The sequence below is a fragment of the Cricetulus griseus genome, chromosome 5, assembly GCF_003668045.3.
Source record: "Cricetulus griseus strain 17A/GY chromosome 5, alternate assembly CriGri-PICRH-1.0, whole genome shotgun sequence".
Lineage (NCBI taxonomy): Eukaryota > Metazoa > Chordata > Mammalia > Rodentia > Cricetidae > Cricetulus > Cricetulus griseus.
This window is the reverse complement of record NC_048598.1, coordinates 117,627,694-118,204,409: the sequence shown is the minus strand read 5'-3', so window position 1 is coordinate 118,204,409 and position 576,716 is coordinate 117,627,694. Positions and strand designations below refer to the sequence as shown.

The following is a 576,716-nucleotide window of genomic DNA, read 5'->3' as shown; positions in this document are numbered from 1 at the left end:
CCTGGGGTACCAAAGAGGCCTTGTCCCCAGGCTTCCCTAAAGTGGGTTGGGGTCTCTCTTGTGTGAAATCCCTGAGGCCTGCCAGAGAGGTGTCCCCTTACGGAGTTGCATTCATTACATCCCCGCCGTGGATGACAGCAGATTCCAAGGCGACACGGGTAGGAAGCTTCACTTGTCTCTGAGGGCGCATTCCCATCCTCCACCCCAAAGCGGGGCCTCCCTCAGCTGAGCTAGAGGAGTGCTGTTCTCAAGAGCACACACTGGCTCACTTAGGGCAGTGTGCTTAGAAAACCCAGGCGTCAAACCTGGCTGCCTTGCCTGGAGCGGAAGAGCCTTCCTCGAAGTGGCAATCCCACCCCTCCTCCACCGGAGCCCACACACTAGCCCAGTCACTGCCCCTGGAGCGCCTTCCCACACTTCTCTCCCCCACACCAAGACTGATGAGTGTCGGAGGAAACGCCACCTCACCTGGGGGATGCCCCCCCTTCCATAAACATTCACTGAAATAACTTTTTATTGAAAGTTGTTTTAAGACATGCAGCAGAAAAAGAGGCCCGAGAATTATCCCCACCGTAACTTTTGTTCAGCTGGATCTGTGTCATCGGTGTGGGTCTTAGTTCCCTCCAAGATGAAATACAGCCCTTTCCTCACAGGCGAGGTGGTGTGCTCTGTGAGCTATATGACTGATAATTCTGTGTCTGCCGGCCCCTGCCCGTGAAGATTCTTAACCGCCAGATTGCCTTCTGCCTCATCGTAGATTCAAAACAAATTATCCCCTAGGCCCTCCCCATGGCTTATTAAAATATCCGACCAGTGCCAATCCGAAGCTCAGCACATGGTTGGTGTTCCCCCAGTTGAAAAAAATTTAGCCCGGTGCTGGCCATGCACACCTTTAATCCCAGCACTCAGGAGACAGAAGCAGGCCGATCTGTGAGTTTGAGACCACCCTGGTCTAAAGAGTGAGTTCCAGATCAGCAAGGGCTACACAGAGAAACCCTGTCTCCATCCAAAAACAAAACAAACAACAAAAGAATGTAAGATACTGTCTCTACTACAGCAGATCTAAACAGATGGGAGTGGTGGTGCCTGTAGTTAAGTTTCAAACCCTGAACAAACACAGCCTAGGTGCCTATTTAACATATCAAAGTGGCCACTTTTGCATCCCTGGATCCCAACTTGTTACAGGGACTTCCTGGCTGTCACACCCCACCCCTCACCCTGTGCTCTCCAGCCCAAGGGCTGGGCTGTTCTTCTCTTATATAATCCAGCCATTTTGGCTACCCACTCTCGTTGTGAAGGGACCAGCTCCCCATTTCGGCAGCCATAACAGCCAACACGTGCTTGTCTGACCTTGTCTTGTCACTAGGAGGTTAGATACCTGCCTTGTGGCAAGGAACCAATCAGAAGTTAGCTGGTGGTGTTATGCTTTACGGCTCTGGGTGTGCTTTTACGGACAAGTGCATAGCAATGACTCGAAGAGCATAGCAACCACCCTGGGAAGGCCTATGGGCCATAGCAATCAGTTGACCAATCAACACAGGGCAAGCCCTCCAAGCCTGGAGGCACACCAATCCTGAGCCTGTGTGTACCCCTAGACATCCCCTTACGCTGCCCTACAAAATCTCTATGCAGACACTTCGAGCTGTCTTTGCTAGCCATCCGCCATGGTGGGTGGATGAAAGACCAGAGCTAACATGGGGTTAGCTCATTAAACAACTACAATAAAGCCTCGTGCAGTTGGCATCAAGCTTTCCCCTCCGTATAGTGATTCGGGTGGCCATGGTCCTGGGCTGAGATCCTGGGGGCCTGAGCCTTCGGGGGTCTTTCAATATGAAATAAGGAGCAGAGTTTAAAATTGAAGATGATCAGATGTTGGAGGGGAAGAGCTAGCTACTCAGCGCAGGAGACAGAGGAATCACCCTGAGTCCACCCCGATCTGAGAAGGCTACATGACAACAGGGTCTGTGTTGGATCATAAATATCATGTTATAATCTGGATGACGATTTTGATGGCTCACCTCAATTGTCAACTTGAGATCTAAAATCACCTGGGAGATGGGCCTTTAGACATACCTGTAACAGAGTATCTTGTTAGGGTGAAGTCAGAAGACTCACCCACAGTGGGTGGCACCATTCCCTGGGCTGAGACCATGAGCTGTGTAGCAAGGAAAAAGTGAGCTGAGAGCCAGCATTCATTACCTCTTCTTCCTGACTGTGGATGTCATGTGACCAGATACTTCACGTTCCCAAGGCCCTGACTTGCCCACCACGATGGACTGTACCCTTGATCTATGAGCCAATATAAACTCTTGTCTCTCTAAAGTTGCTTTTGTCAGGGTATTTCATCAAGTAACGAGAAAAGTAACTAAGACAATGATGGTGTTCAGGAAATCAGTAAAATTTATTGAGCTCTTAACACATGGTAGATACTGATGCTCTATATCCTCATTTTACAAAGGAGGAAAGAAAGATTCAGCTGTTTTATTCTCTTTCTTAAAAAAAAAAAAGAAAGAAAAGAAAAGAAAAAAAGGTCTCAGGTGGCCCGGGTTGGTCTCTAACTCAGTAAGAATGTAGCTTAGGTTGGCCTCCAACTCCTTATCCTCTTGACTCTACTGCCTAAGAGCTGGAATTACAGGTATGAACCACCATGCCCGGTACGAGGTCCAGACTGCTTGTGTTAAAATCGGATCAATCTATCCCAACACTTCCTTGGGGTGAGAAGCAGGAATAAATAAAAAAGAAGTGGGAGAGTCTTTGGTGCTCTAGAAGCAGCATCCTATGGGGCTAAGTGGAAACATCATTAAACCCCCTCTAGTAAAACAACGGATGTGTCTTCAGTGTGTATCTCTAAGATTATAATGTGCCCTCCAGACCTAGGCAAACACACCAAGCTCATCTCAGATCTTATTTCTGTGTTATACTTGTGTTGTTTCCTTCCTTCCTTCCTTCCTTCCTTCCTTCCTTCCTTCCTTCCTTCCTTTCTTCCTTTCTTACTTCCTTCCTTCCTTCCTTCCTTCCTTCTCCCCTCCCCGCTCCATCTCACTTCTCTTCCCCCCCCCTACTTCTTTCCTTCATTTTGCTGGTTTATGTTTGAGACAAGATCTTAGTATGCACCCATGTTGGCTTTGAATTCAACATGTATTCCAGGCTGATTTCAAGTTTGAAATCCTTCTGCCTCAGCCTCCTGAGTGCTAGGATTGCTGGTATGTGCCACCACCCCTAGCTTGTATGCCTTTTCTTACTTGCCTCATGCTGACTTGCCCTAAGACTTGGTTCTATCCAGAATCTGTTACTTCATTCACTTATTTAGTCAGCACTTATTTGTTAATAACTCATGGTTTGAAATTTAATGTGCCTGAAACATCATTTTTGATCTAACAGAGTTCAGAGAGTTTACACACAATCCTAGTACTGCCTTCAGGGACTCTGGGAACAGAATGTGTCAGGTTTTCCTTTGGTCTCAATCATTCACTGCCTCAATTCCATGAACAAACCTCATCTTCCTGCACCTTGAGGCTGGTTTAGATTTGTTTGTTTTGTGTGCTTTTTGTTTTATTAATTAAATTAACCAGTTTATTATTTATTTATTTTAGAGATAGTGTCTCCCATAGGCCAAGTTGACCTCCAACTTGCTATGTGACTTAGAATGACTTTGAATTCATTATCCTTACACCTCCAACTCTTGAGTGTTGGAATTATAGGTAGGCCAACATAATTGGTTTCTGTGATGCTGGGGATCAAACCCAGGGCTTTGTTCACTGTACCACCTGACATATACTCCCAGCCTAGAGGGAGTATAGGTCATTCTTTATGGTCAGGAAGTAATAATATTTTCTTTTTACTTTGCTTCCTCTATAAGGGTGATACCAGCTCCAAGCAGATATTCAAATGAGGTTGTCTGACTAAATTATTGAAATGACTAACTCAACTGTGAACCATGAGAAAGCAGTTTCTATAGTTCTGTATTTAGTCTCTCAGAGGTTGAGTGGCATTTGATGGATGAGCAATAATAGAAACAAGATCTATAAGGGAGCCAATTCAGCATTCCTTTAAAAGCTGAACTTTGGATATCTTCTGTATGTATTCTTCAACATTCTTTTAGTGGCAAGTGTCAGAAAACCTGACTCAAGCAATCTTATCAAGAAAGGAAGAGGGGTTTGACTCCATCACTACAGTGTCTAGGTCTCTTCTCGTATGTCTGAACTTTTTTTTCCTCTACGCATTGGTTCCTTTCTAGGTACGACTCTTGTCACATGATAGGAAAATGACCACCAATACCTGCACTCTATATGCCTCTAATGATTCTTCAATAATTTATTTGTTTTGTGTCACGATGGTGTTTTGCCTACATGTGTGTCTGTGTGAGGGTGCTGGATCCCCTAGAACTGGAGTTATAGACCGTTGTGAACTGCCGTGTGGTGCTGGGAATTGAACCCGGATCCTCTGGAAGAACAGCCAGTGCTCTTAACTTCTGAGTCATCTCTCCAGGCCCCCAGTGATATTTTAAAGAAGCTACTCTTCCTAAGCATTCACATACCAAATCTCAGGGGAGGCTCTGGCTGTTTGGATCATGAAACTATCCCTGAACCAATCAATCACTATAGTCTTGAAAGTAAACTACTGTGACTGGACAATTCAGGTCACATACTGTATTTGTTATTTTGGGCTTGCTGTGATCACAGTCCCTCAAAGAAACAAAGTGATGGAGGAAAGGTTTGTTTGGGATCATGGTTTCATAGAGTTTCAGTACACCATGGCAGGGAAGGTGTGACAGCAATCGTGTGTACAGAGGCTGTTCACATCAAGACAGCTGTGGAAACAGTGAGACAGGAAGTAGGCAGGGATAACACACTCCCAAGAACTCATCCCCAGTGACTTCCTGAAGCTACAACCCACCTCCCAAACTAATACTAGCAGCTGGAGACCAAGACTCAAAAAGTGAGCCTGTGGTGGTGGTGGGGGGGGGGGATGGTGATAATACCATAGATCATTAGGGATATTTGACAGTCTAATACTGAGACTGGCTTTGTCTAGACCAGGACTTGTAAAAACAAGCATCCTGTGAATCCAGACAGGCAGTGGAAATGACTGAAAGAGGATGGAACTGTGTCCAACTAGGGTGTTTACATGCCATGTCCAGGGAGCAGTTTCAAGTGGCTTTCAGTCCATCATTTGTCAAGAGAGAGTACATGCTGTGGTAGATGTTAATTGCTCGCTAATTCCTGGTTCTCTTCTCTGTGAACTTTGAAATCAAGAACCACCTTACTTTGGCCAATGAAATGAAGCTAAAGTGAGGGATGACTGAACTGCTGGTGTGTGGTCCTCTTCTCTCTTTGCCACGGTGGCCTTGCTAACACAAAGGTACAATACCAAGCCCTCACCTGTACGATAAGTGCCTTGGCCAATCACATGGATCCATAGCTGAAAAAGATTTTATTTCTTATGTATCCATGTATATCTGCATATCAGAAGAGAGCACCAGATCTCATAACAGATGGTTGTGAGCCACCATGTGGTTGCTGGGAATTGAACTCAGGACCTCTGGAAGAGCAGTCAGTGCTCTTAACCTCTGAGCCATCTCTCCAGCCCCGTAGTTGTCTTTTGTGAGGGTTGTATAACGGGTTCCTCCAAGGTAGAAACACTATACTTTGTAGGGAAGCTCCTCAAGCAGGAAGGTAAACAACTCAAAGGAACTTTAGGAAGTCCCTGAAACTGACCAGATTGCCTAGGCCTCTCCCTGCCAGAAGTAAGAAAAAAAAAAAAAAAAAGCTGAGAATAGCAGAACAGACTTGCAAAGAACATCTAGAGCATACCCCCTGCCTGCCTGGGAGAAGCAGAAACCAGCAGAGCTGCCTGGAAGACTTTTAGAGCAACTGAGGCACCTGGGAAGGGCACTCCGCAATCTGTTGAGCTGCCTGCAGGCTGTGCAGTGTGCTCCAGGATTCCAGCTTATGTGAGCTGTCATCCATGGTGGGGTGGGCTTTGGTGACAAAGATGTCTTTGAGTCATTTCTGCTCCTATAGGTAACCTCAATAAAACTCAGGGTTCACCAAATTGGACTTGGGTGGTATCTGTGTGTTGGTCTGTTGTGGGCTCCCTATCTAGGGTGAGTAAATGTGTATATTGTGTTTCCCTAGGAAAAGTTTTGCTACACAACAGAGAGGAGTAACTTATCTTGTGTCAAGTCAATGGATTGGGGGATGTTTGCTACTTCTAGAAAGACTAGCCTGATCTCACTCCTGGATGGGTACCCAAAGTTGCCTGGCTTTGAGTTTTTTGGTTGTGAGCTTTAGCCTTTAATGGCTGAGCCATCTCTGCAGCCTTTGGCTTTGCTTTTTTAAGAGAAGGTAGAAACATAAGCTTTGAGTGAAATATTTGGTACACAGAGGATGAGAAAGAGGAGGCAGAGGCAGGCAGATCTCTGTGAGTTTGAGACCAGCCTGGTCTACAAGAGCTAGTTCCAGGACAGCCTCCAAAGCTATAGAGAAACCCTGTCTTGGGGGCGGGCAGGAGGCAGAGGAAGAGAAGGAGGAGCAGAAAGAGAGGTTTAACTCAAGGGAGGTTTAACTGAGAGAACACCTACCTGGATGGGCATGGCACCATTCCACGCGTAGGGCCCTGGGCGAAATAAAAGTGAAAACAGGAGACAGCAAGCCAGTAGGTGCAGCATGGCTCCCCTCTCGGTTTCTGATGTTCACAGATAGGACTAAGACTCTCTGGCTATCCCCTGAGCCATGAGGTGAAATAAACCTTTCCTTTCCTGACAGGTATTTGATCACAGCAATGAAAAAGTAACTAATACAAAGCCTGATCCAGAAGCCCATCAGCTTGCTCCTTGGGATCCCCAACTTCAGTGATTTGATAGACCATCTTTCAACTTTACAGTGGTGTTAGCTCATCTTCAGACAACCGCTCCATTTTTCCCTTTCAGTTCCACCATGGGTAAATCGAATGAACTAAGAACACATGGAATAAGCCATGTGTTAGAAGACTTGGCTCAAGTGTTTTGAGCAAAGCTGAGGGTAGGTTAGGCTAAGCCCTGGTATTTTGTAAGCTAGATGAATTAAATGCATCTTTGACTTACGGAATTTCAGGTCACGGTGGGTTTGCCACAGCATAACGCCCTTATAATCTTGGTGGACACAGTTGGAATGGCGACTGAAGTGGGAATTCTGCCTGGATCCCTGTAGTGCCTATGGTTCGAGTCATGTGATTACCTCTTAGCTACACTTGACCTTGCTTTTTTTTTTTTTGCTTTTTTTTTTTTTTTTTTTTTTTGCTTTTAACTCCCTTTTCCTAACTAGATGAGAGGTGGGGATAGGTGAGGAACCACGTCTTTGTGCACGTCACAGGTCACAGGCATATAACAGATTTTCAGTAAATACTGAGTGTAACGGTGAGCTGACTGGTTGGTTAGTCAGAACTATCGCTTCCCCTTTTGATGTTGAGGGACAGTTCTGGGGAACTGTTTTACCTCGTCAATTCGCTTTTCCTCTTCAAAGAGCTTGGGATTTATCAATATCCATCAACCTTTAAAACAGGATAGTCCAAGAAAGAGATATGACAACCAGTATATATTTATTTATTTAGCTAGGGTCTCACGTATACCAGGCTGGCCTGAAACTCATGTGGCTGAGGGTGAACTTGAACTCCAGATCCTCCTGGCCCTACCACACAAACACTGAGTTCATAGGTATGCTTCACCATGCCCAGTGTATGCTGATGTAGGGAGTATGCATGCTAGGAGAGCACTCTGCAAACTGGGCTTTGTCACCACCCCGGCATGCACGTGCTCCATTGAACTTCAGCAGCAAATACTAGGAAATCTAAACCCAAGCTGCTTCAGACAAGCCACAGTTTACAGATTCCTAACTGAAATCTCCAGTGGTAGGGAGGAGAGCAGGCCTGGCTGAATGTAGGCACTGGGTGTCATCAGCACTCCAGTGTTACTCCCTCCTCGGTAAACGCCTTTGCTGAGGTGGCGCCTACTAATTTCAGGTCAGCTTCTGGTAGCCTCTCTTTCCAGCCGACTAGGAAAACTAGTCTCATCAATTTGACCTGGACTATGTGATTGTCTTTGAATCAGCCCACTGGCCATGACAGCGTATCTTAATCAGGATCTTTTTAGTTTCAAGAGACAAGGCACCAAAATTGAGAGTGCTTTAGGCTAGACCATTGTTTCCCTAAGAGCCCGAGGTAGATCAGTTACATCAGGAGACATGTAAGTCTGCCCTAAGGAGCCAGCTATGGCCTTTCCCTTTCGCCTCTTCCAGAGGAGATTGTGGTAGGAAACGGTACGGCTAGAAGAGAGATCTTGAGGTGTGTTTGTATATAAAACTGGAGAACATCGGTATCAAAAAAAGGGAGGCCTAGTGGATATTATGGGAGGTGGGAGGGAATAAAGATTCCTTAGTGACCCTCCTGGTGCTTTCCCTATAACATATTTAATCACCGTAGGAAGTAAAGGCCCAGTAGGACTACCAGTCACCCAGCCATGATCCAAAGTACGCCCTGGGGACTACCAGCTTTAACCACACATGTTAATTATTAGTCCCAGCACAGAGATCAGTTTAGCTTTTTCAAAGTCCCAACAGAGGATGTATAAAGTAATGTTTCCCGAATTCAGTGTTTTCTTTCACATAAATGTCCAGACTCTCATCTTGGGGGAGAAATATCATGTAAGCCAGTTTCACGCCGTCCAGCTTTGATCTCTGTGCCTTGGTAAAGGTGTTGCTGGCTTTTCTGGGTCGGAGAGTAATGTTCTTCTACAAAACTATCACATTACTACTGAGTTGGCAGAGTGTGTTCTTTTGGAGTTACACTTTCTTTGTTTTTGCACCAGTGTTGTAAGGGAAGTTGCTGATGGTGACTGTGAAGATGGACAAGCCATGTCACTGGGACTTGGTCTGTCTCTGTCTATTCAACCTGTCCTCTCCTGCAGGATGCCTCCCTGCAGGCAGGCTCATGGATCTGTGCTTGTCAGGCTTGGCTCTGATTTGAAGTCTCACTCTGAGCATCTGTACTCTACGAAGGCATGAACTTTTTCTTTCACTTCCTTTCTTCTATGGGTGATGACCTGCCTTCTCTCTGAGAAGGAATCTGAAGGTCACTGAGTGTCAACATTGCCAACCTTCTCAGGCTTAAACAGAAAGGTACGCGTGTCGGGGGCAGAGCTGGCTGATCACCCAAGGGTCTGGAGACTGGGGATGACAGCAATTGTTCTTAGGTGCCACATGTATTTCTGCCTGAGGGCTCTGTGTACTAGCCTTCAAAGGACTGTCATTATTATTTTCTCTGGAGCGTTCTTTACCATCTACCCCTGAAGGAGGTTAAGAGGAGGGCGTGGAAGCTAGCGCTGGGAGTCCTTGAGGAAGAAGGCCTTTGGAGGTTTTGCAGAAGTCAGGTCCTCATTACTGCGTTCTGTCAAAGGGAGGCGAAAGCCTGTGGGAGCTGGGCAAAGAGCTTTGGGTCAAACTGGGCCAGCCACTGACACAACGGTGGCCTCAGACTGCAGCTCCAGTCTGGGTCTCTGGCCACTCACAGCATGGCTTCAGGACCCCAGGGCGCTTTGGTGGACAGTGGATAGGGACAGAGGCTCCCAAACGCCTTAATCTCCCCGCCCATGCTCCTCCACGGAAAAAACAAAACAGGCTTGCGAGATCCTGCGTCCGAAGACATCACTGCTGCGCTGAACGTCACCCTCGCTCTGGGCTTTGCGGGAGAGCGCACCGGACGGAGGAGGATGGTTCAGCGCGGGCTGAGCTGGAAGGGGTTCTCTGCACGTCCGGCCGCCGCCTTCGTGTCGCTGCCTCCCTGGCTGTGCAGCGCCTCGGGGGTGGCGGCCCTGCGGCCGAGCAGAGGATGCGCTTACATAACCGCTCGCCGGGTCCTGCTGCCTCGCGCTCTCGGGAGCCGCGGGCGGGGCGCGCCGCGGGACCGCGATGCTGCCGGGACAAGCACGGCTGGGTCCCGGCCGGCCGGGCAGGCGGAGGAGCGCGAGCCGCGGCAGGAGGAGGGCGCCGGCAGCGGGGGAGGTGAAGGTCAGTGGGTGTGAAGCGCGCGATCCACACCCCCTCCTCCCCGTCCCCTCCTTCTCTTCCTCTCCGTCCCCCTCTGACGTGTGGAGCTGGCAGCTCGGCCGGTTCCGCATTCCCGACCCCTCCCCGCCGCGACTCAGGGCCCGCTATATAGCCGGGGCTGATGCAACCCGTCCCTGCCGCCCGCCACAGCCTGCGGGGAGGGACGCTCGCGCGGGGCCGCGACGGGGCGGCCGCTGCGGCGACAGAGGCTGCGCGGCGGCGGGGCTGCGCCGCGGCGGCTCCCGCGCCGACGGGCCTGGCAGCGGGCGGCAGAGGCGCGGAGTGGGCACGGCGCCTGCAGCCTGGTTCTGGGCCCGGGGGCGCCGCCTCCGCCAGCGGCTTCTGCACGGTGGGTCCCCGGGGGAGGCGGGGGGAGTAGGCGGGGCGCGCGGCCGCGGGCACCTGGGGCGGCCACCGTCGTAGTAGCTACCGCTGGGGACTCCCACCGACCCGGGGCCCCGAGCTCTCTACGGGAGAGCTGCAGGCGCTGCCCACCCGTGGTTTCCCGGGCTGGGCCGGGCAGTCCTGTGTGAGGCCGGGACAGCGGGGCGCTCCCTCCTCGTTCTCCTCCCCCAGTGCGTGTGCTGGGAGGTGCTGTGCACGGACCGCGGAGAGGGCGGGGTGAGCGGGAGAAAACTGTCGTGGAGACTGCGGGGGAACTCGAGGGGGCATGCACGCCCCAGACCTGCTGACAGGTCGCGCCCCAATACCGGGAGGGTATTGGGAAAGGTATCTAACCAACAGTGCTTTCTTTGCTAAGGACCATTGCTGCAGGCTCTGGCTGGGTTAGGAGGGAACCACGGGGTAGTCCCGGGTCCCCTTGGGATCTTGCACATCAGGTTACATAAGAAGGTAAGCAGGCTTCTTTAGGTAACATCCCGGTTTTAGAAGGAACTCATCCGTCTCTCTTCTCCAAGAAGTCTAGGCCTTGCATCTGGACACCTGGATCCTGGGGTGGCAGGGATAGGCTTTGCCTGGATCTCCGGGGGAGTGGGCAAACCTGGGAAGCCTTGGCTCATTTGCAGAAATGGATGGGCCATTTGGGGATAGCGGTGGAGAGACTGGTGCAAGGAGGGAATCTATTGACTGAGACAGCTCCAGCTAGATTGCCCAGCCCTAGTGTGGTGGAGTGGCATCTCCCCGGTGGCAGTCAGGGTAGGTCTGTGTTTGAGAAGGGCTTGCACTTTGTGCTCTGTTAACTCTTGGTCCACTCTGCCTAGGATCTTAGTTCAGTGAACATGAGGAAACAGGGTCTGAACCACAGTAGGGTGGGTACCTGCTTGTCTTAAGGGTATTAACAACTGTCTTCACACCTCCCCCTCATCCCAAAGTATCCCTTGCCCTAGAGGTTTAAAAATCACCTCCGGTTTGCTTTCACTGCTTTTCAACAAATCTGGCTGCAGGGTGGATGGCAGGCTTATCTTCCTGTGCAGGTTTCTGGGGGAGAGTTGAACCAAGGATCAGGTGTGAGCCGGACCTGAGGTTCAGGGGAATAGAAACAAGAACTATTCTTTTGCCTCCGGGTGCTGGAAGTTTCACTTTGCTTAAAGCAGGGAGGATGGATTTCTCAAAGAATCTTGTTTTCCCTACATGTTGGCTTCAGTTCAGAGGAGCAGAATCTTCCTGAAGTGCTGGGTGGTTTGAAAGGCTGCAGGAAGGACTGGGGAGAAGGCCTCTGAATTTTTTTTTTTTTTTTTTGTCAATAAATTGGTTGCAGTCATCTCCAAAGAGATATGTCTATCATGGTGACTGTGTCACTTAGGAAAAGCTTCAGTACATGTCTCCTTTATTCATCCACTGCCTACTTTTGCAGCCACCAGGGAACTCCCCAGTCCCCCTGGATCTGCTGTTTCTCCTACCTGTTTGCAGGGTGTCCTCTCGCCTAGCTTTTTTAGCCTGCAGAGTTAGGTTGTTAATGGAGTTACTACTGGTGTTTCAGTCCATATGCCCGCTCCCCCTTCCCATCTCCCTCTCTTCCTCTCTCCTTCCTTCCCTCCTTCTCTCTCTCCATGCTGGAAAGGAAGGAGCCAGCACAGATTCTAGGCTGGCCTGCCCTGTATTCATTCAGCTCTACCTCTCCTTGGCCCCTCTAACCCTCCAGGACTGAGGACAACTTATATTCTTTTCTGTGGCAGAATGTGGTGGACTTTTCTTTCCATGGGAATGAATTATGTTTGAAGCCCAAAGTTGGAGGAAGAGAAAGAGAGTGAGTGTGCGGGGCACTGTGTGCGAATACCTCTATAGGCAGGGGGAGAGCAACAGGCACACTATTTTTCCATTTTCCTTTAATTAAGGCTCTGTGGAGGTGTGTTTGAAAACAGAGGGTCTCCTATGCCGTTGAGGAGGGTGAGAACACTGTTTTGGCTTCGTCCTGGGCCATATGCAACGTATGGTGGCCAATGAAACTTGGTCTGGCTCATTCTATTGCTTGTCTTGGCAGTCACTTCCACGGCTTGTGTTACCAGCTCTCTGAGCTCCGGGGCTGCCAAGCTCAGTGTGTGTGTGTGTGTGTGTGTGTGTGTGTGTGTGGTTTGTTGAGATTCAGCAGAGACAAATGCCTTAGTGACCCAGGCTTGGAATTTCCAGTCTTTCTTTGCACTCTAGAGGTGAGAGGGCTGGCCAGAGCCCACCATCAAGCCTTATTTCTGGATATAGTCTATGAGGTTGGGGTTTCCAAAACTTCAGCTGGCCAATGTCTTTTTTAAAAAATTATTATTATTTTAGGACCAAAGATATCATACACCATGGTCTGTCCCCTGCATTGTGCATAGCCTTGCCACTAAAGGGCAGGGCTGAAGGAAGGTGGAGGAGAGAGATTTTCTGTCTAGTGGTAGGACTTCTTGCTTCCCTATAGCCTTCCTCAGTATGGGTTCTGGCAGGAACCATTTGGCGCCATTTATTGATCCTCTACATTGGGCAGAGGACAGAGCTATGTTTTCAGGCAGAGCTTTGTGAAAGACATTTTTCTGGTCTCCAGGGAGGGGCAGGAGTCTGCTGGGGGACAGTTCTGGCTTCTTCCATGTCTGGGAGAGCCCTGCAAATGTCACTCCTGCCAGCACTCTATGGCTTCTCCTGATCCAAGCTGCCGCTCTCGGTCTTCCCATGACAGCCCATGAGTGATCCCTAATGGCCAGCCAAAGAAGTATGGAGCAGGACCAGAGCCCTAGCCCACCAGCAGCACCTGAGGCTGGGAATCCATGCCACTGCACTCTGGCCTGTAAGTTTCAGGACACCGAGGAGGTTGAAGGTGCCAGGCCTCATTCCTGGTCTTTTGTACTCAGCCCTGAGTGAATATCTTTCCTTCCTTTGCTGTAGTTTACTGTCAGGGTGCAACAAGGCCCTGCCTTCTTGGGGCTTAGAGGTGGGAAGTGGGAGAGCAGGGGATCCCGTGAGGAGAAACCTTTTTATGACTATGAGAAGAGAGACCGTTGCTAGATAGGGACGATCTAGAGGTGGTCTTGAGGAGCCATCTGAGGCTGCTGCTTCCACAGGAAACAATACTGGGCCACGCCGACTCCACATCCATCAAGTGAAGGGCTGTTCCAGGTGCTTCGCAAATGCTAAATAATCTAATTTTCTCTACTGCCTTATGAGGCAAATGATGTCATCACCACTATATAGTGCAGAAAGTGATGCCCAGAGAGACCTTAGATCACATAGTCAGCAAGGTTTTACATTCAACCACCGGCTCCCTGTTACTGGCCTGTAGACTTGCCATCCAGGTGCTTTCCCCTTCCCTAAGCTCCTTGTCCTCTGGGTCTCTTTAGGTTTTGGAGGCTGCTTGGCAATAACATTCAGATTATTGGAAATAAATCGTCGCCCGATTGTGTATCTCCAAGAAGAGGCTTGGCCTTGTTTCCTGGCTGTGAGACTGACCAGATTCCCTAACTCCACCATACCTCACTTTCCTGAGATTCCTAACCATCGGTCCTGTGCTCTATAGTCACTGGCCTGCCACCTTTCTGTCCCCTTCCGTAGACATCTCCAACCCTCCTGGGAACCTCCCAGAGTCCAGCTCCCAAGTCTTCCTGATTTTTGATCATTGCTCCCTGTCTGTGACTTTGGCTCCATGCTTGCTCTTGAGGTTACACTGGCAATCTCACTCATTCTCTGCTCTATTCTTTCTGTTCTACTTTCTCTCAGCCCAGAACCTCAAACCTGAGGCCATCTTGAGCACCATTCCCTATGGCAGCCCAGGCTGGCTGCTTATGTGGAGAGTGGCTGTCTGTATGGCAGCCCAGGGAGTTTGCACTTTTTTTGATGTTCTAGAAGTTTGGTTCTGTGTTCCTTTCAACTAGCCTTTGTTTTTTTGTTTTTTTTTTTAATTTTACAAACCTATTTCTGGTATTCTAGAGGAAGGCGCTGATTATTTAAAGAGAACCCTTCACATGTGTAGCTTGCCAAAGTAAGACTGTGACTTACAGGTGTACAAAAAGATGTGAGGTATTGTGTGGCTTTCCATTGGTTAGCAAGAAAGGCAGTGGGGAAGCTGAGTGAGTTTCTGCTACCTTTGTTCTCCTGAGTGGAAGGACTCTGCGTGTTAATATCTGCCACTGGCTATTTTGGGTCTGGAAAAGCTCTGTGGGTTTTTATTCTGCTCATCCGATGCAGCACCCTGCTGTGTTCTTCCAAGTCCCCAAGGAAGTCAGCACAGACATATAAATATTAGATATTTCCTCCAGTTCTTTCCTGTTGAGCCCATCTGGCCCATTTTCTCCAAGCTGGCTTTCAGGGGCTGTGTCAGTTCCCCCGTTATCTTAATTCCATAATGGCTTAGGGTCCCTGTGATCGTTTGAGCCTTTTTTCCCCTAAAAGTCTTATTTGTACTGAGCTTGTCATCTTGGCTTTGGGCACTTCCCAGATTTTCTTTTTGCTTTTTTTTTTTCCGTCTTTAAAAAATCATTTTGTTTTTGCATGCAAAATTGCAGGTGATACTTTGATACATACCTAGCTTGGGTTTCCTTCATTGGCCAGCTTCCAAATTATCCCTGGTCATTGTCCCAATCACCATAGTCACTTTGGATTCTCTCCTGTGTTTTTAGGCAAAACACCCAAACAGGGAAAATTGGGAGCTGTATTCTTGATCATAGAATGGAGACATAGAGGGTGTCTATCTTCACTTCAGACCTCCTAGGCCCTGAAGGGAAGAAAAATCCAGGTCTTTCTTCTAGGGCATCCAGTGTGTGCTTCTACTTTCCCACTGAATTGTTTCTGTCTGGAACAAATACTGTGGGGCATGACTTTGCCTCTTGTCATCTTTCCCGTGACTTCCTTGAAGTGGAAGCATGTCATCTTAGCTGCTAAGAGTTCCTTCTGTTTCCAACCTTTCTGCTTTTACAGATTCCCTAAATCACATGTAATTGTTTTGTCTTCCAAAACACCAAAGCTGCCTTTTGGCTAGCCAACTGGTGGCGTTGCAATGAATGGGTTTCCATTTTGCTGCAGCTCCTCTGCCCTCCCTCCCCCTGAGACAGGCGGGATGACTCCTCCCTGGTGAATGTCAGTGCTGTGGCTGTCTCCTAGGAATGGCATGTGTTAAGGACTTTGTGGTTTCCATCTGAGCAGTTAGGGCTCCCAAGTAGGGGAAGGAGAGGGTGATTTTTGCTTCTACAAAGGAAAGCCTGGTGCCTAGTCCCCTGACCAAGATTTGTCTTTGGGATGCATTCATGGGAGCAGGAATGGCAAGAATTTGGGGGGCAAATATTCCCAGGGGGGTTCCTTGGTAGCAGAAAATTCATTATTCATTAGGAGCATTTGTTAGTGTCTCGTGTATACCATCTGTATGGACATAAACAGAAGCTGCAAACAGAGCCTGCCGTTCCAGGAACAGAACGAGGTCTGGCTTCCATCTCCACGATGAAACGCAGGCCAAAGCCCTTGGGGCTTTCTCTTGGGCTTTCCTATGGGAATGAATGGCCTGGAGGTAAAAGAGTGGTTTAGCAGAGAGCCTGTAAGATTCCAGAGAGATCCGCACCCTACATACTAAAGTTTGCCGCCATGAATTTGCTATTGTTCATTTCTTCACTCACTCATTTCTTCATTATGCTTTGTGTGCCAGAAATGATCATAGGCCATGGGGTCACCTGGATCACAACCAGCATGACCTGTTCTGGTGGATGTGTGTCTGTGTGTGTCTGTGTGTGTCTGTGTGTGTCTGTGTGTGTGTGTGTGTATGTGTGTGCTCGCACGCCCCCATGTGTGTACCTGGCAAAGCTTTGCCCAGAGGAGGAAGGCTTGGCACCTGCCCCTTCCCTGTTCTCCTAGGGAGATGGCAGCTTGCCTAAGGTCCTGGTGTGGGGAGGCCTCTTCCTGTGCTAGCTTTAGACCCAACTGTCACTGACCCTGGATCCACCTTGGGGCTAAGGTATGTCCATGTGGGAGGGGCCTGTTTTATGTGGGATCCTCCTACTCAAGCTGCTTTGGAGCTATTAGGGGGAAACTTCTTAGAACTGGGTCTCTTTAGGAAACAGAGGGTCCTGTACTGTGGCTCTTAGGTGAAAGTTTGTCCGTGAGAAACACTGCCTTTTACTGAAGGCATTAGCGCCTCTTGAACGTCCGGAAGGGAGATGAAACAAAAAGGCAGGGTCCTAAAACTGGAGACCAGAGTCTAGTCTTGGTTCTGTCCTTATCTAGCTGTGTGACCTTGGACAAGTCATTTAACTTCTCTGAGCTTCAGCCCCATCGTGCAAAAAGAGGATGTGGTTCGGATGAGTTCAGGGCCTTCCCCAGCTGTGAGACTGTCACTCAGTGTGAACGAGCCTCGGGTCCTTTTCTGAGGTGGCCCAGAGCACCCTGGGTGCTCAGGAGGTGTGGGGGCGGGTTGAAGAGCAAGCAAGGAGGACCAGATGTTGAGGGTATTGTAGGTGGGGCTCAGGTGAAAGATCCCTACAAGACAGGGACTCTGCTGGCAATGTGATGGACAGAAGCCATGCGGTACTGCAGGAATGGCCAGCTCACCATCCAATGAAGTCTGTCGTTTGAAGGTGCAAATCACTCATGTGTTTTTAAGAGACAGGCCCCGGGGGCTTGAGAGATGACTCAGAAGTTAAGAGCACTGGCTTCTCTTCCAAAGGCCCTGGGTTTGAGTCCTAGCATTCACATGGCAGCTCACAGCTGTTGTGGAATGTTAGCTTAAAATGTGCTACATTCATTTATGCTGTGGAATATTTCTTTAAGGATGCAAAGATGTGTTGCATTCTTTTATGTTGCCTCTGCTTAACTCTGAAGCTGTGTCACTTTGCTTGTGTAAAACACCTGGTTGGTCTAATAAAGAACTGAGCGGCCAATAGCAAGGCAGGAGAAAGCATAGGCGGGGTTGGGATGCAGAGAGAATAAATCCGAGGAGAGAGGAAGGAGAAAAGGAAAAGGAGAGGAGGAAGCCTGGACCAGCCACCCAGCCACACAACCAGCCATGGAGTAAGAAGAAAAGAGAGGTATAGAGAATAGAGAAAGATAAAAGCCCAGAGGCAAAGGTAGATAGGATAGTTTAAGAAAAGTCAGCTAGAAACAAGCCAAGCTAAGGCCAGGCATTCATAAGTAAAAATAAGTATCCATGTATTTATTTGGTAGCTGGGTAGCAGGGGAAAAATAAAACCCAACTATACCCAACTGTCTGTAACTCCAGTCTCAGGGTATCTGTCACTTTCTTCTGGCCTTCAAGGGCACTGCACTCACACACTGCACAGACATACATGCAGGCAAAACACCTTCACACACCAAGTAAAATGAAAAATAAAAATAAGTAGGCCCAAGACTTAGATAGAAAAGCAGATTTTACCCTCGGAGGTGAAATGGAGAATGTGTTTTGTATTCATGGATAAAATGGGCTGTGGGTACACTCTTCTCTTGATTGTAGATCTGAGAAATGGAATAAGGACAGGTGGTGGGGGTCGTTCTCCAGGGTCACTTATGTATGAAGACAGATAGCTCCAGACATCATAGCCTTTTGGGTGCTTGAACTCTGACAGTGGAGAAGCCTGGCCCAGCAGATGTCTGTCTCCCCTGTCCTGACCTATGTGTCCTCCACAAAGAGACAGATGAAGATGGAAGGAGAGAACACATGCTCATTGCTAACCCACTACCCTTGATCTCTAAGCCTGTAAAAATTGGATTTTATGGGCGTAGGCAGAGAGGTGGGAAAAACAAGAACTTACTTCTCTTATTACACTGGAGTGTGTGAGTGGTTTTGTTTCATACAAGGCTGCTTAGGGGCTATGAACCTCGGACCTCCATATTGCTGTGTCTGCTGGCTCATAATAGCTGCTCAGTAATTGGATGGATGGAAAGATGACTAGTGAATGGATAGATGGATGGGTGGACTGGAGGACTAGATAGGTCTGAATGTTTAGATATGTTTATCTGCAGACAGATTTTCTTCCCTTGTATCCGTGCCTGGAAATGACTCTGTCTTCCTCAGTAAAGGGAAGGAAGAAATAAGAATTCCCTGGGTGTTCATCCCCCTTTTATGTCCTTTCAAGTTTGCTTCTGTCTTTCCTTGTATGGGACCCTGAGAATAGAGAGATCTTGAAGGACTTTTCTGGTGGTGCATGGAGAAAGTACATGCAAATTAATTCCATCTTCTCTACCCCGGTCTCTTCCCTGGGCATCAGACACGTACGAAGTCACCTTTAACTTTGCTTAGTTTCATCTTGTATTCATGGTGTCTTAACAAGTGTGCAGAGTAGGATGTGTGATTTGAGGGGAGGCACCGTGCCAGACCAAAAATAGCTGCCTCTTGAACAGGTGTGAAGGTGCCTAAGATTCCAGTGCTATCTATGCTCAGTCTCCTCAGAGGCTGCCACTGCTGTTTAAACCCAGCCCATCAGCTTTCCTGCAGGGCCCTGAGGAGCTACCTTTCTGCTTTTGTGAGGGATTTTGCCAGGTCTGGTGTGGTGGGTGGGATGACTATGGGCAGCCTGGTGCCAAGCCAGTGCCAGATAAACGTTGCCCACAGTTGGGCTAAGCATCGCCTTTTAGAAAGGGCTAACTCGTCCCTGTGTGCCAAAGATAGATGACTTTAGTATGAGTTGATTGGCTGAGGTCCCTGCATTGCCAGGACTTGGGGCTTACAGGCAGGAAGAACACCCAGAGGGAGAAAGGATTCAGGGGAACCCGGGTGAGGAAAGGATGGGGGGCCCTGGCTGCTCACAAAGCCTCTTCTCCTCAAGCTAACCTATCCATCCTGCTTTCTCCAACCCCTCAGGCCGGCCTGCCATTCCTCCTGCTATGATGCCTGGGCAGATCCCGGACCCTTCAGTGACCGCAGGCTCTCTGCCAGGGCTCGGCCCCCTCACCGGACTTCCCAGCTCTGCTCTGACCACAGAGGAGCTGAAATACGCTGACATCCGCAACATTGGGGCCATGATTGCGCCCTTGCACTTCCTGGAGGTGAAACTGGGCAAGAGGCCCCAACCCGTGAAGAGTGAGGTGAGACTCTTGTTCTCCAGACAAAGCCCAGGCTTCCAGGTTTGGTTCTAAACACTTCTTGGAACCTTAGCCATGTTCTTCAATGCGTGATCCGAGGACCGGCAGGAGGAAGGGGAACGCTTAGGCTCCACCCCAGGCCTGCTGAGTCAGAACCCATATTTTTACCAAGCTCTGGGAGACTCATGCATGCATTCAAGTTTGAGCATCAGACCTGGGCTAGGGTAGCAGGTCCAGGAGGTGAGAGGGGAGTGATGCTAATACCCATAGAGACTCTTAGCAGTCTCTATGGGGTGCTGTGAGCATCTACAGAGGTTATGGAGATGTGCATGCCATGGCTTGTTTTAAAAAGTATAGAGAGCACCGACTTCTTTTTAAAAGTCTATGTCAATGGTCACATCATTGTTTTTACCCTTTTTGGCTCCCATCTGGGGGCTAAACAAGGGAAGTAAGGAAAAAGAAGAGTGTAGCCTTCCTCTTTATGCTACTGCAAAGATAGGCATGGCTTCAGTCCCCAGCACCATCTGCGTGAGATGAGCTTTGCAGGGGACTGACTCATGGAAGCACCCCCTCCTGAGGTCTCCTGCACCTGCTGTTCTCAGGACCTCCTGTGTCAGCACAGCTGTTCCCCAGTGACTAGTGAGAGGCAACTGTCCCTAGCGTGGGTACCAGTGTAGTGCATGCCTTATGCATTTACCCAGAGCTGGTGATTTGGTTTGTGCCAAGGCCCACCTGGTTAGGGTTCCTGCAGGGCTATTTCTTCCAAAAATCCACCACCTGGAAGGAGCCACGGGTAAGAGGTAGAGAGGTAAGAGTGGGCTAGGAGCAGTCAGTGGCCAAGCATCGTGTGTGTGTGTGTGTGTGTGTGTGTGTGTGTGTGTGTGTGTGTGTGTGTGTGTGTGTGTGGTCCTGCCTGGAGAAATCGTTCATTTACATGTATAGGTGAACCTTAGTGGATACTCAGAGCTTGGAGGTTGCCAGCTGTGGAGATGGGCCTTTGGGATGGAGAAGGGATGGAGAAATGCACCATGTGCATTTACTGGGTTTTTGTTCTGCTTGCCCCTTCTTTCCATGTGACTACCAGGGCTTCTGGGGGCTCACCCTGAGTAGCAAGCTCACTCCTTGCAGACTGGAGTTGGCTTTCAGATGTGTTTGGTTTGGCCTGCTCAGTGTTTTCAGAGCAACCCAACCCGATATTTCATTTAAAATTTTCAACAAACAGTTTGAAAAATCTGGTTGCACGATGTTCTCTGGTCAGGCATCAGAAGCTAAATGGATGGAGAGATTTGTCTCAATCTCGACTACCATAGACTTGATGCCTTCCTAGGACCTTGGTCCTGCCTTTGCTGTTGTTTTACCTATCTCATCACGAGTTGCTTTCCCCACCACTGCATGGTTCCTCCTGGAGCCTCTGGGCTTGAGACACCTAGATTGAGATCACTGGCATCTACTAAAGACTACTGATTACAAGATGGGAACTGACTGACTATATTCCTGACACAAAAGACCTTGGTCTTTGGTCCTCTGCTTCTCCCCTTCCTAGGCCCACTGCCTGAAAGTGGTCCCTTCTGGGTTTTTCTGTTATGAGAGCCACTAACTGAACAGTGTAACTTTGAGACCATGAAACCAGCAACTTTGGGTAAGCATTGGCCCAGCTGTGACCTGCCTGGGGTGCAACGTTTTCCACTTCTCACCTCCCCCAAAGACCTTGGAGGAGCTTCCTTTTTTTGGAGGAAAAAAAAAAAAACATTTTGGGGTTGGTATTTTTACATTTCACAGCCACCCCCAGACTGGTGGCATATGCCCTGTACTTGATAGTGACGATCTGTCCTCACAGGCACCCACAGACATGTACCATCCAGGCCGTGAAGACGACAAGCTGTTTTTAGGGCATATTTGCATGTCCTCTTGCACTCACTGCTCACCATCCTGGTGCAGCACTATGGGGGCAGAGGCAGTTGGAGCAGCTGAATTTCGCCTCCCTGGGGAAGGGCTGTCATGCCCCTAGAACTGACAGGTCAGACAGAGGGAAGCTCTTTCTTGGAGCTGGTGGAGGACCTTGCAGCTGTTGAGGCTGCGTGGAAGACCTATTGTGTATGGCAAACAGCCTTTGTGGATTTCCCCATTGGCATTTTAGGCTCGCACAACTTCCTGCTCACATCGACTGTGCTGGGCTCGTGAGGAGTTCTGAACACACTTGATCTTTTGCTCCTTACCTAGTCCTGGTGACCATGTCCTCCCTGTAGCAGAGAACAGGAATTTGAGGCTTAGGAAGCAGGCGAGTGACTGGAGTCCATGCTGTTGTACAGTGGCCTTCACAGCCCTGGAAAAGGATGCCTGTGGCTGTCCTCACAGCTCTGTCTCTCTTGCCCCGAGTCCGGCAGCAGGTGTAGTGTTGTCATTCCAAGAGCCTCCCGGTTTGCCTCACAGACCACTAGAAAGTCATTCTCTATCTCCCTCTCCCCCTCCTCTCTCTGTGCATTCCTGTGTGTAACCATGGGTACTTTCATGTCACGGCTTGCCTGCAGAGGTTAGAGGACAACCTCAGGTGTCAGTCCCACACATTCCATCTTGAAATAGGGTCTCTGTTGTTTTCCCACTGTGTCTGTCAGGCTAGCTGGCTCCAAAGCTTTGGAAGATTCTTTGGTCTCCATTTCTCATCTTCCCAGAGGAGTAGGATGACAGACACTCAGGATGTGTGTGTGTCCAGATTTTATAAGAGTTCCAGGGATTCCATCTCAGGTCCTCACACTTGGACAAAGTGCTTTTACCCACTGAGCTGCCTGAAGTCATGATTGCTATTACATAGTTGTTACAGGTGAGGTCTAAGTGAGGTCGAAGGTCACCAGCTAGGAGAATACCAAAGCAGTGTGACTTTGAAGTCAACAAATTTAACCTTCGTCAGCACTTTTCCCATGTCCCATGTTTCTGTGAGGCTTTTGAGCTCTCTCAGCCTGAGAAAGCCGGATACACTGAGCCCTAATACACTCATCCATTCAAAGACGTGGTGGTTCAGAAGTGGCCCTGTTTCAGGGTCCTAAAGGAGCAAGGGTCAAGCTGCTGTGCAGGCAGGTCTGTCAGAGTTGGCTTTTGGGCTGTCTGCCTTGCAAAGACCAGTGGTCTCCTGGGCCACATCCAAACACACACAGCAGTTCAGTTAGAGAAAGTCAGAGGCATTGAGCAACAGGTTGTGGATTACTAAGCGCTTTGTGCTGATTTTGCTTCTATTAATGGCTGGCATGGTAGCAGAATGGTTTGGGGCCAATGACTTGTCTTCGATCCATTCACTAAGTATTTACTACTTGACCAACTTTGTGCTGTTCCCTGAGGCTGGAGCTATCAACAAAGGAAATAAGACTCCTCCCCTCCCTCGGAGCTATTATCATGAGCTCAGCCAAAAAAAGAAGGCAATTAATTTATAGTATTAAAGGCCAGGTAGTGGTCAAGTCAGCTCTATCTTATGAGATGGCATGCTCTTCGTTCTGATGACTGGCCAGGGCCTCTAGGGACATTCTGTCCTGTTGAGGATTTAGGTGTGTGTGTGTGCGTGTGTGTGTGTGTGTGTGTGTGTGTGTGTGTGTGTGTGTGTGTGTGTGTGTAAGAGCCAATGCTTCTTTCTTGTCCCTCCCTGCTTTTTAAGAAAGCATCTTTCTAGGACACTCCAGGCTCTTCTGTTATTCTGTGTCCTGCATCCCCTCATGATGGCACCTCTTGGCCATCTAGTCTCTTCTGACCCAGAGATCACAAACCTGCTACATTGGGCAGCTGTGGCCTGGTGACCTGAAATTCATTTTTAGTTGGGAGGGAAGGACGCCAGAAGCCTCACCCTTGCACACTCAGCCACACACCAGGCGTGCCCTCACCCTGGTGGACAGGGCCTCTACACTCCACCACTGCACTGCAGTGTTTGGAGAAAGTTTAAGGGTTCAGAGGGAGACAGGTCTGGGTGACCCCCTCCCCCAGGACAGAGGCTGTAAACTGTCAGGCGGGGTTGTTGGTTGTGAGCCTGCAGAGTGAGTCTTGGTGCTGTGAAATATCTAAACAGTCAGTGCCCCCCCCCACTTCCTTTCTCTCTTCTTTCTCCTCCCTTTTTGTTAGTTTGTTTTCTAAGCTAAGTTCTTCCTAAGTAGCCCAGACTTGAACTTATGAACCTCCTGTCTCAGCCTCCTGAGCCTCTCCCTTCTCAGGCGTGTGTGTGTGTGTGTGTGTGTGTGTGTGTGTGTGTGTGTGTGTGTGTGTATGTGTGGACACTGCAGGCCTATAGCCTTCTGTGTGTAGATACTTACTGTGTCACTGTGTCACACTGCCCTCTCTGTTGTCTTGCACTGGTCCACTTCTCACTATACTCACTGGGTGGATTTTCCAGTTTGTGCTCTGGGTTCCGGTGCAGGGGCCGGGTCTTAATTTCCATTTTACTTCTTCTGTCTGGTCCTGTAGCTCCTTGTGAGAGTGGTGTGTTTCACACCTGCTTATCCGGCTGGTCATTATTAACTGTCAGCTTAGAAAGGTACTTAAATCTCTTCTCTCATTTGCTCTTTCTTCCAAGTCTTACCTTCCTTGGCTTTCCTATTTCTGAATTTAAATGGGAGTAGGGAAGGAAGGGGGAGAAACAGGGGGAAGGGGAGATCGAGTGAAAGCGAGAATATGTGGATTATCCACATAACTTGGGAAGCTTTTTCAAGACCCGGTTTTCCGTGCCTTGTTCTGCCCCCTGGTATGCCCTCGGTGCAGAATTTAGGGGCTCTGCCTACTTAGCAGGCTTTATGTGCCCTCAGATCTCTTGGGGGGTGTGACTCTCAGGCATCTATACCTCCAACATCCATATATACTTTCCAACTTGAGTGCAGGGTCTATCCCCTTGCCACTTTCAGAGCAAGAGAGGAACTCTACTGCCGGCAGATCTCACTGGTGACTTCCCACCTTCTCCAGGGCCCTATGGAACATTTCAAAGCTTTCGCCCACTGGATGAAGGTGAATTGGGACCCATGGGCCCAGGGTGACCTCAGAAGACAGTTCACTCCCCAGCACAAGTGGTGTGTCCAGGGTGTGTTCACAAAAGGGACCAAGACATACACCCTTGTTTTAGCCTGAGCATACAAAGTTGCGTCAAGCCAGCACTGTGCTGGGTAAACATTGGCCCAAGCTTGCTTGTGTTTTTAGAGACTTGAAACATAAAGGCAGTCCGCTGACATTTTTAGCAAGCCTTGCATAATTGGTTTTTAATTTGTGGCTCTTTGGAATAGGCTTGGCCTTCTTCCCCCTGGCTTGGATCTTTTTTTTTTTTTTTTTTTGGTCTCATATTTGGTTGGCAGAGAAATCTGGTTTGTCCTTTCTGGGAACAACTCATCTTTGAAATCTTGAATTTCCACTTAGGCTCCATTGCTTTGTGAGCCTGTTTCAGAAAGTGGTTTGACTATTTAAAATGTGAGTATGTATGCTCAGGTGTATGCAGGTACGCATGCATACATGTGTTTGTGGAAGCCAGAGATGTCGTTCTTCCTCAGTCACTTTGATTTTTGAGACCAAGTCTAGCTCCTCAGCTGTGGCCAGGCTGGCTGGTCAGGGAGTGCCACAGATCCTCATGACACTGGAATTACAAGTTTGTGCTGCTGTGCCCAAAGTTTTAGGTAGGCCCTGGGGGTGGAACTCAGGCCCTCATCTTCACATGGCAAGCACTTTACTGACAGAGCTGTCCCTACAGCCCTGGGTCTTTTGTTTTTAAGCAAATAAATTGAAAGAGGAGTGAGAGAGAGTGAACTCGCAGTGATGAATGTGTTTGATGTTGGCCCCTGTGGTCCTGAGTCTGAGCTGATACTAAACCCTGAGCATGTACAGGGAGGGCTTCAGGAATTTTTCCTGAAAACAATGTTTGGGGGCTGGAGATGTAGCTCAGTGGTAGAGTACTTGCCTAACGGATTCAGGGTGCTAGGTTTGATCCTTAGCATAAATGTATAGATCATAGCTGTTGTCCTGACACAGGGCCTTTGAAGAGATGATGGAAGACATCTATGTCTTCATGGGCTAATCTGTATTTTCTTGGAGGAAATGGAACAGTTTTCAAAATGTTTGGGAGTCTTCATGCTCTCGCTGGAAGAAGGGCTTGGTACCAGTATCACATATCCAGAACGTTGATTGTGCAAGTTCAGTTTTGTGATTAATTAAGGAGCTTGTTCCACGGGCTCTCATTTCCTAGAAAGTCCTTTGTCCCTTAAAATACTGGACAACCTGAGTGTTTAGAGGTGCCCAGGGGTAGCACTTCCTCCTGGTTTCCTAACCATGGGAGCCACTCCTGGGATCTGGGAAGAGAATGAAGCTTGAGTTTATGCTTCTGGATTTAAAACAGAATGCCACCCATTCCCAGTGTGACTTTGGGCAAGTCATTGGCTATGCTGAGTGGTAGAACAAGGAAACTCAGACTCAGAAATTTTAATGCAAAGATTAAGGGAGACATTGTGTACAAAGATGACCTTGACCAAAGAGCATACCGAGCTGGGGAATTACCTCTCCTGGGAATGAGTGCACTTGTTGTGACTCAACTGTCCTGATGGGGCTGGTGTCATGATGTGTGGGGCTTGTGACTTGGGCTGCAGAGAAGCAGTGGACCTTCCCATTTCTGGTTGTTCTTGCAGTAGAGAAGCAGCTAGAATCTGCTATCTTCAGACGCTATGTATGAGGAGGTGCTCTGGCCCTATACTGCCTTGTAGACCTCTTATTTTGTTGCCTGTGGTGTTCAGGTCACACTGGATGCCCACTGGCCACTGTTTTGGGTTTTTTTGTTTGTTTGTTTGTTTGTTTTGCTTTCTTGTTTTTGTTTTTGGTTGAATTCTTTTTTAGCATCCCTGTAAAGTGGCCTCTTCAGGCATTGCAGTCTATCCCCAGATCCATGGCAACATGGATTGGGAAACTGACATCTTTCCCAGGTAAAATTCATCTGGCTAAGCAATGTGAAGCCATTTAAAGCTCTTTCCCCTCTACTGTCCCCCAAAGCACAGAACAACTTGGCTTGAGGTTGAGCAACCAGCTCTGGAGAGATGTATAGATGGATTGAGGCAGGCTGGGTGGGCTCTGGGAGTGAGGTCCTGCGCCTCCTCTGGATTAGGTCCCCTGGATGGTGGTTGGCTGTGCTTCCTAGCATCAGTGTGTCTCACTTTATTGAGCCTAGTGTGTGTGTGTGTGCATGCTGTGGGTGGCACGGCCTCTCCAAACTTTGTTGCTTGCCACTACCCAGCCTCAGTGAAGGCCCAGTTCTGTGGCAGTAGTGCAGCCAAGCCCATGCTATCTGTTGCTCAAGGGGCTGGGCTCTTATGAAGTCATGATAAACCCTTGTAAAAGTGAGGGTGACATGTAACACGGTGAGAAGCAGAGTCAACAAGGGCTGAAAAAGCAACCGTTCTGGTTGGTGCCACCTGGGACTAGAGAGGCGATGGCAACCATGTTTTATCAACCCGGACTCGTTTTGTACTTCGGTACCAACAAGATTTTTGTTTTCAAAAAGAAAATAATTGATTATATTGTTAGAAGAGACAAAATAAAATTTTTATGTCCTTGGACTAGCTAGGCATTGGTTACTTAGACACACACACACACACACACACACACACATTAGACATCTCATCCACAGATGAAAGCTTTTGCAGTTATAGATCCGATAATGCACTGGTGTCCAAAGAATGCAGAATGGTCATGGGGACTGGGGGGTGGCTCAGTCAGTTAAGTACTTGCTGTGCAAGCCTGGGAACCTGAGTAGGATCCTGATGGCCAGGCCTCATGACGTGCATCCCAACACTGGGGGCCGAGAGATCCTGTCCTCCCCCTAAAATGTGGAGAATGATCAAGGAAGACACATGATGTCAACCTCTCTGTCTTCTGCATGTACACACACGCATGTGCACCCCTACACATAGGTGTTCATGTGTGCACACACTCAAAAGAATGATTGCACCTCAATATTAAAAAGACAAATAACCCAGTTTAAAAATGGACAGGGATTTCTACCCATAAAATTGGTTGTTCTTAATTTTAAAAATCTTTTCAATTGAATAAAGGAGCTCTCAGTTTTGTTATGACACTTCCCCACATTTGTGTCATTTTCCTTACCCACACTCACCCCTCCTATTACCCTGGGCTGTTCCCTTTTGTTGGCTCCCTTCCTCTCCCCCCCATCCCCCTTTTACCTTTGTATCGTATTTATGTATACACCTAGATCTTACATATGAAAGAAAACATGGAATATTTGTCAAAGAAAAAAAATTAAATGGCTAATGAATCCACGGAGAAGTCAGCAATCAAAACCACATGTGTGATCTGCCACATGGCACCCATTCACCATGGGATAGCTGTAATTATAAGACAATAGAGAGCTGGGAGGTGCAGGCCAACCGAAGCTTCTAGTGGGAGTGTAAATGGTGCAGCCTCTTCCGGAGAACAGTCTGGCACTTTCTAACAGACAAAAGAGATCCCACTCGTATAGCTAATAGAAAGGAAACCATGTGGGGCTGAGAGGCCAGAAGGTGGGTAGAGTAGAATTCCCAGGCAGGGTGGAGGCTGCTTGTAATCCCAGCCCCCGGGAGACAGAGACCTGAGATCCCCGGTGCCAAGGGGCCGCCAGAATTGATGAGCAGTGGGTTCAGTGAGAGACCGCCTCCATGCAAACATGGAGAGCCATCAGGAAGACATCCGACGTCCACTTTGTGCCTCCTCACGTACTTGCACACACTTGAGCAAGCCATGGCCTAACTACATCAGAATGTTATTCATCCACAAGAAGGGTGACATAGTGATGCGCGTGGCAACACACATGACACTGAAGTCAGTGTTCTGAGGAGCAGTCAGTCACACAGGATCAAATATTCCACAACTCTGTATACCTGAGATGCTCAGAATAGGCAAATAGACATGGAACTGCTCCCCTGGCTGCCTTAGGGAGACAGGAGGAACAGAGAGAATGGCAGGGCTGGGGGAGGGGAGCGTCTTAGAGAGGGAGCGTAAAATGTTTTAAAGTTGGTTATGGTTATGCAAGTTACCTGACTCAAGGTACTAAGAGCTGTCCAATCACATACTTCAGTAGGCTAGTTGTATATGTGAATTTTATCTCAATAATACTCAATGAATTGGAGAAAGCATGATACCTGCCTCACAGGGGTCTGAGGAGGTTTAGTATAACAGTTCTCCCAGCATGCAGCAGTGTTCCAGAGTTTGCATTTATGGCTATTAAATCCCTCTTTGGTGCTGGGGAGGACTAAGTGGTTAAGAGCACTTGCTGTTTTGCAGAGGACCCAAGTTCGATTCCCAGCATCCACATGGTGGCGCATGGCTGTCCACCATCCCAGTTCCAGGAGATCCAACAGGCATATACATGGTGCATATATTGGTTTGAAGGCACAGCATTCATACACATAAAAGTAGGATAAATAAATCTAAAAGACAATCAAATAAATCCCCTTTTGGTGTCAACAGCTGTACAAAATCCTGGAGTTGGTGTGGCTCAGCTTTCCCTGTTTCCTTTTTGTTGTTAGTTGCCATCTGGGAGCAGACAGCATGGACAGGATTTTGTGCAGAACTCTAGAAAGTGGAGTATACTGGAGTGACCACTAACTCTGGCTACACATTTGGATCCCCAGTTCTGACTCATTTGCGCATGTGACTGGCAGGCTGCAATAACCTGTGTCTACTGTTTGAAACCCTCAGCACAGTAGAAAGCAGTCAGGGTCTCCTAGTGTTTAGGGTGGGAGGCTCCTCTGAACACTGCCCTCAATGGTCAGCAAGCTGCTTTTTTGGATGTCAATTCTCATCAGCTCCAGCCTCCACGTGAGGTAGGTGGGAGGACCATTAGCTGTCAGAGTATAGAGACTCAGCAAGACCAAGCCAGCAGCAAACTTGTAAACATGACTTTCTTCTATTTAAAAGAAAGCTGTCTTTTGGTATGAGACCTTTTGGTATGTGATCTATCTGGACAGATAGCATTCCTTAGTTGCCTGATCTAATGACTCCTGGTGCCAAGATGATCTATTTTGCATAGATTTCAGAACAGGAGCCTTCCTGTGAATTGACTTTAACTGATGAGCAGCAATAGCATCATTTTCTGTCTATTCATCTACTTAGCTGCCAGCTACCTGACCTACTGTTGTAAGTAAATTTGGATGCTGAGGCTCTCTGAACCTCGAAACTGTCCCAGCTAATTCTGAGTCATTCCCGTGGCATAGCTATAAGTATTGACACAGTTGCAGGCCCTTGAGTGAAATTCCACCATTTTCTAGATTTAACGTTTGTGGTATCAAATGGACAAAAGGCTTTTGTTGCTAAAACCAGCCTGGAATTCACTGGTTTGTATTGATGTTCTCCACTGTGGGGTTCACAGGCCGATGGTGCTGGCAGCCAGGAGTATGCTAGAAGTGCCATGTTGGGTTTTGCCCAAGCTGACTCTGTGGATGGTGGGGTCCTGGACTCCTTTATGCATGAAGCCCTCTGGGAATTTGGATGCTGTGAAATGATTGGGCATCCCAGCCCTGCCTGGCAAGCTCCTGTCTGAGAATGGCTAACAGGGATCTAAAACCACATTTTTTTTTTCAAACTTATCTCCCACATCTTGCATGGATCCACCTGGCCTTGGGTGTTTATTAAAGCATGTGGAACCTGGATCTGTTCAAGCAGAGCTTGGTCTGAGTCAGCATCCAAACCCCTTATTTCCATGTCCTGAGATCTCTGGCCTGACTTCAGCAGGGTCCATGCCCTGAGGGACTTTACCCGATTCATTAAGCTGGCTCCTTTATTGATATAAGAGGGACAATCAGATAAGCTGTCTCCATGCCCAAGGAGCCTGCCTTTGCTGTGGCTGTCCTTCAGTTTGTAACCATTCTGGCTTAAGGGCTAGGAAGGGTGTCACTCCATCATCCCTCTGGCCAGCGACAGCTGTCTGCCATACTTTATCTGCCTCAGTATGGCCAAGCTTTCTCACCCATCTGAACTATCATCCTTGTGAAATCCTCCTTCCATCCTCCAGGCCAGGCATCCCCGGCTGTGACCTTATTTGACCTTGTCACAAGTGCAGGGTTTTTATTAGCCAGCGTTCAGTTCCCTTGATGGAGAGGTGGCCGTTCTGCTTAGTGATTTGTCAGTTATCTATTTCTTGTGCCTGAGAGAAATTGGCTGAAACCTGTGGTTTGGCTGCACGGCCTGCATACAGATGAAACAGAGCTGCCTTAGTGGAGAATAATTAAGCCCAGGACCTTGTTTTTCACCTTCACAATGAAAGACAAATGACTTCCAAAGGTTTTAATGGGTTGGCACTTGAAAAGGGCGACTTTGGCCAGCTGGGGCTTTCAGAGCAGCCCTGTTCATAAATACTCTGTACAGTGGCTGAGCCTGCCCCTAACTGTTGGTAGAGTCCATGTGCCAGGGCTTATCTCTCCTTTGTTGACCAGTGTCTCCCAGACATTTCACACCACACACTGCTGTTAGTTAGAGAGTCCATTTTGGAACCAGGGAGATAGTTCATTCAATAAAGTGCTTGCTGCGTAAGCATGAGGCCCTGAGTTCGATCCCCAGCATCAACGTAAAAGCCAGAAGTGGTGGCACACAGCTGTAATCCCACTGCTGAGGAGGCAGAGACTGGAAGATCCTCAGTGGTCGGCCAGTTTAGTAAATCGGCAAGCTGTAGGTTTGATGAGAGGCTTGGTCTCAAAAATAAAATTAATAAGGTGGGGAGCTATTGAAGAGGACATCCAATGTCAGCCTGTGTGTGGACATACACCAAAAAATCAGTTTCTACTGGGTTATTAACTTTTTGAAGAAAAAAAATGGGTTTTCTCCTGCCGTTTGTTTTCTGCTTTGTGCCTGCCTTTTGGTGGTATTGAGAGTCCTTTCTCGTCTTTTGAAGTAATTGCCAACTGGACAAGAGAAAGATTGATGGCTTAGCAGTGGGAAACCAGACCCCACTAAACCGTAAGTGTGGACCAAGCCTGAAATAGACACATTTCAATAAAAATCATCACTCTGCAAACAGCTCCTTCCTCAGTGGAGGTTTTCCTGGCCGGTGTCCTCTTCCTCTCGGTTGTTAGAACTGATTCCTGCCTGTGCCAAGACAGTTGTCCCTGTGTCTCCTCCTTTCCCGTTCGTGGTCGAGCTGTTTGCTCTTTCTCTAGCAGGGCTGTCAGCGAATGGGTGTCACCCCACTCAGCCTGGTTTGGAGGCTTTGTTCCAAACACAATGCTGTCTTTTCTTAGCCTTGGAAACAGGCTGTTCTGCGTGGCTTTTTGCGAAAATGGCCCTTCCCTATGTGTGCTGTAAATCAGCCCACGCCTACAGCAGCCTTTTGTTTTATAGGTTCTCTTGACCCAGAAGATTTTCTTTCCCCTGTGTACTAGGTGGGTGGAAGGCCAAAGTCAGAGATATACATCTCTGGTGAGGGGTTGGGGGGAACACAGGAGTTGGCTTAATGGGTGCGCCTGCAGAGCTGGTGTATCAATTCATAAAGGACTACCAGTTCATAAAAATGGCGTCCGTGCATCTTCCTGGAAGACAGTGACCTTCTGCCTGGCCTGCCTGTGTCTGACCTGGGGACCTGGGTGTGCTCACTCCCCTCTGTGAGCTTTTGGCCCCACTGATGCACAGGGATATAGAATCTTAGGATCTTGTCTGTTCTGGAACCTCATCTACCAGCTGAGGCGAGGAGCTGTGGAATCACTGGGGTTTAGTTTCCAGCCCCATTCCCCCCTACCATTGCTGCAGCTGCTGGAAGCACTCCTCATCTACCCGCTGAGGCAGGGGAGCTGGTGCCTCTATCAGTACTCCCATGGAGCCTTCTCCTGGGGTTTACCAAGTGGCCTTGAAGGAGCAGGGACTGATGCTTGCAGTTGTCATGGTTACATGCTGGCCCTGCTGGCAGCAGAGTGCAGTAGCAAAGCACTAGACCTGGATCAGAAATCTCGGGCTCTTGGACTGCAGTCCAAGGGGCTGGTCTCCAGCGCTGTAAAGGGGAAAAGTCCCAGGCTCTTGGGCTCTTGGGATGCACTCATAGGGGCTGGTCTCCAGCGCTGTAAAGGGGGAAAGTCCCAGGCTCTTGTCTAGACGGAACCTCCTTTCCTCGTAGCAAATGTTTAGCAATCTACTGGACACACAAAAAGCCAACAAGACACAGGCTTTGTTTCCATGGGGCTCCCACTGTGATGGAGACAGCAGCAGAGGGTGGGAAACAGTACGTGGAGGGGGGGGGGAGCAAAGATAAGCTCAGAGTTGAATGGGAGCTCAGAGCATGGGGATGGCTCTCAGCTGAGGGCTTACAGCCAAGGAGGACTGATGGAGGTGATATTCCCACTAAGTACACAGGAGATCTGAGAAGTGAGCCAGGGACACAGTGGTGCAGAGAAATGCAGGCCGGGGAAGCCTGAGGCAGACAGACACAGGGTGCTTCAGGAGCACAGAGTGGTAGAGTTGGCATGAGGCAGCCAGTGCAGCCACAGGCAGGTGTGTCCAGGTCACAGGAACCTTGTGTGATATAGTAAGCAGCTTGGCATGTAGAGCAAGGGAAGCCGCTAGCACCATCAGAGGGCGTTTCAGAAGGATTCAGTGGCTGGGAGGGAGGGGAAGGATAATCATTGCAGGGCCAGGAGTCCTCCCAGGAGGCCATGGAGTGTTCCAGCTGTGAAGTAGGTTCAGGAAAAGGGTGGTGGAAATGTAAGATGGAGACCAAATCTGAAAGCCACGCAGGGTGGGCACATCCAGCCTATGCTGCCTGGGCCACATGCATCTCAGGTTAGCTTTGAATTTGTAGATGATTCTACTGTGGGAGGCTGGACACTCCTGGTGTAGGACATGGAACTGGGTGTCTAGTAGGATCAAAATTGGAGGTAATAAGGAAGATAGGAGAGGGTAGGCCAGAGCTTGTAGTGGTCTGTGGTGATGCCAGGCAGGATGGAGAACAGGCGTGAAGGAACCAGTAAGGGAGACAGTGTTTGGGGCGGAAGCCCATCACAGTGAGTATCCAGGCAGATGGATATCTGAGTGTGCAAAGAGAGGTTTGGTTAGTAGTCGTGTACAGGAGCAGTGAAACCATAGGGGTGGATGGCACGGTCCGCACAGCGGTGTTGGTGAAGTGACAGGATAGTAAGCCACGGGGAGGCTAGAGCATGGTGTGGCAAGGCCAAGAAGAGCCTCCCAGGTGGAGTGACAGGGTCGGGGACAGACAGGTCAAGTGGCTTGGATCAAGGTGGAGAGAATTCAGGAACAAAGGTGGACAGTGTAGTGACCCAAGAGGATGGACCCAAGTGTCCTCTGAACTTGTCCTCTGGGACCCAGTCCCTTGCCCCAAGTGTCAACCTGGAGCCAGCCTCGGTTTCCCATCTGTAGAATCTAGGGAGGGGTCCTGGTGTTTGCCATTTGGTCTGTGAATACAGAAACTTCTTAAAGGGGACCTGGGGGATGTCATTGTCCTTCCTGTACCTCACCCTCGCTCCCTGCCATGTAACCGTTACTGCCAGGAGGACAGGATAAATGAACCCAGGGAAGTCAGCGGAGAAGAGGGTTAGTTCAGCCAGCCATAAGGGAGGCAGCCTGTCATCACAGAGTCCAGTTTTTCCCTGCCTGTGGAGCTACAGGCTAGCCTTTACCTTTCCAAACTGCAATTTGTTCCCTGGTAAAACAAGGGAACGAGCCCCTCAGCTTCCCTTGCAGACAGCTGTCCCTGAAGGTCAGAGAGAAGTGGGAACTGTTGTGTTGGTGAAGTGTTTAGATGGTCCAGAGAGGTGCATTGATCAGCTCACGGTCTCAGCAGGATACTGATGGTGATGATGAGACTCCAGACTTCTGAGGGCAGACTCCCATTGGAGTCAGATGCAAGCCAGGAGGCGGTGCAACCCATGGATATGGATTTTTGTTGTTGTTGTTTGCTTGTTTGTTTTTTTTTAGGCTCAAGCGGTGTTTGCATCAAAGTGGAATTAGTTGGCAACGTTAAGAATTGAGAGGCCTTACTTTAAAATTTCATATTTAGCTGGGTTTTGGTGGTGCACGCCTTTAATCCCAGCACTCGGGAGGCAGAGGCAGGCGGATCTCTGTGAGTTTGAGACCAGCCTGGTCTACAAGAGCTAGTTCCAGGACAGCCTCAAAAGCCACAGAGAAACCCTGTCTTGGGGGAAAAAAATTCATATTTTCAGCTGGTCCTGAAAATTTGAAAGATTGGGTGGCGTTGAGACTGCTTTGCTGGTGTTAACCTGGGTGTTCCCTCTGTAGATACAGCCCAATCCAGATAGCCCTCCTCTTTTATTAACCATTCATTAATGGTTAATAAAAGACTGGCCCAGAAGGTGGTTTGGGTTTGCTGCTCCAGAAGGAGCAGAACTTCAGCCCTTGGCTACTTGCATCAGGAGGCTTGGCCAGGGAAGAGGAGAGACCAAGGGCAGATGATTTTGAGCAGCTGAGCCTTCGGAAGAGCAGGCCCGAGGCGTGGCCCCTGAAGGTTGCAGAGGGACAGACCCTGGGATTTCCTCAGCCCTGTAGGTGAGGTAGTAGGCCAGCCGGGCCAGCCAGTCGAGATTTCACCTCTGAACTGTCCTCCTTTGTTGATGGGGGGCAGGGGAACCCCTGACTCAGTGCAGTCTGTTTATGTGGGGGAATGTCTGGTATGTTTGGCATTTGGGTGTTTACTTCCCAGGGTGCTCCTGGGTCCCTGGTGTTGAAATGTGGCTTCTTGTATTGGGGAGAGGGGGGGCTCCCTGTGGACCTGGCTAGTGTTTGGATGCTGCTAGGCTGTTTCACTCTTTCCATCTCTCTCCCTTTTGCATGCCAAGGAGGGAGGCTGACTGCCTCTGGGCAGTGGGAGTGTTAGCTGCCTTGCTGCTTGCAAAGGACGTATGCAGAGCCATTCCTGTGCTCTGGGCTCTGGGCTGGGGCTGTGTCCTTTCCACTCTGTGCCATCCATGTGTACTGAGGAATGGAAACTCAGAGAGGAGCCCACAGCCTTACCAACAGAGTGTCTTAGGAACTCAGACTGTGAACTCACCCCCATGCCCAGGCCTGGCTCTCTCTGTGCGTGCTTCCTGGCCCTTCATATCTCCACTCTAACAATACTGTTTGTTTCTGCTTTTCACCGTCTACCTGCCTGCTTGCTCTTAACGTTCCTTGATTGCTTTGTCCTTGTGACCTCGTTGAGAGTTTCTGTATGTCCTATACCTTGGGTTAAACGTGTCATTTTTCTTTCTTGTTCTCCCTTGGTGGCCTCACAAAAGAATACCACCCCCCTCTCCCCAAGACAGAGTTTTGTGTAGTCTAAGCTGACTTTGACCTAGATAATGTAGCCAATGCTGACTTGGAACTTCTGATCCCCCTGCCTCCACCTCACAGGTGTGCGCCGGCATACCCAGTTTATGCAGGGCTGACGATGGAGTCCAGGGCCCAGGGCACAATAGGTGAACACTGTCAGCTGAGTCATATCTCTGGCCTTCAAAGGCCATAATTTTGAAACTGCTTTTGAAATGTCAGATGTCACACATCAGTCTCGTGTGAACTCCTGTAGCCACTGAGGCGAAGTTATGTGGCCTGAGGAACATGCCCCAAGGTGGAAACTACACTGAAGAGAACAGAAGAGGTCCCTCCATTAGCTATGTAACAACTACTTGTTCCTGTTCATTGTGAGGTCAATTTTTTTTTTTAATTTAAAAAGACTCAAATTGAAAAAGAGCAAAATGAACATTGCTATCGGAACTAGAAATTTTGTTGTAGATCTGTGTTCCCATTGTGAGGACATAGGCAGAAAGGCTGGCATGGTGGTGACAGGGGTGGGGAGGTGTTATATGCATATAGAATACATGTAGACCACAGGCCTTTTAAAAAAAAGCAGGAGTGCTTGGGCTCTGGGGGGCCAAAGACCTGGATTAGAACCCTGAGCAGTCACCAATCATACCAACAGCCTTATCTGTAAAATGGTGGTGGGGGAGCTGAGAGAGAACCATGTTAGATGCCTAACAAGGAGGAAAAGTGAATATTTTTGATTTAATTCATAAATATCCATTGAAGGCCCTTTCCTTCCATAGCATTTTCAGCTCTAGAGGCTGGGTGATGGCAGTAGAGACAGGCTAAGGTATTTATGTAGATAGACTAACTATAAATAGGTTAATAACCTCAGGGGAAACTGACAAACAGCAGGCAGAAGTCTATATGGAAAAGGTAAATGCAATTCATGAAAAGCCCCTGGAAAGAAATAGACAGGGGTGAGAAAAAAAAAAAAAAAGGCACCGTCCATTGAGGTGACAGTGAAATCTAGAACAAGAATTCCCAGCAGAGGGGACAGCATGTGTAGAGTCCAGAGATGGAGAACTTGGCGTTCTGGTGATGAGAGGGGAGGCCCTGTTGCTGGAGTTGAGGGTAGAGAAAAGCCAGGTTATAGAAGAAGCAGTCAGGGCCAGGTCTTCTCCCACTGGATCCTGCCCAACAGACCAGGGTTTGTGCCATAAGTGATGGAGGCTGTGGAGAGTTGAAAGTAGAGGAGATAACTGATAATTTAGCCGGGAGAGCACCCCCTGGGGGCCATTGCCCTGTCGCAGCAGTGAGAGTTTGACAGGGGAGGTTGGAGTGATGGTGGTGATGCAATCTGATCGAATTTGCAAGTGTGATCCCTGCAGACTGTTAAATGGGCTGTTGGTGGGGGCGGGGCGGGGTGGGATTAAGGTGATTTCAGGCTTGTTTCTGGCCAAACCATCAGGTAGATGGTGGTATTTATGAAAAGAGTACAATCGCAGAAGTGTACTTATAGAGAGAACAGCCAAGGGCTCATCATGCCCTCCTGTGCACGAAAGTTCCCTGGGACTCAGGTTACAGACAAGTTCCAGTCCAGAAGGTCTGGAGTGGGGTTCAGTCCATAGGCAGACAACTGTCCATAGACTTTCACTCTGAGTCTCAGGGTGCTGGAGCTCTCACCCTTACCCCAGCTCCACAGTGCCTGATGGCAATTGCCAAGAAAGAGCTAACTGTGGGGTGACCCCAATCCCCTATTATTATGTCCTGCCTGACAGCTCTGGCCAGGACTGCTGCTGCAAGTGGGCTTTTATGGGGTTATAGAAAGCCATGTTAGGGATATTTTCACTCATCCATGTATATCTTGTCTGCTGTGTGCCTCTTGTGGCCTATCATAGCAATTACCATTACCCAGAGTCCCTTGGCTAATAGGAGGCACCAGCAGGGAGACAGGGAGAAATTTTTTTAAGCTAATTTTAGTGTATTTTTAAATATATTTTTTGCACCCAGTGTGTTTTGATCAAGCAAACCCTCATTGCCTGTGCTAGGTTCCTCTGCCGCCTCTCTTCAACAATTTCCTCCCAGCTCCATGCATTTAGTGTCTACCAACTGAATGAACCGAGGGCTGCCAGAAGGTGTGTGGATACAGGGCTGTCTTCTGCAGTAAGGGTGGCCTCTCAAGGGCTGCATCCTTGAAGAACAACTGGCTCTCCTTTCCGAGCAGCCATCAGTTGCTATTGGCTCCGTGGCTGGGGTGGAGCTTCATGTTCACCTCCCCTTTCAGTGTGCTGGGATCTTGTCCGTCCCGAGCTTTTGTCCGTCTGAGGTTTTCACATGCAGCCGTAACTGTTCTGAGTTCATACGCACAGCTGCCCAATTGTGTCCTGAAAACAGATTCACTGTAGTCATCCACCACCCCAGGCACTTACACGCCTTCCGTTCTCTCTTCTACGATGATCCCTGGGCCTTGGGAGGGGACGGGACAGCTACCTGGCCCGTTTAGGACCAAGAGCTCCACACTCGTCCGCAGCATGCTGACCAGGTGTGGGTCTCTGTTAACCACCTCTACACTACACTACTACACATGGGAGCTTCTCTGATGAGGGCTGAGAGTAAAATGACAAGCTGTCCACTCGGCTTAACTCTGTGTCCGTTCATCAGAATAGTAGTAGTGGGGAGGGAGAGAGAATTTTAGAAATTAATCTTCCCAATGCTGACGCCTTTTGTTTGGTCTCTGTAGCTGTCTAAGTGCCCTCTGCATCCATGCTCTGCCACTCTGCCGTGGCTGGTTCTAGTATAGAGGCATTGGTACTGGGTAGTGCTTCCTGAGATCACTGAGGGCCACCTTCTGCTCTTCCTGTATCACCCGGCATCCCTGACTATGTGAGGGGGGGAGCCTAATGTCCCAGGTGTCTTTCAGTAGCAAGTGCTAGAAACCTCAAACTCACTCCATGCCAAAGGAAAAAGTCTCAGGATTTGTGGGTCCATCGTGAACCCCAAAGACAAGCTGCATAGTCAGGTCCTGCTAGGTGCTATCAAGAGGACCACGATATTTCTTTTTCTGTCTGTGTGCCTCTGTTTGCCATTGTCTGTCTGTCTGTCTGTGTCTCCCGTTCATCTCTACAAGCCCCACCTCTCATCATCCATCTTTGTCTCTTCATTCTACATGTATCTGTTTCTACTTGGGACTGTCTCTCAGGGCCATCGCCAGGGTGAGCAGGCCGAGGGCCTAGATTTGACACTGAAGGGTATACTCCCTCCCTGGTGCCCACTTTGTACTTACAGGGGCCCCAGGGTGAGAGCCTTCTCCAGTGTGTGTCTTCGGTATCTTGCTCACCACCTTGGCCCACACCTTCCCCTTGTCCCTGTGACTCCCTCCTGCAGCTGAGTGTTTCCCTTAGGTTTCTTTTTGTTCCTGTGGACTTAAACTGCCCGACCTTTCCACCTCCTGCAATGGTGGAAGTTGCACACATCTCTGGTGTGCAGCCCTCAGAATCTTCAAATCACAGTACAGCTCATCTCCTATCAGCCATCCTTACCTTGTCCCATCAGCTTGAGATCAGAGATGGGATGGGGTGAGGAAGGGCCTTTTAGGTCGCTGGTCCATGAAGAGCCTTTTTCTTCAACGCAGAGTACAGCAGACACACTTCTCATGCTGTGCAGACTTCTTTGCTCTTGAGGCTTCTGGGAATTGGGCAGAACACAGACAGAGCTAAGGGTGATGGCTGGGGAGGATGGACTCCCCAGCTGCCAACTCGATCACACCATTCTCTAAATGCCTTCTGCCATAAGCTACCTCCCCCTCAGACACCTCAGTTCTTCCAGCTGCCTTGTAAGGAGCTCTGCCACCTCCCCATTTGGGGTTCTGGTTTTAGATGGCTGGGCTGTGTGTGGTGAGAACATTCTGTCAGATGCTTTGGAGAACTCAGGAGGTATCAGGGAGGGGGAGGTCCAGCTTCCTTTCTGGAGATGTCAGAGGAGGCTGGGGGAGGGCACAGAGGCTAGTCTCTGTCTAGTGAGGTCTGTATACAGTTGAGGCACTGATATAGTGTGAGGAGCTGTGTGGGTGGAGAAGGCAGAGGCCCCATGAGCCCCTGCCTTGTGTCTGGAAGGGCCTTGCCAGCCTTGTCGCCCCTAGGCAGCTCCAGAGCAGCAGTTGGGGGCGGTGAGAAACACATCCCCATTCTAATGGGGAAGATGTGGTAAGTGGCATCTTGGGCTACATCTCAATTCCACGAGATGTCATTTGGTGAGGAAGGTTGCTCAGGGTGGGCGTGGGTGGAGGAGTGGCCTCGAGTGAGTGTATACAGTGGGAGCTGCAGAAAGGGGGACTCTAGACCTAAATTCACACCCAAATTCCTGCCAGGACTGCATAGGACTTGCCCCAGTCATTAGTGCCCTGTACCCCGAATCTGGATACTGTTTTCAGTCACTGTGCTTCTGAGGAAGACAGGTAACACACTTCCAAACCCCTTCAGACAGGCAAGAGGCACCCCAGCAGAACAGGTTTCCTCCTGAGTGCTGGGCTAAGGTCTCATAGTTGACAACTCAGCCACAAAAGTCTGGACAGTGAGTTATCCATCTGCACCATTCTCCACACTCTGGTGTTCCATTCCTTCAGCTGAGGCCATTATCACTGACTGAGTGCCATTCGTAGGTACCCATCCTCCAGAATAGCAGGGAAGGCAGGTGGCCACTTTAACTGGGGTTGGGGTAGAATTCTGTGGTAGCACAGGGCTCCTATCAGGGGCATCCAAGGGGCCTTCCTAGAGGAGGTGGCATTCACCTCCTCTTGAAGGATGAGTTTACCAAGTAGGAAAGACAAGTCTCCTTAGCCGGGGTGGATGGTCTGACTGGCACGGAGGAGGGCGTGGCATCCAGAGTGAAAAGTATTGACAGAAGGGATTGATGGGCTCAGAGTGGACGGAACGGTCCACTGATCTGGTGTCAAACTGACCCAGGCAATCTGTTAAACCTGCAGCCATAGCCCCTGAACAAGTCGCTCCTAACTCAGGGTCAGGCCTTGTGCTGGGGTAGGGGTGGGATCCAGATTCTGGGGACAGGGCTGCATCTCCTCGGGTTGCTTAGGGAAAGGCTTGAGGCCCTGGAGTCCGGCAGGGGCAGGCTGCATGCATCGTCATGACAGTTTGTGGGCAAAGCCTCTTGGCAGAGGGGAGATTGCACTGGCAGCCACTTCCTCCAGTTCCTTCCCTTTGCCTGATGTCACACTTACTTCTGCCGGCTCTGGGGTGAGGCTGAGGTTGGGCGGAATCTATTTCAGCCAGGTTTCTGTATTCTAGATGCAGGTCAGCCAGAGGAGCTGTCACTTCTGGTATGGTTTCAAAGGAGGCCAGGGGCCTGGGAGGTATCGGGTGTGGCAGCATCGATGGGGCACCTCTCCAGCAGCCTCCCAGGGGGCCAGTTTCACGGCCCAGAGTGCTGGGCTGGGTTCCCTCCCGGTGCTCTTGACCACGCCAGAAGGGCATGGTGAGAGGATCCTTATTTTCCTGGCTGATGTTCCTTTGGGCTGAGACCTTGTCACAGGCTCTGGACTGCCAGAGTCGCCCCCTAACCTTATCCCACTCAAGAAGTGACAGAGTTGGCAAACACAGAGCAACACCACAGCTTGTGGCCTCTGACTTGGAGCTGTCCCTGGTCCAGCTGGCCCTCTGAGGCCTCTGGATTTCCCTGGTTGGCAAGGACAGCACAAGCCACCCCAACAGAATACCCCTGCAGGAATGTGGCCCAACTGGCAAAGTGTTTGCCTAGCATGCACAAGCCCTAGGTTTAATCCCCAGTTTCTAATAAATTGATCTGTGGTAGCCTAGAGCTATAATCCTAACACTCAGGAAGTGGAGACAGGATGATTATAAATTCAAGGTCATCCTAACTGCATAGTGAGCTCGAGAATAGCCTTGGCTACACGAGACTCTGCCTCAATATTAATTAATTAATTAATTAATTAATTAATTTGGGGAGCAGAAAGGTTGAAACTGGTAAAACCTGAGTTCAAGATCTGGCTCTGCCGTGTCTTTGTTGAATGGCCTTGGATAAAGTGACCTTTTAAGCCTCAGACTTGCTATCTGCAAAATGGGACAGTAGCAGCTCCTTCCCAGTGCTGTCTCTTGATCTTGAGGACAGAGTGGTTCGTGTTGAAAGCCTTTGCTGAAGCAGGCAAGAGGCAGCTCCAGTTATTACTGCTAGTGAAACTTTAGCAACTGCCAGGCAGGGTGGCTGCTTGGTGAGCTTTTGCCCCTCCTCCTGGGTTATGGCATTTACTTTATGCATCCTGAATTCCTTCCAGAGACAGGCTAGCTGGTAATCTCAGGGGACTCTGGGATGTGTCCTGGCACCCCCCCCCCCCACACACACACCAAGCTGTCTCATAGCTGAAGTCTTGGGGGAGGACAACAAAGAAGGGAAAGAGAATTCCAGCCAGGTGAGAGAACAGAGTCACTGTGAGAGCCTGGGGAAATAGATCACAAGTTTGGGGGACCAACAAAAGGAGCCTCATTAGTAGGAATGGGTGGCATGGGTTTGAAATGGCAGCGAAGAGGTGGGGTGAAGATAGACTAGGCAGGGCAGGTGCACAGTGGGAACCTGGGTCTCTGCCCAAGGTGTTTTTAAAGGAAGTGCCTAGGAGCTGCTGGCCTGGAAAAAAATCACACCCAGAGGGCTTGAACCAGGCAGAACAGGTTGCCCCACTCCCTTGTGGGGAGCCGCCTGCCTCCTGTGAGTGGACTAGCCAGGCTCCCAGCCCCAGTAACTCCATCTGAGCTGGTAGCTCTACCCTTAGGGGACACTGGCCCCTCCCCAGGATACCCACCTGCTCCCGAGGTATATCCTCCTATGACCAGGAGATCTGTCCATCTCAGCAGCCAGAGGTGTTTGCTGAGATGAGGGTGCGAAAGGGGGATCTGTCCCCCTGTCTGTCTATGTGTCAGGTGGGAAGCTGTGCCCAGGGTCACCCGTGGTGTCTAATCCGTGGCTCTGTGCCCTCACAGCTAGATGAGGAAGAAGAGCGAAGGAAAAGGCGCCGGGAGAAGAACAAAGTCGCCGCGGCCAGATGCCGGAACAAGAAGAAGGAGCGCACGGAGTTTCTGCAGAGGGTGAGCGGGGCAGCTGTGGTGGGGAGGCACCCGCCCTTTACAAGGGGTCAATGTGCTCCGAAGCCTGGGACATTGGACACAGCAACCCAGAGAAGGTAGAAGGATCCGTGCTTTCCTCCCCTGTGCTTAGATCCTGGGTACTGACTGAGCCAGGTGGCCCAAACCTGGCACTCTATCCGTTTTGGTCCCTGTGGCTACCCCAGTGCTAGGGTACACGCTAATGAAGTAGGATGTCGGGGCAATGCCAAGCCAGCTGCCTCTGTCAGTGGAAATAGCTCCTGGGCTGGCTACCAGGAAAAAACCCCATCTATTACACTGTCTCATCCACCCTGCATCCCCACTGGCCAGCGCTTAGTCCCACCGAAGATGACCTCTGAACTCGCTGTTGCTGCCTCAGGGACCAGAGGTCTGATCTATCTGTGGAGTCCAGCCTCCGGTTGCTGCCCCTTGTTTCCCACTGTCTCCTGCCTTCTTACTTTTGATATCCCTAGAAGGGTGCTTGCTCTTTCTTCCCCTGGGTCCTGCGTCTCAGCCCCTGCTGCCTTTGTCTCAAAAAATGGTGACACTGAAGAGAAGTGAATGGAAACCTGGACAGTCAGCAATGTCCCAACAACCCTGTCATTGCTTTGTTACTGACCGGCAGGCATTTTTGTTCTATGAGCCACCACAATGACGAGCAGGAGTCGTGAACATTTGCAAAGCCAGGCACTGTGCTGAGTGCTGCGTGTGTGATCTCATTTTGTTGGCAGAGCAGTCATGAAGTTTGGAAGCTTTGTGGTTCACTTTCTGTAGGTGAGGAAGGAACAGTGAAGAAGATAGCGACCCACCCAGGTCTCTCAGCCACCAAAGGGTGGGACTGATGTCAAAGCCTGCTACTGGCCTCAAAGCCTCTGGTCTTTCTTTGTTTGTCTTTGTTTCGAGACAGGGTTTCTCTATGTATCCTGGTACTCACTCTGTAGACCAGGCTGGCCTCGAACTCACAGAGGTCCGCCTGCCTCTGCCTCCCGAGTGCTAGGATTAAAGACGTGCGCCACCAACACCCAGCTGGTCTTCATGTTCTTATTCCTGCTTTGATTCTCAGCTCCTTGGCTGGTTCATTCATAAATTCATTTTTTAATTCAACAGGCACAGGAAATGTCCAGTGGTGCACTAGGTACCTATTGGGGGGACATAGCTATGAAGAAGTAAGGGTGGATTGACCTGATGTTCTCCAATACTGGAGTTTGTGGTTCCCTTCTCACTCTTGCCAGAAGCAGAGAGCTGTTCTGGGGCCACAGGTGTGAACAGTATGAGCGATGTATAGGCCTCGCTAGCTGTGGGCACCTGGGCAGGGCAGGACTTATCACCGGGACTGAATCTCCTTACCGCTGGGAGGTCTTAAAGTGAGGGTATGCAACGCTAGGCTTGAAATTGTTCAGCAATTTCTAAGATACAGGCCTTAAAGATGAGGGAGTGCTCTGTGTTTTACATCCATCATTGAGCACTTGATGGGCAGAGGTGGGAGGTGCAGCCAGGCTTCTCAGGAGAAGCTTCCCATGGGACTCCAGCTTCCTGGAGCTCGTTAGGCAGTTAGCAGGCAAGACGTGCCCACACCAGAGGCTCTCAGCCACACAGCAGTACACTAGGTAGCCAGTGCCAGATGAATGGATCTTCATTCTGCTAATATTTGCTAAGCATCTACTGTGGGCCTATAGTTGATGCCAGGTGAACTTGTTGAACACCAGTCATTTCATGTGGTTACAACTGTTCAATAAGGTAACCTTAGTTATTCCCATTTTAGAAATTGGTCCATAGTTCAGAGAGATCAAGTTGTTTTCCCAAGGCCACACTACTAGCAAACAGAGAGCAGAGACTCAGCCATCTTTCTGTCTAGCAGGTGATACTCAAGGGCCCAGCTGCACTGTGTGGGTCAGTGGGCCCTGTTCTCTGTGAATAGCAGATGGCAAATGAGGATCAGTGGCCCAGAGTGCTGTGGGAATGCAATGCTGCTGCAGGGGGCCCCACCTGAGGATGGGCTGAGGAAATGATTGCATTTGTGAGGTAAAATAGGGGAGGCAGGAAGAGGGGGTCGTTGTGAGCAGCACATACAAAAGCAGGCGGAGCTGTGTAAGGATGTGTTCAGGTCATTAAAAAGAACATTATTAGTGTGGCTGGAGGTTAAATTCGCACATGGAAAGACAGAGAGGCAGGCAGACTCTGAGCCTCATTTGTAGAGCGATCCTACATGCTGGCTTGTCTGAAATAGACCAGTGTGTCCCTTTTGTACAGGCTGGTTATTAAGACACCTTCCTCCGCTATCATGGGTGTAATATCTGTGGTCATGGTGAGCCGTGACAGGATTCAGAAGGAGTAAGGCGCCAGCCAATCAGAGGAGTCCACTGGCTGCAGGGGCACTCCAGTGGCCTGGGGCGGCTGAAATAGTATTGTATTGTCCCAGCAAGAGATGTGGCTGCCAAGAGGGAGAAAACTATGTGACCTTGGATCTGGAGAGCAGCACAATGTGGGCTCCAGCCCAGTCCCTTCTTCCCTAGATACAGCTCCCCATCCTGTGCTGGCAGTGCCTGCGGACCTGAGGGACTGGAGGAATGTAGCTTTTAACCCTTACCCCAGCCTGACCTCTGGGCACTCACATGCAACACAAAGAGGCAACCTCTCAGAGTTCACCTCTCTAGATCAGCCAATGTCTGAATTTGGGTGGGCACAGGCCTTTGCATGGGTCAGTTCACATCCCACAGATCTTAGGCCTCGCCCAGAGCCTCCATCTAAAGCCCAAGGTGTCTGTCTGCTATGGTGCTGGCTTCTGCCGTGACACTGCACCCAACACCGGGTTCTCGGGGCCCTGGAGGCAACGAGACCATTTTACATTCCCAGATACTCTGTGCTCTCTCTCCCTAGGTTCCCTCTACCTGGTCACACTGGCCCTGGAAGGATGAGAAGGGTCCCCTCTGCTGGCAGGTTTCTGAGGGGCGAGTGGGTGGGTCCCCCTCTGCTGTCCAGTTCTCTACTCAGGTTGCTCAGACTCCAAGAAGTAGGGAACACTGTCCACAGTAGCATAGGTAGCAAACAGCCAGCATTTAGCCCAGGCACAAGCTGCTTCCCAACTTAGAAAAGTTGATGGGACTCAGTTTTATGTCCCCTAGGGCATTTTTTAAATATAAAGCCAGACTTAGTGGCACATTCCTTTAATCCCAGCACTCAGAAGGCAGAGGCTGGTGGATCTCTGTGAGTTAAAGACCAGTCTGATCTACAGAGCGAACCCCAGGACAGCACAAAGAAATCCTGTCTTGAAAAACAAAAAAGAAGAGGTTAGTGATGCTGTAACAGCCAGGCGAAGTTGCCCCAAACCTTACCTGTGACACAGATGTCCATAGCAGGGGTTGACTCTCCTACGCTGGGTTGGAGGAGGTAGATCTGTGTGGTGTTGAGTGCTGTGTTGTATTCCTCCCTTAGGGTTTTGGTATTGTTGTTGTTATCATTATTATTATTATTATTATTTACTGTTTTGGGTTTGGGACACAGAGTCTTGTATAAACCAAGCTGGCTTCAAGCTCACTATGTAGCCAAGGCTGGCCTTGAACTCCTAACTTCCTGTCTCAGACCTCTGAGGGCTTGAATTACAAGCTTATCCCACTATGTTCAGCCAGCCATGTCCTGCTTGAACTTAGGCTCACTGTAACAAAGGCCAAACTCCTTCCAGACCCCACTTAGCACTCTCCAGCCCAGCTCCCCTCTCAGGCTCCATTCTAGTGTCCATGCATGCACCTTGCCCCTCTGCCCTGGCCCCTTTTTTTTCAAGCACAGATGGTGGTCCTCAAGACTTGCCAAGTTGTCCTTGAAGCATCTTTCTTTTTCCAACTCTCTTCCAGCTCAATGGCTAAAAGAAGGCTCCCTTATGCCCCTCTAGCCCTTCAGTGTACACAGTGCTTTCCCGGTGGGAACTCTTCTAATCCCAAGGATCATCACCTCTAGATGAACAAGATGACTTGCTCTGTACTCCGATTCTAAACCTCCAGTATTTGTATAGCTTCTGCTTTCTCTGCTCTCTCCACTGTGTGCTAGAGAGCAGAGCACTGTGGTCCCTGGTTATCTTTTCACACAGGGCAGCTTGCCTGTGGCTCTTCTTCATTGGGGGTTCTTTCTCAGACTTCCTTCCCTTCCCTGCTCAAGCATCCGAAGTCAGCTCCTCACCCTGCTATTAGCACTTCTTGCTGGTCTCCTGCACTCAGAATGGCTGGTCATTAGCAGGCCCTTGCCCTGTGCTGAGTGGATACTCTTCACAAGCCATGGGAGGAGCACTTTGGATTCCCCAAAGTCTTCATGGCCATGGCAGGCTGAGGCATGCCATCAGAGGTGGGTAGATGGCCCTGAGGCTTCTCAATACAAAGGCTGAGGACAATCTGAAGACTGTGTTAGCAGCTTGGGCTGGGGGTGGTGGGGAGGATAGAGGAAACACTAGCCATCTCTCAGAGTTCTGAGAAGTGTGGACCAGGCCAGCATTCCAATCTTGTCTCAGCCTGTCCCATTAAAGGCCACCATAGACACTTTTTTGGTAGTTTCCCCCTTAGCATTTCTTTTTCTCCTTTTTGAAGCTGTTGCTCAAAAAGGTGTCTGGTCCTAAAGCCTGCCTGCCTCAGCCATTCTGAGCTTTCTGGGAGCCTGTGCAGCCACCTCAGAGATGTGTACAAGGAACGATCCCGACTGGCACTGGCGGGGCCAGCAGTGTGAGGAAGTTGCCCTCTCACTGAAGGTGTGGGAACTCTATTGAAGGCCCCGGAGTCTCAGAGGGAGGCTGTCCCAACTGCACCCCACAGGGCAGAAGGACCTGCCACACAGACAGTTAGTTGCAAGCTCAGCCTGCTCTGTGGCTAACTCAGCCTCTTCAGCATTGGCGTTTTAGACTGGAAGGTCCTTGTGAGGGTTGCCTTGTGTGTCACTGTACTGTCTCAACATCCTTCTCCCCCCCCCCCCCCTGCCAGTTACGCTGCTTCAGCTGTGAGAGCCAAGCACTTCTCCACACCCGGGGACAAGGTCACGCCCAGTGAAGGGCTGGCTTGAGGTTCCTCAGTTCACACATGAGGAGAACTTTCAGTTACAAACTGGAACTGAAAAGCAGGAAGAGCCATTGCTGTGTCCGTTAGTCCTGCTGTGCAAACCCCAGGCGTGCTTGTCACTTGTCCCCACTGTGAACACACAGCCTCACATCCCATCACACCCTCAGCTTTCCTTCCTCTCCTCAGGGCTGGGACTGTGTCAGGAGTTTCATCTGAAATCAGTTGAAAAACCTCATTTTGGGTCCAGCAGGTTGTTTGTTGATTGTCTGTGGACGAAACTCCTAGACTATGGGGGATACTGAGGGGACCGGGAAAGTTCTAAGTAATTACAAGCTAATGGCCAGGAGACACATGTTTTAGCAGGAAAGGTCCACACTCGGATTCTTAATCCCAACATCAAGACTTTCCCATCATACATTTGGCACATAGCAAATCACTTGGTTTTTTGCTGCCACCTGTGGGCCAACATGGACTCCCCTTCATGGACCTGCTCCGGATCCACCTGGCCTCCTTTTTGGCCTGCCTCCCCCTTCTCTTGGTGCAAAAATCTTGTTGCAGGGGAGCCTTTGGGTGCGTTGTTTAGTTGTTTTGTTTTTCAAGACTGCACAGCAGAAGAGGGCTCCAGATCTCATTACAGATGGTTGTGAGCCACCATGTGGTCACTGGGAATTGAACTCAGGACCTCTAGGAAGAATAGACAGTGTTTTTAACCTCTGAGCCATCTCTACAGCCCCTAGGGTGTGTTGTTTAGTTAACAGCAAGGAGACCATGAGTAGAGGGAAGGGAGAGAGAAGGGATATGACTCGGACTATTCCCCACATATCAATTTGACCCATCCTACTGTGGCAGAGGTCATTAGTGTATGACAGGGCCCTGCCTGCAGAAAGTCACTTACCCCAGATGCTCAGCCTTCAGTGGGACAGGTGCCAGGCCGAGTGCATGGTACTTCGAAGGAGCAGGCTGGCAGTGACAGCTGACAGTGTCTCTGTCTGCACAGGAGTCAGAGCGGCTGGAGCTCATGAATGCAGAGCTGAAGACCCAGATAGAAGAGCTGAAGCTGGAGCGCCAACAGCTCATCCTGATGCTTAACCGCCACCGCCCCACCTGCATCGTGCGCACAGACAGTGTCAGGACGCCTGAGTCCGAAGGCAACCCGCTGCTGGAGCAGCTGGACAAGAAGTGACTGAAGGCCTGGAGGAGGCATCAGAGGAAGAGTGGTGGGGGGAGCAGCAAAAGGAGAAGAGGAGCAAGGTGATGGAGGCCCCCTCCTGGGAGCATGACAAACTCTATGATGAGACTTAGCATAACTGGCCTCCAGTCTGCTCTTTTCTGAAACTCAGCCCGGCCACACAAAAGCAAGAGCAGACTGAAGAAACCAGAGGGACCAAGCGATGAGACCAAAGTTGACCCGCAGGTAGGGGCTGTCCCACTCCAAGGCCCAGCTTGAAGGGCACCTCAGCCAGAGAGATGTCCAAACAGGTAGCCTCCTCAGGCTCTCCTCTGGCCTCTCTGCCAAGACCCCCACCCAAAGGACTACCGAGCAGCCAAGAAAAGCCATGCGTCGCGAACACAGTGTGGCCGAGGATGGAACTTAGCGTGGACCGCAATCCACTTCCCCAGCCCTGCCCAAGCCGGATGGAAAGGGGTGCACTGTGGGGCTGTGATGGCCCTGCCCGGGTGGTGCAGCCTGGTGGCCCTGCTGGAGTTTGCTGTGGCACTGAGGCGCGGGCGCCCTTCCAAAGCACACACTCAATCGATGAATGTTTACAGACTGGCTGTCCTGGCGGGGCTTCCAACTGCACACGTTTTTTTTTTTATACTTTCTTTTTTTTTAATATTTTTTACAAAAAAAGATTTTATACGAGCAATATATATATGGATTTCTATAATCACTCGATGTGACACAGTACAAATATGCTATGGTCTGTTGTTAGGGACATCCGCCCACCAGTTACAGCCATTGTAATTCCTAAGTACTGTAGGTTCTGGGTGTTGGGGGGTGGTGGCCAGGCGGGTGGGGTGCATTTCCATCCTTGTAAACCCTTCCTAGTACTCAGTCCTGTATCGCTCAGTAAACATTGCTCTTAATTACCCAGCTGCCTCGAGTGGTGTCTGCCCAGGGAGAGGGCATGCCCAGGGCAGGAGGGGTTTAGAGTAGTTTCCGTTGCTGCCCTCCCTGGTAAGCCTCAATGTGCCCACTTCACAGATGAGGAGACCAAGGCCTAGGGAATGTTAAAGAACTCTGTACGTACCATTTTGAGGTACTTGTTTCATTTATTTAGGCCACAAATGTTTTATAGTTGTTTTTTATTATTTTTAATTGTATGTGTGTCTTTGTGTAGATATGCGCAGAGGTTAGAGGATTTGGATACCTCTGGAGCTGGAGTTATAGGTTCTTGTGAGCACTTGGTGTGCTGGCAGGGGATCAAACTTGGGTCCTCTGAAAGCACCCTTGAGTGCGCCAGGCACTGTAATGAACTGAACCTCTGCTGGGGGATAAACAAACCTTGGTCTTGCCCTATGGAGCCAACAATGGGTTCATCTCATACTTGCTTGTTTGCTTCAAACTCATCTCCTTTCATCCGCATGGCAGCTTTGTCAAAGGGGCAGACCTTGGATGGGGATTTGGAGGTCCAGAGAGACAAAATGAAGCTACCGCTTGTTGAAGTCATACTGCACGATAAGCGTGAGGTCCCACTTACTCCCTACAGAGTAACGAGAGAACGCAGAGCAGGTTCCCCTCTCACACAGGTAGCTTAACTAAGGCTCAGAGAGAGCACATGACTTACCCAAGGTCATTCAGCCAGCAAGAAAGAGTGGTATTAGAACTCCACCTCTAGAGACCCATGGCTTTTCCCATTACCGGCTGTCTCTGATTGTCCATTTGGATGAATGTCACACCTCTGGGAACAGGAAGTTTAGAAGCCACCATCGTTGATAAAATTTGGGAGAAAGCTGTAGACTCTGGAGAGTTAGTTCTATGTTGGCCCATGATGATGTAGTGGACCAGCTCTCCCAGCAAAGGAGTTCATGACTTAGGGACACATAGGTCTGGTCTCCACAGTCACATCTCCTGTCCTGTAGAGGCAGGGCAGCTCCCTGCCATTCATACAGCAACTGCCAGTTATTCCGCACTTTACAGTTTGCAAGGCACAGTTATCTGTTTCTGTCAGGGTTCTGTGAGGCAGGCAAGGTGGCTGTCATTAGCTCCCTTCTATCTGGAGGCTTACCAAGCTTAAAGTTCACCCGGCTACAGAGAAGCGAGGTGGGAGCAGACTCCATAATGCTCCTTCCTGGGGATGTTGTTCTTCTGGGGCCAGGTAACTTCTTGATGTTGAATCTGTGTGCCAGTGACCTTGAGTGTCCTCTCAATCATAGATGAGGCCTCTGGGAGGGATGGAAATGGAAAATAGGTCACTAATAAACAGTTGGTCCCTCTCTTTGTATTCTCTCCATCTGACTTGCTTGGTCTATCTATCTGGAGACAGAGCCTGGCTAGCTCACTGTCTGCCATGGCAGCACGCAGTAACAACCTGTCACCTGAGTTTCTTTAACACTGTCCAGCCAGGAGTAAAAGTAAGAATTTGTAAGAGCCCATCTAGAGGCCTATAGATGCCCCTGCAGGGTTACTATCCAACCCCTGGATGCGGCTTCTTTAGTTTCCTTCTGGGATGCCAGGACCTGAACTTTCATAGATCCAGCCCTTTTTAGGCTTTGTGGGTGGCTGCCCACCCAGACCAGTTGCCTGAACTGCTGTTCCTGCATGGTAGCTTTCTCCTTCATAGATGCACTCACTCTGATGACTTCCCCATCAGAGCCAGCTCTAGGGTATTTCCTGTGTGTCACACACTGCATGTGTTTCATCTGGTTCACGTGGCCTTCCTGGGAGGTCCATGCTACAGTCTCAGATAGATGGACAAGGCAGAGAGAGGAGGGACCTCGCCCAAGGTCACAGACCTGTTAGGTGGCAGTGCCAGGATGCTATTCTAGGCTTCTCTGGTGGATAGCAGCTGGGCCTGTGCCTCTCTGAAATGACCTCAGCTTGATTTGTCTGTGACGAGCCCTCAGCTGCCAGAGGATCATGGCAGGAGGCAGAAGTGACGAATGCCGAGCCTCATGCGTTCGCAGCACCCACTGAGTCCGAAGCTCTAATGCCCACCTGCAAATGAGAGCTTTGTGTTTCCTTACCTGTAAAGTGGGACAGTGGGACCATAGTCTTTCTTATGGGGACGTTATCAGGATCAAAGGAGGAATGGCGGTAAGTGAGCATTATCCTGCCCTCTGTTAGAGAGGCTAGTTGATATTTATCGAATAAAATTATTTGAATAGCTTTTAGCCTCTTTAAAGGCAGGCTGCAGAGTTTACATTCTGACCATGTCTTGTCATGTGATATGATAGATGCCTGGGACCCAAGACTCCTGGGTTCCCACAACTGTGTTGGGTGCAGGATGATGCAATTGAGTTGTGTGCATTCACAGCCTGAAAAAGACAGGTGAGATGCACTCGCCACCAGCCACCACCACATAGGCAGGTGGAAGAGTGGGATGGTCAGGATGGCTTCGGGAAGCTTCCACCCCCCCCCCAGTGGTGGCAGAGCACTTCCTGTGACGTGGCAGTTTCCTACCTGAGACTGGACTTGGGAGGAACCCTGTCACAGGCTCCCCCTGATGCCCAAGGATCACCACTGATGCTGTTTGTGCTAAAGGGAAACGAAGTGATCTAATTGCCTGTGGATGTAAGTATAGACAAATAAATGATGGTGTCTCACAAAATCAAGTGTTAGCCCTTAGAAATGAACCTCGGCTATGTCTATCGTCAGCCGTCTATTCATTAGGATGAATCTCGGAAGCAGTGGGGAACCGAAGGACAGGGGAGCAAAGTACAGGAGGATGTAATGTATGGAATGTTTCTCAACACGGAAATAGATAGGTTATTAAGGACACACAGAGATCCGGTTAACAGGCAGAATAGAAAATGCAAGAATGTTATAAATACCAAAACCAGTGGCTGGGACTGACACTGGGGTGGGCGGGGACCCCCAGTGGCTTCTACAAGGGTAAGTGGGACACTGGGTTTCAACTGTATGTGTGACTGTTTCTTCACTTTTAAGCATGGTATCAGGTCTAGAGTAACTCCAGGCTTGTGGGGGTGGCGTGTGTGCTCAGAGGCACCGTTTATATTCTTTTCCTCCTTTGTCTGCTTCAAGTTTCCTGATAAAAAGAGAGCAAATCCCAATTCAAATAGAGGGTTTGGGTTTGGTTTTTCCCCTATTATTTCCTTAGCAAACTCAGGAAATAAGAGCCACTCTGAAATTACAATGGGTTGCAACACTTGGCTCTGACTTTGTGCAAATTCAGTTGCATGCCTAGAGGAAAAGAGAAGCACTTCAGAGGGTGAATCTAGTTGGCCTTGCCCTGGGGAGGCTGCTCTGCCAGCTGTTACCCTGGAGAGCCCCCCTCTGCCCTGGCTTAGCTGCTCCCTGAGCACTGGGGTGGTGTGAAGTGCATTCAGAGTTAATTCCCACTCTTAGACTCTCTCCTTCCCTGACTTTGCAGCCCCATCCGCTGTGCAAAGTCTCGGCTGTGCCCGGGGCCCTACAATAGAGAAAGCACAGGGTGGGGGCGACTTTTGAAAGACAAGAACCCGGTGGGTTCTGGTGCACTGCTTCCTGTCACTGCTGTGACATTACAAAGGGTAAAATGGCTTCAAGCCACACATATTTTATTGTCTCACAGCTCTGGATTTCAGAGTGTAAAATGCTTCTCCCTGGGCTAATGCCAAGGCGTTGGTTGACAGGACTGTCCCTTCTGCAGACTAGGGGAGAACCCGTGTTCTCGGTTTTTGTAGAACATCATAGTCCTTGGCTCGCACCCTCTTCTGTCTACAAAGCCAGCAATAGTAGATGCCGAGTTCTTTCATGCCCTGTTTCCCTAATATTGACTCTTTTTCTTTTCACATCTGTCTTTTTTTGGGGTGTGTGTACATGTTCATGTGTGTGTGCATGTTCATGTGTGTGCATGGTTCGTGTGTGTGCATGTTTGCGTGTGTGCATGTTTGTGTGTGTGTGCATGTTTGTGTGTGTATGTTCATGTGTGTGTACATGTTCATGTGTGTGTACATGTTCATGTGTGCACATGTTCATGTGTGCACATGTTCATGTGTGTGCATGTTCATGTGTGTGTATGTTCGTGTGTGTGCATGTTTGTTTGTTTGTGTGTGCATGTTTGTGTGTGCATGTTCATGTGTGTACGTGTTCATGTGTGTGTACATGTTCTTGTGTGTACATGTTCACATGCATGTACATGTTCATGTGTGTGCATGTGTGTACATGTTCATGTGTGTGCACATTCATGTGTGTGCATGTTCATCTGTGTGCACATTCATGTGTGTGCAAGTTTGTGTGTGCATGTTCATGTGTGTACGTGTTCATGTGTGTACGTGTTCATCTGTGTGTACATGTTCATATGTGTACATGTTCATATGTGTGTGTACATGTTCATGTGTGTGTACAAGTTCATGTGTGTGTACATGTTCATATGTGTACATGTTCATATGTGTGTGTACGTGTTCATGTGTGTGTGCATGTTCATGTGTGTGCATGTTCGTGTGTGTGTGTGTGTGTGTGTGTGTGTGTGTGTGTGTGTGTGTACATGTGTGTGTGTGTGTGTACATGTGTGTGTGTGTGTGTACATAAGGAGGTCAGAGGTCTACATTGGATGCCTCCCCAGTCACTCTCCATCTTACTCTTTGGGACTGGATCTTTCACTGAACCTGAGTCTCACCTGTTGTGCTAGAGTGGCTAGCCTGTACGGCCCAAGGATTCCCCTGTCTCTGCCTCCCAGCTGGGATTACAGGCATGTGCCTGTCTTCATGTGGGCACTGAAGATTGAACTCAGGTTCTCATGCTTGCACAGCAATCAGTTCACACACTGAACTGTCTCGGGCTCCTTCTGTCTTTCAAGGACCCTTGTGATAAGATTGTCCCCACCTAGATCATCAAGGACAATCTCTTTATTTTTAAGGCTGATTAACAACCTTACCTTGAGCCAGGCAGTGGTGGCGCATGATTTTATTCCCAGCACTCGGGAGGCAGAGGCAGGCGGATCCCTGTGAGTTCAAGGCCAGCCTGGTCTCCGGAGTGAGTTCCAGGACAGCCAGGGCTACACAGAGAAACCCTATCTTGAAAAACCAAACAAAACCCACCCCACCTTACCTTCACATGCAACCTTAGTTGCCCCTGGCTTATGACAACGGGTTCCAAGGATTAGAATGTGGCCCTCTCTGGCGTGGTTGTTATTCTGCCGATGGCCCAGGAAATGAAGACTTGGAACTTCTTAACTATGACCCTTCCTGCTACCTGGAAAGATTGGCTCCATTCCCTGTGAACACCACAAGATGTGTGGTGTACCTCACCCACCCACCCTGGTGCCCGGCACACAGATCTGTGAAACAATCCAAACACAGGGGCATGGCCCAACACAGAGAGAAATACACAGGCCACCTGCTCACATATTCACAGAAATGCATAGACACATGCCCACTAAATACAAAATAGTGAGCTTCTTCACCACACTGGCATAGCTTGGTCATTTGGGAATGCCAAGTATGGTTAAAAAGGAGGTTAATTGAGCTGGATGTGCTGTTGCAGATTAAAGTCTGTGTGAGACAAGACGTGCACAAAACCAAGCTACTCAACATCCCTGCCTGGAGCAGGGAGGGCTCAGGTGACTCTCACCCCTAGCCGAGGCGATGTGACAGTTGCTTTGATGGAAGAAAGTCATTTTTATTTAGGCATGTGGCCCCTAGAAAGCTGACCATACTCCGGTGGATTCCCCACACCCATGTGTATATGGGCAGCACAAGTTGGACTCAATAGACCATTTTTTAATGAAAGGACTTGGAGTTGGCAGTGGATGGGAAGTGTCCAGGAGGAGTTAGAAGGAGGGAGAGAGGGCTGTATATGCTCAATATACATTATATGAATGTATGGAATTCTCAAAGAATAAATATAAACATTAACTATTTTGGGAGACTGATTTCTTTCTAGGCTTCTAATACAGCAAGATGACACATAACCTTCGCTGCTCTAAAAGGACAGTACACGCTGGGTGGTCTGTCCTGCACACCTGTTGTGTTCGTTTCCAGCCTTATGACTCTGCTTTTCCTAATGACCTACTCTGAGTAGGTATGAGCAACTTCACACACATACAACCAGATGGCGCCCCCTCACAGGTGGAGGCCCTAAAAGTTCCACTTCCCCCTGGAATTCATCTGTGCTATGAACACAGACCTGGAGACTCAGGGCGTCGATGCTTCCAGAGCCTTCTGTGGTTACTAGTGGGGAGGAGCGTGTGGAGAATGCTTCTCCCTTTCATCCTCCAGGTGTGTGGTTCTGAGGCCTGTCCCACAGACCATGAGGTCTTACAGGGTTAGAGAAGGCCTGTAGAAGGGGAGTGTTGGGGAGAGCTGTGGAGGGTGGCTGCTGGGGGTGGGAGCTGAGGAGGTGGCCTGTAGAAGCAATTTGGCACTTGGCCTGGGATACATATATTGGTTGTCTCTCTCTCCTGGTCCTACTGTGTCCTTCCCTCCCTGCCCCCACCCCAACCTAACTAAGCACTGGAGTACAAGGCTTTGCTTCAAGGCCTGCTTTACGGGAGCCAGGCAAAGCCAGGTGCTGGACGGTGGAGGGATTAGCACCAGTGGGGGGTGGGGGGTGGGGGGTGGGCGGGCACGGCTGCTCAGATCTTCTATGGGGATTGAGATGTGTGGGTCCCAGGATCACATCCAGGTGGTCAGCTTTGGCAGCAAGCTCCCTCATCTACCAAGCCATCTTGCCAGCCCCCTTGATGAATTTTTTCTTTTTGCATCAAATTCGGGGCCCTAAAGGAGAACACCCTAGGGCAACAGACCCTACACCCTAAATGGGTGATTGAGAATCATGCATCCCCAGAATCTGTTGAATGTTGTGAGGAAGCAGGGTTGATCGGGCCCCCTGCACAGATTGCAGAAGCAGGAACTGCCACATGGTGTTTGTCCCCAGGCCCACCTCTGTCACACTCACGTCCAGGGAGACAAGCAAGACCATGTGTCAGCACAGATCTAAGAAATACAGTTCCTGCTTGAAAAGCAATTGCTCACTTGTTGGAGGAAGCCCAGACCCTGGCTGACAGGTGTCTGCTGGATCCAGAAGATATGTGGGAATGGTTACATCTGGAAAAGTGGGAGCACTCACCCGTAACCCAAGCATCAGCATCAGCATCTGGGATGTACCCTGCTCCACTGTCCGTGTAGCTGTGAGAAGCCTACAAGCTAGGCTGTCAGCGGGGTGGAGACATGCTAGCAGCGCCTCCTCAGGGAGTTAGGGAAGGGCCCAGGTCCATCGAGAAGTTGACGTGTGAGATGGTAAGATCATCTTCTGACAATGCTCCCTAGATACCCAGAGGCATCCCCCCAGGTGACAGGCACATTCTGGTGAGGGATGTCAGTGTCTCAGAGAAGCTGGGCATTGGCCACTCTGCGGCCAGGGTTGACTATGGGGAAAGCTGCCCTAAGACTGGAGCTGCCTGCCATCAATGGTGATTATGGAATTGCAGAATGGGAAAGGCCTGCGAGATACATGAAGGGCATTGTTATACTGTGGGTGTCAAAGTCCTCATCTGTATCTGGATGGAAGTCAGCTCAGAGACCCAGACTGCAGTGATGGAAGGGCACTAGGGACCCTCCTGAGGGAATCCCTACATCCCCGAACACTCTACAGTAGGGAAATGGATTTCTCAGCTCTTCTGGGGGCTGTTGAATCTCCCCGTGCCCATTAATATAAAGGAAGTGAGATGACAATAACCCGGGGTACCCGTGCTGGCCAGATTTATGTCAGCTTGACACAGCTAGAGTCATTTTGGAAGAGGGAACCTCAACTGAGAAAATGCCTCCACTAGAATGGCCTGTGGGCTAGCCTATGGTGCATTTTCTCAATCGGTGATTGATGTGGGAGGGCCCAGATCACTATGGGCAGTGACACCCACAGGCTGGTGGCCCTGGGTGCTATAATAAAGCAGGCCGAGCAAGCCACAGAGAGCAAGCCAGGAAGCAGCTCCCCTCCATGGCCTCTACATCAGCCACTGTCTCTAGGTTCCTGCCCTGTTTGAGTTCCTGCCCTGACTTCCCTCCATGATGGACAGCACTGTGGAACTATACTCTGAAATCAACACTTTCTTCCTCAAGTTGCTTTTGGTCACGGTGTTTCGTCACGGCGATAGAAGTGGATGGTGTCGCAGAAATGGATGGTGACCGGCCCTAGTCTGCCCCACAGAGTCTCCAGTGGTGAGTTACAGTCACACCCTTCCTGTTGGTGTTGGCCTAACCGGAAAGTGTGCACTTGGGATGAAGCTCCTTGGGGGCTGCAGAATCCTCACACTCCTTCTTTACATCCAGCAGCTTTTGATGGGAAAAACTGAATAGATGCATTTGAAACTGCTCCACCCCTACAAGAAGTCAGAAAGGATAGCTTCCCTCTGAGCAATGCAGAGGAAAGGCTCCCACTGCAATCACTCAGGGATGTAGGTGGCCTTGGTTCCCACCAGACCACTGCTGCAGCCACTTGTTTGACTCCTGTGAAAGGTGGGCTACAGAGGGTGGTGGTAGACTACTGTAAATCTAGATGCTTGCTGCCACTGTGCTAGATGGGTTATCTTCAGAACAGGTAACACCACCCGATCACTCCGGCAATGTGTTCTTCTTAATTTCCATCAAGTAGGACGAAAAGGAGCTCACTTTCGTTGGTATCATGGCTTGGATGTTGAATGCCTCCCCAAAGATCCAGACATTAGTGACTTGGTCCTTAGCCTGTGGTGCTGTTAGAAGGCGGTTGGATTTTCAAGAAGTTTAGCTATGTAGGAGGAAGTTAGGTCACTAGTGGGGTGCCCTTCAAGAGGATATTGGGACCCCGGGTCCTTCCCCTCTCTTTTTGGGTTTCCTGGATGCTGGGAGGTGAGTGGCTTCCTTGACTATACATTTGGTGCCATGCATTCTACCTCATCACAGGTCCAAGCAACAGGGATGAGAGATTGGAACTGAAGCCTCAGAAATAATGATCTACGATTAATCCCCTTATTGCATGATTACCTCAGGTATTGTGTTATAGTGATGGGAAGCCAACAATACAGATGGCAATTGTTTGCAAGTCTACTAATTGGTAAATATTTTCTTCTCAAGTTTCACCCATAGGGGAAAAGAAAAAATCGCTCACTTTCACACGGGAAAGGCAGTGGTGCCCATTTACTATCTAGCGTGAGGATTACTTTGACTCTCTCTTCTCCATCCTGGTATGATCCGTGGGACATTTGAGTCTCTTGATGTTCCACGGTGTCTCAAAGCTCCCACTGGACGAATGTCACTATGCACATGAGACCCACAGTGCAAGAAGTGGCAATGACTGGATGCACAGTAAGCCACAGAGGTGGTTGACAGTGGGAAAGAAACCCTAGATGGACTTGTCGGCCTGCCCCGTTGACGGCGTTCCTAGTGGTCTGAAGCGTCCTGAAGCGTGGCCTTCAAAATGAAGCTCAAGCTATTGCATGTTACACCTGCCACAGAGAAAGAGGCATGGGGCCTTCGCAGACCTGTGGATTTGGAGACAACCTACATTCTGTGTTAGGGATAGTGCTCTAACTAACCCACATGGCAGTGGCTTGGAAGGCTGCCAACTATGAGGCTCTGCAACTGGTCTGGACTGCAGTTGTAGCTGCTGTTTGCCATTTTACACTATGTAACTCAAAATACAGCAGAGCCAAAGGAGGCCATGGCACATCCGGCCTCCTCTAGATGACGCCACTAAACAGAGCCCATAGTAGTCCACACTAAACTACACTGGGCGCTGGGAAGTCCTGTGTAGTCCCTTGCCCAGAAACACTCAGGGTATATGGACTCCACTCAACACAAGAGTTTCTTGAAATGGCCTCCTCCTCCTCTAGCTTGGAGGCCGGGGAGGATACATGCTGGGGCATGAGAGGATGTGATCCCATCGGACGATTTTTTTGTTTGTTTGTTCTGCAAAGCTAGCCCCATCTCTCCAGGATCAGATCTCAAAACAGGTAAGGGTACAGCCATCCTAGAAACAGTTCTGCACATGGTGACCTGGATTCAGACCTTCTGTGCCTTGCTATCTCTGTTAATACCTTAATAAAAAATTCCCTTTTTTGTATTTATTTTATGTACGTCTGGGTACCACATATGTGCAGTGCCTGAAAATGCCACAAGAGGGCGTCATATCCAGTAGGACTATGTGAGTCAACGTTAGAACTTTTACCTAGCATTTACAACCACACACACACACACACACACACACACACACACACACACACACACACACACACACACAATAGCAGGCCACCTGCTGCGCTAGGATGAACAAAAGATGGAAACCTCAACTGAGCACTTAAAACACCTGCTGGGTTCTTCTGAGATTGGTCGGATTACTGAGACTCATCCTATGGCTGAAGAAACTGAGACTTGGCTCAGGGACTCATTCAGCATCACACAACTAACTGCTCCATTTAGTTCAACCAGTGTTAGCTGAGCTCTACTATGCGTTAGGTGTGACACATACCCTCGTCAAGGCCGGGTTCCCAAAGCAGAGGGGTTTAGAGGTTCATGAAGGTCTGATGATGAGGGTGGCAGCACCATCAGTGAAGTAATCTTCTTGTAGGTTGCTGTAGAGATAAAGAGGTGGGGCTTAGTTGGAGGAAGTAGGTCTGTGGGGACATGCCCTGGAAGACAAACTTTGTCCCTGTGCCCTTTCTGTCTCTCCTGCTTCTGAGCCACCATAGGAAGAACATCTCTTCTCATCTTGTTGCTCTGCCTCACAGCAGCCTAGAAATAATGGAGACTGTGCTCCAAAACAGGTCACCCTCCTTTTGGGTCTACTCTGCTCTGAAATGCTAGCACTAGTGTCTTCCAGGCTAGACAGCAAGTATAGAACCAATAAAATCTTCATCTTCAGGGAGACCACGATTTCTTGGGCCATGGGCAGGCCTGTGTGGTAAGGATTAGGCTTCGGTCTGAGGTAACTACAAACCACATTCTTTCCTATGAAAAGCCAAATCTTCCTTCAATTCAGCATGTGCAGTAGTTTAGGGATTTTGCTGTTTTTGTGTGTACCAACATTTCAATATTTTCATAGCAGCCCTGGCCCCGCTCCCTGGTCTCTACAGCACAGGTGTTGCTCCTCAGATATCCCAGAGCTGCTTCATCTAAGTGACCAGAAGCTGTCCCTGTCTCGGGAGACTTTTGCCCTTGGTGCCACCAGTCAGTCTCGAAGCTCAGCAGCCCTTCAGAAAAGAGAAGGCTGGCCCCCGGCCTCAGCAGATCCACCTTCCCGTGGCCCCGAGTCCTTCTAGCCCTGCTTTCTGCAGTATTTATAGCTCCAGTGGGAAGGGTTGGAGTGCCCTCATTCTATGTTGTTTTTTTTCTTCTTGAAATATAGGCTCAGGCCACCCTTCTATTAACTCAGCTTTGGATAACGATGACAGTAAGACAACTCCTCCAGGCTCTGGGACCTGAATGGCTGATTTCTTCATGTTATTCAGAGTTGCTGAAAAGCACTGTGTGTGTGTGTGTGTGTGTGTGTGTGTGTGTGTGTGTGTGTGTGTGTGTGTGTGTGTGTGGTGTTGGCATGAGCAGGGTCTTCTGTACACCAGGCTGGCCTCCAGAATGCTATGATAACTGCAAGGTGCCAGGGATTGAACCTGAGTTTTCTTGCATACGAGGCGGGCACATTTCAACTGAGCCACAGGGTTCTGTGAACAGCAGAGTCTTCTCTTGGATGCGGTCAGGTCCATGAACTGAGACGTAGGCATTCCCACCACAGCATCTAGCCAGGCTCTAGAGCAGAGGTTCTCAACCTATGAGTCGTGACACATTTGAATCCTGTACCAGGTATTTACAATACAATTTATAACTAGCAAAATTACAGTTACGGAGTAGCAATGAAAATAATTTTATGGTTAGAGGTCGCCACAACATGAGGAACTGTATTAAATGGTCTCCGCATTAGGTAGGTTGAGGACCACCGGTCTAGAGACATCCCTGCTCTGTTAGAAAGAGAGGGAACTGGGGTGAGGGAAAAGTCCAAGGTCATTGTTGCTGGGATCTAGGAAATAAGCATAAATAACCATCAGGTCCTTAGGGAAGGGCCATGGGGCCATGGTCTGTTTGGTATGAGGCAGGTGGAAGGGTAGGCAGCCATGACAACAGACTCCATTTCTACCTGGACTCCTCCACCAATGAGCAGGTGACCCTGTGGGGCCTCTGTTCCCACCGCTTCCACACTGAGGAAGCTGGAACTTGTGAAAAGAAATTGGTTTCCATCATAGACTGATAGATTCCATGGTGGCTGGGATTTATGAAGTGATTTGCATAGGTATGAAAACTGTTTACGAACCTTAGACCTGGGAAACTCAACAGAAGAATTGCCTGAATCAGACTGGCCTGTGGCTGAGTTTGGGAGATATTTTGTAAAATGCCTTTCCCATCACGATGGACTGCACCCTCAAACTGGGTACCAGAATAAATCCTTCCTTCTTCAAGCTACTTTTGACAGGTATTTTTGTTACGGTAATGAAAGAAGTAACTAAGACACTTGCATTTTTTGCATGTCTAAACACATGCATGTATGCATAACACACATGCACGCACATGCGCACACGCACACACACGTACACACATACTGTGCAAGTCAGATCTTTCATTGCTGTGAACAAATCCCAGAGAGAATCAGTGTAAGAGGAAAGTCCATCAAGCTCACAGTTGCTGAGGTTTTCAGTCTGTGGTTATCAGTGTCCCTCTGCCGTGGACTTGACAGTCATGGGAGTGACCTGGAACGCTGGCCCTCCGGTCTCAGTATCTAGAAGGAAGTAAGGAGTGGAGTCCAGTTTAAGTTTTATTTTATATATTTTTAAAATTCTAGTTGTAATTGTTCCTTCAAGCTTTTGCTCTTTTTTTTTAAGGGTGGGAAACGGTTTATTTCACTTACACTTCCATATTGGTGTTCATCACTGAAGAAAGTCAGGACAGAAACTCCAATAGGACAGGAACCTGGAGGCAGGAGCTGATGCAGAGGCCATGAAGGATACTTCTTATTGGCTTGTTCCCCATGGCTTTCTAAGCCTCCTTTCTTATAGAACCCAGGACCTCAAGCCCAGGGATAGCACCACCCACCATGGGCTTGGTCCTCCCCCATTGATCACTAATTGAGAAAATGTCTCATAGCTGGATCTCATGGAGGCATCTCCTCAGCTGAGACTCCTTCCTCTCTGATGACTCTAAGCTTTTGCTTTTTTAATGTTAGGTTTTTAATTTATTCTGAATGTGTATAGGATGGACCACAATATACTTGTAGAGGTCAAGGGACAACCTGTGGTAGTTAGCTCTGTCCTTCTGCTATGAGGGTGCTGGGGTTAGAACTCAGGTCTTCAGTCTTGGTGATAAGTGCCTGTACATCCTGAACCATGTTGCAGGCCCTGGACTTTGCATAATTGTTTGTAAAAAGCTCTATTATGTGATCACCCAGGGCAAAGAAGTGTTCATATGAAATTAAAAAAAACAGACTAAAAAAGTAGTGGAAGATGAAATATTCCTAGTGGTGTGATTATGGGTGACTTCCTTATGTTCATTTTTATGTACCTTTATTTTTAAAATTTCTTTCTTTTTGTATTATTTTTAATTAGAAAAGATGTAGTTTTTTGAGATCTACTGAGAGCATGATTAATATGGTTGATAACAATATGATATATTTTAAAAGTTGTGAGATAGTATACTTTAAGTGTTCTCAAAACAAAAATGATGAATATGTGTGATATAACATGTTAATTGGTTTAATTTAGCCATGCCATTGTGAACATACTGTATTCTGTATCATAATTGTGCATGACTCTATTCATGAACTAAATAAATGAATGAAAAAAAGAAAAAATAGGAAGAATAAAAAGATGTAGTTTTTAAAAGAGGGTCTCACTTTGTAGTCCAGGCTAGCCTGGAACTCACTCCTAGCTTTGAACTTTGTAGTGGTTTGAAAGAAAATGGCCCCCAAAGGAATGGCACTCTTAGGAGGTATGGCCTTGCTGGAGGAAGTGTGTCACTGTGGGGGTGGGCTTTGAGATCTCAAGCTTTGCTCAGGGTGGCACTCAGATCACTTCTTGCTACCTGAGAGATGCAGAACTCTCAGCTGCCTCTCCAGCACCATGTCTGTCTGCACACCACCATATCACAACCCTGATGATAACCGATTGAACCTCTAAATGTAAACTACTACCTCCATTAGCAATAGAAACCCTAAGACAACTCAAAGAGATCGTACTGCCTCAATCTCCCAAGCACAGAGATTAAAGGTGTAGAAAAGATCATCTTTGTAAAAAAATCAATTTGAAAAACATAAAGTCAAGTCCTCTTACTCAAGAGATGCTGTAAAGAGAGCAGGTGGTGGGGGTGGTGGGGGTGGGGGTGCAGGTTGCGAAGCTGTGCCCTGTTCAGGTTGAGGCTGTGCTGTCCTGTGGCTCAGAGGGCTGCCTTGGAATTCTCAGATGACCAGCTGGCCACTGTGCTCAGAGCATTCTCACACCTGAGTGTTCCCCCTCAAACATTTCACCAGCCTCCTTGATGTCTCAGCCCACAGACAGATCTTATCTCTGTTTATTAGAGTGGCAGAGAGGGGTATTATCCTCTGGAATATGCCCCACCCCTTCCTTTCTCCCTCTGGCCTGCCAGGCTCTCTGCTAAGCCTCATGGTGGCAGGTCATGGTAGACTGGAGGTTCCAGAGCTCCAATCCTGGGCTCCTAAACTCCCTACTGTGTGATTTGGATTTGACTTTAGACTGCTGATCTGTAAAATGAGCCTAAAGTAACCCCTGACAGACACCATACATAGAAGGCATTCAGTACAGCATGTGGCACACAGTATGACTGTCACCCATATGGGGGTGAAAAGCAGACAAAGCCCCTGCCTTCATGGAGCTCAAGCTTAGGGAAAAGGAGGTGTTAAATACTATTACAGAGTGAGCAGTGGAGAAAAGCGGGGGTCGGGGGTGGGGTGGGGTGGAGGGTGTGGAACTCACTGGTCTGAGAGGTAGGATTTTTTTCTTTTTCTTCGTGTTTTTAAATTTAAATTAGAAACAAACTTGTTTTACATGTCAATCCCAGTTCCCTCTCTCTCCCCTCCTCTCCTTCCCCCCACAGACACCCTACCCCACCGTCTTTTTGCTCCCCAGGGAGGATGAGGCCCTCCATGGGTGATCTTCAAAGTCTGTCATATCATTTGGAGCAGGGCCCAGGCCCTCCCCCGTGTGTCTAGGCTGAGAGAGTATCCCTCTATGTGGAATGGGCTCCCAAAGTCCATTGGTGTACTCGGGATAAATACTGACCCACTATCAGAGGCCCCATAGATTGTCTAGGCCTCCAAACTGACACCCACATTCAGGGGGTCTGGATCAGTCTTATGCTGGTTTCCCAGCCTGGGGTCCATGAGCTCCCCCTTGTTCAGGTCAGCTGTTTCTGTGAGTTTCTCCAGCCTGGTCTGGACCTCCTTGCTCACCACTCCTCCAGAGATAGGATTTTCAAAGGACACTTTCTTCAGATGAGCTAATGATTTGGTACCATCCTCCAGGTCTTGCTCTTGGTTGGCGTGGAGCTGGATCTCTCCTGATTGCCTCCTACCTACTTGTCCCCGGACCTTCATTAAACCATAGACATTTTCCCCAAAGGCTCCTTCTGCTTTAGAAAATTAATATGTTAACAGAATTGGGCTAGGTTACTGTGAGTTTCCTCCTATTTTTTAAAAAAATTATGGGCTGGGGAGAAGGCTCAGAAGGTGATGTGCTTGCTGCATAGGCATGGGGACCCGAGTTCAGAGCCCCAGCTCCCACATAAAGCTGCATGTGACAGCGCGTGTCTCTAACCTTGCACTCCTACAGTGAGATGGGACCTGAAGACGAGAGATTGCCTGGAAGCTGGAGGGCCAGCTGGCCCAGCCCACACAGCCACAGACAGCAGAGTCTGCCTCAGGCAGGATGGGAGGTGAGGGGTGAAGACAGACATCTGAGGTTGTCCGCTGACCTCCACATGCATGCCATGGCCTGCCCATCCCTAGGTCCCCACCTCCAATACTGTAGATCATGCAGAGTCACACAGAGAAAGAAATGAAAACATTTTTCATGTGCCCCTAAAATATCCAAAACCTCATGTTATGACAAATCTTTCCGCCAAAAGCCGCCCGAGCCCTACTGCCACGTGGGCTGTCTCTGTCAGCCGCCTGAGTTCTGCCCACCGAGTTAGGGCCCCCAATTAATGCACAGAGACTTATATTAGGTACAAATGCTGCTTGGCTAATGACTAGGATTCTCATCTGTTAGCTCAGTCTTAATTATCATAAATCTATATATCTTATAAGACTTATTTTATCGGACGCCTGCCATTGGCATCCTCCCTTGTCCGTGGATCACATGGCGCTGCTGGAGGAAGAGCGAAATGGAAAAGGGACCACTTCCTGCTTGTCCTTCCTTAAATATGAGTCTCCTTGTTATGTCACTTCCTGTCTGGATCACCACTTCTTTACTACATTTCCCAGAATCCTCCTCGACTCCTAGTCCCGCCTAACTTGCTGCCTCATTGGCCAAACAGTACTTTATCCAACAATCAATAAAATGAACATACACAGAAGTACATTCCCCATCAACCTCATGTACTGCTTCCATAGGGCCTAATGGATAAGTCAATGTTTCTTGTCATGGAAGGTGAGCATAGAGCATGCAGGTATTCAACCCTCCTGGGAGACTTCAGTCCAGCAATGGAGGCATGGAAACAAAACTTTCATTTTATTAACGAAGAGTCTCACTTGGATGTACTGTGTCTTAGTTAGGGTTTTTCTTGCTGCGAGGAGACACCATGACCATGGCAACTCTTATAAATGAAAACATAATTGAGATGGTGGCTCACAGCTTCAGAGGTTCAGTCCATTATCATCATGGTGGGTGCAGCAGACATGGTGCTGGAGGTCCTACATCTTGCAGGCAACAGGAAGTCGACGGACACACTGGACAGTATCCTGGCATAGGAAATCTCAAAGTCCGCCCCCACAGTGACACACTTCCTCCAACAAAGCCACACCTCCTAATAGTGCCACTCCCTGTGAGATTATGGGGGCCAATTATATTCAAACTACCACATACTGAGTACATATAGGGCTTTCAATAACCAAGGGGGTTCATAGATAATTTGTTTATTTTAATTTTGGACCCAGGGTCTCAGTTGCACTATACAGTCCAGTCTGGCCTCACACCCCACAGAGATCCTCCTGCCTCAGTTTTCTGACTGCCAGGATTATAGGCATGGACCACCTTGCCCAACCTGATGATATATATATATATATATATATATATATATATATATATATATTATACTGGACAAGCAATGAAATGGAGTCCCAGAGAGAGTTCTCCTCACTGGTCTAGGTGATAAGCCTGTCAGGGACAGAGAAGGACTTCAACCAAGTCTATGTGACTCACAGGCTGACTCACAGATCCTGACATTCTGTAGCCCTGCCCGGCCATTGGAGCAGAAAAGGCTGAATGAAAGGCTGTAGGGGAGGTGTGGCCGCTTATACCTGTTGTAACAACTTGGGCTTCTTTCTGTTGCCAGTCACTTTGCCTTTGAAGGTCACCCCTCTGTGGCTGCCCAGGAATCCTCAGCTGCTGGAAATGCCTCTTTCCCTTTGCCTTGTCCCCACGTCTGTACCCCACTAACCCCCACTTGGTTAGGCTGCAGGTTAAGGATCACCATCTGAATAGGACTGCAACCCATCTAAGAAGGCAGGGGATGGCACACCCTGCAGCTATCTTGTGGGCATGGCTAGAGTGGAGAGGAGGACTGGGAAGCCTGCCCAGTTGCTATGGAGACAGGATAGGCATCCAAAGAGAAGAAAGACAGTGACATGTGTGTCTAGCTTACAGAGCACTTCCTTCCCTGTCCTTTGTTCCTTAACTCTTATACAACAGGCAAAGCTGCTGCTGTTATGTCATGGACTGGGATGATAGTTCAGATGGTAGAGGGTGGCATTTATGAAGCTATAGGTTTGGTTGCCAGCATTGCATAAACTGGACATGGTGCATACCTGCAGTTTCAGCACTTACCTTTCTAAAGCGTGTGTGTGTGTGTGTGTGTGTGTGTGTGTGTGTGTGTGTGTGTGTGTGTTTCCTAGCTCTGTTCACTGAAGGAGTTTGAGGATATCCTTGGCTACTTAGTGAGTTCCAGGCCAGTTTAGGGTACATGAATCCCTGCCTCAAACAAATAAATAAAACAATACATTATATGTCACAGTACTGTGGTAGCTCCTGGTGGCTGTCCCAGCTGCACCCTCAGGATCATCTTCCCTGTGTTCTTTGTCCCACCTCCCTGCCCTGGCCCCAACTGAACTGCATAGCTGGTACTTCCTCGTAAACTTCCCTGTCTCTGTGTCTTCACTTTGGCTCCTTTCAGCCCGCCAGTTCATGTGACTTATGGGAGAACAGAAAGTCAGAACCAGATAGGCTGCCTTCCAGGGCACAGGCAATAAATTCTGTTGGGGACAGTGGCATCCCCTTTACTGTGAGAATAAGGAACTGTGGCTCCTGAGTGCAGGTGGTGGGAGCCTCTTGACCTGGTGCACACTTGCCTGTCGGTTAGGGTATTCAGGCATGGCTGCACTCTCACTGGGGTTTAGCCTTGAAGCTCCCCTGGCAGTGAGCAGGGCAGCAGCTGAGTAAAGGATATGTAGGCTTTACTTGGGGGGTGGGGGGAACTACAAAGAAGTGTTTTGGAAAGCAAAAGCCTAAGGTTGCTGCTGCCTGATGGCTGACGGGAGGGGTGCCTCACTCTGGGGTGCAGGGTGTGTTGGCATGGGACCAGGAAGTGGTAACTCCTTAAACCTTGATGGTCCTTCACACCTCCAGTGACTCATTTTGATGAAACTCAACGAACTCGGAACACCTGCACACACTGGAGTATTTTTGGATAGAAAGCCCCACATCTCCCCTCTTTACAGACCCCAGGAAGCTGAGACCCAGCAGAGGGACCAACAGCCTAAGAGAAGCTGCTCCTGCCCTCATTGCTCCAGTGCCTGCACTCCTGGCCTAAAGGGGCCCAGGTGGGAAAGTGAGACACATGTGGGTGAATACTTTATACACACAGAGAGACACAAACACATACACATATAAGGATATATTTGGTTTTTTTTTGTTTTGGTTTTTTTTTGTTTTGTTTTGGTTTTTTGAGACAGGGTTTCTCTGTGTAGCTTTGGAGCCTGTCCTGGCACTCGATCTGGAGACCAGGCTGGCCTTGAACTCACAGCGATCCTCCTGCCTCTGCCTCCTGAGTGCTGGGATTAAATATATGTTGTGTTTTTTAAGCAGATCACTAAATTTGAGTATTGTGACAGAAACCAGTTTTATAAAATAAAAATCTGTATTATGTGTGTATGTAAACCTATGACTCCCTGGATGATAGAAGTATAATAGTTTAATTTTATTTTCTTTAATCAGGTGAATAATTTGATTTTTTTCTCTCACCTCTTTCCTCCCCCCTCCCCCCCATCCCCCCACCCTGTTTTCAGATCACACCTTGATCCCTGGCTTCTGATTCCCCACTGCTGGGGCTATGGGTATGCGCTACTCACTCACTTTGATTCACTTATTTCTATATTTGCCAAACTTTCTAAAACTCCCAGGCATCTGTTACATGGCCCTAAGAAACAGCCCAGAGCTGGGTCTGGAGAATCCCCCTTGAGCCCAGCGGGAGGCCCTCTGAGGATTCCCTTCTGAGATGGGAACAAGCTGCCCCTCTAATCAGTGTCTTTGCTGCCCTCTGGTGGTCATTTTTGGCCTTAACCCGTCTCATGTCTCAGATTGGCTATTTCTTCTGTTTCTGATTTGTTTCCCAGGAACTAGGTTTCTTAGAACTAGTTTACTTTTCTGAGGTTGAGAGCCATTTATATTCAGTGAGGTGCTCAGGTGTGAATTTTCTAGAACCGGGGAAAGTCTCGATCTTATAAACCTCCCAAGCTCCCAGCTCATTGCAGAGCCAGAAAGGGCCTGAACAGAGGTGCCGGGAGGGTGCGGCATTCAGGTGGCAGAGGAGCAGAATTTGTTCTTGTTCTGTGTCCTTGCTGCCAAGTCTACCAGCACACTTGTCCACGTGCAAGAGATGGTGTTTCTCCTTCAGGAGGAAGAGGCTTTCTCTCTGGACTGCCACAGCTAGTTCTGGGCCTCTCCCCAACTCCCAGAGGCCCTTACTTCATGTGAATTACTCTGTCTCTCTATACATCATCTGCAGTGTGGACATTGTCAATCAGCTGTTGAGCGTGGATATATCGCTGAACAAGCCTGTGCCTCAGTTTCCTTATCTGCAAACTTGGAGCAGAACAGGCTCATTCCTAAGAGTGAGGAAGAGATCAATTTATACATGTCAGCAATTACAATGGTGCCTCGGCCATAATTAGTTCTTGATAAATGCTTGCCAAGTTTATAAATGTTACCAGTTATCAGAGCATATTAATAACTAGATGTCTATGTAAGTATGCATATATTTAAGAATAGGGGAATTGTGACATGGTAAGCCCTTTATGAATTAGAAATTAATGCTCTCCAGAATCCATGCTGGGGCTAGAACCCAAGGCCTCGCACACACGGGGCAAGTACCTCACCACCCCCAGCCTTTAGGAGAGGCATGTGCTGCTTTTCCTGTGGCTGTGTTCAAAACTACCAGGCCGGACAAAGGCTACTTAAGGGAAAAGAATTTTTTTCCTCAGTTTGAGAGTACGGTCTGACTTAGTGAGGAAGTCAAAGCTACCCGAGTTTGAGGCAGCTGGTCATGCTGCATCTCCAGTCAGGAAGCAGAGAGAGATGAACGCTGGTGCTCGGCTTGTTTTCTCCTTTTTTCTTCAGTTGGAGACCCCAGTCCATAGAGTCCTGCCACCCGCCTCAGTGCACATAATCTAGATACTCCCCAAGAAGCTGGTCTAATCTAGAGCCCCGAAGCTTGTCTTCTAAGTGCTTCTAGAGACTGTTAAGTAGACAAGCAATGCTAAACATCCCAGAAGGGACAGCTTATCTTCACTTTACAACCTAGAAAAGCAAGGTTCAGACAGGCCGAGTTTCCAATGACCACACAGCTGGGCAGTATCGACAATTTGATCCTGTTTTTGACTCCCATTCATCCCACCCAGTCTCCTACTCCCTGAAGTCAGGTTGTTCTGTTTGTTTGTTTTGTTTTGTTTTTTCGAGACAGGGTTTCTCTGTGTAGCTTTGGAACCTATCCTGGCATTCGCTCTGGAGACCAGGCTGGCCTCGTATTTTTTTTTATAACATTTAATTTTTTTTTCTAAAATATTTTATTCTCCACTCCTACTTGGTTGAAATTAGGGAGATAACAGCTGCTGTCCCAGATAGGCCCCAAGTCTCCATGGCTTTACACAGTTTCTTCTTTCTCATATATGCAGTGGCACTTCCGGCCCTCTCATCCTGTAAATGGTTTCACATGTGGCGATTTGGGAATCCAGGCTCTTTCTGTCGTTGGTTCTGATTTCCCCCTGGTCTTTGGTGTCCTCTGCCTTGGCTGGTGAGGGAGCCAAGATTACAGGCCACGGCTCCCAGTGGAGCTTCTCAACTGCCCATGTGGCACTGACTTGAGCCTCCTTTACTGCCAAGGAGGTCGGGAGCTGTGGGCTGTGTGTGTGTGTGTGCAGCAGACTGAGGCCACAGGACCCAAGGCCATGTCTCCTGTAGCGTTGATGTCCTGGTTTGCATTTTGGTTCCTCAGGGATAGCCCTGCCCTCTTCCTCTCTCTTGCCGAGGAATCCTAACATTTGTTTATCCATCTCTCCCATGACACCAGACTCCCTGACACTGGCTGTGGGTCCCTCCTGAATTCCCAGCTTACAAGGTTACAAGGGGTCTGGCAATTGTTACACTGAGGGACAAGTTGACAATGGAGGGTGGAGGAAGCAGTTGACAGTGGTCTCCTAGGCTCCTGCACCCCCACCGCAGTAAGTTTCAGAACCGTGGGACAGTGAGTCTAGGAACAGGGCTGGAAAGCCCTTTGAGGTTGACATGGGACATGCTGCTCGTTCAGAGTGGAACTGAGACCCCGTGTGTGGTCACAGGTCCTCAGTGCCTCAACACCTGGCCCTGATGAGGGCCTCACATAGTTGAATCCCCTCTAGTCTGTTCTGAGCCTGTGATCACCAGTGCCTGGGTTTGAACTTGGGAAACAGATCACCATCACTATCCTAAAACAATTGACTGCATTTCTTTCTTTTTTTTTTTAAGAGATTTTATTTATTTATTATGTATTCAGCATTCTGCTTCCATGTATATCTGCACATCAGAAGACAGCACCAGATCTCATATCGGATGGTTGTGAGCCACCATGTGGTTGCTGGGAATTGAACTCAGGACCTCTGGAAGAGCAGTCAGTGCTCTTAACCTCTAAGCCATCTCTCCAGCCCCTGCATTTATTTCTTTAGAGGTTGTGTATTGTTCGTCTTTGCAGTGGCTTACAGAGAGACTTCTGCAAGAGGAAAAAAATCTGAATAAACAGAAATCCAGGGAAGTCACATGGAATCACCGACACTCTGCCGGCTTGGAAATAACAAAATAACTGGTGTTTAGTGTTCCCTTTATTTTGATGCAAGTCTTTATTGGGGACAGTTTTTGATGTTTCCAAAACAATGTTTCTTCTTTTCCTGACATTGTCATCTGTGAATCTGTCCTTCACTGAGACTAGGAGTGAGGACAGGGAGACTGGCTTACAGAGTCTCCCTTGGGGGTTCTGAGCTCCCCTAAGACCCCACTTACTCACCAAGCTGCTCCCTTTCCCTGGCTGCAAACCCTTTCACACCCTGCTCAGGATAGAGGTTGTAAAAAAAATGATAGTCCTTTTTCCCTGCCAATGCCAGCCTCACACTCCTGGCTAGTGTTGGTAAGTGGCTTCATGATTCTGAGCCTCCACTGTCTCCTGCAAGAAGTGGGATTGTCATGCCTGGATACACTGGGTGGATATGACAGTCTGTTGATGCAATCCTTTAGAGGGGCAGCAGATCGTGTCAGGGTCCTTCTATGGGGGTGGGGAGTAGGAGGTGTGGGGTGGATCCTGCTGTGACTCCAGCTGCCTGCTGTGCCTGGTCTGGGGTGGGACGGGGGGGGGGGGGGAGGGGGGGGGCTTGCCTCCTGCAGAGCCCCTTGTGGAGAGTAAGCCTCATGAATGTAGGTACAGTGGTTTGGGGGCAGGGTGGACCACGGTTTTCTTGCTGGCCTCTCAGCCTTATGATGGCATATAGAGTGTGAGGACTCTTCAGATCATCTTTGGCATGGGACTCCTGAAGACAGGGAGGGCTGGCCGTCCGAGGGCCTGGGCTGAAGTAAACCCAGGTCTGTGTCCTCCTGAAGGGGCAGAAATCTGAGGGAGGAGGATGGGTCTGTAGGTCCAGGAGCAGTGCACCCCAGTAAGATGTGATTCTAAAAGAGGCTTTGCCCCATTGAGGTAAATTCTGTGCTGATTCATAAAAGAGAGAACAAAATAAAACAAAACAAAAGGAGTAGGCTTGCAGTGGGCTTTACAGAGAACAAAGGCAGACCTGAGCTGGAGGAGGGGTTTCCCCCAAATTCTCCCTCCTCAGCCGCTGCAGTTGGCAAAGAAGCTGAGGGAGTGCAGGGAGATGGGCCTGGAGGGGGAGGTGCCCTGGGGCGATACTCTCTTCTTGGGCATTTATCACCAAGTTAGCAAGTCCATGTCCCTCCAATAATTACACGCTTCCCACTCTGTCACCTGAGAGGCTGCAGAGCCTGTCTCCAGCAGGAAGACAGGAAGTGGACATCAACAGGAAGTGGAAGTCAACGTCACCCTGCACTATTCTGCCCCAGAGTATTTAGTTACCAGATCAGTTCCCAAGGTGAAAACACACGGAACAACAGTTAGCCCAGTAATTGTATCACACCATCAACCCGACACACACCCCCGCCCCCATCCTCCCCACCCCGCGCCCCCGGCATCCTATCATCCCAGACATCCCAGGCTGGACTTCCACTGTGTGTACAGTACTAAGTTTGTCTTTCTTGACATGGTGCAATGTTGAGCAGGCCCAGCTTCCACATACGGGAAACGGAGTCCTGTACCACCCGACCAACAGTCAGGGTGCTGTGGGCCTCACACGAGACTCTGACTGTAAAGGATTTGACACGGACCTGGGAGAGCAGATTCTCCATGAACGGTTGCTGATGTGCCTTCTGGGGGGCAGGCCTTTGATTTTCATGATCGGTTATGCAATATTGGAAATTTCCAATGTTCTAAAAGCACATATGTAAATGTGCGCACACACACCGTGCAGAAATGGAGAAATCACAGGGAAGCATCCCCTGTAATTGCTCTTTACTCTTATCAGCAAGTGTGCCCTGTTCTACACACAGCTAGGTGTGTACACCCTGTGGCCCTGCCCGTGGCACACACACAGATGAGGAGGAAGTTGCCTAGTTGTCCACTAATAATAGCACAAACTATGGCTCACTACTACACCCCTGTAGACTCATGGAATGCCCCAAGCCATGTATATGCACCTGTAACAGTCCCATGTTCAGAAGACTAAGGCGCTGGAAAATTCCATTATTTGCCTGGTCACATGGGTAGGAAATGGTGGAGCCATGATTTGATGCAGTCTGTCTGACACTAGGTCACCCATCCTTTCTTGCAAGCAGGGTGCTGTGCTTTGAATATGGTCTGTCTCCTCTGAGATGAGTGTTACAACTTGATGTGGGTCACTAAAGTTGCTCTCATAGATCTGGGTCCGTTCTCACAAGAATGAATGAATTTTTGCTCTGGGCACTGGATTAGTTACCCAGAGAGTAGAATGTTTCAGAGCCCAGCTGCTGTTTGGTCTTGTCTCTTAGCATGCTTTCACTAGCCCATTCCCTTTCCTGTAGGCTATGAGGCAGCCATCTTGTCTTGGACTCCCAGTCTCTAGAAAATAAGCTAAAAAAACTTCTATATAAATCACCCAGTGTTGGGTGTACTGTTACAGCTACAGAAAATGAACCAAGATGGGGTTAAAACTTGACTCTACTCCACACAAGTTCATATGATGCCTGTGCACTCATGGACATGAGACAGTCCAGCTTTCAGTGTGTCTTTCTTTCTTTTTTTGTTTACGAGACAGGGTTTCTCTATGTAACCCTGCTGTCCTAGAACTTGCTCTTTAGACCAGGCTGGCCTTGAACTCACAGAGATCCATCTGCCTCTGCCTCCTGTGGGCTGTGATTAAAGGCGTGTGCCACCACTGCCCGGCTTCAGTGTGTCTTTCTTTTAATACTGGTCCTGCAAAGAGTTTCCAGACCCTTCTAATTGCTGATATTTGACCTCTGATACCTTGAGGTTTTTGGTCTGAGTCTAGAAAGTAGTAGCCTCATTAATTTGCAAAGATCCAGGGAGGTGAGTTTAGAGTCTGTTAGTTGCTACCTGGTCCAGAGAGGTTTAAGAATTGATTTATTGGGACTGGAGAGATGGATCATCCAATTAAGGACACTGGCTATTCTTCCAGAGGACCAGAATTCAATTCCCAGCACCCACATGGCAACTCACACCTGTCTGCAACACCAATTCCAGGGGATCTTGAAGGGGTCTAACTTAACATCAGTGCAGCCAAGACAGGCTGCAAGCTATCAATACTGAGACTAGGCCTCACCCTTATAATAACCAGGAAAAAACACAAACTGTACCCTGTGGAGACCAATCAGAATTGAGACAAACAAGTACTAGATGCTCCAGAACACTAAGGACAGCTTACATAACTTGTATATAGGCTGCCAATTTCCTTGCAGCAAGACCAGTGCCAATCACTGTTTGACAAGAGTTGTGTTGGCCCACTCCTGCCCAATAAGGAGTTCAATCCCCATCTGAATCCAGAATCCACGCCCCCCAATCCTTTACTCCTTAAAGACCCTGCCATAGCCAAGCTCAATGCTCTCCTGATCCAACCGCTGTGATGGAGCGCATGGACAGTCCAAGCTTGAGCTTGCAATAAAGACTCTTGGCTTTTGCAAATGAACGTGGACTCCTGGTGGTCTCTTGGGAACTCATGATGTGGGTATAACACAGTCAACATTGCAGATGCAGCTGGAAGTGTCCTGTGTTGATAAGTTCTACAGTGTGCAAAGCGGCTGGAGAGAAGCAGTCTCTGCCTTTGCAAAGCCTGTGATAGCACCAGAGGCAGCCAGGCAACACCCCCTGCCCCATAAATTCTGCCATCCCGTGATTGAGGTCCATCATACAGCTCATCTGGGTGGTGGTGGTGCACACCTTTAATCCCAGCACTCAGGAGGCAGAGGTAGGTAGATTTCTGAGTTCAAGGCCAGCCTGGTCTACAGAGTAAATTCCAGGACAGCCAGGGCTACACAGACAAATAAAAAGATTATACACCTCAGATTAGTGGCCAGGTAGGACCATGTCCCTGGCAATGGCCCTCAGAACCTGGTTCTCTGTACCACCTCTTCCACAGCCCATCTCCACTAAAGCTGGTCTTAAAGGAAAGTTTCACCAAGAATGTGACTTGGCTTTAAGGGTTGGACAAAGATTATGTGGGCCCAGGCCTTCCTTCCCTAACCCAATGTATATTACATTGAGTACATAAAGCCATTTCATGCAGTATGTAAATATTTTTGGACATGTGACTCCATACCTCCCTCCCCTTTCTCTCTGATGCCACCTTAGTCTCCTTTGTGATCTTTCTAGCTGTTAGCTTTCCATCTTCTGCCCTTTTTCAGAGTTCTCACTGTGGGGCTGGCACAACTAGACTACTGGGGCCTAGGTGTGCCCCTAGGTCACTGGCTTCTTACTTTATTGTTTGTTTTGGAGACAGGGTTTCCATGTGTGGCTCTGACTGCTCTGGAACTCACTCTGTAGACCAGGCTGGCTTCGAACTCAGAGATCTGCCTGCCTCTGCCTCCAAAGTACTGGGAATAAAGGTTCGAGCCACCACCTCCTGGCTCTGAATGCTTACTTTTTTAAAAAAAGATTTTATTTATTTATTATGTATACAACATTGCTTCCATGTATATCTGCACACCAGAAGAGGGCACCAGATCTCATAACAGATAGTTGTGAGCCACCGTGTAGTTGCTGGGAATTGAACTCAGGACCTCTGGAAGAGCAGTCAGTGCTCTTAACCTCTGAGCCATCTCACCAGCCTCCGGCTGCTTACTTTTAAGACTTTTTTTTTTTTTAAAGCATGTGGCCCTGCTTCTATTTCTTTTCTGCTTTCTTTACTTCCTCCAGACACTTTTGAGAATATGTGTTTTTGGGTCTCTGAGAATTCTCCTACTTCTCCACTGGAATGGGCTCTTAGCAGCCATGTTTGTAAGTCCCAAGAACTGAGGGGACAAGGATGGATGCCTGGCTCCGACTAGACCCACCAGAATCTCTCATCTAAGTCAGGATTGCCACTTTGAGATGTTTCTCCAGCACCTGTGATGGTGTGAACTCAAAGGATAGTAGTACGGGACATGGAAGGCGGGTGAGCAAGCAAGCTTTCAGAGAAAGAGGGGACCTCCGGCTCTCCAGTCACACAAGGACAGTTGCTGCCTGGAAGCCTCCTGTTTTGATGCTATCAAGTTTCTGCAGAAAGAGCTGGTTCAACCCTGCCTCTGACAGAGCCACCAGGGGAAGTCCTTGGTTATGAATTGTGCTGGAGGACCCATGGTGCAGTAGCAGCAGGAACCCCCTTCTCGGTCTCAAAGGGCAACCATAGACCAGGATGGAGGTCATCATTTAACCCCAGCTCCAGAAGGAATGGGACTCTGGAAAATATGTTATTTACTTATTCTTTTTGTTTTCAGTTTTTTTTTTTTTTTTTTTTTGTGGCTGTCCTGGAACTCACTTTGTAGACCAGGCTGGCTGCAAACCCACAGAGATCTGCCTGCCTCTGCCTCCTGAATTCTGGGATTAAAGGCATGCACCACCATCACCTGGTGGGCAGAGGTTTTTCCAATCAACAGTTGCCCCACACTGTAATGAAAGTGAAGAAATCTCAGCGGTCTTTTCAGCTCTGGGCATTGTGTTAGTGCTGGAGAATAGAGACAAACAAGAGCCCCTGCTCATGGCTAGTGAGAGAGGTGGACAGTATAGGACTTCACAGCAGTGAGGTGGACAAGCTGTGTGTCTTAACTTTTCTGTGACTTGGATAAGACACCATGACCAAGGCAATTTATAAAAGAGCATTTAATCTGGGGTTCACCATTCCAGAGGGCTAGAGTCCGTGGCCATTGTGGTGCAGGCAGGCAGACATAGGGCTGGAGCAGTAGCTGAGTATTTACATCTGACCCACAATCAGGAGTCACAGAGAGAAAGAACTGGAAATGGTCTGGGTTTTTGAAACCTCAAAGCTTACCCCTGGTGACACACCTCTTCCAACAAGGCCACACCTCCGAATCCTTCCCAAATAGTTCCACCAACTTTGGACCAAGCATTCAAATATATGAGCCTATGGGGGCTCTTCTCATCTGAACCACTACACCATGACAAAGGAATATACATGCAGAGATGTTCTCTCTAGAACATCCAGCCTGGGGTGCTTCAGAATGCTCCCCTGGCAGAGATGGCAAGTGAGTGGAGGTGTTGAGGATAAGCGTTGCTAGGCCTTGGGGAGCAGGGGACAATCCAGAGGAAGCATTCAGCAGAGGAGAGCAGAATTGAGGAGGAGGATGCTGGCAGTTAGAGCATGCAGTCTCTAACTTCTGCCCAGAATCTCTGGCCAGTACAAGAGTGACATTGTCATTCATTAGTCACCACTGCCTGACTAAAAATAATATTTGAAAAACAAATTATAGGGAGGCAGGCTCTGCCTTTCAAATCTGTGATGTCTGCTCCTTTTCAGTCAATGCATCCATCTAGAACATTCTTTGGCATGTGGTGGGAAGTAAGTGCACAGGGCTGGCTAGACGGCTCAGTGAGTAAAGAAAGGCACTGTTGCCGATCGGATGACCTGAGTCCAGTCCCTGGCTCACACATGGTCGAAGGAGAGAACTGACTCCCACAAGTTGTCCTGTGACCTCCACCGCTGGGCTGTGGCATGCTCCCACCTCTTCCAGTAAGTAGATAAATGCAATAAATAAATAAATGAAGAAAGAAAGAAAGAAAGAAAGAAAGAAAGAAAGAAATGGCATATACATTTATAAAATAAATGCAGAACGTTTGTAATGGTTTATAAACCAGTATATATTTACACAATAGACAGTTGTCCTGGCATTAACTTGGTAATTATGATCACTCCATAATTTCTTTCCTACCTTTTTTCTTTTTTAAACAAGAAAATATACATAGAAACTCTGAACTCTACACACCTCAAAGCACATGTTTTACCCTTGAGCCCATGAGCCCATGAGCCCATGAGCCCCTGGAGGGTTTGGGGCACCGTCTCTCTTTTCTTGAGTCCCCCAGATGTGTAACTGTGGCTTGAGTTGTCACACCCGCTGCAAGCTACCTCTGTGCTGAGTGATTCAGACCAAGAAACCTCAGCCACAGGCAGAGGCTCTTCACTGCCATAGCCTAGACGTCTGGAAGCCCCAGTACACGGTGATTCCCAGCCTGAATCTGGGTGTGTGTTCTACCATGACAGCGATGTTTTCTTTTCCTTTTTCTTTCTTTCTTTCTTTCTTTCTTTCTTTCTTTCTTTCTTTCTTTCTTTCTTTCTTTCTTTCTTCCTTCCTTCCTTCCTTCCTCCCTTTCTCTCTTTCTCTCTCTCTCTCTCTCTCTCTCTCTCTCTCTCTCTCTCTCTCTTTCTTTCTTTCTTTCTTTCTTTCTTTCTAAGTTAGCTGGAACTTGGATCCTATCATCTGAAGGCTGGGAAGAGTGAGTTGGATTTTTCAGTCTCATGGCCTGTCCTGGAAACAACACAGCAGCAAATGGCTAAACTTTGCCTGGGACCAGGTTATCCCAGGCCAGCCTGTGACTGAGGTACCTTACATGCCATGGGCGCTGGGCTCTCTCACCAAGTCAGAGGAACCAGCTGAGCATGGACTATCTATGTTACTGAGATAACGAAGAAGGCCCCAGGATGCTTTCGGTGCCTCTGACAGAGAGCAGGGAGAGGTTTAGGCTCTGGGCCTTGTTTTCTCCGTGGGGGTGAGCCCCACTGGGTAAAGGCCCCTGGGGTCTTCAGTGGTATAGGCCTGGACTTTCCAGAAGGTTCCTGTTCCAGCCGTGGACAACAGGGCTACCAACACAAATGGCACAGTGAGTGGGGATGCCATAGAGCCCTTGGCAGCCATGACTTCATTTAAGTCTCCTAACAAGCCCACATGCTCCACTAACAACTAACTCAGCTCCCACAAATAAGGAAGCCTGGTGCAGCTTCCTTCAGAGTTCCATGACAGGGAGAGCCAACTTGGGAGAGGCAAGAGCTGCACTTCTGCTGATGCTGAAGGCTGGGAGGACTCCACTGCCACCTGGAGGCTGGGAGGACTTAGCTGCTATCTGCACCTTTGAAAACTGCATTATTATTGTTATTATTATTATTATTATTATTATTATTATTATTATTAGCTTCTGCTAAGCAAGGCTAAACTAAAACAAGGCTCACAAAGATATCCTTGGGCATTCACTCAAACCCATGGGGCATGGCAAACAACTACAGAGGCAAAAGAAGTAAAAAGATGACTAGGTTAGGTCAGTCGGTCTTCTCTAACACACCAACTGGCTGTCCAGTGCCAGTGTCAGCCCCGGACATATACATACAAGTAATATCATACAGACTGAACAGGTTATAGTTAGGAACATATATGTATATGCATATATGCATGCAATAACAAGAAGAAGAAGAAGCCATGAATTTAAAGGAAGGCAGGATATATGGGAGGGTTTAGAGGGAGGAAAGGGAAATAAAATGTAAAAAAAAGTCAAGCACATTTTAATAGCAGGCAGACAGATCTTCGTGGGTTCTCAGACAGCCTGTTATATAAAGTTAGTTCCAGGCCAGTCAGGGCTGCCTTGGCCAATCAGCTTCTACTCATAACACACATTGAAAAATAAAATAATTCTTCTTTTATCTTTTTCTTTATTTTTCCCTTTCCTCCTTTCTTTGCCTCAGTTATTCTCATTACTATTATTATTTTCTAAGCCTCTTTTCAGCAATAGACTTAATGATACTTTTCTTTGCATTTTAGACCTCACCCACCACTCATGGATCTATTTTCATCCAGTTGGAGCACATTCTCTAGTTGTTGGGAAAAGGATGGAGATGTTGATTTATTTTTCTGAGTACTTGCATATTTCAAGATGTCTTTTACCCTTAAGGGTCATCATATTCTGGCCATATGGAATTCTACCTAAAAGGCAATGCATTTTTCTTCTTCAGAAATGTGGAGACTTTGTGGAACCCACCCACCAGTGTAAATACAAAGCTTGATACCTGTGTGCACTTCCCTCCTTGATAAGTTAATTACCCATTGTTTCTCTCCAGAAGTATTTAGGGCTTTCTCCACATTTTCTTGGTCTTCTGAAGTTTCACAAAGAGGAGTCTAGAAATCGGCTTTCCTATCTGTACTTTCAATTTTAATATGCATATCTTTTCAAGTTGGGAAAATATCTTTGGCCAGTTCAATATATCTTTCTGTGTTTATGGACTTTCTAAAATTGCTTTAGCTTTTTTTATGGTTTTTTGAGACAGATTTTCTCTGTGGCTTTGGAGGTTGTCCTGGAACTAGTTCTTGTAGACCAGGCTGGTCTCGAACTCACAGAGATCTGCCTGCCTCTGCCTCCCGAGTGCTGGGATTAAAGGCGTGAGCCATCACTGCCTGGCACTTTAGATTTTTTTGAATTACATTTATTTGTGTGTGTACACATGTGAATGACATGGTGTGTGTGTGTGTGTGTGTGTGTGTGTGTGTGTGTGTGTGTGTGTGTTGGGGGTCAGAGGATGACTTGCAGAAGTCGGTTGTCTCCTTCTGTGTGTCCCAGGGATCCAGCTCATGCCAGGCTTAGCTTTTCCAGGGCTCGATAGTTTTTCTGTGTTTTTTGTTTTGTTCTTCCTTCTGGAACTCTTATTAATCAAATGCTGAACCTTCTCGGTGAGTGCTTTTATATTACTTTTTCTTCCAACTCTTTGATTTAACTTTTAAAATTAATTCACATTGATTTCTTTTTTCTGATCTTATACTGTTTCTCCTTCATGAGTGCCACATCAAATATTTCTGAGAAGACTAATTTGAACAGTTAATTAGCTCTATTTATTCCAGGGTCAGTAGTTAATTTGTTTGTTCTATTCCCTTCTTTTATGCAGTCATTTCCTTAGTCATACCTAATAATTAGTCATACCTAATAATCCTTGGTTGTACAACAACTATCCTTAGGAATGAAGGACTGGGTTGATATAGACAAAGAGATTTCATGGGTTTCTTGGTTAAACATGTTCCCTTAAGGTATTTTGGGGTGCTTTGGTTTATTTGTTTTGTTTTGAGACAGGGTGTCTCTATGTATTCCTGGCCCTGGGAACTTGTTGTATAGATCAGCTGACTTCAAATTTACAGATTCACATGCCTCCAGCTCCATAATGGGAGATTAAAGGCATGTGCCACCAAGCCTAGCTTAAGGTATTATTGATATAAATTCTGCATGTGTCAGTCTTCACTCTCTAGTAGAGGGGCAGAGTACAAGCAAGGTCCTCCTGACACACACACATGCATATTCTAACACACATAGAGGAACCATAGTTATTTTAGGAAAACCGCCAAATCTTTTTTATCTAAAGTCTCTATTATTACTGGAAGGGTGAAGCTCAGTGCTGTTCTGGAGGTACATACACAATGAGTCAGAGTGTGCTCGGACATTTCTTCAGACCAGCACTGTCTAATGGAAATTTAATGTAAGACACATAAATAATCTCGGATTTTCTAGTATATTCAAAATGCAAAAAGGGATGATACTAATTTTAATAATATTTTAATGGATATTAAATATTAAATGGATAAAATACTTTCAGTTCAACAAAAACTAAGTGATAGTTTGTATTCCTTTTTTTCTGACTGCCTTCAAAATCTGGTATGTGTTTTACATGTACAGCACAATCACGTCTGAAGGGCTTGACAGCCATATGGCTATCACAGTGGCTAACAGGGGTTCAGGACTGGTTCTGATGCTCACCTTATTTCTGCCCGTTCCCTGCTTTAGCTCTGGATACCCACACACTCCTATTTCTAACTGAAGCACTTCCCACCACAGTTTCCCTCTCACCATTGCCCCATCCATTCTATCACCACTCAGACTGCCTCCTGGTCTGCTCACACTCCTCCCTCCTCGTGTTAAGGGGTTGTCCTCCTGGAAAGTCTGCCCTGTCATTTCAGAGGTGTTTCCATGCCAAATACATGGGCTTAGCTCATCTCAGGTCAGGGTTGAGTTGAAGTAGACTTTTTTACATAAGAACAAAACACCTTAGTCTTCCTATACACCCCCCTGCATCCAAGGATGCTGCCCCCATTAGTGGAATAGCAGAAGACTGACTTTGTATGTTCTCAGATAAATATTTGAAGATGGTCATGAGCTTAGAGGGGTTGTTAGACACTATCTCATCTATTTCCACCATCCCTACAAACAAAATGTCCCCCAAATTAATTCCACAGTGAGTTCTACACCACCAAGTTCTGATTATAAATACACTCATGGGGGACTTTTATGTATATTTTTCTATACTCAAAAGAGTGGCATGGGAGGGTGGGGGATACAGGAGGGTGGAGGAGAACAAAAAGCCACACTTGTTCTCCCCCCAAACAAACAAACAAACAACAAACAAAAACCAAACCAAACAAACAAAAAACCCACGTTGTAACATGGGTTGGAGAGGTGGGTCGTAGCTAAAAGTTGCTCTTGCAGAGGACCCAGGTTTGTTTCCCAGAACCTACTTTGGAAAGCTCACAGCCACCTGCAACTCCAGCTATAGGGGATCCGGCTCCCTCTTCTGGCCTCCTTGGGTACTGCACACACATAATGCACATACAGACAAGCAAACACACAAAATAAATAGATTTAAATAAAAATTTAAAACAAACCCCTGAAATGTCATAGTGGTATCTGACACATTATATGCTGATTTTTTAACTAAGAGAAATATCAGAAAGTCAACGGCCTGAGCTTAGCATTCAAGATTACATTTACATGAAGGCTGTCACCTTTCAAGTGTCCCTGGTACAGAGATACTCTGACTATATAAAATATATATATATATTTGCTAATAGCTTATTAGCAGTGTATTTTCTATATCATGTGACTCAAATCATCATTGTTTATTCTTGAAATTAAGTGCTGTCTTCTTTTATTGTATTAGAATTGTGTTTTTAAGCTCTTATTCATTTTCTTCTAGAATTTATAGCAATGCAGTCACTCCAGGACTAGTTGTGTGTATTTGGTGTGTGTGTGTGTGTGTGTGTGTGTGTGTGTGTGTGTGTATTGATAACCACATTTGGATGATTTTGTAATTGTGTCTCCCTGTTTTTCTGGGCTTCTATGACTGGACAGACAGATATTCTTATATTTTTGGTTGTGAGCCTAGCCTTTAAAAGCTGAGCTATCCCTCCAGCCCCAGACAGATATTCTTATGTATTTAAATACATGCTGCAAAACATCTGTCTACGGTATCTACAGGTCTGAAAATATTCTTTGCATCTTCTTTGGTTAATTTTCCCTCACAAAGCTTTCTATGAAACACATTTTAAACAAGTATTGAAAATGTCTAACTCTAAAATAAATAAATGAAAGAATGGCTTACAGAGATAAATAATTCTTCATTTCTGAGGGCCCATTGATTTTATTACTGGGATGCCTAAGGGTGTTCACTTCCACTGGAGGGAACTGAAGGAAACTGAGAAGTCTTGGGAAGACTGGAGAGCAACATGGAAACACAGTGTTCTGTCGTGGGGGTTATGCGAGTGAGGCAAATCAGATGCCATTTGTAAGGAACCAGGCTGCTGATTGCCGTTTTTTTGTGTGGACTTACAGATTCCTGATCCAGCCTATTGCTGCCATGCCTACTCTGCCGTATGATTCTCCCTCTGAAACTGTGAGCCAAAATAAACTCTATCCTCTATAGGTTGTGCGTTACAGCAACAAAAGTAACTAATACATACAGAGAGAAATCTTACAAGATGAATTAATGAATTCTTACATGAATTGAGAGCTTTGACTAGTGTCTACCTGAGGCTGACGCTGAAGATCAGCTAATCTTGTGTAAGTGTTAGTGAGCTGTCACTGTGTAACCACCCACCCGTCCCAGGTTGATTTTAGCTCATAGTTCCTTGATTTTAGCTCATAGTTCCTTGTTATAGCGTCCATAATAGTGGGAAGGGCCCCGAGGCATTAGCTAGCACACCTGTAACAAGGAACAGAGAGGGAGACATGCATGTTAGTGTTCGGACTGTTTTCTCCACTCTTGAACAGCTCAGTATCCTCTGTCCATGAATGTTTCTCCATTCAGATGGGTCATCCCATGGCAGTTAATACATTTGAGATACTCTCCACAAGTATGTCAACAAGACCTTCTTCTGGGTGATTCTATATTCTAGCAAGCTGACAGTTAACAGTGACCACCACACATGTCTTCATCAATTTTATGTTGCTGTAATAGAATACCTGAGATTGGGTAATTTATAGTGAACAGAAATTTATTACTCCTAGCTCTGTAGGTTGAGAAGTCCAAAATCAAGGCACTGGAAGATGGCATGGACCTTCTTGAGGTGTTGTCAGATGAAGGAAGGCAGAAAGGCAAGCATGCAAAGGGGTGAAGCCACTCCAGCAAGCATGTTTTGTGGTATTGGAGATTAAACTCAGTCTTCCCCCTGCTAAGCAAGCACTCTACCACTGAACACAATTCCCAGCCTTCTGCAAACCTGATTATTTATTTATTTATTTGTTTGTTTGTTTGTTTATCTGTTTGTTTTGTTTCCCCAGACTGGGTTTCTCTCTGTAACTGTAACCCTGGTTGTCCTGGAACTCAGAGCTCTTCCTGCCTCTGCCTCCTGAGTGCTGGTATTAAAAGCGTGCACCACCATTGCCCTGTATGCGAACCCATTTTTTAAAAAGTCATTGATCTAGTCACCAGGGTCCAGCTAAATACCTCCCATTTAGGCTCCACTTTACAATTTTGCCACATTTCAGACTAAGGTGCCAACATATGAACAATCAAAACCTAGCATCTAGAAAAACCCAGCATGAGCTTTGTGTCATTGTTCCAATTATGGTGTCTAGTCTCCTGGTTAAATGCACATGATGCTCTTAAGACAAATGAGTATGAAACCATATTATTTTACCCTACTTTAAATTTAATGTCTTTACATATTAATATCTTAGCATACTATGAATGCTGGAGGAAGGGAGGGAGAAGGGAACTGGAATTGTCATGTAATTCAATCTTGATTCTAATTCAAATAAAAAATGATAAAAAAATAAAAAAGAAATATGTCACCATCTCTCACATACTAATGTTCTTCTCATTATTACACTTGCTCTGAGTCACTTGGTGCTCTCCTTCTCCCCTGGGCTTGGAGAGGAATGGGAGTCTTAAAGGTCTTCTCAAACAACCATCACAGGCTTGGCTCCCCTATTCGTATGGCAGCCATTGGAGTGAATATTTAATATTTTATTGTGCATTGCCTTTTCTCTTTAAAAAGCAAAAAGTAGAAAAAGTAAAAGTACTGATATTAATTACAACAAATGTAACTATTTTGACACTAAGTGACTGAGACAAAAAACCGCAAGTGTGCTGAAAGTAGCAAGTCATCAGTTAGGAAATTCATCAGTTTTCTGGGCATTGAAATAATTTTAGAAGATTGAAATGCACATTAAAGTCCAAGATCTTACTAACAACTGAGTGGCTAAGTAAACTGTCACTCTGTTTATTCAGTGGACCATCAACAACAATGGGAAGGAGGACAATTTGATGATAACCCACAGAGACACAGAAAACCAATGAAATCCAAAGTAGTCACTCCTAAAACTCAATTAAATCAACAAAAAGATCTGCACAGACAGAGAGTACATGAATGGTTGGGGATGAGCAAATGGAAAAGTTTGAAGGAGAAAATTGTGACAGCTAAGGTATGTGTGTGTATGTGTGTGTGATGAAAACACTATGAAATGTGTTTTGGTGATTAATGTTCAACTCAACACATTTAGTGTATTGTACTTGGAAGGATAAACTGTTATGTGACTCATTACCCAATAACAATAGTGGTAGGATAAACTGGAACCTTTCTCAATAAAGATACTAAGAAATGAATGGGAGTTTAGGGATATTGCTCAGTGGTGAAAGCCCTTGCTATAAAAGCTTAAGGACTGGAGTTTGTATCCCCAGAAACCCACGTAAATTCCATAAGTGTGGTGGCCACCTGTAATTCCAGTCTCAGAAGGCAGGAATGGGTTGGAGGTCCCCAGAGAAGGCTGCCTAGGAAGTAAGATTATCATATTAACAAGTTCTGGGTTTGAGAGACCTTGCCTCAATGAATAAGATAGAAAAGCAATCTGAGATGATACCCCATATCAAGCCTGGTCTCTACCTGTGAGTACACACACTTAGATACGCACTCACACACATGCAAAAGCATGCATACACATACACATCCTGATGGCCTGAAAATTTAAAAAAAAAGCATACTTGTCCAGATGATTAATGAAGAAAGAAAGTTTTTCGAAAATTGCGCTCAAACTCAAAAATACCTATGCAAAAGAATAAGACTGTACCCCTTCTTCACACCATATAAAAATTGGTTCAAAAGAGATTAAATATAAGCCCTGAAACTATAAAACTCTTTGAAGAAAACACAGATGTAAACCTTGTGACCTCAAGTAAGAAACGACCCTTTAGATACCACACAAAATCATGGGCAAACACAGCAAAAAGAGGTAACTTGAATTTCATCACAATGAAAAGGTCTTTGATTAAAACAATGCTAACCAAGAAAGCGAGGGGCTAGAGAGATGGTTCAGCAGTTAAGAGAGGACAATGAGCTTACAGCGGACTGTAGCTCTTGGTTCTCACTACCCCCATCCACTCACAAACACCTGGGACTCCAGCTCCAGGGCATCTGACACCTTTGGAGCTCTTTGGACACCTGCACTCACTAGTGCACAAACCCACACATAGATACATATATGCATGATTGAAAAAAATGAGAAAGTTAAAGATAGCCACAGAAAATAGTGTTAGTTATATAGCCCACAAAAGACTAGTATCTACAACATATGGAGAACTCTTCTAGCACACACACACACACACACACACACACGCACACACGTAAACATGTGCATTGATATATGTGTGCCCACAGACACATAAGTGTATGCATGTACAATGCACACACATGAAAATATAAAAAAGAAAAAAATACTTAGGAGTCATTAGAAAAATACAAACCAACTCAAAATATCTACATCACATCTATCAGACGACTATAACAAAAAGGATGGATGTTGGTGAAAATTTAAAAAAATTGAAATCCTGCTAATGTACCACTGCATGTGTGTGGTGAGGAGTGTAAAATGGGGGGCACTCTATAGGAAAAAGTCTGGTAGTTCCTCAAAAGTCAAATGCAGTGTGACCTGTGGCGCCACCACCTTGTTCCTAGGTGTACGTCCAAGAGGAGTGAAAACATAACCACACAAATTTATACAAAAATGTTCATGCCTTTAATCCCAGCACTCGGGAGGCAGATGCAGGCGGATCTCTGTGAATGCAAGACCAGCCTGGTCTACAAGAGCTAGTTCCAGGACAGACTCCAAAGCCACAGAGAAACCCTGTCTCAAAAAAAAAAAAAATGTTCACAGCAGCATTATTATAAGAGCCACAAGGTATAAACAACCTTAAGTCTACCAACTGGTGAGTGGACATAGTGTAGCATAGTATGATGGGATATTATGTGTATTATTGGGCTGTCGAAAGGTATGAAGCCTTCATGTCTGCTGTGCCATGGATGAGCTTTGAAAACATTACCCCAAAGGGCCACTTAAGAAAGATGAACACAATTTCATTGGTGTGGTGTCTTATTCAGTTTTCTATTGCTGTAATAGAGAGTGTATTTCACCTTAAAACCCTCAGGTCACATCTATCACAAAGGGAAGTCAGGGCAGAAACTCAAGGCAGGAACCTGGAGGCAGGAACCAAAACAGAAGCCATAGAAGAGTGCTGCTTACTGGCCTGCTCCTCATAGCTTGCTCAACCTGCTTTCTTCTACAAACAAGAGCAGAGGTCTAGGGTTGGCTCCACCCACAATGGGCTGACCTCCCCCCACAGCAATCATTAATCAAGAAAATGCCCCAACAGGCTGCCTACAGGCCAATCTGATGGAGGCATTTTCTTCATAAGATTCCTTCTTTTTAGATGTGTTTCTGTTTGTGTCAAGTTGTCAAAAACCAAAACCAACCAACCAAACAAACAAAACATAATACATATGGAATGACCAAAACAGGGGAATCCATACAGATAGAATATTAGTCAGTGCCAAAATGTGTGGGGGCAGGGGGAGTGCCCGGCTGGAGGGTGGGAGTAACTTCTTTGAGGATGCCAAAATATTTCTGATGCATGTACAGCATATTTAAAAAGAAAGAAATCTGGGGATTGGGGATTTTGCTTAGTGGTAGAGCACTTGCCTATCGAGTATTTAAAAACATATGAAAATTAGATAGTAGTGATGCTTGTACAGCTCCATGGGTGGGTACACACACACACACACACACACACACACACACACACACACACACACACACACACACACTGAAGTTTAAAAGTGGGGCTGAGGCCAACGAGAAAGCTAAACTGGTAAAGGCACTTTGGCATCAAGCCTGACAACCTGAATGCAAACCCTGGGACATGCATGCTGGGCAGAGGGAGCTAACTCCCTCCCACAGGCTGTCTTCTGACCCCTACATTCTAACACATGTGCACCCATACACAAATAAACAAATGTCGTTTTTTAAAATTAGGGACTGGCGGGGATGACTCAGTTGGCAAAGCGCTTGCTGTACAAGCATAGGCACCTGAGTTTGGTCCCCTGAACCCACATTAAAAAAAAAAAGCCAGGAGTTGTACACCTGCAATCCCAGCCCTGGGAACGTGGAGTCAGGAAGAGCCCTGGGCAGTCATTCTCCTAAACTGACAAGTACCAGGTTCAGTGAGAGACCGTGCCTCGAGAAACAAAGTGGAAAGTGACTGAGGAAGTCCCCTGATGTGTGGATTGAATGCATTAGTGATTAACTCTGAGTCAACAATAGTGCATTAGTGTTGCATTAAGGAAAGAAAAGTGCTTCCCCTGGGAGTCATTTAGGCAAGAGCAAGTCCAGATTTGAATTCTGTGTTTCATGCTCCCTGTGTCCTGTCCTGCACTTGTTGTATGAGTCTGCATCTGTGCCTGGCTGAAGACTGTCTTGTGAATATGTACCTGTCCTGTGTGGATTGTGTGTGTGTGTGTCTGCATATGTCTGTCTCTTTGTGGGTTGTGTGTGTGTGTGTGTGTGTGTGTGTGTGTGTGTGTTTATGTATCTGCATATGTCTGTCTCTGTATGAATTTTGTGTGTGTACCTGCATATGTCTGTCTCTGTGTGGATTGTGTGTGTGTACCTGCATATGTCTGTCTCCGTGTGAGGTGTATGTGTGTGTATCTGAGTATGTCTGTCTTTGTGTGAGGTGTGTGTGTGTGTGTGTGTGTGTGTGTGTGTGTGTGTGTGTGTGTGTATGTGTGTGTACCTGCATGTGTCTGCCTCTGGTGTCTTGTCTTTTACCAAGGGTGTGGCTCTGTATTTATTGAGCAGCACAGAAAGCATCCCATGGGAAAGGAATGGGACACTTTACAGAAATCTTTAACAGTTTTACAGGGGATGAAGTAACTGACTCCAACTGATCCCAGCTGACACAAACAACAAACAACATGACAAATATCATTATTAACCAATGTCCATAAGTGTTGTGTTCAACATTTCTGGCGGATAATTGTTTTAGAAGATTGCTGTCAACCTCTGTGTTTGCTGCTTTCGGCAAATGCTATGCACTGTTCTGGGTCAGGGGAATGGGAAACTATGTAACAACATTACAGCTATTCATGAGCTTAGATTGTAAAAGCTGATTACACTGGAAAATCCAAGGCACATGTTCTCTCCCTCCCTCTCCCTACCTCCCAGTGTCTCTCTGTGTCAGTTCTCAACCTGTGGGTTGTGACCTATTTGGGGTCCAATGACCCTTTCACCGGAGTCACCACAAAAAAAATAGATATTTAAGTTAGGATTCATAACAGTAGCAAAATTACAGTTATGAAGTAGCAACGAAGTAATTTAATGGTTGGGAGTACCAGCATGAGGAACTATTTTAAAGGGTCACAGCATTAGGAAGGTTGAGAACCACTGCACTGTGTAATCCTTGCTGCTCTAGAACTCCCCATGTAGACCAGGTTGGATTGAACTCCAGAGTGCTGGGACTAAAGGCATACAATACCACTCCCAGCTTAGGCTGTTCCCTTAAAGGTTGCACACACAGCAGAACAGCAGTCTTAAGGCTTAACGACCTCAAGTGCTGTTAACTCTGGCTATGAGGTCTGGAAAAAGTTTTTTTGCCACAATTCATTGCCACAACCTGACATCAATCTTTTGCCTCCACATGTATACACATGCACACGTGGTTACACACACACACACACACACACACACACACACACACACACACACACACACACGCCAAGCTTTGTGAATGATATTTCAATTTGAAAATACACTAAGGAGAATGAGTGTGTAGAGCAGATCTCAGCAATACAAGGGAAGTTAACGCTTCACAGTCAACGTACTTGTCAGACACACTGAGTCATTTCCCAAAACCAGCTCTACTTAGGCTATAGGAAATGAATATTATGGTAATAAGAGCTAATGGGTACCACCTGCTTTTCCAGGCACTAAGCACAGTGCTAAGCAATTTAAATATGCCAATTTCTATGATGAGTATTGTTATGTAGACAAGGTACCTGAGGCCTGGTTCAAGAGATTGGCCAGCATCACATGGTTACAGAGTGGCAAAGCCAGACACTTGACTTCACAGTCAAATTCACAGCCAAGAGGTGGCTTTCCTAGTCTCTTGCTTCCTGGGCCCTCTCTTTCCCCCATCATCTTAGGGTTGGGTGAGGGAGGGAGTGAGGCCGCAGAACAATTTGCTTCATTTTGCACTTCCAAAGTACCTCACTTCAGGGAGGTCAGAGATCTTCCTAAAGGCCCAGGTAGAGGGAATCTGCCCTCACTGCCAAGAATGAAGGACTGGGTGAATCCCTGACTGCCTGGTTCTAGCACACACACACACACACACACACACACACACACACACACACACAGAGCTTTAAGCATGCTATTTCTTTGTTAATTCACTTCTTTTTAAATTTTAGGGTCTCACTCTTTTTTTGGTGTCATGCACATGGATGTGAGCTCATTCACCTTTGTGTGTGGGCATGGGGGTCGGAAGTCAGCATAGGTGTCTACTATCCCTCTCTACCTTATTTTTCAAAACTATAATATTGTTATTCTTTGAAAATGTTATACATTCATGCCGTGTGTTTTGATCATATTCACCCCTCAAATCTCCCCTAATTCCTTCCAGATCCACTCCTTACCTTCCCATTTCCTCACAACTTTGTGTCTTCTTCTGTCTCCTTCTTCTGTCTCCTCCTCCTCCTCCTTCTCCTCCTCCTCCTCCTCATTCTTCTTCTTATCTTTCTTCTCCTTCTTCTTTATTATACTGCCAAAAACCAGGAGCTAACACCACGATGTGGCAGGGTAAAAATTTATTAATGCCCAGGCCATATTTTCAGCCTCTCATAGTAGGAGAGTGAAAATGGCCAGATTAAAGGCAGAGTAACCTCTTTATACCAAGTGAGCAAGTGATTAAAAGTGGAATTTTGAAGTTATTTTTATGATCATGGGAAAGGTATATGCTTTGGGTTTATGGTCAAATAGCATACCAAGAAACATTTTATGGCCAGCCAATTCTTGGAACAATGGAAACAATTTACAATGTGCAATTCACAAGATTATTGAGGAAAAAGAACAACAACAACAACAACAAACCAAGTTGACCTCTAGCTAAGGACATGATCAAAGTCCATCATTGTTCAACTAAAAAGAAAATGGAGTCAGCTATCCCTTAACTTTCTTCTTGATCTTTTAGAATAACCCACCAATTTCCGTTTGTGCTGCCCATATACACATGGCCTCTAGAACATAGTCAACCTACCAGAGGCCACCCTCAAAGAAAACTGAGTCTCCCTCTCTCCAAAACCGTCAAATGTCAATAGTGCCTCAGCCAGAGATGGCGGATTGTGAGGTCCCCCACCCACTCCATGCTAGAATGCTGACTGGCTTGATCTTGTACAGGTCTTGTGTGGCAGCCATAACTGCTGTGAGTTATCAGTGCAGTGGTCCTGTTACGTCCAAAAGACACTGTTTCACACTGGTGCTTCCCAGTGTTTGACTCTTACACTCTTTTTGTCCCCTTTCCCACAATAGTGCATGAGTCTTGGAGGAGTGTGTGTGATATAGATGCCCTATTTGTGGCTAAACACTCCACAGATACTTATTCTCTGTACATTGACCAATTGCAACTTTTTACATTAATCACCATCCACTATGAGAGCTGCACTAATCTATGGGTACAGAGATGCAAATTTAGAGAACTGTTTGATACTATGTTCTTTTAGCAAAATAATAGTAGTAGGCTCAATTTTGGGGCCTATAAGCTGTTCAATCATGGGTTCTTGGCCAGACTTATAGTACCAAGTACGAGTTTCTTCCTGTGGAGGAGATCTTAAATGCATTCAAGTGGTTGGTTACCCCATAATGGTTTAGCCACTAGTACACCCATGGGCGTGTCTTGCTATGCCGGTTATTACTGTAGCTCCTAGAGTACACAGCTGGGTAAGACTAATGGAGACTTCCTGTATAAGCCTTACCGATGCTGTGAAAGCTAGCCATCAAGTGTGATTGAACTCAGGTTGTCAAGCCTGGCAGCAAGTGCCCTTGCCCTCTAAACCATCTTGCCAACCCTTCACTTTTCAATATCATGGGAAGCTAAAAGTTGGGAATCCTCTCTCACCTTTTGAGAGGCCTTGCTCCAATGCCTTCCTGTCTGCAAGGTAAAAGCATATTGGAACCTTCCAGAAGCAACTCTGAGTGCCTCAGGGGCTCTGCTATCAACACGGCCACACCCTCAGGTCAAATACTCAAAAAGCTGGATGGAACAAGGCCATCTGCCTAGCTTGAGCTTGAGGAGGAGGAAGAGACAGTCACAAACTGTGACTGACAGATGGAGCAGGAAGTTTAGGATGTATGAGCTTCCTCCCTCACGGCATTTGGTAACGTCTAGAGACATGCCAGATCTTCTCACCTTGGGGTTCTACCAGAGTCTGGTGGGTAGAAGACCAGAAACAACTACTAAGCATCCTGATAGGCCCAGGACAGTCCCCACAGGAAAGACTTCTGGGGCCAAAATATCAAGAAACCTGCCCTTTACCTTTTAAACTGGCCTCATGGAGGGCTACCACTCCGTCTCAGGTTTTCCTTCAGTCTTTATCTGCTGAAAACTCAGAGGACTAGACTAGCGGCCACTGCAAGGGACTTTCCATGCCATCACCTGGCCATCCCCTCTGGCCCTTTCACTAGAGAGCTGTGCCCTCAGGTAAATGTTTTCTCTACTTGTTTGGGGAACTTTGTAAAAACTCCCCTGTAGCCATCCCATAAGCTGTAAAGATGTACCCTAATGTGCTTTTTCCACTAAAAAGTTTTTTTTTTTTTTTAAATTAAAGCAGTGAGGGGATTTTTTTTTTATTTTCGTTCAAATAACTAAATAGCAGCCAATTTGAAGACTTCAAAGGTACCACATCTCAAGAGTACCCCTCAAGAGGGAGCTCAGAACAAAAGGTGAGTGGCGGGGTGTTTAAATGTCATAAATCAATTGATGGCTTAGTTAGGAAGGCTGGTAATCTGGGCGTTCTGGTCTGGCCTGGGAAACAGCCAGATAAGGGTTGAGCATCAGTGCATGGGAGCATGGAAGAGTCCTTAAACTTCTCCCTCAGTCAGGAGCCACCGTTTGTTGGAGGGGAGCCCCTGGGGAGCCTGGGTCATTTGCATACACTCTTCAGAGAATCTTGCTTATTGTCCATGGGTTTCATCTTTAGTCACCAGAGAAGGGGCTGCTAGGGAATGGGAGGCCAGCACCCTGGAAATAGGAACAAGACTTGCCTCCTGCCCCCAAGAGGCACAGAGACCAGACAGGAGCTTCAGAGAGCTCAAGTGGAGCCTAGGGATTCATATGCATCCTGTTCCCCACTTAGCTTCGGGTGCTTTGGAAGTTTCTGGATAACTCAAAGCAGATGGTGAGACTAAATGACAATCTATTTGAGACCTTTTCAGCGGAAGAGTCTAATGGGTGCTGATGAGGCCCAGAGTCAACCCCTGTGCATCCCCAGGCAGATGAGCATCAAGAGAGATAATAGAGGCCAGTGCTGTCCATCTACTCCTGAGACACTTAGCTGCCCCTTAGGCCACAGACTGCCCCCTACTGAACAATGTGTCCGAAATTTTCCATCCAATAGAGGATTGCATGAGTACCATTATCATGGGTGTCAAGCCAGTATGTTCTTCCTTCAGTCTGGCTTTGGAGATGTCACACCACCTTCCTAGGAAGGAAGCGAGACTCCTGACATGATTCTTAAGAAGAGAAGGCACCTCTCTACTGTCTGCCCAGAGCCCACACCCAGCTCTGCTAGGTTTCTCTCCTAGCGTTGTGGCCGGAGCCTCCCGGCCCTGGTCTGTCAGTCATCAGCCAGTCAGAACTTAAAGCCTGTGAATTGAGTTGATCCTTGTGTGTTAGAATGGAGTCTGTCTTTCCTGAGATACGGAAGAGAGCAAAGGTAGGGGACCTGGACTGACATGAATATACATTGTCACACTTAAAAAGCCAAAACAAAAAGAAATCCATTTGAAGGGCTGGAGAGATGTCTCAGCAGTTAAAAATCACTGGCTGCTCTTGCAGAGGTCGTGGATTAGTTCCCAGTACCCATATGGTAGCTCACAGCTGTCTGTAAATCCAGTTTTAAGGGGTCCAATGTCCTTTTCTGACTTTCACAGGCATCAGACATACATGTGGTACACATACACACATGTAGGCAAAGGAGTCATACGTGTGTGTGTGTGTGTGTGTGTGTGTGTGTGTGTGTGTGTGTGTATTTAAAAAGAAAGAAGCTAAAAATTTTAAAAAAAAGAAAGAAGCAGTTTTCATATGATATATTCTGCTGATTTGAAACAAGGTCGATCGATAGGTATTACAATATCAGCTATGGAAAGACTGGAATAGAGATTGTCAACTTAACCTAAGCCCTTGGAGTTTCTTCCATTTTCTTTCCACCTCTTCCATCTCCCTGCCACCAACAGTTAAATCATTATTGCCATGACCCAGAGGGGCCAGAGTCTGTTCCGACAGACAAGTGCCCACCATGTTAGAGGTGGACAAGTAGTGGTCCCTGAGTGTAAATTACTTCAGCTGCTCCTGACAGCAGCTTCTTGGGCCTCTCTGTTTACCACATGTGTAGCTGGATCCCTGCACACCGGTTTTTAATTTCATGAGTTCTCATCATGTCATCCATGTGGCAGACGATGCCCAGGAGAACTGTAAACTATTAACTCATTTGAACCTTGTAATAGTCTCATGAGCTTGGAGGGATTTTGGATTTCCCATTTTGGAAGTTGAGGCACATTAGCCAGATGTGGTGGAGAGTTGGGCCTCCAGTCAGGTCTAGCTCATTCATCCAAGAGTTATCACCGTGGTGGTCTGGAGTGATGGCTCAGCTGGGATACAGTGCTTGCCACAAAGCCCAATGACTTCAGTGTGATCCCCAGGATCCACGTAGAAGGAAAAAACTGACTCCCCACAAGCTGTCATTTGACCTCCATACACAGAGGGCACACTTCAGATACACACCCCCCCCCACACACACACACACTCACACACACACACACCACACACACCAGGTTTATACCTGGGGAAACAGAGAGGGAAAAAGATCTTCCTTGGGGTCTATCTTAGTTAGGGCTTCTACTGCTTCAATAAAACACCATGACCAAAAGTAAGGGAGGAAAGGATTTATTTTGTTTTACAGTTTGTAGTCCATTAACCAGGGAAGTCAGGTATGAGTTCAGACAGGAACCTGGAGGCAGGAACTGAAGCAAATGTCACGGAGGTGCACTTCTTGATGGCTTGCTCTCCATAGCTTGCTCAGCCTGCTTTCTTACAGCACCCAGGACATAAGCCCAGGGGCGGCACCACCTACAATAAACTAGGCCCTCCCACATCAATCTCAAACAAGAAAATGTACCTCGGGCTTGCCCTCAGGTCAATCCCATGGGAGCATCTTTCCAACTGAGATTTCTACTTCCCAAATTACCCTAGCTGGTGTCAAGTTGACATAAAACTAGCCCACACTGGGTTATATATTCAGCTGAGGGGAAAGCCAGGAACAAATTGCTGCCTCTGACACCTCATATCAGTCCACTTGCCTTGGAAAGTTCTCCTACAAGTCAGTTTGGGGGGAGTATGGTGAATTTAAGAAATGTCCTCAAGTCATTTTGTTCGGGGTGGGAGGAGGGGATGTCTCACTAAGTAGTCTTGGCTGACCTGGAGCTAGTTACGTAGATCAGACTGGCCTTGAACTCATAAAGATTTGGCTGCCTCTGCCTCCCAAGTGCTGAGAATAAAAAGCATGTGACACCACAACTGGCCAGTCCTCAAATTCTTTAATATTCATACCTTCAAGAGGTGGAGTCTTAGCCCATGGTAGTGTATTTACTTAAGACTAGCACTTGGGAGGCAGAGACAGGCAGATCTCATGGGTTCGAGGCCAGGCCGATCTAAAAAGTGAGACTCTGTCTCAAAACAACAGAGTCTGGAGAGATGGCTCAGAGGTTTGATTCCACACATAAAAATAATAAGCAAGTAAATAAATAAAATTGAAAATAAAAACAAAAGAGATGAAGTCTCTTTGGCCTCCCTTCAGGAGATGGGTGTTAGTGCCTCACTTGTGAGTAGCAAAGCAGAAAGGAGAGGGGACTGGATCCTCCTCCTCCCTTTCTCTCTCCCCGTCCCCTGTTGCTCACACTAGCTGAAGCCAGCTCCCCAGTCCTGAGGGTGCTAGGACAGCCTTGTAGATAGATCAGGAGGGGAACCCAGGCCTCTTGCTAACAGCCCTGTGGGGACTCCTGCTGGGAAATGGACCACCCAGTCCATCAGGATCTTCAGAGGGCAATAATCCTAACCCACAGCTTGACAGCAACCTCACACCTCACGGGCCCACCCTGACCTGGAGGCAAGAAGCAAATTCCTAGACTCTTGATCTTCAAAACCTGTGTGAGACATGGAACCTTAAGGCAACTCAGTTACTTCAAGCTGCTGGGTTTGGGGTAACATTCTGTGCAACAGTAAATAGCACAGGAGGCCCTGTGTCCTTCTCACTGTGGTTGCCTGTTCAGTCTTGGGCTGTAATGAAACCCACAGCATTATTAACTATTATTATTATTATCATTATTAATGTGGTGGGTCATAGTCCATATATACTAGCAGTGGCCAGAGGAAAACTTTGTGGAATCTATTGTCTCCTTCTATATTTACAGTCAGCTGCAGGGATCAAACCAAGGTTGTCAGGCTTGGGTAACAAGCACCTTTATCCTCTAAGCCATCTTGCCAGCCCCAATGTTTATTATTTTTAAACTTAATTATTTTAAAATAATTTATTAGTATTCCATTGAATGAGACTCCCTCTTTCTACAAAACAGACCATTTTGTGTTTTTCTTCTCATCAGTCTATTTAATCACTCTGTTGACTGGACACCAGAGTCAAGCTGCCACTGATTGTCCAACGATAAACTATTCAAATAGCTAAGAACTTTGTGCACATAACACATCACTTCTTTTATCATTTGAATGTTTTTCTTTCCATGAAAACAGGGTCTCTGTCTTGCTTATACTTATGGTTTCTTGATTCCTATCATAACACATAATTTTGATAAATGTATCAGGTGAAACTAAATACAATATAAATATGACCATTCTAATTCTTAAGGGTTTTTTTTTTTTCTCTATACTTAGGTTTAGAGAAGATACAGTCATAACTTTTAGTTGTATGGGAATTCATTTAGATAGTTACTCAAACAGCTTTTTGGGGGATACTTACTAGGCACCAGACATACAACTGTAAATATGAGAGAGTCTTCAGTTTGAACATGGGCCACATCTTACCTCCTTCATTACCTCCTTCATGATTTATCTTTTGCTCAGGTCATTACACCTAATATTGTAATCCCAACTGGTCTTCCCTCATTCACTTTTCTCTCCATAGTAAAATCTCACTGTGTCTATAGGAATCCCATGAAACCCCAGTCAGAACATGTCATTCCTCTTCTGCCTACCAATGGCTGCCCACTTGTGGGATGCAGCAGACATGACCGCAAGTCTTTCAACTGGACCCACATTAAGAAGAAGACTGTGTTTTCAGCTCACTGGATATTGGGTGGCTTTGTGACTTTCTTTCATCAGTAGGATGTGGTGGATGGGATACTGAGCTAGTTCTGAGCATAGATTTCTGGAGGTTCTGAGTCCTTTGCTTTTGGAAGCTTGCACCCCCACCCAATAAACAACAGGCAGGATTTTTGGGAGGAGGGGTTGGGGTGAACCAAAGAGAACTTCGGGGAAAAGACCTTTTAGACCAGTCAATTGCCGATCAGTCTGTCAGCAGAGACGCCCAGATGCAACCAGAGCTAATGTAGCCTTCTGGAATCTTCTAGATGACTTACAAACTCATAAGCCAAAAGCATGTTTGTTTAAAGCTATCAAGATGTTCTTGGTCTGCTACACAGCGGAAACTTACCGATAAACCATCTCATTCAGAGAAAAAAGTCAAACTTTTTGTCTGGCACATGGTAGGTGCTCAAGGAAGATTTGATGAAATAATTAAGAAATTCACAAATGGGGCTGGCTAGCATTCCAATGAAGGAAGCACTAAAACAATCAATGGCTAAAATTGCTGGGGTAGAATGAGAGTGGCAATGGGAGCATGGGTCTGCGGTTGGTTCTCTGCTAACTTTGGAATAAGGCTAAAAATCCCCCAATGGACTCCCAGAACACCGGGGACCCACGTACATACCATGCTGACCTGATCTCCTGCTAGTCTCAGGACCTGTGATCCAGAGACACTGGCTTTCCTGCTGCTCCCACCTTGGGTGTGTGCTGATGTCCCTGCCTGGAATTTTCTTCATCTAAATACCCCCTACTCTTCCTTGGAAGAGTATGCTCAAGTATGACCCCCTTCATCAAGCTCTTCCTGACTGGCCTACAGAAGTGGTTATCCTCAGAATTCTCCTACCCTGCTTTATTTTTATCTGGGACGCTGGTCACCCTCTGGTAAAGTATGTGTCAGGTCACTTGTTTACTGTCTGCTCTCACCACTGAATAAAAACTCCACAAGGTAAAATCTTTAAAAAAAAAAAAACAAAAACAAAAAACAAAACGGGCTGGAGATATGGCTCAGAGGTTAAGAGCACCGACTGCTCTTCCAGAGGTCCTGAGTTCAATTCCCAGCAACCACATGGTGGCTCACAACCATCCGTTATGAGATCTGGTGCCCTCTTCTGGTGTGCAGATATACATGGAAGCAGAATGTTGTATATATAATAAATAAATAAAAATCTTTTTAAAAAAATTCCACAAGGGTTGAGATTCTTGTTTGGTAAGTTTGGTCACATTGTCACCAGGCAGAATTTTATCAGTGGAACCTGAAATGCTTTTGGGACCATACATACTGTCAGTCCTCAGATTAAGCAAAGGGAGCATTTGGCTTTGAGCCACACTGGGAACATAGCAAGACATTTTATTTTCATGTGTATAAATGTTTTGCCTGCACGTGTGTGTGTGTGTGTGTGTGTGTGTGTGTGTGTGTGTGTGTATGTGTGTGTGTGTGTGTACCCTGTGCATTTCCTAGTACATGAGGAGGCCAGAAGAGGGAGTTGGAGGCCCCAAAACTGAAGCTACAGATGGTTGTGAGCCCCCACGTGGGTGCTGGGAATAGAAAAACACAAGTCCTCTGGGAGAGCAGCCAGTGCTATTGACTGCTGAGCCATCTCTCTTCCCCAAACCTGTTTTAGATCACCAAAGATGAGAATGGGATTCTTCAGGAAAACTACAAACATGCTTTGTCATGGCACATATGACAAGCATGAGCATCTCCATAGCATGCTTTACAGGGTATGGGGGCATTACAATTCAAATTGTTCCTCACTCATTGCAGTAACCCTGAGAGGTAGGCAGGGCAGGTTTTAGGTGGGGGTGGAGGTAGGTTTTCATCACTGTTGATCTGAATACAAGTCCAGAACTTCCCTCACCCATTTTGACATTCACTCCTTGCTGGGTTCTGACCTGGTGACTGACTCCTAAAGATTCAAGGTCAATCTTGAACTCCTGAAGGTCAACCTCTCCACCGAAGGCATCCCTTTTCTTGGGAGAATGTCAGAGCCCTGCTGAGAGGCACAGGTGATGGTAAACTCCACAAGCCCCCTTCCTCTGTTCCTAGCAGTATGCCTCAACTCTGCCACACTTATGCTCCCACCGTGAAACTTTCTAGGAAGCAAGGGACAGGGTGTACACGGTATACATTCCAGAGCCTCTCTGTGACTCTCAGAGAGTCCCAACTTCTTGTTTGGCAGTCTGTAAAAGACAGTGCCCTCCTTCTCCTTTGTCCCCAGAACACCCGCACTGTCCTGTGGGTGACTGAGGAAGGCTCAACCCAAAACAGGGTGGGCAGCTGCTTTCGGGTGAAACCCAGAAAGAGGTCCCGGTCTTGTTGCTTTATTTGTGTTTAAAACTCAAGTCGTGTGCCGGTGGAAACTCTCTCCCGCTGTTCCCCGCTCTCTGCCATGTTGACAGAAGAGGACTTGCTAATTCTGGCTGGGGATTTTCCCTGCCTGGCTGTTTTTCTCTTTTATCTCCATCAATTGAAGAGAGCTTGCTCTGCCTTTCAAACTGCCGGAAGAAACTGGGGTTTTGTGTATTTTTTTTCTTTCACCTAATTCTGTGGTCTTTTCCCAGATATGTATTTTCTCTCGAACTACCTTCTAACTTGTTGACGTTTCCGCCCATGTGACTTCCAGCTTGAATTACCAGAAACCACAAGAGAGAGCGTGTGCGCAAGCCCCAAAGTAAGCGAGATGTCCCTTTGGGGAGCAGTCCCTCTGCACCCCAGAGACAGGAGGACACAGGGGGCCGTCGGAGGTGGCTGCCGGGCAAGCAAGGGAGACACCCGTGGAAGGTGGCGGGCCGGTGGCCCCCTAGCAGTCAGGAAGAGGAGCCAGCTAGTGAGAAGATCGCCCAGGGGCATCTGGGCGGTTGTGGGAGAGTCCGGAAGATTACAGCCATGCCGCACAGCTCCGACAGCAGCGACTCCAGCTTCAGCCGCTCTCCTCCCCCTGGCAAGCAGGTACCCCTACATCCCCTGCCTTCTAAATACCCTGGGGTGGTGGAAGAGGGCCACACTCCCCAGTTCTGCCTGGGGAGCTTTTGGGGGGGGGAGGAAGTAGCTCTCTACTTGGCGGGGTGCTCTCTAGCAGAGTCTGGATGTGGTATTTGCTATTCGGAGGTACAAGTGGCAAAGCCTTCATCCCGCCACAAGCCCCCTTCCTCTGTTCCTAGCAGTGTGCCTCATCTCGGCCACACTTAGGTTCCCACTGTGAAACTTTCTAGGAAGAAAGGGTCAGGGTGAATATCACAGAACTTAGAGGAAGGGTTCATACCGCTAGCAGAGGAATCTGTCAGTAGGCTGCTGGCGGACTCCACCCAAATCCTAGATCTGTAGCTTTCCAGGAAGAGCCAAGGGGCCAGACAGAACCGAGGTTAGGGAAGAGAAATACAGTAAGCCAAAGCAAGGTAGGGAGGAAGGAAAGGATAACTAATCTACCGGCCCAGGGACGGCCTCTGTGACTACAACAGTCAGTGGGGAGGGAGGCTGAAGTCACAGCCAGCGTCTTTCCCTGAGGCTTCCAGAGAGGAGAAAGAAGGCAGTGGCTCTGGAGGTTTGTTGGAGACCTGAACTAGAAGCTAACATCATCTTTGGGAAGCCGGGGACGGAGGGAAGGATTCTGGGAGTCTTAGAGCCTTGATTGCCAAACCTAGATGCTTCAGCGCAGGAGAGATGCCTCAGATGGGATGCCCTTCCCACCTTGAAATTTCTGGAGCTCTCTCTACCACATTCTTGACACCCTTGCTCTAGAAAACTCTCTTCCTCATCCAGCATAGACCCACTGGATTAAGCTTTTCTACATCTCAGTAACTTAAAAACTTCATCCTCTCCTTAGCACACATATAGGGCAGGGCATATCGCTCAAGGGCAGAGTGCTTTCCTTACACATATCCCAGGGGCTTGCAAAATGCTGCAGCCAAAATAGAAATATGCAGCCACCCCTTACCACATCTGTCATAGGCCATCATCTGCTATTACACCTACTGTAAGCTCCTAACCAAAAAGCCGTACCGGTGAAGACCTCTACAGGAAAATAGTCAGTCCCTTGGTCACAATGGTATTGGAGTGGCTCAGACTGTGTGGAAGATGGTACCATACTCTTCTTAAGAAGGAAATTACTCAGAGTTCCATGGTAAACTCGTCCCCTGCAGCATTATGAGAAGGGTGCTTCCTTGCTCTATTTCACCAAATGTCTGCCTGCTAGAATGATCTGGAAGTTTTGGATAAAGAGGGAAGAGGGTCAGAGCCTGGCCCCAGGATTTGTGACCTCTCTGACAAGGTAGGAGTTGCTGAAGGGCTTCTCTTAGTGTCTTCACTGACCTGCAAAGCTAGAATGAACCTCCCTGATCTTCTTTAGGACTTACTTACATCCAAAGCATGCTTTGTCTTCCAAAGTCCACATTAGTAGCTCTCTAAAGCAGGTGGCTTCCACCTCAACTCATAGACTTATTTATGGCCCCTCATTGTAGCAGGCATCAAAGGTCTGGACTAGAAAGGTCTCAAGATGGCTGCACAATAAAGGGGATGAAGGAAAGAGAGATCTGGGGTGGGGCCCTCTGCCTAAGGGTGCAGCACAAGAAAATTGCTGGTGGAGAGGGGATTCAGGCTTTAGAATCAGCACCAGGAGATGTCATATCCATGGATGGCCATGAGCTCAAGGACCAGCGTGGCAAGCCTCAGCTTCATCCTGCGTAAAATAGATATGACTGTACCTGCTCAGAGAGCTGGGGGATTGTAGCATAGTATCTCTGAAAGCACTTGTACAGACATTGGCACATAATGGATGCTCAACAAAGTTTTCAAGAAAAAAAGAAAACAGCAAAAGGAACACCAAGAAGGCAGGCGCACACACACACACACACACACACACACACCCCAGATAGAGAATGTGGGGGTAGAATAGCTCTGGAGAGAGCAGAGGTGATGGGACAGATATCATTGTCTTATCTGAGGCTTCCCAAAGCAGCCCTCCTGAAGCCTTGATGTAGCTATTTCTTCATGTAGCTTTTGATGAAAAGAAGGCCATGGGCAACCTGAGGGCCGGTAGCAGGGAATGCTGAAGGAAATGTCTTTGGGTGCAGGCTTTTTGTAAATAAGAGTATGGTTGGTACAGAAGGAACTGAGGACCAGGAAGGAACGAAGGAACGAAGGAAGGAAGGAAGGAGTCAGTTAAACGATAGAACCCATTTTGACTGGAAGAAAGGGATGGACCTACCTAGTTCTTGCTTTCACTGCTTGTTAGGACTCATCCGACGATGTAAGAAAAGTTCAGAGGAGGGAGAAGAACCGCATTGCTGCCCAGAAGAGTCGACAGAGGCAGACACAGAAAGCCGACACCCTGCACTTGGTGAGTACCCAGACTTCTTATGGTGCTCTTGTGCCTTAGGCTCTTCACCCCACGTCAGTGGGGCTGTGAGAGCCAGCTGTGATGGTTCTGCTGTGGTGGAGTTATGTACATGGGAAGAAAGAGTAAGTGCTGGGCAAGACCTGCAGGGGTGAGGTGGGGAAGAAAGGCTCCCTTTTCCTATGCCTATATTCAAACCTTCAGTAACAAAGTATGGGACAGGAGGCTGACTCTTTCTAACCCAGGAGAGTGCAACGGTAGGTGAGTGGGCTGCTGGTGGCCTGGCCTCGAGGCTTGATGAGAGGCAGAACCACCTATTTGGAAAGGGACAGCAGAGAGAGCACCATCCTTCCTGAGCCACTGTGAGCAGAACACAGATGCTCAGGGGAAGTTAGATGTTACATTTGGCTTTCTTTCAGGAAGTCCTATCTTTCAGGACCACACACCTCATCCTTCCAGAAGGCTGATGCTCTGCCACCCAAACGCCCTTGCATTTGAGAGAAAGGGGTCGATGATGATGCCTTTATTTTTTATCTTTTTTTTCCCCTGAACATCAGGAAAGTTCTGTGCTGAGTTTTCCATTGTTAATGGTATATACAGGCTGTGAAAGACAAGGTTACAGGGTACTAATCTGGGACAATCTTGGTTGAGTGGCCAATATTCTCAAACTTTTCTGTCAGGGAGGAGTTGAGCTGCAGCCCCACCTGGGAGGCCCACAGCTTGTGCAGAGACTCTGAGTCCTTGCTGGGCACAGTTCTCCCAACTTTTTCCCTCTTTACAGTCTGCCCCATTCGCTATGTTCTTGCATTCTTTTCTCTTTGCATCCTTCTTCCTGCACTTTCTCCTAAAATATTTCCATACTGCTAATATTCCAGAAGTTTCTTTCAATGGTAAAAGCGCAATAAGCACCAAAACCAAATAAGCTGACAATGACACAAATGTTTAGCATGGCAATGGACTGCTTTAGCCTTATCAGGGATAAGTAATATGGGGCTGGGGAAATGGCTCAGTGGGTAAAATGCTTGTCATGCAAGCATGAGGGTCAGAGTTCGGATCCCCAGAACCTACATAAAAGCCAAATGGGCAGGAGGCAGAGGTAGGAAGATGTCTGTGAATTTGAAGCCAGCCTGGTCTACACAGTGAGCTCCAGGACAGGCAGGACTACATAGAGAGCCCCTGCCTCAAAAAAAAAAAAAAAAAAAAAAAAAAAAAAAAAGAGCTGGAAAACCTAATGGACATGGCAACCTGCAGTAATTCCAGTTCATGGGAGGTGGAGACAGGGACTCTTAGAGCAAGTTGTGTAGCCAGACTAGACAAAATGGCCAGACTAGCCAAAAGCAGCAAGCTTTGGGTTCAGCAAGAGACCCTGACTTAATACAGAAGTTGGAAAGTGGGTGGAGAAGATACTGACATCAATTTTGGGCCTCACACATGCACGTGCATGCATACACACGTATGCCCACATATAAGCAAGCACATATACATACCACACACACATACACATTCGTCAAAAGAATAAGTAAGACGTAGTTTCAGAAGACAAAAAGGGGGCTCTTAGATGTAAGGAAACTGAAAACAGCGTGTCCTAAGTCCCCTCTGTGTCTATGCTTAGGTTTTGCTTGGTAGGTACTTATAACATTCCCCAGTACATGCTAACATCATTTTCAACTGACAAATATGTGTCATACTGACAGAAAAATAAAACCAGCAGTCAGGATAGACTGAGAGCAGTAGTCTGGGTGTTCAGTCTCTACCCCTGCTACTTATTCACTTCCAGCAATTTCCTTAGGGCTTAAAATCTCACAACAGTTGCAACAGCATAAGCTGACTTTTCTCACCTGAGCCTGGTTCTTATTTAACAGTTCTTAAAGCAGGAAAGCCACACTTACAATAGGCAGGCAAGCACCCACAAGCTTTCTAAGTTTGCAGTATTAAAAGAAGAAGAAAGTCGAGCTGAGCCTCTCTGTGCAGGGAGGGCCAGGCTTGGATGACCACCCTACCATTTGTTGTCTGTGTGACTGAGCCTATGTACATTCTTCATGGACCTTAGACTCAGGCCTTTACCTCTAGAATGGGAAATGACAGGAACTGCTTTTAGAGGGAGTGCGGATGAACAGCTCAGTGTGGTGCCTGGCCTACAGTAAATACTCAAAGATTCAGTGCAGAGTTATTAATAATAGTATAGGAAGTATGAAAGCTGAGATTGAGCAGGCATATTTATGTACATAAAAGCATACGTGTATTTTCCATGTATGTATATATGTACATATTATGTGTGTATTGTGGATGTGTATTGTATGTGTGTGTATTGTGTCTGTGTGAATTGTATCTGTGTATTATGTGTGTGTTGTGTATTATGTATGTGTATTGTGTATGTGTGTATTATGTGTGTATTGTGTCTGTGTGTTGTATGTGAGTGGATGTACTTTTTCTCCACAGAATCTCAGTGCTGAAATACTTCTTAACAGCTATAAAGCTCAGACATATTTGATGCCTGAGAATCTTCCACAGAAATCGCTTCCCCTGCAGAAGGTCCCCCAGTGCACACCTGGTCACTTCTAGCAGCAGAGTGCTGTCCCCCTTCTGACACAGGAGTAGAAGAAAGAATCTCCTTGTCTCTAGCTGCAGGCTATCCCCCTGTCAGTTCAGCCCTCTAATCTCGGCCCAGCCCCTCAGTTGTCTTTCTTAGGAAGACAAGAGGCAGAACCAAGACATTTAGATGGTGGTTCTGGTTACAACTGCTGTGAGTAATCTCTGGTGTTCTGTGGCTCCATGGGATCATAGGGTCATCATAGCCATGTTCATGTCCCAACCTCGATCCCTACAGCGACCCAATTTCCTGTATTTAAAGTCTTTCCTGCTCCTTTGTTTGGAGCACTGCAATGTGCCTTTACATTCTGCCCAGTGAACAGGTCTCAGAGGCCGAGCCACAGGCCTGTTTACTGCTGTCACTATAACCTAAGTTCTGTGGCTTTGGGCAGAAGCTTTTAGCAGCAACACACAGTAGCTAAGATGCAGAGTTTGACTGTGATCTGAACTCTGCATGTCTTCTTGCTGACAGTCACTCCTCTTGGTCACCCTCTTAAATACATGTGTGGTTCAGAGGGGAAAAGCTCCTGCTTCCTCCAGTGAGTTCAGTTTCAAGTCTCAGTTTGCCCTTGATTCTTTCCATGCTTTCTCTACATGCAAGGTTCTGGAACCTTCTTCTAGCCATAGGGCTCATCTACCAAGAATTTGAAAATCAGAGTTTATGGGTTACTGGGAATGTATCAAGTAAGGGACACCTTAGGGTTTATCTTAGGGTCCTAGCCTCATATATGCCTGGCTGCCAGTATCTTCTCAGTGTTGCATGTTGTCTCTAGTATCTGCCTTAAAGTCCCCAGTGGCCTAGCTTCTCCTGTGAGAGCATGAGATGCTTACCATTTAGCATTTCAAATATCTGTTCTGTCATCAAGCATGGTGCACTGATTACTTTGACAGAGGTAGGAAGAAGCCTCCTGAGGCAACCATGTTACAATGTCCTCAGCATTTACTAACTCCACACAAAACATATTTGTGACTCCGTTCATGATTATGAAATGTATATAACAACATCCAAGACACAGACATAAACACAAAACAATTAGGATGACATTTCCACCCAGTCAGAGAAATTGAATTATTCAATCAATAAAGTTGGGACACCTGGCTAGTCACTTGAAGAAACAAAAGGCTGGATCCCTCATTCCTCATAACACAGAGACAGATTAAATATTTTTCAAGGAAACTAAAGACATCTTAGGGGGAAATATGAGATTTTAAAATGTATCTTGGCATGGAAAATTTTCAAATAAAATAGAAAATCATAAAGGAAAGTACTGATATACAAATATGATTTGTACATCAAAAAGTTGTTAAAAAATTGCCTGGGCATGGTAACACACACCTTTAATCCTAGCACTTGGGAGGCAGAGGCAGGTGGACCTCTGTGAGTTCAAGATGCGTCATCTACATAATGAGACCCCCATCTTGAAAAAAGGAAGACATTTTTTAAAGTTTCCATAGCTCAAAATACTCTAGGCAAAACCAAAGGCAAATGGAAAACTGGGGGGCAATTATCTATAAAGCTGGAGAGCCAAAACGGCACATTTACTGCATATGTGAAAGCTCTATGCCAGGAAGATGACTGATCTCAAAGAAAAATGAGCAGTGACCACAAACTTACAGAAAGGAAGAAATACAATGTACTCCTTAGGAAAATGCCAGTTAGGGTGAGTGTGAGACTTCTCTGCTCAACTGACAGGGTGAAAGATGATGCTGGCACAGGAAATGGCCAAGGGAGAGTGAGCATCACACGTCCTTAGCAGGACCAATTGCTATAACCCAGGCCGCAGCTTGACTAGGCTCACTCAGACGAAGCGTGCGCCTTCCCTGTCTCCCAGCAGTTTGCCGTCTAGCAATCTCTTCACGAGCACACCACTGATGACTCGATTCTCTGCTGGGTTTTGTTTTTTTCTCTTGGTTTTTGTTTTGATTGGTGGTACTGAGGACTGAACCCAGGGACTTGTACGTGGCTGGACAGATACTCTACCACTGCTCTGTAATGTCTGGAAACTGATGAACTATCCATCAGTAAAAGGGTGCTTGAGGGGCTGGAGAGATGGCTCAGCAGTTAAGAGCAGTGGCTCTTCTTCTAGAGGACCCAGGTTCAGCTCCTTGCACCCACCTGGCAGCTCAAAACTGTCTGTAACTCCAGTTCTAGGGAATCTGGCAACTTTACAGCAATGCACATAAAATAAATTTAAATAAATTATTTAAGAAATGGTGGTTGAATAAATGACAGTCCATTCTGAGTGGACTATTATGGAACTGTTAAAATGAGTTGCATTTGAGTGTAGAAAGACTATAACTTCCTTTTCTAAAATAGTATTAAAGTTTTTAAGTTGTGTGTGTGTGTGTGTGTGTGTGTGTGTGTGTGTGTGTGTGCATGCACACAGTGTAAGTTCATGAATTCATGTATTCATGTAAGTACATGAATACAAGTACCCACAAAAGAAGGATGAGGTATTGACCCCATGGAACTGTGAGCCATAGGTGCTGGAAACTGAACTCAGGTCCTCTGCAGGAGCAGTTGACACCCCTAACCACTGAGCCATCTTCCCAGCTCCTCTTCAAAATTTTCTAAGTTGCGTTACTTATTTATTGTTTATTTATTACGGGGGAAGGTGCATGCCTGCCACCATGCATGTGTTTAGGTCGGAGGACCACCCACAGGGGTCAGTTCTCTCCCTCCACTGTGTAGGTCCTGGGGATACAACTGAAGTCGTAAGGCTTGGCAGCAAGCAGGCATCTTTACCCACTGAGCCATCTTACCAGCCCCAAGTTCCCAGACTCTCAAGTAAGAAAAGTATAAAGAGACTATCTAATTTTCTTCAAACCACATTTTTAAAAATCTGTTTGGGCATAAGTATACACGCAAGTTTAAAATGGATTACCCGAACTTATTGATGTTATCTATTTCCAAAAAGTCACACTGAAGTTGTAAGACAGGAGGGGTATCATTTGCATTTTTAATCCTTTTTATCTCTGTCATTTTGAGGGGCAACTACCATTGACATTTGTATGACACTGAGGTCCATAGTACGAGGTGAAACACTAGAAGGTACAGCAAGTTATGTTCCTGTGGCAGGCCATCCTGTTGCCAGTGGAGGCTCTCTGGCACCTTCTAGCACAGGGGACTTTGAGTCAATGTCTGGGGTCAGTGAAAACAGAACTGAGATCAATTAAGAAGCATTGTTCTCCAGAAGGCTCAGAGTAGAGGAGGTGGGAGGTGGTCAGCAGAGTCATCCCATACTGTTGTTGGCCCATGAGATCTGGTCTCGAAGCATAGTTTCCAAAATACTAGTAATGGTTACTTGTGGGTGACTGGGCTTGGGTAATTGCCTTAGTCCTGGTATTCTTTGCAGTTTTATTACGATGAATATGTGCTGTGTAAGCAATCAGAAATAGTTCCAGTCTTTGCAAATCAGCTATTTTAGTTGAGGAAGAACATGTCAAGGCCATTTACCACCCCAACTGGTAAATGGAAGGTGCCCACACTTGAAGAATGCCTGTCTAAACTGGATTGTAGGTGCCAGGTCGAAAGCCAACAGCTACCCCATTCGACAGGTGTCTTCAGGAGGCCTTCCCACAGCAATGGACTGGGCCACAGGATAACTGTGCTTTTAGTTTGTCTTTACACAGAGGTTCTCACCATGGGTCCACATAATGGCTTGTAAAGGAAATGCCAATAATTATGGTCATACTATGTTGTACATTGGATCAAAATATTTAAAAAGGAAACTTGGGGATTTTAGATCAACCTGTTATGTTACCAATGAAGAAATCAGTGTATTTTCTTAGGGACACCCAAGGACCCGAGTTCTTACCTCCCTACCAGCTTGCATCTGCTTCATGACATTCTGAGCTTTGTTTTTGTTGTTGTTGTTTGTTTGTTTTTACTGTTCCCATCTGTCATTTCGGAAAGGGTAAGCCATGAAGTAGACTGACTGATGGCCAGGATGCTTGCACAGCAAGACTCTCATTAGTTTTAGAACACTCAACAACAGCAAGAGACCTTAGAAGGAGTTAAGGTGGGCAAGGCCTAGAGTTTAAAAGTCTCTTTATTTAGAAGATGCAAAGGCAGGAACCTACAAGGCCGATGATATTTTTTAAGAAAATATTTGCATTAAATTAAATTCATGAAGATTTAATGTGTATACCAAGAAAGAACATCTTTTGAAAGAAAAACATCATGACACCAATCAATAAGTGGGCAGAAGCTGCACAGAAAGCGTACACACATTTTTCCTAGTCAAATGAAAATAACCTAATTTTCTATTCTGATGATGAAAACAATACACATCAGGGCAGGGTTTCTCAACCTCAGAGTGATTGACGTTTTAAGTTGCATACTCCCCGCCCCCAACACCCTGGTACTGGGGATTGAGCCTAGGGCTATAAATGCTGGGCAAACACTCTGCCACTGAACTATACCCCTAGTCCTTTCCCCCTCTACATTTAAAATTTTGAGACAAGGTATCATGAAGCTACTCAGGCTGGTCCTAAACTGACTTTATAGCCTAGGCAGACCTTTAACTTTCCATATTCTGCCTCGGTTTCCAAAACAGGTAGGATTGTAGGCTCATATCCTCAGGTCTGCTAACAATTCTGACAATACTATACGGTTGTCCCGTGTGCTACAGAATGTAAAACTCTACATACTAGACACGACTGCACCTGTCTTCCTCCAGCTATGACATCCAGCACTTGCCGGATGTCCCCTGAATGGAACAATTATACCCATTTAATTGAAACAGACATATAAGGTCTTCTTCTATTTTTTTAAATGAGGTCTCCCAGTGTCCCCCCCCCCGTTCGTTAGAAATTGATAACTTGTACCAGTAAGATGACATTATGAAATCTTCACAAAACTAATTGACAAGATTATTTATTCTAGAAAGCCTAACACTCAGTGTTTCCCTGTGCCTGCTTTGGTTGGCAAGGGGGTCTGGCTGTGGAAGATCACAGGAGCTGCAGTCATCTTGGGGCAGACACTCTTTGTTTGTTATGCCGTCTTATGGGACCCTTTGAACATTTCCTACTGCAAACTGTGGGGGACTGGGAGGTGGATGATGCCCTTTTCCCCAGTAATCTTTGAGAAATTTATCCACAGAGAGGAGAGAGCAAAAAGCCCAGTGTACACCAAGGTGTCGTTTCTAGTGTTATTTACAACAGGGACATTTTGATGACTGTCAAAGTGTTCCATACTAGGCAACTGTTTCAAGTAAATTGATGATCATGCATTTGACGAAGTAGCCATGAAAAAAAATAGTAGTTGTGACAGTGTAGCCATGACAGAGTCATGACAAAATGCAAAAGACAAATTGTCTTTGCACCAGGGTTGAGATTTTACAGAAATAAGTATGCACATTTGTTTAAAAAGACAAGATACTAATTAATAGCAGAAATAAAATCAGGTGTTAGGGCTGGTCATGGCCTTAGGCCCTTAAACCCAGAACATAGGAGCCAGAAGCAGATGGATTTGTCTGATTTCAAGGCCAGCCTAGTCTATATAGTGAGGACCAGACCAGAGGTACATAGTGAGACCTTATCTCAAATTAATTAGTTAATATTTTAATATAGCTATACTCTATGTTTTATTTTTATTGTTTTATTTTATACTTATTTATAAAGAAGGTGGTCAAAGTTGAGAGAACTCTGAAGGAAACTGAGGGAGAGGTATCATTGTCAAGTTTGGGTAGGTGACCTTACAATTTATCCTCCAACCTGGAGCATTTGGGGAGTGAAAAAGGACCATAGTGAACTTCATACGGAACAGGTGGCCTTGAACCATTCCAGAAAGTGTGGGGGAACTAAGGACAGTGACCTGAATCACTTACAAATGTAAATGATAAAGTTCAAAGCCAAGCAGACAGCCCAAATCCTTAGGAGTAAAAGGCAGTTTTCAGCAGCCAGAAGGACTCAACGGACCCGTGAACATGCCTTGTGCTCATTGATTAGCCAGGAGCTCCAGCAGGCTGTAAAGGCTGACCACCATCTCAGCGCTCAGCAGCAGAAATGATCCACCTGCTCGGCCAGTGTTTGACAGTTTCCTGCATGTGTGGTTCCTTTAGGCACCGAGATTATAGCAAGAAGGCCTGGGCCCTTGGTTTCATGGGTCTCACATTTAACTGTAGGCCAGGAAACCAGACAAATAAAGAATCTCATTAACTACACCTCGTGAAAAACACTTTGAACAAAATGCAATACTACAATGTTGAAAGTGAATTAGAGACAGGGTTAGGGCAGTAATGGAGCTGAGGGCAGGGCTGGGGGTGCTGAGGAGGGTGCTTTCCCAAGGCCCTGACACTGGAGATCAAGTGCAAATCAAAGAGGAGGCTGGGAAGATCTGGGGAGAGGGGACCAACGACAGAGACTTGGGGCAGAAAGCAACGTGAAAGCATCAGAAAAGGACAGTGAGCCACAGAGTCAGAGTGACAGGGACAAATCAGAAGTGCAGCGGGAGGATCCAGGTTGGGGGGGTGGAGCACATGAAGATCACCCTAATCCAGGCTGGGGATTGCTCTCAACTTAAACTTTTCTTTAAATAGACTATCTTTTGTTAATTCTTGGACAATTTCATAAATTTAAACAGTGTGTACACCCTCCACCAACCCTCCTCCCAGTCTCCCCAACACATTCCCTTCCCTCTCTGACTCATGTCCTATCTATCTGTCTGTCTGTCTGTCTGTCTGTCTATCCACTGAGTCCTACTTATGCTGCCCGTGGACTGCCCACTGATCTTGTTCAGTAAAGATAGCTGCTGTGAGTTCATGAGTTTAATGGTCACATCAAATCCTGAAGACATTTCCCAGTGCTCCTCCCCATCCTCTGGCTCTTAGGTTCTTTCGGCCCCTCTTCTGTGGAGTTCCCTGAGCCTTGGCTGAAGGGCTAGGGGTTGATACTGATGTGCTATCTAAGGCCGAGCACTCAATTGTCACTTATTCTCGGCACTCTGACCGGTGATGGGTCTCTACATTAACTGTGGACCACAGCACACACACGCTTCTCTCTGGCCAAGGCTGATGGCAGCTCTAGTCTATGGCTATGAACATACGTGTTAAGAAGGCTGTTTGACAGCATGTCATTTATCAGGACAGCAGTATCAGGTTACCCGACTAGGGCCTAGACCTCCCAAGCTAAGGGCCTTTGAACCAGTGAACCTAAATTCTTAAATGTGAAGCAGGAGCCTTCCCGGGATGTATGAGTTGGAATGAGAGAGCCGATATAAGAATCCTCTTCCGTGTCGGGGAAGGGAAGTAGAACTGCAGCTGGAAGGAAGGAGACCTCTGCCTCGAGCTTGTCTTCTCAGTCAGTGCAGAACCTAGCCTTAACACACACATCAGCTCAGTGTCTCCTCCCTCGTGAGAACTACGCCTTTGCCTTTCTGTCTGGTGTTCATGAGAACTCTAAGCTGGCTGCTTCACCACAAGGGCCTCCTTCTACTGCCTCTGTTTACACCTCCTTGGGTTGTTCAAGACCAAGTGAGGGAAATTACATTCAGAGTAGAGGAGGTGGCAGAGTGGTGTCAGTTGGCTATTCCCAATCTCTACATGGTTGGGCCTTTTGAAAAAAGGAACCTCTTAGATTTTTTTTATAACTATTCCGAGGTTCAAAGCACAAAGCAGAAGCTGTTAAAGCTGGAATGTTAGGTAAAACACTCGCCGATAGCCTGGATGTCACAGGCATCACGGGCATGCACTTGTCACATTCTAAGCTGGCAAGGGAGCAACATGATTTTGTGAGCATTTACTATGTGCTGCCCCAGTCCCATCATTTAGGACTAACCCATGAAGGCAAGGATAGCTGCCCTCTGCCCTGGGGGTCGGGGGAGAGCTCACCAACCCACAGGGAACTAGTGTGACCAAGTTCTAACTAGTGAGATTCACACAGAGTCCCATCTCTTGCCTTTTCTTTGTAAGAACCAGGTGTGCTGGGGCCAGGGAGGAGTCATTGGGGTAAATGTGCTTGCAGCACAGCCTGCCGACCTGAGTTCGATCCCTGGAATTTATAGAACTGACTCCAGAAAGATGACCTCTGACCTCCACATACCTGCCCATGGCTCATGCATGCCTGTCCTCTCACACACATCATACACACATAGTAATATTAACAATTAAGAAATTTAACCCTTTAAGAGCTGTTCTGAACCTTGTTTTCACTAACAGTATATTATGTTAAAATTCCAAAGTGTTTTAGAAAAAAAACTAACTTAGAAATTTTCATCCAACTCTAAGATTCTTTATCTTATGCTACTTATAAAAATCCAGGTGGTGCTGACAGGTGGTGCTAGGAGGCAGAGGCAGGCAGATCACTGAGTTCCAAGACATCCTGGTATGCAAAGTGAGTACCGGGACAGCCAGAACTACCCAGGGAAACCCTGTCTTAAAAAACAAACAATAAAAAAGAAAAAAATATTAATGAAATAAATTTAATAATGATTAGTTATGCTATTATATGGTGTTAAAAACCCCTAGTGAGCATGAGTCTCAATTTGGCTAAGCACTAGGCTTGTCAGGGGAGTGTTTTTAAAATCGTGATGCCTGTGTCCCATGCAGAATAATGAAATTGGGGCCTCTAAGGGACACTGGGTGGAGTCTGCACGTGGATGGAGGGGCTGAAATCACGCCACTTGAAAGGTGCTTTGAAAAGAACAAAATAGTGCAATGCCAAAAGTGACTTCAGAACAGGGCCAGCGCAGCGATGCAGGGGCTCTTTCCCAAGCCCCTGATATTGGAGATAAAGTGTGACTCAAAGTGGAAGCTTCAATGATCTGGGGGAAAGGAACCAATGGCGAGACTCTGGGCCAAAAGCAACCCAAGGCACCAGAAATGGATGAAGAGCCACAGGCAGAAATAAGTTGAATAAACTGAAGCTGTTGGGGCATTCGGCAGAATGTATGGGATGAGTCTGTAGAGTTCTGTGCAGGTACTCATCCCAGCACCTCATGGTGGATCACTTGGGTGCATCCACAGCGTCCTCTCGCTGCTCTTCCTGCTTTTATACTCTCACCACCGCTACCTACGCTTACTCGCCTCTGCTCTCTGTTTTTCCCAATTGGGCTTCCTAGGAGACCAGTCAGCTACAAGTAGTGGATAGGCCATCAAGGGGAGGTAGCAGCCAGCCACGGTTCCTTTTTCTCAGGTAGCAAGAAGCTCAGATTGGAAAGAGCAGATTAGAAACAGAAAAACAAAGCCCTCTTGGCCACAGCATCGGCACAGCTTTCTTGTCAAGCCTGCAACATGGCTGCTGGCCCTCCAGGCATCACTCTGTGTTGAAGGAGAGTGGACTTGTCCTTGCCCAGTGGCTCTACCATGCAAGAAGAAAGAGAATCCCCTGTCCCTGTGCTTCTATCTACATATCATCAGTCATAATTCTGTCTGTCTGTCTGTCTGTCTGTCTGTCTCTCTCTCTCTCTCTCTCTCTCTCTCTCTCTCTCACACACATACAAGTGTGCACACACACAGACACAGACACCCCCATACACAAACCCAAATACACCTGGCTCCAGATGCAAGGAAGCTGGGTATCTGAGTCTCTCAAGCTGAAAGCAGTGGGGTGTTTGGGGAAGATGCTGAGTGAACCAGCTTCCAGTGTTTTTCAAATTTTGAGGAAAAATGAGACCCAGGCAACAGCCTTCCAATCCCATGATGGTAGACAGGGCACTGAGGGCCTGGCTGGTGTGGATGACCAGCTACTGATGGCTGGGAGCTGAAAACAGATCCAGAGTCACCCACTATGTGGTGACTCTTCCTCTCAGGTAAAAGGCAATAGTGGCAGATGGAGGCCTAGTCCTCCCTCTCCTGGGGAGCAGCCCCCCTCTCAGTGGGAACGTAATCAGGGACTGAGGGCTCCACTTGCCATGTGTTCTTCATGTGTGGCACATGGTAGCCCCAACTCCAAATGCACTCGAGTTGGAAGCTCCTCGTGCCAATGATGGTGTGTTCACTCCTTTGAGCAGGAAAAAATGCCAGGGTTATTTTCCACCTCTGGAAATGGCTATTAGTAAACGCAAGCCGGTGGTGCTGGAGCAATGGCTCAGTGCTTAAGAGCAGAGGCTTCCTTTCCAGAGAACCCAGGTTCCATGTCCAGGTGTTCATAACCATCTGTAACTCCAGTTCCAGGGGACCTGACACCCTTTTATGGCCTCCATAGGCACCAGGCATATAATGGTGTACCAACATACATGTAGGCAAACACGTGCATAAAATACAATTTCTTTCTTTTTTTAATAAAATGCTGGCTAGGAGCAGAGCAGAGTGTGTCTTGGGAGAACCTGCTGAGCTCAGGCCAGACCCCAGCCAGGAGGTGCCAGCTGCTCCCAATCTCCAGCCAGCTCAGCTGCCTGGGGCTGAGGGACCAGCCTGGGGATTCCCCACCACTGAGGAGCTCTGAGTGACCTGCTCTTCAGCCCCTCCAATAGGGGATTTCCCAGAGTGTTCCCATACTCAGGAAGCCTCCTCCTTAGCCACCCCCAGATCTTTGATAGCAGTGGCATCAGGTGACCCTCCACAGGTGGGGGGGGGGCGGTGAGCTGTGAACATCAGCTTTTGGATTATCATGGGGGAGGGAAATTGGGATGGTAACATTGGCAAGTGAACAGAGCAGAGGTAATTCAGTCTCAGCTGGTTATAGCAGAATCCCAAGGCAGGTACAAGGAGGCAAAGGGGAGGTACTTGTGCTTCAACCTACAAACTGTGTGACCTCCAGTGTGTTGCTTAACTTCTCTGTGCCTCAGTTTCCCTTCATACTGTGCAATGATGTTACAAAGATTAAACATGATGATAGCTATAAAATACTTAAAAGGGCAGGTCCAGGGGCATACTTCTTTAATTCCAGTAATCAGGAGGAAGAGACAGGAAGACCTTAGTGAGTTTGTGACCATCTTGGTCTACAGAGCCAGTTCCAAAGCAGCTAGGCTCCATAATAAGACTCAACTCTAACCCCCCTCTCTCTTCACACACACACACACACACACACACACACACACACACACACACACACACACAAATCTTGATGCCTGAGACATACACGCACACCCAGGCACATGCACGTGCACAGGAAACCCAAAAGACTGGGGGTTACAGGTTCTAGTTTACTAATACATTTAGGTAGCCAATTTGGAATCTAAAATATTGGCGAATTCAAGGGGAAACTAGAGACACCCCCACTCCTGTCTATCAGCATTAGCTACCCCATAGAAGTCTTGTGAGCCTGGAACAGTGGAACACTCGGGCTTGCCCCAGATCTACTTAGTGAGAACCTGTCACCAGCATTGCTAGTGCTCCCAGAAGGCACAATATCTGGCTAAGATTGGGGATCATCTTGTCTTCAAGTGCAGCAACCAGTTTTCAACAGGGAAAGTGAATTCCCCAAGGGCCAGTCACCCACTGTCATGGAGCCAGGCCTTGGCTCATTTTGGAGGATGCTCTGGCCTTGGAGGGCCTTTCCAGGGTGGCAGGATGGAAGTGGGCAATTCTGTGGCTTCGGGGGTGTGGCCGGATCAGCATGTGGTATTATGTGATGTTGTTTAAGGTCATAGTCTATGTGTGTAATGATCTCTAGAACTGCTGTCCCTTTGGAGGGCATGGCAGGGGTGGAGTGGGGTGGCTGAGGTTTTCTCCTTGCTCCTGGGAGCCCCTAGCTCACTCCAGCAGTGAGGTCCTCAAGGCAGGAGAGGCAGGAAAGGGGAGTCCAAGTGGAGGCCTGCAGATCTCCTTCCTGGCTATGGGTCCACCATGAGAGGCTTCTACACTTCTGAGAAGACACGTGTGAGGGGGACTCTATAGCACTTTCTCCTCACAGTTGCTGCCACCAGCCTGTGAGCTTTTTAGGAAATTAGGCAGTAAGGTTTTGGCTCCGGGTCTCAGTTGGTCTGGTAGGACGGTCATACTGACAGCGCAGACTTCCACGTTCTGAAAAGTGAAGAACAGGCTAGCTATGTGGAGCCAGGAGGCAGGCTAGCTCTCCCCACTGTGGCCAGAGGCCTGCCTGGTAGAGGAAATTTCCTTCACCCCACCCCCTCACTCTGCTCTCTCACTGAGTCTGGTCCCTGCCCACACTGGCAAGTTAGGGAGTTTGGTTGTTGTCCCTGTGGATAAACAGCTGCCCCCAACTGCCCTTTAGTTATCTTAGTCCTCTCCGGGGGGGGGCTACTCCCCCCACCCCTTCTATCCCCGGGCAGAGTGGAGGGATGGGGCCCAGATCAGCCACTTCCTCCTGCAAGGGAAGTCAAAGCTAAAGCCTTTCTCTAGGGAGTGGCCAGTGTGGCCCTGAGCTTACAGACATTTCTCTTGCAAGAAGCAGTCTTTGCAAAGACTGAAGCAAACTTTGCCCCACGGTTACAGGCAGCAGATGGTGGTTAGTCAGGCCTGTCCAGCTTGGGCTTTGGAATCTGCAGGCCCAGGAGGTGGCGGAGGAGAAAGCTGGAGGGTGCTCCTAAGAGCTTGCTAGTGACTTGCCCTGCAGTCACTTCCCGAAAGCTGGGCCAGCCTCTAGGCGGGGAGAAGATCAGAGCCCGCCCACCCAGTCCGTCTCTGCTTGCTGCCTTGGGGTTTGCCCAGGTTCTTCAGAGCACTGAACTTACAGTAAATGCTGTCACCAGTGGAAACTCTCAGAGGGGGCGAGGAAAGGGCCAGGACTCCGGGCCCCAGTTCCCGTCTTAGCCTACCACCCCCCCAGCTTCATTTCGCCCACCTTTCAGTAAAGGGGTAATGCCTTACTGGCAAAGGGTTTGCTGACCTCCCTCTGGGATGCGCAAGAAAAAACAAAGAATGGTGAAATGCCCAGCTGGCCACAGCCTGCAGGAGCAGCAGTCAGGGACTGAGCACCGTCCAGCTTTTGGCTTCCCTTATCCCACTCTGGAGATGGGGGTTTCCTTTGCATCCGGCTAGGGGCCTTGGTTAGCTCAGAAAGCTTTCAGAATGTCAGGCCGAGGCTGAGCATGCTCACATCTGACCTTCAAAAGAAATGGAAGCCTGCTTGATGATCGAGGTCAGGGTCCTGTGCTCTTCCACCACTTAAAAAGAAAACCCTGACTGTACTGGGTTTAGATGACTGGCAATGTAAGTGATAAATCCCACCTCTCATCAGCCTGCAGCTCACTCCTGATGGATCATATTAGGGCAAATTTTAAATGTCAAGTTATCTTACATCTGCTAACCACTATACTTTTGAGTCAACATTCTCATGCCAACAATTGATGTTATCAGCGAGTCAGCCAACAAACATTTAAGTCCATTTGGCACTTAAGCAGCCATTTAACACATGCTTAAATAATTAAGGCAGATTTTATAATTATTTGTATCATATTTAACCAGTATTTTATTGACCGTAATTTTCAAACTTGTCTGGTCATTAGAATGACCCAAGACACCTGTTAAAAGCTCAGATTTCCAGTGCTGAGTGATGGTTTAGTTGCTAAAGCGCTAATGTGAGGACCTGAATTTGGTTCTCTACACCCATGTAAAAAGTGGGGTGAGGAGCGTGTGCCTGGAATCTCTGCAATGGCAAGCGAGACTGGAGGCAGATCCCTGCAAGCTTCTGGGCCAGCTGGAAGTTCGGGCCAATGAGAAGCCCTCTCTCAACCAAACTGTGACAGGAAGGTGCAAGGGTGGGTTGTCCTCTACACACACACACACACACACACACACACACACACACACACACACACCTTGCCTGTATGCACCTGCACCCATATATGAGTACACACAACACTCACATGGAAAAGAGAGCTTTCTCCTCAGATCCCAACTCTGCCAAAGTAAGAACTGCCTGCTGGAGCCAGGCAGCTTCTGAGCTGAGCTGAGACTCTTTTGCCCCTCCAGCACCTTTGTCTTTCTGGGGGGTTGGGGAGACTCCAGTACTTAGCAGGCATCTATTCACTGAGGTCTGGGAATCTCATGGTCTGGAGGAGCTATTGCTTCTCAGTAGTTGCTAGGTACCAGAGTGCCATGGTGGTTGATAGGTGATGTGGTCCCTACCAACACAGAAAGATGTTTCTAGACCAAATGCTCAGTTTCTGTACTGACACAGAGAGCATAGGACTTGCTTGAGGTTTCCCTTTCTATGGTTTTAGTTAATCCACTGTCAACTGTGGTCTGAGGATACTAAATGGAAAGTTCCAGAAATAAACAGTTCATAAGTCTTAAGTAACTCCAATTATAGTATATTGTCATAAATATTCCATTTCATGATTATTTGCTGGTAATCTCTTCCTATGTTTATAAACTTCATCACAGGTTTACACATAGAAACACAGTGTCTACTGGATACCGTTCAAGGTTTGGGGACGGTTTGGAACAGGATTGGGAAACTCAACAATTGTGGGCAGAAGGGAGCAGAATAGAACACCAAGTCCATCATAGAGCCTCGATATTCAGAAAGGCTCCCTCTAAACATCCTAGAACCTGAGTGAAGGGGCAAACACAAGGCACTTGGTGTATGGGGTGGGGTGGGGTGGAGTAAACGGACAGAAAATGTTCCACAAACTGCTTTCCACTCTCTTAGGATCTGGCTCGATAGCCAGTTTCTCTTGGCATATGCTTGCCACACTCAGCCCGGAGGCACACATGAAGGCATATTTGTACACACACCTGTAAGAACACAAGTATAAGCTCACACACACGCGTGCACACACACACCCACACTCTCACACACACACACACTCACACACACATACACTCACACACACACCCTAGGTAAGGTTTTCCATTGTTTATCTCCACCAAACTTGTATGTTTGATCCCTAGTGAAGCATTAGTGTTGGGGGAGGGGTGCCAGTAAGGGACGATTAATCCCTAAAAGGTATTAATGCCTGTCTCAATTTCTCTTCTATTTTTCTTCCTTCCTTCTGTGCATCCTCCTTCCCTCCCTTCCTTCCTTTCTTTTCAGTACACTAGCGATGGAACCTAAGGCTTCATTGTCTATGCACACTAGGCGCGTTCCCCAGCCCTTCAGACTCATTTATCTAGAGACACACTGACAGGCTCTCATTTTATTTCCTTTCTAGCCTGGGCTGGCCTCCAACTCCCAAACCTCCTGCCTGCACGTGTTGAGTGCTAGCATGACAGATCTGTGCCACCATGCACAGCTTGCTTCTGAGGGATGGGGTTGGGTACCACAGAGTATTGTTATAAAGAGACCCGAACATCTCCTTTCTCGTCTACACGAGCTCCTTTTCTATACTGCCCACCTGCCCATCCACGTTCCCACCATGCCCAGTCCTCAGTCACCATATCCTTGAACCACCAGAACTCTGAGCTAGATAAGCCATCCAGTCCCCAGTGTTTTGTTATAATAATCGAGAAGAGGCAGATTAGACTGTGAGCAGTTGCTTGTGGGTCAACCTGACATTTATATAAGTGCGTCCGTGCAAACGTGTGTGCGTGTGCACACCTCTTCCCGTGCACAAGAATTTTCAGTTGCCCTTCTTCATGACTGTGCTGATAGAAAACCACTCTGTAGATAGAAAACCCTCATGGCACTGCCTTCCCGCCCCACCAACCTTCCCATCTTCCCTGACACTCATCATCGTGTGATTGTCCCTTTACAGGAGAGCGAAGACTTGGAGAAACAGAATGCAGCTCTCCGAAAGGAGATCAAACAACTCACAGAGGAGCTGAAGTACTTCACATCCGTGCTGAGCAGCCACGAACCCCTGTGCTCCGTGCTGGCCAGCGGCACCCCTTCACCTCCCGAGGTGGTATACAGTGCCCACGCCTTCCACCAGCCTCACACCAGCTCGCCACGCTTCCAGCCCTGAACTTCCAGACAGGAAGAGGACAGAATCCCAGCAGACGCCACTCCCACAGGCCTTCAGAGGGGCATGAAAACGGAGGCCTGGCTACCCTCATACCTCCATCTGGAGACCCAGTGGAAGAGGCCTGGACAAGTACCAAACGCAAGAACTGTAGTGGCCAGAGGGACTTGGAGTCTCCAGCAGAGTATAACCAATGTACCGGACGCCACATGATGGGGAAGCAGCCCCTGGTGTCGTGGATGTCTAAGACCCACAGCACAGAGGAAGGAGGGTAGGGAGGGGATAGTTTTCTAAATAAATATTTTCTAAGAAACCAGCCCTGGAGAACAGCTTCCCTGTTTCCCCATTAGCATTCCACAAATGACTTTCCTTTGGTTTGGGACCTAGTTTTTCTCCCTGGCTTCAGGAAGCTCCTCCAGACTCTAGGGATTCTACTTGTATCTCTTGTCCCTGTTTCGCTCACCTGTTTGGAAAGCTGGTCTCTTTCCAAATCATCTTCAACCTCTCGGCATCTCCTATACCCTCCTCCCCAGATCTCCCCAGCTCTGCCTCTTACCCCGTGATTTCTCTAGATGGTGGAGCAGTTCACTCTGCAGTTAGAGAAAGGGCTCAGTGCAAGATGCCACCTGGAGAGATGGGGGTTGGGGGGAGATCTCGGCTTCTCCCATCTGTACACCTTCCCAGATAGCTGCTTCAGGATGCTGTGTGTTAGGCTCCAGGCTGGGGATCTGAGTAACACAAAGCCAGCTCCTCACATTCAAGGCAGTAGGTAACCTTTTACCACACTCTGCCAAAGATGCCCTTAGAAACTGGTGTACCTTGAGTGTCCCAAGGTTGAGTAGCTCAGGGTAGTAGTGTTCAGTTTGAACATCTGGTTGGAGCCAGTGTGCTTCATTCTCCCTCTGATGTCCACCTGTTTCTCAGAAGTCCCCAGGCCACATGTGTGCTGGTCTTTATGTCACATCCTTACCCACAGCACTGCCCAGGAACAAGAACAGATGTCTCTGCTAAGACTTCTGTGGAAATTGTCCACCTCCATGGTCTCTGCTGAGAGGCTGGGCAATGACAGGGCAGGTAGCACAGGGCCCGACTTCTGTTGCAGGCCCAACCTGTAGTTTCTCAGAATAGTCAATTCCTGCTGCTTCCCTCACCATAGCCAGGCTGTGGTGAAGGGGAGTGAGGAGCCAGCCACTTGCTTGTCAGCAAGTCCTAACCCATTGGCTAATGGCTCTGGTGCATTTGAGGCCTCGTTTGATGATTTCTGCCCAGGTGTCTCCTACCCTCTGGGACGAGGGCAGTATTGGGCAGATGTGAGCATTAAACTTCACAGAGTCCTGACAAACCTAGCCGACTGTGACTTCCTGGTGACTGGTCCATGAGAGGCTCTCACAGCAACCACTGGGGTGGGGGTAGAGGGAGGCTCTCATCTTCTAAGGCTTTGTACCTGCATGCCCCAGAGTAGGGCTAGGGTGAGCCTCCCTGAGTTTGGGGAGACAGCCCAGAGCTATCACCAGTGAGCATTCATTTTTTTTTCCTCCAGTGTCGGCTCTGGAATCCTAATCTTTGTTCTCCCAACAAAACAGCAAACTGGGTCTCCTATTCCAGAGCAGAGATTCCATGTGGCCTGGGACATGTGCTGAAGAGCTGCCCACCCCAAGCTCCCAGGACGTGGGACTTGGGAGCTTATGCTCTGGTCCTTTCTTTCCCACCCCATCCAAGGGCAGGCCCCCAAAAGAAGCCACTCCCTCCAAGTATGTCATCTCTCTGTCATAGTCTTAAGACCTAGAAATTTTGGTCCAGTTTTCTTTGCAGTGGACCACAACTTGGCCTTTCACAGGCAGCCTTCTTTCCAGTCAGAGGTGTCTCTCCCAACCGCTGCTGTAGAGTGGTGATTTCCCCCCAGAAACCCCACACAAGGCACATGACTGACCTGGGCATCTTCTGAGACTTGGGGCCAGAACTAGAAATTCGACCTCACGTGTGCCACTCCCATCTCTCAGCAAGGACTTCTGTTCCCCTTTCATTCTCCACTTTCTAATGACCATGGGTGGCTCCACTTCCCCTTTCTCATTGGTCTGGTAAAAGAGCAGAAGGTTGAGGCTGGGGACAGGGACTCCTCATGGGCAGTTGCTGAGTACAGACTTGAACTTCCAGTACTTTGATGTTGAGCAGCTCATCCCAGCTCAAGACAGGAATGGCCCACCCCCACCTCCACCCCAGGCTGGACCAGTTGACTCATGCTCAACTGTTCTTAGGCTCACACAGACTCTGTAAATGCAGTGAATTGAAGGGTGTGACCAACCAAAAGAGTATACCATGTCTCTGCAGTTCTGTCCAGTAGGGCCATGTTGGAATTCAGGCACAGTGATTGCTGCCTCTCCCACTTTGTAAGAAAAGCTGAAGTCAGAATTCCTGCAGGAGTTTTGTTTTCCTTTATATGTGAGTGTTTTTCTCCACTTCCACTACTGAGGATGGAACCCCGGGCCTTCCACATTGTAGGCAAATTCTCTGCCACTGAACACCTCAGCATCCAAACCCAATTTTTAGGATTATGAGTTTGCCTGATTATTTTGAGGCAGGATCTGGCTACGAAGCCTTTGTTGGCCTGGCACTAAATAGCCCAGGGTGGCATTGAACTGGAAGCAATTCTTCTGCCTCAGCCTTTTGGGTGCTGGAATTACAAATGTGTTCTGTCATGCACTGCTTCAATTTTGAAAAGTCGCTGTGGACCAACAAGCTACAATGATGGGTCACATTTGTCCCATGGCCTGGGACGAAGTACAAGATCACATGTTATAGGTCTGAATATTTAAACACTATTCTCCTTTCCCCTGGCAAAGATGACTGCACACTGCCCATGCCCCAGAAATGGCTTAAAACTTAGGCTTTTTAGACACCTTGGAATTTTATATCAATACAGGGAGTGGGGGAGACAGACCTCCAGCTGCAGCTAAACTGCTCTTCTGTGAGAGCCAAAGTTATATTTTAAGTTTTAATTACTATGCCTCAGAGATCCATGAAACAAAAATGCCTCTGGTCTGTAAGCCCCTCGCCCAAGGACAGATAGTCCCTAAAATGCTGGAGGCTGTTGTTTATGGAAGACAACAAGCCTCAAGCTTTCACTCCCCTAAACAAATTTGTTTGACCCAACTGCACCAGATTTGTTTTCTCACATGTAGGTGGGAGGTACGTAGGCAGGAAATACATGGATTTATGCTCGCCCCTGATTGGATCTGATGGGAAATGTGAATTGTGGGTTTGGCCTTCTTAAGCTCCTGCAAAATGTGACTCGGGGTCATTTTCTGGAAACCCAGAGATGGACCTGGCCAGAGTTCATCCACCCGGCCAATATTTAATTAAAGCTGGCTTGAAACTGTGGTAGTGGTCTTACTCTCCACCGGTGGGATTAATTAACCCTTCCTTCCTCCCTGGCTCCTACCCACTGTCCCTGCTCCAGCCCCAGCCCCAGGAAGAATACTTCAGAGCTGAAGCCCTGGGAGGAGTATTGACTCAGTGAATCCTGGTGTCCTTGTTGTCACACAGGGCATTGGGGGCTCTGAGGAAGCAGGTCTCCTTCATCCTAAGGACCCCTTCCCCCACCAGAAGGAGTACGATAGGAGACAGGCCAGTGTTGGTCCCTGTACCGTGGGGAGTCCAGGGCAGGGAGCTCTCCTGGATGAGTCTAAGGTGGGATTTCTGAGGTTTGACCTTTTCTTCCTGATCTGGGTCAACAGCATCTCCTGGGAAAGTCCAGGTAGCAGAAGGCATGCAATGGGTGTGAAACAGCATCAGTGCTGCCGGTTGCCTTGTCCCCTCCAGAACACTTGCCTCCCCACCTGCGGGCCTCTGTTTACCTCTTACTAGCAGTACCACTACGACTGAATTACGGGAAAGCCAGAATTTCAGTCCTTGTGTTGAGGAGTGTGGGTGGGGAGAGAAAGGGAGCCAAGTTAACTCAAAGTTCATGGGGTTACCGTCTGCTGGACCACAACTTACCAGCAGTGTATATTATTAATACTTCCAGCCCGTGTCAGTTGCTGCTGTGGTTTTGTGATACGGGAGGTGAGGCATCTGAGTGCCCCACTTATTTGGAGGACAGGTAAGCTGTCTCTAACCCTCGGTTCCCTCCTCTCCTACTGACTTTAGCATCCCAAAGTTGCTCAAGGGAGTCCTAGCAAAGAAAGGGGCTAGGGAACCAAGACCAACGTTAATGTACCAAATGGGTTTCTGTTCTGCTTTGTTCTGTTTATTGATTTTTAGACACTGAGAATTTCTTTTCTGTGTATCCAGGCTGTCCTCAAACTTGAGATTCTCCTGCCTCAGCCTCCTGAGTGTTGGCATTATAAGAATAGAGGGGATTAACACCTTAAGACCTACCAAGGTGTGTGAGCTCCTGATGGTAAGTGACATTTTAGGTTAACAGCTCTGATAGAGAGATGTCTAGTGGAGTTCTTGCCATGGAGATGATCAGTGTCTCCCCTGGCCTTGGGTGGGTACCACACAAAGAGTAGGGAGTAGAAAGGGAGCAGAGATGTGTACTAGGGTCACTATTGCTGTAATGAAACATCATGACCAAAAACAACTTGGGGAGGAAAGGGCTTATTCATCTTACACTTCCACATCACTACTCATCATCAAAAGAAATCAGGACAGGAACTCAAGCAGGGCAGGAACCTGAAGACAGGAGCTGATTCAGAGGCCATGGAGGGGTGCTGATTACTGGTTTATTCCTTACAAATTGCTCAGCAGCTTTCTCATAGAACCTAGGATAGCCAGACCAGGGATGATCACTCACAATGGGCTGGGCCCTTCCCCATCAATCACTAAGAAATATTCTACAGGCTTGCCCACAGCCTGAAGGGCATTTTCTCAAAAAAAGTCCCCTCCTCTCAGATGACTCTGTTTCACAGAAAGAATAGCTAACACAGTCTCCCCCCTCTCTCTCCCTCTTCTCTCTGTCTCTCTCTCTCTCTCTCTCTCTCTCTCTCTCTCTCTCTGTCTGTGTGTCTCTCTCTGTCTCTCTCTCTCTCTCTCTCTCTCTCTCTCTCTCTCTCTCTCTCTCCCTCTCTCTGGGGGGTGCATGTGTGTGTGCAGCAGGAGCACATGTGTATGGGCCAGAGTTCAACTATACTGCTTTTCACATTATTTTTGAGACAAGGTCTCTCATTGATTAGTTAGACAATCCCAGCACTGGGACTATAGATGCCTGCTGTTGCAACTGTTATGGCCACATCATGAGCTCCCAAGAGACCACCAGGAGTCCAAATTCATATGCAGAAGCAAAGAGCCTTTATTGCAAGCTTGAGCTTGGGCTCTCCATCTGTTCTGACACAGCAGTTGGACCAGGGAGCCCTGAGCTTAACTGAGGCAGGGTCTTTAAGGAGCAAAGGATGTAGGGATAGGGAAGTTCTGGATTCAGATGGGAGTTGAACTCCTGATCAGGCAGGAGTGAGGTAACAGAAGTTTTGTCAAACAGTGATTGGTACGGACATTGCTTCAAGGAAATTGGCAGCCTACATACAAGTTATGTAAGCTGTTCTTAGTGTTCTGGAGCATCTAGTACTTGTTTGTTTCAATTTTTGTCCTCACAGGGTACAGTTTGTGGTTTTTCCTGGTTATTGTAAGGGTGAGGCCTAGTCTCAGTATTGATAGCTTGCAGCCTGTCATGGCTGCACTGATGTTAAGTTAGGTCTCTTTAGCAACTAGCTTTTAAAGTGGGTTCTGGGACTCTGAACTCAGGTCCTCATGTTTGCCTGGGAAGTATTTTGCCAGCTGAAGTGTCTCTCAAGCCTCCCCCCACCTCCTATCTTGTTTTTATAAACTTGAAATATGATGTGAGGTAAGGCTCTTGTAAGAAGATAAACAAAATCTTTATACTGGCTTGAGTAATCTATTGGTAAACAGAGCTAAGAAGTCCAAGGAGGAATTTAGTAGGAAAACCTGCACAGATGGATCCATTGCTACTTAGAGGGTCTGCCTGGGAGACTCCTATAGAGACCCTGCTGCATTTGTCATTGTGCATGGCAACCATGGTCAATAGGGGTGGCAGTACGATAGTAAGATTGCATCTTCCAGGCTACCTTGCTGCTAGACCTGGCCATGTGACACAGTTCTCACTATAAGCTTTAAATAGGTAAGACTTACAAGAAAACTCTTTAAAAAGGTGAAGCTGTCAGGGTCTTAAGAGATAGGTCAGTGGTTAGAGCACTTGTTTGTGGTTGAAATTTTCTTTGGGCCACCAACCAGCTGCCAAATAAAGACAGAGACTTATTATTAATTACTAATGCTCAGACTTAGCTTAGGCTTGTCCCACTAGCTCTTTGTTTTGCCTCGGGGATTCTTACCTTTCTTTCATTCTGTATACCTGCTTCCCTGCTTCCTCCATGTCTGTCTGTCGGTCCCTCCAGTCTCCTTGCTGACTCTTTCTCTACCCACCCCCAGCCTAAATTCCTCCTCTTATTTACTCTTATTTGCTCTGAAGTTCGGCTTATACCTCCTCCTTTGCTATTGGCTGTTCAGTTTTTTATTAGACCAATTGGGTGCCTTAGGCAGGCAAGATAAAATAGCAACACATCTTTACATAATTAAACAAATGCAACACATCTTTGCCTAGTTAAGCAAATATTCCGCAACACTTGTTGCTCTTGCAGAGGACTAAGGTTCAGTTCTCAGCACACATGTGGTGGCTCAAAACCATCCAGAACTCCATTTCCAAGGGATCTCATGTCCTCTTCTGACCTATGAGGGCACCAGGCACACATGGTACACATGTACACACAGGCAAAATGTTCATACATATAACATAAAATAAAGAAATATAAAAACAAAACAAAACAATAAGGCTGTCTCAGTGAGCACACACCTTTCTCCCCCCACCCCCAGGCAAATGTAATGCTAGAGAGGGAACAACCTTTTGGGAGCATGAGCAAACCATGCACTAACGCAGAGAAAAGACAGTCTAGGACCCTGATGACATTGAAAATACGATGAGAGTGTAAGTAAGCTCTCCCCAACCTGTTTTGGACCTCTTCACAAGGAAAGTGGACAGAGTATATTCGGCCACATGGCTGAGTTGGTTCTCTGTGAAAGGATGCTTAGTCTAATTCTGCTACTTTGGGAGCCAAAAGGACAAACCACCTAGTGGAGTTAAAGCACCTCTCCCAGGTCAATGGCTCGCAACAGGGGGGATTCATGGTGTGGTGATCCCAGCTATCAAATTATTTTCAATGCTACCTCATAATGATCATACGACTACCATTATGAATTGTAACATAAATATCTGTGTTTTCTGACGGTCTTAGGCAACCCTAGTGAAAGGCTCATTTGACCCCCAGCGGGGTCACGACCCACACATTGAGAATTTTTGCATCTTTTCACTCTTGGAAACAAACTCCATGCACTGACTGGGCCCTGAAACACTTATACTACTCTGGTTGGTATGTATCTCTTTGAATATTATTTCAGTTTTCAATTTATTATGATATACATATTCCTCTATGCCTTAGTTAGGCTTTCTATTGCTGTGAAGAAACACCATTACCATGGTACTTCCCATACAGGGAAACGTTTAACTGTGGTGGCTTGTTTACAGTTCAGAAGTTCAGTTCATCATCATCATCATGATGGCACAAAGGCAGACACGGTGCTGGAGAAGTAGCTGAGAGTCCTACATCTTGCACGGACAACAGGAAGTGATCTGTGACACTGTGAGTAGCTTCAGCATAGAAGACCTCAAAGCCCACCCCTACCGTGACACAATTCCTCCAACAAGACCACACCCCAAAAGTGCCACTCTCTATGAGCTTATAGGGGCCAGTTACATTCAAACTACCACAATCCAGTCCCTGGCCCCCATAAGCTTGTAACAGTATTATAATGCAAAATACATTTAGCCCAGCTTCAGAAGTCCCCATAGTCTATTACAGTCTCAACAACATTTAAAAGTCCAAAGTTCAGAGTCTCTTCTGAGGTTTTACAATCTCTTAACTGTAATCCCCTATAAAATTAAAATTAAAACACAGATCACATAATGGCACAGGATATACATTGTCATTTCAAAATGTAGAAAGGGAGCATAGGTGGGAAATACTGGACCAAAGAAAGACCTAGAGCCTGCTGGGCAAACTCCAAACTCTGTGAATGCATGTCTGATGTCAAAACACTCTTCAGATCTCCAACTACTATCATCTTTGTTGACTGCAACACACTTCTTTCTCTTGGTCTTGTTCCATTCCCTTTTGGTAGCTTTCCTTGACAGATATCCCATAACTCTGGCATCTCTAACATCTTGGGCTCTCCAAGGCAATACAGATGTCTCCATCACACATCCCTAGCATCAAATCAACTGGGCATGGTGGTGCATATTGCAACCCCACTACCCTAGAACGGGGAGCATACTCTTGGCTACATAGTATGATTTGGAGATCAGCCTGGACTATATGAAACCCCACCAATAGTAGCAATAATATATTTTTAAAATTCTACCCATGGGCTAGAGAGATGGTTCACCAGTTAAATGCACTGCTGTTCTTGCAGAAGACTTGGGTTTAGTTCCCTGTATACACATGGCAGGCCACTGCCATCTGTCACTCCAGCCCTCTTCTGATTCCACAAGCATGCATGTATGTGTGTACAGGTAAAACACTCATGCACATAAAATAAATCTTAAAATGGAAAAAGTAGAGCAGGAATAGTGGTGCATGCCTTTAATTTCAGTACTCAGGAGGCAGACACAGGTAGATTTCTGAGTTTGAGGCCAGCCTGGTCTATATAGAGAGTTCCAGGCCAACTGGTGATACATAGTGAAACTCTTTAAAAATCCATCCATAATGTTGCAAAACCACCCAGAGGTGGCCAGTGTTAGGCAAGAAAGCATCTATCTGTCTACATGGGTTATTTCTAACCCTTCAGGCCCCAGGAAGTGTGGATGGAGACTGTCTCTGTCTTGTTCACTGTCCTATCCCTAGTGTCTAACAGAGCAAGCACTTAACATCTGCTTTTACACTTGATAAATTATTTAAAGACTGAGGCATGTGGAACATCCTTTTGTTCTTGCGTTCTCAAGGCTTGTCTACTTCAGTATGAACATTTTGAGTTTGTCCTATGACTAACTATGGAGGGCTGAGTGCTGAAGGCCTGGAGATGAGTGTAGGGACCTAGCTCTGGCTGACTCTAATACCTGGGTGCAGCAGACAGGGTGTCACTGAAGTGTGACCCGAAGCTGGAATGCAAGTGATTAAAGTGACTTTTTTGTCACCAAGAATCCAGCCTCCTTATTAGCAGACCAATTTCCCTTTCAAGAATTGCCTCTGTGGGCTGGTGGGGATGGCTAAGTGGTTAAGAATACATACTGCTTTTACAGAGATCTGGCCAGGGTTCGATTCCCAGCATCCACCCAAGGCAACCCACAAATCACTGTAATGCTAGCTGTATTTATTTGGACTTATGGTTCCAGAGTGATAAGAGTCCACCATTGTCACAACAGAGACGCATGACAGCAGGCAGGCATGGTGGCTGCAGCAGCAAATTCAGAGTTTGTAGCTTAAGGAGCAAGCAGGAAGCAGAGAGCAAACTGAGAATGGCTCAAAGCCCACCGCCAAGTGAAAAGCTTCCTCCAGCACCTGCTAAGCCTTCTCACACTGCACTATCACCTCAGCTGGGGACCAGGGTTTCAACTATCTAAACCTAAGTGGGGCATTCTGATTCAAACCACCTCCCTCTCCCACCCTCCCTCTCTCTCCCATTCCTTTCCTTCCCTTCCCTTCCTCCCCCTCCTAATCTACAATGTGGCCACTCTCTTTGCCACCTGCTCTCATCATTGCCTCCCACCAGAGGTCTGAAGGGACATCGTGAGTCACCTGGATTTGAATTCTCCCAAATATGAGCTAAATGCATCCCTTCACTCCACATCCCCTCACTCCGTAGGTAGCCTCCTCCCGGGTACTTTTATCATAGCAATGCCAAACTGACCACACACCGGTCCATCTGCTCACCGGCTGCATTCAAGCTTCCATCTGGTCACAGACCAGAGCACACTGGGGCAGGGTAGGCTTGTTTCTGTGTCACCCAGGGAGAGGTACCCAGACAGAAGCTGTTAACCAGTTAGAGTGGAAGTGTTTTTGTTGTCCTAGCAACCAGTATAGTTACATTTCATACATCCTGCCGGGGTATCAGCTTAGCATCAGAGGAACTTCAATGCCCTGGCGAAAAGAGGCACTCTCCAGGGCATCCCTACAACTATTTGGGCTTTGCACAGAGTAGGGTATTCACATGATTCATAAGTAAACCCCCAGGAGAGAAGAGGAAAAGTGAAGACCGAGAGAAAGGACCGGATGAGAGAGTCGAGTCTGCCCCAGAAAAATCTCATTTGGGGACTTCCTGCCTTCTCTATCCCCTAGCCCAACATATTTATTCTTGTGCTTGTTTGAAATAAGCATCGGAGTGGGTGTGAAAAAAAAAAAAGGTGAAAACGACAATGTCGTGGGTAAGGAAGGGGACTGTACTCCGTGGGATGGCAGAGATTGCCCATGGCCTTGTTTTCGGCCTCATTTTCTGTTCACGCCGTTTTCAGGAACTATTGTAATCCTCACCAGAAGCAGCCTCAAAAGAGGTTAGTTGGTTTGCCAAGGTTAAGTGCGGACTCTGCACTCAGGCTGGCCTGTGCTGCCTCCAAAGCTGGGGCTCTGGCTTGAGCATCTGGAGAAGACGCGGCAACCCCAAAAATTACAGAGCCGTGGGTAGTGCTGCCACCTAGTGACAAGATGGAGAACTACATAAGCCACTGACCGTTGGAGCTCTGGTCAACGCAGTCACACCTTCCATTCTCTGCCAGGAGTGGGGTGCACAGCTGCGACCTCTAGATGTAAGCCGCCACCTCTATGGGCACCCCAGAGTGCAATCTAAAGGGATGCATAATGAATGCCAGGCAGTTCTGTACGGTTTGGGAGTTCTACCTCATTTCCTTATGTCACCTCTGAAGACATTCAATATTAGGGTCAAAGTTAATCCCATACCCCTCCATGGCAAACCTCTGCTTTCTGTGTCTTTCCTGTTGGGCCCCAGTCATCAGGCACCAACTAGCTCTCTGGTTTGAGTTCACAAGGCAGGGACTTGAACCCTGTGCTTTGACTCAAGTGTCTCTGCTCTTCCAGGCTGCCCTGTGCCCCACTTCTTGTCAGTTGAATTCACCTGGTAAGACTTGTTTGTGTCAGCCTAGTCATTCAGACACAATGACTCAAGAGTGGTGTGGGGGGGAGGCTTTGTCAGCAGGTTGGCTTTCTTGGCCTTTGTGGCGGTGAGAAGTCACGGCCGTCTGAACCATGTGTCTGTCTAGTGATTTCTGTCTCAACTGAAATACGGACATGAGTGTGAGCCATGAGCAGATAAACAGAAGAACTTCCCCATTTCTACTGCATAGCTCCTTTCTGGGTCTTTTCTCTTTTCCCAGGTCCATGACACCTGAACCATGGAAGCCAGAGCTTCTGTTCTCTTTCAGACATGCGTCTCAGGATCTTGTTGCAAATGCAAGAAAGGTCGCTCCTTAGAAGGAAGACCATCTCAGCAAATGTGCGCCTTGCTCTAGCCAAAAAATAACCCAGTAGTTTCTTGATCTAGTCCTCAAAAGTTGCCTCCGACCTGTAAAATTTGAATTGCAACATCCGTACTAGAGTATGTGCTACCGTGCTGGCTAGTTTTATGTCACCTTGATGCAAGCTGAAGTCATCAGAGAGGAGGGAGCTTCAACTGGGAAAATGTCTCCATAGGATCAGGCTGTAGGCAAGCCTGTATGACACTTCCTCAATTAGTAATTGATGGAGAAGGACCTTGTCCAGGGATTCTCTCTGTAGACCAGGCTGTCCTCAAACTCACAGAGATCTGCCTGCCTCCTCCTCCCAAGTGCTGGGATTAAAGGTGTGTGCCACCACCACCCAGCTGCATATTTGCTATCTTGAATTAAGAGTCTGTGCTTCTGGTCAGCGCGGACTGAAGAGTCACCTATGATTAACAAGAGACCAGCACCACTGACGTGAAGCCTTTGCTTTACTGGGACAATTGATGCTGGTTAGCTAGAACTGAGAATTAGTAATGATTAGGAGACTAGCATCACTGAGGGGAAATCTTGGGGGAAGCGTTTGCTGAGAGTCTTCACACAGAAGCTGTGTTCCAGAGGTGGCCTAGGTTGTGCCATAAGCCTATAGCCAAACTTGGTAGCATTAAGAGTCACCAGGTAATACTGGTTTTGAAGACATCATGAAGAGCCGCTGAGGCTTGGCACTGTGAGAGGCCAGGAGAGGCCACTGATGAAGGTGCAGTCTCAGTAGTAGCTGAAGGCCCAGGGCTAATAGGGCCATGAAAAGAAGTTGAGGCTTGGCACCATGAGGAGAGCCTATGAAAGGCTATTGGTGAAAATGCAGCCCAGTTGTTGAAGACCCCAGCATTTTGGAGATGCCGGTATCATGGGATGATCACCAAGAACACCATCAGTGGTGGAGTGGAGCTGGTCAGAGATTGGAAGTCATGTTGTGTGTGCTGCAAAGGGTGGAGCCAAAGTGACCCAAGCCCCTTGAAGGAGCCCAGAAAATCATGAGTGAATCTCAGACATTGGACAGTGAGTTATTTACACTGTTGGAGTTTGAGTTTGCTTTGTTCAGATTTTGACTGTGCTCTGGTTCTTCCTTCTCGAAGTAAGAAAACATTTAATTATATTTTATTTCACAAGAGCCCACAGTTGAGAGACTTTGAATGTGTAAAAAGGAAAGTTTGGCTTGTTGTGGTGGTGCACACCTTTAATCTCCAGCACTCAGGAGGCAGATGCAGGTGGATCTCTGTGAATTCCAGGCCAGTTTCATCTACAGAGCCAGTTCCAGGACAGCCAGGACTACACAGAGAAATTCTGCATTGAAAAACCAAAAGAAGAGAGAAAAAATTGGAGTTTTATGGAGACTTGTTATTTTAAAAAAAGACTGGATTTTTTTTTAAAGAGACAACTTTTTAAAAAGATTTTATTTATTTATTATGCATACAGCATTCTGCTTCCATGTATATCTGCACACCAGAAGAGGGCACCAGATCTCATAACGGATGGTTGTGAGCCCACCATGTGGTTGCTGGGAATTGAACTCAGGACCTCTGGAAGAGCAGTCAATGCTCTTAACCTCTGAGCCATCTCTCCAGCCCCAAAGCGACAACTTTTAAAGTGTTTGAATTTGTAAAACTGTGGGACTTAAGTTTGTAAAATGTTTCATATTTTGATATCTTTATTAATATGTGTTCTTGGGGATGAACAACTCCTGGATTCTTGGATTTTCCATTGGTAGACAGCCATTGTTGGACTAGCAGAACCACAGCCTATCAGCCATTCTAATAAATCCCCTAATCTCACACACACACACACACACACACACACACACACACACACACACACACACACACAGACAGACAATCAGTTCTGTTCCTCTGGAGAACCCTTAGTAATACAACTACATAAACTGATTGCTATAGTAACAAAATAAACATAGTGTTGACATTAACAGCAAATATCCGGTGATGTGCCCCATGGTGATTTTGTTTTTTAGATACTTGAAATACATAGATCAGCCATTTAAACCTGAAATTTCTTACATTTGAGGTCACTGGACCACGTTGAAGTTTTCTTGTAAAGTACAGACCCGCAACTTGTCAAATTTTGGTAATCAGATTCCAGGCGTTCATAGACTCCCAAAGCATTCATGGACCTCAAGGTACAAGCTGTCCGTCTGTCAACAGAGCCGTCTCCCAAGACCCAAGGAATGCAATTGCTGATAGAAAGCTGAGCACAGAGTGTGCACACTGGCTTTGTGGCCACCACAGTGGGGTAAGCCAGGCTGCAGAGGAAGCCACTTGACATGAAGCAGGACCTGTGATTTTGGGCCAAAGTAGTTTGTCAGCTCTGACACAAATCATCAGTGATGGGCAGGAAGGAACAGGGATGAAGGGTGCAATGAGGTAAGGAACAGTTGAAGGTTACCCAAAGTATATTTGAAAATAATTAAAACTTTGAAGCTTAATAGGTTTTTAAATAATGCATTAATATACTAAAGTGTCTCTTTGACAAATTGTTCCCGTGCTAAAGTGTTCAAGTCAAATGTCCAGTGACCGAATGATCAGACCTTAGAGGTAGGGCTGGTGGTACATGAAACAGGAGCCCAAGGACACAGACACACACACACACACACACACACACACACACACACACACACACACACACACACACACACACACACCCTTTTCTAAAAAGAGTCCCTTGCATCATTCACCTGCTTCTTGAAACCCTATTCTTAGAACTTAATTCCTTTGACTTCAGGTGTTTATTAAAATAAAATGCAAATGTTTCCAGCAAGGAAAACACTTTGTGGTACCAGCCAATTATGCTATTGAAAGATTTTTGCTTGCTCCTCCTCCAAATGTCTTGTTTTGGATTCACAGGACAGAGGAAATAAAAACAACTAAGGGCTGAAGGAAGGGTATGAGAAGGGGAGATGGGAAGGTGGGAGCAAAACCAAATTGAGTGTACTGTGCCTTCTAGAGGCTGGTCTTGATTTCAAGGGCAGTTCAGTTGATTGAATAGCTTCTTCAAGAATGAATTGTGGAGGGCTGGAGCGGTAGCAAAGAGGTTGAGAGCACTTGCTGCTCTTGTAGAGGACTCAAGGTCAGTTCCTACATGGGGTGGCTTACAATCCATGACTCTGTTCCATTCTCTGTACCCCATGGAACCAGGACTGCACATGGTGCTCATACAAACAAGCAGATAACACTCAAAAAATAAAAATAAATAGATCTTTAAAAAAAAAGAAATTGTGCCAATCAAAATATTAGTCCCTGTTCTTGCCACAATTGCATCCTGTGATATTATGTGACATTGTATCCTGATTTTATGTTATTAAATTATCCCTATGCTTTCCAGTAGGAGGTGCTGCTTTTGCATCACTGTGTATCTGTTTACACTGCATGTGTGTGTGCTTGTGAGTGTGTATGCTATGTGCATACTGTGTGTGTGCACTAGGCATGCATGTACACTGTATGTGTGGCTGCACACACTCCGTGTATGAACTGAGTGTACACCGTGTGTATGTGTATAGTGTGTGTGTGTGTGTACACTGTGTATATATGAACTGAGTGTATACTGTATGTGTGTGTACGTACAGTGTGTGTGCACACTTGGTGTGTGTATACTGTCTCACTTTGAGTATACACACACATACAAATGAAATAGTTTTTTGTTGTTTTTGTTTTTTTAATGAAAAGGAGATGCCAGGCGTGGTGGCCCATACCTTTAGTCCCACCCCTAGGAGGCAGAGACTGGAGGATCTCTGTGAGTTTGAAGCCACCTGGTCTACATAGTTCAGGCCAGCTAGGGTCACATAGTGAGAACCCATCTCAAAGAGAGGGAGGAGGTGGCTGGAGAGATGACTCAGGAATTAAGAGCACTGGCTGCTCTTCCAAAGGACATGGATTCAGTCCCCAGCTCCCACACTGTGGCTTACACTATAACTCCAGTGGGAATCCAACACCCACTTCTGGTCTCCGAGGGAGCAAAACACACATGTGGGGCACAGATATATATGCAGGGAAAACATCTATACACATAAAGTAATTTTTAAAAATTGGTAGGGTGAAAACGAAGTCAGGCAAGACCATAAAAGAAGCTATCAAACAGATACATAATACATACATACATAAAACATACATACAATGAAAATAAGTGAAGCCATGCCTAGATTCTAATGTCATCTGCAGAATCACACAGACTGCTGTGATAGGAGACTAAGGTGTGGGCAGCTCAAATGTAGGGGTGCTCCCGGGTCACACTCCGATCACAGGAGTGGTTCTTACAAAGGAGGAGGCTGAGGAGGAGGGATCTGGGTGGAGTCAATGCGCATGGATCACAAGGCTTGCCAGGTACTGGAAAGCTCTGGTGGTTTGATTTGGTGGTGACTTGAGGAGGCATGATGCCAGCAGGGAAAGATGAGACGAGGGACTTACTGATTTTCATACCATTTGACTGTTGGGTTTTCATGGGAATTCACGTTCTGGATTTAAAGTAGATTCTCTAGCCTAGTACCACATGTCTATCATCCCTGGATGGGGGTGAGGGGTGGGATACAGGTAGGAGAGTCAGGAGTTCACTGTCATCTACAGTCATCTGGAGGTCAGCCTGGACTGCATGAAACCCTGTCTCCAAAACTGCATGCATACGTAAACACATATATGCACACCTTTGGGGGGTGCTGAGACAGGGTTTTTCTGTGTAGCCCTGCCTGTCCTGGAACTAACTGTAGATCAGGCTGGCCTCAAACTCAGAGAACTGCCTGCCTCTGCTTCATGAGTTCTGGGATAAAGGAGTGCACCACCACATCTTTTTTTTTTTAAACCTCCATTGTGGTGGGGTGGCCAATGACAGAAGCAGCGCCATCATCTCCAGACACTTGCATTAGACCTCTTCACTCCCACAATGTAACATTTCAGAAGTGATCTCACCACCCATCCACCCGAGTCCCCTGGAAACCCAATCAGGACATGTCCTGACTTCAACCTCACCACCCACACCCCATAGTTCAAATCCAGCCTCCTCCCTCTGTCACCCGCCTACTTTCCCCCCATCCTGCCAGCTCTGCTCAGCGCACAAAATCCACTCTCACCTGAGTGACCACAGCATGCTCCTGTGAGGTTTCTCCGCCCCCACATGGCTGGATTCTCTTCAATTAGAGCTGTCTCTCCCAGCATCCGATGGGACACTGTCGTCTGCTTTAAACCTCCCCATGACTCCTCTGCTCTTAGGATCCAGCCCCTCCCTTCCTCACTTTTCCCTCCTTCCTCCGTCCTTCCCTCCCTTTCTCCTTCCTGTCTCCTCTTTCTTCCCACATTCCCTCTCCCACCCCACCTCTACCTCTCACTCCTGCCCTTCTCTCTCCTCCAGCTATGCTAGCTAGGTTCAATTCCAAAAAACAAACAAAGCAAGAAACAAATCTCTCCTCCCTGGCTCAGGGTCCTTAGGCATTTGTCCTCTCTGACTAGACTGCCTTTCTCAATTTTGTCAATTCTGATTCCACTAAGATCTTTAGCACATCTTTACAAATTGTTAGAGATGATGCTCAGAGCTCTTCCTACAAAAAACAAAAAATACCTTATGGGCACATGGGAGTACTTGGTTGACATCCACCCTGTCACCACGACTATAAAACCCTGTTTTGCTCAATGGGTCCTCAACTCCTACTCCCAAGGCTATGTCTTGATCATGCGTCAGGACTCTATCCAAACAATTCTCTGAGAAGTCTCCCAACTCCTGCCTTTGCCAGTCTGGGGCCCAGCATGGCCCTCTTCCATTGCATCCTTTGTAGCACCCGCAGACAACCTGTCTCAACACTACTGTGTAGCTACTTGGAGGGCAAGAACCCCATTTTTGTTGGTTTCTTCTCTCTACACCCAAGGTCTGACTTGTGGGAGACTGCAGCGGTGGATGGATGAATGAATGAATGAATGAATGAATGAATGAATGAATGAATGAATGAACAACTCAGTTTTCTAGACCCAACATTCACCCCATAAATGTCAGGGCAGAACATAACAGTTCAGTCTGTATGTTCTTCACCACTCTGGCTCCAGTACCACAGAGACCTACCCAGTCAGCACCCCTCTGCTCTGTCACCCCACATGGCTTTTTACTGTTGCCCTGGCCATCTGCATAGCTCTCACTTCCCCTATTCTTCTATGCAAAGAGGGCCTCGCATCCCTGGGCTTTCTATAGATTGTGCAAAAATGAATTCTCTTTCCCCTTTGGCTTGTATTTCAGTTGCGTCTCATTTCTTGAAGGGGTATATTTGCTTTTTATTCATCAAGAAGCACTTAACCTAGATTAAACTTTGAAGCCATCTGAGGTGGGACTCCTTTCAGAAACTAGACAAGAAGTCAGTCCTTAGTCCTCATGGGGGCCAAGGTTGGGGTTTGAAGATGAACAGGACATGATCGAGAAACTTGAAGGACTCACAGAAGTAGATGACTTGAAGAAGTCAATAAGACTTTATGAGCGAAGGTGACAGTATTAACCATCAAGATGCACATATAGGGTGGGTCAAAGCCTCTACGTCACACCAGGGTGTGGGTGATGGCTTCCTGATGGCCCGACATTACCCTGCATTGAAAAGAATGGCACATGCAAGGCATGCTGGGTTTGTAATGCTGGTGGGAGCGGCAGACGGTTCCACTTGTCTGGAGTGGAAGAGAGTGGACAGTAATGGGCAATGTGGCCCAAATGATGTCACAAAGGCCTGTGTGGTAGGCTGAGGAATGTTACAGGTAGCCACTGTAAAATCTGAGTCTGGGGAACCACCTAAGAATTAAGAAAAGCCCAGGAAGTGGCCTGGTGGTGAGCTAAGGGGATTAAGAACAATTAGAAGAGGGTGAGAGATTTAAAGTCCAAACCAAGAAGGCAACAATGGGAAAAGAGTGGAGGAGATTAGCGAGAGAGCCTTGTGAGAGATCTGAGGAGAGTTTTGGGTGGTTCTCAGGCTCTGGGTTTCTATGGGGCTGGCACTGCTGTTCACCTGTGGGATTCTAGAGGGGTTAATCTTGGCAGAGTTCTGGGGGTGGAGGACAAACAGAAAGGTCAGAAATGAGTTAAATAAGATTCAAGAGTGGGTAACAGGGAGTGGGCCTCAGACTCCACATCCAGTGTTGCTGAGGAGGCAACCTGATGCATCTTTGGAGACTACAGCTTAGCTGAAGAGGCATTTATCTCCACTGAGTCCAGGGTTTGGAGTATCAAATGTCCATCTTAGCACTAACATTGTCAAAGTCAGGGTTGACCACAACCTAGGTACCACCTGAGAGTCTCTGTGAAATATCCCTATCTCTATTAAACTTGATTCAATGTACCTATTTATGTTTATGTGTATGTACGTTTATGTGTATGTATACATGTGTTTATAGGTGTGGTGTGTGTGTGTGTGTGTGTGTGTGTGTGTGTGTAGGCCAGGGGTCAATGTTGGGCATCTTCCTCAATAGCTTTCCACCTTATTTTTTAAGACAAGGTCTCTCACTGAACCGATTCAGCAAACTAGTTAACCACCAAGCCCACGAGCTCTCCTGTCCCCACCTTCCCGGCACTGTGATCTCAGACAAGCACTGCCCGTGCTCAGCTTTGCACTTGTGTCCTGGTGATCCAAATTTCCATCCTCAAGTCTGCCTAGTGATCACTTTCCCAACAGAGCCACTTCCCCAGCCAGGATTCAACTTTATATTTGGGGGTGGGCACTTTTTTGTTTGTTTTTGTTTTTTGAGACAGGGTTTCTCTGTGGCTTTGAAGCGCTAGTAGACCAGGCTGATCTCGAACTCACAGAGATCCACCTGCCTCTGCCTCCCCAGTGCTGGGATTAAAGGCGTGCGCCACCAATGCCCGGCCACTTTTTTTTTTTTTTTTTTTTTTTTTTTTAAGGAATCAAATACTCCTATCTAAAGCATCAGTTGCTTAGCTGTCCTTCCTGTCTCTCCTGAGGCAATTACTTTAACCTCAGATGATGCTTTTGCTATTTACCGTCAAGCTCTAAATCTCGTGGGTGTAGTGATACTTGCTGCTCTTTTCTGTTATGTAGACAGCAGTTTAACTCCACACGCTCCATGCTCACCTCAGTGATACACATATGCTTACTTCCTGGTCCTCTCTGCTCAATCAGTTTATACCAACCAAAATCCTTTTTTCTTTATTTTATCTTGATTTTTATTTTTGTCTGTGTGCTTGGCCTGAGCGTATGTATGTGGGTCACTTGTGTGGTCGGTTGCTCATGGAGGTCAGAACACAGCGTCAGATCTCCCGGAGTTGGAGGGTTGTGGAATTGTTGGCCAATCTGAGCAGCGCTGGGAAACAATGGAGTCTAATGAAACAGCAGTGTGTCTATATTAACCACTAACCATCTCTCCAGACCCAGACCTGTCTTTCCAATAGCTCTCAGGAAACCAGTGGGGGTTTTGTTTCCCCAGTCTCTCTGATATGTTAGATCTCTTTGCCTCCAGTTTTCTGAAACCCCCATGCTGAGTCTATAGACTGAACGTATGCAATGCAGTTTCTCTCACTAAATGTCCCAGAGTAGACAAAGACAGACACAAGTTCTTAGAATTTGTGACAAGTGTGGGGAGAGAGGTCAGGCAAACAGAATATTGGCCAGCAGGCAGTGTTGTACATCTAAGTTACTCAAAAAAAAACCTCAAGAACAGCATTACCAGTTCTGAGCACCGGGAGAAATTCTGGGGACTCGATCTAATTTCTTTGGTTGGAAATAAAGCCTCCCCCCACCCTCAGTGAACTCCTTGTCTCCCATCCCCACAGCTCTTGTTTAGCTGGTGGGAGGCTAACAGCTCTCACTTAAATTTTTGTGCATTCTGTGCCAAGATGCTCTTACCTACCAGGGGCCAAACTTTGCTACTATCACACAGGAGGTGGGAAAGCTGAGTTCACAGTCACAGAGGTCCCTTCATCCCCTGGGGATGGGGCTCAACCCCAAACCAGAGCCCTTTATCAGAAAGAATTCCCTAAGATGTGTAGGCCCATTTCCTTCAAGGTGTGCTTGCATTTACCTGTAGATAGGACACAGAAGTAGAGAGAACATATAAGGTCCGGTGCAGTGGTGCACACTTCTAATCCCAGCACTCAGGAGGCAGAGGCAGGCAGATCTCTTGAATTTGAGGCCAACTTGGTCTACAGAGTGAGTTCCAGGACAGCTGGGGCTACACAGAGAAATCCTACCTAGGAAAAAAGAAATAAGGAAAGGAGAATATATAGGATGCTACTCAATACATGTCTTTATGATGGATGAATAAAGAATATCTCTATTCAACATCTATCTAATTTTTATAGTGCTGTCTGTCCCCTGGAGGAAGTCAACCAGGAGTACACTGCCTGCCTGAATAGCATTAGTTTTTACTACTGAAAGAAATTTCTATATCACACACACACACACACACACACACACACACACACACACACACACACGTATGTATGATTCCAGAAGTCTGGAGTGGTGTGTTTGTTTGTTTTTGAGACAGGACCTCTCCATGTAAACCCTGACTGTCCTGGAACTCACAGAGATCCGCCTGCCTCTGCCTCCCGAGTGCTGGGATTAAAGGTGTGTGCCATCAACGCCCTTTGAACTCTTTATGCCTCCTGCCTTTCACCTCCCAAGTGCTGGGATTGCAAGTGTGGGCCACCACACATGGTTTCTTCAGTGCTGAGGATCAAACCAGGGCCTGTGCACGATAAGCAAGTATTGTGTCACCTGAGCCACGTTGCCAACCCCTACACTATTGTCTCCATTTGTCAGATAAGGAAACTGACTCCATGATGGAAGTATGGCCAATCAGGCCATAAAATTTACCATATAGACAGCACCACCTGTCAAAATGAAAATAAAGACCAAATTCATCAAGTCCATAGTTCTGGAAACGTCTCAAGTGTACTAACCTTGCATTTTGGCTTCTGTGGCTCTGTTTCTGGCTAACTCTTCTTGCTAGCCAAGGTGTGTCATCCCAGAAAATGGTTTTTGTGCTTAAAAGCTCACTCTGAGAAAGACTCAGTGCTATACTGGGATTCTGAACACCCAGTGTAGTCTCCAGCTGACAAATAAAGACTTTTATGGCTGAAAACCCATATTCCAGCAGTCTTCTCTGATGGACACCTGAAAACACCATATATTCCCATTGATTCTTGAAGATTATTATTATTATTATTATTATTATTATTATTTATTACATTTATGTTTGCGTATATGTGCTCACATGTGTGCTGGTACCTGAGGCTGGAAGAGGGTATGGGATTCCCTGAAGCTGGAGTTACAGATGGTTGTGAGCCACTCAGTGTGGGTTCTGGGGACTGAACCCAGGGAAGGCAGTAAGCTCTCTTAAACTCTGAACCATCTCTCTTCACCATCACCCATTTTTATAAGATTTATTTATTTATGTATTTTATGTACAGGAGTGCTCTGTCTTCATGCACACCAGAAGAAGGCATCAGATTTCGCTACAGATGGTTGTGAGCCACCATGTGGGTGCTGGGAATTGAACCCAGGTCTTTTGGAATAACAACCAGGATCTTAACCACTGAGCCATCTGTCCAGCCCCACCGCCACTCATTCTTGATTCTAATGTGCAACTCAAGTTGTAAACACCACCCCAGAATTTCAAAAAGAAGGGGTAGAGAGGGCAAGGCAACAGTCGTGTCCAGTGACCTCAAGATTCAATGTACAAAAGACATTGGAGATTTTGTTAAGATGCAGCTTCTAATGCAGGAGGTATGGGGTGAGCCTGGGAATCTGCGATCTTCCCTTCAAACAAGCTCTCAGGGGCCAGGCATGGTGACATACACCTACCTGTAATCCTGGCATTTGTGGGGCAAGAGGACCTGGAGTTCAAGGCCACCCTCGGCTACACTGAGCAACCCCGTCTCAAACAAAACAAAACCATCACCTGGTTCCCAGAAGCCACCCTGGCTGCTGTCCAGCTGTGTGGTAGGTTGAAAGACAGAGAAGTATGGCTCTTCAGGCCAGCTGGGACCTTGAGAAATTAACTCACTTCTAAGAGGCTCTTTTTTCTTGTCTCTAAAATGAGGCAAAAGAACTGAGGGCTTAGTTCGGTGGTTTCAAAGCCTGGTGAGCACCCACATATACCACATTCATACACAAATACTGATGCATACACAGGGCGAGCAATAGTAACTACCACATCTTAGAATTCCCAGGACGATCACACATGAAGTAAGCTATTGAGCATGTTTAACCCAGTGCAACAAATGCTAGCTTTTTGTCAGGATGGTCAACATTTGTGGAATGAATTATCAGTCAGGGGTTTTTTCCAAGGGCTATTATTTCACCACCCACATTTTTTTTTTTTTTTAGAAGAAACGAGTGCAGAGGCGGTGTGCAGTGACATGTAGTTCCACACCCAAGTCGCTAATCCAAAATTTTGGGTTCTTTATCACTATCATCCATGTGGTTGGTTAATAGGGACTGATTCAAATCAGCACGCCTTCCTTGCAGGCCTTCCTTCAAGGTTGGGAAGGGGTGACTCTCAGGGGATCAGCAGGTGGCAGCCGCGGACTGCCAGAACCGCTTAACAGCATGCTCAGAGCCAGTCCAGCTGCACTTCCGACAGCTTCTACTCCAAGCTGTGCTCAGCTCCCGGGGTTCCCTTGTGGGAGGCCTCAGGGACCCGTCAGAGGCTTATCAGCCCTTCAAGTTCATGTACGAGTTCAGCACGATAAAACTTTGTACCTCGAGAAAAGGTAGCTTTCCTCAGCGCCCCTTTCACCAGGGACGCCGAACTGTCACCCGGAGAGCTCAGCCAGGGGCAGGGAGCCTAGGCAAAAAGTAGAAAGTCCAGGATCCGTCTCGGATGCCCCCCTGAGCGCTTTGGGGACCCCGGGCCTCCAGGCACCGCGCTGGCCCCGAGAAGACTCTGACCTCTGAAGGACAGGCGGGATCGTCCAGCGGAAATCTCTGGGAGTGGGGGGACAAATGAATTTAGGGACAGTGTAGGGGGTGGGGGCTAACCGGGCGGTTTCCATGGTGCCCGGGACGTGTTGGAGAAATGCACCCCAAGCTATGGCGAAACAAGCGCGGTACCCTGCGAGCCAGGATCAAGAAGACACTGGAGCCTGGGTGGGAGGGGTTGCGGGGCGTGGGGAGCCGGGCAGGCCGGGGGCGGGGCGGTCACGTGCGCCCGAGGGGGCGAGGCCCCAGCCTGCCCGGGAGCGAACCGAGCCAGCCAAACAGCAGTTCAGCCAGCAAACTTTTTCCAGGACGATTCACACTTCATCTGGGAACTCTAGGCAAGAACAGCCTGGATCGTGTGGCTAGGCGTCTGTGGTCTACTTGAGGACAACGGTTTGCCAGGGAGGGAGCAAGAATTCCCAAGGACCAGCGAGAGGAGTTTGGGAGTTAGCGCGGGAAGCCCATTCGCTGCCTCTAAGGAGCTGAGGTCTCGGTTTCTCCGCGAACAGAGGTTCGCTCCTGAACAAGTGTCCCCTCAGCTCTAGGGGGACAGCCAAAAGGCCACTGGCCCGTAAAACTATAGGAGTCAGCTCGTGTCGGGTGCTCAGGAGCACGCTGTGGTCATGGTGAATGAAAGTCTCAACCAGGAGAAGAGCAATGACAACCCAGCGCCCGAGTCCGAATTCCAGACGGACACCAGCTACTCCACCCAGCCCAGCGTCTCCATCCATCCCAGCGTCTCAGGCCATCCCAGCGTCTCCATCCATCCTAGTGTCTCAGGCCATCCCGGCGTCTCCATCCATCCTAGCGTCTCAGGCCATCCCAGCGTCTCCATCCATCCCAGCGTCTCCATCCATCCCAGCGTCTCTGTCCGTCCCAGCAGCTCAGCACCCGCAAGTACCTTTGCTCAACCCATCGGCGCAACACATCCTAGTAGCACAGGTCCGGAAGGCAGCATGATCAAGGTGAGCAAGCGCCGTTGGGCCGTGGTCCTGGTGTTCAGTTGCTACTCCTTGTGCAACGCCTTCCAGTGGATCCAGTATGGCTCCATCAATAACATCTTCATGACCTTCTATGGCGTCAGCGCCTTTGCCATCGACTGGCTGTCCATGTGCTACATGCTGACTTACATCCCTCTGCTCCTGCCGGTGGCCTGGATGCTGGAGAAGTTTGGTCTTCGCACCATCGCTATCACCGGCTCAGCTCTCAACTGCTTGGGAGCCTGGGTGAAGCTAGGCAGCCTGGAGCCTCACCTCTTCCCAGTTACAGTGGTGGGTCAGGTCATTTGCTCGGTGGCACAGGTCTTCATCCTGGGCATGCCTTCACGCATTGCTTCGGTCTGGTTCGGGGCTGATGAAGTCTCCACAGCTTGCTCTGTGGCTGTGTTTGGCAATCAGGTGAGTAGAGGGGTGTGGAGGGAATGGGGGAATGTGAGCGTGTGTGGCTGTTCCAAAGAGAGGGTGTCTCGCCATGAGTATGTTAGAGGGTATCTGACTTAACTCTCTAAGTGGGAAGCTGCAGTTTTCTGGTTCATTCCCTTTATGACTCTGGGTAGCTTTGTGGTTGGGTGTGACTGGCAATGTAGTAGGGTATGACTGTCAGTGACATTGTAATATCATTGGGGGGGGCGGTGTCACAAGCATCTCCATCCATGTCTTTCATCCATTGATGCTGTTTCTCTACCAACCTGCCTCCGTCCACCAGTTTCACTTTTAGGAATGCCAGTCTTTCTCTGGTGACAGGCCTTGACACCTGGCCGATTAGGTATCTTTGGAATTTGGCCGATGTTTTTAGCTGGACCAGCCAGCTTTCCTAGAATGCGGGCTCCCCTATGCATAGAACTGCAGGCTGGACTGTTCTTACATCCTTTACACACACAGCTGAAACCAGGGCAGAGGGAGCAGTGCTTTGTTCTAAATTCCCTCTCTGGGGTTTAGAGCCAAGCCCAACAGGATAGTGTAGAAATCTCACTGTGAACTTCCAGGAAGGCACTGGTCTAAGTACCTCACGTCTTAATCCTTTCTCTTTCCTCCTTTCGGGGCCAGCAATCCCCAATCCCTTTGACCTTCCTGTGGTTCTGGTCCAGAAACTTGGGTATGTCATGAATCTGATTTCGACTCTGTATTCGAAGCAAAGCAAATGTTTACAGGGTGCTTCTGTAACGTGAGCCCTGTCCACAGGCTCTCACTTCTTCCCAAGTGTATGCTGTCCAAGCAGCTGTTAGACCACTGGCCACCCTTGGCTCTCATCAGCCTAATCTGTCTTTACCAATTCATTTAGAAAATGTAACTTCTGACTTAGTGAGGAAGCTCAGGAGTATGAGCACTTATTCCTCCTCCAGAGGACCAGAGTCAGATTCCCAGCACCCATGCTGGCTGACACACAAGTATTTGTAACTCCAGCTAAGGAGGATATGATGAATCTGCCTTCCTAAGGACACCAGCACTTGCGTATACATACCCATAGACATGATTAATAATAATAACCTTTAAAACTAGACTTTAGAAAGATAAATATTGAACTGGGCGTAGTAGTGCTTGTCCATAATCCTAGCACTCGGGAGGTAGAGAGGCCGATCGGGCAGTCAGGATCATCCTAGGCTACTTAGTGAGTTCAAGACCACTGAGACTTTACTCAAAATATATTATAAATAAAAGCAGATGGTAGTGCTGTAGACCTTTAATCCCAACACTCAGAAGACAGAGGCAGGTGAATCTCTGTGAGTTCAATTCAATCCTGGCGTACAAAATCCCAGGATGGCCAGGGCTACATAGAGAAACCCTATCTCAAAAACCAAACAAACATATATGGTATTTGTCAATTCTCAATCCTTAAATAACATGACCTTGGGTTTTAATGTCTCTAGCCTGGGAGGTAGATTTTTCCATTATTGGGAGCTAAGGCTGAAGGAGGAGTGAAGAATTTATCTTCCAAAAGGTACTTGATCTATGAGCAGAATAGGGTTCATACCTATTGGTGGCAATCCAGCCCTACCATTTAGGAGGAGCTAGAAGAATTCCTCCCTGTTTACCTGGGGCCATCAAAATGGTGTTTCTAACACTTCTGTTGTTGTTAATCCTAAGGCACAAAGTAACCCGCTGACACCTCTGAAGGACAAAATACTAGATATGTTAAAATTTAAGCAGAATAGTTATTCATTTCTCATTCTACCCTACTCTCCCAACAAGATCAAGAAATGCTAAGAATTTTACACCTCAAAATACCCTGGGGGTGGTGAAACAGTTCAGTGGGCAGGGCACCTGCTACCAAGCCTACCACCAAACCTGGTAACCTGGAGTTGGATCTCGTGGACCCACATGGGGAATGAGAACTCACTCCTGCAAACTGTTCTCTGACCTCTCCATAATGCTGTGGCATGCCTGTTTCTCCTACACTCCCAGATAGATGATAGATAGATGGATAGATAAACAGATAGATAAGCGCATTTAAAAATCAAAATTCATGCTGTTGGAGTATGCTTGACTCAGGGAAATAAATGTTTCTTTTGAATATTTAGGGTTGATCCTCTGTGCTGAATTCAACATTATGAAAAGCTGTTCAGGCTTCCTCATGAAGAGATGGGTTTCTCTGTGCTATAGCCTTTTCCCAGGTAAAGCTCTGCTGCATGGGAAAAAAAAATACTTGCAGAGTCCCTGTGCTTTGCCTCTTAGTAAAGACTCCACAGAGCTGGCTAAGCAAACTTCATTCCTCATGGCCTGCAAACTTCACTTTAGCCTTACCCACGTAAATCACCTCAAACCCTACAGGCTTTTCAACCTGGGGGGTGGGGGGCAGGACCAGAGGAAGAGATTATCCAAAAAATACTGATATTTGTCAACAGCAGAATATTGAAATGGTAATGTATATGCCATGGTAATCTATTCACATATGCAAACAGGTTGAGGCAAGGGACGGGTCTTTAATTTTACATTTTATTTATTTTGTATGTAAAGGTGTGTGCATGTGCCACGATGCGTAACTAGAAGTTAGAGAACAATTTGCAAGAATTCTCACTTTCCACCACATAGGTGTTGGAGATCAAACCCAGGTCCTCAAGCTCGTTGGCAGGTGCCTTTATCCACCATCTTGCTGACCCAAGGTGGAGTTTTAAAAGAGACAAATGAAGAGGATTGAATCAGATATTTTGAAATAACAGTCTCTGGATACAATGACTAATAACAGTGGCGTGGGGCTGAGGCTGAACAGACAAACACTGGGGAGATATCCTTCTGGAAATGTTTTTTTGTGTGTGATGTCACACTGGTATTGGTGATGTAGCTTAATAGTAGAGTTCATGTTTAGCATATGGGTTTGATCCCCAGCACCACAGAAGTGTAATGGTCTCTGTAAGGTCGGGGTCTAACAGAAGCTCTTGTGGTCATCGTTTCCATAAGACATAAACATTTCCATTCATAATCCCTTCTTTTTTTTTTTTTTTTTTTTTTTTTTGAGACAGGCTCTCACTGTGGAGCACTGGCTGACCTGGACCTGGCTATGTAGATTAGACTGGCTTTGAACTCACTGAGATCCTCCTACCTCTGCCTCCCAAGTGCTGGGATTAAAAGTGTGTCCTGCCACACAGGCATCATTTGCTTTTTGTTGTTGTTAAGATTGACACAAATGACTATTTTGATCCCGACAACTTTCCTGTTTCATTCATTCACAGGGTAGGGAACCTGACCTCTCTGTTCCCAATGTTTCTTCTGTACTTCCCATGGTAACCAGTCTCTGCTCATACAAAATTCAGCTTTCAGACATTAGACAAGCCGCAAACTTCCTTGAGCAAACTTCCTAATTAAGGCTATGCAACTGTCATCTGCTCTCACAGACTTCCTCTACCAGAATTTAAAGTACATACTGAATGCCTAGGTTCAGAAATGATATAACAAATCGTAGCACAGATTTATTTTCAGTTCTCTATGGCATTTGTGTGTGTGTGTGTGTGTGTGTGTGTGTGTGTGTGTGTGTGTGTGTGTGTTTTAGGCTTACTGGCTATAGGAAAGGGTAAAGAAGTTAATGTCTATGAAACACCTAAAATATGCAAAGTACTTTTACATCCATTGCTTAATCTTTTCAGCAACTCTCGTGAGGAAGGTAGAATTGTCCCTGTGGTTACAGGTGAGGAAACTAAGAGTCATGTAAAAAGAGTGACCTAAATCACATTCCCGTAGCAGTTGAGTGGTAGCAGGAGATTGAACTGGCTCTGATGTCAGTAAGCCAACACTGAATCTTCATGGAGGGAAAGCCAATATTAAAAACAAAACAAAACAATCAAATGCCAGGCAGTACTGGCACACCTAATCCTTTAATCCCACACGTGGGAGACAGAGGATGACAGATCTCTGAGTTCAAGGCCAGCCTGGTTTACAGAGCAAGTTATGGAACGGCCAGTGCTATACAGCGAGACAACTTCGAAAAACCAAAGAAAGAAAGAGTGCCTGCTTCAGCAGCACATCTACCAAAAAACTGGAACAATACAGAGAAGATTAACATGGCCCCTGTGCAAGGATGACATGCAAATTCATGAAGCATTCCATATTTTATTTCTTGGAAGGAAGGAAGGAAGGATGGAAGGAAGGAAGGAAGGAAGGAAGGAAGGAAGGAAGGAAGGAAGGAACTGAGGGCTGAGGTAGAGTGTCTGACTAGCATCTATACTAGGTTCTAGGTTTGATCCCCACTATGCACACTCGCACACACAGAAAAGTGAGAATCTGAGGTTCTAATTTCATTCTGTGTCTCTAGGACTTTTGATGATTGCCTTCTGGTGTTAGGGCATTTCTGCCTCCTTGGGGGTTTTGTTTGTTTGTTTGAGATATTGTGTCACTGTATAGCCTTGCCTGACTTGGAACTTAATACGTAGACCACTGGACTGGCCTTGAACTCACAAAGACCCAACTGCCTCTACCTCCCAAGTGCTGAGATTAAAGCTCCTGCACCTCTTTTAACCTAGCACAGGATCTGGACATAGCCAGGAAAGTGGGCTAGAGTCTGCAAGAAAGAAGCCCGTGCAGAGGTCAGATCTCCTGGGGTCAGGGAAGACAGGCAACTTAAGATAGAATCTTTTTATGGTGGACTAAAATCTGCTGTTCTCAGGTAGTGAAAGCTGGGTAGTTTTTGAGCAACACTCAGCATTGTTTCAAGTGAGAAACCATCTGCAGTGGGGGTTTGAGTGACATTGACACATTGTTACTATACAAGATGTAAAAATTAAATCTCAAAACTGGGACAAAGGACTAACTGAAGTAACTATGTTAACATGCTGCCAGGTTCTCCCAGCATCCCTTAGCCCCTACCTGTTACAGAGTAAGGCTCCCCTGGACTCTCCAGCCCAGGGGCTGGCTGCCCTTCCCCCTGCAGTTCTTTCCTATTTAATTCAGCCATTTGGGTTACTCTATCCTTTTATCATTTTTGTACCCTTTAACCTCCTTCCTCGCTCTTGGTCTCCGGGCTCTCCCCTCTCTCCTCCCATGGTGGGGCTCAGGGTGGTCTTGTTCACACTGGACTCTGGCTATGCTATCCCTCATATTATAATAGACCATACCTATGAGCGATCATGTCCTTCCTTTTTTATTTCTTTATTTCATTCAGAAGGAAACACTGTAGTAGACTCTGACAACAGTGTGGCCCAGGATGAGCTAGATGTTGGGAGATAGAAGGGATCTTCAAGGTCAGCTTCAGCCCTAGATGAGGGGAGCTGGCCTGCAAGTACAGAGAAGGAAAGAGAACAGTAAACCACTTCACTTTCAGAGGTAGGGAAAATGCCACACTTTCACAGTTCGAATCCCACAGAAGTGCTAGTTGGCCATATACAATAACACTGGATCATGGAACTATAACATCAGAGCATGTGCAAGCCTCCTATGGGACTAGATTTTCTGGTCTCCATGTTAAAAATGTAAATACAACATTAGTTTTAGTGCTAGATTTTATTTAGCTCACCTCTTCCCCCATATTATTTAAACACGTTGTCAATCTAACACGTTTACTAGTATGATATTTTACAACTTTTTCCCCCCTGTAATGCTCGGGATCCAACCTAAGGCTTCATTGTTTCAGGCAAGTGCTCTACCATTGAGCTACATGTCTAGCCTCCTCATCCTCTTCATTGCTAAGTCTTTGGAAATTTACAGGCTTCCCCATGTGTGTTTCCCCATACGTTCTGAGTAGTCCTTGCTCCACAGCTGGGTGAGCAATGGTGGAAAACATACTGTGGCAGATAAAGATGGACTCTAGGAAGTGACTCCAGCCCCAATGAGGCCATGCTTGCTTGACTGGCTGAGCCTGTGCTGTCACCAGAGAGGCTAAGGAGGCTGAGGGTGACTCAGGAACCAGAGTTCTAAGGTGAGGTCAGCTTAGTCTTATTTCAAAATTGTGGCTGTAGGCCAGGAGATCCTGGCTTACCACTATCTCTCATCTCTTATCCTTCTTGGATCTCCTAAGCTCAGAGGCTGGTCAAAGTCTGAGATGGGGATTATCCATTGATGGTCATTGCAGTGACCCACTGTGTGTTCCCATACCAGACTGCTCTCTGGCCTCCAGCAATGCAGTAGAAGACCAGAATAGAAAGGGGGTAAGAGGTGAGCCCAATGGTAAATTGTAAGGTTCAGGACTGCTCTTTCCGATGGGGCCAGCCATGTCAGACAAGTGAGCTTGGCTAGCCTACAATGGTAATATCAGAATCAAATCAGGTGTGGCTCCACCAAGCATGAAGGCCAATTGTTGCTACAAAAATTATAACCTCATGTCCATAGATGTGTCTTCCTACCTTCTTTTCTTTCTTATTTAAAGAGAAACTATAAGTACGAGTTTTCACATGAAAAAGTTTTGGAACAGGTATGGGAATTGAAACCAGGCCCTGTCATACATAGCCCAGGCTAGACTTAAACTGCTGTTGGTCCTCCTTCCTTAGCTTCCTGTGGGCTAGATTTACAGTCTTAGATTGCCACATATGGCTTGAAATCTGGTTTTTTTTTTAAGTCATGATGAAACAAATGTAACAAATTCGTCTTGAAGGGCTAGTAAGTTGTCAGTTCAGAGGAATTAACTACATTCACTGTTATCACCTGTCAACCCCCTGCAAAACCCATCATCAAACATTAATTCTTCCCCTCTTCTTCCATCCAGCCCCTGGGAACCACCATTCTACTTGGTACCTCATTTTGCATCTGAATTTGCCTATTCTGGATGCTAATATAAATGGAATCATGGTTTTCACTGTCTGGCTTATGAAATTGGCTTTATTTTTATTTTCTCCTTAAGTTTTATCTGCATGGATGTTTTGTCTGTGTGTATGACTATGAATATACATGCATGCCTAGTACTTGAGGAGGTCAGAAAGGGACATCAGATCCCTGGAACAAGGTTATAGCCCGTTTGTGAACTGTCATGTGGGTGCCAGAGTTGAACCCATGTCTTCTGGAAGAGCAGCCAGGGCTCTTAACCTCTGGGCCATCTCTCCAGGTCCTTGGTTTTTAAAAATCAGTATCTAATTCAAAGATTCTATTTTTGGTGGGTTTTGTTTATTTGTTATTTATTTATTTATTTATTTATTTTGGCTGTTGAGGTTTTTGTTTGTTTAGTTGGTTATTTTTTTTTTCCCCGAGATAGGGTTTCTTGGTGTGGCCTTGGCTGTGCCGTCTGTAGACCAGCCTGGCCTTGAACTCACAGAGATCTGTTTGCCTCTGCCTCCCAAGTTCTGGGATCAAAGGTGTGCATCACCATCACCCAATGGGTTTTAGGGTTTTTTTTGGGGGGGGTTGGTTAGTTTTAAGACATGGTCTTGGTATATAACTGGACTGGCCTCAAACTTGAGATTTTCTTTCCTCAGCTTCCTAGAACCAGGTTTGTAGGAATATTCCACCAAGCTTAAAGTCCCTTCCCCACTCTCTCTCTCTCTCTCTCTCTCTCTGTGTGTGTGTGTGTGTGTGTGTGTGTGTGTGTGTGTGTGTGTGTTATGTGTTGTGTGTTAAGTTTTCTATTTTAAAACCATGGGTTAAGTGAAATTGCTAGTCTGAGACTTTGGCATAGAATTGAATTTCAGTTCTACTTTCTTCTGCTTTGAAGGCCAAGTGGTCCAGCCTTCCACAAACACAGCCATGGGGCTGGTTTTCAGGTGCCCGGTAGAGGCCTCCTCAACCAACTCTCTAGGGAGGGCTCAGAGATATAGAGGCAACATTTTGTAGTTTTCTGTCCACAGGTTTCTGTATTTTCAGCTGGCTCCCATTCAAGGCTGCCAATTAAGAGCTTTAGTTTGAAGGACACTGAGCCAGCTGCACAGGAGGGGGTTGCCTGCATGCAGCCATTCTTGTCAGGGCCAATTTATTATGTAGTTGCTGTATGCTGCATCTGGTGTCCAGTTAGAAGGAGAGGGGGCTTGGGTCCCTTATCTATCAGACTGAGGTTAGGCTTGTGGGCAGGGCTCATAATTCCAATTTCCTTGAGATCCAGAAGTCAACAAGGGCCAGGGGCAGCTTTGATAGGATAGGATCCGTTGCAGATGCTTCTAACCCTGGCTCTCTGACATTCTCCAGCATCCTGGAGGAGGTCCAGGTTGGCCTCATTGGCTCCCATCTTGGCTTTGGTCCATTCCAGATCCTGCTACCATGTCTTTTAATTACATGGAATCAAGTTAAAGTCTTCAGGTCCTGCACCCCTGCTCCTGTCCTATTCTAGCCTAGCCTGTGTGGTTACTTCCCAGCATTGGCTCTGCTCTCAACAGTTAGGCCCCAAAACCATCTCCTTGAGGCGATGCTATTTGCAGAATAAGAGGGAATGGGGAGTGACGTCAGCAGGATGGTTCTAGGTCCTTTTTTCCCTGCAGAGACATTGAATAAACAGCTAGGAACTAGCCAAAATAACTTCTTGATATGACCTTTGCAAATCTGTCAGAGATCTACAGCAACTAAGCACAGCCAGAAAAAGCAGTGTTCAAGTGGTAGTAAAGGTCATGGCTTTGTGTTCCTATTCTGGATCCTTCCCAGAACGTTCCAGCCTCCTCTAGTTTGCTTTCGGACTGCACACTGAATTAGCAGCATTATAACCTGTTTTTAATACAGCAGCATTTGATACATAACAATAAATAATCCAGCAAGAAACTTAAGAAAACAGTTCCATTAATAACAGTGAAAAACAGCTGGGGGTATGGTGGCACTCACCTTTAATCCCTGCACACAGGAGGCAGAGGCAGGTGGATCTCTGAGTTTGGGGCTAACCTGGTCTACAGAGTGAGTTCTAGCACAGCCAGGCATACACAGAGAAACCCTGTGTTGAAAAACCAAAATAATAATAATAATAATAATAATAATAATAATAATAATAATAATAATAATAGTGAAAAACAACAACAATCAAACTCAGGAATAAGCTTAGGAAGTGAAAAATTTGTACACCAAGAACCATAAACTGTTGCTAAAAGTAAAGAAGACATTAAACAGAAAGTCATTCTGCCTTTCTCAGTTGCCAAATGCCATAATGTGAAGATGGCCACTGCTCTGGATGGTTGGCAGAGTCAGTGCAGTCACCCTCCAAATCCAAGTGGTCTGTCCTGCAAAAATCAAAGAAATCATCCTAAAATTCATAAGGAAAAGCTCAAAGGCTCCAAAGTAGCTGGAGTAATGACAGTGTCAGAGTTTCAAACCCTACTACACAGCTGTGGCAATGGAGATAGAATGGCTTTGACAGAAAGACATATATACAGATCAATGAAATTCTGAAGAGAATTCAGTAGTAAACCCTCATGTATATGATCAAAAGTTTTTTTTTTTTTTAAGTATGTGCACTACCTACATGCAGGTGCCTGCCAAGGCCAGAAGAAGGCGTTAGATCCCCTGGACCCACTGTTGCAGATAGTTATGAGCTTGCAATGTGAGTGCTGGGAACCAAACCTGTGCTCTCTGCCAGAGCACCAAGACCTCTTAATTGCTGAACAATCTCTCCCTTCCTATTTTTTTCTTAAGATTTATTTTATTACATTGGGGTTTTTCCTGCTTGCATATCTGTGTGAGGATGCCAGATCTCCTGGATCTGGAGTTACAGACAGGTGTGAACTGCTATGTGGTTGCTGGGAATTGAACCCCAGTCCTTTGGAGGAACAGTTAGTGCTTTTAACCAATGAGCCACTTTTTTAAACGTGTGTGTGTGTGTGTGTGTGTGTGTGTGTGTGTGTGTACAGAGTACAGCACATATACATGTGGAGGTCAGAGGACTACTTCCAGAAGTCATTTCTCTCCTTCTACCACCTGAGTTCCAGAAATTGAATTTAGGCTTCTCAGTCTCAATGGCAAGGGGCCTTATCCACTGAGCCATCTCATCAGCCCAGTGATCAAGAGATTATTTACCAGGGAGTCCAGGTCTTTTAATGAGGAAGATTATCCTTTCACAAATGATAATAGGAAAACTGCACAGGCACATTTGAGAAAATGAAGTTGGACCCTTATATCTATATAAAACCTAACTCAAAATGAACCAAAGACAAACACAGAAGCTAGATACATAAAGTGCTTTCTAGACAATATAGTGAAAAGAACTAATATATTGAGTTTGACAATGATTTCTTAGATAATGGTGCCCAAAACAGGTCTTAAAAGAAATATATCAAAACTTGAAACTTTTGTAAATAAAAGGACTTTTTCAACAGAGTGAAAAGGGAGCCCACAGAATGGAAGAAGATATTTATACATTATTTATCTGTTATTCAATCAGGCCCCTTTGGCGTTACAGGCAGTCTGCCAATCACTGCAAAGAACTTTTCAAACAAATTGAGTTGAATCACAAGGTGCAAGAGATGAGGACAAAAGAGCCCCAAGTTTCAACTGCACTCCTCATAGGCCATAGCTGAGGCAGGCTTGGAGTTAAAGCAGGGCAGTCTGAGTTGAGAAGAACTGAAGGAAAAAGTGAAAAACATAATCTGTGATCGTGTAACCAAATTTAAAGGCTCTCTATAGAACAAGAGTTAGGAAAATGGCCTTGTTATAGTGTGCTTCCAGGATGGTGTTTAAGTGCTCAAAAGGTCACTCTTGGGCACTTGCACAATCCCAAGTGAAGGGTCAAATGTTTCAAATGGCTTGTATTACCAAGTTCCTGAAAAGCAAAGCAAGTGGTGGTAGCTTTGGCAAAGCTAACAGGAGTCTTCGGCTCAGCAGGGGCACTGCTAACACTGGTCATCAAAACAGGTGAAACCAGAAGCGCAAAGCTGGGTGTCCTGTGATTCACTAACAGCAAACTGGACTTGGCAGACTCCGCAAGAGTCCAGTCTCACAAGACTGCCCCACTTTTCACAAGGGTAGTGAATGACTTCTGGGGACGACCCTTACTTCTGATCAACCGGATTACCAGATAGAGGTTCCCAAAGATTTAATATGCTGCAACAGCTCACAGGCTGGGGAGAATACCCCTGACTTAAAACTTACCGGTTTTTAAAGGATGCAATTCTGGAAGCGTTAGAGACGGGGGCAGGGTGGGGCATGAGAGGAGGAAGTGTATGGAGCTATTCCTGATCCTTGCAGGCTAACCTCCCAGCTCTCTGTGTGTTCCCAGCCTGGAAACTCCCTGTGATCCAACATTCTAGACTCTAGAATTCTGTCTCTAGATTCTAGAGTTTTTATCCAGCCAGTCTTGAGTGATTCTCCTTGGAGTAGAGGGAAGGTGGAACAGGTAGTCCCATTTTCCAGTAATTGCTGTTCTCAGTAAAGCTAATTGCACCCACACCCCCCTCACTGTCTAGAAGGCCTTAACCTGTTACCTCATTAGTATAAACTCAGGAGTTTGGTGGGGGGCTCTGTCTTAGTTAGGGTTTCTGTTGCTGTGAAGAGACAACGTGACCAGGCAACTCTTTTTTTTTTTTTTTTTTTTTTTTTTTTTTTTTTGGTTTTTCAAGAGAGGGTTTCAGCTTTGGAGCCTATCCTGGCACGCACTCTGGAGACCAGGCTGGCCTCGAACTCTCAGAGATCCGACTGCCTCTGCCACCTGAGTGCTGGAATTAAAGGTATGCGCCACCAATGCCCGGCCTCATGGCAACTCTTATAAAGGAAAACATTTAATTGAGGTGGTGGCTTACAGTTCAGAGGTTTCGTCCATTATCATCATGGTGGGAACCATAACGGTGTCCAGGCAGACATGATGCTATGAGTTTATGGGGGCCAATTACATTCAAACTACCACAGGCTGTTTAAGAATAACAAAAAGATATCTCTGTCATTCAGGTCATTCCAGAGAGTTTTGGAGGTCTGAGCCAGGAACTGGGACAAAGGCCAAATAATAAAAAACATATAAGTAAAATTTGTATTATGCTACAGGTACATATACTAGTCAAATTAAAAAAAAAAACTAGAGAGGATGGCAGTTGGGGGAAGGGTAATGGGAAGCATTTAATGGTGCTGTTTCAGTTTGAGAAGATGAGTTGGATCATGTGACTGTTGCACAATAAAGCCAGTGCTTAATATAATGGAACTGGTCTACCTGCTCAAAACGGTTAAAATACCTTTCCCCCTTGATGTTGGAGATGGAATTCAGGGCCACCTGCAATAGTATTGAGCTAAGCCCTCACTCGAAATAGTGAAAGTTTAAACCACATATTTAACTACCACCATCAGGGGAAAAAATATTCCATACCTACTCATTTCCAGCTGAAAACCTTTCTGGGATTTTTTTTTTTTTTGAGACAGGGTTTCTCTGTGTAGTCCTGGGTTGCCTTGGAACTAGCTCTGTAGACTAGGCTGGCCTCGAATTTACAGAGATCCACCTGCCTCTGCCTCCTGAGTGCTGGGATTAAAGGAGTGAGCCACCACACTGGCTCTTTTTGTAGGCTTCTGTTACTGAAATAATTTAGAAATGGACTCAGAAGGAAGATTAAGGACAATGTTACTAGTTTTAGAGTTTTTTTGGTTTTGCTTTTTAAAACAAAACATGCAAAGTGCAAATCTCAGCAGCTTCTGGGAGTAGGGAGTTGGAGAAGCAGAAGAGAGAAACCCAGTTCTGTCCTTTACAATGGAGGCTGGCAAGTAGTAGGGTCAAGGTAGAGTGTTGGAGATGAGTGAGAAAGAACGCTCAGGCATAGGTCGGTATCTGAAAGAAAGAGACAGAGAAGAAGGAAAAGGGAAAGTTAGGCTTCTCTGAGTTAGGGCTCGAAAGCAGGCATTATGGGGCTGCCCAACGGAGGCTTCACTGAGGCTGCTGCCAACATTATCTCATTAAAGGGATAATTAATCCTTTCTCCCTCACTGTAGCATGTTTTCAGATGAATGGTGTGTGTGTGTGTCTGTGTGTGTGTGTGTAACTCCTGGCCATAGTCTTGACAAGGCCAGCTGACTCACTCTTAACACAGTAGTGTGTAATTTAGGATATCAGGTTTCTACCCAACAGAGGTAGAGTTCAGATTCCAGACTTTTTGTTTTCTTTTGGATTTTTGTTTGTCTGTTTTGTTTTTTGAGACGGGTTTCTCCATGTATGCAGCCCCAGCCATCCTGGAACTCACAGAGAACTGTCTGTCTCTGCCTCCTGAGTGCTGGGATTAAAGGCCACCTCCAGGCTCAGATTCCAGAGTTTTGACCTCCTTTCCGGCCTCTACTAAGCTCATCTACCTCTACTTTCCCCCCATATTTAAATTGAAAAGGGAGTCTTATCCAGAAGAGGGGAGGTAGGGGCCTTAGCCTCCACGCCCTAGACTACTGTAACATCCCTGCCCTGAGGACCACAGTCCCTGGCCTTCACACTACTGACCTCTGTTTCCTATGAACTGCCCTTCTGTGCTTTTTCCCTCCCCATCTTATCACCAAGTGGGAAACTTGCCAAAGGGCCCGGACCTGATTGACAGGAGCAGGGTTTTGGGCATAACAGTTGCCTGCCATTGAGACCATGACTTAATAGGATTTTACTTCCCCAAAAGAAATCAAGATGATGTATTCGTGAGCCTTGGACAGTTCAAGTCACTGGAGGTGTCCATGCAAACCAAAGGGAACAACCAGAAACAGCTTATGCTGATGCAAACATGAGTGACCATGGCCCAGGGACACAGATTCAGGTCGCCCTGAACAACATGTTCCACTGTGAAGACTTTACATGAGCTTTTATAGTCACAAAACAAGACAGTCATTAATCAATGTATTTACCAAAGTCACTGATGGGGACATCAGGTAGCTTGATTACAGCAAAACGGGGTCATTTCAGATGTAGTATGTTGACATTCTTAGCTTTGGGGTTGATAGTAATGATACGCTAAACCAATATGTTCCAAAGGCTTTACTATAAGTAAATAAGCCAAAAGGATGTTTGCTCAAATACACAGGGTGGTGATAAATGGTTATTACGGGAACTATCTTTCAATAGTCCAGGATAATTTTGGCTCATGAGGGAACTTAAAGGGGGAAAAAACTGCCCATTGCTGAACTGTTTACTGTTATGGAATGAGTATGCCTTCCCAGTGAGAGATCACTCTGCAGCTTAGAGACTAATAGAAGAAAAGCTCTTTAACAATACTGTGTGAGGGGTAATGTACAAAAGGGAACCAGCCTTGAACAGAAAATTTTACTAATTTACATACTAACCATAGACTTACATATTTCACATATGCCGTCATCCTTAAACCTCTTTTAGGTCCTGGCCCCAGGTTATACATTGAACAATTTAAACAGAAACAGGAGATTGCAAGTCTGGCCACTAAGGCAGATGGGAGATTTACACAACAAAAAATGTGGTCAGAGTTATTTTTAAATGCATCAGTGTTAGTGATATGCTTTTCCAGTAGTTGCTACTGGGGTCTTCTTGCCCACCCGGCTAAATTGTGTGTTTCTTTGTTTCTTTTTTGTTTTGTTTTGTTTTGTTTTGTTTGTTTTTTGGTGTTTTGATACAGGGTTTCTCTGTGTAGCCCTGGCTATCCCTGAACCAGGCTGGCCTCAAACGCAGAGATACACTCGGCTGAATTATGCAATGTGTTAAGAAGAGAACCTGGGATTTAATGGCACACCAGGTCTTGATGGTTGTCACTCTGCGATGTCTCCCTAAGCTGCCCCTAAAAGAAAAGAGGCATATTCTCTGATAGAGAAATGGGTTCTTCCCACCTAGTGGCTGCCTATAAGTCAGGGTTGTCTCTTTTGTTATGGGAATAAAGCCTCGTGACTGGTCAATCCTGGTGAACAAACATTTAGAGAAGCCTTAATCTCTAAGAGGCCTGGTTACTATGCTACCCATCTTTGAGGCGCTGCACACTGTCTTTAGTGTAGCCATTTACCCTATAACCAGACCCATAATTGTTGTGAATCTCAGATTCTTTTATAAACTGGAGATTATACTGGCCAAGGCAAAGAAAGTGGAGGAGAATTCAATGGGATGCTGTGTAAAGAGCAGGTAGCTAGCTAGCAATTATTAAATAAGAAACACCAAAGAAGAAAGAGACTGGAGATGTATCTCAGCAGAACTTATGTACCATGCACAAAGACCTAGGTTCAATCCCCTGCACTGAAATGCTGTGCTCATCTTATTGCCTCCATCCTCTTAGTCGAGATGAGTGGGGGGCGGGGCGGGAATACTAGACACAGTAAGATGAAAGCAGACAGCTTTTCTAAGAAGCTGAAATTTGAGTTGATTCTTAAAGAAAAACAATTGTTTTTAAATTGTGTGTGTTTGTGTGTGTGTGTGTGTGTGTGTGTGTGTGTGTGTGTGTGTTTGTGTGTGTGCAAAGGGGAATTCAGGTGTTTGTGGGATCCAGAAGAGGGGGTCAGATTCCCTGGAGCTCATCCCAGATGGTTGTGAGCTTCCTGATGTGGGTGCAGGGAACCTATCTCAGGTCCTCTGTAAGGACTGCACGTGCTCTTAACTGCCGAACCATCTTTCCAGTTTCTAAAGTTGATTCTTAATGAGCAACGTGGCCAAGAGCTGGATCGGAAGGGAGACTGAGCCATCCTAGAAAGCTTCTTAGCAGTGTCCCCGTGTCCCCACAGAGCTTCTGAAGCTACAGGCAAAATGAGGTGCAAGGACAAAGTGTCATTTTCCCAGGCCGTGGTGACAAGAACCCTTTGTGACGTGGCTTTGGAGTCTCTGGGATGCCACGGATTCTGGGTCACCTCCATGCCACACAACAAGACTGCACAAACCCTCCTTCACAAACCCATGATCCCGCAGAGGGGAGGCTCCCAGGCTTATCAGATGCACACAGCTGCTTTCTGTTGCCTGACTCTTGATCTGTTTCTAGAAGCACTTCCAGCAGATGTCCTTCCCTTGGCGTAACTGCCCCCATCTACCCACATCAGTCAGCCCTGGGCGGATTGCAGGGTGAAGGGTACAACCCCTTCAGGGTGATAAGGAACCACAAGGTCTTCCTCCTCCTCATTCGCTGTCTCCCATCTTCTTGCTTAGTAGAATTCCCCAAACTCAGAGGAGCATCTTGCTTTCCTTGATCCTGTGGAACGAGCCCCCCACCCCTTTTCTTTGGTGACTCATTCAGCAGGGAAGGGTATGATGTCACAGATTCTGGTGGTCCAGCTTTCTGAAGTCAGCTTCTCTTCACTCATGGTTCAAGATGCAGCCTGGCCAAGCAGGCAGAGGTATCAGCAGGATGACCGTTTGTAGAGGGGGATGGATGGGAGTGGGCTGGATTTTACTTCCTTACCTACTTCGTATGAGACCGTCTATCAGAGCCTTATGATGTGTAATTTGGCGTTGGCTTCCACTAGATTCTATCTTGAGAGAGAGGATGAGTGTCAGCGGAGGTGGGAGATGCAAGCCCAGCACTGCTACCAGGAGCCTGAGGGGTGCTCAGTGACATCTGCTTAATAAAGCCGGATCCCTGACCACGCCATAGAGGGTTTCAGGATGAGTCCAGGGAAGCAGAGTTAACAAGCTTAGTAAGTATTTAGACAGAGGTGAGTCAGGTGTTGTGGTTCACACCTACAATCCTGGCAGTAGGGAAGCAGAGGCAGGAGGGTGGTTGCATGTTTGGGGTAAGCCTATACTGCCGAGTGAATTTTGGGTCAGTCTGGGCTGTAGATGAGGCCCTGTCTAAAATTAAAAAGGAAATAGAGGCATCTAATAAGATGACAGAATATGGGTGTGAGTATGGTGTCTTATGAAGAAATGCACTACTTCACTGTGTCTTCTCTGTGACTGCAGACATACATCCATATAAATACATGTATACATACATGTGTGTATTTCTATGTGCACCCATGCCACATGGAGATTATACCTTCACAACCCCGAGACTGCTGAAGGGAGGTACCCAAGTTTATTGGCTGCACACAGCTGCTTTCCATGGCCTGATAATCTTTGATGTGTTTCCAGAAGTGCTTTCCTTGACTTAACTGCCTCCATCTCCCCAAATCAATCATCTGGCTATATGGGCAGCCCAAGACCTAATAGATTACACACACACACACACACACACACACACACACACACACACACACACACACTTGGATTTTTAGGGACAGAGTTTCTCTATGTAGCCCTGGCTGTCTCCGAACTCACTCTGTAGACCATGCTGCCTTCAAACTCGGAGATCTGCCTGTTTTTGCCTCCTGAGTGCTGGGAGTAAAGGCATGCACCACCACTGCCCAACACACACACACATAGGTGTGGCTACGGTGTCTCACATATTTATAATATTGTAAGGAGTGAGCAGCTCTAAGACAGCCATGTTTAGCAGGTCCATTACTCTGGAGATATTTGTTTGAGGATAGTGGCTTCCTGTTGAGCAATCCAGAGCTCCTCAGACCTTTGTCCTGGGCATATTTACAGAGCTGGATTGAGTGGATTGAATGGATTGGGGAAACTGTTTGATCTGAAGAGGTTGGAGGAGCACTTGCCTTCTCTGCCTGGGACACTGGGGAAACCAGCAGTTGAGAATTGCCTTGTGGTTTCCTTCCTTGAGGCTATAGAGTCTCTCTAAAGGTGGCTTGTGAACCTCTAGGATTGAGGTTTGTTAGAAGCAGATTCCTAGGTGCAGGAGGAGACCCAAGGAATTGGCCGCTGAGTCTGAGGCCTCCAGCAGGACACCTGTCCTCTCTAGACACCAGTTTCATTATCTGGAGCAGGGATGCTGGACTCGAAGCTGTCATGAGTGAGGCAATGTCTTCGGAAACTCCTGGGACCAAATGCATCCTCAGTAAATGTTCTGGTGGAAGCTCCACCCTGGCCCCCAGCATCCATATCCAAGATCTGAGGTGTTCTGGTGGAAGTTCCACCTCAAGCCCCCTACCCATCTCTCTCCAAACCCTGCTACATCTCAGAAAGCCCACCAGATGATGGCCCCTCCCCCAGAGATACTCAAGACCACTCCCACAGGGTATTTAAACTGTCCCCCAGAAAACAGGCATGTGGGTTTTGGCCTCTCTTCCCTATCTCCTCTCTGGGGGGTGGGGGCAGAAAATCATCTAGGAGCGTTTTATCCATTAAGCCTGGGCCTTTCCTAGTTCAGTTTGGTCTGATTTGGATTGCTTCATCAGAGGAGAGGCTTATCAGGCTGCAGAAACTTTTCAGTAAACATTACCCTCATCTCCATCCATCTTTGGCCCTAACCTACGTTCCACAGACTTCCTTCGACTGTCTGGCTCGAATTGCTCAGAAAATCTCAGCTGCTCTCCCAGAAACCTTTATGGATAGTTCCTTCTCTCTCTGGCGTCAGAAGCTGGGAAGCTGAGAGCAGAAGCTAGCAAGGGAAACCCTATACCCCGCCCCCACTATCTGTGTGGGGTATGTGGGAGGGTGAGGTCAGTATGTCACACTTCTAGATAGAGCTCTGGGTAGCAGCTGGAGCTCTGGGACCTGGATCTGAAGAAGCTGTGCCTGGCTGATGCTGGAGGGATGGAGGACTCTGATGGGATAGGAAGGCCCTCGATGCAAGGTCTTCTCTTCTAGTCACGGTGCTTGGCCGCCCAAGGATGTTGCTTCTTGTTCCTCAGTGCAGAAAAAAAATTTTGGAGCATTGTTTGAGACAACTAATTAACAAGATCTGAGGAGGAATGGGGCCTCTGTGTGTGTGTGTGTGTGTGTGTGTGTGTGTGTGTGTGTGTGTGTGTCTTCTTACTAGTCTTCCTCACATTTATGTGTATCGAAACCCATCCCCACCTTGAGAAAATCCTTTATATCATTTCCTCAATTTCTAAAGCTTTGAAGTGGGTCCTGGAAAGAGCCACAGGTGGTCAAACACCTCGGCTTCCAGGTAGGAGGAGCTGGGAGGGGTGGGGCCTGGGAAGGCTCTGAGTTCTTCTCAGTGTTCTCTAGCATACTTCCTCTCCTCTAACCAGCTACCACATCTTGAAGTCCTTTGTTTCTGTTTCTGCCCCATCCTGCCCCAGCCCCAGGAGACATCCTGCCTGCCTGCTGGCCATGTGGCACCGGGGCAGGCCTCTTAACACCTTGCTTTTTTTCCTGTGGCATAAGGAAGATTTTCCTCCATGCTGATATTCGATTCTTTGAAGACTTGTGGGAGAAAACATATGTCTCGGGGTCTGGAAGGCTCTGGGGACTTGTGGAGATGCTAACATTGTCTCCTCCCAAAACCAGCTTGTGGAACGACCGTGGAGAGAATGTCAGTAAGAGGCCCACAGTCAATGTTATCTATGTGGGATGTCCCAGACATCCCGAAGATCAGCATAGCTTGTTCTGCACTTGAGATACCAGGAATCTCCCCCATGCCTTCCTGGGATCTGCTGCTGCTTGGTGCCTCACTGGAGTTGAGCAGGTTCCATAGGAAGGGCATAGGCCTGGGAAAGGAATCTCAGAGGTCTAGATGTTGATCTTAACCTGACTGACCCTGTGACTTCAACATGTCGTTTAAATTCCATTATGACGTGGAAACGAGGCCTTCCTGGAGCTCTGCTGCCCCATCTGGATATTGGGCCCCCTGCTGTGGGTTTCATGGGGTTATCTGAGGCCCAAATAATATTCGGGATGTGCAGATGTCTTAAAAAATAACGAAATACTCTGCAGATGTTGACTTTGGTTGCTCTTTCTTGAACCCAAACAAACAAAAAAGTTAAAGACTCCAGGCTTGCCCCTTGACAGGAAAGAAAAGAGTTTTCTTTGTACATATTTCATGCCTTGTCTGTCTTGTGAAGTACAACCTGGAACTAGGGGCTATGTCCTCCATTTGGCAGGCCCAGCACTGTGTTCTTTAGGGTCAGCTCATTCAATTCTGATCATTTTGTTTGTAGGAACCTCTTGGAACTTCTGGGTTCCTGAGAGGAGGCTGCCCTTGATCCTTGCTGGCTGGGCATTCTATAGTTCTGGAAGTCTGAAAGACTTCCAGTCTGGGGCCCTGTTCACATAACAGGTCTCTGCCCTCCACTGTCTGCCCTGGGTATGGCTAGCCATGTATTCTTTATGCTATCCACAATTTCATGTGCTTCCTGTCATCTTGGGCTGGATCTCTACTTATTCAGTTGATCCCTACAGCCTTGGTCAATCTTTCTCCCTTCTCTCTTATCTGTACAAATTCTACCCGCTGTTCCTGTGTCTTCCCATTTGACAGCAGGCCAAGTGACAAATGAAAGTCAGTGGATGCAGGTCATTGTCCCTCGGCTTATCATGTGACTCTAGGAGACAAGGCAACAGAGCCATTATTTTATTTATTGAACAACTGTTGAGTGTCTACTGCATGCCAAACCATTAGAGCATTGGTGATGCTGTGTGGACAGGGAAAACAGGCAGGCCTCTCTGCCCCTGTGGGGTTTACATTTAAGTGAAAGCAGATTGTCACAAGCTTCTGACCTTGTGACACTGCTATGCCATAGAGTTACAAAAAAAAATCTCATATTGTTTTAAGTAAGTTTGTGATTTCATGTTTAGCCTCATCCATAGCTATTTTGGTACATGCAGCCCATGGGCCTGCACGGGTCAGTCAGGCCTGGTTTTAGACCATAAACCAGTCAGAGGGACCAGTAATTAAGCTGTTGGGCTAAGTAAGAAGGAAGGGGGATAATTTCAGTCCTGAACATTGGGATATGTTTTGGGGTTTGGGGGCTATTGGGTAACCCCTCAAATAACAAGGTTATATTGCTATTGCTGTTCTCTTGGGGCGGTGATGGACATGTATGGCTTATAGTTTTCCTGGTGTAAGGTTTAGGTTTCTTTTTCTTTCCAGATTTCTCTCTGAGGTCATGAGACAGGGTTGGTCAGCTTCCTAGAAAAAAAGTTCTGTGAGGCCCATCCTAGTTATTTCTTGGATTTCACACTCTAGGAAGAAGAACTGAGTCTTGTTCATGTAATCACTAAAGCAGCAGGTCTGAGATTGACATTGGAAGTTATTGCCATGCAGGTCAAGATAGTCACTGGGTAAAGGCACTTGCCCCCAAGCCTGTTAATCTGAATTCAGTCCCTGATCCCTGGGACCCACAAGAGCTTTTACATTTAAAGGAAAGAAAGGGGATGGCTAAGAAAGTCTGTGCAGGGTTAGAATGCTGGAGAGATAATCAAGATTGGCCACCACTTGGACACTGTTTTAGATGGACAGTGCCACAGGAAAAGATAACAGTTCCTCTCCTTTGGGCCAATTTATCTGTCAAAGGGCAGGAAGTGGTTAGGTTGAATGGACAAACACAGGATGAAGACTCCAGGGGCACCAAGGTAGAACTTTGCCCTCTTGTCTCTTCAAATGTGAGGTTTGCATGCTGCAACCCTGGCTGGCTGGGCAGTTCCAGAAACGCCTACTCCTGTCTCCTCTTTCCTGAATGAAAGGGAAGTTCTTTGAGGCTGTGTCAGCTGGGCCAGCCCGAGAGACCAGTGAGTATGCAGCCAGCAGTCATCTGTGCTCTTGTGAAAGAGGAGACCTCACTTCAGCTCTCTGGAGAACTGGATCCACCCCGCCCTCTGCAGAATTTACCACAAGAACAATGTTGGGGGTGGGTGGGGGGAACACCCAGCTGTGAACAGAAGGGATGTGTATAAGAGGGGGCTTCAGAGTTGGGGATGATTAACAGAAGACATAAGCACCAGGCTTGGGTCAAAAAATGAAACAAAAAGCTCTTGGTCAGCATCAGTTCCATGCTAGTTTCATTTCCGTGGCTGTGATAAAACACCATGAATAGGCCGGGTGTTGGTGGTGCATGCCTTTAATCCAAGCACTTGAAGGCAGAGGCAGGCCAGCCTGGTCTACAGAGCGAGGTCCAGGAAAGGCTCCAAAGCTACACAGAGAAATCCTGTCTTTAACAAACAAACAACAAAAAGCCCACCATGAATAATAATGATAATAATAATAATAATAATAATAATAATAATAATAAATAGTAATAATTAATCAGAGGACAAAGGGTTTATTTGGCTCACAATTCCAGATCAAAGCCCACCATTGCAGGAAAGACCAGGTGGGACCTTGAGGCAGCTAGTCACATCACATCCAAGAGCAGAGGAAATAAACGCATGTGTGTCTGGTGCTCAGCTCGCTTCCTCAACTCTTATCCAGTCTAGGCCCCAACACTTGCTAAAGATACTGCCCTCAAAGGCTCCTCTTACCTCAGTTAAGGCAATCAAAGCAACCCCCCTCAGACATGCCCGCAGGTCAACCTGATCTAGACAGTCTGTCATTGAGACTCTCCCCAACAGTGATTTTAGGTTACATCAGTTGACAATCAGAACTAACCATCACAACTTCTTTAATATTCTGTTCATTTATTTAGTGTGTGTTTAGAGAGGAGGGGGTCACACAAGGAAATTACAGTCAATGTTCTTGTCTTCAACGTGCTAACGGAGAAGCTAAACAAAACTAAATGTCCTACAGGCAAACACCCCTGTTGTTTGTGGTGGTGCACACTGGCAAACAAATTCTGACAAAGATGTGGCTGGAGGATGACGAGTTTGAGGCAAGTCTAGGCTACGTATTTAATGGACTGGGAGGTTACTCAGTACAGGGACCTAAAATTAATACCCAAAACCCATGTAAAAAATACTTGGGTACAGTGACATGCATGTGCAATCCTAACCCTGGGGAGGCAGAGACAGGTGCATCCCTGGGACTCGCTGGCCTGACAGCCTACCTTCTCAAGGAGCTCAGACCCTGTGTTTAAAAAAAATAGTGTGTGTGCCCACCTGTGCGAGCAGGCAAACGCGCGCGCGCGCACACACACACACACACACACACACATGCAATACCATGGGCTGTCACTTTGTGGTAAACAAAGCCAACTATGGCTGGAAATGACTCTTGCCATTGCTTCTTCAACAGCTCTAACTACAGACTAGAGCCTGTCAGCCCAAAGCAATGTCAAGTTTCCAGGGCATTATCGTTCTGTGGAATTTGTCTCTCACATCAAGGGCTTTGGAGTTAAATAGCTATGGGTTTGAATCTTAGCCATTGGGAGTTGGGAAGCCAGTTCCAAAGGTTTTCTCATCTGTAAAAATCTAGCGATGATGTTATTGAATTCAGGGGAGGGAGGGTGTGGATTTGAGGGCTTAAATAAAACAGCATGTGGAAAATTCTTCAGGGTGCTGTCCAGCACACAGTAGGCATGCAGCATATATTAGGCTCCTTCCTTTTTGTTTGGTGCTTTGTATCTTCTCAGTCTTTACTGAGACAGTAACATAGCCCAGAATAGCCTGGAATTCACTTTGTAGTTCTGACAAGCCTCTAACTCAAAATCTTGCCTCAGTTTCCCAAGTGCTGGGACACAGGCAGGCACATGCCACCACACCCAGTGCTCCCTTCTAGTCTGGATAACAGCTAACCGCTGCCACACTTAGCCGGATGGATACAAAGACCTGAGCTGGAAGTCCAGGCTCACCACTTATTGTTGTGGACACTAGTAAAGGCTAGCTTCCTCAACTGGCTTTGGAATGGGGATTAATTCCACACCTGTCACATGGTGCGGGGCTCAGTCATTATTGTCTTCTACAGGAGTCAAGAACTGTGGGCTACTCTCATTTCCATAGATGCGCCCCCCCCCCCTGGTCCATCTCAGGGACCAGGAAACCCAAGAATGGCTCTGCAGTGTAAGCCACCAGCATAATCCTTGCTCTGAGGACAAACCTGGTAATTTGGTGGAGCTCTAAGGAAGTCTGGATTTAACCAGCTGTGGCCTTGTTTCCTTGGTTCTCCCGCACTTAAGTTCTGCCTTCAGATCCACAAACCCCTTTCATGAGTGATTCCCCATAAATCAATGGGGTCATTTTTGCTCACTAAGACCCGTTACTTCCTTAATCCCGATTTGGCCTTTTCAAAAGAAGCCAAGGGCTTGGATTTGGGGATTTCAGATATAGTCATCTGAGTAGGCTTTGCTTCTGTGACCATTGTTGCCCACCATGGTTTATCCCTCAGAGCTGCCTGGCATCCTTGGGTGGCTGGGAGCATGTCCTCACGATTAAAGTCCAGCCCTGAGCTCTCAGATCTGCAGGACTCCATGCTGCATCCCCACCACAGGTCCAAACATGGGCCTCTGTTGCATAATTTGGGCTCCTGGAGCCTCCATTATGCTCCACTTGTACAGGTCAGTCAGGCACTAGCAGATTTAAATGTTGAGGTGCCAAGGGGTATGGCAAAGGTTTTTTAGTTTATTTTACTTTGATTCATACATGTGCACAGGGGAGGGTGGAGACGTGGCAGTGGTGCCAGTAAGTATGTATGGAATTCAGGAGATAACTTTCCTATCTTCTACCATGTGGGGTCAAGCGGTTAAACTCAGGTCATGAGGCTTGGTTGGCAGTAAGTACCTTTACCTGCTGTGCTATCTCGCCAGCCCCCATATTTATTAATAGCCCCAGGATTCTGTATTATAGTTCAGGTTTGCATAGCACCATCTTCGTATTGAAATCTTGATTGAGTCTCATTTTTTGGAGAGCTCTGATGTAAAAAAAAAAAAAAGACCCTTAACCATGCTTTTTATATTTGTTTGTTTATTGTACATGTGTGTGTGTGTTCATGCGCATGAGTGCCATTGCACATATATGCAGTTCAGAGAACAAATTGTAGAAATCAGTTCTTTCCCTCATCCATGTGGCTTCTAGGGGTTGAATTCAGTTGGAACTCAGGTTGTCAGGCTTGGTGGCAAGTGCCCTTATTTGCTGAGCTGTCTGCCAGCCCAAAGATGCTTTTTTTTAAAATAGCAAATATTCTTTAAGAACCTTGTCCAGATTTTAGGTTTCCAAACCCATCTTTTCAGTAGTCTGGGCTCATGGACAAATTGGCTCTGGAAGTGGGATCCTCCCAATACACCCTTGACTATAGCTCACTTGTTCATGACCACTGTCTATTAAGGAAGCATGGAGCCTGCTTACCAGACACCAGCGAATAAACAACACAAAGATGGTGGAAACCAAAGGCTCAGAGAAGGTTACTCAAGGAGATCATGCTTGCCTGGGAAAATCAAGGAAAGCACTATAAAGAGATGGCCACTGAGATAGCATTGGAATAATAAGAGAATTTTCAATAAAGGTGCAAACCAGAGGGTTGACATCACGATCTGTCCTACCTGGATGGGAGGATGGGATCTGTAGTGACACAGGAAAAGATGAGACTGGAAAGTGAATGGATTGGAAGTGGTAAGAAAAGCCAGAGCAGCACGCTGGGGGAGGGAGGTAAGTGCTGAATTGATTTCTTTTCTTCTGGGTTGTGGAGGGTGCAGTCCCTTGAAGACTTCAGAGCAGGGCAGTGTGGCCAGTGAGCTTTGAGAACCATGAGCATTGGCAGGCTGGATGAAGGAGAGATTGCAGTTGCCTGGAAGGCAGATAGAAAGGGTGAAGGGGGAGAGAAGGATTTGAAGGGGACAGAGAGAGGGTTTTGTGAAAGATGACTGAAGGAATAGGGAAAGAGCATACAGGAGGAGCTGGAGAGGATGGTGGTGGAGAGCCAGGGGAGGACAGTGTGGAGAGCCAGGGGAGGACGGGGGTAGGAGAGCCTTTAATAAGCCAGGCATACATGTGAGTCCACCGGGTCCACTTCCTGAGACCACTAAGGATGAGAAGAAGAAGAGCTGAAGTTGCAGATGAGGGATGAGCCCACCCTAGTGAGCTGGAGATTGTCTTCTCTTTTGAGGAGGAGGTAACAGGTCCTGTGGGTGAGTTCACCTGCAGACATTGGAAATCAAGTTGTAAGTGTGGAGCCTGGATTGAACTCAGATCTTTGGCCCCAGAGCATGTCCCTTTCCTACTGTGCAGTGTGATATGTTCAGTGTGTGCTGAGGTGGAAAGGTGGAGAGGTGAGGTGAAAGGTGATGAAAAATATAGCATAGCTGGGCATGAGCTCCTCTAGAAGCAAAGCAAGCCCAGACTAAATCACTGGAGATCAGACTTGATGGCAGCCCTCAGAGCCAAAGGGCTGTAGACAGACCTTCTCCCCCCACCCCCCGTCATCGGCTTTCCTGCAGGGAGAGGTACTGACTCAGTGAAGGGACACCTTTGATTCAGCAGTAGAGAGCTAGTCCCTGGAAACTCTCAAGTTCAGAGGAATGCATCCTAGAGACAATGTCTGGGGAAAGGAATGAGCCCACTGGGGCTCAGGCTGGGGCTTGGAGTGAGTTTATCTTTCTAGGAATAGCCCAGGATGCCTTGGAGATGGGTGGCCAAAGGAGACATGAGTTTGGGTCAGTAAGACTCAGGCTTTTGTCTCTTGATGGAGAAGAGCAGAGTCCATCTTGCCAACAACTTGTGTCGGGGAGATGAAATGCCCAGGACCTAAACTAAATGCTCAGATGGAGACCAGTTGTTCTCTGTCCCATGTGGACCCAAGGCCTCATTACTGTGTGGCCACAAAGTTCCTTGATTTTTTTTTTTATTGTGGAAAACCCAGAGTCTTTGTATGGTGTGGTCAATAATCTGACCCCAGGGCCAGCCAAGACTGGGAAGAAGAGCACTGTGCTAGGGTTCTGACTGAACTGTGACTCACACAGTAATTTGCTGATCCATATTATGTGGATGGTGATGGGACGGAGTTCCTGTGGACCTCAGAGATGACATGGCATATATGTTGCATTTCATAGTAAGTGAGGTGTGTGAATTTGGTGAGGGGTTTTGCTGAGGCCTTGCTTACATTAGTCAAACACTGCCACTAAGCTCCATGCCAGCACTGATGGTTTGTTTGCTGGTTTATCTTTGCTCCTCTAATGCATGAGCCAAGAGGACATATGACAGGGTCACACAAACTATGTCCTTTTCTGGCTACTCAAAGACCTCAGGCTACTCAGACAAGTTTCTAACTATTCCCTGGAAATATCCCTGACCATTGACATTACCAAAGCATGGTGATGTGTTCCTTGAAGTTACAAAAAGGACACAGGACAGACTTGACTTTCGTTGCCTGTGTTCTGCCTCTCCAGCCTTTTGTCACATGTTTTTACCATGCTTTTTACATTAATTTGTTTAGCATGTTTGCCCACTCCCGTGTGTGTGTGTGTGTGTGTGTGTGTGTGTGTGTGTGTGTGTGTGTGTGTGTGTGCAGGTGCTCATAGAGACCAGAGAGGTCATCAGTGGTTTTGAGTCTCCCAATGTGTGTGCTGCTAACAGAACTTGGGTCCTCTGGAAGAACAGCAAGTGTGCTCTTAACAGCCATGCCATCCAGACCCTTCACACAGCCTTTTGCATACTCCAGAACTAGGAACCACTGGGACCATCTGATTGACAGTAATTGAGGAAATGCCCATGCAGGACTCACTTGGCAGCTGAAGGGCATGACAGTGAGGAGGGAGAGCTGTTTATCTGTCTGAGGATCCTTCCAGTACGACAAGAAAATGGGCTTTGAGTCCAGGGACTGACTCCTGTCTGTCCATCTGTCCTGTGCTTGTGGAGTAGGAAGCCTGCCTGAGTTGATGAACTCTCTCCAGTTTATGCCTTGGTATTTTGTGACCTGGACCAACATGCTGTTATCCAGTGACAGATTCCTGATGGGGAGGGCCAGGGATGAGAGAAATGAAGAAGACAAGAAAATTGGAGTCAGAAGGTTTTTCATGAGTCAATGGCTCTAGACAAGCAAGTTTATTAAGAGGACAGCATCTTATATACTGTTATCAGGGAAAAATGGGACAGAACCATCAGATGCTATCATACAATGGAATGGACTCAGCCACAAGTTAAAGTGATATTGCACTTTAGAAGGAACACAGGCTACCTCAATGCACCACAGACTGGGCGCTCAGTGGCCTCAGAGCTGATAGCCACAGACTTTCAAATTGAGGCAAAGTGGGCTCCCAGGATCTAAAACTGCAGCTTCCCCAAGGCCCTGGCCCCAGGCCATTACTGACCTTACCAAGCATGTTCCTGGTTTTAGCAAGAAACTGTTCCTTCTCCATACATCCATGCCTCAGAGAAAGCCCTGGACTGCCCTGGCTCCCAACAATTAAGGATGGCAGAGGACTTTGGGGAGTTGCATGTTAGTTAGGTACTGCTGAGTCACAGTGTTTCTGATGTCAGGAACACCCAAGTTATATTTTCTGCCAGGTCCTCGGATTTTTCACTCCAACACCTACATGGGGTATTTTAATTTGCACATGAGTGTGTTCAAGTGTGTAACTATTTTGCAGTTGTGTGTGACCTCATCTTACAGAAACTTTGGATGTTGCTAAATTATTCTACAGTGAACTGAAGCATTCACGCTTATAAATGGTCTGACAACTTCCAGTTCTCACTGAAGACAAGTTCTGGGGCTAAAGGTTATAAAAGCTTTTCAGCTGATCTCTTAGCACTGGACTAAGAGAGTCAGTGAAACTGATCATTTCAATAGCACAAGACAAAAATAATCAACATTATATTACTGCATCCCAGAGATGGGGCTATGGATTTGCACCAGAGAGAGCCAGCTTGCTGTGTGTGTGTGTGTGTGTGTGTGTGTGTGTGTGTGTGTGTGTGTGTGTGTGTTTTCCCCCATAGTTTTTGGGTTAGAATTGTGTATAAGTCAAGTTGTCAATCAAAGGAATCTTGATGGGGGAAATAATTCTGATTTGTGTGTGAGGAAGGAATGGAAGTTGGGAATTAAATTTGTTCGTTATGTGTGTGTATGTGTAGGTTAAGTACATGCTTATGTGTGCATGTTCACATGAGGCTGACTGTTGTGAGATTTTTATACACTGTGTGAAAACGTATGGCTGTGATGGGTGGAATAAAAAGCTGAATGGCAGGAGGTGTAGGTGGGACTTAAGAAGGCAGAGTCACCAGCCAGACACAGAGGAAGCAGCATAGGTAGTACAGAGAGATGAGGTGATGAACCACACGACAGAATGTAGATTAAAATAAGTGGGTTAATTTAAGTTATAAGAGCTAGTGGGACAAGCCTAAGCTAAGGCCAAGCTTTCATAATTAATAGTAAGTCTCCATGTCATTATTTGTGAGCTGGAGGCCCAAAGAAAAATCCGACTACAATTTACATTGGGTGTCTTTCTCTATTGTTCTTTGCCTTTGTTTTTTTGAGACAGGAGTTCGTTGATGCTGTGAGGCTGGCCAGCCAGTAAGCTTCAGGGATCTGTCTCTGTCCTCCCAATGCTGGGGTGACAGCCACATGCAACCACACCCAGTTTTTATGTAGGTGCTAGGTATGTGGGCTCAGGTCCTCATGCTTGCATGCCATGTGCCCAGCCTGAGAAATTATGTTACCTAATAGCAGTCTCTAAATTTGTCTCTTAGCTCTTGGCCATTTGATAACTGATTGATGTGTCTGTCTTCTATAGCTTGGAATTGCAATTGGGTTTTTGGTCCCTCCTGTTCTGGTACCCAACATCAAAGACCAGGAAAAGCTTGCCTACCACATCAGCATCATGTTCTACATAATAGGAGGTGTGGCCACTCTCCTCTTCATCCTTGTCATCATTGGTAAGATCATTAGTAGGTTGCTGGTGGGTAGGGGGTGGGGAAGTTGCATCAACTCTGGTGGTACCTTATGAACATGGCCCTAAATACCACAGATACTTAGAGATACTGGAGCAGGGCTTCTTTTAGTCTTCAGATGTTTTAGCCTGAGTAATTGTCCCCAACACAGTGCTTACTGGTGCTATGTACTTTGTTAGCAGCCCAGGAAAGGTTTACTTGTAGTTGACCAGTCTCCATTATCACTTCACCAGAAGAATTAGGTAGACTGCTGTCACCTTGATGAGACCCCAGGGAGGACCTCCAGTGTCATAGGCATGTGTGAAAACTGTCTGGTTTCATCTACTCCCTAACAACCCAACAAATGAGGTGACTTGTAGGACCTCTTCAACAAGGAAGCTAAGACTAAATTATAAATTATAATAATAATAAATTCCAAAATATGAACAGAAACTGCTCCACAAACACTAAGAATCTAAGGTTAACCTGGGAATACTTGGGGACCAAATTTCTTCATCATTAATATTGATAATAAAAGTAACAAAGGTACTGTGGAAAAATCTAAGAATAAAAGAGTTAAAGAAAGGAGTGGCCATTAATTTATCCTGGAACAACTTCATCCCAACAGGGAAACTCAGGTAACTGCTATTAACATTTTACACAGATGTCCAATTACTCATCCTGGCCAGGCCCTATGATCCTTGCACTCTGGAGGCTGAGATAAGAGGATGATTAATTTAAGGAGCCTATGCTACATAGGCTCATACCCTGTCTCAAAGAAAACAAACAAAACAACAAACCCACAAAAGAGTTTTTTAAAAAAATGCAAAAGAGAAACAGTTATTGTTTTCATGTAGGTGATGAACTTTTTCCTGGGATAAAGTCAGAGACATCCAGGTAGACTTTTTCTTTCCTGTTAGTCACCCATCTAAAGGTTGCCCTCTGCCCTCTGCCCTAAAGTCCTATCTCAGGTATTAAAGGTTTATCCCTGTGTCCTGGCTCACGTGCAGAGTCAGGTGGTTAGATGTGTGTTTCATGCCACCATTCTCTATGTCATTTCATTCCTGGTAGCTTAGACAGAGGACAGTGCTCCCTCAGGCTAGCAGCAGGGAGCTCTGTGTGGAAGCAAGGAAGAATGAGCCAGCCCAGGGCCTCTTGCTTCCACTGAAGTTTGAAATTGTAATGTGCCTGCCTCCAAATGCTTGTGCTCACAGCCATCAAGGTCCTGGCTCTTTGCAACTGCAAACCTAGGTGGTAGGACATTGTTATTTTGGGATATTTAATTAGATAGCAGTTGACTGAGTGAAGGATGCAAAAATCTTATGTGAGTCCTGGTTCATGGTTGCCAAATCCTTGAGACTCAATGCTTGGAGCTAAATCACCTTCTTGCATGACTTTCTTCTGATGGAAGGGGAGCCGAGCAGCCAAGACAATGGATGGCACATTCCAGTGAGCGAATTTAGCCAGACTATTATTGGAGAAGGAAGAGGCAGGGCTCTGAAGTCAAAGCTGGAGTGGTTGGGGTGGGGGTACTTTGATCTGCAGGGAGAGCCAATCTCATTTCCAGAACTTCCTCTGGAGGCAGACTGCTCACCTTCCAGCAGAAGTCTCTTGAGACTTGCCAGAGGCCATGTAGTGCTTGCTCAAAACAGGTGGGGGACCCAATTTAGTCAAATAACCAGTTAAATACACCTGCCTTACAGAGAGCCAAATGGCACTCGGTAGGGTCAAGTCATGCTGGCTTCGTGGAATTAGACTTTAAATGGAGTAGTTTCTCCACAGTCACTCTTCAGCCTTTAACACAAGAGTGGTCACATCTGGACCTTGTCTCTTTCATTAGACATGTCCGATTCAGTGTTAGTGAAACAAGGAATACACTCTCAGCTTTTGCTACTGTAATTTTCTTTGACTCAGGGAACAGCCTTTGGCTGCCATGTTCCAGACTATATGGCTCTGTAGTCCCCTCCCCCTTTGGAAGGAGGGCTGGGGCTAAGCCATTCCCAGGGTTCACTAATTTTCCAAAGCTTAGCTTTCACTTCTTTTCACCCATGTGCACCTTCCTTGCTTTGAGTTATGTTATTTGCTAGCTATTATGGGCTGCCTTGATCTTTGACCACCACCTGGAAGACTCAATGAGGCAATTAAAGAAAGGGCAATTTAGAAAAATGACAGTGCTAGAGAAAATAGCTCGGAGATAAAGTGCTTGCCTTGCATGCTTGAGGTCCTAGGTTCCATCCCTGCTACTGCAAAAGAGAAAAAGAAAAAGAAAAAGCAACTCCATTGCAAAGCCTCAGACAATGAGAAACAGCTTTAGGAAAGGGATTGGGAAGACTTCTCTGTAAACTGTCATTTCCTTTACAGTTTCAGCCCCTCTTGAGATGATGGAGCCAGGTTGTGTCTGTGTGGAGCTGGTACTGCTGGGATGGGACCCCAGGGATTTACCCTCTTCTCTATTACTTTCCTTTCAGTATTCAAGGAGAAGCCCAAGTATCCTCCCAGCAGGGCGCAGTCCTTGAGCTATGCCTTGGCGTCCCCTGATGCTTCGTACTTAAGTTCCATTGTCCGACTCTTCAAAAACCTCAACTTCGTGCTGCTGGTCATCACCTATGGTAAGGTACACAGGTGTCCAGAAGTGCCCGGAACTAGCCTGATATGTCCTGTGTTTCTTACTCTTCCCAAGTCCAAGTGTGCAGGTGAAGTTGTTTAGGGCTGACCTTGGGGCCTCTGCAGATGTTGTAAAAGTGAAAAGCCATTCCTTTCCATGCATGTTCTGACAAATGCTTGTGAATCTCAGTATCCTGTCTCTACAACAGCTGTAGATGATTTTTCCCTCTCTTGTTAACATCTTAATACTTGGGATTTAAAATAATATCTCTCAATCCAGCTCCCCACTATTCTGAATTCAGTGAATGGATTGTGCCTTTTCCTCTATACTAAACACTAGGTACTCCAGAAGTGATGGATGGATGAGTGACAGGAATGGTGGATGGATGAGTGAATGAATGAATCTGTAAATTAGTCTTGCTGGCTGGGTGTGGTGGTGTACACCTTTAATGCCAGCACTTGGAAGACAGAGGCATGCAGAGATCTCTGAGTTCGAGGCCAGCCTGATCTAGAGTGAGTTTTAGGACAGCCAGGGCTATACAGAGAAACCCTGTCTTGAAAAACAAAAGAACAAGGTCATAGCATTCAAAAATACCTATCCTTTATGGATACTAGTCTGTGAATGGGCACTCTTAGTTCAAGAAGTTGTAGCTCTGCCTAAGTGCCCTGACTCACAGCCTACACTGGATAAAGTTGAAAGTAAGTCAAGTGTGTAACACTCTCAGTAACCTGTGAAACAAAGACATGAGGTTGGTTTGACAAGACAAACTAAAATGAGACTATTTTGACCTATTTTGGCCAAATTTTGACTATTTTATATTGGCCTATTTTGACTATTATGACTTTGTGTTTTCTATGAGTGCTCAAATCATTGTTTCATAACACCACCACCATCAGATTTGAGTTAATTCCTACTGTATCCATGTGCCTTAGTTAGGTTTTCTCTTGCTGTGAAGAAACACCGTGACCATGGCAACTCTTACGAAGGAAAACATTTTCTTGGGGCTGGCTTACAGTTTCAGAGGTTTAATACATTATGGTCATGATGGGAAGCAAGGTAGCCTGCAGGCAGACATGGTGCTAGAGAAGGAGCTGAGAGTTCTAGTTTTGATCCACAGGCAACAGGAAATGAACTGTGTACTCCACTGGACATAGCTTGAACATATATGAGAACTCAAAGCCTGCCCCTACAGTGACACACTTCCTCCAACAAGGCCACACCTCCTAATAGTGCCACTCCCTATAGGCCAAGCATTCAAACACGTGAGTCATACCTATTCAAACCACCAACCACAACATACGAGGTCAATACTGTAATCACCCCCACTTAACAGAGAAAGAATCTGAAACTCAGAGAGTCTAGGTATTTAGACTAAGGCCATACACTGCAAGTGGCAGAGCCAGATTCAAACACGTTTGTTAAACTTGAAAGCCTGTGTTGTTTTTCTCTCTGTTACATAACCCAGGCTTTGGAAAAAGTTAAGTGATCCTCCTGTGTCAGCCTCCTCTGTTGCTGGAACTACAGGCATTTGTCACCACATCCAAAGCCAGCGTTTGTTCGCATATTCCACAGTTACCCATGAATTTCCTTGTATATCTGTGCTTAAAATTGCCTGCCAGGAGAGCTGGACAACATGGCTCAGCAGTTAAGAGCATTGACTGGGTTCAATTTCTAGCACCCACATGGTAGCTCACAACCGTCTGAAGCTCCTCTCCTAGGTGATCTGACTCCCTCTTCTGGCCTCCCCAGGCACGAGGCATGTATGTGGCGCAGAGGTACTCAGAGGCAAAACATCCATCCATATAAAACAATAAATAAATAAAAATTAAACAACTGCAGACTAGGTTTATCGGTGCCCTTTACCTCAGAATCCTCATCTATTAAGGTACTGGGTCAGAGACAGTTAGCCTTGTGGAGAAGTAGTGTTTTTCTCAGCCATCCACCAAAGCTGGTTATCATCTTAAGCCTCTCTAGAGGCCCCCGTAAACCTCTGGAATCTGGTTCTCCATCCCTCATTTCCTTCGGTTTCTCAGTTCTAAGTATGCCTCTGCATTCATCCCCAGTAAAGCCTCCAACCTCTAGACATGTCCAGCTAAAGCAGTTATGAGCTGCCCAATCACTGGGCAGTATACAAGCACATGGGAGGGACCAGGCACTTGGTGAGGAGACTGAGGAATGTTAGGCTTTGGACAGAACAGTGAAACTGGATGCCTTTGGGTTCCCTTCCAGACGCAGGATTCCCTAACTCTGAGAACTTTTACTTTTCACCCTGTCTTGAGTACATCCTCTGCGAACATGACTGCATTTGATAGTTGGGTATTTGAGGCCTACTTTGTGGCTCTTGGGGAGAATAAGTGCTTAAGTGTTTTCTGTGCCTGAAGATGATGCTAGTGGTACCTGCTGGGCAATGATACATTCTAGAGCTGTGGTCCTCAGTGCTGGAGGCTGTGAATGGCAGGGCCAGGTCACTGACCTGTAAAAGAATGAAACAACCTATGTATTGAAGATGGTGTTCTTGGTTATTGGGGGGCCAACTCTGGGCCATACTGTGGGGGACAAAGCAACTCCTCCTTGCCTCTCCTATGACTGGTGGCTTGCATTCCTATACTTTAGTCAGAATTATAAATTTTAATCATGCATCACTGGACACTCTAGGCACTCTTCCTCATCTGTTTGGTTAAATGATAAAACAGGCAATAAAGCAAACATTTTTTGTATGTATTTTATTTTAGGGCAGGGTCTTGTAAATCCCAGACTGCCCTAGAATGACTGAGGAGGATCTTGAATGTTGGGATTACAGACGTGTGCCACCATGTACGTCTGTTTTATGTGGTGTTGGGGGATCAATTCTATGACTTATTTCATGGTCGGCGAGCACTCTGACAATGAGCTACATTCTTCAGCCCAAGGGAAGCACTCTTAGGCAGTGATAAGGATCTTAGGGAATCCACTTGTCTAAAAAAGCATCGAGAAAACCAGCAAAAATGGCCAATCTCCACCAGCACCCCCAGGACTTCTAATAGTTCTTGTCACATTGAAGGTGATATGTAGTCAAGGAAAATGACTGAGCGGGCAAGTGGTGGAACATGCCTTTGATCCCAGCACTCAGAAGGCAGAGACATTTGGATGTCAAGGCCAACCTCGGGTGTTCAGATCTCTGAATTCGAGGCTAGCCTGGTTTACAGAGTGAGTTCCAGGACAGTCAGGGCTACATAAAGAAACCCTGTCTCAGAAAAAAAAAAAAAAAGCTGAGTAGCAGTATGAACAGTGAGCTTTGTGTCACCAAAACATGACAACAATGAATGAAGTTTCAGGAATCTGCTCTCTTGTGGCCTCTAACAGCTGCCACAGTGACAGGCAGAATGCTTTTCCATGCTATTCCCACACCTGCCTCCAAGTTTGTGCTAGGCCACTGTCCCAGGTGTCTGACATCTGGTCTGTGAGCCTGAGGTTCCCTTTCCTTGGGGTTCTCCAGTGTCTTACCCTACTTTTACCTTGTGGGGGCGACCAAGAGAGGGATCTTGGAGTGCCTGTAAGATCTAGCTTACAAGGAGTTTAACAAAGTACAATGATGTGCATGTCTGCAAATGCCACCGTGAAATCCATTACTGTATGAGATTGATTTACCTAATTAAAAAAAATAATTGATGGAGCTAGAGAGATGGCTCTGTGGTTAAGAACATTTATTGCTCTTGCAGAGGACATGGGTTTGGCTCCTAGCTCCCACATGGTGGCTCACAACAGTTCATAACTCCAGTTCCAGGGAGATCCAATGCCCTCTTCAGATCTCTAAGAGTACTTGGCACGCATATGGTGTACATACATACATGCAGGCAAAACATGCACACACATAAAAATAATTTTGTTTTTTGAGACAGAGCTTCTCTGTATAACCTTGGCTGTTCTGGAACTTGCTTTGTTGACCAGGCTAGCCTTGAACTCAGAGATCTACCTGCCTCTGCCTCTGCCTCTTAAGAGTTGGGATTAAGGGCATGTACCATCAAGTCCAGCTAAAAATAAATCTTACAAAATAAGAAGAGGAGGAGGATTGGGTGTGGTAGCGCATGCCTCTAATTCCAGTATTCTTTTAAAAACTATAACTTTTAAAGATTTGGTTATTTTAATCATATATATATATATATATGTGTGTGTGTGTGTGTGTGTGTGTGTGTGTGTGTGTGTATTTACACGCTTTGCCTGAATGTATGCAGGTATACCACATGCATACCTTTTGAATGCCCTGGAACTAGGGTTCAGGATGATTGTAGGCATGCTTCTGAAAGGAATATTGGGGCTCTGGCCCCTTCCTGTCCTTTTTAGCTTCCTGTCTGATCCACTGCAGATTTTGCACCGTGATGGGCATTGCCTGTCCCAGGCCCCAAAACAATGGGGCTGAATCTGAAAACTTGAACCAAAAAGAAGCCTTTCTCTCCTAAAAGTTGATTATCCCAGTGTCTTTAGTTTGATGTGTTTTTTTTTTCCCCTGTGAAGAGATACCATGACCACAGCAAGTCTTATAAATAAAAGCATTTAATTGGGGTAGTTTGCTTACAGTTTCAGAGGTTCAGTCCATTATCATCATGGTAGGGAGCATGGCGGTACTGGAGAGGTAGCTGAGAGTCTTACAACTTGCAAGCATCAGGAAGTTCATTGAGACACAATGGGTGGCATCCTGGGCAGAGGAAACCTCAAAGCCCGCCTCCACAGTGACACAGTTCCTCTAACAAGGCCACACCCACATCCACAAAGCCACACCTCCAATTGCAGTCAAACTGCCAGACCCAGGTATTTTATCACAGTGACACAAAGCTTGTTAGCACAGCAAGCTTCCCCAAGGATAGAATCCAATGGCATACTTGATCAAATGTTCTGTTTTACATGCTTCTCTCCTGGAAACTCAGATTCAGGCAGCATAGGTGAAGGCTTGCCTTTGTACGAATTCTGGGCAGTTCCGACTTGCAGCAGATTTGGGGATTTCTGAAGTAACTGTGGGAAGGGTTGATCTTGTGGTGTTGGGCCTCCTCTTCCATGTGAACCCCACCACCTGGGATTTGTGGAGGAGGTGCCTCGCCCTTAGCGCAGAGCCTGCCTATCATTCCTGCTCTTCCTGCTCTTGGGTGTGAGGTTCTCAACCTTTTGGAGTGGACTTATGCTGTCTGACTTGTCTGGCAATGCTTGAGGACGTGGGGAAGGGCATCTAAAGACTGATTCAGGAATCCACACATCAGCTGCTGACTGCTCTGGGGCCAGTGCATAGAGCATGGGAAAGACAGACAGCCTTGTAGCGTGCATCTCTGCTCTCTGCCCTCCTTCACCTTTACCCTGGCTGTCCAGCTGGGTGCAGGGAGAGGTTATTGGTAAACCACTCTCTACTGAGTCAGTATTTTTCAACTTCAGCAGGGTTACAATCACCTGGAAAGTTTGCTCACACACGGATTATGGAAGCTCATTTCCAGAGCCCCTGAAGCAGCAACCTCTGCGGTGCAGTTGGACTTGTGCTGATAGACTACACACGGTCTCTAACTGATAGACTACACACGGTCTCTAACTGATAGACTACACACGGTCTCTAACTGATAGACTACACACGGTCTCTAACCACTGATCCCCAGCTCAGCCAGGGTGAGGCCTGGACCAGGGTGTTCAGACTGTTCCCTCACAGAAGTGCAAATATCGAGGTGGGGTTGTTTTGTTTTTTTCTCTCCTTGGATAGTGCCTCTGTGTTAACTTCAATTCTGCCTACCTTGTTCATCTCATCCCAGCTGGGGACCCAAGCTGAGAACAGCTGTTCCATCTGAAGCCAAAGTTCACTTGGCTTTGGCAGGGTCAGGCTAGGCCAGGAGGCTGAAGAATGAGCAGGAAGGGTGGGAAGATAATAGGGTCAGGCGAGAAGAGGCCAGGAGGTTGGTTTTTTTTTTTTTTTTTTTTTTTTTTTTTCTCTCGCTGTGTTCTCCAACATTCCAGCCCACACCACTTCTCAGGACCTTGTCCCTTGGTGACTCTCTTAACTCAGGAATGGAATTCTAAGTGTCTGGGTGTGTGGTTCAAGTTAGTTGGGTTTGCTTTCCAGTAAGATGCTGATGGGATGGCAACTAAACCCTCTTTATGTATTTATTATTTGTGTGTATGTATGCCTGTGTGTCAGTGTGTGTCACCATGTATTTCTGGAGGTCAGAGGACAACTTGTGAGAGTAGACTCTCTCCTTCTATCAATCATGTGGGTCCTGGGGATGGAACTTGGATCCTCAGACATGGTGGCAGGTACTTTTACCCACTGAGCCATCTCTCTGGTCCCCTGTAGGATGTTTTCTTATGTGACCACCATTAACCTGGAAGTTGTAACTTTGGGTAACCTGTGGCATTTGTTGGCCTTCTGTGGCTCAATGTTGTTGAGGAGGCCACACTGAACCCAACCCTTTGCATCTGTGGGGTTACCTGCTGAGAGAGGCTAGGATGGGAAGGAACCTGACTGCCTTAGGGATACCTTTGTTTTGAGTCGGGACATCTGATGATTAAAGCAAGGGCTCTGGAAACACCAGCAGTAAACTGAACCCCACTTTACCCCTTAATGCCTATGTGCTTGTCCCTGTGGAATGAAAATTCTGATCTATTTTGCATGAGAATCTGACCTTTGCTTTGTATCTTGTTCTCTGGGAACCTGATCTAGGAAGAATGTCAACTGTATTTCGGCACCATTGCTTATGATAAAAAATCACTTGTGATTAAAAATGGACAGAGAGACTTAGTTATATCTGGTCCTAGGCCAGTCAGTGTGTCTTTGAGTTCAGAGACTCTTTTCACTGGTCCATTCTTTATGGGGACCTTGAAGACTATGGCTTAGAGTTGTGCTCCCGAGAGGTGCCACAGGACCATTCTTGTACTTAAATTTTATTATTTCTTAGCCAAAACCTTGAGGCCCAAAGAGAAACCTCATCTAGATGCCTCTGTGATCTGATACTCTGTGGACTGATTCCACTGAAGATAAACTCCCAAGGATGTCCTGCTGAGAGCTGTGTGTCCAGTCTTGTACCCTTCTCCACAAATAGAATGTGACATGTGCCTGTGGCAGTCTTGTGAGCTTCAATATGCCGTTAAAGAAAAAAAAAAGACCCCTGGTATTTGTGCTTCTTTTTTTTTTTCAAAACAAAACAAAATGGAATTGTATTCAGGCTGGCTTCTTACTCTAAATCCTCCTGCCTCAGTCTCTGAAATGCTGGGATTATGTGGGAAATGATTAACAGTGTGTACCACCGAGTTTTGGGTTTGCTTTTTAACTGTGTGCATTTTCTCATCTATAGAATGGTTATGCTAACACTGCTAACTTCCAGGGAAGTTATAAAGATTGTAAGGTCCTTAGGAGAGGGCTAGTACCTATGAATGTGGTGCGGTCATCATCGTCATTATCTCCATCACCATCGTTATCATCATAGTCATCCTTGAAGGAAGGCCAGGAGCCCCTTTCTCCTTTTAGGTCAATTCCAATCTCAGCGTAGTCACTCATTGTGTGGCTTTGGGCAAATCACCTTATTATGTCCCTTTGCATATGTGTTTATATACACATATGGATGTGTTTGTGTGGGTGTGTGCATATGTACAATGCACAGAGGCCAGAGGTCAATATTAGATGTCTTCCTGCTACTGTCTACCTTTTTAAAAAGTAGTTTTTATTTATTATTTGAAATTTTCATATATTTATACATCTTGATCCTATTATCTACTGCCTCCCCCCTCCCAATTCCTTGTCCTGTTCCCCATTCTGTTTCCCTACCAACTCACTTTTTGTTGTTGTTGTTGTTTTTCGAGACAGGGTTTCTCTGTATTGCTTTGGAGGTTGTCCTGGAACTCACTCTGTAGACCAGGCTGGTCTCAAACTCACAGAGATCTGCCGGCCTCTGCCTCCCCAGTGCAAGGATTAAAGGCGTGCCCCACCAATGTCCGGCTCCAATTCACATTTTTTAAGCAGAGTCTCTCACTGAAACCTGGATCTCATCAGTTTTGCCAGGCTAGTTGGCCAGTGAGCCAAGGATCCACGTGTCTCTTCCCTTCCTCAAAGCACTGGGGTTACAGACTCCAGAGGCCGTGCCTGGCTCTTTGCATGTACACTAGGGATCCAAACCTTTTGCATGTACGCTAGGGATCCACACTCAGGTCTTCATGCCTGAGCAGCAGAAACTTTATTTACCAACCGAGCCATCTCCCCAGTCCCTTATACTCTATTGCTACCGGTAATTTCTAGATACTCCATTATTTGTTGAATGGACTGATGAATTAGGGCATCAACTAAATGCTCATTCAGGTCTAGTCTAATTTCACGTAGTAGCTCTGTATGACCCTGAATCAGAGAAGTGGAGGGGTGGAGAGAGGAGAGAAATAGCCAGTGGGTGGAGTGGTGTCAGGGCTCCAAGGTCTGGATGCTCAACAGAGGGAATAGGGTCATCAGGAGGGGGTGGAGGATATCCACTGCTTCTTTAATCCCCAAAGGTCTAGACAAAGCAGGAAGGAGAACCATAGATGGTTCTGATCTGGAGTGGTCCTACACAGTCATTTCCACAGCAGGCTAAAGGGACCATGGTGTAATGGTGTGTGGCAAAAAAAAAAAAAAAAAAAAAAAAAAAGCTACTATGGTTACTTTTAGTTGTTTTCAAGTATTTCTTTCAGAAGAACTAGAAAGTCACCTCACATTTCCCTGAATTTTTCTCCTTTGAGGACACCACACAGAGTGGAAGTAGGGATGAAGATTTCTTCTGACCTCCCTAAGGACTGTGGGTTGGAGGAAGATGGTAGCCTGTTGTCTGAGATGTTAGCCTATGGCCAATCCTAATGTGTTTCACTCTGCCTCCTTCAGGTCTGAATGCTGGTTCTTTTTATGCCTTGTCTACTCTGCTGAATCGAATGGTGATATTGCACTTCCCGGTAAGGCTGATCCCCAGGCATGCTGGGCAGGGAGATAGTAGGACTATAAAACTGTCTCTGCAGAGTCTGGGTTTAATTAGTTCTAGGTGGCCTCCAATGGTGGTGTGCTTACAGGATTCAGAGAGAGAGATGGCCTGGATCTCAATTTAAGTTTTGATAGTATTAACCTATGTCATAGCATGAATATGACAAGCTTGTTATCATCGTAGACCACTCTCTCTTCTGAAAAAGACATATAATTACCCTTGTTTTTTGAGATAGGGTTTCTCTGTGTAGCCCTGGCTGTCCTGGAACTCAGGACAGGCTGGACTCAAACTCACAGAAATCTGCCTCCTCTGCCTCCTGAGTTCTGGGATAAAAGGTGTGCGCTATCATCTTCCAGCTCATTTATTTATTTATTTATTTATTTATTTATTTATTTATTTAGAGACAGATTCCATTATACATCCTTGGGTGGCCTGAAACTCACAGAGATCTGCCTGCCTCTGCCTCCCAAGTACTGAAATTGAAGGCATGTATCACTACGCCCAGCTACAATGACCTCTCATAAGATATTTTTTTAAGACTAGAGAATAAGGGCTGGAGAGATGTCTCAGTGCTTAAGAGCACTGGCTACTCTTCCAGGGGACCTGGGTTCAGTAGTCAGAAAGCACATGGTGGCACACAACCGCTTGTAACTTCAGTTCCAGGGGATTGGCGTCTGCAACTATAAGGCATGAATGTAGTATACATATGTACATGCAGGCAAAATACCCAAACACTAAACCAAATAAAATAAAAAATATATATAAAAAGATGAGAATAAGTCATGACATTTGTACATATGTATGTGTTTGTTTATATCATAATTATTATTTGGGCAAGGTTTAATTGGAACTCCTATGTGCTCAATTAAAGAGTTTTGGATTTTTAAATTTTTATTCATTTTTAAGTATGTGGGTATGCTGCCTGAATGAATGTCTATGTACCATGCATGTGTCTAATGTCCATGGAGATCAGAAGAGAGCATCATATCCTCCTGAGACTGGCATTACAGACAGGTGTGAGCTGCCATGTCGGTGCTGGGAATTGAAACCTGGCCTCTGGGAAGAGCAGCTAGATCCTCCCAGCTCTTAACTGTTGAGTTGTCTCTCCAGCCCCAGCATCTTATTTATTATTATTATTATTATTATTATTATTATTATTATTATTATTATTATTATTGAGATAAGTTCTCTCTATGTAGACCTGGCTGTCCTGGAGCCAATTAAAGCATTTTAAAATAATGTTTCCAGAACCAGTAAGGCTGGATATTGGGAAAGCGATACTGAATATCATAGAGTCAGGAGCACCAAGGCAGTGAATGTCACGCTTGCAGGTGAAGCCACCATTGTTTGATGTTCCTGTTGTCAGGGCTGGTTCTAAGACCATGTCCTAGCTCTGTCTTTAAAAACATATGCCTAGGACCTTGGGCTAGCAGGTTAATCTCACTGTGCCTCAGTTTCACATCATCAAATGGGTACAAACTGACTCCTAACTGTATGGTGGGGATTGTGAGAATTAAATAATAATATCAACAGCAGTGCCCAACACATTTTGACATTACAAAATGGCATTGTTATCTACAAGTGTGCCAGGTCACATTCTAGCTATCCTTAGATGTGTGGCCACAGGTTAGACCCACTTGAAAAATAAAAGGACAACATAAATATGTGTGTTCTAGCTGATCTTCCTCATCTCGTAAAATGGAAACTGATATATAAAATTGAATTGGTATAAGTATTAATTTAAAAATATTTGGGCTGAGCAGCAGTTTGGAGGCAGAGACAGGGAGATCTCTGAGTTCAAGGCCAGCCTGGTCTATATAGCAAGTTCAGTCCAGATAGGACTATATAGTAAGGCCCTATCTCAAAAAAAAAAGATAAAAATATGTATGTATATATGTGTTCACATGCACACACACACACACACACACACACACACACACACACACACACACCGCTGACTGACAGTGATTATAAGGACAAAATTTGGTTGATCATGTTACCCCAGCATACAGGGTCATAAACACACAGCTGGAGTATTATTTTGGGGAAGAGTAATTATTCTAGAATTTTCTTCAGGTTGTTGTCAAGCCTGGTATTTGCAAAATATTGGCTGTAACGGACCCACTGGGTGGTCCCTGTGGTTTCCCTAGGGTGAAGAGGTGAACGCTGGACGAATTGGCCTGACCATCGTCATTGCAGGGATGTTTGGAGCTATGATCTCAGGCATCTGGCTGGATAAGTCCAAAACTTACAAGTGAGTGACTCTTTTTGGAGCACAACCCAGGGCCCCTTGCTTTTGAAATGACACACTTATTAGGAACATGCCTCAAAAGCTTTGGGGTGGGATGGGGTGGCAGCTAGAGGTCTGAGCAGCCAAGTAGACTCTTAGCTTTGTCATTTACAAAGTGGAACTCTGTCCACACTCTTCGGAATCTTGGGAAGGACTGGGAATAGTGGACATGAAGGCTAGCTTAGTCCTTCTTCTCCCCATTCTATATGCCTAAAGCCTTGTGGGAAAGAGAAGTGAAAATAAATGTGAAAAAAAATCTCAGCAGTTGGAAGTGTGTGGAAACCCCAAAGAGTGAAGAGCAGGTGATGTCACTGCCCCACGCCCTTGGCTGCTAACTGAGCTTCCCCAGTTTTACTCCAGTTTGCAGTGCATTTTATCTTGTAATTTTTTTAAAAAAAATTTTGTTTGCAAATATCATGATGTGTCTTGGACCAGTACACTTTTTTTCAGCCTAATCCTGGCCTATAAATACAAAATCCTGACACCCCGATCTGCAGATGCCAGTGTAGTAGAAGGGTCCGCTTTGTAAAATGCAAGCTGGGGGTTGGAGAAGGAGCTCAACTGATAGAGTGCTTGCCGTGTAAGCATGAGAGCCTGAGTTTGAGCCCCAGGATGCACATAAAAAGACACACACACGGTGGCATGTGCTTGTAATCTCAGGCTGGGGAGGTAGACAGGAGGAGTTCTGGCATTCAGTAGGCATCAGTTCATGGGCCAGCCTTAAAGGAATTCTTCAGAGAATAGGTAGCTAGAGAACTGACCCCTCCTAACCTACTTCTAACCTACACCCACGTTGTTGAGAGTCCAACTCAGGGCCTGTGTATGACAGGCCAGTAATCGAGTTCTGAGCCACACTGCCACTCCTGTCCTTCCCTTCCCTCTGGTGATCCTCACGCACAGAGTGTTCAGTAAACTCTAGCTATGAGTCAGCTGCTGGGATGGTCCTGTACCGGGGTAGGCAGCACTCCAGGCTGCTTTGCCGAAGCCTCCGGAGTTCCCAGTGTCAAGGCTATAGACAGTGGTAGGCCTGTTTTCTGCCACACAGACCCACTTCTGTGTGTGTCTGGGCAGGTCAAGTCTCACATTGGCTGGCCTAGTCAAAGGCCAGCTGAGGCCACTCCTGGGCATGTGGCTTCCAGGCTTACTCCAACGAGGAGCCTGGCTTGGCTTAATTATTGCTGGCGAAGCTTGGCTGCCTCTCTGTCTCTGTTAGTTGCTTGTTTCAGCCAGATACAAAAGCACTGAAGACTGGCCACCCCCAGGCAAGAGGACAGCAGTGTCCCTTTTTCCACAGCCTGCCCTGCAGTAGGAAAAGGAGGGATTGGAATGTTGGCTTGGCAGGGTCGTGGGCAGCCAGAGGCCTTAGAGGAATTAGGAAATGTAGTAAAGGCCTGGGGAGACTCTTGCTCTGACCTCTCAGGAGGAGGACATAGCCAGTCCTTAGCCAGTGTGCAGAGCCAGCTGTCAATCAGTTCTCTTCCACTCCAAATTCCTGGATTTTTTTTTTTTTTTACTCTAGGTTGGAGGCTAGAAATTGGGCATTGAGGTCTATTTTGTTGTTGTTTTTTAAGTAGCCATGGTATGTAGATAGAGTTGTGGTTTAACAAACATGATAAAACTTTTTTTTATTGTCTGGTTAGTTTGTAGAAACACTGAGAATGACTCATGTTCGTGAGCATGCGCTCTGCAGGGTGGTGGGAATAGAGGGAGTAGATTGGGGTGAAGGGAAGAAGTCCCTCATTCTCAAAACCTGGGGAGAATAGCATCTTCTAGATGCTACAGCTTTGACCTCTTCCTGAAATGCAACTGCATAGTAGATTAGTATTCCGGTATGCAGCCTGAGATGGTGCCCATGTTCCAAACCCACCTTGTGATCAGATCCTACCTTCTGCATTTACTCAGCCAGTGACTTTAAGTAATAACGAACCTCTGTTTCTTCATTGGTCACCAGAGATTTCTTTGCAGGGCTGATTGCAGTCATAAACACATGCAAAGTATGTAACAGACTCTGAACCCCAATAAAATTACTAGTTTCATATACCATAGTGTGCTTGCTGGTGTACCACTGTGTTCCAGGTTTCAGACATGCAAAGGTTTGGAGAGGTTGTCCCTGAGTCTTGGTGCTCATGGGAGGAGGGGTAGAAGGGCGTGTTGAGGCGACACCCTACGGGAAGTGGTACAGGAAGCAGAATGCAGGTCTGTTTGCAGGAATCAGGGCCATAAGAGAGTTCTGGGTGGCCAACACTGTGACGGGAGTGAGGGGAGGAACGTGGGAGAGGCACAAAGAGAAAGGCAGTGGGCAGTAGGCGGTAGGTTCTCCCTTCAGCTTTGGAGTCAAGCCCTTATCTTGGGATTAGAGAACATTCTCTTCCAGCTCCATTGTCTGGATCAGAGTAGTTCTGGTTCAACAGATTCAACAGGAAAAGCTGTGCAAAGAGTCGCAGGAAGAACTTACCAGAGAGATTCAGCAAGCCAAGCCTTGCTGTGGGTTTGGGACATCACGTGTAGAAAGCAGTACTGAAAGCTTTAAGGTGTCTTGACCATCACCGCCTTGACTACAGCCTATGTTTGTCTGGTTATCCACCCCCGCCTCATTTTTTTTGGTGTGGGACAGAAGAAGCATGGGGCTATACTGTTCTTACCCATGTATAAGACATGACAGGTTAGGCTTGTGGAGAGAGCATGCAGAGAGTAGACTAGCATCTACCTAGTCTTCTTCTTTATAACATTGGTCATGGTGTGATCATTTATTGTAAATGGATAACCATTGGTTTAGTATTCTGCACCTATCTGGAGATGCTTCTATGAAAGCTGGTGTGCCAGCACACTGCAGAGAGATAGAAATAGAAGAGGTGTTCAGTAGGCCCTGGTGGAATGAACAGATTAGTGATGGGTGCTGTTAAAGTAGGATGCGTGACTCAACTTCTTTGCATTTATCCATAGGGAGACAACCCTGGTAGTGTATATCATGACTCTGGTGGGCATGGTGGTGTACACTTTCACCTTAAACCTGGAGCGTTTGTGGGTGGTATTCATCACTGCTGGCACACTGGGGTAAGTTTCATGTCTGACATGTTCAATTGGAAAACACATCCCCTGGCTCCTAGAGTGGCCCAGTAGCCAGAGATGCAATGCATGTGCCCTTTGCTGACTCCTCACTGGCCTCAGGAGATGTGGAAATGGTGCCAAGGGGTGTTGTTAATACTTGAGGCAAACGCCAGATGGAGGGGTGCTTGCCTTGAATGCCAGCACCCAGGAGGCAGAGACAGAGGATCTCTCTGAGTCTGAGGCCAGTCTGGTTCTATTTCCCTACATGGCTAGGGCTATGTAGAGAGACTGTCTTAACAATAAAAACACAAAAAGCCAAACCAAAACAAAAACTGAGTAGTCACCTCAGGTAGCTGGGCTGTCCTGTTGGCATGGAATGAAGCATGAACTATATGCCCTTCAAGACATCTGGAGTGCTAGGGAATTCCTAGTGGCTTCAGGTCCAGGGTTCAGTTCTGTTACCAACTGTTGTTAGAACACAGACATGTTACCTAATGCTCTGAGCTTATGAAGATAAGTGGGGCCAACTTTGTAGGGTGGTTGGAAGGAAAGAGGCCATGGTGTGAAGACACAAGGAAGCATGGTGAGGGTAGGAATTAGAACTAGCATTTTTAGATGTGTTGGGTAAGAAAATACATAGAGCTGTAGGCCTTTTGCAGGGACTTTTCTGGGCTCTACCTCCCAACTATTTTCCTTCAGGCAGTTTGAGCTGGGAGAGATACCTGGCTCAGTCCTTCTCAGCTGCCTCCCGTTGGGGAGGAAATAAGGAGAACGCCTAGGTCCCAGAGATCCATGGTGATGTAGCCCAATGTCTAGGGACTTCCCCTTCTAACCTAGAGCCCGTGGGCCTGGACCACATATTCTCAGATGAAAGTGAAACACACCAGGCACTTTTGCCCCTTTCATAAATGCTAATGTGTCATCGCTGGCTAGAGGGAAGAACATGGAAGACATTAGAGACCCACTGGCCACAAGGCCTAAATGTCCGCAGAGATCAGATGAATGGAAGAGAAAATCAGGGGAGGGGGTCTGGGGGAAAGGTGGGCTCCTAGTCTTGTGCTGGAGGCTCTCCATCGCCTTGTTCTCTGGTCTGGACTTCAGCTTCTTCATGACTGGCTATCTGCCCCTGGGGTTTGAGTTTGCTGTGGAGCTCACGTATCCAGAATCTGAAGGCGTGTCGTCTGGTCTCCTCAACGTCTCAGCACAGGTACAACTCTGTTTTCTTTTTGTTCCCTGCTTGTTTGATCTTGTGTTACAGTATGGCATCTTTCATTGCTAGTTTTTTTTTTTTTTTTTTTTTTTTTTTTTTTTTTTTTTTTTTTTTTTTTTTTTTTTTTGGTTTTTTCGATACAGGGTTTCTCTGTATAGTTTTGGAGCCTATTCTGGCACTCTTGAACTCACAGAGATCCGCCTGCCTCTGCCTCCCGAGTGTTGGGATTAAAGGTGTGTGCCACCAATGCCCGACTCGTTGCTGTTTTTTCAAGACAGAGTTTCTCTGTGTAGCCCTGGCTATCCTGGAACTCACTCCAGGACCAGCTGGCCTCGAACTCAGAGATTGGCCTGCCTCTCCCTTCTGAGTGCTGGGATCAAAGGTGTGAGCCACCGACCAGCCTGGTCTACAAGAACTAGTTCCAGGACGGCCTCCAAAGCCACAGAGAAACCCTGTCTCGAAAAACCAAAAACAAAGAAAGAAAAAAAGAAAAGAAAAGAAAGAAAAGAAAAAAAAAGGTGTGTGCCACCACCGCAGGCTCAGTATGGCATCTTAATCCTCCCCAAAGCCCTGTCAATTAAACCCTTGTTTCCTGCCTTCTGTACATTTCTCCAGGTATTTGGGATCATCTTCACCATCTCCCAAGGCCAGATTATTGACAACTATGGAACTGAGCCTGGGAACATCTTCCTCTGTGTGTTCCTTGCCCTTGGATCAGCTCTCACTGGTGAGTGGAGGCCTGAGAGCAAGATAAGGCTCAGACTACATATGGGATATTGGCAATTTGGAACCTGTGTCTTGTATGATGATGACAATGGGGATCACAAATGTGGGGAACAGATGGGAGGGTTTGACGGATCTCTGTTTGGGATATCTGTTTGGTGAGTGGCTTTTGGCATCAGAAGGCCCATGTTTGATGTTGACTTCCACAGCTTGTGCTACTGGACCAGGCCCTGGAGGCCTCAGATCCTAATTTGCACAGTTGAGGATTTGCTGCTGGTGGTTAGCACAGTGTGTGTGAGGCCCTTAAGTAAATGCCAGCATCATTACTGGCTTTTGCCTTTCAAGGACAGCAGTGACCTGGGACCTTTTCAAGATGAGTGATGATGCCAGCTCCATCTTGATGTAAAGTGGGATTGGGAGAGTTGTGATCTGTAGGGAAATGGGGGTGGCTTCTGTTGTATGAACTTACCAGCTTGATGACTCTGCCTTTGACATCCTTCTTTTTTGACCTTAGCTTTTATCAAGGCAGATCTTCGGAGACAGAGGGCAAACAAGGATGCTCCTGAGACTGTGAGTGTGTGGGGCGTGGTGGGGATAGGATCTGGGTCCTAAGCCTTTGATAAGGGTGTGGCAACACAGGTGGGGCTTACCGGAGTGCTCAGAGAAAGTGGATTTTGTGGTGTCTGTGAGACCAGTTCATCTCGTATAAACATGGCATCCAAACAATTTCCTCATGGGTTCCAGTATTGTTCCTCTTTCTTAGAATCTTCTTCCATTTTCTTTTCTAAAATCTTCAAAAGATTTATTTTTATGTGTATGAGTGTTTGCCTGCTTGTACATATGTGTACCATGTGTATGCCTAGTGCCCACAGAGCCCAGGGCATCATATCCCTTGGAATTGGAGTTGCAGGTAGTTGTGAGCTACCCTGTGGTTGTTGGGAACCAAACCTGGGTCCTCTATAAGAGCAGGTAGTGCTCTTAACTATTGAGCTGTTTCTCCATCCTTTCTTTGACTTTCAACCAGTGTCCAGTCTCCTTGTTACATCCCTCAGAACACTATTATTGCTGTCATAAACTCCTAAGCAGCATCTACTCTTGTGGCTCCTAACCAAGTCTTGGGTCCTTAGCTTCACAGTTATCATCTTGGAGTCAGTGACTAGCAAAGGAACATAGGCATCTGGACTGATCACTCTGTGACAGTGGTGGTAATAGCCTCTTAGGTAGAGTTATGGGATGGAGTCAACAGGTTGCCAGAAGGTTCTAAAAGGACAAGTCAAGAAGCAGAAGCTGATGGCAGTGGAAGAGGAGGGAAGACCAGGAGCATGTTCTAGAACAGAAGAGTATTTTCCATCTACTCTATTCAGCCAGAAATCACTTTAACCAAAATGACAGGCTTAAGTCTGAGAGGGGCCTGAGGAGCTCAGTGGCAGAATGCTTGCTCACTTAGCATCCACAGAGCCTTAAGTTCAGTCCCAAGCATCATATCAGGGAGGCAGATGCAAGTGAGGATGAAAGGAACTACAAGTGTGAGCAAGCAAAGTAAGATATCTGTTAAACACAAACACACACACACATACCCCACACCACCACACCAAACTCACTACAGACATAATATATATCCTTTGTAGAAAAACTGAAAATAGCACAGCAAATATACAAAAATATACAATATACAAATATACGAAAGTCTTCAGATCATGATGAAATTCTGTTATCTAGAAACACAGTATTTAGTATTTATGTATGTCCTTGCATGCAGTGGATGGATATGTGTACACCCACATTTTTTCTTTTTCATGTGTATGCATGGTTACATATGTGTGGGTGGTTATGGGCCTGCATGTGGAGGCCCAAGGTTAGCATTAGGAATTTTCCTTGGCCATTTGCTACCTTCTACATTGAGGCAGAATCTCTAGCTGAACCCATAGCTCATGGATATAGCTAGTTTGATTAGCCAGATTACTCTGGGGATTTCCCTGTCCCCACCTTCAGAGTGCTAGAATTACAGGTGGGTCACCATGGTCACCCATCCTTTGAGTGGGTTCTAGGGACATGAACTCATGTCCTCATACTTATCTGGAGGGTGCTTTAACCATTGAACCAGCCATCTCTAAGTCTTAGTTTTTGTTTAGTTGTTTTTAGACATGATCTTATTATTTATCTGTGGCTGGTCTAGAACTTACTGTGTAGCCCAAGCTGGCTTCAGACTTGGAGTGATCCTCCTGCTTTATCTTTATGAGTGCTGGGAGTGCAGGCCTGAGCCACTATGCTTGGCTTTCCTTCCTCCCTTTCTTCCCTCCCTCCCTTCCTTCCTCCCTCCTTCCCTTCCTTCCTTCCTTCCTTCCTTCCTTCCTTCCTTCCTTCCTTCCTGCCTTCCTTCCTTCCTTCCTCCCTCCCTCCCTTCCTCATCTTCCACCTCCTCCTTACATAGACTCTATTCTAATTACTGCAACACTCCAAGGCATCTGGTCTTCTGCAATATACTTTTAATGACTTCACGCTGTTCTTTTATATGAGTAAGTCTTGATTTATCTAACAATTTTTTGTTTGGACATTAAAATTATTTTTGATTGTTATAAGCAGTATCATAATTAGTGGCTGGTTAACTTGCTTGGTTTGAGTGTGATGTTACCATTTTAATGCAGGGGTCTCTGCGACCACCAGAGCACCAAAGCTGGCAGAGTAATGATCTTCAGGAGGCAAGAAGGCGGTCTGGTTCAACATGAACCAAAGCAGGTGTTGGTTCAGACTTGGGGAGTCTGACCCTGCATAGTTTATTTTAGGTTTAATTAATCATAACACAATTTGGTGAAAACTTCCCTGGCAATAAATAACTTCATCCCATGTGTATAACAAAGCATACATAAATCTTCTCGATGAACAAAGAAAGCTAAATAAAGATCAGAGGTGATTACATCAAAACTCTTTGTAAAATACATGTGATACTTTCCATAAAGATGGGTTCCATAAATTGACTGAGGAAAACAAGCTTATGATAAGGGTCCGGGGAGGATCCAGTGTGGTCACAAAGGTCACCAGGCTATTAACCACACCTGCTCCCAGCTTTCTGGGTGGATCCAGTAATGCATTCCCTCCCTTTGGAGGGACAACCCAGTGTGTTTAACATTTCTGGTTTCCCTGGTGCTTATCTGTGAGCATAAGGATTGCTGTGCCTCCTACAGTATAATAAGTAGTATAGGGATTAATGTGGAAGCTGGATTGCTGTGTTCAGTATACAGTAGTTCCTGGAAAAATGGATCAGTTATCATGCAGTGCCTTGGGCATCCAAGGCTATGTGCTGGTTAATAAGTGAGAATCTTTGGTTCTTTACTGTTGTCTTCCGATACCAAATTCTAGAGTTGCCAGGCAGCATATTGAAAGGGGAGGAGGCTATAATAGTGTTTACTGGGTGCCTAGGGTAGGAAAGATGTTATCTAGACCAGTGTGAAGAGCAAAGGCCACCGTGGACACGGGCTTTCACTGTTGTATGTAAGGAGACAATGATTTAGGATACTTTGGCTAATAAGTATATGATAGGTATCTGCAGTAAATAGATTTTTGGTGAAAAATTTTTTAATTGGGCTGTGATGTTTATGACATGAGATTTTGCTGTGTTTAAGTTGGAAGATAAAGGCAAACAAGAGATATAAATAAAATATATTTGTATATTACATATTAATATATATTAAATATTAATACTGTAAATAGCTCATCATAATTGTATCCCCAGTCCATCTACCAGTGCTATAACCTATGGACATGTATATATCTCCTTTTCTACTCTGTATGTTTGCTTAATATAGAGAGGGGCTAAAGAGATCACTCTTCAGTTAAGAATATGTATCGTCAAAAAGAGGGTTGGAGTTTAATTTCCAACATCCCTATCAGGCAGCTCACAAGCTCCTGCAACTCCAGCTTCGGGGGATCTGATGCCCTCGTCAGGCCCTGAACTCACTTGAACATACTCTCATACACACTCACACACACACATTAACCCCCCCCCCATACACACACACCACCATTTTAAAAGAAAGACTTCATGATCAGTTACACTCTACGCCTCACATGTACAGATAAGCATATTTCCATCTTGTTTAGTTTTTCAGTTTTTGTAAAACTTCGCTCTTGTTGGAGCCAGATCCTTGCACAAATACTCAGTGTCTCAATCAAAGTGGAGTTGTCCTTGAGGATAGACTATAAGAAGCAGCACTGAAAGGGGGTCGGTGCCTTACGTTCCTGTAATGGGGCTCCCCTATGTTATATCCCCAGTTCTTATCTTTGTATTCTGGTCCTCGCTGGCATTTGCAGCTCCTTGGAACTAAGGGGAGGTCAGAGTTAACACTGACACTGACATGAAGGAAGCTACGGTGGCCGGTACATCGGTTTTTTTTTTTTTTTTTTTTCTGGAGCTCTGATCATTACACACCCCATGGCAGTCAGTGTAACTCAGAGACTTGGAGACAAACACATTGTCAGAGCCCAGTGACGACAGGGCATGCACCAGGCCTTCCTATATACCAGTGAGATGTACTGTTTAGGTAAAGAGAGAACTAAGGACAGAGTGAATAATGTCACCTTGACTGTGAAACCTTGGGTGTCCATTTTTCTTCCAGTACCTCGACAGTAGATGTGCCTCCCTATGCCTGCCCTATTTTTGATGGCAGTTTTGAGGTGGTAGCCTCAGAGGAGACAGGCATGTGTACATTGTGTGTGTCCAATGCAGAGAGTGACCGTGTCAGCTGTGAGTGGTCTGAATGAAGGTTCCTAGTGGCTGAGGCAGATCTGCTGCCCAAGGGCCTGCAAGATTGAGGACAAGACTGGGTTACTACAGCTGTGGCTCTTGCCATGGATGGGATCCAGGCATTCCTAGGGACAAAATTTGTCCAGCTGGCATTGGCCTCTAGCTTGGCCCTGCATACACTCCCCTGGGCCCTGAGCAGTGCTGGCTCTTGTCTGTGTTCAAGGTCCTTTTGCCAAGTAGAAGATAGCCAGATGCCCAACTTGGCAATATGTATCAGGGACCCTACAGGAGAATTTCCAGGCCATGCTTAATCCTAAACCTACTTAACAAGTGTGAGCCAGAAGACCTCTTATAAATGAATTCCATGCCTTACCCTTCCCCCAGAGAAGCCAAGTCCAAACTGGGTTCCACCAAAAGCTTCTATAGTATTATTCTCTCTGAGTACAGATAACCACACAGCCATTGAGTTCAGATATACAGTTAAACAGGGTGTCTTAGAATTGTTCGATGGCATCCATTCAATGGACATTATAATAACCCTTGCCCTGGGGGCCGCCTTCCCAGTTGGGCTAGCTGGAGTGTTTGAGGGAGTTGCCAATCCAGAACCTGGAGCAGCTATTTGATGGCATGGGGAGGTGAGTTTAGGACTGTCAGAACAGGATGCTGACTTTGCCCCCTCTGACGGATGGTAATGGTGGGGGGCAGTATTTGGGGGTACACACTCAGGCTGGACAGCTTGCTTGTTTCCTTATGACTTTTAGTTACTCTCTGGTGGGGGGGGCAGTGGGTAGCCTCTTGCCCTTGTACTCACACTGATCCATCATGGACAGGGATCTGCTTCAGCCAGTGGGGAGGAGGTCTGTGTGTTTTAATCACAGGGCTTCTTGTTTTCTTTACCTTCTAGAAAATCCAGGAGGATGAAGAGAGCAATATCAGCAAGGTGCCCACGCCCACCGTTGTGTCAGAGGCTCGTCTCTGAGAGAGAGACAGAGGAAAGAGAGGTGGCAGAGACTCAGGAACACAGACACTCACCTCTTGGCTCTGTTTAGCTGTCACTGTCAGCACCTAGATCTTCATGGAGAAGCTTCTAGAGGAAGCAGCTGGAAGATCTGTGACTTACAAGGCAGTGCCTATACCTACTGGGCCCTTTCTGAGAACCTGGATGGTTTACTTGTGGGAAACCTCACCTCTCTCCAGATGCAGTCTGGATTCTGGTCCTCTCTCCCTGTTAGGTCTTGGGGCTAGCATTGGGAGAGCCTGGCAGAGGGTGCTGGAGTCCATCCTTGCTTGGTCCCTTGCCTTCTCTTATCCCTTCTCTCATGGAGAATGCTTGCAGAATTATCCCAAGAAAGCTTATTCAGGATATTAACTTTTTCTAATGTCTTAAGACTTACCCACACGGAGCCCGGTTCTTACTGAGAACAGACAAGCTGCTCTGCCTCAGGGTCACGATGAGGAAGCACCATGGTACAGCCTCCGTCAGAGCCCATCATTCCACAAAGGCAGCTCTATCAAGACTCTCGGCCTTGGCCCTCCTGACCAAACATGGCAGTCTCCCTTTCGACCTTCTTTCCTGAGAGTCAAGGAGACAAAACACCAATAAACCAGACAAAACCTTTCTTGTAGCCCTGAAGGAGAAAATGATTGGAGAGGGCTTCCTGCCTAGGTGCAACAGTGCTGGGCTACCTTGAGTGTGTGTGTAGCTCTGAGGTGGTAGCTTGAGCTGGCATGGGAAGGGGCTTTCTTACAAAAGAGGTGCTTGCCCGGGGACTCCAGTGTCCCAGGACACTCAGAATGTCTTCATTGGATATTGCAATGGGAAATGCTGCCATCAGCCCTGCGGCTCGTGACTCTAACCTTTACTGAAAGTTTGTCTCACTTGCTCTACTCTGACACCCAAGGCTCTCTCTGAGGAAAGAGGCAGAAGGTAGCTGTTAAAATAGACATTATGTCTGTTTCAGGTAAACATAAACCTGGGCATGTTGGGGACCGTATTTGCACAACCAAACCCCCTCCCTGCCTATGCTAGTGAAATCTGCCAGATATTTTACATTGAAAAGGACTCCTTTTAAACCAATCCTGGTTGACCTCCTTCCTCACCTAGGCTGATGGTTCTACTCGTGGCTTTTGTAGTGTCTCCTCCAATAGAAACTGGCAACTAATATCTCCTATGCCTTGAGCAACTCAGGTCAAGACCACTGCATTGTCTGGCCCTGGCCATGGCATTAGTATACAACAATAGCTAGATTGCCTGCAGTATTGGGGTGCCAGGCCAGAGGAGATCCACTTGTGTGTACATACATGTGTGTTTGTATTTTGTGTGTAGACACAGTGGACGGGAGGGAAGCAGTGTGATGGAAGGAGTGTTAGGGATGGGAGGGAAAGGTGCCTTACTTTCTGTCAAGAGAAAGGTGTTCTTTCTTCAACTGTTCAAAATGGACATGTTTACTCAATCCATTTATTTAAAAAAAACAGAATTTGTATTTTCTGTTTATATTACCAGATATTTTAAGGCAATAAAGATTTTCAAAATAGTCTGCCTTGTCATTTGGTGAGGTAGTGGCAGCTTTGGGCAGTCTCCCACAAGGTTATCACTCTTTTCTGAGACTGTCTGGGTGACGGCTGGGGGTGAGGGGCAGGGCTTGGGGCCAGAACATCTGTGTCCTTTGTTGACAAGGGTGTAACATCCTGTTGGAGTTTTTAACAGACTTTAAAGGTTCCTGACCGCCTACATAGAAGATACAACTGAGTGGCCAACCTGTGACCCTGACTTTCCCACTACTGTGTATATGCTGGAATGTGCTCCTCCCCAAGAGAAAAAGCCACTGTTGTCTTTGGCTCTGCCTCAAAGGGCAGCTGAAGTCTTTTGTTTGATCACCCCAGACCCACACCAGCTTGCTCTGGCCAGTGTCCACAGCTTATTTCTAGCTTGGTGACTTTCTCCTGGATGGTCCTCCCTGCTCTTCTCCACTCCGTTCAACTTATATGGGTTACCAGATTCACAGCTGTCCCTGCGTGTTTCCTGCCTTGAGATGTGCTCCATGCCCATGACATTCTGGCACTCTTTCTTATCAGTTCTTGTCTGGAGAAACCATGCTCCCCTAGACATAGGGGAGGGACTGAGTCCTACTCTTACGCTGCCCTCTTAAAACTGTGAGCAGGCGAAGACAATTCTTCCCATAGAGCTGCCTTTCCAGTGCTATGGGGATCTGAGGTCTGGAACTGCATTCTCTTCTGGCAATATAAATGAAACCAGCCTGAATGAGAAGCCAGAGCCATGCAAAGCTGAAAGAATTCAGTCAAAGGGAGCTAGAGACCTGACTAAAACACCAGCAAATCCCAGGAAGTCTTTTTTTTTAGGGCTACAACAGCCAGGCCATCTTTACTAGTTAGTCATTTGAGGCAAACTTTCCCTCTAAAGCACTTTCCTACGTATTTAACGGAAAACATCAGCCATCCTCCTTTACCCTTGCCACTTCCCTCTTCCAACCTTTTACCTTTCATAGCCAAAGCCTTCACCCCTCTGTAGCTTCACTGACCTCATTCCTTGAACAGTTGCTGTTCCTTTTGCCCCAAATGCTCGATAACATCTACTTCCCAGGCATTTGAGTCTCAGTGGAAGCCCCACAGCTCAGGGAGATCTTTCTGGTCTGTTTAATTATGTCTTCCTTGTAGCAAGTCTTTTTATCCTGCCAGCCAGTTCCCAAATAACGACATTGAGACTTATTATGAAAGCTTGGCCTTAGGTTAGACTTGTCCCACTAGTTCTTATTACTTAAATTAACCCATATCTTTTGATCTACATGCTTTTACACGGCTAGGTTACCTTTACTTTGTAATGTCCATGCTGCTTGCTGGGTGTCCCTTCTTGCCCCCCAAATCCTGCCTAGCTATTGGCTGTTTAGCTTTTTATTAAACAAATCTGAGTGACACATCTTCACAGTGCACAAAAAGATCATCCTGCAACAGTTCCTCCCTCCACCTCTTGATTCAAACACCTGCTTCCTTACAGAATTCTGTCTGAAGTTCTTGGCTGTTCTGTGGAACCTGTTATCTTGACAGCGTGAGATCCATGGCCATGCCTATTGTTCATGTCTCCATCCTGAGGGTCTAACATGGACAAATACTCACAGGTATTTGTTGAAATAATGACCAGCTTGCTGAATATACAGTGTGTGGGTGGCCAAGCTGGAGCAGTGCTCAGGAAGCATTGCTCACACAGAGGCTTTGACCTTGTTTCTGCTGTTCACATGGGGAGGCATTGACCTTGCTTCTTTATTCGGTCACAGCTGCTTCTCCTAGACTGCTTTGTTCTACTTTCTCTATCTGTTCTCAAGAATTTACTTCTTTGGGAAGAATGGAAAGGGCCATGACTGTTGAGAGGTCAAAGTAGAATCCTGAAGGTGAAGATGGAAGAAGAGATTTGGCATCAAGAACACAAGTAAACAAGCGACAACGAGGAGCTGGAGGCGGCCAGGCTTTCCTGGGTCTTGAGCTATCTTGCTCTCTACAGTGGATGTAAAGATGCTGAAAGCTATGATGCTCCAGTGTCGGGGCTCATGGAGGGCAAAGAGGCTCTCGGGAAAGGTCAAAATACACAGACTGATCACAATAGATGGTTTTTCTATTTATTATAAAACGCATTACACAAATACAACTGACCAAAAGGTCTAAAAACAGCCCAGACTCTTCTAACCTTATCCACCTGTAGATAAAAGAGAAGGCTGGTCCTGCTTACACCGAGGGCAGCCCTTCTTGGAAGAACTGCCCGTCCCTTGGGTGGTTCAGAGTCTTGGGTCCAGCAGCAGAAAGGAGCCTGGTATGTGTGGACAGCCCCTTGAAGCAGCCCTTGGGTGCAGCTGCTCTGGGCAGGCAGCAGCTTGAGTTTCACAGTTCTCATGTTCCCACCACACAAGTCAAATCAAGGAATGGAGATAAAAGGAAAAAGTGGAAGACTGGAAAAGGGAGCCTTGGCGGGGGTGGGGGTCCAGTTAGGAGAGGGCACATGGGGGTGCTTCTGAGGATTTCTTGATCTTGATGGAGTAACAGAATATTTCTTAAATGACTCTAAATTATACATACATGTTATATAATTTTTCTGTATTAATATCTTAAAAAGTTAAAAACATTAAAAAAAAAAACCTCAAAGGCTTAAGATGTTGAACCCAGAAGAAAGAGATAATGTCACAGCTGAAAAGACATGATCTAAGGACAGAGGATGAAGAACGAAGACAGCGAAGGTGGAAGATGATGGCATTTTGGAGGTGGCAAGGTTGGCCTCAGTTTCAGTTTCTCTTCTTCTGTCTGGACACTGGTTCTGCTTCTAGATACCGGAGCCCAATCAGCATACCCAGGATTGAGAGACCTTCAAGGCATAGGAAAGATCAGTGGTAGACATAAAAACTGCACCCCGCAAGCCCAGCACACCTGTGTTCCACACCAGCCCCACCACTGCTGCAGGGGTCACCACTGCAGGGGTCACCACTGCAGGGGTCTAGGGTGGCCCCATGCTTACTTGCCACCATTAGGGGTGCCAGTACACCAACTGTGGGAGCTGCTGTTCCAAATATGAACAACTCTGAGAGGAAGTGTCCCAGGGCGAGGAGGAATGTCCATAGTGTGATGTGATAGAGTCTGCAAAGGGAACAGACAAAAACGGAAAAGCAAATGTTTGACTGCATGTTTGGTGCAGAACTGCAGAGGGTGTCAGCTGACTTGACATGAGTGACATGACTTGAGACGACACTCATTCCTCAGAAACACCTGGCTATTTAATCACATCAAGTTCTTCGATCCCCGGGGGCAAATGAAGAGGTATTTTGAGGCATGGGCCAAGCAGCCACAGTGGGCCTCTATGACTTAGCAAGGCAGAGAAAACCCAGCTATGGGAGAATCTGGATGGTAGTCTTAGGCAGTGCAACAATTCTGGACCAAGATACTTATGTGCTCAGTGCAAACTGCTAGCCTAAGCCTACCCTAGCAGGTGTCTGGCCATGTGCCAGCCAGCGTTTGCGTGATGGAACCATAAATGAATGTTCTAAGCAGCAAGAGGCCTTCAGATGCTCTTGGAGTACAGGTTTGCTACTTTATGTCTTGGCCTAAGATCTGGTCTGAGGAGGACATGCAGCAACTCCAGAGGAGAACCTGACCCTCAGTTTTGACAATGAGGTGGCTGCTAACCACTTAAATTTAGGGTGTCTTTTTTTTTTTTTAAACTATAAGAAAAAAATTAGGATACACTACAAGTAGAGAAGCAGTGTGACCAAGACAGCCCTACCAGTTTTAACATTTGGATACTTTTGGTTCCAATTCCTTTTTTCTGGTTCTGGGTATCAAATTCAGAGCCTCATGAATGCCAGGCAAGCATTTTGGCTCTGAGCTAGATCCCCGGCTGGATACTTTTATATTCTAAGAAATAAACATTTACAGAAATGGAAACATCTGTGCACCCTTAGCCTCCCCTGAATGCCTTCTCCTCCCTCTCCTTTTCAAGGACCCAGTGTCTTTAACTGGTTATCATACTGGTGCATGTTGGGGCATGTGTGTGTACATGCACATCCCTGTGTGCATGATCGTTTTGAGTCTCTGGTTAGGGAGAGAATACGTTCAGGATGCGTGAGAGGTCCATGGATCACACCTACGCTAGACATGACTGGAATCACTAACTCAGCACTGGCAACTGCTCTGGGCCAGAGGAGGGAAAGCTAGATGGGAAATAGGGGTGAAGGTATGAATTTTCTGCTCACTCTAAATTCACAGCAAACAGAGGCTGCATCCCTTATGCCAGCAGCAATTCTGAAAGGCGGTAAAAGGTCCTCAAAAATGATTATCCAATCCTCCCTTCTTTTCATTCACCCAGAGAGGCACATCAGCCAACTATTACCTTTTTATAGATGGAGACCAAGGTGCAGAGAGAGTAGGTAATATACCCAGTTACCAGCAACACTGAGAGCAGAATGTTTTCCTTGTTTCCATTCTTGGCCCCGGGGCAGTTTCCACTAAACCATACTGCTTCTAAAAATATGTGTCCAATCTAGGACATGTAATCCAGTTTCAAGTTAAAAAAAATTAAAAATAAAGATGGAAAGATCAAAGGGCTAATAGTCTTGCTTCAAATCCCACTTGAGTCAGTCTCTCTCTGCTTAAATTAATTGAATTTTTAATATTTATAATACAAATTCAGTAATGAAAATCACTAGCTTCTCCCCCAAGGGGTTGCTAAGAGACTGAGGCAAGGTCATTTAGGTGAACGCTCTTGGCAAAATCAGAGAGGAGTCATAAATATTATTGCTTCCTCTCTTCCGTAGACGCTGAGGGGAGGGACAAGATAAAAAAATTTCAGTGCAAGGTTGGCCTTTTGACAGCTTCACCCAGTGAACTGAGCAATGGATGCTTTTTTAAGACAGTGATTACTGCAGGGAAGAAAGCTTGAGCCCCCTCCAGTGGCCAGGACTGGGTATGGCATCATCTAGACCAAAGGCTAGGATGGCCTGTACCTGTTTATGCTTTCTCACTCTTTGGAGAGGCAGCACATGTTTCCCTTACTGACTGACCTCTTCATGGGCCTCTTTCAGCTTGTGAGTTTCTCTCTTTTCGTAAATTTCTGGTGGTTCCTGATTCATGAGGAATGTGTAAAAGGTATGTGTGTGGCTAGGGAACGAAGCTCAGGGCTAACCTTCATTTAATCCAGCAGCACTGAGAAATGAAACCAAAACAAATGTTCAGGGCTAAACTAAACAGAAGGTGGGCTCCAGCCAAGAGGTATGATGCAGACCACTGGAAAATGGCACTGCCATTCGCTATGATCTGTTAGGCCTATAGGTATGTCAGGCCTGGATGGAATGGTCCAACAGGACTTCCCTTTTCTATGCTCTATGCTAATGCAGTAAACTGATTTAACAGGTCCCAACAGCAGGGCAGTGCACCTTCTTGGAGCCTGATTGGCAACGAAAGGAAGCCAAAGGCCTTCTTTCCCTGACATACGTTTTGTTGTGGATGTCAATGGCACAGAGGCAGCGAATCACAGATGACAGCAGCGTCCAGATCCCAAAGGTCCGGGCTTGGAGGCCATTCACTGTGTAGTAAAAAACAAGAATGGTGAGAAGGGGAGGGTTGAGGTGAGCTTTGTCCTAGTCTGCTTGCCTGGTGGGTCACAGAAGGTAGTGGAGCCTGACCTCCCTGTGGGGGCCCCTGGGGACCAGAATGAAAGGAATTCTGAGGGCTGCTCAGCTCTCTTCAGATGCCTACAGCTTGAAGGGAATATTGCAGAGATGGTCTAACACAGAGATGCCTAGCAGGACCCATACATAGCCTTTGCAGACTGCTGGGGAGACCAGACGCCAGCACCAATGAATGTAGATGTGTTCAAGACACAAGCTTTCAGAGGTCTAAGGTCTGCTCTGTTGGGACGGTGCTCGAACCAGAATGGCTTCTTGTGCACATGGAAGTGGAAAAAATTCTATTTCTCTGGGCTTTTCTGGGGCCTCTGTTCTTGGTGGCTTCACTGTGATGCTGTTGTATTAAATATCTTGCCTTGAAAATTTGAGTCACATTTCACCATAACAGTGGCTCTTGACCCTGAGCACTTTCTGTATCACCTGAAGGAGTTTTAAGAAATTCCCAATCTCTGGACACCTGACCGGTTATATCGGATTCTCTAGAGATGAGTCCTGGCATGAGTATTTTCTAGAAGCACCCTGCTTGTGTGACTTAAATGTAGAGCCAATGAACTGAAGCACCCAGTGGATCCAAACGTTGAAACTGTTAAAGCACAGCTAGTTGTTTTGCTGATCTCTCTCTTATTGAGTAAAATAAATAAATTATTAAGTAAGCACTCAAATAAATAAATAAATAAATAAATAAATAAATAAATAAAATTCTGAAAGTATTTCAGTTGTTAAGCACTTGCCTAGCATGCAAGATAAGATGTCCTGGGTTTGATTCCCAGCACTGGGGGTAAAAAAACAAAAACAAAAAAACAAAACAAAACAAAACAAAACAAAAAACAATGGATAAAGCTGACAACTGAATGGTTTATTAACATTCACTTAGGCTTTAAAAATTCTTTAGCCTTTGGAAACCAGACAACTCTACTAAATTCACACTAAAGACATTTTAGATAGTAATGAAAAAATATTTGAAATGTCAGCCATTTGGCCACACATTCTTTAGAAACCAAGTTGATGGCTTTCCTAAAGAAGACTGAAGAAATTTCTTTAGTGTAAGATACTCAAAACCTGACAAGGATCAAGTCAAAGGTTACACGTCTGGGCCATCTAGAGCATTGTTCTGCCAACACACACACTCATTTTCTCTCTCTCTGGCCTCTACACTTTCAGATTATTTCTAAAATCCTGTGCAGTTATACAAGTTCCATGACAACTGAGATGTATACCATATATATGTATATATACGACACACACATCCTTCCAGCTCACTTTCCAGGTTCTTCATTCCCATTATATTCAAACTTCGTTCAAAATAAGCCTCAGCCTACTTAATTTCACTTCTACCTAGATGTTGCAGAGGAACGAGTAGGTCAGAGCCTGGATCTGGGTTAGCTATAAATGTGACAGAGCTGTCAGCTGCTGTCAATCAGTGCCGTAGCTCCAAGTACCCCAGTGTCAACGGGGTGAGGTGCCAGCTGCAGAGCACAGATATGCAGTGGAGAGCTAAGTGAGTAGGCAAAGGCCACTGTGAGCTGCATGTTTTACTCTGAGAGAAGACCTCGAAGGGATTTGGAGTATTCACTTAGAGACATTTGTGATGATCTTGGATGGGTAACTGTCTACCTGCTACAAAGACTATGACCCATGTGTGCCATGCCCTGACTTCTGATGACGGCACTGAGATACAGTAAAATGCCTCCTTATGGCTTTCTAGTAGTATCTCAGAGTTAACATGTCATTCTGTTTCCTTACTTGGCATTATGCATGTGCTTGTGAACACACAAATTGTCCAGGGCAGTGTCAAATGTATGGGAGGTATCCGGAGACAACTGGGGAAAAGGAGTCAATGTGTCCCACACATTCTATTACTCTAGTGGCTACCAAGGCTGGATTAGGCAGCAGAACCACCTGGATATTTCTAGAACTGGATTCCCAGCCAGGTTTAGTAATTAGATTTGGAGATGCAAATAAGTACCTGTGCTTTGATAGGCCTTAAGCAGCCTGGGTTGTTCAGACATATAGCCCAGTTCAGGAATTAACTACACAGAATGCACTTCTTTACATTCTTTCTGTTGTTTTAATTAATTAATTTTTGGGGGCGGAGGAGGGTTGAGACAGGGTTTCTCTGTGTAACAGCCCTGGCTGTCCTGGAACTCACTTTGTAGACCAGGTTGGCCTCAAACTCACAGGGTTCTGCTTCTGCCTCCCAAGGGCTGGGATTAAAGGCATGCACCTCCATGCCCAGCAATAAATTTATTTTTTGACACAGGATCTCACCAAGTCGTCCAGTCTGGCTTTGAACTCTCAATCTTCTTGCCCTATCCTCCTGCTCTGCTGGGATTACAGGATGTGATATGGTGCTCAGCCAGCGCTTTTGACTTCTTACCAAGGTTTGGCTTGCCAGTGTAGAGCTTTTCATAGAGAAAGGTGTGGTCTCGGAAGCTCTGGAGCGTGTTCCCCATGGCTATGATGGACACCATAACCAGCCAGCTCCGTAACACGTTCAGGAAGCGGCTCATGATTCCCCTCAAGGAGAGGATGCTCTGCCTTGGAAACAAAGAGGGCACAATGAAGGTACTTCCTCATCGGTCACAGGTTCTCTCATCCGTGGTTAATCTGTGTCCCACTCACGAAAGCTGGCCTGAGTGACACCAGCAGACACTTCACACAGATTCCTCTCCAAGTCCTTTGGGCCCACCCTGCTTTCTGGCCACGCCACTTTTACTTCGTAAGATGCCCAGGAATGTTTACCCTAAGCAGAGGTGTGCTGATCTCCGCCCAGAGTGACAGAGGCTAAAGAAGAATGCAATGGGTAAAAATGCCAGCAGGATAGAAATGGCAAGGAGGGGAACAGAAGAAATGGGGTGCAGTAGTGTTTCTATAAAGTAACAGAATGGATTTCTGGGTAAAGCTTGAGTTGCTGCCAATGCTCAGTCACTCTAATGAGCGTGAATGAACAGCACACCTTGCAGCAAGTTGCAGAGCATCTCCCTTTGTTCCAGCAATCCAGTGTTGCTGTAAGCCAGAATTCCCTCCCATGTCTGGAATCAGTACTATGCTTTCATCTCTTCATGCCACTCCTTTGCAACACAAGTGGCTCCAAGGTGGCTCTACTCAAGATGCCTCGATACTGAAGACACATCCTTCCAAACTTATAGAAGCCGTATCATCCATTTGGGTGAAAGCTATGGTGGGATTGCCCAACTGGTATCTGCTTGGCTCCCAGATACATCATGTTGCATAAACTAAAACAACCTAAAAGATTTTTAAAGAGACTTCCATGGCTCGGTGTTGGGTTGCAGGAAAAACTACACTAGTTATCAGTTTTGAGGTACTTGTTTCCTATACTTGCCCCACACATCTAACGTTGTATTTTACTGACTCCCTATAACGGGATAGGCAGGCACTATTAGTATTTCCATTTTGCAGATGGAGGTCAGAAGTAACAGCCAAGTGATGTGCTTAGGTTACACGGCTAATAAATATATGGCGGAGTGTCATGGTCTGTTGGACTCTGTGGAAATACTATTTCCCTGAGAACATTTTGATGAAGTTGCCATCAGACAGGTTTTTTTCCTATGTATCCCTGGCTGGTCTGGAACTCATTACATAGACCAGGCTGGCCTTGAACTCACAGAGATCCATCTGCCTCTTCCTCCTGGGTGCTGGAACTAAAGCCATGCACCATCACGTGCACCAAAGTTGCCATTTTTTTGAGGAAGCTAAACATACCAGAAACACGTCAGACGACAGAAGAGCTAGTTTCTATACTTTCTGTTTAGATCAAGCTTCGCTGAGTAGCAATTCCCATCAGTTTGGTCTAAATGGATGCCATAGAGATAATTTATCACGATGATCATCATCTGTTTGGCCTTTCATTTACCTGTTGTCAGGCTAACTTCTTTGGCCTGAAAGCTGTAAGAAACTTATCAGGCTGCCTTTTTATCACTGTGGTCATATGTTTCAGTATGATTCCATACTACCCAGCACAGACAGATAAGTGACCAAAATCCAACTAAAAAGGGCTTCAGGGAAAGGAATCATGAATTCAGGGGAAACAGGCCCCAAATACTGACTGTTCCAGTCTAACCATATGGAGTCTGCTGGGCCTCACAGGCACTCACAACCCAGGCCAAGATCCACTTCTCTTTATTTTCTCCTCTCAACACCATACTCAATATGGGTTAGTAAAAAAGCTGCACACACATGCTCCCTTTCAACAGAATGCAGAACTTATTCCTTCCATTCTACAGATCTTAGTTTTGAGGTGGTGGGAGGGGCGGAGTTTACAACATCAACTCCCAAATTTTGTTCAGGCCCAGGTCAGAGTTGATGCAATGCTAATTAGCAATCAATAAAGAGAGATTTCTATTCTAGCTCCACCACTCGGCTCTGGGGTTCTCAGTCACGTCACGGAGTCTCCATAGCCTCGGTTTTCTCACCCGTAAAATAGGGACATAAACATCTATCTCGAGGGTTACCAGAGAATTACATGAGAAAAAGAGAAAGCTCCTTGCAGAGCTAGGCTCACAGTGATGGCTCTCGTTCATTTATCTGTCCCCAGAATTTACCAAACCTTCTCCATTTCCCTAGCATCCCCTTGTTCACCGTTTCTAGACTTCTTTCCCTCCCAAAAGGTAGTTTTCCAGGCAACCCCCATTTTCCTAAATTCTGCCTTTAGTCTCATTAGTATGCAGCACGCACACCTACACCGCATTCCAAATTCTCCTACCTGAGGACCCAGTACTACTGCAGCAAGAGTATCAGCGGCATCCACAAACCAGCTCCCCCAGGACAGCTCCACTGCCAGGTCCACCAGGGCCACTTGTCCCCGCCCCCACCCTCAGCCCAGCTCTAGGATTGGGTCGTTCCTGTCAGTCCTCACTCCGATTGGCTGGGCTGGTTCAGGTCGAGCAGGCGATAGGGAGTGAACCCCTTTGCTGCCAATCAGCGGTTGCCGCCGCCTAAGCCTTTCCCCGCTTCGCCGCTCACGCTGTAAACCCGTCTGTCTAGCGTGGCGAAACTCTGGGTTTGGAGTCAGCCTTTTAGGGGTGGGGGAAAACGCGGAAAGAAAAGAAGCCAAGAAATCCTGGCAACAGCCTGGCTCTGCGCCGGCGCCTGGGCGCGCGGTGGTGACGCCATCCGTCTGAGCCCGCTGCCGAGCGTTGTTCGCGCCCCTGGCAGGCGCCTGCGCAGTGGCTCCGAGCAGGCGGTTGCTTGTTGGTTGTTGTAGTAACGGGGGGAAGCAGCCTTCGGCGGCTGCGTTGATTCCGGCTGGGGAAGGAGGAGGGAGGTGAAGCAGAGCGCGGTCCCCGCCTGCCCGCCCCGAGCCATGAGAAGATGAGACAGGTAAACGCCTGTCGGGCGCGCTCCCGGGAGGTGCGCTCCAAGGCTGGGCGAGCGCCGCTGCGCTTCCTTCCTAGCCCCAGAGCAGCTGTTGGCTTCCGGGCGTGCTGGGCAGAAGCGCTGCGGCACAGTCGCCGCGTCCTTGCGGGCGGAGCACCTGCGGAGCTGCCCGGGTTGGGGTGAGCTGGGGTGGGGCTGGCGGCAGTTCCCTCTAGGGGCAAGGACTCCCTTTGGCATCGTGTCTCTTGTCAGAGCACCCGATCTCGTCCTGCTCATCCGGGAGCCAAGGGAAGGTGGGCATCCTTCCTGCTTGGAGACTTTGGGTTAACTTAAAAGACTCTAAGGCATTTTGGGGAAGATCGAGGAATTTCCTTAGGAGTCGTCCGAAAAGAATCACCGAGGCTGGTAGATACTAGCCACTTCTGCTGAAGATGAGTACAGTAGGAGGGGGTTGGTTGCTGTTGCTGCTTGCTGCAGTTGTTTCGTTTGTTTAGAGTCTTACGGTATATGAAAATGCACAGACAAACAAAAGTCTGGAAAATTACTCAATTATCTTTGAGTAATGAGCGGTTTTTTTTTCTATGTGTTTCTATTTTCTTCTCCAACAATGAACATGAACTTTTCCTCCACAGAAAAGAGTTTGAAGTTAGAAATGCAGAGCTGGAAGTTTCCCAGTTTTTGTGTCTGCTTTAGATTCGGATTAAAATGTGTGATTTTTAGTAACAGAATATTTATTACGAGTGTTTGACTATCTGTCGCCCCAGCTATTTGTGTCATCCCTGGCGAGAGGAAATATTTTCATTACCCTTTTATTAAAAATTAAGTTGAATTGGTTTTCCTAGAAACACAGCATCATGTCCGTCTGTATGCTTGTGCTAGAGTCTGTCTAACTGGTACAAGTGTTTTGAACCTTGAATTTTTATTTTGATCCTGATCAGATTTGTCTAACAAATTGTCTAAATTTAGGCAATCAGCCATTCCATGTCAGAGTGCCCTAAAGCCTATCCTTCTTGGTGCATGCTATGTTCACTGTATATGAAAAGTGAGGAAGTCAAATTTAGTAACAACCTTTTAGATACAGCAGAGACACTTGTGTTTGGAAAAAAATAATTGTAAGCAGGACATGGTGGTGCATGTCTTTATTCCCAGCCCTTGGGGAGGCAAAGGCAGGGAGATCTCAAGAGTTTGAGGCCAGCCTGGTCCCCAGAGTGAGTTCCAGGATACCTGGGGCTACACGGAGAAACTCTGTCAAAAAAAAAAAAAAATCTTGATTTTTGTGGCATATGAGTTGCGCTGTGACAGATTGAGTTCCCAGAGGCTGAATAATGTATTCCTTTTCAAATTCATTTTAAAGGTTATGCACAAAATCTTGAAGTGCCCAACTTTGTAGTATTTGAAATCCTTTGACTTTCTTACAGGAGTCTTTGCCATCCATATTGTCTGTTCCAGTAAAACTGCAAGGAAGAAAGGTCTCTGAGGCCTCTGTCTGTTGACTGTATGACAAACTCTAAAGGAAATGCCAGTTGTGATGGCCCGGGACCTGGAGGAAACAGCATCATCCTCAGAGGATGAGGACCTGGTAAACCAAGAGTAAGTGATAGCAAGCCTTTAGGGTAGAAAATAGTTTCTTTTACTGCTATCCAGTGTCCCTGCTTTGGTGTTGTCTCTCTGGGATTGAAGTCGACATCATCTTATTCACTCCCCATCAGCTGTCAGAAATATAAAGGCTGGGCCATGTGTCTCCAGGCTTGTGAGTGAATATCACCTTCAGATATTGGGAAGTTAGGGCAGGAGCTTGGGTGAACTTGTGTTGTCATGGTGTCATCCATCCTGTCCCGTCCTGTCGTTTACACCACCTCCGTCCCCCATCCCCCATCCCCCATCCTCCATCCTCCGTGTCCCCACCTTCACTTTTGAGGTAGGGTTTCATTCCTATTGCTGTGCTCTCCTTACCTGGCTTTAAAAACTATATTTATGTATTTTTAAAGACTTGCATGTGCCTGGTTGAGTTTATGTGCACCATGGGCATGTAGGTTCCAGAGGAGGCCAGAGAGTGTGGGATCCCCTGGAGGTGGGGTTACAGAAGGTTGCAGCTGCTTGATGGAGTTCTAGGAAATAAACCTAGGTCCTCTGCAGGAGCAGGAAGCTCTCTTAACTGTAGAGCCAGCTCTCTAGTCCCTGCATCTGCCAATTTTTTTTTTCTTTCTTTTTATGTGGGTTTTGGGATTGAACTCTGGTCATCAGGCTTACAAACAAGTAATTTTGCCTGTGGACCCATCTCCCTGGCCCCACTGTGTGAACTTAAGTTTTTTTTTTTTTTTTTTTACATTTGTTTATTTTAGTGTTCATGTGTGTTGGGGGTAGGACACACATGATGCAGTACATTGGAGTCTGTTCTGCCCTTCCACCACGTGGGTTCTGGGACTTGTACTTGTGTCAAGTTTGGTGCCAAGCACCTTTATCCGAAGAGCCATGTTGCCAGTCTAGTGTCAGGTTAACTCTTGACCGTAGCTTGGAATAATTTGAAATTTTGAGATTTTGAAAGTTTTAAAGATGGATTAAAAGTTATTTTCTTAAGCTCCGACCTTGACTATACTAGTTTTCACAAAGGCTGTTACAGCTATTGAATGGTGATAATATGAAGCTCTGCAGCAACACCATGAGGGAATCAGGGTTCTGCAGTCTGTGGTGTCTTCACTGAACCACAGTGGCTTTCTTGAGTTTTTTTAGTTTAAGACTCACCCCCCACTTTTTTTTTTTTGGTCTTCTGAAACAGGGTTTCTCTGTGTAACAGTCCTGGCTGGCCTTGAATTCACAGATATTCACCTGCCTCTGCCTCTGGAATGCTGGGATTAAAGATGCCGCCTGGCAAGTGTCAACATTTTTTTGTTTGTTTGTTTTTGTTTTTGTTTTTCAAGACAGGGGTTTCTCTGTGTAGCTTTGGAAGCTGTCCTGGAACTAGCTCTTGTAGACCAGGCTGGTCTCGAACTCACAGAGATCTGCCTGCCTCTGCTTCCCGAGTGCTGGGATTAAAGGCGTGCGCTACCACTGTCTGGCCCAACTTTCTTGATTTCTGGATCCTCATAATGAAAATGATTAACAGTGCCAGGTTCAGCTCCTAGAGATGGTGGAGTAGCTCACGTAATGTAGAGAGTGAAAGATGTTAATTTGAAGATGTTATTTTCTACTTCATTAAACTCATTCTTACAAATACCAAAAACCTTCAAGAACTCTTATAGAGAAGAGCTTAGCCCTTCTGGATTTTGAAGAATTTTGCTTCTTGTATTTTTACTTGACACAAAAGAGAAAAGCTGATTTAATGTTAAGATAGCTTATTTAATTTATTTAGATATATAGTTAAGCTTACATATATGTATACTATATTTACATCATTTCTCTCTCTCCTTCCACTCTGCCTCTCCAAATTCATGTTTTTTATTATCCTTTTATAAATGTATATACACACATATATGCATATATATCTGTAAACAAATAAATATATAAACGCAATCTGGAGGTCACTGTGGCCTGAAACTCACTAGGTAAGCCAGGCTGGCCTCAAATGCATAGCAATCCTCCTGCTTTAGCTTCCTGAGTGCTTGGGATTATAGGCGTGAGTGAGCTGCCACTCCTAGCTTAAGATGTGTTTCTTAAGAATATGTTCCTTTAGAATATGTACACTATAACCCAAATAACTCCCAGGCTATTTTGAAGGCATGTGATCAGGCTAGTTTCATCAGCTTATGTGGTACTTGCTTTATATCCTGGGAAGCTGACTCAGGCAGGGGTTCTGATGCTGTGATGAAACACTGTGACCAAAAGTAATATGGGAAGGAAGCGTTTATTCAGCTTTCGTGTCCAGAGGACAGTCTATCATGAAGGGCAGTCAGGGCAGGGACTCAAAATCCTTCACATCTAGAGCAGCAGGCTTACATTTTAGAAGTTACAAGGGCTTATACCATCTAAAGACATTGAGTTGTTGTGTGTCCGTTGTCATCTGTTAAATCTGATCAGATCCTCGGCCTTTATTAAAGCATTAACCCTTGTAGTCCTAGACTCAGGCTTAGGAACACCAAACAGCCTCTCATTGTTGGCTTCAATTCCAAAACTGAGATGCCTTTTTTCTAGGTGTGTTATGTTGATGACTGAATCTAACTATGACTCTGTCCTTGTTTTACATAGCATTATTTCAGATAACAAATACACAGAAACTCTTGTGTAACATGGGCACCCCAATACAAATTTATATAAGAACTTGATGTAAGGCTTCTTTAGTCACTGAAAAGAAATTAGTAATAATTAATGTCTATTCGGCAAGGTGGTGTTATGTCAGTTTAAAAGGCCAGCAGCATTTTAGTGGGGTGCCAGTGTGAGGAAGGCACAGCTGCAAGGTGCTGGAGCTGCTTCCTGTCTCTGTCTCTGAGTTATATAGGCTGCCTTCCAGGAGCTATGGAGTCCGCCACACAGTCGGTCTGTTTCAGTAAAGATCATTCACTTACATTGTTATGGGGCTGCAGAGATGGCTCTGCCATTAAGGACTTTGGCTGCTCTTTCAGAAGACCTGGGTTCAGGTCCCAGCACCCAGGCCGTAGCTTACAACCTTCTCTAACCCCAGTTCTAGGTGGTGACTCCACCTTCTGGCTTCCAAAGACACCAGGCATACATGTGGTGCACATACATGCATCATACATGTAAGATGCAAATAGATAAACCTCCAAATACTTCCCAAGTTTTATTTTCCTCATCATTTTGATTTTTTTTTCTCTTTAGCACTACCTGTCAAAAGTGTTACTGTTTTTGTTTTTTAATCGAAAATGCTTATTCTTTTTACTGAAATCGACCTCTATCAGGGAACATGACTTTTAATCACAGTTTGACATCTACCTGAAGTGCTTTTTAGGTTACTTTACTAATAATTTATTTCTTCTTTTGTCTTTTCGTTGGCTATAAGTGGAAAGAGGCTCTGCCAGGGATTTTTCTTCCACAGGAAGCCAGGGTCTTGGCTCTCTGCAGCTGTGGATCTGTTCATTGTGGTTCGGAGGCACTCTTAACTGCAGTGTAATCAATTGTCTGCAGTGTGAGGGCACAGTGGTACCAGTCTGTAGCTAGTGCCAGATTGTCAAGGACTTCTGGCTACTTTCCAGACTGCCTCTTTATCCCGTGTCTACTGACACAGAAGGAAATACAGTGTAGAAACTGTATTTAGAGAGAGGAAGAATCGCCTGGGCCTATGCCTACATTTTACCCGTGTTTAAGATTAAAAAAAGCCAGCGAACCACACACACAAAATCTAGATTTTGCCAGGCAGTGTGGTGCACACTTTTGATCCCAGCACTTGGGAGGCAGAGGCAGGTGTATCTCTGTGAGTTTGAGGCCAGCCTGGTCTACAGAGCAAGTTCCAGGACAGCCAGGGCTACACAGAGAAATGCTGTCTTGAAAAACAAACAAACAAACAAAAACAAATAAACAAAACATCCATCTTGCTTAAAAAAATAGACTATAAATGCCATTTCTCACAAATGGGTATTGTGTTGGTTTGGTTAGGTTTTTTTGTTTGTTTGTTTGTTTACCAACTTGAGACAAGTTAAGGTCATCTAGGAAGAAGGAACTTCAATTAAGAAAATGCCTCCATCAGATTGGTTTGTCGGCCAGTCTGTGGGGCATTTTCTTGATTAATGACTGATGTAGAAGGGTCTACCCTGGGGTGGTCTAAGAAAGTGGACTGAGCAAGCCAGGAGGAGGAGTAAGCCAGTAAGCAGCACTCCTACATGGCTAGACTTCAGTCCTGCCTCCAGGTCCCTGCCTTGCTTGATTTATGTCTTGGCTTCTCTCAGTGATGGGCTGCTATCAGGACATGTAAGCTGAAAGAAAACCTTTCTTCCCAAGTTGTGTTTGGTGATTGTGTTTTATCATAGCAATAGAAAGCTAACTTAACACCAGCACTCTTGTCTACTTCCAACACCAAGCACAGCAAGCATCCATGTTCCTTTTACCAGAAAACAGGCTGAACTAAATAAAGTGTTTGCTTTCTTCACTGTAAAGCTTTGGCAGCTCAAGGCAAGGCCCAAGACTGCCCAGTTTCTGAGACTGGTGTCCTGGCCAAGGAGGGTGTGGTTGCTGTAAGTTTGGGTTGGGAAGGTATAGCCTGGCCCTGCAGTCTGTGGTCTGGCTTTTGTGGTGATGTGAGCCTTTTTAGAGAGTGAGTCTTAGGAAGTGGATCTTACTCCATTTAAGGAATGGAATAGCTTACATCCTAAAGGTTAACGTGCTCATATGCAGAACTATTGAAATGTGATTACTCAGAAGGCCCAGGAGAAGGCAGTCACTGAATTCTCTACTGACAGTTGTATGGCCTCAGGCAAGTAACTGGGACACTTGTGCTTCTGCTCACAGTGTGGGCCAGAGGCTAAGTGAAATAATGTGACAGTTCTGTTTGGTTACAAGTAGGAGGTAGGGACAACCATAGTCACCCTTCAGCTGTTAGTTCACATTTTGAGCTGTGAAGTAATAGCTTCATTAATGTCTTATTATGCCTGTAGGGATCACCCATGTATCATGTGGACTGGAGGCTGCAGGAGAATTCCAGTTTTGGTTTTCCATGCTGAGGCTATTTTGACAAAGGACAACAATATTCGAGTAATTGGAGGTGAGTATAACCTCATCCATAGAAGGAAGATCTGGCCATGACCCTGACCATTTAGAAAAAGTTAGTTTGTTTTATAAACAGAGAGAGGCCTTGGCCATGAGAACATGTATTGGGTTATTGCTTGAAATATTATTCATAGTTTCTTAAATTGTTTACTGAGTTTCTAAAAATTGTGTGTTTATTTTTCCAAATTGTAGTTATTTGCACTTACCAGAATTTACCATTTCAACCATTTTAGAGTGTACAATTAATTGACATTATTCATTCACATTTATCATGAGTGTCTAGTTTGAGGATATTTTCATTCACAGAGTAAGCCCTATATGCAATCTAGCAGCCCTTCTCTTTTCCTCTATACTGCCAGTACTTTGCAACTACTAATCTTTCTGTTTCTATGGATTTTCCTATTCTGGATATTTCATATAAATTAGTGGTTCTCAACCTGTGGATGGAGACCCCTGTGTCAAACCTTTATCTCCAAAAATACTTACATTATAGTTCATAACAGTAGCAAAATTACAGTTATGAAGTAGCAACGAAAATAATTTTATGGTTGGGAGTCACCGCCACTTGAGAATTAACTGTATTAAAGGGTTGAAGCATTAAGAAGGTTGAGAACCATGAATAGAATCACACCAGATATAGCCTTTGTGTCTGGCTTCTTTTCACAGTCTACCCGTGTTGCTCTTCATATCCTAGCTGGATAATATTCCATTGAATGGCTATACCACATTTGATTTTTCCATTCATCAGCTGTTAGACATTTTATTTCATAGATGAGAGTTGTTTGGAAACTGTGAAATGGTACCTCATTGTGGCTTTGGTTTTCATTTCCTTAAGGCCTGACAACACTGGAAATCTTTACATGTGCATTTTGCTATTTGTATTTCTTTGAAGAAATATCTGTTCAAGCTTTTGCTCCTATTTTACAAATTGAGCTTTGTTTGTTACTGAGTTGTGAGACCATTAGTTCTTTATCAGATTTATGGTTTTCATTTCCCCCTATTCTGTAGGTTATTTTTGTAGGCTTTGCTTTCTGTGAGTTATTTTTTTCCTCAGTAGCAGGTTTTCTAGTATTGATGGCATCTGATTTATTATTTTTGTTTTTTATGCCTTTAATAATTGTGTTTGTGAAGCTACTGCCTAACCCAAGTTGAATTTTTCTATGTGGTTTATGGTTAAGGTTTTATATTCAGGATTCTTTTGGTTGTTAACATTTCTTTGCAATTCTACCTGAATGTTAGGATTAACTTTGCTGTCTCTGAAATACTGGCCTTTGAGGTATGGACAGATTGAGCCCTGAGTCCCCAGGTTAAGCTGTAACTGTTTTCAAAGCTCATGATGGTGTGGATCAGCACTGTCAGGTGGTTGTGGCAGCGTCCATGCTTGTGTTCTTATTCTTATCCCAGCCTGGGCATAAAGTAGTGCCTCTTGGACAGATCACTTCGAGTTTTATTGCCAATTTCACTGTTAGTTAAATGGGGACAGTCTCTGTCTCAAAGGCATTGTAGGATCAAATGAGATTGTTTAATGTCTGATACATAACAGGCAATCAAAACTTAGGCTTCGTATTGCACTTTCTGAACAGGGGCTGCTCTATTTTTAAATGACCTCATAATAAGCGATTTCAGAGAGAACTGTAGACTTGCTTTGGGGATTTGAATGTTCCTCTCTTCCCAAGGGTCCTTGTGCTCTAATCCCCTCAGCAAGTTGCTAGGTTACCTTTTAAAGGAAAAGGATTTATAAATTTTCCTCTAAGCCTTTATGGCTGAAGACTGCTGAGAAAATCCCTTAAATATGATTTGAGCAAAGTACGAATGTGGGTAAAACCAGCAAAAGAAAATAAGTAATAATCCCCTAACAAACAAACAACAAAATCTTTGTATTCTTTGTATCCGTGGCAATAAACAGACTCCCCCTACCCCCAACTTGTAGTAACTTCCATTTAGTGGAAAATAATAGTCATCAGCATTGTCATCCCACTGTTCAAGCTATTCGTGTTCTCTGGAACTCACAAGTCTTTTTCAGCACACATTTCCATAGATAAAGGTACTGGTTCCTGTCTGTAATTAGCATTATGGAGGCTAAGGCAGGAGGATTTTCAATTGGAGGGCAGTCTATGCTTTGCAGCAAGACCCAACTAGAAAAACAAAGGAAGGAAAAAGCTATTAAGTTTGTCCCATTATATATTATTAAATTTGTTCTTTAGGCCCCTAAATTCTTTGATGTTTATCTTTTATCTCCTTGTATGTAAATGACAGTTTTAATGACTTTTGCTAATGTAAGTCCATTTTACACTTGATCTTAGCCAAAAAGCTGAGAAGCAATTGTATACCCTTTTTAAATGAGTTATTAAATGCAATTGATCTGTAATATTTTTCCTTCTCTAAAATAGTAGGTCATGCAGTCTGCTCAGATCTTAAGTAGCTAAAGCCTTCTGAGAAGTTATCTGGGGCATTACCTATGCCCTGCTGATCCCCAGTGTTACATGCTGGCTTCACAGTTCTGTATATTTGTTGAAAGTTTTCATTTGATTCTGTATAATTCCTGTGCTTTTTTACTTCTCTTTTATTTGTGAAATATTCTAGGAATATGGCTCTTCCTTCCATATAGCCCCTCCCTGATTGTATGTACTTTCACATGTAAATAGGATTGTTTTTTAGTGGTAACACACATCTTTGCAACTGAAAGTAAATACCTCGTAGAACGGTCATCATTGTACAATCGTCCCACCGTGTCCACTTAGTGAATTTGTATTTTTGTAGACTGGCACTGGAAGTGTGATGTAAGCTCCATGTGTAGTTTTACATTGGGAAGGTGAAATTCCCTTTAATAATGTATTTTATTTAACCCAAGATATCCCAATGTAATAATTTTTCACATTTACTCAATATAAAAAACTAACAATATTTTCAACTGAATATGCTTTTTATATTTACAGCGGTATCTCAATTTTGTACAAAATTCTTTCTGGAAGTGTTTGATCTGTGTTTAGACTTCATAAATGTTATAGTTGAAAAAGTAAATTCACAGAGTTTTTTCCAAGATGTTTTTTCACATTTGTTTGTCTGTGAGACAGGGCCTCACTGTGTGGTACAGGCCTGCCTGGAACTTGCCGGTCTCTAGTCTTCTTTGTATTTGTGTTCTGTGCTGGGATTGAGACTGGGGCCTTTGACCTGCAGATCATGTTCTCTACTGTGGAGCCATACCCTGGCCTGTTTTCTAGTTAATCAGGCACCTATTCTATTTATTTATTTTAAGTTTGTTTGTTCGTTTATTTATATTAGGTAAAAAATTTCATATAGCCCATACTGGCCTGTACCTTGCTAAAAGATGACCTTTGAACTTCTGCTCCCATACCTCTACTTCCTCAGTGTTGGGATTTCAGACTTGTGCCACCATTTAAGTAGTCTATCTTAAAAATTTTAATTTAGTCAATTAAAGTTAAGTAAAATAAAAAGTGTGGTCCTTTGTCATTCTGGTCACATTTCAAATGCTCATTAGTCATATGTGGTTGGTAAGTTCTGTTCTAGATAACTAAGGTATAGAACTAATTTTCTGATGGTAGAAGACAACTCCACTGTGAAGCCATTGAAGAGTTTATTATGGTATTAAAAAAAGTGTGTGTGTATGTATTTATGTATGTATGTATGTATGTATGTATAGAGAGGGTGTGTATGGACACATGCATGGTCAGAGGATAAGTTTCAGGAATTGATTCTCTCCCACTATGTAGGTTCCTGTGATTGAATTCAGATGGCTAAGCTCTCTTGCTGGCTGTATTCATATGTTTTGAAAATGAAATGTATCATTTATGTCTTCATTCTGGTCCCCATGCTGTAGCCTGGGTAGGTCTTCCATTCTAGATCCTCTTGCCTCAGTCTCCCAAGTGCTGGTATTTTAGGTGTATAACACCATTCACAACCCCCTGCTATTTTTTATTTCTTGTTCTAGTTTTATGTTGGAGTGTTTTGTCTGTATGTGAGTGCACTGTGTGTGTGTAAAGTGTGGGTCTAGGCCAGGAGAGGGCAGCAGACCCCTGAGTCCTAAGTTACCAGCTCCTTTTAGCTACCGTGTGAGTGTTGGGAACCCACCCTGGATCCTCTGCAGGAGCAGCCAGTATTCTTAACTACCTCTCCAGCTCTGCCTCAAGCTGTTTTTCTAACCCTCTCAGGGATGCCATTATTGTCTAGGGTACCTCTGTGCTAGCAGTTGGTTCCTTGTTTCTGTCTTCTCTGTTGCAGACAACCTTGAACTTTACTGGGGTCCAAGCGTTTCATGTTGCTTCTTGGGATACATGTGAGCATTTAGGGGAGAAGAAATTTCAGTCTTGTAGAACTGATGTGGAGGTTCTTCAGAGGTTGATAAACAGGGTATTTGGCAGTTTGCTGGTAGCCAAAGGATCAGGTCCTGCCTCTTGTTTTTACAAGGGCTCAGTATTCTTTCTTGGGCAGCTGGGTAGGTTCAGTTTGCAGTTAAAACTCTAGCTTGAGTGTATCCCAGAGAAAAGAGGGAGGAGAATGAGAACAATTCTACCTCTTTCATTAATCCCTCAATGGAATGAGTGATGCTCACCTCATTGGAGATGGTAGTTTGCTTTACTCAGTCCATGAATTTAAATGCTAGACCCTTGTAAATGATAACTCTTTCCACCAGTTACCTGGGTTCTGCTGCTGCTTTAGGGCCCCCAAATAACACAGAGAATCTTATATTAGTTACAATGCTGCTAGCCAATGACTAGGATTTCTTATTTGCTAGCTCAGTCTTAACTATCAACCATAACTACTAATCTGTGTATTTTTATATGGACTTGTCTTACCAAGGACACCGGCCTTATGTGTCATGTCTTCCTGGTGATCACATGGCAACCACTGTTACCCTTTCCTACATTTCCCAGAATCCTCCTCCTTTTCTAGTCCCATCTAACTTGCTACCCCTTTGGCCAACAGTACTTTATTTATCAACCAATAAGACAAACATATACATAGAAGGACCTCCCCCATCAGATCCTCTCAGAAATAATGAATAACTACGTGTCTGGACATACCGTTGCTCATTCACATTAACATATAAAGTTAATTGTCATGAAGATGGCCAGGTTTTTAGAGAAAAGCTTAGCAATCTGGATTTGTGTTTTTTTCAGTTTTCAAAGCTAATTTCGAATTCACTTTCATTTAAAACCACAGGTGAAAGAGTATGTCTTAAGGCTAGATCTGGTCCTTGGGTCCCCTAAGTGGAGTTTGAGGAAATGGCTTAGTTGGTCAAAATGCTTGCAGGCATGAGGACATGAGTTTGAACCCCCAGCATCTACATAAAAATCATGCGTGGCTATGTGCTCTTGTAACCCCAGCACTGTGAGTGCTGAACAAGAACAGGGGCAAGAACAGGATTATTAGGGCTTATTGGCTGTGAGCCCAGCTCCAGGTATTGTGAGGGACCCTGTCTTAAGGGAATGAGATGGAGAATAATAGAGCAGGACACATGACTCTAGTCTCTGGGCATTCTCACCTGTTCACACATTTACATGTACTACACACATACTCTGTACACACACACACACACACACACACACACACACACACACACACTACCTCCCTCTGAAAAGAAAAATAATTTGTTATGTCAGGTATGTAACTTACTATGTATGATACCAAGTATTAAAATACATAACTTTATTTTACTATACACTTGTTTTTTACTATATAAAAATAACATTACTATGCAGCAACTGTCCTATAGCCTCACAGAACATTTGCAGCTGCTCTGTAAAGTAACTAATGTTACTGCCAACTCATTTTATAGGGGAGAAAACTGAGGATTGAGGATAGAGAAATTGCATAATTTATGAAAGAGTCTAGGCAGGAAGTGGTACAATTCTGGCAGGTCTGCTCTGGTGTCATCCTCTCTGTCGTTTTCCCATGCACCTTTCCCAGTGGCCTGGTGCTGAGGCAACACAGATGTGGGCATCATTCTTGCCTGTAGCGGGAACTGTGTAGTTAATGATGCTTTGGCTCTTCCTTTTTCTTTTTCTTTTTTTTTTTCTTTCTTTTTTTTAAAACTTGTTTTAGCTTTTGTTGAGTAGGGTCTTGCTGTGTCCCCTAAGACTGGCTTTGAACTCACATTCTTCTTGCCCCCATCTCTTGAGTGTTGGGGTTGCAGACACCAGACACCTGGCAGGCGTGTTTTGGATTTTGTACATGAAGAAGTGGAGATGTTAGTGACAGCAGTTGTGATAAGTAAAAATTCTAAATTTTCGTTGGTTTTCCTAAATCTTTCATAAACATCTTTAGGCAAGATGAATGAGTATGAATGAGACATGAGCATTTGGCCTTATTAGCTTCCGCCTCTGAGCTGTTTGAGAAGTAGCTGGGATTCTTTCTGCCCTGATTGCTTATCCAGCAGGTGGCTCCTGAGAGCTGGGGCTGCTGTAGAATGGAGTGAGGGGCACTGGTGAGATGTTCTCTGACCATCAGGTCTGTGCCTACTTCCCCATTGCTGGCTGCAGTTTGTCCTTTGTAGCTTTTTGTTATTCAGGATCTGAACAAAGATGATACTTAATTGTGATTATTTCTTTTGTTTTACTCTTCAGCTGTTTCCCAAGCTCTTTTTACTTTTGTCCTTCATGGCACTGGTCTTTCAAAAATTCGGGGCACATTTTCCAGATATTCTCCCCCCCCCTCTCTCGGGGTGTGTGTGTGTGTGTGTGTGTGTGTGTGTGTGTGTGTGTGTGTGTGTGTGATGGTGTGCATGTGTAGATCAGAGGGCAATTTGAGGGAATTACTTCTCCCCTTCCTGGGGCTTAAACTCAGGTCTTTAAACTCAGCAACAGGTACCCTTACGCTCTGAGCCATCTTTCCAGCCCCAGATATTCTCAAGTTTGATTATTACTCTCCTCTGTTCTACATGCTTAGATCCAGATTTTTCTGACTGTTTAGGAATTTGCTTTTTTATAAACACTCTCTAGAATGATACTTTGAGATGTATGAACATCCTGTCTCCTAAGTCTCTTTCCTGTATCTGTTGATGCTTGTCCGAATCTCACTACTTTTAGTGAGTTTTGTAAACTGGAATTTTCCATGTCTTTGTCTACATTTATTGTTCTCTCTCTCTCTCTCTCTCTCTCTCTCTCTCTCTCTCTCTCTCTCTCTCTCTCTCTCTCGCTGTGTGTGTGTGTGTGTGTGTGTGTGTGTGTGTGTGTGTGTGTGTGTGTGCGCGTGCGCGCGCGTGTACTCTGTCTGTCTTTGTCTGTGTGTCTTTGCAGAGGCTAGAGGAAGACTTTAAGTGTCTTCCCCTATCCACCCCTTACCTTCACATCCTCTCACTGAACCTGAAGCTGGTTGTTTGTCTAGGCTGGCTGGTCAGTGATCTCTGGAATCCATTTATCCCTACCTCTCAATTCTGGATTAAGCATAGAGAACCATGCCCAGCTTTTATGCGAGTGTTGGAAATTTGAGCGCAGATTCTGTTTTCACAACAAGCCTTACTCACCGAACATTTCCCCAGTCTCACAAAATTATTAATTTTCTTTTGAAGCTGGGTTAGTGTAGACTGACCTTGAACTTGATATGTAGCTGAGCTTCTGATCCTACTGCTCCTATCCTCTGAGTGTGGGGATCATAAATGCTCACACCATACCTGGCTTATGCAGTGCTGGAATCTACTCAGGGCTTCGTGCTTGCTAGCATTCTACCAACTGAGACCTACATCCCCAGTTCTGTCCACATTTATGAGCTGGATTTTCTGTAACAGCTTTTCTTTTTGTAGTGGGCAGAATAATAGCCTCCCAAAGATGACCATCTCCCCATTCCCATAACCTGTGACTGTGATGTATTCAAAGGGGAATAGCTTATAGATGGAATTAAAGTTCCTAGTCAACCCAAAAGATAAGGAGATAATTCAGAAGTTCCTTGAGGGAAGAAGAGGAGTGAGATTGACAGGTTGTGGGAAGGACTAGGCATGCTGTTGGGGGCTCAGGATGGAAAAGGACAACTGCAAGCCAAGGAGTGGAGTCCCTAGACATGAATCATCAAGGAAGGTGGAGGACTCCTTTATCATCTTGAGTGATATCCTTGAGTGAGGTCCTTTATCGCATGCAAAGGACCTGCAGGATTCTTTAGAACGTTTTACTAACAAATGTATTGCCAGCTTGGACTGAAGGGAACAGCAGCATAAGGAGGAAATGAAAGCTGTGAGACCACCATATTCCACAGGCAGGAGACAAGATGACAGAACTGCTCAGCTGCAAACAGTTGCTGGCTTTTGTGAAAGAGTAAAGTTTACTCCAGAGCTGGAGCCTCATGTGAATCACAGAGCCCCTTTTAAGATCTGGAAACAAGTGGGAGTCTAACTTGCCAGGTTTTGAATCTATAAATAAATCCATGCTGTGACTCCTTTTTTCTCCTTAAATTGTCTCCAAATTTGAACTAGCCTCTATGTAGCTGGAGCTCTAGTTATTGTATTTGGGAAGCAAGTAGTTTGTTGCAGGTCCACTGATGGAGAGCTGTTTTGTCCCAAGGTGAACCATATTGATTTAGATGATGAGATTTGAGGATTTTGAGCCGATAATTTTGAATGATATTTTTAGACTTTGGGTTGACTTACAGTAGATGGTGATGGTGATGTTGGGATGGGTTGAATTTGTTTTGCATGCGAGAGAAGTGTGACTCTTAGGGGAGCAGAGGGTGGGTTATGGTTGCCCCCCTAATGTATCTGTGTCTTAATCTCTGGAACCTGTGAATATTAACCTTTATGGTAAAGGGGAATTAAAGCTGCTAATTGGTTGACCTTCAAGTGAGAAAATTACTCTGGATTAGCCCAGACTGTCCACTTTAATGGACAAAGGGTTCCTTATCATGGAAGGAGGAGCCAGCAGGGCCAGAGAGATACAAAGTGAAAGAAGACTAGACCTGCCATTGTTGCCTTTGTAAGTGAAAGGGAGCATAAACCACAAAGCAGTGAGTGGAGGTGGCCATTGGAAACTGAAAAGTGAAAGACCCAGATCCCACTGGGAGCCCACCCCATGGAAGGGAGCACAGCTTGATTGTCACAGCCTTGCTTTAGACTTGGGCCTGTGTTGCTATGGGGGGTGGGGGTAGGGGCCCTGGGACTGCACATTAGTGTTTAAGCTGCCAAGCATGTTTGTTACAGCAGTAGAAGCAAGCCAGCATACCGCCTCGCCTCACAGTTGTGTGTACGTGGGATTTGTGGTTCCTCTTGTAATTGTATTACAATCTATCTGTTGCATCCTCGTTTTTATATTAGATTGTTTCACACTTGTCCCTTGAGAGCCCACTCAAGCTTTTTGTGACATGTTTCTAATCAGTTTTGAACATTTCTGTCTTTTGAGTCTAGCAGGATGGTTCAGGCTTACAGTCTGCAGCACTCTGCAGCACTCTACAGCACTCTGCACTGCTCTTGACATTCTGTTCTGCGAGAAGACAAATGTGCAGGCTTCTGCCCTGTTTTTCTTACAGTGATACTGTAAAGACAACGTAATGGTGGGGTCTGCTGGGAAAAGCTTGTGGATGGGCTTTAGGAGAAAGTCTGGCTTGTCCCCACCCATCTTTATGGTTCAGCTTTGCATAGAGTGCGTGCCAAGGTTTGTAGTAGGGCACTTAATGTGTCTGTGGGAGCAGTAGGGCTTTACGAAGCTTTCCATAGAAATTCCTCAAAAACATAGCTGTCTTTGATGATGGGTTTGAACATTGTGCTAGGTATTTGTACTGTTCTCATTCAGAATTGTTTAGGATACAGTCCTTTAAAAGCACTGATCTGGAGCCAGGTGTTCAGGCTTGTGCCTGTAATCTCAACACTTGGAGGACTGAAGCAGGGTTATTAATTCACTCTAGCAAGGACGAGTAAACTCTGTCTTGAAAAAAACAATAGCAAGAAGAATGTCTGTAGAATCCTTGGCTAATGTTCTCAGTTTGTAGGGGCATGTAGAAAGGTTTAGTGTCATAGCTCAGAGTAGATGCTCACATGATTACAGATCTCCCTCCCAGGCTCAAGGTTCTGTCCCCAGGGGCCAGTAGAAAATGTACTTAGTGTACAAGGGCAGGAAGCTGGTGCCAAGTGGGGCTGGTAGTATGGGCCTCTCTTAAAAGGGGCAATTGGAGGTCCCTGCTGGCTTCTTCCTGTCGGAGAGACCTCTGGTCTAAGATGTTCTGGCAGTCAGCATTTGAGGACATAGAGGGCTGCCTGGAGCAGGGGTGCTTAGCCTTGTAAGTACAGCAAACCTCCTCAGTCTGGAGAAGTCTAAGGACTTTTAGACAAATGGTTAGAAAGAAAATGAGTTGTATTGAGCTATAGTAATTAAAATATTAAAAGGACAAATAGCTGCATATGGTGGTGCATGCCTCTAATTCTTGAATGCAGGAGTGCATGTTTGAGGCCAGTATGGGCTACACAGCAAGTATTAGGCCAGCATAGGCTACTAGTATAGCCATGTGTCAGGAAACTAAAAAATAAAAATATAATCAACCCCCAGATTGTAGACATAAGCAGTTTTGATTTGTGTATTAATTTGTTAACGACCATAACTTGTAAGCACTGTGAACACTGTACCAACTGTGACGTAAACTTAATGCCCAGCATCTCCGTGGCAGGACCACAGCACTGTTACACTATCTGCTTTTGTTGCCTACATGCCTCATTGAAAGTATTGTGGTTTTTCGTTGTTGTTGTTGTTTTGGTTGTTTGAGACAAGGTTTCTTTGTGTAGCCCTGGCTGTCCTGGAACTCTATAGACCAGGCTGGCCTTGAACTCACAGAGATCTGCTTGCCTCTGCCTCCCAAGTACTGGGATTAAAAGCGTGCACCCCCCCCCCCCCCGAAAGCATTATTAAATTTCACCTGGAAATTGGTGGAAAAAAAAAAAGATGATGTCGGGTTTGCTCCCCTTTCTGTATTGAGCAAACCCCGCCATCCTTTAGCTTAAAAACTCTTGGTCTCTGGCTGGCAAGATGGCTCAGAGTTTGGAGTGCTTGCCCTTCAAGCCTGAGGACCTGAGTTCACTCCCTGGAGCCCAAGGAAAGGAGGAGGGAGGGAACCAATCGCACAGAGTTGTTCTGTGCCCTCCACACATCCTAGTGTGCATTTCTCCCCCATCACAATGCAATACTAAAAATATATTTAAAGGAAGCTTTGGCTCTAAGAAGCCTCAACGATTTATAATCTATTTAAGGACAACAGTATAATATCATTGAATACATTAGTCACGTTTCCATGTTGCTTTTTGTTTTTGTCTTTGCAATTAAGCTTTCTGGCTACTGAACTTGATTCTGTGTTTTTGTTTAGAACGTTATCATTTGTCTTATAAGATTGTGAGAACGGACAGTCGCCTGGTGCGAAGCATTCTGACAGCCCATGGATTTCATGAAGTAAGCTCATTTTTACAACCTCACCTCACCTGATCTCCTCAAAAGCTGAAATCCTAGCTACCTAACTGACTTTATCCATCTGCAGAGGCAGCACTAGAAGCGCACGGGTGCTACCAGCAGTTTCTCCTTGTGGTACACGGGACAGGACTCCTCTCTCCCCTTTTCTTGTGATGATCTTAGATTTGGGCAGAGTTGACCATCAGACGTTATCTGCTATCTATTTGGGGTTCTTTGGTTGCAAAGAACAGAAGAAGACTTTGTAAGTGAAGCCAAGACAGAGTTGCAGAGTGCTGTGGAGAGGGTGGCTCATAGAAGCTGAGGTTTCTTTAGAAGGGAAGAGGCCACAGCAGCCTCGGGGACTGAAGGGCAGGACTCTCTAGGTTTATATCAGCACACTGCTGTGGAGCTTACTAGACTCTATTCATTGTCCTTGTGCCTTTTTCTGGTGATAGAATTGTTGAGCCAGCTTAGATCACAGATCTCATGGAGTGGAGAAGAGGGTGGATGGGTGACTGACAGGTGATTTAATATCCAGGAACAAATCATTCCCCCAAGAAATCTGTGGCAGTGAGATGTTGTCATTGAAAGGGACAGGTACAGATGCTACACAGTCCATCACTACTGAAATTCTGAGACCACTGATGAAAGCCTGGTCACTCACTAGCTGCTTATTCTTGGTCGGTACCATTTGGGCACTTGGGAATCTCATACTGTTCATGTCCTGTCTTGTTGCTTTTCTGTTTCCAGCATTCGCCATTGTCTTACTGTGTTACATAGGCAGAGTACATAATAATGAATGGACAAATGAATTCTAAAGAATGACGAAAGGAAATCTAACGTTTAAAACTTTCTGAGATTTGCTGTTCTAATTTTTAATTATGTGTCTCTGTGTGGGCATGTGCATGAGAATATAGGTGCCCATAGAGGCCAGAGGTATCAGTATCACCCTGTACCTGGAGTTATAGGTGGTTATGAGCCACCCAGTGTAGGTGTTGGAAATTGAACCTACGTCCTTTGCAAGAACAGTACATACTCTTAGCTACTGAGTCATTCAGGTCTGGCTTCCGTTATGATCTACAAGGACATAGGAAGGTCTGAGAAAAAGGAGTCTGGGATTCAGTTTTGAGGCATACTTTGATATGTAAGTGTATTAGACATCATTGACTTGTCCAGAAGGGTTAATTTATTGTTTATGTTTGGGAACTCTCACTCTCCCTTTCTTTAACCTCATTATCTTGTTTGCTGTGGTACTCTGCTGCAGTAATAGGCTTGTATAGTAACTGGGTCATGCTGAGAGTCCTCTGTAGACGAGAGACCATCGACTTTCTCTGTCATTGCTCCTCTGGAGACGGGCTGCTGCTCATTTTTGTTTGTTTGTTTTCCATGTGTCTTTTGTGACTAGGTTCACCCGAGCAGCACTGACTATAACCTGATGTGGACAGGATCCCACCTGAAGCCCTTCTTACTTCGAACCCTCTCTGAAGCACAGAAAGTTAATCACTTCCCCAGGTAATGCTCCCCTAGGTATTTTGCAGTGTTTAAAGTTAGCTGTCATTGGAGTGTGTAGCCAGAGGAGAGATGTAGTGTTCTTAGGGGAATAGAAGAAGAAGGAACTTGGGAAGTGCCATAGCGTGGACTGGAGGCTGAGGTGTTTATGTCCCTGGGAGGTAGAGACTCTTCAAGGGCTAGGGAGATGTGAAAGGATTTAAACAGACAGTTTCCAATTCTCGTTCCTAAAATTGAAGTTGTTCATAGCATCTTAAGTGGGTGACGTCTTTCCTCTTTCACCTTTCCTTTCACGGTCACATTTTCATTTCTATTAAAGAATGACTCAACTCCTATCTTAATATGATGCGTTTTCCTTGGTCATAAAAAGTTTCAGGGCTCCTCCAAGCTAGGTGTGATGGCACATGCTTATAAATCCTTGCACTTGCAACACAAGCAGGAGGATGAGTTCCTGCCTGCAAATCAAGGCCTGTTGAGACTATATAGGACCCTGTCTCAACAAAAGAAAAAAAGAAAATTAGGATCCCATAGACCCAACAGACAAATTGAGATCAGATTCTAGTGAAAGCATAACACTTTCTTCTTCCATGTTGATGGTTTCTGTTTGTTTTAAATAAACATGAGAGATAGCATAGTCTGATTGTTGTAGCGAGTTTTTCTCTGTCTCTTAGGAAGTCTCCCAAATAGCAACATGGAGACTTGTTAATTTTGAAAGCTTGGCCCAATAGCTTAGACTTGTTTCTAAGTAGCTCTTATAACTTAAATTAACCCATATCTTCTAGTCTACGTTCTTTTACATGACTTGGTAACCTTTACTTTAATGCCCATGCTGCTTGCTCTGCATCTCCTGGCATCTCCTCCCTGCTTCCCAGTATCCTCTCTGTCCAGAAATCCTGCCTAGCTATTGGCCATTCGGCTTTTTATTAAACCAATCAGAGTGTACAAAAATATTATTTCACGCTACACAGAGAAACCCTGTCTCAAAAAAACCAAAAAAAACCCCAATATTATTTCACAACAGGTTGTCAACTGATAGATCATTAATTTTAATGACAGATCATTTTGTGTAGGACAGGGTCTCATACTGTAGCTCTGTTAGGTAGAGTCTCAGATATTTAATTCTTACAGTCTGAAATTTTGAGTATATTTATAAAAAGTCAGAAGTAAACATCTTTTTAATTAATGTTCAAAATCTGTTTAAAAATGGATTTTATACTTGTAAATCAGGTTTAAAAATCCCACTGGGATAAAGATCATAGATGTAAGTTCAAAACATAAACCTGTGCAAAGAAAATCTTGATGATCTTAGCTTAAACAAAGATTTCTTAGAACAAAGCTTGGTGCATAAAACACACAGGGACTTCAGCTTAGTGGAAAGACTCTTAAGAAAGTGAGAAAACAAGTCACAGTATGGAGAAGAATTTATAAACATGTATTTGATTAAAAGTTTGTATCCAAAGTATATCACAAACTCTGATAACTTAGGAAGAAAACAATCTTAGTTTTCAAAATGGAAAAAAGATTTAGCGCATACTGTGAAGTGTGTGTGTATATGTGTAATCAAACTTATAAAAATAGGGAAAACTTTAAATGGATATGTCAAGAAAAATTTATGTGTGGTCAGTTAACGATATTCAATGTCATTAGTTATTAATGGAATACAAATTAAAATCATATGAGATACTGCTATATACCTATGAAAGTGGCTTTAAAAATCACATAACATTAAGTGCTTCTGGCTGGGATACATGGCGACTAGCACACTAGTACATTGTTGGTGGGAGTGCAAAAGTGGATACCTGGAAATTGTGAAATATCTATTGGTCTTAGTTTTCATCTTCTACAATTCATGGCATCACTAGAGTGTCTTTCTATTTGCTAATCAATTGCCTGGTGACTGGCAGGCCCTAGGTGGTTTCAGGATTCTCACCAGCTCTAGGGAAGACTAAGTCCTGGTAAGAGGGTTGACATTTCAGTCTGCCCTTCAACCTTCAGCAAGGGGGAAGGGTTGAAGTTTTAACATGATCACCTGTGACCAGTGACTTAATTGTTCATACCTACTTAGTGATGCTTCCATTATAGCCCCAAAGGTTTGAAGAGCTAGATAGTTGAACATGTGACGGTCTGGAAAGAACAGTGCCAGGGAGAGGGCAGACTATTCTCTGTCCCCTCCTCCACATCTCATCCCATGTGCATGTCTTTATCTGTGTTCTTTGTATATGCTTTACAGTTAGCCAGTAAGTGTGTTTCACTGAGTTCTGTGGCCCACTCAAGCAGACTCCTCAAACCAAAAGAAAGGGTATGGGACAGTTGGTCAGAAGCACAGGTAAAACAGTCTGCCACTTGAAACTAGGGTCAGCTTTGGGGACTGCGCCTTCATCCTGAGGGATCGGATACCACCTCCAGGTAGACAGTGTCAGAATTGAATTAGAGGACACCCAGTGGTTTCTGCAGTGGCATTGCTTGCTGGTAGTGGGAAAAGCCCCCCCCCCCCCCCCAGCTAGTGTCAGGGGTCTTGAGAAATTATGTGGAGCTGAGAGTGGAGACTAGGAAAATACTTTGGTATTTTCTCAGAATATGGTAGGAGAAACTGAGCCTGCTTTTCCAGTATCCTCAGAATAACCGCTGGCAGCTCTTACGAAGCTAAACATATACTACTGTGGTGATTGTAAAATGTGTCTGTAAATTCTTTGACACTTCCTTCAAAAGGTTGAGCTAAATTTTCCTGTTGAGTGTCAGCTAGACTTGGTGATTTGCCTCTAACAAATGGGGTGTGGCAGAAGCAGTGCTGTGCCATTTGGGGGACTGGGTCATAACAGACATTGCAACCTCTTCCTCGGATCCGTGGGCCTAAGAGGAGCCAGCAGCGTGTGTCATGAAAATATGCAGCCTATGGGAGGGTTCACCAGAGGAACTGAAGCCTCTCCTTGGCAGCCAGCTCCACACCTATGGGGATTCTGAGAAGTGCTTGCTCCATCCAACCGAGCCTGATGATGGCAGTGCAGGCACACATCTGGACTGCAGCCTCTTCACTACCCAGTTCTGTCCTCCCACGCTGCTGGCCCACAGAAACTGGGTGACATCATGAATGGGAACTACTATTTTAAGCTGCTATATTTTGGGGTTGTTTATTATCTAGCAACAGATAACTTAGTAAACTACATAGCAGGCCCACACCTGGGAAAATGGAAATGTTTGTATAAAAATTTGATGTTTATATAATAATCTATATGTAAGTGCTTTCAAGCAACTTTATTCACTATCTTCCCTAAACTGGAAGTAATCCAGATGTCCTTCAACTGTCGACTAGATAAACAAACTGTGGTGTATGTATATGCACACCACAACTCATAACTGAGCATATAAAAGAATAAAATGCTTGATATATGCAACTCCCAGGGGTAAAGCTGAGATGTTTCATGCTCAGAAGAGAGGGAACATATTCCAGTATCCTGCTTATCTGTTTGGAAAGAAGTGAAAACAGATGTTTTCCCTGTGTCTGGAAGTGACTGAAAGAACTGACTGCAAGGGAATTGAAGCCACTTTGGGATATTAGAATTGTCCTGTATTTTTATTTTGGTGATTACCTAATCAACACATCAGAATTACACACGGAAGGGGGGGGGGATTTCTGTATACCTTCTGTCTTTATGAACAAATCTGATCAAAAAAGTCTATTTGAGGAAAAGGCTTTTGGAGTAGCAGCGTGATAGATTTGGGATAATCTACTGTCTTCAGTAGCTGCTTCAGAACTCAGTGCTCCGAGTTCTTCACAGTGTGGTAACGGAGGAAACCTTTGTAGCTGTAATCCACTGAAATGGAAAAACTTGCTTGCTTCTCAGGTCTTATGAACTAACCCGGAAGGACCGACTGTACAAAAACATCATTCGAATGCAGCATACGCATGGATTTAAGGCTTTCCACATCCTCCCCCAGACCTTCCTACTGCCAGCTGAGTACGCGGAGTTCTGTAGTAAGTGCTGGCCGTGAGTGCCCCAGCGTCCGAACCCAAGGACGTCCCAGCGTCTGAGCCCGAGGCCGATTGAACTTTGACATTTCTGACCTTACAGCTAACTGGGGCTTTCCAAATCTTTGAAAAATTGTGCTTAATTGGGAAGAACAGCTATAGGCATAACTTTTAAATTATTCATATTTAGATGGTGCTCTTCTATGTTTAATTTTGGTAGGATGACAGTAATAACTTATGTAAGGACACATTGGTGTCATCTAGGCACATCCTGTCTTGGGTATTTTTGCACAGTTATCTCTCCATTGTTGAGAGTCCGTATGTGTGGAGGGCATTTTGTCCTTGTGAGTGTGACCTACATGTTTTCTTTTTGGTGTCTCTTTTCCACTTCTCACTTTAATGTTCTTCCTGCCTGGACTTGTGGACTTAAATTCTTTGTAGAAAAAGTATCACATCTTTTTAAAATTTGTGCTTGTTTATTTGTCTTTTGAGGCAGGGTTTCAGCTAGCCTAGAACTTGCTATGTATGTAGATGGGGCTGGTCTGGAACTCACAGAATTCCATCTACCTGCTTCTCCCTCCTGAGTGCTGAAACTAAAGTTTGCCACCATGACCAGCATCATGTGTCTTCTGTTGTTAAGCATTTGGTGTTATCAGTCACACTTCATACTAATAAAAAATATACATAGTCATGTAATGGGGACCTGAATGCCAGCTGAATTGCTGGTAAAGTAACAGGAGCATGTGGCTTGGATCTAGATCTATAATGGAATTCCTATTTCTTTGTCCTCACTGAACTTACTTTCCCAGGCCTGGCTGAGTAGCTCGGGTGTTTCCAGCTCTCCCCCTCACACCAGAGCCTGATACAGTAGGGGTGATGTAAGAAGAGTCTAGAACACTGGGCAGGTAGGCGCCTGTGAATGGCAACCATGATCATAGACTTTTGGTGAATGACAAAAAAGGGTTCCAGATATGAACCTTTCCTAATACTAATCTTATTCTCTACTGAAATTTGAAGGAATCAAATTTGCATTTTTTAGTCCATTGTTGCTTCTTATTCCTCTGTGGTCCTCCAGCCCTGGGGGCAGTGTTCAGTGGGCAGGAGGAGGGTTGGGCTCTTGATAGATGGTGGCACAGGATGAGAGATCCACTGTCAGCTCCAGCCTAGCTTGTTGAAGTGGAATTGTGTCTTCAGACAGTCATTCTGATTCTTACAAGTTCCACTTTAACAAAAAGAACTTGAAAGACACATAGCCTCTTGACCAAGGCCACCACATTTAGACCTAGCACATGCAGACAAGTGACGCAAATCACTCTCTTCTGTCACTACCCAAAGACCACAGCGGGGACTTCTTGTCTTTGGAAGGACAGAGGTAGGAAAGGTGTTCAGTGAAGAAGAATCCACTTGCTGGATGCCACACATTCTGAACTTCTGTCCAGGGTCTCTAGCTTCTGTTTGACATTTAAAACCATGACTAAAAAGTCCAGTGTTGTCAGGCCATTCATGTTCCCAAGTTCCCATGTTGGAGCCTGTCATCCTATCCATCCCCTCTTCAAAGAGACAATCCTTTGGTTTGTATAGTCTGTTTCAAATTCCCTTCACTTCCTTTGGTGTCCCTCAAGTACATGCAACTCAGAAATTCTGTTTGCAGGACACTTGTAATTCCTCACCTTGCCCGACTAAATTGACTGTAGGCAGTAGGAGATTTTTGAGAAGAAAAGAGATGGAAACACTAGCCAGAAAAGCACCCATGGGATAAAGAAGCCGAGAGAAGAAAAGTGATGGTGGTTTTGAAAGTTATTGCAGGGATGTGGTTAAGAATTGTTGTTGACTTGAGCTGTGCAGTGAGAATGGACAGATGTGAGTTGGTAGAATGAAAGGGCCAACCAGATTTATTAACTGATGTGAGGAGTGTCAGGCAAAAGGTTCAAATGGGCCTCTAAAGACGTAAAGCTATGAGGATCATTGAGACCTCAGAGAGGGGTGTGGGGGTGGTGAGGGTGATTGCCCAGGCTGGCGTCAAACTCCTGGGCCCTGGCAGTCCGGCCTCAGCCTCCTTGGGAGTTGAGATTACAGGTATGAACAACTACTATCCCACCAGGACTTGTAAGTCTAAGCGGGAATAAAACCAGGAATACAAGAGGAGGGAGCTTACAGGAAAGAGAAGTGTTCAGTGTGAACATGGTATACATTTGATGCTGAGGGGAAAGCATGCAGTGATGTTTTGCAGACCATTGTAGAAGCAGCAACTCTGAGTTTGGCTAAACATACAGATTCCGGAGGTTCCAGATGAAAGTGATGACCAAGAGATGCCAAAGGATAGAGAAGCAGGCCCACAGAGAGCCAGGAGAGAGAGATGGTAGAAGAACATGGGAAGGAGGTCTCAGAAGAGGCAATGGCTCAAGTAGAAGAGTGGACTGTAGAAAGGAGCTGGGCACATCTTCCGTAACTGGAGGGAGGGAAGAAGGCTCGGTGCTGGCCAGGTAAGAGTTTGCATGGAGAAGAAAGCAGTTTGCTAGGTTCATGTGATAAGTTCTCAGCCTGCCTAGAAAGGAGGGTGGTATGGTCTTATACCAAGAGCAAGGGCAAAGTATGGGTTTGCATTTCTTAAAAGGGGTCCCGACAGGACCTTTGACAGGATTGAGCAGGATGGAAAGCGTTTCAGAGGCACTGGGAAGATGAGCCAAGGTGATCTCGAGATGATTAACTTTTTGTCCTATTAAGAAAAAGTCTTCAGTTTGTATGTGGAGAATTTGAGCCCAGGAGCCAGTCACTATAGCCAGAGATGTGAAAGCCCGAGGGTCGCCGGAATTGTTCAGAGTCATCAGTGAGCCGGGCTGATGACACAGCACAGACTCTTCTAGGTTCAGGTTAATGTAGAACTAAAGGTATGTGACCCTGGAGAACACAAGCTGAGAACCAGCCTAAGGATCTGTTGTTCACTCCAGCCATTTTCCACAAACAGACAACTTTAAGGCAAGAAGAAGGAAATGGCAGAGAAGACGGGGTGACAGCAGTATAGACAAGCAGAGCTTCCTCCTGGAACTGTGTTCTGTGACATTTCTATTTGTAAAGGAGGCTGAGAGATAGTCTGAGATATGAACACAATTGTGGTATCATGCAGTTTATTTCAAACACTCAGATTTCAATGCAGAAAGTAAATTTCTAGGACCATAAGTTTATAAGAGATCTTAACAAATGAGATGAAATCCCTCATTTTGAAGATAAGACTAAGAAGTTTAAGAACATTGTCCAGTAGCATCATCATACCTGGAAAACTGAAACTGCTCCTACTCCTGGGTTAGTGTTCTTTCCAGTGTACCGAAAATGCTGTCTTTGGAACCTGAAGGTGATGGAAAAGGCTGTCAAAGTTGTCTATCATGTCTTCATCCAAGAAGACTGCTCTGACTTCTGCCTTGCTTTTTGCCTCTGATTTTTCTTGCTTCTTGCTCATTTTTTTTTAAGACATGCAAAAGCAATGGATCTTTGTTCTGAAGTCTCATAAATCAGTGTAAAAATGCTAGCACCAGAGATGCTCACAGAACCTGCCAGTAATGAAGCACCAGACACACAATTCAATTTTTTTTAAATTAAAAATAATGTTTTCCTTGCCATGTTGGGGATTGAGCATAGGATCCCATGCACGCTGTGGAAGTGTGCGACCACTGGGCTACCTCCTGAGCCCAGAAAGAACATCAGCTTCCCAGAAAAGATTGAACATCATGCTAGTGGCAAATGCTGTGTGTGGCTACGCTTACCCTTTTCTGAAAATGAGTTTTCAACGTCTGGTGGTGCTGTGGAGGGGACTGTCTCCAGGCAGCTTTGGTCATCTGAGACTTTTATAGCACCCAACACTTCATAACTCTATGTCTGTAAGAGCTTGTTTAATGTCTGTGTTTGCTGGCCTAATCTGTGTGAGGGAGAAGAATGTTTTACTACTGTATATCCCACTCTAGGAAACTACTTGACAGATTAAATACATAAAGGTTTTGGATGGATGGATGGATGGATGGATGGATGGATGGATGGATGGATGGATGGATGGGTCTTAGAAAATTTCATTTTCTTTTTATAATAATAGTTTCTTGTCTTAGCTTCTCTTCTTTTGGTGTGACAAATCCCCTATAAAAGTAACTCAAGGGAGAAAGGTAATTTTGTCTTGCAGTTCCAAAAGATATAGTTCACCATGATAGTGAACTGGTAGGGGATGAAGGTACTGTGATAGGAGCAGGAAGCTGCCTGGTCACATGGCATCTACACTCAGGAAATGAAGTGTGAACAGGCTGTGAAGCCTCAAGGCTAACCCCCAGTGACCTACTTCCTCCAGTGAGGCACCACCTCAGTAAGGTTTCTGCAACTTTTCCAAACAGTGCCACCAGCTGGGACCAAGTGTTTGAACTGAGCCTGTGTGGGACATGTCATATTCAAAGCTTAGTCTCATTGCTTTCTCAGAAGTATGAGGATGACCATAAAAGAATGACATATTCCGTATTTAGTGGCCTCATTTTGTTTAGATTTAATATTTTGTCATATAAACCTTTCTTCTATAGCACTATTTTGATATGATATAAATTACATTTTTTGAAAGAATAATATATTTCCATGGTATAAAACTAAATAAAAACAATAATCAGGGAAGAAGCCTCTCTTTTAAAAAAAATAAAAAAAACAACTTATTTTTATGCACATTGGTGTTTTATCTGTGTGTATGCTTGTGCAAGTAAGGGTGTCAGGTCCCAGACAGTTGAGAGAAGTATCATGTGGGATCTGGGAATTGAACCCAGGTCCTCTAGAAGAGCTATCAGTACTCTTAACCACTGAGCCATCTCTCCAGCTGCAAGACGACTTTTTATTCATGGGTTCTCAGTTCTCTCCCTGGGGCTCACCAGGTCTTGCTCCTAAGTCTTTGCATGTCTTTCTGGACATGTTGGCCGTCACTGTCAAACAGCTTGAATGTGTGTGGGTACCGAGGGAAGCATGTAGTAGCTATTGCCTTGTCCGTTCTTCTTTCCGATAGATCGTTCTACACTAGTTAATTAACAACATTCTCATTGTGTATGTTTGTTGAAGGTTCTCTTGTGTAGATCAGGTCCCTGCAAATGTGGCCTCTGAGATATTCCACCCTCTGCCTGTTTGCAGCCATCACTGTAAGCTAAGGATGCTTTTTACATTTTCAAATGGTTAGATGACTATAACTTTGTGGCATGTGGAAATGGCATGAAATTCAGTGTATAAATGAGGTTTTATGGGAACACAGCAACTGTCCTTTGTTTTTTATGTTATCTCTTTCCAACTCTACAGTAGTACAGTTGAACTCTTTTTTTCTTTCTTTTCGTTTGTTTTGTTTTGTTTTGTTTTCCGAGACAGGGTTTCTCTGTGTAGCTTTGGAGCCTATCCTGGCACTTGATCTGTAGACCAGGCTGGCCTTGAACTCACAGAGATCCACCTGCCTCTGCCTATCAAGTGCTGGGATTAAAGGGATTAAAGGCGTGCGCCACCAATGCCCGGCTAGAGTTGAACTCTTAACAGAGCTTGCACTTCCTGTAGAACCAAAATTGCTTATGTCCCAGCTTTTCATAATTAGTTTGCAGCCTGAAGCCCCTCATGTAGATATGATAGAGTAGATTTAATTAATCTCTTGCTCTTATAGCACAGTGTGGGATAACTTTGTGTATATACAATGTGGGATTTTTAAAATTTTAGCATACGTGTGTGTGAATGTCATGTATAAGTGTATGCAGATATCTGAAGAGGTTTGGAAGAGTCCCTGGAGTTGGAGTTACAAGAGGTTGTGAGCTCCCATCATGGTTACTGGGATCCAGGCAGATCTTGTGGAGGAGCAGCAAGTGCTCCTGGCTGCTGAGCCATGTTTCCATCCCCATACATGCTTCACATGCATGTGAACAGAGGTAGAAGGTACACTTCTAAACCTGGTTAGTATCTAGATACTTCAGATTCTGCTTGGTACTTTTTTTCTTCCACTGCTAAGTGTTAAATTGCATTCAGGGAAGAGGCAAGAGAAGATTGGGAAAAGGTGGATAAAGGTACCTAGGTCCCTCCCCTGGTCCCCTACAGATAAAGTGGTTTGTGGTACTGCAAAATCAAGTTCCTGTGGAGCATAAAAGAGACTTTGAGTCCTGCCAAGGGAAGAAGGAAGAGGTGGCTGGTGAGTGGTCTGGGAAGATAACGCTATCCTGGGGCTGTTGCTGGTGCCAGGTGTATGGCTGCTGGAGTCCTGAGGTCTGCCTGGGTGGGACCCTGCTCAGGGTCAGGGGGCCTTTGTGTCTCACGTGGGAAGAACAGAGGTGGGGTTAACACACACAGGTGGCAGCACTTGGCCTTTTAATAACTCAAACCAGAGACCATAAACTTGAGGGAACTTTATTGGGTTTATGCTTTTGTGTTCTGGATAAAATGATGTTATCCTGATGCAGAACAGCTGGGCGTTTGAGAGGGCCCAGAGACACTTTCACTCACTTGGTTTTATTTCTTCACACACCTCGCTCGCCTTCAGGGAAGAAAAATAGCAAGAAACCAGTACCTTAGTTTTCTGCTTTTACTTTCCCCTCTTCTTTGGAAACAGTGGGTGTGGGGGTTCTTCGGAAGAGGAAGGGACTGAAATAGAGTGGAGACTGCCTCCAGTTCTCTCTCTCTCTCTTTCCTGGGGTATCCTCAGCAGCACCCCATGAGGCTCCCACCCCCACACCCCATCCTAGGAAATTTCCCAAGTGGAAGTCAAGCCCTCAGCCTCTCCCCAGACCATGCAGGAGTCCCAGGGAGTCGCAGTGCCAATCATCATCTCCTCCTCCTCCTTTTTCGAAACAGGGTTTCTTGGTGTAGACCTAGCTGTCCTGCAACTAGCTCTTGTAGACCAGGCTGGCCTTGAACTCACAGAGATCCACTGCCTCTGCCTCCTGAGTGCTGGGACCAAAGGTGTGCTCCCCACTGCCTGGCTGCTTTTTCTTCTTATGACTCAAAGATACTTACAACAGAACCAAAGCTGGTGCACATGCAGACCCCCTTGTGCTCGTAAATCATGATGCCTCCTTGCCCCAACGCTCTGCCTGGTTTATGAGGTCTGAAGAATTATTCAAAGGAAGTAACTGTATTTGGAGATACAGTAAAAAACTCAATTGTCTCTGTGTACTAGCAGTCCTTCAGTTAACAAAAATGAGATTTTCCTGAAGGTCATTTTTTGGTAACAGACTAACCTTCAAGTTTGACCTTATTTTGTCTCCACCCTTATGGAAGAAAGAGGAAATAGTGGGAGATACAATTATACGAGTCGTCTTCCCCTTCTATCTTCTTCTGCTTCTTCCAGCTCTATTTCCCTTTTTAAGGCTACTCTGAAAACATAGGTGATGAGTTGTTGCCCCCCAGCTGGAGATTTGGAAGGTTCTTTGGGTACCTAAGAGATTACTGTTGTTTCAGTTTAAGATAATTAACTCATGCTCCTTCTTCTCTTTGTTTTTTTCTTTCCTTTTTATCTCCCAATATTTTGAGCAGATTCATATTCAAAGGACCGGGGACCTTGGATAGTAAAACCAGTGGCCTCTTCTAGGGGGCGGGGCGTCTACTTGATCAACAATGTAAGTATGCAGAGAACGACAGATGTGGCACTGATTGGAGTAGGTATTTCCTTCTGCACTGAGTTCAGAAGTGAGTGGAGGTTGGGCATGCATTGTCTGTTGTTCACTCTGCTGGGATCCTCCTCCCTTCTTGGGACACACTAAGTCCATAGCCAAAATGTCACTTGCTAGGTGGGTTTTGAGGGAAGGCTGCCTTTGTATTAGCACGAAGAGGTGTCTTCTGCTTCACGATGCTGTCTGTCAGCTCCTTAGCAACGATCTGTCGCTTAAGTAGCTGTGATGCTTTTGCCATCGTTGCTGCTTTCTCCTTTTCCTTCCCCCGCTCTGCTCTTTTACCCTCCTCTCCTTCAGAAGCTGCCAGTGCCTTGATTCTTGGCAAAAAAAAATTGATACAGGATGGGGGCATGCCTAGTGGTAGGGCCTTGTCTAGAATGCAAGAGACTCTGGGTTCAATCCTCAGTGCCACAACAACAACAACAACAACAACAACAATAATAACAACAACAACAACAATAAAATGCATATACAGAGTAAGTAAATAAAATGCCAAATCCAGTCTCACTTGGTGGACTTCCTGTAACACAGTTGATTCTGTATTTCTTTTCTCAGATTCTTACTGTATCTGGTATTTCCCCCTTTAACGTTTATTACGCTTATATCACTCCTGCCTGCCCTTCCATAGTCCATCTCTTAAGTTTTTGCTTTTAGATTTTAAAGAGTTAGCCGGGCAGTGGTGTCACACGCCTTTAATCCCAGCACTCGGGAGGCAGAGGCGAGTGTATCTCTGAGTTCGAGACCAGCCTGGTCTACAGATTGAGTTCCAGACCAGCCTCCAAAGCCACAGAGAAACCCTGTCTCAAAAAACAAAAACAAACAAACAAACAAACAAACAAAAACAACAAAAAAACCCAAAACAAACATATTTTAAAGAGTTGCATGACATTTATAATTATTTTTAATAACTGACACAGTTTCTCCTCCTCTATAAGTTTATTAAAAACTTAAGGTCAGTAGAAATAGACTACAGCACTAGGATTGTGAAATTTAACAAGGATTTAAGCCCAAACTTTTTTTTCTTCTAGATATTTGTTTGGCCTTTCCTTGGGGGAAAAGTATTCTCTCTCTCTCTCTCTCTCTCTCTGTCTGTCTGTCTGTCTCTCTCTCTCTCTCTCTTTGTCTTTTTTCTATTTTCCTTCTTTTTTCATGTAAATATTTGTGTGGTGTGTGCATATTTGTATGTTTTTTGCATGTGTGTGTGCTCGAGTGTTCATGTGTTCATGTGCATGTCTGTGTGTGAGTACCTGTGTGCCTGTGTGCCTGTGTTCCAGTGGAGGCCCAAGATTGGTATCTGGCATCTTCTTTGATTGCTCTTCTACCTTCTTCTCTGAAGCAGGGTCTGGGGATCCCCTGCTTCCGCTTTCCAAGACTGGACTGCTTTCAAGTGGCACTACTGCACTCCCTGGGCATGGCCACTGGTTCTGAGGACCTGAGCTCCTGTCCTCTTCATTGTACAGCAAGCCATTTGTCTACTAAGGCATCTCTTGGGCCTCTGTCTCCATCTGTTGTCTCCTTTTTGAAGAGCTCTTGGTCTTTCCTCCATTGGCTATATACTTAATTTCCAGGGGTGCTTATTTTCTGATTTTCATCTTTACTCTTATTTATCATTGTACAGCAGATACTCACATTTTTGAGGGTACCATTGAAATGTTATTAAAACACTGTTTTGATCTTGCCTTTTTATTGGGATTGTCTTTCCTTCTGTGGCAGGATTTTTCTCAAGTTTAAGAATCCTTCGGTATTTGCCGTTTTAGAAATGAAATTGGAGGCTGTTGTGAGCTTCCCTGTGATGTAATGTCGTGCCGTCCTTCATTAGCTCTCCTTGTGTGAAGCATGCTGACCATCAGCTTTGGGTTTGGGTGAAGAGCATGCCTTTTACCTGCTGCAATAGGGAGAGCTCTCTTGTGGTGGTGGTGGTGGTAAGTTTATTTTGAGTTCCATCTTGGGAAAAGCTACTTTTGCCCTCTTTTTAATGCCTCTCGGTGATAGAGTGGCTTCAGGTTCTTTTCTCCTCCATGAGAACCCTGCACCTATACCAAATGTCCTTTTAATCGCCATCTGAGATGGCATCTGAGATGCACATCCCCTGATGTGCATGCTACTCCTTGGGGTGTTGGAGAACTCCCGGGGCCTCACTAGGCCCATACTGTGGGAATGAATTTGACTGGGTTTTGGCCCACTCCACTCTTGTTCTTGCTGTCTAATTGCCTGTCGGCCTACACCTTTGCAGGGGCCACCTTGGGAATCTTCATTACCTGGTGTTTGGAGCTGGGGCTGTCTCTGCTCTGCTCTGTTTTTATATTTTCCCTTGATCTTATCTGTTCCCCGTCTTTGAAGATATACTTAGACTTTTGATCTATTCTGGCTCCTTTTGCTTTTTCCCCTAGCCTTTGTTATTATTTCATTCTTTTGAAAATATCCTTTCTCTCTTTCCAGTGAGCTCTGGAAGGGAGGTTGGGGTAGATGCGTGTGTGTGTGTGTGTGTGTGTGTGTGTGTGTGTGTGTGTATGTGTGTGTGTGTGTGTGTGTGGTCAGTACTCCATCTTAAATTCCCCAGTTATTTTTTTCACATTGAGCTATTTTCTGTGTGTGCAGAAATGAACTTTCTGAAGTCTTTCATTTTGGAAAGTCCTCAGGATCAGTCTGGATCCAAAACTGTACAGTAAACAGTTATGGCCAGACCTTTCTCACTGGAGAAATGGTGGACTTGAACTCAGGCAGAGCTGCTACTACAGCATCAGGCCCCAGCCTCAGGCCCTATACCTGGAGCCCCTCAACCCTGGGTCTTGTGTGACATAAAACATGCTGGTATGCCTTGGCTCGCTCTTGTCTCCGTGACCTTGGCATAAGGCTCCTATCTGACAGTCCTGCCTTCAGCCCCTTGCCAGGAGTGCAGTGTTGTTTGAATTGCAAGGACGGCGCTAGTTTGGGTTTGGGTTTGGGTTTTAGCTGCCAAATGGAATTGCTATTGAGAGTCAGCTACGGTTCAAGTTTGCTTTTTATTTTCTTAGACACGAGTCAAAGAGAATAGGATCTATTCCCAGCTCATCTGGGGCTTTTTTTTTTCTTTTGGAATGATCTTTTGCCCTAGTGATTTGTTCTTTTAAAGCTAACATCATAAAGAATAGAAAAGCTACACTTTCCTTAACGGAGCTGGGAACCTCTTGCTCCAACCCTTCACTGAGGCTGAGGCTCATAAAGGGAATGACGTCTTTAGGGAATGCAAGTTTGGCAGCCTATGTAAGAGTCGCTTTCTCCCTCCCACCTCTCCATGGTCTCAGTCCCTTGAGACCCCCTGCATAGATCAAAGTACTTGGCTAGACCTTTGCCAGCTCCCCCCACCCCCAAAGTGGTGAAGCTTTGGAATGAAATGGATTGTTTTAGGTATTTAGTGGAGGTGCCAGACAGAAGCCTGGGAAGATGCCAGCCTGCACAGGGGAGCTGGTAACATGTGGATCTAATGGGAACACATTTCCATTTCACCCCAAAACTGGAATTTTATCACCTTTTACCCAGACCTACAAACTGCACTGTTAATCTTCCTCTCTCCTTAACCACCCCTTCTTTTCCATACCTGGACCCTTTCCCTGGAATATGTGACCCATTAGCCAACTGGATGAAGTAACTCTTTCCAAGGCTGCTGCCTGCTTTTCTTTCAGAGTTGAGGGGGAGGGAGCGAGAGCACTGAGGCAAAGAGTTGGTGTAGAACTCAGAGAAGTGGGGGAGGAACTGTTGCAGGGAGCTAGAGATTGATGTTAGGGTCAAATGAAAATGCCATTCCCTATCTTCCCACTAGCATGAGAAGACCTATTAGTAAAACTTCCTTGTCATTGTCATAACCTGTTGAAAAATATCCATAAAAGCAACCTTTTTTCCATAAGGAAGAGTAGAAAAAAATGAAAGAAAAAGTGTGGTTTTGTGTAACACTGAAGAGAGCATTGTGAGCTCCTACAGAGGGAAACATCTTAGTGGCTTGGCTGACATAGCTCTTAATGGTGTGCTCTTATCTAGAAATGCAGCATAAAGAAACAAAGCTGTTTACTCCAGCTTCTTCAGTAACCTGAACAAATGCCATACTTCCCCAACTCATGATATGGGAGTTGAGGTGGGGGAAGACCTGGTGTTTTCTGATTAAGATATGAATTTCACCACTGAGGTCTAATTCAGTAATCCTTGGGTCTTTTGTTATCCATAGCTCTATTAATAGACATCCTGAGGTTGTGAAGTACCAAAAGATTTAGGTCCACCCTTCACCCCTGCCCTCCTTGCTCATATAATCCTATATTCTGTTTTTATTTATTTGCATGTATTTATCTTATGTGCTCTGTGTTTCTTACTGTTTAAGAATTATTAAGGAAGTGCTGGTTGTGTGCCATTTATTATTATTCCTTAAAACCTTTGGAGAAATTCTAATTATTTTCTATCTTCTAATTCTTCTGTGTCTTCATTGTAGTTGAATGAATTGCTCTGGCATGTGGCATGTCGAGGTGCATGTTGTCAAGTTGTGGAATTTAATATTCAGAACCACACAGATACTGTTGAGTTTGCAGTAATAGTTATAGCAACTGATACTTCTTTCTTGAAAGCTATTTTTGAGAGGTTGTCGCTATGTAGCCCTTGCTGACCTGCAAATCACCATGTACTCAGACTGGTCTAGAACTCACAGTCTCTGCCTTTTGAGGGCTGGGACCAAAGGTGTGTACCACCACTGACAGCACCAGCTAGCATTTCTTGAACATTTCACCTGCACCTTCCATTTGCCTTCCAAATAGAATTTCCTAATAAATTACTCTTTGTAAGAGCCCCAATGTGACAGTCACTGTTTTCTTAGTAAGTGGTAGTCAGGGTTGTAGCTGAGGTCCCGCTGGTTCCAGAGATCCTCTTGACCACCATGATTTTGTACTCTGTAGCAGCTTAACAAGTACCACAAGCTTGAATCTTAAGATCCAGATAGGGCCGGGTGGTGGCGCACGCCTTTAATCCCAGCACTCGGGAGGCAGAGGCAGGTGGATCTCTGTGAGTTCGAAACCAGCCAGGTCTACAAGAGCTAGTTCCAGGTTAGCCTCCAAAGCCACAGAGAAGCCCTGTCTCGAAAAACAAAACAACAACAACAACAAAAAAACCAAACAAACAAAAATAATCCAGATAGGAAAATAGATATATTTCCAGTTTCCGCAGCAATTTTGATTCTTGGATTAGCCTGCATTTTTTTTTTTCCCTTAACTTTGGAAGGACATTCTACCTTGAAATGGAAATACTTTTCAATTAGTTAACTGAGGATTAGTGAGTAGGAAATACACTTAAGGTTGTCAAAATCTTTTATTCCTTGTGCTTTAATGTATAGAACTAGGCAAAGGAGCCATTTTCAAATAGCCCTTTAGTCTGTGAGCTTTCAGTTTTCCTTATGCAGAAAGGGATGAGAGGGTAGACAACTGAGCCAGTACTAAAGAATCTCAACAGAAGAATTGATGTCATGCATAGTTCAGTGGTTAAACAGAGGAAGTAGGTATGGACACTAGATATGCCATGGAGTGGAGAGCCACCACCAGTGTCTTCCCTGGTCCAGAGGACATGTGGGTACCAGTCAGGTACCTGTTGTAGTCCATAGGCATCTCTCAGATGTTGTCTGCAGTTGTGGTTCAGTTATAGCCTATAGGTGCTGCATGGTGTGATCGATTACCTTCATGTCTGGAATCCAGCCTGCAGCTTTATTGCTTTTCTAGTGATGACATGTATTCTCACTCACTGACGTGGAAAAGGAGATAGTACTTGTGATATACTGACTGATCAAGACGTGTAAGGGCATCAGGAAATGGGATGGGTGCTTGAGTTCATTCAGGATGAATGAATACTGATGTCATTTGTTCATTTGATGCACAGAGATGGGTTGTAAAACCTGTGGTCTGCCTTTGAGATAAGAGCAGTAGTAGCTGGGCTAGGAACTGCCTTGTTACAGACATTTGGATTTGGGGAGTTACTTTGTGCCTGAATTTGGGGAGCACAATGAACAGTACTTCAAAGCTTCCACAACGCTGCCCATTGTCAGTGCTACTCTAGTGCTTGCAGCTATGTGCCCGAGCAGGTCCCGCCTCTGATTGTCCTTCATCTGTAGGATGTGAATGGTGGTATACCTGCCCTGGGGTTGGGTGGGAATGAAATAATACTCAGGACATGCTAGGAAGTGCTCTTGGCACATGGTAAATGCTCAGTACCTCTATTAAATCGTACTTATTTCTGCAAATGTTGCTAGTTATTTCCAAGCAGCTACTATAGTTAATCTCATAATTGCTATTGTTGCCATTTACAGTTTGGAGCTCCTTGCCCATCGGCACGGACTTGCGGTTGATCTTTCTGTCTTAATCTAATACTGCATGCAATTGTTCTGTTTGGGATGTGTCTTACTGCTTCCTCCATGTGGAGTCTGCAATAACTTCCTGCTTCCCACCATCTGAAATCTCAACTCCCCTTGCCAGTTCAAATCCCAGTGCCAAAAGGCTTCCTCCCTTCTGTTCTCCCCACCCCTTTCAGCCATTTCCCAGTTACAGCTTTTAGCCCCAGGCCTGTGAATCTGCTGGATTCACAAGTGACAATGGCCTCCTTTTCTACCCTGCACATGCCCTAGGCTTTCACTGCTTACTTCTGTGTCTGCTCTTCTGCTTGCCAGAGCTGGCCTTCCTGTTCACAGCTCTGCAGACTGGCCCCTTAGGCAGTTTGACATCTTATATTTGTGAAACTGCTTCCCTGTGTCCCTTTAGAGTCTACATCTTGCTGTTCTAACCCGAAACCATAAACCCTTTAGGGGAAAGGAGCTGCTGACTCTGAAGTTCTGTGAGGGGACAGTTGTTTCTGTTTTCTTCATTACTGAGTACCCTACCCAGTCTTTGCACATGGGCGGCAGTACCCACTGTTTCTTATATAAAGACTTTTTTCCCTGTTGGTGAGATCTTTAAATGATGTAATTCAGTCTACACACAGTTGCTTAGCAAGTGACTTAAGTGCATCAAGCATTCGCTCCATCTCACTGGGCATGCCATGCCCCATTGTGGGTCTGTGGCATCCGGAACAAGTTAATGAGAGGTGCCCTGGGGATAGTGTAGTGTTTTAAAACTTCCATTTGTCTTTATTCTAGAAGAAGCAACTTTTTATTTTTTAAGTAGATCTTATTTTCTTGTCAAATAACTATTTTATACCATGCACATAAATCTTTAAAGCTATTTAGCTGCATTTGCTATGAGAGGTGCAATGTAAATATTTTCCTATTGTAAATAGGTGTCCACAGTGGTATGTCATATGGCCCGCTGAATATTATTGCTTTTCCATAGTATTTCTTAAAAGGTTAAGCACTTTGCCCCCTCACTATACATTTTAGGATTTCTGTCTTTTCATTCCTTTCTGTTTACTCAACAGCCAAACCAGATTTCCCTGGAAGAGAACATCTTGGTCTCCCGTTACATTAACAACCCCCTGCTCATAGATGGTGAGTTGTGATTGATTCTTGACTAGATTGGGCTGGATCTTGCTCAACTTTGTAACCTCTTCATAGTCTTCTCTAGTAAATCTTTTAAAGCTAGTCTGACATTTTTGGTACACATGGTTCCAGAGATGAGGATGGTTCTTTACCATCCTTTTGAAACTGAAATTAGGTGATACAAGGAGAGGTACTGCTCACACGTGCATGCTTACATACGCACGCACACATGTGGTGTCTGTGGAGGGCAAGTTGTGCATGGCAAAGAAATGTTTATCCATAGAGCCATATAAACAAATAACAATAGCCAGTTGTAATGAATAATCTGAAGTAAATTCACTACTATCTGGGAGTTGCAAGAAAGCATAATCTAAGAACATTTCCATGTTTTTGGAGAAACAGAAGTCACAAGACTCTTGTCTTGGTTTCTGGGAGTTTTCTCATTAGCACTCAGAAATCTCCTCACAAGACTTCATTCTTGGACCATGTTCCCACATCATACTGTATGTGTTTAGCAACTATCCAGCATGCCACAGTGTGAGCAGTTCTTCTTTAGTCTCGAAATGCAAGCTGTGCATATTGGTGTGCTTTATGTGAAGAGGATTGCTATCCTTCCATAGCCCTTAGTTATGTGTCCTGTTCATTGCAAAAGAAAACAAAAACTTTTTTTTTTTTCAAGACAGGGTTTCTCTGTGTAGCTTTGGAGCCTATCCTGGCCCTCGCTCTGGAGACCAGGCTGGCCTCGAACTCACAGAGATTCACCTGTCTCTGCCTCCCGAGTGCTGGGATTAAAGGCGTGCGCCACCAACGCCCGGCAACTTCCTTTTTCTTGTGACTCTCAACTTTCTTTCTTCCTAGATTTCAAGTTTGATGTGCGCCTCTATGTGCTCGTGACTTCCTATGATCCCCTTGTCATCTATCTCTATGAGGAAGGATTGGCTAGGTAAGAGGCTATCTTAGGTGGAAGGATTGACTGGGTGTGGTAGAGTAGACCCAAAAACGGTTTCTGAGATCAGGCTGCTGCTTTCTGTTAGGTTCAACTCAGGGAAATAGAGTGTACCCAGGTGGGCTTCAAATGAAGGAAGCAGTCTTGGTACTCCATAGCTTCACTTGCAGGTCTACACAAAGACTGTGGGAACACACATCTTTCTTCAGGTGTGGAGGACAGGGTAATTTCATTCTGTGAGGGTTGTTCTGAGGGCCCTAGGGTATTAAAATTTGTAATGTTTTTCAGAGTAGATTTCAAAGGAAAAAAATAAGAGTCACATTTAATGTACTTGTCATACACCAGGCCCTTATATCAATCCCCACGACAGCTATACTGCCGACACTGTTTGGCAGCAGCAGAAGCAATTTTGCCTAAGCAGTGACTTTTCTGAGCTCTCCTGATAGGGATTGGAGCTCACCGAATAGTCATGCTTTCTCATATTTATGGGGTATTCACGGCTGTCACCCCTTAATGTACAAGTTATATACTTTGCAGTGGCTGTGAATATAGTTTTCTTGGCTTGCTTAGTAGGTTTTAGGGTAGTGCCTGTCAACAGAGTTAAGTTATAAATTTATAATAATTTGGTGTGTTGTCTCCCAAACCCACAAAGACTTACAGGGAACAATTTCTATAAATCCTTTAAGCTATTTAAAAAAGTATGTGACTTTACTATGTGTTCCTTTCCCTTATTTTTTTTTTTTCTTAGTCAGCTAGTTTGCTCTGCAGTTCTGTGGCACGGCCTTAATGGGATAGTGGGTAGCAATCTGCATCTGTGAGCAGACATAATAAACTGCAAAGTGAGTCTATATGCATGTTTCTGGTGTTAGAAAATTCATTTTGAAAATAGAGACTACTCAAAGAAAGTAACTAATTGTGTTTATGAAGAAATAAGATGAATCCCTGTCCTCACAGAACTCTCAAGTACCTGTCCATGGCTTTAACAGGCTCTACTGTACTGTGACAACTGACTTTCTGTTTCCAATTTGTTTTGGAGTGAAGGACTAACCAAAGCCTCTCGCTGGCCGAGCCATGTCTTCCCTTCACCTCTAGGTGGCAATGACAGCTTTTATAAGGTCTGTCATATTTTTAACTAAGATTTATGAGTTGGAGCCTTGGGAGCACTGGAGGCTACTGATACTTCATCGTCCTGCCCTCTTGTCCCTTGAAAACTGAGAAGGAGAAAAATAAAACGTTTCCCAGTTGAATAGCGGCCTGGACCAGACATTGCACATGAACTATGAGCTCTAATTGGGTTGTCATAAGGAAGATGTTTTCTTATATTTTTGGTTGTGAGCCTAGCCTTTAATTATTTAATGCCTGAGCCATCTCTCAAACTCAAGGAAGACATTTTCTATAGTATTTATGGATATGATCTCCTGTATTTTGAAATATACATAGAAAGAAGAACAATATAAATACCAAAACCTAGTTTCCATATTGTTTAGAACAGAGAGAAGGTAAAATACTTCTGCTTCTTCTGCGGATAGGGTGCGGTGGAGTGTGGTTTCATAGCTGAGACTTCTGAGCCTTCCCTCTCCTGTGCAATGAGCCTCTCCATTATCCTTCCCCATCTGTCCTCACCCCAGCTCCTATCCTTGGCCCTGCGTAGTCTTCTGGGAGAGAGGAGGTATTTATGCACACTGTTTCTCAAGGGTGTCATACCAATATATGTTGTATCATATCCTGATGATGTTTCACCCACAGTATTTGTAGCCCTCACTATGAGTAAAATTTTACTTAGTTTTTGCATCTTTATGGTCCTGAGTATAAAATGAGAGCAATACTAGCATTGGTTACATTTTGCTGCACATGTGTAAATAACTCTGGTTAGATGTCAGAGCTACTGAATTAGTGACAGTTGTCTGTTTCTAGCAGGAACTGTCATGTGTGTGTGCACACGTACACACATTTTTATGGCCAGTGAGCACTTTTCCTCACTGTCAGCAAAATAGCTTTTTAAATACTCGTACCATTGAACCAAAAAAGGAAAAGAAAAATTTTCAGGTCTTTGGTGAAACCTTGGTGGATGTGAAATCCTTATCATAGTAGGCATATCCATGTGTTACCTCGAGCCGTTTGCCCAGACATCCGAGACACTGTTTTGTGCAGGTTCTTCAGTGGCCTGTGCAGTCACTGTTTGTCTTGGCGTGCACTTGCCTTACAGGCCTCAGAGTGCGCTCAGCTGTATCATTACGCTCAGCATCTGCCGACAGCTCCTCCACACCTGCAGCTCCTGCTAATCTTGGGTCACGTGTGCTTTGTGTAGACATAACTGAAGGTAATCAGTTTGGGATGAGATCACCAGGCTGCTTTACTTGGAGACGAGAAGGAAAACCATAATCTTTCCTAAAGAGACAGACCTGGAGGCAAAAATAATTAGTTTCCTTCTTTAGGCTTTTATACCCTGTCATTTTTGTTGGGAGTTTCAAAAATTAATGCTAGGAGACTGAAAGTTCACTTTATAGAGTTCATCGCATTGTGAAGTAGGTTATTTTGTGTAAATTCCCTTCCCTTTGAAACCTTTTCATTTGTCTTTGTTTTAGTCACACAAAAAGCAGACTGCTCACTGTTTATTTTATGTGTAGGAGTGTTTGCCTGCATATATATAAGTTCAGTGCTTGCAGAGGTAGAGGAGGGCATTGGATCCTCTTGAACTTAGAGAAGGGGCTGTCATGTGGGTGTTGGGAACTGAACCCACATGCTGTTAACCACTGAGCCATCTTTCCAGCTCCTTCTTACTGTTTCTTTTATGTAGGTAAATTCTTGAAGAGATATTAAAGTGAAATTGCCTATCTGGTCTGTCTCATGGTCCTGGTGGTCATGCTTCTGCTCTGTGTGCTATAGGATCCCTGTGCAGGCTCCTGCTGTAGGATCCCCGGGCAGGCTCCTGCTGTAGGATCCCCGTGCAGGCTCCTGCTCTAGGATCCCGGGGCAGGCTCCTGCTGTAAGTTCCTCGTGCAGGCTCCTGCTGTAGGTTCCCCCGTGCAGGCTCCTGCTGTAGGATCCCCGGGCAGGCTCCTGCTGTAGAGGCTCCTGCTGTAGGATCCCCGTGCAGGCTCCTGCTGTAGGTTCCCCATAGGAACCCTGTTCAGGCTCCTGTTGTAGGATCCCTGTGTAAGCTGCTGTTTTGAATGAGTAAAAAGGAGACCTTGCGTTTCTAGAGAGAGGGATGTTGTTCTCACCAAAATGGTGGCGATACATTTTTATGTCAGAAGTAGAATCCAAAAAGGCTTTGTTCTGGATTTTACAACTCTAGAAGGATCCAATCTGGGATATAAATGATTTGAGACAGTTCTTTTTGAGACAAAGCTAGTAGCCAAATTTGCACTGAAACAGGATTTCTTTTTTTTTTAAATAAAATGACACTGAGTTGAAAACCATATGTGTTGTCAGTGACTCAAAGGAAGGTAGCACAAGCTCATGAAAGTGTCCATGGGGAGCTCTGAGGGTGACACCCAGGTTGTGGTGGAAGTGGGAGGAGACTGAAAAGGCCTCTTGTAGTGCTGCCCATTTGCAGCTTTGCCATCCTCCTCCCCAGCCATATCGCCCAGTGGAACTGCAGAAAAGACCCCAAAGCATTTTGTAATGCCTTTCTTTCCTCTCCCACCCCCAGGCCCTTCTTCAGTAGCTTTGCTTGCTAATTAACACTGGCTCCGGGGGGATATTTACCTTTTCTGTGCTGGATTCCTGTGGTTTTGAAAGAATTCAGGTACTTGGCCATTGCCAAGGAATTCAGATTACCTCACAGGCTGCACACTGTCCAGAATCTGCCACAGCAGCAAATTGGGGGAAGAGACACCAGCAATGGGGAGAAGCCCGTCCTAGTCTCACTGTCACTTTCCCTGGCAGGCCCTTGCTGTTTGTGAAGTTTGAGTCATTTCTGGCTCTGAGGACAGGATCAGGCTGGTAATCCCCTCCCAGACGCTCTGCAGGGCGCTACCCAGTCACTGCAGCATTTGGCAGCTTCTCTGCTGCAGCTGGTTGACAGTAGATCAGAGCACTCTTGGGCCTCTTGTTCTCTTCCATAAGTTTTTTCTAGGTCAGGCTAGGATGAAACCAGTGGCTTCTGGCAAGGGTGCCTGAGGTGAAGTCTGATTGCCCAGGCCTCTCTGCTCAGGTCAGCTATGTCTGCTAAAGATAACTCCTGTGCCACTATTACAATCTCCTTTCTTTGTGCATTTGTTCTGAATGTAGAAAATGTATCTACCAAATTGAATACTTAACTCTTCTACATCTGGGCTCCATGACTGTGACCATAAGAATATATGCTGTCAGGTTCTTAGGGCCTTATACACTTTTTACAGGGAAGGGGAGTATGTAAGAGCTCACTGATTTTATTTTATTTTTGTGCTTGCTTCCGTATTGGTAAAGATTTTGAAACAAACAACTTAGATACACTTTCTAGTGATGTTTATAAGTACCCACCATAGATGCTTCTTGAATTACATCCCAACATAACCATAATCAGTTTGTTACCATTTATGGGTCTTGATAAACTCCGCCTCCCCGCCCCCCCAGTCCTTCAATACCCCACCCCCCATCAGTTAAAGAATTAAAAGACAGGAAAAAAAAAAACAAGAAAACACCTCATATATCCTGTACAACAAGTAGCAGCTGGGGAGATGTCAGACGCAGCCTCAGAATCAGCCTGTGAAGAAAGGCCTTTGTTAGGGGTGAGGTAACACATACAGCAAGGCTCATGCCCAGAAAGACCCTGCAGAGCCCAGCAGAGATGTGTAAAGCCAAAACCTGATCTCTTCTCAACGGCTGTGGGGTTTTAGGGTCTTTGAGGGGTCTTCCTCCCTGAATTTAGGGTTGGTCAGTTTGAACAAAGATAGGGAAGCTGATAGGCACCCCAGTTTGGGGTAAACATGTTCTGATCTTGCCTTGAACTCTAGGACCTTGAACTGTTAAACTCATCCACATCCTACCAGGTTCTAGTGGCAGAGGGAAAGGCTTGTAGGGCTTTTGTGCCTGGTCAGAAGTATTAGAAGGAAGCTAGAAGTTTGCTATCTTTGTTTCCTAGTCATAGCCTGTCTTCCTGTCTGTCTACCTATCAAGTGTATATGTCTAACTCTAGTCCCTCAAGTTGAAATTAGCATCAATTGGAAATGCATTTTTAAAAGATTTTTATTGTTTTTATTTTATGTGTAAATGCACTACATACATGCAGTGCTGGAGGAGGCCAGAAGAAAGATTCTGGGGTTATAGGTGGTTGTGAACTGCCATGTGGGTACTGAGAATTGAACCCAGGTTATCTAGAAGAGCAGCCAGTGCTCTTAATTGCTGAGCCTTTAATCTCCTCAGCCCCTGAAAATGCACTTAACATACCCAACCTGCCAGACACATTAGCTTAGCAATATGGTTTACCATTGCCTATCAGTAGTTACCCTCCTGATGGTGTGGGTGACTGGCTACAGCTTGGTAAACTGCCTAGGGTTACAGGATAGTACCAGTGCATATTACTAGTATGGGAAATGATCAACATTCAGAATTCAGAGTATGGTTTCTTCAGAATGCAGAGTATTCTTACACCATTGTAAAGTGGAAAGCTGTCGAACTTTCGTTTGAAGCCTCTTGTGTGTGCTTACTACCACAGTCCTTTCTTTAGTCGCATACTTGTATTTCAGAGAAATCATGATTCCAAGTGAGAAGCATTACAAAAGAGACAGTGTAGCTTTAAGACTTTGTTTTCAAAATAGATAACCCATATTTGTTTACAGATTGATATCTAAGAAAGTAAGACCCTTATCTTTTCTTGGCATAATGGTCAAAGCTATGAAATAGTGTTGTATGAGCTTTCTTAAGTCTTAGTATATTTTTTTAAATTACATTCATCTGTCTGTCTGTCTGTCTGTCTTTCTGTGTGTCTGTCTGTGTGCATATGCATCAAAGTGCACATATGAAGGTCAGAGGGCAGCCTGTGGGAATTGCTTCTCTCCTCCCTTGTGAGTCCCAGAGACCTAACTCACATCTTCCAGCTTGGCGGGTGAAGAAGTACCTTTTCTGGTTGAGCCATCTCTCTCTCTCTCTCTCTCTCTCTCTCTCTCTCTCTCTCTCTCTCTCTCTATGTCTCTCTCTGTCTCTCTGTCTCTGTCTCTCTGTCTGTCTCTCTCTCCCCTCCCTCTCTCTTCCCTCCCACTCTCACTCCCTCCCTCTCACCTCCCTTCCTCTCTCTCTTGAATAGCACTAATTCATGATTGAAAATGCTTTTTGTACAATATATATTGATCACTGTTTTCCCTTCTCCATCTTCTCCCAGACCCCCCCCACCTCCCTCTCTCTCCCCAACTTCATGACCTCTTTCTCTCTATTTAGAATCTATTTAGAAAACAAACAGGCAAAAAAATAAAATAAATTCAGACCTGTATTAAAAAACAACAATAAAGAAAAAGCACAAGAACCACACATACCAACAAAGGCAACAAAAACACAAAATTGGAGCCAGACCGTGGTGGCACATGCCTTTAAACCCAGCACTTAGGAGGCTGAGGCAGGCAGTTCTCTGAGTTCCAGGCCAGTCTGATCTGCAGAGTTGAGTTCCAGGAAGCCAGGGCTATACAGGAAAAACCCTGTCTTGGAAAAAACAAATAAAAAACCCAAACCAAACCAAAAACAAAACAAAAACGGCCCCCCTTCAGGAAATTGGAAGCCATAATATACAAGCAAAACATGAGTAAGGCAAAAAAAAAAAAATATCCAAATGAAGCAATATGAGACCAAAAAAAAAAAACAAAACAAAACAAAACAGTTCACCAAAATGCCATTGAGTTTGTTTTATGTGCTGGTCATGGGGCCTTGAGTATGTTTCTATGCCCGAGACTCTGTTGGAGGCCCGGCCTGGCTGTCTGAAATCTTGATCTCCTTCAGAGGGAGGGTCAGCACTCATCTCATGTGACTGCATGATGAGTGAATGCAGATATGTTCCTGATTTACCTTGTAAACAGTGTTTCCTCTAGTTTGTTAATAGGGAAATTGGTGTTGAACCTTTCAGGCGTATAAAGGACAAAGTGTGACAGTGTGTGAAGGTCACAATCCTAAACGCCCAGAGGGAAGCTGCTCAGGTGGATCCTGGAGCTTGGGAGAGCAGCTGTCCTATCTGAAGGCTCTTGTGCTACCCAGTGCTCCTAAGTGGAATTGTTGTGCCCAAATTCTGAACCTCAAAATCACCAAGAGACCCAATCTGATGCAAAAGCAAAGAGTCTTTAATTATCAAGTTAACTGTATTAACTCAGGTCCTCCTTCCATTCAACATGGTGGGTGGAGCCAGAAGGACAGGGAGGAACCATGGGCAGGGAATTTATTGGGGTAGAGCAAGGGGAGTGTCTGGGGTCTGCAACAGTCTCAGGATTGGTGCTCTTCCAAGCTTGGGTGACCTGGCCTGTGTTGATTGGCCAGCTACAGCTGCAGGTAGGTTGCTATGGCCTACAGGCCTTCTCAGGGCCCTTGTTATTCTCAGTACTCCACTGTTACCATAAAGCATATCCAGAGCCTGCCAGCTAACTTCTGATTGGTTCCTTGCCAAATGGAGGGTATCTGGCTTCCTAATGACTGGGGTGCTGAGTCAGAGGCCTTTGCCTTCCAGGGTCTTTTCTGCAGCCTGTCATGGCTGCCAAAGCAGGGGGCTGGGTGAGGGTCTGGTCCCTTCAGAATGACCAGGTCTTCAAGTTCACAGGAAACTTACTAATTTCTGCCTCAGAGGCAGAGGCAGGTGGATCTCTGTGAGTTCCAGGCCAGCCTGATCTACAGAGTGAGTTCCAGGACAGCCAGGGCTACACAGAGAAACGCTGCCTCGAATAAACAAAAAAGAGAGAGGGGTGGCAGGCGGGGGAGGTTTAGATGCTAGATGATGTCATTGCTTTGGGGCTTGCAATCGAGAGGCCTAGGAAATGTCTGTGTATGTGTTCCTCTTCTCATATGCTCACCCACATTTATTTCTGTATCTGGGCATCAGGAATTGGGGTTATATTAGCATTTAGAATTCTGCTCCAAAATTCAGAGCATAAACTAGCTTTTGTGTTTTACCTATTTTACCTCCTATTCCAACAAAGAAAAAGCTGTCTCCCATTATCTTTACCATATTTATTTATTTACTCAGTTTTCTTGTTTGTAACCAGTCTCTTGGCCTTGCTGGGCTACCTCCCCAGTCAGGTGTTCTCCATTCTGCCCATTTATCCCATGGGCTATTGCTCTGCCATAGCCAACCTCCTACCCTCCCCCAGGGCTGGCTTCTCCATCCGTACACTGTCTTCCTCATGGAGCTGCAAGAAGTTAGCTAGCCAAGTCATTCACGTTAACAGCAAAAACAAAGAAAAATCCGTCCCAGACCAAATCTTTGAGGGTTAACCAGATAATAAGACCAGATCTTGGAATAGTGTTCTCATCTAGACAATAGGAAGAAAATGGTGATCAGAGATGAATGTGGTGTGTTTAACCCAGGTTTTCATGAGAGCTGTAAGATGTAACTGTTGGTTAAGCCTCGCTTCCTTCTGTGTGGTCTTCATGCATTGTTCTTTGGACTGTGAGATGACAGAGTTGGTTTTTTGTCCTGTCGGGCATTTGCTGTCATACTTCTTTACCCTCGATTCTTTTTTGTTTCTTAGACCCTGTAGAAGCCCACTCTGTGACATCTGTAATGTTGTCCATGCTGTGTTTTAGAATCAAATATTCCAATGAAGGGAAGATGAGGAAGAAGAAAAATGATTTGTAGATGCCCTGCCCTCTTGAAAATAGTCTAGGTGTCCAAATGCATGGAACCCCAGATCCAGCTCACTTTGTGCTTCTCCTGGACTTTCTATGTTGAACAGGTTTCGTCAGGTATGCAGAGTTAGCCAAGAAGAGACATCTCCTTCCTTGACCAGAACTTTCTCTCCCTCATACTCAGTACTTGCCGAGGGAAATAATGACAAGCGCTATGTCACCATCAGTTAATGTCTATTGGAGGCAGGCAGTCACTGGATCATCAAAAGTTGTGTCCTTTTGTATTTCATAAGAATTCAGAGAATGACTTCCACTTCCTCTGAGAATCATCATATGAAGATGGCAAAGAATTAAATAACTCATAGAAGTTTCTGGAAATTTTGAGGTTTTTCTCAAGCATAGACAATGCTTGTCAAATTCTCTTTAGCCATACTTGCCTGGTCAAAATTTTCTTGCTATCCACATCCTTTTTCCTGGCCTCATGTTTGTTTATTTTAGTTTCTTGGTTTTTTTTCTTTTTTCTTTTTTCTTACTTTTCTTTCTTTGGCTCTTGTATATTTCTGGTACAGGGAATTAGGGAGTGGAGATGGTGGGGTGGGTGAGAAGAAATAGAGAAGAGGGAAATTTTTTAAATCCTGACCTTTAATGTGGTAAAAATCATGTTGACTTCATAGTCTGGGTAAGCATATGTAAACGATTTGTAAATCATATGAAAATAAACTTGTGGCCTTCTAGGTTTTTTTCACACACTTGGATATGTGTCTTGGGAAAAGCACTTTAGAGCAGGGTGATATGGCACTAACAGTATGTGAACTGTTGTCTTGAGGTCTTTTTGATACTGAGCATCGCTGGACAGTTTTCTCTCTCCCTGCTTGCTGCCTTTAGAGGCAAATGTGTTTTTTACTTTGACCTTCTCTTAACAGTAGTCCCAGACATGGAGTTGCTGCTGGCTTCTCCTGTGCTGCAACATGTTTGCTGTTGTGCTCCCTCCCTGTCGTCAGTGATTTTATGGTCCTTCTTAAGTCGTCATGAGTCGGTGCTGTTCCCTCTGTGGCTGTGCTGCAAGTCTGCACATCACTGTGCTGAACCATTTTTCCCTTTCTCTTTGTCCGTACACGGTGCAGACCCTGAATAGGTGTAGGTGTTCCTTGCAGCTTCATAGCTGTAGCAGCCTACATACAGTTGCCCAGCTTGTGAATTACTGTGCTTTGAATTTTCATTCTTCCCATTGATAGAAGGGATAAGAGAAGCAACATCCAAGAGTGGTTAAGCCATGGGGTTTTAGAGTTTGCAATCTTGGAGAAGTCTTTTTTTTTGGGGGGGGGGCAGGTACAGGGTCTAATCTGGAACTCTCTAGATAAACCAGGCAGATCTCTGCCTCCTGAGTGCCAAGGTTAAAGGTGTGTTTCACCTGACCAAGTTCTTCAGTCTCTATGGGTCATATTTAGTTTTATATCTATTTAAAATTTAAATGTAACATGGATCTATTTCATAAGAGTTGCTTTTAGGATTGAATTGATATGTGATAATGTATAGAAGACACTTCTCACAGGAATTGTTAGATAATAGTGTCACCCTCCTTGTAAGATAATGATAATATCCCCCATGATATTGTGGTCTCCCAATCTTCAGTTCCACTGAAACTGTTCCTGGCATTTAGCCTATTTAATTCTTCCTATTAGGTTTGCAACTGTGCGATATGATCAAGGATCCAAGAACATTCGGAACCAGTTCATGCACCTAACGAACTACAGTGTGAATAAGAAGAGTGGAGACTACGTGAGGTACTGGCTGCATCTGGGCTAGGAAGCAGACTCAGGTGTGAGTGAGTAGTGGAGACACTGAAAGCTAACAGGTTGCACTGGAACATAGTGTGACACTGGAGGGTCAAGTGTCTTTTTTTTTTTAATCAGCCTATGTATATGGGTGTTTGGGGTGTGTATGTGCCATGTGTGTGCCTGGTGCCCTCAGAAGCCAAAGAGGGTGTCACATCCCCTGGAACCAGAGTTACAGGTGGTTGTTAGCCACCATGTTGGTGTTGAGAATTGAATATGGGTCCTCCAGAAGAGCAGTGAGTGCTCTGAGACACTGAGCCCTCTCCAGCCTCTCAAGGATCCATTTTGAGGCATCGCTTTTGGCTGCTGCTGCTTCTCCCTGGCATACCGCATAGAGGAGATCACCTTATTCTAGCAAAGTACACCTTCGCCATTTGTCTCTCCCTGCTTGACTTAGGGGTCAGTGTTTCAGCTTGGAAATCACATCATAAGCTTAAAATCATTTGTATCCTTTGGCACTGCAGTTCCATTTCTATGAGTTCAACCTTAAGGACGTGTGTACAGAATCAGAGCTAAGAACCATCTTTTCTGTCTATCGTTTAATGGAAATACACACTGACACAGTCCATGCAGCAAACACCTTGACTGGCTCGGTCTGCTAGCTAAAACTTCTTATTTTTTCTGACAAAGGAGAAAAAGATAGATTCTGACATGGTAATTCTCCTTAAATACAAAGTGTGAGGTTGGGGTAGTCAGCTTTTAGGGCTTGTTTTTCTTTACTTTTAGGTAGCTTCTACAAATTTTCTAAAATATACTACTATGATCAGGGGAAAAAAAGGGGGGGGTGATTAAAGAAATGAGGCCATCTTAAAGAAGAGTTAGTGGAAAGGAGTAGCAACCCAGCTGTGTGGAAATGTTAGTTTTGCTCTGTTTTCTTTCATCCAGATAATTTTGCCCGAAAGTGGAAAAATAGAAAAGAAACCCAAACAGTCACTTTCTGCTCAGACTAAAAATAAGTTCCCACCAGGTCCAAGCAAGGAAAGAAGCTGGAAGCGCTGGGGTGGCTGCTGAAGTGAAAGAGGCTCATTGAGTGGCCCATGACCAGCCCTGTAATTGCTTAAAGCTGTCTTGCCCCTCACTTTGAGATGAGCAGGGATGCAACTGGAAAGGCCGCTAAGGATTGAGAAGTCAGTGGCAAAGCACAAAGTGACTGGTTGCAGGACAACATTCATGGGAGCCTGCCCCATTCACCATTTTGTGCTAGAGTGATGCCTAGCCCTCTTCCTGTCATTCCAGTGCCTTCTGTCACTAGTGGTACTTGAGAGGTATGACCAGAGACAAGAGTTCAAAGTCAGTTCTGGTCTGAAAATGGCGTCTGAGGTTGTCTGCTGGCCTCACGTGACATTCAGCTGAAAGACTAGATGTGTTAAATCCCACTGTTAATTTATTATAACAATTCTTAAACTTGTTCACATTTTTCATGCCTTTCTTCACTAAGTCTTTTTTTTTTAATCTTTTTTCTTTTTGTTATTTTTTTTAATTTATTTAACCTTTATTTTATGTGCATTGGGGTGAAGGTATCAGATCCCCTAGAACTAGAGTTACAGACAGTGGTAAGCTGCCATATGGGTGCTGGGAATTGAACCTGGGTCCCCTGGAAGAATAGTCAGCACTCTTAATTGCTGAGCCATCTCTCCAGCCCCTTTTTGTTGGTTTTTTGAGACAGGGTTTTTCTGTGTAACAGCCCTGGCTGTCTTGAAACTTTCCTTGAAGACCAGGCTGGCATCGAGCTCACAGGAAATCCATCCACCTGCCTCTGCCTCCTGAGTGCCACGATTAAAGGCGTGTACCACCATGCCTTTAATCTTCACTCATTCTTGATGTAGAAGAAGAATTATATCTCTTCTCTTCCCTCTAGAAAAGCAAACTCTACATGTTCCCTTTCTTTTAAGAAACTGATAGAAAGCATTTTTTATAGTAGAACCAGGAAAAACCAGGTGTAAATCAGCAAAGTGTGTGTTCTCTAAAATACTCAAAGCACAGAGAAAGGCAAGCCTCTTGGCATCTGTAGCCTTAATTCCTTTCTTTTTAGTTGTGATGATCCAGAAGTGGAGGATTATGGGAACAAATGGAGCATGAGTGCCATGCTTAGGTACCTGAAACAAGAAGGCAAGGATACAACTGGTGAGTATCATACCTTTTCCTTTTAGACTGTACTGAAATATATATATCTTTATTATGGGGGTGTATGTGTGTGAATGTGCACGGGTACCTGTAGAGGCCATAATTAGGCATCAGATCCCCTGGAGCGGAGTTACAGGAGGTTGTGAGCTGTCCTACATGGGTGCTGGGAACCAAATACAGGTCCTCTGCAAGAGCAGTCAATGCTCTACATTGTCAAGCCATCTCTCCAGCCCCATGACTCCGTTTCTTTGTACGATTTAACTATTGTGTCTCACAAAACAATGTTGCTGAGAAGCCAGGGGGTAGCTGTTCTTGTTTTTCCTGTGGTTCACAGTGGAGCAGAGACTTCCTACAACCCTCCCCAAATCCCTGTTCTTGTTTCTAGTTTGGAAAACATCACTTCTTTCTTTAGTCCTCAGTTTATCTTTCTTGAACATCATACTGCTAAGGAAGTGTGGCGTTTTGCATGTCAAATTGCCTATCTCTATATTGGCTCTGAGTTTAAATTTTTTCTAAGTTGCCGGGCAGTAGTGGCACACGCCTTTAATCCCAGCACTGGGAAGGCAGATAGTTGCAGGTGGATCTCTGACAGTTTGAGGCCAGCCTGGTCTACAAAGTGAGTTCCAGTTCAGCAAGGGCTGTTACACAGAGAAACCCTGCCTCAAAAAACAAAACAAAACAAAACAAAAAACACAAAAACAATTGTTTTTTCCTCTTAAGTTGAACTCTCTCATTCTTGTTGCTGACCTGGAGAATGGACAGGGCAGAATTTGAGTATGGGGCTTGGAGTTAAAAAGAACACGTTCTGAGCCTTGAACAGAATGGGAAGTAGTGTGCAAAATAGACTTTTTTTGTGTGCACAGGGAAAGGGTGACAGGAGAGCAAGAGAAAGAGAAGGCTCCTTCTGCAGCCTGCACCCCTGCCACAGGCCATCTGCACCCGTGTCCATCCACTTACTTATGGCATGCCAGCCCTATGGCACCCGTTCTGAAGACTGCCATTTAGATGTTTTTACAGTTGTATAGTGCCCTGGAATCTGCTCCTACTAATGCATGTGTTGTAGTGTTTCTGTTTTCATTACAAAAGATTGTTTTTACAGCATTGATGGCCCATGTGGAAGACCTGATCATTAAGACAATAATCTCTGCTGAACTAGCTATCGCCACTGCCTGTAAAACCTTTGTCCCGCACCGCAGTAGTTGTTTTGGTAAGGAGCCGCCAGGCACTTGTGTTTTGTGAGGAGGGTCTTGGGATTCTCAGATAGTGGGACCTAGTGATTCTGTAGGAGTTGGGCACATCCTAGGTTTGTGTTCTTAAGTGCCTAGAGTAGATGCAAATCCTACCACGAGGCCAGTGCTGAGTTTTCATTGGAATCTCTGGAGGAGTAACTCGCTTTCTGTGTGGGGAATGGGGAGTGATGCTAAAGTGTGAGTCCTTCTGTCAGAGTATACTCAGAAAAAGTCTAAGATAGGCTGCACGGGAATCCAACTTTAACAAATATATTCCAGAGCTCTCTGGCAGCCAGACTGGGAACAGATCCAAGAAGCTCTGCTGGTACCAGTGTGTGCTTTCTCCCATTTTCCGATGACTCCTCCTTTTTGTTTTATTCTTCTTTCTAGTGGATTCTTCCCCCACCACCTCTTCTTTCTCCTCCTAGTTTTCCTCTTCTCCTCCCCTTCCCTCCCCTTCTGTTTCACTCTCTCTTTTCAGTTGTATAGAGATAGCGTAAAAAGCAGTTCACAACCTGGATCAGGAAACCTCTGACCTCCTGACCCACCAGCTGTGTCTGTCACACCAAGTTTGCCTGTGAGCATCTGCTTTCTCCATGGATAGGAACTTAGTGTTAATGGCCAGAATGAAAGCTCATAAGGCCAGGTAGGCTTTTTTGGACTTTGGTCATAAAACACACAGGGTTATTGACATGGTGATGCTAGCTAAATTATAATATGGATTGATACACACAGTAATGACAGAGGTGGCATGGCTTGCTTAGGGGGCTGGAGAGCAGGAAAATAAAGAACATGGTTCATAGAGCCTGTGCAGCCTGAATTTGAGACCCATTTGCATCTGTTTCTGGTTGGGTGATTTTCAGCAAGTTATCCTAATTCTCATTTTCTAGACTATAAGCGACAGCCATGATGGTATCTCTCTCCTAAGAGTACTGTAAAAATCCAGTGAGGCAATGCAAGCAAAGAAAGCACTTGGCACAATGTCTGGCCTTTAAGCTGTACTTAGTAAAAATTACTTTTACTAATTTCGTAATTAGACACTATTTCTTGATGTCTTCAATGGACTATAACAGTATGTGTGGATTTGACTGATACTCAAGTAGGAGAACTGTTGAGACTGAATGGAAGATGCAAGTAAGTCAGGATCTGGCACTGTAGAGTAAAAGACTAGTGTCTTAAACGTAGACCTTTTGGAGGGGAAGTGCCCAGTGTCCACAGGTTCTGTGTCTAGCTGGAGAACCCTCCTGTCTGCCTTGCCTTCTCAAATTCTGTTATAACTCACTCCACTGTGCTTCTTTTATGAAGCCTTGCTGAGCACAGGGTCTTGTTGTATAAGTCCCATGTGCTGTTCTAGGCTTGCTTTATGATACTTTTCCTATCATATGCCAAGATGTTTTCCCAGAAGTCTCTGAGCCATTGTGTCTAGCTTTCCATCTGATCTTATGTCAAGTCAGAGTTTTGGGGCCTTTTCTAACTCTGTGTGTTAATTTACCCTGTGGCTGAACTACCTCCATTTTTCTCATGTTACTTTACCTATTAAGTAGGTCACCAACATCCTTCCAGGCAAAGCCAAGCATCACTTCTTTGGCGATCTTTTTTTTCTAACTCTCCTAGTGAATGTTAGATTCCCACATGTAGCTCCTGCCCTCCTTCATGTCTCTGCAGTGTCTCCTGCATGTCTTCTAGTATCATTTATATATATGGGTCTCCTAATGGAGTGGAAGCTCCTTGATGATGGCCGTCCTAGTGTCACCATTGGCTTGTCCCTCTCATTCAGAGCAGCATCTTGTGCTCATGAGAATCTTGGGAAATGTTTGTTGAATGAATGCTTGGTGCTTGTTTTCATTGCTTCTTGTGGCCTGGCAGTAAGCTTTCCAGTGGATCTGATTTGGTAAGGCTTGTGACTCTTAGAATTGTTGTAGTCTATTTGAAAATGGAGGTGGGGGCTAACAGATGTGACTTCAACTGTTGAAACCTTTCAAGATTAAATATGTTTCCTTTCTACTTCTATTTGCCTATGTTGGTAAATTTCTCATGACCCTTGATATATTAAAAAACAAACCAAAACAACCCTTTGTTCTAAGTAGCTAATCCTGAAGGCTTTTCTGGGTGTTCCCTTTTCTATCTTGCTTTATAGTCTGATTGCTTTTTGGAAACTTAGGAATGGGTTTACAGAACTCCGTGTGAAAGAAGGACAGCAACTCTCTCTCTGACTCAGAGAACTATCCCAAAGTCCATCAGCCAGGTCTCCTCTCCCCTTTCCTGTCCTGGTCCAGTTCCAATAAACTCAAGGCATCTGGAGTTTTTTAAGTTGTTGACTGTCTCCTTGGCTTTTGTGGTTCTAATTCCACTTCCTGTCAGCCCTGGGATTCTGTGTGCTTCATTAACCCCCTTGTGAGATACAATTTTGTATATTTCTATATACTTGTGACTCTCTTTGCCTCCCTCTGACTCTTGGCCTCCCATGGGATTTGCGTTGTAAGGAGTCACTTTGTATGTGTGTCAGGGTAACCAGGACTTGAGAGCTCCCCAGACACTTTGGTGTAAGCAGAACATTCCTACTTTTAGGAAACAGAATGTAGAGATGGGATTCCCACTTACTGACTACTGCCGGAGCCTTCTGTTACAGGGGGCTTCTGTCCTGTGAGTTCTTCTCCCCTCTTGCCTCCTGTACTGTTTGCAGCTCCTGTCAGCATTCCCGGTCAGTGCTTTATCTGCACATGTAACTCTGTGCTAGGCAGAGAGTAATGTTGCAGCAGCACACTACTGTCAGCAGTTTGCTCTTCTCAAACTCAGTGTGCCCTTGGATGCTGCTGTATTCATATGTCTGCAATGTGTTACTACTGCCCATGTGTCAGCCATAAGAGGCACTCTGAAATTTAGCCATTTAATGCTATTTAATAAACTCCTGACGGCCCTTAGCAAATGTTTTGTCTTGATGTAGAAACGGAGACCCTGAGCAATTAGCCCTTGTCTCAGGTTCTAGAGCTAGTGAGTAAAGAACTTGAATGAGAGATACTCAGCCTGAAGAACAGGGGCCTCAGAGGATGAGTCCTGGCAACCTCCCATCTTGATCATAGGACTTCAATTATATGATTTTTGGATGCCTCCCCCAATAAAACATGTTTCTAACAGTCAAATTTTACTGCCTTCCACGATTGTGAAAATGTGGTACAATGTGAACTAATAAGCTTTGATGGCAATTCTTTAAATATGCTAAGGAAATTGGCACTGTGAAATTACTGACTATGAGAACAACTTATTTTGGCCATTTAAAGAAAAACAGCCAAAACCAACAGGATGTTAGCTGTCTTTCAAAGATGTTGCTGCTGACAGTGGTTTAACATTTGTTTGTGAGAATGGCTGAAGTGATGGGCTCTGATCCGACCCTCTAGTGTGGGATCGTGGAGACCAGACACTGATGAACTGACTGGCTTAGTCTTGTTTTCATCAGAGACCAGTGGCATGTCTGCTGAAAATCAAGTGTTCAGGATTTACCCCCCTTAAGTGAAATCTGCTTTAGTTTTCTGTTACCTCTGCTCTTGACCATTTTCCATATTCTTTAGAAGGAAGGTGTCAGAGGGATGCAAGAAGGTAGCATGCTTTCTCCATCATGCAGGCCTCTCCACCAGCAGTAAAGGAATGCAAGGCAGGGGCAGTTTTCAAGGCAAGCCCCTCTGAGTTCATCCCTCGCTCCAGTTTAGATGGAGAGCTGTTTCCATCTAAAGGGACATAGGCACTAAGAGGCTGCTGTTTGTCTCCAGCAGTGTTGTTGGCACTCACTACCAACCTTGTATCGTAAACCCTTGGTTTATGACAAGGGGAAAGAGTCAGAAAGCTTAAGTAAGTTGTCTTGGGTCATGTGGCTAATAAATGGCAAGGCCAAGTTTGAGGCCAGCTATCTGGCCCTTTTCTCCACCCACATCATGACAACTCTGATGAGTCCACTCCTTTTGGCATGCCTCACATCCTGGATTCTCCTGTGCTGTCCTGTAACTAGATCTCAGGAACAATGACATCATCTTTTCTAGCAGATCAGGCTTGGAAAAGAGCACAATACCCAGTCCTAGATACTCCTTTTAGACCTTCCATTCCAGGCAGTAGCTAGATGCCGTAGTGTTTCGAGAGTGAGTTAACAAGTTAGCACTGGGCTCCTTCTCTTACCCAGTTCATTTTCCTGTGTGATCTTGCTCTACTTTTTTCCAGAATTCTCTTTTGGACCCATTATAGAGACTTTGATTTTGTTTTTAAACTCAAATCCTAAGCTGAGGTGAAAAGCATTCCCGGTACAGAAGAGGCTCTCGCCAGTGCCAGCACTCGCCATTGCCCAGGGACTGTAGCTTCAGCTGGGCTCCTATTTCTGGGGAGGCTGACTACATTGGCTTCAAAATGAGTGTTGTGGTGTATTTAGTCATTCTCTCAGGTCTCTGTGGCACTATTTTTTCTACCTATTCCCCCGCCCCCTTCTTCAAAAGCCATCTTTTATCAGACTTTTTCCTTAATGTATCTTTCCTTAACAAGAATGTTTGTTTATTTTTGGCAGGTGGTTCTTCTGTTACTGGTATGCCAGCTCTTCTCTTTGCAGTGCACTAAATAAATTTATTTTCTTTTTTTTTAAATGAATTCTTGTTATTTTTATTGTGACTGGCAGCTTTCTTATGACTATGTAGGTAGGCTAGGAGAGATCAGCTATTTATTGGCTTTGACTTATACATAATTTTCTTTTCCACCCTCAGTAGTTCTTTGTGTGTGTGTGTGTGTGTGTGTGTGTTTGTGTGTGTGTCTGTGTTCCCATCTGTCTGTCCATATTTGGGTCCATGTATACAAGTGTGTGCAAGCCAGATGTTAATGTCTGATGTCTTCCTTAGTCACTGTCCACTTTGCCTTTTATTTTATTACTATTATTTTTTGAACAAGGCCTCTCACTGAACCTGGAGTTCACTGCTTCAGCTAGCCAGCAAGCCCCAAAGATCCTTCAACCTCTGAACTCCCCAGTATAGGGCTCATAGGCTCATGCTGTCTGACCAATTTTTTTACATGAATCCTGGGGATCTGAATTCAAGATCTTGGAAAGCGTTTGATTAACTGAATCCTCTCCCTTGCCCTTTGTTTCTTAATACATTTCCTAAATGGTTTACTAATGGAACAGATTACTTGCCTTAAGTCTCTCTTGCTGTGATGAAACACCACGACCAAAAGCAACTTGAGGAGAAAAGGGTTTATTTAGCTTACACATCCACATCAAAGTCCATCATTGAAGGAAGTCAGAACAGGAACTCAAGGCAGGAACTGCTGGAGAAGCCATAGAGAAGCACTGCTTACTGGCTTGCTCCCCATGCCCTGCTCAGCCTGCATTCTTATACAGCCCGAGACCACCTGCCTGCAGTGACACTAACCCCCCACCCCCATCAATCATCAATCAAGAAAATGCACCACAGGTTTGCCTACAGACAAGTCTTTTGGGGAACATTTTCTAAATTGAGATTCAGTCTTCCAAAATGACTTTAGCTTTTGATAAGTTGGCAAACCACCTAGCACACTTGATCTAAAATGATAAATGAGATGTGGCACTTGCCCTCCAGTGAGGGAGATACACAGATATGAAATGCAAAAAGAGAGTTTACATAGTGGAGTAACTATAATACAGTTGGAATATGCAAATGTTACCACCAGTTTGCTTAGGGGAACCAGGAAAATACACCCTCACAGACGGGGTATGATGTGCAGACTATAGAATGTTAGAAGACAGGAGCTGGCCCTTTTTCCTCTTCTAGATAGCATCTCCTAGACAGAAGCTCACTTTTTCCCTCTCTTCTCATTGGCAGCTAGGAAAATGGCTCAGGAGGTAAGAGGTACATAGGATAGTATACAGTTACCATGTGACCAGGTGTTTCCGCTTGTAGGTATTTATTCAGGAGAAATGAAACTTTATGTCCACATAATTCCTGCTCACAAATGTTGATACTTTACTCATAATGGCCCAACATTGGAAACAACTGAAATACCTATCAGCTGTTAAATGGATAAAATGTGGTATGTCCATATTATGGAATACTACTTTGGAGTTAAAAGGAATGAGCTACACTTTTGATACATGTAAGAATAGGTAAGTTTCACAAGACAATACCACATGGAAGAAAGTGCTCTAAGAAGACTACAGACTACATATTTCACTTTTGACTTTCTGGGAAAAGGGAAAAAAAAGTAGAAAGAATCCCATTGGTGGTTGTTGGAAGATGAGGCAGGTGAGGATTGACTTCAAAGAGGCACAAGGTGCATCTGTAATAAGTCTTCTGTACTGTGATTGAGGTCAGGTTTAACAGCCACCATACACTTTTCAAGATTCATCACATTGTTCCTTCCAAAGGGGTGAATTTTATTACAAATAACTTGTACCTCAGTATCGATACCTTAAAAGGAATTACTGGTAGATGGACCTCAGAAAACATGGCAAGTATAATACAAGAAGTTAGACTTGAGTATATATGATGTCCATTTATATGAAATTCTAGAATAGAATTGATGGTGTAAAGAATTAAGAGTAATGGTTGTCAGAGATGAGGCAGGAGCAAGTTATGTACCAGGAAGAGGCTTGAGGGGTCTTCCGGGGTGATGGAAGTGTTCTGTGTGTCCCCTGATAGGAGTGAGGGTTATATAGATGTAACCATATCCAAGATTCATCAACTGTATCTTTAAGATTCATCTATCTCATCATGTGTAAATTATTCCTCTTAAGAGAGTAGAAATGATTGACTAGATTAAAGAGAAAGGTAGAGGACATCAGTATTTTTGTTGAGCTGATCAAGAATTTGATCTGAAATGCATGCTTTCTTTTTCACCCCCACCCCCACTCCCTACCACTGAGCCCAGTCTTATGAAGGTGAGTAGTATCTGGCACTCTGTGCCATGCTTTCACATAGCAATATGCATTTCTTTCCCCATTCTCACAGTTTGTAGGTTCAAATCTGGTCTAAGTGTAGTTAGATTGAGGCTTGGTTAACCCTAGAGCTTGGCATCCTCAGCAGCTTTTTACTACAGGGGTAAGTTTATTTTAGTGCTGTGAAAGTGATTTTCTCACTTTAAGATATGTTTTTCTTTTCCCAGAATATTTTTTTTCAGACTTTCAGCTTAATGTGAGCTCTTAGAATTTGCCTTTGATTCAGTGAAATGATTAAGTGTGATTGCCGAGTGTTAAAATAGTGGCTTTCCTTGATGCTTGATCCGCCTCACACTGGGCTTCCTTTGCTGGTTCTTTCTACATATCGTATCAATATATGCATCAGTTCTTATTGTCAACATGTTCTTCATGCTGTTATTAAGTATTACATTGGGAAATAGTTGAATCCTTGCTTCTGCTCTTAAAAACTGAAAGGAATATTTTCTTGTATGAGATATTGTGTCTTGCTTATGTAATGCTACAGCAAGTCTAGATCATACATTGTTTTCTCCCTCCCTCCCTCCCTCCCTCCCTCCCTCCCTCCCTCCCCCTCCTCCTGTTATTTTATCTTGATGTGCAACCCAAAGTCACATTCAATTCACAGTCCTCCTGTCGGATGTATGCCAACATACCTGCTAAGGTTTTTTCCTTTTAAAATTTCTTATTTAGAGCTTCATGACAAAAATCTTTTTCTCAGATTAAAGCGAGAATTAGATTGTTGTTGTTACTGAAGACTAGGCAAGCCATTGAGAAGACGGCAACATCTGTAAAAGTATGAATTTGCTGGCAAAGGAGCAACTGAAGGAGCTTCCTTTTCCTTATGTCTTAAAGATTTATATAGTTATGGAAATGTATGATGCTCCAAACCTTTATTATTTTTTAGTTTTGCAAATTAAATGGAGTCCTATATAAATAGTTACTATGGAACCAGACATATTCATGAAAACACTAGCATATCCAGATCTAGCTGAGTGTGGGGGTGTATACCTGGGCGCTGAAGCAGGAGGATCATCAGTTAGAGGTTTGTCTGCGTTACATCCACAACAAGACCTGTTTCGAGCAAACAGAAAAGAATGCCTGTTTGATGTTGAAGGTATAATAGGCTATAGCCTGTGTGAATCTCCAGTTACTGACAGTGACTATTGAAAAGAGAAAGGGAGTCTGAAGGATGTATCTTACACTGAAGTGCCATCCCCAAGCCACTGTATGACGTCGTTAGAGCCTGTCCTAGGCTTCGTGGTGCTGCCTTACATACAGCGTTAGATCTTTGTGATATATGTTTCTAGTTTTTCAAAACATTAAGGAGTGAAAAAAATCCTCCTTGAAACAGGGAAATTTATGTCTATGAATGCTTGTTTTCTTTGTGTGTGAGCTCTGAAGTAGCAGTTTTTCTCTTGGAGAAGAGACGTAGATGATGATTTGTTTGAGTGACACTGGGTATGATATTAGAAGGGAGTGGGACTTCTGAATGTCTGTGTGTTTAAAATGTATGAACCAAGGGCTGTGTGCCATTGTTGCTCCTGTTGTGCGGATCTCACCAATAATGCCTGAAGGGCTCCAAGTTAGCCTCGCATCTCTGAATTCTTTAAGTAAAAGCAGGGATTCTAGGAGAAGAGGTGCCTGGTAGGTGCTACCTTGCTTCTTGCCATAGTTGGGAGGTAGAGGAAGAGAATCAACAAAGAATTCAGAATCCATGGAAACTTGGTCTTTGGCTCGTTCCTTTCCTTGAATAGTACTACTGGTATAAAATAGCTGTCACAGCCTGCTTCACCACCTGTCTCTCAGGCCAAATGTTTTACTTCTCTGTTCAGAAAGAAATTGAAACTGTAGGAGAAGGGAAAGAATAAGTACCCCTTTCATTTGGATGTCTTCTGAGCTGGACCGAAGGAGCACCATCTGAAAGTTGAGATGGGTGAAGGAACTGTGTTTGCCGTGGGTGCTTGAGTTCTCAGAGAGTGGCGGGTAGAGGAGGCCAGCACCGAGTAAGCCCAGCGTGGCCTTCCTAACAGGTGGTCTTGCTTCATTCCTTCTCTTGCCTCCCATCCTTCAGCACAGTGGGATCGTGTGTTGTCTCACTGTGTAGATAGAACTCAGGAACAGTAATAGTGTGTTGGAATACTTTGTGTTCCTTGTAGCTACCCTTGAACTTGAGGAGACTAGCTTTTCTTGAACTGGAGAGGGTCTGTGCTTACTGCTTACACTCAGTGAGGTTCTAGGCCACGGATGGGATTGAATGCCTTTATGTGCATGGAAAGTGATCTTGCCTGTTGTGTTGTATTTCCAGAACTGTATGGCTTTGATGTACTCATAGATAATACTCTGAAGCCATGGTTGTTGGAAGTGAATCTCTCCCCTTCTTTGGCCTGGTAAGTCAGTCTGTCAATGAAAAACAAGGCAAATCTGTACATGACACTAAAATGTGTTTTTTTTTTGGGGGGGAGGGATATTATTTCCTTTGGGGTACACAGTGATGGTTAGACTTTTAAAAATAAAGTGGTTTATGGTTTGTTATCAAACCCCTGTGGGAATCGGTTTCCCTGCCAGTTTGCAATACATGTTTGCCATTTATTTAGCTTCTTAAGGATCATTCTTATTTTGACTTTTAACATTTATTTTAAAATGCTAAGATAAGACTGTGTCTGTTATTTCATCCTATTTGTATTACTAAACCACTTGAAACATGAATAATAAGTTACTTCATTACATTGGAAAGAGCAATAGTCTTGAGAAAACATGCTGACAGATATCCCAAACTGCAAACAGTATGAGCAAAATGCACTACTCATTAGAAAATATGAATATGAAAATCATAACAGCTTAATTTCCTCATTATCCCCTATACTAATAATACCATCTCAGAATTTTCGTCCTCTGATCTGATAACAGCCTGAGCAGACCTAAATTAAAAAATAAAAACAAAAACAAAAGCAACTATTTCTTCATCGAAGCCACGTTCCTAAAGAAATTATTGTTGGGGAAGATGTAGACTTTACCATTGAAATCATGACTATCCCTCAACAGAACATCTTGCTGTAGTCAGACTCTTTAGTTACAGATTTATCCTTTTTTGTTGCCACCCCGCCCCCTATCTTTGTAGGCTCTCTGCTAACGCCACAGAAATACCCTCAGGTGGTATGCTGCCTTTACTGCCACAGACTTCCCAGGGAGTCTGCATGTACTAGAGCAGTGTAAAGTTGGGCCAAAGCCCCACAGAGTGGGCTTTTTGGTCAGTTCTGTGGCCTGGTGTCCACCCAAGGTGACCGTCTAAAACATTTGACTACCTTAGGTTTACGAAAATAAAATAAAACCTGTTATTTAGAAGGGAAGAAGTATCTTTTTTCAGTACCAAGAAGACCCTGCTTACATCTGCAGCGACAGAATTTCTACTAGCTATGTGCTTCTCTAAACAGAAAACCCTAGAGGTCTCTGCCAGAGACCACCCAGCTGCTGAGCTCTTAAGGATGAGAGGTTGGCAGAGTGCCAAGTCATCAACTAAAGACATGTTGACTACTTGGTGGAGTGGGGATTTGGCTCACCTCAGGTGTGAGGTGTGCAGCTGGGCAGCAGCTTCAGTTGTTAATGCTGCACTTTGTCAAATCAACCCTTTACACATTTCCCAGTGAAGTATAGGAGCCGATGTTATGCTCCCAGAGGAACACAGTGGGGTCGGGGGGGGCGGGGGGTTGGGGGGGGTCGGGTGAAGGACTGAAGCTCCAGGGTAGTCCTCTCCACAGTAAGGCCTCTTGTTTTGCTCCGTACTATTTCACTGTTCTAGTGGGTTCCTGCTTCCTCTCACGGTAGATGTTGGTAGGGCTTGCTTGTATCTTCTTGCCCTATTTACAAGCCTAAGGAGAATGAATTAGCACAGAAAATGAAGACTTCCAAAAAGTACCAACGTGGCCATAATGTCATGTCTTGCACGTGAATGCTAAGTGAACGATGAAGCATTATGACATAGTTTGAATAAAGGGCCCTCATAAAAGTATGAGTATACTGACAGTCGGAGCCTCTGAACCCCACAGTGATAATGAAGCAATATCCCTGGCTTGCTCAAAACTGAATTGCACAAGATCTGGTGTAAAAGATCCCATGTGAAGGAATCAACATGTTGGTGCTAGGCCTGCCTTACAGAGGATGAGTTTAGCACAAGGCTTGTAATCTGTTATTTTCCACCGAAATTACTCTCCCCTTGCCTTCGGATTTGATGTGCTATGTATGCTGCTTCTCTGATATTTGGGAACTTTGCTGTACTGGGACCCATGACGAGGCAGCTCTTTGGTTAACTTACAAAGTGATCAATTGTTCCTTTCTTTCTGTTCTTTTAGTGATGCACCCCTGGACCTCAAGATTAAAGCCAGTATGATCTCGGATATGTTCACTGTTGTAGGTAAGTAGCAGTGTGCTCTGAACTGGACTCACAAAAAATTAACCAGACCTTCCATTTGCCAGGCTCTGTAGGTATTGCCAACTGGCAGTTCCTAAGCCATGCTGAATGTTTTGTACTAAAAAATTATATTTTCAGGGAAGTGTTTATATGTTTCTACTCCCCCTGGCTCCATCCTGTCCCGAGGCTGAACCACAACTAAGGCTGAGACCTGGGGCCTGGGAATTATGAGCTGAGGCAGAGAATTAAGCAAAGATCTGCAGAGAGTATATTTTTCTCCGAGCTGGGAAAGTGAAACCCACTGAAGAAGCCCTATTACAAAGGAGATCGGCTGTATTTCTCCTAGACAGTCTCTGTATTTCTCTTAGACACTCTCTGCTGGCTTCAACATGATCCCTTCTGCAGTATTATAGCCAAAGAAGCCTGAGGAAGAAATCCCATTTTAAGTAGATAAGCCAGAACTTTGAAATGGAGATGGGCAGTCAGGTGGGTATGACGTGGATTTATTATTGGGTTTTAAAATTTCTCCAAAAAGACACAATGAAATCCATTTGATGTGAACTAGTACTTGTACCAGCAGATGCTATAAAACTTAGCGACTCCTTTCTCTTTTCTTTTCCTTCCTTTCTTTTCTCTTCTTTTCTTTCTTTCTTTTCTCTTTCATTCTTTTTCAATTACAGTTTCTTCCCTCCTCTCCTTCTAATTCCTCCCCCCATCTCCCCTTTGCAACCCCCACCCCCACCCCAATCCACTCTTCTCTGATTCTGTTCAGAAAAGAGCAGGTCTCCCATGGATATCAACAAAGATGGCATATCAAGTTGCAGTAAGACTAAGCACCTCTCTGTGTATTAAGGCTGGGCAAGGCAACCTAATATGAAGAATAGGGTTCCAAAAGGCAGCAAAAGAGTCAGAGACAGCCTCTGCTCCCACTGTTAGGAATCCCACAAGAAGATAAAGCTGCATAACTGTCCCATATATGCCAAGGGTCTAGGTCATTCCCATGCAAGCTCCCTTGTTGTCAGTTTAGACTCTGTGAGCTCCTATGAACACAGGCTGATTGATTATGTAGGTTTTTCTCATAATGTCCTTGACCCCTCTGTCTCCTACAAACCTTCTTCCCTCTCTTCAGCAGGATTCCACAAGCTCTGGCTAATGTTTGGCTGTGGGTCTCTGCATCTGTTTCTGTCAGATGCTGGATGAAGCCTCTCTGATGACAGTTGGCTAGGTACCAATCTATGAGTATAGCAGAACATCATCAGGCATCATTACATTGACAATTTTTTTTTCCTCCAGTGGTGTTTGGTTCTATCCTAGGTCTCTGTGCTATTTAGCCTCTGGGTCCTAGTGCTCCAGGCAGTGTCAGGGGTGGGCTTACTGAGACCCATGGCATGGGTCTCAGACTGAACCAGTCATTGGTTGGCTACCCTTACATCCCAGCACATCTCGTAGACAGAATATATTGTAAGTTGAAGGTTAAGTGGCTGGGTTGGTGTCCCAGTCCCTCCACTGCAAGTCTTGCCTGGTCACAGGACATGACCAGTTCAGGCTATATATCCACTATTGCTAGGAGTCTTAGCTGGGGGTCATCCTTGTAGATTCCTGGGAATTTTCCTTGCACCGGTTTTCTACCTGGCCCCCAAATTACCCCCACCCCCTCCCCCTTTCCAGTTATCTTTTTCAGTGCTCTCCCCCCCCAGCCCCCTTTGCCTGCTCACTGGTGTTCCCATCCCCACCCACCCACAGCCCACCACAAAATCTCTTCTGTTTCTCCTTCCTAGTGAGGTCCTAGTGTCCTCCTCTGAGCTTTCCTTGTTACCTAGCCTCTCTGGGCATGTGGATTGTAGCATTTTCTTTTTTGGTTGAGAATCTAGTTCTTTTAGGAAGGAAATGAAACTAGTAGAAATTATGTTTCTTTTTTTTTCTTAGAAAATATTTGAAAGAAAAAAAACCTCTTATTTTTACAGTGATTCATACAATTTACCAATAATATAAAAACCATGTAATCTATGATTTATGCCAAAATCCCTATTTTCCTTCTTGAGAATCATGACCTAGGATAATTACTTTACAGTTGAATATTAAAATAATTAATTAGAGCTAGGTAGTGGTGGTGCACACCTTTAACCCTAGAACTCAGGAGGCAGAGGCAGGGGAATCTCGAGTTCGAGGCCTGCCTGGTCTACAAAGTGAGTTCTAGGACATCTAGAAGGCTACACAGATTAACCCCATTTTGAAAAACCAAAATAATAACAATAATAAAATAATAATAAGATTATAAGTACAAAAATGCTAATTATATATTCTTTTTCTAGAAAAACAGATATAACAAAACATTTTGGTTTTGTTTTTTGAGGCAGGCTTTCTCTGTGTAGCTTTGGAGCCTATCCTGGCACTCACTCTGTAGACCAACTTGGCCTTGAACTCACTAGATCCACCTGCCTCTGCCTTTCAAGTGCCAGAATTAAAGGCGTGCACCACCACACCTGGCAACAAAGTGCATTTTTAACCTGTAGATAAGCATAAAGCCCATTGCAGAAATTATAAGTAGGCCATCTTCTGTCTTCCCAACAGGTTATAACAGGACATGATAGTACACTTGCTATTGGATTCTTCTGGTAAAAACTCTTTTTCCTCTAGTCGTCATCCAGAAAGCTACTTAAAAACAACAACAAAAAAATCAACCAACAGTCTTTTCTTTTATGAACAGTCATGTGTTTCATAAAGATGACTTGTATCATTTGTTTGAGACTTATCAAAGCATGTCCCTGTCTCGGGATTCTAGTCAGCTCCTCAGTCTACTTCCCTTGTTAGCATGAGTTTAAAGGTACTTACTTGAACCAAACCAAACAGGCTGACTTCTTAGAAAAGGGTATCTCCTAATACTGCTCATTTCCCACCCAGGATTTGTGTGCCAAGATCCTGCCCAGCGGATATCCAACCGGTCAATTTATCCCACCTTTGAGTCTTCCAGGCGGAACCCTTTTCAGAAACCTCAGGTAAGCAAATTGAGGAGCATGAAGTCCAGAGACGGCTTGCTTGGGGCATGGCAGTGATGGAGTGAGGAAACTGAAGACGTAGCAGGCCCCACTCTGCTCTGTTTATGGGCACTTCAATCTGCGGGGAGAAATGGTGAGTTTGGAAGAAAGAAGGAAGGGAGTTGAAAAGGCAGAACATTCTCTTCCAAACTCTTATCTTCAGATGAGTTTTGTAAAGATGATCCATTGAAACATTGTGTCCTCTATCCTCTTGGAAGGGGCCCTCAGTGGTCATGAGCTCCAATCACAGCCAATATAAATACACAAAGAAGCTGGTGAGTCAGAAGCATCATTTGGTCAGATACTGCTCTGGTCTCTGTGCACTCTGGTTTTGGTCTGCTCATTCAGTTGTGCCATCTGTCTGCATGCTCGAGTCCTGCCACTTAGGGTTTCTCATTAAATGAAGCTCTGCCTCTCTCCTCTCTGCCCATCTCACTTGACTCCCTGGCCTACTCAAGCTTTGGAGTGACTTTGTTTTTATAATCCAGCCTTTCTTTAAGGACCTCTAGTGTCCTGTGCTTGTCCTATGCTTCTCTCTATACTGTAAGTACTATTAGTGGCTTCTCCTTCTCTCCCTCTCCCTCTCTCCCTTTGCCCCCCCCCCCCCCGTCCTTTTCATCACTCTTTTTCCTTCACTTCATCCTTCCATTCTTCCTCCTCCTCCGTCTGCTCACAGATCTCATTGAGAGTGGTGCTATGTCAGATCCCTTCACACTGACAAGCTTTTCACAGTCAGATACTTCTCAGACCTGCAGGCCAGTAATGTGGAGAAGGAAGAGTAGGCAGCTACAACACAGCGATGCATCCGGCTAACTGAAGAGAGGAGGCCTCCCATCAAAGGGTTAGCAGACCTACGAATGTGGTCTAGCTGATCACTTCCATGTTCCAGCATGAGCCAACAGGGCTAAGAGCCTCCTGTTGTCAAGAGAAATCAGAAATGATTTTTTTTTGTTTTGTTTGTTTATTTTTAATGTGGACAGTTAACTCATTCAAAACAAAGCTAAAGCACTACAAGCCAAAACTAGCGTGTCTTTGAGCTGGAGTGGGTCCATGGCTGCCCTGCTGTGAGCCCTGCTCTGGGATGATGCCCTGGGTGGTGCTGTGCTGTGGAACGTGGTGTACTGTATTGTAAGAGGTATTGTCTCAGATTAGAAATACAACCAGACATCAGTGTCATACTTGCTCAAGAGCATCATCACAGATCAAAGGGATTTCTGTCATTTTAGTAAGAAAAGGTAGAGAATTATTAACCTAGGTATAGTGGGGGAACTTCAGCAGTCGCATTCCTGTGCTAATTGTTCTCTGCAAGCATCCCCGGATAGAGCTGCACACTTAGAGCTGTGAATGTTTCTCACAGTTTTGATATGATTTCTTCCAGGCTTTTCTTTGAGGGGTAGCAGTATTCCAATCCTGTAGAGTGGACTCTTGTTTCTTAACTTGCCTGTTGCATTGGCAATTCTTTGCTGATCATCAGGAATGTACCCACTATTTGTTCTGCTTACTGGTGGGCAGTCCATGATGCCATTTATAAGCAGCCTTGGGGATAGATACAGAAATACCTATACAGGAGCTCTGTGCACTGTATGAAACAGGGTTGTCAGGCAGGCTAGTTCACTCAGGGTCTTCAGTGTCTAACAGTAGTGAGAAGTTGAACACAAAGAATAGCAAGATAACAGTACTGAAGAGAAATACTTACTCTCACTTTTCAACCAGGGGCAGGTGTCTTGCATGTGCCCTGTGCTTTCCAATGTCTTAGATGCAGGAAATGGAGAACCATAGGCCTTTTAGGAGGAGGTACGGTTTTATTCCATTTTTAATCTCTTATAACATCAAGTATCTGCATAGATTCAGTCATTAGAATTCACACAGGTAAGTTCTGGGTCATTTGGAGACTTGACTCAAATTTAATTCCCATTTCTCAAACAGAGCGCCTTTTAGCTTTGGGCTCTTGGTATGCATATATTGTACCTTTGATAATTGAAAACACAAAATAGAATGCATGGAAAGAAATGTACCAGTGTCCTTTTGGTTATAGACCATGAGAACAGAGGATGCAGTATCTCAGGGCCTTCAGTTCCCTAGGGTGACTATGTTGTGGTAAAGGCAGTTGGTTTGAAATGATGAACAGAGTTTATCCATTTTGCCCAAAATATTCTGGAATGAAAATATTAAAATTCACAAAGGAATTTTATCTGGTTCAAGTGTCTTAGGAAGCATACTACTCCAGCTGCTTCGTGTTCGCACTCTCTACATTGAGTGTTGGCCTTATTTGCATTTTTTTTCACAGATGGTACTTGAGATGTGTAGTGATTTGCAACTGAATTTAGAAACCTGTGGTAATTAAATGAGACTTTTAAAATAAGGCATGTTTTTCTGACATGATCAACCTTTGCTCCTTTACTGTCCCTACGAGGAATTTTGAATTGGCTGCCACTTTCTTGTGTGCTGTTCAGGTTTTGCTGCTGTGGGTTATGTTGGAGGTCACCCCTTGGCTCTTGGTTGGAGGCTCAGGTCATCCCAACTGATGCTCTGCAGGAAGCTCTGTGTACTTATCCTAACAGTTGTCTTCTCTGGTCCAGGTAGTGGTAAGGTGGAGGCCTGAATGGCAGCTTCCTCAACTCCTGCTCCCAAAAAAGTAATTTATGTGGCAAAGAAAAGTCCTCAGGGTGTCTAGTGGTGTGTTTGGTAACTGCTCCATATGCTTCTGCAATGTGTATTTGGTGACAATGATGGTAGAAGTCAAACCTCTGCAGAATGTAATGTTTCATATTTAGTAATTACCTAAATATTATTTTCTGTCCATAATAAAAGTCAAAACCAAACATCCAACCAAAGGGCCTACATTCTAAATAGCCCTTGAACAAATCCATATGACAAGAGCATTGAGATCATTGCATGGCCTGCTGGTTTGTTCTCAGTGTCTTTGTGTATAATTCTAATCTTAATTTTCCTGTGTCATTTTCAATTCCTATACATGTGGCTGTACTGCTTGTGTTACTTAGGATCCTTTTCTTTCTTTCTTTTCTTTTTCCTCAGCAAGGCCGCTCTTTAGTTATATATCTAAACTTGTCTACATGATACAAAGCCTTCCTGGCTTTATCGAGCCAGCTTTATAAATATGTTCCTTAATTTTACCTCTTTTGCCACCATTTTTCTGGAAATGAAGCCCTACATGTCTTCCCTAATTTCCTATCAAAGGTAAGGTAAGATCAAGAACGGGAGGAAAGAGAAGGCATTTCTGAGCCTGCAGACCTTCTCTGTGGCTGTCAGGTTTTGAAGTCTCTCGTATTGTTTGCTTTGTGCCTTTTCTTTTCACTCTGTTACCTCCATCTGCATTATTTCCTCCCTTGAATGTCTGGAAAATGAACTGTATGGTTGTGATGGTACTATGGACAGCAGGTGAACTTTAGAATGAGAGGGATCTGGATTCAAGCTCAATCCCTGCCAATACCTAGCTGCTAGACCTCAGGGAGGTTCTTGAAACTCTGGGACTCAGGGCCCGCATCTGCCGAATACATGCATGTGTGAAATTCTTGTGAGAAAGAAAGTATAATACAACAGCAGAATATTTAGGCTAGTGTCTCTGTGTGGTTTATAACCTGAAGGCCTCGTTTCCTTCACACTTGTAAGTCCTCTTCAGGTTATTTGCACCCATCATCAATATCTAGTATTACTTTCATGTTCATACACTCATAATTATGTTTTGCACAGGTGTTTTATTTATTCATTTATTGACTTTCCAGACATTAAAGGCTCTAAATAATGTTTCATTGATACTCTTTGATTTGTTGTCATTTAAATGATGCTCTAGTTACATTTTTAACCCTTTCCAATTTTGCCATATATTGTATTTATTATATTTTGGCAATAACTCCCTGGCTGGAAATTAAATTTAGAATAAATAGTGTATTACATTTTCTCATACGTCTGTAAAATTCAAAGACCTTTTATTTTCTCGATAGCCAGTCACAGCACATGTGAGCTGAACTATTTCTAGCTTCCTTTTACTGTTAAGTTCCTAACTTCGTATATAAAATCATAGATTCTTATTATTTATATTTACTCTTGTCTCATATTTTCTTCCCCTCAATTCTGCTATCATTTAGGGTATTCACCTTTTTTTCTGAGTCTCCATTTTTGTTAGGTTTTTGCCAGACTTCTTTAGGCTGAGAGAAAAATTTTGGAATCACCACCTGCTTCTTACTGTTTGAGTGCAGGTACATGGTCCTTTGCCATGGCCTTTTTATATTCAGTTGGTTCCTCCTCAGTGATGCTGAGATCCACAATCGTTTCTTTGGGTGGATTCTAAATCCATAGTTGTGTCCACAATCATGTGAGAGCTCTGGTGCATGTTTCATGGCAGATTCTTACCCAGACACTATTTGGCAGTTTAAAATTTATCTGGGCACTTGATGGTATACATCACTCATCACCAGAAATATTGGCTTCTTGGTTCAGTGGAGCCTGGCTTCTTCTACAATGGTCAGTCAGCCTGTTTAGGACTGGGGGTATACCCCAGTAGTAGAGAAGTTGCTAGTACACTCAAAGGCTCAGGGTTCCATCTGCTAACTCCCTCCTACATTAAAGTAGATAGTAAAGCACCCTTAGGATCAGACAGGATGGCTTCTTGATTTTGGAAGATTCTTTGCCAGTGGCTTTATGTGGCTCTATGATTGCAACTATACATGCACAGGTAGATACGCTTGTTTGCTTGTTTCCTCAAACAATAAGTAGTGTGGGATGAGAAGAGTCCTCAAGTCATTCCTTTACTCTTTCAGTTCTTCTTTATTAGATAATCCTCCCACTTTAAAGACTTAGAAAAGTGATGTGTTCCTGTCTGAATCTTTACTCTTTCCGTTTTCAGGTCGATTCTCGTACATACTACTGTTCACTTTATTCCTAGAGCTTCCCAAAATTCTTCTGCAGTTTTAAATTCTGAACACATTAGGGCTATATCCCAGCATGGCTACTCACTTGTAAAATGAATATTTATTGATTTACTTTTCTAGATGTTGAGGATGCCACAGTAAAAAAGTAGACAAATAAATGCTGGTTTCATAATCTTTCATTATATAGGTACCTTGTCATGGAGTTTTGCCTATGATAAAAATCTAGTTTAATTCCTCTGCTAGTTTTACAGATGAGTGTATAGTTTCCTATGTTCAAAGGGAAAACCATTAACCATTATAATATGTCACTTGGTGACTTAGCAGAAAATTTATTTCTTACAGTTCTAGACACTGGGATGTTTAAGAACAAGATTCCAGGTGAGGTGGTAGTGATGCACACCTTTAATCCCAGTGCTCGGGAGGCAGAGGCAGGGGGATCTCTGTGAGTTGAAGGCCAACCTTGTTTACAAATCAAGTTCTAGGATAGCCTGGACTACACTTGTCTTGAAAAACCAAAAACAAAAAAAACCAAGATTCCAGCAAGGTAGAATTCCTTCTGAGGCCTTACTTTGTAAGCGGCTGACATTCCATTGCCTTCTCAAAGCACAGCTGTTTGCACACACCAGCGAGAGCCTGTGAGAGTGAATGGGGTGGCACTAATCCTGTTAGATGGAGGGCCCCTAAATATGACCTTTTCTAATGCCAAGGATGAAGAGAGGGAGGGAGCTCTTCAGTTTCTAAAGCATCCCAGAGCACCCAGCCTTTTCTTGTGTGGCATGAAAGCAAAGCGTATTCCTTGGTTTCTTGTCTCGGGTCTCCCAACTCTCCTCTCAAAGTGCTGAAAAGAACATCATTATCTACTAGAATAAATACACAGTCTCATTTCTGAGGGGTATATAGCCAGAAATATTGTCTATACCTTAAAACGAAAACTCGGGCTGCACGCCGAGGAGACCCTCAGCATTGCTGTCTTTCTTGTTTCTGCTCTTTAGCAGTTTTCTGCTCTTTCTCTTCTTAACTTGTAGTTCACTGTTTTTTTTTTTTTCCTGTTCTCTGGGATTTTGGGTTAAGTGATTAATTCTAGAAATTGAGCTGGAGGTTTGAGCATCTCCAGGTCTGAAAAATACTGGTGCTGAGGTGGGAGTGAGAGAAAGGTAATGGAGCTTGCTACATTCAACCTTGCTTTCATTTTCTTCCTCTTAGCGTTCCCGTCCACTCTCTGCTAGTGATGCAGAAATGAAAAACCTTGTGGCCTCAGCCCGGGAGAAGGTACCCGGGAAGTTAGGCGGCTCTGTGCTTGGTCTGTCAATGGAGGAGGTAAAGATTATTTCATTTTAGGCTTTTGTGGGTTGACACAGGGCTCAGTGCAAATTAGTGAGGGATTCATAATACTCATTGACAACAAATTATTTCTTTCCCTGAATGGAGAAAGATTCTAGATAGGAGAAATTTCTCCCTAGAAAACATCCTAAATGTCATTGATTTTTCCACACACGTTTTTGTCGTGTTTTTTTTTTTTTTTTTTCCCATTTGTAACTCTGCCTTTGTCTTATAGTCATGTGGATTTCAGTTTTAAAGCAGGTACTCTTTTATCTTATTCTGTTCTTTCTTCCTTTACCTAGATCAAAGTTTTACGGAGAGTAAAGGAAGAGAATGATCGGAGAGGGGGATTTATCCGCATATTTCCTACATCTGAGACATGGGAAATATATGGGTGAGGTGACTGCCTTTTTTTCTTTTTTTTTTACTAAAGTTATTAGCTTGATTGTGACTTGGGAGTCACAATCTAATGCTTCTAATGTGATGCCTTTCTTACCTTATTTAAAATATTAATTAATCCACAAACCAGGCATGATGATGCATGCTTATGATTTCCAGATTCAGGAGGTAGAGGCAGGAGGTTCAAAGTCATCCTCTGCTGGGTAGTGAGTTTGAGGCCTCTCTGGGCTCCTTGAGACCCAGACTTCAGAGAGGGGGTCAAAAGACAAACCACCAATATTAACAAATCCAAGAAGAAGGCCATCAATGGTAATCAACTCATCTATGTTTTGAAGCTCCCCTCCCCCCTTTTTTAAGATTCATTTTTATTATGTTTGATTACATGTATACATGTGACTGTGTGCATGTGACTACAAATGGTCTCGTGAGCCAGAGACATTGGATTCTTAGGAACTAATGTTCCAAACGGTTGTGAGTCGCTTGCCTGATATGGGCTCTTAACCTCTGGGCGGTCTCTCCAGCCCTCCCTCCCTATCTTGAATCCCTTGTCTCCCTCCTAACCAGTTCCCTGTCCTTAATTTTATGGTTTTCATCATCTTGATTTGAAAACTTATTTGTTCCCACTGTGTGCCTAAATAATACATTGCTCATTTCATTTCTGATAAGCACTCAGTCCCAGTTTCCAGACAAATACATTGTCCCAATTGTAAGTGTGCATTTTGATGATGGTTTTTGGCAATTTAAACCCCAATTTAACTACTCCACAACCATTACATAAGTCACTTCCATAAGTCCCATGTGACCCATGACAGTCACCCTTCACCATCATCCCAGGCCTCAGGCGTCAGGGGATAAGCATTCTATCACTCTCTGTTTTCCAGGAGCATTTATACATGTGGAGTTATACACTATGTAATTTCTACACTTGGCTTCTTTTTTATATATATACAGTATATTTGAGGTCCATGCCAATTGTCATATGAAGCAATAATCCATTCTTTATTTCTGTGAACTGTTTGATTGTGTTTGATTCTATCACAGTGTCTTTATTCATTTTCCTACCATGGACCGGGTGTGCCCATTGTTTGGCTGTTGTGAGGAAAACCCCTGTGAGTGTCCATGGGCTGTGCCTTGTTTGCCCTTAAAATTTCATTTCTAGAGTAGAGTTTGATAAGTCATTGGCCAGTGGTAATGTGCTTTTACATTTTTATCCAAGATGTTGAAAAGCTCTAGTTGGTCCCCCTCCTTACTATCACTTACTGTCACCATGCTTTTTCAGCTTAGGCAGACTAGTGCATCTCTGTGGTTGAATGATTTTCTAAGAGGGATAACAATACTGGGTATTATCATCTGCAGTGGTACTTTTTTTTATTACTGTGTTACAAAAGACTTTCATATGTTTGCTGCAAGTCCTTTCTTGGCGATGTATGTATATATACATGTATGTATGCATCTATACATGTATCTATATAGTATTTCCCCCAAGTCTGTGACTGGTTTGTTCATGTTTATGAGAATGGCTTTTGTTAAAACTTAGGCTGTTTTGTATTTTTTTTTCTATGAAATGTTTGCCACTTTCTGCTGTGCAAAGCCCTTTTCTCTTATGTTTCCAATAGGAAGTTTTGTTAATGTAGCCTTTACATGAGGTCTGTAATATGTTTTGAACTAAGTATTGAGTGTATAAATTTCAGACTAGGTTGCTCTTTAGTGACACCCCACACATTTTGATTATTGTGTTTTGTTTTTATCTGTTTAAAATATTTTCTCATTTCTCTGTTCATTTTCTTTTTGGGTTACTTAGAAGTATGTTGGTTTTAAAACTGATTTTTCAGTTTACTTCTGTTGAGGTCAGAGAATATCATTTGTAAAACTTGAGTCTTAGAATTTACTGAGATTTCTCACCTGGCTCATTGTGGCACATGGAAAGTGTATGTTGAAAGGGTGTCTGCCCTGTGGCTGGATGGGCTGCTTCAAGAAGGTGCATCAGGCCACAGGGTCTGTGCTTTTAGCTCAGCCATCTTTACTCCTATCAATTGTTGAGATTCTGTCTGGAAGTTCACAGCTGTCCTTAGTGACACTCAGCATTTCCTTTTGGTTCTGTCCATTTTGCTGTGTTCTCGAACTCTATTGTTGAGGGAACCATCGAACTGTATCTTCATGAGAAACAGGCTTTCTCCCTGTTAAATATTCTTTGTTCCTCAAAATGCTATCTGTCTGTCTGTCTGTTCTGTTTATTCTGAAGTTTACTTAGTGTGCCTTAATATACTTCTACTTTTTCTTGTGACTAGTATTTTTCTATTGCTTTGTCCTACAATTTTTGGGTTTTTTTTTGTTTGTTTGTTTGTTTGTTTGTTTTTGTTTCTTGAAGCAGGGTGTATCTCTGTAACCCTCCCTGGCTGTCCTGCAACTTGCTCTGTAGACCAGGCTGGCCTGGAACTCCTAGAAATCCACCTGCCTCTGCCTCCCCAGTGCTGGGAACAAAGGCGTGCGCCACCACCAGGAGATTTTTGTCTTACAATTTAAAAATTAAAAATGTAACTGATTTTATCTTTGTAATAGTGTTTCTAGACAAATGATGTTTAGAGGTTAGAATGGCTAAATCTCATGATTACTTTTGGTGGTAGAAACACCTAAAATGCCTCCCACTTTGCAAGAATGTTATTATCTATGGTCCCCATGCTGCATAGTAGATCTGCTGACCTTACTTCCTATCTATGAAACACTCTTGTTCTCACCACTCTACTTTCTAAGTATGATGTCAGACTTCTATTTGGATTCTGCATAGGAGTTAATAATACAGCATTTGTTTTTCTATGCTTGATTTATTTCATCCACATTTATGGTTCATCTATATTGTTGAAAATGACAAGATTTTGTTCTTTCTATGGTATAACAATCTTCTACTGTGTAGGAACCACATATTCTTCATCTATTCTACTCTTGATGGAATAATTAGATCTACTCTATATCCTGTTAATAGTGTTTCAATAAATGCGAAAATATAGGTGTCTCTTGCTGGATCATATAGTAGTTCTTATTGTTAATTTTTGAGAAATATCCATGCTGGTTTCTATAGTGACAGTTACCATTCTCAGCAATGCATCTGAAAGGTTCCTTCTCTTTTTCTGCATCCTTGCTAGCTTGTTTAATCTTTTGTGTCTGTTTTTCTTTGGTGCACTTGGGGTATAGCACTCGGGGCCATCTTTGCATCCTTTTTAGACTTTTTAGTTTTTTTTTTTTTTTTTTTTAATGTGCTTTGAGTTCAGTGTGTTAAGGATTTTTACATTCCTTCCCTCCCTCTCTCCCTCCCTCCCTCCCTCCACCCCTTCCTGTCTTACCAGGACCTAGGTGGTGGCAGTTGCAGCTGCTGCTTCTTCTTCTTCCTCCTCTTCCTCCTCTTCCTCCTCTTCCTCCTCCTCCTTCCCCTCCTTCTCCTCCTCCTCCTCCTCCTCCTCCTCCTCCCTCCTCCCCCTCCTCCTCCTCTTCTTTCTAACTGGATGTTATTACTGATTGAATATCTCCATCTTTTATTCATCTGTTCATATCTTTATTTGTTTTTAATTAAATCTTGGTATGTTGTATGTGCATAGGACTTTATTCATTTTTCTAAATTATCCGGTTTGTTAGAGTGTAATTGTTCTTTAATAGTTTCTTATCCTGAGGATTTAAAACAATATGTGTTTGTTTGTGTGTTTCTGTATGGTTTGTGCATGTGAATGTGGGTACCTGCAGAGGCTGAAAGAGGGCTTCGGATCCCCTAAAACTGGAGTTACAGGTCATTCTGGGCTACCTGATGTGGGTGCTAGGAACCAAGCAGGGGTCCTCCGTAAGTGCTCTTGATTGCTGAGCCATTTCTCTAGCTTCAGCATCCTCCCACCCCAACCCCCCCTTTTTCTGAGGGTCTCATATATCCAAGCAGGCCTCAAACTTGCTATATCACCAAGGATGACCTTGAACTTCTGACCTTTGAACTTCTACCTCCTGAGTGCTGGAATTACAGGTTTGAGCCACTAGGCCCAGTTTATATGGTGCTGGACATGGAATCCAGAGCTGTGTGCATGCTCCCTCCAGGTGGAGACTCCAATAACAGCTACTTCCTAGCCATGATCCTTTGCATCTCTGTTAACTAGTATGATTTCTCCTTTCGTCCTGTTTTTTTTTTTTTTTGAGTCTTCTTTGTTTTTTCATTACTCTAACTGAAAGTTTATTGATATTATCTTAGAAAAATCATCTTGGGGCTGGAGAAATAACTCTGCAGTTAAGAGCACTTGTGGCTCTTACAGAGGACCCAGGTTCAGTTCCCATCACCCACATGGTGGCTCACAACCATCCGTAACTCCAGTTCCAGGGGATCCAGTGCCCTCTTCTGACCTCCATGGGCACCAAGCACGTGTGTGGTGCACATACATACATGTAGGTAAAACATACATAAAATACAATGAATAAATTAATAATTTTTTTTTTTTTTTAAGAATCAGCTCCTGCTAGTTGAGTAGAGGAAGGGTTTCCGGGGCAAAGAATGGAGGATAAGAGGGTAACAGAGGACGGATATAATCACAGTACACTATGCATATGCATGAAGCTGTGAAAAAGTAAATAAAAATTAAAATCAAGCAAAAAGAAAATACAACAAGTAATTAAACATCTCATTTCATTGATATTTTGTATTAGTTATCTAGTTTTTTCTTGGTTATTTCATTTATGTCATCTTTTGGTTAATAAGTTATCCTACCTCTCTGTTATTCTTCTAGTGACCATGTGTTTTGTTTATTGCAAAGTACTCTTCAAACAATATACTATTTCATGTATAAAATAGGGTCTTTACAACCATAACATTTCTGTCCTTCTTGTGTTATTGCTGGTATGAGTTTTGCTTCTAAATCCCATGGTACTACATTGCTATTTTTGCTTGAAGAGTCAGTTAAAATATAAGGAAAATTAAGTCTTGTGTTTATACATACATTGCCATTTTCCATAGTCTTCACTGTGTTTCCAGCTGAAGAACTTCCTCTTTTAGGATTTGCTATGCCCTGCACAACTCCAATAGCAACATGTTGTCTACTTCTGTTTCTGTACAGATGCTTTTGTTTCAACATTTGAAAGATTTTCTTGACAAGTTGTAGAAAGAATTCTAGATTGACACTGTTTTCTCTAGTACTTAAAAAAAAGTCCTCCGTCTTCTGGCATTTTATTCTTAGGAGGACTATGTATGTAGTGTCTTTCGTAGTCTCCTGGCATCTTATTCTTAGGAAGACTATGTATGCAGTGTCTTCCGTTGTCTCCTGTCATCTTATTCTTAGGAAGACTATGTATGCAGTGTCTTCCGTTGTCTCCTGACATCTTATTCTTAGGAGGACTATGCAGTTTCTTCCATTGTCTCCTGGCATCTTATTCTTAGGAGGACTATGTATGCAGTGTCTTTCGTAGTCTCCTGGCATCTTATTCTTAGGGGGACTATGTATGTAGTGTCTTTCGTAGTCTCCTGGCATCTTATTCTTAGGAGGACTATGTATGCAGTGTCTTTCGTAGTCTCCTGGCATCTTATTCTTTTGCTCAAAGTGCTGTCTCTTCCTTCTAAGGGTGTGGGTGTAGGTTTGTGTAACTGTGCATGTGGATGTGTTTCCACACAAGTAGACCTGCATGCAGAGGCCAGACAGCAATGCCAGCCGTCTTTCTTGATCATTCTCTACCTTATTTTATCAATATATTACAGGACGAGGGAACAGTGATTGTGTGTGTGGCACAGGTTGTGTGGCCATTAAAGGATGACTCACAGGAATTGATTCTTTCTACCAGATGGGTCCCAGGGATAGACCACAGGTCCACCAATCTTGGTATCCAGTGCCGTAACATGCTGCACCATCTCTCTGGCCTGTTTGTTTGTATTTGAGACAGGGTCTCTTATTGATGGAGCTCTTCAGTTTGACCTGGCTGCCTGGACAATGAACTATGGGTATCTGTTTTCACACTCAGCACTGACGATACAGATATTCACCACTGCCCCAACCTTTTTATGTGGTTGCTGGGAAGCCATACTCAGGTCCCAAGTTACCCAACAGGCACTTTACCAAGTAGCCATCTCCATAGCCCCAAGATTATTATTATTTTTTTATGGTTGCTTTCATGGCCATTTATTTTTGTCTTTAAGGTCAATTTTCTTTTCTTTTTTTTTTTTTAAGGCTAATTTTCATTTGTCTGCAGCAGCCTAACTTCTAATAATTCCAGTGAACATTTTATTTCCAGTATTCACTTTTTTGTATATAGAATTCCTTTTTATATTTTTCTATGTCTTGTTTCCTTCTCTTTTTATTTCTTTCAGACTTGCATTGTAATAATTTTAGTATTGTGCATGCATTGTAATAACTTTAGTAAATATCTACTTCTTTTTTTTGGGGGGGTGGGGCATGGTTCCTGACTGTTCTGGAACTTGCTGTGTAGACCAGGCTAACCTTGAACGCGGGCTCAGAGATCCATCTGCCTCTCCCTCCCAGTTTTTGTTTTTTTTTTTTTTAACTCCTGTCTGTCATTTCTGAGTCCATTGACTGGCATTCTTTTAGTTTATGGCAGTGGTTTCCTAATGCTGTGACCCTTGAATATAATTCCTTATGTGACCCCCAATCATAAGATTATTCTGTTGCTTCTTCACTACTGTAATTTTGCTACTGTTATAAATCATAATGTAAATATCCGATATGCAGCATATCTGCTATGCGACTCCCACCTGTGGAAGGGTCATTTCACTCCCAAAGGGGTCGCAACCCACATGTTCAGAACCACTGGTTTCTGGGATACACTATTCATATGTATAGTAGATTTTGATTAAATATGATACATATTCAGTGTTCAGATTTCCTTGCCCACTTTAAACCCTGTTCAAGTTTTTTGTTGAGGCACTTGAGTCATTTGTAGATTGTCATAATCTTTTCCAGCCTATAAAGTTAGGGTTCTTTTAATATAAGCCCAGCATCCATCTATGTCAAAAGATACCTTTGGGGTATCCGTGAAATGACCCAGCTTTCAAGAAGATCCTCATGTTCTGGCAGCTGGAACTCCATTTTCAGCCCCTTGTGAACTGTGGCAGTATTTGAGGTCCATTGGTCTTGGTTGTTCTTGACTCTGACTGTTGCCTTTTGCTTAACCTAGAGGACTTTTACCTTCTGCCTGAGAAGATCGGTATGCACCCCAAAACTCAGGGGGCTCTCATCATTATTGTGGGATTCTTTTTTTTCTCATATTTAGCCTGCTCCTCTTCAGTACCTTGCCCTGAAAATTCTAGATGCTTTTTATAGCTTTGATCTAGTCTTTTCATCTTAGAGACTGTGGGACCCCACTTGAATCCCTTTTATGAATGCTCTGGAAATCGCCTATAGGAAGAACAGCAGAGGAACTGGAAGATTTAATTCTGTTACTTCTCACTAATAAGAATCACCCCCTGTACCACTATTTGTTTAATGTCTGAAAACAGTTGTTTCTATATCTTGTACACTTTTCTGACTTTGGTGCCAAGAATGTGGGGCCTGTACCAGTTATCCTCTGATGTATAGAAGCAGAATTTTTTCTTTCATTGCTTTTGAACATCTTCCAGACAGAAAGAGTATGTTCCATGTAATGTTGCTCTTTTCTTTTCATTAAGTAAATCACCAAGATTCATGTCAATACATCTCATTCCCCTTGATTACCCTTTTTCCCCTTGAAACTGTGGGTTGAAACTGCTATTAATTTTTCAGTCTTCTGTTGATGGACATTTGACCTCTTTCTGGTCTGTAACTGTCAAGAACAGCTATGCTGTTGGCATTCTTGAATGTGTCTTCTGGGCATGTATCTAGGATGGATTGCATCATGCAGTTTTTCTGGATCAAGTGTTCTTAGAGACAGCATGTGACAGAACAGAGGAGGTCAGACAAGGAAACCTGTAGACTCAACAGTGTTCCTAACATGGAAGGCTTTGTGTAACAGGGTGGACTTGAGCAGCTATTGTGCTAAGAAGGTTTCCATTTAGAGGCAAAGGGTCCATGGGACATGTGGGATGAGAAAGCTCCTAGGAAACCTATCTGGCTGGTGTTGCAAAATCACATTCAATAGCTGTGTAGAGAATGTATGAATGAATTAGTGATGCAGATTGCCCAGTTTCTGAAAGTTTGCAAGAAGAAATGCATATCCCCCACAGTAAACAGCATGGAAGTACTGGCCTCTCCAACAGCGTGCTTCCTCTTTGGGGACAGCTGAGCTGAAAGCCTCCTGTTTCTCTCCTTGAGGCAGTTTTTCCGGTTTCTGTTGTACTCGTCTGTGCATGTGAGTTCTTGGTTAGTTTTCTTTTTACCTTTCAGAGTGACCTCTTATTAATCTAAAGAAAATGTTGTCTTCTGTTTTCTAAGTTAAATCCCCTTCTTTATTCTTTGTTTTATTCTACTTATTCTTACTCTAATTGTTTATCAGTTACTCTGAGCAACCATCTCATTTGGCACTTTAGAAATAGTACGTAAATATTCTATCAATTTTGTGCGTGATTTGTGGTATTATTTCTGTCTCTTTCCCCTTTAACTAAACTTAAGAAATAATTTGGTTTCTTTCTTTGTCCTTCAGGTCCTACCTTGAACACAAAACCTCCATGAACTATATGCTGGCAACACGCCTATTCCAGGACAGGTAGGAATTTGCACAGCTAAATGTTTAGAAAACATATGTAAAAGAAGGTAGCAGCTTTATCAAAGTCTTCATGCAGGGCCTGGAGTAGAAAAGGTCTTTTACAAAACCCAGCATATAGCTCATCTTCCAGCATGCATTAACAGCTCTCAGCATTTTGTAATATTTTTTAAAAGATTTTATTTGTTTATGTGTACAACATTCTGCTTCCACATATATTTGCACACCAGAAAAGGGCACCAGATCTCATAACGGATGGTTGTGAGCCACCATGTGGTTGCTGGGAATTCAACTCAGGACCTCTGGAAGAGCAGTCAGTGCTCTTAACCTCTGAGCCATCTCTCTAGCCCGAATTTTGTAATATTTTTAAAAGCCAAAAACTAAGTCATAAAAGTCTTTCTGAGCTGTCTTACCAGATGCCCCGTTCCCCTTCTTTTTTTAAGATCCTTACTCAGCACGTTTTGCATGCTGTTTATCCTCCCTCCCTTCCTCCCTCCTTCCCTCCCTCCCTTCCTCCCTCCTTTCTGTAGAAAGTGTTTATTTTGGCTCACAGTTTGAGAGGCCAGTTCATCATTTCAGTGAAGCCACAGAGGCAGGAGTGTGGTGCAACTGGTCACACTTGGTCAGCAGTCAGGCAGGAAGCAGAGAGTGAACAGTGCTCTAGGCACAGTTTTCAGTGGTGTAATCATCTGGTTTTCAAGAACAAAAGTGTTACTGGCTCAAAAGACAAGGAGGGTTCATAAATGCAAAGTAAACACATAGGCACAGATGGCAGCTGGTAAGCGCAGTGCCAGGGGAGTTGAGAACTGATGTTAGCAGAGGCTGGAATTCAGATGGCCCAGCTACAGGGCCACTTACCCCTATGGATGCTTGTAGCCCATGCAGTATAACCACATTGTGTAACAGTTCAGTAATTGGTAATTTTAATGAAGCACCTTAGTTGTTTGAAGAAATTCTCTTTACTTTAATGATATGTCTTGTTTTCTGAGGAAGTCTTAAAATAGATATCCAGACTTCAGCCATTTCCTGCAGTTCCTTGGTTATCATAGGAAATTGGATTTGCACTTTCAAATCTGTGTATTTGTGATAAGTGGTGTTCAATAACCACACACATAGCTTTTGACGATTCTTAGATTTGTGTGGAAGACAGCCCCAGACTTTTGCATGCAAACTGGAATTTGCCAAGGTTTCTTTATCTGTGCAGGTCAGACCCTTCAGCAGGATATGTCCTGCTATGTCAATTGTCAGTACTCTGACTTTGCATCCCACAGCCTAGTCATAAGTCTTTCAATGGGCATAGCTTCCTTTCTCCTTCTTCTGATTCCCTGTGGACTTGTACTGACATATTTTGGCTGTATTCTCTTCCTTTTTTATTCCGTTCATCTCATATCTTAGCTTTACATCCCTGGAGATTTCTTTTCTGTGTTTTCTTTGAGATGGGCTCATGTTAGAGCCCAGCTTTACCTGGAGCCTCACTTGAACTCATGGAGAGCCTGCCCAACCTCCTACCTCCTGGAATTCAGTTGTGAGCTACCATGCCTAACTTCTTGAGGGTTTCTTATATTTTGTCTTCTAAAACTCTAAAATAGTCCTAACTCTGTTTAGCATTTACTGTGATCACAGGCAGGAGGCACTACATTTATTTTCCTATTGGGGAAAGTGTGACTTTCATATCCAGCAACTATTCGCACTTTTGACTAGCTTTCATGTTTTATGCATAGTATGTCTTTTCAAATCTTTTTGTCTTGAAATCTTTTCAGCTTCTCCATATTCATTCTTTCCACCTAGAGGACTAACTTTTACTAACAAGTAAAAAACTATCAACTAAAAAATCTATTTCTTACTGTCAGGTATCTGCATATATTTGGTGAGCTTTGATTGTCCAGTCATGTTTAGAAGTAATCCACTAGTTTCTTAAAATATGCATTTGCACAAGTTTCCTTCCAAGATCTATTGTTCTGTTTCTGAACTGACATGGACTCCATGCCTGACTCTGGATCTCTCCATACTTGGGTTTTTGAATGAGTGGTAAAGAAGGCACAGTAGGCCAGTTGGAAACCCAGTCTAGCCATAATTATGAAACATTTTGATTGGAGCAAGAAACATGATGTATGTTATATATGAATGGGCATGGTGTCATACACCTGTAATCTTAACACTTGGAAAGCTGAGGCAGGAGGATCAAGCTTTTGAAGCCAGTGCTGCATAGTGAGACCATATCTCCAAAAACAAAACAAAATATATGTCTTATTCATTAGTGAAACCATAGCCGCAGCCTTGCCAGCCACTGTGGTTTCAACTAGTGAGCAGTATCTACAACATTTAAAATAGTTATGGCGGAAAGAAAGTGAAGTTTCTTTTGAAAATGAGCTATAATAACCCATTAGTATGCTGGATGTGGTGGTACACACCTTTAATCCCAGCACTCGGGAGGCAGAAGCAGGCAGATCTCTGTGAGTTTGAGACCAGCCTGGTCTACAAGAGCTAGTTCCAGGACAGCCTCCAAAATCACAGAGAAACCCTGTCTCGAAAAACCAAAAACAACAACAACAAAAAAAACCATTATTGTTTATTTTCCTAAATTTATATGGATAATATTTAATTGGACTACATCATGCAAGCTAGCATATTTCTGTAATCTTTCTGTATGTTTCAGCTAACAACTGTTGCATATAAACTTCCTAGAATTTTTTAATAAGAAAACAAATTTCCCCATTTAGCAAAGAATGCTTTTATGATCTAATCTGGCCACCTTTTAAAGCCTCAGTTCAGGTTTTGTACCAACCACGGCCCAATCAGGCCACATTTTTCTTGCTTTTCATATCTCCTTATCCTTACAAACTTCCCTTTGCTTGTGACACCTTCCATCCATCCCTAAATAGCTTGAGCTAAATCTGTTGTCCTTTAGTCAGCATTACACTCCTGGATTGAATTACAAGTTCCTGTTCACTAACTTGTACTTTACCTGTTGGCCTTTTGAGTGGGTGCTTTGTTGTGTTCATCGTTGTCAGTGTTAAGAGCCTATCATGTGTAGAAAAATACGCTTTGGAAGAGATGAAATGTGTTCATTCCAAATCCTCACATCTTCCAGTAAATTCTTCTCCCATTCTGAATTGTTTCCTTCTCACATTAAATTGTTATTGTCAATTTCAAACTATTATTCACTCATTTCTTAAGGTTGGGTTTTCCACCTCCCATCCCTTCCCACACTCTTCCTGTCTACTTGAACAGCTTTGGCAAACAGTATCTTACCTAGTGTCTGATTGTATGCAATAGTTTAAAAGAAAAAAAAAAAAAAACCCTCTGGCTGCAAATTAGTAACCCAGGACTATCTTGTAAGTGACATTTATCCCCTTGCCGCCATCCCTGGAGGGAAGTGGAGTTACTTATTAAAAGCTACCCATAAGATTATACTTAGAGGCCATGATTATAGAACCCTGGAGATGACCATTGTCTGGGCTTTAGTCATCCTGAGTTTCCTGGGCCACTCATATCAGTACACTAGCAGAATGGGAAGGTATAGGAAAAGATAAACAAAGCATCCTCATGAAAATTTAACTTTCACTTGATTCTCTGTAAATATTATATATGTCACTTTTGCCTTTTAAAAAATACCACAATCTATATACTATGTATCTCCATTAACATGACACTTTTGAAATGGCAAAGTATTTAACTGAACAAGTTAATGGAATGACGATGCATAGTAGTGAAATGCCAGCAATGGTGGTGAGCATATAGTTGTCCAGTATCTTGTGGTGGATGCATTGACGATACAGTGATGTCTTAGTTTGGGTTTCTGTTGCTGTGAAGAGACATCATGGCTATGGAAACTCTTGTAAAGGAAAAGATTTCATTGGGGCTGGCTTACAGTTTCAGAGGTTTAGTCCATTATCATCCTGGTGGAACATGGCGGCATACAGGCAGATCTGGTGCTGGAGAAGGACCTTGAGAGTTCTACATCTTGATCCACAGGCAGCAGAAAGAGAGACTGTGTACTGGGCATAGCTTGAGCATATATGAGACCTCAAAGCCCACTTCCACAGTGACACTTCCTCCAACAAGACCATACCTCCTAATAGTGCTACTCCCTATGGGTCAGGCATTCAAACACAGGACTCCATGGGGCCATTCCTATTCAAACCATCATAAATGGTGATAAAATTTTGCTGAGCCAAATACAGGAAGGAGTAAGAGTCAGACTGTGGAACACCCCACACCCCCAGTACTAAGTGTGGAAATTGAATGAGAAGGATATGCTTTTGAGGGAAAGCAAAAGCCTGTTTAACAGGCATGGTTGGCATTTAGCTTTTTAAAGGTCTCTCTCTCTCTCTCTTTTTTTTTCTTTAGTTGTGGAAAGTCTATTATGGATGAATAGTTTTTGGAACCCCATGAGAGTAGAACTTGGTTTCCTATTATGAAATAGCTCATGAAAACAGAAAGCTCTGTGGTCAGATCTAAGCCCTGAACTCCAGGTTAGACCTTCCAAGCCCAGACCACGGGCAGATTATAGAAGTATCATCTCCCGCTTATCTGCACACACATGCACATGACAGTGGGTGTAATAGCTGCCTTCACATTGTCATGAGGAGTAATTGTAATTTGCTTTATCAGTAGATAGACAAATGTTAAGTCCTTGTTCTCATTTTTCTCTGAAATTTCCTTGCCTGTTCCCCATTTTTCAGTTGACCCTGCCTCACAGTAGTCTACTTTTCTCTGAGGATGCTCTGCTCCCCAAAATTGCCCAGTCTGCCCTCTCTAGATATGGAGTCTGCAGTAAAGGCTTTGTATATGTGGTCCTTGTGTGTGTGAACCTGGAGAGAGTGAGTGGGTGGTGCTCTCTAACACTGTTGTCCTTTCTACGTCTACAGGGGAAACCCAAGAAGAAGCTTGCTGACAGGAAGAGCACGGTAACTAATTTTTCAAAGTTGACATTCCTTCCATCTGCATGATGCGCAGCCATGCACAGACCAAACATGCCTTATATAACTATTTTCAGTTGGCTCATTACGAATTAGCAGCAATGTGTAATTGCTGTCTATTGAAAAAGTATTCTATGGCCACATATTATAAGACAGGTATAAGACTGAATTTATTAAAACTACATGTACATCATTTTAACCAATAATAATAGATTTGTTGCTCGGTGGGGTGAAAGAGACCAGGGTATTAGTGAGATTTCAAGACTATTGCCATGTTAGAGCCGTGGTTTTCTTGTGGCTTTGGTATACCTGAGGCACATGGCTGATCCTGCTGGAAGTGAGCCGCAGGTAGCTTTTCATTTGGGAAGAGTAGAAAATAGCCAGAGGAAAGACCAGCACGGCTTTGCCTCAGTCAAGATGGCAGCTTCTCCTGAAGCTTTTCGGCCTGCACACCTGCAGGTTACAGAGAACTCAACAATTTCCATGTGCCTGCTCTGCACTGTCCTCTTCAGAAGCAGTGTGACAAGAAAGACAGCATAGCTACTTGCACTGAGCTTTTTTTTTTCATTACAAGTTAATTAAAACTTCCTTCTCATTCAATAATTTGAGTTAATGTGTGTGTGTCTCTGTGTGTGTGATGTGTGTTGGGAACTTTTACCATGGCACAAGTGTGGAGGTCAAGGAACACTTCTGTGGAATTGGTTCTCTTCTTCCTCCTTTACTTGGATTCTGGGGATCAAAGCCAGCTTGCCAGGCTTGTACAGAAGTACCATTACCCACCCAGAAATCCCACTACCCACACCCAAGCCTTTTGAAGCATAAATTTAACTTCTAAGGAAGTCATGATTGATGTTTTAGGTAAAACTAAAATTAATTACTTCTAGGTTATTTCCAAATGAAAGTCCAAATTTGTTTTCTATAGCATTCAGGTATATTATCATCAATTTAGAAGTTGGAGAAAATAAGTTTTTTAAAAACTTAGACAAAAAGAACATTTAAAAGAACATTTTTAAGCCGTTACATGGATTCTGGTAAATAAGAAACTAACGTAGGAGTGCTGTGGTGAGTTCACAACCAGTCTCAGTCACTTATTTTTTGACTAGGCTGGGTTATAGTGTAGAAAGCCTGTTTCCAAAAACTAAAAAGAAAAAAAAAATGCTTCAAATGAATGGACCTTATCTCCCAATTTTTAGCTGTCATTATATATTAATATTCATATGGATATTTTGGTGGTACATAGGATTAAACAGACAAAAACTGGGATATGATATTATATGCTGAAGTATAAAAGAAGTCTTACTAGATTTAAAAGAATTGAAATAATACCATCATATTCTTGGAAAATCTCCAAATATTTGGGCTAGAAGCAGCACACTTCTAAATAATCTGTGCATATCAAGGATATCACAAAGAAAATTAGAAAGTATATTGAAATCATTAATAATAAAAATAAAGCATAAATTTTTCAGTGTGATTTTTTTTTTCAGCTAAATTGGTGCCTTGAGGGATATTTGTAGCTTTAAGTGCTTATATTACAAACCGTGTACTGAGCTAGGCATGGTGGATGTGCCTGCAGTCCTCCTCCTCTGGATGGTAAGGCAAAGGCTTATGGCTTCAAAGCCAGCTTGGGCTACAGACAGTGAGACCTTGTCTCAAAAGAAGAAAACATGCAAGAAGCAAAGGGAGGAGGGAGGACTCTGAGGACTGAAGTCTCAGATCTGGAGTCCATCTTAACAAACTACACAAAGAGGAGTAGAATAAAATTAAGTAGAAGTGAGAAAAGTAAGAAAAGGTGTAAGGCAGTTAAACGAAACAAAGAGAAAATTAACAAGCATTGGGTGCCAGCATCAGATAGAGGAGATGGTGTGAGTGTAGCGCAGATAGACACATGCCTTAGGGGTTTTTGGTTGCTGTGAATAGATGCCATGACCACAGCAACTCTTACAAATAAAAACATTTGATTGCTTACAGTTTCAGAGGACCAGTCATAGTTAGGATGGTGAGCATGGCAGCACCTAGGCAGATATGGTACAGGAGCTGAGAGTCCTGCATCTTGACTCAGAGGCAAGAGGAAGTTGAATCACTGGCACACTGAGTGAAGCTTAAGAAAAGAGACCTCATAGCCTGCCCCCACAGTGACACACTTCCTCCAGCAAGGCCACTCCTCCTAATAGTGCCACTCCCTTTGGCAGCCATTTTCTTTCAGTCCACCACAACAAGAAATGGAAGCTGTGAAGTAATGTTAAGGAAATGTTTCTAATAAAGATACTCTGTTAGTCTGACAACTTAGACAAAATTACTAAACTCCTTGTTGAGGATGGCAATGATACAGACTGAACAAAGCCGAAACAGAAATTCTGCAGGGTGCTAAATCTAGTCAGAATATTGGGTATTTTATAAAAAGACTTTCTCCAAATCAAATTCCAGGTTTCTTGGTTTCAGTGATCAGTAAGACACCCTGTCTCAAGGGAATGATTCAGAGAGTAATAGAAGAGAACATATAGTGTTCTCTTCTGGTCCTTGGGCACACACTTGTATGCACACATCTGCCCACACAGTACGTACGTGTGTGTGTGTGTGTGTGTGTGTGTGTGTGTGTGTGTGTGTGTGTGTGTGTGTGTACACATACATACTGTGCTTGCCACACATACAGAAGGAGGAGGGGGACATTCATAAAATACAACATATCAGTGTACTTACTTACTAAAATTCCAGAGAATCGTGCTCTTAGCGTAAATTGAAATTATTTTTTTACGAAATAGACTTTAGTTCATGAGCATAAACACTGAGCTTTAATTGATTAAGATGACTTCCACCCATTCAATTAAGGTGATCTAAAATATTAAACTATCTCAAATCAGGTTAGGCTTTATTTATTTATTTGTTGTTGGGTTTTTGTTTGTTTGTTTGTTTGTTTGTTTTTGAGATGGGGTTCTCGGTGTAGCCTTGATGTCCTGGAACTCACTTTGTAGATCAGACTGGCCTCAGACTCACAGAGATCTACCTGTCTCTGCCTCCCAAGTGCAGGGATTAAAGGTGTGAGCCACCACACCTGGCCCCAGGTTAGGTTTTTAAAAGATGTGCTTTTAGAAAGAAAAATGCCAGCATGTAATATCACATTTGACTACACAATCACCAAATTTGACCAAGAAGCCAGATACTAGTAAATAAATGGCTTGAATGATCCTTTTCAATCTGACTTATTAATTTATTATTTAATTGGCTATATATATTTTTTCAGAGCTCTGCAGTTTAGCCTTTGGGATTATGATAATAGACAAGTTTGAACATTTCTTCATTGTAGGTACTTTGGGAGGCTGAGACAGGAGGATCAGGAGTCCAAACATTTGAGGTCAGACTGGGTATCATAGTGATACTGTCCATCAAAAAAAGAGTGGTGGGGTGGCTCAGAGTGCAAAGGCCCTGTGCTTTGTCCAGTCCTTGCTTGAACTGGGTCCCACATCACTCCCATCCCTAATCTGTGATTTTTTTAATGACACCTGGCAGTCCCCTTCCCTACCCCACTTCTCATTCAGAATCTGTTGGGGTTGGGCCTTGTTTTCTCTCTGCTACTGGCTCATGTCTGTGCCTCTGACTCTTAATCCCTGACTATACTCAAGACCTGCAGGGATCCTGCCACTCTCCCATCTCTTTGTGGAGCTATATAGATCCCCAAGAAGGCCCGACACCTTGGCGTGCCCTCGCGTTGTGGAACATTAGACTGAGGAGACCCTCACAGTCTACAACTTTTCAGACACTTCCCTGTGACACATAGTCCTCTGTGTGCCACTACCCTATTCTCAGATCATCATCTGTTCTCTTCCATTGCTGCCTCTGCCAAATTTTATGTATTAAGTATTGTATTCATTCAAAAGGTTGTTTAAATACTAATGAGAAATTTGTAACTAGCTATAGTAAAATACATTTTCTATCTCAGGTATTAAAATCTTACTGCTATCTCCCAGTCCTTCTGAAGATATGAGGTTTGGGTGCCACTTTATAGTCCCTGCAGTAGAGTAATAGCCATATTACTAGGTGCTTAAAGCTATTTAAACATTGTCTTCACGTATATTTTTGTTCAGAACATTTAATAAATTCAGGGAAGCAATTAATAAAGTCTTAATGTTGACTGCAGTATTCCCATTTACCTGTGAACTCCAGCCCTTTAGAGTTCATGAGGGTTTCCATGACAATCTGTTGTCCTTACAGATGTTCTCAAGCTTAGTCTTGCAATAAAGAAAAGGACTTTACTGTCGTATGTAGTTGAGGCTGGCTTCAAACTCGCTGTATAGTTATAGATGACATTGAACTTAGGGTTCCCCTGCCTTGACATTTTGAGTGCTGGGATCACAGGCATATACCACCACACACAGTTTAAGGAAGGCTACTTCTGACAGGCATGCCTGCTCTGTTGTGTTTCCTGCAGAGTGAATTCTGAAGGAGTACCAGAACTGAAGGTGGAGAGTATGAATTCCAAGGCCAAGCTGCACGCTGCTCTTTATGAGAGGAAGCTACTTTCTCTGGAGGTGCGAAAACGTAGACGACGGAATGGCAGATTGAGGGCAATGAGGCCAAAATACCAAGGTACCGGCCAGTGAGCATTCACCAAACTGTATGATCTGGGTCCTGGCAGAGCCAGTTAACCAGTTTCTTCCTTAATACCTAATGAATCAGAACTTTCATGATCCCATGAGATTAGTTTTGCTCTAGGAAAGGTCTCACCACTCTGAAACTTAATTTTGAAAGGATTATACATTTTTAAATGTCCAGTGCCTTAACACTTGCGTTGAAAACCATCTGAAGAGAAGTGCATGTTTTGGCTCCAGCATTCATTCCACCATCAAACAGATGTGTGTTTCGATTAGTGGGGTTCTGAGCAATGCTGCTGGCATTGAGGATGACTCAGGATACAAGTTCATCATTTGGAATTGCCAGGTGGCATGAGTATTGGAGATGGAGTTTCCTCCTAGGTTGTCCTAACTTACAGATCTGTTTTTAACTGACTCATAGATTGAACCACCCCCCACCCCTGGTTCCTTTCTTGTAGAGCAGCTTGTTAGTCACTGGGGTTTCATAGATGAATTTAAAACAAACAAACAAAAAAAGGATATGGTTCCTGTTCTAAGACAGCAGTAAGCATATACTTGAATGCTATCCACTGCTCTTTGCATCTCCGTGGAGGGTACTTTGTTTTTTTTTGTTGTTGTTGTTGTTTTTTAAACACCCTCTGACATGCTAGAGAGTACACAGTCAAGGGCATTTTGTGCTGGGGTTTGCCTTCAGTAGTGAGAGCCATGGGTATATGAGAACTGATCATTAATAGGGTTGCGGGGCATATAAGAGGAGAGTGATGTGCTTTCTGTTGAGTTTGTGTCTTGTTGCTAGTTTGGCTTAGAAATGGGTTTTTGCTAAGAAGATAAAGGAAGGTGTTGGGAGAGAGGACATTTTAATCCCTTTTTCAGCAACATTAGTGATTCTCCGCATTTAGTGATTGCCCAACCAGCTGAAATGAATATTAAAACTGAGACAGAAAGTGAGGAGGAGGAAGAAGTTGGACTAGACAATGAAGATGAAGAGCAGGAAGCTTCCCAGGAGGAGTCTGCAGGGTCTCTTGGAGAAAATCAAGCCAAATACACGCCTTCGTTGACTGTGATCATCGAAAACTCACCCAGAGAAAGCACCATGAAAGTTGCCGAATGGACTAATAAAGGTGATCAGTGCTGCAAAATTGAGACTCAAGAGCCAGAGTCTAAGTTTAACCTGATGCAGATTCTCCAGGATAATGGAAATCTAAGGTAGGTACCTTTGAGAGCGATGGTCACACATTGGTTACAGCTGACTTGTACTGAATGCCAACATTTGTCAGTGGCTTCAGTTTCCTTTGGTAATCACAGAAGTCCTATGAACTAATGACTGGGTAGACACTGTACTATTACAGAAACGGAGGCTTAGAGAAGTAACTTGTCTGAGGTCCAGCTATAATACGGTCTTGATTTCATAGGCCCAGTAGGTGCTTGCTTGGCATTGGTCTGTAGGAGTGCAGAGTGATAAAGATGAGGAACTCAAGCAGTTTAGGTTTAGTATGTGAGACCTCAAGGAACTGGGGTTCTGGCCTCCATAAGGACACAGAAACTGGGTCAGAACAGCCTCATGTGAGGGGGAATCTTTGAACTAGACCTTAACTTTTTCAGATTTTCCAAGGTTTGGCAAGTGGTAGGTGCTGCATAGGAAGAAGTGGCCCAGAAGTGGTGTCATATAGTCCTCCCTCTGGTCCATCAGCAAACATTGTGGAGTACCTGCTAGGTGCCAAGAATATGCTAGGCCCTAGAGCATTGCTGTGGGAGCAAGGCAGGCATGGGGATCCTACAGTCCCTGCTGGGAAGATGGACAGTAAACAAACATAGCATTCCAGGCAGCAGAGAATGCTTTGAAGATGGTCAGATGGTGTGATGGTGGGGCAGGGGGTTACTAAGACAGTGCTGACCATGCATGAAGTGGGGAGCTTTGCAGTGGGTTTGTATGAGGAGTCAGTCCTACTTCCCACTGCTAGCCTGCACAGGGTGCAGGCCACTCCAAGCAGAACAAAACACAGGGGCACTGAAAGCCTTCCCTTTTGGTGAGTAAGTTCATTACAGAAGTCAGGAGAGTGCTAAGAAACTAGACTTCCCCCAAATGGATGCTGTCAGATTGTCCCCGGGCTTTAGGGGAGCTGGGTTTGGTTTCTGGGTGGTTTTTAAGTAGCTACATGATAGGGTCAGACCTTGTTTTAGAAAGTCAATTTTGCTCAAATTGTGGGGGAGCAGTTGATTTAAAGAAGAAAGTGTAGGAAGAGGACAGTTAGAACTGTCCAAATCTGGAAGATGAAGGTGTTGGCCAGCAATGTTATGGGAATGAAGAGAAGGAGATGGGCTTAAGCCATTTGTGAGGTAAAAATGACAGACTAAAGCTTTGCGTTAGCTAATGTGGTGACGCCATCAGTGGGCAGAAAGAACAGGAGTTGTTTCCTGACAGAAGCCCCGGCTTCATTGTGTGTACGGAGGGTGTGCCCTGTACTGACTAGCAGAAGTACAACTTATAGGTCAAGGGTCATAGTTCAAGCCTTATAGTGGACATTATTGTCAGTTCCGATTAATTTGCTAAGTGTGGATGGGGAGAAGGCAGAGTAAAGCACTCTGGAGAAATAGCACTCTAGGTAGATCAGCACAAAGACTAAGCAGTAACAGTTCAAAGATGGGCTTCAGAGCCCAGTTCAGAGATGGGAGGGAGTAACACGGTGTCAGCGGCAGCAGGAAAGTGTCAAATCTGCAGTGCCTAAGACACCAATGTTGTGTGAAGGAATAAAGGGACACTCCTGAATTTGTGGGTGGAGAAGCAGCTGTGAGCTGAGGAAATAAGAAATCAAGTGTGAAGTTATTATTCCAAAGGCTTTGTGGCAAAAGAAAGGTGAGACCACATGGAGAGAGCTAATGAAGAAAGGATGCTTTTCTTGTTAAAGATGGGGATTCTGGAGCATTTGTAGACTGAGAAGGAAGGGTCCTAAAAGAAAGGTGGAAAGAGACCAGTAAAGGGATAGCTCTTCTTCCAAGTCATAAAGGATGGCTGTGGGCAAGCACTGATGGAAGCTGAGCGTGGAGAAGCTGAGTCTGCTAAGCAGGGGCTGTGCGCGCTAGAGGCCAGGTCTTACACTTGTCCAGGAGGTGTGGAGTGAGTTTAGGTTGGGGGCTTGCTGAGGAGAATGAGAATAGTTGACTGGGAAGGGAGTCCAGGTGGTATGGACTCATTCCCAAGTACTTGGGCTCTGGTCTTTGGGTCGAGCTAAGTGATTACTCGATTGAGGGCAAGTCACAGAGTCAGAGACCCTTTCCAGGCTTCAGTGTCTGTCAAGCCAAGATGCAGGGTCAGACCAGGATTTCTGAAACTATTTCCTGAATTTGGGTGTAGGGGTGTTAGAAAATTGGAAGTGGAAGACGGAAGTATGTTCTGAGCTCCATCCAGCAATAAAATCCTCCTTATCAGCTGTGGAAATAAGTACTTCTTAGTAAATCTTAGGACTCCACCCTCAGTGAAGAAACCCACTGAGCCTATAGGATATATTGCTGTCAGTCAGCAGACTCCAGACTGTTGCCTGTTGTCCTGGGGGATGTTTCAGTGGTCCTGGGGGCCTGGAGATGGCAGAGGCTAGGGTTGGAGACAGCATGCACCATCTCCTTGTGTGATTTATCTTTCTATAAAACATTTTGGTTTGTAGAACCAGGTTGTTTGATTACAAATTATAGGTCTGTCCAGATAGGAGGTGTGCCAATGACTGACCAATGCTTTTGGGACAGTTTCAGGTTAGCTTTCTGGGTCCTTGTAGAAAGGTTTATAAATATGAAAACCTTGATGCTCTTTGTTTCATTTAAAACAAAATAAGGATTGAAATTTAATAATGAGTCTGGGGGCCATAGTCGGTGAGTTGGTTAAGGATTGAAATTTAATAATGAGTCTGGGGGCCATAGTCGGTGAGTTGGTTACTCAGCTACAGGTGGAAGTATCTGAAGCGTGCTGTTGTTGTCTAGGTGAGAATAGGAATGTCTTTGCTGTAAACATTTGGACATTTCATATTATACTCCCATAACTGTTCCTGTTAATAATAAAATTGTAACCTTATTTATAACTCACTTGCTAGAAACTCTTACAGATGAAAACTCATGAGCAAGCAGACTCCCTGGCCTGACTTCCCTGCACTCAAGTCCTCCAAAACACATTCAGTCCTAGACCCTGTAGGATCTCCAGTCCACTTGGGACAGATCCTTCATCTTAACCTTGGGGAACATGAGCAGACAGTGTTTAGTGATTACATGTGCAAGGATTGTGAACAGAGTTTGTGTTGGGCCCTAATCTTAGCTGATGTAATTTTGGCTACAGTGTCAGGAGGCCGATCAGCTGAAGTAACCAAAATCTTGCCTGAAAGAAAACAGATCTGCCACAATTAGCTGCTGAAGTGAAAGTTGTCACTGTCTCTGGTCCTCTGGCTTTCCTACTGCAGCTTGAGGAGAGTCCTTGTCTGTAACCTAGACCACCAGGCAAAAATCAGCTGTCACTGTGGTGCGTTTCACCATATTTTCCCCACTGAACATCTGGGTTTGTCCCTGCCTATCAGGTCATGTACACCAAGCTTGGTTGGACCACATTCACTTGTTCTGTTCTGGGCTCTAGCCACTCCTGTCATGGAGTTGAGATGCATGACCTTAAAAGTTGGGCTCAAAGGTTCCTTTGTGGAATCCATCTAGTTCCTGCTTCAGAGGCTTTTCCATGATAGGAATATTAGTTCTCAGAACAAAACCCATATTTCTCTACTATCTGATAAGTATGTCCTGAAGGACTTCCACCACCAAATCCCTTTCCTCTGTACTACCAATGTCCCTGTGAACATCAACCACTCTGCATTCTCCCAAGAAAGTTCTTAAACATCCAAAGAGGCAAGGGGGCGGGATAAGTAATTTTCAATTTTTGTGTGCCCCTCTTTTATGCTAAGAATGAGAAGTATTATCACTGATTCTTGTATGGGAAACAATTGAAAAGCTCATGTAGGGTTTGGAAGGACTCTTTATTCAGCAGTGTCTACCTAGCAGTTTTCATATTCTTAGCTGTCCTAACAGAGGGTCCTTTAAGGGTCACTTGGAGAGAGGCAGTTATGTGGTGGGTAGGTTTACTGTTGTTCTATCTCATAATGATGTGTTGTTTTGGATTTCTACAGCAAAGTGCAGGCCCGGTTAGCATTCTCTGCCTATCTTCAGCATGTCCAAGTTCGTCTGACGAAAGACAGTGGTGGTCAGACTCTCAGTCCCAGTTGGGCTGCCAAAGAGGATGAACAGATGGTGAGGCTCTGCTTGCTGGGACCTTTGACTTGTCCCTTTTCTTTCTCTCCTTCTCTCCCTTTATCCCCAGCTCAACAATATATTCTGATACAAGAATACACAGGACACAGTTAAAGATCTAACCATGCAAGCCTGGTGACCTGAGTTTGATTACCATGTAAAGGTGAAAGGAGCTAATTGACTCCACAAGCTGTCCTCTGACTTACACATGCATGGTATGGCACATACATCCACAGGCACCATGTACACACGCACAGCACACACACATTATATGTACATGGTAAAGGGTCTAGATTTCTCATGTTTTTGAATGAGGTGGATCTTTGAAGCTATATGCATTATGCGGTAGAGTAGAGACATTGGTTTACTCCATTTTGAAATGAAAATCGATTGCTCATTGGATGTTAACTCCTGTATAAAGCCTTTGAGAAAAGTAAAAATCTCTGTCCTTAGGCTGCTTTCCATTTCATTCTGTGAGGGAGGCATTGATACCTCATTTTACAAATGCGCATACAAAGACCCAGAAAAGCCAAGACTTTTGTTCTGTAGCTTGAGTGTGGTAAAACTGGAGCCATGATGTTACCTGTTCTTGCTTTTACTTTGTTTCCATTATTTTCTGCCCTGAGGAGTCCCATTAGCTCTTTGAAAGTCAGGACCTCTTTGTAAACTTTCTCAGAAAGTACTATTCCTCAGCTTAATGTTTACTTAGAGTTGTGTAAAATTTTTGGATTATTAGATTCAAACTTATGACACTTTTGACCGTTCATTAATTTTTTGAACACACCCAAGATTTAATATTTCGGATCACAGTGTCTGGGAGAATCAGGTTCTTTGGTAAGATCAGAGCTTGTAGAGGAAGCCACAGCCTTTTACTGGCCTTTTAAAACTACAGGCATTATCACAAGCAGAGGGATCTTTAACTGTGAGGAAGCAGTGCCCATTGTCAGTGCTGAGTTTCATTTTTAGTTCTCTTTGTGAAGGGTGCATTTTAAAAAAACATGTTGGTTATCCCAGAAAACAAATGATGAATTTCAAGTAGCCAATACAACCCAGAGATAAAACCTCATGTGTCATGAATAATCCTTCAGCCATCAGTGGAAAATGTTAGCTCTACTCTTTCCAAGTGGAAAATCGAGTCTGCCTTTTTCAGAGTCAGTTTGTCTGCTCCACTGAAAAAATAATGTTTTAATATAGTAGCTTAAACCACGCTATAGTAAATAGATCAGAGAACTATATAAAATACCCTCTGGTTATGAGACTACGCCCTTAATGCTGGAGAAAATTGGAATTTAAAATCAAATTGTTAAAAATTTAAAAAATCACTTAGAAAATAACCAAAAAGCAAGTAAACAAACAAACAAACCCAGCCAGACGAACCACTCCAGTTGCTGAGAATACACCCAAGATTTACGGCTTCCTACAAGAATGTATAAGATCATCACTACAAAACCAAGTAAACATTGTGCTACCCCTGGCCGTGGCTTATGAGAAACAGGTACATAGCTTCCCTCTCTAATCCAGGTTAGACTTAGAGAGCCTTAGTTCAGAGGGCATCTTAATGGACACCTCGAGACCCACATATAAAAACAGTCTTGTATCCTCTGTGAGGATCTCTCTGAAGCATCCGTGGTGTCATGAATGACCTGTTTGAGATTCTCTCAATTTTAGAACCTTTTGCCTCCATCTTCAATGAGGTATAGTCTTCCATTGTCTTAATGACTGTCCCTAGCTTTGCTCCCCTACTCCCAGCTCTCAGAGTTCCCTTATCCTTGGGAAGGAAGAATGTCTGTCACCTTCCAGCTACTGTAGCAGTTTTTCGTTTCCTTCATCACCACACTCTTTAAGCAGTAGTTTCTCCTGTTGGGCTCTGGTCATTCCACATGCCTTTTTCCATGCCTCCCTTCGCTGTCCTTATATGAAGTCTCTTGATGTGACCTCAGTGTCCAGATTCAGGGGCTATCTCTAGCTTGTGATCCTTTCTCACTCCAGACTTTGGGCGTCTTTGATATGTGACCCTTTTCTCTCTGGCCTCTCTGGAAGTGTTTTCTATTAGGATTCTCTCTGTGCCTAGTTTTTTGTTTTCTTACCCAGTCTTACTGTGTAGCCTAGGCTGGCCTCTAACTTACTGTCCTTGGGATTATAGGCATGTGCCATTGCATCTGATTCTGTTTTTTTCTGCCCTCTCACCTTTGATGGGTTCATCTGCTTCTGTGATTTTAGTTTGCACTGACCTTAAATGCTAAGTTTCCTAAATGGCTGTTTGAGCACCTTATTAGAAGCAATGCCGCTCTTTAAATTGTGATAGTATGTGTGTACATATATACATTATGGTGTTTGTATAACTACTGCCTTACATAGTTACTTGCATGTGCATTTGATTTTTATTTTTTGATTGCTAGGGTACTGAGGGAAGAGAATACCATCCTTTTGCTTTGTCTTCATGTAGCATCTTATATCTAACACATTTGTAAAAATGTGTGACATACCTCTCTTCACATCTCTTGTTCAGTCCCATCACTCTTTGTCCTCTTCTCACATCTCTTGTTCAGTCCCATCACTGCTTGTCTTCTTGGTGTTGAGCACAATCCCTACTTTTGCCCCTCTCTTCCTCATTACTTTGTGCAGGAGCTAGTGGTCCGTTTCCTTAAGCGAGCATCAAGTAATCTCCAGCATTCACTAAGGATGGTGTTACCTAGTCGGCGCTTGGCACTTCTGGAGCGCAGAAGAATCCTTGCCCACCAACTAAGTGACTTTATCGTCGTATACAATAAGGTAAGTTGTTTACCTGATAGTCTTTACTTGTTGGTTCATCATACCCTGTTGGAGACAGGCCATCTGCTTTGTTCTGTTCTCTCGGCAGCATCATACCCTGTATGGCTCTCATGGGCAGTCCAGTTGGGTTGAAAAACTACTATTTTGAGGGCCAGTGGCTATACTTAACTCTTAGAAAATTGCATAGTTCTTTTGCACTCTAGTATTCCTGAGGAAGATCCTGGTCTGTGTGCAGTTGTATTATGGTATTGTGCCTTCAGACAGTGGTTAGTTGGTCATTTGAGAGTGAACTTAAACTATGACTTTCATATGACAACCTGCCTTTCTATATTGGAAATTAGATTTTCTTCTATGAAACATTTGAAACAGATATGACTTCACACCTATAAGGTACACTGTTTAAGTAGAATTTTTCCAAACCGTTTTACATCTGAGGTTCTAGAATCCATTTTAAAAAGATGTTATTTTGGGGAGAAAAAGTGTGGCCACTATGTAAGAGGAAAAGCTGAATCTTGGAAATTGACATGGCTTTTCTGAAATTACATGGAAACACTAGTGGACTGTCAGCACACTAAACCTGTAGCCACAATTTATTCCAGGTCTGTTGAGAATTCTGTTTTGTCTTACACAAGTAAAAGCTCAGTTTGATAAAAGATGCTCTTCCACGACCAATCTTTCCTCTAAGAATTGTAACAAAATATTGTGTGTCTGTTGTCCAGCAGCACCAGGAAGCTGCAATTATCATCCCAGATGTTACTATAAAAGGCTCTTTCTCTATGACCTATGTTAGTAGAAAGTAAAAACATGATTAAAAATTACATTCTACCACTGTTACTTGGGAATTTCAAAACGTTTCATGAAATGATGATCAGAAGTAGTGTGCCATATTATAAGTGGTGAAAGGGAGCCGTTAGCTGAAGGCAAAGAAAGCAGATGAAACACGCATCTAACAGGAGCCAGTTTGATTTTGTTGTTTTTCTCTGGGGTTGGACGTGGGTAGGAAACAGAACAAATGGCTGAGAAGAAATCAAAGAAGAAACTAGAAGAGGAGGAGGAGGATGGGGTGAACGCAGAGAGTTTTCAGGAGTTCATCCGACAAGCAAGGTACAGAGCATGTTGATTAGTAACTATGCCCTTCTGTCTCCTGAACTGCCCATTGAGTCACCAACAGTCCCTTGTTTCTGCTACGTGGATATGAATAAACTCAGTCCCCAAAGGAGGGAACATTTCATAGATTTGGCCTCTCCATATCTTAACCAGTTGTGTTGCTGTTGTCATGACTTCAGTTATCAAAACACTACAGCTTGGTGTCTGGCCTGGAGTTCTAGACAGCATTCAAAGTACACAACCCTGAGAGTCCTGAGAGCCTCTTGGAAATGTGAAGTTAGAGGCTTCCTAGTGTTTACTGGGTTCAGATTTATTCCTGACCTATTGATGCAGTGGAGATGACCAAATTTTGCCTACATAGAGTAGGGTGAGGAATTGGCGGTTTCTCAACACTGTGAGGGTCACGCCTAATTTATATACAACAGAACAAGTCTTTCATGCTTAGTGTTGACCTTGAGAAATTGAAAATCTCTATGTTGAACTCTGCTGATGTAAGCCAGCCAGACCATCTTACTCACAGACATTGCATTTCCAAAGGAAGAGATAACAAAAGCACTTAATTTTAACTTTGGTAAAAAGCTCAGGGTGGAGGGCTTTTTTTAAATGAGAGAGTAGTCAGCTTAGAGAGTTGATTTGGGGGTTAAGAGCATTATCTGGTTTTACAGAAGACCTGGGTTCTGTTCCCAGCACCTACTACATAAAGTGGCTCATGACCGACTCCAACTCTAGTCCCAGGTGATCTGACATAAAATAATAAAACCTAAAAGTCTATTTTTTTTTCAAATTAGAGAGTTGTACAGAAACCACTAAACTAAACTAAAGAAAAATCAACTGTAAGCCTTTTTAATTAGGCTTCAGTAGTCCAAGACACAATGTCAAGATAACAATAGAAAATCAACATTCCATTGTTTGTGAAGGTAAATTAGGTAACGACTTATGAGTTGCTAACACTGGGGTCCTTGGTTAATCCTTTGAACAGACCTCACTGTGGCCTCAGTGTCTTGTGTTTTAGGTGTGAAACCAACACATAGATCATTTTGTAGATTTATATTTGTGTAATGGTATTTTGCTATTCTGAAGTCTTGAGTAATAGGTTTCAGAAAGCAGGTATAGAAACAGAACAAGAAACAGTTTCCACATCAGCCTCATAAAAACAGCAAATGCAAAAAAACGACAAGGGGGCTCAGCAGTGAAGGTGCTGTGCCTAAGTCAGAGACATGAGTTCCATTCCTAGGGCCCATGTGGTTGAAGAAAAACACAATTCCTGCAGGTTGTCCTCTACACTCCCACCATGGCATGGATGTGCTCAGACACAAATTAAATAAATAATTGTAAAAAGACTAAAAGCAGAAAAGGGGAAAAAGTAAATGATACCAAGAAAATAGATGGTTTTTCTAAGTCCCTAAAAGAGAAAAATAGAAGGAAAAAACCTCAAACTTAAAAAGAGAGAGAGAGAGAGAGAGACTTAACTGGATATTAAATATAAACTATATATGCTTTTAACTAGTAGACTGTTGGGGATGAAAACACATTGGGTCACATTTCTTGTTGGTTGTCATTTAAGCCACGATTGCTGGGAGCTTTAGTAGTGTAGGATCTTTCAGTAAATCAGGGTGGGGACACAGATTCCTTCAGTAGATTCCTTCAGTAGGCTGACGGACTCAAATGCCTGCAGGAAGGAGGCAGGAAGACCTAAATGATGAAGTGGGCAAAGGATGAGACAGGTACAGAGTGGCTTGTAGTTGGGCCAGCTATCCTCTGCCTTCCAGTATTCTGACAGTGCAAAATAAAACACTGCCAGAGAGAAGCAGGGCCCATTGCAACCCCAGCCGTAGATATTTGCCAGTTACTAACACTATTTATCTTGTGCTGCTTTTGTTTTGGGGTATCTTCGGGTTTGTAGGGATCATATAGGTGGTTTCCTGGGTTCTTACTAGTGTGTTCTAAAGATGGCAGGCCGGTTGCTTCACTACGTTGAAGGCTACCTATGTGGAATAATACCAACCTCCAGAGATAAGAAAATGGCTATCAAAAAGTGGCTGTGCATGTTGAAAATCTCTGCATTATTGCTTCAGAGCCCTTTAGCTAAGATCAAGTTAAATCTGTGCATGTTCTGTTTCCGGAAGGCCCACTTAGACCCTCTTCTGTTTTCTGCTACTTTATACTTTGTGACTATTCATAACATATAATTTCAGTGATTCAAAGTGCCCATCTAGTTCTCTCTCATTCATTGTTCAGATGGTTAAGTATCTCTTCTGTGGTCACACTAGGTCTCCGTAGTTCTGACAGAGCCCATTAAAATGCCTTGTAGCCCCTTTTAGTGAAAATACTTCAGTTATCTAGAGGCAGGGTAGATACATTGCAAACTGCAGCCAGATGATAGCTGCACTCTGTGGCTTTGTATAATCTTTTACACACACACACACACACACATACATTTTAAATGATGCACACACTGGATGTCTTCCCCCACCCTGCCTCAGCCAGGGGGTGTCATACAAAAATAGGCCACTGGTAAACTTTGACCTAATCTGTAGTTTCAATTCCTTACCAAGAGTGTGCTTATCCAGTAAAACTTTCTGTAGGTGACCACTAAGTACTTGAAATGTGCATGGTGTGACTCTGGAAAAGAATCTTCTAATTTTATTTCATTTTAACTAAGTCTAAATAGCTCATGTAACTATTGGCTTCTGAATCAGATAGTGTAGATCTAGAAAATCCCTGTGTGGGTTAATAAAGGTTTGTCGTGGTCTACATTTTCCCAATTGCTTTCATTTATGCTTCATTTTAAGCTGTCTGTTAATGAGGAGCTTTTAGCTTTCTCGTCTCACTTTCCCTCCTCCTGCTTACTGTTTCCATAATAAAATGTGAAAAGACTTTCCAGAGCAGCTTCCTGTGCTGACCATACTCTTTTCTTCATTTCAGTGAGGCTGAACTGGAGGAGGTGTTGACTTTTTATACCCAAAAAAACAAGTCTGCCAGTGTCTTCCTGGGGACTCACTCTAAAAGTTCTAAGAACAGCAGTAGTTATTCTGATAGTGGGGCAAAAGGTGGTAAGTATGTATGCCAGCTAATGAGTGAAACATGCAAACAGCAGAAAACTGAGACACTCAGAGAAGCATCGGGGAGAAGAGTCCTGGCTGCACACCAGTCTTGAGTGTGTTGTACTCTGCAGCAGGGACTGGGGGGCGGGGCACAACTTTTTGTCTCAAAAGCAAAAGAAGGACTTCCTTTAGAGCTTTGTTTTCATTTCTTGTAACAGCAGCAGAGTTTGGGTTCTCATCTCTCTCTTTTTTTTTTTTTTTTTTTTGAATACCTGATGTATAATGAACACCCCTCTTCCTATGTGCTTACAAACGGCATGCAGAGCAGGCTCCATTTTCAAACTTCATTACAGCTGGGGAAAATGAGCTTGGAGCTGAGTACTCTGCTCCAGGCCTCCTCCTCACCACCAGGGGTCCGGGCTTTGATCTTTCCTCTACCTGATGGAAGCCTTGCTCTTAATCTCCATTGCTCATTCATCCTCTTGTCCATTCAGGCCTCTCAGCACTATTGGCATCTTGGGAGAACGGGTTTTGTTTTGTTTTGTTTTCTTGTTTTAGTTTTTTTGAGATAGGGTTCTTTGTTAGCCTTGGCTGTCCTTGAACTCGCTCTGTAGACCAGGCTGACCTTGAACTCAGAGATCCACCTGCCTCTTCCTCCCAGTGCTGGGCTCACCACAACAGTCCAGCTGGGTAGAGTTGTTTTGTTGTTGTTGTTGTTTTTGTGTTTGTGAGGCTATTCCATACCTAATGAGGTGACCTATGTTCTCGGTTCCAACCCCCCCCCCAACCATGCCATTGGTTTCCTTCAGGCATTGTGATGTTCCCTGTGTTTCTAAAAGTTCTCACTGCTGAGGAATACCTTTCTCAGAGATTTGGAATCAAATGTGGACTAGACTGAAGCTCATATTGTTGTTATAAAAAAAAAAAATATCAACCACTCTGTGTCAACAAGCTCTGTGCTTTCTATGTAAGATTCATTTCAAACCTGAATGCAAGTGTATCAATGCCAGTATTTTGTCAGTTTTTTAATATTTTTTTATTTACATTTTGTATGTGAGTAGATGTCTTGGATAATTGTTTCCTGGAACTAGAGTTATAGACAATTGTGAGCTGTCATGTGAGTGCCAAGAATTGAACCCAGGTCTTCTCTAAGAACAGTCAATGTTCTTAACTTCTGAACCATCTCTCCAGCCCCCTTGCCAGTATTTTGAGTACTAGATTCGATTTCTCTGCTCTTAAGGCTACCCCAGTCTGGTGTGGAAATATTCAGGAAAATTGGACATTTCATGTGTAAAAATGAATTCTCCAAAGAAACATTGTTAATTTGGTTTTGTGTTTACAAGACTGGTCCTAAAACTTCAAAATGCTAGATCAGCTCTCTGCTACTGAGTTACATCCCAACCCAGTATTGTAAAACTCACTTAGGCTATTCCATAAAGCCTGGTTAGCAACTGTGATCCTGAATTGTATCTTTAGCAATCCTTTTAAGCCCAGCTTCTTCTTGGAGCTTGTTTCTAACTTCATATTCATCTGTCCATTTTTCCTTTTCTTAATTTTCATATTTTGTGATAACCCCTTTGGTAGTTGCTAGCAGTTCACAGCCCCGTGTTTGTAAAGCGTATTGTCTGGTGAGTGGAGTTGAGACGGTGACGAGAAGATTGATGGAAATCTGAAAAGTACTAGTACTGTGGAAGGGAGGCTGAGAAATGTTTATAGTAAGGTTAGAGTAGGGAAGAGTGTGTTCACCTGGTGTGAAGGGGCCCACATGAGCATTCGGAGTGACAACTTAGCCCTTGACAGTAATGGAGAAGAGCCAGTGGCATGTACCAGCAGCTCCTATTAATACAGATGGGTCATTCCAAATTCTCAGATTACATTAGAAGATCAATTCCTGCATTTACCTATTGTATAAACCTAAGAAGGGTTGTGAAGGTTTCAGTCAAGAAGAGAAGCATTTGACAGTTTGGTATGTGGGTTCGTTTCCTAGCTGAACAAGCCAGTGACAGCATTACCCCTGAAGGTGGTGGTGGAGCGGACAGCACCCACATGCCCTTATTCCCTCTCAAGTTTTTGTGTAAATCTTGCCTTTGGCACAGACTTGGAATACTTCTCTAAGTTATGAATAGCTTTGGACTGTTCTGTTTCAGAATTTGATGGTAGAGAAAAACTGCTAAAAGTGGAACCCTTATCATTTTTTATTATTGAATATCAACCTGTCTCAGGCAAACTGAGGCACATATTTTAAGATACAGGAACTCCAATAATAGTGAGGCTGCACTTGCATCTCGCAATGCCACTCGTGTTCATGCCTGTTGATTTGGCTCCAGCCAGTCCTGCCAGCCACTATAATCTCCTATCTCCCCACCCCTGCCCCAGTCTGGAATCCTGGTGGGAGCACCTGACTTCCCTCTCCTTACTTTACCTTTCAGGCATGTCCTGGATGGGTTTGAGGCTCTCTTCCTGATTTAGTGAGATTGAGCTGGTCCAGACAACTGGGAATCACATGAAGGTGTTACCATCCTTTAAAGGGTGTGGTAGGATATGCAGTGTTTCCCAGCATTGATTAATACTTCTGTTCGGTGTTATGATTTTTTTTTATCAGTAAAGCACCTAAGTCAGTGTTTTTTTTTTTTATTTCAGATCACCCTGAGACAATTCAAGAAGTGAAAATAAAGCAGCCCAAACAGCAACAGGCCACAGAAATCCACTCCGATAAATTATCTCGTGAGTGTTTGAAACACACATTGCTCTATTGATACACCTCTAACAGAAAAAGTCCTCAGGTGTTAACTATTTTAAGCTCATGGAACATTATTACCCTGGGAAGTTTCCTTTTGTTCTTCCCTTTCCCTTAGAATTTCCTATTGGTAACTTTATTTCCTTCAAAAGCATTTTCCATTTTCTTTAGAAGTTCTAAGCACTTTCTGTTTTCCCAGAGGGAGAGGAACTAGCTGCTCCTTGTAGAAACTTTGTCCTGCTTGCTTAACATTTGTAGAATGTGCCTGCTTTGCTTTGTGGGGGATGTCTCAACTCAAGCTTTTAGGAAGGGACAATAATAAAGTAAAAATCTTGTTACCAGGCTGTCTCTGGCAAGCAAAATTTATTAAGTTCAAGATGAATGCTCGTTAAAGTCTACATGATTTCTGTTTCATGTTAACATTATTTTGATGTTCTAAAATGTTTATGTGTCATAGAGATTGTATGTTTATTTTTTCCTAAAATGACCTGTTTTTTTGTTTTGTTTTGTTTTTGCTTTAATAGGATTTACCACTTCAGCAGGAAAAGAGACTAAACTAGTCTATACCAATTGTTCTTCTTTCTCTGGTCCTGCTGCTGTTCTTCTGCAGAAACTTCCCAGCACCCATTTGTCATCTATTATTACCACCTCTGCCCTCTCGTCAGGTCCTGGCCACCATTCTTCTTTATCTCAAATTTCTCCAGTTATCCCCAGCCTGCCTCACCAGTCAGCACTCTTACTGAACCCAGTCCCCGAAAGTGCTCCTTCCTCCATACACCTGGGGACCCAGAGCATAGGCCCCGCTGGCCTGCCACGCTGTCGATCAGGCAGTTACACCATTGGCCCCTTTTCCTCTTTCCAAAGTGCCGCACACATCTATAGCCAGAAACTGTCTCGTCCCTCTTCAGCAAAGGCAGGTGAGTGAGAAAATGAAGACTGCCTGCCATGCCACTCCTCCCCAGCCCCGTGAAAAGAGAGCTGCCTCCTGCCCTTGGCTTTTGCTGCCTTCTGCTGTGACTAAAGGGAGGTCTTGCCTTTTGTCCACTCGCATTTGTTCACTGATATAAAACGAAACAGGGCTGCTTTCAGGTTCTGCAAAAAAAGAGATGAATAAGGCAAGGCATCTAGACTTCCCACTGCAGATGATCATAGACCTGTGAAGGTACTCTGCAGCCTTTCTGATTCAAGACATTATTCCTGACATTAGACAATCTACAAACAAACTGAAATCATAACCAAAGACTTCGTAAGATAGGATATTTAATTTTAAATGAAGTAGACCCATGTTATCAATCAAGTTTTTGTCCCATTTATTTTATGGTGTTGGGGATCGAACCCAGGACCTTACTTACATGTGTTGGGCAAGCACCCTCCAGCCCAGTTTTTAATGGCAGCTTTATTGAGACATAACCCCTACTCAGAAACTTGGCTATTTTGTATAAATTCAGTGGGTTTTGGTATGTTCACAGATATGTACAGCCAACACCACTGCCTAACTTCAGAACACTTTCTTTCGCCTTAAAGAAACCCCATATCTATTAACAGTCATCCTCATTTCTTCTTCCTCCCAGCCTCTGGCAACCACAGGTAGCTTTCTTTTTCTACAGATTTTTTTCTGGACATTTCATATAACTAAAATTATTCAGTAAATGGTCTTTGTGGTTGGCTTCTTCCACTTAGTGTTGTGTTTTCCAGTTTCATCTGTTATAGCATGTGTCACGCTTAATGCTTTTTAAATGACTGGATGGTGTTCTATTGTATGGTGTAGAACATTTGTTTTTCTATTTGCCAGATGATGCATGTCTATTTTTGTTTTTTTTTTTTCACTACTTTGGCCATTACAAATAGTGATGCTATAAGCAGTGTAGTAACATTTTCATGTGGACATAAATTTTTATTTTCTAGGGTATATAGCAAGAATAGAATTGCTAGGTCACATGATAAATTTGAGTCCTCATTTTAAGCAAGCAAGTTCTTTCTGACATTTAATGGCTTTTTGATTTTACCCATCATGGGAGGTTTAGGTTAGAATCCATCTGTCTACCTACCTATTTATGGATCTATGTGTTGTGTGGAAGGGTTATGACAGCCATTTCCTGAGCGGCTAATGATGACCATTGCTTTTCCTTTTGAGTACTTGCATGTCTTTATAGGGGAAATGTCTGTTGATTTTTTTTGCTAGTTTTCCAGTTGAGGATTATCTTTATCATTGAGTTGTGTTCTTCACGTGTTCTCTATGCAAATCCCTCATCAGGTGATTGTCTTAGAAACGGTTTCTCTCTATTTATTGGTTCTTTTCTCTTTCTTGAAGCATAGAAGTTTAAGTTTTCATGAAGTCTCATATCCCTATTTTTTTCTTTAGTTGCTTGTAATTTGTGTCATATCTGAAAACATCTGACACAAATTACCCAAATTCATAAGGATTTTCTTCTATTTTTTTTTCTGAGAGTTTCACATATGGTTCTTATATTTGGGACTTTTGTCCATTTTCAATTACATATTGTGTGTGAGGTTTAACTTCTTCTATATATTGATATTCAGTTTTCCCAGGGCCATTTATTCTATTTTATTTTTTCCTTTTTTATTTTTTTATTTCATTTTACATTCCGACCACAGTTCTCCCTCCCACCCCTCCTTCCAGCAGCCCCTCACCTCCCTTCTAGCTCACCCAGTCCACTCCTCCTCACAGGTAAGGGCTCCATGAGGAGTCAACATAGTCAGGCACATGTAGCTGGGACAGGGACAGGCCCCTCTCCCATGCTTTAAGGCTGAGCATGGCTTCCCACCATGGAGAGTGGGTTCCAACAAGCTAGCTCTTGTACCGTGATTATATCATGGCAGTACCATTTTAAAATATTACTTTCCTACTGTATTATCTTGACACACTTGTTAAAAATCAGTTACCTGTGAATGGAAAGATTCTGGGGTTTCAGTTCTGTTCTGATTGATTTTGTACTTGTATCAGACAGTATCACGTTGTCTTTCTGCAGCATTATATTATGTTTTAAAATCACCAAGCATTCTCCCAATTCTTCTTTCTCAAATCTATTTAGGCTTTTTTGGGATTTCTTGAATTTCCATGAAAACTGTGAGAATGTCAACTTTTGGATTAAAAAAAATAGGTCATAGAGATTATGGTGAATCATTTTGGGGAATATTTTAACATTGGTTGAGATTTTAAACAATTTAGTAATGCCCATGTTAAAAATGAATCGCACCTAAGCCACATTTTACAAGTAACTACCCTTAGTCAGGCATGGTGGTGTATGCCTTTAATCCTGGCACACAAGAGGCAGGAGCATATGAATCTGAGTTCAAGGTCAGCTTGGCCTATATAGGAAGTTCTAGGCCAGGCAGGGCTACATAGTGAAACTTTATTTTTAAAAGGGGTTTGGGCAGCAAGATGGCTCAGGGGGTAAAGGCACTTGCCACCAGGCTGACAACCTGAGTTCTGTCCCTGGGAACCACCTGGTGGCAAGAAAGAACCAACTGCAAGTTGTTCTGACTTCCACACACTGTGTTGTCCGTGTATATATGCACCTGCATATACATGAAATAAATATATAAATGTAATTTTTTAAAGATGATTTGAACAGAATGGCAAGGTTGTCTCAATCATATTTAGGACTATGCACCCAAGAAGTAGAGAAAATGTCTACTCAGGAACACATATTTATAAAATCAATTATAACCTATATTGTATGTAAGAAAAAGAACTTAAGATTTGGACTCATATAATATCATTCTTTTCCCACACTACAACTAAGTTATAGGCTAATAACAAAGGAATATATAACAAATCTCTTTATATTTCAAAGTCAAAAACAGGAAAAGAAATTTTAATGTAAAGAAAATATTCCAGAGCTGAATAGCAATTGACAGCTGCATGTCTTGGTATGTGGAGAAACAAAACAGTGATCTACATCTAAGGAGGAAGACATAAAGAGAGATGTAAAAACTACACAATTCGACCCAAGCATTTCACCCAACACAAAACTTAAGTCAAAATGGATCAAAGACCTCAACATAAACCCAGCCACACTGAACCTACTAGAAGATAAAGTGGGAAATACCCTTGAATTAATCGGTACAGGAGACTGCTTCCTGAACATAACACCAGTAGCACAGACACTGAGGTCAACAATTGATAAATGGTACCTCCTGAAACTGAGAAGCTTCTGTAAGGCAAAGGACATAGTCAGCAAGACAAAACGATAGCCCACAGACTGGGAAAAGATATTCACCAACCCCACATCTGACAGAGGGCTGATCTCCAAAATATGCAAAGAACTCAAGAAGCTATTCCCGAAAACAACAAACAATCCAATTAAAAAATGAGGTACAGAACTAAATAGACAATTCTCAATAGAGGAATCTAAAATGGCTGAAAGACACATAAGAAAGTGTTCAACATCCTTAGCCATCAGGGAAATGCAAATCAAAACAACTCTGAGATACCATCTTACTCCTGTCAGTCAGAATGGCTAAAATCAAAAATACCAATGGCAGTTTATGCTGGAGAGGATGCAGAGAAAGAGGAACACTCCTCCACTGCTGGTGAGAGTGTCAACTTGTACAGTCACTTTGGAAATCAGTATGGCGACTCCTCAAGAAAATGGGAATGAGTCTACCACAAGATCCAGCAATTCCACTCCTAGGCATATACCCAAAAGAAGCACATTCATATAACAAGGACATCTGTTCAACCATGTTCATAGCAGCATTATTTGTAATAGCCAGAAACTGGAAGTAGCCTAGATTCCCCTGAATTGAAGAATGGATAGAGAAAATGTGGTACATTTACACAATGGAGTACTACTCAGCAGAAAAAAACAATGGAATCTTGAAATTTGCAGGAAAATGGATGGAACTCGAAGAAACCATTCTGAGCGAGGTAACCCAATCACAAAAAGACAAACATGATATGTACTCACTCATATGTGGACCTGCTTTATGATACATAGTAGTGACCGTGCTTTATCAGAGCTGTTTTTAAAATGATGTTGCTCAGAATGGATTCCTTCCAGATGATGATTGAGAAGCTAATTAAAAAAAAAAAAAAAAAATGGTGCCAGGTATCACAAGAGTAACAGAACTGTGCTGTTTTCTGGGATTTTGTTTTTTACTTGTTTTTTTATGGAGAGTGCTGGATGTCTCTACAATTTTGTTCAAATGACTGCAGAACCTGGAAAAGCTGTTGCTGCTATTGATGCATAACATACTGCCATTATTGGTCTTCTTATATAAATAAATAATATAATTTATTTATATTTTATATAAATATATAATTATATAATATATATATAATTTGAATTTTTGGAAACTTTAGATGTGCTGTCAACTTTGCAAAGAAGTATCCCAGTATACCGTGTTGAGTTGGCATTGTACAAAAATTAACATTAGAGATGTTGAACCTAATTTTTTCCATTTGTACAGGGGTAACGCACTGTATTAAATATGTAAGGTCTTAAAAAAAATAAAGAAAGAAGGGATTTTGAGAGCCCACCCCATGTGAAGGGATGCTCTCTTGACCTGGACACATGGGGAAGGGCCTAGGCCTGGCCCAGGATGATGTGGTAGACTTTGGGGAGCTCCTTTTGAGGGCCTTACCCTGCCTGGGGAGTGGAGTGGGGATGGCTAGGGGCAGGTGGGATGTTGGGGGGAGGGGAGGGAGAAGGAGAAGGGATTGACATGTGAAGCAAGCTTGTTCCTAATTTGAACTAATAAAATAAAATAAAAAATCTGAAAAAAAAAAACCTACACAATTCAGAAGTAGAATAGAAGATACCAAAGCCTCCCATGGACTGTGTCTCATAAAGAAGATCTGCATTTGCTGGAACAAATAAAGAAAACAGAGAAGATGGGAACTTTATAGAAGGGTTGGAGTAGCAGACAATGAAAGATGCATGGATGAGATAATAATGAGAGATGGCCAACAACTTTATCCCCCCAAAATTGAGATGGACAAACTTTATTAAAAGTGTAACATGTTAAATTGACTCAGGATGATGAAGAAGGCCAGAATAGTCCTGTGAGAATGATTGGTATAGTACAAAGTTTTTCTCTGAAAGAGATCATCAGGCCCAGATAGTTTGATAGGTAATTTCTAGTGCTTTTTCAAGAAGTAGATAATTATGATTCTGATAGTAAAAACTACAAGAGAATAGAAGAATAGTCTTTAACCCATTTTGTGTGATTAGATTTGTCTTGAAAACAAAATACGTTTGTGGTAAATTTAGAGAGGAAAATTATAAACAACCTTCATTTATAAATGCAGATGGAAAAATTCTAATCAAAATAAATCTAGTAATTGTAAGTCTATTCAAGGATATAGGAATGATGGAGTAGTAAAAGATGTGGCAGTGTCATTTGCCACACTAACTGACTAAAGAAGATAAAAGGTGTTTTTGTCATCATTGTGAATGCAGAAAAAGATTTGATAAACCCCACATTCATTCATAATACTCTTGTGCACACCAAAAAGAGAAGATGCCTGTTAACCAGAAAAGAGGGTATCTGCCCCACACCTGCAAGTGTGTCAGTAAATGACAAAATGTTGATCATCTTCCTGTTCATGTTGTGGACAAGACCAGGATGCTTGGTAATATTGTTTCTGTTGAGCATTTTACTGGAGGTCAGAAGCAGCATAAACGATTAAAAACAATTAACTAAAACTGAGGCAATAAGATTTAGTTGCAGGTGATATTCTGTCTACCTGCAAAACATAAAATGGTCTCTAGGTACATTTTAGAAAAGACTTTTAGCTGCATAGTGTTAGAAAACAATTGCTTCAACTGAAAATATATGTAATAAAAAAAGAGCACAAATTGGGTGAATTGTGAAGGGGGGTGGAGAGTATGGATAAAATCAAAATTATAAAAAAATATATTGTATGAAACTCACAAAGAATAAAAGAAGTATAGATGGTAAATTTTATTAAGTATACTTCATCAGCTGAAACCCGTTGAGTCCAGTTTGTGGTACCTACACACTCTTGGGAGTGATGCATTGTCAGCCTACCAGAGGCCTGAAGTTTAAATTATTTGATATGAATTATACCTAGCATTTTGTATCCATTATCACCCATTAAGCTGTTTATGGAAAGCATCTTGGACATTAGCATAAAAGAATAAGCTACCCTGAAAAAAGTTAGACATTGTGCAAAGTCATCTGAGAAGACCTAAATCACTGGGTGAATGTTCTGTATATGTGACCTATGGAGCCTCAGGTTACCCTCAACTTGATGTCAGCGAAAAGCCTTAGCAAGTTTACCGTTTAACTCTGTAAGCCTATTCTAAATGATAAGAAAAGGGAGACAGGCTGAGAACACTGAAAAAAACCTCTTGAGCTCTTTGTTAAGAGTAAAAGTAAGAAAGTATGGTATTTGCAAAAGCACAAGGAATAGAGCAGAAAGTTAAGAAAAGTTACACAAGTTGGTAGCATTGTTCATCAGTGGGATAGTATGTCTTTCTCATAAACAATGCTGTGGTAAGTAAGTGAGATCAGATACTGTCTCATCCATACATAAAAATAAAGTTCAGTTTCGAATGGTGACACCCACACTTGGGTTGTGTAGGAAGGAGTATCATGAGTTCAGGCCAGCCTGAGTGATGTAGTGAGATCCTGTTTCAAAAAACAAAAACAGCTTTTTAGATTTAGAACTTAATTTTTTTAAAAAAAAAATTCTTTACAGGTTTATTATATAGAACAAAACTAAAAACAAGCACAGCTCTAGTAACTCAAGAAAAAGTCAATAGAAAAATAAATGGTAAGGTTCATCAGGAAAGCAATAACATCCAACATCATTGTTAAGCATGTAATTAATTAGCCTCCTAGAGAAAGGAGGATTTAAATGTTTGACGTCCTAAATATGAAAGGATGTGTGGGTCAGCAGGAATGCATGTGTGGGAGTGTAGAACATGCCACTCTAACGCTGTCACTTTGGTTTGAAAATGCATGTACCATATGACCCAGCGGTCCCACTCCTGGGCATAGGCACAGTGTGTGCATGAGTGCACACACTGTGCTGTCTCTAGCCACAGCTGGCTCAGAGTAACTACCAAAACAGGGCACTAGGATGACAAGACAGCAAATAAAACACATGAATTTATCTATATTGAGCCAGCGAGGATGCCTCTGCTCAGTGCCATGTTAAATGCCGAAAGCTAACACTGCAAAACTACTATTGTAAAGCCTGAAAAGAAGCAAATTATCTAGTATTTCTCTATCCATATGCAGGTAACACTTGGATGTGTGTGATAAAATGTTGTTCAAAAGGAAGAGAATAAGTGAAAGATTATGGATGGAGAGAAGCACACTGGTTAATGTATGTCATCGGCGGTGTAGCTCCTGGGTTTGGTAGAAATTTCACAGGTGTTCACCATCATCTGCTTGTAACGTACTCAGACATTATAAAAAATATCTGTATGTACAGATGATACAGGAAACATGAACAGGTGTTTTAGAGGAGTGTCACCACACTGTGTCTACAGAATGATCGTGTCTCTCTTAGCATCACCAAAGGGCAGAAGGGGCCTGGGAGGTGTGGCTCAGCTCAAGCCCCAGCACCACAAAGATACATAAGCAAGTAGATAGAACAGAAAAACATTATAGTGTTTCTGCCTTTTCAATTTAAAAATAATGGTTCAGTGAGATTTTTTATAATCAGAAAAAAAACTGAACCGTGATTTCATTGTGATCAAATAACAGTTGAAAGAAAATTGAACGTTGAGAGGACCGTCACTTAGAATACAAAACCATTGCTATGCTTTTAAGTATACTTAGTTTCTCTTTCATGCCTGTTTCCCATTGGCGCCTTGTAAGTATAGTGAGTGCTGTTATCATGGATGCCACAGACTCGCATGTATTTATGTAATAAAACTGAACAAGAATCAGAATTTTGAGGTTTGGATTCTCTTGTTCCTAGTGATGCTGAAGATAGATCCTAGTGCTGTGCGGTTGCTTGCTGCTCAGCTATTCCCAGTAGATCCTAAAATTGGCTCTTCCCATCTCCCTTTGATAAACAGCCTTTGTAAGCCAACACACATCAATAAACATGTGATGATTTGCCTGTAGGAAGACTTTCTAGGGTATGGTAAGGATTTACACAGATTTTTATTATCATTTGAAGGTTATCTTTGGCCTTTATGCTGTTAGAGCTCCCTAGGATTCAGCACTGTGTCTGTCGGCTTGATACTCGTTTGCCACTGTTCTAATTTTACCCAGTACTTAATTCTTAAGTGGGTGAGAACTTTCTCTTTTTCAGCAGGTGCATACCATCCCCACAAGCATCATTCAGGAATAGCCAAAACACAAAAAGAGAGTGAAGATGGTTCATTCAACAGAAGGTACAACCAGAGTCTGGTTACAGCCGAACTCCAGCGGCTAGCGGAGAAGCAGGCAGCCAGGCAGTATTCTCCAGCCAGTCACATCAATCTCCTCACCCAGCAGGTAGGGGCACACTAGGCTGCCACAGAGGTCTGTGGGCCTGGGAGTGGTGGGCATGATGGGACATGCTGACCTTCCCTCACTTGGCTGTTTCCTGTGTACTCATTATAAAACTGAATTGTTTCTTCTTAACTGTGAAGAAAATGACTCTTACAGGCACTGCAAAGTTAAATCTGTTACTGACTTTTATGGTATACAGTATTGCGTAGGTAACACCTAAGTTTCAACTATAATTACAATTTTAAGGGATTGAAACTTTATTATATTACTTTGTGTGTGTGTCTGTTTGTACACATCACTTAGTAGGAAGTGAGAGGATAGTTACAGGGGTGCATTCTTTTGTTCTACCATATAGGTTCCAGGAATTAAACTCAGGTCATCAGGCTTAGCAAACGACTGCCTTTACTTCCTGGGACATCTTACCAGCCCAAGATCTTTTATTTTATTTATTTATTTATTTATTTATTTATTTATTTATTTATTTATTTTCAAGACAGGGTTTCTCTGTGTAGCTCCGGAGCCTATCCTGACACTCGCTCTGGAGACCAGGCTGGCCTCGAACTCACAGAGATCCTCCTGCCTCTGCCTCCCGAGTGCTGGGATTAAAGGCGTGCGCCACCAACACCCGGCAAGCCCAAGATCTTTTAAATTAACTGTTTCATTCTTGAAAATTTCCAGTGAATCCTAAATTTATACATCTTTTTTTATGAGAGTCTCACAATACTGTCTTCCCTCCTCTCCCCTCATTGTGCTTCTGTTTAGTTGACTGTCTGAGAATGTTTCGTGTCTAATGATTTCTGACATTGCCGAAGATATGGCAGAAGCAGACATGAGGGTACTGACTCCAGGATGCATGTGTATGTGTGTAAATGTATGGTACATGACACTTTTATGATCTTTGGGTTCCCTTTGTTCTCTCTATGGTAGTCTTGATGATTCTGAACTAAAAGTAGACACCTTCTTCCTTAATGCTAAATGGAATCAAACTCTCCAAATGAGGTATTGATAATAGTTCCATGACATTCACTATGTGGTTACATTTTTTTCTATTTTTGTTAAGTTTTTTTTAACTGATTGTCGTAATGATAATTAAAACTGGTGGGGTGTGAATGAAGGTGAAAATTGCATCAAGTACATGTAAAATTTGGCAACACACCACTCTCTTGTGGTAGCTTAGTTTTCTGCTTAAAAAAAAAAAAATAGAGCAAAGAATAAGCCTAACATAGACTTAGCTTTCTCTTGCCCTCATCTCAGCACAGTGAGCAGTAATTGTTTTCTTTTCAGTCCCTAGTAGTTGCAAACAAATAGGTGAAGAGGCCTAACGTGCATTTGGAAGCAAAGAAATATACCAAGGTGGTAATGAGACTTGAAGGGGCTGGATAGTTAGATATCTTCCATAGACTGATGGCAGTAGGCATGACCATAGTAAATAGGGAGGAAATTTGAAATGTCAGCTGTCCTTTGCGGTAGAATATTATTTTAAGGTGTGTGACTTTTGTTTATGCTGCATTTGTTTAACTCTATGAAGCTGTGATTTTTTGCCTGTCTAAAACACCTGCTAGTCTAATAAAGAGCTGAACGGCCAATAGCGAGGCAGGAAAAAGGATAGGCGGGGCTGGCAGGCAGAGAGTATAAAATAGAAGGAAAACCGAGCAAGAGAGCAGCAAGAGAACAAGGAGAGGAGGACATCAGGGGCCAGCCATCTAGCCACCCAGCCACCCAGCCACCCAGCCAGCCACAGAGTAAGAAGGAAAGTAAGATATACAAAAAAGTAAGAAAGATAAAAGCCCAAAGGGAAAAGGTTAATATGGGAAGCTGGCTAGAAATAAGCCAAGCTAAGGCAAGGCATTCATAACTAAGAATAAGCCTCTGTATGTGATTTATTTGGGAGCTGGGTAGTGGGCCCCCCCCCAAAAAAAGCCAGGAGATCAAAAACAACAATGATACTTGGGAAAAATGAAGATTGTTAGTCATGAGCTGGCATTTCAGCTTCCAGTTAAGTAATCTAGAAGCATCACGACATTAAATTAGTCAATATTAGTGTGTTTACATATTTTCAATTCCTTCATTTACTGTGTTGCAGAGCTCTGTAGGAACCCAGGTTTACACACCCTTACTGGGAAGCCACCTCCTTTAATCTGTCATCTACAATGAGTCTACTGCCTGTGCTCTACGAGTTTGTCAGCTCTTGTTTGTGACAATTAGAACCTGCCATTAGATGTCAGTCTTAACTTTCAGAGTTCCAACAACTAGGTGTTTCTTGTCTGATGCCATACCGAGGGAGGTGCTTGCTGAATTGTGCAAAAAACATGATGGAGCACCTAGGAAGGGCTGGATTAGCCAGCCCAAGATTCATTTCCTTCTCCCAATGACTATATGATCTTGAGCACTTTATCTCTCAACTTCTGCAGATGTGTTTATTGATGGGAAAAACACAACCAGGTCACAAAGATGGGATGTAATAGCCTCTTTGCAAAGTCTTCATGCCATGGACTTGGGAAGCACTGTCATTTCAACCCTTAAGGCTTTAGAAATACAGTGGTGATGACAGCAAGTTGTTAGATAAATGCATTTTGTTATTTAAAAAAAAAAAAAAGTTCAGCTGTTGGTTTTTCAGCCATTTCCTCTCCCAGGACACAATGATTTAATTTGTAATATGGAAACTTCTGTTATTTTTTTCTTCTGCTACTTAATAACTAATAATACATTGTAATGATGTTTAATATACATTCTGGCACATTTGTTCTCTAGCTGAGTTTTCTTCTATGCTGTGTTTAAAAGAAAAACTGCTTCCATTTCTTAACTGAGTTGAGTGATAAATGCCTGTGGCTTCCTGGAGGGAAGTGGGCAGGAGCTCTGGGACCCTGTGAACTCACACCTGGGAGCTGACCAGCTATCCACACCTGGGAGCTGACCAGCTATCCACACAGGCAGTTTCGTGTCCATAGATGTCAGGTGCTGGGGTTTCCTCCAGCTTCACACTTCCTTCATCAGTTCTTGGTTCAATTCTGTATCTGTTCTTTCTCTCCCTTTTCTCCCTTTTCTCCCTTTTTGGGTGACTAGTAGATAACTCCCCCTTCATAAGATTATTTCTGAATATATTAATGCTATTGTTTTATTGTTGTAGAATTAATTATTTTATTGTATTATCTTTACTTATTCCTTGTTTGTGCTTTCCTTATCTTTATTTCTCTATGTCTTGAGTTGCATGTCTAATTTATTTTTACCCATTCTATATTAAAGGCTATGAATTTCCCTCTGAGCATTGCTTTAGCTATATCCCATAAGCTCTATTATCTACTTGTTTTGTAGGGAAGAAGTTAAGAGAATTTCACTGGACTAGGAAAACAGATTTTATTATTTGTAAGATAGTGAAGATTTGTAAAAACTTAAATTACAGAGTATTTCTGAGAAAACGTTTTATTTTTATCTTGTCCTATTAGTCAATGGCAGCTTCTAGAAAACTTTATATTTTGTTGTGATTATTTATTTAAAAAAAAAAACACTTTATCCAAGCCCCTAAGAGCATCCCACATCAATGATGTAGACAGCCACCAAAACATAATATAATAGTCAGGAACACACCAGAGATTTTCTTGGGGAATATCAAAACTGCCAAAAGGGCAACCCAGCTTGCTGGTGGAAGCTGAAAGAAAGCCAAAGCAGCCTTCTTGGAAGCACTTGTTTTCTACTGTATCACAAAAAGGGCAGAATCAGCTTCCAGGCACCCAGGTGGATGGTGAGGTGGACTTAGGGATTGAGTACTGAGCACTTGGACTGGAGCTGAGAGCAAAGCCCCAGGCCTCCGAGGGCCTTCAGAAGGAAGGGCTGGTGGAAACCACGCAGACACATGTGCTTCAGCAGCTGAGAAGCTGGGCCCTGCAGGATGAGGCAGTGCTGCCCCTTCTCCTCTCTGCTTTCTGGTGAGAATACTAAGGAATGGTAAGCTAGCCAAAGGTAGTTCTTAACCAGCCCACAGCTGATGAAAAGGCTTTGAGGAACTTAGAATTTGTATTAGAGCCTGCATTTTTAAGGAATTTATATCGCTAAAAGCAGAAGCTAATTTCCCTGAATTCCGTTTTTGTTTTTTGGTTTTTTTTTTTAATCATTTCTGTTATTCTGCAGCTTTGTGTAAGTCCTAGAATAGACAAGCAGGGAAAGGTCGAGTCCAACCTGCTTGTTTTCTAAAGTATGCACTGAATAACCATGTGCTAAGAGTGTATTATACACCTCTTCTGTTGTGAACACACACACACTGCACCTTCTGGAACAGGACCTTTTAGTGGCTGATGTGTGCGTTCCTGAAAACAGTGTGAAGAAGCATCTGCAGCTGTAGGGGGAGGGGCCCCAGGATGCTGGAATAGGGCATGAGCTTAGGTGTGAGCTCTCAGTGTGTCTGCCTCGGTCAGGGCTGCAGAGAAGGGCAGATCTGCATACACAGGGCCCTGTGTGGTCGTTGCTGTTAGCCCACAGAAGAACGTGGCAGTGAAGGGGCCCAGCCTGAGGCAAGGAGTGGGAAGCTGGGCATTAGAGGAGCACTGGCCCTCTCTGGCCGGCAAGTTTGAGCTTTCAGGACTCGGCTATCATTAGGAGCAGCTCCAACTCTCCCAGCCTGGGAATTTAATCAAAGGGATAGCAACAGACCACCCAGGCAGGGCCCCCAACACGAACCCGTGTGCTGTGTCAGGCTGCTCCCCAGCCAGCCGTGCAGAGACGTGGCCAGGCCTCCTGAAATGTGCTGACAGACACAGAAGAGGGAGAGACGCTTTGTGCTCTTGAGATTTTTCATTTTGATGGGGAGCGGAACAGAAAACCACTCGGTTTCTTTGATTTTGTTTCTCTGTACTCCGAGACTGCCCAGCCTAATCCTGCGGAAGGGTATATCAAGGTACAGAATATTTGGTTTACGGCAATTAGTCCTTCACTCCTCATCTGCGTCTGGGGATTCTGTATCACCCTTTCTGTATCAGGAGCTCCTGGAAAGGTCCACAGTGGACCTTGACCCAGTTTCAGAAGTTCCAGTTTGAGAGAATCAGTGTTGGCTCCTTGAATGGGGAAACTAATGTCCTCCCCACACACTACAGGCAGCGGGACCTGGCTCTGGTAGCTTTCTTTTCCCATCTGAGCTCATCTGAACACACGAGCTGCTGTGCACTTAGGCTCTGGTCTTGTAGTTGTCTACTGTTTCCTTTGACTCTGTAGTCTTTGTTGGCAGAAAATATACTCTTTCACACCATATATGCTACCTGTTCCCGTTTCTAGAAAGATAGGAAAAACATTAGTTCTTAAGTCAGTGAGACCTGGGAAGTTAATTGCCCTGTGTGGCCTTGATCACCTCATCTTTAAAAAAAAAAAAAAAAAAAAAAAAAAAAAATTTTTTTTTTTTTTAAAAAGGACCAAAGGTGGAAGATTTTGCTGCAGACACCATGCACTTCAGACACCATGCACTCCAGAGGTCCTGAGCTGGATCTGACCTAAAAGCCTCTTCCTTGAGGACTAGCTTTCATGGTACCAAAAGATGTCGTGTAAGCTTCCAAGGAGGGACAACCAGTAGTCATACCCAGCTATGATGCCTGTAAGCCACAACAGCAACCAGCATGACATAGTAATTCTAAGGGCTAAGTAGTGGCATGCATACTTTGGCACTAACCAACAGCTCTCTGACTGGACTGAAGACCTGCTTAGCAAGAGGGAGATCATGCTTGGAATTGGAAACCTAGCCAGCCAGCCACCCTGGGCTAGTGAAGTCATGGATCCCAGAAGAGAACTTTCAACTGCCACTTAACTAAAGAAGCGTAATCCCTAACCGCATTCTAAATATCTGTCCTCTTACCCACAGATAAGTGTAGTCCTTACTCTCATCTGGGACAGAGAGCATTACAGAAAACCACAGCCTATCCTAATGTAGAGTTCTAGAGCCCAGTCCCGCCTGATACATCTACAACACAACTGCTCCCAAGGCTCAAGAGGGGGCAGAACTCAGATTGTAAGAGCCACAGGACCCCTTTCTTGAACTGGAGAGATGGCTCCGTGGTTAAGAGCACTGACTGCTCTTCCGGAGGACTCGGGTTCAATTTTCAGCACCCACATGGTAGCTCACAACTGTCTATAACTCCAGTTACAGGGGCCCCAGCACCTATGGCAAAACACCAATGTACATAAAATAAAGATAAATAAGTTTTAAGCCGGGCAGTTGTGGCGCACACCTTTAATCCCAACACTCAGGAGGCAGAGGCAGGCGGATCTCTGTGAGTTCCAGACCAGCCTGGTCTACAAGAGTGAGTTCCAGGACAGCCTCCAAAGCCACAGAGAAACCCTGTGAAGAAGAAGAAGAAGAAGGAGGTAGGAGGAAGGAGGAAGAAGGAAAGCCAGAGGAACAGGGTTTGTTTTATCGCTGTGTTGTGTGGCAGCATCAGGACCTACACCCATGAAGTCTTCCAATATGGCTGCCTAAACATGAGCTGAACAAGGTTGACACCAGTAGACGTACTGATGTGTAAGGGGGAAGGCTCCCGAGGCCTCAGCCCTGCACAAAGAGCTATAGGCAGCCGAGGGTGTTGTGGGTGTCTTTCGATGGATCTTTTCTTGGGGTAAATCCCCCTATACACATAACTTTATGTGATACCTCTGTTGATTTTTTCCAGTGTGCATCTTTTTTTTTTTTCTTTTTAACCCTTTTTTTTTTTTTTTTTTTTTTTGTATGAGTGCTCTGCATGTTTGCCTGCAGGCCAGAAGAGGGCACCAGATCTCATTATAGATGGTTGTGAGCCACCATGTGGTCACTGGGAATTGAACTCAGGACCTCTAGAAGAGCAGCCAATGCTCTTAACCCCTGAACCATCTCTCCAGTCCCTCAATGTGCATCCTAACCTTGAACCTTTGTTCTGAGTTTGAGGTCCAAATATTCAACTGCCTTGTAGACTTTTCCCCTTAACTATCTTGCCAACATCCAGATATTTGGACATATCTCAAGAGCACACAGGAAAACTCCTCCGTTCAGTGTATCTGAATGCTGTCAGCTGTCCTCCTCCTTGTCATTTCTTCATTAGTGCATTGACACCCTGGAAACCCGAGTGTGGAAGCCTGACTCATGAGCACCGCCATCTCCATCTTCTCTGCACCAAGCCATTGCTGTATCTTGTTATTCTGACTCCTGTGTCTGTGCTCCACATATTGTCTGTTTAACTTGCATCAACTGCTCTGCCAAAGGCCTTTATTATCTCTCGAGTGGATGGACAGCCATGGGTACCTCTTATACCATCTCCTGGCAGTGTCCTCCTGCTTATCCTCATCTCTAAAATCCTCTTGTTGTGTTAAATCACATGGCTGATCCTAGTATTCTCTGTCTCTGTGATGAGAAACTGAACCTAGTGGATGCTTCCCAGGGTCTTACTGAGAATCTGGCTGCAGCATACTGTGCCTGTCTCTGTTCTAGCACACACAATTTTGTGTAACTCTGCTAGGATTTCTGCTAGTCTGTATACCTTAATTTGTGCCATTTTCTCAGGAGAAATGATTCTTAGTCTCCATATCTGATCTGTACATCTGTCCAGGGGCACGGATGCCACTTCACTCATTGTTATGCTAATTTTGTTGTGTGTCCACATGACTACTTTAACAGACAGTGAGCTCCTTAAGTTCTGGTGTCCCATGATGCCTCAAACCTGACTTAGGGATTGTACAACTGGTCCTCTGTGTCCGTATGTTCTCTGGGGTCAGTACAGTAATTTCTGAAAAGCCCGCATCTGTTCTGAACATGTACGGACTTTCCCCCATGGTCATTCTTCCCTAAACAACTAAGTACAACAAAGTTTTATATAGCTCATATCATATAAATAATCTATCTGTAGGTGTTTTTATCTAAGAGTACTTGGAGGATATATCCAAATATAATTACATTTTACATAAGAAACTTGATCCTCTGTGGATTTTTGTATCTTCAAGAGGCTCTACAGTCCATACTTGAGGATGCTGAGGGACAATTATATTTACTCATTATTACTACTACTTCTGCTGCTGCTGCTGCTGCTGCTGCTGCTACTACTACTACTACTACTACTACTACTACTACTACTACTACTACTACATAGTGTTGGAGATTGGATGCAGGGTCTTGTGTGTGCTCGTGAAGAGCTCAGCTGCGGATCCATGGCCCCATTCCTTACATGTGCTCCTTCACTGGGGATAAGATCCTTGAAGACTACACTGTGTACAACTTTTATCCCCCACCCCCAGATTCTCTAAAGTCAGCATCTGGACATCACTTTTAATAAACAAATAAGAGCACCTGCCACCACAGCCAAAAGTCTTTCTATCACGGTCTTGCCTTCAGCCCTTCACTAGTCACTCTTTAGAGCAGGTGAATGATAGTCATTTTACATCTTTTGCCTGTTTGACTGTAAACTGCATAATGGCAGTTCTTTCTAACCCACCACTTAGGGAGGGACCTGTACTTTCTAGATACCAAGTGCTTGCAAAAGGGAAGAGAATTTCTCTTCTGTATGTTGTTGGGTTTTGTGTTGCCTTTTAATGCTAATACTTGGTTTTTCAGTTTGTTTTTTTTTTAATTCACATTTTTTTAAACTCATGAAGATGAAGAAATACAAGCTAGTAGGACGAGTGGCTCTGCTAAGGTCACACACTGGAAAGTCACTGTATCAGGACTCAAACTCTGATCTCTGTGACTCTGTGGTCTCTGCCTATGTGAGGCAGATCTTTCCTCAGAGTGAAATGACTGAGCATTGCATCAAGTTGCTGTTCTGTGTCACGGCTGCAGAGCTGTCACTACGCCTTGAGACTGCAGAGACACCAGAATAAACATCTCCTCTCAGGTTAGAAGCACTCTCTCCTCCCTGATGCAAGCTGAGAGTCATATGCTCTGTCAAGATGATTAGCTATTTCTTGAATTAGACCCTCATCAGATTATTCTGCAGGGTAGCCAATGCTTTCTTCTCAGTGGAGGAGGGGAGACAGTCCAGCTTTGGCCATCCCTTGCTAGTATGTGTAAGTGGACTTCTCAGACTATAGGCAACAAGTCTACTTATTAGGCTAGTGTTAGCCTGCAGCTTCCAAAAACAGAATACATACATTGGAAAAAGAGAGATCTGGCCATTTTCTCAGGCTGGCTTCCCAAGAATGTCTAGTAGATCTTGGTCTGGAGCTCTTGCTATTGTTTAGAACTGTGTGTGTATAAGGGTGTTATGTAGACAGTGACATCCAAAAGAGGGGGGCGGTTCCCAGGACTCCTCTTCCCAACCCCCTTTAGAATATGATTAACATGGTAGCCCTCATCTTCTGGTTACTGGAGTATAAACTTGGGGTTCATTTTATCAGCATCCAGGAGTTATAAAGGGAGTTTAAACTGCCTTAAAACATGTGTTTATTGCTTACTGTAGCTGGTGGTTTAATAAATACTCATGCAGTGCCTTTGGAGGAGTGTTCAGAGTGTAACTGCGTAAGGGTGACTCTTGTTCATGTCCTTGAAAATGGTATTCTCCACTCATCCCCAGTGTAAGCAGCTTCCAAGAAGTGTGCACCTGCCTCTCCAAGGCGTGAATTAATGAAGTCATTTGTGCAACACCCCTCTAGATCTTATTAGAAAAAGACATCTTAAGATTTGGGGGTGTGCCATGATAAGACTGAATGATGATAAGAATGTTACACCTGGCCAAGTGATAGTGGCACCTGCCTTTAATCCCAGCACTCAGGAAGGAAAGGCAGAAGAATCTCTGAGTTTGAGATTCTACAGCGTCTTCTACAAAATGAGTTCCAGGACAGCCAGGGCTACACAGAGAAACCCTGTCTCAAAAGAACAAAAAAAAGGAACAAAAAGAAATGCTATACCTGAGCACTGTGCTGCCGTTACTCATGAGTTAAGCTGTTATTAATGAAATATTTGATGTTGAATTTCCATCTCCATCTTGATAAATAATGAGATATATGAAGTTGCAAACAACCTGCTAAGCCCGAGGTTAGACACCAAGAATCAGTGAATGCTTTGCTAGCCCTTTGCAATCTCAGTGCCATGAAGAAGTCATGCAGTGTAGTCATTATGCAGAGAGGGAATAAAATCTGTGTGTCAAAGCTATTATTTCACCCATTTGAGAACCTTGCCTGAGGCTTCGAGACCAGGCACACATCATCTCTAAAATTATGCAAGGCACCAACCAGAGCAACACTTACTCTAATCACTGCTTATTTTATTTCCTTTAATTCCAAAGCAATCTCTCCCTTGTGGTCTATGCAGAAAGAGGCAATATGGAACCTCTAATTTCCTTTCTAGCCTTCTAGTGACATTTGCCACTCTACTACTTACTGGTGAAACTGGCTGCTAACTGGTGAGAGGGAATGGAAGGGTACAGAGACACAGGGATAGACCCTGAGATTTTGCCAAGACCCTTGGATTCCTTTGGATGAAACCCACTTCATTTACTATTACAGTTGGTCTTCTGTATCTGAAGGAAGGTTCCATGTCTCTGTATTCAACTAACCAAAGATTTAAAATATTTAGGAAGTGTCTGTGCTGAGCATGTAGACATTTCCTTGTCACTGTCCTAAACAATATGGCATAGCAACCGTTTGTACCTGATGTGTGTTGTATTTGTTATCACTCAGAAGTGATAACTGTTTTGAAGTATCACTATAGAAGTATGTAAGAGGATGTGTACAAGCTGAATTCAGATGTTACACTGTTGTGAGGAGGAGGGTGTTGAAGAGTGGATGAGGACTCAGAGTAGGTCAGTACTCTAACCATAGACACACACCACTTTTTAAAAGGGACTTGAATATCCTCTAGCTTTGGGGATGTGGAACCAATCCTTGACAGATACCAAGAGATGATGAGTGCTCTGGGGATGTAACCCTCATTAAAATATAGTCCCTGTCCTAAAGTGGCTTGTAATTTGTAAGGTAAAGTAGGAGATTAATTTGCACTTAATAATACAAGCATGGCACAAAGCTTCTAAACCCTTACCACTTAGCTACTGAAGCAGTTCGATGGCAGTGACCATTTATAGCTGAGAGAGATCCTTGAGAGAAATAAAATTTACCTTAGGATATAAAGCATAACAGGATAGTGATAAAACATGCAGTATTTCTGATTCCTCTTGTTGCAGGTTGGGTTGAGTCATGACCTCTCTTGCTATAGCTGTATTTATTTAGTGGTCATGGTTTCCCCTGAGCAGAAATGGTAGCCCTTGGTCTTGTGCTGAAAAAGATCAGACTTAAGGCCTTCTTTATGCAGAGTCAAACATGCCCTGGTCTGAAGTAGGCCTTAGCTGTCATGATATAGGCCAACCATTCGTGATAAAAGTGTCTGCTGTAGGTAGAGAGTGCCCTGTCTTTAAGGGGTTGACAGTTGTGTAGAACATGGACACATAAAAGCAGATGTTGCCCATGGCCTCTCTGGTGGAGGACTTGAGAGGATACATTAACCATTAAACACGTTTTATCCATTAATCTGTACTGCTTTTTCAAATATTTACCAAGAACCTTACTGTTTTGAAGTGTCAGTGTTTGGACTTGGTTTTCCATGATGAAGCTGTCAGTCATTGCAAACATGAACCCTGAAAACTGATCAATAAACAATGATGACTGGAATGTAGCCTGCACCACCTTGAAGTTCAGGAGATGTCCAGAGAGGACCTTTGAGGAAAATCCTTCTGGTAATTACTGTAAGACTCCACAGTGAATCACTGTCTTTGGCGACTAGAGCCAAAACACACACACCCACACACACACACACCCTTTGCCTACCAGGCTGAAGTCCAAGGGGACTTCATCTACCTGGTCTCCTATACACCTTCCTCTCAGACATACCCTTCAATATTGACTTTTTTTACTAGTTTAAAGAGAGGCATAGTGGGGTAAATCTTAGGAGAGACACATTTCCCTGTGTTTCTAGAATAAAACTGGCCTCAGATGCCCTCTCTTTAAAGACACCCCTGGTGTGTGTGTGTGTGTGTGTGTGTGTGTGTGTGTGTGTGTCAGAAAAAGAGAGAGAGAGAGAGAGAGAGAGAGAGAGAGAGAGAGAGAGAGAGAGAGAGTCGGGGGCATTGACAGTCTCTTTATGTAGTTCTGGCTGTCTAGAATACACAGACCTGGCTGGCAGCTGACCTCAACTTCACAAAGTTCCGCCTGCCTCTGCCTTCTGAGTACTAAGATCAAAGGCATGTGCCATCCTTTGACCTCCCCCTTTTTAAATGGTAGGAAACTCCAGCTTGCCTCACTGGCACTTTGGGAGAATGCATCCTGAAGAAAGCAGATCTAATAAACAAGTGTGAACAACAGATAAATGAACTTTTGAAAGTTTTCATGGTCATATTACAAGTCGGTTCCAAAGCCAGCCTCTGTGCTAGGGACAAAGGACAGATTAGTAATCGATCTTTATCCCCTCTTACTTAACTGCTGTAACTGTCCACTAACCATTAATCCTTTCCAATCCATCCCAGAGAACAGTTCTTGGTTTGCCTGCCCTCACCACAATCCTCATACAGCATGGCTTGGGTGGGACTCCCAGAAGTTTCCTTTGTCTCTAGAGCAAGGGTAGCTCCTTCCACAGCATTGTTCCATCTCTTGCTGTTGTCTCTCACCCTGCCCTTCACCGAGTCAACTGTCTGTGTCTCAGACATTTATTCTGCTTGTCTGTTGCTTTCCATATTTTTCTTGCTTTGTAGGCAGTTCATACTCTGTATTTGAATATTCTCAGCATTGCCATGTTTTAGAGATCTCAAATGCTGTTTTCTCTCCAGTTTTAGATGACCAAATCCTATGTAGCTTGAGGACAGGCAGAGGCCACATTTCTCTTTGTACCTTCCCACTCCCCCTCTGGCCTTGCTTCTGATAGATAACACAGTGATTCTTTGTTGAGTTACATTTGAGGTACAAAGTTTGTCTGAGCATGTAGGACAGCACGTAACTTCAGCTAGGGAGATCTAGTTAGGTCTGTCCCCAGAAAGCCCCTATGCATGCTGAAAGGGTATGTATCTGAGTGGTTGGGGGTATTTTCTGGGAATCCATCAGGGCAGTTGCATGGTATTTTAATTATAGTACTGGCATCAGGACTACCTTTAGCAAACAGCAGTAACAAGCAGTAACACTTGGGCGGGCCAGGCACCGGAAATTGGCCGCCGCCTCTGTTTCTCCTACCTCCTTTCCAATCCATCACCTATATTTATTCCTGCTATAATTTAAACACCTGTCTAGATGGAATGCATGCAATGTGTCCTTAGCCCACACAGTCAGATATTTGCTCACCTGCCTTATTCGGAAGGCTGCCTCTAAAATAAATACTGTTTTGGTACTGGAAGAAAAAAAATGTGCTGAGGTCACCATGGCAGTGGACACAAGGCTGGTACTGGGAGCAGAGCATCTGGATTAGCTGCTGTAAGACTGGGAACTGAGGAAGAGGGAAGGGCAAGGAGAAACATCTGTCAAGCAGGCCCCAAGGCTTAGATAGAGATAGGATCTGGTGGCCAGATTTCCCACAGGCAATTATTCACTTAGTTAACCAGCCAGAGGAAGACAGGGTTGGAGGCATAGGTAATGAACTGGTGGTTTGTAGGTTCAAGTAGTTTTTTGGTAATGGCAGTATATTAAGTAGTCTTGGACATTTCTGGTTTGTTTTGAAATGTTTTGTATGCACTTGCATCCTCAGCTTACTTTTAAAGTTGGAGCACCTAAACACCCAACAAGAAATAGTGAAACCTGAGTGTCCCTCCTGGAATTAGTTTCTCTTCCTCCTCATCCCTCTTGTTTTATGTCTCATTCCACCCAAGGCGTTTCTGCTGGCTGTTGGAAGGTCCCCTTAACTTTGTGGAGGACAGGAATTAGTGAATGTTCCTGTTCTTGCCTTTTGTTTTCTCCTGTCTCTGAAAAGTGACTTTCAAACTTACAAGGCAAGTCAACTGCCTGCGATCTTGTGAAATGTAGATTTTGGTTCCCTGGGGTGAGGCTGGGCTCTGCCCAGGGATGCAGATGCTGCTGGTCCACAGACTGAAACTGGAAAGGGGGGGGGAGGGGCTAGTGATGCAAATACTGACACAAAAGTTGAAGTCACAAGATTGGGAGCTTTTTGATTCAAGAGATCTAAAAACTGAGTTTAAAGGCCACACTTAACGATTATTGTCCTTCTCAACCTCAATTTCTTCATCTGTCTTTAAGAATAAATTAGTTCACACATAGTATGCTGAGCACAAGGCCTACAAAGCGTCGTTTATTAAACTCAGCCATTGTTAGGTCCCTATGATTCCATTGTCATTGTTGATAAAATTGTACCCATGGTAGGATATCTCAAACATGCTAATGCAGGTGCACAAGGCTTTTCTTAGATTACTGTGTTAACTTTATTCAGGCTGAACAGATAGCTCAGTGGTCAAGAGCACTGGTTGCTGTTGCAGAGGACTTGAGTTCAATTCCCAGCACCATGGTGGCTCACAACCATCCGTATCTACAGTTCCAGGCAAGCCAACACCTTCTTCTCACTTCCATGGACACGTGATACACATACATACATATATGTGGGCAAAACATTCAAACACATTAAATGAAATCTTTTTAAAAAAAAAAAAAAGATGTCAATATTCATCATTAATTGGGCATGTTCTTTTTAAAAAAAAAATTTTTTTTTTTGAGACAGGGTTTCTCTGTGTAGCTTTGTAGACCAGGCTGACCTGGAACTCACAGAGATCTGCCTGCCTCTGCCTCTCGAGTGTTGCTATTAAAGGTAAAAGGCATGTGCTTACCACTGCGGCCTATTTTTAATTTTTTAATGGGTGTGCATATATGTTTTGCCTTCCTGTATGTCTGTGGACCGTGTGTGTGCAGTGCCACAGAGGCAGAAAAGGACTTTGGCTTCACTGGAACTGAAGTTACAGACTGTTGAAAGCTGCCTTGTGGGTGCTGGGAACCCATCCCTGGTCTTCTGGAAGGGCAGCCAGTTCTCTTAATGGCTGAGCCATCTCTCTAGCATGGGCATGTGCTATGAATCAAACGTGAGTTTTAAATCTCCCCGTCTATCTTCTAGACCCATTTGTTTCCAATGACATGAATCTAAGAATTGGGATTCCAGGTTTAGTACCATGCATTCTAGTTAGTGATTAGCTCAGGGAAACTGACTGACCCAGTGGCTGGGACCTGTACTTTAACAGAAATGACAGGTATTGCTATATTTTTGTGCACCTTAGCTAAGGCTGTCCATTGAAGGAATTCTTTAACAATAAAATGTTTGGTATAGCCTCATACCCAGTCCACACAGTGCCATTTCTCACTTTCTCATCTAGTCAGAGCTAGAGGAAACGTGGTTGGATGGAGCAGGAGTTACAGGGAGCTGGCACCCACAGTTACCTTCTCATGTCTTGAGGTCTCGCTGGACTATGGAATCACACAGTGTCAGGAGACTTGCCTTTCCTAGCAAAAACAAGGTGGTAGTAGTAGGGCCAGAAATTACACTTGGATCCATACTAGTTCAGGGATTCCTCCTGCCCATTATGGAAAAGGCTAAGAGACTGGGACAGAACCAGGATGATTTGTTTATAGTATTTTATCCATTATACATATTTATGTCAAGGCCATAGGGAAGTGATGTCTAGTAAATTAGCCCCTAGCTAGTTGCATTTTAAAATTAAAGTTTAAAATCAAGTTTCTCAGCCACAGCACACTCAGCCATTTCTATTACACAAGAGCCATATATGGCTAGTGGCTGTTCCACCTGACAGTGCGGACTGTCAGTTCATCTGCAGAGAGCATTCTGGTAGATAATGCTCTGTTGAGCAGAGCTGGAAAATGAGAGTGGCCTGCAAATTGTCCCTTGCTTCTTGTTTAAAACCGCCTCAGATCCTTCCATTTAGTGTGATTAAGATGCAAACCATGTGACTGTACATAAAGAGCGGTCTAAAAAAGGAAAGATCAGTTCATTCCCTCACTCTTTGGGTTGATTGACAAGACAGATCTCAGAGGCAATGGGTAGGAGCAGTAGCTGTGGTGCATGTTGAGTGACTTCTAGACAAAACAAGGGTGAGGCTAGACTATTGAAAGTAAGGGCCGAGTTGTTACCATCTGGTGAAGACAGGGTTTGTTTGGAAGAAAAAGGTAAGGGCCTTTACAGTTTTCCTGTCAAGGTATTCTCATCTAAGTACCAATCACTTGCTGTCTAAGTAAATTATCAGTGTCCTGCTTTTATGTATAAAGAAGTCACAGTGGCTGCTGATTCTTGGTGCATACACAAAGTAAAGAGTGGATATTGAATGAGTCAGCAACCCACCAGCCATTCAAAGTTGGTTACACGTTTGTGCCACCTTTTACTCTGCTTGGGACAAAATAAACCTGATGGAGCTTGTTTTCCCTGTCCTACTTCTTTAATGTCCTCTGAGGAAGAGCAAAAGCGGGAAGTAAAAGTTAAAGAAGTGTTATTGCTTTCTTGATGCTTGTATAATCACTGCCTTCAGCATTTGAGGTCTCTATCTGATGGCAGTTTTAAAATTTTCTAATAGTTAAAGAGTTAACAGGATTGTTTTCCTACGCCCAAGTTAGAAAATAGGTTTTGAAACTTAGAGCCCAGGTTCTACAACCATTGCATGGCTTTGGGTGAAGCACTGTAGTAGGCTCTCTGAGCCTTGGTTTTCTGCATCTGTGAAATGGAGTGTCCTCCCCTATGAGTAATGGGTAAAGTATACGTGAGCTTGTTATAGCATCCAAAGTGCCTGGCACCACTCAGGTGTGAAGCTGTGTTGTCTAGGGAAAGCGTGCCACATGCGCTTGGAGTGCAGCACTCTTTCTCATCTTGGCCCTGCCACCACTTGGAAGTATGGAGTTTGTGTAGCTGCTTAGCTCCTTTAGACTTTTGTTTCCTCGGTGGTAAGAGCATCACATGGGGTTGGATGGGAATATGCAAGGATGGCAATACATGGCACACAGAGAGTAGTCTGCATTTGCTGTTGGGGTATAAACACTGGTAATTGGATTAAGGACTGCCATGCCAAGGCATAGATTATCAAATCTATCCTCTCCTTTTGCATGCTCTGTTCTCCAAATTCTGCCCTTTATGCTAAACATGGCAGTGTGTAGGTTTTAATCTATTGCTTAGCCACTATAAACTATTACTAAGCCCCTTTATTACATTGGCACAAATCTTCTTTTTTAAGTGTGTGTGTCTGTGGGTATGTATCTGCAGAGGCCAGCAGAGAGCATTGGATTCTCTGGAGCTGGAGTTACCAGTAGCCACTGTTTGAACAGTTTGAGCCACTGTTCGTCCTTGCTAAGAGCTGAACCTTGATCTTCTAGAAGAGCAGAGAGCGCTCTTACCCACTGAACCAGCTCGCTACCCCAGGTTTTCAGTTCAGCTCTTACTTATTACAGTGACACTCACACTATGATATTGTTACAGCCTACAAGATCATGTTAAATTAATTTAAAACACCTGGTGTTTAACAGCACAGACAGGAGTGGAGTTGGTGTTTCTTAAGAATATATTCTCCACTCCTACTGGAACTGGTGTCACTGTCTCAGAAGCTGCCCCCTGCTACCTGTAGGGTATAGAAAAAAGTAAGACAGAGTACTTCAAAAAACTAGGGTCCAGAGAAGAGGCACCCCCATAATTTTCAACAATATCTTTCGTGTCCTTTAGTCACCATGTGCCTTTCCTCTGTCCCTGGTACCTACAGACAGCAGAGCAGAAGTTAAGAGTCATGATTAGCTCCCTAGGCCTCTTCTGAAGCATGGCCCACCCTGGAGAGCAGAGCCACAATGCCCCACACTCCAGCCTCACAGTCGCCAGAGACTGCTCCCGACCTATGGAAAACAGCTTTCTGTCCAAGAAAAGTAGTTTGAGTCATTGGTGAGAAGACACTGGTCTGGGCTGTTTTCACTTAGGAACTTCTATAACTAGGGAGGAAACACTACACTGGTGCTAAAAATGACTTTTCTGTTTTCATGATTTCAGATAATTTTAAAATGTGAATTCTTTCATTTGTAAATGTCAAGGTTATTTGGGTACTTCAGATGTTTTATAGGCAAGCATTTCCCTTCAGTTTGCTTCCCTTGCCTGATGACCTAAGATACGGGCAGCTTGTGCATTGGGTTTTCCCTCTCAGCATCTCAGCATCTCCTGGTCTGAGGTGCTTTCCTAGGCACCCTTCTCTTTCCTCATCTTTTGCCACTGCCCAGGTGTGACACTGAGTACCTCACCGCTGCAGTGAACCTAACAACTTTGAAAAAAAAAATGCTCTGGCTCATTAAATAATTCAGTACATATGGAGAATACACAGAAGCACAAGAAAAAAAAGTGCTATTGCCGTGCTAAAGTAGATGCTGTGTGTTGGAGTTTTCTTCCCAGCTTTTGAGAGGTTTACCCACATGTCTGTTTATGTTTGAGATTTAACATTGTGATTTTTCTTTATTAGTGTGATTTTTTTTTCTTGAGCAATTGTCATATTCCTAGATCAAGTGTTTCTGAAAAACTTTAATGAATAAGTAATATCCTCTTACATGGATGGAGCAAAGTGTAACCCTCTTGTTAGCCATTTATACCTTGTCCTATTTCACTGTTAAAAAAAACAGTGCTTGCTTTTAAGTACATGTTCTCTGTAGTGTATGGTATAAAGCAAGACTGAGGGGCTCCGGTCCTTGAACCCTAGTTGTGCTGTTTATCCTGAGGCCTCAATGCAATCCTCACTGTTTCCTTCTGTGCAAAATGAAGATTCCGATGGGCACTGTACAGATGACCTCACTCTGAACTTGCATGAGATGTGTGTGACACACTCTTCATAAATCTTGTTTCTTCCTGAATTCTAATAAATATCAACCGCTGTTGTAATGGTCACTGTCATCCGTCACCTGAGGCATTCTTTGAATTGGTCTAGAAGCAAACATCAGAGTGGACAATATTCTAGTGTGCCTTAGTATCATCACTAAATTGATATCTAGAAAAGTTCTCTCAACTTGTAGTCACACAAGTAATATAAGTGCCTGTCTAATCTTCCCCTTGCCATTATTAGGCTTTTTTTTAATGGTTTATTTATTTTTACTTTTATGTACATTGGTATTTTGCCTGTATGCATGACGCTGTGAAGGTATCAGATCTCCTGGAACTCTAGTTACAGGCAGTGGTGAGCCACCATGTGGGTGCTGGGAATTGAACCTAGGTCATCTGTAAGAGCAGCCAGTGCTCCTAACGGCTGAGCCATCTCTCCAGGCCCTGGACACTTTTTTACTATATAGCATTGTGACAGTTTTATCTTACAACTTGCATTTCTTTGCAGTTTACATTTTTAAAAACTAATTTTCACTTCCAAGTGGAAACTAGTTCAAAATGTTAAAAGTGGCTCGTCACATTCCATCTTTGTAAATTATTTATACATTAATACCCATTTTAATGGACTTTCTGGGCTTTTCTAAATGATTGAGTTCATTGTATAATATTTATTACTATTATTATCTACAACTAAAGCTTTTTTAAGCATCTAGAACATTGGACACTGTTTGGCTCATCCCAGTGCTGTCCACAGAGCAGGGGCAGAACGAGCGCTTGCTTGCTAGAGCTCACAGACACTGCCGGTTCCCCCCCTCAGCTTTCTGTGCACAGAAGCCAGTCTGTGCTCTGTGCCTTGGTCGCAGCCACTGCTTTCAGCCCAGATGAGTCAGTCTCTCAGACTGTGATTGCTCCCATATGTTTTTCACGATACTTTTCTAAAACTTTATAAAATCAAGTTATTTCTGCCCCCTCCTTTCTAGGTGGCAAACCTGAATTTGGCCAGCAGTGTCATAAACAGAAGCAGTGCTTCAACACCCCCTACCCTTCGACCTGTCATCAGTCCTAGTGGCCCAACCTGGTCTATCCAGCCAGACCTCCACACTCCTGAGAACCACTCCAGCCCCCCTGGAAGCAGGTGAGTGAAGGTCCTGGTGCATTTGGGCATTTGGGTTTCACAGGACTGGTTCCAAGTGTGATGGTGTCGCAGAGAGCTCTGCCTTTTCTCTGCCTGTCCACATCCTGTAGCCCTGAGCCAAACGGCCTACTTTAACCTGTAAGGTTGTTTTCATGCCGAGAAAGTTCCTGATATTTAGGAAAATTGCTCTGTTTATCCTTGCTTCCATTGAACACTCTTCCGTCTGAGCTTTGCCACTCTGTGCTCGTCCCCTGCTCCTCTTTTTTATACCTCACACTACATGGTGCTTCATCCGGGTGCTTTAAACTCTGCTTTGTCTCTTATGTTTTCAAAAGCCAGGTTACATAATTAAGTGCCAGCCATAATTAGAGTTACATAATTAAGCCTCCTCCAATAATGTTGACTTGAGAGATTGTTCCTTTATGTAGTTGAAAAGAAGTGGTAGGGGATGAAATCCAAATGATTCTGGATATAGAGGAAGTTCTAAACTAAAAAGAAAGCACTGTGTTAAATGGTGGTCTCTTTCTATATTTTAACAATCCCTTAATGAAAAAAAAGATATAATAAGAAATAGGTTCCCAAATACGAAATACCTAGTTCTCAGTCTTTAAGTATGGCCATGTCATAAGAGACAAAGAAAGGATATGTGTAGGAAAGCCTCAACCTGACACAGAAAATGCTTGGGGGTGTGCTTGCCTCACAAGCCCGACCACCTGATCGTAACCCACAGAAACTGCTGTGGAGACGAGCCATTCCAGGTTGTCATCCTCTGATCTCAGCATGGGGGCCGTGGCATGTGCACAGACACACGGTAATAATTAATATGTCTTGTTATTTTGATTTGTGTTTTCCCCCTCTATTGCTTTTTTTTCATACAATGTATTTTGGTCATATTCTTTTCCCTCCCTCATATCCTCCCCACCTCCCTACCCATACAACTTGAAGTTGTTTTGCTTTGATTTTGAGACAAGGTCTATGTCTGGCTGACCTGGAACTCCTGAGTGCTGGGATTAAAGGGGTGCGGCACCAAAACTCCCGTCTAATAATTTTTTTAAAAGAACAATATTAGGACAACAACAAACTGTAACATAGGTGGTGTGTGTGTGTGTGTGTGTGTGTGTGTGTGTGTGTGTGTGTGTGTGTGTGTGTTTTACACTGAACTCCTTGTCTACATGAAATTTCCTGGATGAGAGAGTGATCTGGTCCATCTTGCTGTAGTGATTATTGAGTAGGGACTCAGCAGCATCTGTCCCTCAGTCAGATGAGCAGTGAAGAGACGAGGTTGTTAAGAGTGAGTGGAACATTCATTCTATGGGGGTCCTCTTCACTTGACATGAAGCTGTCAGGTGTCCCAGGGAGTTGTGTGTCCCCCACCTATCCTATCTCCATCCCACCCTACCCCCCACCCCAGTGCCGGTGGTTCCTGCTACTGCCTCTTCTGTGTGTGCAGTTTTGCTGGAAGCTTGAGAAGGAAAAAAATCAAAGACCTGGGGAGAGAGGAACTACCTAACTGTTGAAGTTTCTAGTGGTGTCAGAGTTAGTATTTAAGGAGCTAATTTGGAAACCAGAAACCATGCCTAGGAAGTGACATGAACATGAGCACATTACATCATACCCTGGAATGGTGTCTCCTATTCCCATCGTCATTGTGGTTGGGGTTGAGAGCGCCATCTCAGCTGAGGGTGAGAAGAGTTGGAGACAAGCAGCTGGGCTGCAGCACTTTTGAGACAGGGCGCCCACACACAGTCCTTTCTACAGGGAAGTCTGTTGTCTGCTTTCCAATCTACGGAGTAACCACATTCCTGAAACGAAGTCATTAAAAGAAGCTCTGTTTCTTCTGATGTTTGCAAGGATTACGTTTTCATGACACTGCAGAGCCATTCCTGTGGGATGCATTGATGATGCGCTCTGCTACTCTAGCTGGGTGACAGCAACCTGCACTGTCCATACTGTAAATAAGGTGTCAGAGTATACATTTGGAGTAGACTTTTTTTTTTTTTTACACTTTGCATATTTGGAGGAGGGAACTTTTTTTAAAAAATCTGGCTGGCTGTAGAGCTTTCTCTTGGCAACACCTGTTAGAAATAAGAGGAAAGATGGCGGGATGTGTCAGAGTCAAAGCCAAGAGCTAGTTTCCTTTGACTTTCTCCCAGCCTGTGAGCCCTGCAGTGGCCTCAGGGCCTCTGCAGCCAGAATGCAGCCTCCATGAAGTCCCTTCAGCTTTCCTTCTTGACTTAGCTGTCTACAACAGCTCTACTTGCTTTTCTTTCATCAGAAAGGCCAGTTGCCAGGTTCTAGTGAAGTCCAAGGAGCCCTGGAATGTCTTCTGTGGCTCCTTGGTAACCTCTGGTTGCTAGGACAGCTGGGGGCTCAACTTGGGTATTCTAGTTCCACGTGGAATTCCAGGAGCAGCCACCCAAGAGCAGTGCTAAGTGAATTCTGAGGTCCCAGCCAGAGGCGTTCTACACAGTCCTGAGTCCTGATTTCCATTTTCACATGGTAAGTCACTGTGAAGTGGGTATTTTTGGATATTGACTTAGTCTCTGGTTCCTTCTTTGTAGTAAGAAGTGACTAAGCTTAATGAATATGGGATTCGTAGCTTAGAGATGTGAGTTTTATTACTGGTTTTGACACTAAGCGACCCTAAGCTAGTCATTTAATCTTTTTATAGGGTAAGCATACTTACATATAAACTGGTCTGTTTTGAGAGCTTTTGGATTGCCTTTGATCTCCTTGGAAGTGGGAGCTAAGTAAATAAAAGGTACTCTCACTAGCTTCTGTGATAGCAGCAGTAGATTCCAGGCTGATACAGTGTGCTAATTCAGTAAACTAGGCTGCCCAGCAAAGCTGAGATGTAAAGAGACTCCCCGTGCTGGCTGTACTTTCATCAGCGTGTCGGAGAATTTGGAGACTTGGTAGCCACAGGGATGAATAAACGGTGACTCACAAGAACTCACAGATAGTGTTACTCCTCATTTCCCCACGTTGCCATTGTTCTCTGTTTTATGGATCACACAAGCTTTCACCAGACAACCTTATTCCTCCCTCGCTCTTGGAAACTGCTCCAAATGTAGCCTCAGGGCTGTCGTCTCCCATTGGGTCAGTGTGAGCTCAGCCCAGCGCCTCAAATCCCCTGGTTCCTTTGGTCTGTCTGGAGTCCCTGCTCAGGCTTTGTTGTGGGAGAAGAAGGCAAAGAGCCCACAACTTGCCCAGACAGTCTGAGACCTGGCCATGTAGCTTGCAGTTCCCTAGACACTCTGGAGTTGGACTTGGCCCGCCACTCCTCTGTTGTTACTTTTCAGAGGTAATAAGTGAGATTAATTGCAGGCCATTCTCCAGAAGAGAGAACTTGTTAGAGCCAAATGCAGTCAGATGTGCAGAAGCCTGAGGCAGGCCTCAAGCAGGCCAGTGTGAATTACCCAGCAGGACTCTGGGATGCAGGTACCACATTAGACTTAACCAACAGGAAGCCTGGTTGCCAGTGTCACGTGGTTATGACCTTTTCGTCACACCTTGTCTCTGGTCTCTAGATGTTGGTACATGGCTTTGGCTTTTCCTTAGCTAGTGAGCAAGGTTGGCTTTTTGGTTACCTGTCTTCAGGAGGGAGCCATTAGAGGCTGAGATTCCCTATGCAAGTGTCTCCTCTCTGCTGCGAGCTTTCCATGGAGCTGGACCACATCACCAGAGAGAATTTCTAGGTGAGGAACACCTGATGGGTTTGGGGTGCATTTCTCTTTGTGAGTCCTTCTGGGAGACCTGGAAGGGTTACCACAAAGTTTTGGCTGCTGCTTGGAGTGATTTGGGAAGGACAGGGCCTCAGACATCTTGGCAGGAACCTGAGGCCCTGTTTTTTCCAGACCAGCCCTTCTTTGTGGGTCGAGCTGTCAGGGAATCCCACGAATGTCTGGCTTCTGCGCCTTTGTGTGTTTTTCCAGCATTTGTCATTGAATTATTTTTATCCGTCTCTGGCTTTTTCGCTCACACACACACACATCCTGGGGATTTGTCTGTTCCTCGATGTTAAAGGAAGGAGATTTGACAGAAGAATACAAGCAGAGTTTATTCCTACTTCTTAGACGTTGTGGGCATGGGATGCTCAGCTTGGTCAGCCCTAACTCTCAAGTAAGCATCTGTGTTTCTGAGCTTTGCTTTCTACCAGAGAATGGGAATCATGGCAATTGAAGACATTCTTTGTTATCCTGCTCCCCCACACACTCCACTCCCCGCCCCATCCTCTATTCAATAGCCAATCAGAAAGAGCCTGGTATCCTGCTGTGTGTAATCGTTAGAGTAAGTTTTTCAGAGGTTCTGATTCCAGATTAGCTAATACTTTTCTCCCTTTGTTTAAATTACTTCTCCCAAATAGTGTTGGAGAGACAGGCCTCTGACTTAACAACTTTTTATTCTTAGTCAGTTGTTAGCAACATTTGGTTTGTTCATTTCTTTTCATGGTATGTCCTGTGCATTTTCTGTGTCAGGCATTTTGCTACATGCTGGAATGGAGCAGTCTGTATCAAAGAATAGCCCCTGATCTCCAGGCTATGTGGCCCATGTTCTTAGTAGAGGGTTTGTGGGTAGGCAGGGATTAAAAGATATGTGGTATTTGATCTCCAAGAAGTTAACGTCTGATATGAGAAGGGTTATATATACACCTGGGATGATTAGAGAGTGGTGCTAGGCAGCACATAGGAGTGCCTGCATTTTATGGCACAGGCAATTGGAAAGAGCATGAAGAACAGGTTGGACTTTATTTCTCTCACACACTAGTGTTTCAGCATGGCAGATCCTTGAAGCCAGTGCACCAAGATGAGCCAATCACAAAGGGGCAAACGTGTGCTCTAGCCAAAGCAATCGGGGCCCTAGAGATAGAATGTAGTTGGTTCCAAAGGGCTGGGGCAAACGGAGAGGAGCAGTCGGGGTTTCATGGATCCAGAGTTTCAGTGTTGCAAAGTGAAAATGTTCTAGGATCTGTTGTAGAGCAATGTGAATGTATTTAACACTCCTGAGTGCACACATGAAAATAGATGAGAAATATAAAATTGAGTGCTTTTCACTACAGTTTAAAAAACATGAAAAGTCCATGTGAAGGTTTAAAAGAGAGCTCTCTATTCCACAGAAGCTATTCATGTCAACTCAATAGGAAATGGGCCCCAAATCCCTCTGCAGGGAAGGTTGTGGCGAGAGAGAGAAGTCAGAGAAGCTGAGGGTCTGACAGACATGGATTTGCCCGAATGGGTTTGTAGCCTTGGATAACTTAGTTAGCTACAGCTCTCTCTGTCTCTCTCTCTCTCTCTGTGTGTGTGTGTGTATGTGTGTGTGTGTGTGTGTGTGTGTGTGTGTGTTAATGGCGGTTGGACCTACATCTTTGTGCATGCTAGCCAAGCACTCTACCACTGAGCTTTATCTCAAATCCTTACTACTTTTTTAAAAATGTGAATAATAATAATGCCTTGTCTTGGTAATTGTTAAAAATTAAATGGAGTTGTTTATGGAAGCAGCCAGCAGAGTATAATGCCTGGTTTAGGCATAAGTTCTTGAAAACTCTGAGTTCCAGAGAGGGGGGATGGGGGGATGGGAAGATACAGATGACCAACATAGGGCAATACAGACAGGCCAACACCAAGAATTGCCCAAGGTAAGAGGTTGCTACAGCACTCAGTCCTGGGCCGGTCCAGATAGCGCCAGCCACTGCCCTGTGCAACACCTGAGCTAGATTATCCAGAGGCAGTCTTCCAGAGGATGGGCGATCTCAGGGAGGGACCAAGCAGCTCTGCCTTCACTGAACTCTGTTGAAGCACAGCGCCCTTCCTCTCTGCTATCTTCTGAATGTTGAAATTTCCACTGCAGCTCAGTGTTCCAGCCAGCAAACACTCATATTTTCCATCCATCCTGGGGGTCGAGCTTTGGGAGAGCCTTTCTCTGGAGGAGTTTGGAGCTTATAATTTTGTACTTCATCCTGTTATATAAACAACAATGTTTAGCCAAAGAGCACAATCACAGAAAGAAACCACTTGGGGGAGGGGGGTAGGGGAAGGCTAACAAAACAGCTCTTTCATGTTGGAGCTCTGCAGAAGTGATATTTCACTACTTATTCTCCTTTCTTTCTTTCCCATAAAACAAACTTTACCTGACCTTCATCCTCCTGAGAACTCCCACACTGACATCTCCCCAGCACAGGACTAGCAAAGGTCTGCCTATCTCCCTGAAGCTGCCCTGCTTCTGTGCCCCAACAACATAACCTCTCCGGGTACAGATATGTACCCAAGGCAGTTCCGACCTGTCACAGCCTTCAGCTCCTTACTCACCAGCAGAGCAGTTGAGGGGATGTTGGTTAACCCAGGAGATGTGTCCCTCACAGCTGGCTAAACATCATGCCAGAGCGAAGGATATTTGGGAACTTGGGGTGTAACCTCTGAAGAAAAAGAAATGGCTCCTTCTCATCTGTAAGTCAAAAATGCAATACAGATTGCTATGAGTTGTCACTGTCAATTTCTCCAGTTTGTTGTATTTCCCAACCCCACCCAAATTAGTGAAGATAAACTGCTTCCCAATTTCACAGAGTATGCTCTCGCGCTCGTGTGTGTGTGTGTGTGTGTGTGTGTGTGTGTGTGCTTGCATTGTTAGACACACAGTCCTATCTCATGTAACTTTTTACTTTGTAATTTTCCAGTTACCTGAAATTGATGCTTATTTTAGTTTTTAGAGTCGTAAATGGCAGTTTCATATGTGAAGCTGAATGAGCCTGAGTAGAATCGGAAAATTATAGTTATCCCTCAGAACCCTTGAAAGAGAAGTTAGAGGACTCCTGCAGATAGCAAAGTCTCAGGTGCTGTGGTCCCCGTATGACAAGATAGAGTGTCTGCATATAACACACACACACACACACACACACACACACACACACACACGCTTTGTCTCTGGATTACTTGTAATACCTGACATCATGTATGTAGATAGCCATATTATTATTAGGGAATTATTTGTCATTGTGGTAAAATGTGTTTGTGTTCAGGACAGACTCAGTTAAAAACTATTTTTGGTCTGAAGTTGACCAACCCTTATAGACAGAGGCCAGTGCAGCATTCAGGTCACTGCATTTATAGTTCTGTTGTTCTGTCTAATTCCTCTCGCGTTGTTGCTACTACCCCCACTATTATCTTCTTAGCCCTTCATGTCAACTGTTTTACCAGCCCTGAAAGAGCCTGGGAGGAATTACAGCAGGGAGGGAACACTGTATCTTTGCCTCTTATTTCTCGTCTAGAGAAACACTGGTGATCCATTTTGAGTCCTTACCCAGCACTGACCTAACACATTTGGAAGGAAGGCAGAGTGCCTTTCCTGACCCTTGACTGAGGAGCTCTTCTACCTCTGCCCTTGCTTCTGCTGAAGACCACAAGCCTGCTCCTGAGCAAGCACAGCTAAGTAGTCAGTGCTTTAGACAACAAAGGGGCTTAAAGGAAAACTCCTTGCACCTGTGTTTACTGAATGCCACCAGTAGAACCATAACACCTGAAAACACACAGCCTCCATCCTGCTGGCTCATCAAATAGGTTCTTGGGAGCTCTCAGTTCCCTCCCTTCACGGACAGAGCTATGAAGCTGGGGCAGTTGGAATCAGCATTTCCTGCTCTACATCCTTTCGACCCTTCTGTAAAGTCAATGTGTGGTGTCCTTCAGTACCAGGGCAGGGAAAGCAGCAGTTCTGGACATGATACTAAGGCTTACAGTTGTATTTATTATGAACTAAGTGTCCTCATATTGCTTATGAACCATTAAAGAAGCTAGACTTTAGCAAGTTGCTTAAATATGGAGTCTGCATTCTTGAGGAGATAACATGCAAGGCTTGTAGTGGACAAAAGAGGGTATGGGAAAACTTCCAGTTTAAAAATTCACCACTCAGCATGCATGGTAAGTCATAGCAGAGCTGTCCCAGTGTAGCCATCTGTATGCTTCAGGGGTAGGAAAAACATGATTTACAATTTACAACTTTCATGATAGTTAAGATGGTATTAATTAGCCTTCAAAGCCAATAATCAACATGCCATTTACCCTGGTTCTTTTTTATATCTTCCTATGATAAGAGGGAAATATGGTTACATCTCAGTGCTGTGACCGTGGTTTGGAAGAGTTTACGGGAGAAAGCAGGCTTTCCTGCACAACCATCTAGGATTCCCTGAATGGTGTAACCAGTGCATGATGTCTAGCCAGATTACACCAAAGAAAGTGGGCTGGGAAGCTCCACTGCACTGTTGCTAGTGGACCCCATTCTCTTGAGGCTGCCTGAAAGCATCACTCACTGTTGAAGGACAAGTGCCATGAACTTCTCTTAACCTTCTTCCCCAGGTACATGGAAATACCTGGGGGGGGGCGGGGGGGGGGGGATGGGGATGGGACGGGACACGACTGGTGATAAGTAGTGTTCCATCTTGGAAAATGATTGTGATAGTTCATCTGACAGTTGTTATAGTAATGTGCCCTACCCCTGTGCCCTGAAGCATGTGCTAGACAAAGCCCCTGTCCTTAGGGAGGAAAATTAGTGACACATCATTAATGCAAGTACTATAAAAGAATACCTGCCTTATTGATAAATAGCACTGTACTCAAAGTTCAGAGGACAGAGTATTTACACTGGCTAAACAAAGCTAGCCAAAACTTCATGGAAAGCTGTGAGCTGAATATAGAAAGGTAGGTGGGAGTTGAGAACCCAAGGGATTTCCTTGGCACCTGACTGTGGGATCTATGAACCATCAGACAAATACGATACATACTTCTGTTCTCTCAGCTAGAGTTGACAGACTGGCAAGGTGGCCTAGGGTCAGTAGTCTATATGCCTATTTGGTTTTTTTTTTTTTTTTTTTTTCCCACATAAAATTCAGAGCAGGCGATTAGAGGGGGCACTTAAGGCCAGGGTGCTTCCCAATACAGATAAGGTGCTAGAGGAAAGAAAGCAAGGACTTCCACCCAGTCCCAGGCTGTGACCAGCATACAGATCAGTGAAGAACAGGGGGCGTGGGGGGAGATGTGCAAAGGGGGCCAGTGTTTGAGAAAAACAGTGAGTGGGAACTAGTTTGGCTAAGATACAGTGTTTCTACTTGAAATCATGCATTAGTCAAACACATTGACACCTAAGTGATAGGAACTGAAATCAAACTGGCTACAAGCAAGAGGTCTTGTCCAGTCTGAGGATGGAGGCAGAGTGGGGAGATGGGGCCGGGCAGCCTCCTTGCCTCTTGTCAGCCTACTCCCGTTCAGTACAGCATGCAGGAATCTTAAAAGCCATTTCCAGCAGGTGCCTGAGAGTGGCCTGCCATCTGTGCTCACCCTCCATCCCTAGCCTCTCCCATGCTCATTGACCACAAGTTGTAGCATATGCTGAATTGTTTGCCTCTGATTCTAGGTGCTTCTCTCTCCATTGTCCTTTGTTACATAAGCTTTCTGGCCTCCCCTATTTGAGTGACTAATGGAGAGGGAATTCATACTGTCAGGTCACCACACCTCTGCTCTTTTTAAAGAGATTATGTGTGTGTGTGTGTGAGGGGGGAGGGGGCAGAAGGAGGGAGGGAGGGAGAGAGAGAGAGAGAGAGAGAGAGAGAGAGAGAGAGAGAGAGAGAGAGAGAGAGACTGCAGCCTGATGCAGGTGCTGAAATCTAAACTTGGGTCTGCTGAAAGTACAGCGTATGTTCTTGACCAGTGAGCCGTCTCTCTAGCCCCCACAGATCTGCTCGGAACATGCAGCACTGTGACCTTCCTTGTATAGTGCTAGTTTGTGTGCTTGCCTTGCTGACAGTGTTAGAGTGAAAGCTTTGGGAGGGCGGAGGCCAGCCAAGTCCTTGTCTCCAAACAGAGCCCCACCAAAGTGCTAGGTGAAGTTCAGTGGATGCCCAAGGATGTCAGTCATAAGCTACACTTGTTTGGATACTTAAATCAAGGGTACATAAAGTTCAAGGTCATCATCCACTAAATGGCTAGTTAAATACTAACCTGAGCTACATAAGACCCTTGCTCAAAAAAAAAAAAAAAAAAAAAAAAAAAAAAAAAAAAGTTTAATTTCACAGTCTCATTAGCAGTAAATCAAAGTTTAAAAGTCACATGTAGCTTATGGTTTCTATTTGGGGCAGCACAGACCCTGAAACTAATAAAGGTCCCAAACTAGTCAGTTTAGAAAAGAAATGAAACTCAAAGAAAGGTATATTCTTGATTATCCTCTTAGGATCTTCTGTAGACTTGAGACCCTCTTGTTTAACTCTAGCAATTTACCGCAAATGCTGTTCTTGAAGTAATTTGTGGTACTGGGAGGAGCCGATGCTAAAGCCTTGGAAATCTCTAAAGGCTAGAGCTTCTGTGTTACTAGTGCCTAGCCAATCCGGAGCTGGGCCACCTGACAAGAAGAGGTTTCAGAGTATTAGCACTTTGTTTTCAGAGCAGAGCATGGCTATATACTGGGGGAGGTCTTACTTCCCTTTCACCCCACTGCCTCACCCCACTCCCCACCTGCTTGGCTGGCAGTCCTGACAGGGCTTCTAAAGCTACTCCAGCCCTAGGGAACCAAGCCAAACATGCGGAAGTGGTTACGTGTACTGGCTCCCAGGGAAGCTGTGGCTAGTAGGGGGAATGGGTGGGGTCTTGCCTGATGGCTTTCCAAAGAAGCCAGATCTTTGAAGTTTTGTTTTAGCAGCTGCCAGGTATGCTGTTTCAGCACTTAGCCGGCTCTCCATGGTCCCATGTCACATATTTCTTTATGATATGTGCATAGTATACACAACAGAGCTTAGACATATGTTGGGAGGGTTAAGTATGAAATTGTGGAGTTCAGAGCTAAACACACCCACTTGGCTTTACCATTTAACTACTCTTCTGCTGAGAAATAGCCCAGAGTGCCCCACCCTCTCTTTTGGCTGTCCTGTTCTTACCACCTGCTGCAAGAGAAGCAGGACCTTCCTAGGTCTGGCACCCTGGAGGTTCTGCATTTCTCAGATCGGATCGACTGGGCTGTCGCTCTTGAGATTAGAACTGGTCCTTTTCCCAGAAGCTCAGATGTTACTCCCTCATGTCTCCAGCAAGTAACCCTAACTGCAGTGGCCCTGGAAGAAATTTCTTGTTACTCCTGGCTCCTCAATGCCAGCAGTAGATGTTTGTTAACTGGTAGCCGCAACTGTGCTAGGGACAGGGATGGAGTAGGTTCCAAGAGCCCAGGTGCAGTCCACACTGTGTTCTCTGCCTGGTCTCCTACTGAGCTAGCTCTCTCTCTCTGCCCAGGCTTCAGCCACTTAAAGCCCTTTCAGCTGTCCTTCTGCCCCTGGATTCCACTCTTGTGGAGTTCAGTATATGTTCTCTGGTAGAGTTACCAAGTGTTTATGCCTTTGTTTTTCTTCTCCTGAGATAGATTTTGTTAAAGGGAAAGGCTGTATCTATCCAAAGATCCCTGGAGCAGAAGTTGAGAAGACCTTGGTGCCAGGCTCAGATCCACCTGGCACTTCCTAACATGGGCAAATCACTAGACAAAATGTAAGCCTAAATGTGCCACAGACAAAGTGATGGGGCTCCTAAAGGTTCTGAAGAGATCCTATTCTGGAATGTGCTTTTAGCTGTAAAGCACCGCCAACTTCAGGTGTTCCCAGTTCTGGTGGAGTGTATCGCCATAAAGCAGCCGTCTGTTTATGCTGCTGATGTACAGACTAATCTCCCCGAGCTGAGTCACTAGCAGTCTAGAGTTACTAGGTTAGCCTGGCAAGTGTTTAAAAGCCTGGAGTGCGCCATTCCAGGTACTTCCTGTCATCACTCTCCTACAGTCAATCTGCCAGCTCCTCCTCAGGCCTGTGAAGTCATTGTTTTCTACAGCCTCCCCTTTTCCTGTTGAACCCAGCTAAATTCCCTCTTTTAACTCTGAAAGTTTCTGCACCCCGATAAGCCTCTCCAGGGTATATGGATGCCAGGGGCCGGGATGAAGCTTCCACCAGAACAAAGCCATTGGTTCTTTGAGCAGTGTAGTTACCTCCCAGGCTCTGAGGTTCAGCTGGGATTGCCCTTCTGGCAAAACCTCTTCGGTGTGATCACCCGTGTCCCATAGTGTTCACCTGGGCACTTGGATACTCATTCTTCCACACACCTTCAAGCAGCACACCTTCATCAGTAGCTCTGTCTCTCCTTTCTTCTCATGCCCTGACTCTTCTATCAGATTTTCACCAAATCCCAGTGACACTCTTCTCGTGGCATCCCTTTCCTTGATGTCTTCCTTTCTCTGAATCTGACCTTTCATTCAGAAAGGCTGCACTCCCTTTCAAGATTGTCCTGTTCAGTGCATCTTAACAGTACACACGCATGCACATACACGTGCACACAGAGGCATGCACACACACACAGAGGCATGCACACACACATACAGACACACATACACAGAGGCATGCACACACACACGGAGACACACATAGGCATGCATGCGCGTGCGCACACGAGCATACACACACAGGCATACATGCACACACACACATACACAGAGAGACACGCACATACACATATAGGCACACACATACACATAGGCACACACACACAGGCGGGCACACACATAGGCATAGACACACAGGCACATGTGTGCACACGCACACGCATACACACAGGCACACATGCACACACACACACACACACACACACACACACACACACACACGTAAGCACGTACACACTGAGAGAGACAGACAGTATTACCTTGAAGCATAGCCTTAAGAAAAAAAGAGATAAATAAGTGTATTATTTTTAGCACTATATATATAACCCAACTATAGTCTGGGTTGAGTAATTTTGGATTCTTTTGTTTTGAAATACTGAAGTCTCGCATTAAAACATTATGACCTAGTGCTTGAGGCCATGTATTTTAGAAATAAGCCAATTGGAGTACTCTTTTTATCCACTTATTTCACCAGGACAAGTTCTTTGAAGCTAATTTTCTTGTCTATAAGATCACTTTCTCTGCAGAGAAAATGAGAACAATATGCTTAGTATAACATTGACTATGTGCCCAGTAAACAGGAAGCATCACTAACATCCCAATGCCCTCTGTCTACACTGTATGTGGGTGTTACAGTGTGGGACTCGAGTTAGGAGACGATATGAGTTCTCAGACCTGCAGAGTGATAAGGCCGGTTATGTGATAAGTGTAGGTTATGACTCTGGATGTACATGTCTGAACTCATTCAGCATACACTGAATTAATGGCGATATCATAACCCCACAGGAGGTGTAAAGGGAAAGCATAAAAATCTAACTATAGCATGGCAGAAATGCTACAGCTGCAGGTAAGTAGGCGGTTAATAACCCCAGGGCTGCTAATAACCCCTCAAAGAGCCCATGATTGCAGATTTCCTTTCTTCAGCTGCAGTGTAGACTCTTCAGATGGAAAGGTACAATTCACTCACCTGCAAGAAGCATCCCATGACAGGCTCTAGGTATACAAAGGCCATAGGAGGAGTCCCTGCCTTACGGAATGGTTAGTCCTGTTGGTAGGAAATAGTGATGCTGTGAAGAGCTCCAGAAACAGGGTAGAGGGGCCTGGCTGAGCAAACTGTACCACCCTCCACTGAACCAGGGCAGAATTTGCAGGATGATTTGCTTTTCCCCAAGTGAAAATGGTAGAGTTGTGTGGCATCCGGAAGGCATGAAAGAACCTTCCTGGAGTATGTGGGGAGCTTCCTATACAAGGTGAAGCAGGGTGAGCATGAGAGGGAAAGCTCTGGAATTAGTTAGACCATCATCTTTAAACTAACATCAAATGAAGAAGTCGGCAATTGTTCACTGTTACTTCACACAACCATTTTTCTTTTTTTCCCATTCCTGTCTGGCAAACTTTTATCATCTAGAATCAACCCAGTTCAGATGTTTATTCCCTGTGCCTTCTATTTTCCTTGCAGGCAGAGACCGCCTACTTACCTGCAGCTGTAGCATTTCTGCCATGCTATAGTTAGATTTTTATACTTTCCCTTTACACCTCCTGTGGGGTTATGATATCGCCATTAATTCAGTGTATGCTGAATGAGTTCAGACATGTACATCCAGAGTCATAACCTACACTTCATCTAAACAACTTCCTACCCAACTTTTCTCTGTACCACAAGAAGTCACTATCTCCTCTCTGTCTCTTTCCCTCCCCCCCCCCCGCCTTGTCTCTCTATCCCATTTTAGACACTGTCTCCCCACATAGTCTGGGCATGCTTTGAATTTACCAGCCTTCTGGGGTTGTGGGTGTGTGTTACTATGCCTGCCTTAATTGGATACTTGATTGGAAGGGGTATTGAAAGAGGATCAGAGCATGCCAGGCGAGCAAGCACTCCACCACTAAACTACATCTCTAAGCTACCATCACTTTTTTCTTCGTTTCTCATTGATGTATTCACAATACCAAATAATAGATTTCATTATGATGTGTTCATACACCTGCATCATGTGCTTTGTGTAGCGTGTCTGATCCCTCCTGCCCTTTTCTGTCTGTGCATCCCTGGTCCCTTCCTTTCCCCAAGTGGCTCTCCTTCTACCATTCTTAAATCTTGGTTTTCTATATATGAGAGAAACACATGATATTTATCCAAGCCTGGCTTATTTTACTTAACACAATAAGTGTTCCATCCTTTTTTTCTGAAAATGACATAATTTTGTTGTTTTTAACTTTTTTTAGTTAGCATACAAAATGATGGGGCTCATTATAGCATTTTTATTCATATGTCATTCGATTTTTACACGTGTTTGCCCCTCAGTGCACACAGGCTGCTCTCCCATATCCCCTCCTTCATTCCCCTGGTTTATCTTCTTTCCTGTCTCGAGTATGTGAGTGTGTGTGTGTGTGTGTGTGTGTGTGTGTGTGTGTGTGTGTGTGTATGTAGGGGTGAGTGTATGTGAGTTTATGAAAATGTGTATATATGTATGTGAAAATGTGTGTATGTGTGTGCATGAGTGTGTACATAAGTGTGTGAGAGCTTGTAAGTGTGTCTGTGTGTGTTCATGTGTGTGTGGAACACATACATAGTTAAATGGTTGTTCTTTATGGCTAAATAAAACTCCTATCACATTTTCTTCATCCACCCTTTTGTTGTTGAGCACACGGTTGATTCCATAACTTCCACCATGACATTTTAAAAATAATTTTTTCTTTATGTAGATCATGTCAGGACTGTGGCCTTTAGCCGGAATTGTCAATCAGCCTGCTGGCTTTGAACAGGAGGTAGGGCTTTGTCTAGTAATGTACCTTTCTGCACAGCTGGCCAAAGCCCAGCTGTAGCGGCAATTTCCTCCCTTCTCTGTATTTGCCTCACACATCCCCATAACTGGACTCTGATCAACACAACTGAAGAGATTAAAAGATGAAAACTGCCCTTAACCTGTGAGTTCCTGGAGTGGCCTCTAGAGGAAAGCAGACCTTAGGCCACCAGCATGTGCAAGAGCTGTGCTGTTCCCTCCCTGGTCCAGCCTTCCAGACCAAGCATCTTGACAATGAGGCTTGTGGACTGCCCTGGTGCAGCTCCACTGTGCACACAGGCAAAGTGACTTCAGATCCTAATAAATGTACATTCTATATTTGGTAAAACTTGAGGTCATACTTCTTTTCATAAATATTACAAACATACCCAGCCCCACCCTATGCCACAAGAGCCAACCAGCTAGGCGTTTTGTGTGATAAACACAGCTGTAACACGGTAGTGAAATGTGTAGTTAGGGACCTGGGACCGTGGCTGAGTGAGAAGAGCATATGTGAGGCTTTGGGTTCCGCCATGAGCACCAAAAGAAAAAAAATAGCTTAAATATATTTTAAATGCTGATCAAACATCACACACTTGTGAGGTTGCTGAATCCAGAGCTGCTGAGAGCCCCTCCCTAAGGCTTTAGCCAGTAGCATTACTGAACTCTTAAATTGTACCCCGTAGGATAGCATGCCACTGCAATGTGACAGTGCCTTTAAGATGTTTCTTTTTCCTTTCCAAGTGACTCTAAAACAATAAACATTTGTTTGTTTCCATTTCTGTGGGTGGGGAGTTGAGGAACAGCTTGGCCAAGTGGTTCTGGCTCAGGTTCTCCTGTGACACAGTAATGAGGATGCAGCCAGAAGGTTACAGTCAGCTGATGCTTCCCTGGGGCTGGAGGATCCATGTCTGTTTCACTGTTCCTTTCTGGATGGCTCACTCTCCTAGGGGTAGAGTTTATGCTACTGTTGCTGTGGACAGGAGGCCCCAGCATCTCATCACCTGGGCTTTCCCACAGGGTTTTTTGTTCAACTTATGACGAGTATTGGCTTCCTCAGAAGGATGATTCAACAGAGTAAGGTAAAGCCACCGGGGCTTCCATGACCTACCCATGGGAGTTAGACATTCCCCCTTATATGTAATTAGTTATCATTGTTACAAATAGATATAACATGAAATTACCTTTAACATTTTTTGGTGTGGTAAAAGAATGTAATATTTGTGGGGGTGAAGGGTGGATTGTTTGTTTTAAGATAGGGTTTCGGGGCTGGAGAGATGGCTCAGCGGTTAAGAGCACTGCCTGTTCTTCCAGAGGTCCTGAGTTCAATTCCCAGCAACCACATGGTGGCTCACAACCACCTTGAATGAGATCTGGTGCCCTCTGCTGGCATGCAGGCAGAAGACTGTATACATAATAAATAAATAAAATCTTTAAAAAAAAACAAAAACAAAAAACAAAAAAAACGGGGGTTTCTCTGTGTAGCAGCCCTGGCTGTCCTGGAAGCCACCCTGTAGACCAGACTGGCCTTGAATTTACAGAGATCTGCCTGCCTCTGCTTCCTGAGTGCTGGGATTAAAGATGTGCACCACCAAGCCCGGCAGTATTTGGTATTTTAGCCATTCTTAAGTGTCTAGTCATACTGTGTAACTGTCACCATCAATTGTAGCCACAGTTCTTTTCATTCTTCAAAACTGGAAGCTGTCATTAGAGCTTCCTCATTCTCCACCCTTAGAACTCCTGGTCTGCTTGCTGTTTTACTAATTTGACTGCTCTAGAGAATGATAGAATTTCTACAGTGTTTGGATGACCAGTTTATTCACTCAGCGTTACACCTTTAAGGTTCTTCCTTGTAAATAACAGTGTCAAATGAGTGGGTCTGTGTTTGGGACGTTTCTTCCTTTTGGGTGTTGCGAGTAGATGTGGAGGGACACAGCTGTGTTAGTTTCCTTTTGTGTCCCTGCTTCTGATCATTTGGGAAATACCTAGCAGTGAAATTACTGGTTCATGTAATACTTACGGATTTTTTTTCTTATATAAAAGCACTGTCTGGGGGCTGGAGAGATGGCTCAGAGGTTAAGAGCACTGACTGCTCTTCCAGAGGTCCTGAGTTCAATTCCCAGCAACCACATGGTGGCTCACAACCATCCATTATGAGATCTGGTGCCCTCTTCTGGTGTGCAGATATACATGGAAGCAGAATGTTGTATACATAATAAATAAATAAATAAATCTTTAAATAAAATTTAAAAAAAAAAGCACTATCTGATGGCCACAGTCAGAGCCAGGATGCTCTGGTTAGGGTCTTTTACGAGGTGGTCTGATAGAACCACTTAACAAGTACTCTCTCTTCCCAGAAGTCAGGTGCCTTTGGCTATTGATGTCAGAGATGGCATCCAAGGTGGTCCTGGTAACATTGGTAATGGTGGTGTAGCGGTTATTAGATGAAATTAGGTGTGTTCAGGGTAGTATGGCCTTAGAAGTCTAGCAGCCATCAGTTCTGGCCATCAACAGTAGCTTCCAGGCAAGTGTTGACTGTGCACTCTACATGGAAGGTGTGGGGCTCTGCTGAACACTCTCATCGTTTCCACCATAGGCCCTGCATGTGGTGACAAGAATCTCATATGATTGAAGAAGCCATTATGTTCCCCAGTGGTGACAGATGCCTTGAGTCTGGTCTTTTAGGTAGCATGGATCGGCTTCTGTGCAGGAATGGAACAACCAAACCTCACCTTTGATGGGACACACCAGGTAGTGAGTGTGCTCAAGGAAAAGACAAGGTCACTCACTGCCCCTCCTCAGCCTTACTGCTACCATCTTACTGTGCCATATCCTTCTACAAGCTACCTGGGGCTCTTCCTGGACCCCTGGGCCTTCCTCCAGCCCTGGTGAAACCCACCATGTGGCTTTTTCTATAAAAGAACAGGCAGTGGCATTTTGAGGCCCTGCTATCCTGTTTTTGATAGCCACTGTGCTGGCTCATAGTCCCACAGTAGATTCATAATTCCGCAGTGGGTCATAGTCCCACAGTGGGTTTATAGTCCCACAATAACATCATAGGCCCACAGCAGGGTCATAGGCCCACAGCAGGGTCATAGGCCCACAGCAGGGTCATAGGCCCACAGCAGGGTCATAGGCCCACAGCAGGGTCATAGGCCCACAGCAGGGTCATAGGCCCACAGTAGGGTCATAAGCCCACAGTGGGTTCATAGGCCCACAGTGATGTGCATGTTCCTTGTTCTCCTTATCCTCAGCAGCTTGTGATTTTGTCTTGTGATGATAACCATCCTAATGGGTATGAGTTGGTATCTTGTAGTTTTTATTTCATTTCCCTGGTGATTTAGTGTATTGAGCATTGTCATGTGTGTGCTAGCCATTGCGTGTCTTTACCTCCTTTGCCCACTTTAAAATCAGTTTGATTTATTGTTCCCTATTTTGTGTATTAATCCCTTACTAGAGTTCCATGGATTGCCACCTTCCCCTTTGAACAGTATAATTTTTGTTAAGATTTATTTATTCAGAGGTGGTGGTGCACATCTTTAATCCCTGACCTGGGGAGGCAGAGGCTGATGGCTGTCTGTGAATTTGAGGCCAGCCTGGTCTACATAGTGAGTTCCAGGACAGGCAGAGGTTAAAAAAATGTATTTTTTTATTTTATTTTATTTTATGAGTATGGTTATTTGCCAGCATGTATGTACTTGTGCATGCAGTGCCTGCGGAAGGTAGAAGAGGGCATCAGATCCTCTGGAACTGGAGTTACAGTGTTAGTTGCTGTGTGATGGGAACCAGACTCAGATCATCAGCAAGAGCAGCAAGTGCTCTTAACCACTGAGGCAGTCAACAATATAATCTTTTATACGTAAACATTTTTAGTTTGATGAAATAACAGTTTGTCTGGTTTTCTTTTTTTCTTTTGTATGTGACCCTAGAGTCATATCTGAGAAACTGTTGTCAGCTCCAAAGTCATGAAACTTTTGTCATGTGTTCTTCTACTTGTTTGAGTGTTTGTGTTGGTTCTGTTGTTTACACGGGCCAGTCAGTTCAGTGTGAGAGAGGATTGCACAGAAAATGAGTATCGGTGGGTCGGGTTCATTAAGGATATCCCATGATAATTCCACTGCCTACTTTTGAAAGTTAAGTATTCTGAGGAGACTGAGGCAGAGGAATTGCTGCAGGTTCACAGCCTCCCCAGGCTACATAGTATGCTCCAGGATACCCTTAGCTACAGTGTGAGACCCTGTCTCAAAACAAACAAACAAACAAACAATTGTTTACTTTAACCCAGAGGATGAGTAATTCTGTGTGATTTGTAGTGAAATCACTTGGCCCTTCCCTCCCCAGTGCTACCCACCTTGAAGCTCCGCCCTCCAGAACTACTCTGAACTTGTTGCTTCTTCTCTCATTTGCCTTGTTATTTGTTTAGTTTCTAATTTTTGTTTTGGATGCTGTCTAAAACCCCTTATCTAAGTACGCGTAAGTTTGTTTACTGCTCCTGTGTGATACACACACACACACACACACACACACACACACACAGCTTTCTCTTCTCTGCAGTAGACTTAAGGTAAAATGTTCTGTCTGCTCAGTGTTCGCTGACATTGTTATCATAGCTGTGTCCTTGAAACACTGGGCCTCAAAGTGGTGTCTTCTCTCATTAAGCTACTTCTCTGCCATCCTGTCTGCACTTCCAGAGATTTCACTAAGTCTCTTCCCCAAGTCTGGCTTGGAACATGTTGTGATTTGTCTAGTTCTGGACATTTTGCATAGGGCTGCAAACAAAGGGGCCAGGAAGAGTCATGTGTGTATTTTTCTTATTTTTTATAGCCTGAAACATCGATGTTCTTAGCTACACTGTTACCATACATATAACTGTATCATGTACACAATGGAAGCAGTAGCCACACTGAAGTTTGCTAAAGTATCAAAGTATGGGTATATCATAACTCATCTTGCCATCCTACTGTTAAGTTGTATCCAACTGGTGACTGCGCTGACTCATTGTACATATGTCTGTGCAGGAAAGTATATGTATAGCATAAAGTACAGGAGGGGATTATTACATCCAGTGATTTATTCACTTGGACAGTTTATAGCTACTGTGAAACTGGCCCCCAGAGAGATCCCCAGTCAGGAAAACCAAAGCCCACCCTGCTCACCCTCGCCTATGTTGGGCTTTCCAGCCATTCTTCTGGACTATGCTTATAGCTCTCCTGTGAGTTCCCTCTTAGTTTTAGTGATGGCAGGATTAGAAAAAAAAAAAAAGACCCCATCTTCAGATATAGCATGGTAAGGGTGCTTTGTTGGGGACAGAAAGCCAGGAAAGTAAAGGGTCCAAGAGGCCCTTTTCTCAGTACATTTGGGCTACAAAGCTTCCCTGGCTCAGTTCTTGTGTCTAAGGTGCTTTTCACTCCTGGTTCTGCTCTTGACTGATGTCATTCAAGGAGCCTAATCCTCTCTGCTCCCTCAATAACAAATAACCAGAAAAGTCAGTGAGTCCAAAAAGCTGAGTGGAAGAAGCTTAAGGAAAATATTAAAAAGGAAGAAATGGTTTGATGTATTTTTAATATAAAGTGTGGAAAAAGTAGAAACAGGGTGGGGGCTGGGGAAAGGGAGGAAGGAGATTATTCACGGTAATTGGAACCAAATGTTGGCTGGGAACAAGGCGGCATCCTCACTCTTCCTGTAAACCCCGCGGCTTTTCAAAGTGATCATAACAGAGAGCCATGGCCAGGACACACTTTAACCCTTCCCTACCTGCACAGTTCCAGTGGCTATAGTGGTGGTGTTCTCCAGGGAGGAGTCCTTGCACATGGGCAGTTGCTGCAGCCTCTTTGCCAGCATGGCTTCAGAAGACAGGTGGGGGCAGGTGCTGAAGAGTGAGACATGTGTACTGAAACCCCTCAGTCAGCTTGCCCCTCCCCTGTGGGCAGCTGGTAGCCCGTTGACCAGTGGTTTTGCTTGCTAATGTTTTCTTGAGGGGACAGCAGGAATGCTCATGGAACAGGCAGTCACTTTGCATTTGCAATAACACATCCGTGGCACACCCTCTAATCTGAAGCTTCCATTGTGCCAGTGGACAGGAAGGTGTGTGTTTGGAGTCTTGGGCCTTTGTGGATCATGGTCCACACTAGTCGTTGTGAAACTGAGATGTAAAGAGTGGTCAGAGTGCATGGGCTCACCTCACCCTTCTACTTCCAGGTTAAGAATGTGCTTCTAGCCTCTTTGCCCAGACACTTATCCAAGGAGGGGAAAGAAAAGCAAGTTACTACAGGTGGCTCCCGGTTCCACTGGCTCCCATATAGAGTCACAGTGTCCACATACCCATAGATGCCCATTTTGTGGCCATGCATGGTGGTGTGTGCCTGGTATCACAACACTAGAAAGGCAGAGATAGGAGGATAGCCTTGGCTACATAGCGGGTTGCAAACCAGCCTGAGCTACATAGGGAGGCCCTATCTCAAAATCAAACAGACAAGGTCCATTTTGCACAAGAAAGAGAAAAAAAAGTCTTCTTTTGTGGTTTTGTGTGCCAAATAATTCCCTTTTCGGTGGGGCTGTGCAAGGCGAGTGCAGTCGTGGAGCAGGCGGCAGGGCAACACTGAGGCTCTAGGGCTGAGCAGATAGATTCCCAAGCTCTCTGGCTCATTTGTCTCTAAGACCAGGAGTCTTAAAGGGTTAAGTGAGATAAGGCTGGAACAACACTCAGCATGGTGCTTAGTGTCTACCCTATGTCCTCACCATTACACTTGTACTGCACACAGCCCAAATGCAGACATCTTTTTAAAGCGTTTTTTGTTGCTGTTGTATGTTTAGTTTTTGAGACAGGTCTCACTGTGTAGCCCAGGCTGACCTGGAACTGCACTCTTCCTGCCTTTGTCTCTTGAGTGCTGGGATTACGAGTCTATATAAAACACTTAACTGCATGACTTTAACAATCAGCTTTGGGGTGGTTTTAGATTTTGTGTTTGAGTCCATGATCCTCCTGAGTTAAGGTTTATTTCTGTCTATATATGTACAATTATTCTATCATTTGCAAGTCAGTGGCTTTTAAAAGATCGGTTTTTTGTTGTTGTTGTTGGATTTGGACTTTTGCCAGAAATCATTTGAGTGTGTCTGTGTGGATCTTCAGATAATTTTAGTATTCCTAAAACAAAGCCCTATGACAAAGATAGCCAGAAACCCCTTGGCAGTGGCTTTTTCATCCTGATTTTCAGTGAGTTATTGTTAACTGTGAAGTCATTCAGACTTAGGCTCAAAAGAATCTCTCTCACTTACTCTGTGGAGTTGCAGACATGAATCTAAGCCTCCATTTTCTCATCTATAATTGGAATAACACTGCCTCTCCAACAGTGTTCTGTTGAGCACACAGGAGGACTAGATGGAGGTCAGAGTGGTCCCACATTTAGAAAGCTCTTCCCATAGGGGTGGTGTCCGTGAGACCTGAACACAGGCCTTGCTTGCCCTCTGCAGTTCCACAGACCGTAGGTCTTTCCATCCTCCACTGCACTCATTGTGAGTGTGTGAGTGTTCAGGCTGCTCTGCTGTGTGTTACTTGAACGGCAATTCTGACCAATAACATTTATGTTTCTGATGTGTGGGAGAGCTGCATCCTGCCAGTTTGTTTGATGGAATCTGTCCTCCTACAACACTGTCCATGTGGCCAGTTGGCTTTCCTGTTGTTCCGTGCTTGGCTGGATGCTATTCCAACTGCCTGGAATTTCTTTTCCAATTGACAAATTGCTGTTCATCTTTTGAGACCTAGGTGAAATGTCTTGTCTATTTTGAAGCCTTCCTGCATTTTTTGTCTGTAGAAAGCTGTTCCCTTTCTTTCACTTTCTGAAGCTAAAGCTAGGAGTGTCTTGTTCCCAACACAGAGACAGACAGTGTGGGATGTAGTAGTTTTTTTTCTTCATTAGAAAATGAACATGTTTTATACATACATAAATGTGTTCATTATATGTTGGTATTGACATTAAATGATAAAAGCAGAATAATTTAGCCACTGTACTTCCAACAAGACCAAATGAAACTACACAAACACATGGTTGCAGGTGGCAGTGTGGGTAACACTTTCCCTTTCTTTACGTTTTTAGTACTTATGTGTTTTAAATCTTTAAAATTATATTCTTTATTATTTTATATCATTTGATGTACCCTACAAGTTGATATTCATTGGGATTTTTTTGTTAATTTTGATAAGATTAAGTTTCATTATTTGTAAGAGAGAAACAAAAGGCAGGTAAGGAAAAGGAGATTAAATTAATAATATTGAAGGCCAACTTCATGCCATATCTTTGGTTTATGCCCTTTATCATATTTATTCCTGAAACATGGCTGTAATGTGGGCATTTCATTCTTCCTATGTGACTTAATTTAAATACCCTTACAGATGGTACCACACTATGATAACCTCCCTACCCTTAGAGGGAGGGAAATTAGTCCTAGTCATTTCCTGATGGCATTTCAGACCATTTAGACCTCCCCGTTGATGATGCTGTGCAGAGGAGAGGTGGGAGTATTTGTGGATGATGCAAAGGAGATGTGGGGTAATTCTGAAAATGAACTCTTGATGGTGACCTGTGGGAAACAACTTTGTTTGAGCAAGTATGTACAGACTTAATAGAGCATATAGTTTAGCATTACAAATATCTTCGTCATTGCCAATGGATTTGTACAGTTGCTCATTTGGCTCCAAGTACCAGTGTCATTTAGAAACCTTGTGTATAGGCAGAAGCTATCAGTAGTCTGAACACACTGTGAACATGTGACATCTACTTGCTTTGTATGCGTATGCTCATTCCCCTTGATGTAACTCACTGGCACAGATTTGAACCACTAGGTCAGGCAAATTAGAGCATGTCTGTTTTATACGGGAACTCTTACGACTCCAGGGGATGGAAATTGTGTGGGATCTGGTCCTTTTGTTTGAATAGCTAGCCTAAGCCATGCAGGTGTTGGTCAATGGCTCTTTTAACTGTCATCAGCTATTTCATCAGTGAGCTAAACATATGGTTTAATAACTAGCATTTTAGAGAGAAGCCATTATCAGGAAAAGCATATGACAGAGAAGAGGTGATGAGAGATGGCCCTGTTGGGCTCTGTATCATCTGTGGGCTCCAAGCATGGGAGTCAGGCCTCAAGACAAACACAGATGAGCTCTGCATTTCTCCCTCAGCAAGTGCAATGTCTGAACTTGGAGCTTTGGCTTCTGTCCCTGAATGCATACTCTGTGTCCTCATTTTATTGCTTTCATACCAAAGCTCATTTGTTTCTCTCTGCTGGGGGAGTGGGGCAGCTCACCCACAGCACGATGACACTTCCTACTGGTTTGTGAGAAATGTGTGGCAGTAAGAACAATAGGTAAGAGATAATTTGATGCTTCTTGCCTTGTAGCTTTAATATTGTCCCAGCAACAGTTCTGAAAACATCACCGAGTTACTTGATTTAGAAAAGTGGCTTTCCGAAAAGGATTGGTGAGTCACTGTTAGAACTCAAACCTATCAATATGGTGGCAGAATCCACACTCGTAAACACTTTGTCAGTGATTAAACTCATCAGAATCACCCAGTGAGCTTGTTACTGGGCCTCAACCACAGAGTAGCCCTCTGGGGTAATGCTTATCATTGCCATCTTTAACAGGTTCCAAAGTGAAGCTGACATGGTTGTTTCTGACTCAAGGACAACACTTAGAAAAGCACCACCATCTCCTATGCATCCTCAACTGGTACACAGTATAAGCAGCAAGCCATGACATCATGTGTTTTCAAAGCTCTGGTCCTCTATGAGGCAGGTGCCCCCGTTTCATGCCGGTTTCGGGCTTGATCAAGCCTTTCTAGAAAATCTCAAGCAAATGTTAGTGTGTGTGCCTTGGCCTAGCAGAGTACGTGCTGTGTGGCCTTGCCACTAGTGTGATGAAGGGGTTGTTTCTACTGTGTCTGCACTGGAGGTAGCTTGGGACCAGGCTCTCTGAAGAGGCTCACTCTCAACTTTAGTGGAATAAGTCTTGTCCAGAAGTAACATTTTAACCCCCTTTGACCTTACTATTTCCTTAGAACATTTCCTTTTTATGATTTTCTTAATGTTTTGTTAATTTGTTGTGAGTTATTAAGAAAGAAAGGAGAAGGAGGTGGAGAAGGTTAAGATGAAGGGTGCAGTCTTTAAGAGCTGTGCATTATTTCCCTAGACCAACTGGAAGAAAGAGGCAGAGGCAGGTCAGTGGGGCCACAAGAGCTGTGAACTTGACAGTGCCAAGTTGCCTGCTGTTGTGTGTCCCAGGAAAAAGAAGAGAAATGAAGGGAGTCAGACTGAGGCCATGGGCTAGAATTCTCCACTTGCAACACTTCTGCAAGCTGTTTGGGTGTACTGGGTTTGAACCTAACTCCAAGTCAGGACGGAAGTTCTTATAGACCTGAATGCCAGTTGCCCTAGACAATCTACACATTCACGTTCCCTTGGAAAGCTTTCCCTGGCATGTCTCTGTGGGGCGTGAAAGGTAGGTGATGGCAATCCAGCTTTACTAGGGCCAGCTGTGCTTGTGTGTGTCACAGTTATTGTCATAAGACATCAGCCCTTTCCCTCTGGCTGAAGAAATCCTGCTGAGCTGGGCGCAGTCTTGTTGAATGAACTGGTGTCAGGGAGTTCTCCTGCAGCGTTCTTAAAGGTCACTCTTTGCTCACTTCTTTTTTAGTTCACAGCTACATTTTTTAGGCTTCATGTGGTGTGCTGGCTATGCCAAAATAAAGAGCTGGATCAAAGACAAGACATTTCTTGATCATAAGGCAAAGGATCAGTCTGTCTTTTCAGATCCAGAAAGCTAATAGATAAAGGATCCAGGAGTCACTATCTACATAACTGGCTGGCTCCCAGAATCCTGCAAAGCCTTCAGAGCAGGGCTGTGAATGTAACCTTTGAAAGGTTTGGTTTTATGTCTAGCTTTGTGTTCCATGAAGCTTGCTCCCAGAGTCAGAGCCTCTGCCAGACGCACTAAGTCCAACTCTGTCCTTCTTTCCTCCTCCTGAGTTCCATCAATCATGAAGAGGAAGGGGTGTGGAGACAGCAAAGGTCTGGTTCACATTCCGTATTCATTGTCAAGTCCAGCTGGCTGTGATCGTGCTGTGCTTTAAAAGGACAGGCTTATCAACTCCTAGCTTTTTGACATGGTATCTCATTGTATTCTTCCCAAAGTTATGTCATTGTCACACAGTTATTTAATGAAATCAAAGTATAGTTCGCCAAAACATACCCCAGACAGCTTCCCGATACCATTTCTGCTTTTCCCTCACTGAATGAGTGAGCCGAAGCCTTCTGTCTCCATTGTTTCTCATTCTGTTTTAAATTAGGATCTCATTTGGATCCAGCTTATGTTCTTAATTTCTCTTGATTTTCCTTCTGCCTCTGAGGGTAGGATGGGGTGAGAGCTTTATTGATTTTGAACCACCGTATTTCAATGTTTTCCTGTTCTTGCTTTCAGCTTTTCTGTTAAGATGTATAGCAGGCAGTAGGAGCCACATTTATTTTTCAAGTACTAATTGACACACGGTCTTTTTAAGGTAGTTTTCAGGGCACATGTTGATCCTATCCAAACCTTAATTCAGGGACAATGAAACTCACCAGGAGTCAGGCCTGAATCAATCTTAACTCTCTCTATTGAATCACTGTGTGGGAAGAAGCAGCTTTTAAAAGTACTGATTCCTGAGCTCTATCTCCAGAGCTTGAGGTAGTGATTCAGGGTCTGATTAATGAGAAAGGAAGGAGTTCAGATGCTGGGAAAGGAAGAGAAGAGATAAAGATGAATTAGATGCTGAATCTATAAATTAGTAATTGAGATGTCAATTGCCGGTCAGAATTTAGCAGATTAGCACACCAATGATTCATGAGAAAACTCAGTCATGTTAGACTAACCTCATTTCCAGTCATGGTAGAATTACTTTAGTGAAAGAGGAATGGGATGGAAAAGAGTGACTGTGAGTGGGTTTCAGGATAAAGCATAATGAAATGCTTTATTATGATCAACTGTCCTTTTAAAGCACAGCACGATCACAGCACAGAAAAAGATCCACTTGTTTCTGCCTCCCAAATGCTGAGCACAGAAGAGAAGTGTGAATGAGAAAATGTGGCATTAGTATTTATAACTAAATAGGTAACTGGCCCATTAGCTAGCCAATCTGCAGTTGGTAATTAAGACCTGAGACTGTGCCATTGGATTACTAATTTCCCATTTTTATCAATGAAGTGATTTATGCATTCATATTTATTTGGTTGCCTAGCCCTTACATATGTAAAAAACATATAAATCCTGTTTTTAGGTGATGTGAAATAGTGTATATCTTGGATGGCAATTAGGATTTAAAGATTGGAATGACTATTCTCTGTAGATTTAATGTAGGAAAACATATATCCCTTAATATGAATTTAAACACTCAAGAATGAAGAGGATTTAAGGATTCAGGTTGTCTGTGAGTGTAATAAATGTTGATATGAAATAGAAAAGCTGGCAAAATATTGATAAACTCAACATAGTGGCTCAGACCCAGAGACTAAGACAGGAAGAATGCAAGTTCCAGGCCAACCTGGGCTACTTAAAGAGTCCCTGTATTTAAAAAAAAAAAAAAAAAGTATTGACCAAATTTTCTAGTTGGTATTTTGTTGTCGGGTCAGAGATCAGTTTCTTGTGTTTCTACAGTTTAGGATGTTGAGAACATACCACTTTTATTCCAAAAATGAAAATGAAGGAGAGAAACTGACTTCATTTTAGAAAAGTGTGAGGAGCTGGCTGCTGCTCATAATTCCAGTGTGGGGTGGAGAGGAGCTGGGGAGGCTGATAATCTCCATTCATAATTGCTGCTCCCTAACTGGCAACATTATTAATATAGTAACCCCGCCCCCAATTCCTGGCAGGAGTCAACTTCCTACCCAAGGTGACATATTCTTCAGCTGGCTTAGCCCAGCCAGCAGCCTTTCATCATGACAAAGTCCCCTCAACAAGGGCTGCCTTTCTGTAGCTGCCCTGGTAGGTGACACCATTGACAGGACTTGGTACTCCAGCTCACACATCTTCAGCCCATTTTCTTTTTTTCCTTCTTTCTTTGGTTGTTTTTGTTTTGTTTGAGGCAGGTTCTCACTTTGTAGGGTTAACTCACTTGGAACTCACTGTGTAGACCAGGCTAGCCTCAAAACTCATAGAGATCCACTTGTTTCTGCCTCCCAAATGCTGAGACAAAAAAAAGTAGGTGTCACCACAGTCTGCTTCAGCCCATTTTTTCATCCCTCACTTCCTACTCAGGGAGAGTACTTAGTAAGGAGGTTGTAAAGACAACTTCTCTCGTCAAAGTAGCATTGCTCACACTTGCTCCTCATGCCCTTGTTGTGCTGTCCCTCCCGTCCCACCCAAAGGTTTACTCTCAGTAGGAAGAGCGTTAGTAATTGAGACATAACTGTACAATGCCAGGTATGCGCTAAATGTTGTACATGGCTTGTCATGTTTAATCCTTTATCCAGACTTTGAGAGGTGGGATCAATATTGATGCCCATCTCACAGCAGAGGAAGCCAAAGGCTCAAAGAGGTTAGATATATTGCTTTTAGTGGCAATGCCAGGGCTTTAACTTAGCAGTCTTATTCTACATCCCTGGGTCTCTGAAGAGGCAGCTTTCCTTTTGGGAGTGGTGCAGATCCTCCAGGGCCTCTGCTACTTCATAATCTCTCACTGACCCAGCTTTTCCTTTGGTTTTGACCCACACTCACACCTTGCCTCTTTTGCCTTGTTTCTTTAAGTCTTTAATCCTTTCCCAAGAGCCTTTCATCATATAAAATAAACGAAATGCTTTAATGCCTTTCTCCCTGTTCTTGGGCAGGAAGCTTGGCCTGCACTTAGGAGTTTATTCAGCACATACTTTCAACCCAACATGTAGGTCATCAGACAATCACCTGACTTTTCCAGAAGACTTGTGTGCTCTCAGTATTCACATACTGCCTCTGCTGTGTGTGCCCCACTCCTGTGGAAGAACCATCTCTGTATTTCTGCATAGGTGGAAGGCAGGAAGGAAAGACAAAAACAAGTGTACTCATATGCTGAGGCGCAAAGTCAAAGGTTAAGTGCGTATGTTTCTTAAGTGGACCAAATCATTCTCAGAAACTCTTCTAAAATTATAGTCCAGTACATAAGGTTTCCATGAATCAAAACCTGTGACATCAGGAGCATGGGCTGTCTTGGCTGAGCCCTCTGACTGACTACCATCATTTAAGTGATGGTAGGCAGAGTTCATCCTGTTAGCTCTCAATGTTCCCAGTCAACAGTTACCAAGCTGTAGCTCGTCTGTAATTGAGGTAGACTAATGCTTGTTGCTAGATGATTTCCCTGATGCTGGTTATGTTTCTAAATGCAATTTGACTTCTGTTTTTCCACTGATGGAAGTAGTTCTGACACTCATTACTCATTAATTGTATTTCTTAAACAAATGCCTTTTTCCTCAGAGCCTCTCCCTCACTGCAGTTTTACTGAAACCACCACCACGTGTTGGCTTTCTTCTAACTTCGTGATGCCTCTGTTTTTTGTTTGTTTTGAAAGACTCTTATACTATATTCCAGGCTGACCTCAAATTTGTGGCAGTCCTCTTGCCTCAGCCTCCTGAATGCTGCTGGGATTAAAAGCACAGTCAGTCGTAGTGCCCAGCTCTACAATGTATCCTCAGGCTGTTTTTCAGAACTGATCTTTCTCCCTGCCTTTTATCCATAGTGCTCCCTAGTGTGAGTGCTCCCTAGTTTCTGCTTTGTATTCATCGTCCTTCTTCCTTCAGACCCTTCATGCACATGATCCAGGGCTTAGGCTAAGTGTTACTGTTGTTATGAAAGCCAGTTCTACTGCTGTCCTCCTGGGCTTTAGGCCTCTGTGTCAGTGCAGTGTTTTTCCAAACCCTACCACTCCTGACGTCATTCCTCTAGATTATGCTGTGTCTTTTAGGTGTAGGTTAAATTGCCCTGAAATAAAACAATAGCTAAATGCTAAATGAATCTTATCACGTGGCCCTGTTATTACAAAGTGCATGGTTTCATAACCAAAATTAGGAAACTACTATACCATATATACAGAACAGGAAATATTAGCTAGTATTTTACTTTTAAAAAAATGAAAGTGGTGTGACTTTTTATCTTTTTCAACTTGCAGTATCATTTACTTGAATATTTTTGCACACTCAATTTGATGGGTTTCCGTGAGTTTGTGAATCAGTGTAATATGTCATGCTTGAGATGTCTCCATCATATTTCAGAGTCCCCTTGTACTTCATTTCACTGCAGATGCCTCTCTGTGCAGAGCCCTTCTTGCACTTGGGTGTGTGTTTAGTTTCTTTGGTTTGTTGAAATGGAATGGCATATTTTTTGTCTTCTGTGTCTGTCTTTCATTCAACCCCATGTTTCTGACATTCATCTATCAGCTGTTTGTTTTAGTGGCCAACCATTTTATTGAGTAGTATTAAAGTATATGAATATATCATATTTTATTTATCTATTTTCCTGATGGGCATTAGGATTGGCTCCAGTTTTTAATAGTTATAAATATAATTTCAGGGAAGACTTTCTACAGTTTCGTTGGTAGCCATGTGCTTATATTTATTTTAGGCAATTAACTTATTCATGTAAACTTCACAAAACCTAGTTTTTTGTTGCATTGTTTATACCCCTGTTATCAATGTATAAGAGTTCTCCTTGCACGACTTTAAACAACTCCCCGTCCCTGTTTTTTTGTTTGGTTTAGTTTGTTGAGCAAGTATCTCCTGTAGCCCAGGCTGCTTCGAATTTCTGATCCCCCATGCTCTGCCTCTCAAGTGCTGGGTTACAGGCTTGTGGCACTACACCCAGTTGCAATTTTAAGTTTTCATTCTCTTGTTACGATTAGTTAACAGTGCAGCCTTCTTTGTGTGTTAACTGTAAATCCTTTGTCGTGGGCTGGAGAGATGGCTCAGCAGTTAAGAGCACTGGCTGCTCTTCCAGAGGACCCGGGTACAATTCCCGTCACCCACATGGCAGCTCACAACCAAGGACAGAGGACATCAGACACTCATAGTATACAGACATACATACAGACAGAATAGACCTAAAAAATATGTATAAAAGTTTAAATTAAAAAAAAATAAACCTTTGTTACATATTGTTGCTGGAGTTTTCTTTCCGGCCTTCTCCAGTTGCTGCTATAGCCCCAAATAAACACACAAAGACTTAATATTATTTAACTGTTGGCCAATGGCTAGGGCCATTTTAAATGCCATATTCTAAGGTCTTTGAAAGATTTGAAGAATATCTATCCCCTTGAAATATATCTCTGTATATCTAGAAAATCTAACTAACATTAGTATAAGTTTTTACTATTATAGATGACTACAATCTGTAATTATGCATTACATTTTTAAAAGAGCTGTATAAACACAATATCTAAACAAGAGGAACAGTATACATATAGCAAAATTGACCCTAAATTCGTATCAATAAAACAAAATCCATACCAATGCAAAGTATTCATTTCTATATCATATTCTTTTTTTTTTTAAAGGAAGAGATTGGCTGTGATCATTAACCATTTATAACCAACCCCATTTAAATGAAAACAAACATTTATAAACAATATTTGGGAATTTGGGCGTGGTTCTCTCCAAACTGCTTCCTGCTGTCCAAACAGCAGGTGCTGTCAGTACCATGGGGATCCTGAGAAAACCCCAAAACCTGGCCAAATCCTGACTGTAGTAGTCTGCGGCTGCATTGTCTCAACTGTTTTGGATGTTGGATCACCTGGGCCACTGCTTCAGGGGGCCTTACTTGATCAAACCATAATAGTCTGGAAGGAACCCACAGCTTTTCATTTTCTGTGGAAACAAAAACAGAACTTCTTTTCCAAAGTAACCTGTCCTTAGACTTAATTTTCAAAATATATAAGTTGGATTTAATCCCGCAGCATTTATAATCAAATGTCTTTTAGCAGTTGTTGCTCCTTCCCCAGCAATTAAACAATTCAAAGACAGCACCATAGCATACAGTATCCAGACTCTTTGTGTATTTTCCATGTTTACATGGCTTTTTTATTACTCTATTTCTTTCCCGATGCAATTTGCCACTCAAGAGAGAGAGCCCGCCCCTTGCTTCTCTACCTTCCAGTCACATCTACACCTGAAGCCATGCCCAAAGGGGTGTGGCTACTAACACAAATTCACTGGCAAAGCGAGATGCTACTACAACATATATGCACTTCAAATACTTTTCCCTGGAGTAAGTCCTATTCATTTCTTAGTGGTGTCTTTTGCTTGCTTTTGTTTCCTGAGACAGGGTCTTTTGTGGGATAGGCTAGGTTCTCGCTCACTGTGTAGCTGAGGCTGTTTGGGGACTCCTCCCAAGTGCCAGGATTACAGGTGCATCAGCCATGCCACATCACTAATGCTGTCTTGTTTGATTTTATTAAAGTTCAGTTTCTCATTCCAAGTAGTCCTTGCTTACCACAAGGTTTCAAAGACATTTTGATACATTTTCATCTAGAGCTTTTATGACACCGGTTTCTAGGTTTCAGGTTCCCTCTTTGTGTAGTTTGTAAAAGAATGGCCAAGATTTTCAGCACTCACAGCCTTTGACTTACTGACGGATGCTGCCACACAAAGGACTGTGCTGTGCTGACTGCAACGGTGGATTTCCTGCTGGCAAATGGATAAACTAGTAAGAGAATGTAGTTTGGGAAAACATGCCATATTGTTGCCTATGTGTAACTTAAAAAGAATCTTATTGGCTCAGGCTAGCCCCAAACTCACTTTGCGTTTCTCTATCCTACTGTTCCCACACCAAAGAAGTCTGGGGCTCTGGCAGCATGGAAAGGTGATGGGTTGGGGAAAGAGTAGAATGATAGAAACATTACTAGTGAGACTATATTTTCTTTTTATTTGTCGGGCCTCCACTTATATTCCCTCTTGAGATCCTACAATAATCCTGTGAGAATAGGGACTGGACTGTTCAGTCTCCATTTTGCAGATGAGAAAATTTAAGGATAATAAAGTTGTGGAGAAGTTAGATGTACTCAGGGCCTTGGTGCAAGGATCCTTCCCTGCTCATGCCTTCCTTCACCTTACATTTGATCTTTGTGAACATGGCCAGACTCTAGCTGGCCCTAGAACTGTTTTTAATGGGCTACAAAGTGTTATTCCATACAAAAGCGCTTTCATTTTGTCATTGGAAGCACCACTAGAGCCAGGGACATGCCCTCCCAAGACAGCTCTGGATCACATAGCTTCCTGTGGTCAGTACTGTCTTGTCCACTCCTGGGAGGCCTTTTCCATCTGGAGGGCTCCTACATTCGGTGTGTGTGTGAAGATGTGTGCTTGTGGTTACGAATGTATAGTTGAAGAAAATACAGCGTCTACTGTCCTTAAACATGTACACTGTCCAGGAAGTGCCACTGTGCCTGTCATTAGGACAGTTGGTATTTCGAGCAGCACCACACATTTTTCTAATACAGGACTAGTCCTTAAATTCCTGGACATTTAATGCTCATGACCTGCACTTACTGAATGGTATTTTACCTCCAGTACCCACACATCACAAAGGCCACGGAAAGCACAGCCGCCATAGTGCACACACCAGGTAATGTGATGAGGGTTGGGGCATCCCCGCACAGAGATTGAGTGAGGCAGCCAGAGGAAATGGACAGCAGAAGCACAAGTGCGGACTGTCACTGCCGTCTGCCTCCTCCTCGTACCCTTGTGACATCAGAGCCTCGAAGCCTCCGTGCCCTTGCGGAAGGTGCAGCCCAGTGTGCTGAAGAAATGTTGCTATGGAGCTTGCAGTTTCCTCCTAGCTCCTTAGCTACATAACCAAAGAGAAAAGCATAGGGCGTTCAGGGATGGAGTAGGGTGTGGGAAGAGCAGTTACAGTGGGAACAGTGTATCCAGGAGGGTGGCACTGTTAATGGGCGTGAGGTGACGTTCTTGGTGGATAAACTAGTAAGAGAATGTAGTTTGGGAAAACGTGCCATATTGTTGCCTATGTGTAACTTAAAAAGAATCTTATTGTAGTAGAGTCTTGCAGTATGGCCCAGGCTAGCCACAAACTCCTGGCTTAAGCTCTTCCCCCTCAGCCTCCCAGTAGCTGGGACTGCAAGTATATGAAACGTAAATGAAGTAAATGTTCCAAGTATCTATCTATCTACATATCCATACATATATACACACTACATATATGTACACACATACTATATAAATATTTAAAAATTTGCAGCCAACACCCCATCCCCCTGGAAAAGAAAGAAAAAGGAAGAAGAAAGGAAGGAAAGAAAAAAGAAAGAAAGAAAAGAAAAATCCAAATTCAATACACACCCCAAGCGTTTTGGATCGGGAAATCTCACAAAATTTTAATGAGAACAGCTTATCTCAAAATTTTGGTGAGGGTAGAAAGCATATTACTAGTGAAACAGAATGAATATTACTAGTGAAACAGAATGAACACAGGTTTGTGAACATGGGGTAGACTTTCAGGTGGATATAGGAGCCTTTAGGTGCTGTAGAAAGAAGGGCTGTATGAACTTGGGTGCCAGATATCAGGGGCAGCCTGCGCAGTACACACAGCCTCCTGTCAGTCATTGTAGCACTCACATGCTAGAAACTCCAAAGACTAGTGCTTTGAGTATGAGCTAATGTGCTCCAACTAACCCCGCTGAAATTCAAAGCAAGAAGGTTCTCGTGGCACTTATTATATTACACAGTTAAGTATCCCCACCCCCACCCAGTGCTGAGCTATAAAAATTCCTGCCTCTTTGCTAAAAGCCTCCACTGGCTTGAGAGACTTCCTTTGGTGATTTGCAGGCAGAGCTTATGTTACTGATGAGATTAAAAACATATTTCACTATAAAAGTTTATGGTGTTCCAGTCTCTTCAGTATAGGTGGAGTTGGGAGAATACTTCTTGCCCACTGCCCTGCCCTCTGCATCCATATACCCTTGCTGACACCCCTGAGAACTTCAGGGGCATCTCCCCAAATAAAGGGCCTGCCAAAAGACTGCTCTCTGATACACAGCAAGAAGGCATTATAATGAATGCCTCGTGGAAAGGTTTGTTGTTAAAACAGTTACTAGCAAATGAAATCACTCAAGCTACCCAGTGGGGTTAATTCTGGTATGAAGTGCATATTACTTTACTTTCATATTGTATACTTACTGAATCTAGATTGTTCCCTATGGCTAGAAACTGCTGTAACCATCAAGCCAGAAATGGAAGCAGAATCTCTGTGGGTGAATTCAGTGACTAATAATAGTTTCCCTTGGGGATTTTTAAAATAATGTTTTCATTAATTCTTTACATTCATTAAGTCATACATGGTATTTTGATCATATTCACCCCCCACCACCACCAAACTCCTCCCAGATCCATCCCTATCTCTGTACCCACAAAACTTTATGTCCTCTTTTAAAAGCAAGACCTAGCTTAATTGACATGAAAATCTCAAGATAATTCAACCCTGTCCCCTGCTTTTATCTTCATTTGAAGGAGAGGCATTCCTGCCTTGATCCAGTTCTGCCAAACACCTGGCTGGCATGATATTATGCTGATATTCCCAGCACTTAGGAGGTGCAGGCTGGAGGTTTGCAAATTTAAGGGTGTCCTGGAAGACCTGAATGCCTTTCCCCATAACCCCTCCTTCCACTCACAACCCACTCAGTCAGTGCCTTTTAGCGTCTAACACGTTGTCATCAGTCAGCTTGTCTTCTCTCCCTAGTGAGAAAAAAGATTCTCCAGGAGCTGTGAAATGGCTCATTCTGTAAAGTTCCTCCTGCATATCATGAAGTCCTGCATTCAGATCCTCAACACACGTAAGAAGCCAAGTGCAGCAGTGTGCACGCATCAACCCTGCATGGGGCAGGTGTAGCCCGGGCACTTGCTGGGCTTCAGTCTAGCAGACTCAGCATCAAACTAAGCTGGAAAGTACCTGAAGAGTGCAATCAATATTGACCTCTGGCCTCCCCACACATAGAAATGCATGTACACATGCATCTGCACATACACACACACACACACACACACACACACACTCCCTGCCTCCCCACACAAAAGGTTCTGTTTCCTTTCCTAACTATATAATCCCATCTTACGCTCACTCAGTCTTCTGCCTTGTGAATCAGGCCAACATTAGATTAATTTATTTACATACCTTTTTTCATCGGTGGCTTTCCCATCAGGTGTCACCACATTTCTCCATATGTTCAGAAATCCTCCGGGAGATATTTATTATATGTATGTACATACATGTATACGGTAGCATAGCTTGAAGGTTCCTAACCTTCCTAACGCTGTGACCCTTTAATACGGTTCCTCGTGCTGTGGTGACCCCCAACCATGAAATCATTTTCATAGCCGGTTTGTAATTGTGCTACTGTTATAAGTAGTGATATAAATATTTGACGGGTGATCCCTGTGAAAGGGCCGGTCATTGAACCTCCAAGGGGTCATGACCCAAAGGTTGAGAACTGCTGTGTTAGATCTAGATGATGTATATACACGTTGAAGTATTTCCGGAGGAATTCCTGGAAATCAGATGTTCTCAGAGCCAGCGAATTAATCTCTGAGTCTTTTGGACCTGTTAGCCTAGAAGATTAGCTGATAGCATGGAACTGAGCAGTCTCTGGGGAAGCTAACCTGAGCACCCTATCTCTGCACAAGGGACGTGGCTCTTCCTTATCAGAAGGTGAGGCTATAGGAACACAAAGTATTTCACACGTGGACACATTTCACAGACATGCTTTTACCTGATATCTGGATATCTCTTTATAAGAGAAGTTGGGAAATAAAAGCAGTGACCAAAATACACCACGGTGTGAGTTAGTGAAGTCAGATAACTTATCAAATAGTAGCTTTATAATTCTAGCTGGTATCTATAAAGGAAAAATAATAGACACACATCTCTTTCCTTTGGATTGTTCACATACCCATGCAAAAAAAAAAAAAATCTAACAATCTATTCTTTCTCTCTTCAGGAGCCTCCAGACGGGTGGCTTTGCCTGGGAGGGTGAGGTAGAGAACAACGCATACAGCAAGGCTACAGGAGTGGTTCCCCAGCACAAGTATCACCCCACAGCGGGCAGTTACCAACTCCACTTTGCCCTCCAGCAACTTGAACAACAAAAACTTCAGTCCCGGCAGCTTCTGGACCAGAGTCGAGCCCGGCATCAGGTAATTGAAAATCATCAGATAGTATCTCCCTTCTGCTGGCAAGACAGTTAAGGGGACGAATGTGTGGTGAATGACTCGATTCCTAAACATTCACCCACCTGCCCTGGGTTGTCTCGGTGTTACTCTCAGGCTGTAGCATTGGCTCCTTTGGAAGGTGATGCTGAGCTCGTGTTAGACATACTTTTATTTGAATTTCTAAAACCCTTTTTTTTTTTTTTTTTTACCATGTTTACTTTTTCTGTTGAATGATCTTAGCAGCCTCCCAGTCCAATTCCCATTTCCCTAAAGCTGCATCTTGAGCATCTTTATTTGTAAATGTACCAATTTCTGTCCTCCACAGACTTAGTGCTGATGAGTACCTGAGAGTCCTTCATGGCCTGTCATAACTTGTAATTTCTGAAAAATGTCCCTAAGTTAGGTTGTTGGATTTCTGGAGATGACAGCTGTTCATTCAATAAGTATTTGTTGAGTGTCTGCTGCATGCTGGGCACTGTTTTAAATAGTGGGGCTGTAACACTGACCCTACTTACTGTCAGGTCCTGGGTATATGAGTGAGGAACTATATTGCACCAGGGCAGTCCCAGTTGCAGAGAAGAGATGGCCCTGGGAAAATGTCAAGAGTGTTTGCTTTTTCTTTTTGATTCTATACAATGGTTGGGAACCAGTGACCATGTCCTGCAGGAGGATTATTTGGTTGAATTAAAACTATTTCTGTGAGCATCTTTGGCATTTCATTGTGGAGGAGAGTATTTCCTGGTTTTCCTGCCCTTTGCTTGTTTCCATAACTATATAATATTTAGTATGTGTCAGTTTGTGCATAAAGATGAAAACGATGTTTCAACCACTTTCTCCTGTGAGGAAAGCCATCATTATCTTGATGTTTACTTATCATCTCCTACAGTAGTTGGTTTTTCTGTCTTCGTGAACAGTCCCTGAGAATGTCACTTCTGGGGAGGGAAGACTAGGTTTGGCTCACAGATTCAAGGTTGTAGTCCATAGCTGGCTGACCCCATTGCTTCTAGGCCATAGAGAGACAGGGGCAGCCTGGAGAATGGGCTTGGTAGAGGGAAGCTGTTCACCTCATGACAACCAGACAGCAGAGGTGACAGTAAGGAGCCAGAGCGAGGACATAGCAACCCACAGCAAGTGACCTCCTGCCTCCACCTACAGGTGCCCATCATCCTTTTCCTACCTTGGTCACCTGATTGTATTTATCTCCAGTAGTGTGTTTTGACAGTTAATGCATTGTAATTGAGAAATTATAAATTCAGGCACTTGTGAATAGTTCTTTGAACCATTTTTCCTGAGAAAACTTCAGACCTTTTAACTGGCCCCTCTTGTTGACAGCCCACTGTCCTCTCTCACATAGAAGTTTCCTCACAGAATTTTGGAACAAAGCTTCCAGCAGTGGTGGTGCACACCTTTAATTCCAGCACTGGCAAGGCAGAGGCAGGCGGATCTCTGTGAGTTCAAGGCCAGCCTGGGCTACAGCGTGAGTTCTAGGATGTAAAAACCAAAAGAGAGAAAGTGAGAATTTGGGGACAGTAGAATCAAGGAAAACAGTTTACCCTTTCACAGTTACAGATTGAAATATGTGTCTTAGACTTTCTTTTATCAACCTGTGTAAATGTCTTAAAACTGTTTACAGTTCTAAACTTCTGCTGTGTTAATTACCAGGCAATGCCAGCATAGCCAGGTGCTGACCAGGACAGACATGTATGAGTGTAATTGAGGATCATCTGAGTGAGTGTGGTACATTGTGCATATGGAGATCAGCCTGTGGAATCCATTCTACCATACAGGCACCTTTACTCACTGAGCCATCTCTCTGGCCTCATTGGTCTCTCTCTCTCTCTCTCTCTCTCTCTCTCCTCTCTCTCTCTCTCTCTCTCTCTCTTTTTGGCTTTGGGGTTTGTTTGTTTTTTAATCAAAACTACAGACTTTTTCTTTTTTTTCTTTTTTTAATGTAGAGTGTGTGAGTGTGTGTGCACCTCAGTGCTCCTGTAGAGGTCAGAGGACAGCCTTTGGGAGTCGGTTTGCTCCTTCCACTTTGTTAGTTCCAGATTTGGCAACAGTCGCCTTTACCAACTGAGCCATCTCCCAGACCCATGGGTTTCTTTTAAACCACATTTTAACACACTAAAATGGTAAACAGCGTTTTCGAAATAAAAGGAGCTGTTCACAGCGTGTTGAAGTTTGGGGGAAGGAGAGGCTGTTTTTGCTGATTTTCACTTTTAAAAACTGCTTCATTGTGAGTCCTCCTTATGCTTTTGACTGGCTTCCAGCAGCATGCATTCCTTTGAAAACTCAGGGTACTGCTTTTCTTGTGTGGTTTTTTTTTTTTTTTTTTTTTTTTAATGAGGATTATCCTAGGTTAGTTTCACTGAATTATGAAGTATATGGAAAATATGTTTTTTCAAATCTGTCAGAATATCCATCTTAGGGAGGAGGCAGAACTCCCAAGAAGGGAGTTATCTTATGTCTCCTGGAGAGGGAATAGACAATCATTCATCTTGGTTTTATATATGTATATACATCATTTTGTTTCTGTCCCTGATTCTTCTAAACCACAACTGATTGAGGTAAAAGCGAGTAAGGGTAAAGTCCCAGGCCTGTGGGGAAACAAGAGCAACAAAATCCTACCAGCTTAGATTTATCGCCAGACAGCCAATGAGGTCTTAGGTATTATGACTTGAACACTGCTTAGTGATTTGGAGCACTTTATTCAGAAAACATTCAGAGTTAGTCACTCCACGGCAGAAGCAAAGTCCCGATAGAATTCAGGCCTTTGTTTTTAGCTTAGCAGTGTTAGGCCTGACTGTCTTAATCACCACCAAACTATTGATTGAAGCATGGGTTGCATTCTCAGTGTGGCCTGCATCTCTTCCCTCATGTTAATTCTCTGGGTGAAGATGGTATTTATCTAATGAACACCCTGTGCTTTTTAGCCATTTTCCTGAAGTATAGGTAACTAGCAATTTTACTAACTGCCTTTTTGAAATTCCTGTGTAGAATTAAAGTTAGGTTTACCAAGCATGCATCCATAGGCAAGATGTTTGGAGACTAGTATGTTAAAGGGTCTTTATAGATACCTTACACTAGGGTACATTATCATGCACTGTAGTGTAGTAATTCTTTTTATAAATAGCACCTTTCACATGGTGGTCTTTTAATAAATGTTTGGGTGACCATGTGGCTTTTTTTTCCACTATGTGCAAAGAAAGTCCTCCATCCTTTTCTGCCTTCAGTCAGAGCACTTAGATTCATGCACAATCAGCATTGCTCTTTGCGTCTGCCTACCATTGTACTCACAAATCTAGAAATTGCCATGCACCAAGTTTGCCCCTGAAAAAATGGACCCTGTCACCTGGGAGTGAAGGAAGTCACTTAAAGCCATTAGCAGAAATTTGGGGACAGAAATAAGAGAAAGTATCATCCATGATAAACAAAGAAAGTGAATACTGGAAGTATGGGCTTTTTTATACCCTAGTGACTGAACCCAATAGCTTGTAAAACCTCGCACAAGGTTGACAGACTTTTCCTGCAAATAACCTTCACTCACCATGGATCTCTGTTGTGGCTCCTCAGCTTTGCCATACTATGTCCATGAATGACTGTGGCAATGTTTTGATAAAACTTTATTTACAAAAACCGACAGCAGGCTGGATTTGGCCTACAGGCCCTAGTCTGTACATCCCTAGTCTAGGACAGCAAAAGAGCCAGTTAAAACACTGATTGTCCCACATTCATCCCATTTCTGATGTAAGTAGGTTGGGGAGAGGGCTTGGTTATTTTCATTTCTTACAAGCCCCCAAGGGATGTTAATGCCATTCTCTCAGGGACCATACAATGAAATCTATCCAGAAGGAGTGAGATACTCTGTCTCTATCTCTCTGTCTCTCTTTCTCCTCCCTCCCTCTCTCCCTCTCCCCCTCTCTCTCTCTCTCTCTCTCTCTCTCTCTCTCTCTCTCTCTCTCTCTGTCTGTGTGTGTGTGTGTATGGTGTGTGTGTGTGTGTGTGTGTGTGTGTGTGTGTGTGTGTGTGTGTGTGTATGTGTGTGTGTGTTTGATTGGTTGTTTTTCCTGTCCCTTGGAAGGGAAATTGTATGTTGAAAACTTACAAAATTTCAAACAGTCATTTTTATGGGAATTTTGTTGCTATCTTCCTCACCCCAGGTCCCACGGCATTCTCATAAGTGAGTTATCAGAGCACCTCCTTGCTCATCCTCCTTATCAGGTTACATTCTGCTCACCAGTCACAGCTCCAGGGTTCACATCTTAGAATAGGCAAGAGATAAGGAACTGGGAAGAGCCCTCCCCTTCTGCTTTGTTAGTAATGGCCACTGCTTTAGCAGCTCTGGCTTACACAGCACTATTCCAGGTACTCCCTGTATCTTACCTCATGTAAAATGAGCTTGGGGTGCTTAGGGGTTCTGCCAGAGTCCCGAGTTAGGGCTGGGAGGGTGATTCTTAGTATCTATCCCTCTAGCCTCCCCCGATTGCCACTTCCTTCTCCTCCTGGCTTCCTGCCTCTATAAGAGGAGAGTTCAAGAACACTTCTTTTTGAACTGAGTGGGGGACTTGCTGGGGCCACAGTGACTACTAGTGACATCAGCATGAGTAGCACCTCATGCTGGGGTCCGGGTGGAGGCCTGGAGCAGTGGTGAGGCCCGACTGACCTGATTCTAATTGGCGACATTGAGTTGATGTTATTCTTGGCGCAGGCAAAGCCATTACTCAGTGGTCTCTGTTGAAGTGATTCTTTGTTAAAGTCCTGCTCCCAGCCCCAGCCCCCTGCCTTCCCTCCCACTCTCCTCTGCCTCATCCAGCCTGAAAAGGAGCCCAAAGGACAGAAAAAAGTAAGGGCATTCTGGTGGCCAAGGCAGAATTGCTGAAGTCTCTTTTTGCAGTGACGGGGTGAGGAGAGATTTTAAGCACATCTGAATGTGTCACAGGTTCCGTTTCCTTTTCAAAGACTTAGTTTGCTGCTTGAGTAAGGTGACCCAGGGTAGGAAGATGCTGCAGCTGTGTTCCTCTGGTCTCACCCATCTGCTCTCTGCTTCCCCTCCCAACAGGAGCAGGTTCTAACTTAGACGCTGTGAAGCAGCAGGGCCAAGACCTTGGCATTTGCTGAGGGGCCTCTTCTCGGTGTAGAAATATCTGGGAGGCCCAGGGAGGCAATGGAATGCTACTGGTGTGGCCCCAGGGATGCAACAGATTGCTACTGCTCTCTCTCTCTCTCTCTCTCTCTCTCTCTCTGTTTCTGTGTGTGTGTGTGTGTGTGTGTGTGTGTGTGTGTGTGTCTGTACGTGCACACTCGCACACTCAGGGCTCTACAGGTGTGGGAGGTATTCCCATACAAACATCCAAGTCTTGTTGTTTTGTTCCTGGAACGCTATTGTGTATGTCTAGAGAGGCTCAGCCCCCTGCAGGAAGGAAGCTTCAGCTACTGTATGTTTGGGGGTTGGGGGGGGTACTGATCGAGCATCATTCCCTTTTCCAAGCAGTAAGCAATAGCAGAGAGCTGCTAGCAGGCTGTCCTGAAAGTCTTTGTGTGTCAGAGAGGAAGGGTTGCCTGCGGGCTTGCAAGGGGAGGAGTTCACCTATGTGTGCCAAAGTCCTGGGTATATGGACATAAATGTCATGACATGCTGTGTGTGTGTGTGTGTGTGTGTGTGTGTGTGTGTGTGTGTGTGTGTGTACACGTACGCACGCACACCTGTACACACTTTTCTCTTGACCTTTATTGGGAACTCATTCATCTAACACTTGTATTTCTAGCTTTTCATTATTTATTTTTTCTAAGACACTCTAATGTAGTAGATTTTGCCAACCTAAACTCTCTTCTTCTTTCCTATTGAAAATACATGAATAATGTGTGTGAAAACTATCTCGTTGGCTTTGGAAATGGTCCCTGAGACAAGCTTTGGAGTCCGTGATGCTTGGTTTAAATCTCCTGTGTGCAGGGCATGATCTAGAACAGGTTATCGGAATGTCTTTGAATGTCATTTTCCCCCTCTTTAATTGGGATATAATGAGAGAGATTTGTTGGGGAACCGCTAGGATTATGATTGTCAAGTGAAAATCACCAAATGTTACCCAGCCAGGCTTTATATCTGGACTGATTCACTGAGTCCACATAACTGCCTTTGATTTTTTTTTGTTTTTTAATGGGGGGAAAAGATATCCATGTAACTTTCTTAGAGTCACATAAGTAAGAAGTGGAAAAACTGGGATTTGAGTCAAGGGTTGTCAGCATCTGACATCTAAAGTCTGGTTACCATGCTGTGTGCTGCCTCTAAGACACACTGTGTGCCTGTGTGTGCGTGCGCGTGCGTGTGTGTGTGTGTGTGTGTGTGTGTGTGTGTGTGTGTGTGTGTGTGTGTGTGTGTGTTTACACAAATTGGAGGTCACACATTTTACAAGCTTTTACTGATACAAAACTATATTGAAAAGTAATTCAGCTATCATAACGTCTGACTGTTCATATGCACAGTCCCACTAACCACAATGCTTAAATCAGTATCTTTTTGTTTTTGTTTTTGTTTTGTTTGTTTGTTTGTTTTGTCTTTTGAGACAGGGTTTCTCCGTGGCTTTGTAGGCTGTCCTGGAACTAGCTTTTGTAGACCAGACTGGTCTTGAACTCACAGAGATCCGCCTGCCTCTGCCTGCCGAGTACTGGGACTAAAGGCGTGTGCCACCACTGCCCAGCTTAATTGAGTATCTTAAGAAGTTTGTGAGTGCAAAGATCTTAGAAACACTCGTGCTCCGTCATCCCTTGTTCTTCGTTAGTCAATAGGAAGCCATGGAAGATCCTGAAACATGTTCGAGGCTCTCAGATTCAGAGCTTGTGTAGACTGCTGTCTTTTCAGTCATAGCTTTTTACTGTTTCTTTTAACCCTGTTACCAATGATACTGTTTTATATTTATTTCCTGTTAGGTGTTATAAGAAAACTGGCAGGGAACATAGCAGGAATCTACAGATATGAATGTCACCAGCAGTTTTGCATAGTTCACATTAGGTGTACATTTCCAGTGCCCTATAAATCTGAGTCTTAATGCATTGTCACACTACAGACTGTAGTAAAAGTCATCCCCAATTACATCAGGTGCTTTGTAACGCTGTTGTAAGAGTGTCCCTCTGTGATTGAGGGGCGAGGCTCGTGTGAGGAGTGCTTCCTGTGTGTCAGGTGGATGTAGTCTCTAGTCTACTCGTGGGGAAACTGCCCTCAGTCAGGGCACCTCCCTTAGTCACACAGCTGTGCCAGGCCAGAATCCCTCAGAAGCCCCTTCTCTTCTCCCTCCTCCTCAGCAGAAGGACTTCATTTGCTCCTTATTTTACACACGTGTCACTAATCAGATGAAGTTCCATCTTTGCTGCCACTGTTCTGCTCCACACTATGCCCCAGAGACGAAGAGAATGGTCTGCACTATCTGGACCTCAGCTTGGTTGTAGGTGTTCACACACCAGTGGCTGACGGTGGCCTTGTTTGTCTAGAACAGTGGTTCTCAACCTGTGGGTCACATATTACCCCTTTGGGGGTCACATACCAGGTGTTTACATTATGATTCATAAAGGTAGAAAAATCATAGTTATGAAGGAGCAATGAAATAATTTTATAGTCAGGGTCACCACAGCATGAGGAACTGTATTAAAGGGCCACAGCATTAGCAAGGCTGCAGACCACTGGTCTTGAGGGCTAAGATGAGGTTTGCTACAGGACCTGCCTTTGTCCACTTACTGAGTCCTGCTTTGTGGTTTCTGTCTCTATGCACATGGCAGGACTCAAAGCAGTTGTGTGTGAAATAATGAAAGACATCTTTAACAGGAAGCACTCCATCCATCAGAGATGGATGCAGCACAGAAAATGGCTTACTGAATACGTAACAGCAAGGTTTGTATAAGATATGCACAGTACGCCAGCTGCATGTGATTCTGGGCCAAATCAGACAGTCATTCATTTCAGGACAGAGACAGGCTAGATAGCTATAAACAGATAATTTAAAGTTGTAAGGGAATTTAGTACTTTTTACTTTTTCTCTTCACTAATCAGAAGTGTAAGTTGCCATTGTGTTACTAGGAAATCAAGGGCCCTAATATGCAATTCTCTACAGCTGCTAGCAAATAAAATAATAGGTCATTGAAAACAGGCCTATGAATTCCCTTTTTTTAACCAGTTGAGCTTTCAGTTTGAGGTCATTGCTTTGTTTTTAATTGATTTTCTTCAGAATGAGCATCAGTAACTTGAAAAACCAAAAGTTTCATAATTCAAAGCTTTTTGAGACCTGGCATGATTCCACAAGTGGAAAATTCCTTACCATAAACTGTTTTCATGTACAAAATTACTAAAAATCTTATATAAAATGACCTTTAGGCTCCATGTTTAAAACATATATAATGCTTCAGCAAAGTACACATTTGGATTTGGGTTCCTCTCTTGAGATGATTCATTACATAAATGGATGTAATCTAGAATCTGAAATATTACCCAGGCATTTTGGGTAAGGATACTCAACCTGCGTGTATGTGTGCTCACTCATGCTTGTATATGTCTGTACATATATGTATATATAGGTATTCATACGTATAATCTCCTGCATGCTAACTTTTAAAATAATTAACAAGGATATGCTTATGGGTGTTTTTTTTTTTCCCTAGAAAATGATTTTTTTGTAGAAAAGCAAATTTGGGTCTGGGAAGATGGCTCAGTGGGTAAACAGACTGGGTGAGTGCTGAGATACAGAAACAAGAGGACCCAGGAGTTTGCTGGCTAGTTTGCTGGGGGTTGGCTTTTCCAGACAGGATTTCTCTGGTTAGCTGTGGCAGTCCTAGAACTCACTCTGTAGACCAGGCTGGTCTCAAACTCACAGAGATCCACCTGCCTCTGCCTCCCCAGTGCTGGGATGAAAGGCGTGAGCCATCATGTCTGGTTAGAGATCATATCTCAACAAATAAAGGCAGAGGCCAGGAGTGGTGGTGCACACCTTTCATCCCAGCATTTAGGAGGCAGAGGCAGGAGAATCTCAGTAAATTCCAGACCTGGGATACACAGTGGTAACTGATAAAGGCAGTGAGTACTAAAGGAAGATTCTCAATGTCACCTTCCACACAGTATGTGCATGTATCACGGAAGGAAGGAAGAAGGAAGGAAGGAAGGAAGGAAGGAAGGAAGGAAGGAAGGAAGGAAGGAATTTGTTTTTCTCTTCAGCTGGTGAAAGTTGGTGTTAGGTTTGTTTATATTTTCTTTAGAAAAGAGATTTGACTTAGAGGATTTACTTTAGACACTTGGTGTCTGAAAGGGAGTCAGATAACACAAGGAAGGAAGGCAGCTGAGTGTGGTAGTCCACTTTATACCCTGGGTTATGAATCCCAGCTTACTACACAATAACTACCTATTCACGGACAACAATTTCACATTTGTGGGACTTGGTTCCTTCTGTAAACAGAGATGATGGGGCAGCCACCGCAGACGATTGGCAGAGGGTTAGCCAAGTTTAACATGTAAAGCATATGGAGCAATCCTGACCCATGCTAAAAAGTTCCCTAAAAATCAGTTGGTCTTAAAATGAGCAATCCCCGTACTTGGGAGTCTGAGACAGGAAGATATCTGAGTTTGAAGCTAGCCTGGCCTAAGAGTGAGACCTTATCTCAAAAAAGCAAAAATTCAGCTACTCTTAATGTAGTTTTTCATTGTGGTAAAAAGCACAGAACATAAATATACCCTCTTAGCAATTCTTGTGTCCAGTACAGTGTTGTTAACTGTGCGTGTTTGCCAGACAGTGAGTCTCTCTAGAGCCAGAGCCCATGCTGCAGGATGGAGACTGAAGCCTCACTGAACACTGCTTCCTCCTCTTCCTCCCAGTGTCCGGCACTGCCTTTTCCCTCCCTGTTACTGTGGATTTGCTTCAGGCTTTTCATATACATAGACTATAGTAGAATTAGCCTTTCTGTGACTGGTTTGTCTTACCTAAGTTTTAATCGTAGCATGTGGAGAAAACATTCCCACCACACATGAAGTGTCGTTTCCAAAGTGGAATGTCCTGACAGGATAAGAATATGCCATGGTCTGTGTGTATCACATTTCTTTCTCCATTCATTCATCAGCACGTATTAAGTTGCTTCCATACTTTGGCTGTCACCAATAATCCATCACTGGACATGGCATTGCATCTGACTATTTTTTATTCCTTAAATACACATCGTATTATAATTTCAACCCTGAAACTTCCTTTGCCTCTCCCAGAGGTGGAGAAGATGATATTAAATATATCTTGGGAGAAGTTCCAGGTTCGTTAATCAGCTACTTATTTGGACAACTAAAAAGGGATCTGTAATTAATTTATTCACAGTTGCTAGAGAGAGAGTCACCAGAATGAGTTAAAAATAAAGATTAATACCAGGATAAAATGCATATTCTTATAATAGTATGTGTAGATTGTTAACACATTTGTCCAAAGACAGAAATGTCTTATAAACTGAAGGGGAAAAACAACCTCAGCATCAAATCATGATGGAGTTTTTATAGAGTACAAGACATTCCTGCTTAATGGTCAAAGGAAAGTCAAGGAAATTAACCCTCTGATGCTTTGGAGCAAAAGAGTCTGAAGGGCTGTGGAGATGGCTCAGTCAGTCAGGTGCTTGTCAAGCAAACATGAGGAACCGAGTTACACAAGTGTGAAAAAGCCAGGTATGGCACTGCTTGCTTATAATCTCAGCCTGTGTGAGGGTGGGGGTGTGTTCAAAATGGACACTGAAAATTTTGGGGCAGGGTGGTGGTGGCTCACACCTTTGATCCCAGCATTTGGGAGGCAGAGGCAGGCAGGTCAGCAAGTTCTAGGACAGCCAGGGCTACACAGAGAAACCTTGTCTCAAAAAAGAAAGAGGGAGGGAGAGAGAGAGAGAGAGATTTGGAATACTGTTTTTTCATTCAAGTCAAACGTTACAATTTCATTTATATGACTAGAATTATAAATCTATCCCATGGCACTTTGTAACATTTTGTACTGTGTTAAGTCAGGTTTGATAACCATATAGAAAATACATAATCATGAAAGTGATGATAGGCCTGCCTTTATAAATATTAAAAAAATACCAAGCTATTTGAAAGAAAATGCAGACCTCAGAACATAAGATGTCATGTGATCCCATTTCTGTAAGCCCATAGAAATGTCTATGTACACACAGAGAATGTCTTCATTATTGAGACGTTAGGTGTATCCCAGAGTAGAATTGGAACTGATTTTTTAACACTATTTCCCTTTTTCTAATGGCCATGTATTAAGGAAACTTGAGTTTTCTGAGAAAGATGAGCCCTCTGCCCACCAAGCTTTTGTGCACGGTGTGTGATTGTGTTCACACAGTGATGGACATGGAGGGAGTGAAGAAGGAAATGGATATAGCAAAGCAGAGCCACCAGTCATTTGAGTCTAGAGTGAACACCAGAACACCACCCTTTCCACCTGTGTCTGAGTGACTGGTTCTTTTGTTAGATAGGGTCGTGGCTGCTGATGAAGGACAGCAAGCCATGTGCTTCTTAGGGCAAAAGCTACCTTCCTTGTAGTCGTGGACAGTGGCCCTGGCCTAAGCCACCTGCTCCTAACTCTTGACTGTTAACAGTGTCTCCATCAGTTAGCCATGAAGATTCTGGGGCCCACAAGTGCATCCAGTTATCTGGATTAATTATCTTCGTTGTTCCTCGGTTGTTGGCAGATGCAGTTAATTTAGGGTGTCTATTAAAGCATACTTGTTCCAGCTGGTTGATAGTATGAATTTCAAAGTTGTTCTGTTCGGGTAAGCACCTGTATTTGCCTCCTGTACAGTAAGCCATTGGAAGTATTAAGAATTCCTTCCTTGTTCATTGGTTTTAGAAATGGAAGGTTGTGCTAGACGGCCTTGGGAATCTCAGTGTCCTGTCTCTGGCATTTGTATGGTTGGTGTCTCTCCATACACGAACAGTAGCACTTCTGGGTTTATGCTCCATCTTTGCCCGAGCCACGGCCCTGCCCAGAGCACAGCAGCACCAAGAGCTGCACTTTCTTTCCCTCAGCCCTGAGTCTTTACCCAGCTGACAAACATTGTGAGTGGAAGACAGCCAAGAACTGGATACAGTGTGAAACAAAGGCCTTTTAGAAGCTTTCTTTTGCCAAAATAGAAACACCTTCTTCACCCTCGCCTCGGCTCCCAAGGCTTTTACAGCATCATAAGCCCTCCCAAAACTTGTAATGTGTTCTTTTCACTGAAAAGCTCTCAGGTTGGTGGTAGACATGTGTGTGATTAGTGGTTTTCGTGTTCAAGAAAGTGTACCATCCCTGTCTGTGAGCTGCCAGCAAGGAACCCTCGGGAAATAGCTGTGTGTGCTTGCAAATGGCATTTTATCCTAGGGAGAGCAAAATCTGATGTAGAGAAAATGCTGCCTACAAAGGTTTGCTCCTCTGGAACTGGTGTGAAAGGGGCACACAGAGGTGCTGCCCTGCTCAAATAGAGGCCAGTTGCTGCTTCCCCTCTGTGGTTCTCAGAGAGTAAACTGAGAATCGCTCTATTGCATCATGGGCCAGCCTAAGAGGAGACCGAAAGCAGTGTTTTTCTGGAAGAAAAAGAAATTAAAGCCTCCTAAAATTTAATCTCTGGACAGCATTATCTTTCTAGTAAGAGGCCAGGCCTTGCTTCCCCCATGACCTTCCATGACCTTCCCAGTCACAGTCTGTGTGCTTCTTCTATCAGAGATCCCTCCTTCCCACCCACCATCACCCTATGTTGTGGTAGAAGGAGGGCCTTTCCAGTCTTTTGCCTGGGTCCATGCCAACCCTCAAGCTGTGGTTTTCTGAGTCTCCTAGCTGTAGTGTGGCTGTTTCCCACACCCGGCAAAGCAGCAGGAGGCAGGGATATGTTGAGCAGGTTAGTAGACTGATTTCTTCCCCTGTTCCCTTGCTCCAAGCATGCTCAGAATGGCAGACAGCCACCATCATACCTGTGTTGTTGGTAGGGTATATCTGAACATCTCGTTTTTTAAGAAGGAGTTTCATTTAAGTCTTCTGTGCTTTCAGGTATGGTTATCAGAACTAATCCCAATAATCTGTGACTGGTGGAGTTGCAGGATTGAGGCCAGGGCAGGCGAAGGAAGCTTGGGGAAGCTGATTCCTGCCACTGATCTAAACAGTCACTTACAGGTCTGCTTTTAACAGAGTTCGGTGTTCTCTGTTCTCGTGGGCTGTTTCTTATAGATGTGATTGTTTTAACCCATTCCAGTTAACATCAGCTTTGGTGAGGTGTCTAGAGACTTGTGCCCATTACTGAGTCTTTAACATTTCAAGTAATGTCCGGCTGGTATGTCGCCTTACACAATGGTGATCACTTCGTTGTCCATTGAGTGTCTAAGAGTGTGGTCACCCAACCACAAGTCATCGCTTTTTACTGTCCTTGGAATGTGTAACTGCTTCCTGAAATACAGTCCATGCCTATTGTGTTAAGCAAGCTTGAATCTGTATAGCCTGAGAATCAGTTAAGTTGGGATTACAATTAACTGCATGTCACAGCTAACCCCTCCCTAGCCAATAAAAGAATTAGGTGCATTAGAGAGTTTTTTCCCATATAATTAGACATCTGTGGAAATAGGCTCTTCCAGACACCATGGTGCCATCAGAAACCCATGCTCTTTCTTCTCCATCTTTAGCACACTTTATTAACTGTGTTCATCCTATGCCCATCTACCTCTAGCAGGTAATCCATGCTAGAGGGAAGCAGAGCCGTGCCATCTGTGTCTCTTCTGAAAGAACTGTCCTAAAACCACTCCTGGGCACTTCTGCTTATAGATCTCATTGGCCAGAATTGTGAATGTGATTATCTTAGGTAGAAGAGAAATAGGAAGTATAATTTTTTTAAATGTTTTAAGGTAATTACACATTATTCAAACAGAATCTGAATAGTGTTACTAGAAAGAGAGAGGGGAGTGGTATTGTCCCAGCCAGCTGAACCTCCTAAGTAAGGATTTCTCCACACCTGCTTCATTTTTGCTCTTTGAGGGACTTTGCAGAAAGTTTGCATTTTGGAAAGTAAACTTTCTTCCATTTGGGATCTACAAAGGACTCCATTTGTTTAGACTTTGTGAACTGGATGTAAATAGCACACACTCTAGTTACTAAACTGTAGAAAAAGGTCTACCCCAACGTTATATCTGTATGTAACTACACATGCCTGTCTTCTGTTTTTCTATTGTTGTCACAAAAAATCCAGTTGTTACCTTTAAAAAAAAAAAGAATAGCTGATATAGCACTGTGTGTGTGTGTGTGTGTGTGTGTGTGTGTGTGTGTGTGTGTGTGTTCTTCATTTGTGGTGTAAATGTTTATTAAGCATCAGACACTCTGAAAGGCATTCTGGGTACAACAGAAATTAACAGTGGGGACTTGGGAGATGGTCCAGTGAGTAAAATATTTGTTGCACAAGTGTGGAGACCTGAACCCACACCCTGCCTAAAGGCCAGCTCGAACCCACATTCCTAGTACGTACCTAAAGACAAGCTTGCACCCAAAATTGACCTCCACACAAACTCACACACACACACACACACACACACACACACACACACACACACACACACACACACACACACTCCCTCTGAAACACCCCCCCCCAAACAGGGTCTCATTATGTAGCCCTGGCTGTCCTAGAACTCCCTCTGTAGACCAGGCTTGCCTCAAACTAAGAGATCCGCCTGCCTCTGCCTCCAGAGTGCTGGGATCAAAGGCATGCGCCACCAACACCACTGCCCAGCTGAAAAACTTTTAAACACAAGCAATAAAAAAAGAAAAAAAATTGATCCAATCCAAGCAATTCCATTGTGTACTTTCTAGAAGAGAGGAAAGCTGTGTTTGTAAATGGCCGCCATACATGGTCGGATGACCGAACCCTGGTTAGAGCCACACAGATACATGTTTATAAATGTTCAGAAGAGGAAAGATTATTCCTGCCAGAAAGAATCGAGTAAATATGATCTGAGAACCTAAACATGTGTTTTCATTTTAAGAGTTTGCGTTCCCAGCTAGTGAGCGTCACCATAAGACCAGAAAAATATGTTGGAAAAATGCATAACCAACTACCATTCGAAGAGGATTACAGATAGGTGGTATTGTGCTCTTGGGTTCCTCCATAAACTGAGGGTGAGGTTTGGGGAGGAAAGAGCATGTGTTGAGCGTCAGTTTGTGTGCATGTGTAACGTGTGCTACTTTGGCTAATTTCCAGGCCCTTTGTTGAATGCCTGGGCTAGAGTGGTCTGTGTGGTCTTCATTCACCCTCCAACAGCCCAGCAAAGCAATTACAACTGCCTACGAAACATGTAAAGCTAGGAGGGGTTAAGTAACTGGAAGTGGTTGCCGCTAGTGAGCATCAGAATAGCATTTGAGCCCAGGCACAAATGAGGAAAAGCCATCTTCTTTCCCACTGTCTCTGGGTCTGTCTGTTTTGACTGTGACCTAATCTGGTCCCACAGGCAGATTGACCAGTTTGAAAACACAAAGATTCCCTACCTTAGAAATCTCTGTTCAGTCACCAGATGACTCCACACAAAACCCCTCAGCTCAGTCCTTCTCATATCTCCCTAGCCAGATTTTGGGACTCAGTTCCCAAAAATGGGTCATCCCAAAGTCAGAGAACAGAGAATTGCCAGACATTTTTCCCACAGCCTCTCAATTCATCTTTAAAAAACAACCATAATTTTTTTATTGATTCTTTGGGAATTTCCTATCATGTACCACAATCCCTCCATATCTGCCCTTTAGCCTTGTAGTGCACCCCCCCCAGCCTGGGAAAACTTAAAAAACTGGAAAAATACAAATAAGAATATTAATGAAGGGGCTAGAGAGATGGCTTGGTGGTTAAGAGCACTGACGACTCTTCCAGAAGACCTAGGTTCAGTTCCCATCACCCACATGGCAGCTCACAACTGTCTGTAACTCCAGTTCCAGGGGATCTGGCATCCTGACACAGACACACATGCAGACAAAACACCAATACACATACAAATAAATAAATTATTGTTTTAAAAAAGAAAAAGAATATTAACTAAAAAAAATGAAAATGTGTAATGTGTCGGCTTCTGGTACACCATCAATACTGGACCCTCACTGAAACTCCTCCCAGAGATCCTGCTGCTATGGTTCCATGGGGCCAGTCCCTTCACTGGCTTCAACAGATCACAGTTGGGGTATATGTTGGGGAATGGCAACTCAAAGCCCTGGATGTGTGGTAGCCAAGTCAGTCTGGGCTGCTGGGACCACCCCTCTCTGGTGAGGGGGTGGTGTCAGCTCTCCTATGCCATGGTCATCCAGGTCCATTATCTCAAGGCCAGTGAGGGGCACAGTCAGCTCCCTGGTTAGGGAAGGGGACTCTCCCCTGGTCAGTGAGAGGCAGGGCCTGCTCAGTACAGCCCTGGTGCTTCCACACATGGTTCAACACTTGGTTCTCGTGGACTCCCGTGGTAACAACGGGCTGTGGTCATCAGTACAAACCACAGCTGCTTCAGGACCACAGACCCAGACATGGCCAGCAGCAGTTTGTGCTTCCTGGACTCCAGCTGGCCCCAGGTGGTGGCCCAGACCCTAAGCAGTACCATAGCCTTCGTTAACATGGCCTTACAAATTCGAGAGCCCAAGTTTGAATTCCAAGAACCCACATAAATGCCAGTGGGAGTGGTGGCCAGCTCGTAATTCAGCCTCAGAAGGCAGAGACAAGGGGATCATGGAGCAAGCTGGCTAGTAATACTAGCCATATCACCGACTCTGGATTAAAGAGACCCTGCCTCATTGAATAAAATGGAAGAAGCATCAACGATGAATTCCCACCATCAACCTCAGTTCTCCACATGCACATAAACACACACACAGGTGCCATACATCTGCAAACATGGATACACACATACATGCATATCACACACAAACATAAAAGTGGAAAAAGAAAAAATATTGCTAAGCATCCATTTGGAAGAAATGTGCCTTCATGTCCTGCAGATTGTGTGATTTTCACTATGTTTAGGTGGTGTCTTGGGCTTTAGAGGCCCACCTCTTGCAGAAAGTACCCAGTGTCAGTCATGCATTCACTGGGTGATGTGTTCATATAGTAAACTTATTTAAGTATTGTCAAATGTTTCATTTTACATTAAACTTTAGTTCATTGAGGTGCTGGGATTCTGAAACTTACCCTCAAGGTCAGGCATAGCTTGGCTCCTAGTTTCTGTTCCTGCCTCGTTTCCCCATCTGGTTGCGCAGGGTGCCCTGGCCACATGGGCATCTTTGTTTTCCTCCACACTGCAGTGTTGAAGTAGTCTAGTATCCCAGCCATGTTTCCAGGCCATTTTCCCTGACCTAGGAGGACAATCATTAAACACTGAGAGACCAAAAGCTTTTCTCATTCATGGGTGTTGACTAGCCCTCAGTGCCCAGGTGCCTTAATTCCTGAGTCAGGGTCTTTTTAAAGCCCCTGGCAACTCTTCTTTGAGAGACCCCAATTCTCTGAATCAAGATCTGTCCTGGCAACCTTAGGGGACTTTCCCTTCCTCTTTGCCCCTCTTCAGGGTAACAAATCAGTTGCATACAGCCCGAGGTGATAAAGGTGATGAAGGAGCTCTCCATAGATCATTTTCTTTTCTTTTTTCTAATAGGCAATCTTTGGCAGCCAGACACTACCTAACTCCAGTTTATGGACAATGAATAATGGTGCAGGCTGCAGAATTTCAAGTGCCACAGCTGGTGGCCAGAAGCCGAACACCCTGCCACAAAAAGTGGTGCCACCTCCAAGTTCCTCCACCTTGGTCTCCAAGCCCCCATCCAATCACAAACAAGTGCTCAGAAAGACAACATCCCAGAGGTCTTCCAAGTAAGTTTTCTGTAATAGTATGTGCGGTTTCCAATGTTGTATCAATTCTAAGCTAACTGCATTTTTTAGAAAACCTTCTAGACCATTTGAATTGAAATCACAACACCTGATGAACAACAGCGATACTTGAGACTCCGCCATGGTTGCAAATTGGAATCACCTGGGGAGGAGTTGAAGTATTAAGTATCTGGGCTCTACCCTGTGGGAGGGGCAGCTGCTGTGCTTTTAGGTTCCCTGGGAATTGTGATGTGGTATCTACAAGGTTCAAGATTATTTATTGCTAACCAACTCTGCCAGCCTCTGACAGGAGCTACAGAGAATGTACCAGGTAATGGTCCTGAACTGTTGGCTTAGAGGAAGGAGGCTCAAAAGGCCTCTCCCTCCCCATGCATCTCCTCTGGCTCACTCAGCACAATCCGATACTTTTAATTTCTTGTCAAATTCACCCCTCCTCTTCCCCTCGTTTGCATTTGTGTTTAGGCAATTAACTTCATCAGCACAGATCAAAGAACTGTGTAGCAATGGTATTTCTGATGCCTTTTGTAGGCCACCTATTTTATACTAAATAGGATACCTAGAACTATTTATTTATGTATCGCTCTTTCTCGTTAAGACGCCTCACTTGGCTATCCTTCAGAAGCTCAATTTTAGTTGTCAGAAACTCAGAACGTCTAGTTACAGCTTTTTTCCCCCCTTTGGAGGGTGAATCAAATTGTGGATTTGAGTCACAGAACAGTCCCCTATGGCTCTCTTAATCATATTGCTGTCATTATTCATTTACCCAACAAATATTTTCCCGGTACCTACTAAGCACTGAAGGGCAGGAGATTCAGCACTGCAGTGACCTCGTGCTCCCTAGAGCATGGGTGAAGGGCACTGGGAAAGGCTACAGGTGAATGCTGGTGGAAAGACAGCAGAGAAGCTGCTGTGGGGCCCTCCTGTCCTGAACCCCAGAAAGTGGAGTCAAATCCTGAAGAGTGCAGCCTACCGAACCCCCACCCCATTACACATTACTTAATCTCTTGGCCTTGGTTTCCTCATTTGTAATAATGGGGCAATAATCACCTACTTCATAGGTAAGTGGATAAGCAGGAACCAAGTGAGCTGGAATCATCCTCTGATGAGTGTTTAAGGCACTCTGCAGCTCTGAGAAGCTCACAGCTAACCATTTGAAAGCAAGTGTTGAATCTGCTGATATCTTCCTTGTGGACTCTACAGCAGGGGCCTTGGGGTCTGGGTGGTGCTGGTGAAGAGCTGGACTTGGGTGGCAGGGTTGGAAATTTGAAGGCACAGCTTGCTTTCTGCCCTGAACTTGCTGCTGGCAGGGAAGTCCTGCAGACTCCCGAGATGGAATTGCAGCTCTTTGGGCAAATTCTGCTTTGCTGAATTTTTGTGGTTTCTTCTTTGTGACAGGCAGGAGTGTGGGAAAACCGGAAACAGCTCAGCATCAAAAATGCACAGAAGGGGGGAAGCAAAGATTTCTTCAGAATTTAAGAAATATAATCCAAGTATCAGAAGGCATGCTGTGAGGCGTTGTTCCAGCAAATAGTTTCCAATTTGCCTTTAAAACTAGCATAAGCCTGTGGGGCTAAGTTAGCACTAATGGGGGCCTTAATATTCTCTCACGTGTGGGATACCCAGTGTTGTGGAGGCCCCATAGATATTTTCTATCATTATCATCATCATCATTATTGTGGGGGTAGCTGGGGAGAGGAGAGAGAGAATGGACCCACATATACTGTGGCACACACGTGGCGGCCAGAGAATAACTTTGGGGAGCCAGTGCTGTCCTGCCACCGTGGGTTCCAAGAACTGAACTCAGGTCATCAGGCTTTCACAACAAGAGTTTTTATGAGCTTACCTCTCTTCTCACTTAAAAAAAAAGTGTAGGTTTTTGTTGTTGTTGTTTATTTGTTTGTGGTTTTGCTTTCCTGAACTGACTCAATAAATTACATTAATTTTAGACTTAGCAAAAAGAGTTATAGGGTCAGCACGGACAGTCCCGAGATACCCACCAGCTTTGGTCACTGTTACCATGGTTCCCATAGGTAGGCTTAGGTCACTCTGCATTTGAAGAGTACACCAGACTGTGACGCTGTGACCGATGCAGTATTGTAAGCTAAACTTTATATTTTATTTGGATCCATGAAATCTTTTTTGTTTGTTGTTTGTTTTTCTAAACAAGCAGTACAGTCTTTTAATCCACAGAAATTTTCATGGCTCCTGGAATCAGAATCTTGAGCATCATTCAGGCCACCTTGCTCTTCTAGAGAGATTCTTGTTCCTGGTCAACCTAACAACTTCCTCACAGCTCTGTAATTCAGTTTCCTACCTTAAAATAGGAATAATGACAATAGTACCTGGCTAGAGGGATCATGAAGAGAAATGAATTCAGAAATGTTGAACACAAATACAGTATTGCTACACAATACATGCTAACTAAGGCTTATTTGTTGATATGGTTGACAGTTGAGATGACAGTCCAGAAAACTTCATGTATTTTTTACTGTGTTCCTGAAAGATGTGTTGCTTCATTTGTTCCCATCTTGTTATAGCCTTCATTCTGGCTCACTCAGATTAACCAAGAGCCTTCCTTTCTGACTGGTGGGACTGAGTCACACTCAAGAATGCCACTGTTGCCCCAAGAGACACAGCTAATGAGAAGTTGTAATGAGCATTTCACTATGCCAAGCCCTGTGCTTTTGGGTTGAACTTCAAGCTTCTCCTAGCACAGAGGTTGGCATCAGACAGGCAGAAGCAATTTCCAAGAGCATCATCAAAGTTTCCACATCCTAGAGGTTGAGTCTGGAGAACAATAGAGCATAAAAGATGGAATGTCGTTTGGATTTGGGTGCAAAGGGAGTTGAAAATCAAAACATTGGGGTCCTATTTCATTATGATAATATTCAAGTGTTTTTCCCATCTGTGAAACAAAACCTGCTGCCCCTCCTGAATAATTCGCCAAAATAGCTTGTTTTCTGTTGATACAGTTGAAAGTTTCTTCGTGAGTGCATTTGTGTTTAGTCTCACTTCACAGCCATTTGTTTTTTTTTTGGTCCCCTCTTGGTCCAGCAGCTCTTGTTATCATTCACAAATTCATATACTCCCACTCTACTTAAGAATAATTTGTCAGTTCTTTGAAGAGAGTAGATGTTTCTTCCTTCTTTCCCTTCCCCTTGCTTATTTTAACTATTTACATAGGACCGATCACCTTTCTTAATTTTCCTCTAAGGCTTGAGACATTTCATAATTTAGTGTCCATCTCACCTCCTCCTTTGTGGCATATTTTCTACAAAATAAGTGAATTAAAAGGGTTGACAATTAAATGCATCTGAACTGTTTGTTCCTTGTAATGTGTCTTTTCAGAGCCAGGATCACATGTATGTCCCAGGAAACATGAGAAAAGAAACCCAAGGAGGTTTAAGATTGACAGGCAAACTGATAGGCTCAAGATGGGTTTGAATGAACCAGATCAAAGTGGTTGTAACTTGGGAAAATTCTCCTAAGAAAGTAAGGGAATTGAGGGAGAAGGGTTGGTTCAGTGGTAGAGCAGGTATGTGGCCCTGGGATCCTAGAGGAGAGAGGGTGGGGAAGGACAGGAAAAGAGAGGAGAGGAGAAGGACGACAAAGAGCGAACTACAGTATTTAAGCAACCTTAGTGGAAATTTTGGGTGTTTTGTTTGTTTGTGTTTTTGAGACAGGGTTTCTCTGTGTGGTCCTGGCTGTCCTGGAACTCACTCTGGAGACCAGGCTGGCCTCAAACTAACAGAGATCCTCCTGCTTCTGCCTCCCGTGTGCTGGGATTAAAGGTGTGTGTCACCACGAGCAACCTTAGTGGGAATTTTGAAAGGTAACTAACTGGTGTCTTGTGCCAGCACCTAGGACAATGGTGTTTGTTAAAGACTTTGGGATTAGGAGAAGGAAAGTATCAAGAGCTAAGCAGCCAGGTCAAGCCAAGTATATGCAAATGACTGGAGTGTTTTCGGAGGTTGGCAGTCTTATGAAACCTGCTCTGGGATAAATGTCAGAAGAGCATGAAAATAAATACCCATTCAGACACATGCTTGTGTATTACAGCTGTTTCTTATGTGAGTCATTGCAATGAAAAGATTCTAGGGAAAGTACTCAGGAGTTGTAGTGGTCCAAACCTCCTTGTTGTGGGTATATCCAGTGTTGTGCTATAGATTAACCATTATCTGTCCATCTTTCAGTCTTTTATTATATGGGGTGAAGGAACATGGCTGAGTTTGTTGCATATCCATCCTGTATAGGGAGTACTCAATGTATTCCTAAAAGTGGTCATTCTAATTAGTAGCTGTAAAGCTTTCTTGCTATAGTATGAACTACAAGTGGAGGAGGATACACAGGTAGCTGAGCCAGAACTGGCACTCTTAGCACCCAGCATGCTAACCACAGACTTCCCAGCAGACCACTGGCTTCAGAAGTCCCTACCACTCCTCTTAAATTGCATGTGTACAGCAAATGCAGATTAATCATCCTAAAATACTGCTTTTGGAAATCCAAAGTAAGCACTCAGGAACTCGGCCTCTTCCCTTCCATGCCAGTCTTAGCACTTAAGTGGCTGGTGAAGCACTCAAAAGGAGGGAAGAATGATGCCACTCTGATGCAGAGTGGTGGGGAATTCCTGCTAGGTGCTACCCACAAAGGACTGGGTTGAAGAACAACATTGAAACATTGAAGGCTTTTATATGGCTTCCTGGAGAGTGCAGTCTGGGAAATGAGTGGAAGGCTGGAACCCTCCCACGTGGCCCCCACTCACCAGGGGACAGAGCCTGGACCTAGGAGAAATAAGCAGTCAGGAAGTTAGAGTCTCCTGTCTTCTCTCTGTTACCGTCATCACCTGAGTTGTGGCTTGGGAGGGCTTTGGTTTTTGCTTTTGATGTGGACATCAGAGAGACAGGGTCTAGCATCCACCTCAGCAGATACCACACTAGTTGTGTGTAGGTGAGTAGTAAGTAGTGTAAGAGTCCTGGAATGATGAGTCTTCTTTTAGTGGTTCATACGTGGGTCATTGGATTAAAAACCTTACCTTTCGTCCCTGCCTGCTGTGAGTGAAATAGTAACATGATTGATAGAGATTTCCTTCCCTCACTTTGCGCCTCTTAAGACTTCCTGCTTTAAAGATGAGCAAATATTGAAAGCTCCCTGGGTCTGAGGATGGATTAAAAGGATTTATGGTAAAGATCCAGAGGCGTTGCCAGCCCCTAAAATAAGCTGAAGTGTGAGAGAGAACAGCATTTCAGAAAACTCTTTAGTTGTATTCTTAACAGACTTTGACAGTGGAGTGTATCATGTTTTAAGTTTTAAGCAAAAGTGTCAGAGAAAGCGGCGCATGCAGCAGGCACCAGAGCTACCTGTGAAAAACCAGGAGAATTCAGTGACTTAAAGACAGGCACAGGGGAACAGGGAATTCCTGAAACAAAAGATGCTCCTCAAAAAACTGGGGGTAGAAAGTATGCTTACAAAGGTTGAAAAAAAAATAATTAGAAGGAAGAGAAATTCAGCCTGAAACAATGTCTTCCAAAAGAGAATTGTCAGTATTGTAAGCACAGTAGATCTAAAACAAGGAAGGGCACATTAGGCTCTTGAATAACGTAATTAACAAGTCGGTAGAGAAATAGCTTGACCGGGATGGAATAATTTTTAAGGCTGGAAAAATATTATCCTACCGCTTTACAGTGAAATGACAAAATGCCCAAGTAATTTGGAAATTTTTAAGCATTATTTTAAGTAACTAGTATCAAAGTTACATTGAAGACTTCTCTGGAAATAAGAATTGTATATACCAAAAGTTGTACCTGAAATGTAGTCAGAGATGTACTCAAAGGTCAATTCATAATCTCCATCATTTTCTCAGAAAGACTTTAAAAAAAAATATGAATCAAAATGTAGGCTTCCTGGCTTGTCGAAGTGTCAACTCTACTGAGTGTCCTAAACCCTCTTGAATTGGGAATTGGTGTTTTTTAGTGTGGTTTTAATTTCTTGCCTTTGCATCTATATCTACTGTCCTGTCCTCAACTTCCAAGATAAATCTACCATCTATCTCCCTGTTTATTTTTTTTCTTTTCTCTGAAACTATTTCATTTGTGTTTGCGTGTGTGAGAGAATGTGGGCAGGTGTGTACCACACCCATTTGTGGAGGTCAGAAGACATTGTCCAGCGGTTACTTGTCACCTTGCACCTTGTTAAGGCAGTGTCTTCAGTCTTGTTTCTGTTGTGGGGCTGATGCTCCAGGCTGGTTGGCTTGGGACCTTCTGTTCCATCCTCCTGTCTCCACTCTTGTTTTTACTGCAGGAGTGAGGAGGGTTGGGATTATAGGTGAGTGCCATCACGTCCAGCTTTGTACATGAGTTCCCGGAAACAAACTGGATCCAACTCAGGTGGATGGATTTGTGTGACACTGATAGGGTTTTTTTTTTTTTTTAAGCACATGTATGTACTTAACATTATAAATTCAAAATATATAAATCAAAGACACTAGCTTACAAAGAGAAATTGCCCAACTGTCAGTCATAATGGGTGGTTTATTTAAATGTCTTTTTAATCGTGCATTTGACCTATTTTCTTTGATAGTTCTATTGTTTTCACACACATACCGGAATTACACCTCCCCACTTGAAGCTCTTCCTTATTGAAATACACCCATATCAGTAACTCAAACAAAATAACTACTATTTTGAATGATTACAGTGTATAATTAGCATTTTTCTTTAATGGGTAACTTTTAATCTTTATGGCTACCACACATAATAAAAATGCATTTAATATGCAATCCAAGAAAATAGATATGTTCATTTGTGAAACAAAATGTCCTAAGTATTTTTCTGTTGTTTGTTAATTTATTTATTTATTCTTAGTTACGTGTATGTGTGTGAGCTCATGGAAGCCAGAAGAGGGTGTTACATCCCCTGGAGCTGAAGTTGCAGATGGTTGAGTGCACTCAATGTGGTGCTGGGAACTGAATTCAAGTCCTCTTAAGAATAATGCACACTCATAATGACTAACCCATCTTTCCAGCCCCATCTTATTTTTAATGCTGATTGTGAACCCCTAGATTGGTTTTACAACTCATATATGTGTTACAACTCACCAGCCTCTTAAAAATCTTAGTAGTTCTGCCTGCTCCTAGCGGAAGATACATTTTTTTTTAGGTAGGATGATCACAAAAGTTCAGCATATGTTGTGCCACCAAGTATCAGTTTCTATTCTTTAACCATAATGAACTTGATATTGATAGCTTCTAAGTTTTTAAAGTTTATTTAGTGGTATTTCTTAAGTATGCCCATTACTTATAATTTAGAGGTAACCGTAAAATTACTTCACACTAAAGTAATGTGGATGTGCTGTAACAAATCTGCTTCCAAGCTGTTTTTGTTGTTACTCCTGGAATCAAACTCAGCACCTCATGCATGTTGGGCAAGTACTCTTCCCCTGAGCCACACCCCTGAGCCTAAATCATTTACTGCAGATATATTTATTGAGAAAGAAAAAGTAGGCTAGAGAGATGGCTCAGTGGTTACGAGCACTTACCGTTCTAGGAAACACAATTTTGGTTCCAGCATCTGCATCCAGAGGCTCACAACCACCTGTAGCTCCATCTCCAGGGTATCTGGTGCCTCCTCTGGCTCTGCAGGCACTCAGGTGCATGTGTATTCATGCATGTGCTCTCTCCCTCCCTCTCTCCCCCCTCTCTCCACCTTCCCCCCCTCTCTCTCTCTCTCTCTCTCTCTCTCACACACACACACACACACACACACACACAGGTGCACTCATGTACACACACACACATTAACCTTAAACCTTTCTTTAAAGTCAAGAGATAGAAAATTAAATGAGTTAATTATATAATCTGAACAGCTATAAAAAACAGTTGGGGCAACTAATTTAAATAAAGAAAAAGTCAGGTGTTGATGTACGTCTTTAATCCCAGCACCTGGGAGGCAGAGGAAAGTGGATCTCTCTGAGTTCGAAGCCAGCCTGGTCTACAAAGCTACACAGAGAAACCTTGTCTCTAAAAATAAAAAGAGAAGAAGAAGAAACAAAGAAGGAGAGAGAAGAAAGGAAGGAAGAGAAAGAAAGAAAGAAAACCAACTGTAGGACTGTTGGAAAGAAGTTAGAAGATAGGTAATCTGTGAGAGTTCTTACTAAGAAAATTCAAAGATCATGTTCCATTTGGGGAGCATTCATTTCCTTAGCCTACATTGTATTCTAAGGATCTCTTCTCACCCTTAGGAGTTGCTTATCACTGTTTGAGGCCGGGTGGGTTTTTTTTTTTTTTACTAATCTCTAAATTATGTATTATGTGTGCATGTGTGTGGGTACCCATGAAGGCCAGAAGAGGGCATAAGATCTTTAGAGCTGAAGTTACAAGTAGTTGTGAGTCACCCAGCATGAGTGCCAGGAATGGAACTCTGGTCCTCTGCAAATGCAACAAGTATTATTAACTGCTGAGCCATCTCTACAGCCCCACTACCAGCATTCTGTAAAAATGATTGAATTTGGAGTGTCTTTAGGACATTTTCAAATATGACAGTCAGTATCTCAAGTTCTGGCTTTGTGCACGGTCTGAGTGTTTTTTTTTTCAGTGAATTCTTGCTTCCTGTCCTGGCTACTTTATTGTCACCTTGACACAACTTAAGAGTTATTTGGGAATAGGGACTCTCAATTGAGAAAATGCCTCCCTAAAAATTGCCTGTAAACAAACCTGCAGTGTGTTTTCTTAGTTTCTGATTGGTATAGTGTACTCTGCCCATTATGGGTGATGCTATCCCTGGGCAGGTGGTCCTGGGGTGTAGAAGAAAGCAAGCTGAGCAAGCCAGGAGGAGCAAACATTCCTCCATGACCCCTGCTTCAATTCTTCCAAGTAAACTCTTATTCTAAAGCTCTGGACTAGGGTACCAGTATCTGATGGGGGAGGTCCTTCTGTGTATATGTTTGTCTTATTGGCTGATAAATAAAGTACTATTGTCCAATAGGGAAGCAAGTTAGGTGGGACTAGGAGTCAGGGAGGATTCTGGGAAATGTATTAAAGAGAAGTCGTGTGAGCCAGGCAGGAAGTGACATAGCAGGCAGACTCAGAATATAAGCAGGGATAAACAGGAAATCGATGTCTTCCTCCCCATCTCTTCTCTGGAGCCGCCATGTGAGCCTGACATGAGAGGACGCATGCTGCCAGTGTCCTCGATCAGATAAGTCTTTATAAAATATATAGATTAATAATTATGGTTGATACTTAAGACAGAGATAGCAGATAAGAAATCCTGGTCATTGGCCAGCCGCACTGTACCTAATATTGATCTCTGTGCATTATGTTGGGCAACCACATGGCGACGGGGCTTGGGTGGCTGGTGGAAAGATTTATCAATACAAGTATCCATGAGTTAGAGATGGGAAAGCCTTGGGAAGGACCTGAAGCATCCAGCACTGACCTGTAACCAGCCTAGTGAGGTACTCAACAAAACAGATGGTGAGGGAAAGCCTATCACTTCAGCAAGCGTCCGTGAATTGACATAATGGGCAAAAGCAAGAGCAGAAGAAACCATTACAAGAGGAAACACAGATCCACCAAAAAAGGACATCGATCCTCACTGGCCAAATGGATAACAGGGCAGTTCCTCACCATAATCCTCAAGACCCTAGCCAAAGAGTGTTCAGGCTGCCTGCATGCCAGTAGAAGTTCTGGACAACCTTTGACTGGCTTACATCCCCCAGGTAGAGGCTTTCCTAGTCCTACCAGAAGTCTTTTCAAAGTGATGAACACAGACAGTGTTTATCTTACAGGGATATTAGTGATAATTCTTTATTGAACTTCTTTGGTGATCCATTCCTCTGGGTTGCAACCCTATGGGAGTCGAATGACCCTTTTACAGGGGCTGCCAATCAAAAGACATAGGTTTACATTACAGTTTATAACACTAGTAAAATTACAGTTTCTTATGGTTGTGGGTCACAAAGTGAGGAACTGTCTTAAAGGGTCACAGCATTAGGAAGGATAAGAAACACTGCTTTAGAAGAAGAATGCCTGTGTTGAGTTCTTTCTTAGGCTTTAGAAAAGGAAAAGTAGGCAGACAGGGGCAAGTGACTCAACCCAGGCTACAAAGTGTACCTTTAATATTTCAGGAACCTGTGTAGATCATAGCTGTGGGCAAGTCCCAAAGGAAATAGTGGCTAAATGAAAACAGCATGCTGTCCTAAACAGAATGGTTTGAATGACAACGGTCATCAGGACAGCGGTGATAACGTGGCATCTGTTTAGTGTGATACCTGTCATTGAGCTTTGATGTCCTTTATATTCACTGTCTTCCATCCCAGCATCCTATGATCCTGTGACACTGTTGCCCAAGAATAGCAGCTACCTTGAAGATAGCCAGAGAGAGCTGCAAAATAGCTCAGTAGTGGAGTACTAGGATACATGAGACCGTTGATTCCATCCTGTGTGCCGGAGGAGGGGAGAAGAGAGGGGAGGAGTAAGACAATCAAAGAACTGCTATGCTGGTTTCATTTCTGTTTCTGTGATTAAAAACACTGACCAAGCCAGGCATTGGTGGCACACACCTTTAATCCTAGCACTTGGGAGGCAGAGGCAGGTGGATCTCTGAGAGTTTGAGGCCAGCCTGGTTTACAGAGAGAATTCCAAGACAGGCTCCAAAGCTACAGAGAAACCCTGTCTTGAAAAACCAAAATAAATAAATAAATAAATAAATAAATAAATAAATAAATAAATATAACAAAACACTGACCAAAAGCAACTTGGGGGTCAGAGGTGTTATTTCAGGTTAGAACTCCAGATCACAGACCGTCACTGAGGAAAGTCAAGGCAGGACCTTGAAGGCAGGTCTGCTTGTTATCCCACACTGCATTACATTTTACCAACTGTGGTAGTTTGAATGTAATCCCCCCCCATAAGCTCATAAGAAGTGGCACTATTAGGAAATGGGGCTTTGCTGGAGTAGATGTGGCCTTGTTGGAGGAAGTGTGTCACTGTGGAGCTGGACTTTGAGAGCTCTCATATACACTCAAGCCATGTCCAGTGTCTCAGACCACTTCCTTTTGCCTGTGAGTCTCAGCTACCTCTCCAGCATCATGTCTGCCTGCAGGCCACCATGTTGCACCATGATGATGATGGACTAAAACTCTGAAAATGTAAGCCATCCCAATTAAATGTTTCTCTTTATAAGAGTTGCTGTGGTTATGGTGTCTCTTCACAGCAATAGAAACCCTAACAAAGACACTAGGGAATTGATTTCACAGTCAGAGGTACATCAGGGACCATGGAGGCTAGCTGGCTTGCAGTCTCGCTTTTATTATAAGCTTTCTTACACAGTCCTGACCACCTTCCTAGGGATGGTCCCACCAATAGTGAGTTAGCTCTCCTATGTCAGTTAACAGTCTCCTATACATACACACCCACAGACTGATCTGGTCTAGGCAATTCCTTAACTTAACCTCTACTCTCAGATGGCTCTAGGCTGTCATGTTGATAGTTAAGGCTAAGGAGGACAACTCTATCCCTGTGTTCTTATCCCTGTGTAAATATCCCTGAAATACAAAGAATCATTTTGGGGCAAGTGCAAAAGAACACTCCCACCCTGGCTAGCCATGTTTAGAGTGGGCTGCCCAGAAGTTGTAATGTATTTTCCCAAGGAAATGATGTTAGCACAACACAAACATGTTTACCCATAGTGTGCCAAAACCAGTCATAACAGACCAAAACCATTTTGGATACTAGGTTTCCATGGAAAATTTCACTCAGATTTTTCCCCTTAAATTGCTGGACACTTTTCTCCACTAAAGAGTAGTAAGGCCCTATGGATGACCCTATAGAATCATAAGTCCAGCTCCCAGCCTTGTAGTGCTTATGGAAGGATGATGGGAGGGTGAATGGAATTGGACACAGGGGCCTGGAGATCGTGGGATAGGAAAAGATTAAAGCCTTTTAGGGGGGAGAGAAAGTTGGGAGTTCCAGAGAGGCTAAAAGAACTCACTTCCAGGATCCCTTCACTGTTCCTTCTGTGAACCCAATGAGTTTGTCCTCCCTGCCTCCCTTTTTATTGTTCATACACAGGGTTTAATGAAACTGAGTTCAACCTCATACTGCTCCCTACTCAACTGTTCTTAAAGCAAGCACAATAGCTTTAATATTTGTTTATTTGTTTGTTTACTTCTGTCAAGAAAATGGCCATGCTTGCCCCCACCCCCACCCCTAGCCCACCCCACCCCCAGTACTTCTTTCTCAACTGGAATTGCAAGAGCAAATATTCACTCTTTCCTTATATGGTTTCCAAAGGTTCCCGGGACAGTTGGTATAAACCTGCTCCTGGCTCAGAATTATTGAACAAATTTATTTCTTCATAAAAATGTTTTTCCTCCTCTCCACTCTGGGCCAACACCTATTTCTTAGAATGTCATGACTCAACTAAAATAGGATTTCCTCAGAAAGGTCATCCTTGCCCTTGCCCTTCACCAGTGAACCCAAGCTCCCTGCTCGTCTCTCCTCCAGTCACTTCTGCTTGGCTCCTTTCATTCCTCACACATTTACATCTTACATGTTTACTTTCATGTCTGCTGCACCACCCATCGTGAAACACTGGGCGTGCTGAGTATTTTTTTTATGTGAACCAGTGAGTAGGATAGCCACATTAGGGGAGGGGGTCCAAAGACTATTGGATAAATGCTAAACAGTACAAAACCAAAGAAATGAGCAAACAATAGCCCTAAACTCTCAGCTAGAATGTTTATATACCAGCTAAAGTTAAGGTAGATTTTTTTAAATAAGTAAATGTGTTTGTAAGCACAATGGGTCGGATTTCTTCCAAAACTGTATATTAAGTATCTTGTATAAGCAAAATGCCTCAAGTGAAGGAGGCTGTTAATAGTTTCTGTCTTCATAGAGCTTATGTTCCTGTCAAGATAGCAAATAGGATGCATTCATCTACATAAATTGCTAATTATAACTTTGAAACTTGTGATTTGATGAATGCAGCGAAAAGTTACAGAAATCTGTAAGAGCTTTTAACAGGGAGATTTGACGTAATCTGTAGCCGACATGCCAGAAGAGACTTTCTGAGACATGCTGGAAACCTGTGCACCAAGAACCATCATTGTCACCTCCTCCAGAGTTGGCCTGAAGGGAGGTGCCAAATAGAAGTGCCTCAGCCTAATATGGGCTGTTTGCACTTGGTAATTCTTGTCTGTGTACTGCAGGTTGAATGCTAGGCAACCCATTGTATGATAGCCACAGATATCTTAGCCTTGTTCGATATCCCAGGCCAGAGAAGGATGATGGTGACCAATCTGTTCCTCCTTCCTTCCCCAACTAAGAGCCACTGCTCTACGTGAAATGTGGTCTTTAAAAAATGTGACTTATCTAAGTCAGAACCACGAACTCAGTTTTCATTCAGTAAATGACTAGTGAGAAAAGAACCATGCAATTGGGAATAAACAAAAGGTCAGTTTTGAAATACATAATATTCTGGGAGATGGATGTATCTATTGGTGAAAGAAATAATCTGTGGGAACATGACATTTTAACAAAGGCTTAAAAGGAGCATGGGAGTTTGTGCTATGAGAAGAAACACCAAGACCAAGGAGAAGGCTGTTGGAGGGTCTGTCCTTGACCTTGCCTCTCCATCAGCGCCTTCCTGCCTGCAGGTCTCACCAGGCTCCTTTGTGTTTCAGAGGCTCCTCCACAGAAGGGCAGCTGAATGGACTTCAGAGCAGCCTTAACCCTGCAGCGTTCATGCCCATCGCCAGCTCTGCAGGTCAGTGGCCAACAGCTCTTCTCTGGGTGGGGCAGCAAGGAAGGTGGCATCTGACAATTCTCTCCTTTGCCTTTGTCAAGAACATCAGCTTAAAAGAACAAATAATCCAGGCTTTGAAAGCATTGGCAGATAGGTATTTTGCTAACATTTTTTTCTTTAGAATGATACAACAGCCTGGGGTAAGTGAGTTGTATTTTGTTTTGTTTTTTGAATCAGCGGGGTAAATGCAACATGCTTGCATTTAGAATACTGTCAGAGTTTTAATGGTAAGTGCACACTCCCTGTGTTTGACTGGTACTTCACTATTCACACAGTATTTCTGCATGGTGGATCTCTCGGCCCTCACCTCACAACAGCTTCATGAGATCCATCTCCTACCTCTCCTCACATGAGGAAACTAAGACTCAGCATATTAGTTGTACATGCTTCATCCATAGTTAGAGATCTGGACTTTGATGTAAGTCTTGTTGTGTAGATGCCAAAGGTCTGTTGGCAGGGCCCATAGCACCTCATTGTAAGTGCATATATGGAAGTGGGTAGCAGTAAGCCAGAGAAATTTTTGCATAATAATTCATAATCATGCACTAATCAGAAAACTGAAAGTCACTCTGACTCAGATCAACAAACATTGACTGCTGACCATGTACTGTGGAACAGGTCATTTGGCCCCTGAGTTCCACACAACACAGGGCAAACAAAGTGGTCTCCATTCTGCCTGGGATGCTGAGAGACTCGAGGTGATGGAAAAGGCATGGGGAGTGGCTACAGGAGATTCTGTGATTGATTCTGGTACTAGGGACATGGAGGAATGACAACAGACAACATGACTAGGCCTTTGCTGTATGTAAAGCTGTGTGTTGAGTGTTTTGTAGTAACCTCATTGTCAAATATGTAAATGTAAGAACTGAGAGCCCCTGTCTTTTTATGTGTAGAGGAATGAACAGATTGTGAAGTACATCTAAAGTGTCATGGAATACACGCAATGAATGCAGAGGCCCTGTGCCATGCACATGTATGTGCTTTTTCTACAGACTCCATTTGTTAGTATGGCTGGGGAAAGGTATGTGCCAGAGATGGCAAGAGAAAAGTGGTCAAATATCAGGGCCAGTCATAGCCATGAGGGAACTTGTCGTCATCCTGACAGCCGCAAGAAGCCCTGGAGGAGTTCAGGAAGAGTACAGAGCGTATGACAGGGAGTGGCAGTGCCCCTGAAAGTGATAGCAGATTCCCTGAGAAGCTTGGCATATCATGAGGACAGTTCCAAATGTCTCACTGCTTTATTTTGAGAATTAAATGAAGCAGTATGTACAGAAGGACTCTTCCTACATCCAGCATAGAAGCATAAAAATTAGTTCTCCACCAGGGGGTGGTGGCACATGCCTTTAAGCCTTGCACTTGGGAGGCAGAGACAGGCGGATCTCTGTGAGTTCCAGGCCAGCCTGGTCTACAGAGCAAGTTCCAGGATAGCCTCCAAAGCACAGAGCAACCTTGTCTTGAAAAAAAAAAAAATTAGTTCTCCTTCACAGCATCAGAGTCTGAATTCAGGAGATATTTGCTGCCTCTGCGTTTGTGGCCCTCCCCATAAATACTAGAGCATGGTGGTGTTTGCTGTTTCATGCTGGACATTGTACCACACCTCACATGTTCTAGGTGCTCTGCGCTGAGAACAATCCCCAGCTCTTAGAGCACAGCAGCTGTGCTTAGGGAAGTAAAACATGCACCAGGAACTGTGATAGCAAGAAGTGATGACTGAGAACCATGGACAGGTTTGAAGTCTCTGGTTCACAGCAATTAGAGCCCCTTCCCTCTCCCCATGCCTTAAAATGGAGAAGTTTGCAAGACCTAGGAGCCCTGACTACTTCCTATGCATTCTCTTAGTTTTTCGAGGCAGGGTCTCTTTGTGACTTTGGAGCCTGTCCTGGAACTAGCTCTTGTAGACCAGGCTGGTCTCGAACTCTCTGGCTGAGGGAATTAGAACCGTGAAGGATCAGCTGGGTCATGATTGCATCAGCTTGGTGGCCCTTGATGCCATCAGTTAGATTTTGCCAAAGTCATACTGTATTTGTGTCAGCCTAAAGGACAGGTCAAGCATTTATATTCTCCATCAACCATTTTCCCTGCTTTCACCCTAAAGTAACGGCCAGATGATTGATTGCTCCTGCCTTGTTCACTCACCAGATATTTAGTGCGTTGTCACCCCGTGACTCGAGGCCTCTGCATGTTGTTGGGTTTATTATCTGTGACTTCCCCGATGCTAAGGAAACACTGAAGTGCAGGAACTAGTAAGGGCTGACACTTCCGTGAGTTCCCAGCACACGTGGCATTGGCAACTGGTAGTGAGTAACTTGCCCTGCCTGGCAGTGTCTCAGCAATGCAGCTTGTGATTTCTACAGAGCTGGATTTGAAAGCTCTTCTAGAGTTTCAGAGGGGTGCTCTGTGCGAAGGATACAGGGCTGCCACTAGCAGCAGTTTTCCTTAAGCCCAGAAGAAGGGAGTGGGGGAGAAAGGGAGGGGGACAGAGAAAGAGAACACAGCGATGCCATTTTACTATCCTCAGCTGTCTTCCAAATACCTTTAACCCCTGTCTTGTACAGTAACAGGCCCATAAATATAGCTCATGTCTGTTTCCTGGCCTTTAACCCTTCTCTTTCATCTGGCTGACTCCACTTTAAGATGTGCGACTTTGCAGGTAGCTCTGAGTTGTAAAACAGCTGATCCCTTTACCACTGGTGGGCTAATTGGATTCTTTCTTTTATGCACATCAGGTAAAATAGCAACTCTCCTAGCCGAGGGTCTGGAAGGAATGCTGCCTGAATGTTATCTTTCTTAACTTCCCTACCTCAAGCCTTACATTCTCAATTTGCAATGAAAGGAAGGGGGAGAGTCAGCAGATTTGGAAACTTGAGAAGGAAGCTGGAGTGAGGGCCCTTGGCCCCGAGCCAAACTCAGTGGCTCTCCTTCTTTATAACCATGGTGCTCCTTCTTGAGCTCTGAAGTGCTAATGGTGAACTAGAACAGCAAAGAAGGCAAATTAGGATAACCACAGTGCTACAGTTACTATAGGGATCTGCAGCCACACCCTCTGCCCTGACCCGGCCCACTCCTTACCAGCTGTAAAGCATCCTACCTGGAATACAGCCTCTGGCCCTACACCCTTATTCTTAAGTTCCTACTGGTCTTCCGTTATGGATGGGACCTTGCTCTCTTGAAAATCATTGATGGATGTCATTTACAGAAAGAAAGAAGCATTGTCCTGTTAAATGCCCCTTGTCTCCAGTCCTAGTGAAATGTACAGTAGCTCCATGATCTTTTCATGGGGACAGCACAGAATCATCTCAGTGTGACTGTGCCTACCCACTCCCCTGCTGACTTGAGACAAGAGAAATGAACTTACTTTAATGTAAAGTAAATCCAGAGGGGCTAACACCCTCAGGACCTAGAAGTCACTTTCACTTCCAAGTGACTTGCTTGCCTGGCAGCTGCCCGTGGAATGACCTGTTTTCATTGTCAGATTATTCCTCATACGTTATGCCGTTGTTGGAGCTCCTCTGTGGGTCTGAACACATGAAGTTTAGAATGAAACAAGCAATGCTCCTGGGGTGATGGCCCTAGTGTCTGGTGCCCTCTTCTTTTCCTTCCATTCCCCCCTTTCTATGCCTGTTATTAAGACTCCCGGAGCATTCTTCTGGCGAGGGGTGGAGGGTAAGATTTTGAGGGGATGCCCACTCCTGTACTGTTGGGAAGCAGAAGAGAGGCATGGAGTTGCTGCTTGGCAGGAGGTGGGGTGGCAACATCTGAGAACAATGATTCCCAAGCCTAGTTTGAGATTTTACCTCTTGTCCTTTGGGCCAAGATCAAATACAGTGTTAAGTGGGGATTTTTTTTTTCTTCATTTTTCCAGGATCTTTGGAAGCTCCCCAAGTTATTTTCGCCAGATCCAAACCCTTACCCACACAGTCTGGAGCCCTTGCTACAGTTCTAGGACAGAGAAAATCAAAGTCGGTGAAGTCAGGGACAATTTAAGGTAATAGTAAGAATAAGAGCGTATTTTTGTCGTTATCACTTTCTGACTTCGTGCCACAGCTAGGGACTTAGTAGCTATGAAGAAAAGCGATGCAGTACAGGCACGTAGCTCACTGGTGAACCATATGCTTAGCATGCACGAAGTCCTGGGTCAGATCCCCCAGTACTAACAAAGAGAAAAAGGCAGTCAAGTGGGCCTTTATTAGGACTACTCAAACCTGGGTCAAAGTTCAACTGTGCATAGCTAGCTTCTGTGCTGTCCTGGCCCCCCAGAAGGTGGCGCTGTAGCAGTAAGAACCTTCTGGGCTGTTATTAGAAGCTTTTGTTTAAAAAATGCAGGGTCTTTGAGACAAATCAAAAACATTAAAGCCATAACCAAGGTTCACAGGTAAAATACACCAGGGGTATGGGAAAAGGTGACACTGTTGAGATCCGATTGCTTTTGTGTCAACAGGGAACAGGTATTCATCATCAGGGAAAGCTGTTCGGCTAGAGGTGTAGGTGGTTTGTGGACCGGGATAATGAGGTGGAAAGGGAACAAAAATATTTTGTAAAGGCTTCGGTGACGTTGATAATTGTGGTTGTTACAAGTTTTAAATAAGCACACGCCCGTTAATTGGCAGCAAAACAAGCTTGACCCCATCCTACACCACCTGTGGTAGCCTGTGCAATTAAGGGGTTGCCAGACTTGGTCTTGTGAAGCTGTGTCCTCACTTCACTAATGTTCCAGCCATAGCCTTCAAAACTCACCAGAAAATTCTCTGAAACCTCAAGACTGTAATTATTCCTTTCTTCTTTGCTGGGTCACACATACTCGGCATTAATGGCACACCTCCTATGAGCTTAATAATCTTCTTTCCTCTGGGGGAATATTTATAAACTTCTTTGAGAAGCATTATTCATTAAAATACCCCAGGAGAGCAAAGGAGAAAGGAAAGTTGTTTACCCACCACAGGGTTCATTTACATTGGATCAGAACGCTTCAAATATCTTTCCCAACCCATTTAAACTCTCTCCAGAAAGGAATGAGGAGAGAGACAGGAACACCAAATCCACGACTTGGTCATCTACCAAAAACACCCGGAATTCTGGTGCCACTCAGCCAATGACACTTTAACCCTGACACTAAGCAGCCTGTCCCATGATGAACAACTTGTAAAGTATAGAAAACTGAGCGAGAAGGTCAAGATGTCCTTCAGTACACTGGCATCTGGAAGGGTGAATGTGACAGCCAGCTCCAAACCAAACTGATGGCCTGCCAATGAGTCCTGGCGTCTCTGTTTCCAGGTCTGTGAGCCTTGGACCCGCCATGGTGTATCGCTTTCCTCAAGCCGCTCTCCAACTCCCTCAGTGCTTTGTGGTCAGTGCTCGGCCATGTAGGCGTGCCAGCAGTGCAGCCTTGAGAAAGTTCATCTCCTCACCTGGAATTCTGCAGACACTGTCCTGCTAAACTCCACAGCTCACCATCTTCTGGAGACAGCTGAGGTGGGGAGACAGCATGCCAAGGGTGACCGACATGGGCCCAGAGTCAGTCATGGTCTCACAAATCAGCAGTATGGCTACAGGGAAGCATCACCAGGCAGGCCCACCAGCCTGTGTCTGCAGAAACTTAATTAGGTTCAGATTGCCCATCCACAGTGGGCTGCCCTCCTTGAACACAGAGGTAACTTGCATAGTGAGGAGGCAGAAGACTCAGAGGCCACAGCCCATTCCGGTAGCAGTCTGTGTAATGGTGGTGAGCGGAGGACTCTGCACCCACACTTACTGATGAGCAGCATCAGCAGCTGTGACTGACCCAAAAGCCTGCCTAACGTACGCGAGAGAGGCAGATGTGCTAGACTGAAGAAGATGAATAAGTTTGCTGAGGAATTTCCTGGTGTCCTCTTGAAGGTAATTGTGCTGAGGGTGTCAGAATGAAAGCCCATCTAAGACCCCTCTCTGCTGCCCTAGGCTAGTGTTGAATTCACACAGAGATGTTGCTGTATATGTTGTCTTAGCACCTGTCTATTTTGCCAATATAATATAAATGTATACATTGTGTTAACTGTATCTTCTGTGTTATTTTCCATGTTCTCAGTGTTCTGCTATTTGGGGTCCCTACAGACTAGGGAAGTGTCTGCTTCCATCAGGGCTATTTAGTCCTGAATATAGAACAAACAAGCCTCTTCTGTGCAAGCCGGCCAGTCCCCAACAACTTTATCAAACTATCCCCACACCAATCCAAACTGTTCCACCTGCCCAGTCATTCCTGAACCAAATCCCAAGTGTCCAACAAACACCTCCAGGCTTCCAAAGCCCGCTGGAAATTATTCAGAAGAGAGACACTGGCCTGGTGCCCTTGACAGGTCTTCTCTTTGCTCAAAACATCAGTGATTCCCCTGGAGCCTGTCTGCCTCCTGACCAGCACTGCTTAGTTCTCTGACCAGTGACTGCAACATGCACTGTTATGTGCCTCTCTAGGAACTGGAAGTCTAATCCGCTTCCTCCTATCAAGCCTTTTCCTCTTCCTCATGAGGCTGCACTGACTTCTCATGCCGTGTCCAACATGGTCTGAACATTCTTGGAACAAGCACCAGTAGTAAGACTTTCATCAATGTGCCGCACCAGTAATCAACAAAAAATATTAACTTGGTTCATAGCACCCCTCTCCAAGCTGCTGTCGTAGCCCTCCGTGGTAGGCCTCATCACACGGGGGTACTTCAGCAGCGTATTTTGCTAGCCTGATCTGGCTGCAGCCACACAAAAGGAAAAGGATGCAGCCTGTACATGCCGCCAGCCACTGAAACTCTGCATCCTTCTCCTGAGGTCTCCTGTTGCAGTTATTCTTTCTATGTTGAGAAACAAAACTTAAGTACAGCTGAACCACCTGGTTGGAAGTCAGAGGAGGCAGCCTGGCTTTCAATTTGGAGAAGATGGGAGGGTACTTCTAAGAACCCGCCCAAAGGGGATTGGTCTGCCTGAAAGAAAGCCAAGGAACTCTTTTTCTGAAGTGGATTAAGAAATAAGCTACTGGGAAAGATAACATCTGAAAATTGATACTGTCTCTTGCGGAGCTGGCCAAATCCCAAGAGAAGAGTGATGCTTCTTCAACTGTTAACAATTACTACCTTGTTAGAGAGACAAGGGAGGTCCAGTGGCCTCGTTCTCAGACTGTATTCCTGAAGCACATGCTGCTCTTGGAAAAAAAATGCCTGGCACCTTGGATCCTTAGACTTGTACCCATCATTGCATTTTGTAGCAAAGTTGTGTGGTCCTGTGTAACCTCTTGTTCAATTTGGGTGGAAGAAGATCCAGTTCATTCTTGTTGCCTTGCCCTGGGAATCTCTCCACAGGTCGCTCCCTGTTAGCATTCCAGTCTCCAGTCACATAGCCAGGGAACCCACACACCTTGCTACTTAGTCTTAATGGGATGCTTGTTACAGCCACAGACCTTTGCTTTTACCATCCATGTGTCCTTAGGACATAATTGTTCCTAAAAGTTCTACAGAAAGAAAATAGCATGTTAAGCCATGCCTGTCTTTGGAAAAAGCAAACTCTACTCATGGAATATTTACAACTGTGCTTACCTCATCTGCAGAGTTGGAACTGGTTTCCAGGGGGTGTAGGTATTTAACTGCAGGGCTTGGAGGGTGATGAAGTGGATTGCCTTGTTGACATGATTGGTGTTGATATTTATCCTTTATTCTGTCAAATTAGGTTATAAAGAAGAGAGTCAGGTACCCCCCAGTCCTCAGTGGAAAGCATCACTAGTTAGACTCAAACAACCGTCACCTGGATTTCTGTTCTCAACTTGTGAGCATGGCTATCCCAGTCAGCTGCATAGCTAGCAAGGGCTCTCTGCACTCTACCTAATTCAGATAATTCAGTTACCTGATGCCAGAGAAGAGCAGGTTGAGTGGGTAAAGCATTCCTTTAGCCATATCAGTAAGGTATAACCTGTGACTCCAGCACAAATGAGGGTGTGAGTAGGAAAGCCAACCTGGCTCTCGGATGATGAGACAAGTCAGCTGGTTGTGAGTCACTGCAGTTCTTTGATTGATTCGTCTCTTGGTAGCAAGTAGAAGGTTTGCTCTTTTGAATTTTGACACTGAAATATGCTAGAGGGTTTTTATCTGCTCCCCCTTTGTATTTACTTGTAATTTGCCGTGGAAATTCAAATAGATGACAAGCCCGAATGTAGATGTTTTGAAGTTTGATAAGTTTTTATATTTTTTTTTTGTAATAGAACTGAAAACTATATTGGATAGTGAACCTTTCATAGTTTTAAGCAGATGTTATAGGAAATTTTCAAAACTGCTGCTCTTTGAAGATTCTCCTCTGGTCTTTTGTATCTGGCCATCTTTACTTCTGTTGTGTGTGTGTGCAAATACCTGTCCCTTCTTTATGCAGAGGGTCTGACTTGTCGTCCATGGTAGGCTTTTGGTCATTAAGAAGGGAGACACCACAAGGTCTAGGGAGGTACCTCAGTGGGTGAAACACTTCCTGTGCAAGCATGAGGACCTCAGTTCTAATCCCCAGAACCCGTGGAAAGCCAGGCACAGCGGTGTACGTACGCAGTCCCCATGCTTCTACAACAAGAGGAGCAGTGGAAACGGAGCTGTACAAAAGCTCAGAGAGCTATTGAGCCTGGTGTGTGCATCAGCCCACAACAAAGAGAATCTTGCTCAAACAAGATGGAATGCTTGTAGTCACACACATGAATACACACACAAAAGGAGAGAAGCCCCTCCTATGAAGGGAAGGTATTGTATATAAACATGGAGAAGAGACAGTCTTCTTGGGAGCCAGGCTCATGAAAACTGGCTACCTGACCAAACAGTGAAGCAGTACTCTTTGTTAGCCTGTTCCTCTGACCACGTGTCTGACCAGATAGCAAGAAGGGATAAATATGTGCACCTATAGATAGCACTAAAAATATGTGCACTATAGTTAGTAATAAGAAGAATGAGCAAGTAATAAATAAAGGTTGAGAGTCTTATTTCTAAGAACAGCTTTCTGAAAATTCCATACTATAATATCTGATTTAAAACTATCAATGGTGTTGCCCAGTACAATTTGCAGGATAACAGCACTGGGGGACTCATGGCTCCACCTGGTATTGAGCACCATTTTCTCATCATCAGCAGACACCCACTGTGGCCACTGCCTTCCCGTCATATGCCAGCTGGGTGCTAGTGTAGACTAAGTGTGGGAGGGAGTCGAAGTTGCCACATGATACATTGCTGGCTGCTGCTTTCAGGTGAGGTTATAACTTAGCAGGTACAACAGAAACTCCACCTCTAGCATAAAGTCTCAAAATATAATATAAAATATTGATAAAACAAAAGAATGAAACATGAAGGGAAACTCACATCTAAGAAATGAGGAAATTAAAAAAAATTTAAATCAGAGGTCAAATAAACATAGTTGATGTAAAACTTGTTCCCGAGTGTTGTATTAGCCAGAACAAAAAGGAAACATGATATAGATTGGAGTTTTCATTGCCTATCATGCATGAGGCTCTGGCTTTAACTCCCCATCAATAAAAAAATTTAAAAATCTATAGGAGGACCAAGCTTTTTCCTATTTTTTTTTCCTATTCTTATTCCAAAGTAACTACTTAGCACGGTTTATGTGGAGTTCACTGAATGAAGTAATAGTACTCTCAGCCAGCTAGCCCAGAAATGTGTTTTATTTGCCAACTCCGACACAATGTACGTGCAGGAAAACTCTTACAGTGCATGTCGGTAAAGACGGCGCCACCACCGAACAAAGCCAGTAGTGAGTCTTTGCAGTCACATGGTCCAGGGGCAGGATAATGACTACCTAGAGGACAGTGTGGGTTGCATGTGTCCTAGACCATCCTAAACACAGCCTCTCTTTGGGCTAGTTGTGCACTTAGGCAGGGGCTCAGGTACTTGGTCTCTCTTCCTGCTGCACCCACATGGTTTGGAAGCAGGTGACAGAAGTTCTCTCTCCACATATATGACCTTTGTGTTCTCTGGTCCTGTATTCACATAGTTTCTGCCCTCTTGCTACCATGTCCTCCTTTTGCCACCCCCACCTCTCTCCCTTTGTGGCTTGTGCAGCTTCCCTTCTGCCCAGCCCTGATCTGACTCTGCTGTGGCAGAGCTCTGATGGCCATTCTCACACTCAGACTTCATGGATTATTTGGATGCTTTTCCAATCTCCAGAAGGAGGAAATTGGGTCCAGTCTGAAGCCCCAGCATAGCATCCAGAACAGAGCAGGAGTTTTAAGAAATTCTGCTGAGGATATGAATGAGTGGATGTCACGTTTCTTCCTTTGTTTATTTTGCTAATGTTTGCATGCTTGTGTACATATGCAAACCCTCCCCAACCCTGAGGGACCCAGTTAAACTTTTCTGCCTCCAGTAAGCCATACTGTAAATTTGCATTTATCTTGTCAGCTTTCAGTCCCTTGAGACATAACAGTTTATATATCAAGTTTAACAGTTCTTTATATTTTGTCATCTCTTATCGCTGCTTGGTTCTTGGGTGGATTGTCTCTTCAGTAACACCATAACTGAAGGTAGAATTAGACTCTGTGTTTCTTGAATCCCTGGCAATACTTGAAATATGAGATTTAAAATAAATAATACATTCTTACATACATAATTTTGCTTGTGGAAAATAATTTTATTTTTCTGGCTTGAAGTAAAGTGAAAAATCTCAGACAAAATCTAAAGGAAAATTCATAAACAATATATTTTATTATTAAACAGACTTCAAAATTAGATGTCCCAGCTCTTGTAGCACTATAAAACTATTCCCTATAAAATAACCACTGATCAGTACTCTAGGTAATGACCTCTGAACTGCATTCCAGACTCTACCATGAACCTGCTTGTTCCATCACTGTTTCCTAATGAGGACCTTCCACCACAGGCCACACACACCAAGGACCTCACTGTAAGGAGCAAAGTCACAGCGAGGTTCAGTCTGTTTGAGATCCATTATCCTTCAACTTGTTTTCTCTTCTACTTCCTTAGAGCCCTTTCAAGTTTTATCACCAAGATGAGATTTTCTTCTGAACACTGAAGGGGTGTGTGTGTATGTGTGTGTTAATTTTGAACTTTCCAGGAATTCTTTGGATGTCTCTCAGATTGCATACTACATAAGCTGCAGGTTGCACTCTGCTCTCAGAGCTGTGACTAGCATCGAGCATCATGAGCAAGGTTCTAGACCAATGGTTCTCAACCTTCCTAGTGCTATGACCCTTTAATGCAGTTCTTCATGTTGTGGTGGCCCCTAACCATGTTTTTGTTGCTACTTCATGGCTATAATTTTGCTACTGTTATAGATCATAATGTAAATATTTTTGGAGATAGAGGTTTGTCAAAGGGCTTGCGACCCATAGGTTGAGAACTACTGTTCTAGAGCAGAGCAGTTTATATTTCTATTTTTTGTAGTGGTCTCAGAACAGAGCCAAAGCTGTCTTAGCCTTTACCTTTTCTACATTTACTTAAATTCAGCCCTGTGTAGCTCAGCTCAATTACTAACACTATCAATAACCCTGTCTAAGTTCTTAAAGAACTTAGAATGTGCCAGGTGGTGGAGGTGCAAGCTTAGTCCTGGCACTCAGGAGGCAGAGGCAGGTGGATCTCGGTGAGTTTAAGTCCATCCTGGTCTATAGAGCAAGGTCCAGGACAGCCAAGAACCTTGTCTCAAAAAACACAGCATGGGGTTGGGGAGGAGGCATTGGATCCCCTGGGACTAGAGTTACAGATGGTTGTGAGCCACTGTGTAGGTGCTAGGAATTGAACGCCAGTCCTCTGTATGAGCAGCCAGTGCTCCTAACACCTGAGCCATCTCTAATCCAACCGTTTAACCTGCCCTCATTTGGAAGGAGCCTGACTTTAACAGTCTTAGCAGAGAAGGCTTTCTGTATCCATGATCCTGAGCAGGTTGGCTGTGTGCCCCACACCTAACCGCCTGTGGAGGAACAGCACTTCTGATTGCAAAGGAAACTCAACAGGGCCTTAGTTGAAGTCAGGAGCTTGGCACTCTGCTATGGTGTAGGGGACAGAGGAAGGGAAAGGTATAGTCACTGTGTAGTCATTGTGGAGTATTACCTGAGGGGGACAGAAACTCAGGCAGCCTAAGGTGGGATTGTTCCTTTTCTCCCATGTTCAGAAGCCAGAGACAGAAGTCCAGTCACTGGCTCTTCCTAGCCCTTGCAGGAAGCAGGAGCCCTAAAGTGATGTCTTCCAGAGTTTTGGTTAGAGATGCTGCCATTTTCACTGACAGTGTATCCCTGTTCCTGGGAAAGAGGAGGCTAGGGCAGAAGGCAGACTCAGTCTGCCTGCCTGCAGAAAGCTTCCTCAGGAGTACAGCCAGCTGGCACGCTTGCCCACATCTTCCTGTCAGCAAAGACCAGAGAACAGTCATTTAGATGGGCCCATCACCTCCCTCAGCAAGCCCAAGTCTTTTCTTGAAAAAGAACGAGAAGGGATGCTGACACACACCTAACAGCTCCGACGTCTCCTCCCTGGGAAGAGTTCATCACCTCTCTGTCACCAGTTTTGTGACAGACACATTTCTTGACCCTTCGTTGTCACCATGCTGACCAGCACATGGGACTGGGGCACCTGTTACCTGGAGGTTTCAGAAATACTTGAGAGTCTCCATCTTCCTGGCAGAGTTAGAAGGGAAAATGAGCTATGGAGGGGAAAGGCCAACTGTAGGTGTTTCCTAGTTGAAATAATACCATATTCCTGGTACGTTATAACAGTGACATGGCTCGTCCATTTCCATAGTGTGTGCAGGTTGCTCTTGAGTGTCCTGCAGCAGAGGAGAGGTTATACGGTTGCACTCTTCGGGCCTGCATTATGAGCTTCATTTTGCCACCTTAGAAACTGTTCACAAGTGTCCTCGGGTCTGCTCACAGTGTGGCTGCTGTAGGAACTCAGAGAGGTTTCTAACGACCCCTGCTTTATTTGAAGAAAAGCTTTCTTGAGCGCGGGTCCTCACTGAGATTCTCCAAAAAAGAGTAGTAATGGGGCTTGATAACTAATGATAAACCCAAAACAGAAGCTTACTCAACAGTCCTGCATTGGAATTTTAAACAGGATTTTAAAGTAGCAAATACAGAAAGTGTGCAGTAATAGGTGTGACATTGGATAACTTAGTAGACTAGAATTAAATGTCCAGAAATGGACCCTACATGATGCCATTGATTGTTAGCCAAACTACCGTAACTGTACAGTGGAGAGGTGTTAATGTAAACACAAATGGTCCTGGGACAGTGGGCTGTCCACTTGCAGAAGAAAGTTGAATCCTAGCTCGTGCTGTGCATAGAAATGAGCCCCCAAGCTGACAGAAAACAAGAATTAAAGCTAAAATTCCTAGAATATATAGGAGTACATTTTTATGAATTTGACTAAGCAGCAGTTTCTTTAATACAGCCCCATAAAACACATGAAACAATGCAATAAAAAAAAATTTTGCACTGTGTGCTTCAGAAGATAATATCAAGACCAAAAGGGGGAGGCAGGGGAGATGGTTCAGTCCATAGAGCATTCACTACATAAGCACGAGGACCCAAGCTCAAATTCAGCGCTTGTGAGGGGAGCCAGTGACAGAAGGATCACTGGGGCTTACGGCACACCAATCTAGCTCCAGGTTCAGTGAGAGACCCTGTCTCAAGGGAACAAGGTGGAGCATGATAGAGCAAGACACCCAATGTCCTCCTGTTGCCTCTGTGCACATGGGCCACACAAACCTGCATGCATGTATGCATATACTGCACCAAAGCACACACAAAGCAAGTTACAGAGCAGGAGGAAACAACGGCCAATCATATGTATGACAAGAGACTTTATCCAGAATGTATTTAGAATTCTTCCAACTCAACAATAAAAGGACATGCAATTTTAGAAATGAACGAAGGGTTTTCAGAGACATCCCTTTAAAGAACATGTGCAGATGGCCAATAGCCACCCAGAAAAGATGTGTCATTAGGAGAATGTAGATCAAAACCACTTCACACCCACGAGGGTGACTGTAATCAGAGCCAGGTAATAACAAGTGTGGGTGAAGATGGAGAGAAACTGGGATCTTCACACACTGCCGATGAGACTGTAAAATGGTGTTGCCACTTTGGAAAAGTTGGCAATCCCTCAGAGTTAAATATGCAGTTACCAATTAACCCAGCCACCCCATAAATGATGGTATGTTTGAGTGCAAAGGTGTGTGGTAGCATTACTCATAAGAGCCGACATGTGGAAGCAACCTGATGTCTGCCAGATAATAAAAAATAAAATACAGTACACACACAGCTATGAAAAAGAATGAGCCCCACTGATCCACATTACAATCCGGGCATGCCTTGAAAACATGGAGTATAGCCAGTCACAAGCCTGCATGTGGTGACACATGCCTGTCATCCCAGCACTCAGAGGAGGCCAGCCTGGGCTACATGGACCCTTAGTCAAAAGACAAACAAAATATACAGGAGAGATGATCCCAGAGAGTAAAAGTAGACTGGTGGTTTCCCAGGCTAACTGGGGGAAGGAAGGTTGGGGTGTATTTCTGGAATAAAGAAAGCTTCCTAAAATTTGATTCTTGTGTGGTAGTCACACTATTCTGTGTAATAGTAACTCTTGAATTATGTACCCTCAGTGGGTAGATTCTATTCAGATGTGGAATATAGCTAGAGCTAGCAGCATACACCTGTAACCCCAGCAGGGAACCAGGAATTCAGTCATCCTCTACTATACAGTCTGAATTTGAGGTCATCTTGGGCAACCTGAGGGGGAGGCCCTGTCACAAAAACAAAAGACAAAAAAAAAAAAAAAAAGCAAAACAAGTGTAGTATCTATCCCAAAATTTAGTATTTTAAAGAATAGAACAAGCTGGTCGCAGTGCGCCTGTCATCTCAGCATTGGGAATATAAGATAGGAGGATTACCAGCCTGGGCTACATACATAGCAAACTCCAGGCCAGCCTGACCTACACAGCAATACCCTTCTTTCCAAATAAAACAAAACCTTTGGTGTCAGCAATAAACTTTTCACTTTTTTTCCCTCTCACATTCTATAACAAACACTTATTTAGGCCTGGAGCTATGGCTTAGAGGTTAAGAACATGTACTGCTCTTCCAGAGGACCAGAGTAAAGTTCCCAACACCCACATCAGAGACCTCCTAACAGCTCACACCTCGGTGATGTGATGCCTCTGGCCAACTTGGGCACCAGCACGTATGTGCACACACACATAATTAAAAGTAATAAAATGTATATTTTAAAACAGTTTCTGATAGAAATTTAAAGGTTTACTTGAAAATGCTAATTTAGTGTGTCCTGCACATGAAATGTGATATTGGTTTATCCAACAGGATTTTCCATTCTGTTCTAAGTTGAGAGAAAAGGTTGCCCCACAGTGTTTCACATTGCCAAGCAAGCTACTGCGTTTGGCTCATGGCAGCTGTCACTGGGCTTGACCTCCTTTTATGCCCGTTTGGAAAGGTGTCAGGCTCCAGGGGACTTCTATGGCTTTAGTCTACCGAGAGCTCAGGGGACCTTGATTATAGTTTCATCGTCTTAAGCTTCACCTCATGCCCCAAATCCATGAGGGAGCAGCTGAGAATGGGGCAGGCTGGGCCCACTTGTTTCCCTGCCCTTGATAATCCCTCCCAGCCAGCCCTCCTTCAACAGCCAGGCTGCCTGATCACCCAGACAATGTGGCTGAACAAGTGGCTTGGTCTTTGAAAGGTGACTCCTGAAGATACCTTAAGTGACCCAGGGCTGGCCAGGCTGCTCCTGCTACTTCCTTCTGTGGAGCACCAGACGTTTTCCTGGCTAACCCTCTGTCATGCCTGGTCTGAAAAGGGGGCACTCCTCCCCCCCACCCCTGCCCGCTGCTGTTGACTCTTTCAGGGGTCCTGGCCTTACTGCTCATGGCTTTAGGGAGCCTTGCATTTCCATGTTAACCAAGGGAGCAACAAGCTTCAGTCGGCTTGATTCATAGCAACCGGTCTCTGTTCTGACACTTGAGTTCCGAGGTACAAGCAGCTGTGAGGAGTGGAGAAAACATACACTCTGTGTGTGTGCGCGCCTGTGCACCTGTGTGTTTCTGCTGTGCTCGTAGTGTTAGTACATGGCCAAGATGTTACAGTTGCCCTTAATTCATCTGAAGAAGACAAATAAAATCCCCAACTATTAATTAGTAGCCTGGCATTTTCTGTGTACAGGCCTCTCACAGGGGGCACTTGGAATTAAACTAATTCTCATTTCTCTCTATCCCCAAATTGATGAGTTATCAGGATTCTAGATCACATTTACAAGCAACTGCTTCCTTGTGGCCCAGGGTGGGGACACAGCTGTGTCCCTGGGTGAAGGAGGTCTGGAGCCTGCCACACATCCGCATGCGAGTGTCTCTGAGATGGTCAGGTCAGAGAGAGAAAGGACGGGCAGCCTGTTTTTTTTGGGGGGAGGGGTGGGGGAGCAGCCCCAGCCCTCTCTCCACTTGGCTTGTAGGAAGCAGAGGGAGTGGCAGGAAAGGGCCTGTGCCCTGGTCGTGGGAGTTTCGAAAGCCCCACAGCCTGGTGCGATCAAGAGTAGGTCAGCCCTGCCCTTTTCTTTTCCCTTCCAGAAAGAGCCCCAGCAGGAATGGGCTATGAAGTACTCAGTTTCGCATCTGTTCCAGGAATTAACCTCGCATAAATCCACTTTTCTTTTAAGCATCCTGAAGCATCCCCGAGCTCCTCCCTCACCCTCTGCCCCCACCTAGGAACAGCTGAAGGGCTTCCAGAGAGATCACCCATTGAAAGAGAGAATCCCAGAGTCTTAGAAGTGAGAATACCTGCGAGTCAGTGTGGGGTCCTGCTCTCCACGGAGGGTTTAGAACAGAGTGCAAGGTACATACCAGCAATGTGGTGTGCCAGAAAGAAGGCCCGGTTTAGAAGGGGAAAGCTGCTTCTCACCTCAGCTTGTGGTTTGTGTGAGCTTGGGCAGGTCACCCACCCTCTCTCAGCTAGTAAAATCAGGGCCATGTTTCCCAAAGTATTCAAAATATACAGGCTTCCACCTCCAACGGGTCTGAGGAATGCTGCCTTCCGGTGCCAGCTCTCAAAGGCTCAAGGGCTCTGAAGAGCCTGTCCTCCAGGCTGTAAAGCAGCGTGTCTCAAATTTATATGACCTGCAGCCATTTGCCCTGCAGTGCTGAATAATATCTTGACATTTTGAGAAAAGAGGTTACACTCCAAAATGCTGCAAATCTATAACCCATCCTGCAATGTGATCGCTATGTTCAGTTTAAAGTAACTTTCTGGCTTCCATATCTCATTCAAGGGGGAAAAAAGAAAGATTTCCTATATGATAAGGTGACTTCTAGTGTTAAAATTCAACAGAGTCATAGATAGAATTAGGAAAAAGTGCCAGGCATGGTGGCCACACCTTTAATGCCAGTGCCCGGGAGGCAGAAGCAGGCAGAGTTGGAGGTCAACCTGATCTACACAGTGAGTTACAAGCCAGCCAGAGCTACAATGTTTTTCCCTCCACCTTTCAGCTGTGTATCGTTCCCATGTGGTTTGGGAGCATGTGGTATGTTAATGCTGTGAATCCATTATGCCCACCCCAGATCTCCCGTGATGTAGTCAGCCAGTGCCTAGTACTTACATGCTCAGCCTAAAATTTGACACACATGGAAAATAACACAATAACTAGATCAAAAGGTCCTAACCTACAGTTCAGTGTGTAAGCATATGTAAATAATAATAATAATAATAATAATAATAATAATAATAATAATAAGGCTGGATGGTGGTGGTGCACTCCTTTAATCCCAGCATTTGGGAGGCACAGGCAGGCAGATTTCTGAGTTCAAGACCAGCCTGGTCTATAGAGCAAGTGTCAGGACAGGCTCCAAAGCTACAGAGAAACCCCGTCTCAAAAAAAATTAAATTGCCAGTTTTATAACATTGTAAAGTCTCCTTAAATTAGCATATGTTACTTAATTAAATTTCTTCTGAAAAAATAATGTACAACAGGGAGTTAAGGAGTAACTCGATCAAGGACTGCACAGGAAATGCACAAGGGGAAAATAGAAACAGATGAAGATCCTCTTGCCTTAAGAAATAGCAATTGACAATTTCATACGTATTTATAATGTATTTTGATCATATTCACAGTTCTTCCTCTCGCCTTCCCCCCATTGCTACTGAACCCCTTTTTGCCAACAAATCCTCCTCCCTACTTTCACATCTTTTTGTGTGTCATGACAGTATAGTCTGGTCAGAGGTGCTTCCCTGAGTAGGGGAGATGGGAAAGGATCCCCCTCTCTTGGTAGCCCACTAACGAGATTAGACACATGTTTATGGCATTAGTGGTGTTGAGTTGTGAGTTTGGTAATCACACACACACACACACACACACACACACACACACACACACACATCTGTTCCTTCTAGTCTCTCTTACAACGCTCCTCATCTAGTGCTGGCTTGTCCTTCCCTCTTCAGGGCCCTGCCTTCATCTTCTCCCTCATTTTCAGTTGACTCCATGTAGTACAATTTCAAATCATCCAGCACCAGCCACCACACATAGCATCACAGGTCAGGATACACAGCACTCAGGTGGTAGAAGCAGGAGAATTGCTTCGAGTTCAGGGCTACATGGCTTAATCCCATACCAGTCTGAGATACGGAGTAAGGTCCCGTGAGATCCTGTCTTAAATGTGGAAGAAAAAGAAACAGACTGGGGATGGCTCGGCACAGCACATAAAGGTACTTGTCTCCAAACCTGGCTGCTGTTTTCAGTCTCGTCTTTTACCTCCACCCCCCGCCCGACATACAAATTAATTTATAATTAATTAAGATAACAAATTAATGATATAAGTAAACATGTCATTTCTCAGGCCAGATGTGGTGGTTCATGTCTTTAATCCAAGTACTTGGGAATCAGGGGCTGGCAGGACTGAATTCAGGGCCATCCCGATCTGCACAAGTAGAGAATTCTAGGGCAGCCAGGCCAATATAGCAGACCCTGTCTCAAAACAAAAACCCAACAACAAAGCCAGTAGAGTTGGTGCCTGGCATGCTGGTGTTCCCAGCGTTCAGGAGTTCAAAACCAGCCTGGACTAATAGTGAATCACTGTCTCCAAACCCAAGGGTTGCCATGGAGATCAATGCCTCCAGGCAGAAGGCCTTGGGGGTCCGTCCCCTGCACTGCCAAAGTAGATAAAGGTCTGTACTGGGTACTGCTGTTGCTCATCTCTGGCCCAGCACACCCCTGCCCGTCCCAGCCATTCTGAACTACTTGCCCCGCTGCCACACACAGAGCTTCTCTTTCTAGAAACCCATCCTCTCTAATAAAATTTGCTAAAATACTATATTTTGCTCTTCCTGTACCACTGCTTTGTTAGTTTCTAAAGGATCTATGAATTACATCATTTCATCCATGACACGCATCCTCATATGTGTATAGTGGATGCTTAGCATAAACATGAGAACGAGAGCCATCCCACACTTCTTTCTGTCCCTTGAACTCCCAAGAGGAAGCATAAATGCCATTCATTTTTGTAATGTTCTTACTGAGATTCAAAGGCTGTACTATTTTATTACCCAGAGCTTTCTGTGAGTCTGAATCCGATGTATTGTGCAGTGCTGCATCTGTCATAACCTGAAAATGTTAAAGGATGGTGGTTAAGAGCCCTGGCTGCTCTACTAGAGGACCCATTCCCAGCACCCACAGGGTAGCTCACAACTGGCTGTAGCCCTAATCCCAGGGGATCCAATGCCCTCTTCTGGCCTCAGAGGACACCAGGCATGTACATGGTGCATATACATACACACAGACAAAATACCTATAAACGTATTTTTTTTTCACTACAAGAAATCAAAAATATGGAGTCAGTGGTATGTACACAGCTGTCACCCTAGCACCCAGGAAGCTGAGTCAAAGGGATCCCTGCCCAAAGGCCAACGCCAGCAATGCATCAAGACCCTGCCTCGGAGGGCGGCAATATTTAGGTACAGATGATATAAATCTTCCCAAGTCAGCTCCTGAGTGTTGGGGTATGTATGTGTGCCCACATTGGTGGGTTGACTATCTGCAGAATAAATTGTTGGCTTCCACCTACTTTCCATTCCTTTTGGCATAGCCCCATTGAGGGAAAGCAAAAAACTGAAATGTCAGTTAATGCAGCGTTATTTTAATTTTTAAATTTTTATTCACAATTTTTGTATGAAAAATGCAAATGGAAAATATGTGAGACAGTTCAGTGCAGGGGAAAAAAACCCTGGACTTGGATTCTGAGCCTTCACTAGCCAAGTTAGCTGTGCTGTCTGTCCTTCATGATCAGTTGGCCTTTCTGGACTAAGTTTTGCCATAGGACATTGGAAACACTTTCAGTTAGAAATATTCTTAATATCTGCCACTCGTCAGATACTTTGCACCTGAATTAAAACAGCTATTGGGAGGCATTGGGTACTGTGTAGTAACTTTGTCCCTAAACTTAGGGCTCTGGGCCCTTTATACCTTGTAGCTCCAGTGGCTTGGGCTTCCTGGTGCAGTCAGCCATCTTTGGCTCAGCTTTCGCCTGTGGTTGTAGGCAAGCTGGCAGCTGGGGACTCTGACCTCATTTGCGAGATGAACTGAAGAGCAGCTTCCAAGCTCTCGCTCTCATGCTTGCTGGCCAGCCCCTCCATGCGTCCTCTCCCAGGTCGGTCTGTGTCTGTGTGCTTGGTCAGATTGTCTCTTTCCAAATCTCAGGTGTGGAAGCTCTCCCCTCCCCTAGCCCCTGAGAATGTGACTGCACCCTTTAAAGACATGATGTTAAAATGAAGCTGTCCCTCTGGGTCCTCATCCCTTGTGCTCCCTGACGAAAGACCATGTGAAGACATGGAGTAGAGAAGCCAAACCTACCAGCACCCCCAGAGCTGTGAGGACAATGAGGCTCTGCTACATCTAAGCGTGTCCAGGTGTGTGTGCTGCTACGGTGGCCCTGCCAAACTAACAGAGCACCTGTGGGCCGCTGGGATGGGGGGTGGGAAGCCTCTAGGGCAACAGCTGCCGGCAGCTCAGAGCTGAATCTGTGTATTGTGTGTCTCAGATGTGAGCCATAAGTCCCATCCACACTGGGCATGAATGCCACAGGCCATCATGCAGGCTGCCAATCACACTGGTTTTGTTTTCACGTGTGTGTTTCTTAAAAAATAAAGAACATTAAAGAGATGATTGAAGATAATTTTACATGACAATTTTTTTTGTTGTTGTTGTTTTTGTGTTTGTTTTTCCAGACAGGGTTTCTCTGTTGCTTTGGAGCCTATTCTGGCACTTGCTCCGTAGACCAGGCTGGCCTCGAACTCACAGAGATCCACCTGTTTATGCCTCCCGAGTGCTGGGATTGACGGCGTGCGCCACCACTGCCTGGCAGCAAATTCTATTTACCAAATACTTGGGCACCCTGATGGCTTAATCTGTAGGCTGCAGAACCATTCCATGAAATGAAGATGGTGCTGGAGAAGAGTTAAAACTCTGGCCTGTAGGGCACTGTTCTCTGAGGTGAAGAAGAGCACTTACAGGGTAGGGTGAAGATAAACAGTATGATTGGTGATTCTCGGCCAGGAGTGCATGCTGGCTCGGGGAGGGTGGGGGGGGGACACAAAGGAGAAGCAATGCTGTAGAAAGGTTAGAAAGGCTGAGGCAAACTCATACAGAGTAGTATGTGGAGAGTGGAAAAGAAGCATATAGCTCTCATAAGACAGTGTACTGATAGTAAAACCACATAGAACTTCTCAGGTCCGAGAGCTCACGTCCACACAGATTAGGAGACTGCTCTGATGGTGCTCAGGTCTGTGGACGTGGAGAGGCATAAACGAGTAGGTTAGAGATGGACTGCAGTACACCATAACCCTCAGCAGGATGCGACTGTTTGAGATAGCCAGTGGAGAGTCATAAAAATGACTAAGGGGCTGGATGGATTGCTTTGGGTGATAAACATAAAACAGCAGACACATCCCGGAGCCTTTATGAACTTACAGGAAGAGGTCTGTAGGGGAAGGAAGGATTGGCAGTTGTTGAAACCCAGCTTTAGTTCAAAGGATCTGGAGTGAGCGTTTCTGCCTGGTGATGGCAAGCTGACATCTGATGCCCCAGCAAAGACACGGGCTCCCATTGGTGTTAGCCTCCAAAGCCAGTAGCCTTGTCAGTGTGGCTGCCTTGTGTTTGTCTAAGCATCAGTGTCCATGTGGCAGAGCTGTCACTGTTCCCAATGGCAGTTAAACTTCTTCCTCCCATAATCTTAAGGGACACTAACATGGGGGTGTGGGCATCCTCCCTTTCCCTTTCAGAGCATCCTGAGAAACAGCATCTCCCTTGTTAAGCTCCAGCCGGCCATGGCCTCTCCTGGATGGGCCCTGATTGTCAGGGAGGAAGAGGCTGTTTCCTGTTATCTCCTGATTGCAGGATGACAGAATGGCAGACTGATCCTATGGACCATTGTACTTTGCCTTACAAAGATCTGTGGAACCAGAGATGTCTTGAGAGTTATATATTTGCATATGAACTACCTAAGGAGTGCTCTTGACCTAGATGTTACTGTGGGCAAGGAACAACTTCTGAGATACATTGCTAAATAAATAAATAAATAAATAAATAAATAAATAAATTGAAGGAGAGCCGAAAGCAAAGCACAGTGCAAAGTCGTGCTCCTGTGTGTGTATTGGCTGTCATGAGAAAGGCACATGAGTGGCCACAAGTCAGAACCAGACAGCTGGAAGTCCCAGACCAGAGGGTAGAAGAGACACTTGAACTTTGGATCTTTTTTTTTAGTTGGTTTTTTAATCACATTTATTTATTTTGTATGTACACATGCATGCACACACACTCTTGCATCATGCGCGCACACACACACACACACACACACACACACGCACACGTGTGTTTCTGTGCAGTTTGTGGGAGTCAGTTTTCTCCTTCCGACATATAAAATCCAAAGAGGCAGATCATCAGGCTTGGTGGCAAGCTTCTTTACCCACTGAGCCATCTCAGAGCCCTGCTTTATTTTAGTCTGATTGTTTAGTTTATCCTAATCCATACATGACTCAGTTTTAAATACCTTTTTTTGTTTGTTTGTTTTTTGTTTTTTAAGAAAAGTCCTGGCCGGGTGTTGGCGCACGCCTTTAATCCCAGCACTCTGGAGGCAGAGGCAGGCGGATCTCTGTGAGTTCGAGGCCAGCCTGGTCTCCAGAATGAGTGCTAGGATAGGCTCCAAAGCTACACAGAGAAACCCTGTCTTGAAAAACCAAAAGAAAGAAAAAAAGAGAGGGGGGGAGGAAAGGAAGGAAGGAAGGAATGAAAGAAGGAAGGAAGGAAGGAAGGAAGGAAGAAAGGAAGGAAAAGGTCTGAAGGCCAGGGATATTCTCAGTGGGCAAGAGCTCATGCCCTGAAAGCAAAGGGGTCAGTGATTGAACCCTCAGCAGGTGGTATGACCAAACCAGGCTTGGCCACACATGCCTGCAACCCCACTCTTGGGTAAGCAGAGATAGGCCCATCCCAACCTAGCCGAAACAGTAAGCTCCCAGTTCAGTGAGAGACCTGCTCGAAAAAATTAAGGTTAACAGTGATAGCAGACAGCACCTGCTTGCCCTCTTCTGATACCTGCATGTGCATACATGGGAAAATACATGCATGCATACATGACACTACACACACACACACACACACACACACACACCTTGAGCACAAAAAAGGAAAAACCCTGGAAGGATGAAATTCTAGTTGCTGTAATAACAGCCTTTGAACCCAGATTTTTCTCATGAATTAAGTTCATGTTGTTGAACATGAGTTCAAAAGCTATTACAGTAGCTTGAATTTAAAATTTATATGAACAGTTTTTTTTTAATTTGCAAATATTTTTACTGTGTATTTAGTATTTTGCCTGTCTGTATGTATGTGCACCACACACGTGCCTGGTGCCAGTGGAGTTCAGAAGAGGGCATCAGTTCCCCTAGAACTGGAGTTGTGATGATTGTGAACTGCAATGTGGGTGCTGGGAACCAAACCTGGATCCTCTGCAAGAGCAACAAATGCTCTTAATCACTGTACCATCTATCCTGTCACAGCTTCATTGGCCTCTCTGATTCTTATTTTCTGTGGCTTCATCTGTGTGGAAACGTCACTGGGGGGAAGGGGATCTGAGCAGCTCCAGCCTTACTCTTTACAGCCAAGGGACCAAGTTCAGGAGCTTTGCTCTTTCTACTGAAGTTAGAAGCATCCCTCAAAGCAACAGTAGAGGGCTTGGCTTTCATGTGATGCCACCTCTTGAAGCGGTTGCTGTGGTCAAGGGGATGTGGACTTGGGCCAAGTGTGGGCCACTTGCCAGTTTTGGTGATCCAGGGAGTGTGGAACTACTATTTCCAGTCTGGCCAGGATATACTAGTTGACATTGAGGGAGGGAGTGGGCCACTTTCCCTAAGGGGCTAAAACCATAAGCAAATGAGAGGGGCCATGGACCAGACCAGACAGTAAAGTCCCCTGCATTCCACTTCTGACTTCCGTACAAACAGGGGTTTCAGCTCAGATAATACAAGCAATAAGCACTTCACACGTTGCCTGGAGCCAAATATGTTTGCCATTTTGCCTGTGTTCAGTGCACGGTACAGTGGTATCAAGCACATTGGTGTTGAGAAACTGACAGGATCTATCTGTACACTTCATCTTGCAATGCTGCAGCTCTGTACCTATTCAGTGACTCTCTGCAGTGAGCCCACCGTTCTGCTTCCTGTCCCTATGGGTTTTACTACTTGACGCCTCACATAATCGGGAGCATACATTATTGGACCTTTGTGACTGGCTTAATTTCACTTAGGGTTCACCTGGGTTACGACATGCTTGTGTCAGAGTTCACTTCCTGCTTAAGGCTGAATGATACTCAATTGTGTGAACATGCCACGTTTTGTCTGTCTGTTGTCTGCTCATCCAGCAATGGACACGTGGGTTGCCGCCACCTCTGGGCTATTGTGTTTTGTGTTGCTATGACTGTGTTTGTTTCTTCTGTATACATACACAGGAGTGGAGCTACTGGATCATATGGTAATTCTATTTGTAAGGTTTCTGGGGACCTGTTTATACTGTTGTCCATAGAGACTATATCATTTTACGTTTACACCAATAGTACCCAAGTCCTATTTCTCCCATCTTCACCCACACTTTCATTTCCATGTGCATACTGCTGGATCTCATTACGGCATTTTTCCTATGTAGACAATAATGTGTTTGATCATATTCACTCCCCATTAGCTCTTATGTCATCATGTGTTCCCACTGAATCCCTTCTACTCAACTAGTGTAACTTCTGCTTCCGTGTCCTTTTTTGTGTGGGGAAGACCCAGTGAATTTACTTAGGGTAGCTTACAGGAGCGTGAGTGAGGGGTTGCTTCCAGACACCCTTCTGATGACTGTGAGTTCTTGTAAGTGCCTTTGAACTCAGCTGTGTTAACTGAGCTATGGCTTTGTGCCACCAGCAGCATCAGCCTTGTGAATGGTGGGACAGGCATGGTCTGAGGCATCACTCAGCATCCCCCTCCCAAGGATTAAAGCTGTGGGTGGATAAACTCCCAAGGAAGGAGTGTGATGAAGAACAGCACAGAGCCCAGGGCTGAGAAAGCCCTGAGGAAGCCCAGCAGGTGGTCCCTGGAGACACATGAGTATTTTAGAGCCCAGAAATGCATGGCATGACAGTGACTGTTGAGCTTAGAAGCTGAGACAGGTGCCTTTTTTAATTGTCTGGGAATCAATTTTTGTTTAGATTATTTCCTTGTGACTCATGCCCCTTAGAACCCTTGTGGATGTTCAGGACACTGTCATGTAGTAACTTCTGACGTTTGCCGAGTTACTTCCACATTGCAGAGGAGGAACGTAAGCACGGAGACTGTGGTTTGTCTGCGTTTACCCCTGCGCATCCCAGCTGCTCGGGGTGACGGCCTGGGGTCACTGGAGGCCAAGTCTTCAGAGATGCTCACATCATGAGTTCTGCCCTCTGATGCCTGGGAACTTAGCCTCTTTAGCACATGCCATCTCCTTCAGCAGCATTTGGAATAGAATACCCCATCCCTCCCGGCTTCCTCTTGATGAGAATAGTGGTTTCTTCTTTGATTTTGTATTTTGGTTTGGTTGGTTGTTCTCTTGTTGTTGTTTGTTGTTGTTTGAGACACTTTCATTTTGTAGTTAAGGCTCACCCTGAACTCACTATGTAGCCCAGGCTGACGTAGAGCTCATAGTGAGCTCAGGGTGATCCTCGAATCTTAGCCTCCGAGTCCTGGGATGACAAGCATGGATCACCATGCCCGAGTTCATGGCAGTGACTTTTGAACTATGAGTCATGACCCAGCGGTAATGGGTCATTGAATCAATTAGTGGGTCACATTTAGGTTCATGAGAACTAGTCAGTAGCATCATAGTGGTTTTTTGAATTCAGTTGTGGGATAAGCCAGCCACCAACACAAAGTTGAAGCTTTTGTTTGCTTTATCGGGAGACATGGCCTAGCAGTCATAACCCATCAACTGCACCCCCCAAACTTAGTAGAAGAAAATGCACTAAAGAGAGAGAGAAAAATACCAGGGGCCGTGTATGGTAAGGTATGGAGGCTTCCATTGAAGTCATGACATGTGTGTCCTGTGACCTTTTTGTTTTTTTGTTTTTTCTTTTCTGATCTCAGGCACAGAGTTGTGCCCAGGGCCCTCTGTGACCGACAGTGCTACATCTACTACAGGAGGACATGGAGCTGGCTTTTTACAGATGGGAGGTCACTGTCCTAGAGTAGACGGAATCCCTGCTAATGGCAGTCTGTCTGTCCTTTTGGACTCAAAGCTATATAAACTCCATTCTTAAAGCCCACTAAAGATTTAGTATGGTGAGCAGAAAACAAGTCAAATACCATTAAAGCCCAAAGTTGAAACAGTCATAAATAGCAAAATGAGATTATGGACTCTGTTTTGAAATGGCTCAGTGGATAAAGGCACCTGCCACCAAGCTTGATGACCTAGTTCAGTCACCAAGCCCCACAGGGTAGAAGGTGGGAACTGACCCCCTCAGTCTGACCTCTGACCTCCACATGACTGTGACTTAGGAATATATACAAAGGTAACTATAAGAAGATTCAGTCAGATTAAAGGCCATGGTTCTGCTCACCCCTCTCCATCTCTAGGATGACCTGTAAGAGGACCAGAAGCTTTTCATAAAGTAATTATCATTGCAATGATTATTTTGAGATAAGGTTTCATTGTGAAGCCCTGGCTAGCCTGAAACCCAGAGATCCACCCGCCTCTGCCTCCCAAGTACTGAAATGAAAGGCATGTGCCACCACACCCAGCTAAATTTGTATATATAAATAACCAGATATACTTAGGTGGATTATGCTTCAAAACTGGCACAATAGTCACATCACAGAATTAGAATCCAAGAAGCTTAATTTAGATCAGCTGGGCAATTTTTGAATTTTCGTAAAAGGGTAGATACTAAATATCCTCATGCCAAAAATAAAAAAAAAAAAAAATTGAAGGCTGTTGCCCATATAAAGTGGCCTTCCCGCTGGATATCACAGTCTACGTGCAGTGACAGGAAGAAATGTTCCACTGAACCACATTGGAAGTCATCTGGAGACACCTGTTTCTGTTCCATGGTGTTATTTTACCAGTACATTTATCTGTTACTGTTGTATTAAGGAAATGGATCACAACAAGAAAACTATAATTATAGGTTAGAACGAGTCAAATATGTTTTTAAAAATGTATGTTTTTCCTAGACGAAGGATTAGCCTGGTGCAGTAGTGCACATCTGTAATAGTGACAGGGGGAGCTTGAAACAGGATCAGGAGTTCAAGGCCAGCCTGGGCAGACTTTGTCTCAAAATAAAAAGGCGTGTTGTATAAAACAATAACAGTAGAAATCCTTTAAATAGTTGTATACTAAAAATTATTCACTTATTTGTAAATAGAACATCTCAGAGCTAACGTTGGTGTTGACACCTATGGCTTAGGTCAAGTGCCTTCATTGTTCATTCACAATTAAAAGGGTTCCGGGAGGGTTTGGCATTAGAGCCAGCTCGGTGCTGTGTTGGTTGGCAGCCCATGCCCTGAGGCTGCCTTCTCATTACCCCTGGCTGACTTAGCTCTGAGCAAACCCTTGCAGCTGTGCCACCCAGGCAGGATTTCATGAAACGGATCTGATGTTCTTTGTGCCTGTGTTGTTCATTCCTACACGCTGGATCAGTGCCCGGGAAGGTGAGGGGCAGAGCATGGCCCTCACACCAGCTGTCCCTATCTGCTAATGTCACTCAGGATATAAATAAATGGATTAATTCACTTCCCTTCTCATCCAACAGAATGAGGCCAGAAGAGACTACCAAGGCCACTTTGACAATTTAGAAATGCCTTAGGAACTAACCTAAGAGACAAAGGTCTTTGCATTTAGATGATTAAAAACAAACCCAGCACCTCATAAAATGGGCATGGTGGTGTGTACCTATAATCCCATCTTTTTTTTTGGAGGTGCAGACGGGAGGGTAAAAATGTAAGGTCCACCTCTCCTTGGCTATATAACAAGTTCAGCCTGGGATACATAAGACAGTGCCCAGGATGGTGTGAAAACATCTAAGACATGGCTTCTGCACTTGCAAAAGAATAGCAGGGGAGCTAGACGTGGTGGCTTGTACCAAAAGTCCCAGCTGTCTATGGAGGCATCCAGGCTGAGGCCAGAAACAAAAGGAGCAACTGGGATCATTTTCCAGAGCCCATCCAGCCCTGCCTGTCAGGCACTGTGCCTCCAGGAGAGCAAGAACCAGAGCCCACCCCTGCCTCATACTGCTCCCATAACAAAAGATAGTGCTCCCATAGCAGATCATTCTGTGTGGCCATAAACAAGCCAGGTGCAAACAGAAAAGAGGGGGCTGAAGAAAAACTGTGTTTATGGATGTCTGCTCGCTACAGACTGATACAATGTCATTGGCAGGTACATTCAGGGTTCATTGAGGGGCGGTTCCATGTATGCTCTGTGACTGTGCTGCAACCCCGTAAGATGTAATTGTGCGTGTGCCAGCAAGCACTGAGTCCTGTCATTCCCAGATATGTGACTTAACAAAGTAAAAGAAAGAAAGAGACCATCTAGGCCAGGACTTCAAACAAAAGCAGAAGAGGAGGAGAGCAACATCATAATTTGTAACTTCCGAGGACGGCTTGGGAAGGGTGTGTGTGTGTGTGGGGGGGGTGTTCTCTTCTTCTACCCTGTGGATCCGACTCAGGCTCTCAGGCTTGGCCACAGGCACCTTTGCTCACTGAGCCATCTTGCTGGCCCTAGAGGAATCCTTCTTTAACCCAAACCTCAAATGATTCCCACAGGTAAAACTCTACGAAAAGAAAGGTCACAGTTTAAAATAATAGAACAGATTAGGAACCGGGACAGTGTGAGCAAAAGCTGACAAAAGCAGCTGACACTGGACCTGCAGGGACTGAGATAACTGAGATCACCAAGTGATGCAAAATGCATGTTTTCATGGCCAGAGACATTAAAGGGAGTAAAGAATCAGTGAGAACAGTAGGTTAGAAGTGTGATGCGCACGTTTTCAAAAGAACTAAACGTCCGCCACATTCAGATTTGAAAAGATGATTGAATGTAGAAGTGGGTGGCAGATTAGCCCCAGCTGACAGGGACTTCATAAACTCAGAGGTGTGTTCAGAGAAACTTTCTAGAATACAAAACCAAACAAGGAAAGAGAGAGATGGAAAGCCAATTGAGAAGGCCTACTAGATGTGTAAGTGGAATTCTGGAAAGACAAAGCAGGGAAGGGATAATATCTAAGAAGGTAATGACTGAAAATGTCTCAGAACTGGTGGAAGATGCAACTTTAGGATGCTAAAGCTAGAGCTGCCAGAGAGAGCAGGATTACTGTCTCAAAAAACAGAGCTGTATAGGCCTGAATACACTCACATACACACAGGAAAAGAAACATACTTGAGAAGAATCGATAACAACATTCTACATGCCTTGGAAATGAAGCAAACAGTAGGAAGATAATCGTGAAGTAGTTTCTGCTGATATTTTATTTATTTATCCTTTACTCGGTTTTTTTTTTGTTTTTTTTTGTTTGTTTGTTTGTTTGTTTTTTTTGCCAGGGATCCTCCTCCTCAGGTTCCCGCCATTCAGTCAGGTGGCTTACAACCGTCCATAACCCTGGCTCCGGGGCTATCTGATGTCTCTGGATGTATGCTCTCAGCCCTCCCCCCACAAACATGATTAATAGTGGATCTTTGAAAACGAGATAACTATTTGTTAGCCCTGTTTTAAATTAAAGGCAGTCAAGGAAAGGATAAAATTCAGATCGGTGCACCTGGGAAGGAACTGTGGGTGTCTAGCTGGTTACGTGATTGGTACTTTTCCTGACACTGAGTGAGGAGTATGTAACAGGGGAATGAGGTGGGGATGGGGGTGGGCACAGTCAGGTGATTACCTAACCCTGAGGATTCAGATCTCAAAGGCACAGTTCAAAACTGCTGAGGCTGACCCTGCGCTCCGAAAAGGTGAATGCTTTTAGTATCTTCTGTTTAGAAACATGGCAGTGTTTGTTTTGAATGGAGGAGTTTTCCTCTACCATTACCTAGGCTGTCTTTGAAGTCCTGCGCTGAGAAGATGCTCCCACCTCAGCTTCCTATGTAGCTGAGACTACCAAAGGCTATCACTAGGCATAGTGAGGAATGAAAATGGTCCTACTTCTGGGCGTGGCATCTTCATTGTGGTTCCAGCTACTCAAGAGACTGCAGCAGCCTGATAGCTTGAACCTAGGAGCTCGGAGTCAGCCTGGGCTACACAGCAAGGCACAGTGTTTTTACAGGGTGATAAGTAAACAAGAATAAATGTTTTTGCCCAAGGAGAAAAGGCAGAGATGCCCAGCAAGCAACAGCGACAAAGCACAGGTGTTTTAGGATAGCATTGGGCAGAGGATTAGAGGGCTGTGTGCTCCAGGGGGAGTCCTTTGTTAGAGATGGCTCTTCTTTGTTGTTCAGTCCCTGCTGTGACTTAGGAGCTGCCCTCAGTCACTGAGGCTCCGACCTTCTCTTTTCCAGATCCTACTCGTACTGACAGATGAACTGAAGAAGACTCGGAAGGAAGAAGAACCTGTTGCTCTCCCAGGAGTGGGACTGAGGCTAAGCCTCCACGGTGCTGCCAGGGGTCCATAGTATTTTTTTGCTGCCTCAGAGTCCCCAAGGCCTTCAAGCAGAAGTGGCAGTAGATGGTTGCCATCAGCCCAACCAGACTTTTACCAGGACAACAGGGAAACAGACCCCCTGGGTTTGGATGGAACTTGGCAGTGGGGACTCTCGCCTGATGCGTCACGCCCCCCCACCCAGAGCACGAGTGTGCCTTTCCCTGCCCTTCCCCTCAACCCCGCTAGGTCCTCTGTCTCTCCTGCTGCTGCTCCCAGATGATATAAAAGAGGCTCTTTGGCTATTTGCATCTGGCTTTCGCTTCTTTTCCAGATTGAAGTATTAAGTTTATTTTATTTTGTACAAACTTCAGATCCCAACACCATCCACCAAACTTGATCTTCCCTTTGCCTAGAGTGTGGGGGAGGGGAGCCAACAGCACTGGTTCCCCAGTGGGGAAGCAAGTAGGCGACTGCCATGGGACAGGCGCCTTTTGGAATTACTGACTTCTAAGATTAATAAAGTAATTCGATTTTTCTTTCCTTTTTTTTCCATTCACTAATTTCCCAACAATCAGTATTCACAATCAGGGCTAAAATGGAATCAACATTTCATTTTATTTCATAGTTCAGTGTTGGACAGTTTTTCAGTTTTCGTTTTAGAAGGGGAGCTATCAAGAAACTGAGTAGATGGGAGCACCAGGCTAGTTCCCAGAGCAGCCAACTCCCACACATGGAACTGGTGTGTGCCAGCACCCACAGCTTATCTTCCTGCAGGCTTATCCACTGTGCTCCTGCAGTGGTGTGTGAATATGACCAGTTGCACCCAGCCTCTCCACGCAGTCCCTCTGGGTGACTGCAGCACAACACTCTCCACCTCCATAAGTCTGAGAGCCGGGCTTTTGAGAAACCCCCCCATAGACAGTGTTGAGGGAGGCAGGGAGTTTGCTGTGAGTTAACACCTGGCTGGGCTGGGCTGGGCTGTGTAGTGTAGTGAGTTCAGTACCAGCTTGGAAGACAGAGTCCTGAGACCTTGTCTCAACAAACTGGAGAAGGGGGGAGGGGTGAAGACAGAAAAGGGGGGCCTTGTTTTGTTTTTAGTGCATGGATGGGGTTCAGGTACAGTAGAGGATGGGGACCCTCAAGAGCAGGATAGAGAAAGGTTTCCCATGTGTCCTGAGACCATCTTAAGTGCCCACTTGATCTGAGTTGGTTAGACAGCAAACTCTGATCCCTCCATAAATGTGCAGAGGTGGAGAAAGGGTCTGGGAGTTCTCTGCATACAGTCTTGCAAAAAGGAACGAGAAGGTGTAAGCTTAGGGTGAGCGCTTTCATGTCAGCTGAGGAGCTTGGAGTTACCCTAGGCAACCCCATCAGAACAAATCCTCAAGCTCTCTATCCTCTCTGCCCACCAGGGGCTGAAGCCAGACTCCCGTTTTGCCTCGCCATAGTGCTTCCAGGTCATTCTTCTGGGTGCTGGGCTTGGCCATAAACCAGATGGATGGTTCTAGCCTTTCCTCTCCAGCAGAGGTGGCCTTTCCAATCTTGCTGCTCTCCTCAAAACAAGTGTGTGCCTTTGAAGACAATGGCTTAAATGGCCCTAGCACTTGTGGGCAGCCATGGAAAGGGAAGACTGGACTGCAGACCTTCATGTATGTTTGTACCTGTTACTTGACATGACTAGTGTCTGACATGAAAATATGCAGAATCAGGTGTGTTCTTTGAGATAGCTTCAGGAAGCACCTCTCGTTGCCTTGGTTCAACCTTGTAGCAGGACCCTGGGGGGCCGGGTAAAAGGAACAGAAAGATTGTTTCCCACAAAGGGCCTCTGTCAGATGCAGTGCACTGCTTCTCCAAAGGAAATTTATGGAGGCAGCCTGGGCTCTGCCCCAAGTGGAAGCACACCTCTAGGTCTGTAGCCTAAAATCATATGTTATTTTTGTTTGTTTTAGGTATTTTTTTAACTTTATGTGTAAGTATTTTGTCTGCATATATGTCTATGAACCATGTGGTATCCCTAGAAACCAGAGAGGACATTGGATCCTCTGGAACATGAGTTATAGATGGGTGGGTTCTGGGAATCAAACCCTGGTCCTCCAGAAGAGCAGCCAGTTCTCTTCACATTTCTTAGCCCAAAATTGTACATTTCTATTGGACACGAGATAATCCCCGTGTCTACTTAAGTTTGAGCATAACTGTCATAATTAATAGACTGTGGTACTTAGGCCAGGCATGGTGGTGCATGCCTTTAATCCCAACACTCAGGAGGCGGAGGCATTTGAAGCCAGCCTCATCTACACCATGAGCCCCAGGACAGCCAGAGCCACATTGTAAAAACTTGGCTCAAAAATAAACTGGCACTTGAGATAGCAGCAGCTACGCCATGTCTGACATGCTGACACATTGCTCCCACCACCACCACCACCACACACACACATCAGGACTTAAGCCTGGGGCAGGGTCCACTGGATAAATTAGTTGGGCATGAACAGAGCACAGAGACAACCTTGGTGGCTGTGGTAGTTTGAATATAATCGCCCCCCCATAATCTTATAGGAAGTGGCTCTATTAGGAGGTGTGGCTTTGTTGGAGTGGGTATGGCCTTTTGGAGGAAGTGTGTCACGGAGGGGAGGGGCAGGCTTTGAGGTTTCCTATGCTCAGGCTACACCCAGTGTCTGCTTCCTATTGCCTGCAAGATGTAGGCCTCTCAGCTACTCCTCCAGCACCACATCTGCCTGCATGCCACCTTGCTCCCTGCCATAATGATAATGGACTAAACCTCTGAAATTGTGAGCCACCCCAATTAAACGTTTTCCTTATAAGACATGCCATAGTCATGGTGTCTCTTAGCAGCAATAGAAACCCTAACTAAGGCAGTGGCCAACCTCAAGAGTTGGGTCTTGAACTCAAAACAAGGTTCGCACACACTCATACATCCTTCAACCTGCAGGCTTCAGCTTTAGTCAGAGGGGTGCCTGTGCCACAGTGGTCTTGCCCCATGTTGGTAGCTTTCAAGAGCTAAGACCAGAGGGTCCCTTGCTCTGCTGGCTCACTGCAGAGGCTACTGTAGATGGATGCTAATCCCTGGTGGAATTCTGTATTGCCTGGGGATCTTTTGCCTCTAAAGAGGCCATCTATCTGAAAATGAGTTTCGGTTTAGTTCTGATAACACAATCTGCCTCATTTGGAGCCATTTGCAACGTATGGCTCCTTGAATGCTTGACGTGATTTAGAGGCAGAGGTGAGATTTCCAAAACTGGTGGCTTGTATCATTTAGACTGAATCTACATGGCACATTTCTACCTGCAAGGGTGTACACCTTACAGTACAGTTGTCCTGAGATTTGATGACCATGTTTTCTCCGTGTGTGTGTGTGTGTGTGTGTGTGTGTGTGTGTGTGTGTGTGTGTGTGTGTTCCTCTCCACCTTATTTCTTGAGACAGTATCTTTCATTGACCTGTGATTTCAGCTAGACTGGCTGGCCAGAGAGCCTCTAGGGTTTACCTGGCTCTGCCACTCCCTCCCTCCCCAGGACTAAGATTACAGATGGGTAAGGTTATGCCTGACTTTTGCATGGGTGCCAGGGAGCCATACTCAGGTCCCATTTGCACAAGTCACTTGCCCCAGACACAAGATTGCTATACATTTTTCCACATCTAAGTCACTGTCTCAATGTTTGAGAATAATGCACTCTGCAAGAGGGAAGTGTGCCCAGACAGTTGTACAGTCTTCACGGGTGCTGGAGGCAGCACAGTGAGGCCAGTGTGTTCATGCTAAACAATGAGAGATTCTCTGCCCCGATTCCCGTTATCTCTGGCGAGTAGATGCCAATGTGAAATTAAGCAAAGGACACTTGTGGAGTCTGACATACACCTTAGAACGAGGTTTTTACTGTTCTAGAAGCAACCTTCCAGAAGATGAAATCATCCATGATTCCCCAAAAATATTTATTTATACAAAGATTTTGAGAGTAATATTTGAGTTCGTCTTTATACCTCAGTCTGTGCATCTGGGGCCAAATCACCGTGTCAGACACGTGCAGCCACCCCAGATACTATTGCATGTAGCACCTGCTTCCAGGAACCCCAGGGGAGCGTGGAGTCTAAGAGGGTAAGAGGGAAATGATCCCTGATGCCCCAGGCTGCGTGGACCCAGAATCCAGAGAGCGAACCCTGACCTGGAAGGTGTCTAGCCAAATGTCCACGGGCAAATATGACCAAGGAAGAAGGCGAAAGGAGAGGCCCCGAGGGAAGACACGAGAGAACAAATTCTGACCTTGGCTTTTGAATTGCGCATCTCCAGAGGATCCGAGATAGCTAGTTGCTAGCCCAGAAACTAATTGCATTATTTGTCATGACTCATGATGATGCTAATTGGCATGAGAGGGCAGTCTGCAAAAAGAACAGAGTGTCCTTCGTCCCAGGCAGTGCAAAAGATGATTCTGGGGGACTTCGTCTTGGTGACCTGTCTGAAGAAAAATGCTTGCCACCTCTAACGACATCCCGATCCCCTAGAGCAGATGTGGTACTTGAATGGGCAAAGCTGACCTCAGATCTCAAGTGCCTTCCAGTCTGGCCCTCACCTAGCCGCCACTCGACCCCATGTCCTCCCTAGGGTAGCCCTAACGAGTCCCATTACCCCACACCCTGTGGGCTCACCATCCCTTCTCTACCCCACCACCTCTGTCTGCACCACAGAAATTCCATGTTCTCAAGAGTTTGCCTTCCCCTAACCAACCCACACTTTCTTTACCACAGTGATTCTCAGAGCTAGCAGAAAGAAATGTTCCAGAAGGAAGCCTCCCTCTCGGCCGTTTGCCAGGAGCCAGGGCTCGTGGGCTCCAGGCCTCTAGACTGAGGTCTGTCACTTTGGTTTCCCAAGGAGCCGCAGCCAGTGGTGGCAGTCTTCCTTCCTCTGTCGCAGGCTGGCCTCAGCTGCACTTGCACGACTTCACCACCATGTTGGACAGCTGCTCCACCTTGGGGGTCCTGCCAACATAGTACAGGATGGTCAGGGGCTCCAGGTCCTGCGGCACACAGCACGGAGAAGCCGATGCCTCCGGGTTCAGGGTATTGTACAGTCCCAGCACCTATGGATGGAGTCACATATTTAGCAAAAGACAACCAAGCCTTGAGCCTGTACCCAAAAAACTGTGACTTCTGGTGGAAGGGGAGCTGTTCTGAGTGAGCATGTAGCAGAGTGGTCATGGAGGCTGTTTAAGATGCATTGTGGGAACAGTTTGGATGAGAGACTAGTTGCAGTCATCCAGTGGGGCAGAGGCAGACTGCCACATTGCTGGGGATTTGCAATTGATAAAAAACTCTTGGCTGCTAAGCAAAAGGTATTGGTTACTCTAAGTTTCCACGTTGGTGGAAAATGTTCTCACTCACCACTGCCTAGGCACATTTGTTAATTGCCAGAATGCGTGCCCCAGACAGGAGGCAGCAGCAGTGTGCTATCTGAAAATGGGCTTCCCAGATGACTGCCCTGCTCTCTGTCCCCCTGGAGGAAGGCAGGTTGCAGAGGTATGGACCCTCCACTCTTTCTCTTGCTATTGTTTCCTAAGTGCTTTAAGCTGTCTTAACAGAGATGGAAACCTCTCTGGGCCCCACATCCGGCCAGCCAGGTGTGCACATCTATGACACAAAGTGGCATGTGACAGTTGAATAACTTCCACGGTACAAAGGAAATAAAAGGGATGCTTGAAATTATAGTAGGAACTCTGCATGTGTGTCCATGTGTGTCTGTGTGCATGTCCATCTAAGTATGTGTGCTAGAGACTGAATCCAGAGCATTGCACATGCTAAGCATACTTTTTACCAGTGTGCTAGCCCCTGCGGTAGGAGTTTAGATTTCAGAGTGTGACTGAGTAGAACTGGGCCAGCCTGCCAAGATCTGAATGTTATTACAGGGGTTTTGCTCATCCAATATTATCACTCAAGATTCAGTCTTTTCATTCACTCCTAGGGATAAGTAGCCTAGTCAGTGGTGCCCCAGTGCCCAGAGAGCATGCACCCTGCTCCATACCGTGCTATGGGTTGTGTCTGCACTGCGGAGGTACGGGCAAGGGCCTGAGCAGAAGTTGGCATAGTAACCCTTAGGTTCGTGGACCCATTTCCAGCCCAGATCCTGCCGGAAGTCAATGTAGAGGGGGCGGACACAGCAGTTCTCCTCCAAGTTGCTACAATAAAAACATGTATAGGAAATAAACAAAAAGAGAGAGAGACTGACTACAAAAAGTTAACATATATCTTTCTATTTCTCCTTGCCGTAAGTACTACTGCCATCATAGGAGGTAACCCTAGTCCACCAAATCCCTGGTTCAAGTGTGTTTGGTTACAACAATGACTCCCTGGGAACCTGAAAGGGGCTATCAGGCCCCTCCAATCCTGTTGTCTGCAGAAATTCACTTAGCAATCCCTCCTCAGTCTGGGCAATACCGTGAGCTTCAACAAGTTTCTGAAGACAACATGAAGTCACTGCTTCCTAAGGCAACTTTGGCCAAAATCTGATTTCTTATAGATTTTAAGACTAAAACATAGCTGGGCATTGTGGTGCATGTCTTTAGTCCCAGTACTTGGGAAGCAGAGGCAGGTGGATCTCTGTGAGTTTGAGGCCTCCTGGTCTATAGAGTGAGTTCCAGGACAGCCAGGACTATTACAGAGAAACCCTGTCTCAAACAAAACAAACAAAAAAGACCAAACCATGATAGACTCCATTGTTTACCTTTTAAATAACCATTCCTAACCCAATTCTTCTATGACTCCTTCCATTCCAGGGATACTCAATTTCCTGGCCACCCTTGAAGGCAGGGGTGGTCATGTGACCTGATTAATGGCCAGTCAGAACTAAAGAAGTTGGCAGGGAGTAGGACAAGTTCTGGCAAAAATACTTGGTTATTTAGAAAAATAACAGCTGGGACAGGAAGGCTGTTGGTTTTTCCCTCCCTTTATTCTTAAGCACAAACAAGTCACCTGGTGTTCTAGAAAGCCCCATGACCACAGGCAAGAAGCTGAAGAGTCGGCACACTAGGCAAACCAGGAGAGATCAGAATGTCTATCTCTTCCAAGGGCAAAATCAAGCAGCTAGACCAACCTCAAGTCTGCCACAAGAAATCCCCTAGGGCTGAAGTTACTGTTGTCCACAGCTAAGTGCATTCATCCTGGCTGACAAATAGATACATGGAGCAAACCTACAGCCAGCCTTGGAATGGGTGGTGGCAAGCACACACCACCTCTCCCATTGTTTCCTGAGCTGGCCATCTCTAACAGTATATTTAGTTGTCCCACCCCAACTCCATTCAGGCATCTTCTCTGGCCAATTGACCCTTTCTGCTGCTCCTTTCCCTGGAGGTGCCACCCCCCAACCCTGCTCTTGGATCCCTATACATCCAAACCTCACCCATCCTTTGCCCAACTCCAGCCTTTCCTGTGTCCATGGATGCACCCCCAGGTCCCAGTGTGCAAGATCCGTCAGACCCCCTCCCAATGTCATTTCTTCCTGTTAGCCCTGGGTATGTAGGCTCCCTCATCCCTCCCACATCTGTGAGCAGTCCAGCTGTTTATAAAGAAGAGAAGCAGCAGGCTAGGCGGTGGCAGTGGTGGCGCATGCCTTTAATCCCAGCACTCGGGAGGCAGAGGCAGGCAGATCTCTGTGAGTTCAAGGCCAGCCTGGTCTAAAGTGGGAGTTTAGGACAGCCAGGGCTACACAGAGAAACCCTGTTGTGGGGGAGGGGGTAGAAGGAAGAGCCGGAGGAGGAGGAAGAAAAAGAGAAAGAGAGAGGAAGAGGAAGGAAGGAAAGAAGGAAGGAAGGAAGCAAGCAAGCAAGCAGGAGCAGCTTCTGAAGGCAGGTCCCTTCTGAAGCCATTGGTAATATCTATAATTCAAGAGCTCCCCCATGAATGGAGACATCCTACATTGCCCATCCAGTAGCATCCTCCAACCCTGCATAGATGTGATGGATCCTGTTAACTGTCAGCTTGAAATAATCCACCATCACCTGCGAGAAGGGCTCTGGGCATGCCTGCGGGGATTATCTCGATCACATCAATTGAGGAGGGGAGACCCACCCCCGTGGGCAGGACCATTCCCTAGGCAGGGGAGTGGGAGAAAGTAGCATTCAATTTTCTCCTCTTCGGCTGAATATAATGAGAGCAGCTGCTTCAAGCCCCTGATACCCTGATGTCCCCTCCGTGATGGACATAATCTGGAAATGTGAGCTAAAATAAGCTTTCTCTCTTAACGCTAATGTTTGGTGACTATTTTATCGCAGTAACGGGAAAGAAAGACAATAGAGAACCAAACTCTTTTTCAGGGGACTCCTGCATTAGTCTCCCCCTCGCGCCCCACCCCCAGCCCTATATAAACACACCTTGCTAGCACTTCAGGCAGGAAGACCATGAGGAGGCTTTCCCCAGGCATCGCCAGTGCCAACATCCCAGATTCTCCTCCTCCATTACTTTATCCAGACCTGAGCAGAGCCAGGCTACAGAAAATTCTGGGATCCCAGAAAAACAAAGAGGTTTGGAAGAGATTTCCAGTCTTCTTTCCTAGGCACATCTGTGAAAACTACTGGAGACCCTTGGCTCAATGGGCTCAGATCTCAAGCCAGTGCCACAGGAGGGAAGGTTGACCTCACTCCCTATAGGGCCAAGGCTCACCGGAAGCAGTAATTGGTATCCAGGGCCCGCTTCTTCCTCTGGCCGCCCTGGCCTGGACTGTCCAGTCGGTGTGGAGGGATCATCATGAGGATCAGGTGAGGGTTGTGGTGATCCTTCTGCTTCTTGAGGCGCCCCAGGTCTCCCCGGCCATGGTCATCTTCATTGTCCACTCCTATAAAGGGAAGCAAGGCCACAGCCTTCTGTCTAAGATAAGTAGTGTCCTTGCAGGCTGCTTCCACACCCTGTCTCAGCCTATCACTGCCCAGTCAGGATGATGGATGGCACAGTCTATGAAGGAGGAGGACACAGGACAAGTCCCCTCCCTCTCCATCCCCCACCCCATGAGAAGGCACAGACTGAGTGGAGCAACCAGCATCAGTAGTACTCAAGGTTACCATGGATACCCTTCCAGATGCCGTCACAACTCTGCACAAGAGTGCCTTGCCCTTCCTGAGATGGCTGCATCCGGGGCTCCCTCATGGAGCTGTGAAGTATCTCCCACCACTAGATGGGCACCTATCACACACTTTGGGGCTGCCACTAGATTCTGAGAGTCATTCTGAGACTCTGGGTTTCCTGCTAGAGTCTGAATTTGTCAAGATACCACAGAAGTCCCATCGAGAATTGACAGTGTCACAGTTTGAGATAGCCTGTGTGGGAGCCAAAGAAACCAGACATAGGAGCTGTTGCCATTGTCACCTGGGGCTTAGAGGGTCAGGGGTGTTTTCACTGTAACATTCAGATGAGGTAATAGAGCGTAAGACAGGCTTGGGAAGAGAGCCCAAATTCAGCTGAAAAGGAGAAGCCTAAATTAGAATTATTGTTCTACTGGGGAATCTCGTTTGTGAAGGACAGCCGCTGGCTGCTGACCATCCTTACCAGGGCAGGAGCTCCAGAAATGTAATTTACACGAGGAACTTGGATCTTAGGGAGGGGCTTTCGTGTATATAAGATGAATAGGAACCCTAGTTGTGTAGTCCCCTGTCCCGTTTGAGGTGGGGCCCATTCAGAGTAAGGGATTGCTGAGGTCCAGGCCCAAGATCTACGCTAGGCCAAGAGCAGTGTTCACTTTCTGGCAAATGGCCTGACCACTGCATTTCTCAGTTGCCCAAAATGGAGACACAAAAGGAAAAGAGAGTTTCCCTGAACCCCAGAAAAAAAATGCACTTATATTAGACATTGAGATTGTAAAGCCTGTCAACTATCATGCCAATGCTATATAAACGCATGTGGTCAAACACTCAAGCGGGCAATCAACCGTCTTAATTCAGATAATTCTTGGGCAAGGACCAAGAAGGTCCAGCAGCATCTGAAAGCTCAGGGAGTCAGGGCACTCATGTTCAGGCCCACTGGAGTTCATTTCCTTGAGGAGAGGGGAAGATAGCTCATTGGTTGAGCATGCATTGGCTTAGCGGTGTGTATTTATTACCTCATTTTGTGTGCCGAGCTTATGAAAGAGGTGCTCTTGTCCTAGTTCCCTGGACAGCTGGCCTGTGTGATTTCATCACTCCCTAGAATCCTGCTGCCTCTTAGATGCTAATGTATTCTGTCCAAGAGGAACTCGGGCCATACTCAGGGCTTTGAGGGCTAAGCAAAAATCACCCAAGCACCAAACGGCCATCTCTATGAGGGAAATTGGTCCTTTTCCTTGGGTTCTCTAAGGGGTCCCCTATTGTTTTATCCATTTCCTCATCCCACCACACCTCAGCATCATTACCTTTGAATTTGATTTCCATCACCTCGTGAACATTTTCCAGTATGTCTCCATTGGGCTGAAAGGTGTGACATGGACAGTGAATGCTGATTTCCAGACCCAAGTTGGACTCTGCAAAATAAGGCCCAGAGTCAGGGGGAAAACACTGAGTGACAAGGCAGCACACCCACCATCTGGGCAAGGGTGAGAAGTGAGTTATAGTAAGAGTCACGGGTGACAGAAATTGCTTCCAAACCCCAGAGTGAACCTCCTGCACAGGGTGCCACAGTCTTGTGTATTTCTGTTACATTATGAACGACTAGTAGCAGGCATATTGGAGGCAGATAGAAATAGTCACCCATTTTCAAAGGATACTATAAAGAGATTGTTGCCTACAAACATGGGGTAAAAGTGCAAGGGCACACAGGGCGTTGGTGGCGCACGCCTTTAATCCCAGTACTTGGGAGGCAGAGGCGGAGGATCTCTGAGATCCAGGCCAGGCTGGTCTACAGAACGAGTTCCACAACAGCCAGGGCTGTTACACAGAGAAACCTGTCTTGAAAAACCAAACAAAGTGCAATGACACAAGAAGGAAAGGAAAAGCTCACACCGGCTAGGTGTCTTCTGGGAGAACAGGTATTTGAGTCAGTCTGCAGAATAGGATAGAAGAACCAGGGATTGGGGGCAGGGCCTAAGGTGAGTAACTAAGGAACCTATCGGCAGAGAGGTATTTAAAGGCCACAAAATGGAAAGCTGAGTGTCAGGGGTGGGGGAGACGGGTGGGAGTGACAAGGGTCGGGGTGAGGGAATCAGAAATCAATGCTAGAAGTTACACTACTCGAGATTCAGGGTTCTTGTAAATAATGTCAATATTGCTGCCATCACCGTGGAGATTAAGAAAGTAGTTATGCCAGAGGATGTACGAGGCAAACTGTGGTTATACTTGGTCATATTTTCTCTAAGGAATAAGATTTAGTGAGATAAAAATGACTTGGGAGTTTCTTTGAGAAGCCTGTCACCACGATGGGAGGTTGGGACTGGATGGCTGCATGGGGACACAGGTGTGAACACAGAATGGTCAGTCTATCAGCAGTGGCTCTAGAGAGCTATGCTCAAGGGTCCAGATGACCTGAGTTCAACCGAACGAACTTGGGGAAACCTAGAGGTGCTGGGCTTTGTTGATGTTGAGTTCCAAAGGGCCAACTCAGGCCTTTTCTCCTCTTGGCTGTGGGCTGATGTTTTGGTAAACAAAATCGAAGCAACACTTTGAGAAAAGGGGTCGGGTGAAGTAAAGAGAGAAAGAAAAACAGAAGGAAATGAAGGCATGGACAATAGTTCAGTCTTTAAAGGGCCTGCTACACAAGCATTCAGACCTGAGTTCAATTCCCAGAACCCATGTAAAAAGCCAGGAGTGGTAATGCATGCTTGTAATCCCAGAATTGGGGAGCCACTTGGTGAGCCTCAGATCCCAATGAGAGACTGTCTCCCAAAAAAAAAAAAAAAAAAAAAAAATCAATGTGGATGGCTATCCTGAGAACAGCAGAGGGGGTTGACCTCTGGCTTCTACATGTATGTACAGACACATGCACACACTTGCATGTATACACACACAAATACATGTACACAAAGTAACTAAAAAGTCTGACCGAATCAAATAGTCACAGAGAAAACCAGGCTGGTATAGTGTCAATCCTGGTGGGTTAGAGCTCTGTGCATCCTAGGGCAGCAGCTAGCTGTGGCTGTTGTAACAGAGATCACAAAAGATGGACCTTTCCAGGTGAACATCTCAGTGAGACAATTGGCTTACTGTTCCCTGAAGTCACCTTAACAGTCATCTGGTCTCGGGACCAACTGATGTCTGCCTAAAGTCTACTGTCATCAGAGAACACCCCAAAATCCATTTGGTTCAGTACCCTTCTCCCAGGCAAAACTGGTATGGGCAGGGTGATTCCAGTCACCATGGTGGTGAGCCTGGCATCCCAAGGATCCAGATGACATGAACTCAGACAAAATGGTGAGGAACTAACTCACTTCCTCCATAAACCCCAATGTCCAACCAGTTCTCCTTATTCTGTCCCAAAGAGAACTTCAAGGGCAGCTGTTAAGCTTGAAGGTCTCTGTTCCAGGTCTGCTCAGTCATGGAGACAAGTCGGTATAGCCAGGCAGCTGAGGGACAATAGAGGAGACATGACCAGGCATGACGTCTGCCCTCTTCTTGGTGTTAGGAAGCTGGAAGAAGCCATGGTAGCTGCAATAAGCAACACACAGCACTTCCTGTTCAAGGATGTGCAAGGTGGGGCGGAAGAGACCTAGAGTGAGCAAGTTCTACGATTCTGGGTGTTAGAAAGTGAAAGTGCATATGGGCATGTTGGAAAAGGAAAGGTCAGAGTGTGTGTGGCCAGCATGAGACAGTGGCCTAACTTGGCCTACGGCTCTCTCTTTAGGTAGAGGGCTCAGAGGTGATGACAATTACCAACATTTGTTGACATTACTTTCAGCCAAACTGCTCTAAGAATTTATCAGCAATAGTTCATTTAGTCTATAATAATCCTATAAACTGCAGGTTGGTGGCAGTGCAGGCCTTTACCAGCACTCGGGAGGCAGAGGCAGAGGATCTCTGTGAATTCAATACCAGCCTGGACTACAGAGCGAGTTCCAGGACAGACAGGGGTACACAGAGAAGCCCTGTATCAAAAAACAAAACAAAAAACTCCTATAGCTGGGCGTTGGTGGCGCACGCCTTTAATCCCAGCACCCAGGAAGCAGAGGCAGGTGGATCTCTGTGAGTTCGAGGCCAGCCTGGTCTCCAGAGCGAGTGCCAGGATAAGCTCCAAAGCTACACAGAGAAACCCTGTCTCGAAAAACCAACCAACCAACCAACCAAACAAACAAACAAAAACTCCTATCAACTAGAAACATCATTAGCTCATTGTACAGTGGAGGTCACTGCAGTTAGGGATATTAAGTAGTTTACCCAAGACACCCACAGCGAGTAGTCATTTCAAGGTCAGGAGAGAGAGCTGTGAGCTCCGGTGAGAGAGCCCACACTATACTTTTTGTTTGCTGTAAACTAGGGCTCACTATACAGACCAGACCAGCCTGGAAGTGGTTGATCCTCCTGCCTCAGTCTAGTGCTGGAATTACTGTTTGTGCCACCATTCCCAGCTGAGATACTACACACCTAGTTGTCATGGCCAAAGAACAAACAACAAAAGGCACTGTAGATACAATGATCCTCCATTCACTGAGAGGCAAAATGCCTGTGCTTCCTTACCATGCCAGCCTGACACTGGGTACATCCTGCCAGCCTGGCTCTGTATGCCGATAAACTGTGGGCCATATGAGTCATGGCACACTGGTGGAAGGACCTGATTCCCCCTGTCCTGGAGAGAGCTCCAGGCAGCCCTGGGCCTCAGCCTGGGTACCTGGAGCACACCGGCTTGCAGATGCTTCCTGAGTGACTCCCAGACTACAGGTGTGACTCAGGCTTCATCAATCCACACCATCAGCTGCTCCAACTTGGAGTCTGTTTGCAGCCTGGTTTGAGGCCATGAACTCTTGAGGAGGCTTGTGAACAAAGGCCTCAGCTACTTCCCCTGAGGGAAGGGAGGGGTGGCAGAATTTGCCTACGTGTGAACTGAAGGTTCCAGAGAAAAACAAACCTCAGAGTTGGCAGTGGTGGGGTTTATTATAAAATTATCTTTTCTGATGTCTCAAGGAGGATGGAAAGCATGTTCTACACAAACTTCTCATTGAGTTCCACAGCTGTGGACACAGGCATTCCAAGTGCCCAGGGCTTCAGGAAGATCCAGGTGGAGCTGATCAAAACCAGACAGGCAAACTAAGATGAATTCCCCCTTGCCCCCCCCCTTTTTTCCTGGCCCATGGTAAGTTCTGAGTGGAGAGCTGCCTGAATCAGAGGTGTGTTGCTGCCACCATTGGCTGAGTCCTGTTGATTTTCACAGGTGTTATCCTCCTAAATGGGCCTGGGAAGGGTCTCCAGCCCACCATGTGTCAACTCTGTTGTTGTCCCTCAAGGTCCATGGATGGGAGCTTGAAGACTTGGATGCCTAAGAGTACAGTGGATTATGGAAGTAGGAAAGTCCCGTTGGAGCCTCACCCACAGGGAGCACCGAGGCACGGGTTAGAAACAGTGTGCACAGCACATTTCAAAGGGTGACTACTGCTCAGCTCTGGTACAGGGTCAGGGGCCAAGCTTCCAATTAGTCTCAAGAAGTCAGCAATCTTTGTTGGGTTGGGTTTTGTCGTTGTTGTTTGCTTTTGTTTGCTTGTTTTTTTTCTCTCTATATATACAGCCCTGACTGTCCTGGAACTAATTATGTAGACCAGGCTGGCCTCGAACTCAGAGATCTGTCTGCTTCTGCTTCCAGAGTGCTGGGCTTAAAGGCATGTGCCACCACACCTAGCCCAGCTTTCCGTGAAATCTCCCAAATTTTAAAACAGCAAAAACCCTGCAAAAATGTAAAGGCAGGCAGCTTGTGACCTCTGCCTTCAACCATACTTTCCTCAAACATCAAGGACATGGAAGGGTTCTCCTGCCCCAGGACTCTGGCTGCCAGTATGTAAATGGAGTAACAGTATCACAGCTGATGATGGTGGGGACCAGGAAGAACAGATGGGACCCTATATGTAACCCTCCTACTGCCACCTCCAATACCTTCACCACAACCACCCCCACCTCCATTAACACCTCCTCCTCCAACCACCACCACCACCAACAACAACCACAACCATCCCCACCACCTCAACCACCACCACAAAGCTGTCAGAGCAGGAAGTACCAACATGGTGTCAGGAGACACCAGACTATCATCACTCGGGGGACAAAAGTTCTAATCCAGGCTGGATAAGCTTAGTCGAAGAACTTGATCACTCCGTACCTCAGCTTCCTTATCTGACATAATGAAAACTTATTCTTACAAGATGCATTGAAACCCTCAAAGTTCCCTCAAATACACATGACCCTTAAGACCGCTCTGGGAAGCCTGCAGGCTGGAAGCAGTACTTCAATTTCCAGATGAGGAGTCAAGGTATGTGGGGATGACATCTGGGACATGTGACATTTGATATACCTGTTGTAGAGTTCAATGACACTGGGCTTTTGAAACTCAATTGGTCTACACAGAACCTGCCCTGAGTTTCTTCTTCCACTCTCCCTTCTTCCAACAGCCGGTGATACCTCCTGGATGTCCTGCCTAAAGCCTTAGATGTCATCTGAGAGTGCTCCTGTGTCTTCACACAGCATACCTAATACTAGCCTATTGGCTCAACCTCCAAATTGCAGAATGAATCCGTGTGATTTCCATATTCACTTCGATGCCTCTGTCCAAGCCCCTGCCACCCTCCTCTAGGCTGCTACAATGCTCCCTAAATGTCTTCCTGGCCTTTCCCCTTTACTTCCCAGAAACTGGAGGGCTTCTGTTTAAAGGGGTAAGCCACATCATTGCACCCAAATGCACACCTTGCTAATAGCATTCATCACACTCGGAGTAAGCCCCAAACCTTCCTGTGGTCTGATACATACTTAGCCAGATGGCCTTGGCTCACGGCTTTTCAGTCTGTTCACAGCTGCTACAACAAATCAAGCTAGGTTCCAGCCAGGGGCCTGGGCCCCACTGCGTCTTTTGCTTAAGTCCCCCTTTAGCCTGGCCTCCTGACCTTAAAGGGCTAGCTCCTTCTCATCACTTGGATCACAATATCAGACTCCCTTCCCCATGGAGACCTCCTCGAAGCAGCAGTGTTGGAGCACCCAGCCATCATCCCCTTGATTCTTTAGTTTTCAGTGCGTTATCACAGACTGACATGCCACTTTCTCAATATGTTCACTGCCACCAGAATGTCTGCCACCAGAATGAAAGCCCCATGGGATCTGAGCTCTCACCTGTCTTGTTCACTGCTGAACTTAGAGGGCCTGACTTAGAGCCAGCATTTAATGATGAAGTAGAGAACAGAGCCACTAGCAAAGCTAGACTTTGAATCCAGTTATATGGCTCCACTAGTCCTCTCCTCTTCCCTTTCACGGGGCAAAAGGGACCTGAGGTTCCTTCTGAAATGTTCCTGCTAGGAGTTTACCTACCTCTCCGCAACAGCCACTCACGGACAGTGTCAGTGACATCAAACGACAGCCACTCAGCAGTGCCCCTTGTGGGCAGATTCTTGCCACCAATATAGCGCTGCTTGGCAATGTGCTCATCTGGTCGAAGTATCTGTGAGGCAGAGGAAAGAATGAATGTCTAAGACCAGGCCAGAATACCAGGAATAGGTTATACTGCACAGGACTGGTGAGCCAAGCAGGGGGTGACTAAAGCTTTCTGAACACCATGCCCTTTGTGCACCTCAGGTAACTCAGCACTCTTAATGACAGAGGCTCTGAGGGGTCAGCTTCAGACCAGGTCTGTCAGACCCCACGCTCAGTGGAGGCCAGGAACTGGCTTCCGGTATGTGGTTTCCAGCTGGAAGAGGTACCTGGAAGAGCTCAATTCTCTGCTCAGTGCGCTTGGAGCTGGGGTTGGGCACCCGCAAGACCCGGAACTCTGCCCGGAACAGATTAGTTCCATTTTTCTCCACTGAGGACACGTTGAAGCGAAAAACCTTAGAGGTAATCCCTTTGGGGCAGACAGCCAGTTCATCTAGAGGGAAAAGCAATGGGGAGAGGCACAGTGAGTGAGCGCCCAGTGTGCTGCCAGGAGATACATGCCAAGGGGCCCCAGTCCTGTCTATGACCTCCCCAGAAGCTTGAGGCCAGAGATCTGAAGGTGGAGATGCAAGGAAGATTTCTGGTGATTTCAGAGTCATGCAGAATCCTGAGCAAGGAGACAGTGGAGCTACAGGACATGTAACGGAGACTGGGCAGTCAAGTGTAATTGTCCTCTTTGCCCACTGTCTTTTTTTTTTTTTTTTTAAGGTTTATTTAGTTTATGTGCATGAGTGTGGACTTTAGTGTTTGTATGTGCACCACATGTGTGCAGTGCCCACAGAGGCCAGAAGAGGGCCTTGGATCCTCAGAACTGGAGCTATAGGCAATTATGAGCTACTAACACATATGCTAGGAATTGAACCCTGGTCTTCTGGAAGAGCACGAGTGACCTTAACTGCTGGGCCATCTCTCCAGCTCTGCTCCCACTGTTTTGCTAACCCAAACCGCTAAGCTCTCCAGACTAATTTTCTTAGTCTTTCAAAAATACAGATTCTCAGCCAGGCCAGCAGCACAGCCCATAATATCATCACTTGGGAGCCTGAGGCAGGAGGATCTTGAGTTTAAGGCTAGCCTGGGCTATGTAGCAAGTCCCCGGCAAAACAGATTCTGAGAAGATAGCAGTTAGTCACTTAGCTGTCTTAGAGCTAGTTGATTCAAATGCTCACGTTCTTGTTCACTGGGTATTCACTCATTTCTTAAACATGGTTAGGGGCTGGAGAGAGGGTTCAGAGGTTAGGAGTACCTGCTGTTCTTCCACAGGACCCAAGTTCGGTTCCTAGCACCTGTGCTGGGCAGTTTGCAACCAGTTGGTTGTAACTCTGGCTGCAAGGGATCTGACACCCTCTTCTGGCCTCCTCAGGCAGACAGCCAGCCAGACCCAGACTGAGACACACACACACACACACACACACACACACACACACACAGACACACACACACATGCATACAGACACTCACACACAGAGATAATAATCTTTTAAAAGTGTAAACATATATGAAATAAATACTACGAGCCAGGTGGGATGCTGATGACAGGAAGTCACAGTCCCCGCCTGCAGGTGACACAGACCCAAATCACAAGACCTTTGGTGAAACACAGGAGTGGCAGGAAGAAATGAGGAAGGATGAAACAGGGACAAGTAATCACAGGAAGGGGTGGTAGCAACCTGTACCCTGCAAGAGGATGGGGCCGGGGGAGGACAGAGGAATTGACACAGAGGGGCTGCTGGAGGCAGAGACAGGCCAGAGTGGATGAGAGACCCACAGTGGCAAGCAGGAGCCAAGACAGAGAAGGTTGAGACATCAGGCTGTAGGGACACTCGTGTGACAAACTGAGAGCCTGAACTTCATCCTATTGATAATAGGGAGTTATAGAAAGTATTTGAACCAATACTGTGGCTTAGACCTAAACAAAGGGCAGTTTCTATGGCAAAGAGGCCATATCTCAAGTCTGGGAGAAAAAAAATATATACACACACATTTCAAATCAAAAGAGCTAGCTGTCTCAATTACTTTCTCTTTATGGGTTAATATTTCTGTGATGAAACACCATGACCAAAAGCAATTTGGGGAGAAAAGATTTTGTTTGGCTTATGCTTCCACACCCATAGTCCATCACTGAAGGAAGCCAAGATAGGAACTCAAACGGGACAGGAACCTGGAGGCAGTAGCTGATGCAGAGGCCATGAAGGTGTGCTTCTTCCTGGCTTGTTTCCCATGGCTTGCTCAGCCTGCTTTCTTATAGAACCAGCCTAGGGAATGGCACCACCCATAATGGGCTTGGCTCTTCAGTCAATCACTAATTAAGAAAATGCCCTACAGGCTTGCCTACAGCCAAATCTTATAGAGGCATTTTCTTATTTGAGGCTCCCTCTTCTCTGGTAACTCCAGTTTGTGTCAAGTTGACATGAAACTAGAGGGTCTCCACCCTTGATAGCATGTGCTATGCCAGCCTGTGTCATCCTGTCATTCTTTTCATCCCTGTTCATCAGCCAGAAGGCAGCAGATGTTCTCTGCAGTTCCGAGCCGGACAAAGGAGTGCAGAAGGCTCCATCTTCTCTGCACCCGTGTCCTTTACAACATCAAGGTCTGAGAGCATTAACACCAGAGAAATCCTTTCTACACAAAGGGTGACAACAGCCAGGACTTGAAATTCAAGCTCCTGAACCCAGATCCCACACATAATGGACATGGCTGGAATGAGCGGGTAAGTACCCCCAGGGGTGGGTTAGGAGTCATGGACTAAGCAGGGCAGATCTGAGGCCTAAAACCCACAAGTACGTTCCTGAGCTTTAGGAAAGGATGAGTGGGTGTTTCTGGAAATTGCCATCTGGTGGGCCTGACATTCGTGGTTAAAGGAAAATTAATGGAACAGATGTAGGAAACAAATGTGTGAATACCAGCTAATGAAGCCCCAATTAATAATTAATTAGCCACAAAGGAACAAAGACTGCCAATTATTCTCTAAGCCAGTCCAAATAGGACCAGAGAGAAGAGTTAGTGATGGCAGTTCTCCTGTGGGTATGTACGAAGGGATGCTAGAGGTGGAACCCAGAGCCTCTCACATGCAAAGCACACACTTAAAAAATGCTTTATTTCAAGTTTTAATTATATGTACTTAGGTGTATTTATGTGAGGGTTTGTACACATGAGTGCAATGCCGAAGCAGGTCAGAAGAGGGCATCGGATCCCCTGAAACTAGAGTTAGAGGTGGTTGTGAGCCACCTGATGTGGATGCTGAGATCTGCACTAAGGCCCTCTGAAAGAGTATCACACATTCTTAACTGCTAAACCATTTCTCCACAAAGCCCACGTTTTATAACAGAGCTACATCCCCAGCAATTTCATGTGTAAGTTGACAGATTTGTAACTCTGGATATGACTTGGACCAGCAACCCTCTCAATGACTGAGCGTTGGTCTGGGAGAAGATGTCAGTCTGGCCTCTGCAGTGACTATCTGTTGGGAGAGCATGAGTCAGGGCAGTGTGCTTTACTGAGGAAGAAAGTAGGAAATGTAACTAAGGAGAAAGGGGCCAGAGTGGGGTGGAAGCCGGGCAGTCAGGAAACAGGGAAGGTGATGCCCTAACAGAGTCCTCAGGATGTCCTGGTGACTGTTCTAATAATGTCCACTCCATCACTCATGTGAAAATTGCAGGGTGAATAAAGAAGGAATTGGAAGCACATGGGAGGGGGTCAGAGGCTGGGGAATCAAGATCCTGAGGTCAGAATTAGAGAGATGGCTCAGTGGAAGGAGCACTGTTGCTCTTCCAGAGGACCTCGGTTCAATTCCCAGCACTCACATGGTGGCTCACAACTATCTGTAACTCCAGTCTTAGGGGATCTGACACCCCCTTCTGGTCTCTGCAGGCACCAGGTACACACGTGCTATAGGCATACATGGAAGCAAAACACCCATGTACATAAGACAAATTTTTTTTTATATGTCCAAGACCATGCTTGCTGCTAAGCATGATGGCCTGAGTTCGATCCCCAGGACCTACACTGGAGGATAATAGACTTGTGAAAGTTTTCATCTGCCCTCAACACATGTGCAAGCATGCATGAGTACCCTGATACACACATAAATAAATATAATAAATTTTTAAGAGTTCAGAGCCAATACATAGTAAGACCCTAACTCAAAACAAACAAAAAATATTTTAAAATAATTAGTGGAATGAATCATGCAAATAAATAAATAAGACATATAATATACCACCTTACATTTTATGTAGCTCTAATAATACTTGAAAATAAAGAGAATATATAAAATGATTTATTCTACCCAGAGAAACATGGAGCATCAGAAAGGCTAAGTGGTTTTTCATGGCCACTCAAGTAGTAGGTGGCAGAGGTGGGATCTGAACCCAGGTGGGATTTGACCACACCCTATTTATTGAACCTGAGACCCTGAAGAAAAAGTAGACCTGGAAGATAACCCAATGGATAGATAGTGGTTTTCAGCAACAAATATGATGGGATTCTTCAAAGTGGCCTTGGCATCCGTCCCAGCACTGCCTTAGAGTCAGTGACCAGGACCCCTTGTGCCCAAGCTCTGCTCGTGACAATCAAGAGCTGGGTGCAGGAGTCACCTCAGTAAAGCACATTATTCCCAGCTGCTTCTATTTCTTGGAACACTGCACAGTGACAGATGCTCTTTCCTCTGTTTTGCTTTAGGAAGTAAGAATAGCAGACAACCCACAAAATGCATGCACAGTATTCATGGGGAATCCAGGGAATTGTATGTGTAGCTAACTACCTCTTAAAATACTTTCAGACAGGTGTGTATTGGCTTGACGACCTCCTTTCCGAGGACCAATGGAGGAATAATGAGCAGCAGGGCCACTTGGAGTGTGTTTAAAGCAGTATGACCCCACCACCCAGCGACTGACTGCACTGAGTGGGTCCCCAGCAGTTTCCCCAAAGTTTTCTATGTGCTTCCAGTGTGAAGCAAGGAAGGACAAGCAAATTTTATCATTTTTCTGAGAAAGGTACATGGCTTCAAGTGTTCTGGGAGCTTGAGCAAGCCTTGCCTGGATGGTCTCAAACTTCACATGGATTAACCTTGAAATGAATTAGATGTGTTGTTTAGCCAATGTTTAAACGTTTTGTGGTAGAAGCCCATAAACAGTTTAAGTCTGTATTACAAGTTGGGAGACTTCACAGAAATTCCCAGATTCTCTACTACCCTGGGAAATGATAAGACATAGTTAAGCTGGACCTACATTCCTGAATGCAGCAATCAGTAAGAGCCACACCACACAGTGGCTTCCTCTTTTCCCAGGTCACTGGGGCTCCAGAGTCTCCCAACCCAACCACACCACATATGCCTACTTTCTCCATGACCTAAGTACTTTGCCATGGTGCCTGGGCCATAGATGCTCTTCTAGAACCAGCTGCACCCCTAACCTAGTGCTTGCAACCCCTCTAAGGAAACTCTTTGTCCCATAGGTCACCCCATCTTTAAGCTTGTTGAGAACACAAGTTCCCCAAGATGTCTCCATACTATCCCTATTCTGTAAGAGAGAGGTGGGACGTGGGTGTTCTCTCCGGATCCCCCTTTGGATAACCAGAGCCCTACTGTGTGTCTAACATTGGTATCTGTGGCATGTGAGTTCTTTCAACCTGAAATATCATTGAACTAAATCTACAAGTGGCAACCAGAAAAGAAAGCCCCCAAAACACTAGGTATTCTTCCTGCTGGGGAATTCTGTGTTTGTCTTAGCTCTTTCCTTGGCTGATAAAAAGAAACAAGGGTCTCAAACAAGACACAAACAAATCTAAGCCAGAAGACGAAATGATGCTTACACCAGTGGTTGCATGCATGATACATGAGACAGAGAAAGCACCTATTCATCTCCCATGGCAACATCCTAGAAAATTATAAGATCACAGAGTCTTGCCTCTATCTCCCAGCAGGTACTCAGGCAAATCATCCCCAGATGTGACAAAGTGAAGGGGAGCCTAGATGACCTCACACAAGGAAACTGAGGCTCTGGGAAGAAGTAACTCATGGCTGAGCCTGCTTAACCTGCTTGAGGCTATCCAAAAGAGAAATGAAACCCATTCATTCAAGCTGGGGGAGTTTGTGTGGCCTATGAATCTCTGGGCCCATCTCCAATAGTCAGAGGTGAAAACAAATCCAGTTATTCCCAAGCAATAGAGCACCCGGGTTACAAAGGCAGTAACTACTATCTCCCCCTGGGTTACAGTTGACAGTAACTGCTGTCCCCTCCTAGTGAGGTTAACCTAGGACTCATCTGTGTCACAGATCTAGAGATTAGGCTGTGTTCTACTAGAGCCTAAAGATTAAAGGCAGTCTTAAATTGTGCCTTTTACATGTATACTGCCACTTAGCATGAGTTTTGCACACATCCTTTCAAGGTTAGATCATGTAACAGACTGGCCATGACAGGGCAGTCAGTCATAAGACAATGTTCTATACTCTCATTTTGGTGCCCTGCTTCCCACTGGAAATACCTCCTTTTGCTTTTCCCCTCTATGGGCCCCTGTCACCTTGCTCTAGCTCCTATTGTCACTTCTCTCCAAATGCCCATCCTCTGATAGTGACAAAATGTGGACGTGAACATCTTCTCATAAGCCATCTCTCTGCTCCACAAAGCTCTGGCACAGAATTCCTGACAATGCAACAGCATAGACACAGAGCCAGTCCCATGTACCCTCAGAAGTTCAGGACAGGTCTGCCAATGGTAGCCCATGCCTTTAACCCCAGCACTCAGGAGGCAGAGACGGGCAGATCTCCGTGAGTTCGAGGTCAGCCTGGTCTACAGAGTGAGTTCCAGGACAGCCAGGTCTACACAGAGAAACTCTGTCTTGGAAAAAAAAAAAGTTCAGGACCGGCTTCTCTGCTCAGCAGCTGCCACAACCTTGTTTGTACTTAGTGTGCCTTGTGCAGCTGGGTGAGCCACACCTGACCAGCTAGCTGCAGGACAGGCCCAGGTGCGTGTCTGTTCAGTCACCGCATCACCTGTGCCGACTGCAGAGCGCCTGAGCCTGCTTCCAGGTGAGCCTCTGTGGCACTGCCTAAGTCCCACTGAACACTGACTCCTCCTCAGCATCTTGTCCACTATGCCAAGTTGGCATAGGCTAGACCATGACTCTATGGCCCCCATGCTCCACTCCTGTCTCAAACTTCCCTTGATCCTACAGCCTGGGAACTGCACCAGTTCCAGGCCTACTCTCTTGTCCTCTGCTTTCCTCAGGTTTGTAACCTTCCCTGTTTGTGGCTGCTTCGACTTGCTTTGGTAGGTGACCAAGGAGTCAAGGGTTCAGCCCATCTAAGCCAGGATGACTGGAAACTGTGGTCATCTGGAAGTCCCTGAACTAACACCAACGAAGGGACCCTTGGCAGGGAGTTCTAAGTCTGCCTTGTTTCCATCCTCGACTCCCCACAAGTAGCCAGATCCTAAGAAAAGGACACTCCAGGTAGTTACAGGAAAGAGCACAGAGAACACCCTCACCCCACCTCCAGAAACCACAGGTTTCTGCCTGGTGTAGGCCAGCTCCCCACTGGCCTCTGCATCTTCCTTGAGAGCCACTCCACCCATTGGCACTCATTCCTGTCCCTTCCCTGCAGCCAGGTTTCTTTAGCCTCCTGCTGTTTGCCCCGTGGCCACTCTGACTGTGCCACCCTCCTGGCTCCATCTCCTCTTCCCACCCCACTTGGGCACTGCCCACCTCCCAGGTGGGCCTGGGCTGAAGTCACCAGGGCACGGAGGACACCTGCTGGCAGGAAAAGCAAACAGAGCTGCTCCAGATTCAGGCCCAGAACAGCTCACATTCCTCTTTCCTGGGCTGTCAGTTTCTCAACATCTGCCAGTTTCTCTCTCTTGTATTGAGGTTTTTTAAATCCCCATTCAGTAAACACACATGACTTCCACACGTGTACAAACACACACAGAGACGTCTCACCCAGAAGCTTCACAGCTCCTCAGCAGGCGCAGACAGCAGCCTCCTGGGAAGAAACGCTCCCAGACAATCAGACCCATCACCCCCACAGCCACCCCTCCCACCCACAACCTCACAGTCAGCAGATGCTTTTGGGTTAGCCAGTGCCTCCATCCTGCACTCCTGTGTCCATTAGCCAGGGAGGCCCTACATATGAATCTGTCTACTGTGTAATGTAAGAGTCCACATCGTCCAAAGTCCACGTATGTGGGAATATACATGCATTATTACCCTCCCCCTCTCAGCTCACGTGGGTCACGTGTGTGTGTGTGTGTGTGTGTGTGTGTGTGTGTGTGTGTGTGTGTTAGACTGAAGGGCTCAGGCTGCAAGAAGTTCATAATCTCATCTCGTCTGGGTTTCCAAAAACTTGACAAACAAATTTGGGGCAGATACTGTGCTTTCTGAGAGCTGGAAAACCAGAGCTGTGGCACAAGGATCTGGAAAAAGCTGAGAGAATATGGAGAGTCCAGACTCAGAAGACCATGAAGTTTTTTTTGGGGGGGGGCAACCAGCCCACCCCATGATGGAATCCATGTGCTTACAGTTAACCTCTATGGGCACATGTGTGAGAACATGTTTCCTTAGGTGGCAATATAATTCCAATATCCACCAAGCATGTGATAGGAGTTCAGAATGCCACTTGGCTCCAGGACTCCTGGCCTCTTGAAGTGCTTGGCTATTACCAGAATGTCTCCGTCTCCTTTCCCACCCACCTACCCAGCTGCAGCTGCAATGCCTGACCTCTGTAGAGAACCCTGGGGCACTCTGCTGTGTAACCACCACCAGCCCCCCTCTGTGGAACTCCCATTTCCAGTTCATCCCCTCCAGAGTAGACACCCAGCAAGCGTTTGGACTTACTGTGCTCCGCCAGCCCCTGGATCATGTCGAATTTATGGATCTCTTTGGCATAGTACTCCGACTCAGTGTTCTCCTGAGTGCAGCCTTCCTCCCTCTCCCCGTGCATCTCTTCCAGCAACTCCCGGGTGCTGTTGTAAAGTGCCAGGACCTGATAGGGGACGTGGGTCATCACCGATGGCTCAGGGGGACTGGTGAGCCTGAGCTTGCTCAAGATCTGTCCCCTAATGGCTTCCACCCTTTTCTTCTTGATGTGGCCGAAGTCCAAGGTGGTGCAAGTGGACAGAGAGAAGCTTACTGTGGCCAAGTTCAGTAGGGCCAGGACCACCAGAGCCCTTTGCAAGAGCATCTTCGTGTATGAGCCCAGGAGCGAGGCCAGGGGGTGGGGGAGGCCTGGCAAGGAGGAGACCCCAGTAGAAAGAGGGAGGAAAACCAGGCGTCCTCCCCAGATCCCAAAGACTGAGGCTTGGCAAGAGGGTGCATGAACTCACTGCACTGTGAGGGCTTCAGGACTCCCAGGAAGCGCTGGCTGTCCCAGGACGAAGTAGCGGACTGTGGGCGATGTAGCGCTGGGATTCTTGTCCATATGTCTAAACAGGTTCTGCTGGGCTCTGGCTCCCAGCAGGCCAGGTAGAGGGCAAGCCGAGGTTTGGGAGGGGTGGCAGGGCAGCTGGGAGTGAGCTGGAGTTTTTCCTTAGGTAAAAATAAATAGAGCGGATATCTGATATTGCCAAACGCTGCTTGGTGATGAGGAGAAAGTGGGTATTTTAAAGAAAGTGCAGAAGGGCCATGGCTGGGTCCCCCAAATCAGAATCTTTGCCTTGCCCGGAAGAAGAATAAGAAAAGAGAATGGAAAAGAAAAAATGTTTAAAAAAAAAATCACCAGTGGGTATGTAGGGAGAGGCAGGGCTGGGCAGCCGCAGGCCCAGCTAAAGGTGGGGGCAGTGCAGGACACACTTGTCTCCATTCATGCTTTCCCTTTTGTTTACACTTCCTCGGGGGTTTTCTAAATGGCTCTGTTCACGCTGCCTCTCCTCTTCATTGGCTGGGATGAGAGATTATGTGCAATGGCAAGCAGAGAGGACAGGCCTCTTGGAGACAGCTCGGATAATCCACTTGGACCCACAGTCACCAGCATCTTAGCTTGTCTTCTCCCTCGGCCATGGCTTCTGTCCCTTGCTTCTCTTTTGGGGTTGGGGGGGGATCAAAAGGCAAAGAAAATAGAAGCCGATTCACCGCAGCTGACTCCGGAAAGCGTTATTCCTTCCTCCGCAAGCCTCTTCTCATTTCGTGTCTTGCCTCTCTGTGGCTCAGTCCCCTACACTCGGCCCTCTCCTTCCCTCCCTTTCTCTTTCCCCTTCTCTCTCTCCCTCTCCTCCCTCTCTCTCTCTCTCTCACACACACACATGCACACACACTGCTTTCTCTATTTCTCTCTGCTGAAATTTTATACCTCCCTCCCATGACGTCTCGGCCTGGGGTGGGGGAGGGAGGGAGGGAGGGACCAGCGCACGCAGCCTCTCTCGCTACACGGTTTTAATGTTTTAAACAGGCACAGGAAAAGCCGAGCCCATTTGAAAAATACTTTGCGAGTCCTCTGGTTCGACGTGGTAACTGAACTTTTTTTCCCCTCCTCTTGGAGTCATTCCTGCTACACGTTGGCTGTTTTTCTGGAAAGTTACTCCCGAGCCCCCTCCCTCCTGCTACCCCGGCCCCTGTGCGCCGGGGCCAGCTGTCAGTCCCCGCTCTCCGCCCCGCTCTCTTGCCTCCCCGCGACCCCGATCGCCCCCGGGCCGGGCCGGGGACACACACAAGGTCTGCGAGGGGAGTGGAGCCGGGCGGCAGGGCCACTCTCTCCAGGCCCGAGGGTGGAACCCGGCTCGGCCGCGATCCTGGCTGCGGTTCTTCATTGACCATCCGGGAGCCGGGCGGCTGCAGCTTGGATAAACGATGGCGCTTTCCGGAAGGCCGAGGGTGCCCTCTGGCGAGGCCGGGCCGCCAGTGACGGAGGCTCGGTGGCTCGGTCCGGTGGGACTGCGAGCACCACTAGATCCTGCGGTCCCTTCCCGGACGACTCAGCACCTGGCCCCAGCCCATTTCCCAGCCGGATTTCTAGGTCCCCCCGTGCTCCCACCCCCCACCATGAGCAGCTTAAGTCAGGCCAGACCCAGACCGAGCTGCCCATTTTCTTCCCACATCTCATCATAGCCTTCCTGGACCCTTTCCGAGAGGCCAGGCTCAGAAGTCTCCATTGAAGGGATGTCAATTACAATTACAATTATGGAAACTGAGGCACAATTCACGTTTTTTTCAAAGTCACACTTCGTGTGGGTAGTGGAGATGTCTATCACAGGCTGTCTAATCAGAAAAGGCATTATTTTTAACTTGTAGCTTGGCAGACTATGAGGAGATCTAGGTTACAGAGACCTTAAAAAATGATTTCTTTAAGGTCACATAGCTCTTAGGTGTCAATACCACCATTCGGGCCTTGCCTGTTCATTGCCAGTTTCTACTTTGCTATGTTTGCTTCTGCAATTTGAGAAATAGATTTTTTTTTCAAGGCATTGTTTCTCTGTGTAGCCCTGGCTGTCCTGGAACTTGCTCTGTAGAGCAGGCTGGTCTCAAACTCAGAGATCTACCTGGTTCTGCCTCCTGAGTGCTGGGATCAAAGGTGTGCACCACCACCATTAGGTTGAGAAATAGATTTTTTTAAAGAAGTGTGTGTTGTGTGTGTGTGTGTGTGTGTGTGTGTGTGTGTGTGTGTGTGTGTGTCCATGTCCATGTGAACTTGTGTGAAGGTACTGTTGGAAGCCAGACAAGGGCAGCCATTCCTCTGGAGCTGGAGTTAGAGCTGCCTAGCACAGATGCTGGGAGTCCAGCCCTGGTCTTCTGCAAGGGCAGTGTGTGCTCTTAATTGCTGACACCTCTCCAGCCCTGAAGGATAGCCTTGGTGTCTACTACATGCCCTGCTCTGTTCTAGGCACTGAGGATAAGTCAATGAACAAAACAGAACTTGCTTTTATGGAATTTGCATTTCCCAATGGGGAAAGGATGGTAAAACATTAAATATATATGATGGGACAGGGTAGGGGAAGGAGAGTGCCCAGATTGGGGGATGTTGAAATTTAAAATGAAGTGACAACACAGGAGGCAAAGGTATTGAGGGAATGAATTCTTTTCCAGGCTATACACCTTCTGCCTCGATCACACCTGTGTCTCCAGGGCAGCTATATTTTTAAACTCACTTCTCAAATGGTTCAAGTGCTGGGTAAGGTTTGCCAGCCCCTGCTTGCTGGGGATTCTCTTTGCCCAGGGTGAGTACCATTCACCCTTTGTTTTCTCAAAGTTGGGGAAGAAGTGGGCGGGAGCTTACAAGAAATTGAAATATCCAAGCATTAATCCCTTCTTGCGTAACCGGTGCCACAGAAGAAGGAGCAAGGGAATAGTTGATGCCTCTATCGAAGCTGTCTGAGATTTTTGGCAATGATTGTTGCATCAGATTAAAATCTAACAAAATATTCTTGATGAGAAGCAAGTAGGAATCTCAGAGAAATCTCCACAGGTCATCCCAGGGGAGGATACTCAGGTCAAACAAAGCTGGGATGAGAAATCAACTCCTCTGACTCTCTGGGCCATTGTGTCTTCGGGCAAGAGAATTCTTGGTCTTACTCAGTGATCATGGGGGAATGAATCCTTGTGTTGGGTGTCACTTGTTGAGTACTGGAGCAATGTTTGCCATTCAGCTCCTCCCACTTTCAAGTCCTCATTTTGAACCTGTAGCCATCCACACACCATTTTCTGTGGGTCCCAGTGACCAATGCCAAGAATTGGCCAGAGACGTTGGTTTAGGGGTCTTATGCTTAGGGGTCTTATATGGAATATGAGTCAATAAAGACTCAACCTGTCTACCTGACTGGCAATCCATGGGATAGCTCCTTCTGCAGGCCCAGGAGGATGGTGGGCAGCCATTATGTGTTGGAAAAGAACACTGCAGTAGAATGTAGTATTACAAGGGCTGGCCCAGCACTTAGTGCTAGAGTTATTTTGTTCCAGCTATCTGTCCTCCTGAGTAAAGGAGCTATTGTTGATCACTTTGTGGTGTTGTTCAGATTAAATAAGACCCCTAATGTTGTATGCTCTTTTTTTTTTTTAAGAAGAAGAAGAAGGAGGAGGAGAAGGAGGAGAAGGGTCTCACTGTGTTGCCAAGGCTGGACTCAAACTTCTGGGCGTACACGATCCACCTGAGTAGCAGTGACATGACTTCTGTCACCATGTTCCACTATATTTATACTTTTAAGAGTGATTAGTGCTCGGGTATTGGATATTTTAATCTGTCCTCTAAATAAACTTTGCTTTCAAACACAGAGTTTCATGTAACCCAGTCTCACCTCCCAAACTCACTATGTAGCTGAGGATGACATTGAACTCCTGATTTTCCTGACTCTAACTCCCAAGTGCTGGAATTACAGGCATGCATAAATAAACTTCTTAAAGGCAGAAATCACATACTCCACATTTTTGCAAGTCCTTGTAAACGTTGTAAACTTTATTACTTAGTGTTCATCTGTCAAATGGAAATAATACTACGTGTTCTGCCCTCCACAGTTGTTATATCCTTCACTAGAGCAGTATTTTAAAGGCCTTTCTACATTTCGAATGGGAGGGGTCAGAATAATCAACAGTGGTGCCTGCTCTCACTCATAAACATATTTAACCATATGTAGGCAGTCCCAAAGGCTAACCTAGCTGGAGCATCTGGAGCGGATTTTGGCATCTGGAGATTTGTTTTGTTTTCCCTAAGCCAAGCAAAGCTGGTTTAGAAAAGACCTGGTTTAAACTGGAAGGTGACATGCAAGACCCAGAAACTGTGAGGCGGGCTCTTTAAGGTGGAAGGGCGGGGTCGTTGTTAGGGACGCGGCGCAGAGTCTTGTTTCCAGGAAGTGACATCAGCGGCCGCGGAGATGGACGATTTACTGGACCTGGGAGAGGAGAGACGTCGCAGCTCGGCCACCTCCGTGAGGAGCGATGATGGGGGCTGGGGGCTGGTTCAACGGGTGGGACAAGTGTCGGAAAAACCCGGAGTCGGGACAGATCTCGGCTCAGCTGCCGGAGTGCGAACCCCGTCTTGACCGAGGGTGTGCGCCCCGAGCCACGCCCGCCCGAGCCCTGGAGTCTAGTCCCCGGAAGTTCTCCCGAAAGCTGCTAGGAAGAGAGGTGGCTGGGATTGTCCTTTCCTCTCTTAACTCCCCTTCCCAGGATTGGAAATGAATACTCCAGTTTATTACGTGTGTGTGTGTGATAACAACTGGGCAAAAACAACAACAAAACCGTTGATGGGCCAGAATACACCTAGCCCAGGATTCCTTGCTGGTGGAATGGAGGCGGCTGTGGCTGAGCAGGTGAAATTGGGTATTTACCGCAGCGCCTGACCTTCGCTGCTGGCCATGACCAGCATCTAGCCAGTAGATCATAGAACTTGATTAAAGACCTACATTCAGTGTTTTCTGACTGTCAAAGCCTCTAGATCTCCAAAGCTTTTAGAGTTAGTTGAGACCACTGAAAGATTGGGTCACCTGGCAAGTCCTTAGATTCTCCTGTAAAATCTCAGGTGTTTTGAAGGGCTCTGGTAGCATCCGATGCCCTCCAAGGTGCTAGAGAGGCCCCAATGGAGGGAGATAAGATGGGCAGGAGCCAATTGGTTGAGCAGGGGTTTTTTTATTTTTGTTTTTTAAAGCTAAGGACAATAGGCCATCGGGTCTTTCTGATACATGGACCTTTTTAGTAACTGGGATATCAATGTAGTGATTTAGTCATTCGTTTCACAAATGTGTGTTGAGCCCTACTATGTATCAGACTTTGTTCTAGTCAGAGAACGCAAAGTCACTGACCTTTGCCTTGGGGGTGGTGGTGAAGACAGTAAACAGATTGCCCTTAAAGTACGGGATCTCAGGTTGTAAAGTGGTTTTCTATGTTGCCAATTTATAGCGTCTTCAAATATCTCCAACTTTAACAATTGTTAGAGCAGTCGCTTGTCAACAGCATCTACAGATACCGTCACTAATCTCTGTTTTAAGGTAGCCACTGTAGGATCAGTACCATCCCGGAGAAGGGAATGAGCTGGTATTATCAGAAAGATTGTTCACACCACCCTTGGAAGATTGACATCCCAACTTGAAGGATTGATAAATGCAATCTGGCACCCAGATCCTACTTTAGTGGGGTTTTTTTTGTTGTTTGTTTTTTTCTTTTTTTTTTTTTTTATGCAGCACTCCTAAAAACTTTCCTTCTTAGAACACTTAGCACTGAGTTTTCAGCGGGGTGAGATGGGACAAATCCAGGATTCAAAGCCCCAAGAAGACTCTGCTACATAATCACTTCCTTGGGCCTCAGTTTCCTCTTTTATGGTGTCAATTTTGGTCTTTGTCCATACTATGATGAGATTCAAACAGAGCCACAGTAAAGGAGACTTGAAAGTGCTATGCTATGCTGAGTTTTATTTTTTTTAAGTAAATGATCATTCATAGACACTCTTCACTCATTATTATGCCGCAGAGTTTTATTTTTGTCCTGAGGAATGTTGGGGACAGAGCCCCTACCCACTTGGAGGGCTTGGGGAACGCCTGCAAATGCTTCATCAGGTGACTCAGAACCTTGAAGTGCTCTAGTTTCCAAAGGTGATGTCTCAGCATTCCTGTGCCCCTCTTCCCGCCCCACCCCCACCCCCACCCCACCCCAGGCCCAACAGCAGAGCAAGAGTTCTCTCTAGATGGGCTCCTCTGGTGTCAGTTGCCATGAAATTGAGGAATTCTCCCTGAAAGCCTGTCTGGTAGCTGTCACTCAAGTCCTGCCTAGGATGGTGGGAGCCTTTACCATCCGCTCTGAGTTGTGGTTTGAGGCTTCTGCCCAAACTAGCTGTGTTTTTATCTCTGTGTTAGGAACTTTGCTTTTGCTGTAGCTGGCTTTTGCAAATCTCATGATCAAAAACCTGTATGTTTCCTGTTCTGCCAAAGAGAACATTGTCTTGGGTACTTTCTCATAAAGATTTAGAGAATTCTCTGTGAATACCAAATCCTGCTCTCTGCCATGCCATAAAATTCCAGTCCTGGCTTACCATTCTGTCATACTCACAGGGCCTCAAGTGCCATTGGATCATTTGTGCTCTGGTCTCTCCTTGCAGGGGGCCAAGATGGGCCGCCGAGCTCAACAGGATTCAACACAGGCTGAGAGTTACTTGAGTAACAAGAATTCTTCATTGACTCAGACTGGAGAGGTGAGTGCTACAAAGACAGAGAGGAAACAAGAAGGTGAAGAGAAATGCCGTTTAAGAAGAAATGAACCCTTGATAGTAGGGTTGTGGTCCTCTATATCTGGTTGGAATGCCAGCTGCCTACATGTCTTGATTTGGGAGTTCCTTTCTAGGTCATTGACCTACTGGACTCTGGACTTTTTTTTTTCTTCAAACTCATAATGTACAGTTTTTATTTTATTTTGTTATTTCTTTTTATTTGATTTTTGACTTTTTGAGACAGGTGTGTGTGTGTGTGTGTGTGTGTGTGTGTGTGTGTGTGTGTGTGTGTGTGTTCGTAACAGGCCTGGCTGTTCTAGAACTCACTCTATAGGCCAGGCTGGCTTCAAACTCACAGAGATCCACCTGCCTCTGTCTACCAAGTGCTGGGATTAAAGGCATGTTCCTCTACCACCTGGCTTGTTTTATTTTTTAAAGACAAGGTCTCAAGTAGGCCAGGCTTGTGTGGAACTCACTATGCAGCTGAGGAGGACACTGAATTACTGATTCTCCTGCCTCTACCTCCTGAAAGCTGGGAATACAGGCATGAACTGCCATGCCCTGTTATTGCAGGTGCTAGGACCAGGCCCAGGACTTCATGCATGCTAGGCAAGCTCTCTACCTACTGACCATATCCCCAGCCTCGTGGAGCTTTTAATGCCACCTGAAGTGAGGGACTGGGAAGTTTCAAAATGCAGACTGTACACTGGTGCTGTAAGGTTGGATCACATAACTGGGAGTTGCTGTCAGTAGCAACCGATGTTTCCTAGGCTGGGTTATTTGCTAATTGTAGTTCTCCATGTCTCTGTGCTCCACTAGAAAGTGAGTCACCAGACAGTAGGAAATCTGGCTGCTTGGCAGTTGTCTAACTCAGCAGTTCGTGAGTAGTGGCTAAGGGGACCTAAGCTGAGAAGCCTGGCAGATCACATAGGTGCACATAACCCAGACACAAGTGGAGATGTTTTTCCCTGTATCAGAAATGATGTCACCATTTTCTTAAGCTCTTTATGTGGTCCTGTCTGCATCTTTCATTTTCCCACTTACTGCAGAAGCATGAACATGAGGAATTACTATCGTAACTGTGATTCCAGCATGTAAAATCTGGCAATTGACTCTTCCCTCATCAGCGGAAGACCCTAGGGAGGATATTAGGGCCTGCAGGTCATATGACCACTCTAAAGGGATAACTGGTACCTCCTCAGAGCTGGTTGAGGATGGTAGGATATAGATCAGCACTGCTTGATCTTCTAAGAAATGCTGGCAGTCTAGTTTTGTGAGTGTGTGTGTGTGTGTTATGCATACCTGTTGCTGACGCTGGTTCTCAGCATCTTCCTTAGAAATCATTATGAAAATTCATTCTGCTCCTCATCTCTCTGGTACCCAGCAGAATTCCAGAATGTCTCCCTCCCCTTCCTGAGGCACTGGCATTTGAAGCAGCATGGGCAGCCTCCCACAGAACCATATACTCACTGGGCTGTGTGAGACTCTTTGGCTGTTTCTTTCTAAAATTAGATCCAGGATTTGTGCCCATTTACACCCAGTTCCGAGCATACTACTTGTTATGTTTATTTTTATCCCCTTGCTGACTTTATTTAGTGGAGATATCCCTAAAAAAGACATAAGTGTGGTACCTGGGAACTGTCAGGCAGACTGGGGTTACTTTAGAGTCAAGTAGGAATTAGTTTTGGATAAATAGTTATTTTAAAGTGAGGTGGTAAAAGAAGGAGGCGGAGACACACGGGCTTGCCACTGGCTCTTCTAATTGCTTGACTCTTAAATCCTCTAATCTCTGGAATCCTCCATCTTGTCATTTGTCAAATGGTGATCACAGTGCCATTGGATGAATGTGGGGATCAAGAGAGCTATGCATTTAAGTACTCTGGTAAACTAAAAAGCACCGTGTAAGCTCCTGTTCATTGAACATGGTAGTGAGTGACTTGGTCTTTGCACTCTGCTGTTCCTGTTGAAGGGCTGCATGGAGGATGGTTAGGGCCAGGTGCCGTGGCACATGCTGTAATCCAGGCCCTGGGCATTTTGAGTTGGCTCCCTCCCTCCACCATAGGTTCAGGGATTGAACTCAGGTCAGCAGGGAACTGACTTTATAGACCAGGCCTGCCCCTGCCTCCCAAATGCTGGGATCAAAGGCATGCGCCATCACTGCCTGGCCACTTACTTTTTGTTTGCTGGCTTGTTTGTTTCTGAGATAGTTTGCTTTGTAGCTCAGGTTGGCCTCAAACTTCAGGGTCTTTTTGCTTCAGCCTCTCGAGTGCTGGGATTGCAAGCGTGTGCCTCTGTGCCTTGACACTTCTCACTTTAACACACCATCAGACTTACTCACTTGGTCTGCATGGTGCCCGTTTCCTCCTGAGTTTCAAACCTGTGCTGTTTGGGGATGATTTCCAGGCATTCTTCTGCATGTGTTAGCACTGAATTTGGCTACATCCAACAGACACTTTGCTCTGGCCTGACTGAAATAGGACTGGCTTTCTAGGAGTTCAGTGGAGGACAAAGGGGATGTGGTCACCGGGTGATGTCCTGTGTCATCCTAAGCCATCTAATTTCCTGCTGTGCTGTTGGGAGCTTGTGGCTTTAGTTCTCATGGTTGTAGGAAGATTGATGATTGTCAGGGTTTGGATCTGCATTCTAAGCAGGGAAAGAGGTCAGGGCATACATATCCAGTTAAATGCTCCCCTTTGATCAGGAAACAGCAGCTGGAGACCTCAGTGGGTATATTGGCCAGCACAGCTTTACAACTGCCCTAGCTTTCAGGAGAACTTTTAATCCAGTCAGAATTGGGTCTCATAACTACCACTCTGCATTTTGGAGTAGTTTTCACAGGAACATTCGTGTTTCTTAGTGAATGAGGAGGAATGGCTGCGGAGCAGGCTTTTTCCGAGTTGACCTAACAGGGCCGGGAACTGACTCAGCCAGTGAAGTGCTTGCAATGTGTATTAGTTACTTAACTGTTGCCGTGATAAAACTCTGTGAGCAAGACAGCTTATGAAGGAAGGGTTTGTTTGGGGATCTTCATTCCGGAGGGATATGAAATTTATCGCCATCATGGCAGAGAGCCTGGTAGTCGGCAGGCAGGCAAAAAAAAATTTTTTTTGAGATTATAATTACATCATTTTCCCCTTCCTTTCCTCCCTCCAAACCCTCCCAATGTGTTCCCTGCACCCTCCCCACCAAGAGCTCACATCTCAAGGCCAAAATCACAATGGGAATGACTTGAGTCTTGTGAATCCTCAAAGCCCACCCACATGGACACACCTCCTAATTCTTCCCAAACAGTCCACCAGCTGAGGACCAGGTACTCAGGCATGTGAGCTGGATCTGTGGCAGCCGTTCTTATCAAATCATCACCCTGCAAACATGACGAGAGGTGTGTTGGAGCCCCTGCACCCACATAAAAACCAGGCTCAGTGGTGCTCACCTGTAACCCCAGCACTGGAAAGTGGAAATAGGAGGATCCCTGGGGTTTGCTGGCAATCAGTGAGCTCCAGGTTCTGAGAGAGACCCTGTCTCAAAAACTAAGGTGGGGAGCAATTCAGGAACTACACCTGATACCAACATTTGGTATATAGAGATGTAGACATGGATACGCAGATGAACATAGACAGACAGACAGACAGACACACACACACACACACACACACACAGAGAAGTTGATACAAACTAACTTGACATTAAAAATTAGAACGTATACAAACTTTTAAAATAGACTTGGATAAGAAAGGAAAGAATTCTATTTTTGACTAACTCCCTTCCTCACATTCCTCTCCAATGCTATAAAGTTGAATGGGGCTCCATGAAAACACTGTCCTGTGTCCCAGTGTGCCTAAGTGAGATGCCTGGTAAACTCTCCCTTTGGTCTCCCAGCCATTTTGGTCACCATTTAGGGGCTTTCTGCCTGTGGAGCACATGTAGCTCAACCCAAGTGATGGGTCCCTGCCCCACACTGAGAGAGGAGGAATGGTCCTTTGGTTCACTTGATCATTCTTTAGGTTTCAGAGAATGTAACTGCCTGGTTTTCCTGAAGTAACAAGGAGATGAGCTCCTTTGTCATTTTACTTGCTTGGAGTCCATTGGAGTTGTGCCATATTCTTGTCTGTGTGCGTGTGAACTTTAGTGCGTGAGTGTGTACGTGTGATGTATGGACTTGGTCATGTGAGATTCTGTATGTTGGAGGTTGATGTTGGATGTCTTCCTTGATCACTCTCCATCTTAATTTTGGAGACATGGTCTCTTGCTAAACCTGGGATTCATCAAGTCAGCTAGGCTAATGAGCTCTGGGGATCTGCCTGTGCCCCCTGACTTCCCCACCCTCCTGACGTACATATGTGAGTCACTGCACCTGACTTTTACTTGGGTGCTGTGCTAGGGATTGAACCCAAATCCTCATGTTTGTGTGGCAGGCATTTACCACCTAGCCATTGTCCCAGTCCTCTGGATTAGTGCCTGATTCCTTAGGGTTGTCACATTGGGCAATGCAAGCAGAGGGGGCAATCTAGTATCTAGCCATGGAGCCTCCAAGAAATGTGGAACACTGAGAAGGCTCATGACCAGTGTGTGTGTGTGTGTGTGTGTGTGTGTGACTGGTCACAGATCAGGTGTGTTTTTCAGTTGGGTAGTAAATCAAGTTGGTAGTAACTTAAATTAGGAGAGAGATTTGCTGGAAGATAGTTCTACAGTGTGTCTGAGAAAAAGCAGCTGTGAGAGTCAAAAGTGGGTGTCTCTACCCGACAAGCCATTCTGCTGACTCAAATGACTCTTACATAACTCCTTTGAGAAAAGCCCTGGGCCATCCAGTTATGTTAACACTGAGTTTGGGCAAGAGTAGTCTTTGGCAAAACACTCCAAGGCTGGTTTAGCTATGGATGTGTGTTTCCTCCTTGCTTATATAAGGTGTCTTCTGGCCTGAACTTTCCATTTTGCAGATAGACATCAGAGCCTCCATTGAAAGAAACAGTTGCTGCCTGTGTGCTCACCCCATGCAGCAACCCAGGAAAGCCTCAAGGTGCCTCTTGAAGTAGGCTCTATTACCTCACTCAGGAGAGACAGGGTAATTTGTCCAGAACCCTCAGCTCATCTCTGCTTGTAACTGGCCACCCTGTGCCCTCTTCCTCCCTGCCCTGCAGGTGGATGTACAGAACCCCCCACCCTGTAAAGAGAGAGCAGAGACACCACGGGTGGTGGGAATTAACCTGGAGTCTTCTGCAGAGGGAGTGAGTCCTCGTTTGGTCACCTTTATTCGTCTAGTTATGGAGAGCAGCATTTGAGTCACAGCTGTGCCTTTTCTACCCCCCCCCCCCAGTGTTCCTCCTGAGGACACAGAGCTCAAAGTTAGCCAGAAACTTGCCCAGGAATCTGAGAAATGCTGCTGGACTCATGTTCCCAAATTAGGCCAATTTCCTCATCCCCCAGCAGTCCCGTGGCACTTTGCATTACGTCCCTCGTCCTCTGCCTGTTCCCTGACTGGTCTGCCAGCAGGGTGGTTATTTTCAGCCCAATAGGGTTATCTACTGACCCTTTTTGGTGACATTTTTCTCCTTTCTCACAAAAATAACTCTCATGATTGGCCACATTTTTCAGCCTTTTTCGTAGCCTCTTCTCCAGTCGGCCGGGTTGAGTGATGCCTCTGATAACGTTGCCGAAGAGGGACTCGGGGAATTTGATGTGGAGCTGTTCTGTTCACAAGGAACGCACTTTCCACACTTCATATTTATGTCATGCTTGGAATGCCTCGGTTTGGGCTCTCCCTCTGGGTGGGCAGATGTACATCACTGACCCATCTCCGGGCCTGGCTCCCATGTGGGCGGGAATGTCATGTCAGGGGAGCTCACAACTCAAAAATCAGTGCCTCGGAGTCTTCTCCAGCTCCAGTCTTCAAAGGTTTCCTGCTGCCTCAGGACAGCACACTGCCTTCTTAGCTTCATCCATGATGAAGGTCGGTGCTTACCAAGTCTTTAAGACTCTCTTCCTCACCTGAAATATACCAGAGGCTAGCCCAGTGTGTCAGTAAGTCATCTGTCAGAAAAGGTGACGATTGTCATGTTACCTTTAACCCCAGCTCTGCCATTGGCTAGGTGAAACTCTTCACAAGTTACTTACCATACTAAGCCTGCTTCCTCATCTGTTGAGTGGACATCGTGATGATACTCACACCTCATTGGGCTCCTGGGGGTTAACTGAGAGAAGGTTTACAGCTTTAGAACAGTGTCCGGTACATGCAGCTACTATTGTCATTTATCTGAGGTATGAGAAATTAGAACCCGTTATCAATTTTTCCTAAATTCGCAGTTCTGATCAAGAGTCATACATGTTCATATTTCACATAACTAACTGGTCCTTAGGGCAACCTCCCCCAAACAAACAAACAAACAAACAAACAAACAAAGCAAAACAAAAGACAACATTTGGATGGGAATCTTTGGAGAGAATCTGTGGAGACCCATTTTGCCTCCTCTGTGAGCCCACCTGCCTATATTATTGTCCAGTTACTTTCTAGTACTTGTCCACTTTCCAAAGAAGGATCCTTAGTTGTTGATGCGTCCTTCAGTAGTTCTGAGGGCGTGAGGAGGAAATGAGGAGGCGGGGTGACCTTGGTGACTTCAGTGGCCTTGAATAAAAGGTAACATTCATTCACTTATAAAGCTTGGTGGGGAGCCTTCTGTGTGCCAGGTCTTGTATATTCACGGTCACAGGGTCTTCTAGAACCTTGGTCTGGGAGCCTGCAAAGAAGTTGTGACAAGTAGAAGCAAATCAGAGAGAGACCTCACCAGCTGCGAGACTCAGGGCTCCTAGATAGACTCTCCAGGAAGAAGCCAGGGTTGAGCTGAGACTCACTTCACACCCCAAGAGAAGGAGGGTTTCTCCTGTAAAGAGAGGGGCATTGTGGAGGCTGGGACAGAGTGTGGTAAGTTTGGTCAGTACTGGGTGTCACCAATGCTCCTGGGTTTGAGACCAGCCCCCTTCTCTTTAGACTCTTACATGTTTGTGTCAGCTGGTCAAGAAAAGCTCTAAGGCAGGCTCAAGAATCTCACTGCTGTAACACTGAAGTTGGTTTGCCTCCTTTTGGAGTAAGTGGACTGCTGGCTCGTGTTCAGGAATCTCTGTTTGGTTGGAGAAGATTTTCATGGTAAAGATGCTTGTGTTGTAATGAGGCTAACTGCTGTTTAGGCAAGGCTTCCAGAGCAGGCTCCTCAGAAGCCCTGGCTCCAGATAGCATCTATGAAGGAAAAGAAGATGGAATTAGAGAGATGGTTCGAGCCATTGCAGTGCCATCTAGGTCCTCTGGGGAAGGTCCTGTCTGGTCCTTCCCTCATAAGCCAACCGTCCTGAGGTTCAGCTAGAGTCCTCCTGTACAAACACACAGCAGTTCACATGCAGGAGCTTGAATTCAAAATATTCATCCCCGGGTTTCATCCTAGTACTGCAAACAACCATGTCTCCCATAATAGGTACCCATTGTTCTCAGAAGTTTAAAAAAAGAATTCTGAGTGTTGTGGCTCATGCCTGAAATCCAGGTACTCAGGAGGCCAAGGCAGGAGAAATGCTGTACGTGTGAAGTCGGCCTTATCTACATAGTGAGTTTCAGGCCAGTGACAGCAAAGCCCTGCGTTTATATGTTGTGCATGTTCCTCCCACTTGGCTCTGTGAGGTTGTCTTTGTGTATCTCTAGCCTCATTTCAGAGCTGTCACCAGTCACAGTGGAGCTGAACTCTACTTTGCTACTTTGCTTCTACTCCATCCCCAAATTCTGTCATTTCATAGATCAGAGGAATTACCGATACTCTTGTGTATGTGTATGCTCATGTGCACAGCTGCATGTACCCATGCAGAGGCCAGGGGAGGGTGTCAGGTGTCCCCCTTATGACTCTATACCTTGTTCCCTTGAGATAAGATCTCTCATTGATCCTGAAATTTGATTATTGTTTTGATTAGGCTGGCTTGCCAGTGAGCTCCCAGGATCTGCCTGTCTCCAATCCCAGTCCTAGGGTTGCAGTTATGTACAGCCATGCCTGGCTTTTGTTAATACATAGGTGCTGGGGATTCAAACTCAGGCCCTCCTGCTTGCACACAGGCAGGCTTACGTACCGAGTCATCTCCCCAGCCCTACACCTCTACTCTTTGCTGGGTTGACTGCTAGTTATTCTTGGGTTCAAGTTGCATGCTGCTTTAAAAAAAGTAGTACTCCCCCATTTAAGCTGGTCCCCTCAGTGCATGCTTTCATGCTGTCCTTTGATTTTTTTTCCCTCTCCCAGTGTATATCTGTAATTTGTGTAATTATTTAGGACATCAATTGTAAATTCCAGGTGTTCCTACTTTGCTTCCTCTGGCCCTGGTCCTCAGTTCCAGTTAAAGGAACAGAAAAGCCTAGCAGGGCTTTGCAAACGATAGCAGTGTGCCAGCTCGAGGGACCCGAGGGACTGCCAGTGTGTGATGCCCAGGAGGCTTTTCTGTGTGGTGCTTGAATATGCCCAGTTCAGGGCTGACATCACTAGCGTTCAGGTGGTTGAGCAGAAGCTGTGTTCTCAGTGAGAGAGTTTGTAGGACCAGAAGAGAAGAGGCCCCATGACAAGCTGAGGAACAGGCAGAAGCTGAGACATACCCTCAGTTAACGAACACATAGGTAAGCCAGTCTATAAAAAGTTGTTGAGTGACCAGAGAGGAGAGGAGAGAAGCAGGCATCCGGGGTATGCACGAGCCAAGGCAAGTGAGAATGTTACAAGGGGGGGGGGGGGTCAGCAGCGCTTGACTCCCCTGAGAGCCCAGGAAGGCAGTTAACTGGACCTAGTAACGGGGGCATCTCTACAGATTCTGGGGCTATGGGTGTCTGCACAAAACCACACACTGCCTGGGTTCAGTAAGAACTTGCTGGAAGAATCCAGCAAGTAGATTTTGGCATGTCTATATTCTCCACCAAATGAGAACGGCTCCTTATCTCCCTTAGCATCTCTCTCTCCCTCTCTCTCTCTCTCTCTCTCTCTCTCTCTCTCTCTCTCTGTTCTTCTCTTTTTGGCCTTTCCTTGTTTTCCTTCCATTTCCCCAGTTTCTTTCTTTCTTGTACCCCATTCTGGTTTTCTTCTTAACCAATGGTTATGGAAAATTCAGTCTCCCATTCTCTCTCTCTCTCTCTCTCTCTCTCTCTCTCTCTCTCTCTCTCTCTCTCTCTCTCTCTCTGTGTGTGTGTGTGTGTGTGTGTGTGTGTGTGTGTGTGTGTGTGGTGTGTCTTATTACTTTTCTCTTTCTGTGAACATACAAAAATATAGTTCACAGACAAGTGATTAGAATATGGAAGTTATAGCACAGCCTCCTGAGAGCTCGTGCAGGCTCAGAAAGGAGGCCACTCTGATTGCATTGAAGTGAATGAATAGGAGTCTGCTGATGTGGGGCGAGCAGAAGGGCATATGGGGAGCACTGTCTTAGGCTTCTATTGCCACGATGAAACACCATGGCCAAAAAAGCAGGTTGGGGAAGACGGGGTTTATTTGGCTTACACTTCCACATTGCTTTTCCTCACTGAAGGAAGCCAGGACAGGAACTCCAACAGGGCAGGAACCTAGAGGCAGGATCTGGTGCAGAGGCCATGGAGGGTGCTGCTTACTGGCTTGCTCAGCCTGCTTTCTTACGGAACCCATCACCAGTCCAGGATGGAACCACCTACAACGGGCTGTGCCCTCCCCCATCAAAAATGAAAAAAATTCCCTACAGCTGGATCTTATGGAGGCATTTTTCTTAATTAAGGTCCATTCCTTTAAGATAACTCTCATTTGTATATCAAGTTGACCTAAGAGCAGCCAGCACATAGTCCTTGTGTTAGAATAGTGGGGCTTATTGTCTATGCTGTAGGATGCCCACAAAGATGTTGAGCAGAGGAAGGCATTACTGACTTTGTTTTCTAGGAAGAGAAATGTGGCAGCTGCATTGGAGGATAGTCTAGAACGGAGAGTGTGCTGGCAGGGAGAGGCATGGAGACAGTCGGAGTAGTCATAGAAGATGATGTAGTAGAGCCAAGGCAGTACTCCCAAGCTTCAGGCTGCACCAGGATGCTCTTAGAATTTCTGGTGCCCACATGCCCCTCACATATTAACGTTAAACAAACAATACCCCCCACCAAGAACAACAACTCCCCTTTTGTACTTTTTTTTTTTAAGAAAATTTATCAGTGACATTACAGTTTGTAGTAGTTTGATGTTTCAGAATGGATATGAAACACTTTCAGGTTCTAACCGGGGTTTGAAATGCAGCAAGGTCACTGTGGCTTGAAGCTCAGCAAGTTGAGTGATTATGGATGAGCTGAGCTGTGAGTTGTCTTAAATTGGAACTGCCAGTGGGTCGTTAGCCCTGACTTTTGGTCAGTGTATTAGTTACTTTCTGTTGCTGTGATAAAGCACCGACTAAAAGAACTTTGGGGAGGTCTATTTCATCTTTCCGTTTGTAGGTCATTGAGAGGAATCAGAGCAGGAACCATGGAGGATCACTTCTTTCTCTCTCACTCTCTGTCCATTTACCTGTTCATGCTCAGTCAACTTTTCTATATTACCCAGGCCCACCTGCCCAGGAATGGTGCCGCCCACAATGGGCGGGGCCCTCCCACATCCGTCATCAGTCAAGATACTCACAGACATGGCCACAGGCCAGTCTGATCTTAAGCAATTCCTCAGCTGATGTTCTCTCTTCCCACGTGACAATAACACTAACCAGCATGATCACTGTTTACTTAGGCAATTTTTAGTGACCAAGATGGAGAATAAAAGAGATTTGTGAACTGGATAGCATGAGCTTAGAAAACACATTTGTAACTGTTTAGAGGAGTCAAGGTCTAGAAGAGTTTGGGGGAGTGAGGTAGAGGCATTCTTTTGTGGGCTCAACTTGAAAGACTTGCAAGAGAAACAAAAAGTCGGGGGTGGGGCTGGGGGGAGAGGCCAGGATTTAGGGGAGGCAAGAGATGTCGAGGACACATGGTGAAAGCAGAGTATTAAGTCTGCTTAGGAACCAGGAGACGCTGGCTGGTAAGCCTCGGTGAGACCGCTAGCTAGGCTGGACCTCTTCTCATTGTGTGCATGCCAGTAATTCCTGCAGAGCAGGCTGATAGTAAAACACTCATTTAGCTGTGATGCTTCACATGAGAAGGCTCCTGAGGCTGAGCGTAATCAGTGCCAGACGGAAACATTTTTGGCCACATACTTCTGTCCAGTATAATAGAGAGTTATGTCCCATCTTCATTCTGCCCTTGGCTTCTTGTGGATAGCTTTTTATACAATTCTTACAGTGGCTGCCCTGGGAAGCTAGAACAGGCATCCCTAACTTACATGCACACATTGTGGGGACCTTGCACTTCGGGGTGAGTCCTGTTGTCTCCTTCCATCTTCCGTGCTATAGTGCATTAGAACACTTTTAGAGTTTTTAGTGTTTCCTTTGATGATCGGGTCCCCATTAGGTATAGTTTCTCTGTAGCTTAGGCAACTCCTGTCACCTGACATTTCTTTTTTCCCCTTTCTTCCTTTCTTCCTTTGATTTTTTAGGATTTTTTGCCCCTAAAGATTGATTTATTTTTATGTGTGAGTACTCTATCTGCATGTACACCTGCAGGCCAGAAGAGGGCACCAGATCTCATTAGGGATGGTTGTGAGCCACCATGTGGTCACTGGGAATTGAACTCAGGTCCTCTGGAAGAGCAACCATCGCTCTTAACCTCAGAGCCCTCTCTCCAGCCCTCATGTGACATTTCTTGTTTGCCAAGGACTGTTCTGTTTGGTTTATCTGAGAATGTTTTCATTTCATCTCAACTTTTCAAGGATATTCTCTTTGTAGTAGAATCTAGAATTAAGTTTTGTTTTTTGTTTTTTGTTTTTTTTCCTCTCCTCAGAATTGCAAAGATCAGCCAGGCTTAGGGGCACAATTCTCCTCATCCTGGCAACTTGAGAGGCAAAGACAGAAGATAAAGCAGATGTGGGGCTAGCCTGATCTGTGCAGTGAGTTCCAGGGCAGCCAGGGCTATGTAGGGAGACCCTGTCTCAAAGAGAACAAGATTGCTATTTCTTTGACCTCGGGCCTTGGTTGTAGCAGGTGTTGGTGGTTTTATATGCAAATCTTGTTCCCAGCAGACAGACACAGGCAGTGGGACTAGTAAGTGTCCCAATGCTAACCTGGGTCGTGTTGTTGAGCCTGTGCTGAGATTTGGTTTTCAGCAGTTTGCCTGTGATGCTCCTAGATGTGATTTGTCTGAATATTTATTTGGTTGGGATTTGCTGAATTTTTCACCTGTAGGGCAATGTCTTGGTTTTTTACTAGATTTGGAAATACTTAGCCCAGGTTTTCCAGAGACAACTGTTTCCATCCTGGCACTGCTTAGCTTCCGAGATCAGGTATGTTCTGGGTGGTGTGGCAGTAGACCTAAACAGCATTTTGTCCCCAGACCTCTCTCCTTGTCCCTGGAAACTCCATGTTTGATGGTCCACTCTTTTGCCAGATGATCTGTGCTACTCTTCCCCATGAAGCATTGTTAGCTTTGCCTCACCTTTTATCCTTTTTTGTTCTTTCATATCGAGTCCTTTTTTTTTTTTTTTTTTTTTTTTACAAAAATTATTCAATGTACATTGGTGTGAAGGTATTTTATTCCCTGGAACTAAAATTACTGTGAGCTGTGAGCTGCTATGTGGGTGCTGGGGATTGAACCTGGGTCCTCAGGAAGAGCAGTCATTGCTCTTAACCACTGAGCCGTCTCCTCAGCCTTCTGTTCATCTCTTAAGATCATTTGCCTTTCAGTTTATTCCTGCTGCTGTTTCCAAGCTGCTGTTAAATCCATTAACTGGAATTTTCATTTATTTCATTTACATGTAAGTTCTAAATTGCTATTTGGTCCCCCCTCTTGTTTTTTTAAAACATAATTTCTGTTTTGTGCCTAGATATCCTACCTACTCATATATTATGATCATCTTTCCCTTTACAGCCTTGCACATACTTATTTTTAATTGTCTGAGTTTTGCTTTTTGTTTTTTTGTTTTTTCTGGATATATTTATGAGCAGCGCAGGTATGCCTGGGACCTCAGAGGTCAGAAGAGTGAGGCGGATCCTCTGGAACTAGAGTTTGTGAGTAGTTGTGAGTTACCATGTGGGTGCTGCGAACTGACCCTGAGTCCTTTCCAGGAGCAGTATATGCTCTTAACCACTGAGCTATTTTTCCAGCCCCTTGAATATATTTATAATTGTTTCTTTAAAGCCTTTGACTATCCCAACATCTGGATCATGTGAGGTCAGTGTTTTTCCTAGGCTTTTAAATTTTGACTATAGGTTATGAATTTCTTCCCTTCACATGTCTGGTAGATTTTGTTTCAATGTGAGATGTTGTGCTGGTATATTAGAGAAACTTGGATTATAATTATCTCTGTCTGGATTTTGTTTTAGCAAATATGTATCCGTAAGTCACTGAACTTGTGTAGCACTCTGAAAAGTTAATCTAAAATGGGGGTGTGCTGTTTAAATGGCAAGAGGCCTTCCTGAAGAGCCTCATGCTAAGTGGCAGTTGATCAACTGAGTGATAACACTTGGCCATGATTTTGTGACAGTCCGCTGTCACCTGGGAGCAGTGTCTTCACGCTGTGTTGTTTGAGAAGGAAAGGGCCGGGGCTGGAGAGATGGCTCAGTGGTTTGGAGTGATTGTAGTTCTGCTAGAGCACTGGAGTTTGGCTCCCAGCACCCTCATTAGGCAGTTCCTAACATGTATCCTATACATAAAAGTAAATCAGAGAGGAGAGATTTGCCTGAGGCATTCAAGGCAGTAGCATCTTCCAACACTAGAGGACATTTTTTCAGCAAGAACCAAGAACCAAGAACCAGAGTTATAAGTTTCCATAAGTAAAGTCATTCAGGGTAAAGGACAGTTTATCATCTTGGTTTGTGCCTTTAATAATTTGGGTATATTACATAGTTCCATTCTTTAATGAAATGAAAGTCAGATAAAATGGTGGGTTTTTAAGGACAATTTTTAGCAAGATTTAAAAAAAAATCAATTCTAGCTTGCCTTTAATCTCAGCACTCAGGAGGCAGAGGCAGGAGAATCTCTGTGCGTTTGAGGCCAGCCTGGTCTACAAAGTGAGTTCTAGGACAGCCAGGGTTACACAGAGAAACCCTGTCTCAAGAAACAAAACAACAAAAACAATCTAGTACTTCTAACTACACCCCAAAACTCCATACAGAATTTTGCTGTTTGAAATATTGAGGAACCATGAAATCCAGGAATTCAGGAGTTGTATAAGAATTTAAGTTTTGGGAGGACCACACAGGATACTTCTGAGATGATGAGAAGTGGCCAGACTGAAAAGTTAGCCTTGTCTTTGCTGTGTGCTGACTGACAGTTTCCTACTGAATTCTTAGGGCTGAACGAGATAACGGACTGTAGTGTACAACCCGATGTACCTGAGTCCCCACTGGGATATAGAGTGAGGGACAGAGCTTGGCAGTCTGCTCTGGGTCTCACACAGAGGGGCAGGCAGCCCAGGGATATCTGGCTCCTTCCAGCCACCCCTACTTCTTTTCCGTGGCATCCCTGAGGAACCTCACAGGAGCTTAGGTTTCTCCCAGCATGCTTCTGCTCTCAACTTGGCTCAAATTATTCTACTCTGGATCAGGTTGAGGTGGCAAGTCTAGACTGATTATACAAAGCCACAGAGTCACAGGTGCCGGGAGGGGTAGCTTTTAGAGGGCCAGGAATTCACACCCTTTCCACACTGTGCACGTCTCGCTGCACACATGCTGGATTAATTTGAACAAATGGAAAAGAGTGAAGAGAATGACAAAAATGTATAGGTTTTGATTTATGATGAAAGCTGAAAAGAATGTTTATGTTGGCCAAGTGGCAAGATATACAGGGGAACCGGGCACGTCTTCCTTCGTTAGTGCCTGGAAGGTATGTGGACCCCAGAAGAGGATGGGGAGAGCTGGTTTTAGTAAGACCCAGAGGATATAATTCAGGGATACTGTCCAAGATGGGCCAACCCAGGGTGAATTTTAAGCATGATTTTCAGGGCTGAAATATGTTCCCTTTAGTGTCTTCAGAAACTACTGGCAGCCATATATCCCAGGAGTGACTTGGAGTCGACAGTTTGATGGCTTTTGGGTGGAATGCCACCAGACCACTTGTCAGACAACATGGCTTCCTGAGTATCATAGTGATGAATCCAGTGAGAGAAGAGCTTGGGTTTCTTCCTTATGAAGTGAGATAGATATTTATTAGATTCTGGAATAAGACATATGCAGGCCAGGCCCTGCAATGCTAGCTCCTATGATGCTACCAAAACCTTTTCATGGTCTTTATCCCAGTCAAGAAAAATGTCTCCTCCAAAGCCTGCAATTAGTCACTGTTGCTGCTCTTGACGGTATACGCTTGTGACATGAAGTAGCAGTGGTTTGCCAGGGGTTTTACAGTAGACCTGCAAGGGACTTGTGACCTTTCTCCTTCTCATACAAGAACACGTAGTGAAGATGTGACCAGCCCAAGGCTACAGACCTATAAAGAAGCAGTTGTAAAATTTGAACCCAGACTCTTTCCTTCATTCTGTCTCCACAGCTTTTCAAACTACAGCTTTCCCCCTTACTTCCTTCTGGTGAGTTCACCTCTCTCCCTTCTGTTTATTCCCTCATTCTACAAAGCTAGGCCACTGGGGATAAAGGAGGCTGTCCTGGGTCTCACGGTAAATCACAGTTGCTTTTGAAATGCACAGCTTTGCATTGCATAAACCCGACACTGTTTGGCACAGTGTTGAAACTGTCATGGTTTATTTTGGGCCTCACTTTCTGATCCTGCCTCTGCTCTTAACCCTTCCCTCAAGCCAAGTGTAAGCAGAGTAGAGGTTAGCCCAAACCGTTTGCAGGTCTCAGGTCTTCTCTTTAATGTCAGGATAGACATTATTGATCAAGTTGTTTGGAGGCTGCTTGGGGCTAGCCTCGAATGACTTTGTCTGACCATTACATTCAACACCATCTCCTAGCTGGCATGCATATAGCTGTCAAGGAGTCTTAGCTGGTTTGGTGCAGGTTCTACTGCCTACTGACCTGGCTTTCAATCCTTGTTCTACCTTTTACAAATGACAAGGTTTTCGGTGAGTTAACCTTAGCCTTACCTCCTCATCTGTGAACTTGCTATTGTAGGAGGGTCTTCCCTGAGTTGAGATGCAGCAAAGCAACCTTCCCTCACATACTGGTCATCTTTCTTACTGACCCTTAACCGGTATATTCTTTCTCTGTGCCCAGTTTGACACTTATGATCAAGTCTTGATGCTTTATGTCTCTTGCCTGGTCTTCTCTGCTCTTGCCCCATTTCCTTCACAGCTACTCATATGGACAATAAATGTTCCATCTCATTTATTTGTCTGGCCTAGGTACCTGCCCCCAAGAATTCAAAACACTACAGCTCATAGCCCTACAGAATCACGGGCTGAACAACGGAAGGGATTCTTCTAACTTGAGGAAACACCGAGGATCGTGGAACTGGTTAGTGGCTGGGCAAGGACCTGAAGCCGCGTTACTCAGTCTTCTTTCTACCATGTGTTTTTTTTTACCCTAATTTCATTATGCATATATTCATAAGATGGCATTCACCATCAATTATGGCAATTCTCTCTTGGAATAGAGAGGTACTCTTAGCTAACAGCATAGTGTGGGGTGGTGTTGTAGGTCAGTGGTAGAACTTTTGCCTAGTGTGCTTGAAGCTCTGAGGTCCATCTCCAGCAAATAAGACGCATGGCTTCTGCTCATGTCAGGGATCACAAGACCTGCTGTGTCTGGTGGAAAGTTATTTTCTGGCGGTGGCATTAGGAATTCCTGGCCATTAAGTGGAGAATGTCTGCGCTGCTGTTACACTTTTTTTTTTTTTTTTTGAGCCAGCACATCTGTGGACAGCTTGCACAATGTGCCTGCCTCCACACCAGCTCTGCTCTTCTGCTCTTTGTTAAAGTGAACTTTATACTGTAGCTTCCTCCTTGATTGGGTCATCTTTTCATGACAAATAGAAACCTCTGGGAAAAGTAGCAGGGGAAATGGTACAAGGTAAAGCCTAGAACTCACTTTGGTACAAGGTAAAGTTCTAGAACTCACTTTGTAAGACCAGGCTGGCTTCTTTGTAGATGAGGCTGGCTTCTTTGTAGACCAGACTGAGATCCGCCTGCTTCTGCTTCCCGAGTGCTGGGATCAATGGTATACACCATCACACCCACTCAAATTGTTTTTTTATAATGAGGTCTTTAAAAAAATAATCCAGGATCCATACAAGAGCTACACTTCCTGATCACTTCTCTGCAGCCATTCCCGCATCCCCCTTTGAATGACTGGCTTTTTGAAGAGACCTAGCAGGTGGCTCTCTGAGGTTTCCTCATTCTCGATTCAGCAGATTCTTTCTTCCTGGTGTCATTTAGCTTATTTCTATCTTACCTGATTTCCAGCTTACTGGAAATGAGATCGGAAGGCCTGATTAGATTCCAGAGGAGCATTCTTGGCAGGGATCTTTCCGGGGTGGTGCTGTGAGCTTCAAGAGATGGCATGCCACATCCCATTGTTACTGCTGTGAAGTGTGCTGGCTGAGCTGGGGTGGTGACGGACATGGTCTTCCTGAAGAAGCATTTGCGTCCTTGTATCTAATACTTAATGTATAGATTTTTCTTTTTGGAACCATGAAAGCACCCAGTTCTTCCCAGTTAGTCTTCCACTATGGCTTTGGCACCCATTAATGCCCCGATTTCTTTCTTTCTTGTTCATAACATAGAATGTGTTCTAGGTTCATGTTCATTTCAGTTTATTCTTTCACAGAGAGAGTTGTGATTACTCTCACAAGGGTTCAGTTGAGAGCTCAGATGCTCCATGGCCCTCCTTGACCTTAAATCCACTGTGGGAAAACTCGGCTCTAGGATGTGTTAGTGTGAGACCCAGGGTTTAGACAGCAGACAGAGCCCTGAGCACGCACCAGCATAGGAGTGCAGAGGAGCTGGATGGACGGATAGTGGCCCCGCAGAGTGTAAGCACCTGTTCCTTTTCCGTCAGTGACCACCGTTCACACTGAAGATGGCTGGTGTGAACTTTGCACTAGATCTCACTGGAAGACTTGTCTCTGTGCTGGGCATTTCTGGGTGCTTTCTCTGGCATTTGGAAGCACATCGCCTCTGTATTGAGAACTCAGGTGATCCTGACTCGTTTGGGGGGGAGGTGGGAGTGGGGTTCCTCGGGAGCTCCTGAAAGTATGTGCGAAGGCTCCAAACTCAGAAGGCTCCTTTTTTGGCACTGCAGCATCTTTGTGTGTCGGCATCTCAGGAATCTGGGGGAACCATATAAAGATCAGAAATGTGTCTGGCTCAAGAGGCTCCCTCTGACATGGTAATTCCAGTTCGTTGAATCCTGGCCCACTCGGATGAGGCCATATAAAGAGGCTGCTTCCTGAATTTCCCGCGCTCTGCCTCTCATGGGCTCCTTTTTGTAGCATGCTGGTATTTCAGGACTGCAGCCATGGTCACGTGCTCCCATCCCTTTACTCACAGTCATTCCTGCCCTGGGTTTATTTTTGGAGACAGCACATTTTTGCTTCTCTTCAGGAGCTATGCAGGGTCCTGCCCCCTCCGCCCATCAGCGGCAGTCCCAGCAGGCTCTGGCTATTTCCCACACTCGAGATGTGACTTGGTTTTCCAGAGAGAACAGAGGGAGGCTGCCCGAGGGCTACTGTCACCAGGCCTTATTTCTGTCCTTTGTGGTGTTACATAATCTAAGACTCCTCTTTACAAAAAGTGTGTGTGTGTGTGTGTGTGTGTGTGTGTGTGTGTGTGTGTGTGTGTGTGTGTGTGTGTCATCTGGCAGTAAGTCAGCCAAAGTTGGAAATGGCTTTTCCAACTGATGTTTTGGGGGTCTTGCCTCTGGATCTCAGAAGCAGAGTCATTTAAAGAATAAGCCGGTGCTTTTGAATTTGAGGGTCAGGCCTCTCTTCTGGCACTTAAGGTTATTGGGGCTGTACGTTCTTAACTTCCCAATACAGGGATAGCATCGCTGTCTCTTCCAGAGTTGCCTGTAGGAACAGAGAGCGCTAGCCTCCTAGGTGCTCCCAGGCAAGTTCTGTGGTTAATCGGCTCCAGGGAAACAGTGTGATGATCGTCTTAGTCTGCCTGAAGACTGAATGTCTCCTTCCAAAGAGGGACCACAGCTAACTCTTTCACCTTTAAATGAGTAGATCATTATGTAGAAAACTCAGACATGTAGGAGCCAAGAAAGGATGTCCTGTTTTTCAGCTTGTCCCAGGAATAGGGTCTTGGGACTCTTAGAGATGGAGCTTCTTGAGTGTCTAGATGTCACCAGAGTTTCTAGGATGGGCAAGGAGGCGTTTGGAGCGGACCGTCCATGCAGAAGGGACCAGCTGACCTACTGAAACTGCATTACCCGAAGCCAGTCATCTACTTCCAAGTCAAGTAGACATCTGCACTTATTTTAAGAAGTGGCAGTGCGAGCAAGGCACACCTGACGTCACTTTGCTTGCATGGTCGATGCTTGGGTGTGTCTCCAAGATCTTCCCAGGATCCTTGCATATGACAAAGATGGAGCAGCGGCATTTGCTCTTGGAGTGTGTGCAATCCCTGGTATCACTATCATATATATATATATAATATATATATATATATATATATATATATATATATATATCACTATTCCTGTTATCACATACATACCCTTGGGTTGGCTATCAGCTTGCCTGCCTTCCTGCCTTTTTCAGTACTGGGGACCAAATTCAGCTAGGCAGCTATTCTTCTAGTGAGCTGCATCTGAAGCCCTTCCCGTGTACTTCCAATCCAGGGCAGGCCCCACTTTCTCCATAATGCTTCCCTGACTTGGCCTTCCTCTGTGCGTCCTGGGTTGGCACCATTCTCTGTGGCCTTCCCTGTGCTCTGTGGACTTTGAGCATGCCTGTTGGAGCAGTCTTTAAGATGCCCCAGGACGAAGTGGTTCCATGAACTGCCAGGGTGACAAGAATGTGCAAAACTGATTGGAGTTGCCCTGTGCCTGAGGGAGTCTCATCTCAGCTTCGTCTCACTAGAGCGCTGTGCCTTCCTAAACTCATGTCTGCCTCTGCCACCATTGTGGCCTCCTGAGTTTAGCTTCAACCTGATGCCTGTTCACACAGATTTCACACAGACCTGAAGTTTACCCACCGTGGGCCTCATAGAACTAGGAACATCTAACGACAAGGGTGGTGTAGTTTTCTGTCTCTGCACCAGGATAGATCCCAGGAAATGGCGCTGAACTCTGTAGAAGAGTCCTTGTCATCTGGAATAGTGGTTACTGAAGTCTGTCTCATTCAGCCAGGGTGCTTATGTAGCCTTGCAGGACTCACGGATCTGGAGACCATTTCCAGTTCTTGGCCTCAGTAGTAAACCCAGAGTGTAAACATTCCCCCCAGGAGAGGGACACCTGTCTCTGAATGTGCAGGTTCCAGTTTCACAGAGTGCTGAGTGCCACCTGTCCCCCCTCACCTCCTATGGTACCAGCTTGTCACCTCAATTGGGTTTAGAGCAACCCCAGGAATCTAGCTCCGGGCGTGCCTATGAGGGTGTTTCAGAAAGGTTTAACCAAATAGAGCAGATGCCCTCTGGATAGGGTAGCACCTGTGGGTAAGGAGGAAGCTGCCCAGCTGCTCTCATCTTTCTGTGTGATGACTGGATGCAGTGTGACAGCTGCCTCACTCCCCTCCGCCCACTTCGTCTTTTCTGACACAGTGGCCCGCACCCTCAAACTACAAACTAAATATACCCTTCTTCAGGTTTCTACCATCCTTCTCAGTGCCTCCTGAGCTTTGCCCAGTCCCTAGTGAACAGGGCTCCTCTGCATGCCCCCTCGCCCAGCTGCTCCAGTGTTTGAGGAAGATGAGGAGCAGTCTCCACAGTGGTATATTATGTCAGCTCTGGGAGGCTTCTGCCATTTGTGAAGAAAACCTTTTATTTTTAGAGCTAGATATCAAGCAGCTAGGCACGGAAGAAGATTGCTGTGTGGCAGGCTTTTTATTTCTCATTCAAGGGTGCCATGTTGTGACTGGGAAAATTAGAAGAACGACGGCTGTCACCTATGGGAGCGGAGGCTCTTCGCTCAACCCTAGTGGCCATGGCTTCCTCGGGTCTGGTTAGAGGTGAAACATGTCACCTTAGTTGCAGTGACCAAGGAGATCCAGCCTGCCTAAAAGGCGTCTGCCTTTAATTTCCCCTCCAGTGATTGTGTATTTGGTTATGGTCTGGTCTTTCCTGTGTTGACATTAGTAATAGTGGCCACAGTGATTGTAGAAGAGTCATGATATGCCTGGCACTGTCTTGTGCACTTAACCATCCTGTCAAGTCTTGAGTCCCTCTCTGGTTTTAGGGACTACTCAAAGGTTACATTTCAAGGGAAGTTTGTATCACTTCTGCTCTTTTCCACACTGCCTAATAATCCACCATCCTTTCTCAGGCTACTCTCTGCCCCTGCTGTCATTGTAACCCACATCCAGAGTAGAGAAGAGAGAGTACAGGAGAGTCAGTTTCCTCCAGGCCTGGCCTCTTAGCATCTTACAGCATTAGAAAAATCTCCCAAACAGACGTGACGTTCTCCGTACTTGAACACCACAGGTTTTACTTGAGTTCATTCTCTCTTTCCAAATACCTGGAGTGGAGAAATGGTTGGAGACCACACACCCAGGTGTCAGCTGCACCAGCCTCAGGGAGTGAATTTAGACTAGGGCTGGGTTCAATTACAGCACTGGTTCACAACCTTCTTAATGCTGAAGCCTCTTACTACAATTCTTTATGTTGTGGTGACCCCTAACAGTAAAATAACTGTCAATTTGTTACTGTTATGAATCCTAATGTAAATATTTGATACGCAGCGTATCTGATATGTGACCCCATAAAAGAGTCATCAGACTCCCAAAGGGGTTACAACCCATAGGCTGAGAACCACTGAACTAATGGCTTCGTCAAAAGTGTGTTCATTCTGCCCACTGGGCATGCAAGAAAAGATCACGCTGCCTGTTTTTCTCAGAACACTACAGAGCCCCCCTCTACTCTTTTCTGGTAAAGAGAGGAACAGAGAGAGAATTCTGTACTAGGGATTAAAAACAGCCACACAGTACAGTAGCAACAGGAGGAACATTAACAGGAAGGAGCCAGAGGTGAGGACAGCGGCTAACTGCCATGCGTGTCCCTGCCCCGGGGCATGGCTCCCACTCAGCTCCAGCATTACTGGATATTCCAGTTTGTCAAGGCTGCTGGAAACTGACTTTTAATGTGGAAATCTTCCAATTCTTAGATGGTATCATAAATTGAAAACAAACAAAAGAAATTGTGTGGGCAAACAAAACCTGGCGACCAATTAATGACCACAGTGCATCATCACAGGATACATAGGCCCATCTTCGGGAAGAGACGATGTAGAGGGTTTTTCCCAGGGGCACAGGGAGAGGGGTGTAGGCAAATTGGTTTGTTTTATATTGTAACTTTTAAGAGATTTATCTATGTGCATGTGGGAACGTGTGTGGGTGTAAACCTGCGCACATGCATGAAGGCCAGAAGAGGGCGCCAGGTGTCCTCCATGCGCCCCACCTATTTCTTTTGAAGCAGGGTCTCTCTTCGAGCCTGAAGCTTGAGTTTTCTTGCCTGGGCTGGAAGCCAGCCAGCATCAGTTATCCTCGAATTGCCACTGTCTGCAGAGATGGGGTTAGAAGTGTGCGCCAGGTGTCCTGATTGTTTTGTGGGTGCTGAGATTTGAATTCTGGTCCTTATGATTAGAACAACAAGCGCTCTTAGGCACCAGGCCATTTTTCCTGCCTCTGCCCCTTTCTTTTGAGACAGTGTCTCTCTATGTAGCCCAGGCTGGTCTTGAATTGGTGACTCAGCCTCCCAAGTGCTGACATTATAAATATGTGCCATCTTGCCTGGCCATAAATCAGTTTAAAACATCTCAAGGGGGGCTCAGTGAGGGTCAGTTCAGTTCAAAACTTTGTCCCGTCATTATACTGCCGTATGCATGGCAAGAGAAAAGACAAGGTCCTTTGATTCTGTAGGTCACTTTGGTGTTTCATAGTCTGGGGTCACTCTGCCTCTAGTTGGTTTTTAGAGATGTCCTGCTCTGTGCAGTCTGAAGGAGCCCACCCACCTCTGTGGCTCAATCCAGTTGATTCTTTGCAGTTGTCTCACTGTGTGATTCAGGCTGACCTCAAACTTGGAACCCTCCTGCTTCAGCCTCCTGAGTGCTAGGATTGGGACATGCATCATCATACCTGGCTCTAATTAGTTCTGCCTGGGTCCAGTACACTGGGATTTAGTCAGCTGTGTCTAATCAAAAATGGGGCATGGGATACATGGCTGCTTCTTCCAGCCCCCAGATGGACTCGACGGGTGGACAGAGAGGCAAGAGTGTAGCCCCTTAGTGCATCGTTGGTTCTCCCCTCCCCTTCTGGGGACAGGTGGTAGATGTTTTCCACTTGTGTATTTAAGATTCCCTTTAAGTGGGACAGACATGCAGGGCCTTCCTCTGGCTCTGGGATGGACAGACATTCGAGGCCTTCCTCTGGCTCTGAGATGGACAGACATGCAGGGCCTTCCTCTGGCTCTGAGATGGATAGACATGCATGGCCTTCCTCAGGCTGTGGGATGGACAGACATTCAGGGCCTTCCTCTGTCTCTGTTGCCAGCCTCTAATGTAGAAAGCTGAGTGGTTTTTGTTTGTCCCCCCCCCCCCACCTAAATTGTACCTAAATTGTTCCAAGTGCTCAGTGAGGTGTAGGTATTTTATTCCAGGGCTTGGATCCTTGTCAGTCTTTCCAGCAGGCCCTGGCTCATACCACAGAAAGACCCTATATGTAAATGGAACACTTCTTTGCCAGGCTGGGGCACTGCTACACTGGTAGGAAAGGAAAACCTATCACCATGTTTAAAAAGACAACTACAACAGGCTGGGCGTGGTGGTGAACACCTTTAGGTGCATCTCTGTGAGTTCCAGGACACTCAGCACTCAGGTGGATCTCTGTGAGTTCCAGGACAACCAGGGATACACAGAGAAACCCTGTCTTGAAAAAAAAATCAAATGCATAAAGGCATGAGGCATACTGAAAGGGTGTTTCCTTCAAATAGTCCTATTAGGCTTCAGAAAGGAGGTCACAATGATATGACATTCCGGTCCAGGGGCCAGCAAACCACATCCTTCCCCTCACAGCTGGCCCACTGCCTAGCTTTAGAGTTTCTGTTTTGTTTTTGAAGGTCAGCTATACCTGTCTGCCTGAGTATCTGAACTGTTTATTTCTCCACAGGGTCGAAGTTCAGTGGTTACACCAGAGACAGTGTGGCCCATAAGAGAAATATTTACCTCCTAGTCCTTTGTAGTTTACTGACTCCTATTGTAGTCCATTTATCAGAACTCCTCTCCAGACTGAGAGCCACAATTAGAATTTTGTGAAGTTCTTGAAAAAAGGAAACTGAGATTTCAAAAAAAAAAAAAAGTTCCTAGAAGAATGCTGGGTAATTCAAAAATAGGACACACTCCGGGCTGTTTCACCCAGCTCAGGTGCTGTTGAGGCTTGCTATTGGGTGGTATTTTTAGTTAGAGCATGCTGGGTAAGAATCTGTACAATAGAGTTTCTGACCGTGCCCATTCCAGGGGAGTATGTTTGCTTCCTGGCCAAATAGCTTGAGGAAAGTAGAACCTGCCAGTGTCGTGTTTATGTCTGCTAAGCAAACCTTACTTTTAAATCTTCATTTTATTACTTTTATTCTTATAAAAGTAATATAAATAGACCATTAAAAGTTAGAAAAGTCATGACAGCACAGGGATGGAAAATTTAAATCTCCCTTGATTGGGAGTCCCTAGTGTGTGCACAGAGCTAATGAACTAAGTAGTCTGCATTCAATCTTTGCAAAATCAGATCCTTATTCCTACTGTTTTGAAATATGTTTTTCTAATTAATGTATATGAGCTTTGAAGTTAGTTTTAGAATATAGTTTTACATTACCTGTATACTATTTTGTATATATTCTTTCATTTTTTTTTTTAGTTCCTTATTGCTGTCCATTTTGGTTATTGCCAAGTGTTCATTACACAGGAATGACATATATTCTTCGTATTTATGTCTTTGGGACAAGTTTCTGGGTTTAGAATTGCTGCCTTAGAGCTGGAGAGATGGCTCAGTGGTTAAGAGCACCAGCTTCTCTCCTAAAAGACCTGGGGTTCCATCCCCCTAGTGCCCACATGGTGGCTCACAACCATCTGTTAACTCCAGTTCCAGGGGATCTGATGCCCTCTTCTGGTCATGATAGGCATTACACACATGTGGTGCACAGACATACATGCAGGCAGAACATCTCCCACACATCAAGTAAAAATAAAGAAATCTTTAAAGAAAAAAAAATAAGGAATTGTTGCTTTAACAAGCATAAGCAGGCTGGAGAGATGGCTCAGTAGGTAAAGTGTCAGATTCTCAGAACCCACCTAAGAAGCTGGGCATGGTGATGTAGTCCTGTAACCATGGGGAGGGAAAGGCAGGTCATTCATTGCTCAGCCATTCTAGCCTGATCAGTGCGATCCAGGTTCAGTGAGACACCCTGTCTGAAGAAGTCAAGGTGGAGACCAATTGAGGAAAGACACCCAGTGCCACTCCTGGGCCTCTGTACACACGGCACATCCCCTGCCCCCCACATACATGCATACGCCACACACACACACACAACACACACACACACACACACATCACACACACACACACACACACACACACACACTCACACACAACACACACACACACACACACACACTCACACACACACACACACACACCACACACACACACACACACACACCACACACACACTCACACACACACACACACACACACACACACACACACACACACACACACACACACTCACACACACACACACACACACACACACACACACACCACACACACACACACACACACACTCACACACACACACTCACACACACACACACACACACCACACACACACACACACTCACACACACACACACACACACACACACACACACACACTACACACACACACATCACACACACACACACACACCCACACACACACACACACACTCACACACACACACTACACACACACTCACACACACACACCACACACACACACACACACTCACACACACACACACACACACACACACACACTCACACACACACACACACTCACACACACACACACACACACACACTCACACACACACACACACACACTCACACACACACACACACCTCTCACACACACTCACACTCACACACACTCACACACACACTCTCACACACACTCACACACACACACTCACACACACACTCACACACACACTCACACACACACACACTCACACACACACACACACACACACTCACACACACACACACACACACACACACTCACACACACACACACACACACACACACTCACACACACTCATGCTCGCACACGGATTGCAGCTTATCGGTAGAGTTTGTACTAAGCACGAATGAGGCCCTGGGTTTACTCTCCCAGCTTGGAAAAAAAGTCTTGAATATTTTAAGTCTTTGGTAGACACCTGCCAGCTGTTCATCAGGAACAGTGTGCCAATTTCCACACCAGGACAGAAGATGGTATGGTTTTCACAGTAAATTAGAATTTATTTTCATATTTTTATCGGGGAAGTGCTTCAGTGAGCTACCTTGGTTTAGGTGGCCTGAACCTGGTGCTCTGTAGTGTTGGAAGGCACAAGCTGAGTGATTGTCATTCTGGCTTCTCTCACATAGGCTCCCCCACCAAAACCACCTCGGCGCCAGGGAGGCTGGGCAGATGACTCCGTGAAGATGTCAAAGTGAGTACGCAACTCCCAGGGGGGAAATTGGGATTGGGGGCATGGGGTATGGCCATGGGATACCTGTGCCATCATTTTTGTAACCTTTCTGAGGCCAGCCACACACCATTTAAGTGTACAATATAATTGTTCTTAGGATAGGCACAGCTCTGCACCTGCCACCCAGTCCATTTGAGGACATTTTTCTCCCATCGCACCCAACAAGCCCCGCGTCGCTTAACAACCCCTTTCCACGACACCCCACTTCCCACCCGTGGACAGCAGTCAGTTTCTGTCTCTGATTTGCTTCTACTGAAGTCCGTGTCAGTGGGTCCCTGATCTAGTCCATCTTTTATGACTCCTCTTGCTTGGCCGGCCATTTTCAAAGTCCAGCCCTGCTCTGTTCTTCATCTCTTCAGCATGCTGGAGCAGACTGTCAGTTGCTGTGGATGAACTCTGCAACATGTCTGCATTGGACACACACCATTCATTCGTGAGGAATAGGACAGGTGTCCTGTCACTGCCTGGTTGGCCTCTCGTGTTTATCACAAGCCGGTGCCGGGAGCTGGTGGGAACATTGGTCCACAATAATTCAACATTGTCTTATCATCCTCTCTTCTTCTTTGGGACTCCTAGAAGGGAACAACCAGTGCCACAGACCCGAGGTGTCCCTTTTAAGTTGTGTGGGGCTGCGGATGCTGGGTCCATCCTCACCCAGGGGGATAAGGTTGGGCAAGGTGTTCATGGTCCTTGAGCCTCTGGATGGACACATCAGTGCTTCTGACTGGGTGGTGCAGGGGCTGAAGCAACAGCCACCCTCTGTCCCCACCCCCCACCTTTTCAAGCTTATGTCAGAGGCCTTGTGGTTCCATGTTGAGAGATGGCAGAGTACGGTGATCAAGAGACACAGATTCTGGAACCAGAATGCCTGGTTTCAAATCCCGGCTATGCCCAGTATTATACCACAGAGCCCTTGAGCAGGCGATTAAGCTGTCTGACTTCTTTTTGCTCATCTCTGCAGTGGGGTTAAAATAGCTCCCACTTCAGTGGACTGATGTGAGGACCAATGGGTTCCCAGAAGAGAAAGACACATTTAGGAGGCACTAGGTAGATGTGGGGTGCTGCTGCTGCTGCTGTTGCTATGGTGATAATTGGGTTTCTTGTCCTCATGCCTTCACGGGTGGCTTTGACCATTTTCTCTACCAGTGTTCTGGCAGACAGTGATGTGTATACATTTCCTCAAAGGGTCTTTTGGGAGTACTTCTAGGTCTAGAAAATGAAGGGTTGTCTTGAATATCAGCGTTCTTAGGAGGCTTAACATAGGCATGTCAGGCTTCCAAAGGAAATTTTATGGGATTGTCTCGGTTGGGTTTTGTTTGTTCCCATTTGTTTGTTTGAGACAGGATCTCACTCTGGATAGCCTGGAACTTGCTATGTAAGTAATACAGGCTGGCCTTGAACTCCCAGAAATCCACTTGCCTCTGCCTCCATGGTGATGTGATTAAAGGCATGCACAACCATGTTGGACTTGTTAGTTTTGTTTTTGAGACAGAGTGCCATGTGGCTGAGGCTGGCTTCTAGTTCAACAGGTAGCTAAGGATGACCTTGAACTTGTCTGATCCTCCTGCCTCCACCTCCAGAGTGCTGAGATTACAGGTGTGCACCACCACACCTGGCTTACATGGTGGCAGGAATCAAACCCAGGGTTCATTCTCTGCTAGATGAAAGTATTCCAACTGAGCTGCATCCCCGGTGTGGTGAGCGTTTTTAAGTCTAGACAGAGATGGAGCTCTTGAGCCATCCGGGATAGGTGGAACTCATGAGCCATCAGGGATAGCATCCATGTCTCTGGGAAGGTTTCCAAACCGACTTGTCTTGAGTCAAGGAGAACAGTCCCACACTTCTTTCCAGCACTCTCAAAAGAGCCTGATTTGCACACCGATGGTCACATGGCAGTTGGTCATCTGTGATCTTGCCCATAGGAATCAACTTAAAGCCGTGGACGCCTGATTCAGACACACCTGGGTGTGGATTTTGGTTGTAGCACTTACTTCAGTGGCAGTGCACACTTAGGGATGTTACTTAGCCCTATAAGATGGCAGCAGTATTCAGGGCACAGAGTTGCTCTGAGGCTGGAATACACAACACAGGAAAAGCACGAAGCTCAATGTCGTGCCCAGCCAGGAGCTGCAGTTCTTGTTAGCATGTGCAAGGGCCTGATTTGATCCCCTGTGCCACAGGAAACAAAAATATTCTAACTGTGGTGCTTACAAACATAGTGATGGTGCAGCTCTCTCTTAGTTCCGGGATTATAAAATAGGAGGCTGTCACTTGGCCAGTGCTGGCTGCCACCTGGCCCTGTGTGTCTCTGGTTTTCATTGGTTCTGGGGTGGGCAGCTTCCAGACTGGACAGGTTGGGTTACAGTTGGGTTTTGTGGCTTCTAGAAGTTTGACTCATTGTGTAACCTAGGCTAATCTGACACAAAGGATACTGTTGGACATTTTATTTAGTCCCATTTTACAGATGAAGTAAGTGGAGTGGGGGTGGCTGTAAGTTGACAGGGGAAGTACTCTGTCTGTTCAAAGTTCCCAGCTAATGGTGGACTTACAAGTCTGTTTTGTTTTTAATACCTTGCATTAAGTCTTCGATGTAGGGTAGACCAAACCTATATTCACTCCACCAGTGGGATGGCCACTCACCAAGGTTATTTAAGACATACAAAGATGCACACTGTCTTCAAGATGTATAGTCTTAAGGAGTAGACATCACCCATAATCAGAATTTCTTTAAGCAGCTGTCTTCAAAACAACACTGTTAGAGGGATGTGGCTCAGTGGATGGGAGTTTGCCTAGCATGCAAAAGGTTCTGGGTTCTGTCCCCAGCACTAGAGCAGAATCAAAAAACCAACAGCAGGACATGTTTCCAATCCTTTGCATCCGTTCCTCCCCCTCTCTTCTCCTTCCATCTCCCTCATCCTCTGTATTATTCCCGAGCCATTCCAAAGTAAGTTGTAGATGCTATGACATTTATTCCTAAATGCTAAAGCCTGCGTCTTCCAGCATAGACACAGAAACTCGACCACTAGGTCACTGCATAGTTACTTAATAGTATCAGATACGTAGTTTACATTTAAATGTCCCTATTTGTCCTTCGATGTTTTTCTAGCCCTGGAAGCCAATCAGAATCCACACATTATACCAGCTACAGTTCTACACCGCCCCCCCCCTTCTCTCTCAGGAGATGGGGTCTTTATAATCTAGCCTCAAACCCATATCCATCCTCAGCCTCTCAAGTGCTGCAATTACAAGTATAAGCCACCAGGCCCAGCTCCTTTCACTTTCTTGATCTACAACAGCTCCCAATTCTATGTCTGAGGCATCCGGCCAGTTGCCTCACAGAAGGTCTCTCTCTCAGTTTCTCCAATTTGTCATGACTAGATTCAAGATGAAGGTCTGGGGCAAGAACAGGTGATACTGTGTGCTTCCTCCCACGTCTCATGAGAACGCACAGGATTGAACATAGCCCCATGTTAGTGCTACTGAGTGTGAGCCCCATGTCAGTGGTACCGAGTGTGACTGCTCAGCTTTGGTGGGGAGCAAAGCAAATAGTGACTGACTTTGATTGTCTTAGGGCACTGCTCGGAGTCTGTTCTACACAACTTTTTCCCTAGCAACTTTAGTGCTTCCTAGTGTTTTTTTGCACAAACCAAAATGTGTTAGTGAGGACTACAATGCAGGGTGTGTTTCCTGTCCTGGGAGAGCTAGATTCTAATCAAGGACATCAGGTATCTCTAGTCAAAAAGTCACGAATCGCCCAAGGAGCACGGGGTAAGTGAGAGGCAAATGGGCAGTGCTAGCCATGTGGCATCAGAAGAAAGTGACTCTCAGGTCGGAGCCACCTTGTAGAGTAAATGGGGTCAAGCTAGTTGGATTCTGACAAAGACAGTAAGAGTGGGCTGGCTACATCAGAAAATTCGAACTGCAGAGTAGTGTGCTTACTTTAAAAGCTTCTGGTATAACAATAGCCTCATGGCACTACACATATCTGACACAGTCTGGCTGCTGTAAGGAATTACCAGAATCCCTGGAGCTCAGACAATGCCCATTTCCACTAGTCTTTCTGGGGGCAAGATGTCTAAGGTCCGATGACAGAGTTCTTGATGAGAAGCTCTTTCTGGGTAGGTCAGTTTCTCTCTCTCTCTCCCATTGTGAGAGCTTCATCCTTGTGACCTCAGCCCAGCCAAATAACCACCTGCAAACACCATCACCTTAGGGATTAGGGCTTCAACATAAGAATCTGGGGATGGGGTGCAAACAGCTCAGAGCTGTAACTAAAGTCAGGAAGGCTCCATTCAGTGAAGAAGGACAGAGGGCAGTTTGAGACAGCTACATGTCTCCTGTGGAAAGAAGAGGGCTGTTTATGGCTCTGACAAATGAGCTCACAGTGACACACATGAGCTCCCATGATACCTTTGCTCAGTGTGAAACACTCTTTAAGACAGAGCAGAATATCTGTGGGCCTTGGCCCTGGGAGGTACCATGTCCTAGAACCCGGACTCACTCCAGGGTGGGTAGGATTGACTTGAGGAATAGCTTGGGACCCGAAATTCTTACCTGTGCCTTCTCCTGACCTGAAAGTAGTAGCTGTGCCCAAGCCACCATCTTGGAGTCAACTGCCTGAATTTGTCTGAATGGGGACACTAAAAGAGTTGATGGGTCACCAGCATGACCGTGGTGAGCAGAGCTGAGTGCAAGGGACCCAGACCTGGGAAGGAAAAGGCCTTCTGACTAAGTTTTGTCTCAAAGTGTCTGTTTTTGGGTTTGTCCCTGCATTGATCTGCAAGGGAATGAGGCAAGTAATGGCCCCTCGGGGACTTTGAGGACTTTGCTCTCAATGTCAGCCGTCATTTTCAATCACCCTCTCCCTCCCAGCCATTAATTTTGGCCCAGGATCATGGGGACTTGTCCATCTATCACTCCTAATTGACACTAAATGATCTGTCAGTTTATTGATGAACGGCAGGAGTGGAATTGTCACAATATATTTTACTTTCCAACAACTCCTCCTGACAATTTTACCTTGTCCATCTCGCTCTGCTCACATAAATCTCCATTGGCCGCTCATTCCTCCTCACGGGCTGTTCTGGTGCCAGCCACTTCCACACCATCTGCACGTGTCAAGGACATCAAGATGGCGGAAGAACTGCCATGTGTTGGTCCCGAGTTACCCCCTTCCCTCCTCCTCCTCTTCCTTCCTTTCTCTCTCTCTCTCTTTAATGGCCTAGATGTTCCAAGAATACTAAAGGGCTTCTGTCCTCTCCCTCTATGTCATTGCCATAGTGGAGTCTCTACCTTCTTGTTAGCAGCGAGTAGTTAATTCTTAATAGGTTACAGAAGTGTGAAAGGCAAAGACTCGCCAGGCCAGAGGGCTCGGCAGTCTGCAGGCGCAGCTGCAGACACAGGCTCTGTCCTCCTAACCCAGCCATGTTACAGCCTGCCTGGCCCCACCATAGCCTGTTCATTAGGAAGGTGTCACAGGTGTAGGTTTTCTAGGGGCTCCCCTCTGGGTGCTGTGTGTGGCCCTGGGGATGCAAGCAGGCTGTGATCTTCTGCCCTTGGGCCTACGCCAGGCCTAGTTGCTGCCAAGACCCGAGGCTGGTTGTGCCTGTGAGAAGTCTCATCCGTCTAGCCCAGCTCGCCACTCAGATATTTCGTGTAAAACTTCCATCACTGGGAAGATGGGAAATTGCTGGGCTAGACATAGATGCAGATAAACAGTTGTACGTGGGGATATGAAAATCCCCTGGCAAGGAGAGCAACCTGACAGTATTGTTGAATCCCTCCCTCCTGCTGGAGATCATTTTTGTTAATTGATAAGGACTGTTTTCCTTTATTAACCACCATGCTATTTTATGCCTATCAAAATTAATAACAGTTTCTTAATGTTATCTGATATCCAGATCATATTCAGTTATTTTCATTGTAGCAAAGATGTCTTGGTAGAGTTGGGCTGTGAAAAAGGACAAATCAAGGTCCATACTTTTAGTTCTTAAGTCTTTAGCTTCTCATTTATGCTACACCCCCTCACTTTTCCCATGCCTTGTGTGTGTGTGCATGTGTGTGCGTGTGTGCGTGCGTGCGTGCGTGCGTGCGTGTGTGTGTGTGTGTGTGTGTACACGTGTGTGCGTGTGTGCATGGGGTGTGTCCAATATTCTAGATTCGGACCGTTTCTTTCAGAGTTGTGGTGTTTAAATTATTTCTCTATCTGCCCATGGTCCTGTTCCAAAGGAAAGTTATGGCTAGGTCCAGCTGGTGTTCAAGCTATGCACACTGTTGTGGTTGGAGTACTTCATTTCAAGGACCAGGTGTGAGGAGGTCCAGGAGTGAGGGGGCCTGGGTTTGGGGGAACGGGGAGCTGGGTATGTGGAGGCCCAGAAGTGAGGGGATCTGGGGAGGAGGCAGATAGGGAGGCTGGAGTGGAGGGACAGGTGGGGGTGGGCGGTAGGTCTGAGGAGGCCCAGGAGTGAGGGGGCCTGGGAGGGCCTAGGTAGGGAAGGGGAGTGGAGGGACCCAGGTTGGGGGGCGGTCTGAGGAGGCAGTGCAAATGTGGGAAGGTACAGCTATAAGGAGGGCACCGGTATCCACTTACATCACTTTAAGCAATCCATGGTCGATGGGGTTAGTCATGCGTAGACTTCCACCTACCACCCCATCAAGCTGGTAATAGGTGCAGCATCTATTGGCAAGAGTTGCTTAAGGAAATGATTCCATTAAAGGCTATCATATGGCGATTTTCTAAATTTTCACTCCTCACTGAAAATTCTTCTGTAAAGAACTTTGCATTGATGATTTGACTGCTCCAAATGCAATCTGTCCTTACTGTCCTGCCTCCCTGTCATTAATCTTTATTTTGTAAAATTTTAAACTTATGGAAAGGTTGTAGGGATGTCCATCAAGCACCTACACCCTGTCACCGGAAGGACTGCTGTGAGAATGTGTGTATCTTTGGATGTGTGTGCCTATGGATGTGTGGCTGCTTTCTAGTTCTCCTCTTCCACTGAGCTCCTTGGGGCTGTTGCTGCCTTTTCCTCTGCATTGCTAATAATGCGAGCATAGTTATGAGAGATTGTTGTCCATTTTCTGTGTTTCTGGGTCTATAATGCTTGACACACGCAGATGCACAGTGTAGAGTTGATCTGTCAGTGATTTCTGGATGTTCCTTACAGAGCTCCAATAATTAAGAAGAGATATTGTGCTCCTGAATCCAGAGACCTTAACTTCTGACATTCAGATTTTCATCAGTGAACACAATTTTGCTTTTGGATTTCAAGAAAAACAAGATAAACTTGGAAGCCTTGAGAATTAACTTCCTACATGTTAGCTTTACCTAAAAATCCAGAACTGGTATGGCACAGGGGAGTCCTGGATACCATGAGGGAGAAGTTGATTTCTCAGCAGGTCAATCACCTGTAAGATGACAAGGGCCCAAGATTGAGTGAGATCAGGTGGGCAGCTGACTGAGAAGGGAAAACCTAGTTAGTTAAAACACGCACACACCCATGCACATGCACATGCACACATGTACACATATGCCAGGACACCAGACCTATGTGTATGGCCTTCAGAGATGCTCATGTGAACTCCCTGTTTGGACATCTGTCTTAAGAGTCGTGTGTGTGTGTGTGTGTGTGTGTGTGTGTGTGTGTGTGTGTGTGTGTGTGTGTGTGCGGCGCGCGCGCGCGCGACCGTGCGCGCACACGCGCGCGCACGTGTGTTTCCTGAAGTCAACTTCTGAGATACTCTGAGTTTAGAAAAGATAGCTTTAGAGCCAGACACTGTCATACGTTTTAGCATACACCTTACATTTATTTGTTCTATTTAAGACTCTGTTGTGTGTCACTATTTGTGGGGAGACACAAACAGGCATCTACCCACCCAAGCTAGGGAACCAATGACAGACCAAAGTAAGGAAACCACCTAAATGCAACTTGGTGAACCAGTGTGGGGGACTTCTCGGAACAAGAATTACTCAAAGAGCTACATCACCAAAGCCCACGCCAGCATGGGCGATGGCTCAGGAAGGTGGAAACCTGTAGCATGCTGCATAGTCTTCAAGCAGGCCAACAGGTTAGAGATTGTCTCTTCCAGCTAGCTAGGCTGGTCTGAGCCTCTTCTGGGTGGCTCAGCCAGTTGTCCTGATAGCTCTGCTTGTCCGAGTGTCTCCTAGCCATCTGTTTAAAAAAAAATGTAGTCCAGTAGAACAGTCATTCCATCCTGGATTTTGTGTGCACGCGTGTGTGTGTTTGTGTGTGTGTGTGTGCGCACATGCATGCACACACACACATTATACTCATTGCACACACAAACATATATTTCCCCTTCCCACTGTACTCAATGGGCAGCAGTACTCATCTGTGCTATCTTATTCAGATCTCTAAGCATTGTTTCTAACCAATCTTTCCAAATCTCAATGAAAGGTAGAAAGGCAGGAGGTACAGTATTTTCCCAGGCCAAAAAAGCAGCTGCCATGTGACTCCTAGAAAGTTCATAGAGACTTTAAGATGCACACAGGGATCCATAGGCTCGAGAGATGGTATGACTATCGTGCCAGTCTTTCTTGTGATCTTGAGAGATGGTGTGACTTATCGTGCCAGTCTTTCTTGTGATCTTGAGAGATGGTGTGACTTATCGTGCCAGTCTTTCTTGTGATCTTGAGAGATGGTGTGACTTATCATGCCAGTCTTTCTTGTGATCTCGAGAGATGGTGTGACTATCGTGCCAGTCTTTTTTGTGATCTGGGGTGGGTGGGCACTTTCACACACCTCCACTTGGGACAGATAAGGGATGTTGGGTGCACCTGGGGCTCTAGCGTCACAAAGCCAGTGCACGGATGCAGTGCCTGGGTGTGAAATGATTGCACCACTGCCAAGTACTTCCCTACTCACACCAGCATTCAGTTCCGCACAGTGGGGCGGTTTGCTGCTAAGTAGCCTCCATCATGTCTCTCTGGAGCAAGGGACACCTGATGCCCCAGTGTCAGAGGAAAACTGCCTGAGCTGAATGTGTTGCCTACCCATGTACACATGAAGAGGACGGCTGGAGCCTCACAACTGCAGATTTACCAACCCCTCAGTCCACAAGTCCTTGTCCCAGTGGCTGTGTGGTAGCCTGGTGGACCCAGGGATAGGTGTCAGTCCTCACTTTCCCAGCCTACCACCAGGTCTTCTGCCACCATAAGCTTTTCTCAGCCAAGTTAGCTGTGGCTTCTTTGTAATTAAAGTCCAGCTATTCATCTAGAATGGATTCTTACATGTCCTTTGAAGACTTTGACCTTTAGCCCTTTGCAGTGTCTAGTTTTACAGAAGTGACTGCTGCTGGTCACTTCTTGGAGCTGGGTCTAGGATTGTAGAGCTGGAGGCATGTCCCTAAGGATCAGGAGTGGAATGAACAGCCCTTAGTAATAGCCCCTGAATAATCATAGGCAAAAGCCAAGTCTCTGATGGAACACTCCTTGTTTCTCTGGACTGTCCATAGTGCAGAGGTCATCTCTCTTAGGAAGTTCAAACCTTTGTCTTTTGATCTGTCCAGTTCTGCAGTTGCCAAGAGAGCTGTTTGAGGTCCATATGAGTCCCTCCACTGCTGGAGAACTCACTGACAAGAGCTTCCGGCTCCATGTTTTAAAAATAAAGTCCTTTCCCTGGTGGACGGTGGTACCACACACCTTTAATCCCAACATTCAGGAGGCAGAGGCAGGTGGATCTCTGTGAGGCCAGCCTGGTCTACAGAGTGAGTTCCAAGATAGGCTCCCAAGCTACAGAGAAACTCTGTCTTGAAAAACAAACAAAAGAAAATAAAGTCCTTTCCCTAAATGCAAACAAGACAAAAACAAGCTAAATTTACCCTCAGCTGCCATCTCCTCCAGTCCTGGCCATCTCTCTAGCAGTGACTTCCCAGGACTGGTGTCCTCGAGTACTTTAAGAGATGCGCAGATGGCTCCTGACTTGTGACAGTTTGGCAGGTGGCTTCTGATTTTCTGGTGGTGTGAAAGCAATATGTGCACTCTTGGGTTTGGATCTATTTTCTGGGTTACGATAGAGTGCAGTACTCCATGGAGACGCTGGGCACCAGCCGGGAGGGAGTGCAGTTCTGAGTTGGCCACAAGATTGCAATGGGAGTGTCTGAGATTCTACAGTGCAAGGCTGTGTGCCTCTGTCGGGTTGGGGCATTCTTGGCATTTTAACACATTTAGTTGAGAAGTTGAGGACTGTCTTACAGAATGTGTGTATACTTGCTTGCATATATACACACACACATGCACATACCACATAAATATTTTGAGCATACTGTATTCTGTACCTTGCCTTTTAATTATATTTCCTCTCTCTTATTATTTATTTATATATACATATATACATATATAAATACATATATATATAAATACATATGTGTGTGTGTGTGTGTGTGTGTGTGTGTGTGTGTGTGTGTGTGTTCTGCCTACATATATGCCAACAGGCCAGAAGAGGGCACCAGATCTCATTACAGATGGTTGTGAGCCACCACGTGGTTGCTGGGAATTGAACACAGGACCCCTGGAAGAGCAGCCAGTGCCCCTAACCTCTGAGCCATCTCTCCAACCCCTGTTATATTTCTCTTAATGATAATTGTATCTTGAAGATTTTTTTGTGCTTACATTAGGGCATCTAACTTTTCTTCCTTTTCTTTTTTGAGTTTGGCTTTGAACTCTCGACATGGAGGATGACCTACAACATCTGGTCCTTCTGTCATTACCTCTTGAGTGAATTCTGGGATTACAGACATGTGCCCCCATGCCCAGTTTATATGGTGTTGGTGAAGAAACCCGGGGCTTCATGCATGCTAGGCAAGCATTCTACCAACTGAACCATATCACCACCCTCTTTGGTTTTTTTTTCTAACTGTTCTGTACGAATTCTGTGGGCTGGATTCCTCTGTTGGTGGACATTTTGGATGCCTCTCCCCCCTCCCATTATCAATCCTCTGATGATGATGATGGTGGTGATTGTATTGTTATTAATATTAATATATTTTTTAAGATTAGCTCCATTCTCTGGAAAACTTGCAGTTTCCTTCCCAGAGATAGGTTCTGATCTGGGGGAATACTCTCCACGTCTTACCCTCTGTTATATGGAATGAAAACACACATGTGGACCAGTGGCACAGGCATGTACACTCATCATTTGTGACTTTTGTTCTGGGCACTGTGTTAGACCCAGTCATCATCCTCGGCCCTCAGAACAGCCCCACGAGGCACCTCTGTCGTTAGCTCTGCCAGCAGGCGAGGAAGCCAGCATCAGAAAGGTTACATAGCTTGCCCAGAGACATATAGCTGGTCAGCAGCCATCAGAACTTGAGCTCATGCAAGATTGGTAGTAGGAGTCCCACTCATATTCTCTGGGCTTCACCATCTTCTAGGTTTTGCACCTTGGCACCTGGTATGGTGTCCTTGCCTGTGGTAGAGCTCGGCAGGCATCCCCAGGATTCTGTTGATACGAATCGTCCATGTGCACTCTGTGTGGTGAGGACAGAAAGGCCCACAGGCATAGCCAGAGCCCTCCACCCTCCATGGGCCTGCCGTCTTAAGAGCCGTGCTTCCGCCAGCTCCGGGCCCTGTGGAGGAAGGTGAAGATGAAGGATGCAGCTGCACTGAGGCATGAGCCAAGGCCCTACTAGACCTGCCATTAACCAGCTTAATTAGGCCAGTCATTAAGTTCAATTAAGCACTGGAAGTGACTGTCCCTTCCAACCCTGCAGTGCCCTCCAAGAGCTGGATCTATTCCCAAGCAGCCAGTTTGGGAGCTAGGCAGTTAGACCCTGGGGCCCTAGCAACTGTCCCTGCTTCTGGGGGTTGTGACTCCCATGTGAAGCCCAGGGTGCAGTAACCCAGAATAAGGTGCTGAATGGGAGCTATCATGGCTAAGCATCTGTCTCCTGAGCTCACTGACTGAGTACCGCCCCCTTCGCTAGTACCACCTTTCCTAGTACTGCCTCTTCCGGTGTATGTAGTGGGAGCCAGGCATCTACCTTCTACCTACACTCTTTGCTTCTTCCTCTCTTCACCATCATGTGCACCAATTGGCCCAACGTTCCCAGAGGAGTTTGAACTGGAATGAAATGGTCATGGAGCCAGAGAGACAGCTCAGTTGGTAAAGTGCTTGCCCTAAAGGTATGAGGGCTCAGGTTTGAATCCCCAACACCCATGTAAAAAGTAGAGTATCATGGCACAGGCCTGTAATTCCAGTGCTGAGGAGGTGGAGACTAGACCATTCCAGGGGCTTGCTGGCTAGTCAGTATGGCCTAATTGGTGAACTCCAAGTTCAGTGAGAGACCCCCATCTCATAAAAAAAAGAGGCAGAGAAACAATTGAGGAAGATGACCAGTGCCAACCTTTGACCTCCAAGCACACATGTATTTGCACGTGTGTCCAAACACAGCATACACCTGCGCAGAAGCACACACACACACACACTGGAATATGCATATAAATACACCACACAAGTAGTGTGTGAACGCCTTCAGCATTTCCCTTCTCACCTGTGTGGTGTGTGAACTAGCAAATGAACCCCACACATCTACACCTCGAAGGTGGGAAGTTTGCAGAGACTGAGCCTTGAGCCTTCCTCTCAGTGATGAGGACTTTTTAAAGAGAGAAAGTGGATGGGATGCAGCTCCCTAGTTGGGTCTTGTGGAGGTACGGAGGTGTGGCATGGCTCAGAGCTTGAAGCTCAGCACCCTTGGCTCTGCCACTTCAGCTTAGTTAAATCCAGTCCCAGGCTGGAGCTGGAGCTCAGGGACAGAGCACTTGCTGAGCACCTGTGAAGTCCTGGGTTCAATCCCAGCCCACCCTGGCTCTAATGCACGCAGTCTCAAAGGCCTTCTGTGCGAGCATCTAACACATTAACTGCTCAGAACAGGTCATTTTGGTCCAACAACTACTGCTTTGAAGTGTAACAGTTGAAAGTAAGGCAGGATCAGGCCTTCAGGGCACTGGCCAGGTGTGGCGGCCTGGACACGCCATGTGTGTTTAGAATGAGCTCCGAGTGGGGCCTATAACCCAGGGATATCCCAGGGGAGAAAAAGAGTCTGTAGCTGCAGGCATGAAATGATCTTTCAAGGAATAGGAACCAAATGGAGTGTATGACCAGTGCTACAAGGGACATTCTATGTCACAACTCTTCTAAAGATCTTTTGTTTGGTTGGTTCCCCCACCCCAGGACAGGGTTTCTCTGTGTAGCCCTGGCTGTCCTGGAAATCTCTCTGTAGACAAGGCTGGCCTTGAACTCACAGAGATCCACTTGCCTCTGCCTCTGAGTGTTGGGATTAAAGGCATGTGCCACTTTTAACACAGCATAATCCTGAGGTGTTTGCAGACAGGAAGGGAAACCTGTACTTCCCAGAGGAAAATCCTGTTTGTGTGAGGTACAGACCAGCTAGCCCCACTGGCCCGCTGTGCTCAAATACTTAGAATTCACTGCTGACATGAAAGGTGTATGTGTGTGTGCACGTGTGAGTATGTGTGTGCATGTGCCTGTGCGTGTGTGTGCTGGGGGGGGGTATATGGGGATTCTTAACTCATCATGTATTTCTCTAGTGGACACCAACCTGGTCTCCTGCAGTTTAGCTCAGTTTTGACACTATACACTTGGAGTTATCATCAGCGCCCACAAGAAAGGGCTCAGCCCCACAGGGCTCTACTACCCTCACCCAGCTGTGCCAACTACAGGCTTCAGGCTGCTCTGCCAAGCTCAGGTTGCCTCTTGACCAAACAGCTATAAATCTTGAGTTCCCACTGCCTCCTCTCAAGGTACAAATTCTGTGTCAAAGTTCTCATAGAACTCAGCCAAACACTTTACTTGCTATTGCCAACTTATTGTAAAGCATATTTTGTAAAAATTATAGCCCAGATATGGTGGCACACGCCTCAGCCCCAGCACCCAGCACCCAGGAGGCAGAGGCAGGCAGATCTCTGGAAGTTTAAGCCCATCCTGTCCTATATAATGAATTCCAGGCTAGCTAAAGCTACACAGTGAAACCCTCTCTCAAAAAAAGTGTATTGCCTTTTACTGATTTATTATACGTGCGTGTGTGCGTGCGTGTGTGTGTGTGTGTGTGTGTGTGTGTGTGTGTGTGTGTGTGTGCGTGCGTGCACATGCCATAGCACAGCTGCAGTGGTTAAAGGATGACTGGCGAGAGTTAGTTCTCTCCTTCCACCATATACACCCCGCAGAGAGAACTCCAGTTTTCAGGCCGGATGGTAAATGCCGTTACCCATGGAGCTATCTCACTGGATCCAAGTGAGCAGCTAACTGAAAGGATAGCTTCTGTCTTCATGAGGTCAGGGTATGCTACCTGCCATCACTTGGGCACGTTCCTATTCACAGACCTGGCGCTCTCAGAACCCGTTTCTCTTGGGTGTTTGTGAGGCTTTACTACCTAGGCGTTGCTGATCAAATCACTGGCCATTGATGATGAACCCAACCTCCAGCTTCTCTCCCCTCTCAGAGTCTGGAGTCACACAGACTGAAGGTGGCTCCTTCGGCTACCAGTCCTCCTTCCTGGGGCTCTCTTGGTGCCCGTAATCTTCAGTCATCCCATTAATATGTAGAAACACGTCTTCCAGGGGTTTAGATGCTGTGTGCCAGGAAACCTGATGTATGCATTTCTCATGGTGGTCCATATATTGTGCTCTGAAAAGGCTGTCCCTGCCCTTCCTCATAGCGGGTATCTTCTCTCTAGGTGAGAACAAAGATGTGGAAGGAGTCAGCTCATCTTTCTCCGCTGAGTTTGGGCTTCTCTAGCGGCTGTGGCCATGTCTCTCATTTGAATCCTGAGACTTTCAGTACCCTCATATCCATTTCCAATCATGGATTTCTCGTTAGCGATACTGTGCCAGGGTTTACTGATCATGGCTGCACAGGGCTAGTCTCTCCGCTAGCTGCACATGCCTTCTGGACCAGGAGGGGTTCACATCTGCCATTGAACAAGCTGTGCAGTTGGGGTCATATCCGCTACAAGCAATAAAACCCTATCCTCAGGACAGACACAAAAAGGTGTTTGTCTCAAAAATAAGAGGACCAGGGCCTGCAGCTCCACAGTGCTGGCATGGACAGAGAGCCCTTCCAGCTCTCTGCCCCCCTGGCTGTAGCGTGTGGTTGTGTCATCTGTACACCCCAGCATTGAGTCACAGATGCCTCGGTCCTCCCCCTTTCCTTCTCAGACAGGAAAAGCAGGAGTAGCAGGAAGGGGAAGAACTCTTCCTAGCAAGATTCTGTTTCCTGGAGATGATTGTGAGGAGGGGTTTTCCCTCAGATCCACTTCATGGTTCCCGTCACTCAGAAATGGGTTAACTCCCTCCCCACAGGGTGAGAGGCTACTGAATGGAAACTCTCAGTTGGGCTCTTTGTTGCCCCAACAGAACTGGGGTTTGAGTCAAGAGAAAGGGAAGATGGCTTGGGGGGCAGAGGTGTAAGTCCTAGGCTGTTTGCTCTGTTCTCAAACCAGCAAGTTGTGTGAAGCTGGGTGTCGTGACACTCATTTATTATCTCAGCTCTGAGGAGCCTGAGGCAGGGGGATTGTGTTTGAGGCTACCTTAGACTTCCTAGTGAGTGCCAGGCTAGTATGGGTTACATGATGAGACTATGTATTTTTTTTAAATGTGTCATGTGATGTGGAGGTGTGTGCAGCATAGCACAGAAACAATTTCACTGAATTCTAAAAGCTGAAGTGGAGAATCCATAAGGAGGGGTTTGAGATGTAATAGCCTGGAAAAGTTGCTTTTCACATAGGAATAAGCTGTAGAGGCTAAAACGAAGGAGAGGAACCAAGAGGCAGAGAACATTAAGCAGGAAGTAGGAAAGTGAACGGGGTACACATTATAAAACCTTGGGGGTCAAGTTCATTTTGTTTAAGATGCAGGGCCAGCTGAGCGAGGCCAGGCGGATTCAGGGAGGGGCAGCAGGAGTGGGGGAGTGCTGGACCCCTCGAGACAAAAAGTATGGAGTAACTGAGGTAGACACAACCAGCTAGCAAGCTGCAGACTCAGATTTGGTTAGGACCAGGGAGAAAGAACATCCCTTCAAGGAAAAGCACCCTGTCACATTACTGTCTGCAGTGAGGTAACTGCCGTGACTGCAACTGCTTCTGTCCACTGAGCACTTCCTTTGTGCCAAGTATAGCCATGTACTGCATAAGATGCATTAGTCAACTGCAGACCTCAGGTACCTCGGTGGGTCCCCAAGATGATGATGTCTAGTGGCATCGTAGCTGGCTTAGTTTAAATACACACTGTGATGTTCACACAATGATGACATTGTCTAATGGTGCATTGCTCAGCATGTATCCCCCTCATTAGGTGATGTGTGAGCATACTACACCCAGTACTTTGCCTGAATTACGGTACTTGATTCCTGAAACAGCCCTGTGGAGTAGAAGGTGGTATTTTCACCATTTAAGGAACTCCCCCAAGAGCACAGTTAGAGAATGGTGAAATGCTGATTTGAACCTGTCTTAGTCTATTTCAGCTACTATAACAAGACACAATAGACCAAGTAACAGGAATGTGTCTCCCATGTACTGGATCCGGAGAGTAAGAGGCACCAGTAGAATCTGCTGAAGGGGGCTGTCTGTTTCCAAGATGGCAGCCTGAGGCTGTGTCCTAGAATGGAAGAGCAGAAGGACCTAGTGAGTTCCCTCCAGCCTTTTCCTAATGTGCTTATCCCTCTGTGCACCCTGAAAGCTGCACCAGGGGTTAAGTTGCACACCAGGGGTTAAGTTGCAGCATGAGTTTTGGAGACTCACATTCAAACCCTCTGACTTGCCCACATTCAGAGTCTCTGATTTCCAGCAAGCTGTCTAAATCAAGGCCCATGGCCCAGGGCTGTACCCACGTTGGATCTGCCTCGGCTTGGAGGTTTAGGGGGCTCAGCAAATCTCTGCAGATACCCTTCTTCCAGCCAGCTGGCAGGAAGGGAAACAGGAGTGACATTCATCAGGAAGAAACAGTGAGACAGTTGAGAGCAAGTGGATGGGTTAGGAGACTCGTCAGGACTTCTCCATGCAGGTGACAGTGTTGTCCCTAAAAATGACTGGAAGAGGAAAGACGGCTTCCTTCCTGCCCTCCCTGTGTTGTTCCCTCCCCCGCCATTAAAATCATACCCCCTCCCCTTCATCCCACTTCCTGCCCCACCATGTTGATTGGGGCCTCCAGACAAGCATATCACACTTTCTTGGTTGAAATTTTCAGGCAGGGTAAGCCAGCTGTGGAGAAGGGGCTGCTGGGGAACCATCACAATAGAAGCTGTTCTCATCAAAAACAGATTCAGGGTTGGATGTGGGTCAGGGGAGGCAGGGCGGGTGCCCTTCTCTAACTTGGGAGAGCCCTGAGCACCGTAGAGTCTGGCTTCCTCAGTTCAGAGTTGGAGAACACGAGGCCTGGGGAGGTTAAGTGGCTTGGAATTACAGGATCTTACAGTTAGAAAAGCCCTTACATGTTACCTTGCCCTACCACCCAAGGTCATGCAGCTAATTAGTATAATGGAATGTGCCTCGAATTCTACAGCCATGCCCCTTCTCAAACCTTGAGAGCCGCTCACATTCATCTCAAGCTCATGAAAAGGCCACTCACTGTACTGTTTGTGCAAGAGCTAGGTGCTTGGAATAAAATTCGTCTTTACTGCCGTCCTCTGGGACCCTCACAGAAATGAGATGTTGATCATATGAAGCAATCTTATGAACACAAAAACTTTCAAGGAAAAAAGTTGTGTCCCCTGAGCCAGCCAGGCTGAGCTAAAGGGAAACTGACTGCCTTGCAGTCTGAGCAGGTGGGAGCCGGGAGGGAGTGATGAGTGACGCCGGCCATTGGTTGACGTTCTCCTGACAGAAATGGTCCTCTCATTCTCCCTTTGATGGGTTCGTGCTCTCAGAAATAAAGAGCATCTGTGAACATCACACCTGCCCCCCCCCTTTGCTTTTTAGTCTCTATTAGGAATGACCAAGAGCAGTTTTATTATGAGCTGTGGCAGTTTGGGCATATGTGCCCAGGAGACGTCTGGTCAGGGTGGGCTTGTCTTACTCTGGGGCCTGTCCTCTCACCAGGGCTGGTGGCTTTACCAGTCTTTCCTGATTTTCCGGGTGGTTGTTATGTAAGAAGCCATGTTTTGAAATGCCAGGGTGTCCTTGCTTCATATTTATCCTTAATGTACCTAGGGATGATCTGAGATCTCTAAGAAACCACCACACATAGCCCTGCTGGCCCCTCTTGTCTCAAATGTGGCAACCACAAAGGTATATAGGGGTCTTAAGACCTTCCCTATTCACATCTCATTACTCAGCCAGATGGAACTTTATGGGCTTCAGTGAGTGAATGTAGGATGTAAAGAGGAGTTAGTGGCTAGAAGGAAATTACAGGCCCCTGTGGTGGAACGGACCTCAAATTCCAGCAGTTGGGAAGCAAAGTCAGGAGGAATCCAAGTTCAAAACCAGCCAGAGCTATATGGGGAGATTCATCTCAGAGCAAAACAAAACAAAAACAAAAGGCAAACAAAAGAGAATTGAAACCAAGGTTTCTGGAAACACTGGGCAATTGGCCTCTCTGACTTAGGGCCCCCTGATTTCTGCTTGTTTCTGTTTCCGCATCCTGCTCCTCTCATGGTCCACATGACTGCGTTTCCCCAAGACTGGAATCAAACCTAATGCTCTTCATCTTTTCCAGTAGCTTTGTCTCTGACTATCCAAAGAGTGAATCTTGCTGTGTCCCTAGTATTTCCTTAACTCCTCTCCAGCCCTGCTCACGTCCCTTCCCAGCAAAGAACCCACTGGAGGCTCAGACTTTTAGCAAACTGTAGTGTCTAGCTACACTAAAATAAAACGAGTTTTCTTTAAAACTATGTTTTCATCTTATGGTCCCACTGAAAGGATGTAGTTTCCTTTCAAACAAGTTGATTAAAGGAAAAGTAAGGAGTCTTTATAAAGGAAATGTGGAGTATATATAGAAAATACACAGCTGTGGCAGAAATTCCAACGGTGGCATTCGACATGGGGAACATGTCCCATCTTGGTTCTCAGCTGCTGCTTCTCCCCATCCTCCCTCCTGCAGGAGCCTCTTGCACTTACACCTTTGCTGCCAGTGAACTGCAGAGTGCAAGGCCAGCTGTGTGCTGTCTGCAGAGGTCCAGCTTCTCTGTTGTCTTGATAACTTGAAGGGAAACCAAGGACCCGGTGAAAACTGATTGCCATCTCAGCACAGTTGGTGTGGATAGCTGTCCCCTCTTGACCAAGCCTGCTTGCTGACCCTGGTACCTCTGATACCCTCCTCATTTTTTTTTTAGCCACTACCTCGCTGCCAACAGCTGCCACCTTGTCTGCCTCACGTGGCCCTGTCATGACTCTGCCCTTTGTCTTGGCTGACTTTTCCAACTGGAAAGCCATCCTGTGGCTTCACTGTCTCTCACTGGGCAGGTCTTCCAGGAAGCCTGACTGTGGCGGCCAGTTGCTTTTGACCCCCTCCTTGGCATTTTGCTTCTGTGTCTTCCCTGCCCTGTGAGGTGTGGAGCATAGCAGAGCATGTAGCACAAACCTGGAGATTGCATGTGAGGATCCAGGTCTGAGCCAGCAAGCTTTGGGGCCACCTCTGGGTCCCTGTAGTCTCCATGTCACACTTAGCAATGTTAACGTTATTTCTATCACGTTCTTCTCCCACCAGATTTGAAAATACCAAACAGAACTTGTCCAGTTTCCAGCTCCAACTTGTTCTAGTAGACAATTGCAGTCCCATGAAGGTCCCCTGAATAACCGTAATACTCATTCGAGGTGGCTGAGGTGCAGACTCCAAACTCTGAGCTACTCTCCTCTGCAGCCGATGCATGTATATGTTTTCTATGATCCACAACCGGCTTCAGCTACTGAAACTGTAGCTCCAACCTTTTCTTCCTGTGTTAGACTCCTAATAAAGTTGTTATTCTTAATCTTCCCAGCAGGGGGCAGACTTCATCCAGGAATGGCCATGTAATTTGCTATCCCATCGAGGACAGGGTTTATACGCAGTTCTGGGACATGGTTTTCATCTCTCAACATGATACTTGAGGAACTATTCTTGCACAAACCAAATAGGATCCAGTGTGACCTAAAACCACATAGTGGCAGACTTTGGATGTTGGCAAGTTCTTACCTATCTTTGAAAGAAGTGAGAAAAGACAGTCCTAATCTTTATGGGACACTAAACAGCAATGACAGGAACTAGGAACAAAGGGACAAGAGGGTAGGCACTTACACTTTCAGAAGAAACTTGAGTGAGAAATCTGTTGGCTTTTCTCTAGAATTTGAGGTGTAGGGACAGATTAGAGCAGAGACCCAAGTATACTGGTCCTGAGTGGACAGTGCCACCATGTTTATAGCAGCTGACCTTACCTTCCTTTCCATTTCCGCCATGAAGTCCCATTTGGCGGCCAGGTGTGTTATAAATTGGAGCCTTGGTTTGGTTATAGAATGGCCTTCTCTCACTCAGGCCTGGGAGAAATGTCATGTGCTTTCAGAGATTGTGGTGAGGTGTAGTGGGCATTCGCCCACCCATGTCTCTTGATGTAACCTCTTAAAGGGAAAGGGAGGGAGGGGCAGTCTCTCGTGTGGTGGTCGGAGATTGGACTGCTGGATCCATTCACCCCTAGGCAGACCGGAAGACCACTGCAGCTATTTTCCTTGTTGTGTATTTATGAGTGTTTTCTAATAGATCCTAAAACACCCCTTTACAAGTTCTCGTGGATTCCCCTACAGTGAGGTGAGTTTTTGTTTTTTTGTTTTTATTTGTTTGTTTGTTTTTTTGAGACAGAGCTTCACTATGTAGCCTTGGCTGGCCTAGAACTCACTATGTAGACCAGGCTGCCCTCTGCCTCTTTTGTGCTGGAATTAAAGGCGTGTGCCAGCATGCCTAGCAGCTGTAAGTTTTCCATCAGGCATTTTTAACCATGAGTCTAGGACACTTTGTAGGAGAACATCATTTCTTTTGATTGCTCCCTTCCACAGGAGACTGTGTTTGGAAACTTCGAAGAGCTCTGGCCCTTATGTATTTCCTGATGTCCCTCGAATTCTCTTCTACCAACTCCCCCTGCTGCAGAATTTCATCATTTTGCAATGGAGCCATGAGCCTTTAGGGTCTTCTCACCTCCAAGAGTTGTGGTTGTCCTTGTGTGCCTAAACTCTTCACTTTGCTTCCTGGATCAGAGACAATGGCCGTTGGGAATGTCCACTGACTCTGAGGTCCATTTGGCACCGGTTCTGCCTTAGCAGGGAGGCAGGTCTGGGGTCTAGTGTGTGCCATCGCTATTACAAGGCTTCAAGGACACTTTCCTCCATTTATCCCAGTTATGTCCCCTGCTAAACTAGGTTAACGGTGTCTAATTAACCACCGAACGTTGTCATGCTGCATAGAATCCCGGCTGTCCTCTGAGCCGTGGTACTTTATCTCCATTTAGATCTCCGAAGTGTTCTATTAGGTAAGAAACACTATTTCCATGAGGTCTGCATCAGGGCTACTAGAAGCCTTTGCATGGAAGCAGCAAAGACTCTGTCTGATGGCAGAGGGGACCCAGGTTGCTTTGAGGGCCATGCCCTCAGCTGCTGGTAAGTCTGAAAGTTGGGGTTCCTTGGATATGATCCTTATTATAATCATGATGGCCAACCCAAGCCCTTGATATAGCAGGGGGCCAGTGAGGACATGTGGCTGCAAGACAACCAGAGAAATGAATGAGATAATGCACTCAAGATAGATAGACCCTCATCTGAGGAATCACCCCAGAGGTTTTTTTTGTTTTTGTTTTTGTTTTTGTTTTTTTACCCCATAGCACAAATTCTTTTCCATGGAGCCCCAGAATGAAAGCAGGAGAACCCAGAGTCTTGGGGTTCTCTCTGGCTGCAGTCATGCAGCAACAGTGAGGTCATTCTTGTCCTCAGCCAACCAAATAAGCAAAGTGATAGGTGATGGGACTGGGGAAGGGAGGGTGACCTAGCGAGATAAGACCCCTCCCCGCCCATCTTACAAAATGTATAGTTAATCCACCAGGTTAGGAGACTTGGCAAAGCTGTAACCCTTCTGTAAGTTTGAAACATGTTTGCACCATAGAAAATACCAGTTGCATCGTAGTGCAGTGTATGGACGGGACATCGCCACCCATGTAGAGCTGCTTGTATGTGTCCCTGTCAGGCCAGGGTTAAAAGCTGAGCTTTGGTGTTAGCCATCCTGGCTTGCACTCAAGCCTGCTGCTGTCTGGGTGGGCAGCAGAAAGCAAGCTACTTTACCTCTCTGAGGTGGCTTCTTCGGTTGTGCAATGGAGAGAATAACAGTGATGATGGGATTGTTCTAGTACGTCATGTATGCTATATGTAATAGCAGTTAATATGTTATACGGTGTCAGTGCCCAGTGTCTGGCAGGCCCACTGCTAACTCTCAACTCTCCTGAGAAATGTGTGGCTGCATCAAGCTGAACATGTCTGAGAAAAGCAGGTCGGAAAACCAGGCAGGGACTGCTCCAAGCTCTGGGCTTCACAGAAAGGTGGTAGTAACAAGGCAGCCTTTGAACACCTCACCCGAGAAGCCAGTACTTAGAGTGCGGCAACTTGTGGCCAGATTTTTGGTGGTTTGTTAAGGGCCACCACGAGATGGCCAGATTTCTCCTTTTGAGTTGCTGGCTGACCAGACGTGCTTGCTCACCCTGTTCCAAATTTGCAAGGTGGGAAGGGAGGGTGATTATTTCCTGTGGTCCATAGGTAAAGCTGTATTCTGCAGAGTGGCCAAAGCAGGCAGCAAGTGATGGAGGAACCCCTCAAAAGAAACCTGGCATTTAATTAACTTTTCAAAGGGCTGCTTCAGCAAGCTCCATGCTTCTACATTTTGCATATTGAGCGAGTGAGCATCTCTAATGGGGTCTGAATTGTCTGGCCTGCCGTGGTGTCGAGCTCTTTGCTTGGGTTATACAAACACCACCCGCCCATGTGAGTCCCAGGGACAGAAGCTTTGCTTTGTGGGCTGTTTGGACTCTTGGCCATCTCTTCCTCAAATCTGTATCCATTAACACTTTTGATGGAAGACAGTAGACAACAAAAAAAGAGGTATCTGTTTTGCTGCTCAACAGCTGTGGCGTCTGCCTCACATCTGGAATACAGTTAGGGATATGGCTCTTATAACCGTGACTGGGACCTCTTTGTACAAATTAATACTTGGACGGGGTGGGAGGGGGCTAGTTCGTCTCCATTAAAAGGGTTTTGCATGTGATTCTATTGTGTTCTGTGGTTAAGAGCAGCCTGTTTGCAGGATTATGTACAGCTTTCAATTCCTGGTGTGGATAGGTGAGTTAGAAGGACTGTGTGCACAGGAATCCAGACAGCTGTGTGGGTGTCCTGGGAATGCTGACATGGCAATGGGGGCAGTGTGTCTGCATCTAGGGTGAAAGTCAGGGAAGCAAAGTCTAGTGTCAGGCTCATCACTAGCTAGCTCTGTGACAAGGGTGAGGCCCGTGGCCACAGTACCTGGTGTCCCTGAGTGTCAGTGGTTACTGCAGATACCTGCCGTAGCACCGTGACATAGACACTGATATCTTTGGAAAATACTGTAAACCGTTGTGTGTGTGGCACGGTGCCACCCAAGATGCCTTTGGGGTGAGGCAGAGCAGTACTTCATAGTGGCTCTCCGGGGCACACACATGTGCACAATTATCTTTCTATAGAGAAGCATACACCAGGTCTAGAAGGTACTTCCCACCTAGGCCGCCTTGGGCTCACACACTGATGTCCACATGACTGTAGGATATCCTACTGTCCCCTGGCTCTTCTAAGAAAACCATAGACTCAGGGATTCAGAATTACTCCTGGCCTTGTAGGAGGGAGCCCAGGGTAGCTGACAGTCAGGCTTCTGTCCCAAAGACTGTGTTGTTACCAGGCTTTTTATTGCAGTAATCCAGAAAGATGAGCATTTGTCAAAATAATAAACGGCAGTGTGGTCCAAACCAAATTCACCTACACTCTAGACCAGTGGTCCTCAACCTTCCTACTGGTGTGACCTTTTAATGCAGTTCCTCATGTTGTAGTAACCCCCAACCACAAAATTATTTTCATTGCCACTTCATGACTATAATTTTGCTACTGTTAGGAATCATAGTGTAAATATCTGTTTTCGGATGGTCTTGGGTGACCCCTATGAAAGGGTTATTCAACCCCCAAAAGATTCTTGACTCACAGGTTGAAAACTGCTGCTCTAGGTAAAACCCAGACATGGCAGTTATCCATCGATGTGAGCCAGAGCAAAGGCGGGACTCTAGCACGGAAGTTCTCATCTCTCAAGCAGGGGTGGTCCAGAGCCTGTTACTTATGCCCTGGGGAGGGAGAGAAGGAAAAGAGACCTGAGTGCATCCTTCCCCTGGGCATCTTCTGATTTGTCTCCTTTCTCTCTTGGAGAAAGGAGATGGTGGAGAATGTCCTCAGGCTCCCCCTAGAGGGAGAGAGAACAGAATGTGGGCTTCATAGCAGTTGAGTTGAATCTTTGTTTTGTTTTGTTTTTGAGACAGGGTTTCTCTGTGGCTTTGGAGGCTGTCCTGGAACTAGCTCTTGTAGACCAGGCTGGTCTCAAACTCACAGAGATCCGCCTGCCTCTGCCTCCCGAGTGCTAGGATTAAAGGCATGCACCACCACCACCTGGCTGAGTTGAATCTTAAACTCCCTAGCTTTTTGGATACTGAATGGATAAATGGACATTAATCAGCCTCCCCAAGACATTACCACTGTCATCATTGTCTCCTCTCGGCAGAACTCCCCCTGCTTTCACCATGGCACAGTAGAAATTACAATAGCGCCACAAGAACAACCATGCCTTTAGGGTGAGTGCCCTTGGGGGTGATGCAGAGCCTAACGCAGGTTGTCCTGTTCTTCCAGCCTCGCTTGGGCCTGTGGTAGTGCAGTACATCACAGTAGGAACCATGTGCTGTTAACCTCAGGGTGGCTGCTACTCCTGAGGGTGATCAGAGATAAATACATCCTGTACACAAAGCGAGGACACGGGCCTCGTCTCCCTGCATCTCTGATCTAATTTCTCCATGACCTGTTCTCATCCTGCCATGTTGGTGACATGCTGGCTGGGTCATCTGGACAGTGAGTTGACAAAGTTCAGCTTCAGAGGAGAATTAGAAGCAGCCGTCTAAGGGAACAAGAGCCTTCCATCCTCCCCGACAGAAAGTGGCCTTGGCAACTTTCTGAGCAGTTCTTTGTCTTGGAACAGTCCTTGGAAGTCCTTTGGTTGAGCAGCCCATGGAGGTATGCAGTTGACCTTGGACGCCCAACGCCATGACACTTTGTCTTTCACTTTTGGACCCTAATTACTCAACCTTCTAAATGTACCCACTGAGTCAACTACTATACTGAGACTGTGTTTAGTCAGTATTCTGTGGCTAAGGCAGAATCCCCAAGGTGATTGTCTTAAACGGTAAGAAAGGTCTCATTTGTAGCATGGTTTCAGAGGTTTATATACATAATTGTGGGGCCCTGTTCTTGTGGGCCCATAGTGACACAGTTCATTGTGGTAGGAACATATGGTAGGAGGAATTTTTCACCTCCTAGTGCCCGGGAGGTAAAAAGAAAGAGTGAAGAATGAAATAGGGTCTCAGTATCCCTTTCAGGAGCACAACCCAGCAACTTAACTTCCTTCCACCAGGCCCCGCCTCCCAAAGAATCCACCACTTCATAATAGCACTGCAGTCTGGGGATCAGGCCTATGGGGATCAAGGCTTTGGGGACTAGGCCTATGGCATGGGAGGCTTTAGGAACATTCAGTATCCAAATTTGTGAGTAGCTCTCCCTTTTCTTCCAGCTTTACCTGCCTGTTCCTTTCTCTTTCTCCACCTCACCCATCATTTTCTGACTTTTAAAAACAGTTCTGGAAGTGGGTGGGGCTGGAGAGCTGGTTCAGTGGTTAAGAACAATCACTGCTTTTGCAAGGGGCCTGGGTTTTTTTAGTTCCCAACACTCACATGGCAGCTTACAACCATCTAACTCCAGTTCCAGAGAATCAGATGTCCTCTTCAGGCACACACACATACCATACATACATTTGTGCATTAAAAACACTCATACATGTGAAACTAAAATAAATTAAAAACAACAGCAAAGCAGTGTAGGGTGCTGGAGAAATGGTTCAGTAAGTAAGAGCAATGGCTACTCTTCCAGAAGACCCAAGTTCAATTCCCAGCACCTACATGGTAGCTCACACCTGACTGTAACTCCAGTTCCAGGGAATCCAACATTCTTTTCTGCCTTCTGTGAACACCAGGCATGAACTTGTTGGCTAAACACACATGTAGGCAAACACGCATACAAACACATAAAAAAATAATAAATATGAAAAACATTAAAAAGAAACAATACAGTTGAGAGCAGTTTACTTAAACTTAGACTATATTTTTATTTTTTAATTGATAAGAAATTAATGTATGATCAGTAGCTGGGGGAGTTATTTTCACCTTGCGGGCATGGTAGTTGGCCTTGGGGAAACTTCCTGGTGACATTTTTGGCTCTGCACTGACAAAGGTGAGAATGTCATGCCTTCTGCTTCCAGACATTATAACACTGCCACCAGCCTGGACTCTGCCTATTGTGCGCTAGATTTCAGACTGAAAATAATTTATTCAAAAGAAAATGCAAGGCTTATTGTGGGAATTTTCAAACATAGAAAAATGGAACCACCATATACTCAAAAGCCACCTCTAAACACCATCAACAGTTGCCAGTCGCAGAGCATCTGTGGTGATTTTCTTAGGTTAGAATTACTTGGAATTTTGTTTAAAAATCTGTTGTCCTAGATTGAGGGTGTAGTTCAGAAGAAGAGTGTTTATCTAGCGTGTGTAAGACCTCACTTCCGTTCCCAGGAACACAGCTATTAATACCACATAATAAAAGCAATAATAATAATACCACAAATAGCAGCAGCAGTATGTAGACCTGAGTTCCCCATCCCCATATCGGCTAATTCAGAAATGTCTCCATGCCAGGCCCAGCAGTCTGCGTGTCTAATGGGCTTCCCAGTGGCTCTCGAGTCACTGACATGTGAGAACCGCTGTCTTAGGTAAAGGCATGGGAGCCACACAGGTCCAGATTCTACCCAGTACCAGTCATGTGATGAGACACAAGAGGGCTTGCTCAGAAGCAGAGCCAGTACTCTCCCTTTGCTCCTGTGATGTATCTCAGCTGGTAAGAAGAGCACCAGATACAGCCAGAGCCTTAGTCATTGGCAAAAGCAAGCTGCTCTGTGTCAGCCAGGTGTTGAGAGAGGCATCCTGTGCACCCATTTCAGTTTTCAGCTTCCTGCTCTACCAACACCCAAACCCAACAATCTAATTTGGAGTTGTACTGAGCCAAGGCTTTAAGAAGACCTTACGGAGGACTAGGAATATGGCCCAGGCAGTAAAGTAACTGCTGTGAAGTCATGAGGACTTGAGTTCTGATCCCCAGCATCCACATAAAAATAGTAATGTGGTCATATATGTCTGTCACCCTTGCATTGGGCGGGGGGTCCAGAGATTGCTGGTCAGCCCGTCTGCCCAGTCAGTGAGTACCAACTTCGGTGAGAGAAACCCGTGTCAAAAGACATGGTGGCAGGGCATGGGGGTATGGGCCTTCCATCCCAGAATTCAGGAGGTGAATGCAAAGCAAGTGGATTTCTCTGAGTTCCAGGCCAGCCTGGTCTACATAGAGGATTCCAGGCCAATTCTGTCTCCAAGGGGGAGAGGGGCATGGGGATGGACGGACAGACAGACAGACAGACAGACAGACAGACAGACAGAAGGTGGGAGGTAATTCAAGGATACATCTGATCCAACCTCTGCCTCTACTCAATACATGCATTCCTGGGGGGGTGCACCCTGGCACATGTGCACATACATGAATGCACACGTTCACAGTTACTGACACACACACACACACACACACACACACACACCCTTACAGTGGCTACAAAGAAAGCATTTGGGGTATGCTGATGTGCACTTACCTGAACCTCACTCCAGAGTGTCACACTCATGGGTTGTTTTAAACTTTGTCTCTCTCTCTCTCTCTTTTCAGATTGGGAAAGAAATTTTCTGAGGAGATGGAAGAGTAAGTTCCCATGTTCTTGTGTATGCTATAGTGAGTTGTGCCAGCAGTGTGGCCTTGACTGTCATTGTCTCTCCGGTCTGTGTTGATCATGGCATTGAAAAAGCAGAGACAGGGCTAAGAGCCTTTGTAGAACACCGAGGGTGGGTTTACAGCACCACATGGCAGCTCACAACCATCTTTCACTCCAGTTCTAGGGGCTCCAGCCTCCTTATCTCACCTCCATGGAAACCAGGCATACACACACACACACACACACACACACACACACACACACACACACACACACACACACACACACACAATGTGCAGACAGACATGCAGACAAAACACTTATCCGCAAAAATAAAAATAATAAGTCTTCAAAAAGAACATCAGGGGGTCTGGAATCTGGCTGTGGCCTGGGGCTGGGATCTGCATGGTTAATTAAGAGCTTGCTGCATGCTGCCTCTTCACCTAAAGTCAGAGCATGGCACTGGGGTCATGCCATAGTCTCACTGTCAGGATTACATGTCCAGGTATCAAGGTACCAGCCCAAACTTAGCGCTGTAACAACACAGATGGACAGAAATATAGTCTACTGACCCTGGCCTTCTCCTAAGACTTACATTTTAAAAATGAAGTTAGTTAAAATTAAGGGACAGGGTTCTAGACAAAGATATAATGGCAGGTGCTGTCACCCCTGCAGCGTTGGAGAGAGCATTCATGTCTGTCTGTGGTTGCTGCCCTTGGGAATGGTGTGTTGCACAGCCTATGCAACAATGCACAGCAGACCAATTTGTCTGAAATGGTTTGACCAAGGTTTTGGAAGAAGGAGAATTTTTATGTATTACCCATTGTCTTAATCGGGGTTACTAGTGTTGTTATGAAAAACCATGACCAAAAGCAAGTTGAGGAAGAAAGAGCTTATTCAGCTTATACTTCCACATCAATGAAGGAAGTCAGGACAGGAACTCAAGCAGGGCAGGAACCTGGAGGCAGGAGCTGACACAGAGGCCATGGAGGGGTGCTGCTTACTGGCTTGCTCCTCATGGCTTGCTTAGCCTGCTTTCTTTATAGAACCCATCACCAGCCTAGGGATGGCATCACGCACGATGGGCTGGTCTCTTCCCCATTGATTACTAAGTAAGAAAATGCCTTACAGCTGTATCTTATGGAGGCATTTTCTCAGCTGAGGTTCCCTCCTTTCAGATGACTCTAGTTTGTGTGTCAAGTTGACATAAAACTAGCCAGGACAGCTGTTAACTCTAGGTTGTTGCTGTCTGTGTTTGACACTCATTTTCTGCTCTCCTATTCTGTTTTCCCACCGACAGCCGCCGCCTCAGACAGCACAGCCTGACTGGATCAGATGAAGGAGAAGGTGAGTGCCTTAGAGGAAGTCAGGACATGGCCAGGAGCCCTGGGAGCCCCTAGGGAGTCCTCAGCTGCAGCATCTGCTCAGATGCCTCAGCTCAGGCATCTGCTTTGCTGAATGCTCCTGCCGGGGCCTCTGCTGCATCTACTCTCCTTGGCCCTGCAGAACTCCTCTGGCAGTGTGTCAGTCAGCTTTCCCAGGGTTACACACTAGTGCAGCCGTACACACTGTCTGCATTTGTTGGCTATTCAAAACTCAGGCCTTCATGCTTTCAGAGCAAGCATGCTTACCCACAGAACCTCTTTCTCAGCCCTAGTTCTTCTTTAAGACAAACCTTCCATTTACCCATGTGTCCTCTGTGCTAGAGTAGTCTGTAGTAACCATTTTCAGTACTTGGGCTGCTAATTCCATCATTGCTGTGTCTTCGGAGTCTGTTTCCGTTGACTCATTTTCCTTCTGGAAGAGGTATTCTACCCGCCCCCCTCTCTGCCTCTCTCTGTGTCTGTGTTTCTTGTCTCTGTCTCTGTCTCTCTCTCCCCTCCCCCGCCGCCCCACTGATGAGTACAGGACACTCTGGATCTCTGGAGTGAACATGTTGATCCTGGACCTATTTGTTCACCCTTCAAAGGCTGACCTGTTTGTTGGCAGGTAATGTATCTTTGATGGGCAAGGTGTTCATTTTGAGAACTGTCTGGAGCTGGCACTAAGATGTGTCCAACTTTTTGCCAATAAGACAAAATGTTGTCAATTACAAAGTTCATGCTCAGGAACCACACAATCGAGGGAGGGAGGGAGGGAGGGAGAGAGAGAAGGAAGGAAGAAAATTGCATTTTAAAAAAGTACAATGTTTTAAGTAAGTTTACAATTTCATTGTGAGCTGTATTTGTAGCGCTCCTTGGCTTGAGGGTGGCCCATAGCCATGGATTAGTCTAAGGCATCTGTGAGTGGGTGCAGTGAAATCCCAAACAAGACCACTCTGTGGGTAGAAAAGAGCTCATTGAGGGACAAACTGAGGACTGTCTCACAAAATCAGAGAACAGCAACTCAGCGGGAAAGCCTGGATTTTATATAGTAGCCAGCAGGGTGGAGGTTCACAAGCTGGCTATCCACCACCAAGTGTATTTTGCCCCTGTCAGTTGAAGGGAAGTAGTGGCCTTCCTGACAAACAGAAACCCAAATCATAAGATTCCTGAGGGTTGCCGAGTTCAGGTTTCTGTTTAGCCAGTAAGAGTCCAGTCTGTGTTGGATCCACCATCTTAGGACTCTGTCGGCAGGACTACCATTTTGGGGCCTGCTATGTGACCTTACACATCTCTGCTCATGTCACTCATCAAGGTCTTGATTCCCTGTCTGGGTGTGGTCCAGGCTTTTTTGGTTCCCCAGGAGTCCTAGGGATGACTTGCCTCACACCCTATGGCTGAAGACCTCTGAGGCCTGGGGGGGACGGAAGCCTTGAACTAGGAGATGGTGGTGTGGTGCAAGGATCTGCAGTGTAAGGATCTGGGCAGTCTGGAGCAGTGGGTAGGTGCAAGCTGTACCCTGCAGCTCAATGTTTTAGTGACTTCAGTCTCCAGTTGCTTATGGATTTGTTTGGGACATGAAGACATGTGGGCTTTATGTGAGAAACATTAAACTCAGGAAACCTGATTTCTAGAGCTCATGGCCGAAACTTCCAAATGGAAACAACAAGAAAACAATATTCCTGATCACTGATGCTTGCCCACAGGATTAGTGCCAGGCTTTTCGACACTCTGCCTGGAGCCGCCTTCCAAGGCCCTTCAAAGGGCTTCTGAAACCCTACTTTCTTCACTGTGGAAACTGCTCCATATCAAGGAATAACTATAAAATGTCACAGCCAAGCTTGGCAAACACTGCCTGTGCTGCGTGTTAATGTGTGGGAACAGAGGCTGTGCGGGTGCCATAGGCCACTGCTTTAGAGTTGCTGCTGTGGCTTGGAAGGGCTCTTTAGGCCATGTTGAGCAAACCTGCCCTTTGACACACTAAGAAATTGAGGCTTAGAGGATAGAGTATAGCAGGACTCAGAGAGACTGCCCTTCTGACTCCCAAGAGAATCAGCTCTTACACCTCAGTTGTCCACCAATGTCGCCATTACTACTGAGCATTCACTTTGTATCAGCCACCACGCCAGGAGATTTACATTTTCTTGTCTGGGATAATAGAGATATGATACCACATTTGGCTTATGTTTTGCATATTGTGTCATGTGACTCTCAAGAACAATCCACACTCTATGGTAAGCTGTGTGTGGTGTGTGTATGGGTGGTGTGTGTATGTGGTGTATGTGTGTGTGTGTTGTGTGTTGTGTGTATATGTTTGGTAGTGGTGTGTGTGTGTGCACGCATGTACATGTTTATGTGCATACATTCCTGTAAAGGTGAAACACTGATAGGGATAGGGATATTATTTCTAGATCACTTTTTCCCTTTTTCTTTCTTTTTGGTTTTTCGAGACAGGGTTTCTCTGTGTAGCTTTGGAGCCTATCCTGGCACTCGCTCTGGAGACCAGGCTGGCCTCAAACTCACAGAGATCCTCCTGCCTCTGCCTCCCGAGCGCTGGGATTAAAGGCATGCGCCATCAACGCCTGGCTCCCCTTTATTTTTTATAATAGGGTCTCTCAATGAACCTGGAGTTCATCACTTTGACTAGGCTGGCCAGTGAGCTTCAGGGATCTGCCTGTCGCCCTTGCCCTGACTTGCTCAAGTCTTGGATGCACACACAACACCAAGCTTAGCTTGTTATCTGGGTTCCTAGGATCTTAACTCAGCTCCTAACCCTTGTGCACCCATCTCCCTGTGGCAAAGGTTTTTAAATCTACTTGACTGAGTCTGTTTAAGCACAAAAAGCCTTAACCATCGAAAGTAGGCAGTTTGAGTCTGGCTGGCATTCGTGTGTCGTGAAACCATTATCACAGTGAACATACCCCCGTTCAGCGCTCCATTACCCCCACTCAGCACATCCCTCCTCTGCCTCTGGCCTCAACAATTGATGCTCTTTTATTCATGATAAAATAATTTAATGTCCTAGACTAAATGAAAGCATAAGTACATACATTTTATCCCAGTTCATGTAAATAGAAGCATGCCTGGCTTTTCTCATTGTGATTCCAACATCATCCAGGTTGCTTCATGCATTGTTAGTGTCTTCATTTTTATTGGTGAGTGACATTCCGTTACATGGATATACCACAGTATTATATCAGCCTGTTGATAAACACTTGAATTGCCTGTTATCCCCATATTGAAGACAAGCAGGCTTAAGGTGAGGAAGAGTAACCTTGCTGAAGGTCCCACAACCCGTAAACGATAGCCACGGGATTCTGAGCAGACCTTTGACCTCAGAGCTCTTATTCTGAGCCTTTGTGAGGATTCCTCAGATATGCCAGTATCTTCACCACAGACTGCTTAGAGTCACTGATGGATGCTTAGTCAAATCCCACTAAGGAAAGAAAGAAAGGAGACCTATTTCCAGAGAATACCTAATATTTTCCCTTTCATAAACCTGGCATGTGATATTTGTGATTTTTGACACAGAGGCCTGACACACAAACTTGTTTCTCCCGAGAGAGCACCTTGCCTCCCTACCCACCCACCCCTGGAGAGAAGCCCCTCCCTAGCATAAATCTATTTTTCCATTCAGTTCTGCTTGCATCCTTAATGGAAAATCAGCTCACGTGTCACACTTCACACTCGACTTAGTCCATTTCACCGAATGTGAATGTTTAGAATCCATTATGCGCTAAGAATCATATGTTACATATAACTAGTTTCTAGAATTATCTTTGTTCAGAGAATTCCTTGGTTGGCTAGTGAAGGCTGTTCCCTTGAACTTAGAATATCCGGTGGGTAGTGAGAGTCCAGGAGTGGTTCCCATGAATCATCCACGCCACACATTTAACAAATGACATTAAAACATCTCCTTGGACACCTACTGGCTCTCTTAATAACCCCCCCCCATTCAGGATCTTAGGGGAGCAAGGAGTGTTTTCACCCCAGAAGGGGTGATCTCACCTGCTAGGGAGGGTTATTGGTGAGCAGTGACAAATGGAGAAGAGAGGAAGCAAAAGCAAGTCTCCCTCATTCTATCTCCTTCTCCTGCCAGCCTTGGAGATTAGGTTTATGGAGGAGGGCCAACAGGTTTTCCACCCAGTGCTAACTGGGGCCTGTATTGCCCTAGGTGCTGGAGATGGCAGTGACGAAGGCAGTCACAGGCCTCTTGGAGCTTCTGGTCTAGTGAGAAGACATTCCTGGTCCTTGCCTGCCTGTCAGTCATGGAGCAGGTTCAGGAGCCTTGCCTCGGTAGCATTCTCAGCACCTTGATCCTTGGTGAATAACAGTCATCCTGCTCTGTCACCTGGGGGAGGAAGGAGAAGCCTAACATCTCTCCACCAGTGCCCCATCCTTCCAGGGAGTAGGGCAGAAAAACACGGGAGAAAGGAACTTCTGAGATAGCAGAATGGAAACAGAGTGAGCGACATTTACAAGGGGCTTGGGCATCTGCTGGTGATCCTGAAGACATGGCATGGGACTGTTTGCAAGACCATGGCAGGCTATAAGCTCAGATGGATGTAGAGGCCAGACAGAGAATACAAACACATGAAACAGCAAAAGGATGGGCGGTGGAGAGTGCCAGGGCCTGGGATGAACCAGACGGGCAGTACAGCGTGAAAGATTTCAAATTAGGTTCCAAAGGATGACAGGCAGACTAAGATGTATTTCTAATTGTAAAATGCCCGTAGCTCCTGTAAGGCTACATACATTCCCAGCATGAGAAATTAAATATGAAATTAAAAATGACACTTTTAGGCTTGTGGTGCTGGAGCTTGTACCCAGGGCCACATGTTCACTAAGCAGTCTGTCACTGAGCTAGGCTATCAGCCCCCAAGAACGAATTCTGTTTTTAAAATCCTGTAAGTAGAACACATCTGCACATTGGGTTAAGTCTTTGTAAGTGATTTGCAAACCCTACACAAAACCGAGAATGGCTTTGCCCTAAAGGAACACAGATCCTTGTTGGGAAGCAAAACAGAAGATATGAGAGAATGAGGGGAGGCGTGGCAGGTGTGGCTACATGTTTGTGATTGTGAGTTTAGTTGTGTACAGGCTGAAAACCCCTCAGGAAGAAGGAAGGTCATGAAGGGTAAACAGGGCCTGATTAGCTGGAAGAGAAGGAATGACCTGGTGTAAGGAGAAACTCCTCATTGACAATGGTTAATGTAGCCAGAAGGGATGCTGCTTTGAAGCGCTAAGCCCAGATTCTTGTCCATTCCAACTTCACACTGCCTTTGGTGATGTTAGGGAGATTTTCAGCCATCTTTCTAACCTGCTGGTTCTAGCTTGAAGCACTCGCAGTTATCCCCAAACAGTGGGAGGTTGTGATTATAGAGAATAGCTGGAGAGCAACAGGAAACCAGAGCCCCACATGACCTTTGGGAAGGCAAAACAAGTCTTCTCTATTTAGACGAGCATCCTTCAATGGCAGAACCATCCAGTCTATGTAAATACATTTTTAAGTTACTATACGATGTGATGGCATTTGTTCTGGCACTTTTACACACAGATGTCATACTTTGTTTGATGGGATGGGTCCCAGTCTTTCTTTTGCCCTCTCCCTGTGACTTACTGGTCCCTTCATCCCGTCAGATGGCTCCTTCCCTTCTGCTTTCTTGCTACATGTATTCCATTGCTCTTTCTTTGCTCTTTTCTCTTCACATAAGATCTCCCCTTCCCCTTTCATATCACACACACACACACACACACACACACACACACACACACACACACACGTGCATGCATGTGTACACACACATTGTCTATACATATATGTACATTTAAATCTAGAGTCTTCATAGGAGAATATACATGTTTCTGGGTCTAGTCTGTCTCATAGCATGTGGTCTTCGTTGCACCCATTTTCCTCTAAGGTCATAATTTAATTTTTCTTTCTGACTGACTAAAATTCCATTGTGGGTATACCGTATTTCTCCTTTCACTTGCTTATGGACATCTAGGTGAATCGTACAGCAGTGCTATTATATACTATGGTGAATAGTTCAGCAGTAGACATGGATGTGCTAATATCTCCATGGTACGTTGACTTACTGTCCTTCCAGCATATTCCTGGGAGTGGTCCAGCTGAGTCACGGTAGTTGTGCTTTTCATTTTTTGAGTAACTTCCACACTGACTTCCATAGTGGCTCCCCCAGTTTCCACTCCCACCATCAGTGTAAAAGGGTGTCCTTTCCCCCACAGCCTCAGCATTTGTTGTTCTTGGTTTCCTTGATGATGACCATTCTGCCTGGGGTGAGATGGAACCTCAAAGCAGTTGTAATGACTAAGGATATTGTACACTTTTTTCAATATTGATTTTCATTTCTTCTTTTGAGAACTTCCTATTCAGTTCATTGGCCCATTTATCAGGTGGATGGTATTTAGTGTTTAATGTTTGAAGTTCTTTCTATATAGAAAGTGGCTTTCCCCATTCTGTAGGCGCTCAGTGATTATTTCTTTAGCTATGCAAAAAAAAATTTTCATTTCACATAATCCTAACTTGAACTCTGTAATGAAGCAGAAAGGCAATCTAAAGACATGACTTTCAAGCATCAACTGATAGAAGAGCAGAAGTTGTCAGGGAGGGGCAGTGGGATTTGGGAGATAGAGAAGGAGACCACAGGCACCAAAGGAGTGTCACCCCTAACCTCTTTAGGCCTGCTTAGTCTCCATCTACCCCGAAATCCACTCAGTAGTAGAAGGCAAGCTGAAGATAGACTGTGAGGTTGTAAGGAGCACTGAGAGATACATAGATGGAGAAGAGAAATTCTTTATCTTCAGAAATGAATATTCAGGGACCCTGGGGGAAGCCTCAGCTGGCAAAGCGCTTGCCATGCAAACATGAACTTGAGTTTCATTAGCAGCCACATGAAAACCCACGTACAGCAATGCATGCCCACAATCCCAGCTCTGGGGAAGTGGGACAGGAGGGTGCTCCTGCTCCAGGGTGCTCGCCACCCAGTCTAACCAAAGCTGGAAACTCCAGTGTCCACTAGACACCCTGTCTCAGAAAATAAGGTGGTGAGCAATTAAGAAGACACCTGGTTGATGTCTTTAGCCTCAACATGCCAACACACACACACACACATACACACACACACACACACACACACACACACACACACACACACACACGCACATACACACACACACAACACACACACACGCAATACACACACACACACACACGCACATACACACCACACACACACACACACAACACACACCACACGCACAACACGCACACACATGCATACATACACACACACACACACACACACACACACACACACACACACACACACACACACACACATGCACATACATACACAAGAAATATCCAGGTTAAAACTATGGCTGAATATACAATTGAACATGGATTCAACTTTCAAGTCATTTTGTCAAGACAAAGTTAGAAAAATATCTGTGAGCATCTCCCCAGTCTCTGAAAACAAGAGCTTAATGAAAGAGGCACTGTGTTCGAGCATAGTCTTCTTGCATCACACAGGATTGTGTCTGGCATTGTGACTCCCTCGTACAGCAGCCCTGAGCTGTGGGTGCGCCTCAGCCCCGCTGGGGAGAGCTGTGTCTTTCACATCCCGAGGTCCAGTTTTGACAGAAGTGAAATGCCTTGAAACCTAGAAATAATAAATCCTTCTGACCAACCAAAAAATGTTTAATTCCTAAAGGACAAGCTGAGTCGAGCCACTTCTAGCCAGGGGCGATTGGGGACTTAATTCTTCAAGTGTAGCAATCTGGATGATCTGAGAGCTTGGAGTTTAAGGGTAATTGCTCAATTTTCTATCCATGTCAACAGGGAAAATAGGTAAAAGTGGCTCAACACAGCCACGCAATGAGGCTGGAAGAGATGTGAGGTGCAGGCTGTCAGCGGAATTGGAAACACGCTATCTCTAGAGGGCTATCTCAGCCGACCCCCGACTCCTGCTCCCCAGCCATCTCCATCTCTAGGCTTTCTGCCTCTCTTTTGGGCACTGTCTCATTTCTTGCTTAACCCTTCTACCACATCCATCATCCCTTCTGCAAACAGCAGAGTCACTTTGCACCTAAATGGCTTCAATGGAGAGTGGAAAGAATTCTTTAAGAACAGATGAAATGGAATCCTGGTGCCTCACCTCCTTCCGTGCTTAGTGAGAACATTTTTATTGTGTTGCCTGCTTCTCTGAAGCTTCGTGTAGCTGGTGGCAAAATTCCTAGGTGCCTCCTAAATCTGGCTCCTTTGTGTTCATCATTTCAGTTAAGCAATAATTATTGCCGCTGATGTTTTTGATTAAATAAACCAGTTTAAGTCCAAAATTATTAGTACTGTCCATGGAAGCCATTCTAACCCTATTCCTGCCTATTCTGCCTCAGCACCCATGCATGGGCACTGCAGCCAGTGCTCAGAGGTAGGGAGCTAGGACTGGCTGCCCTCCCTTTGGGTGCCTTACTTGTCTACAAGATACTGGGTAAGAAATTTGGAGCAGAAACCAATCTTGTGGGAAAGAGTGTTGATACTTCGGCTTGTGTCCATGTGGGCAATACTATCTGATTCACCTGTGGAGCTGCTGCTGTACACCCCCCCCCCAGTGATAATCACCCTCTCACTGAGGAGGAAGTGAAAGCTCTGCTGTGTTAAATAATGCGCAGGTCACGTGGTCAGTAAACAACAAGGCAGGGACAAATTAGCAGCCAGCTCTCCAGAGGAAGAAAACCAATCATGAAAGGCAGGGTTTGCCAGGTTCTGTGGTGCTGCATTGGCCAGTTTCAAGCTAACAATCTGACACTACTGTCCACAGTGAGGACTGCTGGGCACACCATTTTATCATATTCCCACTGAAGGCACCTTAGCTGTAATATGGTGAAGAAATAGCTAAAGTAACACGGAGGAAGTGCTGAATTCTGAGTACTCAGTACCCTTGTTTTCAATGTTACCTAAGGGTGATTAACCTCATCGATATTTACTTTTGACAGCATTTGGTTCTCTGCTTGATAGGATCCAAAATCACCCCAGAGACAAATCATAACGTGGCTATGAGGGACTTTCCAGACTAGGTTAATTGAGGTAGGAGTACCATCCTAACTGCTGGCCTGAATAGAAAGGAGTGCTTTCCTGACTGTGGATACAAAGTGACCGGCCACCTAAAGCTTCTGCTACCTCAATTTCCCTGCCACGATGGACTGTACCCTCAAACTGTGAGCTAAGATAACCCCTGTCCTGAGTTGCTTGTTGTGAGGTATTTTGTCATAGCAACAGAAAAGTAGCTGTAAGGTCAGCTTTCCCTTACTATAATAAAATACCTGAGGGGCTGGAGAGATGGCTCAGAGGTTAAGAGCACTGACTGCTCTTCCAGAGGTCCTGAGTTCAATTCCCAGCACCCACATGGTGGTTCACAACCATCCATTATGAGATCTGGTGCCCTCTTCTGGTGTGCAGATATACATGGAAGCAGAATGTTGTATACATATTAAATAAATAAAATCTTTAAAAAATAAAATAAAATAAATAAAATACCTGAGATGTGAACCTTGAAGAGAAAAGGTTTGCTTGGATCCGTGGTTTTGGACATTTTAGTCTAAGACGAGCCCCATGGCTTTGGAACCCCGGCGGGGGGTTCTATGTAGCTATGGCAAGAAGTGTGTGGCTCATTTCTGCTGTTGTAACTGGCAGAGCTGGGGGGTGGGGGAGCTCTTTGTATCTGAGCAGTATTCTGAAGTTTCAAGGCACACCAGATGTATTCATTACTTCTGAGTCACTGTGACCACAATATCTGCTGGAAACATTTATTTTGGCTCACAGTTTTGGGGGGGTCTCAGTTCATCACAGAGGGGAGACATGCTGAGGCAGCTCGTTTCATGGTGGTAGGAGCTCATGGTAGTGGTGGCTGTTCACATCATGGTGCCCCGTGATGATCTAACCCTCAAAGCCCTCATCTCCAGTGACTTATCTGCCAGCTGGGTGCTACCTCATAAACATTCCATAGCTTCCCATAGTGACGGCGCCAGCCCATGGCATGTGTTCACAGCCTTCAGCCCATGGGAACTCCTCTCATTCAAACCATAACAGACTTGCCACAGTTGCCGTCATGACGCCTCTGACTGAAGCACAGTTAATAGCATCCTTCTCTGGGACTCCATCTTCTTTGTTCACATGAATAGCTCACTCCTGTGTCCCCATGTGAAGGGACAGAGTGAGAACAAAAGCACGGCACCTTATATGCGTGCATGACTTTGATGGAGCAGGTTGTGTGACTTCCTGGGAACACAGGAGGCACCGTCAGCATTGTCACTCATAGTCCAGCTGGAGCAATGTGCTTCATAGTAGATTACCCAACGTTCAGCTGACAGATGTGAAGGAGAATTACATCTCTCTGAAATCATGATAGAAATGAGGTATGTGTTCTCAACTCCTGGCTGCTTCCTCATGGGGGCAGAAGGTAGACTCTAAATAGGATGAGATTACTCCTCTTCGGTTCTCTGAGGCTGTCCAGATGTGGCCGAGTGGTAGTCCAGCCTTCTGGGCCAGATGTACTCCCTCTTCCACACAGTTGTGAAGGCAGTGGACAGCTGCGGCATGAGAGCAGATGAGCTCCACGGGGTAGCCAGTTCCACCTGGAGAAGAGCAGCCTGTACACAGAAACTCTACACATGCACACTCGAGTGTATGCGACCAGGAGGTAGACGCTCGGTGCCCTCGGATCTTTTTCAAATGATGGGGACTGTGTAAAGAAACAGTCCAATGGGCTACACACACATGAAGACAGGTGTAGCTACTGAATTGCCTCCAATACTCAGCAAGTTGTCTTGGATGGCCGGTGACTGCCCATGCACTCCTCGTTAGATGGTTGATTGCTCACACCGAAGCCCGATTGCCAGGGACAGATATGGGTTTTGTGTTCGAGGTTAGACATGGGACGTCACTTCACCCTTGCTTGGAGAAAGAAGTCTTTGCCTTCTGACACAAATGGAGATTTGTTCCTCTAGGACCTGAGCCAGACAAACGTTCCGGTGGCCGAAATCTGGGGAGGAGGTAACAGGGGAACCCCTGACTCTTGCAAGAGGTGAACTTAGGCAAGTGGTGGCTCTTCCTCGTGTTAGTTTCCCGGCTTTCTAAAGCTTCACCGCCAGTCACTGACAGTGGGGACTCATCTATACACATCCACAGGAGGACAGTTTGATTCCAGAGTCCATAAGTGTGGTTGACGGACTAGGTTTACCTAAAAGACCCTTTAAGAGAAAGCTCTTGAAACATGATTACAGAATTGAGACACCATCATTTAAAAGTGCCTGAGGCGGACTCTTTTGAAAATTGCTGCAGCTGAGGGACAGAGAAAGAGCCACACAGCCCTTGATTGTTGCTCTGTTCCCTCAGGACCCGTTCTCCCCTCCCCCTCCGTTTCTCATCTGATAAGAGAGAGCGGCAGTAAGACTCCTCATCTATCTTATGAAAATCCGATTCGGAATGGCTGTGATCAAAACCAGCTGGCTGTCACCAACAGTGGCCTTGCGTGGAGGGAGCTGCTCGGAGGCGTTCCGTATGTGGGGTGTTACTGGTGGCATCAATCAAAGGAGAATTTTTTTAATAAATATATATAAGGAAAAACACAAAACCTAAGGATTTAGAATGAAAGCAGTGTAGTTTGTCTTTTTTTTTTTTTTTTCCGGGGGAACATGAAGAGGATGAAATAGAATCCGATACGCCTGGTTTCTAACACGCTTTGTGTGGCGCCTCTGCAACGGTGCCCTCACGGCCACATTGACACCCCTGTCACTCATGCTGGGTCTCAGTGAAGAGCTCCCCAGTCTCCATTCCTTCGAGCCACTCATCCCTTCATTGTGTTTAAAGTTCTTTCTTCCTCCTCGTCCTTAACTCGGGCCTACAGATAAAAGATGGAGAAAAGCGCCAGGAAGCGTTGTGGGAGCCTGCTCCTCATTTTCTTCGGCTGCCAGTCACTGGTGCAATGATGGTCCCTTGAGGCCACCCCAACATGTAACACTTCGGTCATCTCAGAATTGAGTCCCTTAAGGCTCCTGGCTCTTTGCGCCTGGAAATCCTCTCGAGCTTACTTGTCTCTCAAGAGCCCCGCCCTGGAATCGGTCCCAAGGCTCAGCCCTGGTTGATGGTCCTGTGTGTGGTCATCACTGATCTCTGTAGAGCTTTAGATAGGCTTGGGGGAAGAGGGCTGCAGAGTGGGAGTACTGATGAAGAAATTCTATCTGTGAGCTCCTTCAGAAGCATGGTGACACCCCTCTGTGGGTAATAGTGGGGTCAGGCTTCTAGACACTGAGCAGTGCCATGGCTCTTACCAAGCCCCTTCTCTCCTGCTGATCTACCTAGTACTCGGCACCAGGAGTGCATGGCCCATCTCAGGAGTCATGCATTTGTCTAGAGTGACTTTTTTTTTTTTTTTTTTTTTTTTGACCTTCCTCTCAAGGTCTGGTATGCCTCCCCGGCAGCAGAGGAGAGTTTGGTTTTGCAGGGGCACATGGCACTTCACTATATGGGGCGAAGCATCTGCTGTCTGTCTTGTACTGCAGGCTTCCTTGGGGAGCTGCCCAGGTGTGGCTCTCTCTCCAGCCACCATCGTGCCTGCAATCAGTCCTGGTCTTAGGCTTTTGTAGTGTGGCTTTCTGGCCACCATCACCATTTTTGCACTCTTCACTTCATCTGCCGGTAATGAGGACAGCCCGGACCATGTGTTAAGAGTAGAAATCACAAGGGACAAGTCTTCAGACAGCAGGCCTGCAAGGGACCTGGAGACCTCATCCCCTGATTCAGGGAATACAGGAGACCACTCAGGACTCCTCCGAGACCTCTCTCCCTTGTTCCTTCGGGTGTTTGAAGCCTGTTGCCTACTGCTTTCCCCTTCTCTTTTCCCTTTTAAAAAATTCTCCATTTTTTTCCACTTAGAAAAAAAATTATTTATACGATTGAGATCCACTAATTAAAGCCATTTTCTGGTATTTGGTTACTGGAGCGTTTGATGTCTCTCTGACAAGACCATGAAATGCACGGGGTGTCCACAGGGACAGAATTTGCTGAACACGGCTCTTTGTAAATGAGGGGACATAGTGTCGCAGCAGCTCATGAATATGAAAAGTCCATGATGCCACCTCAGTGGACTTTGGGAACACAGATGAATCCTGTCATGTGCTAAATGAGACCAATTTCTTTCACTTAACTTCATCTTCAATCAGACCTTCTTCCGCTTGCCTGCTTAAAATTCCCCATACGTGATGCAGAAGGTAACAGCACTCAGTAAAACAAAGTTCTCAGCTACAGAGAAAAGGCACAATGCTCCCTGCCTTCAGGCCACCGTCTCCAAAGAGCGTGGCCGCTGCTCCTCTCACTTGCAAGTACTGACTGGTGGCCACGAATTCAGTGTGTCCAGACTGCTCTTACCCAGATTTCTTTCATGTGGCTTGATTGTTGAACTTGGATCTGAATGGTGGGCGTGAGCCCTAACAATCCATGAATGCCCCGCAGTGGCCAGGTCACAAAGTGGAAAGGAAGTCTGTGAGGAGATGAGTATCCCAAGCAGTTAGCTGATGAAGCGATAGGGACAGATGTTGTCTTAAACGCCCTTCGCCCTTCGGGACCTGGTGCTGTGGGGGGTGGGGTGAAGATGTCAAGGCGAGAAAGTGCTAAAATATAGAAGAGATGTTCCACTGTTCTGCCGAAGCTATCTGGGCACATATAGGAATCCCCAGCCAAGAAAATCAGCAGAGGGCTGGGATGAAACTCAGTGCCGCTAAAGGAAAAACCAGGTCAGTAAAAACAAGAACTTCTGAGTGAAAGGCTCTCAGCCTAAGACAGCCTTCTCCTGGGCAGGCCCTGGGGGCCACATGGGGGAGAGGTATTGTGTTTCCTCTAGGTGAAAAGCCTATGACTATTCAAGCTCTGCTCAGAGCAAGCAGAGTCCACCTAAAACATTCCTTCTGCCCGTATTCTCAACACTTTGTTGTAGGAAGATTGCTGTGAATTTGACGCCAGCTTGGACTGGAGAGAGACCCTGTCTCAAAAGGCCAGGGTCGAGGGTGGGTGGTCATAGTCTTTCCTGGTGCAAACAGCTGGATGGGGGCTGTAGACATCCGAGCCACCTCACCTGAAGCAGCAGGGAGTAGAACAGGATCCCCCAGGGAACAGGCAGCAAGTGTCTGGGTATGACATCACTATCCATGGTGAAAAATGTTTGAGGGTAAAAGGTGGCTTCTCACATCTTTGAAAGCAATTATAATTGATGTGTTTGTATGATGTACATTTATTAATTATTTTTATATTTATATAGGTAATAGTTATCTATGTATTTATGTTTAGGCTCAGACCTAGGGCCTTGTACAGGCTTGGCAGGGACTCTTCCAACCAAATCACATCTGTAGCCCCACATTTAACTAGTTCAGGGACCTTAGCTGCTTAGCTGGATCTAGGAGGTAGCATCAGTAGGCTTTGGTATTGATTTTTGTGGCGGGGGAGTGTGGGTGATCTTCCTTTGTGAAGCAGACTCTCAGAGCTGCTGTCATACATTCACAAGCCTCTGTGAGGAGTTTCCAGAATATGGAGGTCGGTGAAGAACAGTGTGACCTAGCCTCAGGATGGAGCCAGGTGGTCCATAGTGGGCCCAAATGAACAACTCTTCTTTTGCCCCCTTGTTCCCCACTCATCCATTGTTTCCCAGCAGGCTTTGCAGCTTACAAGCAAGGAAAAGCCTTTGCTATGAAATTTTGAAATCCAGGAAGTGCCCAAGGGTCATTCTTGGTTGGCATGAAGAACAAATCCTACTGCAGCAGCTCGAGCCTCAGTGGAACCCACACTGTAGTTGGAAGAATATAGAGGAGATTGACTGGGCCCTTCCATGTGCTTGACTGTGCATTTGAGGGGCATCTGTTGATTCAATTCTGCTCAGCCCTCCTTTATTTTGCTGTTATTTATTTGGGGACATGTCTTTGACATCAGCTGGTTTACCACGAGGGTGGAGATCACTGGGTAAATTCCATTTACCCTGCTTCCTGCAGACCACTGTGAGGTCTGTCTGAGGTCATGATTGAATTATGCAAGGACAAAATCTGAAGCCTTTGGTTCTGCCTGTGGGGTTCAGGGTTGATCACAAAGGCGGGGCTGTCCATCTCCCCTATTCCCTTGGTGTATCTCTTGCCATGTGCAGAGCCTCCCTTTGCAGTTCTGCACGCTCATCCTATCCTGGTTTCCATGGTGTGCACACAACAAGCACCCATAGCTGCTTTCTGACCAGCTGTGCACGTCCTTCCTCTCCTGGCGCCTTCCTCTCCTGTGCAGTCCTGCCCAGCCCATGCCAGTCTCTTTCCAACCATCCAAACTGACCTTCAGGGTCTCAGGGTTTATCTCCTCTCTAAGTGCCCTTCACATTGTCCCTGTCAGCCTTGCTCTTGCTTCCCTTCCAGTTCTCAGCTGTCTATCCCCAACTCCAGCAGACTTCCTTTAAATCCTCACCCCATACCCCATATTCTAAACCAGATCCTTCCTGGACAGGGTTACACACATCATGGTGCGTTCGTGTAGTGGGATTCGAGATGGCTGTTTGAAAGACTGTGACACGCAGAAGGATAGATGTGCTGTGGTGTGCTCCATGGCTCCATAAATCCATACAAAAGTTAAATGATTACCTCTGAGGAAAGGACTTGGGCTTGCAGAAGGAAGCTAAACTTTCCATGCTAACTTCACTATAGCATTTAATTCATTGCACCTATAATGTGATTTTTATTTTACTAGGGGGAAAAAAAAACTATTAGGTTTCCCTATTGTTTTCTCATGGAATAAAGTCAGTTTCTTTCCTAGTATGTATTCTTATTTGTAAGCAGGATACTTGTTTCTGTTTATTATGCTTGTCTGTCTGGTCTCCATGAAGACTAGGGCTCTGCCTGCCTTGTGTGCTGCCACTACTGGCTTTGCCTAGCAGGACACCTTTCACATAGTGGGTTCTTGGATCACCAAGTTGATGAATGGGTAGATAGATGGGTGACCAAGCTGGACAAACAAGAGGACAATATTTCCCACAGTTTGACTGAACCAGGCACCATGTGGGGCAGAGAAATGTCTTACACAGCTTACTGAGATAGCTAACATAGGCAGGGAGGAAGTATGGAGGGCAAGGAGGGATGTCAGGACTCTGGTCTGGGGCTATGAGGCAGACACTGGGGGTGGGGGTGGGGCAGGGAGACTCCACTTGTGTTCCAAGCAAGGAGGTGAGAGATGGATTCCTCACCTCTCCTCACCTTTCTCCTGGCTGTTGAAGATACCCAGCCCCCTTCACCAGTTTAGCGAGACATGGCAGGGTGGTGTCACCGGGTTCTCTGCTACAGCAACACTTTTGCCATTCTGTACACTGTAGCAAGTCAGGCACTTGAGTGGGGACTAAGCTTATTTAGATCCGGGAACCCAAGGAAGCCATCCCTACTGTTGGAAGTGTCTTGGCGTTCCCCTGTAGGCAGGTGTCTTTGGGGGTGTGATGCTTACATTAGAAAAGAAAGCTTCCTGGTCTGAGAGAGCCTCGGAGGAGGTAGAAGCCTGGTTCTGTCGCTTGTTGGGGGCTTCATCTCACACAAGCTATTTGGTCCTACTTTGCCTCCATGCTCGCGTCTAAAAACAATCAGCGCAGGCAGGATTGATTGAGGAAGTGAGCATAGGGCCATGGCCTCTCCCCATGCTCCTCCGTGTTACAACAGTTCCCAGTGAAGTAGTAGTGCTTAGCATTTCATATTATTGCATTTGATATTCATGATGGCCAAAGAGCCAGCAGCAGTGATGACATTCATTTTATAAATGAAGAAACTGAGGCAAAGAGGGCATAAGCCACACCGTTAGTATGCAGGGGAGCCTGGATTCACACTCCCGACCCCAGGACTTGTGCTCCTGACTTGGGGGAGAATTCTGCATGCCTGCTCAGCTTTACCTCACCACCCTGTCCACTGAGCACTTCCTTTGTGCCAAGTATAGCCATGTACTGCATAAGATGCATTAGTCATTAGCTGCTTTTCAAGTAATAGGGTGAGAAAAAAATGGCTTTTAGAAGCAGTGGTAGATTGGCTGGGGGTCTAGATCAGTGGGAGAGGACTTTCCTGACACACATGCCCTGGGCTCTGGCCTCGGTTCTGCAGAAACGGATGAAATAGTGGTAACTTCTCAACAGAACTAAACTGACTCCCTTCTTCCCTGTTATCTCTGTAAGGACAGTGTGTTCTGAAAGTCCAAATTACCATCCATGTGTGCCAGTAATGTGTGTGAGAGAGAGAAGAGGGGGAAGGGAGGGAGTCAGGGAGGGAGGGAGGGAGGGAGGGAGCATATGTGTATGTGAGGGTGTGTATGGGCTATGAGAAGGTGCTCATGCACCTCCTTTATCGCTGTCCATGTTTTTGAGACAGAGTCTCCCACTGAACCTGGAGCTCACTGGTTGGCTAAACTAGGTGGCCAGTGAGCTCCAAGGATCTGCCTGTTTCCTCCCCCAGCACTTGGGTTACAGGTCACATTGCCACACCCAGCTTTCTCCTGGGTGCTGCGGATCTGAACTCGGGTCCTCATGCTTTCAGAGCAAGCATTTTATCTACTGAGCCATCTTCCCAGCCCCGAAGAAGCAAGTTTCTAAAGTTTCTATTTCTCCCCCTCTCTCCCTCTAGCTTGGGTCACGCTATATGTGACAAAGGGGTCAGGTTGGGGAAAGGGAAGAAAAGAAAGACTGATTTCCCAGAACATCCTCTGAACACATAAGCAAGCCCTTGTCTGCGACTGTAAATCCAAACTCTAAAATTTTGAAGTTCTTTGAAGTTTGCCCAAAACCTGCTCCACGGCCACCTGTTCCACTGGGAGTGGGGAATTGGATGGCCTGCCTCTGCTGCAATAGCTCAAGCTGTCACTGCACTGGAATGTTCCAGCTTGTCTTGGCCTGGCTGTCATCGCTGGCTCTGTCTCACTCAGGCGGTTCACCGGGTTCTACTGGGCACCAGGCTTCCAATTAGAGAGAAGTCCCACTGTGTGGCCAGCCCCACCAGTGCCACTCTGAGCAGCCTTTTGCCAAGGCCTGTGCTGACCTCTGATCTGTCACAGATGGGCAGGCCCCACACTCCCTGGTGCACATTTGGAGGAGGGAAGTGGGGCCCACCAGGAGAGCCCAGGGGGAGTGACAGTGAGCGCTGAGCAGAAGTGCAATTCCTCCGAGCTTGAGGAGGCTGGGCTGAGTTGACGGTCCAAATGCTGGAGTTGTGAAGGGAAAGGGGACTTGGGGAAGACCCCGTCCTGAGCCCCTACTCAGCGTGGGCCATTTCTCAGTAACTCCTGAATATTCATCTCAGGCTGGACTCCACAGCTGAGGAGAGCCAACAGTGAGCGAGCACTGACTGGCTGGCTCGAAAACTGTCACTCTGTGGATGGCACAGGACACAGCCAGCTTCTCCGTCCCTCTGCCGGACTGTGCAGCCTTGTAGCCAGGGAGCCCCACCTGCATGCTGTACTGATTGTGGGGACAGGGGAAAAAGAAAGCTACATTTCTCTTCATTATAGGAATGAAATCTTAGGGATTCCGAGTCTTATGCTTGTAACAGGACAGGGAGATAGACTCCAAGCTCAGAAGGGCCCCCTTTAGATACAGGGCTTGCTGAATGTCTCTTGTTCAATTCCTGTTAGCACGTTCTTCTTATTTTTAGCCCTCTTCCCAGGTACCCTGTCTTCTTTTCTGAGTCTCCCCTGTCCTTTGCTCACTCTCCATTTCTGGGCACAGTGAGTCTGTAAGTCTGCAGTTGGAAGTAGTAATAAAGACATTTATGTACTCTGGCTTAGCTTGACTAGAGCAGTCACAATGTCTAAATAATGAATAGGCTGGAAGTGGCAGGAGTCTCCCCAGCTGTTCGGGGACTTTAAAACTGCATCTAGCCCATGGAAGCCCAAGCCTTCCCTCTGGGATGTTTTTCTTTGTCGTCTATCTGCAGTTGGTTTAGAGTCCCAAGACTGCCTCACCCCACATAGCCTCTCTTTCTGCCCCACCATTTTTTTTTCTTTGCCCTGATTGAGTGAAACAAAACCCCTAATCAAGCCAATAGAAGTCTTCTGGAGGAAAAGTGTCTATCTCTATGGATACTTTTTTGGCAACTTAAGCAGGTCGCCCTAATGGAGTGACAGGCCTGTCCCTTGGTTCTCCTGTTTGTGTGACATTGCTAGACTGGCAGGAGGAGTGGTTTTATATCTCTGCACATTGTGTGTGTGTGTGTGTGTGTGTGTGTGTGTGTGTGTGTGTGTGTGTAATATATCTGGAGAGTTAAGAGAGAGAACTCCCAAAAATTGCAAGAAAAAGCCAGTGTCACAGTAGGCCTGGAAAATGGCAACCCTGATCTCTGATGGTGTCAGGAGTCAGGAGTCAGGTTCTGTGACTGGAGTTAAGTGTCCTCCAGAGGCAAGCAGCTGGGATCCTGCCCGGGACAGCTGCTCTCTGGAGCTAGCACATGTGTAGATCCCGAATGTGTGTCACTTCTGCTTGTGACCTGCGTGTCGTCCTTTCTGTCCCTGACTGTGCCCACGCCCCTGGCTCCACTCTCATCTACCCCCTCCAGGGGCTGAGCTTTTCTTCTCATTCTTTACATTTCTCCGTGGAGATCCATCCCAACACCCCTTCCCTAGTGACTACATCCGAGTCACTGTATGTAACTCAAGGTGAAACACAGGTACCAGAGTCCATCAGGAAGTGCTCCTTCCATGCATCCTGGGATAAGGCCTGTGGCTCAGCAATGGATAGAGCTCCATGTTTGACTCTGTCTGGGTATCTGTGAAACCACAGCCTACAGTGGCAGGCCTGGCGTGTTGAAGCTGACTAAGCAGTCAGTGGGCAATAGACAGGAGCCCTGTTCACGTTGTGGACAGTAAACAGCTCCACCTCTCCTTGCAGATATTCCAGTGATCCCGGATCTGGAAGATGTGCAGGAGGAAGATTTCGTGCTGCAGGTGGCGTCCCCTCCAAGGTAGGTAAAGCTAAGTGTGAAGTTGGTGAGGAAGCCCAGGGCATATACATTGACACACTCCAAACGCCATCTGCAGCGGGCCTTGCTGGTCTTTCTGGCAAGGGGTTCCATTCTGTTCTTCAAACTCTACTAGGGCATTTTGTCTGCACACAAGGTTCTAGAGATGGTAACCCAGGAGCTCTCCTAGAACCGATACTGCCTGTGGCTCTTTCACTCCCTTTCCTTCAGCATCCAGGTAAACAGAGTGATGACCTACCGTGACCTGGACAATGACCTCATGAAGTACTCAGCCTTTCAGACTTTGGTGAGTGGACTCACTGCTGCCCAGAGGGGCCAGCTCCAGGGGACCTCCAAGGGTGAAAGTCCTCAGTTCTTCTAGAGATACACACACTTTCTCCACATCCCAAGGCTGCCTAGAAATGCTGGAGGTGACATCCTTGGCCATCTCACAGCATACCTGGACCCTCCATGGGCCATAGATTCCTGTCCCAGACTCCCAGCTGCTCTCTGGCCACACTCTTGGCACACCATGGCCACCTGGCGGCCACCCCGTTGCTATCTGCCCATGTGGAATGCTCTGTCCTCTTGGTGTTGCTTTTCCCCAGTGAGGCCAGTGTGGAGGACGATGCCACAGCCACCCCTCCTTTCTCAGGGGCCATACCATTCACTTGGGGGATTTGTGTTTTGATCAAGGTTTTTCTAGGGTCTTATTTTGGGGAGTTCTGTCACACGCAAGCTCCTCTCCTTAGTTGTAAAAGTGATGCTGAAGCCCCCAAGGGTCCAGCCTGGCTTCTTGTACATTTGCAGGATGGAGAAATTGACCTGAAGCTCCTCACCAAAGTGCTGGCGCCAGAGCATGAAGTTCGAGAGGTACAGTACTCATTCCTGCCCTGAGCCTCAATGTTCCTCCATCCAGGGAGCCCCCAACATAGCCTGTGCCTTCCTGGACCTGGATAGGGTGGGAAGTTGGCCACTGACTGGAGGGAAGGCTTTTCTTTCTCTTACCTAGTAGTCTTCATTTTGGCAGGATGATGTGGGCTGGGACTGGGACCATCTGTACACTGAGGTGTCATCAGAGCTCCTCACGGAGTGGGACCTGCTGCGGGCAGAGAAGGAAGACCCTGTGGGACCATCCAGGTATACATGACCCAGCATCGTCACTGTGTATTTGAATAAATGGAAGAAGTCTAAAACCAAGAGAGCTTGCAAGCAGCTTAGAATTTTTATACTGAATATTTTGTAATAAAATATTTATTTTCAGTAGACCACATTGGATCACTCCAATTCAATAAATGGCTTTATTCTGTGAGCATTTCTTCCATTCTGTCCAGTACCTTCTTAGACTCTTAGACTCATGATTGATGAAAGGTAATTATTTTTCTTTCTTTTTTGTTGTTGTTTTTGTTGTTTCTGTTTGCCCAGACTCCCTGTGAACTTCTGATCCTCCAACCCCAGTTCCCCAAGTGCTGGAATTACAGGCATGATACCATGTGTAGCAGGAAGGTGACTTTTAAAAAATCAGATAAGGACTCTAAACGCTCTCCATAGTTGAAGAGCATGAGGGAGGGAGGATGGCTGTCTCTAGAAGCAGTTGCCACTTCTCTGGAGGCTTCAGCAGCTGCCTGGAGAATGGCACCTAGAGGCTGCTTATGTGAGTCCTGGGGGAGTGGCCCTCGGGGTCATCAAATGCACTTTTGTGCTCTAGCTTCACTGTGCCCTCCCAGAGCAGCAAGTGGTGGGTGTGGAGGGTCAGGGTATGATAATGAGGGGGCTTTGGCTGGTCAGGCTGCTGTTCAGACAACACTCTCCTTTTTCCTTCTGCCTGAGGCTCTCCAGAGCCACCTAGCTGCTCAGACTGGGAGGCTCCATCCTAGCGGCCCCAAGAAACCCACCGAAGCACTCTCTTCAGAGCCAGGCCCCTTGCTTCCCATCTCTGCTTTCAGGAGCCTGTGGCTTTCTTGGCACACCACTGCTGGTGTTCCACCACTTCACTGCCTGTTCCAGAATGTGATGAGATGGGCACAAAGCCCCACTCACCTCCTCAACAGCCTCCTGTTTTAGTTTTTCTCTGTTTCCCTCAAGACATCTTGTGGGAAACTGGAGGAGCCTTTCTCAGCTGCCTGTGCTGGCCATGTGGACCCAGGAAGGCTGCTGTAGCTAGCCAAGGCCCATTCTCTGGCCAGGGAGTGGGAAGCTGAGCGCTGAGCCTTCCTGCTTGGAAAGCTCTTCATTAAAATTCAGGAAAACAAAGAGGCTCAACACATCAAAAACCCACTGGGGGGTTATTTTTGTGTGACTACAGTGCCCTTCCCTGGTGAGCTACTGGGCTCCAGATCTGCAGAGTGGATGCTTGTCGGTTAATTATAAACTCAGGGACTTAGTGGCTTTGGGGTCCTGTTGCCTCCTGTTTCAGAGTCACACTAGACAGGCCTTCTTTGGAATAATTCCCATGGCCACTGAGAAGTTTTCATCCAGGCTGGCTTTTCTTGAGCCTACATCCTTCTGAAACCCAAAGGACAAAGGCTGTATTCTAGTCCCTTAATTACTAGCAAACTCCATAGCGGCCTCCAGGCTCTTAACAACCTTGGAGGTCTTCAGCTGGCCCGAGCTAATAGCTAGGGCTTGGTTCCTTTCTTCTCCCTACAACAGCAACAAATTCCAGCCCACACCGAGTGCTCAAGTATGCTAGCCGAGGAGCTCCCAGCACATGCAGTTCACCAGCCTTCTATCCCACAGCTGTCAGGGACACACTGAAACATGCTCTGCCCACGTGACCAGTGCCGAGGCTGCAGCTCAGAGACAAGAAGACATTGCCCAGGGTCATCCCATGCTGAGTGAGTGACAGTGCCGGTGTTCAACAGTTTATTCCACCCCATGAGTGGCACCTGGGCTTTTCTCCTCCCTAAGGTGCCTTCGGCTGGCAAACGTAGTCTAACGTAACAAATGGGCAGAATCCAACATTCTCTAGAACTTTCTGAAACTTTCCCTAGTCCCAGAGTGGGCATCTCTTGTCATCCTGGAGTGCCTTCAGGCTTGCAGTATGGGACCTTCAGTGTGCCTGAGCACACGGGGCCAGACATACACATTGGCATTTAAAATGGGGTAGCCCATCTGGGGTATGGCTCAGTTGGTAGGGTTGGCCTAGCATGTACAAAGCCCTGGGTTCAGTACCGTGCTACACAAACTGGGCATGGTGGCTCACACATACCTGTAAGCTTTCTGTTGGGGAGGTGGAGGCAGAATGATCAGAAGTTCAAGATTACCCTCAGCTTCATAGCAAGTTTAGCATACATGAGACCCCATGTCTAAAATAAAGTAGAAAGAAATGTGTGATCAGGAAAAGCTTCAGATTTGCTGAAACATTTCCCCAAAGATCTGAAGGAGCCAATGGAAAGAGTAAGACTGTTTGTCCAGGGGAGAGGACCCTCCCAGAGCCAGGAGGCTGGGATAGCCCAGGCCTGACTGAGGGGTATTAGAGGTCAGGGTATGGAGGTCAAGCAGATTGGGGAGATAGGATGCTCTGCCTCTGTGTGCCCATGGTCTCTGGATGTCACAGGCATTCTCCACCTCTTTTGGCCTTCTAGCATCATAGGAGATTTTTCTTCATTTTTTTAAAAATTCCTATTCATGTCTCAGCTTGGAGAAGCAGAGATACTTATGTTGTGTGGAACAGGAACAATGGGCTCTGTCATGTTGGGAGGTGGCTGTCTGATCCTAGGCTGACCAGGTTTGCCCAGTGTGCTGGCCAGACAGAATGTATGAAGAGGGTTTGTATGCACAACACTCCCTGGAATTTGCAGCTCTTGATGAAGAGCTCCTGTGAGAAATGTGTGGGCAGGCCTGCCACTGGAACTAGGAGTCTCTCTCTGTGTCTCTGGAAGCTGATTTGTCTTGACTGGTCCCCAGGAACTTTCAAGGCTTTTCAGCTCCATGCTCCACGGACAAATTACACTATGCTCCTGATAGGAGTGAGGGCCTCATAGGTGAAGACCTCTGCCCAGTGGTTAGTGGGACCTGTGGGTACACTGGGCTGGAGACCTGTGTTATTTGGAGACCTTTGTGTTCGACTCGGTGATTTTAGTAAATTTGGGGAGCTGGGTACATCACTGTAGTGCTGCTGTTCCCTGGCTGCCGTGCTGTTCCCTATGTCCTTACAGTTAGTCTTGCTGCCTTCCCCAGCCCTAGGCAACTGCCCATCTGCTGGGACTCCTTAAGTTTGCAGTTTCTGGCTCTGCAGTTAAGAGCAGAGGACTGGGATTCAACTCCCAGCACCCACATGGCAACACACAACTGTCTGTAATTCCAGTTCCAAGTAATCTCACATGCAGGCTTAACACCCATGTGCATAAAATAAAATAACCTTAAAAAATAAAATAATCTTAAAAAAAAAAGTTTGCAGTTTCTAGACCAGAATATGTAGAGTTTTAAATCCGGTGGCTTCCCCGGAGAAACATTTGCCTAATCTCTATTGTTGCAAGGTATTTTTCTCCACAATCTTTGGCTTTTTTCATTGGTCATTGGTGGATGTTTAGGTGGCTTCCAGTTGGGGACTGAACAAGGCTTCATGTGGACAAAGGCCATCTGTTTTCCTAGGTGGATCCCTGGGAGTGAGGTTGCACCATCATACACGATTATGTGGCACACAAACTGCCAAACAACTGTTGTTGTTTTTCCAGTGCTTTAGGGCATCAGTCTTCAATTCTTAGTTTTTTTATGTCTCCTTGAGTCTTTCAAGGTGGCTGTTGGCATCTTCCGGAGGCATTCTCCTTCCTTTTCTCTTTCTTTTTTCTCTCTCTCAGCTCGTCTCTGTTTGCAGGAGCATGTTTCCACTAGCCTGGAAGTGCTTTCAGGATGAGACTTGGAGATGTTTGCATTTCTGTCAAGCTCCATGTGCCTTTCAGGAGCACAGAGCCAAAGGAGGCCTGGCCCTGACTGACCTCGAGATGCTAATGAGGCAGCAGAGAAAGAAACAGGAGCACTCCTCCCCAAAGCAGAACCCCTGGGCCCTGCTCCCAAGTGCAGAGGAGACAGGAGAACTCTGAGAAAGAAGAGGGGCACTGGTTCACTTGAGCAGGGGTCAGTAAGCCCCAGCCCTGCCAGCCAGCCCACTCCTTATTCTGTAGTTTTGCCTAAACACAGCCATTTTCATATGTTGACATATGCTCTGTGACTGCTTTGGGGCTAAGTGAGCAGAACATAGACCATTCAGCCTGTAAAGCCTGTAAAGCTTGAGATATATACTACTTAGTCCTTCTCAGGAAGAGGCTGCCAACCCTTCCTTATAGGGAAGACTTCAAACTCACCCTCAAAATTCAGCGGCATGTTTCTATCTTGAGAATTATCATAGCAGGAGTGATTTGAGTTAGATATAAGGAAGGACTAGCAGAATGGGAATAGTCTGGCCTGAGGCGGGGGTGGGGGGGGGAAGAGAGAGAGAGAGAGAGAGAGAGAGGGAGGGAGGGAGAGAGAGAGAGATTCCTGATGGAAAAAAGAATGAATGCATCCATTTCAGGAAAATAGGGACATAATCTATCTGGGGACAAGAAGCTAGGAGCAGGAATTCTGGGCTTCTTTTCAGCCCTCTGATGCCATTAGTCTCTAGAAGGCAAATGCCTTCAACAGTGGGGAGGTCGGAGGGGGGGCAGTGGGCACAGTGTGAGGACCAAGGAGGAGGGGAAATCGGAATTTTCTTTAGGCATTGGGAGAAGCCGAAAGCAAAGGTGACTGGAGCAGACAGAAGAACAGGCTGGTCCTCGGCGACTGTGCTGGAGAGAATTAATTCACAGCATATGTTCCCAGCATCTGTCACAGGGACCTGGACTGGAGGGGTTAGCAAGAGAGGACCATGCCAGGGTTGAGCATTAGCCCAGAATTCCCAGGCCACTGGGGCTATTGGCTTCCACAGAATGAGGGCCAGCCAGCCCGCCCAAGAGCATCTGCCACAGCTGCAACCCACTAGCCTGCCTTGGGGAGAAGAGACAGGCTCTGCTACAGGCTTTCTGCAAGAAAACACCTGGCCGAGGCAGGGCTTGGAGACTTGAGAGAGCCCCGAAAAATCTTCTATCGCAATCAACCCTCCCCAGCAACCACAGGTCTTCTGACTGGAGGTGGAGCACCAGGAACAGTGGTGGGGGTGGCGTTTAGGGAGGCTGACTCTAGGTAGAGTGGCACAGCAGTATTGGAACTTCTCTTCATGTGCAGTCCCAGGACACCTGCATGCCATTTGGGCTGCTTGGTGCTAACTGTCCCTGGGGAGATGATAGCCAACTTGGAGGATGCAGTACAGGAGGGCAGGATAGTTAAGCATGCCGTGCCAGATCTCTGCTCTGCTAGATCAGAGTGAGATGGCCTGGGCATGTTCCCATACTTCAACTTCTGTCTGCATGGGGAGGTTAAAAACATGGGTGGGGCATTAGGTACAAACGGGGCCTGTGTGGGCATTTACCTCAAGGGCACAAACTGGACGTCCATGGGCAAACTTGGACACACAGGACATGTTTTATATGGTGTTCATGCTTTAAAAAAAAATTGCTCAGTTACTTATCAGCATTTAGAACTGAGAGGGCCCCTGCTGGACCCTAGCTCAGTCTCCAGCTTATCTCCAGTTGGGAGCCAAACACGGGAGGATGCATCTGCTCTGGAGCTGCCGTGCCTGTGGTGGTAATGACTTGAACAGTGACAACTCAGAAGCCCCCTCTGTCCACCCCATGTCCACTGTCTGCCTGAGTACTTCCCAAGCCTTCTTTGTCTATGATGAGTGTTCTCAGAGTTCATCACCCCACAGTTACGCTCCTAGCCTGGAACTTGCACCCCATCTCTGACCCCTTGTCACAGTCAGGCCCTGGCCTGATACAGAAAGCACCCATGGAAACTCTGGAGGGTCTGGTTCACCTGCTGGGTTGCCCTCCTCTGGAAAGGAGCTGACTCCTGTGTCCAATGGACTCCTGAGCCCTGAGGGGGGGGGTTCTAGAGCAAATAACTGATACCTCAGTTATTGGCCCTCCCCAGTGCTATTTACTAAACTTTGCCCTCAAGCCAAGAGCCTCTGCTTGGAAAGTCTCTGACCTACATGAGAAAGTAGGGGATTTTGCCTGTACCCCGGGCCCTCTACTGAGCCTCCTTAGGGCTGGAGAGTATGCCCACCCACATGTGAGCTCAAGAAAGAGCATAGCCTTTCTCCAAAGAGGACCATGTGCAAGGAGCATGGCGGGCGTGGCCACCACCAGCATTGCCTTAAGGTCTGCCTCAGCATCCGGTGATGCTCGGCTGGTTACTGGGCAACAGGACAGGACTTGTTGCTTCCCTCCAGCGCAGGACCCTCACCATCTTAGTGGTGGAGCTCCCCACCCAGCTGCTCAGGCCCTTTCAGAGCTAGACTGACTTTGAAGGTTTGTTTCCCCTCCTTCCTTTACCTCACCCAGCTATCTAATTGTGGTGGTCACCTGAAGCCTCCAGGGACTCCTGTCTCTCCTTTATTGCTCACAAGTGTGAGCCACAATAAATCTTTTCTATTTCCAGCTCTGCCTGAAGGAGAAAGGAGTGGACCTCAGGTGGTACTGCTAGAGCAGAACCAGGATCCCAGAACAGGCAGGCACAGGAGATGTGAGCAGTGGCCTCTTCTCCACAGCCATGTATGAGTCCACTGACTTGGCTGCTTGTGAGTGGGATTGCAGGTGGTAGGGGCAGAGACACTGTAGATCCTCCCTGAGGATTGTGGGTACCAAAATGGAATCCAGGGTCACCAAAGAGACTCAAAAGGAGGAACTGAATTCCCACCCCAGGCATTTAGCGAAAGAGCTTGGCCTCCCAGCAGGAGAAGGAAGCAACTCAACTCTGCTGAGGTAAGGTACAGTAAGCTCCTGTTGGCGGCTATCTGGACATGGAAAGGGGATGTGGAGATACGCCGGGCCTGTCAGGCGGATTCACTTCCGATGATTCAAGTGGCCCTGGACCAGGGTATCACCTCCGCAAGCGGGGGAAGAGATAAAGACCAGACAACTGTACTTAGGCCCTTGTCAGTAGGCAGAACAGGGTGGTGTGTACTCTCCTGGCCAATGGAAGCTTCTGAGGGCTGCTGATGGGCCAGCCTCGTTCTGAGAGGATCTTGAATGATGGCTCTCACAGCATTAAGGATCAAGGCTGAGGAGCAAAAGTGGAGTGAAAATTGGCCTCCCTGAGTGCAGGCGAGACTGTGTAGGGAAAGAAGAAGGTGCTTAGCCCGTAGCAAAGTCAAGACTAGAGACCATGCAGCTCATTAGAGATCTGAGAGGAGTCACAAATCTAAGGGGACAAGCAGGTTGACCAGAGGGACAGTGGGAAATTTGGAGTGGAGGAAATGTTCCCTGTCTTGGCTGTGGTGGTGTCCATCTGTCATTTGTAAATAAGGTAAGTTTTACAGTATCTAAATGATTCCTCAGTGACCCAGACTTAGGTCTCTCCCACAGGCTTTCTCAGGGAGGTGACTGAAGATTCCCCAGGGTCTTACCAAGGGTTTCCCAGACCTGGGTTCAGGGTCAGGAGGCAAAGAGGCCCTGCTGTGCCACCTCATCTGCTGATCCCAAGACCAGGGTACTGCCAGACTGCAGTTAGTTTTTCCGGTCACCTTTGGTGTGATTTGCCGCTGTGTAGTTTGGGAAGGGAAATGCAGCAGTTTTGACCATTGGAGAAAGCAGATGGTCCAACCTGCAGTAGAACCTCAGGCCTCTGGGAGTCAGTTTTGACATTCTCCTGCAGGCACGGGTTTATTCGTCACAGAGTTAGGAAGGACACAGGGAAACTGGAAGGGTCAAAACAGTTTTGTAAGGATAGCGCTTGAAGAGGGCAGGCTACTGCACACTATCTTACCTTGGAATTCTTCCCCAGCCAGGCCTCCAGCAAGGCCCTGAAAGGACAAGGGTTGCTTCTACTTGTTCTGAGCCACCTCCTGGATAAGAAGGTAGCAGAGAGAACACAAGCTCTCTGGAGTGTTTTTCCAGAGCAGGGGATTGGGGGGTGGACAGGAGCAGGTGGTGAGGTCATATCAGCAAGAACATGGAGGTACATGCTAGAGACAGGAGCCACGGCTTGCAGAGCTAGACCAGGTAGCCTCTAGGGGTACAAAGGGTGCTGTGTTTGGCCTTAGAAAGAAAACTGAAGATGGACATCCCTGTGAGGCTTTGGCACTTGTTTACTTGTTTTCCTCTGTATATGCCCCCTCTCTCTGTCTCTGTCTCTCTGCCTCTTTCTCTCTGTCTCAAGGGTGTCATGTAACCTAGACTGGCCTCAATTCACTATGTCCTCAGGGGCGATCTTGAACTCTTGGTCCTCCCACCTTTCCCTCCCAAGTGCTAGGATTCTAGGTGTGCACACCAGACCTCTTTTTTTTTGTGGTGCTAGGGGTACACCAAAGCTTGGTGTATGAGAGGCAATCATTCTGCCACAGAGCTATCTCCCAGCCCCCACGGCCAGTGGTTTTTAACAAACACCCAAAGAGTGCCTTGTGCCCAGGTGCTCCATTAGACAGCTCCCTTCATGGTTAAGACTAAGGGCAAGGATCCTGCAGTGCCCTTGGTAGCTGCGCACCCATGTTCATGTAACTGACCTCCAGTCACACAAAGAACCGGGATTTCCAAAGCATTTGCCGGTTACCATGCGACATGCCCTGTGACCATCATGTCACTCAGCTCCCTTGGTGGCAAGATGTATTTCCAGCCATGCTCACTTCTGAGCATCAGGTAGCTGAGGCTTGAGCCCACCGCCTTCCTCAGTCCATTCTAATGGAGTTCCAGATGGGTAGAGTAGCAGCCTGTGGCATGTACCTATCAGTGTTCTGTTCGTCCTTCCTCCTGACAGGTTGTGGTGAGGTTCTGTTCTCCTCCAGGCTCTCCTTTGGTGAGTGATACATGGCCATATATGTAGGTCATACTTGGCCAACGCTGGGTGGCTCTGCTCCTTGCAGCCTCTGCCTATTGGCTCCACTTAATGGGAGCACTGGATGCAGAGAGGAGCCCTGCCTTAGAGCCAAGGACATCAGGCTTTCTTATGATCTGCTGTAAGTGGCTGCTTAACATGTCTTCTTAGCATGTAGAGGAAAACACCAACACTTGGAGGCAGGGTTACTGTGGGCACTGACCACCCATGTCGTAACTCCCTAAATATACAGGCTCCTAGAGACTGGGTACAAGAAAGATGGTGGATAGGCACAGAACAAACTGCTTCTCAAAACCAGAATTGAGCAGCTCTGTTGGAGGCAGAGATTGCAAACCACTGGCTCACAGTACGGCCTCCTGGAAAGACCCAGCCACACAGAGTTACTTCTGGAAGCACTAACTACAAGAGGCCACATGGGCCTTGCTGGGCTCATAAGTCCCCTCCAGGGTCTCCCTCACCCTTTCTCACATGTTTCAGGGACATTTTGAGTTGGTGACCTCTGATTAGAGGAGATGACAATGTTTGTGTCTGTCAGCGCCAATGCCAGTGCCCAGAACAGGACAGGGTAGGATGGCTCTGATGCTTGCTTCCTTCCTGCACACAGGTGGCCTTGCCTGGCTCTGCTGAGCCTGTGAAAGGCTCGGGTTTGTCCCTCCCCACTCTGCCACTCTCCGTCATTTGGCAGCGGCTGCCACACATACTGTTAGAATGATTGAGACATGAAATAGGGCCCCAGCTCCAAGTTGAATACCCTGACTGGCATAGTTCACAGACCACCTACCTTTTCTGCTTACAAAATGCAGGTGCCTGGCCTCCACTGGACACCTAGGGAATCTCTGGGGTGGGATCTGGGAATGTGCATTTTGGAAAGAGTGTGTGGGGGCTAATTAAGCCTTTGGACAAATCAGCTTTCTGAGAGCAGGTGGCCCAGGGAGCCCTCACTCTCTGCACCTCTCTCCCATAACCCTCTGGGACTCTGGGCACCTGGGGGGGGGTGCCGTCTATCAGATTCCATCTCCTGTCACTTTCAGGGCCAGTTCATTAGTTCTTTATTATTCCCGTTCTCCTGCTTATCATTATTAATGATCAGGCTCCACAAGCCAGGGTGCTGACAGCTCTCCCTTGCCCATTCTTTCTGTCCGTTCTAGCCCTGCCTGCTTATCTAGCATTGACCTGATCTTTTCCCCATTTAATTAAGCAGTGCTGGTCAGCCGACTGCTCCCAGGTGGAGAGGGGAATAGCATCTCTCCTGCTAGGCCTTGGAGTGATGGTCCTCTAGTCTGGGCATTCACCTCTCAACAGGTATGAGTGCAGGGCAATGAGTCCCAGCCTGGGCTGCATAGAGTGAGATGCTAGTCAAAAATAAAATAAAATAAAATAAAATAAAATAAAATAAAATAAGGCTAAGATTCTTCAGACTGGAATCACAGAGCATGAAACCAAGGGTGGTGTCTTCTGTGTGTGACTCTAGCACCTATATAGGACAAATGCCAACAAGTGGACTTCAAGGTGAGTTTTTGAGCAATAGCAAGAGAGTCACCAGCATAGACTATCACCTTGGCAGATTGTCCCTCCTCTGCAGACCCTAGGGTGATTGGCACATCCATTTCTAATGCCATATGAGACAAAATGGGAGGTCAGAGGCTCAGATTCATAATTCAGAGGCTTATGGGAGAAGTGCCACAAATTGGAGGGCATGATTGATTAGACCCGAAAAGCAGTTGCTGGCACAGCCTAGGGACAGGCCCCGTTCAGGCATTCACAGGAAGTCCCCCACCTTCGGGATAGCATCAGAAGTTGGGTGGGCACTCACTTCCTGCTTCTCCCATTTATTGTGCATTCATTCTGCCCCAAGCCTTGTACCAAACTCTTGAATAGATTGATTCCTCCTTGCAACAACTCTACGAGGGGTGTGTTATTACCTCCTTTCTATAGATGAGGAAACCACAGCAGAGGGAGGCCCAGTAGCTTGCCTCATCTCTAGTGAATGAGAAAACCAGATGTGTCTGCGGCTAGGAAACCCTGCTTCCATGGGGCTCTGGATACAAAGGACAAGGGATCCTGGGGGAGGGGCTGATGCTGGTGGGTATAGTGGATGGAGTAGAGTATGTGCACCAGGGTATTGCAGCAAAATGCACAGATACCCAAGCGCCAGCCAAAGATGGAAGCATTCATAGCAATTAAAATGTTTTGCCTGGGAGCTGTTTAGAGCTTTTGTGTGGAGTTTTCTGACTTCAAGGTGTTGACAGTCCCTCTAAATGGTTTTGTGTTTTAATTGCAGCAAATGATGGTGGGGCCATTAGCTTTGCCTCTCTGCAGTTGTTTCTGAACCCTTCCGTCCTCCTCCTCCTATTTATTCTGTTTAATTCAGTCAGGTAGCTCCGGGGCAATGGAGATCAATACTTCCCTTTGATAGCACAGAGTCAGGTTTGAAACCTAGAGATAAAACTGACACATTTTGTATAAATTTAATTAAAAATGCACCTTTAGTGGCTTGTTGCAGGCACAAAGCCCAGTGTCTATCTCTCTATCTGCCTCTCTCCCTTTCTCTCTGCCTCTCCCCCGGCCTCCCTCTCTCTCCTGTTCTTTATTTTCTTGTTCCTAAAAGGGAGATCTCAAAATCTACCTTACCCCCAGAGTCTCATCTCAGGATTTTGGACTTGAAACTTCTGTGCTGAGGGTTGTTGAAGCAAGCCTAAGGAATCCTAAACAGAACAGCCAGGGCCTCTCTTTTTCCTGGGTGGGCTGGGGAGCAGGACTGAGAAATTGGGTTTGCTTTCCTATTTAAAACCGTCTTTGGAGTCCACAGCCTGTAGGCTCCAGGACCCATCCGGACTGGAACCCACTGCTCCTGCCCGGATGTCTTCCCTTGAGGTGTGTGACAGCCCAGGAGGTGCCGTGTGCCCCTCTTTCTGGGAACCCCAGATCTGATGCACACATCTGTCTTGTGTTTTCTAATCACTCCTCGCCGCCTTCCCGCTGCCTCTCCTCTAGCTCCACTCAGTCCCATTTGGCTTTCCTCATTTTTCACTTGAGTGGGTTTCCTATCCCCGACTCTGCTCTGGCCTCACTCTGCTCAACACCAATAAAACACACTCAACACAGGTAGAACAAGGTGCCCGGGCTTGGCGTGACAAATGGCTCACCCGGCTCTGGCTAAGCGGGGCTGTAAATCGCCCTTCGTGCTAGCCCATCTGGGCCTGGGCCTGTTGCCCAGGGTCCCTTGGTGGGGCCACTGACTCTGAATCTGGGAAGCCCTGGAGACCCTCCTTGGGGATCCTGGATGCCTAAAGGGTGGTGGGGGTGAACTACAGAGCCGTTTATACCTTGGCTTTAGCCTGCTTAATTTGGTGGGCTATAACTCCAGCAGCTAGCATTTATGACATACCTACTGTGTGCCAGGCACTATGCAGAGGCTTCACACTGAATTTAATTGAGTAGTCTCAGCATCCCTATGAGGGTAAAATACAAGTGCCTCAATGTCACAGATGATGGCCCCCGATGAAGGCTCAACAAGGTTGTATACTTGCTCAAAGTCAGCTGTCCTGAGAGTAGAGTAGGACAGACAGACAGTACCCCTCCCACCCTGGGGTTATAAAGCCTGGACTTTCATCCCACTTCCCATGTGGGTGACACCAGTCTGGACACAACAAGAAGTAAGATGTCAGGTCAACTCTCAATGTTAATAATCCAGTGCTATGGGGTCCAGGCCATTGGGAAAAGCTGACAGGTACGTGCACACTGGCTTCCTCCCTAGATCACTGAAGAACCTCCCATTAGGTCCCACAGCGCAAGGACAAGGTAGAGATCATATAGCTCTGCCTCCTCATAGCCTGTGTTTCTGAACTCTCTGGAGCAGCCATCCGGGTACCTACACTTAGAGAAGCAGAGAGAGCGAGGTAGAGAGTCCTAGATCTTCACATGGATGTGGAGCTCGGGGCTCTTGTCATCTACTCTTTGCCAGCATCTGTCCCTCGGTGATACAGCGGAGTGTGGTGCTTTGATGGCTACAAGTGCAAGTTCAGACTGGAGAGGCAGACACCATGAGTCAGAGCCCCTTGACTTCCTCTCCCAGCCTCTTTCCTCACTGGCAATTACAAACACCAGCCGCTTTGTGTGGGAAATGGCCGAGATAATTGAAACGGAATTTGGAATCAGGGCCCTGCAGGCAACCCTTGTTGAAAGAAGAAATAAAGATCGTTTGGGTCACGTCTTTTGTAATTTGCGTTTAATAATCGTACCAGGAGGGATACACAAAGCCAGCTCCCAACCTGCCAGCCACCCTGCCTGGCTGCTGGGGAGGGAAGAATTAAGTCTGGCAGAAGCAGCCAAAGAGGTGAGGAGGGGCTGGGGGAGTCTCTGCTAAGAGAAAGTTCGCTCCACACTGGGCCAGCCGGGGCACATGAGCTCGGCTAGAAGGCTTTGTGGGCCACCTTCCCTGTTGGGTGGCGTCACCTCCTACACTCTGCATCCCCACTCACCTTCACCGTACTCCATGTGGACTAAAAGTGACTGCATGAGCTGCAAGAGCCGCTGGGAGGTGGGACAGGCTGGGACTACCACAGGCTGCAGTGGCTTTCTCGTTATTGTACCTGTCACTCACACCAGCTGTGGAGTGGGGCAGGGGGCTGCCCATCAGCGTGGTAGCTAGTGAGATGTAGCACAACTTACTGCCTGTGGGTTTGTGGTCCTTCAACAACATCAGTGTCTGACACGGGGGCACACACCTGTAATTCCAGCACTGTCGCTCCAGTCTGAGCCAGGAGGATTGCCCTGACTTCGAGGCCAGGCTTGACTAAATAGTGACTTCAAGGTCAGGCTGAGCTGCATACAGCAAGAACTCTGTCTCTGAAAACCAAACCAAACTGAGACAAAGGTAAGCTCTGCGTATCCCAGACTAGCCTTCCATCCTCTAAAATTGCTTACACTTGGTGTCATTAAAGAGTATTTGGGAATGAAGATATTCAGGGCTCCCAGCATTGGTATATCATCAAGGTGGGCTTCAGTTAGCTGTGACAAGCTCAGGCTCAGAGTGGATCCATGGAGCTAAGGGCTGAACTCTGTTCCCTCAGAATTCCTGTGTTGAAGCCACAGCCCCCACCACCCCCACCCCGCCCTCATACCCAGGAGTGTTACTGGGGATACCTCTAATACCTCCGGGACTTTAAGAGATGGTTAGTTTAAAATAAGGTCACAGAGGTGGGCTACTCTGTGTGAGTGCTTGTCCTTATAAGAGGAGGCAATTTAGGGACAAAAAGAAACACCAAGGGAGTGTTGCCAAAGGAAAGGCCATATGAGGACAGCAAGAAGATGGCCATCTGCAAACCCAGACACAGGCCTCTGGAGAATTCAAAACTGTCAACAGCTTGATCTTGAACTTCTAGCTTACAGACCTGTGAGAAAATAAGTTTCTGTTGCATAAGCAGAACCATCTGTGGTACTTCATTATGGCTGGGCAGGGAGATGCTGGCCTGGGTGGTCCTTGCCTGCAGGTCCCTTCCCTCCCCTGGAGAGATGTGCTCCAAAAGCACCAGATAGGAGCTCCAGATGCTTCCTTCTCAGGCGGGCTGGAGGAAGGGACCATGCAGGCTGGGTTTTGCCCACACATAACCTCTCCAAGACTCAAAGCTATCGTCACCAGTCTCTAGGCTTGGATACTCAGTGGTGCCCAGTCTCCATCTCTTCCCCTCACTGTCAAAATCCTTTTCCCAGGGCAGGCAAGACAGTTTAATAGATAAAAGGGCTTGTTACATAAGCCTAGCAAACTGATTTCAATTTCTGGAGCATACATAAAAAGCTGGATGTGGTGGCATGCCAGTAATCTGAACACTCCTAAGGCAAGCCTGGAGTTCCAGAAGAAACAGAGAGAGAGCCTTCGTCAACAAGGTGGAAGGAGAAAACTGACTCCCAAAAGCTGCTCTCTGACCTCCACAGTCCGCCCCCCCCCTCTGTGTGTGTGTGTGTGTGTGTGTGTGTGTGTGTGTGTGTGTACACATACAAATGTCCTCACTCAAACATATAAAACAACACACAACAGCCAGGGCTATGCAGAGAAACCCTATCTTGAAAAAACAAAACAAAAATTCCCATCCACAATAGTACTACAAACTTTTTTTTCATTTTTTTATTTGAATTGGAAACAAGATTGTTTTACATGTCAATCCCGGTTCCCTCTCCCTCCCGTCCTCCCCTA

General features: G+C 45.4%; 7 protein-coding genes and 1 non-coding gene across 37 annotated transcripts; 6 read left to right on the top strand and 2 right to left on the bottom strand.

Annotated features, from left to right (window-relative positions):
- Positions 1-9,829: 9,829 nt before the first annotated feature.
- On the top strand, positions 9,830-60,086 carry Jdp2 (Jun dimerization protein 2). Of its 7 annotated transcripts, none has more exons than XR_004770126.1 (6): positions 9,830-10,040; positions 19,282-19,544; positions 42,732-42,832; positions 58,105-58,203; positions 58,924-59,009; positions 59,095-60,086. XR_004770126.1 is itself a non-coding variant. In XM_035445245.1 (5 exons), the coding sequence occupies exons 2-4, from the start codon at positions 19,305-19,307 to the stop codon at positions 58,178-58,180; spliced, it is 417 nt and encodes a 138-aa protein (XP_035301136.1). In that variant the 5' UTR covers positions 9,830-10,040; positions 19,282-19,304; the 3' UTR covers positions 58,181-58,203; positions 58,924-60,086. The 7 variants fall into 7 exon arrangements, 5 of the variants coding, with proteins under 5 accessions (XP_035301136.1, XP_035301138.1, XP_035301137.1 ...); XR_004770127.1 differs by having other exon boundaries at positions 9,838-10,040; positions 42,728-42,832; XM_035445245.1 differs by having other exon boundaries at positions 58,924-60,086.
- Positions 60,087-102,140: 42,054 nt separating this feature from the next.
- On the top strand, positions 102,141-123,498 carry Batf (basic leucine zipper ATF-like transcription factor). The gene is made up of 3 exons (XM_027418552.2): positions 102,141-102,458; positions 104,740-104,844; positions 122,975-123,498. Exons 1-3 carry the CDS (start codon positions 102,396-102,398, stop codon positions 123,182-123,184), a joined length of 378 nt encoding a protein of 125 aa, XP_027274353.1. The 5' UTR covers positions 102,141-102,395; the 3' UTR covers positions 123,185-123,498.
- Positions 123,499-146,939: 23,441 nt separating this feature from the next.
- On the top strand, positions 146,940-203,487 carry Flvcr2 (FLVCR heme transporter 2). Its single transcript, XM_027418553.2, has 10 exons — positions 146,940-148,088; positions 177,261-177,402; positions 179,865-180,005; positions 188,847-188,914; positions 191,091-191,194; positions 194,174-194,284; positions 195,380-195,485; positions 196,104-196,215; positions 196,726-196,781; positions 201,857-203,487. Exons 1-10 carry the CDS (start codon positions 147,315-147,317, stop codon positions 201,929-201,931), a joined length of 1,689 nt encoding a protein of 562 aa, XP_027274354.1. The 5' UTR covers positions 146,940-147,314; the 3' UTR covers positions 201,932-203,487.
- Positions 152,126-152,234, top strand: LOC113836035. The gene has a single exon (XR_003486029.1). It is a non-coding gene; the product is annotated as a U6 spliceosomal RNA (small nuclear RNA).
- A 2,079-nt stretch (positions 203,488-205,566) lies between the features above and the next one.
- Positions 205,567-214,025, bottom strand: Erg28 (ergosterol biosynthesis 28 homolog). The gene is made up of 5 exons (XM_027418571.2): positions 213,853-214,025; positions 211,507-211,667; positions 208,936-209,026; positions 206,468-206,586; positions 205,567-206,317 (listed from the first exon to the last, which is right to left on the bottom strand). The coding sequence occupies exons 2-5, from the start codon at positions 211,637-211,639 to the stop codon at positions 206,238-206,240; spliced, it is 423 nt and encodes a 140-aa protein (XP_027274372.1). The 5' UTR covers positions 211,640-211,667; positions 213,853-214,025; the 3' UTR covers positions 205,567-206,237.
- A 262-nt stretch (positions 214,026-214,287) lies between these two features.
- On the top strand, positions 214,288-452,075 carry Ttll5 (tubulin tyrosine ligase like 5). Of its 20 annotated transcripts, none has more exons than XM_027418555.2 (34): positions 214,288-214,469; positions 215,916-216,056; positions 221,006-221,112; positions 232,407-232,489; positions 233,892-233,998; positions 237,838-237,968; positions 245,469-245,551; positions 253,016-253,085; positions 253,935-254,019; positions 264,447-264,548; positions 266,632-266,723; positions 267,823-267,930; positions 277,174-277,255; positions 279,215-279,276; positions 282,175-282,269; positions 288,401-288,514; positions 288,820-288,911; positions 297,500-297,562; positions 302,431-302,469; positions 306,908-307,065; positions 307,970-308,276; positions 312,221-312,341; positions 314,967-315,113; positions 316,114-316,217; positions 319,146-319,273; positions 321,905-321,988; positions 322,526-322,918; positions 331,267-331,451; positions 351,174-351,328; positions 388,536-388,731; positions 406,379-406,593; positions 420,292-420,374; positions 424,276-424,398; positions 451,453-452,075. In XM_027418555.2, the coding sequence occupies exons 2-33, from the start codon at positions 215,983-215,985 to the stop codon at positions 424,395-424,397; spliced, it is 3,987 nt and encodes a 1,328-aa protein (XP_027274356.1). In that variant the 5' UTR covers positions 214,288-214,469; positions 215,916-215,982; the 3' UTR covers position 424,398; positions 451,453-452,075. The 20 variants fall into 20 exon arrangements, with proteins under 20 accessions (XP_027274356.1, XP_035300713.1, XP_035300712.1 ...); XM_035444822.1 differs by having other exon boundaries at positions 215,885-216,056; positions 322,526-322,666; positions 331,270-331,451; XM_035444821.1 differs by having other exon boundaries at positions 215,885-216,056; positions 322,526-322,666.
- A 3,317-nt stretch (positions 452,076-455,392) lies between these two features.
- Positions 455,393-478,607, bottom strand: Tgfb3 (transforming growth factor beta 3). Of its 2 annotated transcripts, XM_035445504.1 has the most exons (8): positions 477,416-478,607; positions 476,928-477,075; positions 468,371-468,534; positions 467,982-468,111; positions 461,909-462,016; positions 460,192-460,363; positions 457,559-457,712; positions 455,393-456,620 (listed from the first exon to the last, which is right to left on the bottom strand). In XM_035445504.1, exons 2-8 carry the CDS (start codon positions 477,031-477,033, stop codon positions 456,462-456,464), a joined length of 993 nt encoding a protein of 330 aa, XP_035301395.1. In that variant the 5' UTR covers positions 477,034-477,075; positions 477,416-478,607; the 3' UTR covers positions 455,393-456,461. The 2 variants fall into 2 exon arrangements, with proteins under 2 accessions (XP_035301395.1, XP_027274373.1); XM_027418572.2 differs by having other exon boundaries at positions 476,928-478,607.
- A 3,249-nt stretch (positions 478,608-481,856) lies between these two features.
- Positions 481,857-561,923, top strand: Ift43 (intraflagellar transport 43). Of its 4 annotated transcripts, none has more exons than XM_027418575.2 (9): positions 481,857-481,939; positions 484,102-484,194; positions 511,023-511,087; positions 539,192-539,224; positions 540,535-540,581; positions 560,542-560,614; positions 560,843-560,918; positions 561,422-561,484; positions 561,642-561,923. In XM_027418575.2, the coding sequence occupies exons 1-9, from the start codon at positions 481,886-481,888 to the stop codon at positions 561,759-561,761; spliced, it is 624 nt and encodes a 207-aa protein (XP_027274376.1). In that variant the 5' UTR covers positions 481,857-481,885; the 3' UTR covers positions 561,762-561,923. The 4 variants fall into 4 exon arrangements, with proteins under 4 accessions (XP_027274376.1, XP_027274374.1, XP_035301397.1 ...); XM_027418573.2 differs by lacking the exon at positions 481,857-481,939 and adding an exon at positions 481,947-482,138; XM_027418574.2 differs by lacking the exon at positions 481,857-481,939 and adding an exon at positions 482,147-482,323.
- The last annotated feature ends 14,793 nt before the right edge of the window (positions 561,924-576,716 follow it).

Coding starts and splice junctions, on each gene's coding strand:
- Flvcr2 (XM_027418553.2), top strand. CDS start 147,315: ATGGTGAATGAAAGTCTCAACCAGGAGAAGAGCAATGACAACCCAGCG. Junction 194,285..195,379: donor ATCACTGCTGGCACACTGGG/GTAAGTTTCATG, acceptor TCTGGACTTCAG/CTTCTTCATGACTGGCTATC. Junction 195,486..196,103: donor TCCTCAACGTCTCAGCACAG/GTACAACTCTGT, acceptor ACATTTCTCCAG/GTATTTGGGATCATCTTCAC.
- Tgfb3 (XM_027418572.2), bottom strand. CDS start 477,273: ATGCTCTTGCAAAGGGCTCTGGTGGTCCTGGCCCTACTGAACTTGGCC. Junction 468,112..468,370: donor AGAGAATTGAGCTCTTCCAG/GTACCTCTTCCA, acceptor TCTGCCTCACAG/ATACTTCGACCAGATGAGCA. Junction 460,364..461,908: donor GATGGAAATCAAATTCAAAG/GTAATGATGCTG, acceptor TTCCCTTTATAG/GAGTGGACAATGAAGATGAC.
- Batf (XM_027418552.2), top strand. CDS start 102,396: ATGCCGCACAGCTCCGACAGCAGCGACTCCAGCTTCAGCCGCTCTCCT. Junction 102,459..104,739: donor CTCCTCCCCCTGGCAAGCAG/GTACCCCTACAT, acceptor ACTGCTTGTTAG/GACTCATCCGACGATGTAAG. Junction 104,845..122,974: donor AAGCCGACACCCTGCACTTG/GTGAGTACCCAG, acceptor GTCCCTTTACAG/GAGAGCGAAGACTTGGAGAA.
- Ift43 (XM_027418573.2), top strand. CDS start 481,950: ATGATGGGGGCTGGGGGCTGGTTCAACGGGTGGGACAAGTGTCGGAAA. Junction 560,919..561,421: donor ACTCAGCCTTTCAGACTTTG/GTGAGTGGACTC, acceptor GTACATTTGCAG/GATGGAGAAATTGACCTGAA. Junction 561,485..561,641: donor CAGAGCATGAAGTTCGAGAG/GTACAGTACTCA, acceptor TCATTTTGGCAG/GATGATGTGGGCTGGGACTG.
- Ttll5 (XM_027418555.2), top strand. CDS start 215,983: ATGCCAGTTGTGATGGCCCGGGACCTGGAGGAAACAGCATCATCCTCA. Junction 279,277..282,174: donor GGATATGTTCACTGTTGTAG/GTAAGTAGCAGT, acceptor TTTCCCACCCAG/GATTTGTGTGCCAAGATCCT. Junction 297,563..302,430: donor ACACGCCTATTCCAGGACAG/GTAGGAATTTGC, acceptor CTACGTCTACAG/GGGAAACCCAAGAAGAAGCT.
- Erg28 (XM_027418571.2), bottom strand. CDS start 211,639: ATGAGCCGCTTCCTGAACGTGTTACGGAGCTGGCTGGTTATGGTGTCC. Junction 206,587..208,935: donor ATTGACATCCACAACAAAAC/GTATGTCAGGGA, acceptor TTCCCTTTGCAG/ACTCTATCACATCACACTAT. Junction 206,318..206,467: donor GGCACCCCTAATGGTGGCAA/GTAAGCATGGGG, acceptor TATGCCTTGAAG/GTCTCTCAATCCTGGGTATG.
- Jdp2 (XM_027418549.2), top strand. CDS start 19,305: ATGATGCCTGGGCAGATCCCGGACCCTTCAGTGACCGCAGGCTCTCTG. Junction 19,545..42,727: donor GACAAAGCCCAGGCTTCCAG/GTTTGGTTCTAA, acceptor GTGCCCTCACAG/CTAGATGAGGAAGAAGAGCG. Junction 42,833..48,880: donor GCACGGAGTTTCTGCAGAGG/GTGAGCGGGGCA, acceptor CTGTCTGCACAG/GAGTCAGAGCGGCTGGAGCT.